Below are 441,128 nucleotides of genomic sequence, written 5' to 3' on the forward strand. Positions count from 1 at the left end.
TGACAGGATGAGAATATGACTCAAAAAAAAAAAAAAAAAAAGAGAAAAGAAAAAATTCAATAATATGGTTTGAATATATGTATATGTCAATACAGGATTATCATCATTTTAGGTGTACCATATTGTATTTGTATTCTAGGGCTGCCATAACAAAGTACAGCAGCCTGGGTGGCTGAAGACAGCGGTCCCCAACCTTTTTGGCACAGGGACCAGTTTTGTGGAAGACCATTTTTCCATAGACCAGGGTGCGGCTGCAGGAAGATAGTTTTGGGATGATTCAAGCCCATTATATTTACTGTGTACTTTATTTCTATTATTATTACATTGTAATATATAAGGAAATAATTATACAACCCACCATAATGTAGAATCAATGTGAGCCCTGAGCTTGTTTTTCTGCAACTAGATGGTCCCATGTGGGGGTGATGAGAGACAGTGACAGGTCATCAGGCATTGGATTCTCATAAGGGCCCACAACCTAGATCCCTTACATGTGCAATTCACAATAGGGTTTGCACTCCTATGAGAATCTAATGCTGCTGCTGATCTGACAGGAGGTGAAGCTCAGGCAGGAATGACAGCGATGGGGAGGGCTGTAAATACAGATGAAGCTTTGCTTGCTTGCCCACTACTCACCTCCTGCTGTGTGGCCCAGTTCCTAACAGGCCATAGACAGGGAGTTGGAGACTCCTGGCTTAAACAACAGAAATGTATTGTCTCACAGGTCTAGAGACTAGAAGTCTGACATAAAGGTGTCAACAGGGTTAGTTTCTTCTGAGGTCTTGCTCTTGGCTTGTGGAAAGTCATCTTCTCTGTGTCTTTACATGGTCTTCCCTCTGTGTATGTCTAAGGTAATGGGTTAGGGCCCAGTCTCTTTAAAGGCCCTGTCTCCAAATACAGCCACCTTCTGAGGCCCTGGGGGTAGGACTGAACACATGAATGGGGGAAACAATGCAGCTCATAGTGCGTGTGTGTTTATATATATACACACACACATGTCCTGGTCTCTAATTAGTGTGATCCTTGTCTATATATATATTTACACACACATACACACAGGGTCTCACTCTCTCATCCAGGCTGGAGTGCAGTAGTGTGATCACAGCTCACTGCAGCCTCGACCTCCTGGGCCCAAGTGATCCTCCCACCTCAGCCTTCCAAGTAGCTAGGACCACAGGTGCATGCCAGTACAGCCAGTTAATTTTTTTTTCTTTTGTAGAGATGAAGTCTCACTCTGTTGCCCAGGCTAGTCTCAAACACCTAGGCTTAAGCAATTCTCCCATCTTGGCCTCCCAAAGTGCTGGGATTACAGGCATGAGCCACCATGCCTGGCCATAGCGCATATATATATATATATATATATATATATATACACACACACACACACATATATATACACATATATATATACACATATATACACACACACACACACGTATATATGTATATATGTGTGTGTGTGTATATATATATATATATATATATATTTTTTTTTTTTTTTTGAGACAGAGTCTCACTCTGTCGCCCAGGCTGGAGTGCAGTGGTGCAATCTCAGCTCACTGAAGCTCTGCCTCCCGGGTTCATGCCATTCTCCTGCCTCAGCCTCCCAAGTAGCTGGGATTACAGGTGTGAGCCACTGTGCCCAGCCCATAGCACACATATTTTTAAAAGGAATTCATTTGTGGTCATTTAAGCCATTTTTTCAAGTATTTAAATAATACCATGATAGTTATATTTTATCCTTAGTTTTGGAATTTTCTTATCATCCCTTTGGTTGATGAGTTGAATTTCACGAGTGGTCTAGACCAAATGCCGACTTCCCCTGTGAAACTGATCACAGGCAACCATTCCTTAACCTGTGACCCTGTGCTCTGCTGCGTGCTCCATCATCGTGGTAATTATTCTACTCTGCCCTGTGAGGGAGTCCTTAGTTACACTTTTGTCAATACACTTAACGTCAAAGACTGGTTCTTACGCGTCCCTGCACCCTCCCAGCCTAGAGCACATTTGTGGGACTCTGTGGATGGATGGAATTCACCAAAGTTACACTAATTCCCCTCAGGTGCTCAACACTTTCAAGGTTCAAACCTTATTTTTTCACATCATTTAGGCTCCCTTTGTCTCCTTTTCTTCTTGGTTCTTTCTTTCCATATTATTTTTATTTTTTATCCTAAAGAGATTTTTCAAAGCTTTGCCTCAAACTCACTGAACATCTGTGTTAACCTAGATAGCTAGATTTGTGGCACTGTTAAGACACCTAAGTTAAGAAATGGAATTTTATTATGCATTTTCCCTTTTGCCAGGAGGATAATAAATATTTAGTGAAGAGCTGATTGAGATCAAGTAACATGGTAAGTTTTTCTCGTGGTGATGAGTTTACGCATGGACAGAACCATCATAGGGGCCTGAAAATATTCACTTAGTGTAACTTAGTGCTTCACCCTATTTGCACCTTTCCAGTGAATTACACGTGCATTTCACCTTTTCCAGGTGTTCCTACTAACCTGTGCTTGACAGCTCCTATGTTTTGCCTAAACCTCAATGATCAACGCTGCTAATAAACTGCTGTTCTACGTCTCAGTAGATGTGGATGCTGACCTCCCTCAGCAACAGAGGACAAGGGCTGCACTAATTAGATACCAGGACATGTTCAAAAGGGAATGCCCTTAAATTTGGTGGTTTGTGGAGGATAGATTTTTATCTGAGGAAACATATTGTTTGGAAACTCTTTCAGTTATTTCTAAGCAAATTGGTTTAGAAATAACTAAAATTAAAAAGTGATCTTATTACTGGCTGGGTGCAGCAGCTCATACCTGTAATCCCAGCACTTTGGGAGGCTGAGGCAGGTGAATTGCCTGAGCTCAGGAGTTCGAGACCAGCCTGGCCAACATGGTGAAACCCCCATCTCTACTAAAAATAGAAAAATTAGCTGGGCATGGTGGTGCATGCCTGTAGTCCCAGCTACTCAGGAGGTTGAGGCAGGAGAATTGCTTGAACCTGAGAGGCGGAGGTTACAGTGAGCCAAGATCACGCCACTGCAATCCAGCCTGGGAGACAGAGCTGGCTGGAGCTCTGTCTTAAAAGACAGAGACTCCGTCTTAAAAAACAAACAAAAAAAGCAATCTTATTACTTTTGAAATTAAAAAGTAATCTTATTCATCAAAAAAATTAGGAAATACTGGCCAGGCACAGTGGCTTAAGCCTGTAATTCCAGCAATTTGGGAGGCTGACTTGGAAGGATAGCTTGAGGCCAGGAGTTGGAGATCAGCCTGGGCAACATAGCAAGACCCCTGTCTCTACAAAAAGTAACAAAATTAGCCAGCCGTGGTGGTGCACACCTGAAGTCCCATCAACTCAGGAGGCTGAAGTGGGAGAATCACTTGAGCCTAGGAGTTTGAGGCTGCTGTGAGCTATGATCATGCTACTACATTCCAGCCTCAGGGACAGAGTGAAACCCTGTCTCTAAAAATAAAATATTTGGAAATATTGTAGGAATAAAAAAACCCTTTTAGATAATAATAAAATATAATACTCTCCCCTGTACCCACATATAACACAAGAAGTAAAATATTATACATTCAACTTAAACTCCTTATTCTTTTTTAATTCTTTTCTCCTTTCTTCCCTTGCAGATATAACAAATATCCTGAATTTTGTGTTCAGCATTCCTTTTGATTTTTTCTGAATTTTAGAATAAATGTATTTAACTATAAACAATGTATCCTGTTGTAATTCATATAAAAGATATCATAATATATGGAAACTCCAGCAAATTTCTCTTTCCATTCAACATCATTTTTTCTGAAATAGTTTATTCTTACATTTCTAATTATTTCATTTCACTCTCATATAATATTCTATTTTATGAATAGTCCACAATTTATCTAGTCTCCTACTAATGGATATATAGGTTGTTTTTAGTTTTAATTTTGTTTTTTACTATCAAAAACAGTGCTTTAATGAAAGCTCTTGGATACGTCTTCTTCTGCACAGTACTAATTGCCTAGATGGAGGTATTGGATGAGAGTTCTGTTGTTTCACCTCCTCATCAGCATTTGGTTTTGTTTCCATTGTGGTTTCTTCACTATCATTGCTTACTACAGAAAGTTGTGCAGAACAAGAATTGTCTTAGTCGGTTCAGGCTGCTGTAACAAAACACCATATACTGGGCGGCTTAAATAGCAGACATTTATTTCTTATAGTTCTGGAGGCTGGAAGTCCAAGATCAAGGTGATTATGATAAATATGCATATTTTTAGTGGTTATTTTAGTGGCTATTTCCAGAATAGTCACTTAAAAATAAGGCAAAGAAGTACAGCTAAAAAGCCAGTAGAGAAATTAAAATTTTTGATAAAAATTTTTGATTAAACTAAAAGAAGGCAGGAAAGGAGTTACAAAGAATCAAAGTATAGGATCAGTTATATAGTTATACAGTTTGATCTTATATTTTAATTCTTTATAACTCTTTGTATTTTATTTAATGGTAGGCCTAAATCTAATCATATCAATAATTACATCAAATGTAAAGGTACTAAGCATGCTCATTAAGAACAGATTGTCAGACTAGATTTATTAAAAATCAAGACCTAACTACATGCTGTTTAAAAGGGTTACCCTGTGTAAAGTATCAGAGGGAATGAAATCAAATAATGGAAAAAGATATACTATGTAAACAGCACATATAAAAAATCTGAGATGGCTACATTAATACCAGATAAAAGAGACTTCAACACAAGGAAGAGAAACAAGTTTTAGTAAGTGTAAAAGAATGGGCCAGGCAGTGGTGCTATGATTGTAATCCCAGCACTTGGGAGGCTAAAGCAGGAGGATCGCTTGAGCCCAGGCATTTGAGACCAGTTTGGGTAACATAATGAGAACTTATGTCTACCAAAAAAAAAAAAAAAAAAACAAACAAATTAGCCAAGCATGGTGGTGCATGCCTGTAGTCCCAGCTATTCTGAAGGTAGAGGCAGGAAGATCTCGAGCCCAGGAATTCAAGGCTGCAGTGAACTGTGATCATGTCACTGCACTTCAGTCTGGGTAATAGAGTGAGACCCTGTCTCAGAAATAAATAAATAACTAAACTAAACTAAATAATAAACAAAAGGATTAAAATCTTACAGATTTTCTGACCACAAAATAATTAAGTTAGAAATGAATAGCTGTATGTAGAAATTAAATAACTTACTCTTTTTTTTCATAAAGCTATATTTTTTCCATTTAAATGACAACCTTTATTCTGAGATTATATTCTTCCTAATTTTAGGGGCTAAAATACATTTTCTTTTACATAATGTGCTGATAGCAGGTGGTTATTTGTTTTGTTTGTTTTTATGTACTTAGCCGGCAAAATTAAAAGCCAGAAACTGAGGCCCCAATTATTTTTTTTTAATACAAATCTACTGATGCTTAAAACTCAGAGCTTAGGCACCACAGATTTGGTAAAGGCCAATCTTCTTGTTGCATATTTCACAATATTGAATTCTTTCTTGGTGAGTTCCCCATACAAGTTATGAAGCAGGATAAAAGTCAGTCTTATATTAAGTCAGTGTAAATATGGCCTTAATTTCAATCACCAAAGAAATGTATTTTTGTTGTACACCATGGTTACAGCATGTTTTATTAAAACTAATTATACTAGTACCTACCAAGAGAATATCAATTTAAAAGTTATAATGCCACTTCTATGATGTCATTACTTCTATAGGACTAGCCTGTGTCACATGTGTGAGCAATATTGGTCCAATGCAGAAACAAAGAAGTCTGGGTGTCCAAGCAGGCCACTTTTCTGGGTTAGGGTTTCAGTGGTACCATAGATGGCTGCCAGTCTCAATGTACACTTTGGCCCATTTATCTTTATAAATCATACCATATAGCTTTGATATTTACATACATTTAAACTGAGAAGAAATATGCACTACAAAAAAGCACAGTTGAGTGGGTTTCATGTGTCAGAAATAACTCCATATTTCACAGTTATTTTTATGTCATTAGCTACCCTTGATAAAGAACGATTCCATATAAACGTACAAACTGGAACATAATTTTATAAAACTTTAAAGAGATCTTTGTAAATCACAGTGTGTTTGCTTATAAACAAATCAAATCAATTAATCTTCATTTCTTCAAAGTGTCAAAAACAACAGAGTAGCTGGACATTACTTTTTCTAATCAGTTTCAGAGAAAATACAGGAATAATGATCAATGGCATTTTGGAGCAGATAAAACTGCTGAGTTTTATGTTTGGGTCTTTCATTCTGTGATTTGCTATAATAGTATTCCTTCCTATTAGCTGTTCTTGACAATATTAGTTCTATATTCATTTGAAATGAGCATTTATATTAAACTCCAAAATTACCTCTGGTAGTATCCAGAATATATGTCAGAAACCCCTAAAAGCAACTTCTGTTTTCCTCTTAATTAAGATAACATTTAGTCATGTTAATAACTATTCAAACAACAACTTCAGATTTTCAAGACCAGTAGGATGCCTTGCAGTAAGCATGCATAGGCTGGTGCACCTGGCCAAGTTATAATGCAGTTATCAATAGTTAGTTCTTCTTGGTTTTTTTCAAATAGCGATCCCGTGTAGACTTTTCATAGCCATGATTATTTTAAAATAAATCCAAGACGGCAGGATTGAGATTATCAAGCCCATAAGAGCATAGATCAGGTATCCATTGGTTTGGGATTGCAGGCCTACTGTTTTAATTGCAGACTTCAAAATGTCCCCGAAGAGGGCTTATCCAAAGTTGGCTTTCGGATTTTAGCCAGTTTTATAGCTACGAAGTATGGCAGGACACTCTGCACAAAGATGCCCTTGCTCCTATACTCCCCATGGAGGCACTGAGAGAAGAAATCAACAAAAGTCTTGGTTGCAGAACAGATCGTCAACAGTGGGACGGGGAACATGCCTCTGCCAGCGGAGAGGTTCAGATTCACCCCTTTAGATCTTTCCATCAAGCCAGGTGCACCAACTGTGTCATCTTACAAACAGAGAGAATATTAATATTTATCATTTTCTTGATCATATTGTCCAAGTCAGGAATGTCCAAAAAGTATTTGGGATACTCATATGACATTCCCACGTTGTTCACTAAGACGCCGATTTCAAGACCAGCCAAGCCTGTTTTAATTTTATCATAAATATCTTCTGATGCAGTCAACAGCAATGGTTCTTGTCTCCACTTTGAAGTTTTCTTTTATTTCCCTGGAAACCTGGTCAAGTTTATCCTGTAATCTGCTGATAAGGACAACCGCCATTTCATGTTTTGCTAACTCTTCTGCATACGATTTTCCAGTTCCATCAGTACTACCTGATGTGCCCATTCCCCAAGCCCTGGGCGGACCTCCGACTCGTTCCCCACTCCCCAGACCCAGAGGGCCCTGAAGAGCGAGTAGCAGATGCGCAGAGCTAGGTAGGCCACGGTGCCTGCAGTGCCTGCGCCTACCCAGTACAGGAAGCTGGCAGCGGGGAGAGCACTCTCTATGGCTTTCCATTAGGGCTCACTACCTTCGTGAATCTAAACAACTTACTTCTAAATAAACCATGGATAAAAGCAAAAATCATGAGAAGAAATCTAAGGAGAAAATTAGAAAATACTTTAAACTCTGATAATAAAGATACAACATATGAAAATGTGTGGGATGCAGGTAAGGTGGTCCTTAGAGGAAAATTTATAGGTTTAAATACTTGTATTTGAAAACAAAAAAGTTTAAAATTAATCTAAGTTTTTATCTTAAGAATCTAGAATAAGATGAGCAAATTAAACCCAAAGAAAATAGACGGGAAGTACTTATAAAGATAAAAGGTATAAATAAAATAGAAAACACACAATAGCTTAAACTAACAAAGCAAAAGTTGTTTTTCTCAAAAAAAAATTAATGAAATGGATAAACCTCAGCAAGAGTGACTGAGAAAAATTGATCATTCGGACATTAAATAGATAATAACAAGACTATGAACAACTTAAACTAAATAGAAAAATTCCTTGAAAAACATAGCTTACCAAAACAGACCCAAGATGAAAGAGAAAATAAGAATAGCTCTGTATCTTTTAAATAAATTGAATTTTCTATCATCAACTTCTTCTCAAATAGAATTCCAGAAGCAAATGAATTGACTGGTGAACTTTACCAAACACTTAAGAAAGAAATATCAATTTTACAAAAACCATTTCAAAAACATAGATGAGGAAACAATTTCCATCCCATGTCATGAGGCAGGAGAATCCTGAAGCCAATACCTGACAAAGACATGACAATAAAAAGAAAAGAAAAAATATATCATTAACCAGTTACCTTCATGAACGTAAATGTATTTTTTTCATACAATGTTAGCAATTCAAATCCAGCAATATATGAAAAGGACAATATATGTTGATCAAATAAGGATTTTCTCAGAAATGTAAAAGTTTATTTATTTACTTTTTGAGAGGGTCTCTCTCTGTCACCAGGCTGGAGTGCAGTGGCATGATCTCTGCTCACTGCAACCTCCACCTCCTGGGTTCAAGCAATTCTCCTGTCTTAGCCTCCTGAGTAGCTGGGATTACAGGCACACGCCACCACGCTTGGCTAATTTTTGTATTTTTAGTTGAGACGGGGTTTCGCCATGTTGCCCAGGCTGGTCTCGAACACCTGAATTCAGGTGATCCACCAGCCTCGCCCTCCCAAAGTGCTGGGATTACAGGTGTGAACTACCACGCCTGGCCCTAAAGGTTTTTTTTAGCATCCAATTATTAAGCAATGTAATTTATCATATTAGTAAAATAAAGGAGAAAACTATGTCAATAAGCGCAGGAAGAACATATGACAAAATTCAACACCCCAACATATAAAAACTCTCAGCAAACAAGAAATAGAAGAAAATTTTTTCAACCTGATAAAGGGCATCTAGAGAGGTACCGAAAGGTAACATTATACTTAATGATAAAATATCTGATGCTTTCACCCTAAGACTGGGAATATGTAAGGATGTCATCATAAATTTGTTTAATATAGTTGCTGCCTTGGCATCCATTTTTAGGCCTAATGTAAGTTGTTTACAACCAAGTCATAGCCCATCACCTTTGCCCTAGTTAAAACTACCCCCCGGCCCCGCCTAGTTGTTTTTGCTATAGCCCACTTGCTTTTCATCCCACTAACTCAAAACCCCATACACCCCACAGCTGCTACCACTGTAAAACTGAATCATCAATACCAGAGTCATGGAAGCAAGTTCTCCAATCTGTATTTTCATTAAACTATCCAGTCCACAAACCTAGGAGATAGTGCCCACGGACCTTAATGAAGACATAGTCCCAGAAGTCCCTCCCCACCCCCGACCCGCCCACTGGATGAACTCCTCAAAGCCTCCAGACTCCCCACTGGCCTCCTGCAGGCACCCTTAACCTCTCTGGGACCTATGAGCAATACATTTCTTTGGTTTCATGCATCTTGGTTTTATTTCCTCATCATATCTCACCTGACTGATACACAGGAACCTAACTTTTCCCTCAGTTAGAGTTCTCCTAGAGAGGGGTTATCTTGCCCTACGGGCACTCTTGAGATGGGACTTGGCTGTAGAGGTGGGGCTCAGACACCAAACCCGACTGAGGACTAGCTAAAAGCAGGGGACAGCCAGACACATTGTCTCACGCCTGTAATCCCAGTACTTTGGGAGGCTGAGGCGAGTGGATCACCTGAGGTCCGGAGTTCGAGACCAGCCTGGCCAACATGGCGAAACCCTGTCTCTAATAAAAATACAAAAATTAGCCTGGCATGGTGGCGGGAGCCTGTAATCCCAGCTACTCTGGAGGCTGAGACAGGAGAATCACTTGAACCCGGGAGGCGGAGATTGCAGTGAGCCAAGATCGTGCCACTGCACTCCAGCCGGGGGCGATAGAGCGAGACTCTATCTCATAAATAAATAAATGCATAAAAGAGGGAGCAAAATCAGCTTTCAATCAGACATGCCTGCCAGTGTGCCATGTCACTTTACCGTTGTCATGGCAACATCTGGGCATTACTGCCCCTTTTTATGGCAATGACGCAATGACCCAAAAGTTGCAGCTCCTTCCCTAGAAATTTCTGCATAGACCACCCTTTAATCTGCATGTAATTAAAAGTGGGTATAAATATGATTGCAGACCTGCCCAGAGCTGCTGCCCTCTGCCTTTGGGGTGGCCCTGCTCTGCAGGAGCCATTGCGGAGCTGCAACACTGCTGCTTCAATAAAGCTGTTTCCTTCTACCTCTGGCAGGTCCTTGAATTCTTTCCTGGGCAAAGCCAAGAACCCAGCAGGCCATGTTCCACTTTGGGGCTTGCCTGCCCTGCATCACTCTCGAGAGACCTCAAGACGAAATTAGAAAGAAACCATAACAATAGAAACCACAACAATAGAAACCACAACAGATGTCTACTATTTTACTTTCTTCATTGTTCAACACAAAAAAAGGAAGAACTGTAAAATAAGTATTTAATGCTATTTGCTGGTCTGCTTTTTTGTGGTGGCATGGACTAGTAATTCGGAAACCTTTTTGTCTTCTAGGCTTGAGGATATGAGTAAATGTATTGAGGATCATGGGAGGAAGAAGCTACAGATGTGAAAAGTGGGAAGGATGGACTATAGATGCAGTTTTAAATTGGAATTATAGGTTATCAGCTTGAACACACGGTGTTTTAACATTGAAGAAAGTAAACATCTATACATATGTGTGTCTATGTTTTTTTAAAGATAGAAACAGAGATGAACAAACACATATATATTTTCCACTGAAAGGAACTTAGGGACCCTTGGAGAAATGACAGATTGCAGGGCTGGAAAGACAAAGTACATGATGAGGCTGGAACATTTGACTAAATCAGATAGAAGAGAGGCAACCATTCAATGAATGTCAAATTCAATAGGGGCGGCCGGACGCTATGGCTCACACCTGTAATCCCAGCACTTTGGGAGGCCTAGGTGGGTGGATCACCTGAAGTCAGGAGTTTGAGACCAATCTGGCTACCATGGTAAATCCCTGTCTCTACTAAAAATAGAAAAATTAGCTGGGCGTAGTGGTAGGTGCCTGTAGTCCCAGCTACTCAGGAGGCTGAGGCACAAGAATCGCTTGAACCCGGGAGGCAGAGGTTGCAGTGAGCCAAGATCTCCCCACTGCACTCCAGCCTGGGCGATAGAGTGAGCCTCCATCTCAAAAAAAAAAAAAAAAAAAGAAAAGAAAAAAATTACATAGGGGTTAGCTTAAGGAGCTAATTCTAGCCACCTCTAGAATAATTTGAACATCAAAATAACTATCAGTAAGAATAGATTTTAACCCATTGAATAAAATAAGTATCTGGAAGGCCATGCTGATATAAATACACCAGTTTGTATAGCATGAATGGTACATAAATGGGGAGAAGGGAAAATGCTTCCTTGCCATAAAATGCCAGGAAAGAGAGAAGGAGAGAAGAAAAGGGGGGGGGGGAGGGGAGAGGGAGGGAAGGAAGAAGGAAGGAAGGGAAAAAATTAGAAATTATTGGGTGAAAGTTTGATGAAGAACAAAATATTTACACAATCTCTGCCTTTGTAATTATTATTATTATTCTGAGATGGTGTTTTGCTCTGTCACCCAGGCTGGAGTGCAGTGGCATGATCACAGCTTACTGCAACCTCTGCATCCTGGGCTCAAGCATCCTCCCTGCTAAGCCTCCTGAGTAGCTGGGATTACAGGCACGCACCACCATGCCTGGCTAATTTTTCTATTTTTTTGTGTAGATACGAGGTTTTGCCACGTTGCCCAGGCTGGTTGGTCTCAAACTCCTGAGCTCAAGTGACCCACCCACCTCAGCCTCCTAAAATGCTAGGATTACAGGCATGAGCCACCGCGCCCAGCCACTATCTTTGTAACTGTTAATTACAATGGAAAAATGGAACTTTATATTGGAAAAACCTGGTGGAACCACCTTACCCTAACGATCAAAACGAACATCATTAATATCGGGACCACCAGCATCGTGTGCCTTTTGATATGGTACTGAGAAAGACACAGCATTACTGCATTGGTCCTCCTATCAAAAATGCATAACCTGATTTCTGTCCCCAAGGCATCCAAATGAGCTAAATAAAAAGGTGGAGAAAAGTCCTAGCTTATTAGGAAAAAAAGTATATCTGTGTCATCCCAGAAAAGATGTAAGATAAAGTATAAGTTACTATGTTACTTATGTTTTGAAATAATTTTAAACCCAGAAATGAGTCTGTATTAGAATTAAAATGTCTCTTAAGGTGAAATATTATAGAAACAACAGAAAGTTATAAAAATGAGAAGTTTTAGAAAATGTATTTGCACTCTTTATCTTACTGAATTATCTATAATCAGGAATAATCTTAATATTTTTATACACAAACTGAAAGAATCCTCAGATTTTATTAATGTAAAGTTATCCAGATGTTCGTAGGAAAACAAAGACACACACATTTTTTCCCCTGAATGTAGCAATCAGGCTATTGGCCCCCTGAAGAAATCCTTGTGAGTAAGTAGACACTCTCATAGATATCTCAATTACTTTTAGGAAGAAAACAATATTAAATAGTGAAAATTGCTAAGTGAGAAAAAGGAAAATCATAATACATTTAACACCTGCATATGAATTGACTATTCACAAGGCAGTTTCATATATATTTTTTTAATCTCACAAACAACATTTGAGGTAGGTGGTTTCAGTTGTTCGTTCCAATGAGGTTTTTATTCCACAGAAATGCCAACAAGGATGCCAAGATGAAAAAATCACTTGAGGCCAGGAGTTTGAGAACAGCCTGGTCAACATAGTGAGACCCCCATCTCTACAAAAAATAATAGTAATTAGCTGGATGTGGTGGAATGCACCTGTAGTCCCAGCTACTTGAGAGGCTGAGGTTGGAGATCGCTCAAGCCCTGGAATTTGAGGTTACAGTGAGTTATGATAATGCCACTGCACTCCAGCATGAGCAACAGAGTGAGACCATATCTCTTAAAAACACACACACAAAGGATGCCCAGTAAAGTTTGTGCTTGGATCTGGTTTCCATGTATTTGGAAAATAAATAAACGTGAAACGAATTGTTTTTTTGACTAGCTTTAGTTTAGAAATCGCAATAGACATTTCTCAAAATCCATTCTTTACAGAGAAGACCAGAAACTTTTGAAATCCAATTTAGATTCTTTCTGATTAAGCAACATTGTTAGTAGAGAGAAGCATTTCTTTGTTTTGCTCATGTCCTTTGAAGAGTAAATAACTGCTGACTGTCCAGATGTAGGTGTTAGGAAAATCAGTGCTGAGCTCTGGCCTTTGGAGCCAGACCTGCAGAACTCAGAGGCTCACCCTGTGGTGTTTTCCCTGCTGGGCCTGATCTTAGGATAGTAAAATTGTTTCTCATTGCTCAAGGAAGCTTCTCGTTTTACCATCATATTTACTGTTCTGTGGCACATTTTACAATTAATCAACAAAATTGTTTTGGTGACTTTGTATCTCTTCATAATTTCTGCTTCCTTAAAACGGAGTGCATCTTATTTTGTTTCTCAGTTTAAAAATGTCTGTATTTTGCGTCAATTTTGGCCTGGGCTGGCGGCACACTCTCTAGACTTCAGCAGCACCAGCAGCTGGAAACAGCATAGGTGTGATTCTTCAAAAGTGCTGTCATCATTGAGTGAGGAGCTGAGGTCCAGGAAGAGCAGGCCAGGCTGGAGCAGGTATCTTGTAGTTTTATCAGTGCAGCCCCAAGGTAGTGTCTTGGCCTCAGGGAGGCCACCACGGCCTGCGTTGGACAGCCGAAACCTGGTTTACGCCCTCTCCTGAATTTGATTGTGAAGAAACATCAGACAAACCCCAATCGAGAGATATTCTACAAAATAAAGGACGCCACTCTTCCAAAATGTCAAGATCAAGAAGCTCAAAGAAAGGAGGTAGGACTGTCCCATGTGAAAGGAGATATAAAAGGTTTAACAACTGAGTGTGATGGACTGGATCCTGAATTGGGAAAAATTAACCATATAGGACACTATTAAGACAACTGAAGAAACTGTAATATGGGCTGCATGTATGTGTGTGTATACGTTTGCCTATAATTATGAGTCTGGAGAAGGCTATACAACATGTTATTAACATTGATTACCCGAGGGAAGGGTGGGGATGGGAAATTAAGAGAAAAATACTACAATTTTTTTTTAAAGCACACAGGATGAAAGTAGCATGTATGATATGATTCCATTTTTGTTAAATGATATGGATATAAGTGTGTATGTATGCATAAAATGAATTATACAAAGATGGTCAACAAATCATTAACCATTGTTTTCCAAGGTGATGGGAATTTGAACTTTTACATTCTTCGTATTTGTTTTTATTTATTTATTTATTTTTGAGACGGAGTCTCGCTCTGTCGCCCAGGCTGGAGTGCAGTGGCGTGATCTTGGCTCACTGCAAGCTCAGCCTCCCAGGTTCATGCCATTCTCCTGCCTCAGCCTCCCGAGTAGCTGGGACTACAGGCGCCCGCCACCACGCCCGGCTAATTTTTTCTATTTTTTGTAGAGACGGGGTTTCACCGTGTTAGCCAGGATGGTCTCGATGTCCTGACCTTGTGATCCACCTGCCTTGGCCTCCCAAAGTGCTGGGATTACAGGGGTGAGCCACATTCTGCATATTTTTGTGTAGTATAATTTTTTTCAATGCACAAGTATTATTTTTATAAACATACTAAAAAGTAATATTTTTGTGTCACAAAAGCAAGAAAAAGTCACTCAGGGAACAACTATAAGAAAGTTTTGAGGCCGGGCGCGGTGGCTCATGCCTATAATCCCAGCACTTTGGGAGGCCGAGGCAGGCAGATCACGAGGTCAGGAGATGTAGACCATTCTGGCTAACACAGTGAAATCCCGTCTCTATTAAAAATACACAAAAAAAAAAAAATTGGCTGGGCGTGGTGGCAGTCGCCTGTAGTCCCAGCTACTCGGGAGGCTGAGGCAGGAGAATGGGGTGAATCCGGGAGGCGGAGCTTGCAGTGAGCCAAAATCCGCCACTGCACTCCATCCTGGGCGACAGAGCGAAACTCCGTCTCAAAAAAAAAAAAAAAAAGAAAGAAAGTTTTGAGGCGAGGCACGGTGGCTCACGCCTGTAATCCCAGCACTTTGGGAAGCCAAGGAGGGCAGATCACCTGAGGTTGGGAGTTCGAGACCAGCACGACTAACATGGAGAAACCCCGTCTCTACTAAAAATACAAAATTAGCCGGGCATGGTGGCGCGCGCCTGTAATCCCAGCCATTGCACTCCAGCCTGGGCGACAGAGCCAGACGCTGTCTCAAAAAAAAAAAAAAAAAAGTTTTGAATTAAAGTTTTTCTGCTTCAAACTAATATTTTCTTGTAGTGCTGAGTTTATTATTATATTTTAAGCACCTTACATATTTCAACACAAGATGTTCCCAGCTGTGCTGAGCACATGCTAAAGTGGGAGCTGACTCTCTGGGTTGGAAGAAATTAAGGTGTCTGATTTTCTGAAGAATCTTGTTTGGTATAGAAGCTTCAGCAGTTACTTCCAGCCATCCTAGAACTCTCTCATGACATCCCTTCTGGCGATTTCGGAGTTCTCCTAGGACTGTGACACTTTGACCTGTATGTACCTTGACCACGTGAACAGCACACTCATTTTTGGCCCTGAAAGGTATATAAATCATGTCCTGTCCTGGAATCTGAATGTCTTCCCTTTTCACAGTGGATAAGGCTATACTTCCTCTTGGCTTCTTGAAGGTATGCTGAGAACTAATGAGATGGGTTTGTGGAATGCTTTGAGCTGCTGACATGAAAAGAACAATGCTCTAGCTTTGTGAATAACATAACCCCTATTGTCAGTGAATCCACTGAGTCAGATGAGGACAGGGAGAGACCTACTAGAATCAAAGATACTAACAAACCAGGGAGGGCCAGCTCGTTGCTGTAATTGCTGATGGCAGTGACAACTGAGGAGAGTGATGAAAACGTAAAGAAGGTAGAGTAATGCTCCCAGAAGGAGGTCTCGACTAATAACAGATGGGGAATTGGTGAATAAACTTCAGCTTTCTTGCCCCTCAGTTGGGATAACTCTGGCAGGTTGCACACCTCGGGCCTCCCAGAGTCCCCTAGAGCAGGGATCCCCAAACCCCAGAGACACGGACCAGTACTGGTCCACGGCCTGTTAGGAACCGGGCTGCGCAGCAGGAGGTGAGCAGTGGACAAGTGAGCGAAGCTTCATCTGTATTTACAGCCCTCCCCGTCGCTCGCATTACTGCCTGAGCTCCATCTCCTGTCAGATTAGCATTAGATTCTCATAGGAGTGTGAACCCTGTTGTGAACTGAGCATGTGAGGGACCTAGGTTGCATGCTCATTATGAGACTCTAATGCTTGATGATCTGTCACTACCTCCCATCACCCCCACTGGGGCCGTCTAATTGCAGGAAAACAGCTCAGACTCCCACTGATTCTACCTTATGGTGAGTTGTATAATTACTTCTTTATATATTATAATGTAATACTAATAATAGAAATAAAGTACACAATCAATGTAATGCACTTGACTCATCCCAAAACCATGCCCCCATCCCCTCACCCTCCAGTTCGTGGAAAAATTGTTTTCCACAAAACTGGTCCTTGGTGCCAAAAAAGTTGGGGACCACTGCCCTAGAGGGTCCGATTTCGGTGGCCCACCATGGTAGCTTGCTCGATAGCGCATGCTTTATTGGTTTCTTTTCCCTCCCTATCTCACTTCCTCACTCTTCTGCTGGTGTTTTCTGCAATCCCCTCCCAAATAAACTAATTGTGCTTGGATCCCTGTCAGTTCTACTCCAGCTAGAAACATCATGCACTTTCCCAATAATTTACTTTTCTGTACCCATCCCCATTTCCCTGAGAGACTAACCCTTTCATATTCTTCCTGTCCAAACTGTCAAGGTCAGAGGTGCACTTTGCTACAGGCTGGGCCTGAGATTTCTCTTCACTCTGAAATCAAGATGATTTCTCTATTCCACTCAGTTGTTGGTTCATCAGACCGCGTGCTCTTTCCATTGTGTGGGGGATATAGGAAAGCTTGAGTCAGACATTCATACCTGGCCTAGAATCTTGACTCTATTACTTACTTACTGCAAAACCCTGGGCAAATCACCTAACTTCTCTGATCTTCAGTTTCCTCCTCTGTGAAATAAAGATAATAATCCCTGCCTCATCAGGTTGTCCTCCGGATTTAATGATCTAAATGTATAAAGAACCAGGAGATTGACTAATACAAAAATACTCTGGAGAAAAGATCATTATTTTTATAATATCGTTCTCTTGTATTATTGAATTTCTCATGTGCCTCCATCTTGTTTCCCAACCTTAACTGTAGTTTCTCTGCCGCATTTACCTTCATCATACTGACCTGCACGTGACAAGCACTAAACATTATCAATTTTCTAAAGCTTTAAAGTGCTAAAAGAAAAACTTCAGCTGAATTCAATTTAAAATAGTTTAACTGAGCAAAGAATGATTCATGAATTGGGCAGCCTCCTGAGCCAGGGTAGCCTCAAAGACTGCAGTGCAGTCGCGTGGTGGAAGAGAATTTATGGACAGAAAAAAGAAAGTGACGTACAGAAAGCGGAAATGAGGTACGGAAACAGCCAGATGGTTACAGCTCAGCATTTGTCTTATTTGAACATGGTTTGAACAGCTGGCCACAATTGAGTGGCCAAAACTCAGTAATTGACACCCGAGTAGATCACACTCTGTTTACACTTCCATTTAGGCTACAGTTCAGTGTACAGAGAAACCTTTAGGCCAAACTTAAAATATGTAAAGAGGCAGTATTAGGCTAAACCCCATTTAGCAAAAGTAGATCATGCACTCTTTCAATTCAATTCAAGACTCATTTTTGGATTATTTGTTATTGGCGAGGCATTCTCAAGGAATTTTTAGCAGGTCTTTTGACTTTTCAGTGTCCTTGTTTGAGAAATACAAGTTTTGGTCTCTAATTCTAGATACGCTGACGTCCCTCTAGCATTAAAGTTTGGAATCTATACATTCCTGGAGGGCAAGGACGGTGATTTTTCTTTCAGACCCCTCAACACTTACACCGATGGTGGGTACAGAGTGTGGCATACAGAATTGATGCTGGTGCACACAGAATGAATTCCTGTTCCTTTTTCCCTCTCTCCCTGGCCCTCGCTCCACTCCAGCCAGACTGGTTTTTCTTTGTACCCCTAGAATTTTCCAGGTTGTTCTGCCTTGAGGACTTGGTACTTGCCCCTTCCCATCATTCGATTCTCTGCCCGACCCCAGTCTCTCCATCCCATAACCCTGCTTTGTTTTTTCGTTCTTGTAATTACTCTCTGAAATTGTCTTACTAGTCATTTATTTATTTGTTTATTCTCTCCACCTCTCCCCCAGTCCCCAAATATAAGCTTCTATCTTGGATCTTTTTGTATCACTGCTGCTAAAACAGTACTTAGCACAATCTAGGCCCTGAAATAGATAACTGTAAAATAAATGAATAAACTCTACCATCCCTTATACAGTAGGTTTTACAGTCATCCCTCAGTATCCTCAGGAGATTGGTTCCAGGATCACCTGCGTATACCTGAATCTGCACATATTCAGGTCCTTAAACAGGCTCCACAGAACCTGCATATAGGAAGAGTGGGCCTTTGCCCTCTGAATACTCGCATTTCCCATCCCACGGATGCTGTATTTTCCATCTGCATTTGGTTGAAAAAAATCCGTGTCTAAGGGCATCCACGCTGTTCAAACCCATATTGTTCAAGATCAACTGTAGCTGGTGAGGTGAACTCTGCAGCTATCACACACCAGGTTCTAGTGAACGCTCTTAGGGGAGGGTAACCCATACAAGTGAATTAACCGCAGAGGTCTTAGTACACATGGAGTGGGAAGAAAAAAGTTATCCCCTGGAAGACAACTACAGACAATTGTATCAGCTATTTAGAAATCATATCAGCATATCTTATTTGCTGTGGAAACTTTAGGTAACATTTTAAAACGAATTCATTTCTTTTTATTATGGAAAATGTCAAACATAAACATGAGTAGATGTGGTAGGTAAGAAAAGCATAATGGACTCTCATGTACACTGTGGTGGATGCACTCCGGGGTGTCCCTCACCCTAGGGTTCATGCCCTGTGTACTCCTCTCCCTTTGAGTGTGTGCAAAACATGCTTTCTGGCCAACAGAATGTTCACATTTGAAGTTGCCCCCGTGGGATTGCTTTATGTTATATAAAATTCTGTCTTGCTGGAGACTCACTCTGGGGACTCTCCTTGCAGGCCTGACAAAATAAGTGGCTGTGCTCGGAAAGCCCAAGTGACAATGAAGTCCAGGTAACCTCTAGGAATTGCAGGTTCCCTCTTGGAGCTGAGGACAGTCTCCAGTCTCCAGCCAGCAAGAAGCCAGGGCCCTCGGTCCTACTGCTGCAAGGAAAGGAATTTTGCCTGTGCCCGGAGTCAGAGTGGAAGCCAGTTCTTCTCCAGTGAATGTGAACGCAGCCTGGCCAGCCCCTTGATGGCAGGCGTGAGACCCTAAGTGGGGGACTGAGTGTACCTGGACACCTGATCCATAAAAACTGTGAGAAAAATCTGTCTTGTTTTAAGGCCACTACGTTTGTGGCAATTTGCAGCAATAAATAATTAAGTACAAGTACATGTCACCCAAGGTCAACTATTTTCAACAGTTTCCAATTGTTTCATTTATACCTCCATGTCTGGAGCTGGGTGGGTGGGAGGAGGGGAGTGGATGGGCTGGTGTGTTTTAAAGCACATTTCAGACTTTATATTATTTCGCTGGCAGATACTTTAGTACATATCTCTAACAGACAAGGAAGGACTTTTTAAAAGCATAACCATAATGCCAGAAAAATTCGGTTTCATTGAGAATAAGAGTGGGAGTCTTTTTTAATGCCATCAAATCAATGGATCTATTATATTAATTGGACACCCACAGAAAAGGTGCTTGCAATAAACAGAATAAGAATAATACCCCGTTGATCTCATTAGCTAAAGGACAGGAAAGCATATGAGAGCTTTCACTTGAAATGTATGAAGCTTTCCAGTTGGTTTTTTAAAACTAGTCCAGCCACAAATACTTAATTGTCCCTGTAATATGCTTGTCTCTCATACAATATCTAAAATAATTAAAACCCAATTATTATCGTGTGCTTAAGATCCATTCTCCCTAGACTCTAACCGGCTTTGGAATGGACCCCTGTAAATTTCACTTGTATTCAAAACTCCTTGTAATTGCATGTCATACTCTAATTGCTATTCCCATCACTTTTTCCTTACCACAGCTCCTCCCAACTGGCCCTCTTGGATAAGCCAATCTCATCCCCCTTCGACACTCCTCACTGAGGCACGCTTTGTAAGGGACATACTTAGGGCTCTGGGTTCGATGCCATCTCTACTACTTGGGAGCTTTGTGATGTTTGGCCAGTAGTTAAGCTTTCTCTAAGCTGGATACAATAATGCCTCACCGGGTTCCGGCGAAGATTAGACAAAGAACATGTGTAACGTGCAAACTGCCCAGTACAGAGAAGGCACCGTTCCCCACAACCCCCTTTGTTGGTTCCCATCTCCCACCACCTAGCCCCAGAACGCCCAGCACCACGCCTCTCCTGCCCTTGTCGCGGGGGATGCAGGGACTTGTAGTTTCTAAGGCCCCGAGTCGTGCTTCTCCTCGGCGCAGGCCTGCGGGCGGAAGAACTACACATCCCAGTGGGCTGTGAAAGGAAAGTGGGGCTCGGGAAATTGAGCATCCCTGCCCAGCTGCCTTCGTTTTCTGCGGCCCCGGGGCTATGCCCACCTCTGCGGGGGCTCGGACCCGCGGCAACGCCTGGGAGGGCGCGAGCGAGCAGAAGCCCCAGGCTCCGGCCGTCCCAGGGCCGCGCCCGCAGCTCCTCCTGGGCTGTCGGGTGGGAAGGGGGGAGGCGCAGGCGGGAGAGGAGAAGCACGCGACCCCTCCGCTGCCGAGGGGGCTCCACGGGGGAATGGAGGGAGAAATAAAGCGAGCAGCTGTAAACGTCCGTGGGGAGAAGTGGAGACCGAAAGAGCTGGGCGGCAGCAACCCAAAACCTGGCCTCCAAGGGCTTATACTCCGGGAGGGAGGCCGGGGCCGGAGGGGACCCTGACCGCTTCCTCTGCCCTTCTTTCTCGGCCCGGAAGCCGGCCGAGCCGGGCCCCGAGACCCTCGCCCGCAGCCCGGTCCCGAAGTCAGGCCGGCCTAGGGCCGCCCCACCCCATCCTGGCACCCGGCACCCCCAGCCCATTTCTCGGGCATCACCAGAGTCCCCGGGCGACGCGACCACGCGCCCAGCTGGGGAGGAGGAAGAAGGGAGGCGCAGGCCGGGGAGGGTCACCTCCGCGCCGCGGCTCCTCAGGTCCCGGGGAGTCGCCAGGAGTGGCTTGCCGGTGGCCGTGGGAATGAGCGTGTCCCGAGGCGGCAGCTGCTGCGCGGGATAAACCCGGAAGAAGCCGCGAGACGGACTGAAGTCGGCCAGGAGCGCACTGCGCGGCGGGGCCGCGGGCGCCCGACCCCATCCCTACTTGGGCGATGCCACAGGGAGCCCCGCGCCTTCCACACCCCAGGGCGCCCGCCCGAGGGGGCTGGGGCTGGAATCTCGCTGCGCCGGTGCCCTGGCTTCGCGGGCGAGGAGGAGGAGGAGCAGGAGGAGGAGCCGCGGGTGAGGCGCGAGGCCACCGCCCACCCGGCCCGGAGGAGGCGGACCCACTCGGAGCGCCGCGCGCGCGCCGGGCTGAGCCTTGCAAACAAGTGTCTGTGCTGTGTCCCCGCGGCCCTCCTCGCGCCGGGGCCGCTTCCTCCGGGTAGGAGGGAGCAAGGGAGCCCTCGCCGCGCGGCCCGCGAGCCGCCGCCGCCCTCGGCCCGCGCATCCCCGCGCGGGGGCCGCGGATTCGACTAGGCTGCCAGGCGCAGCGACACCGGGTCGCGGTGCGAGCGGCGCCCCGGCTCTCGCCGAGAGGCTCCTGACAGAAAAACGTGCGTGGTTGTCCCCACCCCTGGGAGGGGTTGCCGGTGCCGCGCGCGGCCGCCCAGTCGCCAGCGCTCTCTCCTGGGAGGATCCGCTGCCGGAGGAAGGAGTGGACCCAACCTGGCCGCGCCGCAGAAGTGGCTCCCGAGGAAGCCGGCGCCGGGGCCGCCGCCTCGTGTCCCCTCGGGGCGCAGTGCTCGGGGGTCGGCGGGCCAGAGCCGAGGCGCGGCCGGGGAGCCGGGGGCTGCGGGGCCGAGCGGGCAGCCGCGCGAGGGGGCGGGCGCTCGGCGACCCGGGGGCCGGCCGGGCTGAGCCCCGCGCCCCGGGACGCGGGCTGGAAGCGACGGAGGAGTGCTGCCGCGGGCTGCGGACCAGCGCCGTCCCCTCACGGAGCGGGGATTCTGCTATGACAGTTGGGCTCCCCGGAGGGTTAACCTGGGTGTCCTCGGCAAAGTTGTCGCCGAGCCGGGAGCCCGTGTAGGGGCCGCGGCGCCGCGGCTCGGGGGGCGGCCGGGCGGCCGGCGGCGGTCGTGGCTCGGCGGGGCCCGCGCGGCCGGGGGGCTCCTGGGGGTGTGCGCCCCCAGCCGGCTGCCCTCGTGGATGCCTCCCGGCGGCGGCGGGCCCATGAAAGACTGCGAGTACAGCCAGATCAGCACCCACAGCTCCTCCCCCATGGAGTCGCCCCACAAGAAGAAGAAAATCGCGGCCCGGAGGAAATGGGAGGTGTTCCCGGGAAGAAACAAGTTCTTCTGTAACGGGAGGATCATGATGGCCCGGCAGACGGGCGTCTTCTACCTGACGCTCGTCCTCATCCTGGTCACTAGCGGACTCTTCTTCGCCTTCGAGTAAGTGGTGGCGACCGCTCCCCCGACGCCGCACTCCCCTGGTCTCCCCTGTCCCCCGCCCCTCCTCGGGCTGCTTTCGTTTTCTAGAAGTCTTATCTACTGTAAATTGTTATATAATGCCAGTCTGCGCTCCCTCTTTTTTCTTTTAAAGGTCTGATTGCTTTTGGGCCCCCGGAAAGAACGCCGTTCTGGGCTGGGCTTCTGGGAGCAGGGAGGGAAGGGGTCCACTTGCAAGGGGGGCCAGGCCTTGCCAATCCAGGTGGCGGATGGGACCCAGCAGGTGGGGCCGCCGGTCCCTGATCCTTGGGGCGCTCTCTACCGAGTTTGGGGACCCAGCAAATCAGCCCAGATGTAGCCTGCCGTGGGAAGGTGGGGTGCGATAGATTCCTAAGTCAGGGATACATGGAACTGACTTTTTCCCCCTTGCTGACAACATATAGGGCATCTTCTTAAGCTCAGTTGACTGAATCTCCCATGTAACTTCGACGAATAATTGAGGAATCTTGGCTATTTCAGGTTTCAAAGTGTCGGCTGCCTAGTGTGCCCTGGATAGATCATTGCATTCTCCAGCCTCCTACATGCTCACTCTGGATTAACAATTTCTTATTTGCCATGAGGTTTCTAAACTCTTCACTTTCAAAAAGGTTGCAATAAAAGGTGTCCAAAACAAACAATTTGGGAACATGTGAAAGGAGACCTTAGGTCTGTTAAGGAAGAGGATGACACTACGTGACAACTTCCGATTCCAGAAACAGTCTGGACTTCAGGGATTATATCTGGGGGGATAAAAAGCGCATGCAAGTCTTCACCGTTTTCAGGAAAATCAAATTGGCCAGTAGCAACTGTCCTCCTGCCAACTAATGAAAGGTCTTCTTATTTATTAGCAGTGATTAGATAAAGCAGTTAAACCACATTCCAATCAATTTTGGTTGCTTTTTTTGCATCCAACATTTGGAATGCAACTCCTTATGTAATTTCTGGTATCCTATGTTCAATGAAAGGTGGAGTTACTTTTTTCCCCTCAGAATTTAAAGAAAGCAATATATTTATAGGGAGCTCTTCTTTGGGCTTCCCAAATCCTGGTTATTATTGGGCTTGATACTCCTTCAGTCTCCGCCTCCTCCTGTTGGGTAGGCTCAATTAAAACCTTTTGAATTTATTTACTTTTGTTTCTGATTAGGATTAATAGGCTCTAATTTTGTGCCTGGCTTTTGCTCTTCCAAATGCTGTCTCAATTGGAAATGAATGATCTCTTGACAACGTAATACTTGTCGCTCAAAGCCCTCTGACTCTCAGGAGAAACGTTTTGTATCTGGACACTGTGCGCTGATTAGCAGTTTTAAGAGGACTGAGTTAGACCAGGCGATGAGAAGGATCTCTGATTTAAGCGAATTCCCCTTCCCCAGTCCTTCTCACACACAACTCCTCTTCCCCATTTCCGATGGTATGTGCAGTTCCCGGGTCCCCCTTGATGTTTAGGTTCTGTGTCTGTTTGACACTAGTAGGTAGAGTCAGTGGGGAGACCTGTGGACGGGAGGGGAAGGGTGTGAACAGGCATTCAGAGTGGCAGGGAGACACACTCTACTCATGCTGCTGTTGCTCCCATGGGCCCCCATTGAGAGCAGCCTCTTGTCCTTACAGACCTTGGAAACTGGAAGAAGGGGCATAGAGGTTCCCCATGAGTTTACGTTATCTGTTAGGATGAACACTGGCACTGGAAGCGTGATGCCATGTGGTTTAACAGAAATGCCATCTCTCTAATGGTGAATTTAGTTACAGGTGGTCCTCTAGTTGCAGAGTATTAACTGTGTTCCTACAGTTTTTTAAAAAAAATCTTGAACAGATCCAAATTGGCACTTTTGCTCTTTTTAGCGATTTTAACTGTGGAGAAAATGGGTTAATTTTGTGATTCTGTTGCAGAGCTTCAGCCACAAGTGTGCTCCATGGAGGATGATGAATATTTCATTTTCTGTATATACCCAAGTCCCCACTGTATGCTTAGGGATCCCCCCAGTTATTACTTAACATCTTTTATTTTCTTCATTCAAACATAGCTTCTAACCAAACCATCATAAATTCATTTTCGTTTCTTGATCTCTGCGTGTGTTTTTTCAAGAGTTCCCAAAAGTCCTCACTAGCAGGTTGTTAAGGATCTTTCTCTGTGTCAGTGTTATGTTAACTGATGACTGTAGGAATAAATGTGTGCGCCGGGATTTTATTAGCTGCTATTTGCAGCATCTTTTTTATATCAGCTCTGTGGGAGCGTATGTGTGTATATGTGTGTGTGTTTGCTCTCCATGGTTGTTGCTTCAACTAGGCAATTTGACATTTCAAGAAAACAAGAGGCCCATCCTAGTATGATGCCTCTGTTTGGAAAAATCAGAGGCTATTCGAGCTACAGAATATTATGGTTTAGCTGAGAATATTTGTCACTGTATTGCTTTCAAATTCTTTATTCATAAATTAAATAACCAATTTGACCAAATTAATTTGCTAGAGACCAAAGAACAAGTTAACCCCATACAGAGGAAGAAAATACCAACAGGCCAATCCCTAAGCGAGATCCAGAGGAAATGCCAGTACTGCCTGCCCCTGGCCTGCCTTTCTCCTGCCTTCCTCTAGTTATGTGGTCCTCTATTTTGATTGTTTAATTTCATGTCTAGATAGCTTTTTTAAAAATTTATTTTTAATTTTTTATAGAGATGGAGTCTGCCTATGTTCCCCAGGCTGGTCTTGAACTTCTGGCCTCAAGTGATCCTCCCGCCTTGGCCTCCCAAAGTGCTGGGATTATAGGTGTGAGCCACTGCACCTGGCCATCATGTCTAGATAGCTTTTTATTGGAGACAGAGTCTCACTGTGTTGTCCAGGCTGGAGTGCAGTGGCACAATCATGGCTCACTGTAGCCTTGACCGCCGAGGCTCAAGCAATCCTCCCTTCTCAGTCTCCTTAGTAACTGGAACTGTAGGCATGCACCACCACACCCAGCCAAGTTTTGTATTTTTTGTAGAGACATAGGGGTCTCACTATGTTGCTCACTATGATCCTGGGCTCAAGCGATCTCCTGCTTTGGCCTCCCAAAGTGCTGAGATTATAGGCATGAGCCACCGCACCTGGCTATCATGTCTAGATAGCTTTTAATATTAGTAAACTTCATTGTCAAACATTAGAATTGCGTTTCCCCAGTTACACAAAAGCAAATAAAATGTGTGACAAAAAGAGTGAATAACTTAGTCATTTAGTTTTAGCCCTCCCCTGTCTGCAATTCTTCTCTCATCCCAGCTCTCATTCCTGACCTTGAACAGATGGACAAGAAAGTTTGTCCAAGAGAAATGAACTTACTAGAACTCAGCAACAGGTGTTGATACAGTCTTTAGCCCCTGGAGAAAGGCAGGGTAGAAATGATTATTCCCACATCAAAGACGAAGTGACAGAGGCTTGGTGAGGTTAGTCACCTAGGGTTGCACAGCTAATTAGTGGGAAGGCTTCTGGCTGCAAAGCCAGTGCTCTTTCTGACTAATTGTGCTGCTCCTCGTTCAAGTCTAGGGTACTGGTTAAAGGCATGGATTTTGGAAGGACAGACCCTAAGATTATTACTAGCACTATAACCCTGGGCAAATGATTGGTCTTTTTTAAGCCTTAGTTTCCCAATCTGTAAACTGAGATTAATAATAATCTACCTTTAAATGATGGGAAGATTAAATAGAAAATGTATACTTTGCACAGTATACAGTATAGTATATACAGTACAGTATACGGTATACTGTGTACCAGTGTTTGGCACATAGCAAGGGCTCAATAAATGGTTCATATTGTTAGAGTAAATCTTAGAAGTAGGCCCCCAAGGACTCTGGTCACCCTTTTCTGAGAGCATTTTGAGGAAGGGAACATGTAGGTTAAGAAGCAACTGTGACTGTGAAAAAGCTCACGACTGTGCAGTCCGCTATTAAAGTAAAAACCTGGCCGGGCACAGTGGTTCACGCCTTTAATCCTAGCACTTTGGGAGGCCGAGGCAGGAGGATCACTTGAGCCCAAGAGTTCGAGACCAGCCTGGGCAACATAGTGAGACCCCATCTCTAAGTTTTTAAATAAAAATTTAAAAATATACAAATAAAATAAGCACCTTTGTGTGAGTCCAGGGAACCTCTGTGAAGCTGTGGCTTTGCTGTTACCCATTCAGAATGGGAGTCCTTCAGGGATGTCTGGGGACCTGTCCTTATCCAGACTGGATTTCATTTTTGTTTTTGAAGCCACCATCCCAGAACAGTGAAGACAGTACAGAAAGCTACTAGAAGCAACCAGATGCAATCCTGTACTCTTTCTCAAGCAAGGAGGGACTGCTTATCTGTTGGCATCTTTATGCACTGTGTGGAGTACTGATGAAAAGTGACAGCATTTCATAGCTGTGTTTAGGGGAGGTGGGGAGCCGACTGCAGTGCTATCCAGACAGCTCACCCTCTTTGCAGCTATTAAGAGTCTCATCAAGGCTGTCTATGCGATGTCGTCATTCTCACATTCCCAGAAGTAGAATTTGAAAAGATCAGTGAACATTAACAATTTCTTCTTCTCCCTGACATATGCACACATACAGCCTGCTTTTGTTTACAGTTGTAATTTTTAAAATAAAAAATCTTTGGTCCTGAAATATTAAACTTTCATAGTCTTGCTCACTGGGGCAGAATGAAGGAAACAAACTGAGAGGCTGGGTGAGGTTTGTGTTTTCAGCAGCATCATATGAGGTGAGGAATGTCTGCTTAGATCTGGGGCTTGACTGGGTCTCCGCATTCTACACTGCCACCACAGACAAGTTTGGAGGTGTTCCTGGGGCTCAGACACTTGAAAACGTGGGGACATTCTCAAATTTCTCATCACTATAAGTCCATTGAAGGGTTTTTAAAAAATCTTTCTTTCTCTCTTTTCCTCCCTCCTTCCTTCCCTTCTTCTTTTTACATTTAGCTAATTCCTCTGAAAAAAAAAAACAGTGAATAATTGGAAGTCAGTAGAACTGGGATCATGTTTGCCTTGAAGATGGAACTTGGGGCTATCCCCTGCAAATAAAAGTGTCATTTCCAAGAACGACGTCTCTGTTATAGATGGGTAACTTATTTTCTAGTAGAGGGTGCTGCCTTTATAATATATAATAACCCCATATTTTCTTACCACCCCCTGGCCATGCAGAACTGCATCAACCTCTCCACCATCTCAGAAAATATCTGCATAGGGTCTCATCGGTTTTTTTCTAAGTGCTGTGCCTCATAGAACACCATGGGGTTGATACAGACAATACGTGACCCTCAGGACCTTACCAGAGGACAGTGCCTAGGAACATAGTACATGGAGCCAAGGATGTTTATAACCCACTGTGGTTCCACAAGAACTTTAGGTGACTTGAAAACCTTATGATCCATTGACATGAAAGCACTAACCCATTCATTTGTGTACATGATCAACACATGTCAGTTCCTTGAGGATGGGGACTCGCCTTGTTCACTGCTGTATCCCCAGGGCTTAGAATAGTACCTGGTCTATAATAGCAAGCTCCCAGTAAATATCTGCTGTTTAATGAAGTAATGGTAATTTTGAAACACTTTGGAAAATACCTTTCTTGTGCTTTAGTTTTTGCATTTTGTAAACCTCTGTACATTAATAAAAATTTATGATTAATAATGTCTTGTAGAACACATTTGCCTCAGAAACTTTGATTATTTGATGTAATTCTTCTGAATTCAAGTGTGTTAATTAAAGCAGAAGAAAAAGCTTTTCTTAATTATTTAGAAAACTAGTGATAACATTCGGATGTTCTCTTGGCTAACCAAGACTTCTTTCTAGTATTTATTTTTGAACTAAATGCTTTAAGCAAATAAAGCACTCTGGGATATATTTGAATGTTACCTAACAACCACTGGCACCTAGAATAATTTCTCATTTTATAGACTTTTCACTTTGGACACTTGAATTTTTCTAATAAAACTCTGAAGGATACTATTGACTACACATGTTTTATTGTGTTCCCTTTTAGCTAGTAGGAAGTGATACTAAATTGTGCAGAAAGGACTCCTCTAGGTTCCTATAATAAGATAGTGATGGTTAATTATTTAATGGGCCATATCTGCATATCCTGGAGATTTTTTTTTCTTTTTCAGTACAGTGTTGCACATAATTTATTCATGGCAGAGTTATTATGTCTTAGCAAGAAAATTTAAATTAAGAGTTGCAAGGAAGTGCATTTGTTATTTTATAGGTGAGGTTGTTAGGAAAGTGAAAAACAGTGGTGATCAATAGATACTTAATTAGTTACATCCAGGAATTTGGATCTAATAAAATGTCAGTTCATTCAGATAAGGGTTGGGGACTAACCTAATGCTTTTGTTCAGTTCATCACTAAATATGAAGGTTAGTCCCATTTCAAACTTATTTTTATAAACTGGATGATCTTCTACCTCCCCAATTTCCATCTTTTAAAAAATGTAATGTGAGATTAATACAGAAGATGATATGTAACATTTGCAAGTTTTGAAGTAAAATACTATAAAAAGCACCCATGAAACTACCACCCAACCCAAGAAGCACATCACATCAATGCTTTGAGTCTATTCGGTCCTCTCTCTTGGCCCAGTCTCATCTTCCTGCCCATCCCTGAGGTCGTCACAGTCTGAGCTTGGTAATTATCAGCACCTTGCTTTGTCTTCTCTCAGGGATTTTGAGTGTGTGTATTCCCAAACAATACGTTGTTTAGTTTGGTTTATTTTTCTTTACAAATATGGTATCATGTATCATGCCATATGTAGTCTTTTAAAAAATGCTAACATTGATTTAATATGGATTTAACATAAGATAGCATCATAGCATAGTACTTAAAGCAGTCTATTCATGAATCCATGTAATTCTGCAGATGGCCTAACTTTTATTTTGAAATGATTTCAAACTTCCAGAAAGGTTGCAAGACTAAAGAACTCTGTATACTCTCCATTCAGATTCATCAATTGTTAACATATTTCTGCAATTATTTCTGTCTTTTTCTCTCTCTTCCTCAATCTTGCGATTAATAGTTTCCCCCTCAGACCATTGAAGAGTAAGTTGCAGATATTATGTTCCTTTACATCCAAATACTTCTGCATGTAATTTTTTAAGAAAAAGGATGTTCTCATATAAATACAGTAATGGCATCAGTTTTAGGAAATCTAACATGGATGCAACAGTCCGTATTCAGATTTTGCCATTTGTCCCAATATTGTTGGGTGTATCATCATGGTATTTGTTTTCTATTTAACTAATGTGTATTTTGTTTCTCTTTTCCACCTTTTGGCTTCTTTTAGATGAATTGCATATTTTTAGTATTTCCTTTTATCTTTAACAAAGTCTTAGGCTATGTTTCTTTGTGCTATTTTTATTAATTGCTTAAGAGATTACAATGTGCATTTTTAACCAATTACAGTCTATCTCCAAATAATAGTATTATTCTTCACAAATAATGCAAGAAATAGAAAACATAATTCCTCTTACTCCTTCCACCCTTTGTACCCACTGTCATATATTTTACATCCATATATGCTATAAAGCCAGTAATGTTATTATTTTTAAACAATCAATAGCTTTTAAAAGAAAAATAAATTTATGTAAAATAAACATATTTTAAAACACATATACACACGTATAAGATATAAAACATATATATGTATGTACATATATTAAATAGAGATAATTTTAAATGGACTTTTATATTTATCTTCATGTATTTACCGTTTCTGGTACTCTTCATTTCTTCTAATTATATCATTTTCCGTTGGCTTAAATTATTATCAGCATTTCTTATATGCAAGTCTGCTGGTGACAAATTATCTTGGTTTTTGCTTTTTCTGAAAAAGTTCATTTTTGTCTTCATTTTAAGAGCATATTTTTACTAGATGTAGAATTCTAGGTTGATAGTCTTTTTCCTATCAGACCTTTGATGATATTAGCCCATGGTCTTCTGATCTGTTGTTTCTGATGAGACCTTAGTTGTTATTTTTTTTAGCATTTCCCCCCATATGTCATATGCGATATTTCTCCAGCTGATTTTCTCTTTATCTTTTGTTGTCAGTAGTTGGAATATGATAACATGCCTATGTATGGTTTTCTTTACATTTATCCCGCTTGGGGTTTGCCGAGCTTCTTGGATCTGTGGATTGATATCTTTCATCAGTTTTGGAAATTTTTTCATTCTTTTTTCAAATATTTCTTCAGTACCTCTTTTCTTTCCTGGAACTCCAGTTAATTATATATGACATCATTTTATATAGTCCCATACTTTTTAGATACTTTATTCCATGTTTTTGTCAATTCTTTTCTTTTCCTCTTTGTGTTTTAGTTTGGATAATTCCTGTCGGGTTGTCTTCAAGTTAATATTTCTATGTTAAGCCAATTTTGATATCTAATTTTTGATATCTTTTTTTTATTTTGAACATTTCTACACTTAAAAAATAGTTTTTAAGGAGTCTGCTTTATTTTGCTGAAATCCTCCATCTGTTCATGGTTGTGTTAATATTTTCTGCTAGATCCTTTCACATGTTTATTAATCATCCTTTAATAATTCCAACATCTACATCATCTCTGAATCTGTTTCTTTGGACTGTTTCTTCTCTTGATTATGGGTTATATTTTCTTTCTTCCTTCATGCCTTGTAATTTTTTTTATTGCATGCCAGACATTGTATGTAAGAGAATTATAAAGTCTATAGTAATTTAAATTCTTTTTTCAGGCCACTAGTGTGTGTGAGTCAATCTAGTTTGTAATGGAAACAGGTTTGGGCCTTGGGGAAGCTTCAGTTAGATTCATTTTTATCACTGGCTTCAAATGTTTTGAAGGCACAATCAGGACTTCCCCCTTAGCAGGGCTTGAAATCTGAGCCCTGGAAAAACTCTGGAGGTTTTTAAATGCTTCACAGTCCAGGACCAGCTTACCAAACAGTGGAAGATTTCTGTTTTTCAGCCTGACTGCCGGCTTTTTGGGTCACTGGGGAGTTGTCTTTGTGTCAGTCTTGCACCAAGTTTCTGTACCTCAAGAAATCTTCCCTGTACAGCTGCTGTGCCCCAGCTTTTGGAGGGCTACTGCAGTGGTCCGAGTGAAGGCCTGGAGTACCTCAGAATGACTTTCTCAGTTTTTAGATTCTGACCCTTTTATACCATACCCTGAAGCTAAGTCCTGTAGGCTTCAGAGAAGATGTCTCTCTAGTCTCCTGCCCTACCCCCAGCCTTTGGTGTAGTTTTGTTGTGTTTTTGGTAAAGTTCATTTGGTAAAGAAAGAGTTGGCTGGTGGCTAGGCCTCCTTGGAATCATAATTCATATGGCAGTCCACATATGGCCATTAATGTGGGTTAAAAATTTATTTGATTTCTCCTCACTCCTGTTTATGGTGGATTCCTGTTCTTCCTGCTGCTTTGCTAGGGAAGGAAGCGGCTATTGGCCTTTTTTCTCTTGGGAAGGACTTGATACATTTAGGCTTCTTTGCATTCTCAGCTCCCTGACAGATTTTTTTCAGACTATGCTTTTGTAGCTAATCTGGCTTGTTCTCATTGTTAGAGTGGGAGTGATTGCTCTCACAACTTTCAACTTGTGATTGTTAAAAACTTAATACTGTATTTCTCGGATTCATTTATGTTTTTGCATATATATGTAATTCATTTTTACTGCTGTAGGATTTGATTTGTGTAAATATGCCCAGTTTATTCGTCTCTTTTTAATCTTTCTTTCTTTGACTTCTTACTGATTCTTGGCATTTGCTGTCATTTTGTATGTAATGCGGAATCTGCAAGACTTCCATTTTACAGATTTTGATCCTCTTAAATCTGTCCTGCCAATGACTATGACATCTAGACCCAAATGCTTAGGTCTGGATAAGTGAGAGAGAATTTAGCATGGGATTCATTGGCTTTTATGTGATATTAAAATATTTATTACAATGATAAATCCTAGCTATCAACTAATCATTGAAGTTATATACAATTAAGAGCATGGTTTATAGAAACATATATCCTTATGATGAGTGAGGTACTTTATCATAGATCTTCATCTCCTAGCTTAATTTGATGCTGATTTTTCTTGATTTTAAAAGAAAGTTAATTTTTTTTCTTTTTCTTTATCCTTTGTAATACTTTGTGCTTTGAAGCTCTTCTCTGATCTCATACCTAATGTGTATACAGCCCCCCGTGTGTTGGGGGGTTGTCTCTTAGACCGTATTCTTCCTCTCTGTGTCATGTGGCCAGCTTTCTTTGGAAGCCTTGATAGCAAGGGTTTCTGATTGAACCAGCCAGGCCTCTGCTCTTGTAGACTTTCTAGTCTTCGGTGCTTACCTGAGAGAAAAAATTGTTTCCTCTGCCATGACTGGATCCATAATTAAGAGAAAGATGTGTGTGTGTGTGTGTGTGTGTGTGTGTTCATCCCCCTTGACTCCAATCCTTCTATCTGTAGAAGTTAGCTGATCTTTAATTTAGGTCTGTTTTTGCCTTTACCTCCTTGTCACTTCATAGCTGGAGCTAACATACCATTACAGTAGACCTCCCTGTCTCCCTCTAGAGACTTTGGAGGTAGACTTGCTTTCAACTGCAATGGCACTTTTTTTATTTTATAACAATTTTTTTTAATTATTTTTTTTGAGATGGAGTTGCCCAGGCTGTTGTTGCCCAGGCTGGAGTGCAATGGCGCCATCTCGGCTCACCACAACCTCTGCCTCCCGTGTTCAAGCAATTGTCCTGCCTCAGCCTCTCGAGTAGCTGGGATTATAGGCGTGCACCATCACACCCAGCTAATTTTGTATTTTTAGTAGAGACAGGGTTTCTCCATGTTGGTCAGGCTGGTCTTGAACTCCCACCCTCAGGTGATTCGCCTGCCTCGGCCTCTCAAAGTGCTGGAATTACAGGCGTGAGCCACCGCACCCAGCCTATTTTAGAACAACTTAAGCACACTTTAGCACACTATTTAAAAACAGCAGTATAATCATTTCTGTACATCTTCAAACTAGATTTTAAAAACTGCTGACTTCCATGCTGTTGAGAGCCATGGGAATGAGGTGGGGCCCAGCAAGGCAGCTGATAGAGGAGGGTGTAGCCAACGGCCCTGCCTGTGACTTGCCCTGAGATAATCTTATCAGCGGAGGAATGGCGATCTAACCCACTTGGGAAGGAATTTGAGCTCAATAAGTCTGCTATCTTTTGGTGGTTTTCAGGCGTGGCTCATGAATACAAGGCAACAGCTTATTTTAACACTAAATACCAGCGTCTATTGGAGATGTTACTTCTACTTGCTGAGAAATGATTGCCCTTCTTGTACTGATCATAGAAATAAGTCTCTAAAATGTGTGTTCCTGGCAACTTCCTTGACATAATCTGGTATTTTTCTCAGTCTTCACTTTTCCCTTTCTCTCATAAGATCTCTCCTAAGTGCACCATCTCTGGTGGTATAAGATACTGTGTCTACTTTTTCTTGTTTTGAAACTTTTTCTTCCTTTAACTTCTAGGATGTTCCTCTCCCACTTACCTTTAATTATTTCCTATTCTCCTGCATCTTGTATCTCTTCTTTCTTTCTTGCCTTTAAGTAACTTTGTTCCTCTCTCTCCTGCCTGTCTTAACTTTCCTAAGCAAGATTGCACGGTCATGGTGGTTGCTCTGGCCTTTGCAAATGTGACCTTCATCTCTGTGTCTCTGTCCCCTGCTTAGAGCACCTGCCCCCTGACCTGGCATTTCCTCTTGCCTGTAGAGATCTCTGCCGAGGTGTCCTCTGACTCCCAGAAAGCAAGTCATTGAAAGCTGAATGGCCTGCAGTTTCTTCTCAATAGACAGTCTCAGGGCCCCACCACTCTCAGGAAAGAACATTTCCTGGGTTGCAGAACTGTGGCCTGGGAACATTCTCACTTCCACCCTTCCCGCCTACCCACCGCCATCAGGCTGTACGCCTCCTTTCCTTCCTTGTCTCTTAGACTGCATTCTTCCTCTCTGTGTCTGTACTGAAGGTTCTGGTTCACAGTCATTTCACGGATTCTTTGACACTTTTCCCATGAAAAGGTGGAGTCTGATTCCTCTCCTCTGGAATATGGGCCAGCCCACATATGAAGGACAGAATGTGTCAGAAATGATGCTGTGTGATTTCCAAGGTGAGGTTAGAAAACATGGCAAGGTTTCCACCTGCTTCTCTCTCTCTCTCTCACTTGGGACGTGCACCTTTGGAGCCCTGAGCTGCCGTACAAGAAGTCTAGCTCCCTGGACACCCCATAATACAGAGGCCATGTAGAGGGGTTTAGACCACATAGCAATAGAGGTGACAGTGGAACCCCAGCTGAGTAAATGAACCTTCACGTGCTTTGACTCCCCCACCTCCATGACCCCACCCCACACTCCCACTTTTTTGAGCCATCCCAGTGAAAGCCAAATGGAGCAGATATGAGCAGTTCCTGCGGCGCTCTGCCTAAATTGTAGAGTGATGGCCAAAATAACATCATCGTCGTCTTAACCCACTATATCTTGGGGCACTTTATTATACAGCCACAGTAACTGGAAAACTTAACTGCCAGAACGTCTCAAATGAAGTGTTGGGACTGGTTTGGGGCATGCAGCGATTCATGTGTGACCAACAACACTAAAGTTACAGGGCTGAAGTTTGAGAATTTTAAAAAAATGATGGTAAATTCAGAGTCAGCTCTTCCCACTCCCTTCCATTCCAGAATGCTTCTTTGAGCAGGAGAGACAGGGGTTGCAGCCAGTTCGTGCACCCATAATTTTGCCTAATCCCAGCACTTGCTTGGCAGAAGCGGCCCTTCATCTCGTGTGCCCTGGTGGGAAAGTAGTGAGTACTGACAGTTTAGACCCTCACCAGCCCACACCTGGATGGTGTTGCCAGCTTTCTTCCTCACTCCTTGTCTCTATTTTTATTTTTATTTATTTTTTTAAGATAAGGTCTTGCTCTGTCACCCAGGCTAGAATGTAGTGGCATGATCATAGCTTACCACAGCCGTGACCTGCTGGGCTCAAGCAATCCTCCCACCTCAGCCTCTGGAGTAGCTGGAACTGCAGGCACACACCACCACACCTAGCTAATTTTTTTTTTTTTTTTTTAGTAGAGATGGGGTCTCACTATGTTGCCCAGGCTGGTCTCGAATTCCTGAGCTCAAGTGATCCTTCCACTTCGGCCTCCCAAAGTGCTGAGATTACAGGTGTGAGCCACCACACCTAGCCTTTCCGTCTCTATTGTTCCTTCACTCTAGCCTTAAAAATCCCAAGTTCCGCCGGGCGCGGTGGCTCATGGCTGTAATCCTAGCACTTTGGGAGGCCAAGGCCGGCGGATCAGGAGGTCAGAAGATCGAGACCATCCTGGCCAACATGGTGAAACCCTGTCTCTACTAAAATACAAAAAATTAGCCGGACGTGGTGGCACACGCCTGTAGTCCCAGATACTCGGAAGGCTGAGGCAGGGGAATCACTTGAACCTGGGAGGCGGAGGTTTCAGTGAGCTGAGATTATGCCACTGCACTCCAGCCTGGTGACAGAGCAAGACTCCATCTCAAAAAAAAAAAAAAAAATCCCAAGTTTCTTACTGTACTGTGTCTGTTACATATAGTGATAGACTCATATGCCTATTGGGAAACTAAATCCGTGCAAAGCTGTATAAAATCGGTACTTGAGGCCTTTCTATTTTTCTCATAATTTATTAAGAGCAACAGATGAGAGTCTCTGTTCCCTAAGATCTCAGTGTATAGCAGTCCAGTTGATTTAGGTCTGCTTTTGCCTTTACCTGCTTGTCCCTTCATAGCTGGAGCTAACATACCATTAGAGTAGACCTCCCTGTCTCCCTCTAGATATAGAAACACAACTCTCATAGGGACACCTTTTTGACACTGTCATGTACCAGGATGTTCACCCCTCCCTGGGTTAGTGAGAAGACCAGGGGCCTGCTTCACCTGCCGACCGTGCTGTTGACATACCGAGGCCTTTCCAGAAATAGCCTATGGTGGCCTCATGGTCTGCAGAGACTTGCTGTCCCACAAGGGGACAGCTAGGCAAGTAATGACTCCTAGCAAGCTGATCTTTCCAGTGAGCCTCAGATTTATATAATCAAAGCAATTTATCATCTTGAATGCTCCTATTTTGGGGTCTTTTAATGCCATGAGTTTCCCATACACACATTCTTGATGGCAGATAAGGGCATTTTTGAACATAAAAGCCAAAGTCAAGTTAAATTCTGCAGCTATATATGGTCTATTTGTCTTTTTAAGCAGGAAGAAGAATTCTTGACTTAAATTATCTCACACTTACAAACTTGATGCAGATTTTCCTGCCTCTCTTTAAGATTGAAACCTATGCAAGTTAAATTTCAGCGTGGTCCTAACACACACAGTCAAATGGTGATTATGGCTCTATTTGGGAAACACACTGAGTTTGTGTTTGTGTTCTTATTCCATTAGCTATAAGCAAATTTTGCACAGATATTTCAAGAGGTATGCTCTTGTCTTCTTAAAAGTAGATAGATACTAAATGTTGGAGAAGCCTACTCTTCCCATCATAACATTATTACTTAGGATTAACAGTGTTTTATATAGAAACTGTATTTCTTCTTTGGCTAGAAAAAAATAAAGATAGGAAGTATTGCTTTTAAACTGTATGCCTTTATTGAGCTGGGAAACTACTAACATTCTATTTTTTAATTTAGAAGTTGAAGTGGCAATGAAGTAGAGTTCCACTTATTTCTATCTAAGTTCTCTGCCTCTTGGCTTCGGATGGTGAGACAAGAATGATCTATCAGGACAATGTCATCACCTTGAACCTGAGATAAAGATTATTCTTGACTCTTATGTGAAATTGTTGATTTTGGAAGGTTGTATGGGTTTGTGGACCATAGCTGGTATTGTCAAGACAGATCTCAAGCTTCCCTGAATGGGAGCCCCAGTCAAGCGTAAAGGGGGAGACTTAAGTATGGAAATAAATGGAGAGTTGTTCTCCTTACTTCCCATTCTCTCTTCCCTCAGATTTAGTTTTCTTTTGCTGCTGTAATGAATTGTTACAAACGGAGTGACTTGAAACAACACAGATTGATTATCTTACAGTCTGTACATCAGAAGTCTAGTCTAATCCTGCTCTCCCTGGGCTACAATCAGGGTGTCAGCAGGGCTGTGTTCCTTCTGGCAGCTGTAGGGGAAATTCTCTTTCCTTGCCTTTTTCGGCTTCTGGAGCTATCTTGCAGTCCCCTCCCTCCATCCTCAAAGCCAGCGAGGCTCCGTGTCTTCCTTCCATCATCACACCTCCCTCTGCCCGCAGCCAGGAAGGGCTTTCTGCTTTTAAGAACCCATGGGATTCCCTGGGCCCACCTGGATGACCCAGGAGTTTCAGCTCAAGGCCCTTAATGTATCACAGCTGCAGAGTCCCTTTGGCACTATAAGGTAACGTGTTCACAGGTTCTGGGGATTAGGATGTGGATGTTTTTGGGGGAACGTTATTCTCCCTTCCACATCCGGATTCTTATTGTTCCCTGTATGAAGCTGGACTTGAACTTCTGAAGACTTTTCTGCAGCGCTCTGAAGGGGGCTGTCCCGAGACAGTAGGAGGTGGGAGGGGATTATTTGTCTGGCTGACCACCGTGTCCATCACGGTTAATGACACTTGCCTCTTGCAGATGGGTCCGCCACCCAGCACAAAGACAGAGGCTTTGGGGAGACAAACCCAACTGCCAGGGGAGAGAGAGAGAATCCAGCCTGGAAGGCAGCATGGGGTTAGCTTCCCAGCTCCTCAGCTCCCGAGCCCCTCAGCCCCCCAGCTCCCCAGCTCCCCAGCCCCCCAGCTCCCCAGCTCCCCAGCTCCCCAGCCCCCCCCGGCTCCCCAGATGGCCCCAGGTAGGCAGAGATTGGGGCAGAGGAGACAGAGTGGACAGTGACTGGATTCAGTAGAGTATGGAAACAGGGACGTGTGTTCCTAGAGAGCAGGGTCCCTGGCCCAAGACTGAGGTACTGCTAGAAGCTTTTGCCCAGCAGGCTGGATGGGCCCAAAAGTGCCAGGCCAGGCTGCAGTCCTGGAGGGAACCTGGCAGGGTCAGGGCAGGGATGTGGTTACTTCCACTGGCATCATGTCAGGATGGAGGGGCAGCCTGCCAGCAGGGGGAAGAGTCTCTAATGCCAGGTGGGGCTGTTGCTGCTCTGTCCCCTCTGGGGCTAAATTGAGGGCCTGCTGAGCCATCCTTCATTTGCGGGGAGGAAAGGGAAGCAGAGGCTGGAGGCCAGGCTGAATCTGACATCTAACTCAATTTCCTTCTCAGTGTGGGATAGTCCTGTCTCCTCCAAAGAAGATTTTAAAGTACATCAGTGTTCCCCTGCCCCCACCAAGATAGAATAATGGGAGTAATTACTGATGCTCCAGAAACAGCTTGAATAAGTACTCTTCCTTCTGGGCCAGGAAGACTGTGAAGATGTCTTATAAGAACACAGTTGATTGTATCAAATTAAAATGTTTCTTATTTTGTAATACATTTTGCCATTCTTACTTATTTTCCATTTTTTGCTTAGAGAAAGGAATTCTGTCGTTATAATGACTCCTCTGAAACGATGGCTTATTGCATCTCCACTGACCAGTACAAGAGAAGAGGAAAAGCTCTATGTGTCTGACAGTAAACATTAAGTGGGGATTTAGCTTGCTCATTTCCACGACATCCACAGTTAGGTTAATTCAGTCTCCAAAGAAAAATGATTTTACTTGAAATGTCTGGTCGTATACATGGATCAAAATAATTAAGACGTTTATGAAGCTCTGCAATTTTCTGGAGGGGACCTGCATGACTGTTTTCCAGAAAGTTATCAGATCTTGCTTTCCTGATTAGCAGCAGTTAGCGGGGTGGATAAAAGCACCCCTTCAGAGCAATCTCATTTCCATTTCTTTCAGGCCACTTATTTTTTCCAACTTTTTTTCCGTATCTTCATAAATGTTTCACTCTTCTTTTGTTAGTATTTCTTAGTCTCTTGAGTCAAGAAATATTTACTGAGTATGATTGCATGCATAAGTAGTGTGCGTTAGAGATACGATACCTGTAAGACACCACAGTGCTGGGTAGATCCGGGTGCCATTGTCTGTTGCCAGGGCCGAAGTTGGCATTTTGTAAGTGTTCGAATAAGCACCATGCCGTGGGATAAGAAATAAAAGTGTGTGCCTCATCTGTCATCTGTAGTTGTGTATATATGCCCTGTCTTCGGGCGGGCTTAGGTCTCTTCTCATAATTTGTGCCTTTTTGCTCATAACAGTCTGGTTTCAAAGACACAAAAACAGTTGTTGTTATTGTACTTAGATGAAGAATACAGAGCTCCTAGAAGGTTGATGAGTTCATGAAGAAGAAGGCTCTGGAACCAGGATCCCTCACCTTGGTGGACTTCCCACCACTGGAGCGGCTTCCCTGCCGGACCAGGGTTGACCCCGGCAAGGGCTCTCCCAGGCGCACATTCCTTTGCACATTGCAGCTGTTGGGAGACCGTACGTGATCTCACCATTCTCCATGGCCCCTTTCCATAGACCAGGCTGGCTGGGTGGCTCTGATCCTGATGCCCCACATGGCACTTTCTGCAGGTGCAGGTCCAAGGTGGGCCTGCAGCAAGGACTGGTCAGATTACTTTGAAAGGGGACAGGGAGGATGACATTTGGGGCAAGGAGAGTTTTACTCAGAACCATTTGTGTTGTCACCATCAGGGCTGGATTAAAACCTTTCAAAAGCCATCAACACTGAGAAGTGTATGGTAACCTCCTTCTCCATTACCATGTGTAATTTATATACTGAAATACATTGTGAACCATAACATTTCACTTTTCCCATTTGCAAAATTCTGAATAAATTCATTGAAACTGAACTTTTTCTATTTTTTCTTGCCCCTTCCTGCTGCTTCCCTGGACCTTGGTGTGGTCCACGCTTGGGCAGCTCAGTGGAGGTCCCACTCACAGACAGTGGGACAGAGGGATAGAGCCACACCACCAGCCACAGCTCTGCAGGCCTTTTGTGGTGACCCTCTCCCTGTGTGAGAAAGGCTGCTGTCACCTTCATCCTGAGAGCTGCTCCCAGCACTGTGCTCTGTTCCTGGGAAGGCAGCAGTGGGGTTGATGACTGGATAGCCCCTGCTGCACCCTGTACCTCCAAACAGTGCCCTTCAAACTTTTAAAGGGTGACCTACACCCTCTACATCCAGCAGCACATCATGGAGATCCAGGACACACACACGCAGAGAAAGGAAAATTTCATGAAACAACACTTAATCTGACCATGTGTAGTGAACTCTATTCTATTCTACTCTATTGTTTATTCTAGAATATTTCACTTAAATAATGCTTTGATTTCATGACCCACAACCTGCAACTTGGAAAACACTACTCCATACCCCAGTCCCCTGAGTCCCTCGCTGCTGCCCATGGATGTCAGGATGCCTCGTACTCTTGTGTTCACCCTGCTGTGCCTTCTGCTCAAAACACTCCTGCCCTATTCCAGCCACGAACCTATGAAATGCAAATAGCAGACGCCTTCCTGATGCCCCTGGCAGTAACCCTGCAGCGTTCCCCCAGGTCCCGCTGTCTTCCTTTGGCTCTGCCTCTTACCAGTGAGTGCCGGGCTCCCTGTGCAGCTGTGCACGCCTTTATCATCCCCTGGCCTGTGCACTCACCAAGCCCAGAACCCTGTCTTATTGATCTTTGTCTCCTGTGCCTCTGGTACTAGTGTGTGGCTCACAGTGGGCACTAAATCAGTCTTTCTAGCACTGCATTGAAAACAATATGCCCTTGAGTGGAGGAGACAGCCAAAACTTGCTGTTAAACCTAGGTGCATCCATTTCAGGGTTTCCATGTGTGGAGTGTTTTCATTAGCTGCCTTCATTATTTATTTATCAGATGCCAAAGCCTTGCCACAAGAAGCACTGATGTAACTTATCAGTAACCCAATGTTGAGATGTAGAGTTCAAAGATAAATAGAAACGTTGTTTCAAATAATGGACTCTAAAAAAAGCTTTTTTTTAGAAGCATAAAAATATGTCAAAATAGGCACTTTTCAAAATAATACTTTTTTCTTGTTAACTATCGTCAATCTTTTGGTACACTGTATGTAGAATGTTACTGGGTATACATACAGGCACCATTTTTCTTTATTTCTGATCATACAAGGGTAGAACTGGTTAAAATGCCCTCATTTTATAGACGAAGAAACTGAGGCCCACGAGGCTGGATGACGTTGTGAGATGCGCACCTGCTGAGGTCACCCTGCAGTAGTGAGATGCGCTCCTGCTGAGGTCTCAGCTGCAGTAGTGAGATGCGCTCCTGCTGAGGTCTCACTGCAGTAGTGAGATGCGCACCTGCTGAGGTCTCACTGCAGTAGTGAGATGTGCTCCTGCTGAGGTCTCAGCTGCAGTAGTGAGATGCACACCTGCTGAGGTCTCAGCTGCAGTAGTGAGATGCGCACCTGCTGAGGACACCCTGCAGTAGTGAGATGCGCACCTGCTGAGGTCACCCTGCAGTAGTGAGATGCACACCTGCTGAGGTCTCAGCTGCAGTAGTGAGGTGAGCACCTGCTGAGATCACAGCTTCAGTAGTGAGATGCACACCTGCAGAGGTCACAGCAAGTGATATGTGCACCTGCTGAGGTCTCAGCTGCAGTAGTGAGATGCGCACCTGCTGAGGTCATAACTGCAGTAGTGAGATGTGCACCTGCTGGGTCACAGCAAGTGAGATGAGCACCTGCTGAGGTCATAACTGCAGTGGCGAGATGTGCAGCTGCTGAGGTCACACTGCACTAGTGAGATGTGCACCTGCTGAAGTCACAGCAAGTGAGATGCGCACCTGCTGAGGTCACACTGCATTAGTGAGATGTTCACCTGCTGAGATCACACTGCACTAGTGAGATGTGCGCCTGCTGAGGTCACAGCAAGTGAGATGTGGACCTGCTGAGGTCATAACTGCAGAAGTGAGATGCGCATCTGCTGAGGTCACAGCAAGTGAGATGAGCACCTGCTGAGGTCATAACTGCAGTAGTGAGGTGCACACCTGCTGAGGTCTCAGCTGCAGTAGTGAGATATGCACCTGCTGAGGTCGCAGTTGCAGTAGTGAGATGCGCACCTGCTGAGGTCTCAGCTGCAGTAGTGAGATGTGCACCTGCCAAGGTCGCAGCGGGAGTAGTGAGATGTGCATCTGCTGAGGTCACAACTGCAGTAGTGAAATGCGCACCTGCTGAGGTCTCAGCTGCAGTAGTGAGATGCACACCTGCTGATTGCTAGTCTGGGGCTTCCTCCACTTCATCCTCCCTTCTTAATGGGGTGAAGATGAAGTGGGATATGATGGTCCCTATCATCGTGTCAACAAAATATCTCTTCAGTGTGAGATTTTTTGGACAATTTCTTGTTTTACACTTTAATTCCTTTTTTGAGAAAAGTGATGGGCAGGCCACTACTTCAGCCCTCATTTGAAGATATTAATATTCTCAGACTGGCGATGTACCTCCTCCTTTTCTTTTTCCAGACAAAAGTCTCACTCTATTGCCCAGGCTGGAGTGCAGTGGGATGATCTCGGCTCATTCCAACCTCCGCCTCCTGGGTTCAAGCAATTCTCCTGCCTCAGCCTCCCAAGTAGCTGAGATTACAGGTGTGCACCAGCACACCTGGCTAGTTTTTAAATTTTTTTATTTTTAGTATAGATGGCATTTCACCATTCTGGCCAGGCTGGTCTCGAACTGGCCACCTCAGGTGATCCGCCCGCATCTGCCTCCCAAAGTGCTGGGATTACAGGCATGAGCCACCATGCCCAGCCTGGCGATATACCTTCTGTTGCCTTCTGAACTGGACTTGTTGCATTGTACAATAAAAAAATTATGCTAATTTTCACCAGAGTTCATGGATTTGGCTTTATTTTAGAGCACCTGCTCTCATTAAAGATGTTAGCACATCAGAGAAAATGTAAATTGAATTTCTAACAAGCACTCTTGGATGGGAAAGGGGTTTTAAACAGAATTTCTTTGTTTTGTCCCTTTCAGCAAATACTATTGTCATGCTCCACAAGCTGGAACAATAACCTACGAAATAACCTGCTAGGTTATGAATGAAAGCATATATTTTGTGAAATTTGTGGTCATTTAGTTGGGTTGAAATGAAATAGTCACTGATGTTTATTTTCTTTATTATTTTCTTCAATGTTTTACCCTTACTCAACCTATGCACCTGGGAAAGGGGAAGGCTGCCAGTTGCTTTCTTCCTGTACCCTACCATGGACCCACAGCCCCTAAACTCCAGTACAATTATTCCCTGCACTATTGTTCTCTGCCTTAAGCATTAGAAAAGGGTTTAGGGCCGGCCTGAGAACTCTGTCTTCATTTGTCACATTGTTTCTTTGGGAAGACACATTCCCAGTTTCAAACAACCAACCTACAAATTAACTTTAGGGGCTGCCTATTCACTAAAAAAGAAGGCTGATTTCTGTAGAGCTGATTAGCTGAGCAGAGCTCATTAGCTTAGCTTAGTTTAGCAAGTATGATCTCCTTAGCTAATGTGACACCATAACATAGACGCTGCCACCCACCGGTGTCAGGAAGCGTGAAAGGCAGTCCAGAAGTGGCAAGCCTCATGGACCCGCCTGCAGGAGGGCAGACCCACTGCGGCTGCTGCTAAACCAACACCAGCAGGTGCCTTGGCAGGTGCTGAGCATGGTGGGCACACAAACGGGAGGACTTTTCCCAGTGGGGCCTGCCTGCACAAGCCAGGTGCTGGCTAAGGGCTGGTAGCTTACTTAACCCACACACTTCCCCCATAGTTGGTACTGTTATTAGTTCCATTTTACAGATGAGAAAACTCAGTGCCATATATCTTTGGAGTCTATTGTACAAAAATAGAATACGTTGAACATGGAAAGTGGCTTTCTATTTATTTATTTATTTTTGAGAGAGTCTCGCTCTGTCACCCAGGCTGGAGTGCAGTGGTGTGATCTCGGCTCACTGCAACCTCCACCTCCCAGGTTCAAGTGGTTCTCCTGCCTCAGCCTCCTGAGTAGCTGGGACTACAAGTGTGTGCCACCATGTCCGGCTAATTTTTGTTTTTCGTAGAGGTGGGGTTTTTCCATGTTGGCCAGACTGGTCTCGAACCCCTGACTTCAGGTGATCCCCTCATCTCAGCCTCCCAAAGTGCTGGGATTACAGGTGTGAGCCACTGTTCCCGGCCGGAAAATGACTCTTTTCTGAAAAATAATTTATGTCCTCCTCAACTAATTCCTAGGGCCTTTATTCAACATCCTTTGCTTTGATAAGACTCCCCAGTGGTGACAGAAGCCTTAGTGGATACTTGGGAGTTGCTTTAGGGAGAGGGTCTCTCCTGTCTCTCTAAAGTGCCCATTTGAGGGGATAAAAATAGCTGTTGACCGTTTCCTAGCAATGAGTCAAGGACAGAAAGTCCCTGGGGCAGGTGGCACTGTGCTTGGTTCATAGATGCTGAATGGAAGCTGGGTCCTTGTCTTTGGTTAGATAACTTGTTTTTAAATATATATTTTTTAATTTTGGAATATTTTAGATTTAGAGAAAAATGTTTAAAATAGCATTACAAAACTTTTTAGTTTGCTTGTTTATATTTCAGCTCTTCCTCATAAGCTCTTTAGCCATTGACTATTTTCTTATTAGGAGTTAAGAGTTAATGAATGGATTCCTTATGCGCTACTGACATTTCAGGAAAAAGGATATGCAAGTAAATTAGAAGCAATGGGTAAGAAAAGCAGCCCTCCCAGGTCCCATTCAGAACATTTACAGGGATGCCTTCAGAAGTGGTGGATTTCAACCTCAGTGGGTAAAGAGAAACAGGGCTGAAGCTCCCGTTTTATTTATTTTTTTCTGCTCATTAAAAATATATATTCTAAGTAGCTCAGGAATATTTTATGTTAGGGTCTAAATTCAGAAATGTGAAACAAGGAGAGAAACCCATCTGGGAACTTTTTTGCACCGCCAAAAGATCCAGCGCAAAACCTCCCCCAGGTGAGCTCTTTTTTTTGAGATGGAGTCTCGCTGTCTCGCCCAGGCTGGAATGCAGTGGCGCGATCTCGGTTCACTGCAAGCTCCGCCTCCTGGGTTCACACTATTCTCCTGCCTCAGCCTCCCAAGTAGCTGGTACTACAGGCACCCGCCACCACGCCTGGCTAATTTTTTGTATTTTTAGTAGAGACGGGGTTTCACTGTGTTGGCCAGGATGGTCTCGATCTCCTGACCTCGTGATCCACCCGCCTTGGCCTCCCAAAGTGCTGGGATTACAGGCGTGAGCCACCGTGCCTGGCCGAGCTCAAAATTTTTTTTAAAAAAAATATTCTTTCCTCTTAAAGTCTGGAAATTTTGGTCAGAAAAACCTCTCCAAGGGTTGATATTAATAATAATGGTAATGATGATGTGGAAAATATGTTGTACTGTTAATAATAATCATGGTGCATTTTTGCATAAGCAACTGTATTTTGAGCAATGATTTACTCAATTATAAGTGATTCTTTATTATAATTGACTAACTGCTTGTCACTTTATAAGTGAGGCTCTAGTTAGCGCTTTGATGTAATGACTGGCCTTAAAAATAAAGTGCTATGCAAGCAAAGACATTTTGTCATGAATTTGTAATGATTTAGTGTGATGGAGCGGGTGTGCTAACATGAAGATTAAATCATGGATGGGCTATAAATGGGGAATTCTGGATGGTTATTCCCCATCCCCCACCCCTGCTCGGACCTCCCCAATTTTTCCATCTTTGTTGCCCCTTCTAAATAGGATAATGCCACCCTTGACAATCATTTGTTTGAGTTAAACCTTGTCCTTTTGAGGGCATGCTTTTAAAAATATTAATTCCTAGCGGGAGAGGTAATGCATGAAGTTTATATCGTATCAGCTCCAGAGCGTGGATTAGCTCATCACTTTCCCACCAGGCCTGAGGCCCTGAACAGGAAGCTGCAGTTGGGGAGGGAGTGGGGTGATTCAGAGCTTGGAATCCTGGAGGACCGGGTGCTGAGAGGTGCACAGGAGGGAGAAAGAAGGTTGAAAGGATTTGAAAGTCGAAGGGATCCGTGTATCTGTTTGGCTATTCTTGAACATGTGATGTCTCCTCAGGTATTGCTATAAGTAGGATCATAATTCTCAGATTGAGGTTATGATGTTGATAGATTAGGACATTGAATCGTACCTTTGGTTGAATATGATTGCAGAAAAATATTATCTCAGAGAGCGCTGGATGGAATTTGGCTTGCTGAGCTAGTGGAGTATTCCCAGCTTCAGAAGAAATATCTGGTTAAGCCAGGGGTTCCCCAGCAGGGTTCTGACTGCTCCATTGCTAACTTATGGGGCACCTTCAGGTAAATGTAAGAAAGTCACTCCTTCTTCAAAATGGTTTATTTCTGCTGTCAGAAAATTATCATTATATACATATTTTTATTAAAATAAGACATTTCCCTCTGCTGGAAAAATTTCAAACTAAGGATCTAATTCCATGAGGTCTACAGTGTAAATGGTGCCGTTACTTGTAAAGCCCTTGTTCAGTGAACAAACCGCGCAGCTGAACATGCAGCCTTGCTTCCTTTTTCTCCAGTCCTCTCTTCTCCATTTCTTCAGCAATGCTGAGTCCTCACTGAGCTAATTGCCTGACATGCAGAAGAGCCTCTCTTTGTCTGCGGGTCAGAGAGGCAGTGAGAAGGGGGATAGAGTCTTGCTTGTCAGGCTCCAGCTACGAGGCATTAAGACATGCACCGGCTTTTATTTTAGCATTGCCGTTCTCAACCTTGGATTAGAAGTGCCCTGGATGTATAAAAGAATTTCTATAAATGTAATGGACACACATTATGGGCTAGGAATTTTATACGTCTCACTAGTCCTTACAACAAATGACCCTATAATGTAGGTGGTTTCGTGGCTCAAAGAGGGTGGGTGACCAGTCCACAGCCGCCCACCTAGTAAGCAGCAGAACTGAGATACGGACTTGGGCTGCTGGGTTGCAGAGCTGCTGGCGTCCCTGGTGGGTTTCCACACCAGGCCACCCTGTAGCCCCGCCCCTGGGAAGGGAGTGAGTGGGACCCTGCCGTCCCCTTTCCTACATGGCCGCTGTGTATAGGCAGCAGCGCAGAGGTGGTCTCTGGGTAGGGAACCCTCTGCCTCCTAGGATTCATTGGGGATGAAAGTCGCAGCTGTTTTATACTCTTCTTAAATTTTGCTTTCCTGTTAAGCCAAGATTTACTGGACACAAGAAAACTTCCCAGCAGTCCCCTAGAAGGAAAACTAACTCTTGGTAGTCTTCCCATTAGCAAATAAAAGTCCCCAAATCATTTTTGTAGACTGCCCAAACCAAGGCACTTTTCATCTGAGAAGACACAGCAATTGTCTCAGCTGTAAAGTAAAAGAGAATTAAAAAAAGGTGGTCTCTTTTGAAAATTCCTGTTGGTGCTTTGGCCATGTGATTACAATGAAATTGGTGTGCCTTCATCTTCAAAGGGCAGAACTCGGTGCTTATATGTTCATTTCATTGTAGTCTGATGGGACAGACACTTCTTGTTGGCCTGTCCTCATGCTCCATATTTATTCCAGGTTGATTAGGATGGCATGTGAACTTAGAACTAAATAAACCTTGCTTGGATGGGTCACCTGGCTAAGTAAACTTACCATGAACTTCTCAGAAGTAAAATAAGCAGGAAGCAGGTTTTTAAAATGCGAGTCCTCTATGCTCTTTTAAGTGCTGCCGTGTTGCTAGGAAATAAGAAACTCTTTGTCCTCAAGAAATGATAAAGGACAAATATAGAAGTAGACTCAAGAAGGAGTTAGCTATATTAATGACGATGAATCTTTAAGAAGTCATTTTGTGGGCAAGTTGTGATAGGTGGGCTATATCTCTGTTTTATACATCAGTTTTAGCTAGGATTAGGCTTTGCTGTAAATAATAGAAACCGCCCAAATAACAGAGGCTTAATCAAGAGAAAAGCTTATTTTTCTCTCACATAAAATGTCAGAGGTGGGCAGTACAGGCTGGCCTGGTGGCTTTGTCCACAAGATCTTCAGAGACCCAAGCTCCTTTCTGCTTTTTTTTTTCTTTAATTTATAAGTTCCGGGGTACATGTGCAGGATGTGCAGGCTTGTTACATAGGTAAACGTGTGCCGTGGTGGTTTGCTGGACAGATCAACCCATCACCTAGGTATTAAGGTCAGCATTCATTAGCTATTCTTCCTGATGCTCTCCCTCCACGCCCTCCAACAGGCCCCAGTGTGTGTTGTTCCCCTCCCTGTGTCCATGTGTTTTCATCGTTCAGCTCCCACTTCTAAGTGAGAACATGTGGTGTTCGGTTCTCTGTTCCTGCATTAATTTCCTGAAGCTCCATCCGTGTGCCTTCCAGCTCCATCCATGTGCCTGCAAAGGACATGATCTGATTCCTTTTTATGGCTGCATAGTATTCCATGGCATATATGTACCACATTTTCTTTATCCATTCTATGATTGATGGGCATTTGGGTTGATTCCATGTCTTTGCTACTGTGAATAGTGCTGCATTGAACATACATGTGCATGTATCTTTATAAAAAATGATTTATAGTCCTTTCGATATATACCCAGTAATGGGTTTGCTGGGTCAAATGGTATTTCTGCTTCTAGATCTTTGAAGAATTGCCACACTGTCTTCCTCCCTGCTTATAATTTCCTTATTCCCTAGGATGTGATCCTTGTTCTTGGGGCCTCACATGGCAGCTGGATCTCTGGCGATTGCATCTGAGTTCCAGACACCAGGATGGAAAAGAAAAGAAGGAGGGGCAAGAGGAACCCCCAGATGCTCCTTAAGAGCTACTGCGTGGCATTCCCACTTGCATCTCATTTGCTCGATCGCTGTCACTGTGCCCTAACGAGCTGCAAGGACACTGGGGAAATGAGTCTGTCTTGTACTTCATGTGCCTCTCAAAATCTTCTGTTGCTGAGGGAGAAGAGGCCAGCCGGTATTGAGGAACAACTAGCACTTTCTGCTTCCGCGTCCCAGGGGGATGTGGGTGTGTTGAATCCACACCGGGGGTGCGGACCTCTGAGGCTGGGCTGGATGGGACATCAGGTGGGCCCTCTGTTTCATTTATGTGACCTCCCATCAGGTCTTCTGGTTGGATCCTGCTTTCTAGAAGCAGAGGGAGCAGCGGGTTACGTATGTTTGTGACTCCTGCAGTTAGCATGCCTTCCCTCTGGCTCAACAGTGTAGGTAGTGTTCTCTTAGGTGACCTTTTCTGGTGAGGGGCTGGACAAGGGCGTGACTGCTCCCCTAGGTGCTGGGTGAATATGTTACTCGATAGATATTTACTGAGCACCAACGGTAAGTCAAGCTCTTGAGTAAAGTAGGGAACATACGCTATGCCAGGCCTCTGCCCTCGTGGAGCAGATGTTCTAGTGGGGAGGTTACATTGACTGGATGAAAGGGAGAATGCATGAATTGCACCCAGCCCTGTCATTTCCTCCTTCCTCTTCTTCACCTTCATCATGATCCCATGAAAGTGTTTCCGAGTGGTTTCCCATCTCCTCCAAGGCATGAGGAGAGGTTGGTCTTCTGCCTCACTGGCAGCTTTATTTTATTTTATTTTATTATTTTATTTTTTGGGGGGGGGGACAGAGTCTTCTTCTGTCACCCAGACTGGAGTGCAGTGGCGCGATCTCGGCTCACTGCAACCTCTGCCTCCCGGGTTTAAGCGATTCTTGTGTCTCAGCCTCCCGAGTAGCTGGGACTACAGGCACATGCCACCATCACGCCCGGCTAATTTTTGTGTTTTTAGTAGAGACGGGTATCACCATGTTGGCCAGGCTGGTCTCGAACTCCTGGCCTCAAGTGATCTGCCCGCGCTGGCAGCTGTTCTAAGAGGCATTCCAGTACCTGTTGGTCATGGAGAGACGCTCACAGGCCAGCTTCTCAGCACTTCCCAGACTGTCCTTTCCTTGTGGCTTCTGTCTGTGGCCAGGAGCCTGCCTGTACTTAGTGGCATTTTTTTGTTTTTTCATGGATTCTCTCTGGTCAGCCAAGCTGCAGTCAAAACATGCATTGTACTTATTTTGTATTCATCTTCCACGGAAAGTGGAAAAAATAAATAGGGCTGGAATGTGCTATGTCATGGTAGTGCTATTTGGGTCCAGGGGAGACATAAAATTGGCTGGATTTGTTGCAGTGCATTTTGTATAAAAAAATGATTCTGAATGAAAAAGTAAGAATTGATGTGTAAAGACTTGCAGATCTTTGAGCCAGAAATAATTTTGAAAACAACAAGAACAACTCATTACCAACTCAATTATCTGGCACCTTAGAAATAATAGGCTATAAGATAAAAGCTAGTGCAGTTTAATGAGGAAGTAGTCACTTTAGGCTAATCTGGTTTCCTTGGAAGCTCCAAGGTTGTGGCAGATGAAGGAGGTGGTAGAGGTAAGCTTACCTGCCTTAGCAAGATATTTGATTTCATCTCTCTTTTTTATTTATTTATTTTTTTGAGATGGAGTCTCACTCTGCCGCCTGGCTAGAGTGCAGTGGCATGATCTTGGTTCACTGCAACCTCTGCCTCCTGGGTTCAAGCGATTCTCCTGCCTCAGCCTCCTGAGTAGCTGGGATTACAGGCACACGCCACCACACCCAGCTAATTTTTGTATTTTTAGTAGAGACGGGGTTTCACCATGTTGGCCAGGATGGTCTCGATCTTCTGACCTCGTGATCTGCCCGCTTCATCCTCCTAAAGTGCTGGGATTACAGGCGTGAGCCACCGCGCCTGGCCTTGATTCCATCTTTAACACCACAGACATCCGTTAGCTGGAGGAGATGGTCCAGGCCAGTGGCTCAGAAGCTGCAGTGGGTAAGGATTCCTTGGGCAGCTTTTGAATATGCCATTTTCTGGATCCCACCTTAGATCGACTGAATCAGAATCCTAGGGCTTAGGGTGAGGTGGTAGGGGTAGTGATGAAACTTAGAACATGTGATTTATTAAAAGCTTTCAATGAATGAAAAAAAGCCAATCTCAAAAGGTTACTGTATGGTGCCATTTATATAACATTCTCACAGTGACATCATACAGAGATGGAGAACAGACAAATGGTTGCCAGGGAGGAGAGAGTGGGGGTTGGGGGCTGTAAGGGCAGTAAGGAGAGCTCCTTTGTGTGGATGGGACAGAAATGCATCTCGATAAATCTGTGTGAGAAGATGTCATATAATTGTGCATAAGGATATATCAAATAAACAAATGCATGCAAAAACTCTTGCCATCAGGGTAGGATCTGTAGTCTAGCTCATTGCCCTATGCAGCCAACCTCCTTTGGTTATGTGAGATGTCCCTCCTGGGGGAAGTTGGGTGCTGGTACTTTCTTACATAGAAGATAAGAGATGTGAAAAAAAGGTTAAGGTTAAGGAAAATAAGAAAACAAAGAGAGAAAGTAAAAGGTTGAGTACTCTCTGCACTATTTTTGGAGTTCCTTGTGAGTCTATAATTATTTCAAAATAAAATGCTAAAAAGGACTTTCCTTCCTGCATGTTCATGGTAAAAAAAAAAAAAAAAAAATTAAAGCTTTCCAGGCATCTCTGATGTGTGGCCACTGGTTTAGACCACACAGTCATTAGATATGTGTGCAATTGGTGCATTAGTGTGACATCGGGAAGGGTGGTAGGAAGATTAGCTTTAGATATGTAGTTTGTTGGAGAGATATATACATATATATATATTTATATTTTATTTCTTTTTTTTTTGAGATGGAGTCTCGCTCTGTCACCCAGGCTGGAGTGCAGTGGTGTGATCTCGGCTCATGGCAACCTCCACCTCCTGGGTTCAAGCAATTCTCCTGCCTCAGCCTCCCAAGTAGCTGGGATTACAGGCACCCACCACCATGTCCAGCTAATTTTTGTATTTTTAGTAGAGATGGGGTTTTGCCATGTTGGCCAGGCTGGTCTCGAACTCCTGACCTCAAGTGATCTGCTCTCCTCAGCCTCCCAAAGTGCTGGGATTACAGACGTGAGCCACTGCGCCTGGCCAGTTTGTTGGATATTTTATTAATAGCTAGTAATAGAATGGAGTTTTGTTGTTGTTGTTTGTTTGCTTGTTTTGAGATAGAGTCTCGCTGTGTCGCCCAGGCTGGAGTGCAGTGGTGCGATCTTGGCTCACTATAACCTCTACCTCCTAGGTTCAAGTGGTTCTCCTGCCTCAGCCTCCCAACTAGCTGGGACTACAGGCACTCACCACTGTGTCTGGCTAATTTTTATATTTTTAATAGAGGCAGGGTTTCACCATCTTGTCCAGGCTGGTCTCAAACTCCTGACCTCAAATGGTCCACCCACCTTGGCCTCCCAAAGTGCTGGGATTACAGGTGTGAGCCACCGTGCCCGGCCAATAGAATGCAGTTTGCAGTGGGAATTGTCTTAGCTTGAAGTGGTCATTACCTTCACAATTCAGGTGGAAATGGTGGTACAACTCAAGTACTTTGGAGAATTGGAGAATGAGGAGTAATAAGCACAAGCGCACCATAGTTAGCCTGGATAGCAGGAGACCACGTAGGTGCACGCCCACGTCAGAATCAGAGCAAAACCATTTGTCAAATTGTGGACATGAAGTTCTGGAAATAAATTTTCATGAGAGCACCAGTGAGGATATAGCGTTGGGAAATCAGGTCCATGAGAAAGAAGAAAGGCTGTGGGATCCGTATTTTTTGGCCCAGAAGTTACAGATACAACAGCTTTCAAGGACATATGTTTTAGAGAGCCCGTGGGGTTAGCTGTTTGGCATCAGCGCCAAAGTGAAAGGAGGTCGGCTCACAGTACTGAACGGCAGATTGAAGGGAGACTTCAGGAATAGTCTTGGAAGTGAGGGAGACGGTGAATGAGGGAGGAAGTGGGAAGTGTAATCCCTTTCCATAGAAGCGTCTAAAGTGCCAAGAACAGTGCCTGGCATACAGTAGACACGCACTCCGTGTTTGTAGAAGCGGTGATGTGAGGCCCTGCAGGGGGTCGAGGGGTGGGCACATGGTTCTGCTGCTTCTCTCTGCCTCTCAGCTCAAAGCTGAGTCTTCACCACAGCAGACGACTGGGGACAGCCCTAAAACACAGAGGTTTTGCTCATGATACGCCACTGAAGATTTACATATGGAGAGAGAGCTGATGAACAGCTGTTCTCGTCTCCTCGCCTGGCATCTTACAGGTGGATACAGCTTCTCTGATTCTATTTCACCAACACTCACTGGTAAGACGTCACTGCCTTAGTTTGCCTCAGGAAGGGGAATTTCTTATTTCATAGTTTTAAAATTACCTGAAATAGCAGATAATTCTTTCAGAAAGATTTTTTTTTTCTTTTAAAGGTATCTCTGTTTTAAAGCTTTTCTTCCTTCCTTTCTTTTTTTTTTTTTAAGTCAGAAGGCAGCCAAAAATTCCTCACATTCAGAGACTTAGTGGGCTGGATGTGTGGGAGCTTTCTACACTGCATTTTCTAAAATGTCTTTTTTCCGTCTAAAGCCTGTCTCCATGGAGCCTCAAAACTCCTTTCTACCCACAGCAACTTCTTTTCTTTCTCTGGAAAATGTGTGCCTGGACTCAGATTCCATCCATGTGGCTTCTCATGGACATCTGTGATGAGTTACAAGGTGTCTGTTGAATGCCACTGTATTCCCTCCACCCTGGAAAGGCCGGGACGACACTGCGCAGGTCACCCAGCACATTTCTCTCTGTGCTATTATTATTATTATTATTATTATTTGGCTTGAGACAGAGTCTCACTCTGTTGCCCAGGCTAGAGTGCAGTGGTGCAATTTTGGCTCACCATAACCTCCAACTCCTGGGTTCAAGCGATTCTCCTGCCTCAGCCTCCAGAGTAGCTGGGATTACAGGCATACCATGCCCAACAAATTTTTGTATTTTTAGTAGAGACAGAGTTTCACCATGTTGGCCAGGATGGTCTCAAACTCCTGACCTCAGGTGATCCTCCCACCTTGGCTTCCTTTGATTACAGGCGTGCACCACCATGCGCAGCTGAGAGAGCACTGGGTTCTTGTTCTGGCTCTGCCGCTGCCTCTGGCATGCCCACGGCGAACTCCCTTTGCCTCCCTGGGCTTTGCTTTCTTCATCTCTGAAAGATGCCGATGGCCTCTAAGCTTCCGCCCATCCCCCAGTGATCTCAGGTTCTAGAAAAGTAGGCTAGCTGGCACCCTTGATTATGAAAACCATGGTGCCACCCTTCCACTTCCACCTTTAAAATAAGGCCAAAATGAGCATTCTGCATTGGCTCATGCTGTGCTTGGAGGAAGGGGAGCCTGAGGAAGTGCTGGTGTTGTAGTCTGAAGTTTCCAAGACAGTATATGACTATGAGATGTTGACCATCTCTATGGGCTGCAGCTGCTGCCAGAGACTTTCATCCAGGCCAAGAGACCTATGGGATGCACATGTGCAGGGTCATTTGTCCAGGCCACCACTGGGCACAGGGAGCCTAGTTTAGGGTCTTTGCAATGTCAGAGGATATTCAGTGTCCATATCGTACAGTTGTTGGTTTGTGTTTTTTCCTGACAGACTTACGAAATTCCTTCACATCTTCTTTCCATTTGAATTCTGCACCATCTAGTTCAGGTTTGCAGCTTTTTTTTTTTTTTTTTTTTTAAACAAATTTCTTCACTGCCTGATGAAATTGTGAATTCTGTTCTTTCTCCTTGCCTGTCCCAAGTACAGGCTTTCGAGACATTTTGAGAACATTTGCTTGGATCTTCGTAACTCTCATACCTTTGTTTGTCTCTATAGTTACAACTCTAAAGTCACTCTTATGAGGATTCAAGGACTTAATGGACCACACTTCCTAGCGAGGACAGTGGGGGGATGTTGGCAGAGAAAGTGTGTGCTAGGCTGGTCCCACTTACTGTCAAGAGAACTATACTGATAATATTTTTGACTCGTCCAGCTTTTCAATCGGTACATCTTGAATAAACCATTGAATGACTATTTCTTTTTTTCTTTAAAGTTCCTTTTATGTTCTGGGCTGTGCTAGGCTCTAAAAAGCTATTAAACAATATTGTAACTAATATTGTCATAACAAGCTACTGATACTGTCTTTATTGCCAGTTTATCAAAGGGCTTTGCAAGGGATAGGAAGGTATTTAAAAAAAAATCACCACTCTCAGACAAATTGGTAGAGGCAGTAAGGACAGGGAGTGCTATTTCAAGAATGAACAGAGCTCTCCAAATGCTTATTGAGGAAAGAATAGAAATTGGGTAATATTAGGGCTTTTATAGAACAGGTGGGATGTGCTCCATGAGAGCAAAGCTTTTCAGCAAAGAACTTGTCAGAAATAAGATGATGTCCATTTTTTTTCTATCCTGAATGCTTTAGAAGGGTGGATTAAAAGTTGGTGGCAAGGCCAGGTACGGTGACTTACACCTGTAATCCCAGCACTTGGGGAGGCCAAGGTGGGCGGATCACTTGAGGTCAGGAGTTTGAGACCAGCCTGGCCAACATGGTGAAACCCCGTCTCTACTAAAAATACAAAAATTAGCCTTCATGGTAGCATGTGCCTGTAATCCCAGCCACTTGGGAGGCTGAGGCAGGAGAATGGCTTGAACCTGGGAGGCAGAGATTGCCGTGAGCCGAGATGGTGCCATTGCACTCCAGCATGGGTGACAGAGTAAGACTTTGTCTCAAAAAAAAAAAAAAGAAAAAGTTGTTGGCAAAAATAACTCCAAGGGAGGTATAATTTTCGAACTTGAAGAAATACCAAAGACAGCATATTCACTCAGTAATTCTGATGAAGTGCCCCACATGCAAGCTGGGCTTTAAAAGTAAACCTGGGAGGCCAAGCAGAACCTGGATCTTCCCAAAGTTATTCTCCAAGCATCACGGGCAACTCTCATCCCTGGCAGGTAACAGCCATGTGGATCACTGGAAAAAGCTATTTGGCTTTGGAGAGCACATGTGTGCATTTGGATTGTATCTTTTAAAATTTATTTTACTTAGGCTATATTAATATTAATGTGTAGTCCCCTAATTCATATCACTATCAGTAGCTAGAAAGATTGTAGATGATTTGAATGAATTTCTAGGCAGTGATTTTTCTATATATATTTGCCATTTGAATTTCTGTGAAGTGTTATAATTGAATCCTTTGAACATTTTGAAAGTATTTTTCATCTTGATTTAAGAAATTATAGGCTGGATGCAGTGTCTCACGCCTGTAATCCCAGCACATTAGGAGGCCAAGTCAAGAGGATTGCTTAAGTTCAAGAGTTTGAGGCCAGCCTGGGCAACACGGTGAGACCTTCTATCAAAAAAAAACAAGCAAAAAAAAATTATTCAGGTGTGGTGGCACATACCTGTGGTCCCAGCTGCTCCGGAGGCTGAGGTGGGAGCTTGCTTGAGCCCAGAAGATACAGGATGTAGTGAGCCATGATTGTGCCACTGCACTCCAGCCTGGGTGACAGAGTGAGACCCTGTCTCATTAAAAAAAAAAAAAAAAAAAAAAAAAAGATAAACGTAGTACATGCTATGGTAAAAAATTCGAACAGTATAGAGGCCGTTGAATGAAAACTAATTCACCTCCCACTTGCCACTCCCGAGTTGTAGCCATTGTTAGCAAATTTTTTTTTTTTTTTTGAGACAAAAGTCTCGAACTGTCGCTCAGGCTGGAGTGCAATGGCGTGATCTTGGCTCACTGCAATCTCTGCCTCCCGAGTTCAAGCGATTCTCCTGCCTCAGCTCCCAAGTAGTTGGGATTACAGGTGCCCGCCACCATGCCTGGCTAGTTTTTTTTTTTTTTTTTTTTTTTTTTTTTGTATTTTTAGTAGAGACAGGGTTTCACTGTGTTGGCCAGGCTGGTCTCGAACTCCTGACCTCGTGATCTTCCTACCTCGGCTTCCCAAAGTGCTAGGATCACAGGCATGAGCCACCGCGCCTGGCTCATTGTTAGCAATTTTATGGCATCCTTCCAGAATTGTATCTATGTGGGTGTACGGGTGCTCGTTAATCCTGTTGCCGTTTGCTCTTATCCAATTCTGTATGCTCCTTAGTTCCAGAAACAGGCATGTGATGTCCTTATGCATCTGCTCTGCCTAGTTAGATGCTGTCATCCCTACCCAAGATGTGGATAAAAGCATGTGTGTATATTTTACACAAGTGAGATCCTACTACATATACTGTTCTGTACTCTGTTTTTTGTCAACTAATCACGTATCGTGGACATTTTTTTCATATCAGCACATATAGAACCCCTCTCCCTTTTTAAGAGCTGCTTAGCATTCTGTAATATGGATGGACCCTAATTTACTCAGCCAGGATGGACTTTTGGGTTTCCAGTTTTTAGCTGTTATTAACTAGGCTGCAGTAAACAATCTTGGACATAGAGTTTGGCACATAGTGTGCCTTTGTTTGTAGGATCATATCAGATGGCTTTCAGCTGCAAGTTATAGAAAATGATGACTTACATTGGCTGATATGATACATAAATCTATTATCTCCGTAAAGGCGAAGAAGGCCAGGCATGGTGGCTCACGCCTGTAATCCCAGCACTTTGGGAGGCCGAGGCGGGCGGATCACGCTAATGTGGTGAAACCCCGTCTCTACTAAAAATACAAAAAATTAGCCGGGCGTGGTTGCGGGTGCCTGTAGTCCCAGGTATTCAGGAGGCTGAGGCAGGAGAATGGCCTGAACCCAGGAGGCGGAGCTTGCAGTGACCTGTGATTGTGCCACTGCACTCCAGCCTGGGCGACAGAGCGAGAGTCCATCTCAAAAAAAAAAAAAAAAAGACGAAGAAGCCCAGGGTCAGGCCGACTGCAGGACCTGTTGGTCCATCTGCTTAGCGATGTCTCGGGGCCCAGGCACTTTCCTCCTCTGCACTTACCCCACATGGTCCCAGGATGGCTGCACTGACTCCAGGGGACACATCCAGACCTGACATCAGGAAAAGGTGAGGCCGTGGCTTCCCCTGGGTCCTTCTCAGAAGTGAGGAGGCCCTGTCCCACGCGTGTCTTATGGCCCATTCTCAAACCCATCAGAGGTCAGGGTGGAGTGTGTGTTAGAGGTCAGTTTTTACACTTGGTAAAACGATGAAGTCATGCAAATGGAATTGCTGGGTCAGCGATTTTAAAGCTACATTAAAAGTTTGCAGAATATTCCCAAATTGACTTATGAAGATATGGAACCAATTTATACTCCTACAGGCATGAACGAGGGTTAAGCAGTTCGAGAAGTGGGCTATAAAGCTGAGTGTGTTGCACTTTGCTTTCTAGAGGATGTATGGAACAGGACATGTTTTTATTTGACTGTTCATTATCAGAGGCCTGTGCCCTTTATCTAGGAAGGATGTCCAAAGCAGTGGGGAAAAATGATAGGTTTAATAAAACGTAGGCCTGGAAACATGGCTTGTTCATATTTTGGGAACACAGAGAGGCCTTTAAATGATTAAATTGCTTCAAGACTTCGAGTGTGCCATTTTCCTACACAATGAAATACAGATAGCTATGTTCTACCCTCCTCAACCCATTCCCCATCTCTCAGCAAATACCCAGTTCAGTATTCCAGAAACATTTTAGTGAGTGAATGTAGCGCCAAACTTCTTCAAATAGACCCATCTCCAAATCATCCACCAGGTGTATGTTTCCTTGTTAGTCAGAGCCCCACACATATGTCCAAGATAAGGCTATTTAAAGACAGAGTTACTAAGCTGGGTAGAAAGCACTCAGGGAACTTTTAGCAATTCAGTTATTATATTGGACTGCTGAAGAATTGTACTGGACGATTGCACTATAAGATGCTAGGAGGTCATATATAGTGTAGTCCTTGTGATACAATTCAAATGCACTTGCAGGTTTAGGGCCATTTGTGGAGCAGCAGGCTTGGAATAGGACTGGGGAATTCAACCATTTTTCTCCTCTAGGGACTGTGGGATCCCCATGTCGGCGGAAATGAGTTTTCATTTCCTGCTGTCTTCCTCCTGAGGTTGTCCCTCCAGTCTTTGGCTGTGATGATAGTGTGGTACATTTGTTACAATCGATCAACCTATATTGATTCATGATTATTAACTAAAGTCTACAGTTTAGGGTTTACTCTTTGTGTTGTATATTCTATGGATTTATGTCATGCCTAATGTCATGTGCCCATCATTACAGTTTCATACAAAATAGTTTTTTCATATCAGAAAGGCTATTTTGTATGATACTGTATCAAACAAAAAAGCCTTCTAAATTCCCTGTATGGTACAGTATCATACAAAATAGCCTTGTAAATTCCCCATACACCCTCCCCATCCTCTGCCCGAAGTCTGGCAACCACTAGTCTTTTTACTGTTTCTATAGTTTTGTCTTTTCCCGACTGTCGTAGAGTTGGGATCATGCAAGATGTTGCCTTTTCATTTGGCTTCTTTCACTTAACCATGTGCATCCAAGGTTCCTTTGTATCTTTTTGTGGCTTGATAGCTCATTTCTTTGTATTGCTGAGTAATATTCCATTGTATGGATATACCACCATTTGTTTTTCTATACCTAACGAAGGACATCTTGGTTGCTTACAATTTTTGGCAATTATGAATGAAGTTTCCATAAACATTCCTGGGTAGGTTTGTGTGTGGACATAAGTTTTCAGGGGACGTGATTGCTGGATATATGGTAAGACTGTGTTTAGCTGTGTAGGAAACCACTACATTGTGTTCTAAAGTGGCTACACCATTTTTCATTTCCATAGGCAGTGAATGAGAGTTCCTGCTGCTCCACATCCTTGTCAGCATTTGGTGTTGTCAGTGTTGTGGATTTTAGCCATGCTAGTAAATGTGTAGTAGTATCTTACTGTTGTTTTAATTTGCAATTTCCTAATGACGTGAGACATGGAGCATCTTTTCATGTGCTTATTTGCCATCTCCCCAGGTTATTTTAAGGTCTCTAGCATGGAATGAAAACCCTCACAGTGGGAAAGCAGAATCGAGGCACTGATGAGAGAGAAGGTATAGTCATTGAAGGGGTGGGCTGAATCAAGGCACTGATGAGAGGAGAGAAGGTATAGTCATTGAAGGGGTGGGCTGAATCGAGGCACTGATGAGAGGAGAGAAGGTATAGTCATTGAAGGGGTGGGCTGAATCAAGGCACTGATGAGAGGAGAGAAGGTATAGTCATTGAAGGGGTGGGCTGAGTCAAGGCACTGATGAGAGGAGAGAAGGTATAGGCATTGAAGGGGTGGGCTGAATCAAGGCACTGATGAAGGAGAGAAGGTATAGTCATTGAAGGGGTGGGCTGAATCGAGGCACTAATGAAGGAGAGGAGGTATAGTCACTGAAGGGGTGGGCTGAATCGAGGCACTAATGAAGGAGAGGAGGTGTAGTCATTGAAGTGGTGGGCTGAATTGAGGCACTGATGAAGGAGAGGAGGTGTAGTCATTGAAGTGGTGGGCCATTACCAGTGCGACTGAGTGGCCTCGGTCAGCTTTGAGCACATTTCAGTAATGACTTCCCTTCCTTCACTCTATAGAAGTAGGTTGCTCTCTACGAGCATAGGTCAGAACTTGGTCACATTTCAGCCTAGTAGGAGCGAATGACTCAGAAAGAGAGACAACATCAAGGACGGATGGGAGCCACTGCTTGAATGGAGAGATGTGCTGTTAGGTGTCTGCAGTGGCCTTGTTGGTTGCCTATCCACTAAACATTGCGCTCCTCTTCCTTGGCAACAGAGCCCTGTGCGGTAGGCCTCAGGAGCAGCCGTCCTGATCTTCAGCTCAGGGGAGGGCCTGAGGTCTCAGATGACCCCACCTCATCTGAGTTAAGCTAGCTTCAGTTAGGTTTTCTGATGCTTTGCAGCAGAACACATCTGAACTAACGTAATACCTTTTTTAGTAAGGCACTTCAGTTTATTTTTTTTTGTAGCAAATCCTCAGTGTTACTAAAAAAGGGCACTGTAAATAAAGATGGGTGTTATTATGACCGCAGAGCCCAGAATTGATATCAAGTAGACTTTATACCAAGAGCTTGGAGTCTAAAAGTTTTCCATAAGTCAAGATAGAAGCAAACTGCCTGGGCGCGGTGGCTCACGCTTGTAATCCCAGCACTTTGGGAGGCCGAGGCAGGTGGATCACGAGGTCAGGAGATCGAGACCACGGTGAAACCACGTCTCTACTAAAAATATTAAAAAAAAAATTTGCTGGGTGTGGTGGCGGTCGCCTGTAGTCCCAGCTATTCGGAGGGGCTGAGGCAGGACAATGGCATGAACCCGGGAGGCGGAGCTTGCAGTGAGCTGAGATCGTGCCACTGCACTCCATCCTGGGCTACAGAGCCAGACTCCGTCTCAAAAAAAAAAAAAAAAAAAAAAAAAGATAAAAGCAAACTGCTCAGTGTACTGTGCTTTGAGAGCCTTAATGGAAAAGCACTAAAAGAATAGTAACAACTAACATTTGGATTGTGTGTTTCTTTTTTCTTTTTTGAGACAGAGTCTTGCTCTGTCGCCCAGGCTGGAATGCAGTGGCACAATCCCGGCTCACAGCAACCTCCGCCTCCTGCGTTCAAGCAATTCTCCTGCCTCAGCCTCCTAAGTAGCTGGGATTATAGCCACCCACCATGACGCCCGGCTAATTTTTGTGTTTTTAGTAGAGACGGGGTTTCACCATGTTGGTCAGGCTGGTCTGGAACTCCTGAGCTCAGGTGATCCACCCGCCTTGGCCTCCCAAAGTGCTGGGATTACAGGTGTGAGCCACCGCGCCCGGCCTGGATTGTGTGTTTCACATAATTATTTCATCTGAAGATGCATTCATTCACTCAGCATGTATTGAACTCGTTCTAGGCTTCAAGAGCCTCATAACGATTCTGAGGGGCAGGCGATTTAGCTCCACTTAGCAGGTAAGAAACTGATGAGGTGAGGAAACTCGAACCCACGTACCTGGGTCTCAGTTGAGAGCCCTTTCCAACCGGCTGGACTGTAGCTTTCCCCAGCCCCATCCAGAGCATTTCCAGGCATCTGGAGGCTCTTCTCTGGATAGTCTTAGGTTAGCTTTATTAATCAAGGGATAACAGTAACACAGAAAGGTGGATTGAGGGTGGGATGTCAGAAAACTCTCTGTGTTAAGATAGATGTGGACATTGGTGCAAGGGTTGCTGTCAGAGAAACAATGCAAATTGTATTTTTTTTTTCTCTGCCAGATGTTTCCCATACATGTTCAATGAATGTTCCAGATTTTAAAAAATTCCATCTCCATTTCTGGATTCTGTACTTCCATCCCACACATCCCAGATTTAAAGGAATAGAAGGGACCCGTTCGCTATTATGAAGCTAAACTCAGCAGCCTCTAGTGGAGCGTTACCCCGGGAAGCAATCAGCTCTGATAGGACAGTGGGAAGACCATCAGTGGCAGGTTACTGGTTTTCATAGAACCCGAGGTAACTGAAAGCTTCTCATGGGCACTTGCTATGTGGCAGACTCTACACTCTGTTTTCATTTAATGATTTTTAAAGATGCCCCATGTTTTAAGGTTTCTACTCTCCATGATCAGGACGGGCACGGTAAGCCCTCTCTGTGATAACCAGGAGGAGGAAGAGATAGTACAGTAATAGCATGCCCAAGGCATTTGTATCGACCCCTTCTGTGCTTTTTATATTTTTAAATTTTGTACCTTTTTATTCTGTATTTTATATACTTCTTTGCAAAACAGAGTGGCTCTTCCCACAATCTGTCCCGATGGCCTTTTGGGTCAAGGAGCACAGATCTGTGTAGTTATAGGAAAAGCAGCTGAAATGTGTGTGCTTTACTAACTTTACTTCCCCTCTTTTTAAAAAGCAGTTCATTTACTCTTTCTCATGCATTCTACTTTTCAGTCGATAAGGAAAATGTTTTCCAGGCCAAACAAACTAGACTGAGATCATATGCTTGTCAGGAGACACAAACCTTCCCTCAAGGCAGCTGGCACTTGAATGGGTAAAAGTTATTGTTGTTGATATTCCTTAGCTTAATAAGGTCCCCAAAGTGGCATTGACTTTGAGTTCTACTGACTTTTCATGTGACTTTAGGCCTTAATTTTCCCACCTCAAAAATGGGATGAATGAAGCCCCACTGGCCGGATAGTCACAGCTGAAGGAACTGACACAGATATTGTAAGTTTTAGGGACCTTTTAATTTTAAATGTAGGAGGACTCTTGAAAATCCTTTTCCTTTTATTTGGAATTTGTGATTATTCATATGGTGCGGCAGGGTGCTGGGAAGACCTAGACTTTTTTTTCTTAGTGCAAATGAGGTATAATAACATTATCCCTAGGGAAGCAGATGAAAGTAATAAGCAGGATTATATTTTTAAAATTTCATAAATAAAGTTCCCCTTTTATTTAATCCAAATTGGTGAGGGTTTACTAAGCATTGCGGGATTTTCCAGGTATGAATTTTCGGCATGTATAACACTGAGATTGGGTATTCTGACCTCCAAATATTATAGTCTGAAGAGACTTGAAAACATCCACTTGTTAGATCTGAAGTTGTTTGACATAAGACGGTGGCAAAATCTCTGTTTTGTAAGCAAGGAGAATGCATCCCAACCTACAGGCTAATCCTTGAGAAATGTGGCTTCCAACTTGCTGAGCCGATTTAAACTCTCACCACTCCAGGTGCCATCTGTGGATTTGGAGGATGGCATCGTGTAGGAGCTCATTGGAAAAGCAGAATCTCAGGTTCCACCCCAGACCTGCAGACTCTGACCCCCCAGGCGATTCGTGTGCAATATGAGGTTTCAGAGCACACTGGTTCAGGCATCCATCAGCGCTTGTGTAGCTCCCAAACAAAGCCCAGCCTGGCAGGCGCTTGAGGTAAGCTGGGCCTCAACTTGTCCCATCCAAAGCTTCGGCTTATTTCACCTGAGTTTTAACAGATGCGTGCTTTGCATAACAGTCTGTTCGCACCCAAACCAAATACACTTCTTTTTCATATCAAACAACACATTCACTGAAATGATTTCTGTAGATGTTTGAGAGGCAGCCACTGTGTGATATATTTAAACTCACTTTGTTCTGTCTGAAAAATGTGTTGAAAAGAATTCTGAACAGAGGGGAAAAAAGGCAAACCTTAAAGGGATATTGCTGTGATAAAATGGTATGCCAGTGGTGGTGAGAAATTTTGTTTTGCCTTCAGGACTTATTTGTTTATTAAAGAAGAGTGAAGGCAGTATGGAGATGTCAAGCCACAGCTCAAGTAAACGTTGAATCTGACGAGGTCAAACTCAAACACAATCACTGCCCTATTTTTTGGTGGTGCGATTTTGAATCAAAAGGGGGACTGACAGCACAGATAGGGAGAGAACAAGTGTCTTTCTGAGGCTTTCTGAGCTTGAAGCCGTCCTGTTCTCCAAAGCTCTAAGCGGAACACCTGATTAGCAGAGTCAGAGAGCAAACGTGGTGCTTCGCTTGGCTATGAACAAACAACTGGTTAAAAAGCCTTTCTGGAGGTTCTTGTGAAATCTGTCTGGGGGCCCAGAAACCCTGCCCCGAGCAGTGATTTTAGTAACATGGGGATAAGTTTGCAGGAGATTCGATTAATGATTAAATGAACAAACCGGGAGTCCTGGTTTGACTTCTCTTTCTCACCTCCCCTATCCAATCAATCACAACGGCCTGGGAATTTCTCCATAGAAATATCTCTCAAATGTGCCCTTCACTGCGTCCCCAACCCCACCCCAGGCCCCAGAGTCAGCTGGGCCCAGCTTCTTCAGCAGGATCCCTGCCAGGTGTCCTAGGTCACCCGCCAGCCCGCCCACTCTCACTCTTCAGTCCATAGCCAGCCACACTGCAGCCAGAGGGAGCTTTTCATATAAACTCCAAAATCAAGAGTGTTCTGATGTTTAAGACTCCCATTGTTATTTTTATTGGGGTTGCATTATGTTTATAGATTAATTTAGGAAGCATTGACATTGTCTTATTGTTGAATCTTCCTGTCCAGGAATGGACATCAAGTTTTCTGCGTCCCTCAGGTTAATTTAAATTCTCTTCATAAGGATCTTGTACAACTCTTGTTTCATTTACTGTTAATTTCACCCTCTTGCTTCTATTATAAATGGAGGCCTTTCCTTCTAATATCTCTTGAAACTGGTTATTGTTCATATACAAGCAAGTTATTGATTTCTACATATTAACTTGCTTCTACCACCCTACTGAATTCTCTTATGGTTTGAGTAGTTTCTTAATGGATTCTTTGGGGGTTTTTAGCTGTATAGGCATATCATATGCAAATAGTGAGAGCTGTACCTCTTTTTTCCTCATTTTTAAATCTCTAATTTCTTTCTCACCCAATTATGTTGGCCAGCTCCTCAAAGAACAATGATAGCGGACATTGTGTCTTGCTTTTCAATAGTGAAATGCGACTAGTGTTCCCTTTCTAAATGCTGAATTTTGGTTGCGATATCTGCATTTTATCATGTTAGGAAATTATCCATCATTACTTCATTAACTAAGCATTTTTGAAGAGGGATCTTTTCAAAAGGCAGACTTGATCATGTCACTCTTCTGCTTCCTGGTGTTCTGAAGTAGAAACTAAAATTCTTGCCTGCATCCCCAGCCCCTGGGCCATCCGGTCCCTGTTTCCCCTGCAGCCTCATCTGGCCAGATGCTGCATTTTGCTGCCTGGGCTCCAGCCACACCGGCTGTCTTGTAGCTTCTAGAACGTGCTGTGCCCCTGCCAACCTTAGAACCCTTGGACACCTGTTTCCTCTGTAATGCTTGCTGCTCTGCCCTCTGCCACCCCACAGGTCTTTGCCTAACCACCTCCTACTATCTTGCAGAGGTCATCTCAATAGGCACTTCCTCACAGAAGTCTCCTGATCCCCCAACCAGACTGGCTCCCCATCTAGTCCCCTGCATTCTACCTAGAGAGGCAGATGGGGTCAGAGTGTGAGGATCCTGGGGCAGTGAATCTGAGGCTGCCAGACCAGGGGTGGAAGGTCTAAAGGAGGCGGTCATGCTGCTCACGTTCAGATGTGAGAGCCTCCCGCAAGGTGGTGGTTCTGGGTTGGGCAGGAGGGATCTGGCACAAGGAACGTTATGGAGATGAGAGCTGCACAGCTTGACACTGAATGGATGCTGGGTGGGGAGGTGGGGAAGGGACAGCTAGGATGACCTAAGGACTCGACTTGGATGATTGGATGGTGTCATTCACTGAGATGGGGATTCCAAGAAGAGAGGCAATTTTAAGGGAAAAATCAATGAATTTGGTTTGGAACATTCAACAGTCATTTATGGAATGCCAATGGCATGCCACATGCCGCATTAGGGTCTTAGGATCGAGGGTGACCCACAGAGCAGTTTGGCCCCCACTTCATGGAGCTGACTCGTTGAGTTTGAGGGGCCTACGGGGCACTCAGGGGGAGAAGCGCACCAGCTCGCAGGATGTGTGGGTCTGGCACCCAGAAGAGAGGGTAGCCTGGTGCTTGACACTGGGGAAGCCCTGGCTGTGGGTTTGGATGAGGAGAATCCTGGGAGAAGGTGGAAGAGCCGATCAGAAGGGGATGCTGGAGGAAAACAGCGGTCAGGTGTGTGGGAGGGAACAGAAAGGATGGGGAGCTGGAAGCCGCACTAGGAGGGAGTCAGGCCACGGGAGAGGGGCCAGCGTGAGGTTCTACAGAGCTCAGGAGAGAAGCCGGGAAGCCGTCTCACCTTTGGCCATTGGGAGGCCGTTCACCTCCATAAGAGCGTTTTCCGTGGAAACGGAGACTTCATTGTAGTGGGTTGAAAAGTGACAGCTGGGGCTGAGGGACCAGGAAGTGGGCGCATCCATTGCAGACGGCCTTTCTATAAAAGGCAGCTGTAAGGGAAGGAGAACTTAAGATAGTGTCTGGAGGAGAAGGTAGGTGAGGAATCGGTCTAGAGGAAAAGGAGGAGAGGCACGGTGCGAGCTGGGGTGGCAGGGGAGCAAGGGCCCCAGGGAGAAGAGAGGGAAGGAAGAGGGCGTGCAGGGCGGAGGGACAAGGCTCAGGCGTAGACCTGGAGGGGCATCGGGCCTGGGAGCACAGGAGGAAGGAGGAAGGGCGGGTGGAGGGGCAGCTGTGGGAGGGCTCGCCTCATGCCCTTGGTTTATCTGTGTTCAGAAGCCAGTGTGATGGTTGATTTTAAACATAATACAGCAAGTGGGCAGAGATGTGAGGGTTGGGGTCTCAGCGTTTGGAAATGTCACTCAGTGAAATAGGAAGGGAAAGTGTCTACAGAGATGCGCAGGATGCAGGGCCCCGAGGACTGGAGGGCATTTATGTTTTGGGGAATCTGCTTCCCACTCTGCTTTCTCCAGCAGGGCCTACCAGCATGGGTTGGCGTGGGGGTGAGGATGGTTGGCTGGGTTCACTCAGGGTTGGAGTTTAACAGAGCAAATGCAGGACCAGGAGGCTGGAAAGTCAACAGCAATGGCAAAAGGGAAACTGATGTGATAAATCACGGGGTCCAGGCTGGCAGAGATATGAGAGGAGAACAGAGGGGCCCGCAGGCAGAGGAACGTGAGTATTGAGATGTCGGCATGGGAGGTGGCTTGGATTTTCTTTTCAGAAATGGCAGATGCGCTAGGGCTGTTCCTCCTGGAGTAGTGGGAGTCAGAAACACACTGTGAGATTGACCACCTTCCATCGGAGTGTGGAAACAGGTTTTCATCAAGATCCTTTCCATGACATTGTGGCCCCCAAGGACAATGGAATGGTGGGGCTCTAGTCTTCATCTTTTCTCAGTAACAGCATAAAGGATGAATCTAATAAATCACAATAAAACTTTTATTGTGATTAGAGGAATATTGGGCTCCTGGAGGGCTGTTCTGTCATTGATATGTGCTGTGTTCACTTATCCATGTGAAGGAGGAATAGGGATCGTGAATAGAGGAATATCGGGTTCCTGGAGGGCTGTTCTGCTGTCGATATGTGCTATCTTCAGCACCTTATTCAACCTCAATATTTTCTGCCAGCAAAACTGTTGAGAAGGGGAGGAGAGTGCCGCAAAGGCAGTGTGCTGACACGACCTAAGCCCTGGCACAGTCATTTTGGTGTTTGCATGGGTGGCAGCAACACAGTAGGAAGATAAAGGGCTGCACACACACCACAGAGACCCTGCCCACTCCCACCCTCCGGTGCCCCGACCTTGCCAGCTCCTCTGCCATAGAAATCCTCTCAGGAAAGTGGACTGGATTTGCCAAGCAGGGTAGTGTTTTTCTAAACCAGTGATCTGGGAACTGGTATTCGTCTAAAATTAGCCTGTGAAAAGATAAGCTTTAATATATGTCATTAGGTGGAATGACAAGTAATTGAGAGTAAAAATTCCCATTAAAAAAAAAATCTCCGGCAAACAAGGTCATCTTACATAAAAGGGTACTGTGACTTTTTCAGCTGCTTTTTATAGCGGTGCCCTCTGAAACTAGTGGCCTGTTACGCCTTGTGGAAGGGCACCCGAGAGAGGCGCATTCCTGCTTAGCGAGTCCCCCCGCCCGCCCCACCCCGCCCCTAGCCCCCGAGCACAGGTGGCTGGGGTCTCAGGCCAGATTGCTTATGTGCTCACTAGCAACCTTCCCAGTATAAAATGGAAGTCTGATCGAGTCAATTACAGTGCATTGTTAGTCGTTACCTGTTCTGGTTGTTGCTCCTTACATAAAGTTTAATCTCTTTGGTTTGTTCTGAGCAGTCAGAGGTCTCAGCTCCCAGCCAGTGCTTGGTGCTTTCTTCGTTACTGTGAGCCCTCTACTATGATTTCACTCGAGTGACATTTATAGCCATGTACCTGGTTGACAGGAACAGTGAGTCACGGTTTTCCACATTCAGCACCTTTGATTCCTTCCCTTCAAGGGATGATGAGCTTGTGAGTGTGTTTGCGATGAGTGATTTTATCATTGAAATGACTGGAACCTGCAAGTCTGAGTCAGCTCACCCTGCATGGATGGTGGGGGCGTGGGGGAAGGGAACGGCCTAGGATCCACTAATTCTTTGAAAACATTTCTGGGGGACAGGCTCCATGGATCTGTGCAGTGATCATCTCGGCATGGGCGTCGAGACTTTTAGGTCAGCATTTTTCCCACTGAGAGGTGTAATCCATTACTAGGTCATGAAATCAACTTACTAGGTTGCTGGTCAGAATGGAGAATAGAATAGAAACAGAGTAGAATGGAAAATAGAGTACGTCTCCTTTGATAAGCATTGGTATTGTTTTGTGAAACTTTTGTTTCAGTTTAGTAGACTGTGATATAAAAATGAATTTATTGCTGTGGTTAATGGTCCAAAAACTTTGCACATCACTGCCCTAGATGGATGGTAAGTCTTTAACTGATGAGTTCCTTGGGTGGGTATTGAGGATGATTGACTCATTTTTGTATGCCTTTGCCTCTAGCTGTATGTAGCATATATTAGAGGCTCACTAGCTGTTTGTAGAAGGAAGGTAGGAAGGAAGGAAGGGAGGGAGGGAGGGAGGGAGAGAAGGAGGGGAAGGAAGGAGGGGAAAGAAGGAAGGAGAGCAAGGAGGAAAGAAATAAAGAAGGAAGGAGGGAGATCCGATTTTACAGACTTGAAGGGCTGGATAAAGCAGGCCTGGAAATCATATTTCATCTCTCAATATCATTCCAGGATCTCAGCAGCCATCTGTCTTCTCCTCCCTTTTCAAAACCTCCTCCTAAGTGATCTGGAAAGGGAGTTGAGGAAGTCTCCCATATGATGGCAAGAGACAATGGAGGTAACCAGCTCCAAACCAGCAAGCCAGAGTTCAGGATGATAGAGAATCTTCAGGAGGGAAGGAGAATGGCTAAGAAAATTGCTGTCTCTGAGCAGTGCCAGGGTTAATGGAATCTCTACTCAAGAGATCTTGATTGGATAACACGATGTGTTTGCTATTGCTGCTGTAACAAATTTCCACAAATTTAATGGCTTAAAATAGCACACATTTATCACTTTGGGAGGCCGAGGCAGGCAGATCACGAGGTCAAGAGATTGAGACCATCCTGGCCAACATGGTGAAACCCCGTCTCTACTAAAAAATACACAAATTAGCTGGGCGTGGTGGTGTGCACCTGTAGTTCCAGCTACTCGGGAGGCTGAGGCAGGAGAATTGCTCAAACCTGGGAGGTGGAGGTTGCAGTGAGCCGACAGTGTGACACTGTACTCCATCCTGGTGACAAAGCAAGACTGTGTAAAAAAAAAAAAAAAAAAAAAGCATACATTTATTGTATTACAGTTTTGGAGGTAGGAAGTCCAAAATGAATCTCTTTTGACTAAAGCAAAGATACCAGAAGGGCTGCATTCTTCCTGGAGGCCCCAGAGAGAACCTGTTTTCTTGCCTTTTTCAGCCTCCAGAGGCTGCCCCCGCCTTTCCCTGGCTTGTGGCTGCCTTCCTCTGTTTTGAAAGCCAACAATGTCAGGGCGGGTCCTTCTCACACTGCCATCTCTCTGGTCCTCTCTTCCAACTTTTAAGGACCCATGTGATTATATTGAGCTCACCAGGATAATGGAGGGTAATCTCCCTATTATAATGTCAGCTGATGAGCAGTCTTGCTTCCGTCTGCAACGTGAATTCCCCTTTGCCATGTCACTTAACGTATTCACAGGTTCTGGCGATTAGCGTATGGACATCTCTGTGGGACCACTATTCTGCCTACTGCATATGTTTTGAAGATCTTCAATCACTGGTGGCCCTGCCAAGGCATTTGTATTTGTGTGGCATACAGTAGGGCTGGACATGTGTGCATGTGATAAATCCATTTCTACAGAGTTAGATAAGATAGTCATCTCTGGAGAAAGATGGGCCTGACACCTGTTTTGACTGGGTTACTTGTAAAGCCAGGTTATGATACATTCTGGGACTTCCTCAGAGCTGTTGTGTTGCTGATCTGCTTGATGGACTTGTCTGTAAATAGCAGCTGTCTTCATCTGGCTCACAGACTCCCATCTGCCAGAGTGTATACGGGACACAAGGTGAAAGGAACGTGAGTGTGGGTGGTTGTAAGCCAGCACTTACATCAGGCTCTGTGCAATTGTTTGAATTTAATCTTCAGAACACTCAGTTGATGTGGGTGCCATCACCGTCCCTATTTAGAGATGATCAAGGCTCAGGGAGGCTTGTAATTCATCCAAATAGATCACTCAGCTGGTCTAATTGTCAGGGCCAGATTCAAGCCCTAAAGTTCTTCCCTGTAGGAACCATACAGAGTGGGGAGTTCAGTGCCAGGCTCCTAGCCCTGGAAAAGAATCTTTCTTTGTTGGGCTAACTGTGTACTTGGGTCACCCACCTCCATGGCAGGGACCATAGTGCCCATGTCCCATATCCAATGCAAGGGAACGCACTGTGTTGGGAAAGAGTGAAGGAGCTGCTCTGTGGACAAGAATTCTGTTTTGGAGACTGAGGATGGAGGACCTTAGTGTATTTGATGGTGGTTATGGGGCAAGGGTCTAGGTCATTGCTAGTGTGGGTCATATTGAAATCTCTTCACTGCTGAGGCTATCCAGGACTACTCACCTCCTTAGGAAATTTGATCTGAACCAAACAAGCCACAATAAACCAAAGAAGTTACCTGGCATTTTTGCTTTGGCTTTTTATTTTTTAAATTTTAATATAATTTTTTTTTTTTTTTGAGACGGAGTCTCACTGTGTCACTCAGGCTAGAGTGCGGTGTCATGATCGTGGCTCACTGCAGCCTCAACCCTCTGTGCTCAGGCGATCCTCCCACCTCAGCCTGCAAATAGCTGGGACCACAAGTGTGCACCACCATACCTAGCTAATTTTTGTATTTTTTGTAGAGATAGGGTTTTGCCACGTTGCCCAGGCTGGTCTTGAACTTCTGGGCTCAAACGATCCACCTGCCTCAGCCTCCCAAAGTGCTGGGATTACAGACGTGACCCATCATGCCAGATCCCTTTGGCTCTTAAGGGAAATGTTGCTTTCATTTTTTACTCTTGGACCTTTAGAAATGCTCAGCCAGTAACAATCTACTGAAGGAAAAGGGCTCCCAAGGTGAAGAGTGCAGAGTTCACCTCCAGTTTCTTTATGTTTGTGGTGAAATTTGTGTGAGGTGCCGTTGGAGGCTTCATAGCTGTGCATATTTGAGTTTTTAAATAAATGGAAAACATTTCCAGCAAAAAGAGGAAAGAACCTTATCTTGCTCATCTTTCTATCTCCAGGGCTTGACAGAGTGGGTGCTCAACAACTGGGTTGAATGAATAATCAGATTATTCATTCCTTTGTTAATAAAATAGCAGTGCAGTCGGAGGCTGTGGGGGAGAGTGGGGCAGAGCCCTTACTTCAGGGAGCTTACTAGCAGGTGTGGTTGCCCGGGGCTGCTTTGGAGAGGTAAGTAGTTGTGCCAATGGTGTGAAGCTGTGGAAGAGGTCATAAGTCAACTGAGGCTTGCCTGCCATCACTGTCTTCCGGAGCAATTTATTTTCGTTGCCTGGTAGCCTTCCAATAGGAGGTGGTTTCTTGGATCATTTCCATTGTAATTTAATTTAAAATTTGACTTCCTGCGTGAGAGAATGAATGGTGTTGAGGCTGCTTAGAGGCAGACCTGTTTTGTACTAGAAATCTAATCAGAGCTGTTTCCCCAGGATTTTATGAATGGCAAAATGGCTTTCATGCCCCGTAAACCACTGACACGAGCCACCTGTTTCAACCTATAGTGACACTAAGGTAACACCAAAAAATGGGGCAGGAAAACAGCTTTTCATGCTTCTGGAAGTTGCCAGGTACTGTTGACATTTAAGCATGTGCAATTTTGGGGCCCATTTTTATGTTTTTGGATCCAGATGGTTGTTCCAAAAGGAGCACTGTCCCTGCTGATCAAGTGGGAAGCAAAGAAACAAGTTTCCTTCTGCGCTGAAATCCCCGGCGTGGGGCGGCTCTGCTGCCGTCGCCATGGGGCTACAGCATCTCACCGCCCAAGAGCGGTGTGCCTGTGTCTAATGAACGTGTTACATGGCCTGTGTGGTCACTTTTCTTTGAGAACCTTGTCATGTGCCCTAGCAGATGGCAGGTTTGCATTTGGGCATGAAACCGAGCACAGTGCTGGCACGATCACTCTATTTCTTGAGACTTACTTAGGTAATAAGAATTTATAATTGAATTAAGTTGGCTCTTATAATTAATTGCTTTGATTCTGATGATGTGGACACATGATTGCAAGCTAAATACCAAATATCATTATGTATCTTTTCTGATATCGAAAGAAGGGTAGTTTAAATAAAAAAAATTGTAGCCCCCTTGAATAATGCTTTCCGTTTGCCTAAAGGTGGAAACTCATAGGTATTCACTAAATAAAGAAAGAAAAAGATTACAAAAGTAGTGACCAAGATAAAACCAGAGGCTTAGGGCTCTGAGAGTTCAGCCTGGGCCGTGATGTTCAGGAGCAGCTGTCTACCTGCAGAGTCCTGGGCAAACCACTTACCCTCCACGGGACTGTTTTGTCCTGGTTACAACGGGAGGAGTTGACTGGGTGACCCCAGGGTCTCTTTAGCTCTAAAAATTCTCAGATTGTGTGACTGTGGTACTCTGAAGGGCAGGTTTTGGTAATAGCATCAGGACCGAGTGTGTGTGCTCACACATGCACACAGACACCCCCACTCATGATCCAAAGCACAGCTGGTGGCCTTTATCGGCCTTGACGAGTGTCCTTTTCAAATGGAGACTTTATCAAACAGTGACATGGCATGTGCTGTGAAAATGGTGACTGTTTTGATGTCTTCCAGTTGGCTGGCTCCCATCTTTCCAGAGGGAGCACTGGACTTCTGGGTAAAGGAAATAGCAGTGACCAGGAACAAGAGAGCCACCCTCCACACACATACTTTTTTCCTGGTAATTGTACCAGTATGTGACTTAGCTAAGTGTACACATCATAAATAGCTATCAGCCCATGTGATGCCAGAGGCAATGGCTCAGTACATGGTTTTTGACCCTCCTGAGATATATGCTAAAAGATTTTTAAAAATCCAGTTCCAAGATTACATAACCGCCAACAACAAAAAGAAAATAGAGAAGAAAAACGGTATTAGTATTAGACCTAACATATTAATTGCTGATGACTTTTTTTAGAGAGAAGCTAGCTTATAATTTTATATATATATATATATAATTCTTTTATATGTTGAGTTCAGGGTCACTGAACTATTCTGATGTTCTGAATAGACTAAGCCTGGGCCAGTGCAAATTTAAGGCTTGCCTGATTTCCCCTGTTAGGGTCCTGCCAGCCGGCCGAGAACACCCTTAGGAGCTGGGCCTGTTCACACCAGACAGGTGGATGTTTCCTCTGAGCCCGAACTGGACTGGAGTGGCCCTGCGTTCTCCTTTGTCCCATTCCCTAAGTCCCCCTGAGGACTTTATCTGATGAGGCCATTTCAGCTTGGTGATCACTTCCCACTAGTTCCTCTGTGCCCTTAAACATTTTATTTGGGTCATAAAAACACAATTCCATGAATCATTTAGGCCACAGTAAGAGCTGCAATAGGGCTTTCTTTTAATATCCTGTGAGTACTTTCAAAATGGATCTTTTGCCCCAGTTTTATTCGTTTATCAAATGTTTGTCAGTGTGGTTGGGCCACCTGAAGATGAGCACCCAGAGAGCTTGGCACGACGGGGAGGAGCCGGACTTTTAACAAGGCTGCGCCAGTGCCCTCCTGTCAGTTAGACTGTCTGTGGAGCTATTTGCTTAATGAAACTGGACCCGCTCCATGACGGAGAGAATCCTGGCGTGACATGTTTTGTAATAGTCCCGTCTGGGTTGGCTGTGGCCTTGAGAGAGGGGATCTGCTCAGGGCTTCCCTTCCTGGACTGCCAGCAAAGCTTTTAGAGAACACACTTTCTGGGTTTCTCCCAGGGAGACTTATTTGTTTTGACCTTTACACAAAGACATAATGCAGATTATTCAGACCATCGCTGAACACAGATCTCCATGGCTATGCTCATAGAAAATTGTTTTCACTCCGGAAGGAATCGCCATAGCAGTTCCTCGGGGGTTCTTTGCATATGTTTATCCCACTTAATACTCATACCAATCTTAAGAGCTTTACAGATGGGGAAACTGGGGCTCTGTGAAGTCACTGGGAAGAAGCAGGACTAGGATTTAACACTCTGTTTGCTGCCCTGGGGCAGGTTGCCGTCTAATCCAGGCAGATGAGGTAAGTATAGAAATCCGAGAAGAGGGCAAGAGCAAGGGTGCCCCGCAGAAGTGCTTGCACACATGGAGGGAGGGTAGGAGAAGGGAGGGAAGGAGGGACTGCAGAAAGTCTTTGTGATATCGATGACATTGGGATGAACCTTGAGGAAAGGCTAGGACATATGTATGCAGATGTGTGCCTCTTAATTAATGGCAGTTTGTGGCATTAGCCTATAAGCTCAGTAAGGTGGGCACCCTCCTTTCCTCCCTCATTTCTCTCTCTCTCTATCTTTTTTTTTTAAGATAGGGTCTGGCTCTTTTGCCCAGGCTGGAGTGCAGTGGTGCAATCATGGCTCACTGCAACCTCTGCCTCCTGGGCTCAAGTGATCCTCCTGCCTCAGTTTCCCAAGTAGCTGAGTCTACAAGTGTGTGCCCCCATGCCCGCCTAATTTTTGTATTTTTTGTAGAGACACTGTTTTGCCATGTTGGCCAGGCTGGTCTCGAACTCTTGGGCTCAAGCGATCCTCCCACCTTGGCCTCCCAAAGTGCTGGGATTACAGGTATGAGCCATCATGCCTGGCCTCCTCATCTCTTTCTTCACTGTATCCCAAGGGCCTGGCAGCGTGGCAGAAAGCCTGGCACATAGCAGGCAAGTGCTTGCTGTATGCTGTTTGGATAGAGGGCTGGGGTGGGTAGGGGCATGGAGGATATTTCAGGCAGAGAGAGCAGCATGGGTGTGAAGAATTAGGGCAGGTTGTAGTTTATTTTGACTGGTGACTTGGGCAAGGAGAGGGCACTGAGTAGCTGATGAGGGAAGGCAAGTAGGTGGAGGTCACACTGTGGGGGATTTTGGAGGCCAGGCTAGAGAGTCCATAGAGAGGCCAGTTCCCAGAGTCCTGCCAGGTGTCAGTTTCAGAACCTTGGATAACTTAATGTTTCCGATCCTCCTTTTTTTCCTTATTTGTAAAATGGAGATAATGAAGATGCAAATGGAGATAATGAAGGTGCAAATGGAGATACGAGGTTGTTTGGAAGATTAAATAACATAAGATCTGTCAAATGCTTGCCACTGAGTCCACACGCAGTGAAGCATGTGCTTGGTAACAGTTGGCTATTGTTGTTATCCTGAATTCACCAGACAATGGGAGAGCATGACTTTCCTGTAGGGAAGCGATACGATTGGGTCTGGGCTTTTAGGTCAGTGAATCTGGCAGCAGTAGGATGGATTGGAGCAGAGGCAATGACCCTGAAGGAGATGCAGTAGTGAGTTAATAAGCATGAGAGTCGCCCAGGTGAGAAGTCATGAGGACTTGAACTGCTGGGGGAGGGGGGGCGGGTAAAGGGGGGTTGCAGGAATAATGTGATGATGGGCACAGGCGTCAGAGCCCTCAGAGAGGTCTGCGGGACTTGGCAGTGAACTAACGGAGAGGGACGAAGGCTTGAATCTGAGCCCCTAGAGGCATAGTGGTGCTATTCATGGGAAGAGGGAAGCCAGGCACGTTTGCTTCAGGAAGATGATGAGTTCAGTTTGGGTCATGTTGGCTGCATAGTGCCTGTGGAATTTCCAGATGTGGAAGGAGGCCCAGATGCTGGAGGGAGGTCGAGGCAGGGCAGTCATCAGGGAGATCATCTACGCAGAGCTGTCTGCAGGGAGTACAGGGGTGGTCTGAGGTGCCTGGAGTGGAAGGTGGTGGGGATTGGGGTTGTGGAGGAGGCCTTCATCCACGGGGCAAGGGGCATCCTGAGACTTAGCAGCCACTGAAAAGGGGAGAGGGCTGTGACTGTGCATGTGACATGGTGACAACAGCTGGGCCTGCTTCCATAGCCCTACCCTGGGACTGCAGGTCTACACAGTGCAGCACAGGCCTTTCCCAGGATTGGCCGGCCACACATGGGCTGGAGCATGGGCTCTGCATCCGTGAGAGCACTGGGGGCCTTTGCTGGGCCTCCTGGTTCTCAGGTCCCATGAAGCTTTGTGCTGTACTGTGCCTTCATTTTCAGAGGGCACCTGCAGGGGCCATGCAGGAATGCCAAATAAGGTTAACGGATGCTTCCTTCCATAAGGAGGCCACTTTCCCTCCAGAGGACACCTAGATTCTCTTTATAGTAGTGTCGTGAAGATGAATGGCGGTGCTGAGCTGTGCTCCCGAGTGTCCCGGGCAGGCTGTCGCCCTGTTCTGTCTCCAGCCTTGAACAGGTTTGTCTCTGTAGTGATACTGGAGTTCTTAATCCTTTTAGAAGGAAGCAGTGAGTGCTCTTCCCAGAAGAATTCCTGCATATGCCTGTATACAATACTTGGATCAATTCACTGGGCTCACAGGTCCCTGGAAGACCCCAATTAAAGAATCCTTCTCTCACAGGCTCAGTCTCTGCATTTCTTACTCGTAAAACGACCTTTCCTGTCAGGGTAAAATAGATTCAAATAGGTATGACTAAAGGCTACTAACTCTTCTCTGCAACAGTGTTAGTTGATTGCTACGGGATAATAAATTCATATATTTAAAACCAAAAAATATAGCTCTATGTGTGCTGTGATTCATTCTTCCCCATATTAAATTAGGTGATTATATAGGTCAGATTTTTACAGAAGAAGGACAAGTACAAGTTGGTTAAATTTATGACCTTAGTATTTACATGGGATGGTAGAGTTAAAAAAAAAAATCCAGGTTTACTTTCTTTTTATTTTATAATTTACTTGGTTTTCTAAATAGGTATAAAGCTAATTAAAAGTTAGGTGTACTGAACTATCATGTTTTTTTTATTGAGGTAAAATATACATAACATAAAATTTACAATTTTAATCATTTTAACTGTACAGTTCAGTAGCATTTATTATATCATGTAGTTTTAATTAATCCTATTGTGAATAATTTCTAAATCTTCAAAAAAAATGAGAAAGTAGAAAAGAGTGTAATTTACCCAGAAAAAAATATACTTCTTGAACAGGTTGCTAAGGTGTCACAAATTTGGGCTTTCCTGGCAAGAAGAATGCAAGCATTTAAGGTAAGAATGCTTTATGGAAAGTTCTTGTAGATTCTAGAAATAGGATTGTTTTTCAAATGGAGTGATTAATTTTATTTTGCAGGGAGAGGAAGGAAATCTCTAAGGTAGCCATATTAAGATAATTTTAAAGATTGTAAGGTTAAAATCTGGACTTTGAGTTGCATTTGGAAGTACAGAAAATCAGCAAGACTCTTGAAGACAAATGCCACGTGCAGACATCTCTAGTTTTCATCAGCTGAAGTTCACAAATTACCTTCACAGTTATCTCAAAGTACAGCACAATGCTGAAACCCCCCTGTGAATTTGCAAATGTGAGGATCACCATAGTAACAACCATATTAAACTTTACATTTTAACATTGTTCGTACAAGACGCTTGTGTCTTTGTAAGACTTTCTCAGGGAATAAAAAGTTTTTCCTTCCACTGTACCACAAGATATTTCCTGCTTATCTCAGGCATTGTTTTTGAAATCCGAAAGTCTGGATGTCATATTAAAAGCAGCCAAAATATTCGTGTTGGTGTCAGGATGTTAGAGTACTATTTCCAATAGCAGTTGGAGCTAGAGCTGTGGAATTTATGGATGTGTTTGGCTGTGGAGGATTGCAGAGAAAGCTGTGGACAAATATATTTTATAAGTGATAAATTCAGAGTATTGTCTGGGCGGTAGAGAGTGCCAAGAACTGAATTCATCTAGAATTGAGCATTCGTGCTGAGTTAGCCACTCCACTGCTTAGAGAATCATATTGCCAACAAAGAGTTTTTCTGGCAGTTCATGTGAGGGTCATTGAGCAACTTTTAAAAAAGTACCCTGTCACTTGGGTTTGGTACAGTTCCCCATCCAGAGAAACTCTGTCATGTTCCCTGTCTAACATATCCATTTATATCTCTTATTTCCTGCTAAATATTTCCGTTCTTCATTTTCAAAACATCTTAGGGCCTTTAAGAAAATGGCAACTACAGTTGCAGAGTGCTAGAATGGGAGAAAGTTTTTGCAGTCTACCCAACTGACAAAGATCTAATATCCTGAATCTACAAGGAACGTAAACAAATTTACAAGAAAAAACAACCCTATTAGAAGGTGGGCAAAGGACATGAACAGACACTTCTCAAAGGAAGACATTTATGTGGCCAACAAACATATTAAAAAAAGCTCAACATCACTGATCATTAGAGAAATGCAAATCAAAGCCACAATGAGATACCATCTCACACCAGTCAGAATGACCATTATTAAAAAGTCAAGAAACAACAGATGCTGGCAAGGCTGTGGGGAAATAGGAACATTTTTACACTGTCTGTGGGAACATAAATTAGTTCCAACATTGTGGAAGACAGTGTGGTGATTCCTCAAAGACCTAGAGCCAGAAATACCATTTGACCCAGCAATCTCATTACTGGGTATATACCCAAAGGAATATAAATCATCCTATTACAAAGGTTCATGCATACATATATTCATTGCAGCACTATTCACGATAGCAAAGACATGGAATCAACCCAAATGCCCATCAATGATAGACTAGATAAAGGCAATGTGGTGCATATATACCATGGAATACTATGCTGCTGTAAAAGCAGACAAGATCATGTCCTTTGCAGGGCCATGGATGAAGCTGGAAGCCATTATCCTCAGCAAACTAATGCGTGAACAGGAAACCGAACACCGCATGTTCTCACTTACATATGGGAGCTGAACAATGTGAACACATAGATACAGGGAGGGGAACAACACACCCTGGGGCCTCTTGGTGGGGTGTGGGAGGAGGGAGAGCATCAGGAAAAATGGCTAATGCATGCTGGGCTTAATACCTAGGTGATAGGTTGATCTGTGCAGCAAATCATCATGGCACACGTTTACCTATGTAGCAAACCTGCACATCCTGCACAGGTACCCTGGAACTTTAATAATAATAATAATAATAATAATAATAAAGAACACTTACAACTCAATAGCAGAAATACACACAGCCCAATTTAAAAATGGACAAAAGGCTCAAATAGACATTTCTGCAAGAAGAACCAGCAAGCCAAAAGACACATGACAAAATAGAGAAATTAGTCACTAGGGAAATGCAAGTGAAAACCACCCTGAGATACCTCTTCACACCCACCGGGATTGTGATAACTGAAAAATAAAAGGAACATACAAGTGTTTATGAGGACATAGAGAAACTAGAAACCTTGTACATTGCTGGTGGGAATGTAAAATATTGCAGCCACTGTAGAAAACACTTTGGAGGTTCCTCAAAAAATTAAGCTTAGAATTAATATATGACCTAGCAATTCCATTTCTAGGAATATACCCAAAACAATTGAATACAAATACTGAAAAAATACAAACATGCACATGTTCACAGCAGCGTTCTTTACAATAGCAAAAATGTGGAAACAGCTCACATGTTCATCAATGAGTTAATGGATAAGCAAATTGTGGGATGTTCATAAAATGAAATATTACTCAGCTATAAAAAAGGAATGAAGTACTGATACATGGTACAACATGGATTAACCTTAAAAACAGGTGCTAAGTGAAAGAAGACAGAAGCTATCACATATTTTATGGGAAGTGACTGCTTCATGTGTACAAGTTTTCTTTTGAGATGGTGAAACTGTTTTGGAATTAGGGAGAGTTGAGCTAAGACAACATTGTGGTTATAGCAAATGCCACTGAATTGCATACTTTAAATGGGTAATTTTACCATATATGAATTTTATCTTCATAAAAAGGGAAAAAAACAAACGAAAAGGAATGTGACTTATGGGGGTCTTTTCAGTGTAAACCCAGAGGAAATCTAAGTTTCCAAGATTTCCTTTTCTGTCTCTTTTTTGTGGCTGTGATAGTTTTGTGTCCGTAAGTGAGCCACTAGTGAGAGTTGAAAAGAGGGAACCACACCTTTTAGGAGGTGGAAGTCAGGGCAGAGATAGAAAATAAGAGATAGTGTTTTGTCTGGAAGGATCGCTCATGGCTCAGATTTTTGTAGGCTTTGCAAATCCTCCATTCTGTCCCAGCAGGTTTCCGATCATTTGAGACGAGAGCTCTTCAGCTAGAAGTTGTTCCCAGGAAGACACCAAACACTTGTTCTTATTTCCAAATTCTGTGAATCTGGTTATTTGTTCTCTGTTGCTGTAGCCTCCTCATTGCTCACTGCTTTTGGAAGTGTTAGATTGGCAGATGTGTTGTGTGGGAGTGAGGAAAGGAAATTTCCTATGTTAATTTCTTTCTGACAAGCACATGTGCAAATCTAGACACAGCTTCTTGAACAAAAAAGAAACGGATGAAAGAAAAGAAAAAATCTGGCCAGGCACGGTGGCTCACACCTGTAATCCCAGCACTTTGGGAGGCCAAGGTGGGTGGATCACCTGAGATCAGGAGTTTGAGACCAGCTTGGCCAACATAGTGAAACCCTGTCTCTAAAAAAATTCAAAAATTAGCTGGGCATGGTGGTGTGCACCTGTAATCCCAGCTACTCGGGAGGCTGAGGTGGGAGACTCACTTGAACCCTAGAGGAAGAGGTTGCAGTGAGCCAAGATTGTGCCACAGCACTCTAGCCTGGGCAACAGAGTGAGACTCCGAATCAAAAAAAGAAAAGAAAAAATCAATATTCCTTAGTCCATGTGTGTATGTGTGTGTGAGATTTCCATACAGAAAAGATTTCTGTTTCGTGGAAACAATATTTTAGCATTAGCATTACAGTTAACTCATGATACCAATCTTTTATCCTCTTGATGCCTCAGATTTATTAACTATAGAATGGATATAGTGATGCTTGTTATCCAGCCCTCAGAATAATAGAAACAGTGCTCTGTTGAAGAAATAGATTACATTCATAAAGTTTTTTGAAAACTTCATCTGAGCATGGTGGCTCATGCCTGTAATCCCAAGCATTTTTAGAGGCTGAGTGGGGAGGATCCCTGGAACCCAGGAGTTTGAGACAAGCCTAGGCAACATGGTGAAACCAAAAAAATACAAAAATTATCTGGATATGGTGGTGCACACCTGTAGTCCCAGCTACTCAAGAGGCTGAGGTGGGAGAATCATTTGAGCCCCGGAGGTCAAGTCTGCAGTGAGCTGAGATCACGCCATTGCACTTCAGCCTGGACGATAGAGCGAGACTCTGTCAAAAAAACCCAAACCAAAACAAAACAACTTCCATACGCTACATTCATGAAGTAGGAACTATGGCTGTTACTACAGAATTGCTTTGGTAAGAGAAAGATGAGTCATGGAATGCAAGAACCATTTTCCTCCTGGCTTTCGAAACTCTAAGCCCCGCTCTCCCAGTGTGCCGGTTTGTTGGTGGCAAGATAAATATCACTTCCATTAACTAAAGAGAAGAAAAAGTTGTTTGCAGTCCATCAGTGTTTTGCCTGGGCGATTTTCTCCTGATGTAGAAAGCGTACCCTGGAGGGCACGAGGTTACGTGCTGTTTTGCCCCTGCCAAAGGTGGCCCAAGTCTGAAGCCCGCCCAGCAGACGCCTCCTGAAGAACAATTTGCTCTTCTCCTTCTGGCTCTTACTCAGCAGGTACGCTCTTAGAGGCAGCCTCTGCCACTTGCAGCACCCCTGGTGGATTTTATTTTTTAAATAGCAACAATTCTAAGACCTTTTTCAAGGAAGGCTTTTCCAGAGCTTGATCTGGAACATCACTGGGCAGACTGAGGTAGTCATTTCCTCTGTTACTAGTTTGAAGCCAATCAAGTAACTGCCTGTCCCCAGGCCTCTTGGGTTAGGGTCTGATATGGTTAGACTCTGTGTCCCCACCCAAACCTCAGATTGAATTGTAATCTGAATTGTAAACCCCATATGTTGGGGGAGGGACCTCGTGGGAGGTGATTGGATCATGGGGGCAGTTTCCCCCATGTTGTTCTCATGATAGTGAGTGAGTTCTCAGGAGATCTTATGGTTTTATAAGGGGCTCTTCCTTGTTTGCTCTGCACTTCTCTCTCCTGCTGCCTTATGAAGAAGGTGCTGCTTCCCCTTCCACCATGATTGTAAGTTTCCTGAGGCCTCCCCAGCCATGCTGAACTGTGAGTCAATTAAACCTCTTTCCTTTATAGATTACCCAGTCTCGGATATTTCTTTATAGCAGTATGAGAATGGACTAATACAGGGTCCCACTGCCTGTGTGAAGGGGAGCATTGTGGCAGCACCCGGGGTGATCCTATCCTGAACCCCATCCCTTTTGCTCTGCGGCTATCCCTTGACCTCAACCTCAGCATTCTTTTAAGGGAAAGCACCGTGAGCTATGAAGAAACCAGATGGTGGAATTTTAATAAAACCAAAAACATAAGCCAGGAAACCACTAGACCTGTTCTTTGAATGACTCACAGTGGCTGCCATCACTGGTGGTGAAACCAATCTATGTGGTGAGGTTTAGCACATGTCCAGCTTTAAAATGAATGGCCAAGGGTATTTTCCCACCCAAAGCTAAGATGAACTAGCTGCACATGGATATTCATGGCTCTTATTGATCTGATACACTCTGGCCCAATTGATCGACTCATGTTTGAATCCCAGTTCTGCCTCTTACTAGCTGCATGACTTTGGGTAGTGCCTTACCTTCTCTGGAACTCAGTTTTCCTCCTCTGTAGAGTGGAGATGTCTGCCTTCTAGGGTTCTGCTTCAGATTAAATGCCATAACCCAGATAACACACTTCAGAACAGAGCCTAGTGTACCGTAAGCACTAGTAAATGAATATGGTATTGTTATCTTATTATTTTTCAGAGTCAGCTAGCATTTAATAAATGTTCTATGTGTGCTCAGCATTGCACTAAGTCTTTATGTAATATTTTGTTTATTCCTCACAATGATCTCATGAGCAGGAGGTTAAGGAACTTGCCCAAAGTCAAACAGTAATCGTGATAGAGCTAACAATCTTAATATAAATTAAACTGACTCCAAATTATTATACAGCCTTCTGCAATATTATTAGATGGTCTCTACACCCGCAATGAAGCCTACAGTTAGTGAGCATATCATACTTAATGACAGAATCCCAGGGTACACATTGCAGTCTCTGCCTTTTGTGATTGGATGGGCTGTTTGGTAGCGGACACCACGGAATACACATTGAGGCAGGGAGCTCTGAGACTGGGGAGAGGCTCCAAGAGAACACTCAGTAAGAGGATATACTAGGCTGGGCATGGTGGCTCACGCCTGTAATCCAAGCAATTTGGGAAGGTGAGGCGGGTGGATCACCTGAGGTCAGGAGTTTGAGACCAGCCTGACGAACATGGTGAAACCCTATCTCTACTAAAAATAGAAAATTTAGCCGGGCATGGTGGTGCACACCTGTAATCTCATCTACTCAGGAGACTGAGGGAGGAGAATCACTTGAACCCAGGAGGTGGAAGTTGCAGTGAGCCAAGATTGCACCATTGCACCCCAGCCTGGGCGACCGAGAGAGACTCCGTCAAAAAAAAAAAAAAAGGGATATACTTTGCCCCTACATCCAGGAAAGTCAGTAACACTTTTCCCACCTCAGTTGCAGAAGACATTCTGTGGGCATCTTTGGTAGAAACAGCATTCACATTCCCCACTGAGGGCCGAGTGGAGGGGCCTTCCATGGTCTAGTCAGCTGCTCAAGGATGAGACCAAAGTGGGTACGGGAGGGGTCACTAGTCATTGAAAGGTCAGGCAGGAGCATCAATGTACTGATCAAGGCAAAGCCCAGAAGTGGGCATGTGGCCAGAAGCTGGGCTCAAAACATAACAGGGATCCCAGTGTGAGGAGGCCAGAGTTGAGGGCAGCAATTCTGACCATGTAGACAGAGTCCAGGCTGGGGAAGGGACCACAAGGGAAACACCTGGTGACTCTGGCATGGGTCTTAGCACTGCCAGATATTACACACACACACACACACACACACACACACACACACACACTCTTCATATCTATCTATCTATCATCATCATCATCATCATCATCATTTTATATATATAAAAACCTGTTGAAAATAATAGCTCTGAATTATTGGAGATAAATGAATGTTTCCAAAAGAGATGGAAAGATTCAAAGAGTTAATTTCACCTCTGTCTTCTGCCAGCTTCTTATAGCAGTTTTGATTAGACAAGAGCCATCACGGTTTATTAAAAATAAACAAAGCCAAGATGCGCCAGAAATAGATGAAAACCTGGTTCATTTGTCTTGCCTCCGTCTCATTCCTGTTACATCTCCATGTCATGCAGTTAGTTGTCTGTCCAAAACAGTTTCTATTTTTAAAGCAACAGAGGATACTTTTCAGGCTTGGGTTAGAGAGGCCTCTCTTTGGACCAATGGTCCCTCACGGTGTGTGGCAAGCCCCCTCTGCCCCCTTGGGTTGGTGAGCGGAGAGTTCTTTTAAGCCTAATGTCCTGCAGAAATTATCTGGGAAATCTGTTAAAACAGAGTCTGGTCTGAAAGTGAAACATCTCCTTTCCGCTTTTCTTATGCCTTTAATGGTTTTTTAAACTACTATATTTAGACGCAGAAAAAAAATAACTGAGGCAAGATGGTTCTGGTTTGGAAAAAGCCAGAGAGAGAGAGAGAGAAAGAGAGAGAGAGAGGTTAGGATATAAGCCTAAATGCTATCAAATGCCTAGTGTTTAGTAGTTATGAAACCGAGGCATCAACTTAATATCCTTCTCCCAGCAAATTATCCAGGGCAAAGTCATCGCTGGGGCCAGAACCTTTTCAACAGATTGGACTCGCTACATGGTGCTGACCCAGAAGGGTGAGTCAGTTGGTAGTGTGGGGTGCATGAGGGCCATTGCAGGTTTTGATAATTACCCTTTATTTTAATTTGATCATACTTTTTTGTTTATAACCTTATTCTAAAAATAATTCAAGGTGACCATGCTTCCATTATACTTCTTGCAACCATACCTATCTTTGGTGATATTTATTATGTTAAGGGACAATTGGCATCTTTTGGCCCTTACCTGTAGCTATTCTATCATCTGGAGATTATCTCCAGACACAAATCCATCGCCCATTGCTCCATCGAGGCACACTCAGCTCTTTGTAGTTGCCATTTGCCCCTCTCGAGCCTTCTCCACATAGCCACATGCAATCCATTCCCAAAAACCTAGCTCAATTTCCTCATCACAGATGTTTTCCCTGACCCTCCAGTTGGTATATATCTCTTCCTTTTTTTTTGGTTTTTTTGTTTTGTTTTGTTTGTGTTTTGAGATGGAGTCTTTCTCTGTTGCACAGGCTGGAGTGCAGTGGTTGAATTTCGGCTCACTGCAACCTCTGCCTCCCAGGTTCAAGCGATTCTCCTGCCTCGGCCTCCCGAATAGCTGGGATTACAGGTGCGTACCACCATGCCTGGCTAATTTTTGTGTTTTTAGTAGAGACAGTGTTTCACCATGTTGGCCAGGCTGGCCTCGAACTCCTGACCTCAGGTGATCCACCCGCCTCAGCCTCCCAGAGTGTTCGGATTAGAGGCATGAGCCACTGTGCCTGGTTTATGTCTTCCTTTACAAATTCCTTGACATATTGGCTGTATTACACAATGAGTGACTTGCTAGATCAGTTATATGCTGATGTATGCATGTATGTACAGTATATACACACATGGATATGCACATTTATAGGCTGGGCCTGGTGGCTCATGCCTATACTCCCAGCACTTTGGGAGGCCGAGGCAGGCGGATCACCTGAGGTCAGGAGTTCGAGACTAGCCTGGCCAACATGGTGAAACCCAGTCTCTACTAAAAATACAAAAATTAGCCAGGTGTGGTGGCACATGCCCGTACTCCCAGCTAGTTGGGAGGTTGAGGCAGGAGAATCGCTTGAACCCGGGACGTGGAGGTTGCAGTGAGCTGAGATGCACCACTGTACTTCAGCCCGGATGATGTGATGAGATTCCATATCAAAAAAGAAAGAAAGAAAGAAAAAAAGATATGCACATTTGTAAATAGACATTGTCTGAATATAATATTGTTTTATCTGCCGAAGGTTTTATTTGTGCATTGAGTCTCCAGTGTGGGCCAGGGAGGCCCCTGTTCTGGGCTTGGAGGGCCTTGCCCAGGCCCTTCAGTTGCTGTGTCTCCCTGTGGGGTGAGGCGTCCAAGGGTCAAGTGGGGGCACCTCCTACTTTCTATGGGCCATGCTCTGGGCACCCGGGGGCGGAAACTCCTTGCCCAGAAGACCCTGAGCCCCTTACGGAGGCTGCACAGGCTCTTCCTTGGGTTTAGTCTCCCCAGCGCTACCTGCGCTGCTTGGGGTAGGCACCCCCGGGACTGAGGGAGGGTCGGGGACTGTATGGAAGGAGGATGGGGCGATTAGTGCTTGGACAGGCAGGCTGGGCTGTCCCCTCCAAGTGACAGGGAACAGAGGCAGGGGTGGAAAAGAAGCCAAGGAAGGCAGGGCTGCAGGCAGGGTGAGGAAGACCCGGGGGTCCAGGTATCCTGAATCGGAAGTTGTCCTCCCAGGTTGTCACGAAGTGTGTTTGTGAAGGAAGGAGGATAGAAGCCATTTGGTTTAAGTTTTTACCTTAATTTGTAACCTTTACATATTTAGGTGGGTGATGAGTGGGCCTCTGTTATACTTTTGTCCTAAATGCCACAAATGTTGGGGGCTTTTCACCTCAATGAAACTATAAGCTCTTGTCAGCGGTGTTTAAAAACTGTTGTTATTTTTTTGAGAGGTGGGGTCTCACTCTGTTGCCCAGGCTGGAGTGCAGTGGTGTGATCATAGCTCACTGCAGCCTCAAACTCCTAGGCTCAAGCGATCTGCCTGCCTTAGCCTTCTGAGTAGCTAGGACTACAGGCCCGCACCACCACACCTGGCTACTTTATTTATTTATTTATTTATGTAGAGACAGAGTTTCACTATGTTACCTGGGTTACTTTTGAACTCCTGGCCTCAAGTGATCCTCCCACCCCAGCCTCCCAAAGGTTGGGATTACAAGTGTGAGCCACCACGCCTTGCCTAAAACATGTTTTTATTTTATTTTTTTGTAACTGTAGTGCTTAAGGTCTGACTTCAAGTAACTGAAAGGATGTTTTTGGGGGTAATTTCAGAGAAAAACTTTGTTCTACCATTCACCTTATCCCTCTCCCAAATGAATATTTTTCCTGTCTAGAGTGTGTGTCTGTTGCGGGGGTGGTGGATAAATGTGGCGGATATCTATAAATGTCTAGGTTGAATTCAGCAGCTTCACAGATAATTATATAAAATCATTTTGATCAATATTCAGTTCATCTCAACAATTAATATTTTTTCAGTCTAAAATGTATTATCTTTTACTTCCATATACTAACCCTACTCTTCCCCTCTGTTATCATCTTCCATTGATAATTTCCCAGAAATCAATTATTAAGTGTGCTGCATATGTAGTAGACATAGTGAACAATACATGTGATCTTTATTCAGAACCTAGTTGTGTGCTTGGCACAATGAGAGAACAAATCAGAAGCCTCCCAGGTTCAAGTGATTCTCCTGCCTCAGCCTCCTGAGTAGCTGGGATCACAGGCGTGCACCACCATGCCCAGCTAATTTTTGTATTTTCAGTAGAGACGAGTTTCACCATTTTGGCCAGGCTAGTCTCAAACTCCTGACCTCAAGTGATCTGCCCGCCTCGGCCTTCCAAAGTGCTGGGATTATAGGCGTGAGCCACTGCGCCTGGCCAGTGCTTTCATTTTTATTAGTCCATTTGGTTGTCATAAACTCTTAAAGGGAGACACTATCATCCCCATTTTATAAAAGGGAAAATTTAGGCTCAGAGAGGCCTAGTGGCTTGCCCAAGGTCACACTGCTGTGAAGCAGAAAGGCCAGGCCGAGAGTGAAGGTATTCTGACTTTGAGTGCAGGCCTCTTCACATGTGGCTTGCCCACCTCAGGCACCCAGGACCATACTTTTGTCATAAATAATCACAAACATTTCAGTTGATGGATAGAACTTCGGTGGAAGATAAATTTCCTAGGGGGTGGAGTTAAGTTGGTAAAGAAATGAGATGGCCAGTAGGAAACCTCAGTCCATGAAAAGATTTTTGTTTATCAAATGCATCCATGAGTTTCCCACCAAACATAGGTTGACCTGAAGGTCAGGTAAAAAGAGGAGGGAAAGAGAATACTATACGCGGTATATTATATTAATATTATTCCACTTGCTTTTAAGCCCACTTTTAAAAAATCAGATTTATTGAGGCATAATTTACATAAAATAAAATTCATCCACTATAAGTGAACAGTTGGATGGGTTTGGCAAATATGTTCAATGGGGAAAACGTCATCACAGTTATAATAAGACTTCTGTCCCCCTGACATCATCTCCTGTTCCCATTTGAAGTCAATCCTTTCCCCTTCCCCAGCTCCTGGTAGCCACCCATCTGCTGTCACTATAGTTTTGCCTTTTCCAGAATTTCATATAAATGGAATCATACAATATGCAGTCTGTCGTATCTACCTTCTCTCACTTACTTGAGCTTACTTTTCATTGTTTTTATGTTTATTGTTTTAGTCTCTGGGGCACGTGAACTAGGCTTTACTCTCCAAGTGGAATCAAAGGCTGCCGGAATTCCTTCTGACTTGTTATTGATGGAAAATTCATGCAGAGTTAGTAACCTCAGGCAAACTGCTGCTTTGAATTTTTTCCCCAGTACGTTGATGGGCTTGACGTCAGACAGATTTATGGTTTGAATTGCAGCTTTCCCCCTTTCTAACCATGTGAACTTGAGCAAGTTTAATTTCCCTGGTCTGTCGTATTCTCCCCTTTAAACTGGGGATAATAATAATGTGTACCTCATAGGGTTGTTCTGAGGACTAAAGGAGGTTTTACACATAACGCACTTAGCAGTGTCCGCTATATCATAAGAGATTAATAAATATGGTGATTATTTAGGCACAGACTTTGTATCTGCCACCTGTCTAATCAGAGGACTTCTGCTTGGGATGGATGAGGGGAGTTGAAGGAAAGGGGCACATTTATGGTATTTCTCAAGCCAGACTAGTATGCAGATTTCTTCCATAACAGATTATGAGCCTTATCTTGTGGTGCTTTTGAGACACACGGTAACACCTTGGGTAAATAGTTATAAACATTAACAAACAAATGTGTTTAAAGAGGAATAGTTCTGAATCCATGAAATATGCTGAGCTAAGCATTAATAAAGAAACAATTGGCTAAATTGTTTCATGAACTTTAGAAATTCCTGAACATTCGGGAGGCTGAGGCAGGAGAATGGCGTGAACCCCGGGGGTAGAGGTTGTAGTGAGCCGAGATCGCGCCACTGCACTCCAGCCTGGGGGTTAGAGCATGAGACTCCGTCTTAAAAAAAAAAAAAAAAAATCCTGAACACTCAATATTCTCTGTCTTCATTTTTGTTTGGAATGTTTTCTTTGCAAACGAAAAGGTCTGGAACTAACCAGCCCGTAAATGGATCAACCATTACTTTAAAAAATAAATAAAAACCTAACCAGTTTGTGAAAAAGTCACATATTTACTGCAAGCCTATTGATGCATCTTGAGAATTGGATTTCAGCCCCCATCCTTGGATTGTAAATAGTCACTGGCTAAGGCAAGTGTACAAAGAGAAATAAACTGAAAGCAGCCTGGGCTTCCCATAAATATTATCTATGAAATTCTTCAGCCATATTTCCTCAAGGCACAAATCCGTAGTTGGCCTTTTAATAATATTTTACCTTGATTTTAACTTCTCACTGCATCATAGATGTCTTTGTATAAAAACATTTTAGTGTTTTTAATAATTATCATCAATGGTGGGATAAATTTTGATGTCAAAAGTCTGGTCTTGTGTGTGTGTGTGTGTGTGTGTGTGTGTGTGTCTGTGGAGGCTGATTGTGTTCTTTATGGATGAGATCTGACCGCTTGTCAAGGTAAGATGTTGAGACGGATGGGCTGGGATGCATTTGCCACGCTTATGATTTCCAAAGAAACCAATTAACCTTTGCTGTGATCTTGACCTTCTTCAGAGCTTACAGATGCTAATCCTTGGTGCATCTTCCTTTGATAAATTTAGCACAAATCAATATCAGAAATAATAACAATTTTGAGGTATTTGGAGAAGTGGCAAATGGAAGAATAATAACCTTGTCCATTTTTTGTGTCATGTATTGTTGTCTGGGATAGAGAAAGGTGAAATCTATACCTGATCCTTAACATTAAAAGCAGCGTCATCCTAAGACTATGCATTCCAAAAGGGCAGTGTATCCCCAGGTCCTAACACAGTGCTTGGCACGTAGTAGGACCTTTATTTGATAAACGTTGATTTAACATTTATTTATTCAGTAACCATCCACTAATAAATGAGTATATGAATTAATGAAATAATCAATTGCTGAATCAGTAAAAATTATTATTTTTATTATTTTTGAGACAGAGTCTTGCTCTGTCACCCAGGCTGGAGGGCAGTGGCGCAATATCAGCTCACTGCAATCTCCGCCTCCTGGGTTCAAGCGATTCTTGTGCCTCAGCCTCCCGAGTAGCTGGGATTACAGGTGCCCACCACCACACCTGGCTAATTTTTGTATTTTTAGTAGAGGTGGGTTTCTCCATGTTGGCCAGGCTGGTCTTGAACTTCTGGGTTCAAGTGATCCACCCACCTCAGCCTCCCAAAGTGCTGGGATTATAGGCGTGAGCCACTGCGCTCAGCATCTTGAATATTAATAATGGAAGGTGGCATATATTTTTGAGGGGAAGCAAGAAAGCAGGCCAAGGGAACAAAAAGTGCCTGCTTGGGGTCCCTAGGAGTGGGGAGGTCCCTGGGGCTGTGGGGCCCAAAGGGGATGCTGACAGTCTCCAGTGAGCTCTTATGAATAATCCGGAAAGATGGGTTGGCCCTGTAGGGGTTGGACCCATTTAGCACAGTATTGATAACCTGGTCAGTGAGTTCTGAGGCCGAAGTGATGGTGCCCCACTAGCCCCTCCTTCCAGTCAAACTTGACCTTGGACCAGACAGATTTATAGTCTCTGACCTAAGTTTAACCGGTATTTCCTAACTACTTTCCACCTACACTCCTAATTTCCTAAAGTACCTAGTATTTTTTTTTTTTTATAACTAGACTCACTTGAAAAGACTTCAGTTTGTCCATGTACCACTTAAATCACCTGCTGCATGAATCATCCTTTGGGAAAGACTGGCTTACCCAGCTACAACCTGAAATATCCCACCTTTGCTGAAACTCTTACATCTCCAAGCAGTGATGTCTGTGAGACAGGGATCTTTGTTTTGGAGTATGTTTGTGTTGCATATGTTCTGGTGTGGTTATTGCCTAACAAAATTCTATTTTTTTGGAAGATTCATAGCCTTATGTTTAAAAACAGTTGTGTTCTGTGCAACTCTGTAATTTCAGCCTTTCCTTTTGGTAGAGCTTATGATATCTTAATTTTCTATACTGCCAAGGAAATTGGAACTTAGATTTTATAACCCAAATTGAAAGGAAAGGTGTTTGGCAAATCTCATAAAGATCACTAATACATGGGGATTTTTTTTTTTTTTTTTTTTTTTTTTTTTTGAGACGGAGTCTCACTCTGTCACCCAGGCTGGAGTGCAGTGGTGCGATCTCGGCTCACTGCAAGCTCCGCCTCCCGGGTTCAAGCGATTCTCGTGCTTCCATCTCCCGAGTAGCTGGGACTACAGGCATGCACCACCACACCCGGCTAATTTTTTTGTATTTTTAGTAGAGACAGGGTTTCACCGTGTTGGTCAGGCTGGTCTCAAACTCCTAATCTCAAATGATCCACCCGCCTTGGCCTCCCAAAGGGAAGTAATCCTTTTTAATAAAGAAAATGCAGTTGATCCTCCAGAGAAGAGTAATAAGCACAATACTCTTCTTTTCCCCACCCTTCCCCTCTATCTGTTGTATTCCTTTTTTCACATGACAGAGATTGCCTGTCCTACAAATGTCCTGTTGTGAGCTGGGTTTACTTAGGATAACCGTGGGTGTTACTGACTTGGGTGTCTCCAGGTTCTTAGGGGCAGTTTCTTCAGACAGGTATTCCAAAGGGATCTCTACTTCTCATCTATGTTCTTTAGATACCGAAGACATTCTATCTCTGTATTGATCTTTACTTTGAAGCTTTATCAAATTCGAATGACAGGGTATCAATACCCAAAAAACGCTGACAATCCTAAATTCACCCATCTCAGATACTGCACAATAAGGCTTTAAATTCCCATGAACTGTTAACTTTTTCTGTTCTCTCAGACCACTCTGCAGCTGCCTTTCACTTGAACCATCAAAGGGCTTTAATTCTATGGCCCATTTTCACTCAAACTTGAGTTTCATATTTTATTATTTTCTTCTGTATTATAAAAGACCCTCTACTAATCAGACCCCTGGCTTAGATTCACTAGCTATCCTTGACTTCACCTTCATTCATACAGTGAATGTTTATTGAACATCCTTGACTTCAGTGTCATTCATTCAGTAGGTATTTCTTGAGCATCTACTTTGTCCCAGACACAGCGCTAGGTGCTGGAGGTGCAGCATCTTTCCTTTGAAGACCAGATGGGTGACTACCTGGTCCACCTGAACTTCTATTAGATTTTATTCATTCTAAGGCCATTGTTTTTTGTGTTTTGTGTGTGTGTGTGTGTGTGTGTGTGTGTTTGACCATGGATGACTCCACATGTAATATGTGTCTGCTTTACTTCTGGTGGCCGATACCTTCTTTTTTATTCTGCCTCTGAAAATAAGCCTCCTGATTAATTGGCAGCTGTTGTTCAAAACCTTCTTAATGTTTATCTTGAAGCCTTTAGGTGTGGGGTGTGTAACTTAGGTTGAGATTTGGCTGTGACCAATAGGAAAAATATTATTTTCATAGACAATATGGATGTTTCTTTCTTTCAGGCTAGGACTGGCATGGCAGTGCTGCCCCACAAAGTCCTCAAGGCCACAGACTCCTTTTCATTGTTAGCTGTAGCTGGCCTACATCCCTTTGGTTATCTCATAGTCCAGAACAGCTGCTCCAGCTCCAGCCATTGTATCAGCACTTCCATCATCCAAAACATGAAGGGACAAAGAAATAAGATCAAAAGACATGCATCAGCCATTCTTTAAGCACTGCCTACATATTTTCCTTGGTATGTTCTCAATATTTACTACTTTTAAAGGCACTTGTCTTCTAACATCAAGGAGTAATTCCCTGTTATCTCTCTACTTTATGTTAACATACCACACTCTTTAATTTCAGAAGACTCCTTGCTATGAAATGTGTGTATCCCTAAGAAAAAGAAGAAAAATGCAACATAACATTACTGATTTTAAAATGCTTTTAATGCAGCTTCTTCTTTTTTTTTTTTTTTTTTGCCACGAGTCTCACCCTGTTTCCCAGGCTAGAGTTCAGTGGTGGTGTGATCCTAGCTCACTGCAGCCTTGAACTCCTTGGCTCAAGTGATTCTCCCACCGCCTCAGCCTCCCCAAGTGCTGGGATTACAAGCGTGAGCCATGGGACCTGGCCTTAATGCATCTTTAAACATGAACTGACACAATTTAAAGAGCAAATAGATATAAATGCTCTAATTTTTCTTTTAGCACATAAAAAGCATCTGAAAATTTTGATAGTTTCTGCCATGTTAATGGAGTTATTTAATAGAAGCCACAGGCCAAGCAGTTATTTTCTTTTGTTAATGCTGTATTTGATGCTGACATGGTGTTAAATATTCCTAAGCCCCAGCAGAAGCACAATATTGATTTCAGTTGGACCAGAAAGCATCCTTTTGTGAGTGCCTCTGACAGTCCTGTGAACAATGCTGTTGGTTACTCTGGGCTGAAAACAGGCCTCAGTTTCAGTGTCACCATTTTAACACTCTCATTTATCGCAAACTGACGGGCCCATCCATTCTAGCTGCACATCTGTGGCCTGATGTTTCCTGGGAGGCGCAGCCAGGCCACTTTGAAAGGCAGCAAAAAGCTTTTAGGAGTGAACTGAGCAGGGCAGTCACTGCAGTATCATTGCCTCCCGAAGTTCTTGAAGCATTTCCCAGTCTGCATGGGCAGGAGGACCCAGGGTTTGTGATGAGCACCTGCTGCAGAAAGACTCGGTCTTCCTGAAGATGTGAGGCAGCAGAAGTGCTCTAGAGATGCCTTCACAAGGGCAGAGTGATCAGTCACCATGCCTTAGAGGCAAAGCACTCAGGAACTGAGAAAAGACAAAAGCAGGGGAGGAAAGCGTTCTGGCCTGGAAGGGTGACGCTGGCATGGGGGTTCCTGTTGAGTGCCTTTCCTCATTGTCCTTCCTACCCTGAATGAAGCAGGTGAACCACATGGGAAATCTGTCCAGACTTTTGGCAGACAGTGAGTTTTCTCCAGGTCTTTCTTAAGTCTGGAGGCCCTGATGCCGCCGGCCTTTGTGCTTGCGTTTGTGTTGTTTTCTAGATCCTGGAGTTACAGTGAGCTGGGGGTCCTGTTGAGGGGCTGGTTAGAGCCTTGCAGCTTCCCACCTGGCACACCCCTCGCTCCTCCGGCAGGAACCGGGCCATTTCGGGGACATTGTAATTTTCTTCATGAGGAACAGAATGTGATCTTTCTTACAGTCAACTGGGGATACAAGCGGCTCTTGTTAGAAGGAAAACGACTGTAGAACACAGCATTTTCTCTCAGATAAAGCAGTTAGTTTTAGAAAGGAAATTAGAGAGAGAAAGTAACACGTTGGCCCATTGTGTGTCTGAGCGGCGCTCTGCCTGCAGCTATCTCCGTGTCAATGGCATCCTTTGATAGTCGCAGTGGACCGGGTCACACCCCTTTAATCTGACTTGTGGGGGAAAGAAGAGAATTATCCTTAGGCCTCAGAGAAAGAACAGAGGAAATGGGAGTTTTGCTTTTTCGGCGAGGATTTAGGTTTCATCGGAGTTCATTTATGTTTGCAGATTGCGCCCTCCGTTATGAAAACACATCCTTTCCTTCTACTCCCGGAGGAGGCCTGCTGCGGGAGGGAAGCTCTTCCTGACCTCTGCCTCCCCGAGGAGGCTGCCACGGCGCGTGGCCCTAGATTCTGACAGAGGTACTGGGCTTGGGTTTGAGCAAAAGCAAAGACAGTTCCAGTGATGTGTCCTGTTAGCCCTTCGATTTTAGCATTTTCGGTTGATTGGCCTGAAAACAGGTGCTGCTCAGGCAGCTCGTGATCCACTTGGCCCTCTCCTCGTTCATCCTGGGGCTGCCAAAGCAATGGGTAGAGAATCAAGGCCTGGCCTAGAGTCCAGGCTCTCCCTAGTCATAAGTGTGGGATGTTGCCTCCCCCATGGAGCCAGGGTTTTTGCAAAGTGGGAAGGACAGTAGCTACCTAAAACGGCACTCAGCGCTGTTAGGGACCTGACGTGACATTATTTATTCGAGAACACCCTTAAAACTGTCAAGAATTGAGTAAGACAAAGCACCACCATGTTTCTCCCTGGCAGTACGAGCTGCTTCAGAGAGCAGGTGTGGGCAGAGAGAGGAAGTGAGCCTTATCAGCCTGATCTTTCAGTCAGGTTTTTACATTTTTTTAAAAAGAAGTTTGGAAATTTACCAAGGGAGGAGGAGATTGAAGAAGAATTTTACAATTATTTGGAGAATTCAGTGAACCGTTCTGTTTCTGTCCACCTCTTTTTGAAATTACTGAGAAGTAACGTTTTCATTAGTAATCGCATTACATGTGCTGGTACAAAGACTGAGTTGTGGGCCGGGCGTGGTGGCTCATGCCTGTAATCCCAGCCCCTTCGGAAGGCCAAGGCGGGTGGATCACCTGATGTCAGGAGTTCGAGAGCAGCCTGGCCAACATGGTGAAACTCTGTCTCTACTAAAAATACAATAATAAATAAATAAATAAATAAATAAATATTAGCCAGGTGTGGTGCATGCGCCTATAGTTCCAGCTACTTGGGAGGCTGAGGCAGGAGAATCGCTTGAACTCGGGAGGTGGAGATTGCAGTGAGCCGAGATTGCACCATTGCACTCCAGCCTGGGTGACAAGAGTGAAACTCCATCTAAAAAAAAAAAAAAAAAAAGACCGAGTTGGGATGGGCACTTTTTTGGCGCCAGAGTGGGCCACAGACTGAGATTCTGTGGTTGAGGTGTTTATCAGGGCTTCCAGCGTGGGCTCTGGGAACTTCATTTGTTTGGCCACAGCAAATAGAAATGGAGCCCAGGAGTGGGAATGCTAGCTGGTATTGTAAAATCTGTTTTGTGATCATTTGGGAATGCCATTCCCTGGAACTGGAGTATGAAACTGGAAATTTGCTCTAAGAATTCTGGAGAACTATCCTATCATGTTTTAAAACGGACAATAAAGCCTGTACTGTTCTTACTTTCTGCCTTTGTCAGCAAGTAGGAGTACACAAAAATGAAGTAAAGATGTTACAATATTCACTGGAATATTTATCAATCATTTAAGTATTATACCACTGCTTTTTTCATAATCCTGAAATGATGGAAATGTGATTTTACTGTGAACTATTAGTCAGTGATATTCATGTCCAAAATTATGCCTGGGACCAAATTGCCCTTGGCATCGGGGGTCTCTTTGGGGTCTGACATGTAGATCCTGTATAGATTCTGTGTTCCTGGTTTTACTGTTTCTGAGTGGGTCTCATCCACTGGCCACTGCCTGGCCTCTACCACTTGCGCCCTCAACCAAATGCAGCATTGAGAGACGGTCCCCTGACCACTGAGCCTCAACTGCCATGCTGAGGTTTTACAGCTGGGGGGCTGGGTTGTGTCTGCCCCAGGGCCAAGGAGGAGCAAATTTGGACAAATTAAAAACCAATGCCAAGATAACCAACTCATAAAAGGCTCGTGAGCATATCTGCTTAGACTGGCTTTGCAGGAAAGATAAATAAATAGCAGACTACCTGCCCCCCACTTTCCATCCCATACTCTCAGGCGGATATGCCTCCTCTTTCTGCACTCGGTATGTGTAGAATCTGGTTATTGACATTTATTTATGTTTATGCCTAGAGGAGTGTTTTTGCGGAAGCAGGGTAGGTAGAAGAAGGGAGGATTATTCGGGGTAATTTTATGTGATTGCTAACAAACATCTTTTTCCTCTTCATAGTTCCCATGGTGATTTTTTTCATTCGGTGTAGCATTGATCTTGTGGGCTTTAATTAGACCCTAATAGTCCCCAAGAGCAGAGAGTGTTGCAGTTCGTTAGTATCTGTTTTTATTTAATGTTTGTGGATGGGCGGACAACATGAAATGGTAGAAAATCTATTCTGTTGGTATCTGTTACATTGCTTGATATAATCACAGGAATATAAGAGTAGCATGAAAGGAAAAAATTAATAATAAATAATTTTGCTTTTTTCCCTCTTGAAAATGTCAATTCAAAAAATTCTTTTGGGATTATCTAGTTAAAATGTTGGTTTTAAAGAAATCGCAAAAGAGGATAGACCACAGGAGTTCTCAGTGTCGGGGGCTTGGCCTGGGGCAGGTGGGGGCTGTGGGGCTCCTGCAAGGGATCAAGGACCTGGCATGGTCTGCAAACAATGAGTGGCGCATCTTGTGTAGATGTGAGTGCTAGTGCCTTCTCCAAGTGCATATAGATCCTGTTGTGACTAATCAAACATAAACTCAATTAAAAGCATCACTCAATTTACGATATAACTATGTATTTCCTCAATAACCAAAAGATGTAAAATACAGGTACTAGCAAATGTGGGTGGATTTTTTTTTTTTTTTTTTTTTTGAGACGGAGTTTCGCTCTTGTTGCCCATGCTGGAGTGCAGTGGCATTATCTCGGCTCACTGCAAACTCCATCTCCCAGGTTCAAGCTATTCTCCTGCCTCAGCCTCCCAAGTAGATTACAGGCATGCACCACCATGCCTGGGTAATTTTGTATTTTTATTTTTAGTAGAGACAGGGTTTCTCCATGTTGGTCAGGCTGGTCTCAAGATAGTTTCTATACATATATCCATGCAATGGCCAGGAACCACCGTTCTTAACTGTTTACCAGAGTAGTGTTGATCTGTATTACATCGTAGATAAATGCAGAATAAAGGTATTTCTCCAGCAGTGTTGATGAAAGAACATTCTGGAAAACAAATTGTTGACGTTCATCATAATGTAGAAGGTGTAGCTCCTGCTGTTCTGCCTAGATGACAGAGCTCCAAGTGACCATTTGATGATGGCAGCAAGACTTAGAAACAAAATAAGAGATCCCCTTCTTCACCAGCTGTTAATGTTTTCCATAGGGTGAGGAGGGAGGCAAACGTCTTGTTTCTGTGGTGGTGGCTGGAAGTTTGGAGACTTTGTTGGAGGGACAGTATGAGTCACAGAAGAACAAGACACCTTGTATTGTGTGACAGTGGAGTGTGAACAAGCTTTGCACACGTGTGGGCGGCCCTCGCTGGTGAATGCTGCCTGTAAACTGATAAGGGAAGAGTTGGGGTTTCCAGGGAGCTTGGAGCAGAGGTAGCTAGAGAGAGCCTCAGGGTGGGAGCCTCTAGAATGGGTAAGCTCAGTGAGCCTGGCAGGTGGTGGGGTGGCCTGTGCGCCCCAAGTGGGGTGCAGGGGTAGATGGGGGGACAGCTAATGAGCAAGGTGTCCACTTCATTCCTCTGGGTTGATCAGTCAACATCAAACTGTGATGTCCTTTAAAAAGTCATCTGGCCAGGCATGGTGGCTCACACCTGTAATCCCAGCACTGTAGGATGCCAAGACAGGAGGATCACTTGAGGCCAGGAGTTTGAGACCAGCCTGGGCAACATAGCAAAAGCTCTGTCCCTGCTAAAAATTGAAAAATTAGGCCGGGCGTGGTGTCTCATGCCTGTAATCCCAGCACTTTGGGAGGCTGAGGTAGGAGGATCACTTGAGGTCAGGAGTTCGAGACCAACCTGGCCAACATAGTGAAACCCTGTCTCTACTAAAAATACAAAAAAAAAAAAAAAAAAATAGCCAGGTCTAGCTACTTGGGGGGCTGAGGCAGGAGAATCGCCTGAACCCGGGAGGCAGAAGTTGCAGTGAGCCGAGATTGCGCCACTGCACTCCAGCCTGGGCAACAGAGTGAGACTCCATCTTAAAACAAAAACAAAAACAAAAAACAAAACAAAACAAAATGTAAAAAATTAGCCAAGCATGGCGGTGTGCACCTGTACTCCCAGCTACTTGGGAGGCTGAGGTGGGAGGATTGCTTGAGCCCATGAAGTTGAGACTGCAGTGAGCTATGATCACACCACTGCACTCCAGCCTGGGCAACAGAGCCAGACTCACTCTCTCTCTGGAAAAAAAAAAAAAAAAAAAAAAAAAAAAAAGAGTCATTCCTATGTTGTGCATATCTTTCTGTGTCTGCTTCTCCAAAGAGTGCTGTTGATACCCACATAGGTATTCTTGAATTCCTATGACAAGGAGTTCTGAAGAAGCTCGCTGCCTGAGTAATAAAACAATAGACTCTCCATGTAGGAAAGGAATCATTTAGATGACCTCAAATCCAATTTCCCATATGCCATGCAGGAATTCTTCTGTAGGAAAGCTTCTCAGAAGTCTGGAATGTGTGTCATTTTAATCAAGAGTTGCAGTTCTTAGTTGTACCCTTAAGTTATATGGAGGCAGAAATAATGTGACTAACACTGGGCCCCGTGTGGAAACATCCCCCGTTTGCTTATGGCTGGGGATGGGTTAGAGACAGCAGGCGAGGAGGGTTTCCCTGAAGATGCAGGGGTGCAGGCCGATGTGGGCCTTCTTACACGGTCCTAGGCCCAGTTGTGTTTCTCCCTGCTAGCACGGGTTGGCAACAGGAGACACCCAGATCATCCCTTTATCTATTTTTTCCTGTATAGGACAATGCATAAAGCATGCATGTGCTCGAGAAGGCTTCCTTTTCCTGACTGGCAGCCACAGCAATTGGCATAGCAAGCAGCAAAGTAAGGCCTGGTTAAAATGCACATGCAATTCATAGCGGGGCCTCTGATGTCATTGCTGTGGACTTTTGTTTTTAGAACCTGAAAAACACACGTCCTCCAGGGGCCTGGGAAATTCCCAGGTGGCCACCACCGTAAACAGTATCTCATTGAGTTTGACTAAACTGTGGCAGGAGTTCACGCTTCTAACCACCACTGATACAAGGTGAGAAGGGGTCGGCATGGGGAAAGATGCCTTTGAAAGGCCATCTGTGGGCAAAGTCTCGTGCCCCTCTGTGAATGCATTTGATGTAAATTTTTGTTCCTCTTGGTTGAATAAATATTGTTACTAAAAATAGCTTTAAAAGGACATCAGGATACAGCTGGAGCAAGACAAAGGAAGCAGGGCAGATTGCTGTGGGTTTTGGAACTTTGCTTTCCTGAACGCATTGTACGTGTACAGTCCGTTACGGCCCAGCCCCATCACTCATGTCATTCCCAGAGGCAAAGGCATTTGGATTAGTGAAATGCAGCCTCCCTAGTCCTGCCCCTGAGTTCCTAGTTATCTCTGTAACAGCAGCTACACCTTGGGTTAGGGTCTTGAAGTTAGCAGCCTCCGCCCCACCCTGATAGACAGACATATTCTCCTTCTAGATAGGAAATAAAAAGCAGAGGATGCCTGTTGGAGAACAGAGCTGGGCAGCAGAGGGTGGGCAGGTGGCAATGTGGTGATACCCTCTCCACCCTGTGGGGGACGCCAGTTCCTGCACTTCCCATCCAGCCGCTGGGTGCACTGCCACAGTCACGGCTTGCAGAATGAAGGATTTATTAGTCATGGAAACTGGCCTCGGAGCACCGTGCCCCCACTAGAGGCACAGCGGTTCTGGGTCTTGAGATCCTCATACACTAAAGGTCTGCCACAAATTTAGGATCATCTTCATGCTTTGTAAAAAAATTTTTTAAACCCCTGTTGGGTCAGATCCTGGTCTATCATGCGACGGTGGCACCAGAGGGGGCTCTGCAGGGGGCATCAGACAACCTCATTTCCCTTAATACAACTCACTATAGATCTGTGAGTTCACATAGTTTCTGAGCTTATTTATAGTTTCAGCCTCTTCAGTGTCCTCTGTGTTGTCATGAATTTTCCACCATCGTGTAAAGTTAGCTCTTTTTCTTACTTACCCTGAATCTGCCTCCTTCAGTTCAAAGTGGTCTCCTTAGCTCTGGGGTTTCAGAGTTGACGGACATGCCTGTTCACCCTTTCTATTCTTTTCCAGTATATTTTCTAGTGAGATTCACTGTAGGTTTCCACAAGATGAACACTAACTGGAGCGATGAGTGCCTTGTGGATCCTTCAAGGATTTCAACAGCAAAGTTACCTCGAGCCATAAGCCTGCATTATGTTCTGACTTATAAGAAAAGCGATTTTTCTTTCTCTTTGTTGTCATGGGGCTGTCTTCCACCACATTAGGCAAAAAAAGTAGTGCAGTGCCTTGTTTTCAGAGCTTCTGCTGACAAATGAAGATTCCGAGGACTTTTGGGTTAGGCAAAGAAATGTGGTATTCTCTGGCTTCAGAGGATCTCTTTGAGAACCTCTTTGGAGGAGAATGCCTATCCCTGCTTTGCATTATAACTCTTAGAAACAAAAATTATTGTGTTTATAAATCTTCCCTTAGCTGTCTGCTCCTTAAATCGGCTCCTCACAAAGTGGGAAAAGAATCCAGGGTTCTCTGTTTGAAGTGCCCAGCCCAGTGCCCCCCAGCCCTGGAGGGCCTGGCGGGGGCCTCTTCCTGCCCTTCACTGCCTTTTTTCATGGCTGTCTCTGCAGACTCAGCTGAAGTTACCCATTAAGGGGGCTGGATGTTGTGTCGAACAGTACAGTGGTGGTTAATGCTGTTTAATTGTTTAACTGTGACCCTCACAGAATTACCAAGAATAAAATACTGCTGTTTCATTACCAATAAAATTTCCTAAAAGTGCATAAAGATAATTGTAGCTAGGAGTCAGTCTCTTTTCCAGAAAGATTCTTATGTCGGCTGAGTTCAAGTAGGTAGGTGCATGTTATATAGAAAGTTTATTACACGAGTTGTTGGCTATTCAGACATGCACGTGAGGCAGCTGGAAATGAGATCCTTCCATGGGAAATGCTTAGTTTGGAAAATGAAGACCTGAGAACATAAGAAAATAGAAATGTCACAGCCTGTTGTTTCTGTTGTCTCTTCGGTGTTTGGAACATGGCATAGAACAATTGAAATTGGTTTTTCAATAGAAACAATTGAATAGTCCAGATTCATTATTTTTTCCCCTCTTGCTATAAATGAAGATTTATGCAAAATAATCACATTCTCTTTTCCTGCCTATTCTAATGAGCTATTATTATTATTTTAAGACCTCCAGAGGTCTTAAAAGCACCCCAAAATGTGTAGCCCTGCCCCTATACATTTGTATATCCATAGCAGTGCTGTGCTCTCTATCACCCCCAACTCTTCACCAGAGGGGTTGACAGTGACTGAGCCTACAGGAAGAATCATCAGAAAGGAATGTAAGACAGCAGCTCCATCCAGTATTCCCACCTGAAGAAGGTCTTGCCAGGTTAAGATGGCTATTGTGGATAATATACTCTTAGATATAAAATAATTCTCAAGCTAAGCAGATGGTGCTGGCACTTCGTCCCAATGTCTCCCCGCTTTACCTTTCATTAGTCAGATCTGAAAATTAACACCAGCCGGCACAGTGGTTCACATCTGTAATCCCAGCACTTTGGGTGGCTGAGGCAGGCGGATGACCTGAGGTCAGGAGTTCGAGACCAGCCTGGCCAATGTGGTGAAACCCCATCTCTACAAAAAATACAAAAATTAGCCAGGCATTGTGGCTCATGCCTGCAGTCCCAGCTACTCAGGAGGCTGAGGCATGAGAATCACTTGAGTCCAGGAGGTGGAGGTTGCAGTGAGCTGAGATTGCATCACGGCACTCCAGCCTGGGTGACAGAGCAAGATTCTGTCTCAAAAAATAAAATAAAATAAAATAAATTAACACTAATGATGAAACTTTTAAAAGTTGTAGTAAGCAAAGGTAAAAACATAAGCTGTAATAGAAGTTCAGTCCATGTTTAAGTATTTAATCGTGACAACTACATGTATATGTTGAAAATCCTTCTTTAACCTTAGAGTTCTGAAGTTTCTAGAGGTTGGATGGAATTGCTTCCTGCTCTTGAGAAGACTACAACCTGAAATATTCCGTTTGCATGTATATTTTAATACACATACTTTGATAACCTTGTTCTTAAATATATATGCTGAATAGTATCTTTCATCTTAGGACTTTGAAATAATTCATTTATTTGCCTTTTCTCCTCTGACTAAAAAGAGTTATAGTTCATAGTTTCCTCATTCATTCAGACCAGGACTTATTAAATTAGATAATTCCTGATTAGATATTCTATTTCTTAGCTGTGTACATAGTAGGTATTCAGTAAATATTATTGACTTATTTAATGGTTACTTGTGCTCTTCAAATTACACCTGTATATTATGAAGTAGATTTTAGGGTGAATGTATGGGAAGCTATCATTGGTCCAGATTAACTGCTTTTCCCTCTTGTAAATGAATCTATGAAAATTAATCACTTTCTCTTTTCCTGCCTATTCTAATGATCTATTATTGTCTTTAAGCCACCCCAAAACTTAGTGACCCGAAGCAAATTTTGTTCTACTATCTCCTGGTTCTGTGGGTTGACTTGGTTCAGCTGGGCGTTGTCTGGTTAGGCCATTTCATGCAGCTTCTGCCTGATCCTGGCTGCCAGGGCCGTCCGCCCTTGGCTGCCTCCCTCACAAATCTCTCTCGTACGTAGCTGTGACCAGAGCAGCTCAGGGCGGGCCAGCTGTGGCTTCGTCGCAGCAGGGTGGTCTTGGGTAACCAGCCTCTAGGGCCAGTGTTCCAAGAAACCAAGACCAAAGCTGAGCCAGCCTTGAAAGACCCAGGCTTGTGCTTCTGTCACATGCAAGTTCTGGGAGCAGCAAAGAATTTGCAGCCATCTAACCTACCCTGTGACATTCTAAAAAGCAGCGTGTTTTTTTCTCTTTCTCCTTTTTTTTTTTTTTTTTTTTTTTACATTTTAATGGTTGTTTATTGGGTTGAACCAATGAAAAAAAAAGATTTAATTTTCTTTTTAGAAAAACACAAACATGTTCAGTTCTCCTGTTGTGCCATTACATTTTAGATTGTGTTAGTTTCAGATTATACTTAACTTGTCATAAACCAAGTAGAGTACATTTAGGTGCCTACTCTGAAACTAAAAACATCTTAATTTTGTGGTTCTGACTCACTGTTATTTATGAGAGCTTTTCTGAGAATTGTCTCCTTGAGATCAGATCCCTTGGGGGACAGAAAGTCCCTACTGAGTGTGGTAAAAATGCCCAAGCCCATTAAAACAATGGCCACCCCCATAACAATGCATTCTCCCCAGGAACCACACAAAACGGGAAATGAAATAAAATGGATGACTTAGAGTCTTCTTTCCTAGGGAGTCTGGATTGAACCATGGCATCTGGATAGTTAATGCCGTTCTATTTAGCAAGAGATGCTAAAAAAAAAAAAGAAATCTTCAAGGTCAGTCTTCTGTGTAGTGCCATGAGGCTCTCGTTAAAATGTCACGTACCAGGAGATTCTACCCCTGAGGGCAGGTTGGCCTCTGTGCCTTGGTCACTCTCCAGAGGTCTGAACTTGGTAGAGAGAGGTGGGGGCTGGGCGCGATAGCTTATGCCTGTAATCTCAGCACTTTGGGAGGCTGAGGCAGGTGGATCACCTGAGTCCAGGAGTTCAGGATCAGCCTGGCCCACACGGCGAAACCCCGTCCCTACTAAAAATACAAAAATTAGCCGGGCATGGTGGCGGGTGCCTGTAATCCCAGCTACTCGGGAGGCGGAGACACGAAAATCACTTGAACCCGGGAGGCGGAGCTTGCAGTGAGTCGAGATGGTGCCGCTGCACTCCAGCCTGGGCGACAGAGTGAGATTCTGTCTCAAAGAAAAAAAAAAGAGAGAGAGAGATATGGGAAGATAGGCATCTCGCAGGCGGGCCCCACAGCCTGAGAATTTCTTCTACCTTGGCCTGATCCTCAGCTGCCTCTCTGAGCGCACTCATGCTTCTCTAGGGAGGACTGGAGAGGGCCCCTGTGGCTTGCTGTGATGCTGGCTTACCTCTCCCTGGGTAAGTGCAGCTGCCAGCAATGCTGGTTCCCATGGCAATGCAGGGCCCCAAGTGCCATGCAGCAAGGACAGCTCGGTGCGTGCTGTACAGGGCCATCTGCTCCACAGTAGCACCCTCCCATTGACAGGATCACAGCCCATACCTGCGTCCCTGGCCATTGTGGATTCCCAGGGTTTAGGACTGTGCTTGGCACACAGGAGGCACTCAGGAATATTTGTTGACTCAGCAGTAAATGCAGAAATCAAATATGTGTTATTTAAAAAATTGAATTAGTTGTAAAAACCAAAATAAGACAATTTCAACTAAAATTAAATTCTTTTGTTTTTTTGGCCAGGCATGGTGGCTCACGCCTGTGATCCCAGCACTTTGGGTGACCAAGGTGGGCGGATCACCTGAGGCCAGGAGTTCGACACTAGCCTGGCCAGCATGGTGAAACGCCGTCTCTACTAAAAATACAAAAATTAGCTGGGTGTGGTGGCAGGCACCTGTAATTCCAGCTACGTGGGAGGCTGAGGCAGGAGAATCAGTTGAACCCAGGAGATGAAAGCTCGTGAGCCGAGATCACACCACTGCACTACAGTCTGGGCGACAGAGTGAGACTCTTTCTCAAAAAACAAAAAACAAAAAAAATTATTATTTTTTTCTTGAAAAAAATGTTAAAAAAAAAAGTAAAACCTGGCAATACTGGGCCTGAGAGGTCTGGTGGGAACTGCGCAGTAGCTGCCCTCACATGGCGAGGCTCATTCTCCAGGTGACTGAAGGCTCCTACCCTTGTCTATGCCTTTCCACCCAGCCTACTTCTCCTGTTTGAGTTTGCAAACCCCATAAGGCATGTTCCCATCTCTAATTTGGAAACACCATCCGAGTTTTTAAATTTATTTTGAAGGAGGTCATAAAATTCTCGCATTGCAAGATTTTTTTACAGCACCTTTATTGAGATGTAACTCACATGCCGTGAGATTTGCCCTTTTAAGGTACACAATTCAGTGGCTTTTAGTATACTCAGAGTTGTACAACTATCACTCTTCTCTAGTTTTAGAACCTTTTCATTGCCCTAAAAAGAAACCCATACCCACCAACAGTTGCTCCCCCTGTCCTACCCCACCACCCCTGCCTGGCCTAGGCAACCACTAATCTATTTTCTGTCTCTATAGATTTGTCTATTCTGGACGTTTCAGATAAATGGAGTCATGTATTATGTGGCCTTTTGTGCCTGGCTTCTCTCACTCAGCATAGTGTGTTCAGGGTTTATCCATGTTGTAGTATCTATGAGTTCTTCATTCCTCATTTTATTTATTTATTTATTTATTTATTTATTTATTTATTTATTTATTTATTTTGAGATGGAGCCTCACTCTATTGCCTAGGCTGGAGTACAGTGACATGATCTTGGCTCACTGCAACCTCCATCTCCCGGGTTCAAGCGATTCTCCTGCCTCAGACTCGCAAGTAGCTGGAATTACAGGCGCCTGCCAACACGTCTGGCTAATTTTTGTGTTTTTAGTAGAGATGGTGTTTCACCATTTTGGCCAGGCTGATCTGGAAATCCTGACCTCAGGTAATCCGCCCATCCCGGCCTCCCAAAGTGCTGGGATTACAGGTGTGATTCATCCCTCATTATGGCGGTATAATATTCTGTTGTATGAGTAGACCGCATCATATTTATACATATATCGGTCGATGGATATTTGAGTTGGTTCCACTTTGGGGTTCCTATGAATACTTCCTGGAAGACTTTAAATCCTATTAAATAATTGTGTGTGTTATGTAGCACTTTAGGCATAAGAGAAAAAGCATCACATCAGAAAAACAAGGATAGGTTGTCAACATTCCAAAAAGTTTGGAAAAATCACTACTATAAGAAGAAAACTATAACCTAACAACTCCTGAGTTAGAGCAAAGGGCAGCACCAGGGAAAGAACCTGAGTGGAGGGCTGGAGAGGGGAAGACAGGGCAGGCAGCAAGCTTCACTGGAGGGAGCCTCAGGCAAAGTTTGGCTTCCATCAGCCCCTCTGACCTAATTCGTCTAGGAAATCATCAATGTCCAGTGTGCACTAAAGTGAATCTGGCTCTGAACGCGGAGGTAGCAGGGATGGTGACAGCACTGCACATTCTCAAAAGCCCATTCCTTGTGATATTTTACATCCTTCTGTTGTTAAAGGGCTTCCAGTATAGAGGACATGCTTACACAGCACAAGCCTTCCCCTTAATTGCTGGGTCCTGCTGAAGATACAGTGCCTGTCCAGTTAGAAAGAAGGTTCTTCTCAAGGATTGCAAACATGTGGCATTTATATGAGTACTACAGCAAACAGCTGTCTCTTGATAGCAAGAAGCTCCCCTTAACACTGTGATCCCAAAAGACAAAGTATGTTTTCAGAATGATTGTCCAAGTTTATGATAAAGCAGATAGAAGGAGGCCCTGCTCTTTTGTGAAGTCGTCTTGCTTTCATTGGAGGAGTAATGCTGATTTCCTGTTTTATGGAGAAGATAAGCCTAGGAAGACACTTGCTTTATAACAACAGCAGTAGGAGTAATTTATTGAGGACCTACTGTGTGCCAAGCACATTCTTACTGTTAATTAGTCCAGCATCCTACAAAGTAGATATTTTGATTCTCATTTAATGGGTGAAAAATTTGACGCTCAGACGTGGCGCAGGATTTAAGATCATTTAACTGGTGAATGGCAGAGCTTGCATCTGAGCCCTGGACAAAGGCTATAAAACCCAGGTCTCTATTCCCCTAGGGCCATCTTCCCAGGAGATGATATTTCTGGGAGGGAAGAGGTCTTAATGTGAATGACAGAATCTCATCTCTCTGGGACAAGATGGCCAAAGGCAAAATTGTTGGCTAGGTGAATCTGGCAGCAGAATCTAGCCTACTGCAGCTGGGACAGCAGGCAGCTGCCCACATGTCCAGCATGGTACTCTGAACTCCAAGGGGCTGTCCTCACTCTGGCAAGAACTCAGGGCCCTAAACATTTCTTCATCCTATCCCCAAACACAGCTCACCAAATTGTTGCCCTCTCTTATATGGAGTTGATGAGCCTGTGTCTGTAAAGGTGTGAATGACTAGGGTTGTACACTGTGTTACCCTCCATAGTCCTTCACCCAAATGAATGTCCTTCCTAGTAGGTATTTCAGGCAGACTTTTGGGGCAGTTGTGCCCTAGGTACTCCTCAAATCACTTTATGAAGGAAGCTGCCTATATGTAGGGGAATCTTACGCAATAATCATTTTGGAAGTTGAAAGACGTCAGGCAGGATGGGCCAGATTATGCTGTGGTTACAAACAACTCCAAAATCTTAGTGACTCCTGACAACAGAAGTTTATTTCTTGCTCAATCTCTGTGGCTGTTGCAGGTCAGCCTGGGATTCTGCCCTGCAGCTCCTCACTCTGGGCCCCAGGCTGATGGAACGATCATGTCAAATGTTGAGGTCATCGTGGCAGAGGGAGAGAGTCCTGGAGGATACTGCACCTGCAATTAGGTGCTCTGATCTGGAAGTGACTCACCTTACCGCCATTCACAGCTCAGTATGGCACTACCCAATCACAGGGGCCAGAAGCGAAGTCCACCAGGTGCCCGGAAGTGGAGCAGAGCCGGAAAGATTTGGCAAACTGCTCTCATGTCCATCACAAGTCTCTTGAAGTGTCCCTCCCTGCCCTCTGTCACTTCTTCCCTCTCTCTTACTGTGGATTACCACAGGGAGGGCTTCAGGCCAGAAGGACCCAGGCCCACCACTCACTGGCTGCGGATGTGTGGGTACGTTACCTCTACAAAATGGAGACTAACACTTACTTGAAAGTGTGTTGTTGTGAGGATTCCATGAGCCTGGCACAGCAGTGTCCAGTAAATGATAAGCTATCAGGTACTCTCTGATGAAAAATTATGTTCTCTCATAGCCAAAAAAGTCCAGTGTTTCACTTTCTTTTGATCCTATTTTCCTTAGACAAACCAAGGTTTGGAATTCTATTCTAAGAGAAGGAAATAAGTGTTAAAATGCTACTACTTATATATTTGAAAGACCAGAAGGAACCAAAATTAAATGTCCAAAAACAGGAGAATAATTAAGGAAATTGATCTCGAACTCCTGACCTCAGGTGATCCACTCACCCCAGCCTCCCAAAATGCTGGGATTATAGGCGTGAGCCACCGCTCCTGAGATTAAGTAAACTGACCTAATGACTTCATGAAATGTTATGCAGCTATAAAAATAATAAGGAAGATTATGTATCAACATGTAAAATGCCCATGATAGTATATGGATTGAAAAAGTGTCAAAAAGCTAAAGGTATCCATTGACCACAAGTATGTTAAAATAAACACAGGTGACAAAAGACTGGATTTGAAAATATGAAAAATGGCAGTTGTATCAGAGTTGTTAAATTATGAATGTTCTGCAATGTTATTTATATAGTTTTAAACACTGTTATTTTACAGATAGAAAAACTTCAGAAAAATATCCTAAATGCATTTATTGGCACTCTCAGAAACTATTAAGAAAATTTAAAAATAGATACATTAATATCATGGTAGGCTAATACTACATAGATTGTCTCCAGCTCATGAACCCAGTGGAAGAAACTGGGCAAGAGATAAGTTTAAGTGTTTTAGAAAGCAGAACTAATAGAACATGGTCTTTGGCCAGTAAAGTCTATACACACACATGTTATGGTGGCTTCCACGTGTGAGCAGGCCTGGTGAAGCTGGGAAAGGAGTAGAGGGCCCTTCAGACCTGGCCTGGAGAGCTGGTGGAGCAACCGGTCAGTCGTCTTCGGTAGTTAGTGGTGGGTTACCAGGTCAGTCTCTCCCAGGGACCTGAGGACCCGGGTTATGAGAAACATGGCTTTTCATTCCTGGCATTTTCAGGTCTCTTCCAGCCCCTGACACAGAGGTCCATGGTCTTCAGATTCTCCCAGAACCTAATTTAAAGCTCAGATACTCGTATCCCCACCCCCAGGACTTTGATTTGATGGGACTGGCGCGGGGTCCAGGAATCTGCACTGTGATGCTCTCCCCGCAGAGTGCGCTTTGCGCCTGGCAGGAGGGGCTCAAAGATGTGTCTGTCAAGTGAACGAACTAACAGGACTCATGAGGGACTCAGCTTTGACTACGGTGGGCAGGCCTGCAGCGTTCACATTTTCCCGATGATTTCTGTGTGGGCTGGACTCCCCCGCCCGCCGACACCAGACACACCTGCTGCCCCCTCCCCATCCAGAACCCCCGAGGAAAGGAAATTTGCACTGCACAGCGGGTCTTCACAGGGCAATTCCAGCATCTGTGCAAAGCGGTTTCGCGTCGGTTAATGCTGCCTTCGATGAGAAGGAAGACGTTATCACAGGAGGGAGCTAGCTCAAATTAAAGAGTTCGAGGGCCCGAAATAGCTGGGAAAATGGCTGCCTTTGTAAGAAAACCAAACCTACTTTGCTGAGCGGACTGGTTATAAAACATCCAGGGAGAGAAGACGGTCTTGGAAGCCGGACAAGAGGGAATGAAACAAAAGTTAGATCGTGTCAGCCTTTGAAATGCCCCTCAGAGGCAGCGTGGCCGATGTTTTCTGGCGAGATACAGGGAGCTGGTCTTCATTCCCTCCTCTATGAAGTGGGGGTTCCAATGCTCCCTCCCTCGGGGCCCCTTCCCTCGGAGTTCCTCTTAAGGATCAAATGAAATGCTTTAAATTGCTCAGGACAGTGCCTGGCACCGGGTGAAACTTGGGCGTTTTCACCATTACTTTCTGATTAGCATGCACGTGGCCAATAGTGCGCACCCACATAAAGGCAGGGCGGGTGTCCACCTGCGCCTAGGAAGAGCAGTCCTGGCACCCCCTCTCCCCACCCAGCTTGCTCCACCACCAACCAAGGGAGCCTCTGGGGTGAGCTGAGGAAGGGTCGGGGTGCTCAGGCCTGTCTCCCGTCAGGATGTCCTGCAGCCTCAGCAGTCTCCGTGGGCCTCTCAGTCGTGGTGGCTATTAGGGGCTGACTGTGGCTGCGGGATCCAGCTACAGGGTAAAAACGGGTTTCCCCAGGGTGGGTGACCCATCAGCCCAGGAGGAGACCTGGGGCCTTGAAACCAACCCCCTTCTACCTGGGCATGTAGAGCCGTGCACTCGCTGGATAGACATTTATCTCCATGTGGAGGACTGGGATGGTCCCTCCACAGGGAGATAAATGTTTATCCAGCAGGTGCACGTGTCTCCAGGACCAAGTGCTGAGATTCTGGTTTCGACTTCAGACTATGCTGCTTGACCTAGTAAATAATAAGTGGAGTGGAGTGGAGTGGAGTGGAGGCTTGCTTCTGGGAGCGGGCTGAGAAAACACAATTATGCACTCCTGTTCAGCCAGAATCCACACTTACCATGTGACTCTCCTGAAAATCAACCTATAAATGATTTTCTCCTTTCCTTATTCTTGCCCCTTTGCTACAAGATGCTACTTTTTGTATGAAAGGTGATTGAAAGCACATGCTCTAGAAGCAGTGACTCCACAAACTTACTACAGAAAAATGAAGAAGGGCCTAATGGGAGAGGCACTTCTGTGGTCCTTACATGTGGATACAAAGGGCAGCTTTGCTCTTAGGAACTTAGGAAATTTTCCAGCATTTATTGAGCGAGGTGCAGACAAAACCAGTGCCAACTGTATCCCTGATAGTGTTGATGGGAGGTGCTGTGTACCAGTGCTGTGATGGACTGTGCCATATTGTGTTGCTTCCTGAATAAAATTAATATTTTGCAGGCACTATGCTTTGAAAAGCAAAGATAACAAGATAACTGGTGCTTTCAAAAATCTGTGATTCATTTTAAGAGTAGTAGTCACATTTTAATGAACAAAACTGTGTATATGTATGGTATACAACATGGTATGTGATATATGTATGCACTGTGGAATGATGAAATCAGACTATTTAACACATATATTAGCTCACATACTTATCATTTTTGGGGAGTGGGAACACTTACAATCTACTCTTTAAGCGATTTTTAAGAATACAGTATATTGTTATTAACTCTAGTCGTCATGATGTACAATAGAGCTGTTGAATCTGTTCCTCCTGTTTGACTGGAATTTTGTGTCCTTTGACCAACATTTCCCCAGACTCCCTCCCTGACAATCCTTGGTAACCACCATTCTCCTCTCTTCTTCGATAAGTTTCACTTTTTAAGATCCCACATATAAGTGAGATTATGCAGTATTTGTCTTTCTGTGCCTGGTTTATTTCACTTAACGTAATGTCCTCCAGATTCACCTGTGTCGTTGCAAATAATGGGATTTTCTACTTTTTTTAAGGCTGAATAGTACAGATTGACTATCTCTTATCCAAAATGCACGGGACTAGAAGTATTTTCGATTTGGGAGTTTTTTCAGATTTTGGAATACTTACATTATTCTTACTGGTTGAGCATTCCTAATCCAAAAACCCCAAATCCAAAATGCTCCCAAATCCAAAACATTTTGAGTGCCAACATGACACCAAAAATGGAAAATTTCACACGTAACCTCATGTGACAGGTCATGGTCAAAACACAGTCAAAACTTTCCTTTGTGCACAAAATTGTTTAAAATATTGTGTAAAATTACTTTCAGGCTACATGTGTAAGGTGTGTATGAAACATAAATGAATTTCATGTTTAGACTTGTGTTCCATCTCCAAGATGCCTCATTATCTATATGCAAATATCCCCAAATCTTAAAAAAAAAAAGTTTGAAGTGCTAATGGTCACAAGCATTTCGGATAAGGGAAATTCAACCTATACCATATTTTCTTTTCTTTTTTTTTTTTTTTTTTGAGACGGAGTCTCGCTCTATCGCCCAAGCTGGAGTGCAATGGTGCCATCTAGACTCACTGCAGCCTCCACCTCCCGGGTTCAAGCAATTCTCCTGCTTCAGCCTCCCGAGTGGCTGGGACTACAGGCACCCACCACCATGCCCAGCTAATTTTTTTGTATTTTTAGTAGAGAAGGGGTTTCACCATGTTGGTCAGGCTGGTCTCGAATGCCTGACCTCAGGTGATCCACCTGCCTCAGGCTCCCAAAGTCCTGCGACTACAGGTGTGGTCCACTGTGCTCAGCCCCACATTTTCTTTATTCATTCATTTGTTAATAGACACTTAGGTTGTTTTATATCTTGGCTATTGTGATAATACTGCAATGAATATGGGAGTGCACATGTCTCTTTGACATACTGAGTTCCTTTCCTTTGAGTATATACCCAGAAGATGCATTGCTGGATCATATGGTAGTTCCATTTTTAGTTTTTTGAGGAATCTTCATACTGTTTTTTATAATAGCTGTACTCATTTACATTCTCACCAACAGTGTGCAAGGATTCCCATTTCTTCACATCCTTGCCAACACTTATCTTTTGTCTTATTGATAACAGTCATTCTAACAAGTGTGAGGTGATATCTCATTGTGGTTTTAATTTGCATTTCCTTGATGATTAGAGATATGCAACATTCCTTCATATACCTGCTGGCCATTCATATGTCTTCATTTGAGAAATGTCTATTCTCATTTTTTAATTGGGTTATTTGTTTTCTTAGTATTGAATTGTTTGAGTTCCTTATGTATTTTGAATATTAACCCCTTATTAGGTTTGTGGCTTGCAAATATATTCTCCCATTCTGTAGGTTGTCTCTTCACTCTATTGATTGTTTCTTTTGCTGTGCAGAGCTTTTCAGTTTGATGTAACCCCATCTGTCTATTTTGCTTCTGTCTCCTGTGCTTTTGGGGTCACATCCAAAAAATTATTTTCCAGATCATTATCATGGAGCTTTTACCCTTGTTTTCTTCTTCAGATCTTACATTTAACTTTTAATCCATTCTAAGTTGATTTTTGTATATGGCATAGATGAGAGTCTAATTTCATTCATGTGTATGTACATATCCAGTTTTCCTAGCATAATTTATTGAAGAGATTATCCTTTTTCCTTTGCGTGTTTTAGGAAACTTGTTGAAAATTAATTGAAAATGTGTGTGTTTGTTTCTGGGCTCTCTGTTCCATTGGCCAATATGTCTGTTTTTATGCCAGTACCATACTGTTTTGATTACTATTGTTTTCTAGTAGATTTTGAAAGCAGGTAATGTGATGCCTCCATCTTTTTTTGCTCAATATTACTTTGGCTATTTGGGATCTTTTGTGGTTCCATATGGATCTTAGGATTTTTTTTTCTGTGAAAAATATCATTGTAATTTTGATAGGGATTGCGTTGAATCTGTAGATCACTTTAGGCAATATGGACATTTTAACAATATTAATTCTTTCAATCCATGAACATGGGATATTTTTACATTTATTCATGTCTTCAATTTCTTTCATCAGTGTTTTATAGTTTTCAGCATACAGACCCTTCACCTCTTTGGTTAAATTTATTCCTAAGTATTTTAGTATTTTTTGGTAACTCTTGTGAATGAGATAGTTTTCTTGATTTATTTTTCAGGTGGTTCACTGCTAGTATATAGAAACAACACTGATTGTTAGTATATAGAAATAACACTGTTGATTTTGTATGCTGTAACATTACTGAATTTGTTTATTAGTTTTAACAGATTTTTGGTGGAGGAATTGCAGAAAAATTCACAAAGATGTGAAAATTAAACAACATGCCCTTAGACAACCAATTTCTTCTTTGATGAGTGGGTCAAAAAGAAATTAAAAGGGAAATTTTAAAAATATCTTGAGACAAATGAAAATGGAAGTACATCATATCAAAACTTATGGGATGCAGCAAAACAAGTCCTAAGAGGGAAGTTTATAGCAACAAATACTTGCATCAAAAAAGAGGAAAGATCCCAAATAAACAACTTAACATTAACCTCAAGGAACTAGAAAAAAAGAGAACAAACTGAGCCCAAAGTTAATAGAAGGAAAGAAATAATAGAGATCACAGCAATATGAAATAAAGACTAGTAAACAATAGAAAAGATAAATGAAGCTGAGTTGGTTTTTTGAAAAGATAAAATTAACCTTTAGATAGACTAAAAACGAAAAAAGACTCAAATCAGAAATGAAAGAGGAGACTTACATCTGATACGATTAAAAATACAAAGGATCATAAGGGACTACCATGAGCAATTGGATAAACTAGAAGATATGGGTCAATTCCTAGACACATACAACCTATCAAGACAATCATGAAGACTTAGAAAACCTGAACAAACCAATAATGAGTAAAAACATTGAATCAGTATTAAAAAGTCTGCCATCAAAGAAAAGCCCGGAACTTGATAGCTTCACTGCTGAATTCTACCTAACATTTAAAGACAACCCAATACTAATCCTTCTAAAACTCTTCCAAACAACTGAAGAGGAAGGAATACTTCCAAACTCATTTTATGAGGCCAGCATGTCCTGAGAGCAAAGCCAGACAAAGCCCCTACAAGAAAAGAAAATTACAGACCAATATTCTTGATGAACATAGATGCAAAAATTATCAACAAAATATTAGCAAACTGAATTTAACAACACATCAAAAGGATCATTCACCATGATCAAGTGGGATTTATCCCTGGGATCCAAGGATGGTTCAACATATGCAAGTCAATAAATATAATACACCACATTAACAGAATAAAGGACAAAAATCATCATCGCAATAGATGTAGAAGAGGTATTTGACAAACCTCAACATCCTTTCATGATAAAAACTCTCAACAAATTAGGTGTAGAAGGAATGTACCTCAACACAGTAAAGGTCATATATAACAAACCCACACTGACATCATACTCAGTGGAGAAAGGTTGAAAGCTTTTCCTCTAATATCAGGAACAAGACAAAGATGCCCACTCTCAGCCACTTCTTTTCAACATAGTACTGGAAGTCCTAGCCAAAATAACTAGGTGAGAGAGAGAAATAACAGGCATCCAAATAGGAAAATAAGGCTGGGCGCAGTGACTCATGCCTTAATCCCAGCACTTTGGTAGGCTGAGGGGGGTGGTCACCTGAGGTCAGGAGTTCGAGGCCAGCCTGACCAACATGGTGAAACCCCGTCTCTACTAAAAATACAAAAATTAGCTGGGCGTGGTGGTGTGCACCTGTAATCGCAGCTACTCGAGAGGCAGAGGCAGGAGAATTGCTTGAACCCAGGAGGCAGAGGTTGCAGTGAGCCGAGACCGTGCCACTGCACTCCAGGCTGGGTGACAGAGTGAGACTCTGTCTCAAACAAAAAGCAAAACAAAACACAAATAGGAAAATAAGTTGTTGTTTGTGCAGACATTATCTTAAATATAGATAACCCTCAAGATTTCACCAAAAAACTGTTAACACTTTTGATTTTTGAATATATTCCATAAATCCATAAATGTAGAAATGTCCTAAAACCATCTATGTTTTGTTTTTCTTGGCCTATATTGGCAAAATTTATTTTATTTTTTTGATACATTTATTTCTTTTCTTTTAAACTCACCCTTATAAAAAAAACTCATTTGGCTAAACAGTCCTTATTAAGCAGACACTGACAAAGATGGGTTACAATAATTATTTGAAATTTTTCTCTGTTCCAGACCTGTGGTATATGGAACCATAGCATAGCTCTGCACCATACAGCCACAATATTTATTTATATTTAGAAAGTTGTAACAGTCTTTTGCCTCTAGGATCTTTGTCAGTTATTTATGGTACTGGAACAGGAACGTAGAAAGGTTTTTCCCACTTTTCCACTAGTATATTTGAGTTTTGTCATACTGTTGTATGAACGACGTTAACTTTCTTTTGACATAGGTAAGTAAAATAGCTAACAATTTTATGTTATGTTTTGGTGGTGTGAGTTTTTATTCTAGTAGACTTTAATTAAATACCCTTTGTCATTCAGTTAATATATCTGTCTATTTAAATTAGTTTGTCTTTAAAATAGAGCTACTAGGTAATTAGGTTCAGTGCCACATCCTGGATTAATAAGAAGTTTCTAATTTAAGACCACGTCATTGGCAAACTTTGCATTAAACATGTGTTCAGGAATGTTCAATACATTAAGTCTTCAGTACTCTCTACTTTGAAGCAATCATGATTTTAAAAAATTGAACAATGATAGAGTTTTTATTATGTATTATTTGATAAAACCTTTGTAAGTTAGGAAGCATAGTACTAAAATGAGCAGTCACAAATCCTCCAAGTCTCAGAACTAGAATTTTACCAACACTGTTGTGTTTCTCTTAGAACAATCTCACAATCTTACTCTCTTACCTTTTCCCAAAGTTAACCACAATGCTAATTTTATAATTTATTTTTTTAAATGGCAATTCCAGGTTCAGATTTAAGACTTCTGTTTTCACATTCTATTTTCTTTACTTCTAATCATTTTGCTGAAAGTGACCTTCCATGGAGTAAATGACTGGATTGGCTTTCACTAGCCTTGTCCACACACAAGAGAGTCAAAGAATGGTACCTTTACGATTTCTAGAGGGGTTCCAAGAAGGAATGAAGGAAACTGTTAGTTCATATTGTTGTCTAAACTCTGCTGTTTTCCTGTTGTTTCTGTATTACTGGCTCCAAATATCAGCCTCTAGAAAGTTCATCTTTATATCCCTAACACTTAGAATAGTGCCTGGGACACAGTAAATGTTCAGCCAGTGTCCATTATATTTAATAAATGTCATAGAAAAAATTAGATGGAAGATTGTTTCCATACCATTTCATTTAAGATGTTTGACCATGTGAAGTGAAACAGTGAAGAGAGTGTGTATGTTAAACCATGAATTACATGAAGCCTCTAGCAGGTGCACCAGATCCATGATCTGGGTTGGTTCCCATGCCAACCCAGTGACACCCAGGAAAGGTCCGCGGGGAGACATAATGTCAGCCAACTGTGTTGGGCTGGAGATCTCTCCTCCCTGTAATCCTCACTATCACCCACCTGTCAGAAAGCCAGCATGGCATTGTGATTAGGAGCATGGACTCTGGAGTCCACCTTCCTGGATTTAGGTCCCACCTCAGCCACTAACCAGCTGTGTGACCTTGGGCAAGTTACATACCCACTCTGTGCCCCCAGTTATGGGAAATGGGGATATAGTACTTACCTCATAGGAGTGTTTTGAGGATTAAATGAACACAGATATATAAATGTCTTAGAACTGTGATTGGCACATCCTAAGTGCAGTGTAACAGTTTGCTTTTATTTTATGTGTCTTAAGGTTTTTTTTACTGTGTTCATATTTTCAGTTGGATATCACCACCTTTGGGATATTGATTTCTGACAATCGGTTTCCAACAGGGGGAGTGGAAGGTCCTTCTTCTCAGGCAGCCCCTGGTATGGCTCTCAGGCCCTGGAAATGCCCTCCTGCTGGCATTTGCCTTGTGCCCCTGCCCTTTCTGAAGTGCCCTTGCAGGCTTTTCCACAGGAACAGCCCTCAGTTTAAATACCTCGTTAGCCATCGCTTTTGCCAAAAGCTTCTGAGCTCACAGGAGGTTGGCTCTACTTCTCAAAGGTGTAAACAGAAGTGGCATGGAGGTGTTTACCTTTAAGCCTGATCAAGTCGTTATCAGGACAAATATGCCAAGGGAAAGAATTCACTCGATATGTATGAAGTAGAGTTGTGCAAAAACAAAGCTGTGCACTGGGCCTGCCCAAGTGGACACTTCCCTGGTCCCCTCCTGGCCCAGAGAGAGCTGGAAGGCTGGTGGTGGTTTGATGATTGAGCCATTTCTGTGGTTTCAATGTGAATCTGATCAGACAAGCCTTCCCACCTCCATGAGTGAAAGTAGACAGCCCTTGCTGGGTTAGACTCTCCTCACACAAAGAGGAAAAAGGGGAAGCTGCCAGGATCCTCGAGGGGGTAGGGGAGCTTGGTTTGCAGGCACATTGGGAGGGCCAACTGGACAACAGTGGCCCACCTATGTCACAGGTTGCTGTTAAGAGCAAGTGAACTGTTTGATAGGTGGTGGACATGTTGGGCTCAGCGTTGGACCAAGAGAGGACACTGGGAGAGGTCCCTGGGGAAGGGGAGTGTTTCATCACTGACATTTCTTCCTTTCATCTGTCCTTGGCGATGCTAGATAACAAATAGACTTTGGGTCAGGTTTTTTTTGTTGTTGTTGTTTTGGGTTTTTTTTTTTTTGCTTTTTTTTTTTTTTTCAGAGGCTTGCTCTGTCACCCAGGCTGGAGTGTTATGGCGTGACCTTGGCTCACTGCAACCTCTGCCACCCGAGTTCAAGCGATTCTCCTGCCTCAGTCTCCCAAGTAGCTGGGACCACAGGCATGCACCACCATGCCCAGCTAATTTTTGTATTTTTAGTAGAGACAGGGTTCACCATGTTGGCCAGGCTGGTCTTGAACTCCTGACCTCAAGTGATCCACCCACCTCAGCCTTCCTAAGTGTTAGGATTACAGGCGTGAGTCACTGTGCCCGGCCTAGGCCAGGCTTTTGATGGATTTAAATTCCTTCCAGCTGGTGAACTCGCTTATGGCCTGCACCCAGTAGACGGCTCCCACTTTGCTACCCATGGCATGCTCTGGATTGGATCAGATGATCATGGTTTTAAGAAAAGCCCAATCTGAGGGTACAGTTGTATCACCATGATGGACATTGGTTCTTCTAAGAGTATAACTATTACTTCTTGATGCTCCTGATTCTGGGTTATGTGCTCAGAGAATGTTTGAACGGGCATCCTCAGCTTTTAGGAGATAAAATAGATTTTCATATTGCAACAAAAGGGGTATAAATATTATATTTTCCTTATTCTCCAATCTTGAAAATAAAATTTTGATAGTTTTAAAAAAATGTGTTTTGCATTGTTCATTGATATCAGTTGTTTTGTTACAAGAGCTAGAGAATCACCAAGTTGTCTAAGTAAGCTGAAACAGATTGTTGAAAAACCCTGACACTGTGCTATTCAACCGAAACCATTATTTTCTATTTTAGCCTGGAGCTAACCCAAATCATCTATAACATTATCTCTAGCTCTGAAATTTTATATGTGCTTGCACGTGTGATGCTTCCTCACTCCCACTCATTTTTTCCATGTAAAACATGGAGAGATCATTGATATTTTTATTGTGTTTTATCTAAATAATCTCTGGAGATCTGAGGCCAAACTTTCTGTAGATGAGCAACTTATGTCTGCTAAGGTGGTGTTTTTATCGTATTTTTCCTTTTTTGGAAGTCTACACAGAAAATGGACAGTTAATTGGAGAGAGGTTGAGCCGTTATGAGTGAATCATTTCCGCATGTGATGCGACTGGTTGTACAGTGAGGTGATGCGACTGGTTGTACAGTGAGGTGCTGGTCAAGAGGAGGCCCCATCTGCCTTGCTGGCCTGATCTCCTGCACTCCCACCGACCCTCTGATTCAGACAAGCTGTTCTCATTACTGCTCTGTGCAGCCCTGGACCCTTCCCACCTTAGTTCAAATTGTTCCTGCACCTAGAATCACTTCCTCCATTACTTGCCTTTTCCCCTTCCTGCCAAAACCCTACCACTTCCACCTGTAGAAATTTACCTGTAGTAATTATACCTAACACAAACGTCACCTCTTCCAGGAAGTCCTCAGTGCCTACCCCAGTTGGGAATGAGTGAAGGGGACTCATTCTTGATATTACTTTAGCCCCTATTTTTTGCACCATTCCTAAAGCTCGATAGCACCGATGCTTAGAATTGTTTCTTTCTATCTATCTATCTGTCTACCTACCTACCTACCTACATATTATCCATCTATCTTACTTCTCTTATTAGATTATAAGCAACTAGAGGTGCATGGCTGGGTCCTGAAGATAGCTTTCCTGGTTCAAGAGTGGGGCCAAGTTCAGAGGGTGGGGCAGAGAAGACTTGAGCTCAGAGAGTACATCGCAATTGTTGATTAAGCAAGGCAAACTTTTTTTTTCATAACTTGATCAGTTCTTTCCATGGGACATTCCCACTGAAACTACTTCACAGAAAGAAAGCTTGCAAAAAAAGTGCACGATCTTCTTGATGTTCTGAGAGTTGCGGTTTTCTGGGAAATTGTTTCAAAATATAAACTTGGCCTCTGATAGTAGCCAGTTGGAGATGTTTGGTTTGAATGCCTGTAGTAAAGTGAGGACACCTAACGTCTATATTTCTTTTCTTTTCTTTTTTTTTTTTTTTTTTGAGATGGAGTCTTGCTCTGTTTCCCAGGCTGGAGTGCAGTGGCACGATCTCGGCTCACTCTGCCTCCCATGTTCAAGTGATTCTCCTGCCTCAGCCTTCCAAGTAGCTGGGATTACAGGCACGTGCCATCATCCTTGGCTAATTTTTTTTTTTTAGTAGAGACCGGGGTTTCACCATGGTGGCCAGGGTGGTCTCGAACTCCTGACCTCAGGTGATCCGCCCACCTTGGCCTCCGAAAGTGCTGGGATTACAGGCATGAGCCACCACGCCTGGCTCCAACGTCTATATTTCATTTGCTATTTCTCCCTTAAATAATCTACCTTACTTTCAAGCTGATCAACACTGTCTTCACAGCCTGTCCAGGCCCCAGCTTAATTGGTCTGAATTGTTGCTCTCAGTGTGAACATTTCGCTGTCTTCTCGAGTCTGAATTGGATGACACCGAATGGTTTTAGAATGTCAAAATCATTTTTTTTTTTTTTTGAGATGGAGTCTTGCTCTGTCACCCAGGCTGGAGTACAATGGCATGAACTCAGCTCACTGCAACCTCTGCCTCCCGAGTTCAAGTGATTCTCCTGCCTCAGCCTCCCGAGTAGCTGGGATTACAGGCATGCTCCACCAAGCCTGGCTAATTTTTGTATTTTTGGTAGAGATGGGGATTTCACCATGTTGGCCAAGCTGGTCTTGAACTCCTGACCTCGTGATCTGCCCACCTTGGCATCCCAAAGTGCTGGGATTACAGGTGTGAGCCACCAGGCCTGGCCTTCAAAATAATTTTAGAGTGAATCCAGGCAAGATGTGATAGCATGCCAGTGAAAGACCTGGACCTGGTAGCTATAAGCATGCTGATTACATTTTTAATCATATTTTTCTCTCTGGGCAGCATTTTGATGTGATTCTCTTGCAGGGTATATCAAATACAGTGTGTTGTTGCACAGAAGCAAAGTAAACCCTGCTATCTCAGCCCTTCTTTAATCAACTCATTCTTTAGAAATATTGGTTTTTCTCCCTGCTGACACTCTGTATGCAATTCATGCTGGTCTTGTTTTTTGCAAAAGATTGTTCTGCCTTACAAAACGGCAGCGTTGATGCACAGTGTCTGACTAGGAGCCTTGGGCAGTGCATTATTTGTCCGTGAGGCTCATCTTCATAAGAGAAATACCTTTAAAATGGGATGAAATATGTTTTTCCCCCTGAACTGGTGATGTGCTTTCTTTTACATAAAATCACAGTGGGAAAATGGCAAAGTGAACTTAGGCTCACAGTAATGATGATGATGATGGGCCTTGCTGAGACATAGTGCAGCTCTTTAAACCATTTCATGATTATTACCAGCTAATTCCTAGAGTCCCTCTGCTAGAAGGGCAATTTTTATTGTTGCTGTCGAAATTACATAGAAGTGGCTCAGGAGGTTTGACGGTGGGTAAAGCCCCTTTGCATCCGTGGACCTTCCATGTTGTATGTGTGCACATGGGTAGGTGTGCACACGCTTGCTACATGAGGAAGCCAGACTTCTCTGTTTTGGGGAACTTTAAGATGCATGACTTAGTGCTCTTTTGATTTCTATTTGTGATCTCAAATCTTTCTGTGTAGTTAAAAATAGACATGGAGTCAACCTACATGCCCATCAGGGGTAGACTAGATAAAGAAAATGTAGTACGTAAACACCATGGAATACTATGCAGCCACAAAAAAGAACAATATGTCCTTTGCATCAACATGGATGGAGCTGGAGGCCATTATCCTAAGCAAACTAACACAGGAACAGAAAACCGAATACCTCATGTTTTAACTTATAAGTGGGAGCTAAACAATGAGAACACACAGACACAAAGAGGGGAACAATAGACACTGGGGCCTTCTTGAGGGTAGGGGGTGCGGGGAGGGAGAGGATCAGAAAAAAATGCCTATTGGGTACTAGGCGTAGTACCTGGGTGACAAAATAATCTGTGTACCAAACTCGCATGACACGAGGTTATTTATATATATATGTATATATACGTATATATATATGTGTATATATATATACATATATATACACATATATATACGTATATATACATTATACGTATATATACACACATATATACGTATATATACACACATATATACGTATATATACATATATATGTATACACATATACATATATATACGTATATATACATATATATGTATATGTGTATATATACATATATTTATATATACACACACAAATAGAGGTATATAACAAATCTGCATACGTACCCCTGAACCTTAAATAAAAGTTAAAAGAAAAAAAAATTCTTCATTTTTATTAGAAAATTTTCTAGGGGAAAAAAAACCAGTTTTTCCTCTAATATTTTACAAAGAAATAATCCTTTCGGGCAATCAAAAATTTTTCCAGCATTTACACTGCAATTACCATGGGCGATTTTTGTGATTTACAGTAAGGTAATAAATGGTAAGTTTTTCTTAAAAAAATAAAAATAAAAATAAGGCACCCAAGGGATCTGGGGTGCAAACACAATTGAAGAAAACCATGACCAGAAGCCCTCCCTTTGAAAACTGCCTACTAAATTACAATTCCGGATAGTGAAGCTGATAGAAGTGAGAAGATTTGGTTTATTTAAAAATAATAGCGACCAGCCTGGCCAACATGGTGAAACCCCATCTCTACTAAAAATACAAAAATTAGCCGGATGTGATGGCACGTGCCTATAGTCCAGCTACTCGGGAGGCTGAGGCAGGAGAAGCGCTTGAACCTGGGAGGCAGAGGTTGACATGAGACGAGATCGCGCCACCGCACTCCAGCCTGGGCAACAGAGCAAGACTCTGTCTCAAAAAACCAATAAAAATAAATAAAATAAAATAAAATTAGGTAGATGTTGGAATTATAGACTCTTGGACCTAGACATGAACCTGAGGCCCTGAGCCTGATCACTCGTGAACTTGTACAACAGCATTGGGAGGTTTGGGCCTGGGGGTGCCTGTGGTGCCCTGTACTGCAGCAGGGACTGAGCTTCGTGCACATGGGAGGCTTCATCCTCTGCACACACCCGGGATCCACCCCTGGGAGGCAGTTTTGTTGGAGGAAAGGTCTCCACGAGGAAGTATAGGAGCAAGACAGTTTGGAATGTGATTTCTCTCATCCTGCTGGTATCTTTCTTTGTATGTAAAAATTTCCTTTCTGAGTCTTAGCCCAAACGTGATTTCTTTAGATTTTTCCCATGTGTTTATGTGGTTAGATTTTTGTTTTCATTTTTCTTCTGGCTTTATGGTTTTTCTCCCTGTCCCACTTTTCCCACATTGATTTTGCATTTCTGGCAGAGATGGGCAGAGCCCCAGTGACTGACTCTTAAAAGGCTAAATCTTTTTAAAAATTATATAATTTAAAACCTACCCTTGTATCTCCCCTATTTCTGATTTTTTTTTTTTTTTGAAGGGAAAAAAATCTATAAAGAATGCTTCTAAGGCCGGGTGCAGTGGCTCATGTCTGTAATCCCAGCACTTCGGGAGGCCAAGGCGGGTGGATCACTTGAGGTCAGGAATTCAACACCAGCCTGGCCAACATGGTGAAACTCCGTCTCCACTAAAAATACAAAAATATTAGCTGGGTGTGGTAGCACGTGCCTGTAATCCCAGCTACTCGGGAGGCTGAGGCTGGAGAATTGCTTGAACCCAGGAAGTGGAGGTTGCAGTGAGCCGAGATCAGGCCACTGCACTCCACCCTGGGTGACAGAGTGAAACTCGGTGCCCCCTCAAAAGAAAGAATGTTTCTAAAGCTGGTATCCTTGTTTTTTTCCATTTTGCACTTAGGCAATGAGGTGACTGTGTTAGTTCTATTCCGTGGTGTTTATCATTCCATGCTATTAGTTCAGTGAGTTGCCCTGGGCCTCTGTATGACAGTCTCTAGGTGTGTTCTTGGTGACTGCTAAGAGAAACAAGGCTCTCCCATATGTAAGGGAGTCGGCCTGCTGGTATATCCAATCGCGTCACTACACCGGTACCTGTGAACTTGGCCGTATGGTAGACACTCAGCCATGGCTTCAGTATTTCAATTCCGTTAAACTTGCCAAGCACAGCATCTCCTACCTGTATTATCTTGGGCAGTCGACAAATTTCTGGCTGACACCTCTTCACATAAAATGAAGCAATGGATAAGACAAATGTGAATATTCTTTCTAGCTATGAAATTCTAAAATTCGAATTCTCACTTCTGTGTGTATGTTTTTAATTGTCCAAGTTAGATCTTGAATCATTTATATAGATATTTCCATTCTCACTTCCATGAGCACATATTGAGCACCTACCAAGTGCTAGGGCTGGGGGTCCAGAGATAGGAGATGCTGAGACAGGGAGAGAGAGAATCAGAACAGACCTGTGAACAGGGTGGCAGAGGAAGCCTGACGATGCTGCAGGAGCTCACAGGGAGCCCGAGGGAAGAGCCCTTCCCAGAGGAGGTCGTGCTGGAAGGGAAGTGTCAAAGAGAAATATGATTTAACCAGGCAGAGAAGGAAGGCAGGGCAGGCGTGGCAAGGATGGGTGAGACCCAGAGAACAGGATGTGTAAAGGGAAGAAAACAGAAGGAAGTGTGGTGAGCTGAGAACTGGGCCTCATATGAGGTGAGGAGACGCAGGAGGATGCAGGAGGTGGGCTGGGGAGGCACCTATGGCAGTGGCTGCTGTTGCCTGCAGGCCTGAGCCCAGCTACAGCATTGGTAGGTGTTAGCAGCACTTTTGCAAGTGAAGATGCTGAAACATAGAAAGATTCAGCAACTACTGGACACATAAGTAATAATTAAAAGAGCAAACTTTGAACTTGGGTCTTTGTGACACCAAACCTTAAGCTCTTCCTCTCTGTCTCCCCACGCTGTCCCTAAGGCTGGGGGATGTAGAAGAACCCCTTTGACCCCGGCCCTGGCCACCTTGCCGGGAGTGTGAGTATCATCCTGGAGGACATGGGGCTGATCTCAGAAGGATTTCAGGCAGGAGGGAGATGCAGTTGGGTAGAGAGGTTGAAGGGAAAATGAGACCAGGTGCAGGTCAGCTGATCCATTCTGCTGGGTGACTCAGTTCCAGCGCGGTCCTAGTGAGGGCCTGGGTGGCATTTGGAGTCTCACTGACCTGGTCTTCTGTCTACTATTTCTTTGCAAACCTGTAAGGACTAAAGAAAATCCAAAATAAAGAAAAAAGTGATATCAACTTGTAGTAGTTACTAAACCTTCACTACATGCCCTTGGTGAGCATTATGCCATTTAATCCTCATGACAACCCTCTTAAGTAGAAATGATTAATATCCTTCATGTACAGACGCTGACTGGCCTAAGGCCATACAGTCTGTGCATGGCGGAACTGGGATGAAGCCCCAGGTCAGAGCACTTAACCTCTATGCATACTGCCTTCCAGCAGCACAAGGATTCATGCATGGTTGGAATCAGAGCTTTTCTAAATCTCATGATTGTCGTTGTTATTTTTAGTACTATTATTATTAGGCAGAGGCAAGAGCTAAAGGGAGATGTCAGGACCCAGACTGGCAGCCTCGGCAGCCTCATGACTGGCAGCCAAGGTGTTGTTTTCCTGCTGTGCCCTCTCCCATCCAGGCAGGTCCCCCGGAGCTGCTCTTTCTCCAGCCCCTTCCAGGTCTCAGAGGCTCTCACAGGAGGCCCCCACCCCTCCCCAGCTCCAAGATGCCCTGGACTGGGAGCCATGTGCTGGAGATCATCCCCTCTGCTGCCTGATGGCTGTGGACTCTTTCTCAGGAGTGGTTTCTACTCACATGCAGCCCAGGTGGGACCTGAGAATCCAAGCCATCCCTCCCAGAGAGAAGGCATCCCGTACCCACCACGCAACCCCACCCACATTCCGGGAGGCCTCCCTTCCCAGAGGCAGCACCCACTTCTTTCCAGCCAGACCTTGCCTGGCATTTGGCACCAACTTGCTTCTTAATTGTAGTGGGAGGCGGGTATGAAAGGAAGTTTGGTTTGGAGAAAATGGCTGATCTTCTCTACTCCACTGTGATCAGACTCCAGGCCTGGGAATCTCCTGGCAGGGAGCCCACGGAGCCGGGTTTCTCCCCGACTTGAACTCAATCGAGGATTTCAGGGCATTCTCTTTGGGAGTCCTTGCATCTGAAATCCACTCGCCCTGTGGTCCAAACAACCCTCAATTTGCGTTGCTTCTAGGAGAGGGTGTGTCTGTTTAACAGGCACCATCATCCTATAGGGACAGTCAGAAAATTTAATCTGAAACTCAAGATGTCTGAAGAGCATACCCTTTTTAGGGGTACTTTAGAGCTTAATTTTTAAATCTCAGATGGCCACAAGGCTTCTTTCATTGCAAAGTGTACCTGGCTTTGCAGAGGAGAATTGCATTTTCCTTGTAGCCCTCTTTCCCTCAAGGGTCGCTGGTTCATAAAATGTCCTATCAGTACTCACTACCAGTTTAGTATTTGTCTGTCTTTAGGCAGGTTAGAGCACTGCTGTCTGTAGGGCTGATTGGACCTCACAGACGTGTCTTTAAGAAGAGCATACACGTTTGCATGAATGGGCTTATCTGCCAGGCGCAGGGCACCCCGCCCCCCTTCCCAGGAGTTTGCATTCTGAGCCGCGGTGTGGAGGTGCCTTAGTGTCGCTGGTGTGTCTGCAGCAATCATGCCACCCATTTAATTTCCATAGATTAATTGAGTATGTGTATTTCGTGAGCACAAGGAAGAGTTGTTACTCTGTTTTTAATGGATTTACAAGATAACCTGATGCTGTGCGGTTTGTTTACTGTAGCGGCTTTATGGTGTTTTGTACCAGTAAACGGGCTTCCATCAGCAGATCTGTCTGGAATAAAGATGTTTGCAAATCGAGGGTGTAAGCAACCTGCCTCATCCGATTAACAACTATTCCTGAAAACTCACAGGGAATCTCAGCTTGCTCATTTGAGTTTTATTCCCACTTTTCTCACATAGGAATATTTAGAATTGAAATTTTTAGAAAATGAAAACATTACTGGAGGCTTAAATTGTAATGTGAACCCGATACATAGAACAAACTCATGCGCAATCACTTCCTTCGTAAACGTTGTAGTAGCATTTATGCTGCACCAGAGAAAATCCCGACAAGAAGTGTTGGTTTTGAAATCTGCAAGAAAAATGGACAGGTTTTTTAAAACACCTTTTTATTCTTTCAGTTGTTTTTTTTTTTGAATGTTTTTATTGTTGTTTTTATTGAATGTTTAAAAAACGTTGTTCTCATTTCTTAGAAGTTTTAAATTTTAGAATGCTCTTTGTTGAGGCACTGGGTGTAGGTGCAGTCTCGATTCTGAATTGGAGGGTGGTGGTTATTCATAGGGAGAGGCTGAATTAGATATGTTTAGAACCCAAGATGTGACCCAGCCGCTCTCCACCAGGCACACCGTGTGGCAGATCTGCAGATGTCTGAGATAAGAACCGCAATGCGTGGCCTCTTACAGCAGTGGGGAGGGGAGAAACCTGGGTTTTCCTCCCAGGATGCGGGGAAGCTACTGCAGGGTTTGTGTTTGTTTGAGACAGGGTCTCACTCTGTCACCCAGGCTGGAGTGCAGTGGCGTGATCATGGCTCACTGCTATGGGAGTGGGGAAGATTGGGTGTGTGGCATTAGAAGCTCGCTCTGGCTGCTGAGAGAAGAAAGGATTAGCTGGGAAGAGTGGCAGAAGGAGACAAGTTAGGGACTGCTACCGTAACTGGAGAGAGAGGACAGTCATGGGGAAATGAGGGATGTGGACAGACCTGGGAGGTGGAATCTTCTGATGTTGGTGGGATGGGATGGTGGAGTGGGAGAAAGGGAGAGATCAAGGGTGACCCCCCTCAGTTTCTAGATAGAGAAACACGGTGGACGCTCATGCCATTTACCGGAATGGGGAAGCTGGTTGGGCGAGGGGGGAACAGGTCTTTTATGGGCAGAGGAAGAGAATGCGTGAAAAATTATAAGGGTCTCACAAATTACTGTGGGTGTCTCTAAACAGATATAAGCGTTGTTCATTCACGGTTTTCCAATTCTGTTTTAAATGCTTGAATCTGAATTAAGAGAATCACTTGGGTAATTTTATCTGCTTAATATTTGAAAAGTAATTAAGCCAGCATGTATTCCACATACGGATGCACACACTCCTCAAGCCACCGGGTCAGCAGGCAATGAAGAAGCGCAGATGTGATCCTTGGCCTTGAAAAGCTTTTACTCTAATTAGGGAGGCAAGGTATATCTACATGAAACCGTCAACTAATTATCACTTGTAATTATCTAGAAAATTCTTAAGGCAACCTATAATTAAGCATAATGTAACATGAATTGTGTATGAGATGCTGAAAGCACGAATACACAGGAGAATTTCTGGCACAAGGATGAAGTCAAGGAAGGTCTCTTGGAGAAGTTGAGTCTTGACTTGAACTTTGAAGGAAGTGTCATTATTGCCTTGTAGAGAAGACAAGGAGCGTAAGGCCAGTGGGTGAAGAAGCGGGGAGGGCAGGAAAGGGAATGAATGAAGCCACAGAGGGAGGGCCAGCAGATCTCAGGGCAGTAGTGATAAGACTAATGGCGCAGCTATTGTTCTGCCAGTTGTTGAATGCCTATCAATACCAGGCACTTTGGAGGGAGCTCTGCAACAGTTATCTTATTTAACTATTAAAATAATGTTGCAAGATAAGTATCCCTATTTTGCATATAAGAGAATCAAAGCAGGGAGTGGGGGCGCAGAGGAGAGGTATTAGGGAGGGAAGGGGGAGGAGGGCAGGGTGGCTCAAATGTGCCCGGAGGGCCTGAGATGCCTGTCACTGGCTGGCATGGGCAAGGTGCCGTTTCCCGCACTGCACCTCATCCTCAATACCAGTGCTTCTGACTGCGTCAGACAGTACCCTTCTTGCCCCCGTTTGTCCCCTCGTTCTGTGGGTCGCATTTAGGGTATGCGGCCGCCCTGCAGGGTAGACAGTCTTATTCGAAGGGGAGAGGTATGTTCGGCTGGTCTGGGTACACAGACGTGCTCAACACCTATCCTTTCCCTTTCCCTTTTCTTCTGTGAGGCTTTGTCTTTTGCTGAGGATGGATGAGGCCACGTTCTGAGCTTTTTCTGTGTTCGTTTAGAGCCAAAGGCAGGAACTACATTGATTCTGTGGTCCCCAGAGCACACTGCTTTGCGTATAGTGGGCATGCCATAAATATTTATGGAATGATTGATTGGGCTAGGTTAGTGTTGCTGGACATGAAAAGAAAGGAGATGAATTTGAGACTTTGTAAATGGAAAAACTGTAGGACTTGATGAATACTTTTATAATGAGATTATATCGGTTTCTTCTTCTTTATTTATCAACTTCTGTGAATGAGCTGAATGTGAATTTCTACATTAAAATTTAATTTGTTAAACTCAGAAGCAAAGGCTCAAATCAGCTGCTTTGGCTGGGAGTCCCCAGGCCTGGGGCCGTCATTTGGCTCTGGCTTGAGTCTCACTAACAGGACGCCTTATTGACAAGTGACTCTGGCTCTCACCTGATTAAACAGCTCTGGCTCATAAACTGGCAGGTAAAAGCTTTGGAATGGGCCTGGGAAGGCTGAGAGTGATGGTAATGACAGTCTGTGAGTGGCCAGCGATGCAAGCGTAATCCTAAGGATTAATTCTTTTGATTGTCGAATTACGTCTTGTGCGGATTTGCCATTTTCAGAAGCGCACAGAGCTCACCTGTTGAGTAACCGCGCCACTTCCTGGTCCCTACCACAGGCCGGCCAGGGAAGCCGGGGCTCCCCGCCAGAACACTGCCTCGCCTTCATCACAGCACCAGTTGCCGGTGTTGGTTGCGGCACCTCAGGTGCTCCATCCAGCAGCCCTCCAGGCAGGTGCTGTCACTGTCCCCTCTCACCGGGGAGGAAACCCGGCCTTTTCCCTTGGCTTCTCTGCCACCTGAGCCTTGACCCTCAACATCCCCCCTCCGCCCCCGCCCCCCAGCCACTGTAGTCTCCCTGTGCACTCTGGAGTCACCGTCCTGCCAAGAACCCCACTGACCTCCTCCCCAGCCTTGTCCTGCACCACCTCAACTCGCTAAGTTCCAGCCACCTTGCCCTTCTTTACTCCAAAGACCTCAGGGCATTTCGCTGCCTGCCCGGCCTGCTCTCTGCCCTTCCCCTTCAGCCACCACCGGAAATCAGGAAAGTGGGAAACCGGCAAAGCGGGAAAGCGGGAAAGCGGGAAGGCGGAGGCTCCCTGATCAGCAGCACAGCCAGTTCCAGAATTGGGGAATGATTCTGCCTTGGGGGCAGACTCCTGCTCTTTTGTGCGCCAGGCATTAGACACAGAAGAGGAGGCGCTGTTTCTTGTCCATTCAATCCATTTGCTGAGTGTCTTGTGCGGAAGGCTGTGTTCTACCTGCTGGGACTATTGCAGTGAACTAAGCAAAGCCCCTGGCCTCATGCAGTTTACAATCTAGGGCATGAAGAAATCACTTTACCATGGGACAGGTAGGTGCTGAGAGCCGGGAGGGGAAGACCAGGAGGTGAGGTGCTTGGGAGTGGCCAGGAGCAGGGTGATTTTAGAAGAGACAGGCGTGAGTGGGGACCCAGATGGGAGGAGGGGTGCTTTGCATAAGACATTCCAGGCAAGGCGCGCCCTGGGAGCACAGACCTGGCTAGTTCTTGGAACAGCAAGAAAGGCTGTGGGAAGGGAAGGCAGGGAGGGAAGGATACAAGGAGATAAGATATTACAGCAGGGGAGGGTCCTGGAGGTCAGTATGGGGTGGGAAGCCTCTGGAGGGTTTGAGGCAGGGGAGTCACCTTTTAGGTTTGAAAAGTTTGCCCTGGCACTTGAAAGGCAGAAGCAAGGAGACTGAGGTGCTACTGCAATGATCCAGGCAAAGATGGTGGCACTGGGACCAGGCTGTGTCATTGTAGGTACAGAAGTGGCAGGACATGAGATGTGGTCTAGGGAAGAGCTGATGGATTGGATGTGGGCGCAGGAAGAGAGGAGTCAAGGATGAAAGGGGGAGGCGGAAAGGCAAGTTGGGGACCCGTGACCTTGTGATGAAGGCCTGTCTGCAGGCAGATAAACACCAGCCACCGCAAGGGCGAGCGGGACGGTCTGAGGGCTGGCACAGGCCCGGGCTCCAGGCGGAGAGGGGAAAGAAGTCAGCCCTGTTGGTGAGGGCTCTGCAGAGGCCGGACACACAGAGGGAGCCTTCCTCCAGGAGCTTCAGTGATGGCCTCTCCTGGCAGCAGAGTGTTTGCAAATCCCCTGAAGCCAGAAGCATGCCAGTCAGACGAATTTCCTGGGAAACCATTCAACAATAGGGGAGCCCTCCCAACCCACAGGCCCACTGCTGTGAGAGGTGACCCAGAAAAGCATGAGCCACATCCGTGACAGTGGGATGGACACCATCAGGATGGGTGCTGTGTGGGCACAGCCCTGGAACTTCCAAAGCAGCGATGCTGTCCTGAGGGTCTCAGGCATTTTGGGGTGCAGAAGCTTTTCCTGGGAAGTGCCCGCTTCGTGTCTGCGCACCCAGGTCCGCCGTCCTGTCTGGGAAGTAGGCCGGCACACACAGGTGACACAATCCCCGCCCTTGGCTGTGGAGCATTGGGGGACTGGTTCTTGCCCAGGGTCACTGTGTCCCTCTGCCGCTCCCATGGCACCTCTTATTCAAGCTTGTCCTCAGCTCTAATTGTCAGCTCAGCTCAAGGCCACACCTGGATATCAAACCTTTAATGCCTGACAAGAGCTGGAAGCAAGGAGTGGGGCTTTATGTGGCTTGGGGTACCCTTGTTTGTAAAGAAGAGTGGTCCTCCCCGCAGGAGCCCTGCAGGGCCCTGGCTTGGCTCTGGCTTTTGAGCAACCTTAGCCATTTTGCTTCCTCAGCTTAAGCCTTTATTGCTTCAACTCTAAAATGAGCGGGTTGGACTTGATCACCTCTGAGTTCCCTTTAAAGTCCCTACATTCTGAAATGCTGAGGCCAGAGCCCCTGGGATGTCACTAACATGCAGTTGACTGTGAAGTGCTGGGCCCTCCCTGGGAACTGTTTGACACAAAGATGGGAGATCAGCCGTCCTTGGATGCCTGTCCCTCCTCCGACCTTCCCCTGCACCCTCTGACACTCTTCTCTGCCACCACCCTCCCTGCGGGCTCTGCATGCTTTCTGCCTAGACATCCAAATGGCGGGATAGTAATGATCTCTGGTCTGGAGAGGTAGACAGGGCATTTGTTCTGATTTCCACTTGAAAGATGGTGAATCTGAGGTTTAGAAAGGGCAGCCAGGAAACAACATGTGGCCTGGACTGCAGGGCTCTGGAAGCTCTTTCCAAATTATGCAAGATGCCGAGGACTGTGAGCAGATTTTTATAAAGGGGGACATGACTTACTTTCCTTGTAGATCATGGCCACTTTGAGAGCACCCATTCTTTTAAAATCTTTTGTTCCAGTGCAGGTCACTTTGTTTCATTAAGGAAGCTTACAAGGAAATAAGTTTTTAAAAATCCAATAAATACAAAGGGAGACAATGATAAATTGCATTTTATGGGCTCTAAGGTCTCAAAACCATTTCATTTCCTGAATGCATAATTCCAAATCCGTTTCATATCCTGAATTCATAGTCTACATTTAAAAAGTGCCAGGGACAGTCAAACCAACAGGCAAATAATGCTCATCGATACCTTGAAAGTCTCTTCTTGTCTCAACCCCTAAAGACTGCGTTTTCCTCTCCCATGGTTCCCTAGAAATCATGTAGCTTAGATTTGGTATCTCAGCTTTTCTTGACAGCTGTGTTATGCCACTACATGGGACTACAGCCTCCCATGGTGCCTTTTTGGGATTTTTTTTTTTATTTTTTCATTTCAAAATGGATGCAGAAAAGTATACCCCAAGGAGATTTATAGTGTTTTTTTGCAAACTCCTTCCCCTCAAAGCTTCCATCTGTAGATTCCTCACTAAGCACTGATGAGATGCAAACTTCTATTTTTTGGAGAATTTAAATAAGCTATAATTTTGTTGTCCTATGTAACTATGAGATTTTTTTTTAAAGCAGTCTAAAATGGGAGTTTCTAGAATACAAGCCTTCTGCCTTTCCTGTTTCATTCATTTAACAAATATTTCTGCTGTACGTGCACTGGGTGAGCACTATGAGCAATACAAATGTTAACTGGGCCCATTTCTGCCCTCGAGTTCCTTGCAGCCAGAAAGGCTGCTCATGTATCATGGATGCCTATAATCCCAGCCAGCCAGTGGCTGCTGCCTCTAAGGACGGACTTTGCACAGCATCAGAGACCCCAGAAGCAGGACAACAAACCCAGAGAGGCATGAGGGAAGGAGGTTGTTGGATGGCCATGGGAGGGTACATGACATTTCATCAGGAGAAGATGGCAGGAAAGAGCAGCATTCATAAAGGCAGAGCAGGAGGATGGTGGTGCCAAGCAGTTTTGGGAAATGTTGAGAAGTTCGGGTTGAATTTTTTTTTTTTTTTTTTTTTTTTTTTGAGATAGGGTCTTGCTCTGTCACCCAGGCTGGAGTGCAGTGGTGTAATCTCAGCTCACTGCAACCTCCGCCTCCCGGCTTCAAGCAATCCTCCCACCTAACCCCACCGGGTACCTGGGACTACAGGCATGCGCCACCACAGCTGGCTAATTTTTGTATTTTTGGTAGAGACGGGATTCTGCCATGTTGACCAGGCTGGTCTTGAACTCCTAGGTTCAAGTGATCCGGCTGCCTCGGCCTTCCAAAGTGCTGGGATTACAGGTGTGAGCCACTGCACCCGGCCTTGGGTTGATGATTATATTTAAATGTGCTTTTGGTCATAAAGCACATTTCTTTACATACATTGTACCCAATTCCACATGTTTTGTGGCCAGGAATGCCTGTTCTCCTGATAAAGTGGATTCTTCCTCTTGCCATATCCTTTCTTGGAGCCAAGAGTCACAAACCAGTAGCCAGCAACCTCTGTGACTGCCGGCTGTATCTCCCCAGGGTGGTTCTGAGATGGGAGGTCGAGTGAAGCACGGTGGTCCCACCAGTTCACTAGGACTGTCTCTAGGGTCTCTGTGCATAGGCCTCATGTGGCCTGTTGGGTATGGGGGTGGAGGTGTTCCATTGAGGGCTGGTCCCCTCCCACATTGGGGAGGAAGTTAACCCCCCCCATGCTATTTTAGGTTGAATTCTGTTCCCCAAAAAGATATGTTGGAGTCCTAACCCCCAGGACCTCAGAATGTGACCTTATTTGGGACATTGGTTCTTTACAGAGGTAATTAAATTAAAATGTATTCATATGGGTAGACCCTAATCAGATATGACTAGTGCCCTTATCAAAAGGGGACATTTGGACAGAGATGGACATACACAAAGGGAAGATAATGTGAAGACCCATAGGGAGAAGATGGGCATGTGCCTGGGGTGATGCACCCACAAGCCAACAATGCCAGGAATTGCTGGCAAGGAAGGACCCTCCCCTACAGTTTAAGAAAGAACATGGACCTGCCACCACCTTAAATTTGGACTTCCAGCCTCCTAAACTGTCAGACCCTACATTTCTGTTGTTTTCAGTCACCCAGTTTGAGGCACTGGTTATGGCGGCCCTAGGAATCCAATACACACGCCGACCTGCATGAACTGCCCAAGGGCTTCCTTTGACACAGGTCTTGGCAGTCATATGGCATTTCCTCCACCATTTCCTCTTGCTCTCCTCTTCCTCTCTGCTTTTCCTGTGAACACAGTCACATGAAATATTGTGTGTGGGTAGAGGTAGGGTGGTGTAGCAAAGCCAAGATCCAGGCCAGCATGAGTGGGTGGGTTAGGGAAGGGGAAGGAGCTGCGGGACTACAGTCCAGGGGTCTGCTCGGAGTAGCATTGGATAAGGGAGGAAACAGAAGGTGAAATTAAAAACGTGATGATTTGGAAGAGCAAAGCTCTTTGATTTTGAAAATTATTCCTCATTTTGGACAGTGACTATGGTGACTGTAATGAGGGAAGCGGGAAGGAATTTCCATTTTAAGAACAATTGTGGGTTCCATTACCAATGTGATTAACTTCAGGGACTGGAAAAGGTGGAGCTTTGAGGGGCTTTCTGGAAATTCCACAGTTATAGATAGTTTGAAAGGTATAGTTTTGAAAACATGGTGGAATATGGCATTCATGGATTAGGATTAAAAGTTTTCACTCTTCTGTGAGTATTCCCGAAGGGCCATGATATATACAAAGTGGTAATAGTTTGCAATGACGTTGCCTCATGTGGGGTGTGGTAAGGATTAAGTGGAATTTGCATGTAATGTGTATACCCCAGTGTGAACCCCACAAGGAAGGAGTTATGAGGATTAGGCTCTGATGGGCCCATGGCAGCCCAGCACCTCCATCCCATTTACAGGATGAATTTGGGGATGTGACCGTCTGAGATCTGTGAAGAGCTCATGATGAAATCCACCAGAAGATATCTGCCAAGGAGAAGCAACATCTGAGCATATTGTTCATGAATTACAGGATCAGTGAATTAGTTCTGGCTTTCAACCCAACACGCTCATTTTCACCAGATGAGGAGCCTGTATCTCAGTGACTTGCCCAATCATACTACTAAAGATAGTGAGTCAGAACCAGAGTCCAATTTCTACCATCCTGATCAACAAACATTTTCAAGTAATTACCATGGGGCCAGCACCAGGAAACATACTTTCTGTCTTCTCATAGCTTATAACCTAATCAAAGAGACAATGCCAATATCTCAGCATTGTTTGATGAAGACAGTAAGGGCAACAGGAGGAACAGGAGCTTTCCATAATCCCTTAACGTGGAAAACTCTGCTTTTCTTCATCTGGAACCTGGAATAATATTTGTCTTGCCTCCTGAACTTGTTACATGAAAATGCTTTGAAAACTAAAATGATGCACTATGAATGGAGGACATGTTAGCAATAAAGAGCCGGGGGGCTGGGTGCAGTGGCTCATGCCTGTAATTCCAGCAGTTTGGGAGGCTTAGGTGGGCGGATCTCTTAAGGCCAGGAGTTCGAGACCAGCCTGGACAACATAGTGAGACCACATCTCAAAAAAAAAAAAAAATTCAGAGAAGTGAGAGGCAGATGTAGACTTGGAGAGTGGAAGGTAGAGCGCAGCCCTTACAGTGGATATAATTTTGACATTTGTGGCTGAGGAGAGTGTCCAGGAAGAATGAATAGGATGAGCAGAGGTGGAAAAGTGTAAATTGGGGAAAGAGAATATTGATCAAATTGATGAGTTTGGCTGATATGGTGAGTTACTGTGTATCTTTCAGCCGGTATTTGGAGGCAAGTCCAAATCAGTGACTCGAGGGATTTGGTGCAGAACAGTAGGTACTGTTAGACAGATATTATTATCATTGCACTGATATTATTATTTGTGGAAGGTCTTTGAGATAAACATGATCTCTTCAGTATCTTTGTAAACATCTGTCCCATTGAACAGGGAGAAAACATATTTTTGAAACAGATGTTAGCACCTTATTCATACTGTCTCTTGTCCTGCTTTATTTCTTTTCATGTAAAAAAGTTAAAATAGAAAACAGCAAATTCAGATAAAGGTGGTAGTATATCCAGAGAATAGTGCAAAAACATCTGTCAAGCTAAACTTGGGACTTTATTAATAGGTTAAAGCCGCCTATGGCTGTTATCTGTTTCCATTGCATTGAGTTCAGTGGTTGTTATGCTGGAACAGCTGAGCAGATTTTTACCTCCTGTGCTTAATATTAATTTGATTCATATGGGTTCTTAATAGCTCTGGTGAAGTGGAACTGTGTTTGACACTACTTTTGTTTGTGGTTAGATGATGTATTCAGTTCTGAAACTTGAAGAGAAAAAAAAAAAGAAAATGCTGATAACCTGCCCAGTTTTAATCCCATTTGCCCCCTGTAGCTCATAAAACTCTTGTAGCTAAACTTCCACTGGGGATCAGAGAACACTTTTGGTGTGTCGGCACTGCTGTTTCATCTTTTGCTGTGGAGCTGTGTTTTAGTCTGTTTAGGCTGGCAAAATACCCTAGATTGGGTAGCTTAAAAACAGACTTCTTGGAGTTCTGGAGGCTGGAAAGTCCAAGATCAAGAGTCCAGCAGATCAGGTATCTTGTGAGGGTGGCTTCCTGGTTTGCGGGTGGTGCCTTCTCCTTGTGTCCTCGTGTGGCTGAGGGAGCCAGCCCCAGGCTCTTCCTCTTCTTCTAAGGACACTAATCCCATCATGGGGCCCCACACTTATGATCTCATTTAACTTGTGTCACCTCTCAAAGCCCCCCACCCCGATATCATCCCATTGGAAGTTAGGGTTTCAACATATATATGAATTTTGGGGAACCCATTCGCTCCATAGCAAACAGCATTTGGTTTGAGACCGTCAGTCCAGAACCTGCCTCACCAAAAGGGTTTTGTTACTGCCATTCCCCATGGACTTCTTTACAAGGGATGCTCCTGGGATGACAGCAACATGACGATGGTGTTCCATGTCACAGGATGAGCAAGTTTTTGCTACTTGGATCACCCTATGCATATAAGCAACCACCTGCTTATCATAATGGTCTAAAATATTTCACTTGAAGAAGTAGGGATGTGTTTGAATTTTATAACTCTTAGGTCTTCAGCTCACAGGAGACAAATCGATTGATTGATTCATTCATTCATTCAACGAATATTTGCTGAGGACTGAGGAATATTCTAGGTGCTAAATAATTTAGCCATGAATGAGACAAAATCCCTGCCTTCAAGGGGCTTATGTTCTAGTAGGGATGTCTGACAATGAGGAAGTCCACAAATATATGTATAACATAATATCAGATTATTATGACTGATAGAAGAAAATTAAGAAGGGTGAAGCAGTAGACCATGACTTGAGGAGATGAGGCTGTGTTAGATTAGTTAGTCAGGGAAGGCATATATTTGAAGAGGTGACACTGAGCAGAAATCTGAAAGAAGGGATTGAGACTTGAATATATGAGGGAAGAGCATTCCAGGGAGAGGGAACAGCTAGTGCAAAGGCCCTGAGGTGGGGATGAACTTTGCATGTTTGAGGCATGGGAAGAAGATCAACGTCACTGGAGTGCAGTGGAGAACAAGAGAGTGAGTGGGAGGAAGAGGATGCCACTGAGAGAGCTAGGGGCCAGATCAGGTAGGGCCTTAAAGACCATGGTGGGGACATTAGGTTTTGTTCTTAGTATAACTGGAAGTCATTTTTAAAAGATTACTCTAGCTGCTGTGTAGAGAGTGGGACGTAAGGGGGCAGGAGAGGAAATGGGAAATTACAGAAGCTATCATAAGATTTCAGTTGAGAGACGAGGGTGGACTTGGACCAGGGCTCATGATGGAAGAGATGGGAAGTAACTCGAATTAGGAGCATTTTGACAGTGACACGATTTGCCAGTGGATGAATGTGGGGTGTGATTATCAGGGAAACAGCTTTGCTCTTATTCTCCAGGTAGAGATGCTGTGGACCACAACCATGAACCCCCACCCACTGCCCAAGAACAGACATGGTCCATCGTGGTGGAATCCGTGGCCCTTTCATGAAAGTGAAGGATGGACAAAGCCTTAAAATGGCTTCCATCACTTAAAAGTTTAAAACATTTTAAATGTGATTCATTTTCTGTGAAGAATAGAACCAAGATTTTGCTTGCTTTGTATCACCTTTTAAAACCCTTTTCTCAGTAACCTTTCAAAACCACAGCCGATGTTCCTTAGTTGGAAAAATTAAGTAGATTGCAATTTCCAGGAAGACAAGACCCATCATCGTGGGCACGTTATGAAGTTCATTATTTAGCATATTGGAAAGATTGGATTTGTTTACAGTTTCTTCTGCTGGATGGTAATCCTAGACAGAATCAGCACAGTTAATGGTGAAAAAGAGGCAAATAATGAAAATTCAGATTTTTCTCTTCCCATTTCTGGTAGTTCAGATTTTAGATAATTTTCTTTTAGACACAATACCCTGTTGGCTTGACTCATTTTGGATTTCTGGTTTCCTTTTGTTCTGTCATTATTTTTTCCTTCCTTCCTCCAAGTCTGTTTATCACATTTTTCCCCTGTAAAAATAATTTGACATACTTTATATGGTTTCTAAATTTGTCTAAGACAACTATGCAATTGTTTAGGGTGCTTTTGTAAAAAAAACAATGTACAGAATTAAAATAATGTGATTTGGGGGAAGTGTCAACTATTTCTTGGTCTTTTTCCAAGAACAATTATTCCAGGAATCTGTTGTATTCTAAATTAGCTGTATCTTTCTTATTCTTTAAGATTGCATTTACGGCCTGTGATTAGATATTTTCATAACACTGAAATTTAAGCCTTGACATTAAAATGATGTCAGCTCTTGTTTTGTATCCATGAACATGCAAAGTTATTAAAAAGTGCATTCATGTTCAGAGAGCTCTTGCATTTCTAAAGTTAGTATTGTTTTATTTTGGAATGTACTGACAAGACTAGCACTCCTGTTGCTGATTTCCTCATGCAAACAAAGGCCATGATTTTTGCATTTTACTGGTTCATGGAGCTGGTAGTTTGTAGCAGAGTATCAATGGTTAGTTTTATGTTGAATCTGATTTGGTAAGATTGTTGTTCTCCAGCTGACATAGTTATTGCTCAGATTCTCTATTGTTAAGAATATAATTTAATTGAATGATGCCTTACTTCTCCTAAAGAGGAAAAATATTTCAGCTTCTTCAGGACACAGGACTGTGTTTTAGTCTGGAAGGATTCTAAGGCCAAGACTCAGCCTTTGACCACACATGGCCACCGTGGAGGTCAGTCTTCATGCACTCCCCCAATGGCATTAACACCACAGATATGTACGGAGCACTTATGATGTATTCTCATAATCCACCCAACAGTCTTGAAGTGTTCTTCTTGCTGCAATTGAGAAGTTAATTGAATCTCAGAGACAGTAGATGTCTTTCTCAGGGCCCACAGGAGTAACCAGCAGGACCAGTGGTCACATCTGGTGGAAAGGAGGCTGCAAAGTACAGGACAGCATAACACCTTCCTTTAAGATATGCACAGCCTAGAAGGGAAGACCAAGAAAGTCATTATAGAAACGGCAAGAAGACCATTGCATGTAAGCAAGGACACCGTGACTGTATGTGAGCCAAAAGTGTCCCCATACATGTTGAGAGAGAGTGGATGACAGAGCAGTCAGGCAGTAGCTGTGGGAGCAGTAGTCAGGAGATTTCTTCACATTTAATTAGCAGCAACTATTCTGAATGATCCTGTTCAAGGGTTTTCAAAACCTGCCTTGGAAAGAAAGTCCATGCTCAGCAACCCCAAATTTCTGAGTCTTGTCCCTGCTACCTGATCCCCATCTCACACCACTCACCTCCTCCTGCCTGGAGATGATGAGGGATCTCAGGCTTATCTATACATGTCCACCTGTTGCTACTGCCCAGCTGCCCACATGTGCTAGTAATGCTACTCATGGCTCATAGTTTTTGTTGTGTTTGTTTTTGTTTTGTTTTGTTTTGTTTGTTTGTTTTTTAGACAGGGTCTTGCTCTGTCACCCAGGCTGGAGTGCAGTGGCATGATCTTGGCTCACTGCAACCTCCGCCTCCCAGGTTCAAGCGATTCTCCTGGCTCAGCCTCTCAAGTAGCTGGGATTACAGGTGCCCATCACCATGCCCAGCTAATTTTTGTATTTTTAATAGAGATGGGGTTTTACCATGTTGCCCAGGCTGGTCTCGAACTCCTGTCCTCAAGTGATCAACTTGCCTTGGCTTCCCAAAGTATTGGAATTACAGGCATGAGCCACCGCACCCGGCTGTGTTTGTTTTTAAACTACACAACTTGTATCAGGATGCTCTTGGTTGAAGTAGCAGAAAGCCAGGTTCAAATTGCCTAAAGCAGCAAAGCAACATATTGATTTGCCTAAATTGGCACCCAGAGATAGCAGGCTCCATGTTGGTCTGTGTGACAGTTGAGCAGTGTGATCGGGGACTCTGGTGGTTCTCATCTGTCTGCTCAGCCCTCCACACCGGCCACCTTCCTCTCTGATTGCTTCTCCTCGTGGGCCCAGGATGGCTGCCAGAAGCAGGTGGGTCCATGTGCTTCCTCTTTCACATCCAGTGTCAGACACATCCTGGCTTCCCACTGCTGCTTGTGAGAGGAAGGAAGGATTTTTCAAGATGCTTCTACTAGTCCTGTCTTTTTCTGTCTTTAGACAGATTTGGCTTACATCTCCGCTCCTGAACTTTCAAGAGATGTGGGATTCCCTTAGACTATCCATGCCCTCATTTTGAGCTGAGCTCCAATCTCCAAGCCACAGGCTGCTGTTTAATGGGGGTGGAGTTGAGTGATTGCAGCATCAGCCACAATGCTCATTACACAAAGACAAGTAGTCACTCAGAGTCACCTACTGTCTCCTGATGTGTCTTGATTTTCATCCTCCTATTGAATTTTGGATTAATGAATAGTGTGATACACAGTATGACGAAATGAATTGCCTAAAATTATTAGGCGCCAGGTGGTAGACAATCTAAAAACATGAAAACATGCTCAGCCTCATTAGTAATCAGGAAAATGTAAATTAGGATCACAGTGACATGCTTTTTACTCCCACAAAGTTGGCAAAAATTAAGAAGTCTGACATTACCAAGCGTTGGCAATGATGCGTATGAGGAAACAGCACGGCTCATATAAGGCTCGTGGGAGTGTAATTTGGTGCCACCACTTTGGATAAAAAATTGGTATTATCTTATAAAGCAGAATGCACATCTACCCTCTGACTCAACAATTCCATTTGTAAGTATATATACTAGAAACATATTTGCAATTTCTTGAGGAGATATGTTTGAGATTGTTCATGATGATAACTGTTCACAATAGCAAAAAACTGGAAACAATATAAATGTTCAAGAAAAAGGGAACAAATAAATGCACCATGGGAGATTCATACAGTGGAGTATTATCCAGCAGTGGAAACCAGAGAAACTGCAGCTACATGCAGCAACATGGGCATATATATATTTTTTTTTTGTTTGCTTGTTTGTTTGTTTTTTGAGATGGAGTCTCGCTGTGCCGCCCAGGCTGGAGTGCAGTGGCGCGATCTCAGCTCACTGCAAGCTCCGCCTCCCGGGTTCACGCCCGGCTAATTTTTTGTATTTTTTTTTTTTTTAGTAGAGACGGGGTTTTACCGTGGTCTCGATCTCCTGACCTCGTGATCTGCCTGCCTCGGCTTCCCAAAGTGCTGGGATTACAGGCGTGAGCCACCGCACCCAGCCTATTTTTTTTTTTTTTTTTTTTTAGACAGAGTCTCACTCTTGTCACCCAGGCTGGAGTGCAATGGTGCAATCTCAGCTCACTGCAGCCTCCGGCTCCTGGGTTCAAGCACCCACCACCACACCTGGCTAATTTTTGTATTTTTAGTAGAGATGGGGTTTCACCACGTTGGCCAAGCTGGTCTTGAACTCCTGACCTCAGGTGATCTGCCCACCTCGGCCTCCCAAAGTGTTGGGGTTACAGGCGTGAGCCACCGCGCCCGGCCTGCATGGGCATATCTTAAAAACTTATCGTCAGCAAAAAAAATTGCTAAAGACTACATGCAGTAAAATACCATGTGTTTTGTTTTGTTTTGTTTTGTTTTGTTTTGTTTTGTTTTGTTTGAGATTGAGTCTCACTCTGTTGACCAGGCTGGAATGTAATGGTGCAGTCTCGGCTCACCACAACCTTTGCCTCCTGGGTTCAAGCGATTCTGCTGCCTCAGCCTCTGGAGTAGCTGGGATTACAGGTGAGCGCCACCACACCCGGCTAATTTTGTATTTTTAGTAGAGATGGGGTTTCACCCTGTTGGCCATGCTGGTCTTGAACACCTGACCTCAAGTGATCCACCCGCCTGGGCCTCCCAAAGTGTTGGGATTACAGGCATGAGCCACCATGTCTGGCCAATAACATGTTTATAAAACTCAAAAGCAAGCATATTCAAGCAATAAATTGTTCAGAGGCATTTGTGCATGGTAAAACTATGTTTAAAAGCAAGGACAGTTTCCTAGGGAGGGAGTCGTCTGGAAGGTAAGATCCAACGGTATTGGTAATGGGATCTAATCTTTAGTTGGGTGGTAGGATTGGAAGTATTGTTTTATTTGGGGGCTTCATGACTTTCTGTCTATTCATATAAAATATTACATAATAATCTTTAAAGTCTTTGCTAAGTTTACCATCATTTGCGTAGTTCAGGGAGAGGACCTAGAATATAACTAAGGCAACAGGAAAATAATGTTCGAAGGGGATTAGAGAAGTCCACATCATCTCAATGACAAAGAACTCACTGAGTTCTTAAGAAAATGTGACTGAGTGCAGTAGAGTGGCAAAGTAAGAGGAAGCCATGCCTGCTGAATGAATTAACAATTTATGAGGGAACAAATCATCATGTGGTTGGGGGAACCAGTGGCTGTAATCTATTTAGGCCAAAGTATATGATTAAAGGCTGTACCATGAGTTATTAAAACCCTGACGTCCTTGTGACTTGGCGAAATGTTTGTTCATGGATAGGGAGGCAGGGATCAGAAGTTAAAAAAAAAATTTGTTTAAACGAAGAATTAAATTGAGTCTTCATCTTTGTGTAGAAGTATAAGAGTTTTGTTTCTGTAGTCATCAGAGTTGATATTTGCCAGTAGCACATTTTCAGTGAATGATTTGGAAGGGCAAGAAAATCCCTTGGTCAGATGTAACTGAGTGCACCCAAGTGCTGAAACACTGAACAAATGCAGCTCGGTCAATGAGATCAGGGCCTGTTTGGCTCAGAAATACAGCAGATGAGCTCTAGTGTAGATAGCACCTGTGCTTGGTAACTTGCACCTCTCATTAAAGTCTTCTCTAGGCACTGATCATCCGTGGGAAAACACTGTAGCTTGGGTGGTTAAAGGCTTTTCCCACACTTAGTCTGGAATGGAATCTCTTCATGGTTAAATAGTAAGTTCTATTTCTGGTGTCATTTGTGTGACTCAGCACAATCTCATTATCCCTCTTTAGAAACATCCATGTCTCATTCACAACCTAAAACCCAGACTGAGTCCAGGGTTGAAGTCTCTGTCCAGCCAGCGGTTACTACATTACACAATTGTTATTTTTGTCAACCTATCTCAGTTTCCTCATTAGGGAAATGAAAGGGTTAAACTGGACTATTTCTGAGGTCTCTTTCAGATGCAATATTCTGACTCTGGGAATCCATTTGCAAAGAGCTGGATGTTGGAGAGAGCCCTCTGCAAGGTCAGCATGAGGCTAACATTAGCTGCCTTCTTGCTCACACTGTTATTTGTGCATGAGATGATGTGGACTTCTCTAATCCCCTTCAAACATTATTTTCCTGTTGCCTTAGTTATATTCTAGGTCCTCTCCCTGAACTATGCAAACAATGGTAAACTTAGCAATGACAAGCTAGAATCTTCCAGAGTTTATTTATTAATTTGCTTCTGCTGTTGTATATTAGGTATACAACTTAGGTGATGTGTGAAAAAGCCCATTAACTTTAGTGAGCCTTCATATGCTGACGACAGATATATTTTATATTGGTCCCTGGGGGAATGTTAATGTGAGCTATTGTCTATATCTAAAGGAAAACAACCACTCAGGATATTAGCTAGTGGATACAACTGTGCTTGCATAAAGTATCCTAAACATCCATGTCCTTCAACTCAGAGTGAATGTGGCCATTGATAAGTGGCACCTAGGAAAGTAGAGTCATTTTTTTTTTAATTTTGGTTTTTAATTAAAGTAACATATAGTTTAAAAGGCCAAATTGTGCTAAAAGACTTATAACCAAAACCAGCCATCTCCTGTGACCCTGCCCCCTACTCTCAGTTTCAACTGTTTTTGGTATTCTAAGTAATATGTATGTACTTCTCTCTTGGTTCATTCATGTTAGACATTATCTGTGTACTTTTTATTTTCTTATGCTTTCCCTTCCTCTTTCTCCCTAATCCCTTCAGAATAGCTATATCATAAATTTTTATTAAATCCATATCCAGATTTTTAAATTATTTTGCACATGTAAATATTGTTCACACCTATGCCAGGTTGTACTATGAATATTTCCTTATATAACATTTTATATTTCCTGACTCATTTTTTTTTTTTTTTGAGACAGAGTCTCACTCTGTCACCCAGGCTGGAGTGCAGTGGTGTGATCTTGGCTCACTACAACCTCCGCCTTCCAGGTTCAAGCAATTCTCATGTCTCAGCCTCCTGGGTAGCTGGGATTACAGGCACGCCACCACACCTGGCTAATTTTTGTATTTTTAGTTGAGAAGGAGTTTTGCCATGTTGGCTACACTGGTCTCCAACTCCTGACCTCAAGTGATCTGCCCACCTTGGCCTCCGAAAGTGCTGGAATTTCAGACGTGAGCCACTGTGCCCAGCCTCCTGACTTGTTTTTGTATTTGGACTTTTCCACATCTTCCAACAGCTCTGTAAAAATATGTCCATCCAATTGCACCCATTCTTGCTATTTTAGCTCTATCTGAGCCTCCTTCCACTTCAGTTGGACTGGCCTGGGGCACTGCTGTCGCTCCAGAGTCTCCCGTCATGATCATCCTGAGGGTTTTCCTTGCCCCTCTTCTGGATGGGCATCCTCCTTGGCAAGGAACATCCTTCCTGTTCCTGCATTCCAGATCTTCAGCTTCATCATTTTCCTCCCTGCTTTTGGTGGAAAACACCCTGTGACATCTTAAGGAAGCAATACCTTTTTGAGATTTTAAATATCTGAAAATATGTTTATTTCAATCTTACACTTGATTGATTGTCAAGTTGGGTATACAAATATGAATGGAAAATCATCCTCAATCAGAATTTTGAAGCAATGATTCCATTGTCTTCTAGCTTCCACATTTTCTATTCAGAAGTCCAGGGCCATATACTAAATATTTGAACCTGACCTTGTCCCCACCATTCCTTTACCTCTTTCAAAGCTTTTAGATGTTGTTCTTTACAGCTGGTGTTTTGGAGGTTTTGTTTTCTCAAATGATGATCAATCATTGTGTTGGGCATCAATACCAGGGTGGTGGTGAGTCCTGTTGATGTAGAAATGTGGGTTTTTCATTTCTAGGAGATGTCCTTCAATAATTTTCCTCCCCATTATTATTTTTTGTCTGTTCTCTCTATCTGAAACTTCTTTTGTATCTGTAACTCTTTCATTTGGATATTGATGTGTTGTATTTTTTTCTTGAGACAGGGTCTTACTCTGTTGCCCAGGTTGGAGTGCAGTGGTGCAATCATGGCTTGTTGCTGCCTCAACCTCCAGGCTCAAGCAATCCTCCCACCTCAGCCTTCTGTGTACTTGGGACTACAGCCATGTGCCACCATGTCTGAGTAATTTTTTTATTTTATATTTTTTGTAGAGACAAGGTCTCACTATGTTGCCCAGGCTGGTCTTGAACTCCTGGGCTCAAGCAATCAGATGCTCCTACCTCAGCCTCCCAAAGTGCTGGGATTAAAGGTGTGAGCCACTGCACCCAACCAATGTCTTGTATTGATCCTTTAATTTTCTTAGCTTTTGTATTATCCATCTCTTGATCTTTTTGTTGCACTTTCTGGAAAATTTATTTAACTTTATCTTCTAATGTTTCAATGAATTTTTAAATTCACCTGCAATATCTTTCAGTACCAAAAACTCCTTCTTGTTCTCTAACTGTTCTTTTTTAGTGTCCTGTTCTTGCTTTATTTTTCTGATGATATAAGTTATAGTTTCTTTGAAAAATAAAAAGAGAGAGCCCACTTCCAGGCTTATTGAGGTTTTAAGTAAATTTCAGTTCCACGTGGTTGGAGGACACAAGTTCCCGTTTCTTCCCGGCTGTTGGCCAGGGGTTAACCTCAGCTTCCAGAGGCCCCCTGCATTCCTTGGCTCGTGGCTCCTTTCACTCCAGCAGCAGTGGGGAGAGTCTTCCCCACCTTAGAATCTCTGCCTCTCTCCTCCTGCCTCATCTCTCCAACACACTTCTTCCAACACCCCTCTACGCCCTTTGTCTTCTGTCTCTAAGCACTGATGTGAGTACCCTGGGCCCACCTGGATGATCCAGGATGATGTCCCCATCTTACCATCAGCTGAATAGTGACCTTAGGAGCATCTGCAGAGCCCCTTCCACAGCAGCATCCAGATGAGGAGTCTCAGGGAGACCTCTTCAGAATCCTGCCTGCCACATGTATACACACATATTGAGTCTTAACCACTTTGTGAGATACAGCTTAACAAATATGTACACACATAGTGAACCTAACTTTTTTAATGGGGACAACTTTATTGTCCCCATTTAAAAAATATGAAAACTGAGGCATAGAGAAGTGAAATGACTTTCCAAGGTCAGTTAGTAGGCGGCAGAGCTGGATTCACACCTGGCAGTGTGTCTCCAGATACTCCCTCTCTGTTACTCGCCAAGATGCCCTGCAAGCCAAATGCCATCTCAAACACTGATGACAGGTGTATTCATATTTTGAAATTAATAAAACTGTGAGAGATAGAGTTGAATGTGAAAGGTGCAAAACTGCCCATTTAAGGCCTTCAAGTTTTCTGGATATAGAGTGCTTTCCTTTTCATTCATAGGATTGGTTCATAATCTTTAAAAAAATATAATGTTTGCAGACTGGGTACAGAGAATTGAAAAGGAAGGCATGCTAGTTACTTGGCATGTAGCAGGACTTCGAATTGACAGGTGGAGAATCTGAGGCCAGAGCCTCATTGCCATGTCTCTTCCTGCAGCCTCCACTCTGCTCTCACTTCCCTCTCCTCTGTTAAATTCCCTACTTCATGGCCGGGTGCGGTGGCTCACGCCTGTAATCCCAGCACTTTGGGAGGCTAAGGCGGGTGGATCACCCAAAGTCAGGAGTTTGAGACCAGCCTGGCAAACATGGTGAAACCCCATCTCTACTAAAAATACAAACATTAGTGGGGCATGATGGCCAGGCCTGTAATCGCAGCTACTCAGGAGGCTGAGGCAGGAGAATCACTTGAACCCGGAGGCTGGAAGTTGCAGTGGGCCCAGATCGCGCCACTGCACTCCAGCCTGGGTGACAGAGCGAGACTCTGTCTCAAAAAATAAGTAAAATAAATAAATAAATAAAATTCCCTACTTCAGCTGCACACTTGCCACTGCTTCCACCCCATTTTCACTCCTCCTCACAACTAAATCCCTGAAAAGAATGTTCCAGATGCTCATTCATCCTCTCACTGACCCCTGCCACACAGGCCCCTCTGCAGGCAGCCTTCCATGCTCACTGCTCCATGAAGCCGTCCTGGTGTGGTCTTGGGTGAACTTGTCCACCCCAGGACACCCACTAGGCCATGTCTTACCAAGTCCCTCAGTGCTGGACAGGTGGGCCACTGCCCTCTTCTGGAACTTTCTTTTCTCAACTTCTTTGCTGCTGCTCTTCCAGGGCCTCCCCCTACCTTCTGACCTCTCTTTCTCAGTCGCCTCTGCTGATTTTTCTTTCTCCACCTGCCTCCTTATTTGCAATCCGCATAAGGAGAAGCAAATGCAGAGCTCTGGTGGGCAGAGAGGAAGCGCGGATGAGCGAGGTGGGAGGGGCCCGGGGTCCACGTGGAGCACGCCCCTTCCCAGCAAGGGGGGCGTTCATTGCGCAGAGCTCCACCAGGCAGGCGCCCAGGGATGGCCACCAGTCCCCGAGTTTCCAATGGCCTCTGCCTTCCTCAGACACCTCCCTCGCTTCAGCGGTTTCAGTAACCATACCGGGGCTGCTTCCTGCCCATGTTTTTGCCCATGCTTTTTACAGCATTTAAAAATGTATATGTTTGTTTCATCATAATTTACCTTTGTGGCTTAGAAATCAAATCATGGAAAGCAACTGTCTCCAACTCCACCCTCGCCGACCGCAGCCTCCGCCTCAGAGCCAGATCCTCTTCCTCTTCCTTAGTAGGCATCTTCTCCGACTCGGCTTCTAAGTCCGGCTCTTTTTGTGTGGGTTCCAGGGCCCTGCCGTGGGGGCAAAGAGGATGGAGTTGCTTACCCACCATTTCCTCTTGGCTGGCGGGCTGCTTATTGCGAAGGTGAGACAGAACTGTGGGGCGGGAAGCAGGAGAGGAATCGCCCGCACCTGGAATTTCTCTTTTAGTTTATTTGCTTCCTGGTTCCATTTTCTGTAAACTACAGCCAATCATTCTGTTCAGAGTGGAGCGTGGAGTGGGGTAAGTGGTGGTGAGAGTGCATGAGGAAACTTTTTTTTTTTTTGAGACGGAGTCTTGCTTTGTTGCCCAGGCTGGAGTGCAATGGTGCCATCTCGGCTCACTACAACCTCCGCCTCCCGGGTTCAAGCGATTCTCCTGCCTCAGCCTCCCGAGTAGCTGGGATTACAGGCATGCGCCACGAAGCCCGGGTACTTTTTTTTTTTTTTTTTTGTATTTTTAGTAGAGACGGGGTTTCTCCGTGTTGGTCAGGCTGGTCTCGAACTCTCAACCTCAGGTGATCCACCCACCTCGGCCTACCAAAGTGCTGGGTTTACAGGCTTGAGCCACCGCGCCCGGCCCACATTTTTATATAATAGTACATTTACTTGCAAATATTGGAAATGTTCAGCCTATTTAATTTCCACGTTTGCCTAATGCATGTGCTCTATCTCTGGATTTACAGTTATCGTCCATTATGAGCTGGGAATTTCTAGAGGACCTCTGTGTGTGTGTTAGTGTAGCACTTAGCACAATGTCATAAATAAATAGGCTTTTAATCATGCTGATGATATTGATCACACTCACGATGTCTGGGAGAGAAGGTGTTGGCTGTGCTGCTCAGTGGTCTTGATTTCTTAGAACTGGAGCATGAACAACATGCTCGAAATGCGAAGTAATGAACTGGAACGGTGAAGAAGGTCATAAAGAGCCTACCTGGAGGAGGATAGTGACGGCACTGTCACAAATGCTTTATATGTATTATTTAATTCTTGCAGTTCCCTCCTGCGGTAGGTCCAATTATTATCCTCATGTTCGAGTGAAGGAAACTCAAGCAGGGTGAGGTTAGGTTAATAACTTGCTAAAGTCACATGGCAAGTAAGTGTGGAGCCGGGATTTGAACCCAGTCATCCTGGCTCGGGGTCCATGGCCCTGGCTGGCCCTGGATGCCGCTGGGGGGCCCTCTGTAGGGCTGACTTGCCCTCCTCAGAAGCCCCTTCCTTAGCTTACGGCCACATAGCCCTCTGGTAGTCCTCATCACCAGCTCTGCTCTTAATTTGGCCATTTTCCGCCTTAGGATTGGAGTGAATCATCCTTCAAAGACAGAGCCACGTTCTGCACTGTGTTAAGCATAGTCCGTGGCTCACAGTTCATGCGTGAGCCACACACACATGCACACTTTGTTGGGAAGAAGAGCAACAATAAATTGCTTATTTAGAAATGGGCGAGGCCAGGTGCAGTGGCTCACATCTGCAGTCCCAGCACTAAGGAAGGCAGATGTGGGAGGATAGCTTGAGCCCAGGAGTTCAAGACCTGCCTGGGCAACATAGCAAGTCCCAGTTCTCCACAAAAAAGAAAGAAAGAAAGAAAAAAAGACAGGGAGAGAAATGGGTAAACTTGTCAAAACAGATAAAAATATATCCGTCTTCCAGTATGTATATTTTCTAATCTGTACACTCATCAGAATGTAGGGTTAGACTACATAATATACTCTGAAAATGTTCCTGTCATTATTTGAGAAATTATTTATTTTATAGATTCCAGCTGCATATGTTTCCTAACCTCAGGAAAAGCATGTTTCTGCCTTTATATACAATTAGTATTTCACTATCAGTGACAACAGTTCAAAAGAACCCAGACATGAAACAAAATCACCAATATTTGGGAACGCTGAAAAAGGCATGTGTATCACTCTCATATCAGTGTTCCAGAATAAACAATACGGGACTTTGTTAAATAATGCATCCACTTCTGCATAAACGTCTGGCAAATGCTGTTATTTCTAAGGAGATTCTTTAGCCCAGGACACCAGGGGAGATGGCTCAGCTTGTTCGTGACGTCTCGCTGTTGAGCAGATTGCTCTTAATAGCTTACTGTTCTCTGTAAGATGAAAACAAAATTGACTGTTCAGCACCATTCTCCTCCTCTTAGTGTCATTAGCTTTCTTAAAAGCACACTAAACTCTCAAGAGTTGCCACTTATATGGCTGTAGGAAAGATGTTTCACAGCTGTGAGTGTGGTGGTGGCGTCCACACCTGTCAGGACAGGCAGGGCCCAGGGTCGGAGCTGATAGTAAGTCAGTTTCATTCTAAACATTCATTTCTGAACATTTCACACCATTCCCTAAGCTGTTAGTGCTTTGTTACTTTTTACCTGATTGCACCCCGAGCTCCATCTGGGACTCTGTCAACATTGACATAAGCCTTGGAAAACACAGACTCATGGCTGTTTTTGCTGTTCGGTATTTAGGATTTACACTACACCAGGCACATCACTAAATACCATATGTACATTTACTTCATCCAGTCCGCATTATTATTGTTATGTGATTGTACTATTTATATATTATATTCTGTTATTATGTGTTGATTATGATATGATTGTCACCGCTTTTATTTTTTAATAAAAAGGTTCAGAGAGGTTAGGTAAGTTTGCCTGAGTCACACAGCTAGTGATGAGGTCAGAGATCAGAAGCCAGGCCTTCCGGACTCTGAAGATGAGGCTCCTTACCCAGCCATCATGAAACCTGAAAGGAACTTAGAAATCAGCTGTTTCCAGTCCCTCATTTTATGGATGAGCAAACCTTGGCTCAGCGAACAGTGAATTGCTCAGGGTCCCCTTGTCAGTGGCCTTCAGACCCTGGTCCCAGGCTCTTCCCACTGTGACACGCCATCCACATCCTTTCTCTCGGAGGCTGGCTGGTCCCTCCTGCCAGTCTTCCTGAATGAGTTTGCTTCACCAGATTTGGCTCTGTCTCTAGAAACAAAATGAGTTGAGTTTCATTAGCAAGCATGAAAAATGTAGGTTCAGAGATTAAAAGAAAAACAGTTGGGATATACCATATTGAAGGCACGTGGGTATAAATGGGTTCCAGGGCTCTCAATTTTTTGGGGGGACAAGGCAGAGTTACGTGTAAACAACCGACAAGCCAGCTCACGGCCATGCGGCCCACACTGTACCGTCACTCCCCTCTCAGGATCCATCTACTCTTCAGGAACATTGAATTTTCTTTCTTTCTATGCCCATGGTCACTTTCACCTGTGCTCACACACAGTCGGCTGTGCAAAGAGCAAAACTTGGATGTCCCCAGGTGGCTGCCAGGGTTGGGATGGAAGGTTCTGCTCTAGAAGCCAATAAAACAAAAATATCTGCCTATTAGATTGCAGTGATTAAATACTCTGATATCGCCAAGAAGTTGGATTGGAAGAAGTCCCTGGAATCCCCAATCTAGTACTTCAGTTTCTATGTTTATTGCTAGGCAGTGAATATTGAGTTTCATGGCAAATGTCATATAACTGTAACAGGCCCCTGAGGCAAGAGATGGACCCCTTATTCCGGTTGTTGTTTGAGCCCTGCAGCCTCTTGACTGCTGGAAAGCTTCACTGGCCTTGACCTTGGAAGGCTGACCCAGCCTCTCTTCCCCGCTGGGCGGTGGGGAGTGGGTGATGTCCAAGCCACCGATGGTATAGGCACAAAAACCAAGCCAACAAGGAACCCATTCCAGGAGTATGGGGGTGCTTGGGGCCTGGGTCTCAGGGGAGATCTGCTTTGGTGGAGTCTCCAAAGTATAACATCTGGTTCTCGACTTGGCAGGTCCGGAGACTCAGTGTTATCGCAGCTCTTTCAGAAGTGTTTGCATCGGGGCCTTACAGGTGCCTGAGATATCAAAAGGATGCTATGTATTTAGTGAGAACATTTTGTAAAGGCCAGAATATTCCTTTCCAGTTTTCCAGCATGTCCTGGGCTGGGGAAGTTGAATCTGTGGCTAGAAGGTTGCTTGGTGAGTGGGGCCTGAGCACTCACGGGGAGAGAGATGACCCTGAATGACACCTCATGCCAGCCACGGCGAGTACTAATGAGTCATCCCACAGTTGAGCATATCGCTGGTGACCAGAAGGTTCCTGCCTTCCTGTTACAGCATCTCTGCCAGACAGTGAGGAATGAACACTGCAAAATTTTCCCTCTCCGAATCTTTTCCATGGTCTTTCCAGCAGAGCACAGTGTAACTGATTGCATTCCAGCTCACGTGATTCTAGTCGCATCTTAGGCCTTCTTTTCTGGGCTGATGCGAAATCACACACAACGAACTGGGCGCACCCTTCATTTCTCTTTCTTTTTCTTTTTCTTTTTTTTTTTTTTTTTTTTTGGAGACGGAGTCTTGCTCTGTCGCCCAGGCTGGAATGCAGTGGCGCGCTATCTCCGCTCACTGCAAGCTCCGCCTCCCGAGTTCACGCCATTCTCCTGCCTCAGCTTCCGGAGTAGCTGGGATTACAGGCTCCCGCCACCACGCCCGGCTAATTTTTTCGTGTTTTTTAGTAGAGACGGGGTTTCACCGTGTTAGCCTGGATGGTCTCGATCTCCTGACCTCGTGATCCGCCCACCTCGGCCTCCCAAAGTGCTGGGATTACAGACGTGAGCCACCGCGCCCGGCCCACCCTTCATTTCTTTAGCCACAGATTCTCACACCATCTCTTGCACTCACCCCCACAGCTGTCTCTTAACACCAACTAACTGCATCTAGATAGTTTTTTAAGTAAACATTTGTATAGATGTGTAGTATTCATTCAGGAAAATGTACAAATTGTGAAGGTACAGCTCGATACATTTTTCCAAAGTTATCAGACTAACGTAGCAAGCAGGCAAGGCGTGAAATAGAACACTACCAGGACCCAAGTCCCCTGTGTGCCCTCCTTTCAGCCACCACTACCTCCAGAGTAACCGCTACCCTGCCCTCTAGCATCCTAGGTTTCATTTTGCCTGCTTATAAACTCGATAGTAAAATTCACACTATATTCTCTTTGCTCAACATATTTGCAAGCTATGTCTATGTTGTTTCATGCAGCAAATAGTATGTTTATTTCATTGCTGTATCATCCTCCATGATATTAATATGTAACTTATTACTACATTCTAACGTTGATACTTGAGTTGTTTCAGTTTGAGGCTTGTGTAATAGCGATGCTGTGAACATCCGTATATAGCATTGTGATAAATCAACCGTGTTTTTAATTTATCTAACTTTACTCTCCTAAGGTAATTTTATCTCAGAATTCTGGGAGTACCTTATTGTCATTCCCGTGAACAGGTTGCGGGTCCCTGAGTGCCTGGCCCGTGCTCTGTGTGTCTGCCATGATGTCATTTGTGGACCTGGCCAGTCTTTCCCTGTCAGAGTGTAAATCTATGAAAGTGTCTCCTGCACGTAGTTGAGTGAATTATTCGTTGAATGAATGTCTTCATGAGGGACTGGAGCCTGAAATATTGGGTTGAAATGGAAAACAAAAGTTAGAGTTGCTTATTTCTGTTTCACCATTGCAGTATCCCAAGATGCTACAGTAATTGTGCAAGGAAGCACAAATCCAAGGAGAAAGAAGGTCAAGTCTGCGCTGCAATAAAGCAAGAGACTTGAAGGGCTAGGAAATGGCAACCTTCTGTGGGCCTTCCTGCAGGGTGTCAGTCACCGGACATACTGCAACGCATTAAGTTAATAAGTGCCAAAAACCACACCAGGTGCAACTGTCATCTTCCAGATGAAACCTGTTCCCATGGTATCTGTCTCCTCTGTATCACATAGACACCAAAACATGGTGGTGCCTTGGGAGGGCACAGATTTTTTTATTGTTTTCATTTCAGAAAGCTCTAGCAACATGGCAAGAGGGAGGGTGGAAGTCCCCAGTGCTGAGTTCTGAGTGGAGCATAAAGGGGCTGTTTTTATACCGTGGTTGTACCCGGGAAGCAGACATCTCCGAGCACTTTCAGTGCCACGGAAGGGAAGTTGAGGCCAAGCGAGGGCCTCATTCCTCTCCTTGGAATCTTTGTTGCGTTGAATACCTTCACTGACTCCCCCTCCTCAGGAATTTGTGAGGACCAACAGTTCTCCTAAAGCAGGGGACTATTTTCCTAGTGGGAGTGGCTGCTTCCCAGGGATGGGAGTGGTGGGTGTGATGGGGACACAGTACCCCCACTAAAAGACTTCTGCTCTATAGTATCTCTTTTTTTTTTTGAGACAGAGTTTCGCTCTGTCAGCCAGGCTGGAGTGCAGTGGCGCAGTCTCAACTATAACCTCCGCCTCCCGGGTTCAAGCGATTCTCCTGCCTCAGCCTCCCGAGTAGCTGGGATTACAGGTGCTGCTATCACACCTGGCTTAATTTTGTATTTTTAGTAGAGATGGGGTTTTAATCATCTTGGCCAGGTTGATCTCGAACTCCTGACCTCAAGTGATCCATTCGCCTTGGCCTCCCAAAGTGCTGGGATTACAGGCTTGAGCCACCGCGCCTGGCCTTAAAGTATCTCTTAAGCCGTACTGTGTATCTTGAAAATTTCTGTCAGGTACATCCCAAACCGGCGACTCCTGACCCTGAACTAAGCCAGCAGCCAGGTTCAGTCCTGAGTAAAGTGTTGGCGAGCAGTCCCTGCCCTGCCTCGCCCTCACGGCCGCCTACCATCTGGGCGCTGCCTGCATTTCAGGGACAGTGCTGGCATTTGTTTTTCCTTTTGTATCTTTCAACTAGATAGTGTTGTCACCTACAGAGGAGGGTTTTTAAAAGTGTCGCTGTTGCCCTAGGCATTGCCTGTGATCTGTATCAAAGCCCCACGTGTGAACCACAGCTTGAGCTGGGAACTGAGAAAGGGTCAGTTGTAAAAGTCATCCTAGGATGCACGTCCCCAGCCCCCGTGCATGGATGTGGACACGCAGGCTGGAGGAGGGTGGGGGGCTGGCCACCCTGTTGGCATCTTAGCACCCAGCAGGCTAAAGCTTGCAGCTTTGTTTATTTTCCTGAAGTTCAAAGTTCCCATCCCTCCGTGGAAGGCCTAATAGAACAAAGACCACCCACCTGCAGTTGCTTTTCTTTCTTTTTTGTGCTTCAACTCTAAAGAATCATGCACTATGAAGGAAGTGGCTCCTGCTAGATCTTCCTCAAGCCACACTGATGGACCTGCCATTAGGTACACTGAGGATGCCAGCAGGTGGTCCCTGTTGGGCAGTAGCTCACAGGCATGGACTGAGGTCTCAGAAGGACTATGTGTGGTCATTGAGCTCTCCAGGGGCAATAGGGAAGGGGTGGGGGGAGGGTGGAAGGGGGGCTCTTTACAAACAATCTGAGGTGATGTGTGGTTGCCAGAGTCAGTGTGTGGTGGAATAAAGGCCTGACAAGCTAATATGAGGAGCAAGTTAAAATCTGTAGAAGACCAGGGAGTGAATCACCATCCCAGTTGTTAGTGTACTGGCCTCTGTCTGTAGGTGACACCCAACCGCCCCGGTGCACCAGCGGATGGGGCTCAGCTCGCCTGTCCCCGCCTTTCCCACCCTCCCTCCCAACTCACCCTAGTTGTGAAACGGTGCCCAATTTTTCCAGTTGTTTCACGTGAGCCTGTGTTCGTTATTTAGAATCCATGTCAATGTTTCCCTCCTGGAACCTTGGATTTAAGCCAGAGAGCGCTTCCATCTGTGGCTTCCCCGCCACCGTGGACTGGCTTTGATGGTTATTTCTCCAGCGCATTCCCAGCGCATTCTTGTGAGGGGTGTAGTCTTCACAGTCACATGTGGCTTGAGATCCTCTCTTCGTGTGGGGCACACAAACGCTACAAGCCATACGGCGGCCAGCCAAGAAAAGGGAGCTGTTCATGGTGAGGACTGGGGCAGGAGAGGCAGCTGACAGTTGCCCCTGTTACCTGTATCCTTACGCCTCTGCCATTTTCCCTGTTGTCAACACAGCGTTATGAGGGCTGGCTCATGGCTCACTGGCTCAGCTGAGCAACAGGAGTTTTAGTGATCTCAGAAACATAGATGGAGGGAGTTGTTCAGGTTTTTCCTGATGTACGAAGAATCCAACTGCAAAGCAGCAGCTAAATTTAAGTTTTGTTTTTTACGTATTTTCCAAATCCTGGTATGAAAACTATGATAGTGTCTCTACTTCAAACTGGAAGCAGAGAGATAAGTGAAGCTTGATATTTATTTTTTTATTTTTATTTTTATTTTTTGCTATGAAGCAGTTGCCAGGAATAATGTCTGTTTTTAACACATATTGATAGAAGTAGGGCATTGCCTGGAAAAAAAAAAAAGAGAGGCTTTCCTCACTGGAGGCCTTCGCTTAGGCTGCTCGTTAACTGTGGTGAGCAGCTTGTATTTACTTGCCCAGAGAGATGAGCTCATGGGAGAAGTAAGGGCCTAAATGAGATACTTTTTCTAAAAGGTGCCGTCTTGGTTGTTCATAGAAACATTAATTGCCTTTCCATGGATTCTGGGAGCAACTTAGACGGATCCACTGAAGGTTCAGAATGTCAACATTCTGGATCACCAGCAGGCAGAGCCTTGGAGCCGGGGTCTTAGCCCGGCCCCTCAAGAGCTGTGTGGTCCAGAGCAAAAGTGACTTCCCCTCTCAGCTCTTCCTCTGCAAAACGAAAGGATTCATCGTTTTTTTGTTGTTTGTTTGTTTTCATTAAACACGCATCTCTTGAGCATCTGACAGGAGCCCGTGGCTTTGCTAGGTACTGAGGATAAAATGCTAACAGACCCGTCCCTACCCCAAGGAAGTCAAAGGGTCCTGATTGGAAAGAACTGGGAACCCCAGCAGTTGCAGTGCAGGGCGAAGTGAAGTGAATGCCCAGAATGCCCTGCTGGCAATAAGCTGACATTTGCGAGCCTGGGAATGTCACTCAGGACAGACTTCTTGAAGTAGGTGGCCCTTCAACTGAGCTGAAGGGAAGAGAAGGGCATTGCAGGCTGAGGGATGATCCCAGGGTGCCCCCCAGATCTAAAGTGTGGAGTCTGTCATCGAGGTGCGTAGCCTCTCCAGAGGTGTCACTGTGTTCCATCCTAGCCGTGTCCTGATCTGGGGCCGTGGCTCTTGGGATAGTCTCTTCCCCAACCTGACTGCAGGGGAGGAGCCTCCAGGAAGATTTAGCTGTCATTCCCCCTCTGCTCTTGCCCACAATGTGCTTTTGGCTCTTCCTGCTTCTGGGTCTGTCTTCTCCAGCTGTCCTGGCTTCTAAGTTTCATTGGATCATGTTTAAATACAGATTACCTGGTAGTCACAGTTTATGCCAGAAATGGTTTCCTGACTATCTCATATTATTTAAAATTCACATAATTTGAGACTGGTGTTTCCAAAACGTAAGTTTATAGGAAGGGAAATATGGTTTTCAAAGGCATACATCTACAGCCACTGAACAATATGTTTGCATGGTTTGAGCCAAGTCCTAAAAAATGCATAATAACGTGTACACAGTAGTAGTGTTTAATACCATCTAACTGGCTTTCTAGAATTTTTAAATTTCTAATATGCTTTCCAGCACTAGCCCTAGCACCTGCTTCTTAATGAATGTATAAATACCATTTCTATAGAATGTCTTTTAGAAGATTTTAAGTTAAAATAGCAGTAAGTATTGAGATAACAACCCAGTAGTCACCAAAGTCACATGTGTTCTGAGACATGAAACAAAAGTGTTGGGCATAGAATGCTGATAAAGAATGGCTGGTTGTTCCTTTTACCTGGGAAACTAGCCCAGATTACTAGTAATTAGAAGGGAGTGGGGCCTCAGTTTAGCAGAGGGGACAGTTCACTTTCTGCCAACTTAGAAATTATATTGTTCTAGACCATTTTTTTAATTTAGAGGGATTTGAATTTTTGCACATAAAACGAAGCTTTTAAAAACACTTTTATATCATATGATTCCAAATGCATATAAATTCAAATCCACATAAAATGTAACTGCCCTATGTGTTTACCAAAGTGCAAGGGATTGGGGGAGGGCAGGCCAGTGGATGCGCAGATGTTTATTGAAAGCCGGCCTGGAGTACTGTCAGCCCCACTTCCTCATTTACAGATGGAGAAGCGGGGACCCTGGAGGCAGAATCAGGAGTCCACACTGGTTCGATCTTTTCTTTGTTGTGTTTTGGTTTGGAGTCAGGCATTACAGCTCCGTTTGGAGTCTGGGTCTTCCAGCACAGTGCTTATCACACAATATGGGCTCAAAAAATTCTGGAAGCAGCCTTGAGTGAGGGACTTGTGTGGTTTCTACACTGCACCTTAGCTTTAGAGCAGGACGCTTCTGTCTTCGTCTGTTCAGGCATCTATTACAACAAAATACCAGGCCGTGGGTAGCTCACATACAACAGAAACTTACTTCTCACAGTTCTGGGAGGTCCAAGATCAAGGAGCTGGCAGATTTGGTGTCTAGTGAGGACCCACTTTCTGGTTCAAAGATGGCACCTTCTAGCTGTGCCCTCACATGGTGGGAGAGGCCAGGCAGCTCTTTGGGGCCTCTTTTACAAGGGCCTGAACCCCATTCATGACATAATCACCTCCTGAAGGTTCTGCTTCCTAATGCCATCGCATTGGCGGTTAGGATGAATTTTGAGGGAGGACCACAAACATTAGGACCATAGCAGCTTCTTTGGTGTGAGGAGAGGCTATGACATGGTTTCCTGGCAAGGGGGAATTCAGCAGTGACAGGGCAGGAAGGTGCTCATTGTGAAATCTCTGGTTGGGCCATGGCTTCTAGCCACATCTCTCTCCTACTAGGAACCAAGGAGCAGCTCTGACTTCTAGATTGACTGGATCAGGCTTCCCCATCAACAGTTTAGGAATGCTTGCTTAGAAACTCGAAGGCCATCAAATAAAGGAGAAACATTTGAGACGGTCTCTTATCCAAATAAACTGAAAAATTGCTAAGTATATAACAAGTTGCATTTTTTTTTTAAAGTACAAAGCTGGTTATACAGACACCCAACATGAGCATGAGTGGTGGTGAATTTGCCCTTCTCACTTAGGACTGAGAAGACCTCAGACAAATTGCTGAATGACGTCCTTCAATGACCTCAATACCTACCCGTACAGTTGCCACGAAAATTCAATGCAACCTTTGTGTCAGGTTCCTGGACTTGTTTTGTGCAGTATATTCATTCCTCCCTTCTAGATACAAATATTATGTCAAAAGCCAAACTTAGATAAAAATGGCTTTCACAACTAAAACTGAGAAATTCTATCATCAAATAATTGGAGTTTAGACTTGATGCGTAATCTCAAAAGTAAATGCTAATGAGAAACTGGTACATCTAGGTTCACAAACAGTCCTGGATTGGACAGTGTGTCACTGGTTTTCACACCAGCTTTTTGGTGAAGTGTGGGGGAAATGGAATCTTGCCTGTGGTCCCTGTTGTTTTTTTCCCTATTTCCCACTTTTATGATCGTAGAGAAATAACTCACATAGGAAATACAGGCTCAGGAAACAGAAAGCACAGCAAACTTTTAGTGGTATGGGTTGGTCCCCAAAACTACAAGACCCATTTTTATAAATTTTTATGATATTAATAATATAAGAATTGATTTTTTATTATTTCAAAAGCCTACTCACTGTAAGAAGTTTTTTTTCTTTTCTTCCCTTTCATTTCCTTTCTCTCCTCCCTCCCTCCCTTTCTTCCTCCCTCCCTCCCTTCTTTCCTCCATCTCTCTTTCCATTCCTCCCTCCCTCCCTCCCTCCCTCCCTCCCTCCCTCCCTCCCTCCCTTCCTTCCTTCCTTTCCTCCCTTCTTCCCTTGCTCCCTCCCATCTTCCTACCATCCTTCCTTCCTTCCTTCCTTCCTTCCTTCCTTTCTTTCTTTCTTTCTTTCTTTCCTTCCTTCCTTCCTTCTTTCTTTTCTTTTCTTTTCTTTTTCTTTTCTTTTCTTTTCTTTTCTTTTTCTTTTCTTTCCCTTAAACTTTGGCTCTGAGTACTTATTTCCAGACAGACATCTAGGGCGGCTGTGTTGATCTCCAGACTCCACCAGCAAGAGGGTGAATGGGATCTCTCTCTCTCTATAGCCCTAGGGGCATTAGTCAATGTGAATCTACAAATGCTATTCTTAATTTCCTTTCTTTGATTATTAGTGAAGTTAATGGGCACTTAAATTTTTTCTTCTGTTAAGGTCCTTTCCTGCCCTTCAGGAGCCATCTGCTTTGTTCTGTTTTATGATATATTGAATACGTGATGTGTGATCCAAAAATGTCTTTCTCAGTTCATCGCCATCACCAGTATATTAATGAAAGCACTCTTCTCTTCAGCCTTCATTGCTATTGACTTTTTGTTTTCCTTTTTGTGTATCCTCTTGAGGGTTCTAATGGGACACTGGAAGGAGGGATATCAGAGGTGTCTCATCAGCTGCTTTGCAAACTCCACCACACAGACTTGCGGATTTCTTCTTTCTTTATGCCACTCAAAAGAATGTCAGACCACAGGGGCATAAAAGTTGGCATAGCCTGATTGGGGAAATAATATACTTTAAATTCATTAAAAAACAAAGATTAGCTGGGCACAGTGGCTCATATCTGTATTTCCAACACTTTGGGTGGCTGAAGTGGGAGGATCACTGGAGCCCAGGAGTTCGAGACCAGTCTGGGCAACATAGACCTCGCTTATACAAAAAAAAAAAAAAGGAAAAAAATTAGCCAGGGACAGTTGTGCGTGCCTGTAGTCCCAGCTACTCAGGAGGCTGAGGTGGGAGGATTGCTTGAGCGCAAGAAATGGGGGCTGCAGTGGGCCGTGATCTCACCACAGTACTCTGGCCTGGGTGACAGCACAAGACCCTGTCTCCAACAACAAAGACTCACTGGTAAATGTTTCTCTCTTACTATTTTGTAAAAAGTATGAAAATATTTCTTAGGAAATAAAATAGGACAAAAATTAGATGGTTGGTGGTATCTAACACAGGGTTACAGAAATGCAGCTGGAAGAGATTTAAGGGGATCTTTAGGAAATGCTAGGATGGTTTATTTGTGTTCACTTTATTGCAAATAAACAGACTTCACTTCTATTGATTGGCAATTTTTTTTTTTTTTTTGAGACGGAGTCTCACTTTGTTGCCCAGGCTGGAGTGCAATGGTGTGATCTTGGCTCACTGCAACCTCCACCTCCCAGGTTCAAGAATTCTCCTGCCTCAGTCTCTTGAGTACGGTACCTGGGACTACAAGCGTGTGCCACCACACCTGGCTAATTTTTGTATTTTTAGTAGAGATGGGGTTTCACCATGTTAGCCAGGCTGGTCTCGAACTCCTGACCTCAGGTGATCTGCCTGCCTCGGCCTCCCAAAGTGCTGGGATTATAGGCGTGAGCCACCACACCCGGCATATTTGCAATTTTTTTTAATAGATACTAGTTATTCAGCTCACCAGCTTAATTTTAAGTCTCTCTGTGGCATGTGGTTGTACATATACACGTTTTCTCTTTCCATATTAGCTTCTTACATATCTTTGTTTACATATTAAGAAGACAAATTTTCTTGGTCATTGTTTCTGTAAAACTTTCACATCACCTTGAACATAGTCATTTAGACCATGGAGCAGTGACCCAAGCTTCAGTTAATCCGTGACGGAGCCTTAACTAATAATTTAAAAGGTTTTCTTACATCTAGAAGAATACCTGTGTACCACTTGGCCAATCAGAGGAAACTGTAGGTAGAAAGAATATTCGGGATTTATTCCCTTCCCTGTGATTCTGTTCTATTCACTATCAGAAGAATATCCCATTTCATTTGATGTCTGTAGTTTTGTTTAGTTTGTGCCTGACAGAACCACCTGTGTTAGTGAGCTATTGCTGTGTAACAAATGACCCCAGAACTCAGTGGCTTTAAACAGCAAGCATTGATTATCTCACAGTTTCTTGGATGTGGCTTAGCTGTGTCCTCTGGTTTAGGGTCTCCCACAGGGCTGCAATCAAGATATGGCTGGGGCTGCCATCATCTCAAGACTGGGCCCGGGGAGGATTCTCCTCTCAGCTCACTCAGGGGCTGTTGGCCAGAAGCCACCCTCATGAGCCTTGCCATGTGAGCCTCTCCATAGGGCTGGGATTTTGTTTTTTGTTTTTTGTTTTTTTGAGACAGAGTCTCACCCTGTCACCCAGACTAGAGTGCAGTGGCATGATCATAACTCACTGCAACCTTGAACTCCCTGTTTCAAGCGATCCTCCTGCCTCAGCCCCCTGAGTAGCCAGGACTACAGGCGTGCATCACCATGGCCAGCTAATTTTTAAGGTTTTTCTTTTGTAGAAACAGGGTCTTGCCATGTTGCCCAGGCTGGTCTCAAACTCCTGGGCTCCAGTGATCCCCCTCCCTCGGCCTCCCAAACTTCTGGGATTGCAGGCATGAGCCACTGCACCTGGCCTCCATTGGGCTGTTTACAGCATGGCAGCTGGCTTCCCTCCGAGAGGGCCAATGAGAGCTCCAGAGGCAGGGAGCAAGACAGAAGTTGCAGTGTTTTTTGTAACCTAATCTTGGAAGTGACACCCCACCACCTTGACCACTTTCTAGAAGCAAGTCATTAGTCCCAGCCCCCAGGCAAGGCGAGTGTGAAAACCAGGAGGAGGGATCAATGGAAGCATCCAGCAGGCTCCCTACCGTATTGTGGAGTGACTCTTCCCTGTAGGGCCTCATATAAAATGATTCTGGGCATCAGAAGGCCTGGGAACATTGCTCCCTCCCGTCCCACTGCTGCTGGATGCCTGCGAGGGGACAGGGCTTCCTACCATTAAACCACAGGGCCAGCTACTGGCTTCCAGCTGCTTCCACCTTCCCCATCAGACTTCTTTCTTTCATGGGCTTTTCAGGAATTGCCTATCCTGTCCTCTCCGCCGGGATAAACTGATCACTCTTCTGCCTGAATTATTCTCTGAGCTTTGAAGCCAAACTTCTTCCTACTCCACTGAACTCTGAACCAAACACAGAATGCTCATAAGCTTTCACTTTAAACTTCAGGGAAACCCACTGGACTAAACCAAAACAAGAAACAGCAGGGAAGTGTGAAGGTTACCAGAAATCCAGGTGAGTACAAGACTGGCTCTCCTAGCAGGAAGGAAATACTATTTATGGACTATCTCTTGCCTACCTAGAGGCTTTGCTAAGGGTCTCCCTGATGCTAACTCATCAATTCTCAAAACAACACTACAATAAGACTATCATGACCTATAATTGACATTATTCCAATTTAACACATGATGAAATGAAGACTCAGAATAAGGGACTTTCCCAGGCTTCTGGAGTAAGTGCCCCAGTGCCCGGCGTCCACTCCCAGTGCCTGAGGCCTTCCCACAACACCACGACCCTCTTCTGGTGGCCTCTGTCCCCATCTCCCAGATTATCCTGGTATGGAAGTGAGTCAGGTTCTTGTCTTAAACGTTGGTCTACTCGGTCTTGACAAGGTAAAGTTCTGTAGACTCCAGACAAAGCTAGGGATAGGATAGTACCTCTCTTGTATCTCTTCTAGAACCTTCTTTTCACTCTCTCATTTAGCCTTGGGTTGTTTTTCTCTTTCACACACGAGTGTCTTCACATTTGGGAGTCTTGCCCACCCTCAAGCTCGTGGGTTAGGAAGGGGCTTCCCTACATGGCCCTACGTCTGTGCTAGTCTCAGGGTGGCCTCTGTGCTCCTGCCTACTTCAGCGACTGTGGGAACCCATCTTCTCTGAATGGACTGACACACGTGCGCCAGGGCTCGGCTGAGAAGGCTGAAGGGCAGTGTGGACAGCCAGATTATTCACCAACCGCTGGACCAGGGACCTGGGTAGATGTTAATTTTTATTTGCTGGCTCATAGAGAGAGGTTCTAGGGATGTGGGGAGAGGGGCCGGGGCAGTGGATGGTGGCCGGGAGCACTGAAGGACTTGGGGCAGCATCTTTAGCAGCTGGCCTCAGAGTGTGCTTCTGAATAGGTACTTGATTACGTACCTCCCCTCCTAAGAGTAGTAGTTTATAATACTGTTGGGGTCCAGGACCCCTTTGAGAATCTATGGATCCTCCCACACAATGTGAAACCATGGCCGTAGGTAAGGCCAACGTTCTCTTCTATCGCTGCAAGCTGGTGACCCTCAGCTGAGCCACCCTGCAACTGGGTGCCTGAAAGCAGATTACACCAGCCGGGGGGCCATGGCTGCATCAGTGCCCCCATCTCCTACCAGACTTGGGCACCTCCCATCGACTCCAGGAGCTCCCCAGCTCCTGTTTCTACTCTGAAGGAGAGGCTGCATTCTCAGCTCATGTGGCGAACAGGAATAGTTGATATTCCTTTGCTCAACTGACCTGTTTTCCTATTTTCCCACCCAGATTTTCCATTCAAAAATCTCTTCAAAAAAGTGCTTTGCAGAGCTTGCTCTTATAGTCAGACAATATTGAAGTCCTTTCATCTTGCACCATGCAGCCTCAGAGTCTCCACCCAGGGGAGAGTAAGAGTCAAAACCTCAACTGATGGAAACTTCTGGTAGAAAAAGCCTTCCAGAACTGCCCAGAGTAAGCACTACAGTCACGAGGTTTTGCCACAGAGCGTATAGGCTCAGCTAGAGCATTTTCAAGCTGTTTTTCTGTGGCCTTGCTTGGTGGACCTCTGCTTTTTGACCTCAAGTTTCACAAGTGCTTTAAACATGAAGCAGTGTTTTCTTGGCAGCCATGTAACGGTCTCTCAGGAAGTTGTTTCTGGAAATGGAAAGACTGTTCTCAGAACTTGACAGTTCTTTAGGGCTCCAGTTATTCTGAATGTTGAAGCCAACTGGACAATGTATGACGCAAGCCTAAGAGGGATAGGGATGTAGCTGTAGGAGGGGCTTTCTGATCCTTCTCTCTCTCCATTGTATCACTCTGCAGTTTCCCTGTTGATTCTCCAACTTTGCCATCTGCTTGGCAAAATTCAAGAAAGGTGGCACTTATTTAATTGATTGTAGCTTTCATGGCAGTCACACCTTCCAAGCCTTCCATCAGGCCAGCCAGGCATGATTTCCTTTGTTTCAGTCCCTCTTGGTGTTCTCTAATTAAATATGCTTTTTCCAGATGTTTCTCCACCGTATTCTTTAAGGTTGTTTCCACCATTTTTCCCTAGATCTAATGTCCATTATTTTGCCTTTTGCCCTTCTCTTTTTAGTAATCAGTTAATAATCGTGTTTGCCATGGGGAAGTCCTCAGGAATACTTCTGTTGTATTTCAAAATGAGCTGAACAGTTTTTTTGTTGTTGTTGTTTTTTAATCTCAGAAGTGTGTGGCTTAAAAGAAAAGTAAAGAAATGATATGAAAGTTTAACCATAGATGAATATACTTGGAAAAGCACAAGTAGATGAAGACTGGGGATGGGAGTGGGCATTAATCAATTAATTTAAAAAGCACGATAGGGTGGGCGCAGTGGCTCACACCTGTAATCCCAGCACTTTGGGAGGCTGAGGCGGGCAGATCACGAGGTCAGGAGATCGAGACCATCCTGGCTAACATGGTGAAACCCTGTCTCTACTAAAAATACAAAGAAATTAGCCAGGCGTGGTGGCAGGTGCCTGTAGTCCCAGCTACTCGGGAGGTTGAGGCAGGAGAATGGCAAAAACCCGGGAGGCGGAGCTTGTAGTGAGCCGAGGTCGCACCACTGCACTCCAGACTGGGCGACAGAGCAAGACTTCATCTCAAAAAAATAAAATAAAATAAAATAAAATAATTAAAAAGCACAATTAGATGAAGACTGGGGGTGAGAGTGGGCATTAATTAATTAATTAAAAAAGCACAATTAGATGAAGACTGGGGGTGGGAGTGGGCATTAATTAATTAATTTAAAAAGCACAATTAGATGAAGACTGGGGGTGGGAGTGGGCATTAATTAATTAATTATAAAAGCATAATTAGATGAAGACTGGGGGTGGGAGTGGGCATTAATTCCTCAACAGCACATGGTATTTTTCAGGTTTCTCCCAATGAGTTCAAAGAGTTTCATTGAAAGTATATCCTTGTAGTTGCTAGTGTCTAGGAGACACACTCAGACTTCCAGTTTTACTCAGCACCTACCACCTGTACTCTTCTGAGGTTCTTTGCCATTCCTGCTGGTCAGGAGTGGATACTGGAGCAATAGATACAGTTCCACACTGACACTGCAGAAGTGGAGATCTCTGGAGTCTCTGCAACCCCACCCTCTCTTCACAGGGAGCAAGTTACTTCTTGAGTATAACCTGGGAATTTTAGAAAGTTTATCTTTTTTCATAAATGAAAGTTTATGTTTTAGCATTGTACTGGTCAGAATCCTCCAGTATTTAAGCAAAACTAACCAGTACGGTCTTTGTTTAGTATACATGTATTTTGCAATAACAGGAGCAGTCATCACCATTTAGTGTCAAGCTTGATTGACAGGGCCCCTGGGAATCTGTGGTTTCTGTTGTGTAGAAACCACAGAGCTTGTTATTCTTCAACTGGAATTGGGAAGCGGAGCCCAAGAGAAATGTTCTTGACCTTCAGTCACTAAGGCGTTACTACCAGACTGCTGGCAATCCATCAATGAGCGACTTTGTCACCCAAGACTCCGAGCTTGTCTTCTCCCCAGACTGGACAAGGCACCTTCACGCAGAATAGTTTCAGGTTTCACTGTGTTCTTAATTACATTTAATGAGGATCATTGAGATCCTTATAAAAAGGTGAAAACAGGTACAGCTGTTATTGTATTCCACTAAGAAAATGTGTAGAGTGCAAAACAGAAGTGTAGGCCTCATTGTGGTACAATTGAGAGACCATGCCTTGGGCCCATGGGCTTTGATGGCGGCCACATCTGATTGACTTCTGGTTATGAAACTTATTAGCTAAACCAGGCTCAAAGTAATGAACCTCTTATAAGTCTTATCAGTCAAATTAATGAACCTTAGTTTCCTCATCTGTGAGATGGTCTCAGTAATACCAATGTCATAGACAATTAGCTGTGTACATTTCTGTAGACATTATATGAAATGTTATATGTGAAACTGCCTGCAATATAGGTACTCAATCAAAAAAATGTGAATTTTCATTTGCTCCCTGCAGTCTTACTATCTGGCTGCCTGTTACTTTGAAAACCATGTGTATGAAACAGTAACAGGCTACCTAAAAAGAAAAAAAGAAAAAAGAAAATGATGTGGGACCACATCTGTGTGTCTAGCAGGCATGGACCTTCCCTCTGGATCTGTTTGTTCTGACCTTGTCTTCTAATTGAGCTGGATAATTACATGGTAGGAACTCTCCCCAACATCAGGGCCGAGAAATGCTGTCACCATGTTTTAATGCAAAGGCACTTTGCCAAGGATAATAGTCGATACCACGGGCATTGTTTTAGGTGAGATAAAGGAATCATCTGTGAATGAATGCTGTGTCCCTTTAGAGAAGGAAAAAATGAATCGGCAGCCCCAACAGCAACCCAATATCCAAAGACTTTCAGTGAATTTCATTTTGTTCATTTTTCTACCAAATATGCACTTTTGAAGCTGTCTTTGCCTGATAGTCTCCAACTTGGTGTCACAGGGCTCGTGGGCTTTAAGCTGTTAACCTTGTTTTATTTCTCCCCTTTTTGGAAATAGAACCATTTTCTCCTGAAATACCTTTGTAGCCTTTTTTCTTTTCTACTCAAAAGCACCTTATTTCCATTTTGCATAATTATTATGTACTATTTTTCAAATTATGATGTCTCTGCTATTGGAAACAACATTGTTTAGTGAGTTTGTGGGTGAAATAGCTTAGCCTTCTGCACTCACATGTGTCTCTGTCTGAACGACTGGATATTTCTAACCTGTATTGGTCCTATATTATCTAATTCCTTGAGGTTTATGATGACGGATATGTTAAAAAAAAAATCTTCAATTCCTCTTTATTCTTAGGGAAACATTGTAAAGCAAAATTTACTTAGAAATTCTTCCTACTTTGCAAAAGAAAGAAGGTGGCCCTTTTTCTCCCCCAGGAGAGAGATCGTTAGCTCAGAGGAGCGCTGTCAGCAGAGGCTGGAGCACACGGAAGTGGGGTCTGCTCAGGTCCCTCTCGGTGTTCATTGCTTCACCTGCATGACGACCTTTGCACCCATCGCTTTGCAGTTCGCCACCAAACGTGGACCCAGATGTCCCGGGTCTGCTCTGATGATTCCACAACATTCAATTCAGCAAATATTTGTCGAGTGCCTATCATGTAGCAGTGTGTGAGGCACTGGGGATGCCACAGTGACTAAACAGCCTACAACGCCCCTGCCCCCCCCGGACATGCCGTTCCAGAGTCCAGTCCAGGGAGGATTACACTGTGCTTCCGCCAGTCACTCGGTGCACCGTCCGAAGGAGGCCTGGAAACATTAGGGTCAGGGAGGGTCTGGGGCTCCCTGTCCTTGCCAACACCCTTCCTCTCTGCAGGTCTCACTCCTGCCTCTGACACCCCCTCCAGAAAGGCTTCACCAACACCCCCCGCTCCGGCCCACTGAGTTGGTTCCCTCCACCGTTCCTCAACACCTGTGTCTCCACACTTGCTCTTTTGTTTGTAGTGTGCTGATTTGCCCCACCCCCCAACCCCCACACTGGAATGTGAGCTGCCAGGAAGCGAGGGTCTTGTCTTGATCTTCCTGCTTTCCTAGCACATGGTGCAGCTTGCTGGCAGGTAGTGTGTATTCAGTGGCTGTGTGCCGAGTGCCTGAATGAAGGCGTGAAGGAGACTCAGTCATCTCCTGCATCCACGGTACTCGTAGACTTGTTCTCCAGCTCTGGAAAAACTTTCCAAGACTCAAATGTGCCTTTTCCCCAAAGGCCTTGAGTTACTGCATCTTCGTAACGCCGAAGACACTTTTCCGTAGCGGTAACATCTGGACTTTGTGCAGTGTGACTGTCCCAGAGGGCCTGGCCTCGTTCTGCGGGATGGGCGTGGGGGTGCCAGCTCCCTGGCAGAGGCCCCAGTCCTGGGTAAAGCTGTGCTCACTGCCTGCCCACCCTGGGTGAGCAATTGAAGCCCTAGTGTGGGGCCCCTGGCCATGGAAGCACTGGGGAAGGAGCCGCTGGGGGAGGAGGAGCAGGCACAGCAGGCGTCTCCTGGTGGCACCAGCAGCCACACCCCTGGGCCACCTCCCAGCAGGCAGCCTGATGGCCCCAGGGCCTTGGGATGGGAGGAGAGCCTCAGTGGTGTTCAGTGTGCAATCTGAAACAAGGCAGGGCATTTTCCTTCCAACAAGGTTTTCTTGAACATGTAATGATTAAACTAATTCATATTTTGTTGAAAATGTCTCTGTTGAGCAATTCATTGCCAAACAGTGCTCACTGATGAGCTATCCAGCGTTTGGGTTCAATTCCATGAACATTGCCGGTGTTGAGGAGATTTAATTTGTATAGCATTTGATTCTTTCTCATTCCTGAACGCCTCCTTTCCCATCTTGCCATCCCTAGACCACCCGCAACCCAAGGAAAGAAAAAGGGAATCTAGCAGGCCTCTGAGATTCCGGATCTCCAGGGGGCTTGCTGGAACTGAGGGGAGTTGGGCCCTATATGTGTGGCCTTGTCCTGTACTTTAAATAAATACCCAGTTTAAGACAGAAATCTGCAAGGATGACAGAAGAACTTTCTCTAGTCACATTCCTCCAAGAAGTTGGGTACAGACCAGAGCTGAGATAGGAGATAACCTGGGTTTTGCCTTCTCAAATGTATGATCCTCCATACCCCAAAACAATTAGACTAATTAAGGTATTGTAAGACAACTTGCAAAAATCAAGAGCTTCAGCCCGCTGAGGTTTCAATCCAACAGAGAATATACATTATCGTCAAGCATCTTCTTTATGGATAGTTGAGTTTTTAAAAGCACAGGCAGATTTTAATATTTCGGCAATTATCTTCTTTTTTAGTTCAACAAGTACTTATGCATTTATTTTTAATAACATATTTCTCTACTACAAAAATAAGCCATGCTTTAATTAAGAAAATTTGGAAACCACCAAAACGCACATATGCAGAAAATCACCCAGGGATAATGAGATAATGGGGCACATTCTTCTAGTTACAAATATAGATGTGTTTGAAACACAAATAGGATTGTCTCCGCTGTACTTTGTATCCTGTGTTTTTTTAGATGTCTCTTCATTTCATCTAACAAATAGTTATTGTAAGGTCAACTATGTGCTAGACTGAATTCTAGGCACTGGAGGTTACATCAGTGAACCAAGCAGATACACGTCCTCATTGCATTGAGCTTTTTTCTAGTGGGGTCAGACAGTAAGCAAGGAAGTATATATATTAACAGTGTGCCAAGTGGGGATAAGTGCTATGGGAAGAGTAAAAGCTGGAAGGGGTTGGGGTTGGTGGAGACGGGATGGCTGGTCATAGGAGGGCTGCAGTTTGGAGATTGTGTGCAGCACAGTCAGGGAAGGCTCTACAGAGATGGTGATATTTGAGCAAAGGCTGGGAGGAGCTCTATGGCTCCCTGTAGGGAGGGAGTTCCAGGCAGGGGGAAGGCACAGGCAAAAGCCCAGAGGAGAGGCAGGCCTGGCTTGTTCCAGAGCTGCAGGGGTCGGCAGGAGGGAGGAAGATGAGGTCAAAGAGGTCACAGGAGCCAGATGGCTTTGTAGCCTCGGCAAGTACCTGGCTTTAGTTCTGAGCAGAGGAGGGACGTGCTCTGGCTTGAGCTGGTGCATTGGGCACGGAGTGCAGCCTAGGGGGAAGCAGAAGAGCCGGGCCATGCTTTGATGGGCTCAGGAGGCTGCAACGTGGAAAGCCCTCAAGCAGACACCTCTGCCTCAGGCTCTAAATGTGGAGATGTTTTAGGAATACTGTGGCCAATTTAGTTCACTTGCATTTTTTAAAATGTATGCACAATAATGATATATGATTTTTAAATTGGTGTCTAATTAAGTCTATAATAACTCTTTCAATAAGTATGAAATAAAGATCCCTTGTGGTTAGGGAATATTATCTGATTTGGCACATTTCCCCTTAATGATACATCTTAAAATGTGGGGTACCTTAGATTGGATGAAACAAGAATTATGAATAGAGCTATGACTTTCCTATACAGAGTTTCCAGAAGGGAGGCAGAATGGACACCCTTCAAATATAAGCCAGGGTCAGAGGCAGCTAAACCTTAGAATGCTGTTTAGTGCCAGGACAAATCCCAAATCACTACCCTGGACGCTTGGTATGTGCAGGTCTTCCCAGCACACACACCAGCAGCTCTAGGAAGAGCTTTCTCGGAAGGGCCCTGGCTTGCCCTGACGATGCCTTACGGTTCCAGGATGCACAGAAAGCAAAATGGAGTTACTTTGGCCAATTAGCTCAGCAGCCACACATGGTCTGAAAATGACAAAACATTCACCTGAACCAGGACTCGAATGGGAAATCTGGGGCATGTGGTTGCCATGCCTAAGTAATGTCTGGACATTAAAGAGCAACTTTTGGGGCAAAACAGTGTTGGCTTTCCCTCCCATGATTCACATGCTACCCAGAAGCCTCTGGCTTCCTGGAATTCTATTTCATTTCATTTCATTTCATTTCATTTCATTTCATTTCATTTCATTTCATTTCATTTCATTTCATGTTTTTGAGACAGGGTCTGGCTCTGTTGCCCAGGCTGGAGTGCGGTGGCATGATCTTGGCTCACTGCAGCCTCAGCCTCCCAGGGTCAAGCCAGCCTCCCACCTCAGCCTCCCAAGTGGTTGGGACTACAGTCACACACTACCACAGCCAGCTGGTTTTTGTATTTTTTTTGTAGAGACGGGGTTTCGCCATGTTGCCCAGGCTGGTCTCAAACTCCTGAGCTCAAGCAATCTGCCCACCTCAGCCTCCCAAAGTGTTGGGATTATAGGCACTCCCGGCCTCTTCCTGGAATTTTAAATGCAACTCAGAATCACTTGGCAAAAATGTTGATGCACCACAATATTCACTAGTAAGCTCTTGTACATTCTCAATAGTAGATGAGTAAATTGGGCTGTTTACACACTATGATTTGAAGCCTGTATTATAAAGCTACAGATTCCCAGGTCCTGTATCTTAAGTAGACCTCTCTGGGTGGTCTGGGAGGCCCTGAGTTAAGAGTAAGGACACTAACTCTGTCTTGCATGCTTGGAGGGTGTTTGGGCCCCACGGGCAGAAGAGAGCACTCTCCTTGTCTCCCCTCCTCCGCTCTCTGTTCACGCAAGTGCTTGAAGCCTGGAGCCCCTCTCCTCACTCATGAACTCTGCAGGTTCAAGGCAAGACTGTGCTGTGTTTGGAGACATCCCTGTTTAACTCTGCATCTAGCCAGAAGTCCTGTAGGGAAAAACCAGATTTCCTAAGTGACATTCCTCGACTCGGTAGGGTGACCTTCACCTTCCTCCTCCCTTAGCAAGCCTGAAAGCTACAGTTCTCACCCGACAAAGGTAGACAGAGAGACGCGTGTGAAAAAGAGCTGTTGAGCTTTGATGAAACTGAACATCAAGTTTGTAGTCTACAAATGGGTATGTGGAGTTCTACTGTCACCTCCATGCTCTCTGGGTTTGAGCTTTTCCTTCCAGCTTGCTTTGCTCATATTTTCCACGTTAGTCCCTGGGCTCATTGATTTAAATTCCCTCCCTTCATACAGGCATGCATAGACTCCTGGCTCTGTGCGTCTGGGGTAATTAACACGATTAGTCACTAATCGTGCTTTCCAGGCACGGGGTCCTGCCATCGTGATCTTGTAGGGGAATGTCACTCTTGGGAGTTTTATGAAATCATCTATTTGGTTTTTCCTATTCTGGAGTTGTGAGTGGATATGATTTCTGAATCTACTTTTTCCTCTATTTGTCTCCAAGTAATGCGCTCATCTTTGCCTTGTGGTGGTAGATTTATTTCTAAGTATGTGATTAAGGAACAAATCACAAAATGAATGGTGCTTATGTTCCTGCCTGTAAGTGAAAAGTACCTTTGTTTTGCAGTGACTCATTTGAAAAGGAAAAGGGGTCATTTCTATTGCAACCCTTAAAACCTCCATTTCTCACAATGCTACTCTGATTATTTCAGATGTGTGAGTCATTGGCTCAGGTTATTTCATTTATGATTGTTTGCCTTAGCTACTTATTATTGAAATGCTTTGCAATCGAGAATCTGAAACTTAAAATGCTAGGTTACTTTGTGATTTCTGCAAAGTAGCAACTCCCTGGATTGGAGTGTGGCAATAATGCAGCAAGGCCACTTCCTCTTCCTGTGTAATAATAAATGTATGCCTCGTGGTTATGTCTAAAAAACAGTTATTCTCATGTTTATGCTTTCATACGTACAGGACAGACCAAAAATATCAAATGTAGGCCATTTGCTGCAGTCAGGAGTCATGAGCTACTATTAACAAACTTTTTTTATGTGTATCCATTTATAGACAAAACATTAAAAGAGGACTCAAATTGTTTTGATACAGGAAAAGATTCTCTACTTCTTGTTCCAAAGGGCACTTGGTTTTAATGTCTCTGCTATATCTTGTTAATATTGTTCTTTTGTTTTGTTTAGTTTTTAAGTTAATCTTCTCCCAAAGAATGTCCTCTGGAAAACAGAGTGACCTAATTACCCAATAATGAAATCCATGTTTCTTATCCAAATGTTTAAGAAATTAATTTAGTCTTAGGGGTTTTGTTCAAGGAATCAGCATTATGTCAAATTCTAACCTGTAAGCCAGTCTCTAAACATGAATATAGAATTAATGACAGTATTGATTCTGGGATGTCAGTGTCTGTTTGATGCTAAAATGATTTTATATCTATCTATCTGTCTGCCTGTCTGTCTGTCTATCTATCCCTCCATCTATCTTTTTTTTTTTTTTTTTGAGACAGAGTCTCGCTCTGTCGCCCAGGCTGGAGTGCAGTGGCGGGATCTCGGCTCACTGCAAGCTCCGCCTCCCGGGTTCACGCCATTCTCCTGCCTCAGCCTCCCAAGTAGCTGGGACTACAGGCGCCCGCCACTACGCCCGGCTAATTTTTTGTATTTTTAGTAGAGACGGGGTTTCACCGTTTTAGCCGGGATGGTCTCGATCTCCTGACCTCGTGATCCGCCCGCCTCGGCCTCCCAAAGTGCTGGGATTACAGGCGTGAGCCACCGCGCCCGGCTCCATCTATCTTTTTAATGACCAATATCAAATATTTAGTTCTGAGCAGAGGAAGGATGCACTCTGATTGTGTGGTCTCAGATAATATAGCGCCCAGAAAACAGTTCCATTTTTCATGTATAAACATCAATGCACAAAAACAATTTTTACTAAAGATTCAAAGAGATTGCTATTTGAACTGAAAAAAATTCCATATAATCTTTTGGCAGTGCTACATTTCTAATTATTACCTGGAATGAATTTCTGTACCTCTAATGTACAATGCTTTGGCAGTTTGTGCATAGGTATTTATCATCATATCCAAAATCAAACAGCTCTTGCTGATGTATATGATTGGAGGGAGAGTTCTGTAAAGGCTTCTCATCATTTTAGTATCCGGTGCTAAATTAGCTAATTTCTTTTATGTTATGAAGATGTATTCTTATTTTTCCCCCTGTCACTTTCCAGTTAATCTTTATGAAGACTAAGATGCCTGTAGCCTGTTTGCTACACTGCCCTGAGTTGTATGTAGGTCACAATTCTTGAGACAGAAATAGGATTCCATTTGGTGTTTATATCTTTGGCAGCTGCCTCATCATCTTGTATCAGATCCAGGCCCTTGGGGATGGAGTCTTCCTCAACACAGATGGCACTCAGCATTGGAGTTCCCATCCACAGTTGCTCAGAAATATGGAGGAGCCATTTTCAAGTCATCTGAGCTCGGACTAAGAATTTGCCATACTGTGCACAGTGCTTCCTTCAGCTGTGAAGCCGTGCCAGTCTGTGGGTCAACTGGGATGTCCCATTAGTCTCACCTCCTTCAGGAGGTTAACATTCACAGTCATGGGCAGGGTCTGCTTATTGCCTTGTCTTTACCACAAGGACTACAGATGCTCTATGCTTTTTCTAAGCAGCATTTTGAAGGTGTCTCAGTAGCCCTGACCTCATTGTTTAGGGTTGGGAATTCTGCCACTTTTATAAAAAGTGAGTTGTTGAGGATTTCTAGGACAAACTCAGCACTGTCCTCTGTCACACACAGAGGCTGGTGGAACGGGACTGTCACAGAGCACCTAGCATTATACAGAGTTGTACCAACATATGGTGCTGCATCTACTAGAACTTTAGCACATGGAGGGTCTTAGAGGTTCCAGCAAATGCCCACAGAAGGTGAACATGAGGCACACTCGGCTCAGCGAGCTGAGGAATATCCTGTCCTCTCAGCTGAGGGAGCCTCGCAGAAGGAACTGGGCCTTAGCATCTGTCTGAAGGAAGTTACAGGACCTAGCGAGCTGACAAAAGTAGAGAAGTTCTAGACCAGGTCTGTGGTTGCTGAGGGTATGGGTGACTTGACTCTCCTCCTCTTTCAGGTGTTACAGTAAAATTCACTAAATGGATTCTATTCATTCAGCTACTCAACAAATATTTATCAAACTTAGTTGCATTTTACATCATGCGAGGCATCCTGCTAGGTGCTACAAAGGACACAAAGAGGAACAGGAGCCAGTCTCACCCTCCAGGACTTTTAATCTAGTGAGGTGCATGGAGCATGTCCACAAATAGCCACATGTCCAAGGAGAGGAGCAAAGAAAAACACGGTGGGGGTTCAGAGAAAGAAGCGATCCCTTCTGCTTAGGGGGTGAGCCCAGAAACTCTACCAAGGCTTTTCAGGAAGCGGTATTGAGCTGGAACTGGAAAGTTGGGAGCATCAACATGCTGAATGGGAGGTGCGGGTGTTCCAGACACGTGGGCTGGACAGGCAGCGCTGGCGGTGAGTGAAAGCGGGTGCCTGCCTGAGACGCCCAAATGTTAGGTGTGGCCATTGCTGGGATTCAGGAGGGGGCAGTGAGAGAGAGGGAGAGAAGGTGACTGTGGGGGACTTGGACACCAGATAAGGAGCTCGAGCTTCATTTGGTAGGAACGGCGGAAGCATGGAGGGCTTTTGAGCAGAGACACGTGTGATTGGAGCTGGCGGTGGTGGTTGGGACAGATTGAAGGAGGGGATCATGGTAGGCAGGTATGAGGTCACTGTTCTAGGCTGGGTGTGGTGGCTTATTCCTGTAATCCCAGCACTTTGGGAGGCTGAGGCAGGAGGATTACTCGAGCCCAGGAGTTTGAGACCAGCCTGGGCAACAAAGTGTTTCTACAAAACACACAAAAAATTAGCCAGGTGTGGTGGTGAGGACCTGTAGTTCCAGCCACTCAGGAGGCTGAGCTGGGAGAATCTCTTGAGCCCCAGGAGTTCAAAGCTGCAGTGAGCCATGATCATACCACTGCACTCCAGCCTGGGCAGCAGAGTGAGGCCCTGTCTCCAGAAAGATAATAAATAAATAAATAAACAAACAAACAGATCACTGTTCCAGCTGTCCCCCGGAGAGAAGACAAAGAGGGCTTCTGAGAGGAGGGACTGGAAGGCAAAACAGCGTGGAAGGAAGTCCCTGAGTGGGAGGAAGCTGGCCGTTTCTATTTAAGAAGAGGGAAAGAGGAAGACATTGCAAGTGGGCCATGCACCTAGGTTCCCCCGGGGCGTCCAAAGCACTCACCAATGCGAGTCTAGGTAGAGCCGGTTTAACCATCTCCTAGACCCAGAGCACATAGTCGCCTTGTAACAGAACTCTTCCTGTAGGCTCTTTCCTGCCTCCCTCTCTACTTCACCTGCTTTATTCTCCACCGTGGAGGGGCCAGAAACTGCAGCTGGCGAGCTGGGGTAGTGGAGGGGGCTTAACTTCACATCAAGGTAGAAGTTACCGTTATTCACTGGGATTATTACTCTTTCATTTGCTTAAATGGCACTGTTTGCTACTTAAAGCGACAAGGACTTCCTATTACCTTCATATTATCATCAGAGAAGTCACTAGACCTGCCTGAGATTTCCTGCGGGGACAGGAGCAGGAGCAGGTTCCCAGGGAAACACAGACAGAGGCATTTCGGATCCATACCCTGATTTGTCCAAGTGCAACAGCCCACTACGCAGTTAGAGAACCCGGCAGGCAGTAGGCCTCCCCGCGTCAACTGGACTTTGCCTTTTCCTCCTTTCTGGGATGGCTCTGAACAAATCAGTGTGTGCTCAAGTGCAAATACCAATCTACAGTGTATTATCCCTGCAGTGAGAGTGTGGCAGGGGACATCCTGGTTAGGGGGTGGAGGTGATGAGAGGCCGCAGAGGCATCAGCCTGGGGAAGTGGGGTGGCTGTGGAAGATCCCAACCCTGCAGAGAGTGCACTTGGGACAGGGAACGGTGGAGGGCAAAGCATGCTAGAACTTGCTGTAAGAGCAAGAGGCAGCCTTTGCAACTTTGAGCAGGTGGACTTTGCGGTCCACCAAGCTGCGTCTCAGACCCAAAAAGGAAAAAATAAGCACACCAAAGCCTAAGATCTACTAAGTCACCCTCACAGGAGGGTTCTGGCCATTCACAAGTAGCCATCCTTGGAGAAGCTCCATAGAGTTAAATCACAGCTGTCAACACCTGAGGTGGAACACTCTCTCCTAACCGGGTCTGTCTGGTTCACGTTGTCCAGCTGTGCCCTCGCTGAAACTGGCTTTGCTGTGCCAACATCATCTTCAAATTCATTAATCTTGAGAAGGGGGAAAAACGTGGGCTTGTTTTACTCACTGCCATTGTTCAAACTATGTCGAATTGTGAATTTAAGTTTTTTTGGAAAATTCTTTTCTACACAGTTGCTCTTTTCCCTAACCATTTTGTAACAAAAAATTCCCCCTAAAGTAGATTATTTTAGACTAAAATTATATGTATTCAGGGTTTATATATATAACATATATAGATATATATGTATGTATGTGTGTGTGTGTGTGTGTGTGTATATATATATATATATATATATAATTTCATACCAGGGTAATTTCATGCCTTCAATGTAGACTGTGTTTCTTTTTTTAACATTTTATTTGGAAATAATTTCAAACTTACAGAGAAGTTACAAGAATAAGAGTAGTACAAAGAACATCCATTCACCCTTTACCCAGATTCACCTCTTGCTAATACTTGATCCCATTTGCTCTGTTTAGACAATATTTTTTTGAGCTATTTGGGAGTAAGCTGCATTCATCATGGCACTTTATTCCTAAATACTTCGCTGTACATCTCCTCATGCTAGGAAACTTGCACAGCCACAGTCCACATTGTCAACATCAGCGATTGCTCCAGGAAGCTGTGTCTAGGTCTGCAGGCCTCTTGAAGGCTGGTGCACTAATGTTCTATCACTTGTCTCAGCAAAGGGGATCACGGCTTGTGGCTCTCAAGTCCCAGACTCGTGCCAGCATCCGTTTGCCATCCATCAGAGACCTGAACAGCAGTGGGGTGCTGGTTCCCAGGGCTTCCAAGACCAAGAGCCCTGTCTGCTTCCTAGTCTTGAGCAGAGCTGAGCTTCCCAATCCTTTCTTCTCCAGCTCCCCATCTCTGTTTTGTCTTGAGAACATAGAAGAGAATCTTCTGATGAGGTGGGCAATCTAGCATTGTTTTCCACGCCAGATGTCCTAATTCCGTGATTCTGCGTCATGTTCCCCAATGCCCATGATGTTATTTAATGTGGCGACAATGGACTGACTGTGGTCACTGCAGATCCCATCCTTCACTTAGGTCCAGGCATCTGACTGCATCAAGGGGCCACGGTAAGAACTGCTCCAGCTCTAGAATACCTGGATCTGAGACCAAATGTCAGACACTGGTTCCCAGGCTGGCTCGTGTAGAGTTTAGTCTGTCCCAGTGGCACTTCTCCCTGACTCATAACAATCCCTGCTTCACGTCAGCATGTCAGACTGACAGCAGTGAAAAGGTCGAGTTAAGAGTTGGGCCATGTTCATCCATTGATAGCTCAGATGCCCTCTGGAAAAGCATGAGATGATTCTATTCCAGCTGCTGAAATCCCTTAAATCTTCTTCCGAAACCTGCCTGCAAGTCCATTTCCATAGCTCATTCACTTTGGAATAGATTACCTCCAGAACATGGAAAATTGGTTTCTTGCCCTTTGAAAGTGTGTGTACAGTCCTCAGCGTTTGGTGCTGGCTGAAAGTTCCCGAGTCATTTGACCCAAGTGGGAAAGGCTGGCTCTCATGAAGATCATTCTAAATTGGTGTCTTCTTCTGTTATGTAATCCCAGGGGAGGGCAGGGGGATCTCATAGACTCCCGAACCGTGTTTACAGCACAGAGGACACGTGTCTATTTATACAAGCTCTGTGCGTCTTAGACTGATTATACAAGCAGGACTATTTTCATTCTTCTGCCAGCATCTTCCTGTAAGAGCAGAGGGCTTGGGCGTCATACTGGGGAGTGGGGGTTCAATTGTCTGTAAGACAGAACTGCAGACCTCCCCAAACGTAAATCTTTCACATAGATGAATTTTTAATGGAAATCAATTTCTCTCCTCCAAATAAGCTTTTGATTTCTTAGAAGATAAAGACTGCTTACTGTTGATTCCTAACATTGTATTTCCTTTCTTTTCCCCTTCTCTCCGGTCTGTCCAACCTGTCGGCAGCTGTCCGTACCTGGCGGTGAAAATCACCCCTGCCATCCCTGCAGTCGCTGGCATCCTGTTCTTCTTTGTGATGGGGACCCTGCTCCGCACCAGCTTCAGCGACCCCGGAGTCCTCCCACGAGCCACGCCTGATGAAGCCGCCGATCTGGAAAGGCAAATAGGTAACACTGAAAGTCTGCCCATGGCCTCTGGTCACTTCCCGCCTGGGCCCAGCTACAGTGGGGACGGCAGGCCGAGGGCTGTGCAGGAGGAGCTGAGCGCTGGGAAGGAAGGAGGCCAGAAGTCAGCGTTCCTTAGCTCGCTGGGTGGGCAGGATGAGCTGAAGAAGAGGTGGGATATAAGGCTGGAGGGACAGGTATCCTGGAGGCAGGACTGCAGGCCCACTCGAGCAAAGCATCAGTGTGAGCTGTGCTTCTGATGTTTCTTTGAAACCCAAGTGTTTGATTCCACTCTACTAAGCAGCCTCCACCCCGAGAGATTACAGTTGTAGGTTGCTGCCCTTTCTCCCTTTTGCAATCCTTGGAGCATGACCAGTTTCCATGATATAAATCTAGGAAAGTTACATCTTAGGCAGCTTTCTTGTTTATCCAGGCCAGGATTGAGAATTTCCTTTATTTAGGTATAATAAACATGTATCTGTGATATGTATTGAGATGAATAGCTTTATTTTTCCTTAGATATTAAAACCTATACTAAAGTTTATTACAACCCATTTTGAAGATATTAAAACAGATCCTAATCCCTTACACAACAAACTTTTACAGTTTTTTTTTTTTAATTAAAAGGAGTGCTTTTTCTTGCTCTTAAAAGTTTGTGATTGTGAATGTATAGCTTTGCTGTGGTGCTTTGGTAAATTTCACAAGCATGGCAGAGGAGCTGTGATGACTTGGTGTGAACATAATGTTTAGGCCTGAAAAATCACTTGGCAGAGATAATTCTCTTCCAGGATTCCTCCTATTCTATGGACTTTCCTTTGCAGCCTTCACTAAAGCTGGAGGGACCTCCCTGTCTACAGTGTAAGAAGATAGAGCTGTGGATCTTGCTGAAAAGTGCCTATTCTGGTCCTACCATTCCCCAAGTACTAAAGCACAGCTTTGTCCTTCTCTCGACATCTGCCTTCATCCTTCATCCCTGCTGCCTGGAAAGGGAGCAGTAAAATGGGAGTGTGTGGAGTGTGTGGTGTCATCTGCTAGACTGCAGCTGTCTTGTGTCCTGAGGTAGGAAGGAGGGGGAGGGAGAAGCAGCAGTGGGCAGACAATCTCTTTCTTAGCCCCTGCATCATGGGATTCCAAGACAGGGCATGCTAGTGCATAATTTTAAGGCTCACATTTTGTAGCACTTTAATCGTTTGTCAGGCCCATCCATGGCTATCACTGCATTTTTTTCCACATCTAAGCCACCTAGTAAGGAAAACTTTATTATTACACCCATTTTACAGATAAGGAAACAAAGCCCCCAAGAGGGGCTTAAATGGGTGAAAGTGGCAGAACTGGAGCCTAGAACCCAGGTTTCCAGATTTCAGACCTTGTTCTTTCCAGCTCCTCATATCATTGAGGAGAGAGAGGGAAGTCAAACCTAGTTTCCTTCAAAACTGTATGGTTTATGCCTACAATATATGAGCAGGTAACTTGAAAATCCTCTTCTCAGTGCAAGGGCCCAGCTCCCATACTGGGGGTGATGCAGTTTCCTGCAGTGATCCCCATCTCCAGGTTAGTGCAGGTGCATCTGCAAAATCAGCACGATTAGGAACAGACTTTCTGCCTTTCTTACAAAGTGGATGAGGCAGGGCACGGTGGCTCATGCCTGTAATCCCAGCACTTTGGGAGGTCAAGGTGGGAGGATCACCTGAGGTCAGGAGTTTGAGACCAGCCTGGCCAACCTGGTGAAACCCCATCTCTACTAAAAATAAAAAAAATTGGCAGGGTGTGGTGGTGCGAGCCTGTAGTCCTAGCTACTGGGGAGGCTGACGCAGGAGAATCGCTTGAACCCAGGAGGCGGAGGGTTGCAGTGAGCCAAGATGGTGCCACTGCACTCCAGCCTGGGCAACAGAGCAAAACTCTGTGTCAAACAACAACAACAACAACAACAACCAAAAAATAGAATAGTGAGATGCCACTTCACACCCTCTAGGATGGCACTAATCAAAAAGACTGACAATGACAAATGCTGGTGATGATTTGGAGAAACTGGAACCCTTGTACATTACTGGTGGGATTGTAAAATGGTACATCCACTTTGGAAAGCAGTTTCTCAGAATTCTCCAAAAGCTAAACACCATTACTATATGACCCAGCAACTCCACTCCTAGATATGTCCACACAAGGACTTGTATATGAATATTCATAGCTGCATGAAACCTAACAACCCAGATGTCCATCAGAGGATGAACTGATGATCCATATGTGGTATATCCATACAATTGGATTCCATGAAGCAATAAAAGGGAAGAAAAGTATTGATACAGGCTACAACATGGACATTAAAGACATTTGCTAAGGGAAAGAAGCCAGATACAAAAGACTATGTACTGTGTGATTCCATTTGTATAAAATGTCAAAGAAAGCACAAATCTTTACAGACAGAAAGGAGATTAGTGATTTCCTGGGGCTGGGAGGGTAGGAGTGCAGGTTAACTGCACATGACATGAGGGAGCTTGTTGGGATTATGAACATGGTCTAAAATTAAGTCGTGGTGATGGTTGCACAATGCAATAAATTCACTACAAGTCACTGAATTGCACACTTTCTATGGTGACTGCTGTGGTACATAAATTATACCTCTATGAAGATGTAAAAAAAAAAGGAGGAGGAGGCCGGGCGCAGTGGCTCACGCCTGTAATCCCAGCACTTTGGGAGGCCGAGGCAGGCAGATCACGAGGTCAGGAGATCGAGATCATCCTGGCTAACACAGTGAAACCCCGTCTCTACTAAAAATACAAAAAAAATTAGCCGGGTGTGGTGGCACACACTTGTAGTCCCAGCTACTCGGGAGGCTGAGGCAGGAGAATGGCATGAACCCGGGAGGCAGAGCTTGCAGCCGAGATCACGCCACTGCACACCAGCCTGGGCGACAGGGGAGACTCCCCCTAAAAAAAGAAAAAAAAAAGTAGAAGGAGGGTGGGAAGGGAGAGAGGAAAAAGATGGGGTGGAAGAAGCAGAAGGAAAAGAGGAAGGAGAGGGCTTTGGAGGGCCTCAGACATGGGTTTGAATCCTGGCTCACCCTTTCTCTAGTTGCGTGACTTAGGTGAGCGGTGCAGTTTTCTAAACTCTATCCCTCTGTGTTCTTATCTGTGAAATAGGAGTAATGGCATGGATCTTTTGAGGTTCTTTTCAGGATTAGCAATTATAGGAAAAGTGCCTGGCACATTGTAGATGTGTAGTAAATGATCGTTTTTTGTTTTGTCTAATTCTTCTCTTTTCCCACTCAGTTTTCTCTCCACCTTCTACAAATGTACGTTCTCATAAAAAGCTACCTAAGCGTGACAGGAATAAATGGCAGAGCTGGTACAATGTCTTTGGGACCGCTGCCTGCCAGCTTAGCTGTACCTCCTCCAGGCTGAGGAAGGGGTGCAGGCACCTGCAAGCTGGGCTCATTTCCATCACTGATCTAACCCTTCATAAGGAGTCCTCCCGTATACTACTTGGCTTTGGAAGATAAGGTTGTTTCAATGAAATCTTAACACATTTATGTTGTGCTATCTGGCTAAAGAAAGAAAAATGAACAATTAGATTTGGAAACTTTTTATGGTTAGAGTTATTCATTCTAATTATCCGTTGTAGATCTCTTCCTTATAGAAGCCCATAATGGCCCCTTGGAATCAGCCATCTGAGTAATTTATTGAAGATTTGCCAAGGATTTAAACAGCTTTCCCCTGTCTTCAAACTTCTGAGAGGAGTAGGTGGGGAGGAGGAGGGCTCTGGGCTTCAGAGTCTGTTTCAAGGCTCTTGAAATGCCTTACACTTCTCTCTTCTGAAAGAATGTTCCCGATGACTTAGGGTGCAGCTAAAAAGACATCAAAGAATAGCAGCAGGGGGCCAGGGAAGCTGGGGTCACTGGAGGCTTGCTTGGAAACTTCAGTTTCAGAAACTCAGTTTTTACAGTTCACCCAAGGATGATCTGATCGTAAGCAACTGATTTGGGGTTAGAAAAAAATGACAAAAACTGTACTAGAAATCACAGGATCAAAGTGTTGAATTTCTATTAGGGATAGACCTTTCCAGGGATCAAAATAGGGGAAAGTATTTCACATTCCACAGGTTTCGTCTCTTCCCACCCGTTCCACCGTCCTGACCCGATGCTGAGACTAAGGAAGTCAATGCGGAGAGTGAGTGAGGAGCTGAAATGTGAGCTTTGGCTCCCAAAGCAAGGCTAGTGATTTAGGAAGCGCCTCTTCCAAGCCACAGTAACCCAGATACCATATACATGATGGACTTTGCTTGGTAAGGGTGGAACCAGATCAAAGGATGCTGGTGGGCTTTTAAAAATTCACTTGCGTTGTGGCAGAATCTGAAGACCGATTACCTCCACTCTGTACATGTTGCTGACGAGGTAGAATGCCACTTCCCCAGGCAGAGTAGATGCACCCGTGTGTGCACGCACGTGCACGTGTGTGTGTGTTCCTTCTCTCCTTCCTCCTCTACTCCCTCTCCCTCCTTCTCCCCTATCTTCGGTCATCACCCAATAAACTTTCTTGTAGTACGCAGAACCAATCACTTTACTAAGAGTAAAGCTTATCTTTTGTTATTTCCTAAATTAATCCTTGAAAGAGTCTCTCGAGGAAATTTCTAGAAAGCACAGCACAGCAACTTCCTGACCCTAGGAAAGCCTGGATTTGTCAGGGACACAGTTCCACCCCATCCTAGACAGAGCATCCCCTGGGAAGACTTCCACAACCACAGGAAGTTTTGACCCACTGATTTGACTTGCTGGGCTTTTCCCGCATCAAAGATATCTTAATTCTGTATTTAAGAGTAGAAACATTTTAATTGGAATTTTAACAACACTAATGGATTTTTGTTGGAGAAGATGCTTTCTGAGGAAAAGACTAAGTCAATTTAAGACCATAATTTTCTCTATCGCACAAATTATTTCCAATTGTTTTCATTTAGATTGTTATTTCACTAAAATTCTTTTTATTGGAGTCATTTCTTCTCTGCATAAAATTTATAACTAAGATTTTTCACCAATCAGTATTATGAAAGCTGCCATTATGAATTTTTTATAGAACTATTATTTCTACTAAGAAAAATTTTTTTTGTGATTTGATTTTTTACCATATGCAATTTTGGGGGTCTTTTTGTTGGGTTTTTTTAAGGCAGTATTAATTTCATTTTCTGTTGTCAATATTCACCATAAAATGGCTTTAAAATTTGATGGTTTCATTGATTTGGTTTCATTGATTTTTGCCTAATGAGTAGTCTACTGGCTGTGGTTGATCTGTGATTGAATCTTCATACACTGCGCAGTCGCTTTGTGTACTGTATACTAGTTGTCCATACTGTTGAATATACACCCCTCCCCAAAAAAAAAAAATCTGGCAGGGTCAACATAGCAGGCATTAAAGGTGGCTAATTTGATTGCTTTTTGCCAGTTTTCTTTTCAGAAGGTGAGATTTTCTGAACATTTCCCCCAATTCATATTTGCATCTTTTTACTCACCTCCAATATCACCACAATTCATGCTTTGTGTCGTTTTTATTTGCAGTGGCCCTTTCAGCCTCTCACGCACTCTGACTAGGCCATGGAGGTCCATGCAGAATGGATTGCACCTGCCGGTGTGGGGGTCCTTGCTGCCTCTCCCATCCTCCCTCCGTGCTGCTTTCCGCCCTGTTCTTGTTTTTGTTGTTGTTGTTGTTGTTTGTTTGTTTGTTTGTTTGTTTTGAGACTGAATTTTGCTCCTGTTGCCCAGGCTGGAGTGCAATGGCGCGATCTCAGCTCACCGCAACCTCTGCCTCCCGGGTTCAAGCAATTCTCCTGCCTCAGCCTCCCGAGTAGCTGGGATTACAGGCATGCGCCACTATTCCCGGCTAATTTTGTATTTTTAGTAAAGATGGGGTTTCTCTGTGTTGGTCAGGCTGGTCTCGAACTCCCAGCCTCAGATGATCTGCCCGCCTGGGCCTCCCAAAGTGCTGGGATTACAGGCTTGAGCCACTGCAGCCAGCCTCTGGCCTGTTCTTGACCGTCACTGTGATGCCGCCTCAGTAGCCTTTGGGCTTCCTCCTTCACTACCAGCTTAAGCACTTACCTGTGACCATGAAATGAAATATTCCTCGTGCTTTTACCATGTGTCTGTGTGATGGGTCTGCTGGGCCCTGATGAACAGGCCAGACAGTGTTCATGGCTGTTGTTGATGAAGCGTCTCTCCCCGTGTAGGATGTGGCCGCGGCATTTGCCCACCATCTGTATCCTGTTATACCTGTGAGGATGCCAGTGCTTGGGAGGAAAGGGGTTTGCCAGAGGTCACTTGGCCAGAGCTGGGAGTCCAACACCTGCCTATCTGATATCACAGCGTGTGCTCTTACCCGCTGCACAGTGCTGCCCACCTCCTGCTGCCTGAGGAGCCAGGCCCTGAGGAAGCCATGCTTGGCTCCCTGGAGCAGTGGCACTTCCCCTTCCCATGGACCACATCCTCTCTCCCCGGTACAGCCTCGAGCTTCGAAACAGAAAGCCGAGCCTAGTATGCCGCGGCCGGCGGGCTTGGTTCTCAAATCCTGGGCTCCAGTGGGTGTAGCAGGAAGAACTTCGGGGAATTTCCAGACAATCTAACTCCCCTCTTGGAGCTTCTTGAAGATTCAGGGGCCTTTTTCTAGTGGGACGCTCACTGATGTCTAGATGTTCCGTGATGTTTGAGGCAAGGGAGAGTGGGGGAGTCCCATCGTGCCGGACATACCTTCTGGAAGAGACAAAGGCTTCTAAAAAGGTACATCCTAGAAAAAAATGTAGCTTCCTTGTCTGGGGGAAGTGCCAGAACCATCTAGAGTGCATGGATGCCAGGAAGTGGGGCAGTGAGACTCCTGCACAAGGTCAGGGTGGCAGCTCGGGATGTCGAGATTCCGATGTCCCTTTAACAAGAAACCCCAGCCTGGGAGAACTGGAAACCAGATGTCACAACTCAAAATTATGGTATTTGGGGAAATACCACAAGATTTTGAAGGGTCTGATTCTAAGGGAAGGAGGGAGCCAGAGATGTTTTTCCACAGGATTTGGAAGGATGTGTGGTTTTCATCCAGGACATTCAAGGAAGCCAGTGTTATTTATTCTTCCTATGGAAATCCAAACTTGTGGGAATGTACCATGTGTTGGAATTGAAGCCATTGTCTGATGCAAACATATTTCCGTGATTTTGAAGTTGGCGACATTACTATACACTGATTGGCATGGGGACTTAGGAGGACAGCTCCAGAAAGCTGTCTTGTAGCTCCTGTCTCCTGGTGGACGTCCTTCACAGAATTGTCTTCTTGGTCCTCTAGAGAGCTTTGTGGGTGGAAAGTGGCATTTTCCTCCTTACAGGAAGAGAAATTGAGAGAAGGGGGTTATTTCACTTGATGAGATCACACTTTGGTGCTCAGCCTGCACTGAGCCTAGGAGTGTGAATTCCTAAGTTCACATAGGCATTCTAGAGAGACCACAGCATCACATAGTCATTCTAGCTAGCGACCGCAGCATCACACAGACACTCTAGAGAGACCACAGCATCACAAGACACGCTAGAGAGACCACAGTGTCACACAGGCATTCTAGAGAGACCACAGCGTCACACAGGCATTCTAGAGAGACCACAGTGTCACACAGACATTCTAGAGAGACTGCAGTGTCACACAGGCATTCTAGAGAGACCACAGTGTCACACACACGCTCTAGAGAGACCACGGCATCACACAGGCACTCTAGAGAGACCACAGCGTCACACAGGCACTCTAGAGAGACCACAGCGTCACACAGGCACTCCAGAGAGACCACAGTGTCACACAGACACTCTAGAGAGAACACGGTGTCACACAGACACTCTAGAGAGAACATGGTGTCACACAGACACTCTAGAGAGACCATGGTGTCACATAGGGATTCTAGCGACCACAGTGTTTCCCCTCCTGAATGTCCCTCTTTGTGTAGTTTGTGTACCTGTGTAAAGATGTGAAATCTCCTCTGTAGAATTGATGAACTCCTCCCTAAAGCCAGGATACCACTTCCTTTCAGGTAAGGGGAAGTCTATCTTTCTCTTACTGCACCAATGTCACTTTCTTTAGAGTTTGTGTTGAGCTGGCACGATGATGGCGTACAGCAATGTTGACATGCTCTGCTAAAACACAGAATATACTGTGATTATAATCAGTTCTTATATACAGGGCCATGGAAGGGGAAGGATGATGGCATAACCAGGGTGAGGAGAAGGTCATCCTGAGGGCAAGGAACACAGAGGTTGTGGTGTAGTGGGGAGTAAAGGACCAAGTGGCATGAAGAGGATGGAAAACTTGGGACCACATGCATGGTTCAAGAATACAGTCAAAGCATGGAGAGAGTGGTCTGGAGCATGTTAGTGAAAATTCCAGGCCCACCCCTACCCAGCCAAGGGCATCAAGAGAGGTGATGACTTGTGGGTCTGTCCATCTCTCACAACAGCTTTCCGTGTCCCCTCCCTTCCTCCTGGGGTGCTGGCCACTGCAGGGCTCTGAGTCATGGGACATTCCAGCTTAAAGGGACCTCAGCAGTCATGGAGGTCACCCTGGACAACTCCTTTGGTTTACAGATGAGTAAACTGAGGCTCAGAGACAGGTGTAACTCCACCCACTGACAACAGAGCCAATCAGTGACAGGCCTGGGACCCTGGCATGGGGTCTGGTTCCAAGTCCAGGTATATATAGCCCTCCTTTAACTTCCTGGCTCCTGAAACAGAATATCTAAATCTTTGCTACTCAAACTGAGGCCCATGGAAGAGTAATGTCAGCATCGCCTGGGAGTTATTAGAAATGCAGACTCTTGGGCCCTGACTCACCTGGTAAATCAGAATCTGCATTGCAACAAGACCACAGGTGAGTCACCTGAATGTGAGAAGCACAGCCCTGGGGCCTTTCCACGTCCCTCCTGTGACCTTCCTCTACAGCATAGCCTCTGCTTCCTCTCCACTGCAACTCCCAGGACTGTCGTATTTTCAGGAGTTTTGCTAGCTACAAGTTCCTCTACTTTGAGCGTTCTGTTTAATCACCTCCCTCCCTGCAGTGCCTGTGAGATAAATAGCGTCTTATTCCTTATTATTACATATTTAAAATAGCCATATGAACTTAGTCTATGACTTTGAGAAGTGTGTTGACTTCTTGGGGCCTTAGTTTCAGTGTCTGTAAAATAGACCCACTGAGTGCAAAGAGCCATTCCAGCGTTATCATTCCATGATTCTAGAAATAAATCCCTCTTTCTCCTTTGCTTGGTTGTGAAAATCTGGGAACCTAAATACTTTAGAGGATTATTTCGACGGTTCCACTGCTTAAACAGAAGAAATGACGTCTTCTGTTAATTTTAAAATGCAAAGCTCCGTGCACACCCATGTAAATTCAACAAGCAAACTGTAGGTACTGCAAAATAAGATATTTCAATGACTCACTGGAATATTACTATCATTAGTAGTGTAACTGGCGTATTTGGGAGGATAAAGCAAGATGATGGAACGGTAGCTCTTTTGAGTGAGTGAGGGAGTGAGTCAGTCAGTCAGTTGGGTTTTAGAAGGAAGCCAGAGATGAAACCCTTCATGCAGAGTCGGCAGGGCAGGGCAGGCGGCACATTGGGCACAATAATCTCTGGAACAGCCCTCTGCAGTGGATGTGCTGGGCGTGAGGAGGAGGGGAGGCCAGATGGGCTTTTCAGGAGAAAAACCCCCCTGGAGGATGTTAATCAGGGGAGTGGGCAGCTCTTTGTGCTTGGGAAGTGGGAGGCATTTTTATTCCAAGTGTGGAGGTAACATGAAAGGCAGCTCAGGAACAAAAGGAAGCAAAGGACTCAATGAGGACGGAGGAAATGGACCAAGGCAAGGAGGTGTGGCGGGACCTGTTTGGGAGGAGACTGACCTGGGAAGACTGAGCAGGTGCAACGGCATGGAAAAGAGTCCCAGCCATGCTGAGCCCAGGAGGGGACTTAGAGAGCAGAGGCTGCTGCCTCAGAAGCCAGGCCTTCCCTGCAGAGCCTCTCAGGGACAGCTTGTTTCCTAGCGGCCCCAGGAGCCTTCTACACCCTGCCTTATAATACACATCTGCAAGTTTTTGGTGGCTGGAGTTGTGACTGGGAATCTGATCTAACCTAGAGCCATCTGCCAAACTACACACTCAGACTGTCCCTGATTACCTCTCACACCTCATTGTTAAAATTATTCAGGACATTTGTTAAAACATGAAGGCAGACTGTATTCAGGGAGACCATGCAGGGTCATAGGGACCAGTGCAGTGGGGTTTGCAGTAGGGAAGAGGCATTGGGCTCCGCTCCAAATACAGCAAGGAACAGTGGGAATTTACAGCCAAGGAGCAGAGTTGGGAGCAGTGGATGGAAGACTACTAAAAGGAAGCCTCAGGGCTGAGGGGGCTTCTGGCTAAACCAACCTAACCAGATTCCAGGCGAAGGCAGGCCAGGGTGGTCAGAGATTCCCTGGGGGATGGTGGGGGATGAGGAGCCCCATTGAGTAGCAAAGGGGATCAGATATTGAGGGTGAGGGTTCTGGCTAACTCGACTCAGCAGGACTTTTGCTAAAATTGAGCATTGCAGAAACAGACATAGAAGCCCCCAAATCAGGGCCTCGCTGGGAAGAGCACTCAGAGATGCCTGACTAGAGTTTGGCAAGGATGGGATCTTCCTTATCACGGATGCCTTCAGGTCATCCACATGTTCACACACTCTGTGAAAATAGGACTTTGCTGAGGTGTCCTCTTTGGGGTCCACATGCACATCTGTGATATTACTGAGACTCTGCCATAATAATCACCCTCCGAACCCCTGTCATGATCAAACCAACTCACCCTTTGCCTTCCCGGTGACCTTTCTCACTTCTTTACTTTAGACTCGTATGCTGGGGGGTGGGAGAGGGCTGGGGGGAAATACAGCCTGCTCTGGGGGAGCTGTATCTCCCTTCCCTCTGTGCCCTGGAAAACTTACATGTAAGGATGGGAGATACATTAACTGTTTATTTTGTGTTTCTGGTAGATAAGTTCTGAGATTAAGAATCATTGCCTACAAACATGAGTTGATTGATGGCTACCATGTAGTTGAAAGTCTGACATGGGCAGCACTCAGAGCCTAGCGGGTACTTAGAGAGAGGACAGGGAAAGCAGACGGAGGTGCCACCGGGATGAGTGGAGTTGTCCCATGAGGGCTCTTCCTGCCACCATGTTTGGTAAGGAAGAAATTCCCCATAATTTTCATCTGTCCAAATTTACCTTCCAAGGCTTTTAGAGAAAAAACTTGGCTGACATAGATAGACAGAAGCGAACACCATTTATTCAGAAACTGTAGATAAAGCTTTCTAGGAGAAAACACAAGTCCAAGTGGGTGAATGCCATGTTACATACCACCACAATTTGGAGCGTCCACTTTTTAAAAATCTCTTCATTTTCCTTTAAGGATGGAAACTCGAAGTCTAAGTGTCCTGGAGTGAATGAGGGAGTGGTTCTTTACATTCAGTAGAAATTAGCAGAATAGAAGTGGGCTAAAATCTTCTGCTGCCTTCACCAAACCCAAATATAACACCCTTGGTGGACGATGAGTGGCAGCTCCACTAGGAATGTAAGGCAGGCCGTAGGCGAGACGGCACGAGTTCTAGCAGTGACATTTAAAAAGTAAAAAAGCATATTTTTAAAAGTAAATTAATTTTAATAGTATATTTTACTTAAGCCAGAATATCCCAAATATTATTTTGATGTGTATTTGGTATAAAAGAGTACTAATGGAAGATTTTACGTTCTTTTGTCACACAGTACATTTCAGTTCAGACTAGCCACACTTCCAGAGCTCTGTAGAATAGGCACACGGGACTAGGGGCTCCCAAACTGGACTGCACAGATTTAGAGGACAAGGAATTGGACCTAAAGACTTAACTGAAATCTCTCGGATGTATCCATCTTATTTATTTTATTTTTGATCATTTGAAAGAATTCTAAGCTTTTTGAGCCAGCGAGTAAAAAAACGTCGGCATTTGGGATGTGGCTGTTCCTCTGTGATCACCACTGTGATGGTGGTGACACTCTGCAGAGAGAGATCTATCAAGAATCACACAGGAATGCCTATGACTCTCATCAGCCTTGCCTCAGCTGTTGACTTCTTGGGCAGGGTCAGTTACAGGCTGAGTCCCCTGTGCTCTATATAAGTCCCCACCTGAATTAGGGGTGCCTGCACCCCTGTGTGTCAATCCTGCCACCCGAAGTGGGAGTGGGAGCTATGGTCTTCTCTCTCCTCTATACAGTTCTCATGTTTTTAGGAGAGACCTTTGACAGACTGGGTGACGGTTGCCCAGGGTTCTCTTCCAGGGCCCCTCTCTTTCCCAGCTGTCCCTTAAGGACTCAACATGGATTTTACATCATTTGGATGCACCTTCCTCAATGCCACTTCCATTCTAGAAAAGAAAAGGCATGTTTCTCTTAGAGGCAGATGATGAGGTTTTCGTATCTTACATAATATTAATTTTGTGAATGCCAACAAAAAGTTCATGTTCCTAGAAAGGAACACAGACACGGAGCTGGTCACAAATGGTTTGTCTGCGTAATCAGGGCTGATGAGGCTGCCTGACCCCCCAGGCCCTCCTTGCAGCAGGACGTCTGTCCTGTAGCTGAACAAACTTTTGGTTGGTGACTACAAAGAGAATTCCCCATTTTTTCTCTCAAGGAACACAGACTTTTCAAACATTTACGTGGCTATTTTTTATCGTAGGATATCCCAGACATGTAATGAAAAATGTTCCTGGATAGCTGTTTACTTAGAAAATTAATCATTATCAGTTAATCCATCTTAGGCATGGTATTGTCTTAGGTGCTATAGAAGAATCAAAAGAATTCCAGCTGGAGGGCTAGCACGCACAGTGCAACCCCTGATAGCTTCTTTTTTTTAAACAGAGCAGCATCAACAAGGACAGATTATTGTAATGCAGGGTTTACAGCCCCTGCCCTGTTGCCAGATAATTCCTTGTTGTGGGCCCCGCACCCCCACCCCTGTGTATTGCAGGGTATTGAGCAGCATCCCCACCTTCTACCCACTAGAATTGTGCCAAAAAAATTATCTCCCGACATTGCCAAATGTCCCCTTGGGCACAAAGTCACCCCCAGTAGAGAACCACTGCTGTAATGTGAACTGAATTTGTGAGGGCTGAAGGGACCGTCCGCCTAGGAGGGGATCAGGAGGGATTAATCACGGGAGGCCTCTGGAGGACAGAGATGCACGCTGGATTCACAAGACACGCAGGCCATGAATGGCCGGAGGAGGCGGTACTGGGATGCGGGGCGGCAGAGACCAGGAGAAGGGAGGTGTTATTTTACAAACTAGCGACTGAACAGGAAAATATGGGGACCCCAGCTAGATGTCTTCAGCTGCCAAGCGTGGCGTACTCGGAGTAATTAGTGGATTTGGTTCGTGTTGTGGTGGGTCATAGCTGCACAAGGCAGGCGTCAGCAGGCAGGAAAGCAGAGCCAGCAGAGAGGACAGGGGTGGGGGGTGGAGGGTGGGAAGGGGGGATGGCCAGCACCCCACAGCGCTCGCTGTCCCCGGGCCCCATGTGTGTGTGTTCCACATGCCCATCAGTCCTCTCGGCAGCCCTCTAAGCCAGAGGCTACTGTGATTCCCACTTTACAGCTGGAAAAACTGAGGCACGCAAAGGACGAGTAACTCCCAAAGCCTCTCAACTAGTAATCAGCAGAGCACAGCTCAAAGGCCTGCCTGGCCGCTGAGCTCATGCCCTCACTGTGCTGTTTGGTAGGGGTTAAGGCAGTGCCAGGGGATGGAGCTCCTGTCGCCAGCAGGCGGAACGGGTCTCGAATCCAGGCAGTCAAACAAGGTTTGAAAGGAATACAAATGCCTACCCTAATTGACAGCACAGTCAGGAGCACGTACAGAGTGAGACTGAACAAGAAAGCCAGAGATGGAGTCCAGGGAGACAGCTCAGAGCCGAGGCCCCGGGGCTGGAACAGGGGACACGAGGCTGGTGTTGAAGCAAAGGCTGGAGCAGAGTGACAGGTGGGGACAGAAAGGGGAAGAGATGGCTGCCACCAGCTGAAGGACAGGCCCGGGCGGGTTCCAGGCGAGCTGAAGAGTGCTGACTCTGGTGGAGAAGCCAGTGAGAGGTGGGGCTGATGAGGAGGAAGAGTTGCGGGCACTGAGGGGCTCGGGTTAGAGATGAGGCCAGGCCTGTATCAGGGAACTGGAGCGCAGAGGGATCCCTCCAAGAGACACTGAGGGAGGACTCAGTCCTCTTTCTCCACGAGGGAAAGGCCGAGAGCCTGGACCAGACCATGCCACTCCGGGCTGTGTCCTGGGGAGGCCGCTCAGCCCTCCAGCTGCAGTCACCTTCTCTGAACCAGGGGCAAAATAGCACCACCTGAACTGCCGGGCTGCTCGGAGAATGACATGAAATATTGCACCTGCGGGCCTAGCACAGCCTCTCGCACGCTGTAGCAGGAGAGGAGGATTTGCTAGTGGTGACTAGGTCAGGGCAGAGTGGGAAATTGCAGCCAAATTAAACAGAGGGGCAGGGCCAGCACCACGGGCGGGCAGAGGACCTGTGCCAGGCTGGTGGCTCTGGGAGGGTTCTGCCAGGCGTCAGGATTGGTAGGGGTGCCTGTTCTGATAGAAGGGAAAAGAAACTTGACTTTTGCCATGTTAGGATTTTAGTCTCCAATGGCTCATCCTATAATATATATGGATTTTATAGACATGGACAGAAAGTGCACAGTTGATTTTCACATTCGGCAGAGGTGAGTCGTTGGTTAGATGTGTCCAGCATGCGTTAGATGGAAGAATGAGATGAAAACAAAACGTTATTTTAGGGGCAAGACTTTGGTTGTCCTTATTTGCAAATTTAGCTCTAAGAATAACTTCAAGACAAGGAAGGGGTTTGTGGTCCACCTCTTGTCAGCTGGGTCCATTGCTATCTGCAGACTTCCTCGTTTCATTTCTGTAACCACTGAGAGGAGTGTGAGCAATAGATGGCTCTCAGCTCAGTGCTCCCAAGCAAATAGACTAGCAAAGGAATGGCGGCCACTCCCCTGTGGGAGGCCCATGCTGTGCAATCCGGGCAGAGTACTGGGGACTGCTCTCACTTCCGTCACCCTTATTGGGATAAATAGTGAATTTCCCCTGATTTCCAATGAATGATTTTGATTGGCCAAGCCAGCGCTGTCCAGTAGTCTATAATGTGAGCCACACATGCAAGCCACACATGGTAAATTTTCCAGCAGCCACTGTATAATAGTAAAAAGAAGCAGGTGAAGTTCACTTTAATAGTATGTTTTATTTAGCCCAGTTATTGGGAGTATGATCATTTGAAAAGTAATCAATATGTAAAGATATTTAAAGTATTGAGATATGTTACATTCTCTTTTTTTGTACTAAATCTTTGAGATCTAGCCACAATATGTGTGCCCAAGAGCCCCCTGCAGACAGTGGCCAGCACCTTGGACAGCATAGATCTAAACTCCTCAACCGACATGCTGCCATTCCCAGAAATGGCTGATAATTACTCTGAGCCAGGTGACATTCATGTCCCCCTGATCCCCTTTTGACAGATGCCTGGTATTCTGATGGTTCATTTCTGACCTGGCTAGTCTGCATTACACAGGGAAACTGTTCAAGAGCCATGGATCACCCAGAGCGCCCACAGGTAGGCCGTTCAGTGACAAGAGTAGCCAATCGAGAGGGCTGACACCCAGCTGTTACCAAGTCTAGAGGAAAACAAAACTAATGACTCTGGTGCAAACATGGAATCCAATTTTGTGGAGAGGAGGAATTTCTAATATAAGAAAAGCAATGGCCCATCAGTAAAGAAAGATTGGATTCAGGCAAAAGCAATGAAAGACTCAGAATTGTGTTTTTGGTTTTATGTCTTCTGTTTGGGATCCTCATTTCAGGCCCTTATGATTCTGTTTTTCCACTTGACAGTGCACAGGGTGGTTGTAAGGAGTCATTACTAAAACAAAAATGATTGGGATGGCATTTTGCAAAAATCACCAAGTGAACTTTGGTGGTAAAAAAAAAAAAGCAAACAAACAATAAAACAAAGTTCAAGTAATGTAGATCAGAGATTCCTCTTCCCTGCTGTAGGAACTTTCTAGGGGAGAAGCATCTGGAAGCAGGACTTGCAGGCACAGCTGCTCAGCCCCCAACCTCGGAGGGTGGATTTCCCCCCAGCTCTCTAATACAAATGAAAGTGAGCCCTTTGAGTCTAATCACACTTCCCAACTCTTACAGCTCAAAACACACAAACAATGAGCTTTTTCAAGCTCCCCATGAAGCTCTGCCGAGATAAAAGCAGTTAACAACCACTCTTCCATGATGATAAATGGTTGTTGGTTTTCTTTAATCAATATTTTAATAACTATTTGCACACTTTGACAATTATGACTACAGAGAGACTGATGGTGATTACAGAAGCAGATTGCAAAGGTGATTCACGAGGATGTGGTGGTCGGCCATCTCTCTGGGACAAGTGGGCTTTAGCCGGGAACCTGCTGCCCCACAGGCTTCTGAAGCAGGTGTACTGTAGCTATTGCGTGGGCAGCTGATGTGGCAACAGTCGGCCCCGCTTCCTGGCTGACGCGCTCTTCTCCAGGACAGCTTTGCTCCCCAGCAAGTGCAGCAAAAATTCACTCCAGAATCAGTCACTTGCCTCTTTCCGTGGGCATGACTTTAGAGCCATTGGCTTTAGAGCTGAGTTGGCCACCACCCTGTGCCTGCATGAGTGGAAAGAATCCGCTCAAGCTGGAACTGCCCTCAGGTCTCCCAAGGAGAGCCCAGCCACCCTGCCATCTTGAAGGGCATCTTCCTGGAATAACAGCATGCTCATGTTTCCTGGCACTTCTTCTCATTCTCAGTTAAAGACATACTCCATTCATTGTTTTCACTGTTTTGTTTTTCCCCACTTCAAGCTCCAGGTTGTCATGAATACTATTTTGGAGTTGGACCCATTATAAATGTTTTGTCCAGAAAAGAGTCTGGAAGGAAAGCTCTGAAACGTCTGGATTTACAGAGAGAGAATTAGGAGCTGTCTTTCTACATTGTGTCAAGTTTTAGAAATAAACATGAAGAACCAAAATAATAAAATGATGGAAAAAATTCACTGTGAAAGAAGTTGAAATAGGCCCCCATGGACAGGGCTGCAGGGAGCAAAATAGAAACCTTACTTGAAAATAAACATGAAGATGTTCATGATAGAGTTATTTATAATAGTGTAAAGGAAGTAGAAGCAATTTCTATGCATACCAGGAGGGAAATGGATACACGAATTACACTATACGTCTATGATGAATTACACTATACCTTTCCACTCATGCAGGCACAGGGTGGTGGCCAACTCAGCTCTAAAGCCAATGGCTCTAAAGTCATGCCCACGGAAAGAGGCAAGTGACTGATTCTGGAGTGAATTTTTGCTGCACTTGCTGGGGAGCAAAGCTGTCCTGGAGAAGAGCGTGTCAGCCAGGAAGCGGGGCCGACTGTTGCCACATCAGTTGCCTACACAACAGCTACAGTACACCTTCTTCAAAAGCCTGTGGGGCAGCAGGTGCCCGGCTGAAGACCACTTATCCCAGAGAGATGGCCAACCACCACGTCCTCGTGAATCACCTTTGCAATCTGCTTCTGTAAACGCCACGTTGTTAGAACGTCTTAAAATATTGATATCAAAGATATCTAATGGCTTATAAAAGTTATCCTTATACAATTTCAATGAAAATATGCAAAATACAAAATTGGATGTACATTGGGATCTTAATATATATAGGAATTATAAGGAAATATAAACAAGTTTTTTTTTGTGATTGGACTGGCAAGTAATTTTAGTTTTTTTCTCTGTACGTTTCTGATATTCCCTATGATGAGCATGTGTTACCTTTATAATTAGAAGAAAAAAAATCAGTAAATGTCATTACATAAACTCTAGCATTAATAGATATGCATTCAGCAAACATTTATTAAGCAGTACTTCTTACTCATTGCCTTGGCCTTGGCAAATCACGAATTCTCTCTAGGGGCTTTGTGTTTTCATCTGGATAATGGGATCCCACGGCCTTGCCTGACTCACAGAAGCATTATGAGGAACGGATGCATTAACCTGAAGAAGCTGTGAAAATAGCAGATTGCTTATCCAAGCACAACATTATGAGGCGTGGCGTGTCTAATCACGAACCCACTAGAACATGAGAAAGAAGAAATTGAACAAGACTGTAATGAGTTGTTTGGAATGGAAGCCCATAAGAAACTAAAACCAAAAAATAGTCAGCATTTAAATGCAGAGTGCAGAAGGACATTTCGGGGAGCCCAGGTCCTCAGAGCGTGGGGGTGTTAGCTGCCCTGTGCAAGGCGGTCCTTTATTGGAAATCGCCTCAGAGAGCATTGCTGAGTGTGGCTTCTTGCAACTACACCTGAGAACGACATTCACTCTGCTTCATTGAAAACAATCTATCCCGTGTGTGGAAGAAGCATGCCTTGCTGGGGTCAGGGCCAGGGACAAAGCTCAGAGGCCATGCTGAGTTTTCATCAAACACCTGCTGAGCAGCTGGCACGTGCCAGGACACGGTCTAGGCTGAAGGCTGCCATCGTAGTGCAGAATAGAATCCCGTGGAGGTTGGAAATGTTTACCTGCTTGCTTTTTTTCTTACCGTGTGTATTATTTTCAGTAATAAAATGTATACATATACAAGTGAGCACCTTCCCCTGGAAATTCTGACTCAGCAGGTAGAGTGTCCGACGGGCGCGCATGTGAGACCTGCTGTCCCGGCGCTCAGATACACATGGGGGACAAAAATGACAAAGCAGCCACCCTCAGTTTATAATTAGGAAACAGAAACTATACACGCACACCTGGCACAGAGCAGGTGCTCTCACCCAGACCTCTTGAATTGTTGAGTTGAATTTATTTATTTATTTGAGATGGAGTTTCACTGTTGTCACCCAGCCTGGAGTGCAGTGGCGTGATCATGGCTCACTTTAACCTCCACCTCCTGGTTTCAAGTGATTCTGCCTCCACCTCCCAAGTAGCTGGGATTATAGGTGTGCACCACCACACCCGGCTATTTTTTGTATTTTTTGTAGATAAGTGGGGTTTTCACCATGTTGGCCTCCCAAAGTGCTGGGATTACAGGTGTGAGCCACTGTGCTGGGCCCTGAATTTAAAAGTTAAACGCAGAATACATAGATGTTCTCAGAGGGTTAGATACTTTTTTTCCCTTAGTATCTGAGGTTTTTGTGGGTTCAGTGAGAAACCTGGGTGTTTATAACATATAAACAAAATGATTTCAGTTCCTCAACTCACACAGCTTTTCACAGGGAAGGGGCAGAAGATGCAGCTTGAAGGTATCCAGAAAACATGTGTGGGGCAGTCAGACGGAGCAGCTGCAGCCTGGGGGCGTAGGGGCTGTGGGGACCTGCAGTAGCCTGGTTGGCAACCATGAGAAGAGAGAGGAAGGGCCTATAAGTCAGTCCATCTGTGACCACAACACCCACAGCCCTGGGCAATGAAGGGCAGAAGTGGGGACCAGGGATGCCCAACTGGGGTTTAGCCGTGAGAACAGCTGGTGCAGCCTCAGAGAAGGCGCTGCAGAAGCTCCCAGGGTGGACGCTGGGACTCCTGGGCCAGAAGCTCTGTGAGCGTGGCGAGGGGTCTCTGCCTTGTTCCGCTGTCCCTGGCTGGCCCCTCATTTTCTGTTGGTGGGGCCAGGGCTGCTGCTGGGCTCTCCATGCGATTCTCTAGGCAGATTTGGGGTGGGGGCTCCCGAGAGGGTCTGTGAAGACTACCACTTCTCCAGGTACAGAGAGGGAGGGGACCCTAAGCTGCTGCCTCTCGCTGAGGTCAGCAGACACTCGATGAGCCACCTGAGCAGCTCATTCGCAGGCAGGTTCCAGGCCCAGTCCTGAGCTCACCACCCAGAGTCTGTTGGAGACAGGACCTGGGAATCTGCATCTAGCACAGTAATGTTTGAGAGTCACTGACTTAAAATATCCTCACATATATAGGGAGCGTTTTATGTGTGTGAAGTGTAGTGCTGTGGAGAGGGGCAGCCTCCTCAGAAAATGGAGGTTGTGTCAGCTAGGAAGCTGCTCAGGACAACGGTTCCCTCCCGCCTCCCACCGCCCCCCAAGCACCCACTGTGCCCAGGTCAAGGAAGAACCTAGAACTCCCCAACCCCACCCCTGCCCTGCAAGAGCTGTGCATTCCTGACAAGAGGCTGCCCAGGAGGTGAAAGGGAGCAAGGCGGCATGGAGGCTGGGGCCATGTGGATGTAGGGTTCATGGTCTTCCTGCGGTAAGAAGCCGGCTCCACAAGGGCCTAGTGTCTCCCAGGCACCCGGAGCTGGGCTGGACTCCTGGAGGTGGTAACTAAGGCAGAGTCCTTGCTCCCACTACAAGCCTGGAGGCTGGAGGGGAAGGCAGCCAGGTTGACTCAAGGGCCTGGATGGCAGAAGTACTGGCCAGGCCTGCCCTCCCAGGAAACACCACGGCCACCGCTTAGCAATGCTTCCTGGAAAGGCCCCTGCCCGAGCTTGGCCTGCCTGGGCGTTAAGCGTGCCTCTTCCCCAGCTCCAAGCCAGAAGAGGAGCCGGAGCAGGTCCGGGTGATGTGAGATCACCCAGGAGTGGCTGGTTTCTGCCTTGCCCTGCTCTGACTTGGGGGAGGCTGTTTTGTTTCTTCCCCCTTCCCGGAGTGGAATTTCTCTGTTGAAAGTGGGAGTGTGTGCTCTTATGCCTCCAATACCTGGTTCTCAGGTGGTGCTTATTAGAGAGACCCCATGGCAAGCACTTGCCAGCCCCAGCAGCTCCGTGTATCCACACTGTGTGTATCCAGAACAAAGCTGGTCACTTCTTTACATAGGATGTAAAAAAGATTGGAGTGTGTCCCCAGCCAGCAGGGGCATGCGGTGGGCACTGAACAGGACTAAGTGCGAACTAGGACCAGAGGCACAAGTCACGGATTGCAGATGTCCAGACCTCAAACACCCGGGGAACTCTAAGGCCAGACTTCTAGGTTAGTTAGTTGAGGCTGTGGGGCTGCGGTGAGTGAGGTTGCATTGCAGTTGCATTGCAGTTCTGGGACTTTTCTAGAAGCTGCATGGAAGCGAAACAGTGTGCTCTGGTGGGCTCATAGGCTTCAGGCTGAATTCAGTCATCCCCAAATCTAGCCATTCTGAGTGGCTCCCTAAGGGGGAACCCCTGTCTGCAGACCAACCCCAAGGGCCAGACAGAAAGCAAAAGCCTACCAGGTTTCACTCTGAGGATGTCAGGGCCCTTGCAGAGAGGAAACTGGGCTGGAAATTCAAAGAATGTCTCAGAATCGTATTTCTCCTTAGTGAAATTGACAAAAGAATTGAGAAACTCCTTTTCTGCTGACCAGATTTTTAAAAAAATCCAACCTCACATTCTTCAGTTAGAACTGTTCTTGCATGGTGGTCACAGCTGGTGCCTGCTCACTCATAGTTGGGGCAGGGCGGGGGCTTTGGTTGGATAATCAGGCAGAAGACAAAGATTCAGATCCCAATTCCCTCTGCCGTCTTCATGTCAACCACACCAGGAACCTGAGCAGGTCTCTTTCTTTTCCAGAAGTGGGGTTGGGGGGAAGAACATATTCAGAGGCATCAGTATGTCTATTTGGCTGGAAAGAATTATAGGTATTTAGGAATTGTCTTTTATGTTATGAATACATTTTTTAAAATATGTAGAAATTGGTGACCATTACAGACAAATCTCTAGAACTAGAAACTCAGTTCAACCCAATACATCAGATGTCTAGTGAGTTGTCAGACATCTCTGCAAGGTAGTAAACATTGAAAATAATACAAAGATAAATGAAATAAGTTTTGTGTATGTCAAAATCTAGACCAAACTGCTATTGATCACAAGATGCTTGCTAAGAAATAATTTCTTAAATCTGTCAGCCCTTACATTTTGATTTCACAGCACTTATAGTCCTTTATTAAAGTACCACTGAGCACCAGCAAAGGAGGACAAAATCAATACTGCCAATCTTATGATCAGACTTAGATAAAACTCATTTTTGCCTGATTTCCCTTTGAGAACTCATAGGTTTGGGCCTCTGACGGCTGCTCTGGGTCCTCCAAGGTCAATACGGGGCAGGAGGGGTGAAATTATAGAGATCTGTGGGTGAGCTTCTGCATGCTGCTTTTGATGTAAAAGTATTTTCCAAAGTAAGAATATTTGGGCCGGGCATGGTGGCTCACGCCTGCAATTCTAGCACTTTGGGAGGCTGAGGTGGGTGGATCACTTGAGCTCAGGAGTTCGAGGCCAGCCTGGGCAGCATGGTGAAACCCCACCTCTACTAAAAATACAAAAACATTAGCCAGGTGTGGTGGCATGCACCTGGAGTCCCAGCTACTTGAGAGGCTGAGGTGGGAGGATCACCTGCGTCTGGGAGGTCAAGGTTGCAGTGAGCCAAGATTGCACCACTGCACTCCATCCAGGCAAAAGAGTGAGACCTTATCTCCAAAAAAAAGAGTATTTGAATAATTTCATTTTAATCAGTCTAAGTAGAGAGGTGTTGAGATTTTTCGTGTAATTAATGGTGGACTGGATTTGAGTTAAATAAGCATTGATTAAGTGCTTGCCTATTGTGTGCCTTCAACACATTTACCATCTGTGGGAATAAGGCAAAAATACAAAAAATTAGTTTATGGGGAACATAGGCAAGTTACTTAGTGTTATTCAGATTCAGTCACATGCATATTGAAGAGCCCAAACCAAAGCAAGGGTCAGTGGAGTCAAAAGATTGGGTACAGGCCAGATGCAGTTGCTCGCGCCTATAATCCCAGCACTTTGGAAGGCCGAGGCGGGCGGATCACCTGAGATGAGGAGTTCAAGACCAGACTGGCCAACATGGAGAAACCGTGTCTTTACTAAAAATACAAAAATTAGCTGGGTGTGGTAATCCCAGCTACTATGGGGGGCTGAGGCAGGAGACTGGTTTGAACCCAGTGCAGGAGGCGGAGGTTGCAGTGAGCTGAGATTGCACCACTGCACAGGTGATGGAGCAAGACTCCGTCTCCAAAAAAAAAAAAAAAGGTTGGGTCCAGAGAAACCCCTGTCCAGAATCCTAGACCCAAAACAGATAGGAACCTCTCTCTCCAGCCCCCTGTTATATACACCTAAGAGACCCAGGGAAGTTAAGTCACTTGTGGTGGCAGAACGGGGACAATATAACTCGGTTTCTTGATTCCCAGGAAAACGCTCTTTCCTCTGCCCCTGGCTTTCTCTGGGTGCACAAGCTGGATAATATTTTGGCAGATGAAAGAATGCAATTTCCAGTAGCATAAAAGGCACTTTTCTTAGAGATAAATGTTATGCCGATGTTACCAAGCAATCACTGGGCTCACTGCCTGATGCACATAGAGGCCAACACCATGGCATTGGCTTTTGAGAGAAGAAAAGCTCTATTGCGAGTCAACTGGCAAGGAGAAAGAAGGAAAAGCTCAAGTCTTTCTCTCTAAAAAAACCCGAATTCCTGAAGCCAGTCCCACTGTTGGCTAGCCGAATCCAGACTGTCATTTGCCAGGCTGGGGGTGTCTCTCAGTCCACCAGAGCACGAAGTGGCCAGAAACAGAAACTGCTGTTTGCTAGGATGGGATGTTTTTCAGTTCCCCAGAGCACAAAATGGCCAAGGAAAAGGACAGAACTGAAACCAGAGGTGTACTGTGCTTAGTCCAGAGATCCCATTGCTAGATCCAGAGAATTACTCTTTTAGCCCACAGGGTGAAGTCCACTTACCACCCTGAAGAAGCGCTGGACAAAATCTCCAGACGGCCACTTCTGCTCTTTCAGGGTAGGTCCGAATGACACTCTGGCGGGCTGGACACCAAGCGGGAGGTCCCTGGAAATCACACCCAATGCCTCTCAGGCAATGTGAGTTAGCCCAGGCGAGCTACCACTGTCCACCTCTCTGCCCATAGTGAGCCTTCGAGGAGTTTGGGGTCAGAACCCAAGTCCCAGTCCCATCTGGGTCACTAGAATTTTCTTACCCACATTGTGTGTGTTTGGTTGCTTGAGGGGGCATCAACCCAATGACCACAACCAAGGAGAATTTAGCAAGGGGAATTTTTTTTTTTTTTTTTTTGAGTCAGAGTCTTGCTCTGTCGCCCAGGCTGGAGTGCAGTGGTGTGATTTCGGCTCACTGCAACCTCTGCCACCCGGGTTCAAGCCATTCTCCTGCCTCAGCCTCCAGAGTAGCTGGGATTACAAGCATGTGCCTCCATGCCCAGCTAATTTTTGTATTTTTAGTAGAGACGGGGTTTCACCATGTTGGCCAGGCTGGTCTCAAACTCCTGACCTCAGGGTGATCCATCTGCCTCGGCTTCCCAAAGTGCTGAGATTACACGCGTGACCCAGCATGCCTGGCCTAACAAGGGGGTTTTATTACTTGTGACAAGTAAGGAGAACACCAGGGATGGTTCCCAAAACTGTCTTGTCAAGCTGGGGGCTGGGGCAGATGCAAAAACATAGGGTAATGAGGTGTGATCTAATTGGATCTTGTAATGCAATGATTCCGGGAGCCCCATCTGACTGCCGTGGGCTGAGCCTAGAGCTCAATCTGATTGGATCCTGGATGCCAGGCAATGTCCACTTCTTAATTTTGTCCCCATTCCTCACTCTAAGCACTTAGGTTCCACCTGTGGTTGCGGGCTTGGTTCATCTGGGCATGCTCAGGTTATGTGACCTTCAACCTGGAGGTCCATGACAACTGAAAAACAGATCACAACTTTGGTACATAAAAGTTGAACCCGCCGGGCGCCGTGGCTTTTGCCTGTAATCCCAACACTTTGGGAGGTTGAGGCGGGTGGATCACCCTGAGGTCAGGAGTTTGAGACCAGCCTGGCCAACATGGCGAAACCCCATCTCTGCTAAAAATACAAAAATTAGCCAGATGTGGTGGTGTGTGCCTGTAGTCCCAGCTACTTGGGACGCTGAGACAGGAGAATCAGTTGAACCTGGGAGGTTGCAGTGAGCCAAGATCACACCATTGCACTCCAGCGTGGGTGACAGAGTGAGACCCCATCTCAAAAAAAAAAAAAAAAGTTGGACCAGATTGGTTTGATGTGGTTACACTGAAGTAGTCCGTGTTAAGTGAGCTAATATTTGGACTCAGCCCCTTACAGCACTGTAGGGCTGCCAGAAGGCCAAGAGCTGACTTAAAATTTCAAGAGCTGCAGGTGGCCCCAATGAGTGAAATACCTCCTTGTCATAGAGCTTCAGAGTGAAGTAAGAATCTGAAAAACATTTTACTCACTTATAACCAGCCTTTAGGGGAAATAGAGGGGACATCTTTCAAAAATCATTATGAAAACTATGAACTTGCATTTTTTTCCAAAGCAGCAGAAATACTTCATTGACATCTAAATTTATGAATTGTAGGGAACCAATTTCTTTTGCAAATGTTTTATGCCTATTTCCAAACTGTTTCAAAAGCGATAGTTTTTTCTCACTACAAAGTAATATATATGTCCATTATAGAATCCTTAAAAAGAATAAAGAAGAAAATGAAAATTGATTTTAATATATTAAAGGTACTTAATTAATTCTACCAAAGATATAATAATTAACATTTTTATATATCCTTCCAGTTTTTTTCTCTGCATAATGTATTTTTACCCAATGGGATCACATTGTACATTACTATTTTGAAGGCAGATTTTTTTTCCTCTTAATATACTTGAACCTTTCTTCACAGGAATTCCATTTTTAATAGGTGTGTAGTAATCCACTGTATGATCACATCATCATTTGTTTAATAAATCCCGTCTTGTTGACATTGAAGTTGATTCCAGTTTTTAATATTAATTAAAAACAATGTTGCACTCAGTATTCATGAAAATTTCCTTAAGTCAAATGCCTAAAAATGCTGTTGCTGGGCCAAAAGATACATACGTTTTTAATGTTTTGAGATATACAACTAACTTGTTCCCCCTAAGGCTGTATAAATTTATATCTTCACCAAAAGTATATGAGCATGCTTATCCTCACTGTTCTCAACAATACCAAATATTGTCAAGTAAAATTAACTTTTGACCTCGCTTGTTTGAAATTGGGGGTTGGGGGCAAATCACAAACTTTAAAAAATATATTTACTGATAGCTGTTATTTCTTTGTGTGAGTTGCCTGTTCATCTTTTTTGCCCATTTTATCACTGGACTATTTGACTTTTTTCTATTTATTTATTAGAGCTCTTTAAAGATACTACCCTTTGTTATATATGTTACAAATATTTTTCTACTTTATCATTTGCATTTTTATGAAGTTTTTTTGACATACAGGTCTTTTATTTTCTATGTGGTCAGAGTATCAATCTTTTCTTTATGTTGCCAAACTTATGTGACAAGCCAACCTATATAGAAAAAGATTGATAGTCTAACCATATAAAAATTTAAAAACCCGTATGTCCAAAAACCTTTCCCTACTCCACTCCTCCTAATCAGATAAGTTTATGTATATTTTTCTAGTTCTTACATATTATAATTTTTTACATTTTAGTCTCTGGTATGTCTTTGAAGGTGTGGTTTTAACTTCAGGTTCTTCCCTCAAATGATTAGCTGTCTATCCTAATTTTGTTTATTTGTAATAAATAAAATAATAATTAATAATAATCCATGCTTTCCCCACTGATTTGAAAGGCTGTATTTATCAGATACTAAGTCTTAGAAAATTTGTCTATTGGGGATCTTCTATTTTGTTTCAGTATTTTATTTATTCCCGGGCCAATGATTTCCCCTTATTATTTTACTTTTGCAAATATTCTCACGTTTATTCTTCCAGATGAAGTTTAGAATCATTTTGTCAAATTTGTCAAAATTTTTCTAAATCATATTGAGATTTCTATTAGCATTGTAATAGATGTATAAAGTAAGTTGGGAAGAAGTGACATATTTAAAATACTGAATCTTCCACCGCAGGAAGCAGAGTGTCTCTCTGTGGTTTTCAAAACCCCCTTCAAGTCTCTATATTGTTGTATTGTTTTTTTCTTCACACGGAAGCTACCTACCATTTTTTTGTTAGCTTTATTTCTAGAGTTTTGTGGTTATATTTTTCTGTTTCAAAGGAGACATTGTCTTCTTTGTAGTTTCCAACTGTTTGTGTCATTAAATATATAAAAATACTTTTAAAGCTTGTATATATATTGGTTTATATTTGTTAACCTTAATGAAGATTTTTATTCATTTTATCCAATCTGTGTTGATTAGAGGCAAAAAAGAAAAGAGCTTAGGACCATAATAGATGGGCATTTTTATTCTTTAAAGTATAGTGTACTTATAAATAGCATCCCCTGCTTCTGTACTGGTAATCCTAATTCTCTTTTCTTCAATGCTAAAGATAAAATCTTGCACCAGTCCGGTGTAGAATGAGTGATAAACCAGCCCTTGCATTCAGGTCTTTTGCTAATGCTCTCAATATTAATGCCACTCAAACTTCAATAAAAGCCTGTCTGATTTTCCTGGTGATAATGGTGAAGCCTGGCCCTGCCATAGCGTGGTATCCAGTGTCCACTTTTTACCTTTGTTCTTGTCTACTTGTCTTACAATAATGCAAACACTGACAACCCAAATTGATCTCTATCACTGTACAATATTTACCCATTTCTGACAATGCAGAAATTATGTACCACAAAGTGGAAACACACAAATATTTCTAGCTTTGGCTTTCAGTGGAAGAACTGATCTTCACTTACGCAGCACAGCGGTTTTGTGTATATACTCAGAGAACTTTGACACAATTTGAGGGAAATTAAAACTTTGCAAGGACAAAGCCACTTTCTTTTCCTTTCAAGGGCAAGGCTTTGGCATCCATGTGGAAAAAAATAGTATGGAAAATATAAGGTAGTCATTAATTTTCATTTTGTTATGAGCATGTATTGGATTAACTCAGTTAAACTAAAAAGGTCGCAGCTACTAAACACTTTCTTTTTATTGTTTTTAATTGTACTAATTAGTGATATATATATGTATATACATACACACACACACACACATATATATATACACACACACACACATATATATACACACACACACACATATATATATATATACACACACACATACATCTATATTGCCCTTCTGAGTCTGGGCAGCCCCTGAAAAAAGAGCTTTTGATAGCTGTGAACATCATAGCATCTGACAGTTCAAGGTCTTTGCATGAATTACAATGTCCCTGAACTGCAGGAACTGAGATTGTCATGGTTTAAAAATGGAGAAGCTGAAGTCTGTTTTCTCCACCAGATCAAAGAATCATACTCTTTACTGGGGCCATTCTATGTTTCCATTTTCTGGAACTTATATTTTCAAAACAATTTGTAGGAATATTTGTGTTTCTATTCATGGAATCATTTTTGAACATTGATGTTTGCCACTCCGCATTCACGTTAAAGTTCAAGCAAATAGCCACTTCAACTTCATGAGAGCATGCCTATGTGCACGAGAGCATTCCTTGAATGAAACGTACTTTATTAGGGTCTTTCTCACCTAAAATCAGCATGCACTCTAGACCACAGCTATTGTCTGTCATGATGTTTTTCAAACTGTGCCTCCTGGAGCCCAGGCAAGGGACAGACATGTTGGGTGTCCCCATAAACCAGAGCTGCTTCACTCTCATCTGTTTTGTATACTGAGGTTCTTTGTAAAAGTTTCTTTGAACGGAAACTCACGATGCTATAAATAACAACAAAAACAAACAGTTTAAACACCTGGCCTGGCTGTTTTACTGGGCAGACCTTCCATAATTAACTAGATAATATCAGCTCTTTGGGTGACGGGAGCATCTTCGTAAGTGGCTTGCATCTTTCTCTTTTGTCTGTGTTTTTAGCCAGCTGCTTAGATTCCCCAGCTAATGGTACTGAAATGCAGCCTTGGGGTTCAGCTGTTACTTGTATGGTGTACAAACCTGTCTCTCTCAGCTGTACACAGGGAGCTGTTATAAAAATGCATATTCTTAGCCCCTCCTGCAGATAAGAATCTTCAGGAATGAGGAATCTGTATTTTTTTTTTTTTTTTTTTTTGAGCCTGCTAGGTAAGTAAACCTTTCGTGAATGGTGCTTGGGGCGGGGACTTCACCAAGCTTAGCTAACTAGTTGGCTGACTTGCTGTTAATTTTGTCCTGCCTGCTAATAAGTGTGTGCACCTACGGCAAGGCTCCTCAGATTTTCACGTGCATCCAAATCCAAATTCAGGGTGGGAGGGTGTGTGGGGAATCTTTGAAAATGCAGATTCTGGCTCAGCAGGGTCGGGGCTGGGAGGAGACGCTGAGATGATTCATTTCTAATAAGCTTCCTGGTGATGCCAATACTGCCAGTCCATGGCCCACACTTTGAGTAGCAAGACCCTAGGGCAGGGCCTCTCAGCCTCAGCACTCTTGATATCTGGGGCTGGAACGTTCTTTGTTGGGAGGGGCTGTCCTGCACATTGTAGGACATTTAGCAACACCCCTGGCCACCACCCACTAGGTCCCACTTGTGACACTCCCTCCCACTCATGACAACTACAAACATCTCTAGATGGTTTCAGATTTCCCCCGGGAGGCAAATCGCCCTGGTTGAGAACCACTGCCCTAGATGATCCCGATCATCAGCCAAGTTTAAGATCTGCCATGAGTATGATTTGTCTGCACACTTAAATTATTAAAAAATACAGATTCTGGGTTTATCTGGCCTCCCTAGAGTACAAGCCACAATAAGAAAGAGGACTAACCTTTTTTTTTATTTTATTATTATTATACTTTAAGTTTTAGGGTACATGTGCACAACGTGCAGGTTTGTTACATATGTATACATGTGCCATGTTGGTGTGCCGCACCCATTAACTCATCATTTAGCATTAGGTATATCTCCTAATGCTATCCCTCCCCCCGCCCCCCACCCCACAACAGTCCCCGGTGTGTGATGTTCCCCTTCATGGACAGAGGACTTACCTTGTTTACCACTGTATCTACAGCACCTAGAGGACTGTTGGGCATACAGTAGGTGCCTAATAAATATTTGAATGAATGCATAAAGAACCTAGCACTGCATAGCACATGAAACTCATTCTTCGAGGCCACCTGTTTCTGTTCTCTATTAAGTAGACAGAAAAAGGTTTTCTACTAATACTTCCATTGGGCTTTTTCCCCCGTCAATTCCTTGTTAAGGCCCTAAGTAGTCAGGTTCTCTTGGGGCTAGAGGGCCTATTTAAAGTTCTTATCCTACAAATGCCTTCTTCTTGACAAAGTTCTCTCCTCAAGAGATCATCCCACATGCCCTTTGATGACCAAGTCTGGGAAAAGCCCAAATCCTTTGTGTTTTCTAACGAAATTACCCCCTACAACTCAAAACCAGCTTCCTGTTCCGAGAAAGGCAAGGATTGTCTGCACTCGCCATCCCCCTTTCTTTCGGCCCCACTCCCCTTTCATCTTTCCCACCACTTACACCCTCTTGCCAGCTGTTGAGGAGCTCTGGGGACTCCTCTGCAAGTCAGAGCGCGGTCAGGGCTCTCCAACCCTTGCACCGGGTGCACCCTGTGCTCCCTCCCAGAGCTGGAAAGCATCCACGCCGGTTCCATCTCATTCCATGGGACCAGCATGTACCCAGTGGCAGGCCTTTCATGTCCTGCTCACCTCACGAGGGCAAGCCCGACAGAATGGTTTGAGCCTAAGTAGAAAAAAATTTGCCCAGCCTCCTGGCCCTGCATGCCTCCAGCAAGGGCAGAGAGACGAACCATCTCTATGCGGGACATGCCCCAGGGCCCCTTCTAGATCCCCATCCCTGTCATGTGGGGTAGGCCCCCTGCTGCCCACCCTGGCTCCCTCCTACGCCCTTCATGAAGGATCCCTCTCCAAGCCCATGCAGCCTTAAATTATTCCAGCTTTGGTCTCTCACAGTGCTTAACCCCATGCCCTTCCCATCTTTGTGCACGTGGTCCAAGCATTCTGGGCATGATGGGTTAATCCTTCCTGCCAGCTGCGCATCCTGGCTGAGCTTTGTTTCCAGTACTCTCCATCCAGCCCAGAGGAAGCGCAGCTCAGCCATGGTGCTCTACTCCCAAGGAAGCCCCAGGATGTCCCTGCCAGGGTCCACCCTCCCACATCAGCATTCCCCGTGCCCATGGGCCTTGGTGGGGAGATGCACGGATGCTATGGGGTCTGTGCTCAAGCATGCTGGGGAACGCTACTCTGTGAGAAACCTCGGGGTCGGGGGGGAAGTTCTTTGCTCTTAGGTTCCTAGGGCCTCGGCTGTGCTAATGCTCACATCAGCTTCCTAGAGGGAACACCAGAATTTGGGTTTTCCCAAATGTGTTTGGCATGGACTAAATGACTCAACAACACCACACTCTACACCTCTCTGTTGTTCCTTGCCTTTAAACATACGAGATGCCAGGTGTGGTGGCTCATGTCTGTAATCCCAGCACTTTGGGAAGCTGAGGCAGGTGGATCACTTGAGGTCAGGAGTTTGAGACCAGCCTGGCCAAGATGGCAAAATCCTATCTCTACTAAAAATACAAAAATTAGCTGAGCATGGTGGTGAATGCCTGTAATCCCAGCTACTCCAGAGGCTGAGCCAGGAGAATCACTTGAACCCGGGAGGTGGAGGTTTCAGTCAGCCGAGATCGCGCCACTGCACCCCAGGCTGGGTGACAGAGTGAGACTCCGTCTCAAATAAACATTGGAGCACCCGTGTCATTGCTGAATACTTACCTCCAGCCTAGGCCCTTCCTCTGAGGTCCAATTCTGCATGTGCCCCTCCCAGATGGTAGTTGCTCATGGTCAATACCACACCCATGACCTCCTCCCACTCCCCTCACCCAGCACCACAGAAACTCCCCTGGACTGCCCCGGGTTCCCTGCCTGAGCCAGAATCCAAGACTCACCCTGGTCACCTGCCTGGCTCTCATTCATTACGTCCATTCATCATTGGTTTCCCCATTTTAAAGTTTCTGGAATGTATCTACTTCTCTCCATCACCATGGCCACCACCCTATTTCAAGCTAACATCGTCTCAAGCTTGTATTCCAGATCCCTCCTAACTGGGCATAGATCCATTCTTTCTTCCCTAGCCGATTTGTCTTTGATACTGCAGTCGATGTGATATGACTTAATTGCCTACCTGATCACTTTACCACACAATACAGAACCCTTCTTGGCCTCTGTATTATTCAGTGCTCTCTAGAGAAATACCTGGAGAAACAGAATATATGTATGGGGGGCAGGGAAGAGGCGGGTTTATTTTAGGAATTGGCTTGTTCCGATTATGGGGTTGGCAAGTCTGGAATCTGCAGGGCAGGCCAGCAGGCTGGAAAGTCAGGTGAGTTGGTGTTGCCATCTTGAGCCTGAATCCTGCAGGGCAGCAGGCTGGAAGCAGGCGGGGTTTCTACCGTGAAGTCTTGAGAATTTCTTCTACCTTGGGGGAGCTCAGTATTTGCTCTGAAGATCAGCACCTGATTGGAGGAGGCCCACCCTCATTAGGGAGAGTAATCTGCTTTACATCAAAGTCTGCTGATTTAAATGTTAATCTCATCTAAAAAATATCTTCATGGCAACATTTAGACTGGTGGTTGACCGAACAACTGGCACATGGCTGAGCCAAGTTGACACATAAAATTAACAGTCACAGCTTCCTTTTGCACTCAGAATGAAGGCCAACATCCCAGATGTGGCTACAGGGTTCTGTGTGGCCTAGCCCCTGCCTTCCTCCTCTCTCAGATCTCCCGCTTACACTGTGCTCTGGTCACACAGCCCTCCCTCCATATCCTCAATATAACATCTCCCTCCTGTCCTGGGACCAGGACACAAGCTGCCCCCTGTGCCCGAAGTGCCTGGTTCCCTGCTCCCAGCGAGTGTGCACACCCCCACACACATTGTCTAGGGAAAGCCTACTCTATCAGCCTCCAGATCCTGGCTCAAATGCTGCTGCTTCTGGGAAGAGTTCCTGCCCCAGGTGGATTCTCCTGCTCTCTAACTAAAACATACACAGTGTGCAGCAATGCATTTTGTTGTGTGATTATTTAATTAATATATGCCCTCCAACAGACCGTAAATTCCTTGAAGGCAAGCACCAGCTCCCTTTTGCCCACCAGAGAACCCTCAATGCTCATAGGTGTTGAGTGAATGATTAGGAAAAGGCAAACTGGGCTGGAACACCATGTTTCTTTCATTCCTTGCAGGACTCACTACTCGGCTGCCTGCGGCCCGCCCTGGCCCTGGCCTCCCCAACCCTTCCATGTTCCTCGCTCTCTTGCTTCTGACTCGGCAGGCCTTCTTTGCTCCTCCTGTGATGGGTAGGGGACTAAGCAGAGGAGATGCTCCAGGTGCTGCCTGCATGTGGCTTGGGTTTGAAACTGCCCAAATGAGCCCTTCCTCAGGCATCCATTTCCATCCTTGAAGAAAAATGTTTAAGACAAACGGACATACTAAGGATTTTAACTGGAAGAGGAGGACTGGGGGCCTTGCCTTTTCTTGAGTCTTCCTGTGCATATCTGTATATAAGAATTCATAAAGAAAAAGCTGCTGCAATATATTATTAAGAAAATTTCACATTTTAATTCTCCAGTGGAAACCGAAACAATGTATATAGACAGACCAGAATTTGCTCTACTTTTTTCCCAAACAGTTAAAATAAAAGGAGTTGACTTGTCTAACATTTAATCATTGTTAATATTTTCCTGTGGGCTTGGAAGTTTACAGACTGTAAGCCCAGAGATTATATTCAATGACTCTTAAAGTAACCATCTTCTTTCATGATAGGTCAGCCATTCCAAGGTTGGGTAGTTTATGTCCTGAATGTTACAGAGCACGACTAAAATGAGCATTATGAAAATTTAAGATGTGTTAGATCCACCAGCTGTGTGTTGGTAGCATCCAACAGCTGTACTCCAGCAAATTCAATAGATATAGTCACAGAGACTTGAGTCTAAAGCAAAGCACATTTGCCCTGTGACTTACATCCTAATGCAGAGAGATGCTTCATCTTCATTCTGACTGACTCCTCTTAGCAGAGCTTCCTACCACTCTGGCAGGCATTCTGTCAGCTGGTTAATGGTCTATGAAACTGAAATCCACCAGGCTATGCCACTGTTCCGAATCCTTCGGTAAGGAAAGAATTTTTTTTTAACTTTTATTTTGGGTTCAGGGGTACATGTGCAGGTTTCTTATACAGGTAAACCGCGTGTCATGGAGGTTTAGTGTACAGATTATTTCATCACCCAGGTACTACCCCACAGGTATTTTTTATGATCTTCTCCCCCATCCCACCCTCCACCCTCAAGTAGGCCCCAGTGTGTGGTGTTCCCCTCTTTGTGTCTGTGTGTTCTCATCATTTAGCTCCCACTTGTAAGTGAAAACATGTAGTACTTGGCCTTCTGTTCCCACATTAGATTGCTTAGGGTAATGACCTCCAGCTCTATCCATGTTGCTACAGTGAACATGATTTCATTCTTTTTTAAGGCTGCATAGTATTCCATGGTGTATATGTACCACATTTTCTTCATCCACTCTACCACTGATGAACATTGAGATTAATTCCATGCCTTTGCTATTGTGAATAGTGCTACAGTGAACATACATGTGCATGTGTCCTTATGGTAGAATGATTTATATTTCTTTGGGTATATACCCAAAAATGGGATTGCTGGGCTGAATGGTAATTCTATTTTAAGTTCTTTGAGGAATCACCATGCTGCTTTCCACAGTGGCTGAACTAATTTACACTCCCACCAACAGTGTATAAGCAGTCCCTTCATTCCCTTTTCTTGGCAACCTCTCCAGCCTCTGTTTTTTTGTTTGTTTGTTTTGTTTTGTTTTTGAGACAGAGTTTCACTCTTGTTGCCTAGGCTGGAGCTCAATGGCATGATCTAGGCTCACTGCAACCTCCACCTCCCAGGTTCAAGTGATTCTCATGCTTCAGCCTCCCAAGTAGCTGGGATTACAGGCACCTGGCACCACACCTGGCTAATTTTTGTATTTTTAGTAGAGATGGGGTTTTACCACGTTGGCCAGGATGGTCTCAAACTCCTGAACCTCAGCTGATCTGCCTGCCTTGGCCTCCCAAAGTGCTGGGATTACAGGCGTGAGCCACAGCAGCCAGCCTGCATCTGTTATTTTTTTACTTTTTAATAATAGCCATTCTGCTGTGTGAGATGGTATCTCATTGTGGTTTTCATTTGCATTTCTCTAATGATTAATGCTGTTGAGCATTTTTTTCATATGCTTGTTAACCACATGTATATCTTCTTTTGAAAAGTGTCTGTTCATGTCCTTTGCCCACTTTTTAATGGGGTTGTTTTTTTTTCTTGTAAATTCATTTAAGCTCCTTACAGATTATGGATATTACAACTTTGTCAGATGCCTAGTTTGCACATATTTTCTCCAATTCTGTAGGTTGTCTGTTTAGTCTGTTGATAGTTTCTTTTCAGTAAAACAACTCTTAGTTTAATTAGGTCTCATTTGTCAATTTCTGTTTTTGTTGCAATTGCTATTGGTGTCTTCATCATAAATCTTTGCCAGGTCCTATGTCCAGAATGACATTTCCTAAGTTATCTCCCAGAGTTTTTATAGTTTTAGGTTTTACATTTAAGTCTTTAATCCATCTTAAGTTGATTTCATATGTGGTGTAAGGAAGGGGCCCAGTTTCAATCTTCTGTCTATGACTAGCCAGTTAGTCCAGCACCATTTATTGAATAGGGAATCCTTTCCCCCATTGTTTTTGTCAGGTTTGTCAATGATCAGATGGTTGTAGGTGTGTACCATTATTTCTGGGATCTCTATTCTGTTCCATTGGTCTATGTGTGATATGGTTAGGTTTTGTGGCCCCACCCAAATCTCATCTTGAATTGTAATCCCCATAATCCCCATGTGTCAAGGGCAGGACCAGGTGGAGGTGATTGAATCATGGGGGTGGTTTCCCCTATGCTGTTCTCGTGATAGTGGGTGAGTCTCACGAGATCTGATGGTTTTATAAGTGGCTGGCATTTCCCCTGCTTGCACTCACTGTGTCCTGCTGCCCTGTGAAGAAGGTGCCTGCTTCTCTTTGCCTTCCACCATGATTGTAAATTTCCTGAGGCTTTTCCAGTCATGTGGAACTGTGAGTCAATTAAACCTCTTTCCTTTATAAATTACCTAGTCTTGGTTATTTCTTCCTAGCAGTGTGAGAATGGACTAATACAATGGGTCTGTTTTTATACCAGTACCATGTTGTTTTGGATACAATAGCCTTGTAGTATAGTTTGAAGTCAGGTAATGTGATGCTTCCAGCTTTGTTCTTTTTGCTTAGGATTGCCTTGGCTATTCTGGCTCTTTTTTAGTTCTATATGAATTTTAAAATAGTTTTTGAATTTTGTGAAGAATGTCATTGGTACTTTGATAGAAATAGTGTTGAATCTGTAAATTGCTTTTGGCACTATGGCCATTTTAATGATATTGATTCTGTGTTTTTTTTTTTTTTTTTTTTTTTTTTGGATGGAGTCTCACTCTGTCGCCCAGGCTGGAGTGCAGTGGCGCGATCTCGGCTCACTGCAAGCTCTGCCTCCCGGGTTCATGCCATTCTCCTGCCTCAGCCTCCGAAGCAGCTGGGACTACAGGTGCCTGCCACCACGCCCAGCTAATTTTTTGTATTTTTAGTAGACAAGGGGTTTCACCATGTTAGCCAGGATGGTCTCAATCTGCTGACCTCGTGATCCGCCCACCTCAGCCTCCCAAAGTGCTGGGATTACAGGCATGAGCCACCATGCCCAGCCAATATTTATTCTTTCTACCCATAAACATGGAATGTTTTTCCATTTGTATGTGTCATCACTGATTTCTGGCAGTGTTTTGTAACTCTTATCGTAGAAATCTTTCACCTCCCTGGTTTAGCTGTATGCCTAGGTTTTTAATTATTTTTGTGGCAACTGTGAATGGGATTGTGTTCCTGATTTGGCTCTTGGTTTGGATGTTGTTGGTGTATAGGAATGCTACTGATTTCCATACATTAATTTTATATCCTGAAACTTTGCTGAAGTTGTTTATCAGATCAAGGAGCTTTTGGGCAGAGACTCTGGGGTTTTCCAGATATAGAATTATGTCATCCGCAAACAGGGAGAGTTTGACTTCCTCCTCTATTCTTATCTGAATGCCTTTTATTTCTTCCTCCTGACTGCTCTGGACAGGACTTCCAGTACTATGTTGAATAGGAGTGGTAAGAGAGGGCATCCTTGTCTTGTGCCAGCTTTCAAGGCGAATGCTTCTAGCTTTTGCCCATTCAGTATGATGTCAGCTGTGGGTTTGTCATAGATGGCTCTTGTTATTTTGAAGTATATTCCTTCAATGCCTAGTTTATTGAGGGTTTTTAACAGGAAGAGATGTTGAATTTTATTCACATCTCTTTTATTTCTGCACCTATTGAGATAATTATGTGGTTTTGGGAAATTTTTTAGTTCTGTTTATGTGATTAATCACATTTACTGATCTATGTATGTTGAACCAGCCTTGCATCCCAAGGATAAAGTCTACTTGATCTTGGTGGATTAACTTTTTGATGTGCTGCTAGATTCAGTTTATTAGTATTTTCTTGAGGATTTTTGCTTCTATATTCATTTGGGATATTGGCCTGGGGTTTTCTTTTTTTGTTGCATCTCTGCCTGGTTTTGTATCAGGATGATGCTGGCCTCAGAATTAGTTGGGGAAGAGTCCCTGCTCATTTTTTTGGAACAGTTTCAGTAGGAATGGTACCAGCTCTTTATATATCTGGTAGAATTCGGCTGTGAATCCATCTGGTCCTGGGCTTTTCTTGGTTAGTAAGCTTTTTATTACTGCTTAAATTTTGGAACTCATTACTAATCTGTTCAGGGATTCAGTTTCTTCCTGGTTCAGTCTTTGGAGATTGTATGTGTCCAGGAATTTATCCATTTCTTCTAGATTTTCTAGTTTGTCTGCATAGAGGTGTTCATAGTACTGTCTGGGTTTTTTGTGTTTTGTGTGTGTGTGTGTGTGTGTGTTTTTTTCTTTGTATTTCTCTGGGGGTAAGTGGTAATGCCCCCTTTGCCATTTCTAATTGTGTTAATTTGGATTTCCCTCCTTTTTTTATTAGTCTAGCTAGCAGTCTATCTTATTAATTTTTTCAAAGAACCAACTCCTGGATTTGTTGATGTTTTATATGTTTTTTGTTTGTTTCTTAATTCCCTTCAGTTCAGCACTGATTCTGGTTATTTCTGTCATCTAGTAGCTTTAGGATTGGTTTTCCCTTGCTTCTCTAATTCCTCTAGTTATGATGTTAGGTTGTTAATTTGAGATCCTTCTTACTTTTTCATGTGGCCATTTAGTGCTATAAACTTCCATCTGAACACTACCTTAGCTGTGTCCCAGAGATTCTGGTATGTTGGATCTTTGTTCTCATTAGTTGCAAAGAACTTCTTGATTTCTGCCTTGATTTCATTATTTACCCCAAAGTCATTCAGGAACAGGTGTTTAATTTTCAATGTAATCGTATCGTTTTGAGCAATTTTTTTAGTATGGATTTTTTATTTTTCTTGTGCTATGGCTTGAAAGTGTAGTTGGTATGTTTTTTTTTTTTAATTTGCTGAGGATTGTTTTATGTCTGATTGTGTGGTCAATTTAAGAGTACGTGCTATGTGGCAATCAGAAGAATGTATATTCTCTTGTTTTGGGGTAGAGAGTTCTGTAGATGTTTGTGCTAGGTCCATTTGGTCCAGTATTGAATTCAGGTCCTGAATATCTTTGTTAATTTTCTGCCTCAATGATCTAATACTGTCAGTGGGGTGTTGAGATCTCTCACTATTATTGTGTGGGAGTCTAAGTCTCTTTGTGGGTCTCTAACAGCTTGCTTTATTAATCTAGGTGCTCCTGTGTTAATGCATATATATTTAGGATAGTTAGGTCTTCTTATTGAATTGAATGCTTTGCCATTATGTAATGCCCTTCTTTGTCTTTTTTGATCTCTGTTGGTTTAAAGTCTGTTTTGTCTGAAATTAGGAATAGCAACCCCTGCTTTTATTCTGTTTTCCATTTGCTTGGTAGATTTTTCTCCATCACTTCATTTTGAGCCTATGGGTGTCACTGCATGCGAGATGGGTCCCTTGAAGACAGCATACCATTGGGTCATTGGGTCTTGCTTCTTTATCCAGGTTGCCATTCTGTGACATTTTTTTTTTCTTTTTAAACAGGGTCTTGCACTGTCACCCAGGCTGGAGTGCAGTGGCACAGTCTCAGTTCAGTGCAACCTCTGGCTCCCAGGTTCAAGTGATTCACCCACCTCAACCTCCTGAGTAGCTGGAACTACAGGCACACGCCACCATGCCTGGCTAATTTTTTGTATTTTTAGTAGATTTGGGCTTTCTCCATGTTGGCCAGGCTGGTCTCAAACTCCTGGCCTCAAGTGATCTGCCCACCTGGGCCTCCCAAAGTGCTGGGATTACAGGTGTGAGCCACCATGCCCAGCCCACCCTGTGCCTTTTAATTGGGTCATTTCCTATTTACATTCAAAGTTAGTATTGATATGTGCGGATTTGATCTTGTCATCACATTGTTAGCTGGTTATTATGCAGGCTTGTTTGTGTGGTTGCTTTATAGAGTCACCAGTCTGTGTACTTGAGTGTGTTTTTGTAGTGGCTGGTAATGGTCCTTCCTTTCCATATTTAGTGCTCTTTTCAGGACCTCTTTTAAGGTAGGTCTGGTGGCAAGGAATTCCTCAACATTTGCTTTGAAAAAGATCTTACTTATCCCTCATTTATGAAGCTTAGTTTGGCCGGATATGAAATTCTTGGTTGGAAATTCTTTTCTTTAAGAATGCTGAATATAGCCTGATCTCTTCTGGCTTTTAGGGCTTCTGCTGAAAGATCTGCTGTTAGCCTGATAGGGCTCCCTTTGTAAGTGAACTGCCTCTTCTCTCTACATTTCTTTAACATTGTTTCTCTCATTTTCATCTTGGAGAATCTGATGATTATGTGTCTTGGGGATATTCTTCTTGTGTATTATTTTGCAGGAGTTCTCTTCATTTCCCGAACTTGAATGTCAGCCTCTCTAGCAAGGTTGAGGAAGTTTTCATGTGTAATATCCTGAAATAGTTTTCCAAGTTGCTTACTTTTTCCCTGTCTCTTTCAGGAACACCAATGAGTCGCTGATTTGGTCTCTTTACATAAGCCCATATTTCTCAGAGGTTTTATTCATTCTTTTTACTTTATTTTCGTCTAACTGAGTTATTTCAGAGCCAGTCTTTAAGCTGTGAGATTCCTTCTTCTGCTTGGTATGTTCTGCTGTTAATACTTGTGATTTCATTATGAAATTCTTATAGTACGTTTTTTATCTTTTTCAGATCAGTTTGGTCCTTTTTTATAATGACTGTTTCATCTGTCAGCTTCTGTATCATTTTATTGCAATTCTTAGATCCCTTGGATTGGGTTTCAACTTTCTCCTAAATCTCAATCATCTTTTTTGCTATCCATACTCTGAATTCTATTTCTGTCTTTCAGCCATTTCAGCCTGGTTAAGAACCCTTGCTGGGGAACTAATGCAATTGTTTGGAAAGAAGACACTCTGGCTATTTGAGTTGCCAGAGTTCTTGGGCTGGCTCTTTCTCATCTGTGTGGGCTGGTGGTCCTTTAACTGTGATGTAAGTTGAGTACAGTCAGTAGACTTTTCTGGATGTTTTCAGAGGACCAAGGCTTTTTGCAAGGTCTTTATTTATAGTTAATTATTGTCCTTGGTTTCGCATGGGGAGTATATTACCAAAGGTGTTTTTTTTTTTGTTGGTTCGTTTGTTTTGTTGTTATTGTTCTGCTTTTTTTGTTTTGTTTGTTTTTGGTGTTGAAGTTTTGGGCTTTGATACAGTAGATGGCACTTAAACGTAAGGGCCAGCAGGTAGGCTCTTCCTCAGCCATGCAGCTCCTTGGCGTTTCCACACATTTTCAGCTGTGTGCCCTCTCAGTGTTCTGAGGTGTAGGCTCCTCTCCCACTTAGGTGCTGGCTGCAGATCTCGGCTTGGCACTCCCAGGATGCCCACTGCAGCTCTGGGGTAAGCTCAGGCTTTATATTCTGTCCTCAGCTTGGAGGCAGCAGAGGAAGGGCCCTTAGCAGTGGTTGTAGCAGAGGGCCTTTCACTTCTGTTGTGGGGCTCCACCCACCAAGAGATGCAGAGCCATGATCAATCATTGCGATTGGCCTGGGATGGGGCAGCTGTGCTGTGGACCTAAGTGGAGGGGACCCTTTCCAGTGATGAGCAGGGTGGGTGGGTGGGTCCCAGGGGAGACAGCCTGGCCTCTTCTCCTTAGGGCAACTGCAGCTTGCTGGCAGTATGGTTGAAGCACTCAGGGTCTTTGTTCCTTTCCCAGTCCAAGGGCAGCAAGGCAGCACCCTTGCAATGGCAGTGGCCGAGGAGATCTCGGTTGCCTCTAGGAGCTGCACCTCAGAGAACTGCTGAGCTACTGGTCTGGATGGGAGTGAACACTGGGGCAGGGAGGCTGCACTGCTGGCCTGAGCCAGGGACTCTACTTGTTGAAGAGTGGGGCATGGGGGCTCACAGGGAAGAGACGGGACTCCTCTCTGGTGGCTGTGGTGTGCTGGAGGTGCCAGCATAGTGACTAGGCCCTTTGTTCCTTCCCCAGCCCAAGGGCAGTTAGGGCACTACCACTACAGCTGCAATGGTAGGAAAGAATCTTACTCTACATCTTTTATAATTTGGGATTTTTCCTTTTGCATTGTAAGAAAGCAGAGTCCAGTTACTTTATATGGTAACACATAGATATTTGATCCCTGAATTTGGGGCAGGAATAAATCTGATGGGAGACAAATGGATCTATCAGGATGGAAGTGCTCTGCTATTCCCTCAGGAAGAAAAGATGACTTACTTGAAGTCACAGGCAGAAGTTAAACAGCTGATAGAAGGCCTCCAGCAAGTCCAGGAATTCTGTGTGAAACAATTGTCAACGGGCAGCTTCCCATCCTTGAGCCCACATGCCGCACAGCCCCAATTTCTTCATCCCCAGCTCCCCTAATTTTTGCCCACAGGCTGGTTGCAAGGGTAACACTAGATGTAAGTGCTGTTATTATTTCTGTCTCCATGCCAGCAACGTCCACCAATTGGTTGGGGGACTATATGAAGGAAGAGACCATTTTACATACTCTTTCAAAATGCTTGTGTATAAAAATCTCCTTGAAAAATACTGACTTGGGATGGGCACGGTGGCTCATGGCTGTAATCCCAGCACTATGGGAGGCCGAGGCGGGTGGATCACCTAAGGTCAGGAGTTCGAGACCAGCCTGGCCAACATGGCAAAACCCCGTCTCTACTAAAAATACAAAAAAATTAGCTGGGTGTTGTGGCAGGAGCTTGTAGTCCCAGCTTCTCGGGAGGCTGAGGCAGGAGAATTGCTTGAACCCAGGAGGCAGAGGTTGCAGTGAGCCGAGATCGCGCCATTGCACTCCAGCCTAGGTGACAAGAGCAAAACTCCATCTCAAAAAATAAATAAATAAATAAATATACTGACTCATATACACTTGCCTAACTGCTAGAGGTTTTCCCCCCAAAATTCTAGTGTTTGACCCACTAGCTATTGCAAATGCCTATTATTCCTTTTTCAATTGCTGTATTTAAGCCACAAAGAGCAGCCCAAAGAGGCAGAGGCACAACTGTTACCAACAACCAAAGGAAACCAAAAATACAAAAAAAAAAAAAAAAACCCAAAACCAGAAAAATTGAGTAGAGCAGGAACCCTCCCTCTGCTTCTCTCTTTGTGCCACATGACACAGGCCACAGGTGTTTGTGATCTCCAGATGAGAGAAAGACTTCATGATTGGCCACTGGCCTCAGGCTAGAACACTGAAGAAAAAGTTTCTTTGTGCCAAGGTTGGTATGTGAAGCCCTGGGTTTCAAGCCCCCTTGTTCCCATCTGCCCTGGATGCAAGTGTGTCTGAAAGCCATGGGCCTAGGCAGCTGTTGGATGCATTGTGTGGAAGAAAGAACAGCGGGGCTCCCTGAGGTACACAGCTGGCCTTCTCAGCCGGCCCTTTTTGGGGGTGCTACCTGGCCATGCGAGGTTGGCTCTGGATCAGCAGCAGCTTGTGGATAAGTTTTGAAAGAGTCAGATCCACAGAGCACCTTGGAAAGGTGTCCTCTGCAAGTGAGGGGCTATAGGCACAAGAGTGGCCTGCCTGGTGGACAGCGTTGCAGCACTTGAGGGCCTGTGGCTGTGATTCCCAGGCAGGGTGGAGGTGCGGGAGCATGGCAGTCCTCCATCTTGGGCATCTCCTATGTGCTAGACTCTCTGCTGGATGATGGGGACTTGAAAGTGGATAGGCCGTGGTCACTGCCCTGGAGCAGCAGGAAGATCTGGAAACAAATCCTCCTGACATCATCGGTACTGGGTCTTCCCTCTGGCCTGTAAACACCACCAGCAGAGAAGAAGTCTGAGTTCCTGCTGTGTCCCCAGCTCAGAGCCCAGGGCTGGCCCCCAGTAGAAGCACAATACAGATCTAGTGGCTGGATAAATAAAACAAGGCAGGCGCAGTGAGAGCCCAAAGGAGGAAACAAGTAACTCTGCTTGCAAAGTGTTTTCACAAGAGAAGCTGGAACTGGCCCTCAAAGGATAGGATTATCTGCGCAGACAGCAGGAGAGGGAATCCCGAGCAGAGAAAATATCACGTGCAAATGCCTGGAAGTAGAAAACAGCATTGCCCGCTCAGGGAAACCCAAGGAGGCCACCGTGTTTTGAGCATAGGCTCCATGGAAGATCGTGCAAGGAGAGAGAAGGTTCATGGATTGTGTGCTGTATGGGAGGGCCTGAGTTTCTTGATGGGACTTGCATTTAGAAAGCTGACTCTTTAAGGGCCAGGAGAACAGATCAGATCAGAATGGGTGGCAAGACGGGCTCAAGACTTGCTGTGCTCATCAGACAGCCCAGCAGAGCCCTCCCAGGACCCCAGCGGCCCTCGGCAACCCCTGGTGCAGCACCGGCTTATAGTAAATCCTTCATAAATATTGGTTGACTTTTTTCATGGCATCGCTGGGCCCTGAATCCAGGTCTTCTGATCCTTCCATTTCTTTTACATAAAGAGCTCTCCAAATATTTAGTCAAAGAGTTTTGGGTTTCGGTTTAATTCTTAAGCTTCAGTTTACTATGTCTTTTGAATTCTAGCTTTCAGCATTTCACCTCTTTGTAACAGAGGTTCAATCTTTTAAAAAATGCACTTTGGAACTAAAGATCAATAGAGTTTATCTTCAGGAGTGTCAGCAAATACTCACTTTATCAAGTCATTGCTACTCAGAACTAGGCTATTTAAATAGTTGTAGTGTTGATACGTTTGTCATTCCTGCATTTTAAAATATTCACCTTCACAATTCAGTTTCTAAACTTTTCTACTGAAATTAACACAAATGTTTGACTGAGTTCGTATTTTATAAAAAGATATCAGGTCTAGTTTTTCTACCCATGTTTGCAGGAGTAAATAGAGGCAATAGATTTCACAGCTGACATTAGGATTATTATTAATCTAGGCCTCAGTGGCACCCAGCTGGCACCCATAGAGACCTGACCTTATCTTTGATGGATTCAAAGCCAGTGATTTCTATCCAGTGCTCAGGGGAAGCACACAGCCGTGCCATCTCTTTGTTCTCTCCTTATTGCAGAATCAGTTGCAAGGCCTCCCTCTTCTTAAGGCCCCTGCTTTTGGAGCTCAGCACCTCTCCAGATGCCTGTGACATTAGTGCCATTTGATGGGGCAGCCACCTGGGGTGCCAGGCAGATGTGGCACCTGCCAAAAGAGGGTATCCTGCTTGGCAGGGCAAGGCCACCCAGAGTCCTTGGACTGGCTCCACAGCTGTTCAGTTATTCTAAGCAGAAGGTTTGGGCCTCAGGAAGAGAGAAGTAGGAGACCTGCTTCTTCCTCCTGCCATTGCCCCGCCCTGCCCTCCACACTGCCTGCTCTCCCTCGAACCTGGAACTTTAATTTTCCATGAATAATTCATGGCCAGTAGCAGTTCAAAGCACTCTCCTTAACTCTGGGATTGTACTTTCACAAACACCAAAGCCTTAGGCTAAAGGGCTATAGCAGCTTTCCAGACCTCTGACAGCCATTTAAAGAAGACCAAGGCTGGGCACAGTGGCTCATGCCTGTAACCACTTTGGGAGACCAAGGTAGGAGGATCACTAGCTTGAGGCCAGTTGCTTGAGACCAGCCTGAGCAACATAGTGAGACCTTGTCTCTATAAAAAATTTAAAATTAGGCTGGGTACTGTGACTCATGCCTGTGATCCCAGCACTTTAGGAGGCCAAGGCAGGCGGGCCACCTGAGGTCAGGAGTTTGAGACCAGCCTGGCCAACATATAGTGAAACCCTGTCTCTACTAAAAAAAACACAAAAATTAGCTGGGCGTGGTGGTGCACACCTGTAGTCCCAGCTACTTGGGAAGCTGAGGCAGGAGAATGGCTTGAATCTGGGGAGGCAGAGGTTGCAGTGAGCCAAGATCACGCCACTGCACTCCAGCCTGGGTGACACAGCAAGACTCCATCTCTCAAATAAATAAATATATAAATAAATAAATAATTTAAAAAATTTAAAAATTAGCCAGGCATGGTGGTGAATACCTATAGTCCCAGCAGCTTGGGAGGCTGAGGTGGGAGGATCACCTGAGCCTGGGAGGTCAAGGCTACAGTGAGCTATGATAGCACCACTGCACTCCAGCCAGGGTGACAGAGTGAGACTATTTCTAAAAATTAAAAAATATACATTTTTTAAAGAAGACTGCAGGGAGGGGCATTCCTTTTCGAGCCCCTGAATCATGACATGCGAATCATGGGTACTGTCAGTGAGTGACAGCAGCCCTGCTTGGGGGCAGAATGGCACAGCTCTCCAGATACCCTGAGCTGTTCTAAATCACCAAGTGCTCTGCGTGAAAACGCTTGGGTGTGGGTGTGTTCTGTGATGTGGCCCCTCACCTGACTAAGCTGCGTTCTCTAAGGGTAGCTCTTTATCATACAAGTGAGTGTATTTGAGTACATAATAAAGAGGCACATAGGAATGTGTGGACTGGGGAGTATTTACTGGCACCCCACAGTGGGGTTCTCAAACCTGAAAGTTTCAATCACTGGGGAATCTCGGTGAAATGCAGATTCCCATTCCATAGTTGGGACAAGCCAAGAATCTGCTTATGTGCTAGGCTGTCAGATGATATGGATGCTGGTGGACCACTCTTGGAGCAGGCCTTCTCATCTTTGGCTGCAGATTCCCATCTGTATTAGTCTATTTTCACATTGCTATAAAGAACTACCTGAGGCTGGGTAATTTATAAAGAAAAGAGGTTTTATTGGCTCATGGTTCCACAGGCTGTATAGGAAGCATGGCTGAGGAGGCCTCAGGAAACTTACAATCATGGAGGAAGGAAAAGAGAAAGGAAGGAAAAGAGGAAGGTCTTAAATGGCCAGAGCAGGAGGAAGAGGGTGCAAGGGGAGGTGCTACACCTTTTAAACAATGAGATCTCATGATAACTCACTATCAGAAGAACAGCAAGGGAGAAATCCACCCCCATGATCCAGTAACCTCCCACCAGGCCCCTCCTCTGACATTGGGGATTACAATTCAACATAAGATCTGGGCAGGGATACAAAACCAAACTATATCAACATCTCGGAGGAGTTTTTAGACATCTCAATGCTTGATATGGTTTGGCTGTGTCCCCATCCAAATCTCATCTTGAATTGTGGTTCCCATAATCCCCATGTGTCATGGGAGGGACCCAGTGGGAGGTAATTGAATCATGGGGGTGGTTACCTCCATGCTATTCTCATGATAGTGAGTGAGTTCTCATGAGATATTTGCTTGGCACTTCTCCTTCCTGCTGCCATGTGAAGAAGGATGTGTTTGCTTCCCCTTCTGCCATGATTGTGAGTTTCCTGAGGCCTCCCCAGCCCTTCAGAACTGTGAGTCAATTAAACCTCTTTCCTTTATAAATTACCCAGTCTCAGATATGTCCTTATAGTAGCATGAAAATGGACTAATACAGTATATTGGTATTGGGTAGTGGGGCACTGCTATAAAGATACCTGAAAATGTGGAAGCGACTTTGGAAGTGGGTAACAGGGAGAGGTTGGAACAGTTTGGAAGGCTCAGAAGAAGATAGGAAGATGTGGGAAAGTTTGGAACTTCCTAGAGACTTGTTGAATGGCTTTGACCAAAATGCTGATAGTGATGTGTACAATGAAGTCCAGGCTGAGGTGGTCTCAGACGGAGATGAGAAACTTCTTGGAAACAGGAATAAAGGTGACTCTTGTTATGATATAGCAAAGAGACTGGTGGCATTTTGCCCTGCCCTAGAGATTTGTGGAACTTGAGAGAGATGATTTACGGTACTGGTGGAAGAAATTTCTAAGCAGCAAAGCATTTGAGAGGTGACAGAGCATAAACGTTTGGAAAATTTGTAGCCAGATCATGCAGCAGAAAAGAAAAACCCATTTTCTGGGGAGAAATTCAAGCTGACAGCAGAAATTTACATAAGAAACAAGGAGCTGAATGTTAATCACCAAGACAATGGGGAAAATGTCTCCAGAGCATGTCAGAGACCTTCATGGCAGCCCCTCCCATCACAGGCCCAGAGGTCTAGGAGGAAAAAATGGTTTCCTGGGTCAGGTCCAGGGCCCCCTGCTGTGTGCAGCCTATGGACTCTAACCCAGCCACTCCAGCCATGGTTAAAAGGGGCCAAGGTTCAGCTCAGGCCATGGCTTCAGAGGGTGCAAGCCCCAAGCCTTGGTAGCTTCCATGTGGTGTTGGTCCTGTAGGTGCACAGAAGACAATAATTGAGGTTTGGGAATCTCCACCTAGATTTCAGAGGATGTATGGAAATGCCTGGATGTCTAGGCAGAAGTTTTCTGCAGGGGTGGAACCCTCATGGAGTACCTCTGTTAGGGCAGTGCAGAAGGGAAATGTGGGGTCAGAGCCCCCACATAGAGCCCCCACATAGAGTCCCCACTGGGGCACTGCCTAGTGGAGCTGTGAGAAGAGGGCCACCATCCTCCAGACCCCAGAATGGTAGATCCACTGACATCTTGCACTGTGTGCCCAGAAACGCTGAAGACATTCAACTCCAGCCGTGAAAGCAGTTGGGAGGGGGGTTGTACCCTGCAAAGTCATAGGGCGGAGCTGCCCAAGGCTGTGGGAGCCTTACCTCTTGCATCAGCATGACCTGCATGTGAGACATGGAGTCAAAGGAGATTATTTTGGAACTTTAAGCTTTAATGACTGACCTATTAGATTTCGGACTTGCATGGGGCCTGTAGCCCATTTGTTTTGGCCAATGTCTCCCATTTGGAACAGGTTTATTTTACCCAGTGCCTGTACCCCCATTGTATCTAGGAAATAGCTAACTTGCTTTTGATTTTACAGGCTTATAGACAGAAGAAACTTGCCTTGTCTTTGGACTTGGACTTTTGGGTTAATGCTAGAATGAGCTAAGACTTTGGGGGACTGTTGGAAAGGCATGATTGTGTTTTAAAATGTGAGGACATGAGATTTGGGAGGGGCCAGGGGCAGAATGATATGGTTTGGCTGTGTCCCTACCCAAATCTCATCTTGAGTTGTGGTTCCCATAATCTGTACATGTCATGGGAGGGACCCAGTGGGAGGTAATTGAATCATGGAGACAGTTACCCCCATGCTGTTCTTGTGATAGTGATCTCCCGAGATCTGATTCTTTTATAAGAGGCTTTTTCCCCCTTTGCTTGGCACCTCTCCTCCCTGCTGCCATGTGAAGGACATGTTTGCTTCCCTTTCTGTCATGATTATACATTTCCTGAGACCTCCCCAGCCCTACAGAACTGTGAGTCAACTAAACCTCTTTCCTTTATCAATTATCCAGTCTCAGGTATGTCTTTATTGGCAGCATGAGAACAGACTAATACAATGTCCCACACCAATGAAAGACTCTCTGACAGCAGGACCAGGATCTCAGCAGTTCTGCTCAATGATTATTGCCCAGGATGAGTTGGTGTGGTGTGAGGGGACTGAGTGGGTGATGGGACTGATTCCTACCACTTTGGAAATCAACCAAAAGTATCTTGCAACCATCTCTGATAGTATGTGCTTTAAGAGGGTGAGAATTAAAATGAACAGTTATCTTTAATGTTACCAACTCTGATGCTCCTCAGGACTGATCCAGTCCCTTAGGTCTGGCTTGCATCTGTCAGCCACAGAGTCTCAGCTGAAGCTCTCATGGAAGTTCTTGATCTTCTCCATCCACCCTGCCCTCCTGTTCTTGACTGCACAGCCAGCTGCCCTAACTTCTTCTTGGCAAGGCTAATAGGGCTCTGAGGAGTCTAGGTGAAATAAAACTGGAAGTTTTATCTTCCCAGAGAGCAGGGGTTCTCAAACCTTGCCCACGTGAGAACAACCCGGGTCATTCTGATTTAATAAATCTGGAACAGGGTTCACACCTTGGGGGAGTTTTAAAAGCTCCCATGTGATCCTAATGTGAAATCAGAAATGATAAGATAAAATGGAAATTTAAAAACTCCACGTTTGTATTGTCATTGACATTTTTAGAACTGGTTCTAAAAATTAAAGGTGCTATTGAGATGATAAAATGTAGAAATGATTTTCAAAATATACATTTAATGATTTTTTAAAATGTATTTTTTACAATCTGGTTTCTCCCCCTCCCATTCTATACTTGGCATTTTTGAGGTAGCCAATGGGCAAAGTGAAGGGACCCTGGAGCTGGATTTGGAGTCCAGCATTCCAGGAGAGCGAATTAGGGTGGTGTGTTAATGAGGGCAAGGCTAGCAGTAACAAGTAACACCCTAGCCTTTCCAGGTTTAAGGCAGGAGTCTGGTGCTCACAGACCTGTGCAGGCGGGAAGAGGTCAGGGTGGCCCTCCTCTGTGCAGTCAGGCGACTCCCCAGCTGTGTCTCCCAAGATGGCCTGGGGCCTCTCCTGCCGCCTACAGGGAGGGGAGGGGGAAGGAGGAAAAGGGCGGGGCTCCACAGGGAGGGCCTGGCTGGGTGGGGCCATGTGTGCTGTGCTCCATTGGCCAGAGCTCAGTCACGTGGCCCCTGCACGTGTGCAACGAAGGAGGCCGGGGTCCCAGCGGAGGGTGAGTCCCAGAGCCCCAGCCTGGGTAAACCGTGGGCACCGGGGGCCCTGCCAGCCGCTGTGCCTGCTGCCCTGGAGCTTACACTCCAGGCGGACGGGTCCCGCCGAGGCAGAGGGAGGCTCTGAAGGTGTGCGCTCTTTCTCTTCTTTTCTCCACAGATATCGCAAACGGCACCAGTTCAGGGGGGTACCGCCCGCCTCCCAGAACCAAAGAAGTCATCATCAATGGCCAGACCGTGAAACTTAAATACTGTTTCACCTGCAAGATTTTCCGGCCCCCTCGCGCCTCCCATTGCAGCCTTTGTGATAACTGCGTAGGTGAGTAGTGCCTGGGCGGAGCCTGGCGGGAGCCCGGGTCCTCCGGGTGGGTTTGCGCCTCTCCAACCCTGCGCCACGGAACACTCAGTAATGGTTAATATTTCAGCGCATTTGCATGTTGCCACTGATTGAGTTCACCGGGCCTAGAGTCACCAAATATCTTTTTTATTCTCTTTACACCCTGCACCGCCCTTGGCTGCGAGGGCCTCCCCCAGCACAGGCACGAGAATGGGGTCCTCTGTCTCCCCAGGCTGCCAGGTCAGCAGGCACGTGAAATAAAATCATGTCTCCCCCAGGCCTCTCGATTGCCACAGGTCTGGCCACACACCTACGGGAGGCACCCTTGTGCAGTTGTTTGTCCCAGCTCCTCAGAGGGGCTGGGGGCGTTTAATCCCCACTCCTTCTGGGGACAGGAAAAGAGGCAGGATCCGGGAGACCTCTCCTCCAGGGGCTGGAGTTAGGATCTGTATTCTTCCCGGAGACGACGAAGGCCTCCCCTCTCTGCCTCCCAACTTCCGCCAGGACAGGCTAGGGAAACAGGCAGAGGGAACTGAGAGCTCAGAGGTCTGCAGCTGTAAGGCTGGGCCCTACCACCGGCCCAGCATGGGCCTTCTGCAAGTGACCCGGGCCCAGCCCCTGGGATTATTTGGCAAGCGCCTGTTGTCACTGCAGACTGAGAGCTGCTCCCCACACCCACAGACCCTCTTCTCTCTGTGGCTGGAGCTGCCTAGAGATGAGGTTGGCAAGGAGATGGCAGAACACCCAAGTGACAGGAAGGGAAGCAAGGAGAGGACAAAAGCTTTGCCCCAGTGGGGAAGACTCATGGCCTGCCTCTAGCGGAAGTGACCAGGGGTATTCCTGGGAGAATAAGCAATGGAAACCCTGTTACCTCGTAACTGAAAGGATAGGAGTGCACCTCAGAACAAACCTAGCTTCCCTTAGTAACACAGCATTGATTGCCAGCACTCTTCGTGAGTCTTAGAATTTGTAGTCTCAATTCTTCTTGAGAAAAATAACATTTTATAATGTACGTCCTGCTGTGCAAAGCAGTCTTCCGTTTGTCTTAAATTAACTTTACCCTAACTTTAATAATCTACAGTTTGCCACAAAGCTCATGTTTTCTCTATCAGGCCTCGTCTTGGTTTTCTTAACATAGATAAATTACTTTCAGCCTTGCCTCCCCAACAGAACAGTATGGAATGGGTTCTGCTTCTCCCATGTAGGAAGTAGCTGATGGTTAAGAGCATGGGATCTGGCACTGCATGGCCTGGGTTCAAATACCAGCTGCGTGACAGGCAAGGTACTGAAACGCTGTGTGCCTCAGTTTCGTCATCTCTGCGGTGGGGTTGATAACTGCCTGCCGCATGGGATAGTGGAGAGAATAAATGAATGAACAGGTGGAAAGTGCCTGGCATGTAGCAGACGCTCTGTGATTGTTAGCTGCTAGTGCTCTTGTTACTCCTCCTCTCTTGATAGTTTTGATTGGCTTTCTCTGGACAATGTCTTGACCTTCCGTAGATGCAGTGGCCAAAACTACACCTAGTTCTCCATGTGGGGGCACACCAGGGTTTCTACAAGGTTTCTACAAGGGACTCTACAAATCAGCCTTTGTTTGATTACCAGTACCCTTCCTGGTGACACCAGCCCCAGTGTCCATTCCACACCTATCTTGGGGACAATTTAAGCTGAAGGAGCACAGCATCTTAAATATCTCTGGGGGAACCGTCTACCTGTAGGAGTTCTCAACACCCTTTCTTGGGTTGTAATTTTGACCTCCAGGCCTGTGATGGGACAGTGTGTGTCTTACACTTGTGCACATAAACTCTTCTGTCATTCTGCATGCCTTCTCCTGGAGGTCTAATGCCTTATTCTAGACTATATTTTGGTAGGTAGGGTGTTGTTATCTGTAAAACTAAAGGTCTTACTGGGCACTTCCTTCTCTTTATCATTTATAAAACTTTTTATTCATTTCTAAACACACCCAATTTGTCCACTCATTTATCCTCTGTTTCTTGTCTCTAGGCTAGATTTTTTTTTTTTTTTTTTTTTTTTTTTTTTTTTTTTGTGATGGAGTCTTGCTCTGTCGTCCAGGCTGGAGTGCAGTGGCATGATCTCAGCTCATTGCAACCTCCACCTCCCGGATTCAAACAATTCTCCTGCCCCAGCCTCCCGAGTAGCTGGACTACAGGCGTATGTCACCCTGCCCAGCTAATTTTTTTGTATTTTTCTTAGAGACGAGGTTTCACCATGTTGGCCAGGCTGGTCTTGAACTGGCCTCAAGTGATCCACCTGCCTCGGCCTCCTGAAGTGCTGGGATTACAGATGTGAGCCACTGCTCCCGGCCTAGGCTAGATTTTTAATCACAGTCAAAATTTTCTTCTCAATCTACTGTGACTTACTATTTTAAAATTCCTTTTGGATTATTATCAGACACTGCTCTGAAAGTTCATATAATCACATTTGTTCCCTCCCATTGCCCACAGGTGTATGTGTCCCTTAAAGAACCCTGATGAATGAGATGTAAAAGCCCCTTATCACAGCTGTGCCTTTCCCCAGTGACGGTGTACTTCTGCATGTGTGAGTGTTTCCAGTATGATCCTCTCCTGTGCACTCTACCAGCCGTGAACCTAGGAGCCACCAGGCTATAATAGGCCAGGAGCCAGGCCTCCACCTTTCTGGTAAATCAAAGTCACGGTGGCCACCCAGTATCCACAACCGAACATGGTGGTGGTCTATGTATGGGAGACCCAGAACAGGAAAGAGAAAGGGAAAGGAGAGGAAGTGGGGAAGTTTGGGGCAGGATCTAGAGGAGGAAGACTGGAACCCAGGAGCACACCGCAAGCCGCGGCCTCTGAGTGGTGCTCAGGGCCAGCTCCGTGGGGGACAGGTGAAGAAGTAGCATATGAGTGATCTAAAATAAAGCTGCCCACAGGGCTCCTCAAAACACCACCCAGTGATTGAAAACTGCATAGCTTCGGTTTTCCGGTTAATTATGGGACACTGGGGCCTTTGGTTGACTGATGAGCAGGACAGTAGTTTGGACATTCTGCATTCAGGAAAATAGAGTGGAAGGCAAATGTCTCCCACTGAGAAGTGTAATTGCAGAGTTGGCCATGATCTTATTTTTAGATGGAAAGTTTTCACTGAAAGAATTCTTTTTGCAGCAAGAGAAGTAGCACAGTGGTATGCTGAAAGCTGAGGTGGGAACTTGTGGCTTCCCTTACCTTGTAACGAGCAGGTTTGAGCTGGTCCTTCCCAAGCACAGTAAATAAATGTCACTTTGCATGGGAGAGGAGAGAGGAAAAATGCAGCTTCCCAGGCCGTTCAGAAGAGCAGTTTTCTTTGTTAAATAAGTTTGAAAGTCATAGGGGCCTTTTTAGTTGAGGACTGAGAAAGAGCTTTCTCTGGTCAAATATAGAGTTAGTTGGCAGGCCCCAGTGGTTGGGGACCTGGCTCTGAGAACACACAGGCCAGGGCTGAATCCTGGTCCTCTCATTGAGTAATACTGGAACCTGGCAAGTTGTCTGAACGCTCCCAGCTGTTACCACATCTGTAAAATGGATGTGATCCTAGTGCTACCCCCTCGGTTTCTTTTGAAGATTAACTGAGATAGTGCCCACCACAGCACCCAGCACAGACAGACCTGCGGCACACTGAGGGGCCAGTAAGCGCGTGGCTCTGGCCATTGATGGTCTCATCAGTGATGGGAATGCCACCATCGGTGCTCCCAAGTAACTGATTACAACAAGAAGCGTCTTCACAAAGTAGTAGGAATCGCCTTGTTTCTCTGTAATCTGGAAGGATTTAGATGATCTGCCGTGATCGACGTGAATGTATTTTCTGTCTCTCTCTGACTTTGTCCCTGCTGCCTGTTTCCGTCTGTCTCTTTCTCTGAATCCTTGACTGTCTCTCTGGTTCTCTGTGAGTCTTGCCATCGCGTTCCTTCTGCACACGTGGAACGCAGCATTTCGGGTTGTTTATTTATCCAGGCGGGCTTTGAGGTTACGGAATATTTTTAAACAACCAACAGCTGGGGCCAGGGAGCCACCTCTTCTCTCTCGGATCCTCATATCCCTCAAATCATTAAAGCGAGAGAAACTGAAGGAGCTGAAGAGGCAAAGCATGGGCCTGTGAGACCCTCTCGGGCTCACTATGTATGTTTTAAAGCCCCAGGTGCATGCTGCCCTCGTTTTTCTGATGGGGTAGGCCCTATGAGGGATGTCTGTCGTTTGGTGGGCCCTAGTCCAGCGTCGGAATTGCCAGCAGCTTTCGCTGGAATGCGTATTTTTAGTACAGCCTAAACCTGTAATAAAAAGGGATTTACATGTACTAGATTTTAATCACATACTGTGGACAAACTAATAAGAAAGTTTGCTAGACAGTAAGATGAAACACTGCCAGCATTTTTGCAAACCGGTTATACAAGAGTCTGCCTAACTCTGGCCAGACCCAGGCAGCTTAGTCTAGAGGTTCAGAGGTGGCCTCTGGAGGCAGCTGCAGCCTGGGTCCCAGCCCTGCTGTCCTGTGTGGGCACTGGGACTGTCTCTGCACCTGAGATGCCACATCTGGAAGGGCTGTGAAGACGAAGGAAGTAGTACATGGAGCCCTCAGGCCATGCCAGCCCCTGGGGGGCACCGAGCAGACCAGCCTCCTCCCACATCCAGGACATGGCCTGGTCCCTTGTTTTCTGTCCTGTCATTTTTGGTGTGGGTGCCACAAAGAACCTCCAGGCGCCCTCTGCAGGGACTCAGTGTCCAGTCGCTTTTATTTCTGGCAGGGCTTTCCCCTGCCTCTTTTAAATCCTTACAGGCTCTCTTTCTCATTCCCTCGCCTCTTTTTGGCTGTGCTCTTCCTCTCCCGGGCACTTGACTGCATCTTACTGCACACTCTGCCTTCTGTCCCACAGTGTCTGCCCCTTGTTGCTCTCACTGCTTCCTCTGTGTGTGAGTCTGAACTCAGACTGCAGATACCTTGTGTGTTGCATACACTCTGCTGTGCGCTGCCCTCAGGAACCCAGCCACTGCTTCACAGTTGTACATTAAGAGTTTGGACATGGCAGAGATTCGGCCCTGCAGCTGCCTTCTGGTGTGGATTAGCACTTGGGAATGCCTTTGTAACTATTTGGGTATGATGAGGGGGCTATTAGTTTCTCATAGGAAAGCAGGTCATTGGAGGGGAGTGGAGGGAGCTGAGATTCGTATCCTTGTTGGAACCAAAACAAACAGGACTTTACTGATTCTCCTGGTTTCCGCTATCTCTTCATTTCACCAACATTGAATAAGCATCTATGTGTTAAGTGCTGTGACAATAACTAAGTATGTGAAAATATGAGCCAGTCCCCAGGGATCATTATTAAGAGCAGACCAAGGAGAACTCAAGGCAGACAGTATTGTATTTATCATATTACACAGGTTAAAGAGTAATTTTATATTGGTTAAGAGTAGAATTAAATTACCAACATTTATGCACCAAATAACATTGCATCAAAATATATAAAGTAAAGGTTGTTAGAAAATGCAAAGGTAATTTGTTACATAATGCTAGTGAGAAATAATAGCATACATCTGTTTTTCATGGCTCAGGTCAACAAACTGTAAGTAGAGTATGCCAGTGTATAAGTATAATAAATGTATGTTGAACTTCGTTTTTACAAAGTGTACTTACCATGTTCAACCATTCATGGAACATTTACAAAAATTAATCATATTAAGCCCAAAACACTTTCCAGCGTTCTAAAGGCAGATATCACACTGAAAATGTCATCTGATGAAACAATAAAACTAGAAATGAATCACAAAGATAGAAATGTACAAACATACCTAATTGTAATGCTTTTAAAAAAAACTTTAAAAAACTTTTATAAATCTTTGTAAAGAAGCTTTTTAAAGAGGCTTTTCATAAATCTTGGGTGACAGAAACTTCAAAACTGCAGTTGTAAAATATTTAGAAAATGGCAGTAAGAACAATGCAAAAGAAAACCATGCCATTCAGAATTCTACATTTTAAACATGAGAAATAGTTAATCTAAGCAGAAGAGGAATGAACCAGAAGACTGTCGGGTTGCCGGTAGAATCAACAAGGAGGCTGGAGAATGAGGCTCAGAAACCAGGAACAGTGGAGGAGGCTGGGCAGCCCCGCACGGCCAGTTGCATCTGCAGCAGGATGTTGCAGGAGGCAAGTACCACAGGTAGGACGTTTGCGGCACCACCACTGAGTTCCCTCTGCTGCAGCTCTCGACGAAACTCTGACTGTCTTCAAAGACCACAACTCCGGATTCAGACACCTGGGTGGGAGCCCTTGGCCTGTTTTGTTTCCACGCCCAAGCAGACAGCCAGGCGAAGGTGGCGACTGCCCCACACTCAGCATCTATAATGAGGATGGGAGGATGGGGCCCTGCCTCCCACCTATTTTGGGGTTCTCCCCAAACAGGAAGTTTACTTTAATGGTGGATGGCCAATGAAATAAAATACTTTAAAAAGTCTAGTACAAAAAATAAACTGAACTTAGAAGCAAATAAATGAACAAAGCATCCATCTCCAGAAGGCAGAAAAAGAGCAGCAAATAAACTTAAGGGAAACCATAAGAAAACAATGACTTAGAAAACAGCAACCAATAGGTTGCCAAATCTAATTCTTTGGAGAACAACCAACCAAGGCATTAACGTCTGGTAAGACAAAGAAATTAACAAAGTGCAAGTAACAGATTCAAATGAAACAAATATAGGTGAGATGGTTTTCTATAATTATTGAGAAATATATTATTTTGCCGTTGTGTTAACTCTATGCCAATTGATTTGAAAAATCTCAGTGAAACATGATTGTATAGGAAAATGGGCCAAGGAGTGAGTAGAAAACTGGAATTGATTACTAGCCATGAAAAACTGAAAAGTTTTATGAAGAACCATGTGAGAAAGGTGCTGGGCCCAGACAGCTTACTTCCTATGTTCTGAGTAGTGTCTGAGAGCTTCGGAAAGGTTGAATGGTTTTTCAGTTCATTTCACCAAAATAGTATAACCCTAACACCAAAACCTTACAAAAATAACATGCAGAATAAAACCCCCACCCTTATTTATAAACATTACAACAAGCCAACGTGAAGACATAGCAAACTTAATCTACCAGTATAATAAAGAATTAGTCATGACATGGAAGGATGTATTCCAGGAATGTGATTTTTTAATGTTAATAAAACTATTAGTATATCAATAGGTCAAAAGATAAAAGGTATATGTGATCATGATAATAGATAATAAAAAGGGATTTGATAAAATGCGACATTTGTTTTGTATTTTTTGTGACAGTCTTGCTCTGTCACCCAGGCTGGAGTGCAGCTCACTGCAACCTCCGCCTCCCAGATTCAAGTGATTCTCCTGCCTCAGCCTCCCGAGTAGCTGGGATTACAGGTGTGCACCACCACGCCTGGCTAATTTTTGTGTTTTTAGTAAAGATGGGGTTTCATTATGTTGGCCAGGCTGGTCTTGAACTACTGACCTCAAGTGATTGGCCCACCTTGACATCCCAAAGTGTTGGGATTACAGGCGTGAGCCACCGCACCTGGCCAAGACATTCATTTGTAGCTATAGAACTCAGTGTATCCAGATTGGAAGGTGTGGTAGGCAGAATTCTGGCCCCCATGACTGCCCCTTCCCCTCACACCCCCCGGGTTGCTCCAATGGTTATGTCACGTTGCTTGGCAAAAGGGACTTTGTAGATGTCATAAAAGGTGACTAATCAGCTGACTTGAGAGAGTTTATCCTGGATTATCCAAGGGGCCCAGTGTAATTCCAAGAGCCCTCAAGAGCAGAGCTGGAGAGATGCCGCGCAGGAGGCCTGGGTGCCGTTTCGGAGCAGGATGGAAGGCGGTGAATCCCGCCTCCAGCATGGAGCTCGGGAGAGGCCCTGACTGCAGATGGAGAGGCTGCCCTGGCCGCAGCGCACGGGGCTCCTGACCCACAAAAATCGCGAGATAATGAGTTCATGTTGTTTGAAAGTCCGTCATTTCTGGTAATTTGCTATATAAAACTATTGCTATACGATTAAAAACTAATACAGAAGAATATTTCTTTAACATTATGTTAAAAAGGAAAAAAGCTAACATTTTCTTTATAGCAAAACACTGCCATGATTTACATTAAAATTAGGAACAAATTAGGATGTCTAGTATCATTACTAATATTTTACAATATCTTTTCTAATTAATGTGGTAATGTAGGAAAATAAACACAAATATATAACTATCAAAAAAGAAGAAACAAAATCACCATATTTTGTAGCTGACAAGAGCAATAATAACAGTACCAACAAACATTAGAACTAGTTTTTTTATGTTTAGTAGGTTTATCAGTTACCTAATAAATACATTAAAATAGCATACTATGTATCAGTTAGGAATTGTAATAAAAATCAAGACATGTACTCTCCACAAATTTATTTAAATTTAATGAATTATGAGTCGGGGGGCAAGATAAAATAGCTGTGAAATGTAATTAGAAGAATATACAAACAACAAACAATAACATTTCAAACCTAGAACGATGCAAGGAAACATGCACTATTTGATATTATGAGGTCCTGTGAAGTCCAAAGATGAGTTACAGAAAGTGACTTCAGGGCCCATGCACATGCTTTCTGTGTGTATGTGCATGTGTGTAAGTGATTTCTTCATTGCCCATTTTTGTATTTTCCACATCTCCAAAGTGACCATTAAAATGCACCATTCTTGGTAGGCAGCGTCTTCATTCTGGCTGGGGAAGGCAGAGATAAAGAATGCATTCAGGGCTGGGCGCGGTGGCTCACGCCTGTAATCCCAGCACTTTGGGAGGCCGAGGCGGGCAGATCACAAGGTCAAGAGATCAAGACCATCCTGGCCAATATGGTGAAACCGCGTCTCTACTAAAAATACAAAAATTGGCTGGGCATGGTAGCACACCCCTGTAATCCCAGCTACTAGGGAGGCTTAGGCAGGAGAATTGCTTGAACCCGGGAGGCTCGAGGTTGCAGTGAGCCAAGATTGTGCCACTGCACTCCAGCCTGGGGACAGAGCGAGATTCTGTCTCAAAAAAAAAAAAAAATGCATTCAGGCTGGTCATGGTGGCTTACGCCTGTAATCCCAGCACTTTGGGAGGTCAAGGTGGGCCAGTCACTTGAGGTCAGGTGTTCGAAACCAGCCTGGCCAACATGGTGAAACCCCGTCTCTACTAAAAATCCAAAAATTAGCACCTGTAATCCCAGCTACTAGGAAGGCTGAGGCAGGAGAATCGCTTGAACCTGGGAGGCAGAGGTTGCAGTGAGCCGAGATGGCACCACTGCACTCCAGCCTGGGCAACAGAGCAAGACTCCGTTTCAAAAAAAAAAAAAAAAAAACGCATTCAGTGCCACCGGGAGCTGTGTGCAGGTTCTGGGAGAGCGCAGATTCCCCAGTTTGTCCCTATGCTGAGTTGCCAAGGCTAAATAGGAGTTACAGTGTATAGACTACCTGGGGTACTGAACGGTAGGACAGAAGCTCAGGGATGTTCAGGGCAGGCAGGGCATCCAGCCTGGCGGGGTGTGTGAAAGTGTCAGGAAGGCCGGGCTCCTGAGCATGCAGGGAGCTGCTTACTCTTCACCCGCCATGAGGATGCTTCCTCTGAGCTTTCTGGAGTGCTACGTACCCAGGCTGGGTTCTGCTGCTGCTGAGGGCACCAGCCCCTTCGTGCTAGCCTGTCAGTTTTGTCTTAGTGTCTGGAGTTTAGTCGTTTCTTTGTGGTTTAAGCAACAGGTCCTGTAACTAAACTTAAAAATCAATCAAACAATCTAATCCATGCTTTCGGGTCCAAGCCACCAGTCATGTCTGCACCCTTTGCTAGTCACTGAGCTCTCTGGAAAGTACCTGCACACCCCAGACCGTGGGGCCATCGTCCCCCTGGGTGTCTGAAGTGGATGTTGCCGTGGCTTACTGCAGGCTGGGACGTCCACAGTGCTTCATGGCAGTGCCAGGGCCCAGGGCTGGACATGGAGAGTCAGGTGAGGAATCCAGCCATCTCTGTGGAACGCTTTGTGAAGCAAGTGTTTACAATGAATCCAGAAGCACTTATGGAGTGGCTGCTATGTGCACGTAGAGGGCAAAGAAATTTCACACAGGTTCGTTCCCTGCCCTTAACGAGTTTTCCACGTAGTTATGAAAAGATAACTAACATCATAAAGAAGTACTTGACAAGGTCGTAGCACTCAGGATGGTCATTTTAGACCAATTCCCGTAAAGGGGAGAAATGAGAGAAAAGGCTGAAGAAATTAGCTGGCAGCCACACTGAGAGGCCCTTGGATGCCCATCTAGGAAAGAGGGACTTGACTCAGCTGCTGGAGCACGATGCTTGAACAGGAGATTGAGAGGGCTGGAATTCAGCCCTAGGAGGACTGATCTGGCATCCGAGTATAAAGTGAGCTGATGACAGGTAGTAGGCAGCTGTTGTCTGATGATGCCGTATTACAAGCACCCTCAAAAACCTCTGTGGCCCTTAACAAGCAGCATTTCTTTTTCTCGTGTGTCTGTGGGACATCTGGGGCAGCTCTGCGGATTAGGCAAGGCTCGGCCCCGGGCGTTGGTTCAGGTTCAGGTCTCCTCAAATGTTTTTCCAGGACCCAGGCTGAAGGGAGGGCAGCTACCTGTGGTACTTACTGGCCGCCATGGCCTAGAGCTGAGACATGCAGTATCCCTTACAACCTCTGCCTGTGGCGAAGACTCCATTGTCCAAGGAAGGCACACAACATGTCAGTGGGACAGGGAAGGGCACGCCACCTCAAGAGGGAGAGAAGTGAATACATTTGGCTCTCTGTATTCATGGGTTCCACATCCATGGATTCAACCAACCTCGAATCAAATATACTAAGAGAAAAAATTATGTCTGTACTGAATGGGTACAGGGGAGGCTGAGGCATGCAGATGGCTTGAGCCCAGGAGTTCAAGACCAGCCTGGGCAACATGGCAAAACTCCATCTCTACAAAAAATACAAAAATTAGCTAGGCGTGGTGGCGGGTGCCTGTAAGCCCAACTACCCAGGAGGCTGAGGCAGGTGGATCACCTGAACCAGGGAGATTGAGGCTACAGTGAACCTTGATCACGCCTCTGCGCTCCAGCCTGGGTGATGGAGTGAAAGCCTGTCTTAAAAAAAAAAAAAAAAAAAAGTAATCTAGAGTTGACCTGAAGGATACTGGAGGCTATGCATAGGCTATATGCAAACACTACTCCATTTCTTAGCAGGGATTTGAGCATCTGTGGGTTTCGATATCTGAGGGAGGTCCTGGAAGCAATCCCCCTTGGATACGGAGGGATGACTGTGTTTACTAGAACAATACAGCCTCTCACATGAGGGGAGACTTGAAGACCCAAGACCAGTTATTTTCTAAGAAGCAGTTGTGTATTTGTTACTCTTTTTTTTTTTTTGAGACGGATTCTTGCTCTGTTGCCCAGGCTGGAGTGCAGTGGCACGATCTCGGCTGCAACCTCCGCCTCCCGGGTTCAAGCAATTCTCCTGCCTCAGCCTCCAAAGTAGCTGGGACTACAGGCACGTGTCACCACACCCGGCTAATTTTTGTAATTTTAGTAGAGACGGTGTTTCACCATATTGGTCAGGCTGGTCTCGAACTCCTGACCTCAGGTGATCCACCTGCCTCGGCCTCCCAAAATGCTGGGATTACAGGTGTGAGCCACCATGCCCAGCCCTACACAGTGCCTTGCTAGGTGCGCAGTAATCTGTTGTTGACATGAGTTGCCCAGAATTGAAATTGGCTTCCAGCAATGGATATTGGAGTTAGGGAAGCAGAAGATGAAACATACCTTACCAGCCCTGAAGTTTCTTCTTCCAAGATATTTGTGGCTGTGTCAGCTGATCCAGCTGCTCTCTGTTGAGTGTTGGCAATAAACGTTTCACCAAATTCCACCCACTATTTGTAGGAGTTGGGCAGAACTGAGCTGTTAAAGCCTAGAAACTTTGATAGTGAATAATAACCCATGTGCCTTAGTTTTGAAAGCTTAATATGTGTTTGCACATTTTTTAAAAAAGAGCTATGAAATAATTTGGTTTGCTGGAACAGGTTAAGTTTTATTTTGTTTTAAAAAAGGTTGAAAAGTATTTTAAATAAAAGACTAATTGAAATGGAAAGATTATATTTTGGGAGAAGCAAGAAGAAAGTGTATTTTAAAATCCAGTAATGTGCCTTTGGAAATGTAATGATTATCTTTTTTTAATTAAATAAGTGAAATGAATACTTAGAAACTATTTGTACTAAGAGAGCTCTTCCATTTTCATAATACCATCCTTTATTTATGTATGGATTCTTACATTTGGAGGAAGTCTTCCCTGTGTTACCAAGCAATGGGCTGGAAAGTGTCACCCCCATTTGCTGTGGAACTCAGGTTCAGAGAGGGCAGAGACTTGACTCCGATCAGACAGCAAGGTAAGAACTGGAAGGCAGCCTCCCAGGCCCTGTGTGAAGGTTCATAACGGTTCATGGACTTAGAGCAGACAGACACTCAGTGGGCCTGAAAGCGGGCAAGCAGCAGGTGACAAGTCAGATTTTAACATGTGAGGAAGGCCATGACTTCTACCCCAGCCCAGCAGGAACGCTGTAGTATGTCCAACAATTGGTGTCAACCGTGAATGAGACTCTGCGTGGGCACAGCGGGTGGGGGGTAGGGGGCACGCAGGAGAGGAGAGGAGGATGAATCACATGTGGTCACCAGCCTATAAAGGCTTTTGAAGACTCCAGGAGGAGTAGAGAAGGTAACCATCTGTTATAACCCAGCTGAGCCCAGGCAAAGTCATAAATAAGCTCAACTTGCTAGTTCTTCCCCCAGGATTATCATGAAGTTAGCAAGATATATATGCTGAGTACTTTACGTGTTTAAAACTTCTGTCATATGTGTATATGAAGATCGCATTACTCTCCTGAAATTATACTACCTGCACATTTTAGTTTTCAGGATAACACAGGTCTCTATGCCTCAGACCGGGCATTTTCCCCTTCACGGTTCCCATGAGCCCCTTAAGATCTGAGGAGAGTCTGGAAGCGGTGGCTCATGCCTGTAATCCAAGCACTTTGGGAGGCCGAGGTGGGTGGATCAGCTGAGGTCAGGAGTTTGAGACTAGCCATGGCCAACATGGTAAAACCCTGTGTCTACTAAAAATACAAAAATTAGCTGGGCATGGTGGTGGCTGCCTGTAATCCCAGCTACTCTGGAGGCTGAGGCAGGAGAATTGCTTGAACCTGGGAGGTGGAGGTTACAGTGAGCAGAGATCGCGCCACTGCATTCCAACCTGGGGGACAAGAGCAAAACTCCATCTCAAAAAAAAGAAAAAAGAAAAATCTGAGGAGAGAGTTTAATGAGGTGAGCTGCATGCTTGGATTAGAAGATGCCAGAAGTATGATGGAATGCAGCAACTTGGATGGAAACGTCCAGTGGTCCGCCCCATGGCCTCGAGAGAATGAGTTCACCAAGAAGCCGGGTGGGTGATCAGTTGCTGTGAGGGCAGTCAGAGCAGGCTCATGGCCCTGGTGCAGAAGTGCAGCTTGGGACCCCGTCACCTCCCAGGGCATAGTCTCACCCGCGGTCAAGAACTTTGCTTCTAGGGTTTGTTTAGAGCAGGGATTCCTGACCTGGGTGACATGAATGGAATTCAGGGGTCCACGAACTTGGAGAGGAAAACAGTTACATTTTTATTTCCACTAACGTCTAAATGAAATTGAATATTTCCTTTAATGAATATGGGAAACACATCACACTAGTGGTGTTTGTCACCACTAGAAACTGCAGCTATTTTATATGGTGTCATGGTTATTGCAGATAGCTCAGCATAACATTTACACTTGCCACTACTTCAAAATTGTGGAAGATGATAAACCATAGATCTTACTAGTTAGCATATTCGAAGTATGTATTTTTCTATATCACGATGTCGAAATTATGTTAGAAACATCGTCTTTATTATTGCTTTCTTTTGTCATCTCACATATTTATGTATTTAGAAACATGCTGGGAAGGGGTTCACGGGCCTCAGCGGAATGCTGAGGGCTTCATCACACACACAAGAAATCTCAGAGTCCCTGGTTCACTCTTGTTGAGGCTCTTAAATTGTTAGAAAATAGACTCCCTAAGATGACAAGTCACATTATCTCTCCACCCAACCAAGGAAGGGGTTTGTGTAGATTTTTTTCAAATAGTATACAAAACCATTTCTTTCAAGAATGCCGCATTTAAAGGCTCTTTTTTTAAAACAAACAAACAAACAAACCAACTACAGTAGGCTCCTTCCGCTTCCTCTCTCTCTTCCTCTTTTCCTCTCTCAACCCAAACACAGTTGTGCAGCATGCAGTTTCCTGAGGGTAGGGAGGAAGGACCACCTACAGTGTGGCCTGCCTGGCCTGGGGTTTTCTGTGAGCAAAGGATGTTTAACCCTTTCATTGCAAAGAAGCAAGAGAAAGGGCAGTGGCAGGGTGAGGTCTGTGCAGGTGCCCTCTGCCCTTTCGTCTGGGTAAACAGAAACCATCTTCATGGCTGTTTAAACGTTGGAGAGCCTTTGTTCCCTCTCGTTGTCCATACTTTCTTCAGTCCCTTTATGCTACCGAGAAATATTGGGAAGAAAAGAACCCTCAGTGTAGTTAAAGAGATTAAAACCTGTTCACAAGAGAGAATAGAATATTGACAGTGCCGTCTTAAATTTGAAGCAGCGATTCTTTCCAAGCTCCGCATGGGCTTTCTGAGGGCTTGTATCACATCCATTTCTATTGAAAGTTGACAGAAACAAGATCGTATTGCACAATGTCTTCTTGGCTCTCACAAGTTAAATTCCTAACAATGCGATGTGCCATTATATGATAAAAGTAACCAGTGTCTACCTGGTTTGTGCCTGAAAATCCACTGCTTATCACTACTGATTTGTGGGTTTGTTTTTCACCAACGAATTGAAAACATGCATTTTTTTCCACCTTTGCTCATGCTGACACTTCGCTGGAGGACAGGAAGTCACGCTGTGCGTGCATGGATTTGCCGTCATGCTGTATGTGCTCAGGGGGCGTCCTCAGAGCTGTACCCAGAGCGAGAAGCACGTCATTCATTCACCCTACTTCAGAAATATCCACTGACGGCCGATTATATGGGCTCTGTGCTCGGGAGCTCTGGGAGACAGTGGTGAATGTGGTCAACATGGCCCTGCCTGCAAAGAGCTTAGAGATACCCACCGAGAAGCACAGGTGGATTAGGAGGCACCGGTGGTACAGGGAGGTGAGTGACACAACGGCAAAGTCCAGCTCACATGGGAGCATACGGGAAAGATGCCCAACCTGGAGGAAGCAGCGTCCCATCTGGGCTGAGCTCTGGTCAGCCAGGCACAGAGAGGAGAGCTAGCAAGAAGATGCTGCTGTGCAAGTGGGAGGATGCCTGTGCTGAGCCCGGGCAGGAGAAGATGGGCCTGCCCGAGGGACCAGAGGTGTGGCTGACGTGGAGACTCAGGTCAGAGTGAGTCAGTGTGGCAGAGAGGGCTGCAACAGGCCAGGGGGTAGGCAGGCACCTTATAAGCCACGCAAAAGAGTTTTGATCTTATCTGAGGACAAGAGACAAAAGTGGCCTTATCAAATGCATGCTTCAAAAAGTGTCCTCTGTCTCTCCAGCAGAGAACAAACTGGATGGTGGCACGACAGAGCCAAGGAGACGAGAGGGGGGGCTGTCCCCACAGGGCGGGACAGGGCACTAGAGTCCAGGCCAGGGCAGTGGCCAAGGAGACAGAAAGATGTGGATGATTCCAGAAAAATTTCAGCCAAAGAACTGACAGGACTTGATACTTCATTAAATTCCTGGAGTTGGGGCAAAGGAGAGTGCTTGACCCCTCTGGTTCCTGAGAGCATGGTTTTTTCCCCATGCTACCAAGTAATGCTTTTAAGGAAAAGTAGAGTTCACATATTTTAAGTGGATCATGGCTTGGTGACCTGAGTCTGTAAAGTATGTAATTCAGTGTAACTACCTGGACCCCTTGGGTTCTTGGTCCAGAAGTTGATCTGTGGCAGCCTAAAATAAACATGAGGACCTCGAAACAGTGGGATCAGCTCCAAAGAGCCAGAGCTGAGCACTGCCTGTGTCAAAAGGTGCGCACCTGGAGGGAAAGCGAGAGGTGGGAAATGGATGTAGCAGCAATGGCACTGGACAGGAGAGGCCTTAGAAGGAGCCGAGGGCAGCTTGCACTGGGCAGAGAAGTCCACGGCTGGCCCTGAAGGAGAAGCTGCTTTGTGTAGGGTGATGGCCACTCCAGGAACAGCTGAGGATGATTGCCAGGGCACTCAGGATGCTCCCTTTATCCAGAATGTCTTCCCATCATCATCTCTCTCTTTTGCCCGGTGATCTACAATTTACAAAGCAACGTCATAAAGAGCAGGAAGAGTTTTGTGTTGAGTGAGGTAGGTTGCTCGAGGGTCTTAAATAAGAAGTGCCATCATGTGCCACAAGTGGGGAGTCCATCTTCCATTCTGCTCTGAGCAGTGAGTGTCTTTCCCTGTCTTGTGGGGTCACAGAATAGGGACCAGAGGAGGTGGCCGGGCACTGAGCTTGCAGATGGTGGCCCAAGGAGTAAGCAAGCCCTTCAGGAGAGCCGGTGGACAGCAATGGAATGCTTGAAGGGGCTCTGTGCAGGGGCTGAAGCCAGTGGAGTTGGAAGAAGAGCCCAAAGTGTCAAGGGGAACAAGCAGTGGGACCCAGAGGCAGATCCAGCCTGGATCAGGGTCTGCTCACCCAGGCCTGCCTTAAAGTAGCAACAACTCCTTGGGGACAAAGAACTGGGGAGTAATCTCACAACATACTTTTTGGAAATTTTGCCTCTGACTTTGTGGGGTGAATCATTGAAGTTCATCACAGAGGGGGCTGCAGGCCATCCCAGGGGAGTCCTTTGTTGGCATCATAGAGGCCCACGCAGTGACCCCCAACCACCTTAAATATTCACAGACAGCTGAACTGGGCAGATCCCACCCACGACCTGAGTCAAGAATCTACACCTGGGCTGGGCGCAGTGGCTCACACCTGTAATCCCAGCACTTTGGGAGGCCGAGGCAGGCGGATCATGAGGTCGGGAGATCAAGACCACGGTGAAACCTCGTCTCTACTAAAAATACAAAAAATTAGTCAGGCGCGGTGGCAGGTGCCTGTGGTCCCAGCTACTCGGGAGGCTGAGGCAGGAGAATAGCGTGAACCCGGGAGGCGGAGCTTGCAGTGAGCCGAGATCAGGCCACTGCACTCCAGCCTGGGTGACAGAGCAAGACTCCGTCTCAAAAAAATAAAAATAAAAAAGAATCTACACCTGAAGTAGAAACTAACTACCCTTCTGCCATGAAGTTCTGCAGAGCCTCCTTTTATCTCAACAGGCTCCACATTTCAGGTTCCTGTCGGTCACTCCTGAGAGTCTCAACAGCCCCTGGAGGTCAGGATGGAGGGAGGGGCTACACATTCCAAGAAGGAGAGGCAGCGTTGGCCCACAGAGCGGCCTTGGTCTCAATGTTGGACTTGGAGGACTGGAGCTTGTGGACAGACCCATGTTGTCCGAGCTCTCATCCTGAATGCAGAAAGCCAGAATGCAGATTTGTTCATTTTCAACAGATGACTGCAGGACCAACGTTGTCACAGGGGCCAGCATTCTCTCACCAGGCAAAGCCAGCCGCTTCTCTGCCTGGTATCAAGCTGCCTGGGCAGCCAATTCGTAATCAGAGTGCCAATTTATAAGTGTAGAATGAGAAATAGAACTGCCACAGGAAGCAGAATCACTGCCTGGTCGGCCCTGTGGGACTTTCTGGAGACTTCTGTCAAATATGCTCGTGTAAGACTGGGAGCCATGAATAAATGCACATTTTTGTTTGTTTTTGTTTTTGTTTTGTTTTTTGAGACAGGGTCCTGCTCTGTCTGCTGGAGTGCTGTGATGCAATCTCCACCTCCCGGGTTCAAGCCATCCTTCTGCCTCAGCCTCCCCGAGTAGCTGGGGCTATAGGCACGCGCCACCATGCCCAGCTAATTTTTGTATTTTTAGTAGAGACAGGGTTTCACCATATTGGCCAGGTTGGTCTCAAACTCCTGACCTCAGGTGATCTGCCCACCTCGGCCTCCCAAAGTGCTGGGATTACAGTCATGAGCCCCCGCGCCTGGCCAATATGTGTACTTTTAAAAAGTGCTTTGATAGAGGATTCTGATGTAAAATAATGCGTCTAACGTAAATTTTTTAAGGTATCACGTCTTTTTTATTCTGTGCATTTATTTAGAAACTGTTTATGACAAAAGAGTGAGATTACATGTCTAATACAGTTTTTTGGAGAGAGCATCCCTGGCCAATAGGAAAGCTTCAACAACAGAATTTCTGGGGCCTCCCGGGCACATTTTCATCCTGTTCTGGCTTTGTCAGTGATACTCAACTGCAGTGTCAGTGCCCAGTGCAAAGAGACCTTCTTCCAAGGCAAAGGTAGATGTGTGCCTGCAGGTTGGAGACGATCCAGCAAGGGAGGGTGGACTCTGGCCAAGTGCTCACCTTATTTCTGCCTGGAATTGTCAAACTGCAACTTAGCTTGAAAAATATATTTCTTCCATACCCAGAAAAGCCACAAGCGATTGCTTCATGAAAGTCTGTCTCTGTTCATCTGACTTTCCCTGTTTGTGCATCTTTTTGACCGGCTCCGTCCCTTTTGTGTGTGTGTGGTTCTTGGCTTTGTGGCTCTGACGAGTGTGTGTTTATACCTGTGTCTTGCTCCTTTTGCCTTCCGGAGTCTCTCTTTCTGCCAGGCTTATGTCTCTAGCTCAGACCTCTCCTCAGAGCTCCAGACATGCATATGCAGCTTCCCGCTGGACATGTCCACTTGGGGAGATAAAAGCACCCCAAATCATCTTTCCCCAGTGACCCCCCACCTTGCTGAGGGCCAGCCCCATTCACAGGCTACACAGACGTGAGGGTCCTACCGACTCCTTTCTCTGCCACACCCTGCTCACCTAATCCATCACCAGGCTCTGTACAGTTTGCTTACTAGGTGGATCCCAGCTTAAACCACTTCATCCCTTTCCTTCTGTGCACTGCCTCGGCCAGCTGCAAGCCGCCATCATCTCTCACTTTAACTGTGCAAAGGTCTCTCGGAGGACACCCACCATCCACTCTGCTCCTCATCTAATCCAGCCTCTATGCTGACATCAGAGTGACCGTTTCCAAACAGAATCTCATCACTATGGGAAGGAGGCCAAAATCCTTAACCTAGTATACAAGACCCACCTCTCTCGGCTTGCACCGTAGTCCTGCATGCCACCTGGGCTCCAGCCCCGAGGTCTCCTCTGGTTCCTCTCTGTTAATTCCTGCTCATCTTTCAGGGAGATGTTCAGGCGTGGGCTCCTCAGGGAAGCCTGCCACTGCACACACTTCCCATAGCTTTCTGTATGCTTCCTTCATAGCTCTGACCAGGGTTGTCATGGTATACACTGGGGATGTGTGGACTCGAGTGGCCGATGTCTCTGCCCACAGTTGGGTAAGCTTCAAGAGGCCAGGCCTGTGTCAGTTTCCCTTACTGTATTCCCAGCAGCCAACTCCTTGACTGGCATGCAGCTGCTCAGTTAGTATTTACTGAAGGAGAGAAGGGAGGGAAGAAGAAAAAGAGAATTTGATGCTCCTCTTGCTGTATCTACCTTCATGTCTCCATCGTAGTCTTCTCTCTTAGAGAAAAAAAAAAAAAGTATATTGCTTTTTTGGCCCTATGATGAGGTTAGTGTTCTCAACTGGGGGGAAAAAAAAAGCCTCGGGCACCCAATCTAAACTAAATGAAACCCATATCCTTCACCCTCAAACCTACCAGAAGCACAAATTTTAAAATGTCAGACTCCAAGAGAAATGATCATTTAAAAAAAATTAAGTCTGATCAAGAGCTAGTAATCCTTGCACAGTTCTGGGAGGGTGGAAATGCCATCACTGAAAATGACTCATGGTGTCTTTAGGTCTGTGACTGACGCAACCTACACGTGTATTTATCTACTCAACAGATATCGGAGGGCCTCACGTGTGCCTCCTACAAATTCGAATAAAACAGTAGCTTTCAAACTTTTTGTGTTTTACAGCAACTCACAGTAGGAAATACATTTTCTACTGGGATCCAGTGCACAGAGATGCACATAAAAGGCATGAAACAGTGCTTGCCTTTCTCAACAGAAGATGCCTTGATACTTTCTATTTTATTGTTTGTTTTTAGTGCTGGTCATGACCAGCTAAATCAATTTCATGACTCACTATTTGATCACAACCCTTAGTTTAAGAAATCCTGGAATAAAGCGTAATTAGAGTAGCTCCTTCTGAGTAGGCCAAGGATTCCATTGACTTATGCCGGGGTTAGCCCAGGGTGTCAGCCTGCCTGGGGCTGGGATTTTAGGTTGTATACCTCCGGGACCCTGGGGATGGCACATTTAGCATGCCACACGATAGGCACCTGTTGGCCTGCCTTCTTAGAACAGCTCAGTTTTAAATTCTGGTTGAAATAAATCATTTCAAGCAGCCTTGTTGGAGCAGTAGGCAGCCCATCCATCTCATCATCTGAAATAAGTTATTTCAGTTTCTGTGAACTAACCTGATAGGTCATCCATTCTTAACCTGGGGCCTAGGAATAGGCTTCGGGAAATTGTACCTAAAATGTGTGAGTGCACGAGAGTGAAGGGATCCATAGCTGTCATCAGAGTTTTAAACCAGTAAGGAATGAAAAAAAAAGTCTAAGAACGGTTGCCCTGGAGGCTATAAACAGTTTCTGATACTCTTGGAAAATAGTATTGAAAGGGCTGACAGTTTTAGTGTTTGCTGACTCTTCCTCTCGTGGTCTCCCTGATATTATATCCTTCTTCCTTGGTAAACTTGTTCCCATCACACCTTCACCCAGTCAGCCTCGCCCAGGCTAGAAAATGGCAGCTCTTGGCAAGCCCCCCCACCGCTGGCTGGTGCACCTGGGTGAAGACACCGCAGCTCTTGGTAGGGGGGATGGGGGGGCGGGGAGTGCAAAAGGCCAGGACCCAAGTTCAAGTCCTGTGCCATAGAGTCCTACATCCCATCAACAGTGCCCCACTGTGTGGTGTTTCATAAGGGAGCAGCCCCACCTCCAGGAACTTCACTCACAGCTGCTCACAAAAATTACAGTCAACTTTACCACATTTACTAGCTGACTGATTTACAGTCAACTTTACCACATTTACTAGCTGACTGATTTTTTTTTTTTTTTGGTTGATGTAAGCAGTGATCCATTTTAGAAAATGAAAAGTAATGAGGAAACTCAATATATAAAACAGACATAGGTCTAACTGCTGTAGTTCAAGGGGAAGAAAAGCCCCAAGGCTCTCCATAGAGAAGGGGCTGTTGACTAGGCCTTAACTCCGAGGAAATCACAACTTCCTCACTGTGTGATGTTCTTAGAAAAACTCTCTATAAATCCTCTCAGAAAACCCCATGGAATCGCTAGACATCGATCTGCCACAAATGGGAAAATCACATTCCCAGGCCGTAACACTATGGCAGTTAGCAGGGCCGGGGTCACCAGTGTGTGACCTGCTTCCTCACACGGGGCCCCAGATGGACTTCGTGTTCTGCTCTCTCCAGCTTGAAACTCTTCATGTTTTTTTTTTGTTTTTTTTTTGAGACAGAGTCTCACTGTGTCACCCACGCTGGAGTGCAATGGTGCAATCTTGGCTCACTGTAACCTCTGCTTCCCAGGTTCAAGCGATTCTCATGCCTCAGCCTCCCAGCTAGCTGGGATTACAGGTGCCCGCCACCACACCTGGCTAATTTTTGTAATTTTAGTAGGTGGGATTTCACTATGTTGACCAAGCTCGTCTCAAACTCCTGACCTCAGGGGATCCACCCACCTCCGCCTCCCAAAGTGCTGGAATTACAGGCATGAGCCACTGTGCCCGGCCAATTCTTAATGATTTTTAAGCAGCTGCCCCAAATTTTCATTTTGCCACGGGCCCCCGACATTCCATAGCCGGTCCTAACTGGTAGAACTTTGCCTGTTCTTTTGAGTGCCTTTGTTGAGAAAAGTAATTAAGGACCTGCTGACTGGACTGCAGTGACTCAGTGAAGTGCTTGCAGCTTTATGTGAACAACAAGAAACAAAAACAGCACACTGTATTTAGAGCTCCAGACGTCTGTGCGGACCCAAGTCTGCTGGCAGGGGTATTGATGTCGTACTTCGTCATTTCTGAGTGCCATTAGAGCCACCAACCTGTTCTGGGCCTAGGCTGGGTCTGTAAGCGCCCCTGTTCTCGTAAATACTTTATTTGTAGAGTTCCTGCTGCTGGGCTGGCCAGCACTTCCTCATTGTGTGAAATGTGTAGACACAATTGACTTCAGTTCTTGAAAAGTTTTATTTAGCTATGGAATCGTAGTATTTGAGTTGGAAATAACCTTTTATAGCATATCCGACTTGCTGAGGCCCAGAAACTGTGCACATCATATCACTAGGCAAAAGGCCAGGACCCAAGTTCAAGTCCTCTGCCGTAGAGTCCTACATCCTGCCAGCAGTGCCCATCATGTGGTGTTTCATAAGGGGGCAGCATCGCACCCTAGGAACTTCACTCAGAGCTGCTCACAATAATTACAGTCAACATTTGCCACATTTACTAGCTGACTGCATTTTTGTTTTGTTTTGTTTTGTTTTGTTTTGGTTGTTATAAGCAGTGATCCATTTTAGAAAATGAAAAATAATGAGGAAACTCAGTATATAAAACAGACATAGGTCTAACTGCTATAGTTCAAGGGGAAGGAAGAAGAGGTGAGAGAGGGGGCCAGAGGCCTGCCCAGCACCCAAGGAGCTCAGCTTGGAAACCCAGACCTCAGAGCACTCGGTTCTGCAGACACATTGGGGGTGCAGCCAGTGACAGGAGAGTGGGGCGCCAGCAGCATTAGGAACCACCCAGAGACTTCAGGCAAGAGGCTCCTGAGATGTCATTTGCACTGGAAGGCCCTGTTGGCAACAGTGTGGGGGACACATAAGGGGGGTGTCCAGGAAGATGTGACAGCGGCTCCTGCAAGAGGGGACAAGAGCCGGCACAGTGCAGTGGCCTTCAGACACTGGGGAGCAAGACAGGAGAGATCAGAGAGACCATGACCACCTCCTGCTGACCACCTGGATGTGAGGGATGAGGGGGCAGAGGGCATGAAATAAATGGGTTCCCCATGGGGGATGCCACTAGCAAAGAAGAGGCAGCTTGTGAGGAGGAGAGATTGCAGGGAGCTTGATGACCAGAGCTTGGGACCTGCGGAAGGGGAGGGCCCGTGGGACAATTAGGTCCACAAGTGTCCAGGGGGTCAGCTCACCCCAGGGAGATGCCAGGCCCAAGGCTGGAGCTGGACACTACAGAACCCACAGGCACCCTAGAGGACGAGCGGCCCTGTGCCCAGCAGGAAAGGCTGCCAGGCCACTCCACTCCCAGGTGCACCCTCCCTGACCTGAGTGTGTACCGTAGACCAGACCTCGAACTGAAGGGACAGAGGGATTGTGGAATCTCAGATGTATGCCCTAAAATCCCAACCACACACGAGGCAGGAGGAACAGATACTTCGGGGGGATCAGACGTCCGGGTGCAGGGACAGTGTGCCATGAGAATGTTGGGAGACCCTACAGATGATGTCTGGGTGTCAAACGCCCCTTCTGCACACCTGAGAGTCACTTTGCTTCTGTTCCATGTTAGGCAAATCGGGATGGTCAGGACTGTCCCAAGAGAACCAGACTGAGCCACAAGGACCTCTGATGGGGAGTGCTGGACCCTGGGGTTCCCTTGGCCCCCAGATCTCAGATTATGGACCATCAGAGCAGGAATGCCCTAGGGGTCTTCTGACCATCACTCACCTTTTAGAGGCGGAAAGCCAAGCACCATCGTGAATATTACAAGCATGAATGGCAGCCTCATGGAAAGAACCCTCCAGGTGAATCTGAGCATATACAGGGGAACACCTGTTCCTCTTACCTCATATAACAGGCATTAGTGACAGTCACGAGACACTGCAGTATGTATATCTTTTTATTACCAGATGAGATATTATGTGAAAAAACCCTTGAAAAGTACACAGTACGGTGGTACATATTTGCATTTCTTTGCTTGAGGGTTCCCTGAGGAAAGAAACACAGATATATATGGCCTTATATCTTAACAATAATAGTAACGAGGTTGCGTCTTCAGTTTCAACTCAGAAAAATGAAATGTCTCTGAAGTTTTCCAGAGGGTCCTCGTTCTTTTTGAATTTTTTAAAAAATGGGTTCTGCTTGGACTCATCGCAGTTGGCTTCTCAAGGGAACTGGCATCAATCCATGAAGCCGTTGGGTCCTGCTCATAGACACAGCTCTCTGTGCCCAGACGATGTGGACTCTTTGCTACAAGATCCCAGAAACGTATTTACTTTGGAGAAGCATGCCAATTGGGAATACAACTTTCTCACCATGTATACATGTAGTCAGAAGGTTTTGAAGAGCCTGAGAATTGCTAGCTTTCTGTGCATAACATGCCCATGAGACAACTCTATTCTGAAATCTTTTATTTTGAGGATAAATTGACTGAGGGTTCAAAAGATCTTAAATAACTGGACATGAAAGAACATAAGAGTCACGAGGGTGGGGGAGCTGGAAAAGGCGGTGGGCAGACATCAGAAGCTGGTTCTAGACACTGGCAATTCCATTTCTCTCCAAGCTGCTTTCCTCGCCTGTCCTCTGGGAATCTGTACCACCTCTGTCACAGGGTAGAGATCGAGTGAGTGAAATACAGAATGTGAATGAATATCGAAAACCAGAAAGCATTACAAATGCGTCAGCCATTCCGAGCTAAGATGGCACTATTGATTTCAAGACCCGTAATTTCTAGAGAGTCATTGAGAAGTTTCTGAGGGGTGTTGGATGATAGCACGAGTTTGTTTTTCAATTTTGCAAGATAATTTGTTTTATTCCATGGAGAATTAAGGAGAACTAGGCATCGTTTCTGGCCCTGCAAACCCAAAGATGGCGTAAGGTCAACGCTGAGGGGCTTGGGTGGGACAGGAGTGGCGTGGACTTACTGAGGACTAAGCACTGCTCACGTGGAGCTTATCTCAGAGTTTCACAAACGACAGGTGGAGAATGACCGAAGACCACCAACACACGAAGACCGTTTTTGAGGCTATACAAATTTGAACTCACATGACTGATTTTTTTTTTTTGAGACCTAATCTCACTCTGTCACCCAGGCTGCAGTGCAATGGTGCTATCTTGGCTCACTGCAACCTCCGCCTCCTGGGTTCAAGTGATTTTTGTGCCTTGGCCTCTTGAGTAGCTGGAATTACAGGTGCCTGCCACCACACCCAGCTAATTTTTGTATTTTTAATACAGACGGGGTTTCACCATGTTGGCCAGGGTGGTCTCGAACTCCTGACCTCAAATGATCCACCCACCTCGGCCTCCCAAAGTGCTGGGATTACAGGCATGAGCCCCCGCGCCCGGCCACATGACGGATTTTACCATGGTGACGCAGAGCCCTGATTCAGCTCCTAGATTCTAGGAAGCTCAGAGACCTCTCCAGTGGGCTCTTATTCCAATTCTTAGCAAATAGGAGAGTGCTGGGTGGGGGAACTCAATCCTTCCCATCTAGTTAAAATTTCTCATTTCATATGATGACCCTCCACACACTATATTTGGGGAATTGTGGGATTTCCTTTCAGATCCTAACTGGCCAATTCACTTTTTAAATTATCCTCATTTCTACTCACTTGTTTACATCTCCTTTTAAGAATTATTTACATTACAAATGAAACCATCTTTTTTCACCTTCTTCCTCACTCGCTCAAGGCCTTTCTTTATCTTCTCAATGGCTTCATAATCATCTTTGTTTCTACCCAGCAGAGCTTACTCAGGGTGTCACTTGCTTCAGAATGCCGGCCTCTGCAGTGCACACTTGTCCTCCTCCTTGAATCACAAAATTCACCCAATTTTGGAAAGCAGGGTTAAAAAACAGGATTTATGGGGAGGCCGAGGCAGGTGGATCACTTGAGATCAGGAGTTCGAGACCAGCCTGGCCAACATGGTGAAACGCCGTCTCTACTAAAAATTAAAAAAAAAAAAAATCATAGCCGGGCATGGTGTTGCATGCCTGTAATTCCAGCTACTCGGGAGCCTGAGGCAAGAGAATCACTTGAACCCAGGAAGCAGAGGTTGCAATGAGCCAAGATTGCACCACTGTACTCCAGCCTGGGTGGCAGAGCGAGACTCCACCTCAAAAACAAAAACAAAAACAGAATTTAAACAAACTTGGAAAACAAGAAAATAGAAATGTGTAAAATTGCCTATTTGGGGAGCTGAAGGGACCTCTGTTGTCTAGTAGTCAAGCTCCGTCATTTCATGCCCATAGAGACTTAGCCACCTGCCAGGTGGTGGCAAGGCCAGGGCAGGAGCCAGTGAGACCTGGGTGGGGAGGGGAGAGACACCTTAGAGTCAGCCACATTGCTGTCCAAGGTTACTTTACATTGTAGCATAAAGGTCACAGCAGTGCTACATTTTACTAATTGGTTTTACACTGAAATGTTTTAGTTTTAGGGTTTGTTTTTTTTTTTTAACAAATGGAGCTAAATGCTGCAGAATGTTAATTTATAAAACACTGTCAAGGACTCAAAACCAGAAGAATTCATGCAGATACTAATAAAACAGAGTCATTGTGCATTAGATTTTCCCGCTCAAAGGCATCTTAGAGCTTATCTAATTGAACATTTTATCTGTGAAGAAATTTAGTCCCCATGTGGAAGTGCTATAATAATAGTTTAAGGACACAGAATTAGTTAATATGATTTCTTGATTTTGTTTCTTCATACAATTAAGCAGATAGGACTTATTTTCACAAAAGGAGCTGAGAAGAGAGTGTGGGGGAAGAAACCATACCTGATACATTGCTTTACCCAAGAGAACCCTCTGTCTTAGTCCATTTTCTGTTGCTATAACAATACCTGAGACTATGTAATGTACAAAGAAAAGGGATTTATTTCTTAGGGTTCTGGAGGCTGGAAAGTCCAAGATCGAGGGAATGCATCTGATGAGGGCCTTCTTGCTGATGGGGACACTGCAGAGTCTCAAGGTGGCCCAACGCATCACATATGGCGAGGGGGCTGGGCATGCTGGCTCAGGTCTCCCTTCCTCCTCTTATGAAGCCATGAAGGCCTCACCCTGATGGCCTCAGCTGCCCCTAATTACCTCTCAATTACCATAGTCAGATTTCTTATCCTCTTAATACAGCTACAGTGTGGATTAAGTTTCAATGTGAGTTTCAGAGGGGACAAATATTCAAACCCTAGCACCCTCCAAGCTCCACAATCGGAACAATAATGTTTGCCAAGCAGCTTTATCAAATCCATGTCTCTGTAAGAAGTTTCTGCTTCTTCCAACATTCACTTTGCTGAGGATGAGGCCACCTTGACTTGATTGAGGGTGGATATCTCCACACATGGGCAGGTTCTTTTCTTGTGCTGCAGAGTCCCAAGGGACCCTGGACACAAAGGCCAGGCCTGGTGTGGCAGGTCCCATTGTGGCCACATTCCTGCTGCCATGCTGGGCCTTGGGTACCCATCACCCGATCAGCCTGAGTGTCTGCTCCAGCAGAGACGCTTTGGGTCCTCAGGGCACTCTGGCACAGCAACCAGCAGAGAATTGGAGTGTGAGGCAGTCACAGGTGGTGGCTGAGGTGCAGATGAACGTGTGGGTTCCAATGCTGACTCCTCCATCTGCACTTTTCTTACCTGCAAAATGGGAATAATAACATTGAGTTCATCTGGTTTCATGAGAATTAAATGACACAGTCCATGTAAAATTCTTAGCACAGTGCCCAACACAAAGCAAGGTCAGTTAGAAAGATTAGATTAAAACAGGGGAAGGTGGAGTAAGGCAGGTGAAGTTGCTTTTCAGAACTCTCCTGAGTCATCGGACACAGTAGCAAAGCTTTTATAACTTAGATCTTACCAAAAGACCTAGAGCCGCATGAATCATTTACAGTCTAAGGAAGGGCTTGGTCCTCTAATCCTTCAGCTAGTTTAATATTTAAATGTTCCTATTGCATAATTTTATGAATTATGTGGTGACCATAGAGGCCAGATACAATATGTACCACTGGATCTCAACTTTCGTCTTTCTAAACAACAAATGGAATATACCTCATAGGGCAAAATTTTTCTAATTTTGGAGGTAAAAAAGCCCTACGTTTAAAGAAAAGTATTTTCTACTTCAGACCTTTAAAAACATGCGACTTAATTTAAATGTGATTAACATTTAAATTAGAAATTTAAACTTCAATTGCACATTTCCATCTATTTTCCACCAGATTCTCAAGATGCTCTTGGGGAACGAGGCTGGGATTCTCATTCCCCACATCCTGACCAAGCTGAGCCACCGTCTGCCAAGAGCCTGTGACCGCTGCATGGAAAATGCAGAATCCTGGCTCTGGGTCCCCTCTCCATTACCCATGCCTGGCCACAGGACATAATTTTTATTGAACTCTGGATCCACTCTTGAGGGCCTGTGTTAGAACCCGACTTCTGGGAGAGTTCAAATTCTTAACATTTCTTGCCAAACATTTCGTTCGATCTCCAGCAGCCTTCAGATACAACTTTTGCAAATACTTTCCCCTCAATATTTCAGTGGAGTTTTTGGTCCCTGTCCTATTGTAATAATTCTCTGCTTCTCCATATTTTTAAGGCCCCTTTTTCATATTTGATCTCTTCCAGAAATTAAATCTTCCTCTAATCTGAGGAAAGGCACAGCTGACTAAGCTCAGGATGGGGCCAGTGTCCTAACCTTTCTGACTGATTTCCTCCGCTGTCAGATATGGATTATAGCGCCTACCCCCAGGGCTGCTGTCAAGTTAAATGAAATGGTGCTTCCAGCAGATACTCAGTAACTGGTAGCTTTCCTTAATCCTTAATAATATTCTTTTCGGCTGGGCATGGTGTTCATGCCTGTAATCCCAGCACTTTGGGAGGCTGAGGCAGGTGGATCACCTGAGGTCAGGAGTTCGAGACCAGCCTGACCAACATGGCAAAATCCCATCTCCACTAAAAATACAAAAAAAAAAAAAAAAAAAAAAATAGCCAGATGTGGCGGCGTGCATGCCTATAGTCCCAGCCACTCGGGAGGCTGAGGCAGGAGATATCGCTTGAACCCGGGAGGCAGAGGCTGCAATGAGCCGAGATCATACCATTGCACTCCAGCCTGGGCAACAGAGCAAGGCTCCATTTCAAAATATAAATAAATAAAATAAAATTGTTTTCATCATTATTTAGAGTTTTAGGTTCACAAAATAGGACCATAGCTCTTTTTCCTGAACTATGTTCCCACTGACCACTTTAATGGAACCTTCTTTGCCCACTTAGGATCTGAGGGCAGGTGACTTGCATTCCACTGTAGCCTCTGGGGCTCTCACTGGTACCCCATGGAGCTTGAGTAAAACCACCCCTGCCTCCCACTATCTCTCTCCTCCCACTCTTTCTGCATGAGCTGATCCATGTGAACTGTTGTCAGCTCTTAGCACCTAGTCAGTATCTCCCAGCTCTCAGCCTTCTCAGAACGTATGCAGAAGTCCTGGAACCCTGTTTTGTCTTGTGCTTGGCATGCCTAGAATCTCATGTTTTGCCCGCGTTTGCCAGTGTCTTCACCTGGCAAGCTGGAGTAGTGATCGCTCATAAACCTACTAAACGAGATTGAAGACATTTCTGCCTTTACTTAATCCATAGTTACTGGGTGTCTACTGCATGCCAGGCACTTAGGTGCCAGGGCTCTGAGGGTGACTAGAAATGATTCCTCCCCTCTGGGAGCCAGCTGGATGAAAGAGGAGAGCAGGTCCACAGGTCACTGCAGGCAGCTCGGTGCCACCAGAGGCATGGCCAGGATCCCCGGGCTAGCTAACTCAATCTTGTTATTTTCTAGAACCTTCCAGGTATTCCAGCCATCCCCCACCCTCAGTATTCCATTCACCAGCTGGCTCTTAGGGAGTAGCTCCTCATCTTTTGATATGGTTAGGCTTTGTGTCCCCACCCAAATCTCATCCTTAATTGTAGTTCCCATAATCCCCATGTGTGGTGGGAGGAGCTGGTGGGAGGTAATTGAATCATGGGGGCAGTTTCCCCCATGCTATTCTCATGATAGTGAGTGAGTTCTCATGAGACCTGATGGTTTTATAAGGGACTTCCCCCTTCACTTGCCTCTCATTCTTCTCTCTCCTTCTGCCTTGTGAAGAAGGATGTGTTTGCGTCCCCTTCCACCATGATTATAAGTTTCCTGAAGCCTTGCCAGCCCTGCAGAACTGTGAATCGATTAAACCTCTTTCCTTTATAAATTACCCAGTCTCGGGTATGCCCTTATAGCAGCATGAGAACAGACTCATACATCTTTTTTTTTTTTTTTTTTTTTGAGACAGAGTCTTGCTCTGTCGCTCAGGCTTTAGTGCAGTGGCATGATCTCAGCTCACTGCAGCTTGCACCCTCCACCTCCTGGGTTCAAGCGGTTCTCCTGCCTCAGCCTCCTGAGTAGCTGGGACTATAGGCACACACCACCACACCCAGCTAATTTTTGTATTTTTAGTAGAGACGGGGTTTCACCATGTTGGCCAGGATATTCTCGATCTCCTGACCTCGTGATCTGCCCGCCTCGGCCTCCCAAAATGCTGGGATTGCAGGCGTGAGCCACCACACCCAGCCCTAATACATCTTTTAAATAAAGGAATCCTCCAGTGATACTGTGGTATAAAGACCACTCCCTTTTGGCAGGACCCAAACTTTAGAATCAAGGAATGTGGCAACAACTTCAAAGTGTTTGTTTAAAGAACTTCCCATCACACGTGCCCCTAACCCTACCCTGGCACACAGGACAGCCATTCAATTTTTCCACACAGAAAGTATAGAAATAATACTCTAAATATGGCTGTGTGGAGCTTCTCAGATGTGTTCACTTGGGCCCCTGAGAGCAATGTCATGTGTTGGTTGCAGTCACTTGCTCTCTTCCCAGCTCAGCTTGTGCCTAATTCTTGCCAACTTTCTATCCTGGACACTGAATGACACTAGCCTCCCCATTGGAAGGTATAACTCTAGCAGCTCTTTAGCTTCCGCTCCTCTGAGCGCATTCAGAGCTGGAGGCAGGAGGGTGGCTCTCCCAGCAGGACAGGATGGGCCACCATGTGAGGTCTCCCTGCTTTTCCATGGCCTGTTCTCATCCTTGACCTGAAAAGAAAGAATGCTGTCTGCTACCAACAATGGCAATCAAGCTGACTGACATGGAAGCTAAATTAGGAGTTCGTTCCTTGGATCTGAGGAATATTTTAGTGTCTGAAAATTGTGTCCTCACCAAATAACACAAGGAACTCTTTGAAGCCATGGTGTCCTATGTTGTGGCAGTTTCTTCTTAGTATTCCGAGCACCTGATACAGTGCTGGGTACATGGAAAATACTCAGTAAAGGCAGTGTAGCATTTAATGGACAGGAGCTCAGGTTAGGAGACAGATAGAGCTGGGCCCCCATCCCAGCTTTGCGATACACTAACTGTGTGACCTTGGGCAATGCACTTACTCCTGCAGATGTCCTTTTGATAAGATGAGAGTGTATTCAGTTACTTGACAAATGTGTGTTAGGCTTAGAGTAGGGTTGGCAGACAAGCACAAGTGAAAAACAAATGTGAGCATGTCTTAGTCCATTTTGTGCTGCTGTGACAGAGTACCACAGACCGGGTAACTTATAAAGAGCAGAGATTTAGTCCTTACAGTTCTGGAGGCTGGGAAGTCCACGGCCACGGGGCCTACATCTGAAGGGTCTTCTTGCTGTGTCCTCCCATGGCAGAAGGCAGGAGGGCAAGAGAGTGTGAGAGGCGGAGGGGGATCATTCCTTTATCAGGAGCCCGCTCCCACAATAACAGCATTAATCCTAAGCCATTCATGAGAGCAGAGCCCTCATGACCTCATCCCCTCTTCAATGCCCCACCTCTCAACACTGTTGCACTGGGGACTAAGTTTCCAACACACGAACTTCGGGGGACACATTCAGACCATAGCAGATGATTTCAGATGAAGCCAGGGTAAAGCCGATAGGACTTGCTCATGGTTTGGATGTGGGGGTGAGAGAAAGGGCGGGGTCAGGAAAGATGCCTGGGGTTCTGAGTTGAGCAACTGGTCAGATAGAGAGTCTGAAGAGGCACGTGTTTGGGGAGGGAGGACAGGATGTCCTCTCCAGGACAAGTCAAGTCTGAGGGCCAGTCAGGCCATGCAGCAGGAGTCTGTTGCTGAAGGTGAGAGGCCGCCGTTTTGGAGTCATCAGTGTAGAGTGGCATTTGGACCTTGAGATGAAAAGGGATTGCCAGTGAGAGAGAAAGACAGTCCATGGAAAAGAGACCCTGGGTGCAACTGATCATCAGATGTTGGGCAGAGAGGAAAGCACAGAAAGGGAGGTGGGGAGAGCACGCAGGCTCGAGGTGTAAGAATGTGGGGTGGGGATTAGGCCAGTGAGAACTCCGGCCTGAGGACTGTGATGCTTTCTGACTCCCCGGAGGCACCCGCCGAGCCTCTCAGACTCATTACCACCATAAACTCAACAAACACAACAGAGGACATGAAAAATATTCAGTAGGATAATTTCTCGGTGAGCCTAGATTTTTAGTGGGATTCCTGCCACTAAAATCCCAGAAATAGTTTGCCAGAAAAAGTTTTCAATACAAGTTTCTAGACAGGAACTGCTTTTAGCTCAGGGCTACCGGAGAGCCAGGAGTTCACACTCATCTCTAAGACGGCGCTGGTTTCCCAAGAAGCTCCCAGACTCCACGAGCAACTGTCTCGTCCGCATCATCTGTTGCTTTCATTTCAGTAGTTACTCTGCCTCCGTCGGGAAAGCACAGTGTCACAGCTTAGCTGTTATTAAACTTTCTAAGCTAAAAATACAACCTGCCTGCTATGGTAGAAATGGTCTGTAGTGTGCTGCAAGACCTTCATGCTTCAGATGGGGTGTACCTGGTGTTAACGATGCCTCCCAGACCCTACATTCTTCTTTGCTGATAGGCGATTTTCACTTCAGTTGAGAGGCTCAAACCCACCGCATGTGGGATTGAGAGATCAGCTTTCCTAGAGTGAATAGGAGATTCCATCCCAGCATGTGCTTTTATGCCCCCAGCTTTCACTCTCATGCCCATTTTCTGTAGTCATACATTGAGAAGAAAAGTGGTTTCTCAAAATGATGGCCTCCAAGTCTTAGGAAATTCTGGCTGATTCAGATTTTTTTCTCTCTGTGCACGTTGACACATAGATAGATTTCTCATGATACAGACTGTGCAGATCAGTAACTCGGGGAAATGAGGTTTGTTCGTTGTCAATATTTAAACACTTAATTTTTTTTAGAGCTGTTTTAGGTTCACAGCAAAATTGAGAGGCAGGTCCAGAGAGTTCCCATCTCCCCCTCCCCTCCACATGCACAGCCTCCCCCATTATCAACATCTCCCATCATAGTGGATAAATTTGGCAGGATTGATGAACGTGCATTGATACATCACTATCATGCAACGTCCACAGTTTACATTAGGGTTCACTCTAGGTGTGGTACATTCTGTGGCTTTGGGCAAACGTATGGATTGCATGTTTCTGTCATTCCAGTATCACACAGAGTATTTCCCCGGCCCCGGGTATTCTCTGTGATACACCCGATACACCTGTGCAGCCCTCCCCAGCCCCAGGGAGGTTGTTTTTATTCAGGGTTTGCTTTTCCAGCTGGGGGGGGGGCGGCGGGGGCAGCAACACATGTTAACATGTAACTCACATGGGTAGGCTTATACAAATTATTTTCCCTGAGTGTCAGCATCTTATAGGCCATCAGCTTATCACCAAGCCAGGGAGCTCTGAAATCTCTCCTCAAGTCCTCTGCTCAGATTGGCTGTTTCTTATTACTACCACTTGGCAGGCAGCAATGATTATCTTGCACTTCCTCTGCCGCCACTATCATTCAGGTGTCCTCATGCCCTTTTCAAGAAACAAGCTTGCATTTGACCAAAAATGCAAGATGACCGATTTATGATACATGACCAGAAAGTCATGATACTGACTGCCTTGCCTAAGTTTATAATGTTTTATTTATATGGTCACACCTCATATAGCACTCCCGGTATATTTTCAAGCACATAGAGATAGATAAAATATGAAAACTGGATACAAGTTCAGCTTAGAAAACAGCCGGAGGAGAAAGCTAAGTCATATGCCCAGCGGTGTCCTCCCCAGCCGCCACAGGCAGTCTTGTATGAGCGAGTATGTTAGAATGGTGTTCTCAATAGAAGATCAGCTGAGTAGTCAAGAGAAGCCCTTTGCCATTACTTGCAAGGGGAAGAACAAATCTCAAATGCATTACAGACTTTGTGTGCAGATGTCCAGGTGAGAGGCCTGGGGTCTGCACTTAGGGTACCATGGGTAACCATGTGATGATGCCCATATCGGACCCTCTGTCATTTATAAAGTGCCAGAGGCGGCATGGACAGTAAGAAGATGGGAGCAGCTCTGAAAGGCATGGCCTCAAGTTCTAGTTCCACTGCTTCTGAGCTGAATGGCCCCGTGCAGGCAGTCTCCCATCTCTGTAAGCCTCAGTTTGCCCATCTGTAAAATAGGGTAACACCATCGTTTTCTTCATAGGAATGTTTTGAGGCCCAATGCATTAATAAATGTGATGGATATCTGCTGAACGGTTGTAACTGAGGACAAAGGATTGTCCCTCTGTCCTGTCCCAGGCCCCTTGTGGCCTCTCTCTATGGCCATTTACTATGCAATGCAGGTCACTTGATCGACATCCAGCCCCAGCCCAGAACTTACCATCAGGCGGTGTTGGTTCCCTCTTAAGGGAAGGTTGTTCAGTGAATGCAAAGAAGTTTCTTTTACCAAAGAGAGGAATCTTTACTTTCCAAAAGAAATGAGAATTTGCCCTCCTGTTTCTTTAAGTTGCCATTTGAGAAGAATGCATATGCTTTGTTTTTTCAAAACAGCTACGTTCTGTTGAAAGAATGACGATGTCCTTGAACTGTCTTGATGAGAAACATTTCTCTGAGTGGTTAATTTGGAAATATGCAGAATAATATCATTGTGTTATACTATCAGAGTATTGGGTGGGAGGGGCGGGGCTCCTGCAAGTAAAAAGACATTTTATTAATTGATTTCCACTTTTTTTTTTTTTCTGCCTCTCATTTCAGAACGGTTTGATCACCACTGTCCCTGGGTAGGCAACTGTGTGGGGAAAAGAAACTACAGATTTTTTTATATGTTTATTTTATCTCTGTCTTTTCTGACAGTCTTTATATTTGCATTCGTTATCACCCACGTCATTCTTCGTAAGTATGCTGGCGAAATCAGATTACGTATGTAACCATTTGCCTGACTTTGATTTTCCTATTTGATTTTGATTTAATATTTTGGTCATTTCGGGCTTTCTCTTTCCCTTTCTTTCTCCCTTTCCCCTCCTCACTTCCAGCCTGCCTCGCTTTTGTTTCTCACCCTCCTCCATCCCTCCTCCGTCCCCTGTCATCCCCCACTCCCCACCCCATCTTTCACAGCACTTTCCAGGGGTCGCACCTAGGCCAGGCTGCGCTTTCACCAAACAATACCTCCTCCTTGATACGCACATCCCTATTCCAACCTCAGTGACCTCACTTTTTCTCCTGCTAAGGGGTCCCCTGGAAGACTCATCCCCACATTTTGCACAAAGGACAATGTGCTGCAGTGATGACCATTGAAGAGCAGAGTTTTCTTCCTTAATGTGATAATCTCCTTATGTAAGAACAGTCACCAGTCACCCTCCCTAGAAAAGATGTCTGGTGAGAAAGACTAGGTTTTCTTGCACACAAATCTATATAGGTTAAAAACATACATTTGACAAGATGTTTACGTATCTGCTAGAACATGAGCTAACTACCCCTGGCATATATATAAAGGAAGCAACTTTGATTAAAAATTAGATTTGGAAATCAATTATTTTAATATCTATTTGCCTAAGCAAATGGCATTTTTTCATTTTCCATTCTGAGGGTTATAACTTTGAATTGCTTTTGTCTCTTGGTCATTCACTTTTCTACAATAGAAAGTGATGAGAAGGAAGTGAATTTGCCTTGAGTTATAAATTTAGGCCTTTGAACTTCCATTACAGTACCAACAGCAACACTAAGCACTAGCCTTGCCTCTTGTCCGCATTCCTGAAGCATAACCCTTCATTAGCAAGTCCGTAGCTTCTTTCTGGAATGTTTCCGTAAGTATCTGCACAACGGCTTCACTTCCTTCCCAGGCCGCGGTGCTCAAACCACAAATGGCGTGGGCTGGGCTCAGGCTCACGTTAGGAGTACATCTTCCTCCCTTTCTCTTCTGGTGGGTTCGTATGGGGGTGGGGAAGTGGGTGGGAGAGAATGTTTTGCATTCATTCTTTTTGAATATTAGTCAAATTGGGCCGTTAAATGGAACATCCCAAATTTTCATAGGTACTTTCAATCCTAGTTGCCATTCTTTCTGACTATAATCTTTCATCCAAACGTGACACAAATGTGTAATATGTGCTTGAGAGCCATGACTTGGTGGGCTTGCAAGAGGACAATGGACACCCGCCTTTTCCACATCAGCTGGGCAGGATGCAGACAGGGGCACCCTCTCCCTCTATTTTCAAAGTCCTCAAAATGGCAAAAATGTGGCTAGGGTCCTATCTGTGCATTAATAGACAAAAGAAGCAGAGAGAATGACTAGGGCATTATATGTTATTTTCAAAGAAGCAGTTGTTGACACAACTAGGGAAGAAATACGAACCGATCCTCCAGCACACACGTAACACTGAAAAGCAGTGTTTAGACATTATTTATTTTTATTTTTGAGATGGAGTGTCGCTCTGTTGCCTCAGCTGGAGTGCAGTGGCGGGATCTCGGCTCACTGCAGCCCCTGCCTCCCAGGTTCAAGCAATTCTCCTGCCTCGAGTAGCTGGGATTACAGGCGTGGGCCACAGCACCCGGCTGATTTTTGTATTTTTAGTAGAGATAGGGTTTCACCATCTTGGCCAGACTGGTCTCAAACTCCTGACCTCAGGTGATCCGCCTGCTTCGGCCTCCCAAAGTGCTGGGATTACAGGCGTGAGCCACCCCACCCGGCCTAGACATTGTATTTTTATATCACCTTTCACAACCTCAAGATGCTTTTGTGTGTATTATGGGATTGTATTTATGGCCTTGTCCCTGCATTGTGGATGTCAAGGGCCAGTTGCCACGTGCTTAGTCATATACCTAAACTCAGGGAACACACACACGCATGCTTATGGACTCACACACACTCACACTCTTACCCACACTCATTCTAGCCACACTCACACTCATATATACTCACCAATACGCTCACACTCACACATATCCTTACACACCCACACTCTCACATACCCTTACACACCCACACACCCTTACACACTCACACTCACGGTAGCCACACTCATGTATAACCAATATGCTCACACATGTACCCTTACACACCCACACTCATACTAGCCATACTCACACTCATATATACTCACCAATAAGCTCACACACATACCCTTACACACCCACACACCGCCTTACACACACATACTCGTACACGCCCACACACACCCTTACACACCCACACACATACCCTTACACAGCCACACACATACCCTTGGACACCCACACTCACTCTAGCCACTCATATATACTCACCAATAAGCTCACACACACATAGCCTTACACACACATCCTTACCCACATTTACACACTCATACCCTTACACTGTCACACTCACATGTACCCTTACACACCCACACTCACACACACCCTTACCCACACTCACACACACCCTTACACACCCACACTCTCACACCTTTACACACCCACTCACACACATACCCTTACCCCCACACACCCTTATACACCCACACTCACACTCTAGCTACACCCACACTCATATATAGTCACCAATATGCTCACACTCTCGCACTCACATGCTGTCGTGCTCGCTCACATACCGTTGCACACTCACATGCTCTCACACACTCTCACGGTGAAATCTGTGCCTGCCACCACACTCAGGTTGCGATGTGTGTTTCACTTTTAGCTCCTCTAAGGTTTTACTCACCTGGCTCCACCAAACTGGATTTTACCATAGTCTATACTTAAATACTGTTCATCTCTTCTTCTACACAAAAGTATTAAGAATTTACCTGCCTGCAAGTTATTGGAATATCCTGGGCAAAAGCAAATAAAACTTTCCCTTTTCCCTTGTTTGACACCCCCTCATCAGTGACCCCCACGACACGACCCCACCACCCTATCTGGCTTGGCATGTGATGCTTCAGGAAGGGCACAGGGTTTCCACGGCTCCTGTTACCCTCTTAAGCCTCAGAAAACATTGGCACAGGCAGAGAGGAGAGCTGTCATCTGAGTCTCTCTGTGGGATCCTGGGCTCTTAGGGAAAGGCCAGACAGGGAGGGGCGGGAGAGATTTCTGTGGCCTCCAAGATTCCTGGGAAGGCGAAGTCTGGATTTCCTTGGAGAGGAAGGAGGGCTTAGGCCAGCCACATAATTAGGGTGCAGTAGACAAACAGAAATCATTTCTTTTGGTCCCTCATCTGCCTCAAGGCTGTGTTTGCTCCACATGGCCGCACAGGCACTTGCGTCTGTGCCCTTTGGGGCTGGCAGAGATGGAGGAGAAAGCCTTAAGCACCATCTCTCCTGATTAGCGCTCCACGCAGCTTCTCTTCACAGCCCCTCCCACACACTGTGTCCCACTACTCAGACACATGGGCCGTGGGCACAGAGGGAAAGGGACCTTGGGAAGAATAGGGAGCCAAGCCACTCTTCACCCTCCCAGGTGTCGCCCATAGTGGGGCACATGGGGACACGGTGGCCACTCACCCCCTGCCACTGAGTCCCACAGTGCAGCTGGGCCTGTGGTCAGATGCCACAGGGACACCATAGCACCCGTAGAGTGTGTCATTTCCTTGGTGCACGAGGGCCGGATGATGTCCCCAGAGGCTCACTGGCTTCCCACAGCACAGAGGGACCTGGCACCGCTACCCTAAGATGGAATTGTTAAAACTACCTCCATTTTTATTTTTAAAAGTATGATGTCAATGCATAAAATAAAAATTGCTTTCTGTCAGATGCTTCTTTATTCAAGCCCCTAAAGAAATGTTTTCTTGCCTAAGACAGCTCATATTAAAATGTCTAAAGCCCAAGAGAAGTCTAATAAATTTCAGCTTTATGACTTTGTTTACTCTGGGTGTAGAAAAAGAATTCTTTTATACGTAGCCTAGTTTCCAGAACTTCCAGGGTCAAAAGTTAACAAATTTGGGGAAAACAGAAGAGAAAAGATAGCATACAGTATTCTGTTTTCCTATTAAAATGAGGAAAACAAAGGAGTCATCAGAACTATAATTTACGGGAAAGTGTGCAGACATCCATCTGCTTTTATTGAAAAAATACCCTGCAGATGTTGGGCCTAATTATGAATCCTCCATTTTCTTGATGAAAAACTTTAGTGGCATCTCAATCTCTGATCGGTAAACTGGGTGTCGTAGCACTTACAAAATAGAATTATTTCATTGATCTTTAGCCATCTATTATTTTTTTGTAGATGAGAGAGCATTCAGCATGAAGGCTGTTTCTATCTGAATACTAAATGTTGGTTTCATTCCCACAGGTTCACAGCAAACAGGATTCCTAAATGCCCTTAAGGACAGTCCTGCAAGATATCCTTTGTGATGATTCTGTTTTCACGATGCTAATGTGTTGAGTATCTGGCTGACCTTCTGTGCGCACACCTCCTCATCTTCTGCCCCGGCCTTGCTTCTCATGTATCTTATTCCAAAGAACTCCCTCAGATTCACTGGCACGAGTAGTAGCTTCTGACTACTTCCATCCCTGAGTGACTCAGCCTGTTTAAATCGAGGGCTAGGAAGCCAAGTATGAATTCTTATCCACCCCCAGAAATCAGCATGGATTTGTGTTCAGTCAGGTTGGTTTGGGGAGAAGTAGGGCTGTGAGCTGCAACTGATCTCATTTTGATTGGCAGGTGGTCCACACAGAACATGTAGGGATGCCCACGTGTGGGTTGCATCCTGGCATGCAGTCACCAGGTGAGAGTCCTCAGACCCCTCTGTTCCGATTCTGTTGGGGGTTACAGTTTGCCATTCGGATTACTGTATTATTTCCAGGAACAGAACACCCTTTTAAACCCTGAATAGATTAAAAATGGTCAGTCTCAAGTCATTTGGATTAATGAGGAGGATTCCCATCCTCCCAAGCATAAATATGGGGATGGACCATAGTATTTTGAATCTTGAAAGAAAAGCGTGTGCCCATTAAGTGCTTGAATGAGGTCCTATCCCTCCCAGGGGCCCCAGGCTTTAATACAGATGGGACCCCCTGATCTGGCTCGTCAGTGACCCAGTTCTCTTTCTTCCTCATATAATCAGGTAGACTGGACTTGAACTTCTCATTACTCTTCAGAGTAATTTCCGTCTTGAGGAAGGGAATTATTCGTTTTTGTTTGTTTTGTTTTGTTTGAGACCAAGTCTTACCCCATCACCCACCCAGGCTGGAGTGCAGTGGCACGATCTTGGCTCACTACAACCTCGGCCTCCCAAGTAGCTGGGATTACAGGTATGTGCCACCATGCCCGGCTAATTTTTGTATTTTTAGTAGAGACGGGGTTTCACCATGTTGGCCAGGCTGGTCTCAAACTGCTGACCTCAGGTGATCTGCCCACCTGGCCCTCCCCAAGTGTTGGGATTACAGGCATCAGCCACCACACCCAGCAAGGTAGGGATTTCTTAAGAATGAAGAACTTTAATATGACTTATGTATGTATCATGTTCTTAAAGTCAACCTGCCATGTCCCTGAGAACTGGTATGTGTGTTTGAGCAGGGGAGGGATTTCGATACATCTAAAAACAAATGTGATCCTATAAATATAAATATATATATATGTTTCCATAATAGATGGTATCTCTTTTTCCAGTACCTCTGTGTTTGTGGGCAGCATAGGATGTTGGTTACAGGTCCAGATTCTATCGTCAACTAATACTTTTTAAACTCAGATCTGTACTGTGGATGGGGCCTGGGACATAAGGAAGATGTACAAAGGGGACTTGGAGGATAAATTCAACAAATAGGTCATGTCTTCTATTAATGATTTGGGAAGAAGTTGACTGGAAGGAAAGGTGGCCCAGGGAATGAATGAAATCTTCAATACCTGTGCTATTAGGATCAGGTCCAGCGAGAAATGTCCTCCTCCGTTCCTCTCCCCAACTCTACCAGGGGTGACATCCCCCCACTATCACCTCTCTGTGCCCTTCTGTTTTCAGAGAACATTGCTTCCTCAAAGCTCATAGCCAAGTCGCCTCTCCCTTCCTAAAGAAAAGGCTTGCCTAAGTCTTACAAGGAACCGTTTGTGTCATGAAAGCATGCTGGTCACATTAAGTTTTAAAAATGTGCCTCAGAACTGGCACTGGGGCCCGGGCTGCCAGCTGGAAGATTTTCTGAAGCCTCACATATGTGGCAGCTTCAGCCAACTCCCCCCAATTCTGTCCTGGCACCTGTGCCTCCCTGAAACCCTGTGCGTGTGCAGGAGGCCTGGTGCATGTTTCAGACACAAATATCCAACACAGGAGTGCCTCTCGGCTGGGAGGGGGAAGCACTTCCTCGCTGCTGAGAAAGGCCACCCTCAAAGCCTGGTCATTCCAGCTGCCTTGTGTCTGGCCTGCTGGCGGCTTCTGCTCCGTACGTGTCCCCTGGGAGCCACCCTTCAGGTGGAGCATAGAGGGGCTGTGTGTAGAGTGGCCTTGTTGCTACCTGGTCTTTTTTTTTTTTTCCCCCTGAAACGGAGTCTCACTCTGTCGCCCAGGCTGGAGTGCACTGGCACGATCTCGGCTCACTGCAACCTCCGCCTCCCGGGTTCAAGCGATTCTCCTGCTTCAGCCTCCTGAGTAGCTGGGATTACAGGTGCTGTGCCACCACACTTGGCTAATTTTTATATTTTAAGTAGAGACGGGGTTTCACCATGTTGGTCAGGCTGGTCTTGAACTCCTGACCTCGTGATCTGCCTGCCTCGGCCTCCCAAAGTGTTGGGATTACAGGCGTGAGCTACCGCGCCCAGCCACTGCCTGGTCTTTATCAGAGCTCCTGACAGACCTCCCAAGTCATGCATCTTATCCTATCAAGATCCCAGAAGGGCTGTTATTAGAGACCAAGTAGGCAGTCCTGGACTGGGGTCAAATCTTTTAATACCTGCTCCATGGCAATTAATTATGAGGTCCGGAGTCATTTCTTAACCCTTTTGTGTCTCAATTTTTTGACCTGCAATAGTCAACCACTATGTACTTGACAATGATATGCTGACAAAGTCAGTTATTCAGGAAATACAGGAAAGACTCAGCTCCAAAGCACGGCTTCCAGGTGTGGCCAGAGGGATTTCAAAGAGACTCTGCCAGAACCTTCTTTGAGAGCACACGTCTGCACGCTGCATGGTGTGGCTGGGCTGACAGTCTGCAGAACCAGGAACACGGCATCCCCCTTAGGGGCACAGACCGGTGCTGCTGTTAGGAAGCAAGCGTGGCAGTAGCGTGCTGGCCGTGCCCGGAGCCTGCAGCGGGAAGGAGTGCGGGAAGGGAAGGGAGGAAAAGAGATGCTCTTACTTATTCAGGCCAGAGCAAATTTTATTTTCCCCTAAAAATCATTCTCGGATGGAGGTAAAGAGTTTTCCCTATTGGCCCAGTTTTTGAAAACGCATAGAAGTCTCAGCCGCTGCCTTTCCAAATAGTGTTTCCTCATCTGGGTGCTGACTCTTTCCTCCCACAGCCAGGCGCTCCCCCTTGCAGGAGTTCCCGGCACCTCCTCCACACTCAGGGGCAGGGCAGCCACAGCCTGCTGACCGCATGCAGGTCCTAAAAACCCAGACGCAGGCCACACCCGCACCTCCAGCCAAGGCCTTCCAAAATGTCAGCCAGGGCGTAGAGCCTGAAAGAAACACACATCCCTCATCGCACAGGTCACTTGATGGATTTAAACACACACACACACACACAGCGCTGTCTATCCTTAGATGTGTGTGTATGTATGTATTTTTAAGCCCTCATATATACATGTGTATATAGCTATAGACGCACACACACACATATATAAGGACTATATAAGGATATATAAGTGTGTGTGTGTGTGTGTGTGTGTGCATGCATCTATATCTGTATGTCTATCAGTAAGTACAGATGTAGACAGACATGTCCTCCCCAGAGTTCAGGTTGGAAATGCTCGCGGGATACCCCGAAGGCCCTTGCTGGCCCACGCTGCTCACAGGGAGGCTGCCCATCCTCACTTCCCTCCTGCTGATTCGCTCCCTGCTTGGTCTTGTGGCACCTACATTATGGACCCGAGGTCCTGCTGGGCTCCTGCCTGGGAAAAGGAGACTTAACTTTAAACCCAGAATATCCCAGGGCAGCCAAGAAAAAGACCCTAACAAAACCCCATTCCCCCTGGAGAAAAGTGGGGTCTAAAAGCAAGGTCTGGGAAGAGCCAGCAAAGCTGTTCCTAGCGCAGGAGAAGTGAGCAGTGTGGGCAGCACCCTAGCCTGGGTCTCCTTAATCCTTTCTGGAAGCAGGAGTGAATTTCAAGAACATCAGACACACACCCACTCTGCGAAGCAAGGTGCTGGGTGCTTTAACGTGCAAAGTACAGAGACATTTCTTCGGTGTGCCACTGACGCCCCTCCCCTCATCGATGCTGTGGTTGCCTAAAGGTTCTGTGTTCCGACAGGGTGCTTTCTGTTTGAAATATGTGCCTTGGAGAAGAGTTCCTCCTCCAGTGAGTCTATTAAGAAGTATTGCACAGATTATTTATCCTAAGTTTGTGTTCCGGAAGAGTAAGCATGCGTTGGGTGCTACTGGATTGCTGTGTGTTTTTGAAAAAACATTAGTTCTGGTTATTAGAGAACCATGTGCTGAGTAGGGCTGGATCCCATCAGCACATCTGTTGGTATTTTTGGTGCCTGTCTTTCCTCTGGACACCTGTGGCTTTGGAGGTGGCATGGGAATGCCAGCGGGAGCTTATGTGGTGAAGCCCTGTAGCTCCTGAGGAAGAGTGTGCCAAAGTCAAGGGCCACTCAGGGGTCTGGCCCGCAGAAGCCCTGGATCACAGTGACTGGGAGTGCTAGAAAGGAAGATGGGTCCTGCTTGTCAGTGTGGTGGGGGATTCTAGCATTAGAGAAATGCTAAACTCAAGACCTCCCAGCCCCTTCCGCTGCTGAGATCCTGAGAGCTTGAGAGTGTCTGTTGGGGTGGCTGGTTTATGATGGATGAGTTTGATCTGGGGCACACTCATAAAAGCCGTCCTTTGATTGATGGCAGAGCTGCCCACGCTTTGTCCTCTCCAAATCTGTACTCCATCCAGAGCAAGAATCTGTAAAGTCCCAAGTTTTTAAAACTGAAGGAAGTTTCCCAGCTGACTTGCCTGAGCACAGGACTGGAGTCTAGAGGAACCTCTGCAAGTGACCTCTGCAGCGTTTTCTCGGGCAAGACAATAACTTATATTTTCACATTTTCAGTGACCTCATATCTAATTTCCTGACCATGCAATAAAAATATTTTGACGAGAAATAAGGGCACAGGCAAAGCTTTCTCACAGCAGATTTACTCTGCAAAATATCCAACTAAAAACAATGTCATTGAGGAAGCGAGAGAGATTAGAAACAAAAATGGCTAATAGACAACCATCTAAGACACCTTGGCAGAAATATCAGTGTCAATGATGGAAACATTGATACACTGAAAGCTCTTCATCAGGCCCACATAAAACCCAGCAGAACTTTAGGAGAAAGGAACCGAGTAGCTTCTACTGTAAGTAAGCCCGGACTGGGTGGTATCTAGTGCCAGAGTGTGGCCAGCCCAGGGGGAGAGGGAGGGAGGAGAGGGAGGTGGAGGCAGGGGAGTAGAGGAGGCCCTAGATGACTGTGACAGAATGCCTGACTCATTTTCAGGTGCTCAGCAGGCCCCTTCCCAGTCTGCACCATCAGCCCTCCCAGGGGTGAGGGATAGGGCAGGGTGCCCACTGCTGGGATGCAGCCTTGGAGGGTGCACTTCTGGCTCAGAGTCCATAGTCGGTTCTCCCTCCCTCCGTCCTCCTCCTACTCCTTCCTTCCCACCTCCCATTGCCTGCACCAAACTCCATTTCCTCCCCTTTTCTTTGTATCAGAGAAGCAGAGGCAGTGGGGAGGGGCCTCTCAGGGCCTGTGGCCATGGAGCGGCTGCCCCGTACCATGGACAAGAGCCCCCTGGCCTTCTCCATGGACACAGACAAATGGAGAGACTTCTCAAAAAAAAAAAAGGGACTGGGCCCTCTGTCCACACAGCCAGGCATGTTCAAACAAAGGAGATCCACTCAGCAACTATTTCCTGTAAAACCATTCTACTCAACAGCCACCATGGGCAAAACCTGACAGGTCACAAGGTCGAGAACCATCCGCCTGGGCCCTGGAAGGATGACAGCGGGGAGACACACAAATGCACCGTCTCGCCCTCTTCTGCCAGCATCTGCTGCTGCCCAGATCTGGGTTCTCACTAGGACTCCTTATGCAGAATAAGGGTTGGGTGCCATGAAAAAGACACAGCCTGTGCTTGGGGTGGGGTGTCCTGCAGGGACATCAGGAGAGGCAGTGGCAGGGACCTCCGTGCAGGGCTGTGGGAGATGGGTGGGTTCTAGTGGGGGACATGGAGGGAGAGGTCCCAGGCAGCGCCCACAGCCTGAGCAAGGCCCAGAGGATGGTGCCAGGGGCTATCAGGAAGGGGCAGCCCATCTGCAGGGCCATGCCTGGCATCCTGGTGTTGTGCCCACGCACTCCACATTGGGCAGGGTGCCCGCTTTGGCTGAGCATCAAAAGGAGGCAGGGCTCCCCATCAACATGTGGTCTGCCCTGCATCGTGTGAGCACACAGGTGCACTTACACACCCAAGTGTGCGACAGAAAACTGGGAGGGGCTGTGATAGCTAAACCCCGATGGGGTGGGGGCAGGCTTGACAATGTTGAAGACTAAGGGGGTGAGGTCCCTTCATCCCCTGCATGCTGGCAGGTAAATGACATCATCAGTGCTGGGTTTTGATGCTTGTTTTAAAGAACATTTTTTTCTTTTGTTGTTGTTGTTGAGATGGCGTCTCACTCTTTTGCCCAGGCTGGAATGCAGTGGCGAGACCTCGGCTCACTGCAACCTCCGCCTCCCAGGTGCAAGCTATTCTCCTGCCTCTGCCTCCCAAGTAACTGGGATTACAGGCGCTCGCCACCAAGCCCGGCTAATTTTTTATATTTTTAGTAGAGATGGGGTTTCACCATGTTGGCCAGGCTAGTCTTGAACTCCTGACCTCAAGTGATCCACCTCGGCCTCCCAAAGTGCTGGGATTACAGGCGTGAGCCACTGCACCCGGCAAGAACATTTATCTTGCATCAGGGGACACAACAGAGTGGAACAGATGTTTGCAGAGGAAAGGCCCCCACGGGGGAAATCGGTGGCAGAGGGACAGCTCAGTAGGGAGAAGCAGGGCAGTGGGATCCGTGCCTGGGGAGGGGTGAGGGCGGAGGAGTAGGAGCGTTCTGCCAAGAGTGCCTGGGGGAAAGGGTTGCGCTGGAAGGGGGATACAGCTAGTGCCAATTTGGGGAGCCGTGGTGAGTTCTGTCTAAGATATGTTTACAAAAAGAATCTAAAAGATAACACACATGAGTCTCCCCATTGGCCTAGAGTGACCTGAAGGTCCTTTCTTTAGTTGCCTGCATGTAATGTGGAAGGAGGGAAAAATCAGCTGCTTATCAATGAGAATGTCGCAGCCTCATAGGAAATGTTACCTGTCAGGTGCCTGTCCGGGAAGCCATGTGGTGATGCCGCCTTGGCTTCTCCGATTCGCGGAGGCCAAAACCCTCAGAAACACCTGCTGGGGAGCCACAGGGGCCCTGGGCCTCCCTGAGGAAGACCCCAAAAGGGGAAGCCCTGCCTATCAACACTCATTTCAATGTAATGTAGCATTAACATCCAATTAAAGGGATTACAGCCATTTTTAATCATGACTTATTGTTCAGCTCTCTTAAAATGTGGAGAGTTTTTTGTGGTTGGTAAATCAAATGTTGATTGATTCTCCATTTGCAGAGGCTGTGACAGAAAGCGTTTTCATCCCCAAGTTGCATTCACTGGACACTGACCCATCTGAAAGGCACAGTGGCCTAATACACATGGTCTGTTTTAATGGAATTTTCTAGGAGGCTCCAGGTTGGCCCACAGAAAGGACACCACAACGGGAAAATCACGAAGGCAGCACAGGTCTTTTCCAACTTGTCCATCCTGATACCTGCTGATCCTGAGAGGGACCCCAGAAAGTAGGTAGGACAGGTGTCCTTAGGCTGCTTCCAGCTGCAGCTGTGCTGAGAAGTGAATGACTTACTCAGGGGTGTCCAGAGCTGGAGCCCAGTTCTCCCAACTACCACCCTCCCTCCCACCAGGGGACTGAGATACTTCCTGCTACCCCTAACCAGCCCCACTGAGGGAGGGTCAGGAAGAAAAAGCATCAGATTGTGTCTCATAAGACCACAAGGTGGGAAGGAGGTTGTTTGCTTTTTCAAAGCACCCAAGTCCTACGAGAATATGTTCTCGTTGTAAAAAATCCCCAATGGTCCAGAAATACAAGAGCAAAAAGAAAGTGTTTCTCTTGACCCTTCCTCCGTTCTGCTGTAGGAACCCTTGCCAGCTTTGGTGTGTCCTTCCAGATGGTCTTAGAGTTTGAATACATCCGTGTGCATCATACACATATGCTGATACGGGGGTGGGAGGACTTTACCTAAAAAGGACTCTTTTTTTTGCATGGTTCCACAATTTGACTTTTTAAAATATTTCCTGGAGATGTTTCCATGATGATACATAGATCTACCTCATTTTTTTAACTATTTCGTAGAATTCCACAGTGTAGATGAACTATAGTTTAGTCTTCTGTTGATGGATATTAGATTTAATTTTTTTTACTGTTCAAGAAATGAAGTAGTGAATTTTCTTCTGTGTATCTCTATGTGCACATATTACTGTGTCTCTAGGGTTGACAATGGGTGTGCCATCTCTGAGTTGAAGGGAAGCACATTTAAATGTCGATAGGGATGCCAAATGCTCCTCTTAAGACACTGGACAAGTCTGTGCTCCTGTGTCCCCACACCTTTATGGCACTGGCTGTGAACAGTCTTGTCATTTTGGCCAATTCGATGAAAAGAAAAATATTACACTGTTTTAATTTCCATTTTCTGGATAATAGATTGTACCTCTCTTTATGTTCATGGGCCTTATTTTTTCTTATCACAATGTATGCCAGTACATGTCCATGTATCAGTTGAGTTATTTGTTCTTTTTCTACGAACATGTAGGGGTTCTTTATGTTTCTCAAAAATAATAATAATAATAATCTCTTAAGCATCCTTTGCCAATCTCCAAATCCAACATTTACCTTTTAACTTTACTTTTTTACACGGAAGTGTTTATTAATGAACACAATCTGTCAATCTCATACTACGTGGCTCCTCGGTTTGTGTCTTATATCCTTACCCCAAAGTTACATGAATGTTGCCTTAATCTTCCTCAAATACCTTTATATTGTGTTTCTTACGTTTGGTGCAGTAATTTATCTATCAGATAATTTTGTGGATGTGGTGCAAGCTGAAGTTCTAGCTTTATTTTTTTCTAAATGTTTAATGAAGTGTCCCAACTCCACTTACTATTTCATTATTCTGTTCCAGCAAGTCTCAAACTTTTTGGTCTCAAGACTCCTTTACACATTGAAAAATTATTAAGGACCGCCAAAGAGCTTTTGTGTATATTTTGAAGATAGATAGATAGATAGATAGATAGATAGATAGATAGATAGATAGTTATCATGTTGGAAATTAGAACTAAAAAAATTTTAAAACACAAGAATGCACAAGCCCACATTGTATTTGAATGAGAGCAAGGACATCATCTCCCTGGCCATTCTGGAATCCGGGAATTCTGGACATGTAACATATGTGGTCCCATGATCTCTCACCTTTTGTGATCCTCCAAATACTGACGCATCCTAACCATTCTGCCTCCTGCACAACCTTCTTCCCTTACGTACCTTCCTGCTGCAAACAGAGCCCCTATTCCCTTAGGGCAGGAAGCTGGTCCTTCCCTGCCCTGTCCTGTCCCCAGTGCAGGGCTGGGTGCATAGAAGGACACAGAGCCTGCACTTCTGGGATTAGGCAGGAACTCGAGAGAAGGGTCTCTGCAGAGCAGTGCTTGTCAGAGTTTTTCAATTCCACAAACGTTTAGTGAGTACCGCAGTGTGCAACCTCTTAGGCTAGGGCTGTGGGGAATGTAAAGCCATCCTTCTGGCCACAACGGGGACAAACTTTCTTAGCAGGGGTTGTGGGGGAGACAGAGGTGCAGTGGTAGCTGCTATGATTTGAAACCCATCCTCGATGCAGTAAACAAAGTCCCAGCTGCTTATGAAATTGGCTTCCAGTAGAATTGGGTTGTTTCCTCTCCTTTCTCTTTCTAAAAAAAGACGGTAAATGGGTTTTGATACCTTTAAAAGAAATTTCTGTTTCTTGACCTTATTATGGCATAGATATTTTCAGCATATAGCCAGTGGGCCAGTAAGGAATGTGTGTCTGTATATCTGTATCTGAGTCTGAGAGTGGATGTGAAAGGGAACAAACCATGTCAGCTGCCACAGGTTCGCGAATCCTGGAGAAGCAGGGGGTTGGGGTAGGTCTAGGGCCACCTGCCCCTTGGCAAGAATTAGGAAGGGGACCAGCCTAAGACTCTTCTGTCATCCCAGCAGAGCAGACTTCCGGCATTCAAGTCCTAGCTCTGCTATTTCTCAAGCAAATTACTTCATTGCTTTCTGCCTCAGTTTCCCTGTGTGTTAAGAGGGAGTCATGCTTCTCCCTGGGTCACTCTGAGGTTTAAGCAGAACAGGACCTGACACACCCCAGTGATGCCAGCCATTGTTATGAATGATGATGCTGACGGTTCCTTGAGACCTCCTGAGTCAGCTGGGTCCCAGGGTGTGGGTAGTGCCAGCAGGCTGCATCTTGCATCTCGCATCCTACTTTGGATTCATGTCATTTTGACACAGCTGCAAGCTGACAGTGGAACTGCATTCTGCAATTTACAAAATGTGTCTAAAGCACATGAGATATTAATAGAAAAGCTGGCCGGGCATGGTGGCTCACACCTGTAATCCCAGCACTTTGGGAGGATCACCTGAGGTCAGGAGTCCGAGACCAGCCTGGCCAACATGGTGAAACCCCGTCTCTACTAAAAATACAAAACTTAGCCATGCATGGTGGTGGGCACCTGTAATCCCAGCTACTCGGGAGGCTGAGGCAGCAGAATCACTTGAACCTGGGAGGCGGAGGTTGCAGTGAGCTGAGATCATGCCACTGTACTCCAGCCTGGGCAACAAAAGCAAAACTTCATCTCAAATATATATATATATATATATATATATGCTGTATTTTTTTATTGTTGCTATAAACCTTTAGAATTCTATATCCGCTGGCTATGATGCCTCCCGATGAGGGTAAGGAGCATAGTTGACATTGTCAAAGGAGCTGCAGCCACTTTCAGTCTGGGATTGTCACTGCTCGTACATGCCAGGTTTCATATGGTTCATACATAGGAATGTTATATGCATTTTGACTTTGCCATCATTCTACCTGGGTCGTAAACTCTTGGTGACACATAAGTATTTCTAGGATTGCAGTTTGGTTCTTCATGTATTATTCAGTAAATAAATCTGGTTCTGTTCTTGATTCTTTTCTACCCTGGCTATTTCTTGTTTCCGTTCCATGTGTCCCCTCCTCTTTCTGTCTCTTGTCTTCCTTGTAGCTGATCCAAACCCATCACTAGTGTCTAATGTCATCTCCCTCTCACACACCCCAGCTTTCCTGACTCAGTCTTCCCACTGGCTCCCGCATTGTGTTCCCTGGACTCTACTTCACCTCTTCTTTCCAGCCAGTGCATGGCCTGAATCCCAGGGGAGTTGCCTCCCAAGTCTGTCCCCTCCTGGCAGGGGGGATGTGGGTGGAGAGAGGGGCCTCTTTAGCCCCGTTCTGTGGGAAGGCAGTTGAGAATGAGACCATCTTTGCTGCCTGGGCCACCATCCATGTGTCCCCATGTGCACACAGAGCCCCCACTGTAGCCATTTGCCCAGCAGGGGTTGCCTAGGCTGGCAGCAGCTGTGGGTAGGGGGTCTGCCTTCCTGTGTCTCTCTGGTTCCCTACCACTCCCCGCTACCGTCTCCTTCTAGAGCAGACCCAGTGGTTTAGTGCGATGTTGAAAGTCAGTCAACAGGCAGAAGCCCATTCACTCCTGTTTTGTGTGCAGCCTTGTATGCCCAGATGGTGGCATCGGTTAACCATGGCACAGCAGACCACGGCACCGCACTGGGTAATGTGCTCAGCCCTCTGGTCTAAAGATGAATTATCTCCAGCCTGGAGAAGATCATCACTGACATGTTCCAGCATGATGTATATGGCATTCATCCTCGGAAACATTAGGAGAGCAGGCGCGTTTCTTTCTCCATCCTGTAATGTATCGATAGCGGATGCCAGATGTATGTGTAAACTCCCAGACCCAGGATGAATGGATTTTTCCCCCTGAGAAATATCTGTATCCTGTAAATAGAATGTTATAAACATTTGTGGGACAGAAAAAGTCTCTGGCCTTTTCACATTGCCACACTCTCGGGTGATGGATCTGATCTGCTGAAGAGCACCAAGCTTTTTCCCTTTGTGTTGGACACGTCTTGTGGAACTCTTGACTTCCTCTCTCTCTATGTCCTGCGAGAACTCGTGGTTCCCAGCTGCCTATCAAGCAGCTGAGGATGGCCTTATAGGTCAGGGGTTGGCTGAAGGGCTGAGAAAACTCCCCCAGGTAAAAATACCCCTCACCCTGACGTCACTCCGAGAAATCCCACCGCCGGTTCAGGGGCTTATTTTTCCTTCTTCCCCTTCTCTGTAAGCAGAGAAGAGGCCGTCCACTAAAGCAGAGGGCTTTCTGGGCCTCAGAAGCCATTCTCCTCAGGGGAGACGCCTGTTGGCACTGCAGTCCTCAGCATTCAGAAGCCAAAATTAGAGTCTGTGATTGATGTGCGAGTCAATATGTCGTCCTTTCACCCAGAGCCTGAGCTGCAGCCAACTCAAACCAGTGTGCTTCCTGATCAGGATGCCACAGTCGCTGGCTCCACAGTGAGGCACAGAAAAAGGTGAAGTTCAAGTAGAAGTCAGAGGAAAGAAGTGAGTAGGTGATGCCCAGGAAACCCTCCAGGCATCACGGAGCCACAGAGGCTGCTCCACGCCGGGGCAGGTGACACCCCCTGCCCTGACGGAGGCCTCCATCTGGTTAGACGAAATTCCCGGAAGAGCAGGAAGCAAGGCAAGGCCGGGTGAGAGAGAGGCCAGCAACTAGAGAGAGGCCTGTGCCCGGGGGTGTTTCGGTTCCAGGCCTCCATCACATCCACTTCTTGCGCGGTCCCTCACTTCCGCTTGCCTCCTTGACTCGCATCACCGTCCTGGAGGCTGTGGTGTGCTTCTTCTCTGTCTGGTCCATCGTTGGCCTCTCAGGATTCCACACCTACTTGATCAGCTCCAACCAGACAACAAATGAGGACGTAAGTTCCTGACCACACGGGACACGGGCGTGTTCTTGGGTTTTGGGCAATGGAGGAGAAAAAGGAAAGAAAAGGTTGAGCCCAGCTTTTCCCATACATCCCGTTCCAGATGTGAGCCCTTGGGAACAGAGACGGTGCCGTGGAAACTTCTCCACCTGCCGTTCTGCACGTTTCTCTTCTGGGAATCTCCACGTTCTCTGTTTTTCCGACCACATCCATTAGTTACTAAGATTGGCCAAGCAACACCCATTTCTGGCCCTGAAGAGAGTGTTCTTTGTATTCCTTTGAAATGGTTTCGTAAGCTTCTTATCACACTTCCCCTGGTAGAGACCATGGCGGGCCAACATCTTGGAGTGAACGTTTGAGTCTGCCTTTCATATTTAATGTCTCTGTGGGAGGAAATTGCCCTGACCCAAAATTTAACTTTTTTATTCAGGATTATCTGCCTGCACTTAATACAGATGGAGAGGAAGTATGAAAATAGGAAACAAGGCCGGGCGCGGTGGCTCATGCCTGTAATCCCAGCACTTCGGGAGGCCGAGGCAGGCGGATCACGAGGTCAGGAGATCGAGGCCATCCCGGCTAACACAGTGAAATCCCGTCTCCACTAAAAATACAAAAAAATGAGCCGGGTGTGGTGGCAGGCGCTTGTAATCCCAGCTATTCAGGAGGCTGAGACCAGAGAATCGCTTGAACCCAGGAGGCAGAGGTTGCAGTGAGCTGAGATAGCGCCACTGCACTCCAGCCTGGGTGACAGAGCGACACTCCATCTCAAAAAAAAAAAAAAAAAAGAGGAAACAAAATGTTAGAGAATGTTTCCAGAGCAGCGTGGTCCTCTTTGCTCTTTATACTTAGATTTTGATAGAAGTCTCTATCCACACTTGAATTAAATGTCTCAGGATAGGTCCAGTTACCTTAAACAAAAGCTTGAGAAAATAGGTTGTGATAAGACACATGAGATAAGAGAATATTAATACAGTTATTTGTACTTGGTAGCTACAAATATTAGAATATGCAAAACAGACCATTTTGGTCACAAGAAGAGGCTGAATTATTTCAGTCTGTAAATTAGCAATTAGGGGAACCATTTCACCTACCATTCATTTAATTATTATTTAGGGCACTAAATGTGAGTATGAAAAAAATCTCTGCTGGCTTATATGAGATGGCCTTTTAGTACCATGTGGTACAAATAAAAGATGACTGTCCCTGAGAATGTTATTCTTTCCCTATTCTAACCTGCTGTTTTAGGACATTTCCAAGTTTGGAGTAAATGCCCGTTTTCTTTAAGAAAAATACCTCCATTTCTTTGGATTAAAGATGATTTGCATTCTTTATGAGCCTCTCATGGTCCAGCTCACCTCAACTGTGCGTTGGTGTGGAAGATATTGCTTGTTACTGACTTTCCTTTTCTTTCAGATTAAAGGATCCTGGTCAAATAAAAGAGGTAAAGAAAATTACAATCCCTACAGCTACGGAAATATCTTTACCAACTGCTGTGTTGCCCTGTGTGGGCCCATCTCACCAAGGTAAGACTCAGGACGCATCGTGCTCTTCAACAGACCTTGGAAAACCGAATGCCTCGGCCGTTAGCACAGGCCGCCCGCCCTGGTGGAATGGGTCGCCGCCACCACGTGACCACTTTGTGCCGCGTGGATGTGGCCTTCGTGAAATCGAGATCTGGCTGTTTGTCGTGTCACACTTCACACCTTTTTTGATCTTCAATTGAATCTGTGTCTGATTGGGGGGAAATTTCCTAAAGCCCAAAATAGAGAGACAGATGCCTGTGGCCCTGCTAATGACTGAGGCCCTGCTAATGACTGAAGGTGCGTGCAGGGAGCTGTGGTTAGCATCGTCAAGGAGACAGGACACATGTGCAGGAAGGAAGCAGCCAGAAGTCTGAGGAAACCAGTTTCGAAAGTTGATTTGCACACAATAGAAATGTTCATAGGGAGAAAGCCACATGGGCCGCAGTCGTTGATACTGTGGTCATGGTAATAATGACGATGACACGAACCATGGCAGTAGCTGACCTTTATTGAATCTGTGTTAAGCTCTGCTCTAAGTTCTTTATCTGCATTAGCCTTTCACAAGCTCACTCTGTACCTATAGGTAGGCACCGTTATATCCCATTCTATGGATGAGGAAAGTGAGGCACAGAGTTTAAATAATGTGCCCAAGATCACACAGCAAGTAAATGCCGGCTAGTCAGGACACACACCCAGGCCACCCAATGTCAGAGCCAGTATGTGCCCACTGAGGCACGCTGCCTCCAAGTCAGAGTGTACAAGTTCAAAATACAGATTCTTTGTGAGTTACACCTATGGAGAATATTTTCAACTGATAAATCAAACCATGATCAACAAATAGATATTGAGCAAATCTACCTGGTCTCTAGAATGAGTTTCCAAGTTATTACTGCTTCCTACCTTTTGGTCTCCAAATGTGTAAAACAGGGAGAAATGACAAAAGCCACCATGACTGTGTCCAGGGCAGACCCACTGTGCACCCAGACCTTACCGATATGCGCTTGTGGAATGCAAACTTCATTTGATTATCAGCCTCAGTGAATCCTCATTAGAGAGGTAAAAAGAATTCAAGAAAAAAAAAATCCAAGCATATATTCCAAGGCCATCTGTGCACTGGCATTGAGTTATTACTTTGAGTCACCGTGGTGCTACTGCAAAACTAGAACTTGATCATTTTCTAGCTTTAGCCTAGAAACTTGGGAGCCCAGCATGCCACTGTCCTCCTGAACTAGGGGTCCTCAAGGCACCCCTGACCTCCTCAGAGGCTTAGAAAGGGCAGGCGAGGATCCTGGGTTAGAGGAGCTGCTCAGACCACAGGGGTCAGACATGCCTGGGCAGGTGCCAGCTCCTCTTGAAGAAACCTCCTGACTCACCTAGGGATCCTTCTGGGAGCTCTTTAAGCAGAAAGTCTCTCAGGCAATGGCTTGATTTGTCACAGCGTCCATGGTGCTTCCCGCTGGCTTGTTTGTGACTAGCAGGGCAGGTCAGGAAACAGTAAGAGCCAGGGAGAGCTGGCCTCTTTCCCCCACCTGCAGTGCGTGTGTGGGTCTAAGAGAGGATGCCGAGGCCTCAGTTCTGTCCAAATCTCCCTTCTTGTTCCTGAGTCCTTCATCTGCATATGGCACGGCTTTATGTTGTTTAGAGACCACAAACTGTCACAACCAAAATTATTTCCACCACTGGGTTAAATGTGCTGTTTTGGCTGGATTGGGGCTGTATCTTTTCCAAAATCCATGTTCCTTTGGGTGGGGCATTTCTTGAGGATGGTCCTACCCTGAGAAGTGTTTGAATCGTTTGTTAAAAGGTAAACTGAAGGACATTAAAATAGTGAAGAGTGTATTTGAACAGACGGCGATTCATGAATCTGGCAGCTCCAGACTTGAAGCGGTGTGGGGCAGCACTGAAGGGGCTCCGGGGGAGGCTTTTATTGGGTGAAGGCAGAGCAAGACAAATAAGACATTTGCTTTGTTAAAGTGGGGCCGTAGCTTTCCTTGGGTCATTCTGGAGCTTGGGCAGGGACATAGGCCACTCATAGGCTTCCGGGCTGGCCCCAGGCAGATGTGAGGGGGTGATGCCTACCTTTGCCCCTCCCTCTCGTCCCCTCTTGCCTTGCCCTTCCGCTGTGCCACCTCGACCCAGCCCCTGTGCCCTTAAGTGGGCCAGGGCCTTCCCGGGCATCCCGGCCAGGCCTACCCACTGAGAGTGTCCCCTTCCTCGGACCCCTGGGCCCAGACCCCTGTGCTTGAGTTGCCCCTCCTGGGTTCTTAAATGGTGCTGTGCCATGCAAATAAGGCAGAGAGAGTTCTTGTGTTCCCCTCTGGGAGTCTGCTTACCAAGAGTTCAGAGACCCACATTCGGTTCCTGCAGTGTTCCCAGAGGCAGGGATGGCAGCTGGCTGGGTATGGCCAGGTTTGGAGGAAGGAGTCCTCATATAAGCCTGGCGGGAGGAATGGAAAATTGGGAACACAGAAAGGCCCAAGGAATGGTCAGTGTCACACCAGACTTGGGCTGGTTCTGTGGGTCATGTGGCCACCATTGACTGCCCATGTGCGGTGGAGCCAGTTCCGTGCCAGGCGCTGGGGGTGCACGGGAGAGGGGCTGGCTCTGTGCCAGGCGCTGGGGGTGCACGGGAGAGGGGCTGGCTCTGTGCCAGGCGCTGGGGGTGCACGGGAGAGGGGCTGGCTCTGTGCCAGGCGCTGTGGGTGCACGGGAGAGGGGCTGGCTCTGTGCCAGGCACTGGGGGTGCACGGGAGAGGGGCCAGCTTCTGGGCAGCAGGGACTGTCCATGGGCAGGCAGTGCACAGTGAGGTGCGTGGGCCGCCCAAGAGTAGGTCTAAGCTGTGAACTCTCCCAAGGGTGAGAAGGAGTTCGGAGGAGGAAGCGGTGGGGAGGAGCAGGGTTTTGAAAGACAAAGGGGGCAGCTGTGCAGGGACCCGAGGGTGAGGGTCCTGGCTCATCCCAGGAAACACTGATGGGGTTAATGTCAGGAGTGGGGGGCGAAGGGAGCTGGGCCGAGAACCAAGAGGTGAGACAAGACAAGGGGCGAGTCCAGGTGAGGAGGAGAAGGACGGGCAGAGCCTCATTGGGCCGTGTCCAGAGCTTCGCAGCACTGGGAGCCCAGCTGCTACATTAAACAGGCTGGACGCGATGGGATGCTGGCCGAGAACGCTTGATTTTTTTCTCCCTGCTGTCCCTTCAGACTCTTTTGATGACCTAGTTCTTTTTCCGCTCCTGGATAAAATCCCCTGCAAGCCCCTTAATTTCTCTTGTCATTAAAAAAAAAAGAGAGAGAGAGAGCAAGAGAGAGCACGTCAGAGCACTTTGCCTCCAAAATAGTGTCATTTCAGTGCATCAGAACTGCCAAGTTTATTGACAGTTAACACTTCCCATCACTTCACCTGACCCTGGTTGGGAGGACTGTGGGGATCCCTGTTTCCCTTGAGCTCTGCCCCCACCCATCAGCTAGTCCTGTCTCCCCACCAGCTTGCTGGCCAACAGTGAGGAGGGGATTTGGGACAGGGGGTCGGTGCTTTTGGTCCCCCACCAATGCTCTAACCTGGTGGGGTCTGAGAGCACCTGACTGAGAATTTCCTCTGAGGACCCCCCATTGCAGTTCCCTGATGGAGACACCTGCCACTGCAGCCCCAGGTGGGCCCGCGGCCATGAGCCGTGCATAGGCCTCTCTGTGGGGCTCCCTCTGCGGCTCTCTTGGGCTGAGTCCTGTAGTAGTTTCCTAGGGCACTGCAGTCCAACAAGTGCCATGAAATGGGAGGGTTAAAACAACAGAAAGTTGTTCTGTTATAGTCGGAGGCTCGAAGCCTTAAATCAAGGTGCTGGCAGGGTTGTACCCGCCCCGAGGCTGGGGAGAACCCTTCCTTGCCTCTTCCTGGCACCTGGTGGGGCCATCAGCCCTCCACGTTCCTTGGCTGGCATATGCTTCATCGCAGGGTAGCCTCTGTCGGCCCATGGTGTTCTTCCTGTGTGTCTCTGTACCCTCACCTGGCATTCTCTTCCTCACCTCTTTCTCTTCTTATAAGGACACCAGCCACACTGGACAAAGGCCCACCCCAATTGAGTGTGACCTCATCTTAACTTGGTTACATCTGCAGAGACGCTACTTGCAAGTAAGGTCACACTCGCAGGTACCAGGTTAAGACTTCATATCTTTCTGCACAGTTCAACCCGTGACGTTCCCTCAAGACCTCCTTTTTTTTTTTTGAGATGGAGTCTCACTCTGTTGCCCAGGCTGGAGTGCAATGGCATGATCTTGGCTCACTGCAACTTCTGCCTCCCAGGTTCAAGTGATTCTCCTGCCTCAGCCTCCCAAGTAGCTGGGGTTACAGGCATGTGCCATCACGCCTGGCTAATTTTTTTTGTATTTTTAGTAGAGGTGGGGTTTCACCATGTTGACCAGGCTTGTCTCGAACTCCTGACCTCCGGTGATCTGCCCGCCTTGGCCTCCCAAAGTGCTAGGATTACAGGCGTGAGCCACTGCGCCCGGTCCCTCAAGACATCATGACACTGGCTCTCTCCCATGAGATCCACACCTGGACCTTCATCCAACCCCAGGTCCCAGCCCCATCCCTGGCTGTCACCCGCGCTAGAGGGCAGAACACCCTTCTCCAAGACAGCCTTCTCTGCTCTTTTCCCCTCGGACCCTTTGTACCTTTGAAGGGAGGGTTGCAAAGCTGGTTTGAGAACCCCCTTTGACATCCTGCAGAGGAGGTCAGGCACTTTTCTTTGAAAGGTGGAGATTCTTGTTGCCTGTTGTTTTTTCTAAACCTATGGAGTGTTCAGCTGGAACTGAGGCAGAGAGTCCCATTTGAGGATCCCGTCACAAGTGGTTTTTCTGGCTTATTGTTCTGCCACTTGAAGACCTGAAGGCAGTAGTCATGAGGTTAACTCCTGTGTTCCACAGGACTGACACGTAGGAGGCCCTGCTTTCTGAGAAAAGCAGCCCAGGTAGACAGTCCTCAGAGGCGGGGATGGGCATGGCCTCTGGATACACTTTTGTAGTTTGCAAAATGCAGAGCACCTGGGGAAGATTCTGCGCTGTGGGTGTGCCTGGTCCCACACTGTGGGGGCTGCTCCAGGGATACTCACTTATTAGCTGAACCTCCTGTTGCTCCTTACACTTCTGCCCTTAGACTCAAGGTCAATGCTGAGCCTTCACTGGGGAGAAAAAAAAGGCAACTTTACCCCACCTTCTAATGAGCCCAGCACCGTAGAGTACAGAAACAGATGCCTTTGGAAGCACTACTCAGAAACTTGTCTGTGGGACAAGGGACCCATTTTTATTCATTCCATCAAGAAGAATTTTGCGCAGCACCCGCTGGGTGTCAGCCTCAGAGATACAGATATTGAGACGGCCTGCCGGTCCTTGCCCTCCACGCTCTGTGACAGATGTGGAAGAGGGGCTCTAATCCCCATCTCTGTGTGCCAGGCACAGGGCCAGGTACCATGGGGGGCCACAAGATGAAGACTCTGCCCTTGGGAGCTTGATTGCAGGCAGAAAGCGATGTATGGGGCTGAGAATCAGAGAAGGGGAGAGAGGAGGAAGGGGGCTAGGGGCAAGAGCAGGGGCTTTTGAACCTGGCCTTGAAGAATGGAGAGCAGAGGGGCAGGAAAAGTGACTTAGGAAGAGAGGGGGGAAGAGTCCAAACAAAAACACAGAGATAGCCAAGCAGAGTGCATGCTGGCGGGGCTGTGGCTCTGTTCCCACGTGGCAGGCGGTCATTTCCCACACGCTACACTGGCACTAGCAGGTACTCGAAACAACGTTTGCTGAGTGAATGTAGTAAGAAGACGTGCAGTTGAGGCTGGAGAGGAGCGCTGGGGACAGATGGTGACAGGTGGGGGTGAGACCAGCTTAGAGGCTCCCACAGTTAGTAGACAAGAGGGAGATGCTGTCATCTGAGCAGGCGACACGCCCTTGGCCTGGCGAGGAGGCAGGCCATGCCGTAGTCATGTTTAAAGGGAGAAGGGACAGAATTTGGTCACTGATTATACACGAAAGTGAGGAGAGGCATAGTCTAAGTTGCCTGAGGTGGGCCTGTCACGGGAAGAGGGAGCCCCGACGCGGAACCTGAGATAGTGCTGCTGCATCTCTGGCTTTTTATTCACTCTCTTCCTGCTGTGTTTTCTTTTCTCTCGCAGCCTGATCGACAGAAGAGGGTACATCCAGCCCGACACGCCGCAGCCAGCAGCACCCTCCAATGGCATCACCATGTACGGGGCCACGCAGTCACAGAGTGACATGGTAGGAGTGGGGGCCACTGCTCCCTGCGAGGGCTTCCCTTTTGCTTGTGTGCTCACTAACAGGCCACCAAGCAGCCTTCCTAGCAAACCTCCCCAGGAGCGGGGGCAGCCCACAGCCGCCCACCCCATGACTACTGCGCTCAGACAGGAGGCAAGGCGTTAAACTAAGGCAGTAGCCCAGGAAGCGTATGGCCACTGAGTTTGGTGTGCTTGTTCACAGTTGCGCAGGGGAAGTCCACACACGCGAGCTGTCTGCCAAAACAGCTTGAGGCACGTGGATGGAAGCCCCTTATACAGGATCAGGCTGTTGTTACACATCCCAGGCAGGGCTGGGCTCATGATCTTCCATTTCCCTTTCCGTCCCTTGGTCCCCATCTGTACTGACCCCTCTTCCACTTCCTCAAGCGTGCAGTGGCTGGTGCTGCCGGTTCCCCTGCTTCCGCCCAAAGTCTGGGATCAGCCCTGTGTAAAATAGCGCAAATGATCAGACCAGGTGTACGTTCACTTGCCACAAAACTGACCAGTGCCTCTCCAGAGCGTGTGCACATCTCACGCTTTCTTCGACGGGTGGACATGCTTTGCTTGCAGTGTGTAGGTTTCTAGCGTGCAGGTTTCCAGCGTGCAGGTGGAGATCTGGGGGAGGGGGCAGGAGTCGCTCATGGACACCAGGAATCTCAGCCTGGCCTGGTCCTGACCATCAGTGTCTTAAGATTCCCTAGGTGTCTGGAAGGCAATGGCCTCTCTTTATTTGGAACAAATCTCCCTAAAGTTAGAAGTTCCATGTTTCTGCAGAGAACCTTGTCTTGTGGTGGTCCTGTGCTGTGTGCTCTTTCTATAGCTGAATCACCCACTCCAGAGCATCCATGACAGATCAGAGACCTGACTTTCAGGTAGACTGGACGTGGGCAGCAGCCCAGAACACCTTGCTTCTGGGTGCAAAGAACTGCAGGGTGGAAGTTGGCAGCCTCAAGACAGTCCTGAGGCTGCCAAGTTCCACAGCTGCGTGAACTAGACTCAGCCCCCAGCAGAGATGGCTGGGGTTTACGTGTTGGTGGTGGTGGTGTCTTGTTCGTATTGCTTTGCTCTGCTTTACTAATAAAGCGTTTTCTCTCTCTTTTTTTTTTTTGGAGACAGAGTCTTGCTCTGTCGCCCAGGCTGGAGTGCAGTGGCATGATGTCAGCTCACTGCAACCTCTGCCTCCCAGGTTCAAGCGATTCTCCTGCCTCAGCCTTCCAAGTAGCTGGGACTACAGGTGCATGCCACCATGCAGGCTAATTTTTGTATTTTTAGTAGAGACAGGGCTTCGCTATGTTGGCCAGGCTGGTCTCGAACTCCTGACCTCAGGTGATCCACCTGCCTCGGCCTCCCAAAGTGCTGGGATGACGGGCGTGAGCCACTGTGCCAGGCGTGTTTTCTTTCGAAGCAAGTATGTTTACTTCAAGGTCCTTGCCGCTCCACTGTGTAAGGGATTTGGGGAAACAGCTTGTTTGGTCATAACTCATCCACTCAAGGGACGCTTTAAGGGTCACTCCCCTGTATTTTTCAGAAAAGGAAACTGAGAACAGAGGGAGGAAGAGACAGGCTCGCAGGAAAGGGGATTACATTCATGGAGATCAGCTGTGTTCAGGGCGCGTGGTGGTCAGCACCTCATTTAACCCTAAAGCAACAGTGGGAAAAGGGGACACTTGTCCCCACCTTTTTTAAGTAGGAGAGATTGATCATCCATCTACCCAAGGCCACACAGACTCTAATTTGTGGGTTCAAAACTAGCCTGGCGACTCCAGTGCCCACGTTCACTTCTTACACTGCATGCCTGCAAGCGCACAGGCATTAAAGACCAGATCTGTGCTCAGAGGCTTTCTGCACCATTCGCAGGTGCACAAGAAGTGCCCTGTAAGGACAGAGCTCACCAGAATTCTGGCCGCAGCATACGTTGATCGTTTCTCTGATGTGTGCATGTGTCTACACACAATAACCTCTCATTCAATCAGCCACTCTACCTGGGTTCCCTCTGTGTGTTGAGGACTAGACTAGGAGATAGAGATACAAAGTTTGTGGGGTACAGCTCATCCACCTTCAAAGGGGTCAGCAGTCAGGGGGCAGTATGTGAGCAGATACATGAAGGAAGCATTAAGAACCTTCAGTAGAATTGACCACCGATGGCAAATGTCCTTGTCAAAACCAGTGGACTTATGTTCTTCTTACCCTGTGACCCCCATAATACTGGGCTCACCAGGTTCTGCAGGGTGCTGATCTCACCAAGCTCTACACTTTGTTGAGATTAAGAAAATTAACAAAGGCTGTTTAATGGTGCTCTCACCAGGAAGCCACTTCAGGTCAAGACCAGATGGGACATAATTCATCAATTCAGCAAACAGTTATTGAGCACCTACCCTGTGCCTCTGTGACAGAGAAGGTGGCTTTAACCATGGAAATGGGGAGGTCGTTTTACTCCATATGTGAAATCAGATTCCCCTCTGGAGTCCATTCATTCTACACCTGCACCAAGACTCTGGACATGGCAGAAATGCTAGCGTTCATTTGCCTATTCCTTTAGGAGTCACCTTCCAAATAACTAGTACCGCTGAAGGCACCGGGCTGTGATGGAAGGGTTGTTGGAAGAGGACACTGCAAAGGTTAAGAAGCCTGTCGCAGTGCAGCAGCTGCCTGTTGGTCACCCCTTGTCACTCAATTCAGTGTAAGGCTACTTTTCTTTTCTTTTTTTTGAAACAGTGTCTCGCTCTGCCACCCAGGCTGGAATGCAGTGGCATGATCTCCACTCACTGTAACCTCCGTCTCCCAGGTTCAAGCCATTCTCCTGCCTCAGCTTCCCGAGTAGATGGGATTACAGGCGCCCGCCACCACACCCAGCTAATTTTTGTATTTTTTAGTAGAGAGGGGGTTTCACCATGTTGGCCAGGCTGGTCTGAAGCTCCTGGCCTCAAGTGATCCACCAGCCTCTGCCTCCCAAAGTGATAGGATTACAGGCATGAGTCACCGCGCCCAGCCTGGAAAGCTACTTATTAAGGCATCTGTTAATCTGTGGGCTTGAGCACTGTGTCAGGAAGCTTGAAGATACCAAAAAAAAAAAACAAAAAAAAAAAAAACAAGACTCCTTGCCCTCCTGTTCTCTGCTGTGACTGAGGATGAGACAGTCTGAACACCCCAGGAAAGAGCTGCATGCGACATCACCATGCCACTGAGCACCAGGCAGATCAGGAGGAGCTCTGGACCTGGAAGCAGAGCCTCTTCACTGCTGGCCTCAGGCTGATGGCATACAGAATCATGGTGGGATTGAGTAAGGACCTGCGGCCCTGGTCACCTGCCCAGGGTGACAGTGCACTCTCTGCCATGCATACCTGAGTGTAGGTGGCTTCACATCTCCTGTAGCATCTTCTTGCCATCCGTACACACAAAGGGTATTTGTATTTTTTTTTTTTAAGACAGGGTCTCACTCTGTCGCCCAGGCTGAAGTGCAGTGGTGAAATCTCAGCTCACTGCAACCTTCACCTCCTGGTCTCAAGGTGATCCTCCTACCTCAGCCTCCTGAGTAGCTGGGACCACAGGCATGTGCCACCATGCCCAGCTAATTTTTGCATTTTTTGTAGAGACAGTTTTGCCATGTTGCCCAGGCTGGTCTCGAACTCCTGACCTCAAGCGATCCACCTGCCTCAGCCTCCCAAAGTGTTGAGATTACAAGTGTAAGCCACTGCACACGGCCATTCATTCCTTTACTCAGGCATGCACAGATCTTTCCAGAGAGCTTCCAGGGGAAGGCTTGAAAGCACTGTTGGGTATAAAGAAGTGAACAAGGCTCACATGCACCTGGGAGCTGTTCGGTACAAAAACACTCCAGCGTCACAGCCCCAGCGAATCCATGCCCAGTGAGTCTAGGCTCAGGCACATGATATGTGCACGAAATCTCAGGATCAAGGTCTTGCTTTAAAGCCCATGGACCCCATGCTAAAGAAGCCCTCCATCAGTGAGTACCATGGTCTACCGCCTCCATACCAGAGACAAAACTGTAAGAAATCTCAACATCCTGGGAGTCATACGCGTATAAGCACTACTCCGGATTTGGTAATAGCACAGAATTGTATAGTCAAGTCCCCTAAGCAGGATGTTCCAGCCAGTGATAAAAGCTGTACAGAGACATCTGTTCCACATGCTAAATGCTTTCGAGTCAGCCAGCAGGCTTTAAGATGCCTTTTTATCCCCATCTGGAAGAGGAACATTGGAGATGGGGATTCACTGTGTGGAGACCAGACTGCTACCGCTTACTAGAAGCATGACCTTGATGAGTTGCTTAACCTCTCTCTGCCTCAGTGTTTTCATCTATAAAATGGGAACATTGATATTCTTACCTTGTAGGGTTTCTATGAGGATTAAGTTAAGACATGTCAAGCACTTAAAACCTTGCCTAGTAGAAGAAAAGTACTATTTAAGTGTCGGCTATTATTATTATCCCCCTGAGACCCATGAGTGGCAAGATGAGCGAGCTCAACTGTACCCTCTTGGAGCAACCGGAAAATAATAGAGATGACTGGCATGAGGGAAAGAGCCCAGAATGGGAACCAGGGAATGAGAGCTCCCATTCTGGCTCCTGCCAGTTAGTTCCCTGATGATTGGCAGGTCACTCTTGCCTCACTGGTCCTCAGTTTTCCTCATCTGCAAAATAGGAGGTGGGATTAATTTGTACCTAAAGCCCCCTTTTAGCTGTGAGCCTTTTGTGAGTCTCTGATCCTTGCAGCTCCACCAGGAGATTAGGAGGGCAGAGACAACATCTCAGTCCACACATGCCAGAAAGAGCTCTCCAAACCCCAGAAGAAGGTAAACACCGTGACTCTCAGCTCCTCCTCTCCTCCCACCCACCCTGACCAACAGCCCCCAAACTGACTAAGCCCGCACTTGACACAGGATTGGGGGTGTGCTGTGGGGCTATGCGCAGTCTGGCCGTCATACCAGAACTTTCTTGAGAGTAGGAGTGTGTGTTGCTTTTCTTATTTGTCTCCTATTTCTTGAATTTATGGGATAAATCCTACTTGGCCATGGTATATAATCCTTTTTATATGTTGCTAAATTCAGTTTGCTAGTATTTTGTTAAGGATCGTTCTGTCTGTATTCATAAGGGAATTGTCTGTAGTTTTATTTTCTCGTGAAGTCTTTGTCTGGTGTTGGTATCGGGGTAATACCGGCTTCATGGAAGGAGTTGAGAAGTGCTTCTTACTCTTCTGTCTCGAAAAGTTTGTGAAGAACTGCTGTTAATTCATCTTTAAAGATTTGGGACAATTTGCCAGGAAAGCCATTTAGTCTTGAACTTTCTCCATGGGTATTGTTTTGATTACTAATTCACTCTACTTATTATAGGTCTATTCAGATTTTTTACTTTTCCCTTGGGTCAGTCTCAGTGGTATGTGTCTTTCTAGGAATTTATCCATTTCATCTAAGTTATCTAATTTGTTACCGTTTTCTCATCTGTCAATATTGTTTTATTATGAAAATAGATGAGGGAAGCTTAAGGACTGAAAAAGTTAAATTGAAAATGAGAATAATTTGTAAAACTGGAGGGGAAGAGAAGAAGCAGTCAAAGACTTCAGTGAAAGTCAAGAGGCACTTGAAGTAAGCCCTGAAGGGGAGAAATTGGTATTTTGTATTTTTTAAACATTCTGTGAAATGCACATGCCAGCCGAGAGACCTGGGAACCTCTAGCAGAGCGAGTTCCAGCGTGGTCTCCGGGCCCCGCACTGTTGCTTTGCTTTCTCCCGCTTTGCGTCATGTTAGGGCCATGAGAAATACGCGTACCAATTAATTTCCAGGAATTGTCAAAACACGGACAAATGAGCTGAAATATTTCAAGACTGACAACAGTACAAATTCTCTGGGGCCACTGTGACATTCCTCTCCTTTGATTTGCTTCAGCTGCTAATAACAGACATCCCAGGCAACAAAGACCATCACAGACTAAGCCAGCACATCATGACCAGCAGTGCCTGGCCGAAAGGGTCCCGAAGCCCTAACGGTTTTCCGGTCTCTGATGCAGTGATAGACATCCAGGGCACCCACCCTCTGCGCCTTGGAAAGCCTGCAGCACCGTCGCTAAGAGCAAGTGGTCTGGCAAGTTGCCAAGCAATCCGTCGTCTTCCTTTCTACTTATTTCCTGTTTTGGATATAGTTAGAGCTCAAAATCAATAAAAAAGTTCTTGCGTTCCAATCCCCAATTAGACAGATGGGAAAACAAATACACAAATCCGTTAGTGCTGAATTAGTCAGAATCGCAAGCTGAACTTCAAGCCATTCTAAGAACGGCACCAAGTTTATTTGCTCTAGAACCATGCTGTGGATAGGTGGGTCTCTGCTGAGGTTTAGCGCTTTAGAATGGACAGAGCGTTGCTAATATTGATACTATCATTGCAAGAGTTGCCTCACTTAATCCCCACAGCAACCTGCAAGATAGCCTCCTTTTACAAAGGATGAAACTGAGACTTGGATATGTTGAGTAACTCGCTCACAGTCACACAGCTAGAGATGCCAGGCCCATGTACTTTCTTACTTTCTTTTTTTCTTTTTTTTTTTTTTTTCTTTTTAGACGGAGTCTCACTCTTTTCGCCCAGGCTGGAGTGCAGTGGCACAGTCTCGGCTCACTGCAACCTCCACCTCCCGAGTTCAAGCGATTCTCCTGTCTCAGCCTCCCAAACAGCTGGGATTGCAGGTGTGCACCACCACGTCAGGCTAATTTTTGTATTTTTAGTAGAGATGGCATTTCACCATGTTGGCCAGGCTGGTCTCAAACTCCTGACCTCAGGAGATCCACCTGCCTTGGCCTTCCAAAGTGCTGGGATTACAGGCATGAACCACTGCGCCTGGCCCCGGATGGTTTCTATTACATGTCATATTTCCATCTGAAAAGCCCTCAAGCTGGAACCAGCTGACCCTCTTCAGACCTGGCCCTATGTCTAGGAGCTGAGGGATAATTTATTACAATCTGTCGCTCCTCAGCCCAGGACACTCATTAGAATCACAATACTGATCTCTGCATCCAGTTAAGTCAGAATCCTAGGGTGGGCAGCCAGGCCTTGGCAGTGCTATGGGCCTGGAGATGACTTTAATTGGCAGCCACTATTGAGAACCATCGACACAGCCTTCAAACTCTCTTGTTCTCTCCAAAAGTTTCGGTTAAATGGAATGATTTTGAGCCATTATTTGCTTTGGCACAAATAAGTTTCTTTTATCTTGAAAAACCTTAGGTCAGTTTCATTCAAGTAATACATGGTCTATTCAGAGAAATGGGTATATGGAGGATTTGAACGGAATGTGCTAGAATGTGACAGACTGTTGGGGGAGGGGCAGGGGAGCTTTGACAAAGAGCACTTAGGTTTCAGGCAAAGCTTCCTGGAGGAGACGACATCTGAGAATTCGCCACCCAAAGGTGGAAGGGATGTTTCAAGCCAACAAAGCACAGGCATGTGTGGGGCGAAACGTCCTGGTGTTTCAAGAGGGGGTGCAAGTTGGGGGAAGTTGACTTAGGCATGTGGAATGTGGGTGCCCATGGATACCTGGGGGTGGTGGGGAGCAGCCCAACAGGTAGCTGGATGGAACACTCAGGGAAGGTTTGCTTCCTGTGTTGTTGGAGAAATGGTCTGGTTGGTAGAAAGTCACTTGGAAACAGTGGAGACGTGAATCTGTTTTGTCAGCTAGCCTGTAAAAAACCTGTAAGACTTACTCATGTTTGTCATCTGAGATACTAATCCAATTTCATCTTACATGCTGGAAGATTATTTTTTGAAATCAGCATTCATTATATTTTCCTTTCTCTGTGCCCACCTCTGCCAGCTGTGTCCCCACCAATTCAAGGGAAGTTTCTTCTTGGTCTAATTGGACACCAGTAAGAACAACAGAATAAGATAATCCTGAAAGATGATGGAAGGAAAAGCTTTGCAAATAGCTTATGCAGTGGGGAGTGGCAGAGAACAGCTGTGGGGTCAGAGCACCTGGGCTGCCTCTGACCTTTGCTGGCCCTGACACTTTGGGGCTGGGTGATCTTGGGCAAGTCACTTAATCCCAAGAGCCTTAAATTCCTCAACTGTAAAATGAAGAAAGTTATACTGAGGTTCACCTCCCTGGCCTGTAGTGAGGATTGACTGAGATTCTATTTCCTCTTGCCATTACCAGTTTATGACCTAATAAACTGGAGGAGCTTTTTTTGTTTTATTTTTTTGAGACGGAGTCTCGCTGTGTCGCCCAGGCTGGAGTGCAGTGGTGCAATCTTAGCTCACTGCCACATCTGCCTCCTGGGCTCAAGCAATTCTCCTGCCTCAGCCTCCCAGGTAGCTGGACTGCAGGCATGCACCACCATGCCTGGCTAATTTTTGATAATCTTGGAAAAGCATAAGCCAGGACCCCAAATCAGAACTTTGTGCATGGAGTAATGGAAGAGTTATTGTCCCCAGACATGGCACACCAGATTGCAAATTAATAAAGACAGAGAATTATATTTATATAGAGCTTTGCAATTTACAGAGCACTGAGACATACATTTTCTAACTTACCCCTTTATTTTATTTTATTATTTTTTTGAGACAGAGTCTCACTCTGTCGCCCAGGCTGTAGTGCGGTAGCACGATCTCTGCTCACTGCACTCTTGACCTCCCGGGTTCAAGCGATTCTCCTGCCTCAGACCCCCACATGGCTGGGATTACAGGTGCGCGCCATCATGCCTGGCTAATTTTTGTATTTTTAGTACAGACAGGGTTTCACCATGTTGGTCAGGCTGGTCTTGACCTCCTGACCTCAAGTAATCCGCTCGCCCTGGCCTCCCAAAGTGCTGGGATTACAGGCGTGAGCCCCCGCGCCCAGCCTGGAGGTGGTTTTTAAACGTTCAGTTGAATGTATGTGCAAATTCCCCTCACAGGGGCTCGCACACAGGAGGCTCATAACAAATATTAATTTGTTCCAACTTCTTTTCCTCATTCCTTCCGTCCTCCAATTTTGCCACATCTCCAAAGACCTCCACCCTGGATGTAAAACTAGGAGCTAGAGGGAAGGAGTTCTCTTTGATGTAGTGACATGTCATGGTTCCTTGAAGTTATGGCCATGGTGGGATGAAATTAATCTGTGAACCCAGAGACAGATGTCATGGACATTCAAGCCATCAGACACTGTAGGCAAGTGCCTATGCACTTTTCCAGGAACTATAAAAAATTTTAAGACCTGGAAAAAAATTACAAGCTCTAAAACATGAAAAGAAAACTGCAAAATCAAAATTGATAAATGTGTAATGTCTATGAGACACATGAATGTGTTAACTTCATTAATTGTTAAATTTAGCACTCATGAAAATTTTATGACAGTTTAGAAATGATTTGTAGGTTGGGTTTTTCTTACTTCATCAGAATCCCCAAGCACACATATGATTACATGGAAATCATTACCAATTACAAAGTAAGTTGCTCATAGATGGATAAATTTAAAAGTCTAATTAGCTTGGAGTCCCATGCCCTCCCTACACTGCCTTTGCTGTGAGAAACCCAGGTTGCTTCTGGAAGAAGTCCTTTTGGTCTCAAGGCTTCTACCCCCCTGGGAGTGCCCCAAGCGCCATGAGAACATCGGCAGGAGAGGATGAGATGTGTTCTGTGTGGCCCCACAGGTCACATCTAGGACCAGAGAGTGGGCCTGGGATTCAGACTCTACTCAATCCAAGAGGGAACAGCCCAGGACGCAGAGCTCCTAGTGGACAGGAGTCCCCACCCAGAGATGTCAGACTTGGGACAGGGAGCATCTCCTAGCAATGCTGGACAGAGGACTTCAGCATTGGTGGCAAGGGCCGAACATCGACCTTCAGGGTCCTGCCCAGTGGAGGTCCCCTCCAGCAGACTCTTCTCTGTCATCAGGGCTTTGAGCCCATTGTGTCTCATCAACAGGCCAATATCACCAGCAGATAATGTTCCACTGGACTGTACATTTACCGGCCATTCAGGCACCTGGCGAACAGGCCTTTCTGTTGCTTTGGTTCTTTATGGGCTTCTGTGGTTTAGGGACCGTGCTCACAGGACTGTGGAAAGCACGCAAGCAGAGCTGGCGCTAAACGGAACATGAGGCCCGATGCTCTTTCCCGACTCTCCTCTTTGCAGTTCATCCACCTTCACACCGACACGGGGCTCACCACTTCCCAGACTATACCACATGGACATACCACATGCTGTTCCAAGCCTTCCACGTACATAACTTCTGCTAACCCCTCACAGCACCCCTCTGAGCCTGCTACTAATATTATCTCCATTTTATAGATTAACAAAACCGGAGGAGGGAGAGCTTAAGTACAATTTTCTAACAGAAACGTCCTAATTTGACCCCAGAGCCCATGCTTTTAACCCTATGCTATGCACATCAATAAAGAAACATCTACAGGGGTGACTGTGTGTAAAGTGATTTTCAGCCACACCCTTTCAGTCCCCACAACCCATTATCCTTACCCACGCTCCCCTGTGAAAATCTGCCCAGAGGATAGGTCCCTGAGGCTCTGTGCTTTTTCCTTCAATATCTCTCTCTCAGCTCTTCAGACTGGATAATTTCTTTGGATCTCTCTTCATGTTCACTGATTCTTCTGCCATATCCAATCTACTGCTAACTTCATCCAGATAATTTTTCATTTTGCTTATTGTGCTTTTTAGTTGTAAAATTTTGATTTGGTTCTATCATATTTTCCCATTTCTTTGTATGTCTATTAATATTTTATTGACTACAGGACATTTTAGATATGTGGTATAGAGACTCTGGATTTTGTTATCTTACACCAAAGAGTGTTGCCCCTGTTACAGCAAGCAGTTCAGGTACTGGCTAGTCACCTTGAACGTGTGTGGGTTTGTATTATGTTTCGTTAGTACAGATCTGTGGAAAGTTCAAAGTGGTTTCCAGACTTTTTTAATTTGTTGGAACTCAACCTCCAAATTCTGTCTTCTCTGAAGATTGTTTGGTTTCAAGCTTTGTTAGGATGGGTCTAGGGTCTTACTTTAGGGCATGATTCTTACTCCTAAGGCACAGCCTTTCTGATGTCTTTGGGATCCCGGGGATGTGAACAATGTGTTGGAGGTGTTCATGACCTCAGTGTCCCTAATGCACTACTTTTCTCAACCTCGAGTATCTCTATTTCTCTTTCAGCCACATCTCAGCTGCTATCTTATAAGCCTTGGGGCAGGGGATTCTCACCCTGCACATGCCCAGCGCAACCCTTGCCTACAGCCCTTGGAACCTCCACTAGGACTTCTGGTCCTCCTGAACGGACCAGAACGGCATCCTCTTCTCCAGTGTCTTGCCCTGGAGATCCAGCCACTTCAGCTTTCTCGCACTCTGACCTCTGTTTTCTCTATAGCTGAATGACTATGGTCTGCTCAGACTCCAGCTCTGTGCAATGGTTGGGGAACTTTCCCCAAGAAAAGAATTGGTTGGTTGTGGGGCTTACCTTGTGAGTTTCCCTTCCCTCAGGGATTACAGTCTTGCATTGCCTGTGGTGCACTACTGGAAACCATTTGCCTCCTGTACTTTGGCCAGTTTCATATACTCCCTTATATACAGGCTGAATGCTGGTCCAGTATCAGTTCTCCATCATTCCTGGGAGTAGAAGAGAAGCTTTGTCTCTATAATTAGAGGACATGTTACAACCCATGTTGCCATATGTTCCAGACATGGGTTGTTTGCTACCCACTCTACCAACAATAAACACTGAGTTAGCCGTGGGGTGTGACTACTCTGACCTAAAGCTGTTTCCAGTGTTTACTTTGAAGGAGGAGCCTCTGGAGACAGATTTAGCATCAGACTCAGCATGTTCATTTGCAGAGGAGAGAAAGGCTGGTGGGAAAGAGGCCCCAGGTATCTTTGGTCAAACTTTTGCCTGCCATCTTATTTTAGGACCAGTATCCGGATAAGAAAGGTATTTCTTGAATGATAGAAGACGTGCTCCTAAGGAAATATGCAATACTTTAGAAATTAGAGATAAATGCTTTATAATTTTACGTCTAGATAAGCACCCTGATATTGCAGGTCAAAAAATTAGATAAATATTGATAGAAAGCTGGCATCAAAGTACCTAATGAGGTCTTATTTATTATCTCAAAAATGGGAAAATTCAGTGTTAGTGTATCCTCTCTCACAAGTGGGGGATGGGGGTGGTTATTCAGTGCCTATGAAATTTTCTCTCTACTATAAATTCTCAAGGAAGAAAATGTTAGGGAAGCAACAATGTGACATCTAAAGCAATAATGTGATGGGTGTGACCACAGGTGTCTCTTGCCATCTGAACTCCTATGAAATTTCAAGGACCCATACTGGAAGTATGTGCAGATAACCCAGAGCCAGCTGAGGACCACATTTTCATTATTGCTGCTTCCCTCATTATTGGCTTTTATTATGAGCTAACATTGAAGTTCTATCTAGAACAATGTATATGCATGACATACTCACGACATCCAGTTATGATCCACTTTTTAGTGTACACACTTCATTTGATTGTCAAATAATTTAACTTTTGTATAGCATTGGTGTCATCATTTATGCTTATATCTGGCACTTGTTGCTACAAAGGTCCTTTGGGATCGCATGCTAAATGCAAAGATAGTAACATGGTACATAATTGCTACAATTTTGTTTTTAGAAAATCATTTACTGTATTTACTTAACCTAACATTTTAAATACCCCAATCCAGTATCAAAACAAGATTAAACCAGCAGTTGCATGATTTATTAAGCTAGTATTGCAGAAGAACTCTCCATGTAATCTGAAAAATCAAATGTAGTAGGAAAAAAAATAACTTAGGCAAACGTAAATGATAATGTTAAATAAAAGAATACAAAAAAGCTCTCCTTCCAACCTGCACCTGCATTTTAGGTGGACTTTAGAAGACTGTGGTGTTTCTGTAACTGTTAATAAGCATTCATAAGACCCCAGAACAGAGCTTCACAGCCAAGCAGAAATACATGATGCGTAACTCTAATGCTTTTGACAGAATTGGAGCAAAAGAAATAAATAATTTCACTCATTCTTAATTTGTACACAGACCATCTAGAAAGCTCCTAGTTTTGCTTTTAGTAGCATCTGTACACTCGGTTTTTTCAGACAAGACGTCAGCTAGGGTAAAATAAAATGTATTCCTACATGAGCAATTTTATTTGAGAATCTGCAGAAACAGGAATGATCTCTATGGCATTTTTAAATTGTAACATTAAGTGCTAATGTGTATGACTTCCAGACATCTGAAGCCATAAACTTCTTTGCAAGTTACATGCCGACACTTCATTTGGGCAGTAAATCAGCTGTCACAGTGACTTACTGCAATGACAGCAAAAGCTCCAGCACTCCAGACAGTGGGATTTTTATGCTGCCAGCAGAAAGGTCTTTTCATAGACACTCTTACAAGAAATCAAAATTCTATTCTATTAGTATCCAGCATTCGGCCAATTTTTGACCTTAAAAATTGGTAATGTCATATGATTCAACCTAATATTTGATACATATGAACTTTTAAAAGGTTGTTTTGGAATAAAAACATGAGTATCTCAGTTTTCTGTTCAGAGTAGATGGACTATCACTGTCAGATATCTAAGTGGTCAGCTGTTTTTCCTTAGGATTATATAACTGGTTAGATCAATTCAAACATAACCAACGGCTTCTTGGTGTTAGCCGGGATGTATGCACAGCCACCAAATTGTAAGAGAGAAAAAGCGAGCGGTGATGTCTCCCTCTACTGGTGGAAGGTAAAAGGGTCCTCAAATGAAAAGCCAGGAAGGCTGGGTAGCGGAGGGAAAAGGGTTCAAAGTAAAAAAGAGAGAGGTAGAAAGGAAGAAACAAAGAAGAAAAAGAGAAGACGGAAAAAGGAGAAGTGGGAGAGAAATCAATGGGGAAGAAGGATAGAGGGGAAGAGAGTTGGTGAGTCCAGAGAGCAAGAAAGTTAAGTAGAAAAGTCAACAAGAAATGGGCAAATAAGAATTAGAAGCAAAGGTTTAAAAAAAAAAAAAGGGAAGTGTAAGAATATTTGTCATGGCCATCTCCACAGTAACCCTGAAAATACTGGCCATTTTCCCCCATGACTTTCTCAAATGAGAATCACAGCCATGAAGGTTTATGAACCCATCGCCCTTGGAATTCTGGCAGAGTGGAAAATTAGGAAAAGCTCTTTTAAAAAAATCAGGTATCCCTGAGTCATTTGATATCTAAGTTTTTTCTAAGAAGCATATGTTCAAAACAGGCGACGTTTTGAGAGCGTTTAATGAGAATTGTAAATTCCAGTCAGTAGAGTCATTGCACTACCCTTGGTTGGAATCTGACAAAACTCTGCTCTGTCCACGCCAGTGCTCTCTTCTGAGCCAACAGGAGATTTAGATGGGTGACACCCTGCAGAACAGAGCCTGGTCCCCGTGTGCCCCAACTGAGATTTGCCTTCTAAATGGAAATCAGTTTGAATGTGGCAAAGTGTTTTCAAAGCTGTGAACTACACGCAGGACTTAGATACTTAGGTGCCTGATGCCAGTGCCCCTGCCCCCTGCTGTCATCCCAGCAGGAAAGCTGGGGAGGGCACAGAGAGTAGGTTCATTATTACTACAAAAGCAGTCCCTCTATCAGGGGAAACACCCATAGCTAGACTTAGATAGACAGTCATCTTTTAAGATGTTTAAACAAATCTGTGTAGAAGAGGTGCTTATCATCAGATAAGTCAGGGTTCCAAAGAGTCATTTGGAAAACATTTCTGAGTGACTTCTATATAGATTTTTTAAATTAAATGGCTTACGGGCTAGGCACGGTGGCTCAGACCTGTAATCCCAGCACTTTGGGAGGCCGAGGAAGGCAGATCACTTGAGGTCAGGAGTTTGAGACCAGCCTGGCCAACACAGTAAAACCCCCATCTCCACTAAAAAAAAAAAAAAAAAAAATACAAAAATTAGCCAGGCATGGTGGTGCGTGCCTGTAGTCCCAGCTACTCAGGAGGCTGAGGTAGGAGAATTGTTTGAACCCAGGAGGCAGAGGCTGCAGTGAGCCAAGATCGTGCCACTGCACTCCAGCCTGGGTGACAGAGTGAGACTCCATCTCAAAAAAAACAAAACAAAACAAAAATTAAATGGCTTAGGCTAAACTTCTTCTTTCACAAATATTATTTCACACCTTCTTCAAGTCCTTAAGCTTCACCCTTGACAAACTCAAGAGCATTTCCAACAAGGTCCTGGCCAGTGAGGCCCACACAGTGTTTGCTACAGTTCTTAACAAGTCGTAGGTACAGCATGGCAAAGCACCAGTAGGTATGTGCTGGAGTGGGCCAGGTTTGGAGTGGTCTGAACCATGCCATGGGAGACCTCCTTTAAGAAAAAACAAACAATATGCAGAGAACGAGGCCTTGGAAAGAGGCTGTGTAAGTAAAGGAGCCTGAAGCATCATTAGCTTCCCAGTAAAGCCACCTCTAGGGCTGTTATCTTTAAGTTAGCAAAGGGATGTTTGCAAATGGAAGTCTCCGAAGGTGCACCCAACTCTGCATCAACCCCAACAGGGAACACAGTCTCTCAGGAGCTTAACCGACCACTGCCGACAGCCACCTTATCCGAGAAGGTTCTCGTGGGTGTGCAGGAGCTCTTTGCAGGCTTAGGTGGCAGAGAGGTGATCAGGGGAGAGGAAAAGGGCCAGCAGCTGATGGAGTAGTGCAAAGTAGAAGAATGCACAAGAGAGGGGTGGTGGGGGGGGAAGACAGAGAGTGGAGGAGAGCCCACCTCTCCCCAGAGAGGAAAGTTGAAAGAAACAGAGGGTTGAGGCGAGCCCACCTCTTCCCACAGGGAAGGTGAAAGAGACAGAGAGGGTTGGAAGGAGAGGAGCCCGCCTCTGCCCTCAGGCTCCTACTGTGTGACCTTGACTGTCTCCTCCAGCTCCACCCTCGAACATATTTTTCTGTGAGTCTGTGAGAGTCAGTCAGAAGTACTTGGGCTGAACCCTAAAACAGAATTTGCCAATTAGTCTTCAGTAGAGAAGGCTTTCTTCAGGTCAACAGAGACAAGCAAATCTAATTTGCCATTTCCTTGTTCCTTAGAGCCAGGGGGTATTGTGTGGACAGAAAGCATTAGGATGAGTGAGGGCTCCAGAGGGGAAGCTTGAAAACAAGATGCCTTGGTCCAGCAAGGGCGCTGGCTTGCCAGCTGAGCTCTCTGAAGCGGCAGCTCCGCCCTGGGCTCATTCCCAGGCCCGGCCTGCTGGAGGCTGTGCGGAGTTACAGGAAATGGGAGTGCCGCTGCGGCTCAGCTGCCTCTGTCAGTAAGAATACGAAACGGTGATGTTCATAAAACATTCTTTGCAAAGCACAGTCCGTCCAAACCCTGGTATAGTTTCCAGAAGACGAATGTTTAATCAATGAGGCTGCTCTGCCTCTGCCTCTGCCCTGTCAAGACTGAGCCCATGTCCTGAGCAGAGCTGACAGCATGGGAGAGCGCCCGCAGCCTACACAGGCCACAGCTGTCTGCAGCCTGCTCAGTAGCCCCCACCGGAAGGGACCTGCACCCTGAGCTGAAATTCCCTGCAAGAGCAGAGAAAGCTACTCTGTTGCCCACCTGACAGCTTGGAGAAGCACCGCCGTGGCACAAATGATTGTGGTGATGAGTGGAAAGGATTGTTAACGCTTCACAGTCAGCCCCTTCCAAGTACTTTTTATTTATTTATTTATTTAGAGACAAGGTCTTGCTCTGTCGCCCAGGCTGGAGTACAGTGGCGTGATCTCAGCTCACTGGAACCTCTGCCTTCTGGGCTCAAATGATTCTCCTACCTCAGCCTCCTGAGAAGCTGGGATTACATTTGTGTGCCACCATGCCCAGCTAATTTTTGTATTTTTTGTAGAGATGAGGTTTTGCCATGTTGCCCAAGCTGGTCTCGAACTCCTGAGCTCAGGTGATCCTGCCTGCCTTAGCCCCCCAAAGTGCTGGGATTATAGGCATGAGCCACTGTGCCCGGCCGCCTTCCAAGTAGTTTCTAATGGCCTTTCCTTTCCTCCAAATAACCCTACTCCCCTCCCCTCCCCCGCACTTTGGCACCTTTCTTTCCCAAGCCTTCCCCAGCTTCTCAGTGTTTTGCAATTGCACTGTCCAGGCTAAAGCCACAGAAAAGCAAGGATCTTCGTGAGACTTGCTTGCCCTCTTCATAGCTCCACTATGAACTTTACTCTTGCCTAGGACCTAATCTTTGAGCATCTAAAGCCTGCAGATTCTTGAAGACTGCAGCCCCTCAACCTTCTCTTCTAGGCTGGAGGGTGGCTCAGGGTGGCCTACTACTTGTGATTTTAGAAAGAAACCCATGAGGCTGGGAAGGAAGTGTGCACTGCATGAAATAAGTGCCTTAGGATCAGCAGCTTTGGGTGAACTTCCTCCCTCCCCTCAAGGCTGCGTTGTGCATGTTGGCTCTGCACCGCTCTGTGGCTGCAGGGGTATGAGCAATGGCAGCTCTGTGCGAGTCTCTTATCAGGAAGAGGTCGGAGCACCTAAATCACAAAGCCATTGGTGAGTGGTTCTTCAGTAACTCTAGCCTTCTGATAAAGAGGAGGAGATAATAAGCCAAATAACATTTATTAAGCATCTGCTGTGTCCAATGTGGAATAGTGGAAAGAGGTCTACCCCAGCTCCAAATCCTAGATCCATCCCTTACTTTCATCTGTAAGGTCTTGATCGAGCTGTCCAACCCATCTGTGCCCCAGGGTCTTCATTTGTGAAGAGGGGAACAGGCTCATTCTAAGAACTCCTGCAGAAGTGAAGTGGAGCAGCCACTTTATAGCTTGAGCACAGAGTCCCGATTTGCTCACCTAATATCCATGTCTGTTCCTCCTTCCCATCAAAACACTGCTCCTGAATCTCACTGAGAAGGTACCGCACAGGCTCAAGTTGAAGATTTATAAGTCCTGTTAAGTCTCTTCTAGCTGTTCTGAAACTTGCCCATAGTTCAAGGAGAGGGTTTGCGGAGCTATCAGGGGTGCCTGTCGCATAGCCTGGAAATGTGCTTACACTATCTTCTTTGCCCAGTGAGCGAAGGGAAACAGAGGACACGAGGCAGATATCATGTGACTTAAGAACGCGTGGAAGAATAGGAAACGTCTTCTCAAACGTGGGCATTCTCAGACCACAGAGGCTTCGGGAATGGCTCTTGAAGCTGTTGGAAATTTAGCAGTGGGGAATTCTAGGCTTTTACCAAACAGTCTTTTCTTTTTTTGGTGGTAAAATAGACATGGCATAATATTTGCCACTTTAACCATTTGTAAGTATAAGTTCAGTAGTATTAAGTCCGTTGATGTTGTTCTGCAACCACCACTACCACCCATCTCCAGGGCTTCTTCATCTTCCATGGCTGGAACTCTGCATGCCTTAAACACCAGCTCCCTCTTCCTCCCGCCCCAGCAGCCACCATTCTTCCTTCTCTCTAAGAACATGACCCTCCAGGGACCTTGTTTGAGTGGAATCACACAGTTATTCGTCTTTTTGTGACTGGCTTGTTTCACTTAGCATGCTTTCCTCAAGGTCCACCCATCTCGTGGATGTGTCCGAATGCACTTCCTTTTTAAGGCTGAATCAGTAACACTGTGTGTCTACACCGCACCTTGTCCCTGCTGTCATCCATCAGTGGACACTTGAGTCACTTTTGACTTTTGACTTACTATCAATAACATTGCTATGAACATGGGTGTACAACTCCTGTATTTTTAAAACAATGTGGTTTAAAAAATGGTTTTCAGCATACAAGAAACAGCCACCCACTGCTGTAGATGGCCTGTGACTCTGTCCAAGAGATTTTTTTAATTATGTCCTTTAAATTGGGAACCAAGACCACTGGCTTCATAACCAGTGGCTGCATGTTATGACTGGGCACCCGTGGTGACTTCATTTGAGCAGAGGCAATTGCAGCACCAGGCGCTGGGTGTCTCTCCCAATGCACCTGGACCACTGTAGGCGCTCCCTGCCTGGCTGACTGAGGTGTCACTAACGGTTTCTCTCTTCTCGCACCCCACCCTCCCCGCCCGTGCCCTGTCCCCATCCCTGTCCCTCCCCACCTCTGCCCCCTCCTCTCCACCTTCTCTTTGCTGGCGCCTCCCGCTCTCCAGTGCGACCAAGACCAGTGCATTCAGAGCACCAAATTCGTTTTGCAGGCTGCAGCCACGCCCCTGCTGCAGAGCGAGCCCAGCCTCACCAGCGACGAGCTGCACCTGCCCGGGAAGCCTGGCCTGGGCACGCCCTGCGCCAGCCTCACACTGGGCCCGCCCACACCGCCCGCCTCCATGCCCAACCTCGCCGAGGCCACGCTCGCGGACGTGATGCCCCGGAAAGATGAGCACATGGGCCACCAGTTCCTGACGCCCGATGAGGCGCCCTCGCCCCCCAGGCTACTGGCGGCGGGCAGCCCCCTGGCGCACAGCCGCACCATGCACGTGCTGGGCCTGGCCAGCCAGGACTCCCTGCATGAGGACTCTGTGCGCGGCCTGGTGAAGCTCAGCTCCGTGTGACCCACATGGCCCCAGGCCGGGGGACACCAGAGGCTCCTCCATGGGCAGCAGGAGTGAGCGGAGGGGTGTGTCCCACAGCGACTTTCCCAGCCAATGCCACGGTGGAGATGACAGCCCCAGGTCTGGGGTACAGAGACCACTTAGGATGGCACAGGGTGGCTGGCCCCGGATGCTGAGAGCTTGGTTTCATTTGAATTTTCTTCCCCAACCTGAGTGCTTTGACAACAATGGAAATAGAGAAGTGGCTGCTTTCTTTTGGTGACCCTCCAGGGGTGGAATCGGAGTGTGTCTGCCCGCCCTTGTGACAGACACACGGAAGGCTTCTGACGCTTGTGGCCAGACTGCAATTGCACTTATGTGTTATGCTACTAATATTTGAAACAGACCTGCCATTCCATTTGTTAATTAAAAAAAAAAAAAATCCTAAAGGGAAAAAACCGACCAGGTGTGGATCTGCATGCCACGCTGCCGTCTGTGTTACAGTGGTGTTGCTATTTCCAAGGAAGTGCTGCTTTCTTTTTCTTTTTTTAATTTTGTGAATTTTCAAGTGCTGTTTTGTTGGAAGACAGTGCAACGAACTGAGACTAATGGACAGTGTCATCACTCAGCTTACTGGGCTGAGGCGTCTGTGGAGAGGTGGCACCGGGGCTGCAGAGGGCGGCTGGGGTTCCGTCGTGTCGGGTGTCACTTCACCTTCTGTTTGGCCGCTCGATGAGGTCTCGTGTTGAGATATTGTGTGCCACAACCCCCACAGTCTTCACCTCCGTGTGTGATGAAACTTCCCGTGGACAGCCAATAAAATGACGTCCTCTGTTATTTTGGATCTGCGTACGGTTATCCTTAATAGCATAAATGAAAACAAAGTCATCCAGATGGGGAGAGTTTTTCTTGAAATGTCCCTAGCGAGGAATGGTCCCCAGACAACCAAAAGTCAAATCTTTGAACTGGGAGATATTTATAGAATAATTTCTTAGATAAGAGGCAAGTTTTCCATCATTTATTTTCTTTAATTATCTCTTTTTGACACCATCTTAGTGGAATTTGCTCTACGTTTGCAGTTTGCCGTGCAACAGTTGATCGGAAGTAGGGAGAGGGGAGGGGACGCTCAGGGAGAAGGTTCTGTCGGGCGTCTTCTGGGCTTCCTTCTGTGTTAACGTGTCACTCAATCCCAGAAGTGCAACTTGAGGTCCTAGTAAAGGTATCAGAAAATGAGGAGGAGAAATCGGCTTACAGTCTAAGCTGAGATCATGTAGGTCATCATCCTTCCTAGACACTGATCAGAATGAAATTAAGAAAATGACCACTTTGTTCACTTTCATTGGTCACCTAGAAGGGAACGAACTGGCTCTGGACTTAGGGAGTGTGTCACTATGGGGGCAGCCACAGGGGACACAGCAACTCCTCTCCTGGCTTCTTTCCAGACCATAAATCTAACAGCTAAAGCTACTCAAGTTCAAAGCCATGGCCTTGCTCCTTATAACCATATGAAAGACAAGACACATTGACCAATGATACAAGTAACCCAAGTGATTTGCATTTATGGAAAAAGGCTATTACTCCTGAGAAAGAGTTGCCATTTTATATAAAAGAAAAGAAGATAGGAAAAAGAAAAGCACACAAGTTTTATTTGGAATGAAGGCAATTCACAGGTCACAAAATAATTCATGCTGAAAGGGCCTGCAGAGTTCTTGCACTGTGATGTCTTCGAGCCATCTTTATTGTCATGCTGCATGCACGTATAGAAAATGGAATAGGTCCATTCTATGTAGCCATTTTTGATTTTCTGAACCACCTAACTACTTGTACCCACCTGCAATGTGTAATTCATGGGGCAGTGCCCTCCTTACACAACCGCACACGCTCACAGGCACCAACTCACAGGGATTCTCCTTGTCCACGCTACCTGTGAGCCCAAAGTGACAGCCCCACAAAGGAGCTTCCACAACTTCCCAAACCGTCTCTGCTCCTTGCTTTCTTCCACCTGCTCCCCAGAGGCCCCAGGAAGGAGTTGGCCCTGATGAGAACGGTGCTCCATGGGTGACCGCGAATCCGGCTTAGCCCTCACTCCGGTCCCACGTGTGGCCCAGTCCATTCTCAGCTCATTCCCCTGGAAAGCAAGATCATGGTCTTCAGAGGCCTCCCGCTTCTAACATTTCCTAACTCAGTGGTTGCCACTCTCCTGTGACCAGCCCTTCTTCCCACCTCACTGTGAAAAATTCCCAGAAGCCAGGATCACGACTCACTTGTCTTCACATAATGGATATTTACTTAATATTTATTATCAATTTCCCCACCTCCAACCCTGTCCCTGGCACACACTTGGCATCATTTATCCAATAGGGGACTGGGAATTTTGGTGAAGTGAATCAAGGCTATTCAGGGTCAAGAGAGAGATTAACTTGAATGGGCCAATTTGCTAGATAATTAATGTCTTAAAAACCAAAACCAGAGAGAAGCCCACAGCCCTGTCCTCTGTGGCTTGAAAAAGAAACCCAGCATCAGAGGAATGAGCGATGATGCCCCCTGGGGCGCCCACTTCTGTTTGTCAGGAGGGATGGTCGGAGGGGCAGCTCACCTGGCGAGGTGATGGCTCTGCATTTCCCACGAACATATATGTGACATGTACATAAATATAAATACTTATGTTTATAAATGTTGAATGGTTCCTTCTAGCTGTGGCTGAGTAGACGTTGGTGTTTCTAACTTCTTTCAGTGTGTTAGAGATTGATTACATGCTAGCTATAAAAAGTAAAATAAATATTTTACCATGCTATTAAAGCTTGGACCATTATCAAACACACACAAACACACACTCATTCTGCTGTTTAAAAATTCATCTGCGTTCGTTCTCCCAGGAGTGCTCCAGGGAACCACAGGCTTCCCGGCACTTGAAGGCTGAACTGAGCGTGAGTGCCCTGGTCCCCAGGAAGCAGGCGGATGCTGCAGGAAGGTGGCAGACAGCCTGCATCCAGGAGGGCCCCAGGAAGTGGGGATGCTGCAGGAAGGCGGCACAAAGCCTGCATCCGGGAGGGCCCCAGGAAGCAGGGGGATGCTGCAGGAAGGTGGCAGACAGACTGCATCCAGGAGGGCACAGTGACCTGTCACTCCGTTCTGCAGAAATTGGCCCAGCAGTTGCGTTATGCCCAACCAAAAGATGCTCGTTCCAGCTTTCAAATGTGATGATTTCAGCCTGTGAGGACAATGCCATGTCCCCACCCTAAGCCAGCAAAATGCGAAATCTCTGTTCTGGCCCAGAATGGCACAAGGGAGGAGTCTTTGCAGAGTTCCACGCCACCCCCCAGCTTACTGCGGCCTTCACCGGCTCTGTCTAGGATTGCCAGCTGTGGTTCCAAGTGAGGAGCAAACCCATTTTATGAGCCATGTTCCTGCGGAGACCTGATGGGCCAGGCCTTCTGTGGCTTTGAAAACCCCTAAGCTCTTCACCTCCTGGGCCTAGGCCTTCTTGTCTGACTCAACAGCAAGAAAAATGAACTTGCCAAAATTGGCAGTAGGTGTCCTTGACACAGGGGCTTCTGATGGCATCGCCCAGAAAATGCTGGAACCAGAACTGGTCAGAGACTTTGAAGGGCACAGCCTGGCGGGCTACTCCCCAAGGGTCTCAGGTCTCTGCCCACCTGACTACCCTGCAGCAAACGCTTCTCTGTAACCTGACTTCTCCCTTCAGACCTCAGCCTACAACCATCCTCTTCATGCCAGGAACCAACTGCTTCTCAGCCTCGGCTTAGGGTCTTAAGTTCACCAGAAGGGATCGGGGTTTGCGTTGATATTATAAGGAATCTTCCCAGAAGGAGCTGCCCTTCATCCATCCACAAGAATACATTGAGTTCATTTAGTTCTTGACCAGGTAAGAAAAGAATAAAGGAGAACAAATATTAAATACTCTTTTCTAATTGATGCCTTACTACTGTTTTGAAGCTGAGCCGAAATCAAATTGATGTTTACATTTTCTATCAAGTACACATGAGCTGTGGGAGTCTAGCATATTCTTGTCCAAAAGAGAGAGACTTTCAAATGAATTCCTATTCCTCTTGGTCCCCTCCACCTATTTTGGAGGTCTGCATGTGGAGTTGTATGCTATTTTCCAAGGTACCTCATTTAAAAAAAAAAAAAAAAAAAAACTGCCTCTCATTTGTTCCCTTAAAACGTCTCTCTCTCTCATAAAACTAAGTTATCATTGAAATATTAAACGATCTGAAGCGTCTTTTTTTTTTTCAAATAAATGTCAAAGATGGTAATAGTTTGTAAATCAGTAAATCCTCTGTCCATCTGCCCATTGTCCATGGTCCTGATAATAGAGCCAAGATGGATTTTCACATGTAAGGTGTTAGTCCATTAATCCAGCCATTAAAAGTAGTTGGGAGATTGAAGATTAGATGGTTTCTGGAGCAACCGAATTTGCAGCTGCCACAAAACTAGATAAATAGCCACAACTGGAGTTATTTTTTGATCTCATAAACCCCAGGAATTACACACAGAATGGATTGAAAAGCAGACAAGCATCTTGTGCTATTGCAGAGACTTTTCTACCCAGGAAGTGTTGAATTTTTAAAAGAAACTTGATATTGGTGATAAAGGTATGAATGAACAACTCTCTTACTTGCCCTCGATGTTTCAAGATGCCTGGTGAAACCGAGAGGCCACATGGCATGTCCAAGGAGACATGCTTTCTGGGTTCTATATGAATAGAGATGGTTTTAGCCTGCAATTAAAAAAAAAAAAAAAAACGGTTGAAGCCTTGCTAACTTTTTCCCAGAGCATTCTGGGTTGATATTTCACAGTCAAACGTTTTGGCATGGAAAAAAAAAAAAGCATTTTAAACTCTTAGTGAATTCAAAGCTCTAAATCCAAACAATGGTGAACACATGTACATAACATTTCATGTTTTCAGAGATACGTATGCTTATTTAAGTGCCTTTCATGTTTTAATCAATGTTTGCAGAATTTATCTTAAACCTGAGATGAATTAAAAAATTTTTCTCCTTCAATAAAAACTGCTAATGGCATAAAATGTAAATTTCAGCCTTTATAAGGTAGATATCGTCTTGGTCAACAAGATGTGTGGGGAAGGGAGGAATCGACTTGCACTCAGTGAATATGCACGTTGTGGACACCCATCTGTATAAGGATGAGGGTTTTCTGATCGTAGATACCCAGATTGCTTTCCTCAGACGTGGTTCTCAAGTTTCAATTCTACTTTAGAGCAATGCAGAAATTTAAAGTCCCTAATCCAGCATGTTCTATATGCCACCTTTTAACACATGCACACGTGCGTGGGCACACACACACCAGCCTCACCAGAGAGGAACTGTGCTTGGCTACTCATAACAAAATCCCCAAATCACAGCAGCTTAGGAAAAGAAATGTCTTTTCTGTATGCAAAACAAGTGCAGAGGTAAGGCAATCCCGGGACATTGTGGTGGCTCTGCAGTGTCATCAATGTCCTGGCTTCCTTCTCTCTGTTCTGCCATTCTTAGCACTGGCTCTCATCCTCAAGGTCACTTCATGGTCACAATACAGCTGCTACAGTGCCAGCCATCAAAGCCATATCCTTAGGTTTTCTATTAAGTACGTATGAGCTGTACATATGAGTCTAGCATATTCTTTTCCAAAAGAGAGAGACTTTCAAATGAATTTCTTTTCCTCCTGGTTCCCTCCACCTATTCTGGAGGTCTGTGTGGCATTGTAAGCTGAAAGAAGGAGAAACGGGGAGGAGCAAAATGGGTACAGACACTTATGACTGCTCCCTTTAAAGAGCATTCCCAGAAACCCCAATCTATGATTTTTCCATGATTGAAATTAAGTCACATAACCACTGCTGGCTAAAAAGGAGGGTGGGAAGCTTGGTGTTTTAGCTGGGCACATTCCTGCTCCAAATAATATTGGAGGTCTGTTGGTCAGGAAGAAGGGGAAAATGAGCATTCACTAGATAATCACAATAGAAAATTCCATCTCCTCCATTAGTGCAAGAGTGACACCCTCCAGCTAGAGCTCTGTCATCCTTCTCTTCCCCACTAAAAAGTTCTGCCTCATCCATCTACTGTTCTCTCCCTTTAGAGAGCATTCCTACCTGCTAAAGTAGGCTTGACCCCATCTCCTGCATGACCCAGGACCCAGCCCCTTCTCTCCTCCGTGACCCAGGACCCAGCCCCTTCTCTCCTCCATGACACGGGACCCAGCCCCTTCTCTCCTCCATGACACGGGACCCAGCCCCTTCTCTCCTCCATGACCCTGGGATTCAGCCTCTTCTCTACTCCATGACCCCGGGACCCAGCCCCTTCTCTCCTCCATGACCCAGGACCCAGACCCTTCTCTCCTCCATGACCCAGGACCCACCCCCTTCTCTCCTCTATGACCCAGAACTCAGCTCCTTCTCTCCTCCATGACCCAGGACCCAGTTCTTTTATGATCTCTTGCATCTTCAGTTTCTTCCCACCAGTTGTTTCCGTAGGCCACCATACCATACTGCTACTTTGAAAACAACAAAAAAAACTCATCTTCCTTGTCTCTCTATTCATCTTTAAGTGCTCATTCCTCTCATTGGCTTGTCTCTCTGTTCATCTTCAAGCACTCGTTCCTCTCATTGGCTTGTCTCTCTGTTCATCTTCAAGCACTCATTCCTCTCATTGGCTTGTCTCTCTGTTCATCTTTAAGCACTCATTCCTCTCATTGGCTTGTCTCTCTGTTCATCTTTAAGCGCTCATTCTTCTCATTGCCAAATGTCTCAAGAGTGGCTTGCCCTCCGGTCTTCCATTTCCTCACTTCCCACTCTCTGTCAGCTTCCCTTCACTGCATGCTTCTGAAATGCACTCTCCATGATCTCCAGTGGCAAATCCTGTGGCCTGGCTGCATTCTCTTTAACATCCCTGAAGCATCTGACATGGTTGAGCACCCCATGCCCCTGGATCCGTGCAGCTGGCTGTATTGCAGGAGGCAGACAAGCATGCAGTTGGGCATCTCTAATGCTTGTGGGCAATGCTCTCTCCCTTTGGCCTCAGTGACACTGCTGTCTTTATTCCAGCTGACATCTGCTTGCAATCTGCTTCCTTCTCACATCCCACAAATGAGGACACATGGCAAGGCTCGTTTCCCTGCCCTTTGGCCTTTGCTGTCTCCTCTATTCCCCTGCAGAGACTTCACCACTCCAGTGCCTTCTACTCCTGCCTCTTCTGTGGACTCAACTCTCCAGCACCCATCACCCTCCCAAGGATTAGCCCCACAGCTGAACCAGCTGCTTGCTAGACAAAAGGAGATTTAGCCAGGAATCTGACTCCAGCTTGCCTGCAGCTAGTTCTGTAACCTCAGGCAGGTCACAGAGCCCATGGGCCTTACTTTCCTTGGCCACAAATGCGACCGCTTCTGGGCTCGCTGTGGTATGCTTGGCTCCATGTTCCCACTTACATATCCCATCACTGCCCCAAACCCAAATGCTTGAGATTGGATTCAACATCTTTCTTCCCAAACAGGCCTTTATTTTAGTTGAAGCTTCCCCAGGAGAGCCCCAAGCTTACAACTCTGGAGAGGCCTTTGATTTCCTTACTCTGTAGATCCAATCGGGCCTCAAGCCCTGTCACTCTTCCTCTACAGGATCCACAAAATCTTTCCTTCTTCTTCACTTTATCGCCACCTTCACCATCTAACCCAAAATGTTAGGATTGCTGCGAAGAGCTCTCCTCCTGCCAAATGTTCCTGTTCCTGCCCATCCCGTACAACCCAGGCACGTGTCTTCCCAGCCATCGCCAGGCCCATGTCAGATCCCAGGTGTCAGATCATCCACAGCTTTTTCTTCCCCATGTGCCCCTCAGACCAGCATCTAAAGCTTCCATAATCTGGCCCCAAATGGTTTCCATTCTTCTTTTCCCTTCTCCCTGTCTCCCTCTCTGGCAATTCAGCCTCCTCCCTCCCTGGCAGAACCCACCAGGCGCTTCCCACCCTCCGCGTCTCCCTCTGCCCCTCTCTGCCTCTCTCCGCTTGTCTAAGTCCTTCCTGCCTCCCCATTACTAACACGTTTCATAGGCGTTGAGGGCCCCCTTTCCTCTGAATTCCTCAAATACTTGCTCCGTCACATATTTCTTCAAAATTGAGATATAATTCACATACCATGAGATTAGCCCTTTAAAAATGTACAATTCCGTGTTTTTAGTATAGTCGCAAGGTTGTGCAGACATCACCACTAACCCAGAACATTTCCCTCACACATTTCATCCTTTTTCTAGACCACCTACTGTAGTTTCTGTCTTCATGTGAATGTCCTGTCTCCCAGTAACGCCTGAAAGCACCGTGATGGCTCCAGGGTTTTTGCTGTGGCACAGTGCCAGGCAGGCTTCTGCACCACCGGGGATCGTCAGTGCTCGAGAAGGGGGAGGAAGAGGCGATGAGGGTAACAGAAACAGCCTCTAAGGCATTGAGGACCCAAACTCCGCCAGGGACCTCAGGGGGAGGTGGAGGTGACGAGGGTAACAGAGACAACGTCTAAGGCATTGAGGACCCAAACTCCCCCAGGGACCTCATGCTGACACCTGAGGGCCTCAGAGAAAAGCCCCCCTCCCTTATACTCCCCTCTATGTCCAACTGTGAGGGAAGGCTGCTGCTGTGACGTGAGTCCCTGTGTGGAGTTCAGCTGAGCCAGGAGCCAGTGCTACCCGGTGCTATGAGACCTCCTCACTCACCTTTGCAAGCCATCTGACACTCCCTGTCTCTTCTTGTGGATAATTTGGGATAAAATTGGGGTCTTAAGGCAATTAAGATTTCATGTAATTCTAATAGAAAAACAGAATAGTGGAACTTTCAAAAATATATTATCTGGCTGGGCGCAGTGGCTCACGCCTGTAATTCCAGCACTTTGGGAGGCCAGGGTGGGCGGATCACCTGAGGTCAGGAGTTCGAGACCAGCCTGGCCAACATGGTGAAACTCTGTCTCTACTAAAAATTCCAAAATTAGTTGGGTGTGGTGGCATGTATCTGTAGTCCCAGCTACTTGGGAGGCTGAGACAAGAGAATCGCTTGAACCTAGGAGGCGGAGGTTGTCGTGAGCCAAGATCACGCCACTGCACTCCAGCCTGGGAGACAAAAGTAAGACTCCATCTCAAAAAAAAAATAATAATAATAAATATATATATATATATAATCAATAGTAGGATAACTTGGATTATTTGCAGATTGCATGCTTTAAAAATAATTTTAAAATAAAAACCTATTAGCCAGTTCCATTAACAAACACCTGTTGGACATGTGACATAGTATTTGTTCTGAGTAATGGGCATTGCTCTTTGTACTATAAGCTGTAATACATATATGTTTTATAACACATGTGAAATGTTCATACTGCATTTTCTCTGGCAAAATAGATGACGCATACTCTCTACCAACAGATTACATTCCATAAATTGGCTTGGAACTTGGAATATATTTTTCCCATGGAAACAAAAATAGTAAATGGCTTTTAGACCCTACACCAGTTCACAAAATAGTTTACCTGAAATAATATTAATAGTCCTAGGACCTAAGCAACCCTAAGCATTCCTGAACCCCTAAACTTCTTTGAGTTCTGAGCCCTGAGCCTGGGTCTAAGACCCTCCAGCCCCAGAACCCCCTGGAGAATGGACTCCCCAGCCACTGCTATTTCTACCTCACTACCAGATAGATTAAATCCATCTTAAGAAACATGGAGCTCATCTGATTTCTTTAAAATCTCTACAAACAAACAAGAAAACAAAGAAAGCCTTAAATTTTCTAATTCCAGAGATTTCAAAATCTTTCAAATCTCCCTTATAATGTATTTAAGGATCTCTTAAGGAACGAACATTTCCTTTTTCTTGAAAGCCTATCGGAATTTCAGCTGAGATGATTTTCTGCCAGAAATTCTAGATAACTCTGCAGCTAAATCCAACTTGAGTAAACATGGATGACTCAGTGGGGACTGACACATTTTTGTTGTTAATATCCTGGATCAAAACATGCAGTATGCTTTGAAATATGCCTAGGTGACACATGTTGAAAAAAATTATTATTATTTTGTGAAGCCTTTTAGAAAGCTTTCCTTGAACTCATCAACACAACTGGAAAGCTACCAGGGAGATGATGACAAGCAAAGGTTTTTTTTGTTTTGTTTTGTTTTTTGAGACAGAGTCTCGCTCTCACTCTGTTGCCCAGGCTGGAGTGCAATGGTGCAATCTCAGCTCATTGCAACATCTGCCTCCCGGGTTCAAGCGATTTCCCTGCCTCAGTCTCCCAAGTAGCTGGGACTACAGACGTGTGCCACCACACCGGCTAATTTTTGTACTTTTAGTGGAAACAGGGTTTCACCATGTTGGCCAGGCTGGTCTTGAACTCCTGATCTCAGGTGATCCACCAGCCTTGGCCTCACAAAGAGTTGGGATTACAGGCGTGAGCCACTGCACCTGGCCTGCGGCATCTGTATCTTCTGAGATCTACTCTGAGGATTGAAAAAAAAAAAATTTTTTTTTTTGTGATGGAGTTTCCCTTTTGCCGTCCAGGCTAAAGTGCAAAGGCCCCGTCTCGGCTCACTGCAACCTCCACCTCCCAGGTTCAAGCAATTCTCCTGCCTCGGCCTCCCGAGTAGCTGGGATTGAAATTTAATCAGTTGGGTCAGTGTGGCAGCTGTGCTAGAAAACACACTTTCTGGAGATAATGAGAACAGATGGCTTCAGAGGCCACCAAGGGTTGTTTCCAACCCATCTTCTCATGGAAATGCCAAATAGGGTTCACCATGTGCCTGGATAACAACCGCAGGTCGGCAGTGCTGAGGCCACGGTGAGGCCCTGTCAGCTGATGCTCTGCTACCTATCAGGACTCCTGGTTCCTTGCCTTCTGCAGCTGTCCTCCTAAGATCTAGGTGAACATTGACTTTATGCAATAAAACGCAATCCCAGAGCATGATGAGCGGTAACTGAACGTGTAAATGTGAAGGGCCCTTTTATGAAGCACAGAAACCACCTCCAGTTCACCTGCAACGCTGTTGTGGATCTCTCTGCCTGTCCCCCAGGCTTCTCAAGGCACCCCTCCCTTCCATAACATACAGGATGTTAACTAGGAACCTCATGAAAGGGAGCCGGTCACCTCTGGACATGTCGGCTCCCCTGTGATGGGAACTTCCTCCTGACCAATGGGGTTCTGTATGTTCTCAGGAACTGACACGTGAGCTTCCAGCTGATGTGGCTGAATTCTGCATTATTAATTTCTGCATTATTAGAAATTCTGCATGATCAGAAAGAAGGGACTGGCATTCATTCCCACCAAACACCTCCTTGTCAGTTCATCCTGCTCAGCATCTGCTCTGAGAGGTCTTCCGCAGGCCCCTTCTTCAGCACCCGTCACCTGCCAGGGAGGAGACGAGTCGCTTGGAAGTGTTTAGGGGGATGGTGCTTTTTCTAAGAGGGGAGCAGAAGAGCTTTTTCTTTTTTTTAACAGAATCTGCTTCCATTTTTGTAACCCATGGTAACAAGCTGAACTACATTCAACGCTCAGTGTTTTATGTAAAAGCCAATGAGTGCCCATATAACCCACAAGAAGACACCAGATATGATCTGCCTCTAGACTGGATGCTGAGGCGGTTTGCAGCAGCAAGCGAGGATGAGGGTGCCCTGGAGCAGAGGCAGGGGAGCAGCAAAGCCAGGACCATGCCCTCAAGTCACCCCAGACTGAGCAATCTCCGCCATGGGGCGCAGGCATACCCTGGGAATCCCACGTGGAGAGTTGCTCCTGACTCACAGGCCTGGGCCACCCCTGACCACGATGGGGAGGATAAGCAGTGATGCCCTCATGTGAATATCTCAGGGTTTTGACATTTTTATTCTAAGAAATAAAAGGAGAAAACTCCCTGCTTAGTCGAGTCACAGAAAGAGCATAATGACTTCTGCACATGCCCATGATCTGTAGACCTCAGCCCAGCCGGCCCTGGCTCTGGATGCTCACACAGGAATCTTGTTCAAGGTCCCTCCAGTGGCAGGAAATCGCTTTAAAGACCACCTAACTGGGTGTCCCACCTCAGATCCATGCCCTCCACGGGTCATAAAACCAGTGTAGTGGGCGCAAACCACTGTCTTCTTTCTAGATAGAAGGGGTGAGAACAGAAGGATGAGAATAGGAAATGCCAAACTGCTTTGCCTGGAACAAGGAGAAACAGGTCCTGGGTCATGACATAGATATATTTTCTTATCATGGTCAAAAAGAAAATCTGAAAAAACTGTTCAGTTCACCCATTCCTGCCCCAGCTTACAAAAGAGAACCCTGGAAACCAGAGAGCTGAGAGGTCATATCCAAGGTCACAGAGGTGGCCGGGACAGAGATGGCACAGAGTGGAGGTCAGCCCTTCTCGAACCATGAGTGATAAAGAACAGTGTTCACTGTTTTAAAAAATTCCTATTCATTGCACATTAGTACTTGTATAAAATATAATTTTTAAATTACTGGGGAAAAAATTTAAATAGGTAACGAAAAGTCCCACTGTTTCATGATTAGATGTATTAGACATACTCTGTCCAATTGCCGTAGCTGTTTCTAAACACATACGCCATCTCTGTATTATCTCATCGGGGACCAGGATCAAACAGTTGCATGGTGCCGAGCTGCACTTGCTTTGAGTAGCCTCGTGTGCAGTGGAGGATTAACCGTGTCCTTAGAGAGGACTGGCTTCTGTCCTCTGCTAGTCATCTTTAAGCCCTTGCAACTGTCTGTGTGGTAAGAGTCTCTCTGCTTATCTGGGGGGTTGGACCGGCCAGGCAGTCTGTGCTGGCCATGTGGGTTATGGCCCCAAGGATCAGCTTGGTCTCTGGAGGGGCTGCAGGCCCAGGCCAGTGGTAGAGATAGCCAACCTGTCCCCATGACCCACCCCAATGAAAACTCCAGGCCTGAGGCTTGGGTGAGCTTTTCTGGTTGGCACTATTCCATGCCTGTTGTCTCATCATTGCAGGCAGAGATGGGCCCTGTCCACACAGCCCCTCTGAGAAAGGACAGCCAGAGGCTCTGCACCGGCATCTCAGACTCCACCCTGTGTGCCTCTTGCTTTGGTTGACTTTGATCTGGATAACTTTCACCGTAATAGAACTGCACATAGAAAGGCTCTTCGGAGTTCTGTGAGTCCTACTAGCCAATCATCAAACTGAGGGTGGTTGTGGGGAGCCCCAACCTTACACTGGGTGTCAGAATTGAGGGTGGCCTTGGGGACTCCTGAACTTTGCACCCTGGTACAGGCAACTGCTCCCAAACTGTGTTCTGAGGGTCCCCTAATGATTCCCCAAATCTGTCATCTCTCCCACCCACAAGCCAGAGCCTCTAAAATGCTGTGGTGCAGACACTGAGGGTCTTGCTCGTAGAGAAGCATGTTATCTGAGGGCTGGGGGGTCGCCAGACATTACAACTTTAGCAACCTTTTTAAAAAATGGTATCAACCAGCAAAGAGCAAGAAGCAGAGGGCAAGTAGGTCTTAGTAGGAAAATGAAGAACAGCTGACAGGATAAATCACTGTAAACATAAAGCTAATTCCCTTAAGTGCCATTCTAGACCTAGACCAATTTGTTAGCTTAAAAAAAAAAAAAAAGAGAGAAGAAAACATGGCTTATACTTTGGTTTGCTCTGAACACTGGCAAATTTAACATACTCAGAAATATTTAAAATTAGGAGTAATAAAGAGAGTTGTTTGGGATTTTTCCTCCTAATTTTCTAGGGAAAATGATAAAATCCTTAGCTAAAGAAATACATTGTTGTCTTTGGGAGGCTGAGGCAGGCGGATCACAAGGTCAAGAGATCCAGACCATCCCAGCCAACATGGTGAAACCCCGTCTCTACTAAGAATACGAAAAAGGCTGGGTGCGGTGGCTCACGCCTGTAATCCCAGCACTTTGGGAGGCCGAGGTGGGCAGATCACGAGTTCAGGAGATCGAGACCATCCTGGCCAACATGATGAAACCCCATCTCTACTAAAAAAATACAAAAAATTAGCTGGGCGTGGTGGCGGGCGCCTGTAGTCCCAGCTACTCAGGAGCCTGAGGCAGGAGAATGGCGTGAACCCAGGAGGCGGAGGTTGCAGTGAGCCGAGATCGCGCCACTGCACTCCAGCCTTGGCGACAGAGGGAGACTCCGTCTCAAAAAAAAAAAAAAAAAAAAAAAAAAAGCTACAAAAAATGGCTGGGCATGGTGGTGTGTGCCTGTAGTCCCAGCTACTTGGGAGGCTGAGGCAGGAGAATCACTTGAACCCAGGAGGCAGAGGTTGCAGTGAGCCGAGATCACGCCACTGCACTCCAGCCTAGGTGATAGAGGGAGACTCTGTCTCAAAAAAGAAAGAAAGAGAGAGAGGGAGGAAGGAAGGAAGGAAGGAAGGAAGGGAGGGAGGGAGGGAGGGAGGGAAAGAAAGAAGGAAATAAAGACATTGTTGCTGAAAAATTTCAAGAGGTGTTGCAGGCTTCAGCAATGTAAGATGTTAACTAAGAGCAAGAAGCAGAGGTGCTTGGGTTTGGGTAAAACCCTGAGCTTGGAGTGGGGGAGGGAGGCGGTCCTGCAGCCTGCTAGGTGTGGGAGCCACACATCCATTCTCTCAACACCACTTCTTGAAAACCGCTCTTGTCTTCTCATTGTTTGAAGACATGGCGGATTGCTTGGTTGTGAACTAAGAGCTAAGCCACACTCAGTGGAGGAAGCCTCGGAACCCTGTGGTTGTGCACACCCAGGAGACCTGTGTGGACACCTGTGTGGCTCCCCTTGCATAAGGAATTGTTTCCAACTCAGGTTCTTCAGGATCTGAAAACTACTGTCGTGAAGGTCACGTGCCAACAACAAGAAACCAGGGACATCCTGTAGGATATGAATGGGCAGTGAGGCGGGACCGCAGGGGGCATTTCAGAACTCCCCACATGACAAGGAAGTAGCTTCTGTGGGCCCCGATCTCCATCACTCTCGGCTTCTCCCACCTCCCCTGTGCCCAAGCCTGTTGGCAGCAGAGCGGAGGCGATGCCTCCAACGTCCTTCAAAGCAGCAGGTCTCAAATGTTGGGGCATGAGAATCACCCGGAGGACTGGAGAGAACACAGGTTGCTGGGCCCACCCACAGAGTTTCTGATTCATAGGTTTGGGATGAGGCCTGAGAATGTGCATTTCTAATACGGCTCCAGGTGAAATCGATGGCACAGGTTTGGGAACATACTTTGAGAACCACCGCTATAAAGAGTGGCAGGTTGGTCTGTTTCCGTGGACAGGGAAAGAGACGGCAGGTAGTCAGAGTGATGGAGTCCCTGGGAAGAGGAGGAAGACAAGGGGGATGGATGCCAAGGCCACTTACATCCATCACCACGTCAGGGCTTTGCACCGAGGTTGTGTAACTGTTGGCCTAGCCAGACCTCACCATGGGGAAACCAAGCAGGAGGAAGACTCCACTTCTCTGTCTTTCTCAGTGGGTACTGAGTAACACAGTGGGCCACGTGTTGGCCAGGTGCTGAGAATCCACAGGTGAACCTGACCCTGTCCCAGACTCCTGACTCCTCAAGGAGCTAAACAGCCTTCAAATTAAAAAGCCTCAAATCAGCAGATAACCCAACAGCGACCAGTTGATACTCAGGCAGCAGTCAGCCCGTCGGCGAGTGCTGGAAACGCAGGATTTACACTGATGACGTACACAGTGTGTGCCACTTGGGCCTGGGAGGATTGACAGCACGGTCACAGACGGTCATCCTTACAGGATTCGCACCAGGTACCCCCTCGATTCTTTGCTGTGCCACCACCCTCCACTCACTGAGTCGGGGCCCCTCTTGGGGATACTGGCACAGCCCAGAAGATAGAAGCTGATTCTTACCTGGAGCTGCCAGCAGGCTTTTGTTAAGCCAGAACAGAGACAGTAACAGGAAGAGAAAAGCCCCTTTGAGTCTGCGTATAAATAAAGACCTGGAAGGGTACCAGCAGCCAGTTTCCTTCCACCACCCAGAGAACAGCTGAGAATTCTGTCCGGACTGAGGGAAGGAGATTTCCCAATGGCAGATGGCAACCAGAGAGGAAAGCCTGCCCCCTCCAGGGGTTTTGGAGGAATCCGAGAGCAGAGGGATGGGACTGTGCCTCTTGGGTCGAGTCTAAGGACACAGCTCGTCTCCCAGCTGGCATGAGAGCAGCTAGTGGAAATCAAGGCAGGCCAGGTAACGGCCGAGAAACAGAGGGAGCCCCGTCACCAGCTCCCAGCCGCTCTGTCCAAAGCCCCAGACAGGCAGAGAAGAGCAGCTGGAAGTGTCCTGTGCCCTGAGCCGCGCCCAGAGGTGCACTCGTGTACAAAGCAGGGAAAAGGTCCTCCCCACCGCTCCTTCCTTCTCCCTGAGCCACGCCCAGAGGTGCACTCGTGTACAAATCAGGGAAAAGGTCCTCCCCACTGCTCCTTCCTTCTCCCTGAGCCACGCCCAGAGGCGCCCTTGGGTACAAATCAGGGAAAGGGTCCTCACCACTGCTCCTTCCTTCTCTTGGGGAAATGTCCTAATAGGCTGATTTTTGTAAGAGGACAGCACGTTGCTACTATAGGCACAAAATCTTCTGAGCCAACACACAGATCCGTGATGTCTACTGTGTGAGCAGCACCTGGGGGCCGTGGGGGGTCCCTTCTCCACAGAGGCCACCGAGCTGAAGGTGATCAAGGACCAAGGCGTCTTCTCAGATGAAGGGAAGCACACACAGCCCAGGATGAGAGGGAAGCTCTAACTCAATAAACGAAATGGCTTAGACAAGGTTACCTAGAAATGCCTGCACCGATGCTTCCCACACAGCGTGGAGCATGGGGACTCAGAGCTGGAAATCAAGTAGTTATCAAAAGCAAGCTTTTTCTCACCACGTGTGTGACTGTCACATTCATAATTGTCATAAAGAGGCACTTGGTCCCTGGCCACGTGGAGTGTCTACCTCAGTAGTCTGTGGGGCCATCCCAGGGCAAAAGTGGCTGCTGCCCACATCTCCAGCCTCTGCGCCTCACATGCACCCCCCGCAACACCGACTTGCTCCTGGGGCCTGGAACCCCCTTCCCAGTGCCACGTGCTCACACCCTCTGCCCAAGTTACTGTCTCTCCTGAGCACTGTCCAGCCCCTTGCTTTGCTTTTTGACTCTTCATGGCAGTTTTTGCTTGCTGATATTATATGCAATGTTGAAGTTGTTTATATTCTGTCTTCCCTAATAGAATATGTAACTTCCATTTGAAAACAAGGACTTTGTCTTGAATCAGGGGATCTGTTTCCCAGTGCCTCGAGCACTACCTGGTGCAGAGTAGATGCTCAATGTTTACGGAATGGATGAAGATCTTCATTTAGAGGAAACTCTACCTTGCGGCGAGCCAACTGCTCCCTGCCGCCATTCAGAAGCTGTGTTTGCTGTTCTTGTCCGGCCAGCCTTGGCTCCAACTTGAGAAAGCCCATCAGGGTGTCATTTCCCTACTGAGCTCACCCCAGTTCAAGAAATACCAATATCCTGCGTTTGCGAGAAGGATCTTACTTTTCTCTAGTTTATGGATTTTTTTTTTTAGCACGGTCATCATAATTGCTTGGGCCCAATGCTGTGTAAATGCTCCTAGCTAGTTTGAGCTCCAAAAAAAAAAAAAAAAAAAAAAGCAGCAGCAGCCAGTGGGAGAATGAAAAGAAATGGCTGTCTTCCATCTCCATTTTAAAGCAGGAGGAGCTCGCCATCATCACCGCCACCCAACGAGGGGAAATATTGAGCAGACGATTCACCAGATGCTGAGCAGACTGCAGTTACCATGGAGTCGGAGCGGTGACAGACAGTTGCTGTCTGTCCAGGATTCATGGGTGGTGACAGCACAGTGGGATAGCCCAGCCCTCGGGTCCCCTTCCACCCCCACACCCTTCTCGACTTCTGCCACCTGGTTAAGGCCCTTTCATGACTCATTGTCCACTGGCACTCAAGGAGAGGGGAATAAATAACCTTAAATCAGCCTTTTATTTCTGACAGGGTCTTGCTCTGTCACCCAGGCTGGAGTGCAGTGGTACAATCTCAACTCACTGCAGCCTTGACTTCCCAGGCTCAAGTGATCCTCCCGCCTCAGCCTCCCAAGGAGCTGGGACTACAGGCATACAACACCACACCTGGCTGATCTTTGTATATTTTGTAGAGACAGGGTTTCACCATGATGCCCGGGCTGGCCTCAAACTCATGCAATCTGTCTGCCTTAGCCTCCCAAAGTGCTGGGATTACAGGCAAGAGCCACCATGCCTGGCCTAAATCTGCCTTTTAAAATGAGCATGGCAGCAGCTGTGGTCCCAGCTATGAGGAGTAAAGAGATAAGGTTCACATTTTCCCTAAAAGGATATTTGGGATAATCCCTGGCTAGACCAGAAGCTCTCTCTGGGCAGGAATCTGTGCTCCATAAACATTTGCAGAATGCAAAGGAGTGAATGAGCCTCCCCATCTGCAGGCCCTCACCTGCCACCCTACTAGTTCCCTCCCTTCCTTACACTCTGTCCCGTACCTGCCACCCTACCAGTTCCCTCCCTTCCTTACACTCCGTCCCATACCTGCCACCCTACCAGTTCCCTCCCTTCCTTGTCACTCCGTCCGGTACCTGCCACTGCCACCCTACCAGTTCCCTCCCTTCCTTACACTCCATCCGTACCTACCACCCTACCAGTTCCCTCCCTTCCTTACACTCCGTCCGTACCTACCACCCTACCAGTTTCCTCCCTTCCTTGTCACTCTGTCCAGTACCTGCCACTGCCACCCTACCAGTTCCCTCCCTTCCTTGTCACTCCGTCCAGTACCTGCCACTGCCACCCTACCAGTTCCCTCCCTTCCTTGTCACTCTGTCCCGTACCTGCCACCCTACCAGATCCCTCTCTTCCTTGTCACTCCGTCCCGTACCTGCCACCCTACCAGATCCCTCTCTTCCTTGTCACTCCGTCCAGTACCTGCCACCTACCAGTTCCCTCCCTTCCTTGTCACTCCATCCAGTACCTGCCACTGCCACCCTACCAGTTCCCTCCCTTCCTTGTCACTCTGTCCCGTACCTGCCACCCTACCAGATCCCTCTCTTCCTTGTCACTCCGTCCAGTACCTGCCACCTACCAGTTCCCTCCCTTCCTTGTCACTCCGTCCAGTACCTGCCACCTACCAGTTCCCTCCCTTCCTTGTCACTCCGTCCCGTACCTGCCACCTACCAGTTCCCTCCCTTCCTTGTCACTCCATCCCGTACCTGCCACCTACCAGTTCCCTCCCTTCCTTGTCATTCCGTCCCATCTGTCCTTCCCACTGGCCAGGGTCCTCCTGAAAAGCAAACCCAGTCCTGTCTCTTCCCTGTTTGAATCCCTGATCACTCATCCTCAAACCCAAACTCCAATAACCCTGAAATGCAGCTTCCCCGACCCCGCCGCGTGCCTTCACACATCCACCCCATCTGCCTTGAACTGCATGTCCCCTCCCTGCCCTTGCCCCATTCATGTCTCCCAGGCCTTCGGTGATTCCAACCTCCAACCTCCTGAGAGGCTCGTGGGCCATCTCCTTACTGCCTCCCAGTCCAGCCTCCCCTTCTGTGTGGGGTGGAGCCCCCTCCTAATCCTAAGGCTCTGCTTCACGGAAATGCAGCGTTCTCCTCCTGTGCACTCTGTGTCAACCTGTTCACCTGTCCTCCTCCAGTAGCCTCTGAGCTTTTTGAGGGTACAGAGAGAGTATCTTTTATCTGAGAATCTCCCATTCCTGGCATATAATAGCCACTCAAAAAGTATTTTTTTAATCAGTAAGTGAATGATGAATGTATGAGTTGTTTTTGTTACACTTTTCATTTATTCAAGATGATAGAACCACAACATCCGAAGTCAATACTTGAAATAATGGCCAAAACATAATTATGAAGAAACACTGGTCACTACGCACCTATTAGAATGGCTAAAATCCAAAACACCAACAGCACCAATGCTGGTGAGGGTGTGGACCATAGGAACTCTCAATTCACTGCTGGTGGGAATGCAAAATGGTACTGCCACTTCAGAAGACAGTTTGTCAGTTTCCTACAAGAGGAAACATATTCTTACCATATGATCCAGCAGTCGTGCTCCTTGGTATTTAGCCAAATGAATTGAAAACTTCTGTCTGCACAAAAACCTGCACACGGATGTTTATAGCAGCTTTGTTCATAATTGGCAAAACTTAGGAGCAACCAAGATGTCCTTTTGCAGGTGAATGGATAAATAAACTGCGATACAGCTAGATGATGAGATGATTCAGTGCTAAAAGGAAATGAGCTTTCAAGCCATGAAAAGACATGGAGGAAACTTAAATGTATGTTACTAAGTGAAAGGAGCCCATCTGAAAAGGTTACCTACTGTATGAGTCCAACTGTATAACACTCCGGAAAAGGCAAAATTATGGCGACAATAAAAAGATCAGTGGTTGCCAGGGGTTGTAGAGACAGAGGGGTGAACAGGCAGGCACAGAGGAATTCTAGGGCAGTGAAACTACTCTGCATGACACTGCGGTGGTGTACACAGGTCACACATTTGTATAACACCGAGAGTGAACCCTGATAGAAACTGTGGACTTTGGGTGATAATGATGTGTCTATGTAGGACCATCGGTGTAACAAATATGCCACTTGGTGCAGGACGTAGATGGTGGGGGAGGCCGTGTGTGAGTCCCAGCAGGGGATGTATGGGAACTCTCTGTGATTTCCACTCCATTTTGTTGTGAACCTCAAACTGCTCTAAAAAATATTTTAATTTAAAAACAAGAAACACTGGCCGCATCTTCAAGGAAGTAATGATACGACATGAATGATTAAAGCAAATATATGTACACCAAGGATGAATCATGAAACCAGCTAAGGACATTCCCATGTGCCTCACCCATGAGAAGTCACAACAAGTGTGACCGTCCCATGGGATGGGCTGGCACCGATCCTGGCCTCGGGCAGCACTGGCAGGCTCTCTTTCCCCCAGATCAGCCCCCCTTGTTAGTGCCTGTTCCTGTCTGCAGACAGGGCTGTTGGGATGTGAAGTTACAGTCCATCGCAAGTGAGAGCTGGCAGTCAGGAAAATCAGTTCAGGATATCCTGGCTGGGGCTATTTTAGACTCAGTATCAGTGGCTTAGTTTCCTTTGCCGAGTAAAAGCCCTATTTAGGGCTGCACACACCCCACTGCTTCGGAAGGACTTCAGGGGATCTTAAGAGAAAATGTGTTTGAAAGATACAGGAAACGTTCTACTGCTTAACTGGGAAGAAATATACCCGAGGCTTGATGGCTTGATGCCCTTCGTGTGTGATCTGCCTCAAGATTGGGCAAGGAAAGAAAGGCCTTCCTGCCCTGTGCGTCTCCTTAGAACAGCTTTTCTAGAACCTTTGCAGTCACCAAAATACAATCTGTCTTATAAACGACTGGCTTTTCCTTGAGTCCCAGGTAGAGCATTCTTCTTACCCTATGGTGCTGTGTTCTTCCCATCATGTCCTATGGTAGTTTCTGCTCTCGGGAGCCCTGTGTCCACATTCACGACCAGCCAGCAAGTGTTGAGGGACATTTATTCTGTGGTCTTCAACTGCCAACTTTAAAAGATGATACAGTGGTTGTAGAGGGTAACTGAAAAGTTGCAGTGAAGAAACTGGACCTTTGAAAGGTTTTCCCATGATTCCAATACATTCCACCGGGCTAATCCCACCCCAAGGGTGTACAGAAGACAACTATAGACATGGAAAAATGGGGAAGGAGCCAACAATGCAGTACAGAGCCCCACATTCCCCGGAATTCACAATTCCTCTCTCCAGTGAATCGGCACAGAAAGGAAGTAAATACATTTGCCAGGACTTCAGTTAGCACTTGCTTGGGTGCAAGTGACAGAAACCCAACTTGAAGTAACTTAAGCAAAATAAGAGGGTTCACTGCTTCACAAGGATAATCTATAATCAGACCCAGCTTGGTCCAGGGCCCCATCTATGTCAGAAGGACTCGCTCTTTCCATCTCTCTCTTTCCACCTTTCAGCACTGCGCTCCTCCTGGTTGACTTCCCATTCAGATGGTCTCAGCCTTCAGAATGACAAAATAGGCACCGACAGTTCCAAGTTTTTGTCCTCCCAGGCAAGCAACCCCAGTGAAAGAGAACAGGAGGGTTCCTCCCTCCGTGTACCAAGTCCTGCAACCCAATCTCACGAGACCTGCTTGGGTCACCTGCCCAGCCTGGAACCAATTCCTGGAGCTCTGAGGATACCAGGAGATCTGCTGCTCCAGAACTAAGCACCCCCAACCTGCTGCAGAGTGAGGAGTCAGCCCCCTCAAACCTCACGGAGCGAGAGCGGGACAGGCTGGCTGCCAGTGGAAAGTCAGGGTGGACTGGCCGTGGGCGACAGAGTAACAGTCCACTGCACTTCCCTTGTGCACAGCGGCCTTGGTATGATGCTAGCGAGTAGAGAAGTCAGGCAATACCACCACTTGGCCACCTAACAAGGGCCGGCAAAGGCTGAGGTGAAGAACAGGGGCTTTCAGAGCAGTTGCCAAACCTCGGGCCTGGCACGGCCGTCCTGTGCACCTCCCTGGCCCCCACGCTGTCAGCCACAGGGCTCCTTCTGCCTCTGCAAAGCTCTGCAGCCTATGCCCCCTTCCCATGCCCACCCCCACCTCGGTCAGCCCACAAGCACCAGCATGAGCTTCGTCGGCTGCAGTGACAGAGCCACACCACCTCAGCCACTCAACACAACACAAGCACGCCTCCTTCAGCTCTCCTTGAATCTTAGCTGGCCTGTGACTTGCTTTGACCAGCATGGCGTGGCAGGCCAGGTTTCCATTAGCAACCAGAACACTCAGTTTCCACTAATCCTTTACTATAATTTTAATGAATACATAAGTTAAACATTAAAGAACTGGAGAAACTGGTGCCTGAGTATGAGGGCTGGAATATGAAATCAAAATGAAGACCCACCTGGATTTTCTCAGATCCTAAAGTCTGATCAAATAATAATAGCATTTTTATATGTGCACCTCGTACCAGGACCCACTGAAGATTAAGAAAGTTTCTAAGACTCTTGAGAAAGCTTTCCGGACCCTAGACCCTAATTAAAGATTAGATCTAGGCCGGGTGCAGGGGTTCACACCTGTAATCCCAGCACTTTGGGAGGCCGAGGCGGGTGGTTCACCTGAGGTCAGGAGTTCGAGACCAGCCTGACCAACACAGAGAAACCCCATCTCTACTAAAAATACAAAAATTAGCCAGGTGTGGTGGCAGGTGCCTGTAATCACAGCTACTCGGGAGGCTGAGGTAGGAGAATGGCTTGAGCCCGGGAGGCAGAGGTTGCCATGAGCCAAGATCACGCCACTACACTCCAGCCTGGGTGACGGACTGAGACGCCATCTAAAAATAAAAAATAAAAATAAAGATTAGATATAGACTGAATGAAACACTCCTGTTTAGATATAGATTGAATGAAACACTCCTATTTGTAGGTGCAATTCCACACACAGCATGGAACTTAAACATAAGCACTAGAAAAAAAACTTGTAACTTTGAGTTGGTCTGGTGAGTTACTCCAACCTTGTCCCTGTAACTGGTTGCACAAATATAAACTCCTTTCTTTCCCAGTCTGTCTACATCTCATTATTAGACTGCAAGAACAAGCAGCCGGACCTTGTTCTGTCCAGGAACAGCAGTACAGCAGAAGAGATGCTGGGCCAGCTCCGACCTTGAGCTTAAGGGGCTCGGCAACTCCGCTTTAGTTCTCTTGGAGCCCTGAGCCACCTCCTGAGAGGCTGATGGAACAAGGCCCCAGCAGGTCCCCAGCCAATCCAGCCACCCAGGCTGAGGCACCAGACACATGAGTGAGGCCACCTGAGGCGTTCCAGTTCCAAACTGAGGTCCCAGATGAATGCTGTCAACACCTGTGGAGCAATGGCTCTAGCTAACACCCCACAGAGCAGAAGAACCTCCCCCGCGAGCCCAGACAGCTTACAGAAATTTGAGATATAATAAATCATAGTTATTTTATGCTAGTAACTTTTGAGATGACTTGTTACATAGCAATAGAAACTGAGACAACACATAAATCCTACTTCTCCAGCCTCGTGCCCTTCCTGGCACTCCATACCCTTGGCTCCATCCACACACCCTTGAACACCTCCTCCTGATGTGCCTGACAAACTCCTACTTATCCCTCAAGACCCAGCTGAAACCTTCACATCCTTTGACGTCCTCCCTAGTCACTCCCTCTCACTCCCCGAAATCCCTTCTTCCACCTGTTCCTTGGAACATTCCTTTATTAGAGCCTCCATTCGCAGAGAGTTTGCTTTTTCTTTGCTTTTGTCATGGCCGCCTCCACTAACTAGCCTGTGGCTCTGTGAGAGCAGAGATGGTCTCCTATTAATCTGTGGACCTCCAGTTCCTGATGAAGTGCCTGGTACATGATAGATACTCAACGTACATTTGAAAGAACGGATGAATAAACATATGAAAGAAAATGAAGGAATACAAAGTACATTGTTTTTTCTTTACAAGCCCTCATCTGAGTCTAGATGGAGGCAGGGAGGCAAGTCTTAAAACTTGCCTCCATCCCCACTTATGGCTTCTGTTGAGCACTCTCAAATGTGTGCTTGTCTACAAGCCTGGGAACATGAAGGAACGGGTCTTAGCACAGCTCCTGAGCACCTTTCACCTGGACTGTGAACAGCACACTCTCCCAGGAGTTGCTGCTCCTTGCAGAACTGTTGCTGCCATCTGGAATCTGCAAGCAGAGGCTGCGTGGACCCTGCATAGCCTGGCCAAGGACTGGCATGTCTGAACTGAACTTTGGAGCTCCTGGAGGTTTGTTTTAAGGGTCCTCAGGATTTTTGAAAAATCAGGTATGGTAAGACATGCAGATATAAAAATGACTGTCATGGATGAAGAAGTGTTTACTCACAATTCCCTGGAAGCAGGTGTCGATAAAAAGAGTCAAACTCTGTAAATATTTAAGGAGAGTTATTCTGAGCCGGCCGGGCGCGGTGGCTCACGTCTGTAATCCCAGCACTTTGGGAGGCCGAGGCGGGCAGATCACGAGGTCAGGAAATCAAGACCATCCTGGCTAATATGGTGAAACCCCGTCTCTACTAAAAATACAAAACATTAGCCAGGCATGGTGGCAGGCACCTGTAATCCCAGCTACACAGGAGGCTGAGGCAGGAGAATGGCATGAACCCGGGAGGCGGAGCTTGCAGTGAGCCGAGATAGCGCCACTGCACTCCGGCCTGGGTGACACAGTGAGACTCTGTCTCGAGAAAAAAAATAATAATAAAGAGAGTTATTCTGAGCCAAATATGAGTGACTAAGGCCCAAGGCACAGTCTCAAGAGGTCCTGAGAACATGTGCCCAAGGTGGTTGGGTTACAGCTTGGTTTTATGCATTTTAGGGGGACAGAAGTTAAACCCAGCCATCAATCAATACGTGTAAGGTGTAGAGTGGTAGTTTGGTCCAGGAAGGTGGGACAACTTGAGGCAGTCACAGTGCGGGGTGAGGAGGACTTCCAGGTGGATTCCAAGATTTTCTGATTGACAGTTGGTTGAAATGTAACTTCCCAATAGGTTCGTCTTGCCTGCTGCCTAGACAGAGCCAATTTATTAAGACAGGGGAATTGCAATAGAGAAAGAGTAATTCATGCAGAGCCAGCTGTGCAGGAGACTAGAGTTTTATTATTACTCAAATCAGTCTCTGAGCATTTGGGGATCAGAGTTTTTAAAGATAATTTGGCAGGCAAAGGCTTGGGAAGTGGGGAGTGCTGATTGGTCAGGTGGGAGATGGAATCATAGGGAGTTGAAGTGAGTTTTTCTTGCCATTTTCTGTTCCTGGGTGGGATGGCAGAACTGGTTGAGCCACATTACTGGTCTGGGTGGTGTCAGCTCATCCATCGAGTGCAGGGTCTGCAAAATATCTCACGCACTGATCTTAGGTTTTACAATAGTGATATCCCCAGGAGCGATTTGGGGAGATTCAGACTCTTGGAGCCAGAAGCTGCATGACCCCTAAACTATAATTTCTATCTTGTACCTAATTTGTTAGTCCTGCAAAGGCAGACTGGTCCCCAGACAAGAAGGGGGTCTTTTCAGGAAAGGGCTGTTATCAATTTTGTTTCAGAGTCAAACCATGAACTGAATTCCTTCCCAAAGTTAGTCTATGTCTTCCCAAAGTTGGTCTATGTCCAGCAATAAACAAAAACAGCTTAAAGGTTAGAAGCAAGATGGAGTCGGTTAGGTCTGATTTCTTTCACTGTCATAATTTCCTCAGTTATAATTTTGCAAAGGCGGTTTCAGAAAGAGTTAAGTTATTATCTAAAGAATTGGAATCAATAGAAGGGAGTCTCTGGGTTAAAAGAGGGGTTGTAGAGACCAAGGTTCTTATTATGTAGTTGAAGCTTCCAGGTAGCAGGCTTCAGAGAGAATAGATGGTAAATGTCTCTTATCAAACCTAAAAAGCTACCAGATTCTTAACCTCTCCTGGATCAGGAAGAGACCTAGAAAGGGAAGGGGATTCTCTAGAGAGTATAGATTTTCCCTGCAAGAGGTAGCTTTGCAGGGCCATTTCAAAATATATCAAAGAGGTCGGGTACAGTGGCTCACACCTGTAATCCCAGCACTTTAGGAGGCTGAGGCAGGATTGCTTGAGCCCGGGAGTTTGAAACCAGCCTGGGCAAAATAGTGAGACCCTGTCTCTATAAAAATCCATTTAGTCGGTTGTGGGGCTTTTTATTTTTGGTTTACACAGGAGACAGGGCACACTGGGCAGGGCCACACAGGGATGCACTAGGTTGGTCGAAATGCATGGGAGTGGGTGGGTGAGGTGTGAACAAGAACCTTCACTGCGCCTTCTGTAGGAAGGCGTGGGCCAGGCAGCGGCAGCGGGCTGAGGGATGGACAGTGAATAATTTCAGCATGCTGTGGGCATAGGGGCTGTCCCTAGCTGTCTGGCATCTGGCCCTGAGATAAGGGCAGGTGGATGGTGGCCTGGAGTGTGAGGGCCAATGGAAGAGGTGGTTGGGGTGCGGGTGCTGGATGAGTTCCTTTGAATAAGAAAGGCACACCCTGGGTGAGTTGTTTACTGTCTCCAGGAATTGGCCCCAGGGTCAGTGAGACCCTGGATGCTGAAGCATCAGAGAAACAGGGTAGAAACGGCTCCTCTCCTCCCCGTGACACGGAGCCCTGCAGGCATCCAGGACAGAGCCTTTCCTGGGGCTATTGAATGTGACAAATCTGGTTAATCAAGAGACATCCCAGGAGGACTCCATTATGCCCTGCACATAAAAGGCAACACCTATCACTAAAGACACCTCTGACTCTGCGCTGCCACCCGGCAGTGCGAGGACCACATACTGACCAGGTGTGGAGCCGATGCCCAGACCCGTGATGGCAGGTGAGGAATGCCTTCACGGCCTTCACAGCTGCTCTACATGCCTTAGTTTTAGGCAAATCAGCACGGAGTAGCAGAAGAATAGTGCATGCTTCAGCCATAGATAATTAAAAAGCAAGCAGGTCTTGAACACTATAGTGTATTATTGCTATAAAATTTCTAGGAGAAAAATTTCACGCGCGTCCATGTGAAGAGACCACCAAACAGGCTTTGTGTGAGCAACATGGCTGTTTATTTCACCTGGGTGCAGGCGGGCTGAGTCCGAAAAGAGAGTCAACGAAGGGAGATAGGGGTGCAGCCGTTTTATAAGAGTTGGGTAGGTAAAGGAAAATTACAGTCAAAGGGGGTTTGTTCTCTGGCGGGCAGGAGTGGGGGTCTCAAGGTGCTCACTGGGGGAGCTTTTTGAGCCAGGATGAGCCAGGAAAAGGACTTTCACAAGGTAATGTCATCACTTAAGGCAAGGACCGGCCATTTTCACTTCTTTTGTGGTGGAATGTCATCAGTTAAGGTGGGGCAGGGCATTTTCACTTCTTTTGTGGTTCTTCAGTTACTTCAGGCCATCTGGGTGTATACGTGCAAGTCACAGGGGATGTGATGGCTTGGCTTGGGCTCAGAGGCCTGACATTCCTGCCTTCTTATATTAATAAGAAAAATAAAAATAGTGTTGAAGTGTGGGGGCAACGAAAATTTTTGGGGGGTGGCATGGAGAGATAATGGGCAACGTTTCTCAGGGCTGCTTCGAGCGGGATTAGGGGCAGCGTGGGAACCTAGAGTGGGAGAGATTAAGCTGAAGGAAGATTTTGTGGTAAGGGGTGATATTGTGGGGTTGTTAGAAGAAACATTTGTCGTGTAGAATGATTGGTGATGGCCTGGATATGGTTTTCTATGAATTGAAAAACTAAATGGAATAAGAGAAGGAGAAAAACAGGTATTAAAGGACTAAGAATTGGGAGGACCTAGGACATCTGATTAGAGAGTGCCTAAGAAGATTCAGCATAGTCCTGCCAGCAAAGATTATTGATTTACTTCAAGAGTTAAGAGTGGCAGTTTGGGGATAGCACCAGGAGATATCAGCTGTGATGGCTTGGAGAAACAGTGTAAACCGGCCGTGTAAACAAGAGCAGGGCATGTATGAGTAGTTCAGAATGGTGAATAGGAGTATGACTAGACGGAAGATAGTAGGGATGACAAGTTTTTTTGGGGCACAGTCTAAGTTGGTCTGGTGTCTGGAATGAGACTGGGGCCTAATAAAAAGGAGCATCTATACAGGAGCTCAAATGCGCTGTACCCTGTAGCATTCTGAGGACAGGTCTGACTTCTGAGAAGGGAAAGTGGTAAAAGTATTGTCCAGTCCTTTTTAAGTTGGTGGCTGAGCTTGGTGAGGTGTGTTTTTAAAAGACTATTAGTCTGTTCTACTTTTCCTGAAGACTGAGGACTGTAAGGGATATAAAGGTTTCACTGAATACTAAGAGCCTGAAAAACTGCTTGGCTGATTTGACTAATAAAGGCTGGTCTGTTATCAGACTGTGTAGAGGTGGGAAGGCTAAACTGAGGAATTATGTCTGACAGAAGGGAAGAAATGACTGCGGTGGCCATCCCAGACCCTGTAGGAAAGGCCTTTACCTATCCAGTGAAAGCGTCTACCTAGACTAAGAGATATTTTAGTTATCTGACTTGGGGCATGTTGAGTAAAGCCAATTTGCCAGTCCTGGGTGGGGGCAAATCCTCGAGCTTGATGTGTAGGGAAGGGAGGGGGCCTGAATAATCCCTGAGGAGTAGTAGAATAGCAGATGGAACACTGAGAAGTTATTTCCTTGAGGATAGATTTCTACGATGGAAAGGAAATGAGAGGTTCTAAGAGGCGGGCTAGTGGCTTGTACTCTAGCATAGCCTGCCTTTGCTGGTGTGTGGCGATTAGGCCTGGTGGAACTGCCATCAATAAATCAAGCGTGATCAGGGTGAGGAACAGGAAAGAAGGAAATATGGGGAAACGGGGTGAATGTCAGGTGGATCAGAGAGATACAGTCATGGAGGTCAGGTGTGGTATCAGGAATAATGTGGGAGGCCAGATTGAAGTCTGGGCCAGGAACAATGGTAATTGTGGGACTTAACAAAGAGTGAGTACAGCTGAAGGAGCCGGGGAGCAGAAAGTATGTGCGTCAGGTATGAGGAAGAAAATAGATTTTGGAAGTTATGAGAAATGTAGAGAGTGGGTTGAGCATAGTTTGTGATTTTGAGGGCCTCTAAAAGTATTAGGGCGGCAGCAGCCGCTGCACGGAGACATGATGGCTAGGCTAAAACAGTAAGGTCAAGTTGTTTGGACAGAAAGGCTACAGGGTGCGGTCCTGGCTCTTGTGTAAGAATTCTGACCGCACTAACTATGCCTAGGAAGGAAAGGAGTTGTTATTTTGTAAGGGATTGAGGTTTGGGAGATTAATTGGACACGATCAGCAGGGAGAGCACATGTGTTTTTATGAGAATTATGCCGAGATAGGTAACAGATGAGGATGAAATTTGGGCTTGACTGAAGTAATGGGGTCTGTCTTTGAAGCCTTGCGGCAGTACAGCCCAGGTAATTTGCTGAGCCTAATGCATGTCAGGGTCAGTCTAAGTGAAAGCAAAGAGAGGCTGGGATGAAGGGCGCAAAGGAATAGTAAAGAAAGCATGTTTGAGATCTAGAACAGAATAATGGGTTGTAGAGGGAGGTATTGAGGATAGGAGAGTATATGGGTTTGACACCATGGGATGGATAGGCAAAACAATTTGGTTGATAAGGCGCAGATTCTGAACTAACCTGTAAGCCTTGTCTGGTTTTAGGACAGGTAAAATGGAGGAATGGTAAGAAGAGTTCATAGGCTTTAAAAGGCCATGCTGTAGCAGGCGAGTGATAACAGGCTTTAATCTTTTCAAAGCATGCTGTGGGATGGGATATTAGCATTGAGTGGGGTGAGAGTGATTAGGTTTTAATGGGATGGTAAGGGGTGCATGATCGGTCGCTAAGGAGGGAGTAGAGGTGTCTTATACTTGTGGGTTAAGGTGGGGAGATACAAGGGGAGGATATGAAGGAGGCTTTGAACTGGGGGAAAAGGCGGCAGTGAGGTGTGGCTGTAGCCTAGGAACAGTCAGGGAAGCAGATAATTTAGTTAAAGTGTCTCGGCCTAATAAGGTAACTGGGCAGGTGGGGATAACTAAAAAGGAGTGCTTAAAAGAGTATTGTCTAAATTGGCACCAGAGTTGGGGAGTTTTAAGAGGTTTAGAAGCCTGGCTGTCAATATGCACAACAGTTATGGAGGCAAGGGAAACAGGCCCTTGAAAAGAAGGTAACGTGGAGTGAGTAGCCTCCGTATTAAGAAGGGGACGGACTTACCCTCCACTGTGAGAGTTACCTAGAGCGTCTGTGATGGTCCTGCAGGCTTCCGAGGCGATCGGGCAGTGTCAGTCTTCAGCTGCTAAGCCGAGAAGATCTGGGAAGGAGTCATTCAGAGAGCCTTGGGCCAGAGTTCCAGGGGCTCTAGAAGTGGCTGCCAGGTGAGTTGAACAGTCCAATTTTCAGTGGGGTCCTGCACAGATGGGACACGGCTTAGGAGGAATCCTGGGCTGTGTGCATTCCTTGGCCTAGTGGCCAGATTTCCAGCACTTGTAGCAACCTCCTGGGGGAGGAGGTTCTGGAGGAACCCCTGGCAGCTGCGGTTCAGGTGTTTGGAGTTCTTGTGTGCTGGAGATGTGGCTGGGGTTTGTCTCACAGTGGAAGCAAAGAATTGCAACTTAGAAATATGTTGCTGCTTGGCTGCCTCTACTCTATTATTGTACACCTTGAAGATGAGGTTAATTAAGTCCTGTTGTGGGGTTTGAGGGCCGGAATTTAATTTTTGGAGTTTTATTTAATGTCAGGAGCAGATGGGGTAATAAAATGTATATTGAGAATAAGATGGCCTTTTGACCTTTTAGGGTCTAGGGCTATAAAGTGTCTCAGGTTTGCTGCCAAACGAGCCATGAACTGGGCTGGATTTTTTATATTTGATGAAAAAGAGTCTAAACGCTAACTGATTTGGGAGAGGTCAGATAAAGAAAAAGGAGAATTAACTTTGACTATGCCTTTAGCTCCAGCCACCTTTTTAAGAGGAAATTGCTGGGCAGGTCGGGGAGGGCTAGTCACGGAATGAAACTGTAAACTGGACCAGGTGTGAGGAGGGGAGGTGATAAAAGGATTATAGGGTGGAGGAGCAGAGGCTGAGGAAGAATTGGGACCTAGCTCGGCCTGGCAAGGAGGGGAGAGGTCAGATGGGTCTGTAGAAAAGGAAGATTAGAAAGACTCAGCGACGCTTGTGGTTGGGACTGAGGGGACAGGCGGGAGGGAAAGAAGGAAGATTTGGGACTAGTTGCATTGCGAACAGAGACTAGGGAGGGACTGATGTGTAAAACAGTGCCTGGATGTCAGGCCCCTCAGACCATTTTCTTATTTTTCAACAAAAATTATTTAGGTCTTGCAGGATGGAGAAATCGAAAGTGCCATTTTCTGGCCATTTAGAACCACTGTCGAGTTTGTATTGGGGTCAGGTGGCATTGTAGAAGAAAATAAGGCATTTAGGTTTTAGGTCAGGTGAGAGTTGAAGAGGTTTTATGTTCTTAAAGAACACAGGCTAAGGGAGAAGAAGGAGGAATGGAGGGTGGAAGGTTGCCTATAGTGAAAGAGGCAAGTTTAAAGAAAAGGAAGAGTAGAGACACAGAGGGAAGCGGTTCGGGGGTTCTTACCCTCCAGAAAAGCAGGAAAGGGGTCAGGGCGCAGAGATACGAGGTCGGGGGCGTGGAAATAAGGGATCAGGGCACAGAGATATAAGAGGCTGGGGCATGGAAATAAGGGATCGGGGCACAGAGACACGAGGTTGGGGTACTTGCCCTTCCCCTAGAAAAGTGGGACTTGCTGCTAAGGGTGAAGGAGAAGGGGTTGGGGGTTTCTTGCCTCCCAGAAAGGCGGAGAAGGGGTAGAGACACGGAGAGAAGGGGTTGGGGTACTTGCCCTTCCCCTAGAAAAATGGGACTTGCCACTAAGAGTGAAGGAGAAGGGGTTGAGGGTTTCTTGCCCCCTAGAAAGGCAGAGAAGGGGTAGAGACACGGAGAGAAGGGGTTGGGGTACTTGCCCCTCCCCCAGAAAAGTGGGACTTGCCACTAAGGGTGAAGGACCAAGGCAGGTGTCCTTGCGTGGTCTGACACCTCTGAAACATGGGTGAATAATTAGAGAGGCGTCCCTGCAATGATTAAACACCAAGGGAAGCCTGCCTTCCCAGTCCGTGACTGGCACCAGAGTTTTGGATCCACAGATAAAACGTGTCTCCTTTGTCTCTACCAGAAAATGAAAGGAATTGAAATTAAAAGAAGGGAGAGATTGAAGTGTGGCACCAAGATTGAAAGGAGAAAGAGGTGGAGGGATAGTGAGGGAGGTTGGAGAAGAGAGTAAAAAGAGGCTGCTTACCGGATTTGAAATTGGTGAGATGTTTCTTGGGCTGGTTGGTCTGAGGACCTGAGGTCGTAGGTGGATCTTTCTCATGGAGCAAAGAGCAGGAGGACAGGGGATTGATCTCCTAAGGGAGGTCCCCTGATCCGAGTCACGCACCAAATTTCATGCGCGTCCATGTGAAGGGACCACCAAACAGGCTTTGTGTGAGCAACATGGCTGTTTATTTCACCTGGGTGCAGGTGGGCTGAGTCCGAAAAGAGAGTCAGTGAAGGGAGATAGGGGTGGGGCCGTTTTATAAGATTTGGGTAGGTAAAGGAAAATTACGGTCAAAGGGGGTTTGTTCTCTGGCACGCAGGAGTGGGGGTCACAAGGTGCTCAGTGGGGGAGCTTTTTGAGCCAGGATAGGAAAAGGACTTTCACAAGGTAATGTCATCAGTTAAGGCAAGGACCGGCCATTTTCACTTCTTTTGTGGTGGAATGTCATCAGTTAAGGCAAGGACCGGCCATTTACACTTCTTTTGTGGTGGAATGTCGTCAGTTAAGGCGGAGCAGGGCATTTTCACTTCTTCTGTGATTCTTCAGTTACTTCAGGCCATCTGGGCATATATGTGCAAGTCAGAGAGGATGCGATGGCTTGGCTCAGGCTCAGAGGCCTGATAAAAAATACCCAAAACTACTGCAGCAATTTCAGCCACTACTGACCTTTTCACCTACTTGGTGTGAACCCAAAATACCAGAGATGGGTCTCACTCAATTGAGAAAGTTTATTTTGCCAAAGGTTAAGGACATGCCCGTGACACAGCCTCAGGAGGGCCTGACAACATGAGCCCAAGGGGGTCGGGGTACAGCTTGCTTTTATACGTTTTAGGGAGACATAATACATCAATCAATACATGTAAGATTGACATTGGTTCGATCTGGGTGGGACAACTTGAAGTGGGGAGGGGGGAACTTTGAATTGTATTTTTGGTTTATATAGGACTGCCTTTCTTCCTTTTCTCCCCATGGGTCCTGTAGGATCTATGATGAGATAATAGGTATTTTATGCTCCAATTTTCTCATAAATCAAGGACATGAATACCCAATGATCTCAGCTTCTGGTCATTAGAGATAAGCAGTGTTTCCATGGTGTCTCTGTTTAATTCTAGTCAAAAGCAAAGGAACATGATGTATTGGTTAGCCTGTGTAGCATCATTGCAGCCTGATGGGTGACACTTCACAAACTTGTAGTATGCTAAAAATAGGCCACGAAACCCAATGGACTCACCCTGTTACTGGTGGAAGGTGTCCAAGTTACTAGCAGTGAATCCATACGGGTCTGCACCAACCTCAATTCTTGCCTCCTCAGAAGAAAGAAATTGGACTTAGGGGCACAAGGCAGAAAAAGAGACCGAGGCAAGTTTCAGAGCAGGAGAGAGCAGGAAAGAAAGGAAAGTACACTTACTTGGAAGAGTCTCAAGTGGGCAACTTGAAGAACGAATGTGGCATTTAAACTTGATCCTAGGACTTTATAGCCTGGCCCACCTCTGGTATCTTGCAGCCCTTTCCCATAATTCTTCCCTTAGGGTGGGCTGCCCACATCTACAGAGGGGTCCTGACGCCTGGGAAGTGAGCATGAGCAGTGGGTTTACGACGTTGTATGCGGCATGCTCCCTTTTCCGGTGGAGGCCCCCAGAAAGTCATACTCCACCATTTTGTCGCTTAACGCGCATGCCTGAGCTCACTAGCCCAATAACTGAGACTTTATTGGAAGTCCTTTTTGCTTCTCCCTGGCATCTGCATTAAATTAACTCTTTAATGTTAACAGCCCTGGATCTTCAGGAGATTGTCTCGCCCTGGCGCTGGCTGCTGAATAATCACTTTTAGAAGGGCAGTGTGACCATTGTCACACCATCACCTGACACCATCACCTGACATTCCTGGTGGGTAGGGGAGAGCCCTCTCCTGCCCTGCTCAGGCCTAACTACCTGTAACAGACCCCAGTGACACCCTAGAGTCAGGATGTGTGCTTTGGAACAATGGACCACAGCTAGAAAAACTCAGAGCAGTTGAACCCAAGTACCATCTGCCAGCTCCATAAGAGTAAAGATAACCTCATAATGTAACCACCCAATGGGCTTTTCTTGCCTGCTGCCCAGGTAGAGCCGATTTATTAAGGCAGGGGAATTGCAATGGAGAAAGAGTTTAATTCACACAGAGCCAGCTGAACGGGAGACTGGACTCTTACTATTACCCAAATCAGTCTTCCCAAGAATTCAGGGGCTAGGGTTTTTCGAAGGTAGTTTGCGGAAAGGGGTGGGGGTGGCTAGGCAATGGGTGCTTGCTGCCAATTGGTTGGGGGTGCAATCAGAGGGGTGTGGGAAATGGTCCTCCTGAGCTGAGTCGCTTCTGGGTAGGGCCACAGGAACACTTGGGGGATCCAGGTGGAGCCATTATCAGTGTGAGACATGCAGAAAACCTGAAAAGACATCTCAAAAGGCCAATCTTAACGTTCTACAGTAGTGATGTTATCTGCAGGAATAACTGTGGAAGTTGCATATCTTGTGACCTCCGGAGTAATGGCTGGCAATTGTTTATGTCTCCACCTTAGCCAAATTCAGGTTCCTCTATCCTCCTAGCCTGGTGGTCTCTCATTAGCTTTACAAAGGAGGTTCAATTTGGGGGAAAGGCTATTATCATTTAAACTATAAACTAAACATCTCCCAAAGTTAGCTTAGCCTAAGCCCAGGAATAATTAAGGGCAGTTGAAGACTAAAGGCGAAAGGGGGATTGGCCAGATCAGATCTCCTCCAGAGCCATAATTTTCTCAATGATATAATTTTTTGCAAAGGCAATTACAATAAGGATAATAGTAATATCCTTACATGTTCCACATACCACGACAAGCATTTCCTATGCATTGCTTCAGTTAATTTTCATATCAATCTTATGAAACAGGATCCTAGAGATGAAAGCCAAGGTCCTGCTGAATGGGAAGCCAGGTTGAGAACTTAGTCCTTTCTGACTTCAAAGCTTGTGCTTTCACTCCTGTGTTATGTTGGAATGCGAGCTTTGAGGATCTCTGAAAAAAAAAAACCATATTAATATGCTCAGACTGCATAACAAAATGCCACAAGCTGGGTGGCTTAAACAGACATTGGTCTTTTTACAGGTCTGCAGGCCCTACAGGTGCCCTCAGGGTTGGTTTCAGGTGAGGCCTCTCTTCCTGGTGTGCGCAGGGCCGCCTTCTTGCTGTGTCCTCACTCAGCCTTTTCTCTGTGCACCTGCAGAGAGAGAGACAGAGAGAGAGAGAGAGCGTGCTCCGGTGTCTCTTTCCCTTTTTTTTTTTTTTTTTTTTTGAGACGGAGTCTTACTCTGTCACCAGGCTGGAGGGCAGTGACAGGATCTCGGCTCACTGCAACCTCTGCCTTCCAGAGTCAAGCAATTCTCCTGCTTCAGCCTCCCGAGTAGCTGGGACTACAGGCACGCACCACCATGCCCAGCTAATTTTTGTATTTTTAGTAGAGACAGGGTTTCACTGTGTTAGCCAGGATAGTCTCCATCTCCTGACCTCATGATCTGCCTGCCTCAGCCTTCCAAAGTGCTGGGATTACAGGCATGAGCCATTGCCCCCAGCCTCTTTCTCTTCTTCTAAGGACACCAGTTCAGTGGATTAAGGCCTCATTTTTAGGGCCTCACTTAACCTTAATTACCTTTTTATAGGCCCTATTTCCAAATACTGTCACACTGGGGGGTTGGGCTTCAACCTATGAATTTGTGGGGGAGGGGGGACACAATTCAGTCCATTCCAAAAGTCCTTGCCGTTTTGTCATAGGCGTGTGAACCAGAGCAACTCCGTCTTGAGTAGGAGCTAGGTAAAATGAGGCAGAGACCTACTGGGCTGCATTCCCAGACAGTGAAGGCATTCTAAGTCACAGGATGTGACAGGAGGTCGGCACAAGATACAGGTCATAAATACCTTGCTGATAAAACAGGTTGCAGTGACGAAGCCGGCTAAATCCCACCAAGACCAAGATGGCCACGAGAGTGACCTCTGGTCGTCCTCACTGCTACACTCCCACAGGCACCCTGACAGTTTACAAATGCCATGGCAACATCAGGAAGTTACCCTACGTGGTCTAAAAAGGGGAGGCACGAATAATCCACCCCTTATTTAGCACATCTTGAAGAAATAACCATAAAAATGGGCAACCAGCAGCCCTCGGGTCTGCTCTGCCTATGGAGTAGCCGTTCTTTATTCCTTTACTTTCCTAATAAACTTGCTTTCACTTTACTCTATGGACTCGCCCTGAATTCTTTCTTGTGCAAGATCCAGGAACCCTCTCTTTGGGTCCGGATCGGGACCCCTTTCCTGTTACATTTCTAGTGTGTACATGGCCACCTTCTTGCTGTGTCCTCATGCGGCCTTTTCTCTGTGCACCTGCAGAGAGTGAGCTCTGCTGTCTCTTCCCCTACTTCTAAGAACACCAATCCAGTGAATTAAGGCCTCGTCCTTAGGACCTCTTTTAAACATTTGTGTGTGTGTGTGTGTGTGTGTGTGTGTGTGAGAGAGAGAGAGAGAGATGGAGTTTCACTCTGTCGCCAAGGCTGGAGTGTAGTGGCACGATCTCAGTTCACTGCAACCTCCGCCTCCTGGGTTCAAGTGATTCTCCTGCCTCAGCCTCCCAAGTAGCTGGGACTACAGGCACCCATACCACCATGCCCAGCTAATTTTTGTACTTTTAGTAGAGATGGGGTTTCACCATGTTGGCTAGGATGGTCTTGATCTCCTGACCTCAAGTAATTCACCCGCCTCAGCCTCCCAAAGTGCTGGAATTACAGGCATGAGTCACTGCTCCCGGCCTGGCCTCGTTTAACCTTCATTACCTCCTTACAGGCCATTTCCTAATGCAGTCACACTGGTGGGCAGGGCTTCAACCTGTGAATTCTGGGGGGGACACAATTCAGTCCATTCCAAAAGTCCTTGCAGTTTGTGTGGATCCACTCGGGGGCCGCTGCCTAGGGCAGGCCGGTGAGGCAGCCTGGCTATGCTCCTCTCCTCCCCGGAGTCACACTCACCTCACAGGTCCAGACACCTGGTCCCTGGGCTTACCTATATGGAAAGGGTGGTTTTTTCATTATTAGGCAGATTTTTCTGGGATGGCCTTCTTTGTTCTTCCAGAAAAACACCAGTTTGCAAGCAGAAACGCCCTCAGCTTGGAGGAGTGTGGTCACATGTTGAAAATGTGGGAGCTTGATTCAGGCAGCTCTGAATTCAAGGACTGGTTCAGTTGCCTACAGGCCACGTGACCTTGGGTAAGTCACGCAATCTTCCTGAGCCTCACTTTTTCCATGCCAAGATTCGCCTCCCAGGGTTGCTGTGGCAGAGGCGTAGATGAGCCAGCTCTATACTGCACGTGACCCTAAAAAGGATTCAGAAAACATTAGGCCCCAACAGCATCTGCGGGGACCATCTCCTTAGGGTCCCCAAGGCGTTGCCCTGCCCATTTTGCAGACCTTTTGTTGTCAACATTCAGTTAACTTAGAGCCACATTCATCCTCCAGGACCTGCAGGGTGGTGGACAAAGGCCGCATCCCCTGAAAAGCAGGCCCTGATCTGACGACTGTTCTGAGAGCCAGCACTGGCCCCAGGTTAAGAGCAGAAGGTCCCACTGCTACCCTGAGAGGCTCAAAACTAGCCATTTCCATCCCTGGGCTTCTGTGTCATCAGCTCTAAAATGATGTTGAGACCTTTGGTTCCCAAGGGGGAATGAGGGTTTCGTGTGTTGCCTAAACACTGTCCTCACCCCCTTGATCTGAGAGCAGACCAGGAGCCAACAGACTGATCAATGCCAGCTTCACTTTCCCACTGCCCAGGCTGGCCCCCAGGGAAGAGCAGGACTTGGAGGGGGACTGGCAGGCAGGATGGGCACTGGTGTATGTAAGGCAGTGCTGCCCAGTGAAAGAGGTGCCCCTTTCAGATCCACCAGCCTCTGATGGAATCTAAGCTCTACTTTTTGTTTAACTGGCCCCCTGAGGGCATGCTTCAATCCTGGAGGTACTGCAACATACGTCAATGTGTGAAGTAGACTCAGCACGCTCCTATCCCATCTCCCTCCTCCAAAAACTCATTTGATATATGTCCTCTAGTAGAGGATGTATTGATATAGGAGCTAAAAAAGAAATTATTTAGGCAGTTAGTGAGGGTAAGAGAGTCCTTGGTAAGGTTTCCCTTTTAATAAAAAGCCGTCCCCAAATCATTTCTTTTCTAACAAAGAGCAGCCCGAAACATCAAGCTGCAGACATAGAAAAGCAAGCTGGAAGCTTGCACGCTTGAATACCGGCAGCTGTGCCAATAGGAAAAGGCTACCTGGGGATCAGGCATATTCAACATGGAGGCTTCATGTTCCCTTCTTTGTCAACCATGTGTGTAGTAAAGGAACAGGCCACATGGCACCAACCAGGTAGAGAACCCATCTGCATAATAAAATATTAGGATGGGGCAGCCAGCTTTGTGCTATGTAAATGGCACACCTGCTCCAACCAATCTTTGGGCCCTGTGTAAATCAGACACCGTCTCCTGAAGCTGGTCTGTAAAACCCTGTGCATTTCACCACGAAACCGGAAGACCCACTCGGGAGCCTCTCTCACTGCAGGAGAGAACACTTTTCTCTTTTCTCTTTCTCTCACCTATTAAACCTCCACTCTTAAACTCACTTCTTGTGTGTCCGCATCTTTGATTTCCTCGGTGTGAGATGACAACACCACTTCAAGTATCAGATGTTAAACTGATAACAGATACTCGACTTGATCTTAGCCAAAAGGCCCAGAAGCTGTTGAGCTCTCCTTCCTGCTCTGTGTACCTGGGTGAGTGTCTGGGTATCTATAGGCCTCAGTTTTCCTTGTCTGTAAATTGGGCACAATACCACATTTTCTGCAGTATCACAGAAGGAGTAGATGGTCCATGCAGAGCACATGGTTAACATTAATATGTAGCTCTTAATAAGTAGTAGTTACCATTATCTCTGCCATCGTGATGTCACTTATAGCTCTCCTGGAGATGGCTGCAGGTGTGAAGAGAACTAGAGCCCAGTCCTTGGAATGCTGCAGAATTGCAGGGTGCAGAGGAAGAGGGCTGACCACACCTGGGAACATGACTCCTGTGAGCTGGCATCTCCCAGTACGCGACGACAGGGTCCTCCCACACACAGAATCCCCTCCTTGAAATTCCTGGTCACAGACATAGAACAGGCCAGCAAGGCAGGCATGGTGGCCAGGCAATGTTTTTCCTTTTGCAGTCAGCATATTTGCCTCAGGAAGAGGGGACTTTTCGGCACCCTGATGTCCCTCTGTTTGTCCCTTCACTGGAGAGCAAGCAGGTATGATTGAGGTCACTGGGGGAGGAAGGGACTGGGAGAAAGAGCATTTCTCATATGCTTTCCTTCCTAACCTCTGATGGACTTCACAAGTGTCCCTTTAACTCCTCCAGGTTGATAAGGTTCTAATGGCACCTCTGAGACCTCGAGCCTAGGTTCTCACCTAGGACAGGGAGCCACCCACAACATGGAAGCCAGAAACAGGCTAACTGGTGGCCGCTTCTTGCTCATCCATGGAGAGGAAAAGCGAAGCAAGGGTGAGGCATGGTGGGGAAACCCTGGTCAAAACTCTCTCGCCCTGAATATTCCCCTTAGAGGGCAGCTGCCTGGATGGGGGCACCCTGACTGGCTTGGCCTGGATTGACGAGCTGAACTCTGGCCAGCAGCCTGGGTCCACGGATCGCGAGGCTTATCGGAGTCTTCCCTGAGACAGGGTTCTGTTAGGAAGGAGGAAGCAGATGGAAGGTGGGCAGGCAGCTGACGGTGTCCACAACACCATCATGGAAATCTTAAATCTAAAGAGAATTGATTTCACCTGATGGCTGAGCAGAAGCATGTGTGACCAGAAAAGACCCTTGTACGAAGCTGGCCTGTGCCTCAAAAAAGGATGTCAGTCCAGGTTCTTTGCACCCACAGCGGGGAATGCAATGTCAGAGCTGGGGAGTGGCCTGGCAGGCTGAGGGGAGCGGCTCATGGACAAGGGCCATTGTCATCACCCATAGCTGTGGTGGTACACAGGATATCTGCTCTGCCAGGAGGGGCAGGGAATCAGCTGTGTCCTGGCCTCTCCCTGTCTCTCATTCTCTAGCCCAGCCATTTACCCCTATTGCTTATGGAATTCAGCCCTGGAAGAGATGTTCTATCTGCCAGGAGCTCCACCAGCTCATGCACAATCTGGCAAAGGTGCCAGAAGACAGAGGTGTCCCCAGAGGGAGCCCTAAGCAACCAGCATCCCAAATGACCACAGATGTCTGCTTCCTGCCTGAGTGAATTTTCCTTTCTCAGAAATGCAATACCTCATTGACTTGTATTATCTTTGGAATGACAATGGCCTAACTAATTGGGAATGCGTGACTTCAATAAACAGTTTCACCAACTGCTCTTTCTAAAACTGTTTTCCAGGTCAACTAGTGTGTGAGAAGCAGTTAATGCTTTGAGTTTTAGGAGAGAACAGGTCCTCTTCATTCTCTGCCCTAAGGTATCTGCCAACATCTCGTAAATCCAGGCTCACATGATAGCCTGGGCCCTAGGATGACCACGGGAATTTATCCCTTGTGTCTACACTGATGGATGTTGGTAATTTTCTGGAATATTGGGCTGAGAGGCATTCTGAGGCCACACCAGAAAGAGCCCTGTGTGTCATTCACAATGTCTGCCATGTGCAGAGGAGAGAAACGGCACAGATGCCACACACTGGATATCCCAAGGCGAAGTGGCCTTCCATATATACCATATATATTCCAAGGTCAAGAAGCAGGTACTGGCCAGGCACAGTGGCTCACGCCTGTAATCCTAGCACTTTGGGAGGCTGAGGCAGGTGGATTTCCTGGGCTCAGAAGTTCGAGACCAGCCTGGGCAACATGGTGAAACCCCATCTCTACTAAAATACAAAAAATTAGCTGGGAGTGGCAGTGTGCACCTGTAGTTCCACCCACTCAGGAGGCTGAGGCAGGAGAATTGCTAGAACCCGGGAGGCAGAGGTTGCAGTGAGCCGAGATTGTGCCACTGCACTCCAGCCTGGGCGACAGAGTGAGACTCCGTCTCTTAAAAAAAAAAAAAAGAAGAAGAAGAAGCAGGTATCTATCTACCAGAAGGACACAGAGTCCCATAGAACCACGCCCTTACCCAGGCTGAAAGAATTGCGGCCGTGAATAAACATTTCCCCTCCCTATGCCTTCCTCACGCTCAGGGACACAATCAAGAACATTTTTCTGAATTAAGCGTTCTTTCTAATTGGATACTGATGGCATAAAGAATGTCAGTTTGGGCTGGGCACAGTGACGCATGCCTGTAATCCCAGCACTTTGGGAGGCCAAGGTGGGTGGATCACATGAGCTCAGGAGTTCAAGACCAGCCTGGGAAACATAGTGAGACCTTGTCTCTACCAAAAATCAAAAGAATTAGCCAGGTGTGGCACACACCTATAGTCCCAGCTCCTTGGGAGGCTGAGGTGGGAGGATTGCTTGAGCTGGGGAGATTGAGGCTATAGTGATGTATCACTGCTATAATCAAGGCTGTAATGATCACGCCATTGCACTCTAGCCAGGGTGACAGAGTGAGACCCTGCCTCAAAAAAAAAAAAAAAAAGAGTAAAGAAAAGAAAAAAAAAAGAAAAGGGATATCAGTTTTATCTGTGTGTGTTTTTGTTATTCTCTTTTATAAAGATTTGGGATACGTGGCCTATAAAAAGAAAAAAAAATCAAGATAAAGCCTAAAAAGTAGGCATTTTGGCTCCTCTGTGTATTTGCCATGGGTTTCATCTGAGAGAAAAGCTCAAATTACATTAAACTCATGCGTAATTTGATGGTGTGCAAACCAAGGAATGAAGAAATCTTGCAACACAGTTTTGTTTTCCAGGGCTGAGTTTCCCAAACAGTGAATTAGAGCAACCCTCATGACGAAATTGGTCAGCCCTGGAATCCCAGCTGATCTGACCCAGGCTCTGCAGGGAGAAGCCTGGCCTCGGAGCAGCAGGGGCGAGGCTCTTTTCTTGCAGCCTGGAAAATAGCCCCACCCAGTCAAAGAACTAGTGAGCCATTTCCCCAAAAAAGGATCCCAGGCTCTCCCCAGTCAGAAGCTTAACTGAAGCCAGAGCTGGGTGGACCCTCGCCCACCAGGAATAGCGGCTATAATGACAAGGGTCATTGTGTGTTTTGCTGCTTAATGAAGCAGAGACATTCCTCAGGCATTTTGTCCTGGACACAGGTAGGAAGGAGGGAAGGCAAGGTAAGAAGAAGGTGGCTAAGGCTGCCTCCAACCCAGACACTAGGAAACATGGGGGAAGAGAGCAGGGGACCCAAATGTTTAAAAAACCATCATGCCGGCCATCACGTTTTAAGCAACTACTTAAGGCCAGGGCTGTCTTAGGTTCTTTTTTCATTTATAGTCACAATAGCCCTAGGTCCACTGGATGGACAAGAAAGCTGTGGCTGCAAGACTGATGCTGCTTGCCCAGGTCTCACACCTGGAGTGGCAGGGCTGGGCTCATGTTGAGGCAGCCACGTTCTTCCTGTGGCACTGGGAGGCGAGCCGTTGTCTGCTACGGGGAGACCAGCAAGAGAGAAGTGGTCAAGGTCTTTTCACAAGGAGGGAGGGATGCTTTTAGCATGAGCGATTTTACTTTGAAAATGTTCAAGCTTATATGGTTTTCTAGGGAGGTGTTTTGTTTTGTTTTTTTCTTAGTGCATTACATTCTAAATTCAATGCCCTGGAAGATACTGAATAGATGGGACAAAATCCATTAGGCTGGATGATTTATGGCTTTTCAGCATTTAGCAGGAGTGGCTTTCAATGTGAAATTGGTTGCGTGCAGCAAACCATTTTAGAAATTTGTCTCACGTTGCCCATAAGTGATTCATGCCATGCTTCCCATGCCTCTTTTTGGGAAAAGGGGAAACAATATCAACACAAAGCAAATTCAGTGTCCAGTACCTCTGTCCTTTGCGAACCCCTGCTCAGCAATCCCATGCCCGTCTGTCATCTCCGCACTTGCTGGGCTGCATTTTACTGGCCAAACAGCAATGGCTGTGACACCTGATCCATCTAGCCAGCGTTCGTCCCTTGGTTTTTTTGGTGTTTGTTTGTTTGTTTTGAGACAGGGTCTTGCTCTGTCACCGAGGCTGGAGTGCAGTGGTGCGATCATAGCTCACTGAAGCCGCAAACTCCTGGCTCAACAATCCTCCCATCTCAGTCCCCCAAGTAGCTGGGACTACAAGCATGCACCACCACACCAGCTAATTTTCATTTTTTGTAGAGATGAGGGTCTGGCTGTATTCCCCAGCCTGGTCTAGAACTCTTGGGCCTCAGACTCCCAAAGTGCTGCTATTACAAGTGTGATCCACCCCACCCAGCCTAGCTAAGTTACTCTTTATCATTCCTGCTCCTTTAAGTGAAAGAAGCTTGTGCTCGGCTGGCCCGCCCTGCTCGGGTCAGAGTGCATGCCTGCTCTACCTCTCTTCCAGCCTGAGGAGGGAGAAGTACCCCCTTCTCCCACACCACAGTGCCCACCCCCTGCTCAGAGCCATGGCTCCACCCTTATTTTATTTACTGCCTGGTGCTCACTAGGTAGGAAGCATCCAGAAGGAAACCAGGTTGTAAGGAACAGTCTTGCCTCTGCAGCTCCTAACACCAAGGTCTTACGCACAGGAAGTGCTCCATAAATGTTTTCTTGAAAAAGTAGGTCACGTGCAAGGAACTGAGGCTGAGCCGGGCGTGTTTAAGGATGGGCCTTCAAAGCATAGCTATAGAAATGCCACTCAGGTTTGGCATGAGCCTCTTATTTTTTTCAAAGTCTTTTTTAGTTTTATTAAATGTTTTATTTTTATGGATTTAGGGGTACAAATGCAGTTGTTTTACATGAATATATTGCACAGTGGTGAAATCGGGGCTTTCAGTATGCTCATTACCCAAATAGTGTACAATGAACCCAAGAGGTGATCCCTCACCCCTCCCACCTGCCCACCATTTGGAGTCTCCAGTGTCTATTATTTCCCTCTGTATGTCTGGGGGTACCTACATATAAGTAAGAAAGTGAAGTTTTGGATTTTCTGTTTCTGGGCCATTTCACTAAGGATAATGGCCCCCAGTTCTATCCATGTTGCTGCAAAAGACAATATTGCATTCTTTTTTATGGCTGAGTTGTATTCCATGATGTATGTATGTACCACTTTTTAATCCAATCATCTGGTGATGGGCACTTGGGTTGATTCCAGGACTTCGCTATTGTGAATACTGCTACAGCTGACAGTCCAGGTGTCTTTTTTATATAATGATTTATTTTCCTTCAGGTATATAACAACCAGTAGTAGGATTGCCAGATCCAAGGGTAGTTCTATTTTTCCTTCTTTGAGAACTCTCCAATTTTCCACAGAGGTTGTACTAACTTCCATTCTCACCAACAGTGTATGAGCGTTTCATTTTTCCCACATCCTTTGGGGTCCTCTTTGAGCTCAGATCCTATATCCCTCTTTCTCTATGCATTCTAAAAAGACACCATGGCAAGAAACATATAACAGGCTTTATCAGCATAGAGAAATTATCCATCTATGGTGAGTGTAGAAGTCTTGAATTAAAAAATAAAAGCTAGATTGGTTTGGTGTAATTCATCCTAGACATGTGTGGCCAACTACTTTACGGAACAAGTGAAACAAACATGAAATTGCTTTATTTTTCTCATAAACGTCTAGTCCCTTAGGGATCCTATTCTGATTCCATCTCTTGGATGACACAGGGTTTTTTTTTTTTCAAAGTCTTGTCCAATCCATTTTAATTCACTTCCATTGCACATCCTCACCTCCTAGCAGAAGGAGTAGTAGGTCCCAGCCTCAGAGCCTTGGTTTGCAGAGGGGTGAGAGTCTCTGCCCAACTCCTTCTTCCTCCTCTCTTTTCTCCAATGTGCTGTGAAGGGAAGAAGGGAGGCAGAGGAGATCAAAGTCTTTATTCACGCAGTGCCACTGGGGACTTCCCTTGGCCATTGTTGCCTGCTGGGTGGCGGGCCCTTTCTGTGGAAGTTTCTTAGGGGCCTCCCCAGCCACAACTCCCTGATGAGGCAGTGTGCTCTGGCCCGGCCCACTCTGACCCCATGCCCAGGTCCTGCCCGCAGGGTGCATCCCACTGCAGGGTGCCTCTTGCTCCCAGGATAATGGCAGAAAAGCTCCCGAACCTCCCAGAATGTCCTCAACCCACCATTGTGCTCACTTCTAGGTGAGAGCGCAGTGGCTTAACCATGGACCCATCCTCTGCCATGTCAGGTGGGCACCCCTGGAATGATAATAAAATAAGGTTTATCCGGAGAGGCTCCAGAAGCAAGAAAATAGACATTGTCTCTACCCTTTTCCAAGCTCAGGGTAAAATGGTCTCATTCTTTCATAACAATTACAGGGTTAGCCATTATGTTAATGGAGAAGAGCCAAAAGCCAGAAAATACAAAATAACAGTCAATCCTAAAGCACTTACACATTATCTTGGAATTAAGCCAAGGACTTAAAGACAGCAGCAAACCCTTTTAAACTCTGGCAGACACATTTGGCTCAGGCGTGTCTTTTCCTGCCTCAGTCTCAGTCTTTCCTGGCACTGAGTGACGATAACTCAATTAGATGCGAAATGTGCTTAGAAGAGAACTCAGCGAAGATAGTGCTGTGACAGCAGTCGCGATTAGAGGAGAGACACACACACCGTAGCTCAGTGATGCTCAAAGGAAGGACGGTGTGAAGGTGAATTTGAGCTTCCGAAATGAATATAAAAGAGTCAAGATGGCCGGGCATGGTGGCTCACGCCTGTAATCCCAACATTTTGGGAGGCCGAGGCAGGTGGATCACCTGAGGTCAGGAGTTCGAGACCATCCTGACCAACATGGTGAAACCCCGTCTCTACTAAAAAATACAAAATTAGCTAGGCGTGGTGGCGCGTGCCCATAACTCCAGCTCCTTGGGAGGCTGAGGCAGGAGAATCACTTGAACCTGGCAGATGGAGGTTGCAGTAAGCCAAAGGTTGCAGTGAGCCGAGATTGAGCCACTACACTCCAGCCTAGACAACAGAGTCAGACTCTGTCTCAAAGTGAAAAAAAAAAGAGTCAAGACTTGAGCCTCCTCATTCTTGGATGTTCTTGAATATTCATTAGCATGTCTGGTCGCAAGGTTTGCTATATGAAATGCTACATGAATAATGAAGGATGCTGTTCTCCTTTAAAGATAAAGAGCTCTCCCCTTCCAAAACACTACATCCCTTAGAGTCGCAAATAGAAGAACCCTAATATCCTAATGTCTGGTGTTGTACACTTTGTTGATTGCAACTAGAATCCATCCTCCCCTTTCCCTTTCCTAAGGGGTTTCAGATTTTCATTTAAGTAGCCTCTCCTGCCTCATGCAGCCCATGGCTTTGGGAGAGGAAGGCCCCTCCCTCAGGAAGGCCCTGGTTAATCTAAAACAGAGAATGGAGCGATTGTATCTCACAGGGGTCTACAGTGATGGGTTTAGGCGTTGAGTATGGCATTCAGACAAATCACAGCATTGGTTCAGCAATGGCCTGGGACCCAGCTGGGCTCATGAGACACAAGCAAAGATTTGCTAGAGGAGTCCCTCTCCCTCTGAAGTGTGGATACAAGCTCTGGGACTGTGGGACAACATTGTCACCATGAGAGAAGGCAGGCCAAGGGTGACGCTGACCCTCTGAGAGGCAGAGCAGAGAAATAAGGAGAATCCAGGGTTGTGAAGACACCTCACAGCCCATTACCCAGCTGACTGTGAAGCTGCCCTGCCTGTGGCCTCTTTAGGAAGGCGAGCTGGAGATCCCCTTACTGCCAAACCAGTCTGTTTGGGGTTGTTTAACAGTATACTGAGGCAGGAGGACAGCTTGAGGCCAGGAGTTCAAGACCAGCCTGGTTGACATAGCAAGACCTTGTTTCTACAAAAACAAAAACATTGTAACTACAGTGATCATGTAATTCCTTGCCTGAACCCAGACATCTTTGAGTGAAAGGGGCACTATTAATAATTATAGCAGGGGCCAGGCACAGTGGCTCAAGCCTATAGTCCCAGCACTTTAGGAGGCTGAGGCCAGTGGATTACTTGAGGTCAGGAGTTTGAGACCAGCCTGGCCAACATGGTGAAACCCCACCTCTACTAAAAATGCAACAGGTAGCCAGGCATGGTGGCACACCCCTGCAATTCCAGCTACTCCAGAGGCTTAGGTGGGAGAATTGCTTGAACCCGGGAGACAGAGGCTGCAGTGAGCCAAGATTGCGCCACTGCACTGCAGCCTGGGCGACACAGCGAGACCCCACCTCAAAAAAAAAAAAAATTATAGCAGGACCACAGACATAAACCAGGATTGTCCCAAGCACACCGGAATGCAGCGTCATGCTAATCTTAACGGATAGGCACCATCAGCATTCTCCAGGTGAATCACCTTAAACTTGAAGAAATAAAATCAGTTATTCAAAGGAATAAAATAACCGGATTCAGGCCCTTCTCTAATTGCTCCTCCACACTGCGGCCAGAGTGATCTCAAAACCCAGATCTGATTGTCGTCTGCCCTGCTTACAATGCTACAATGGCACTGCATTTCTCTAGGACAAAGCCTCGCTGCCTTTGTGTGGCCCGGCCTGTGTGCACACTCTGCAGGGAACCCTCTTCCCCACCGCGGCTCTCTCCTCTGACCTCCCGTCCACTCCTCCCGCTCGGTGCACCTCCTCAGGGAAGCTCGCCCTTCGTCTGAGTCAGGCTGCTTTGCTGGAGAACTTCGTGGACCGAGGTTCTTTCCCTCCTTCCCGCCCGTCCTGCTCTTTAGTGCGATGCAAGCGACCAGGGATGTGTCTGTTGTTGTTCTTTGTGGTGCTAGCACCTTCCACAGTGCCTGGCCACGTAGAGATATTCAAACCATACACATTGATGGAGTCCCAGGAATGCAACAAAAATCCTCCAAGACCCGTCTTCCAAGTTCAAAGTGTCTGGGCTCAGAAGGAGAGCCTTTCTGGGTCCTCGAGGGGAAACCAGCTCTCCTAAGTCCTCCTTTGGGTCCAGGGGCTGAATCCATAGCACTTTCCCATGAAGCCCGTTCCTGCTGGGTCCCCGGTTTCCAAGGCTCTCCTGCAAGGGGAACTGGGCGCCACCGGAATTCGGTAAAACCCTCAAGTCTGATGCAGATGCTCCCAGGTTATAGAGGTGAAGTGTTTTCATGTTTTCTTCCTAAACCCTAAGCTGAAAATGGGGTGATTTTTTCTTCTATTCTCTGTCATCCAAAGGTCAAATCTGCTTCTCCAATAATTACCTTCTCTTTTTGGCCGGCAGGGTAAAAAGCACTTCTTTTGTTATCCTCATCTGACAATAAGCCCTCTAACCACCATTTCTTTTGCAATATTGGTATAAGTGCTCTAGACACAGGATGTGAGGAAAAACCTTAAGTCTTGCCTGAGCCGGTGGTCACAGATGATCTCAAGCCTGTATTCCAGAGGCCACAGGATGCTACGCCCTCTAGAATTATTTTCGGTGCACATTCACTTTTCTCTCCATGTTCTCTTAACTCCAATGATGACTGTCTGTGCCTCCACAGCCATTTTGCTCCAGCCTACAGCATTTTTAGCAAAGCGCTTCTCTGTCTTTCCTCGCCTTAAGGATAGGCAGGAGGCGGATGAATCGGAGCTCGCGTAAAGCAGAAGATGAGGTATCCTGCAAATGATCCTCACTCAGTGTTTTTATCCTGTTTTTTAAAAAGCTTTTATATCCAGGGCCAGGCACGGTAGTTCATGCCTGTAATCCCAGCACTTTGGGAGGCCGAGGCGGGTGGATCACCTGAGGTCAGGAATTCAAGACCAGCCTGACCAATATGGTGAAACCCCGTCTCTACTGAAAATACAAAAATTAGCCAGGCGTGGTGGCAGACACCTGTAATCCCAGCTCCTTGGGAGGCTCAGGCACGAGAATTGCTTGAACCTGGGAGGCGGAGTTTGCAGTGAGTCAAGATCGTGCCACTGCACTCCAGCCTGGGTGACAGAGCAAGACTCTGTCTCAAAAAAAAAATTATATCTTTTACAAAATTACTAGAGACATTTTTCAAGCCCCTTGTATGAGGACACACACACACACACACACACAAATCCTCATAAAATTCAGCACCTGAAAATATCCATCTCTCTAGCCAGTTTTCTTTAATCAAGCAATGTGAACTTCATAATCTGTCCAACCACCCTTATGTCCTGAATTAATAACTTCTAGAATGAGCATTAAATTTATCCATCTCACCCTTGACCTCTCTGCGCTCCTTCTAACCTCTATTTTCACTGACCTACTTTCTACACACTTTAGTATTTTAAGCCACCTCTAAACTCTTTTAAAAGTAGACAGGGCACAAGTGATTAAAAAAATCTTTTCTTAATAGTCAAAGTTTCCTTAATCTTAGGAAACAACATTCTCTTAACAGAGTAGTTCAGAATCACTTAAAAAAATAATGCCTGAGCCTGCGAGAGCTAAACTGTCACTGTGAACTAATAACTTCAGGTCTGTTCCACAGCAAACTCGGTTTCTTGTCATTTAAGTTTCTCAAGCTCTGGGTTTTTCCCTCCCATGCCAAATCTATCATTCAGGCTCAGCCCTTGGAGGTTTTCTTCAGGCTCCAAGAAAACCAACCTCACAGAAACTGCTGAAGCGTGGCAAGCTTGTCTTGTTCGGGTTTGGATGAATATTTTATACAAAAAACCTCTGGATATCCTTCCAAAGTTGAGCCCAAGGACTCAAGATCAAGGGAGAAAGAGGTTTAGCTCCCAATACAATCTAATAGCAAGCACATTTTAGTCTTGGGAAGCCTCAGACTGAATTAGGGACAAGGGACCAGGCTGAGCAGTCCCTCCCTTTGAACTATTTTGACTCACAACACGTCTGAGACCAAATATGTGGATTTTTTCCTTCAAAACCAGTTCCCAATCTCTCAGACACCAACTGGTTGTCCTGCAATTCAATTCCATTCTGCTGATAACTTCTGGAGTAAGCACAGACCCCACCAGTTGGGGGCTCGGCCCTGTAAGACCACCTGGATTGCATGCACCAGGCTGAACTCCAAGCCACCAGTGCTTCTCACCAACTGGCTATAAAGTGGGGAGGGGTTCCCACAATCCCCTCTGCAGGTTCAAGAATTTGCTGGAACAGCTCACAGAACTCAGGAAAGTACTTTACTTACTATTACCAGTTTATTATAAAGGATCTAACTCAGGAACAAACAAATGCATAGGAAAAGGGAGGGGGCGTGGAGCTTCCATGCCCTCTCTGAACAGCCGCCCAGCACTTCAGTGTGTTCACAACCCCAGAAGGTCCCGAGGCTGTTGTTTAGGAGTAAGTGAAGCAAAATAGCTTGGAACAGTCTGAACTATGCGAGGTATGCAAAATGTACCAGGCCCAGGGAGACCTGAGTCCCACAGCATATAGCTGTAACTTCAGCTTCTTAGATTGTAGATCAACTCTCTTCCTCCTTGTTCTTGTTCTTTAAATGACTAGGAGAGATCAGAGGCCAGACCTCCCCTCTTCCAACCACTGACCCTTCTTGTAGATTAACTGCCTCCTTTACTGTCTTGTACCTAACTTCAACCAGATGGTGCAAAAGACCCCATGACACATCTTCCATATGGAATGTGAAATATGCCTTCCCTGAAAGAAAAAAACACCTTGACTAATCAGACCATTTGTGACTACGCATTAAGCCTTGTATAGAAGGATGCTGACATTCTACTAAGCACCCCCTGAATTTGTCTATATAAATGATTCCAAACTTCCACACTTTGGAACATTGACTTTCATTCTTTGGAATCTGTGCTTCCTGGGCAGCCATCTTGAAACTTGGAGCTTGAATAAACTTTCTTTAAACTAGATTCTGACCCTTTTGATTATTTTAGGTTGACGATATCATTTTATATCAGGGACGTGAGTATCCAAGGATTTTGGTATCCTCAGGGGTCCTGAAACCAATACTGCTGAGGACATGGAGAGACATGATAATTCAGGTCTGCGGGTGATAAATTCTTTCATCTTTTATATCTTCAACAAAGTTTAGCATTCATTTCTGAAAGATGTTTTCAGTCGATATCATAAGATTCCTGGTTGACTTTTTTTTCCCGATACTTCAGATGTTGCTCCACTAACTTCTCACTTGCATTGTTTCTGACAAGAAATCTGCCATGAGTCTTGTCTTTGTTTCTCTGTACATAATGTGTCTTTTTTCTCTGGTTGCTTTTAGGATTTCGTTCTTATCACGGGTTCTGAACAGTTTGGTTGTGATGTGTCTCGTGGTTTTCTTCATGTTTCTTGTGCTTGAGGTTTCCTTGTGTGGAGCTACTTAGATCTGTGGGTTGGTTAGTTTTCAACAAAATTGCACATTTTTCAACTCTTATTTTTTCAAATATTTATTCTGTCCTTCCTCTCTCTCCTCCACTTCAGGGACCTTAATTATGGATTAAGCTGATTAAAGTTTCCCACTGATACAGAACAGCTGGGCTTCTGGCTAAACCTCAGCCTTGAGCTTGGAACTGTGGCCCTAAGTGAAAACAGCTGACCTTGCTTTTCCACCCAAAAGTTGCTTTTTGGCCTGCCACACCCCTATTCTGTGCCCATAAAAAGACTTCAGCTGGCAGAGCAACACAAGCAGCTGATGCAAGCAGTCAGGGATGCAGGCCGCCGAGTGTCAGGGATACAAGTGGCTGAGTGGCAAGCAGAAAGGCATCAACTGAATGTCAGAGATTACGGATAGACGCAGATAACTTCAGACAGTGCGGCTTCAGGGAAAGGTCGCCTTCTTCCTGCACCCTTCTTCCCATACCATCCCCTTTCCAACTCCCCATTCTGCTGAGAGCCATATCCATCACCCAAGAAAATCCTCCACATACACTACCCTTCAATCCGTTTGAGTTACCTGATTCTTCCCGAACACCAAACAAGAACCTGAGTGCCGAGAGGACAGGGGTTTGGATGCTGCCACAGGCCTGCACAGAGCCTGCTCCCACCAGAGAGGAGTGACCAGCTGGTTCCAGTGTTCATTCCCTCTGTTTCCCACGCTCACTTGCTCACACACTCCCTCTCACGAGGAGTGGCCAGCAGCAGGCTGAAGGAAACAAGCCACTCCAGTTCCCACCCACAAAGGGGGTCAAGGTCAAAGGAACTGTCCCATCTCACCACACTCAGTGATGGACCATTTATTAAATTCTTCTTTCTCTGTGTGTTTCCTGTTGGGTCATCTCCGCCATTGTCTTGAAGTTTACGAATCTTTCTTCTGGAATCTCTTCCATGGTCATTAATCCCATCCAACGTATTTTTCATCTCAGCCAGTGTAGCTTTCATCTCTGAAAGTTTATTTTGGGTCCTTTTTATATCTTCCATGTCTCTCCTTAACTATTTGAACATACAGAATACAGGTATTGTGATTATTTCAATATCCTTGTCTGCTCATTCTAACATCTGTGCTAGTTCTGACTTGGTTTTGATTGATTTAGTTTTCACCTCATTACAGATTGAATTTTTATGCTTCTTTGAATACCTGGTAATTTTTTATTAGATGTCAGACATTAGGGATTTTGCCTTGTTGAATACTGGATATTTTTGTATTCTTATAAATATTCTTGGACAAATTAAGTGACTTGGAAACAGTCTCAGTTTTGCTTGCTTGCTTTGAATACTTCTTAGGTGGGACTGAGCCATGATTAATCTAGGACTCATTCCTCCTCATTACTGAGGTAAAACCTTTCTGAGTGCTGTACCCAATGCCCAATAAGGTGAAACATGAAGTTTTCTAGTCTGGCTTATGGGAACAGGTGCTACTCCTGGCCCTATCTCACTGTTTAACTAAAATATTTAAAAACAACACAGGAGTTTAAAAAAATTCAGAACTGTCACAGGTTGCCATAATTAGAAATTGCACATGGATCTGATAAAATGTTGTTCTATCAGCTAACACTGGAGTTCCACTCAGGAAGAGGATGGACTTTGGTTTTGAAAATACCTTGAGAGGTCACTCTAGTTCGGAGGTGAGGCTTCAACAGTTTATCTGGAAGGAGGCAGTGAAAAAAGAGAGCCAAAATGGTCTGTGTAAGAGGTTAGGAGAAATCTGGGTATGGTGGAAGGAAGTGAATTAATTAAGGCAAAAGGTCGAGGGAAGGGAGACAGGAGGCCAGATTGTTCCTGGAACCGAGCCGGGTCTGGCTGTGTTTTCTCGTGGCCCAATAACGAGAAGCAGACAAACTAGGAAAGAAGGGAATTTCTTGTAGTAACCAGATACAGGGAGAAGGTCAGAGATAATTCCACTAGACCAACTCAAAGTGTTACAATTTTCTTAGTGCTTATATAGATTGGGGTCATATGCCTATGTGCAGTATCACATTCACCTAAGTCTATGGGTAACTAATTTCGTTTCAACTAGAAGATCAGAGGCCAAAAAATGCTTTCTAAGTCTGATCAAGCTGTGAGGGCCCCAGTACCTTCAAGGCCTGTCTCCTAAATTCTATTTAATGAGGACTGTGGTACCAGAGTGATTATTCCTATCTTATCTCATTTGCAGTTTGGTCCAGAGAGCTGCCTTAAACTCTCCCATAAATCTATTCAAACAGCTGCCTCAGTTACCTTGACTCATCTCAGACTTCATTAACCTGAGATGGGTCCTGGCACGAGGAGTGTAAGGCTGTCTCCATCATCTTGGCTTGCTCCAGCTTTGGGAGAAGACTGTGTAGGAAGTGTGTTTCATTTCTGGCTTTGATGTCTGGGCATCAATTTCCCTGGGTTTAATTATTAGCTTAATGTTGAGGCAGTGCTGTGGAAATGTGTCTGTGTAGCTGGGGTGCTCTGCAGGCCTGTTTGTGTGATGGTCAGGGAGAATTGACCTGCCACAGCTGGCCCAGAAGCGGGTAGAGATATAGGCAGTGAAATAGAAACTCTTCATGAGATGGACAAAAGACCGAAGCAGGGGTGTCTAATATTCAATTTTAGGTTTGATTCATATCTAACATTAGACTGAGATTCAGATGTGGTGGTATAAACCTCTCCATGGCCTCAAGTTGTCGGTAAAATTCAGCTATTTATGCAGCCTTGGTCGATGGCTTGTCAAAAAATGAAATTATCAAAATCATGGCCAGTTAGGGCAGCGAGGTGCAAGCTGGGATGAAGAGATGTTCCATTAGCTGAAACGATTTTGCAGAATCAGGATTTCAGAGCTAGGGATGACCTGGAAAAATGTAATACATATGCCCTTCACCCTATGAATCCCCCAAAGAGTTTGAAGGGAACTCTAGATCTCCAGGTACACCTGGGATGGAGGTTCAAGTCAATTTCACTCAAAACCCAAAGGACAGGGTCAACTTCAGTTGACATGTCAATTAAGTATGATTAATTCTCAAACTAGTGACACCAACAACGGGTGGTAAGCATTCAGAAGAGAGTCTGTCAGGAGGACCTGGTTCAGCTGCCTTAAACATGTGTCAGAAATCGACTTCGACCTTTGCCTTCGCATCTCCCCTTGGGACAATGGGCTTTTGTACTCCAGTGTATAAATTTATGATGTTATCTGTTCTCCGCAACAAATATGACATCATGGTACAGCCCAGAAGCAATGTTATCTTTTTCCCCCTCAAGGTTAGATTGTCCCTACCATTCCTCGCTGCAGTGGCAGAGCTGCAGAGGGATTGGCTGAGGTTTGCTTCAAGTGTCATACTGCTATTTACAGCAGGTGAAACAGTTCCTTCTAGAAGGGACCTCTGTTATCTCCCCCAGTGCCCACTGGTGTCCTAGGAAAGCACAGTTGACACTGGGCTTTAAGCAGCCATTAAAGATAACACTGGGCTTTAAGCAGCCTTTCTAGGCAGGGCACAGTGGCTCATGCCTGTAATCCCTGCACTTTGGGAGGCCAAGGTGGGTGGATCACTTGAAGTCAGGAGTTCAAGACCAGCCCGGCCAACATGGCGAAACCCCATGTCTACTAAAAATACAAAAAATTAGCCAGGCATGGTGGTGGCAGGTGCCTGTAATCCCAGCTACTCAGGAGGCTGAGGCAGGAGAATCGTTTGAACCCAGGAGGCAGAGGTTGCAGTGAGCCGAGATCACACCACTGCACTCCAACCTGGGTGACAGAGCAAGACTCCATCAAAAAAAAAAAAAAAATTAAAAATTAAAAAAAAAAGGATCTTTCTGTCTATTCATCAGTGAACCTAGGAATGCATTTTAAACTTTGCCCTTGGGTATTTTCCCTGTTGCAGATGAAGGCTATTGAGGCTATTTCTTCTTGCCGGCTTGCCTTCACACCTCCTTCAAAGGTAGTTTCTTTAAAATGTTTTATTAGAAACCTAAAGTTAAAACTTTTAGTTACTCCCAATTTTTACTGAGCCTTGAGCACTCTGCATTCACAGTTGAGGGTAGCTGCGCCTCCCACTGTCCCCACCGCGCAGAACTAGGATGTGGGTCCAGGTCCCAGCAACCCTGCACCCCAGTCCTAGAAGGTACTGCAGAATCCTTCCCTGCTTTGCCTTTATAGTTTTAAGTTGGGGACTCTCTTGAGTAGGCAGCAGAGAGCGCTGACATATATAATAGAATGTAGAATATAAAAAAGATAGAATTTCTGACAGTGCAGAATAAAAGGTGCTGAAAAAAATGGATGGTGAGTTAGAATAAAACAAAGTTGCATTCCTCACTTACTTTTTGCTTATATAAAAATCCAGGGCCATGCAAGGTGGCTCATGCCTATAATCCCAGCACTTCGGGAGGCTGAGGCGGATGGATCACCTGAGTTCAGTTCGAGACCAGCCAAAACAAAGCATTAAAAATTAAACCATAAAAGGATGAAAAGAAAATGTAATAGATTCTTCCAATAAACTGAACATGAGGAACTTAACTCCCCTTGCCCCCACTGACCTATGCTACAAGGTGGATAAGACTCACACTTTTAGCTAAGTGAAAGTAGCCAGAGACATAAAGTATGGACCACTGACATGAAATATCTAGAACAGGCAAATCTGTAGAGATAGACAGTAGATGAGTTGTTGCCCAGGGCTGGAATGGGTGTGGGGGCGGGGAGTTGGGGCTGAGAGCTAAGGGGTGCATGCAGGGGTTCCTTTTTGGAGTAATGAAAGTATTCTAAAATGTATTGTGATGATAAATGCATAACTCTGTTAATACACTAAAAGCAATTGGATTATACATTTTAAATGAGTGAACTCTATGCAGCGTGAATTATATCTTAGTATAACTGTTTTTTTTTTTTTAAAAAAAAAAAAAAAAAAGAATGAAGGAGCCAGGCGCGGTGGCTCATGCCTGTAATCCCAGCACTTTGGGAGGCCGAGGCAGGTGGATCGCCTGAGGTCAGGAGTTCGAAGACCAGCCTGGCCAACATGGTGAAATCCTGTCTCTACTAAAAATACAAAAATTAGCCGGGTGTGGTGGTATGCGCCTGTAGTCCCAGCCACTCTGGGAGGCTGAGGCAGAAGAATCGCTTGAACCTGGGAGGCAGAGGTTGCAGTGAGCTGAGATCGTGCCACTGCACTCCAGCCTAGGGGATAGAGCAAGACTGTCTCAAAAAAAAACAAAAACAAAAACAAAAAAGTAGATAAGTGAAATGAAAATGAAAACCATCCATTAGCCCTCTACCTAGAGGTAGTCACTATTGAAAATTTGACTTATGTCCCTTAGTTCTTTTTTTTTTTTTTTTGGGTCGGAGTCTTGCTTTGTCACCCAGGCTGGAGTGCAGTGGTGCAATCTCGGCTCACTGCAACCTCTGCCTTCCAGGTTCAAGCAATTCTCCTGCCTCAGCCTCCCAAGTAGCTGGAATTACAGGTGCCCACCACTGCACCTGGCTAATTTTTGTATTTTTAGTAGAGATGGGTTTTGCCATGTTGGCCAGGCTGGTCTTGAACTCCCAGCCTCATGTGATCTGCTGGCCTCAGCCTCCCAAAGTGCTGGGATTACAGGCATTAGCCACTGTGCCCGGCCTTACCTACATTTTCAAACTTTTTCTCTAATAAACAAATGTTACTTTGTCATTATTATTATTATTATTATTTCTGAGAAAGAGTCTTGCTCTGTTGCCGAGGCTGAAGTGCAGTGGTGTGATCTCAGCTCACTTCAACTTCCACCTCCCAGGTTCAAGCAATTCTCCTGCCTCAGCCTCCTGAATAGCTGAGATTACAGGTGCGTGCCACCACACCCGGCTAATTTTTGTATTTTTAGTAGAGACAGAGTTTCACCGTGTTGGCCAGGCTGCTCTCAAAACTCCTGACCTCGTGATCCACGTGCCTCGCTCCTGAAGTGCTGGGATTGCAGATGTGAACCACCGGGCCCAGCCTCTAATAAGCAAATGTTACATTAGAAGGAAAGAAGGCAGGCAGGAAGGACGGGAGGCAAGAAGGAAGGAAAAAAGGAAGGCAGGAGGGAAGGAAGAAAGGAAGGCAGGCAGGAAGGAAATATTTGGTTTCTTTTCCTAAGATGCAACAGGTGGAAACCATGATCTATGTCTGCTCATGGCTCCATGACCTCCTGCTCATTGTGTTGAAGAATGTTTCTTTTCCTTGGTTCTTACATGAGATTGGATTGGTTTCCATGTTAATTAAGAAGATGTTTGCTCTCTGAATGAGTTAACAACTTGTGAAGTCTTCATCTGACCTCCTGTAGTTCACCTGGAATTGCTCAGATCAAGTAGTGAAACTTTGGGATGATCCCCTGAAGTTCAGATCCCTTCGACTACTAAATATATTTAATCCCTCTTCTATGTGTAAGAATAATCTGCCGATCTATTACAAAAATCTATAAAGGATATCATTCCCCTCTCAAAGACCCTCTTACTCTGTCCTGCATTAAACTAGGCACTTCCAGCTTGGAGCCCAACTAGGTTTCCTATTGGAGATCTCAGTCTGATGGATGGCAGTCTAATCGGAATGATCCCTGTCCTCATGGAGCGCACAGTGCTGGGGAACATCCTGGGACTGCTGGGAATGCCAGTCAGGGAAGCAGGAGCCCAATCACCAAAGGCCAAGTCCCCAGGTCAACAGTTTGAACTCCTTCCTTTGGCAAGAGGGCAGGGAAGAGCCCTGTTGAGGGGTTTGAGGCAAAAAAGGCCTATTGATAGTTGAAAGACCACCTTGGCTACCAGGTAGGAAGGAATTTGTGTGGGAGAGCCTGGAGGCAGGGAGGGCGGCCCCTTAGTAGTTCCAGCCTTGAGGTCAGATTGCAGACACTACATGGTCATTGGCTGTAAGCCTCTAGTTCCTCCCACTAAGAATGCAGGACATCACAGAGCCATTCTCACAGCACTCCACGCCTTCTAACATTCTGCCTCAGGCTGCATTTACTACCACATCCCAGCTGGCTTAGGCCTGGGTCACCTGCTCAGCCCCAGCAGGTTGTGGATAAATCCCTATTTGAAGAGGTTCTTGTTTCTTTTTTTGACCCCTAATTTATTTCCTCATCTTTATTAAGGTATACTTGACAATTGGAAATCATATATATTTAAGGTATAGAATGTGATGACTCAACATACATTTACATTGTGAAACGATGGCTACAGTCAAGTTAATTAACACATCCCTCGCTTCCTACCGTTTCCATTTTGTGTGTGTGGTGATAACACTTTAGATCAACTCTCTTAGCAAATTTCAAGTATACAGTAGTGTATTGTTAACTATAGTCACATTGCTGTATATAAGATCCCCAGAACTTATTCATCCTGTTTAACTGAACTTTCCTACCCTTTGTGGATGTTTTGTTTTGTTTTGTTTTGTTTGTTTTTAGAGAGGAGGTCCCACTATGCTGCCCAGGCTGGCCTTGGACTCTTGGACTCAAGTGATTTTCCTGTCTCAGCCTTCCAAATAGCTGGGGTTATACGCATGAGCCACTGTGCCCATCTTCTTTGTACCCTTGGCCCAACATCTCTCCATTTCTGCCATCCTTGCCCCCGCCCTTGGCAACCACAATTCTACTCTCTGCTGCTGTTTGACTTTTTCAGATTCTACATTTAAGTGAGATCGTACAGTATGTGTCTTTCTATGCCTGGCTTATTTTATTTGGCCTGACACCCTCTAGGTTCATCTGTGTTGCTGAAAATGGCAGGCACAGCTCCAGCCTTCTGTGGCCACCTGAGGGGACTTCCAGCGTTTCCCAAGGTTCCGACTGTCCTAGGATACTCTCCAAGTACATTGTTTTGAGCAATGGCAGAGCCCAGGCTGCAACACTGGCTTACAAAAATTTGCCTGGTGGGGCCGGGCGCTGTGGCTCACGCCTGTAATCCCAGCACTTTAGGAGGCCGAGGCAAGTGGATCACGAGGTCAGGAGATCGAGACCATCCTGGCAAACACGGTAAAACCCCGTCTCTACTAAAAATACAAAAAAATTAGCCGGACATGGGGGCGGGTGCCTATAGTCCCAGCTACTCAGGTGGCTGAGGCAGGAGAAGGGCATGAATCCGAGGGGTGGAGCTTGCAGTGAGCTGAGATCACGCCACTGCACTCCAGCCTGGGTGACAGAGCAAGACTCTATCTCAAAAAAAAAAAAAATGAAAAATTTGCCTGGTGGAAGGTGAAGGCTTTCACTGCCATTCCAGGTGGAAAGGCCTCCAAGATGACTTAGAAAATTTCGTGTTGGACAGGCTTGTCCTAGGAGGCCCCAGCTTCAGCTTACAGGCCTCTACACGGCAGCTAGGACCATGGTGAGGGACGCTTCTAAATCTTTCCATAGGCTCAGAAAGAGAGGGATGCCCTCCCCAGATCTCCTCAGCAAGCTTGAGATGGTCCCTGCCTCCAAAGGGGACTTACAGTATTTCAGAAGGTTCACCTCTGAAGGGACCCCAGGTGGTACAGACATAGCCCAAGACCAGTGGTGTGCATTTATGACTTAAGGACAACCCTCCGGTTATCATCCTGAGATGGGACAGCCTTTGTGACAACCCTCCGGTTATCATCCTGAGATGGGACAGCCTTTGTGAGGGGAGAAACTCTCTTCAGTGTTGTATAAAGACATGACAATCGTCACCCTTGGAAAGAACAAAAGTAAAAATGGTGATGAATAACAATAGAAATGGTGATGATCATCGTAATGTAAAAGATAGTATTATTTTAAGATAATATAATAATATTTTAGGATAAGAATATTGAACTAGGGAGATGAAAAATAAATACATAAATGAATGATGGAAATACATAAATGAAGACGGAAAACAAATACATAAATCAATGTCAGGGGTCACCTCCAAGTGTCAGGGTTACACTCAGTTTAGGATTTATGTGTGTGTGTGTGTGTGTGTGTGTGTGTGTGTGTGTGCTTTCATGATTTCTTCATTCTCTGCATTGAGTGTATATGATTGCACTAATTGTTGAGGAAAGGCATATTTTCCAAAGCTATTTTAAATTGTTTGCTCTATTCTAGAGAAGGGAACCAAAATATCCCTCTCTAAAATCCTGGGGATTGGATGGCAGGATGGCAATTTACAAAGACAAAGGTCTTCTTGTCCTCCTCCCTGCCTTTTCCACCTAAAGACAAGGGCCTTCACAACATTAGCTTCTCAGCTGGGAGGCAGCAGCACCCAAGGACCTAGGAGCAGACTTTACTCTTTCCATAAATTTATCCTCCTGCATTTTCCTGCTTTTTGGAAGCCTGAAGATGCTGTCTTCTTTGTCTTATCATTATAGGATTTATGGCTCTTTGTTAAAATACTATTTGAGCAAGGTCCGAAGGCCACTGCCTTGAGAGAGAAATACTCTTGAACAAAGGCCTCTCCAGCGTTATGGGTACAGCGCATGTCAGTAGACTTCGCTGGTTTTTCCCTTTTTAATCTGGCTTTTGTTTTCAAGGGGGGTGTTTCAACTAAGAACCCATGAGGGAAAGAAAAGAAATTATATTTTCTCCCTTACAGTATTATGTTCAAAGAAAACAGCCAGCACCTTTAAGAAGAATTTCCCAACTGGATTCAGGCTAAGATGCTACCAACAGTTTGGCTGAGGGCTGCCTGAAGCTGAGGGTTGTCCTTCTGTCACAAGGTCAAGAAGGGCCTCCTGGCTGGGCCGGGTGGCTCACGCCTGTAATCCTAGCACTTTGGGAGGCCCAGGTGGGTGGATCACCTGAGCTCAGGAGTTCGAGACCAGCTTGGGAAATATGGCGAAACACCGTCTCTACTAAAAATACAAAAAATGAGCCAGGCATGGTGGTGCACACCTCTAATCCCAGGTACTGGGAAGGCTGAGGCATGAGAATCACTGGAACCTGGAAGGTGGAAGTACTGGAACCCAGAAGGTGGGTGACAGAGCAAGACTCTGTCTCAAAAAAAAAAGGACCTCATTCAAGTGGAACCAGGAGGGACAGAGATTGATTCCAGGGTTGTCTGCATCCTGACAAACTAACAGGGCTGGACCAGGCAGGAAGCTGGCTCTTCAGAATGAACATCCTGTGGAAGTTGACAATTAAAAGCCCAGACCTGGCCGGGCGTGGTGGCTCATGCCTGTAATCCCAGCACTTTGGGAGGCTGAAATGGGTGGATCACTTGAGGTCAGGAGTTCGAGGCCAGCATGGCCAATATGGTGAAACCCCATCTCTACTAAAAAATAAGAATAAAATAAAAGCCCAGACCTTCGCAAGTCTGAGGCAGAAGCTGAGCTCAGCTCCCACAAAGGGGCTACTGTCAGCCCAGGGCCACTGCCTTCAGGTCCCCTCAGCCTGTGACTGCTCCATCAAGGCCACCAAAATCCCACCTGAGGGCCTGGCGCAGTGGTTCACACCTGTAATCCCAGCACTTTGGGAGGCCGAGGAGGGCAGATCACTTGCACTCAGGAGTTCAAGACCAGCCTGAGCAAACAGTGAAACCATGTCTCTACTAAAAATACAAAATTGGCCGGGTATGGTGGCACACACCTATAATTCCAGCTATTTGGAAGGCTGAGGCAAGAATCGCTTGAACCTGGGAGGGGGAGGTTGCAGTGAGCTAAGATAACGCCACTGCACTCTAACCTGGGCAAAGTGAGACTATGTCTCAAAAAAAAAAAAAAAAAAAATCCCACCTGAGCCTCTCAATGATTCACTGAAGATGTTTATCTTCTGAGAGCTTCAGCATAAACTCTAATTTCCAGAGACACTTGTATTTGGATTTTGTTAAGTAGGTAGGAACACAACTGGAATGCCTACTGTGCCTAGACAGTTCTTTCTTTAAAAATCTTTATTTAGTTCTATATGAAATTTAAAGTAGTTTTTTCTAATTCTGTGAAGAAAGTCAATGGTAGCATGATGGGGATAGCATTGAAACTATAAATTACTTTGGTCAGTATGGCCATTTTCACGATATTGATTCTTCCTATCCATGAGCATGGAATGTTTTTCCATTTGTTTGTGTCCTCTCTTATTTCCTTGAGCAGTGGTGTGTAGTTCTCCTTGAAGAGGTCCTTCACATCCCTTTAAGTGGTATTCCGAAGTATTTTATTCTCTTTGTAGCAATTGTGAATGGGAGTTCACTCATGATTTGGCTCTCTGTTTGTCTGTTATTGGTGTATAGGAATGCTTGTGATTTTTGCACATTGATTTTGTATCCTGAGACTTTGCTGAAGTTGCTTATCAGCTTAAGGAGATTTGGGGTTGAGACGATGGGGTTTTCTAAATATACAATCATGTCATCTGCAAACAGAGACAATTTGACTTCCTGTCTTCCTATATGAGTACCCTTTATTTCTTTCTCTTGCCTGATTGCCCTGGCCAGAACTTCCAATACTATGTTAAATAGGAGTGGTGAGAGAGGGCATCGTTGTCCTGTGCTGGTTTTCAGAGGGAATGCTTCCAGTTTTTGCGCATTCAGTATGATTGGGTGGGTTTGTCATAAATAGCTCTTATTATTTTGAGACACATTCCATCAATACCTAGTTTATTGAGAGTTTTTAGCATGAAGGGGTGTTGAATTTTATTGAAGGCCTTTTCTGCATCTATTGAGATAATCATGTAGTTTTTGTCATTGGTTCTGTTTATGTGATGGATTGCGTTTATTGATTTGCATATGTTGAACCAGCCTTGCATCCCAGGGATGAAGCTAACTTGGTGATGGTGGATAAGCTTTTTGATGTGCTGCTGGGTTTGGTTTGCCAGTATTTTATTGGGGATTTTCACATCGATGTTAATCAGGGATATTGGCCTGAAATTCTCTTTTTTTGTTGTGTCTCTGCCAGGTTTTGATATCAGGATGACGCTGGCCTCATAAAATGAGTTAGGGAGGAGTCCCTCTTTTTCTATTGATTGGAATAGTTTCAGAAGGAGTGGTACCAACCCCTCTTTGTACCTCTGGTATAATTCGGCTGTGAATCCGTCTGGTCCTCATTTTTTTTTTTGGTTGGTAGGCTATTAATTACTGCCTCAATTTCAGAACTTGTTATTGGTCTGTTCAGGGATTCGACTTCTTCCTGGTTTAGTCTTGGGAGAGTATATGTGTCCAGGAATTTATCCATTTCTTCTAGACTTTCTAGTTTATTTGTGTAGAGGTGTTTATAGTATTCTCTGATGGTAGTTTATATTTCTGTGGGATCAGTGGTGATATCCCCTTTATCATTTTTTTTGCGTCTATTTGATTCTTCTCTCTTTTCTTCTTTATTAATCTGGCTGGTGTTCTATCTATTTTGTTAATCTTTTCAAAAAACCGGCTCCTGAGTTCATTGATTTTTTGAAGAGTTTTTCGTGTCTCTATCTCCTTCAGTTCTGCTCTCATCTTAGTTATTTCTTGTCTTCTGCTAGCTTTTGAATTTGTTTGCTCTTGCTTCTCTAGTTCTTTTAATTGTGACGTTAGGGTGTTGATTTTAGATCTTTCCCGCTTTCTCCTGTGGGCATTTACTGCTATAAATTTCCCTCTAAACACTGCTTTAGCTGTGTCCCAGAGATTCTCATACGTTGTGTCTTTGTTCTCGTTGGTTTCAAATAACTTATTTATTTCTGCCTTAATTTCATTATTTACCCAGTAGTCATTCAGCAGCAGGTTGTTCAGTTTCCATGTAGTTGTGTGGTTTTGAGTGAGTTTCTTAATCCTGAGTTTTAATTTGATTGCACTGTGGTCTGAGAGACTGTTTGTTATGGTTTGCTGAGGAGTGTTTTACTTCCAATTATGTGGTCAATTTTAGAATAAGTGTGATGTAGTGCTGAGAAGAAATGTATATTCTGATGATTTGGGGTGGAGAGTTCTGTAGATGTCTATTAGGTCCACTTGGTCCAGAGCTGAGTTCAAGTCCTGAATATCCTTCTTAACTTTCTGTCTCGTTGATCTGTCTAATATTGACAGTGGGGTGTTAAAGTCTCCTACTATTATTGTGTGGAAGTCTAAGTCTCTTTGTAGGTCTCTAAGAACTTGCTTTATGAACCTGGGTGCTCCTGTATTGGGTGCATATATATTTAGGATAGTTAGCTCTTCTTGTTGCATTGATCCCTTTACCTATGTAATGCCCTTCTTTGTCTTTTTTTATCTTTGTTGGTTTAAAGTCTGTTTTATCAGAGACTAGGATTGCAACCCCTGCTTTTTTTTTTCTTTCCATTTGCTTGGTAAATATTACTCCATCCCTTTATTTTGAGCCTATGTGTGTCTTTGCACATCAGATGGGTCTCCTGAATACAGCACAGTGATGCGTCTTGACTCTTTATCCCATTTGCCAGTCTGTGTCTTTTAACTGGGGCAATTAGCCCATATGGTAAAGATAACCCTAAGAAAAAAGAACAAAGCTGGAGGCATCATGCTACCTGACTTCAAACTATACTACAAGGCTACAGTAAACAAAACAGCATGGTACTTGTGCCAAAACAGATATATAGACCAATGGAACAGAACAGACGCCTCAGAAATAATGCCACACATCTACAACCATCTGATCTTTGACAAACCTGGCAAAAACAAGCAATGGGGAAAGGATTCCCTATTTAATAAATGGTGTTGGGAAAACTGGCTAGCCATATGCAGAAAACTGAAACTGGACCCCTTCCTTACACCTTACACAAAAATTAATTCAAGATGGATTAAAGACTTAAACATAAGACCTAAAACCATAAAAACGCTAGAAGAAAACCTAGGTAATACCATTCAGTACAGGCATGGGCAAGGACTTCATGACTAAAACACCAAAAGCAGTGGCAACAAAAGTCAAAATTGACAAATGGGATCTAACTAAACTAAAGAGCTTCTACACAGCAAAAGAAACTATCATCAAAGTGAACAGGCAACCTACAGAATGGGAGAACATTTTTGCAATGTATGCATCTAACAAAGGGCTAATATCCAGAATCTACAAGGAATTTAAACAAATTTACAAGAAAAAAACAAAAAACCCCATCAAAAAGTGGGCAAATGATATGAACAGACACTTCTCAAAAGAATACATTTATGCGACCAACAAACATATGAAAAAAAGCTCATCATCACTGGTCATTAGAAAAATGCAAATCAAAACCATAATGAGATACCATCTTATGCCAGTTAGAATGGCAGTCATTAAAAAGTCAGGAAACAACAGATGCTGGAGAGGATATGGAGAAATAGGAACGCTTTTACACTGTTGGTGGGAGTGTAAATTAGTTCAACTGTTGTGGAAGACAGTGTGGCAATTCCTCAAGGATCTAGAACTGGAAATACCATTTGACCCAGTGATCCCATTACTGGGTGTATACCCAAAGGATTATAAATCATTCTACTATAAATACACATGCACATGTATGTTTATTGAAGCACTATTCACAATAGCAAAGACTTGGAACCAACCCAAATGCCCATCAATGATAGACTGCATAAAGAAAATGTGGCACATATACACCATGGAATACCATGCAGCCATAAAAAAGGATGAGTTCATGTCCTTTGCAGGGACATGGATGAAGCTGAAAACCATCATTTTCAGCAAACTAACACAAGAACAGAAAACCAAACACCACATGTTCTCAGTCATAAGTGGGAGTTGAACAATGAGAACACATGGACACAGGGAGGGGAACATCACACACCAGGGCCCTGTCGGGCGGTGGGAGCCTAGGGGAGGGATAGCATTAGGAGAAATACCTAATGTAAGTGACAGGTTGATGGGTGCAGCAAACCACCACGGCACTTGTATACCTATGTAACAAACCTGCACATTCTGTACATGTATCCCAGAACTTAAAGTATAATAATAATAATAATAATAAATCTTTATTTAACCAATGTTCACAAGTAAATGTGAGATTGGAAATTCCAAGTGGTACACATTTCAGTATGTGCAGGTCAAACCCCTTTTGTGCAAGGCCACATTGCCCAACTCCAAGGGGCTCTGTGCCCATAGAATCTAATATACTGGTTTCCCCTAGAGCTGTGTGATATGTCAGCCCAGGTCTTGCAGTAGAACAACTTGGACCGCTCTTGACAAGGAAGGAATGCCTCCAGAAACTTCCCAATAGACTTTCACATCTCATTGACAGGAAGTGGCTCAGTTACCCACTGCTGCCTCATTGGCAAGCGGACTAGAATCCCAGGATAATTGAGCAAATCAGGATTGACACACTTGGGGATAGTGAGGTCCCAGCCCCTCCCTGAAGCACACAGCACCCCAATGCAGAGGGGGCAAATGACTGGGTCCCCAACAGCATCTGCCACACTTTGCTTCTGATCATCAGTTTCCAAAAAGATAGGTGTCCAGCATTGGCTGGAGAGCTCTGCAGAGTCAGGAGCATGGACTCTGGGGAGCTGTGAGCCCTCCACAGTCAACAGGAGAATGAATCCACAATTGTTGGAGAAAAGAGCTCACAACTGCCATTGGTTTCCCACAGTTAGGGCCTTTGCCAGGAGCCTCTCCCGCACCGGCTCAGGGCTGCCCCAGTGACCTGGCAGACAGGAGGCATCTGTGGAAGTAACATGGGAAGAATGCAGGCCTTCCAATTAGATGGGCCTGGAATCCTAGCTTTGCCATTGACTAGCTATGTGACCTTAGTAATGTCATTCAATTTCTGTAGGCTTCAGTTTCAAAATGGAGGGAATGACATCTACTTCATAAATTGCTATGAAGATTTTTTTCCTAGTCGGATGAAATCTCCAGCACAAAATAGGTTCTCACTCAATGATTCTTAAACGTTGGTGTTCTAAGAATCACCTGAGAGTCTTGGCCGGGTGCCGTGGCTCATGCCTGTAATCCTGGCACTTTGGGAGGCTGAGACAGGGGGATTGCTTGAGGCCAGGAGTTCGAGACCAGCCTGGCCAACGTGGCAAAATCCCGTCTCTACTAAAAAATATAAAAATTAGTCAGGTGTGGTGGCACGCACCTGTAATCCCAGCTACTCAGGAGGCTGAAACACAAGAATCACTGGAACCCAGGAGGTGGAGCTGCAATGAGCCGAGATTGTGCCACTGCACTCCAGTCTGGGTAACACAGCGAGACTCTGTCTCAAAAAACAACAACAACAACAAAAAAAAAAAAACAGAGAATCACATGTGAATCTAGTTAAACATGCGGATGCCTGGGCCTCCCACCCCAGACATTCTGCTTGCCTGCATCTGGGTCCAGGAATCTGCATTTTTAACAATGGCCCCCAGGTGATTCTGATGTAAATGATCACTGGCTGCACACTGAGCCACACTGCAGTAAACTGCTGCTGCTGCTGTTATCAGGCAAAACCTGAGCATGGCGGATATCTCATGCAACAAGAAAATTCATTTTAATTTTAATTATCTATCTATAATTAGCCTTGTTCCGTTAAAAATGATTAAGTCTGCAGTGCTTGAGGGACCCAATGGCTCACTGGTAAAAGCTGAATTCCATCAGCATTCTCCTTGCACAAATTCACCAAGTACACGAACCTCACGGCGGGAAGGCTTCCCCCAAGGAAGAAATGCAGCCTCCTCAACCTCTGCAGCCAAAATAAGACTCTTGCTAAAATTACTAAAGCATCGCATTTCCGGCGGAGAGCTTCCTTGCAAACTCCAATCTGGATTAATGAAGACTCAGGTCCCACCTGGCCCCATCATTCTGTCAATTCAACAGATTTCCTGGCCCAAGGAAAGTGCCCAGAAAAGCAAAGGTGAATCTCTCACTTCCCTCCCTTCCTCCCCTCACCACAACAACTGGCTCTGCTGGTGGCCTCAGGAGGATATAACACTATTTATTTCCTCTCTCCAGCCTCTTGGCCTCCAGCAGTAATAGCACTGCTAACTCGGAAATCTCTGCTGCTGCCTGTTATTGCAAAACTAGAATAGAAAACATTTTGCAGACAGTGTGACTTGGAACAAAAGAGCAGGGAAGAGAAGAAATCCCCCAGCCAGCATCTGAGAGTGAGGGCATGTAAGGGTGATGGACTGAGGAGAGGACAGGGGAAGAGTGTTTGGGAAGGAAGCTATTACGGGTTGGGAGAGGTTTGGGAAAGGAAAGGCAGAAGCAGCTGTGTTTGACTCTGTGTTCTGAACGCCACTGGGCTTCTCCTGCTTGGCTAAGAAAGATTTGGCAGCAGTCAGGGTCATGAAGACTCGCGGTCAAGTTGAGAGTGATCAGCTGTTCTTGTCCAAAAGGACAAACCAAGAGCAAAATGAAATGAAATGAGATGAGATGGGATGGGAAGACCTTTGGGTCAAGTCCAGTGGTTCCCAAACCTGGCCTGTTGTCAGAATCACTTGGAGTGCTGATTAAGACACCAATTCCCAGGCACCACTCTGACACTCTTCCCAGCAACTTGGATGATCGAGTGGATTTAGGAACCACAGGTGCAGCGGTTCAGGGGCTCCTGGCTGATGGTCTTTTGGGCCGATGGCATTTCTCCTGTAGATTCTTCAGAGTAGTTAATGGATTTTTCTACAATGCAATAATCACATTTGTAATGTGATTATTACATACGTAATGTACACATTACATTACACATATGTAACATACACATTACATTACACATATGTAATGTAATTTGTTCCTCACAGCCAAGGCCACTGTAAGCTCTCCCTGAGTCCTACAACTCTGACTTCTGGGGCCCTTACATCACGTCAAAGACAAAAACATATCCATGTCCCACCTTAAGTAGACTTTTATAATAATACTTTGAAATGTTTTTGTTGGTCTCAGTAACTCATTTAATTTAAGATTAACAGTCATTGCTTGGAGAGCATCTAGATACTCAGGAATTTTTTCAAAGTGGAAAAAAATTTAATCCACAGATAACTTGCTAATGTAATGAAAGTTCCAAAAGCCCTAAATTTAGTGACTGAATGAGTGGAACTATGATGTTATGTTTTTCAGATATTTAGTTAAATCCTCATTAATGTTAACTTTGAAGCTTTATTTGTATTTTCGGGTTTAGTTCTCTGTTTTAAATCTCAGTCAGTCATTTCTGTGAGCCTGTGGACAAGTCCGAGGCATGGTGACAGTACCATCTAATGGGCCAGACATCCCTGCCAACAAAGATGTTGTGAGATAATATCATTTTACAAGTAAGAAGCCCATTGGAGTTGATTTCAGAAGCCTGAGGCCTATGCAAAAAAAAAAAAACAAAAACAAAAACGGGGCTAGGCTTGAGAATGGAGACATCAAAGACCCAGTGTGTAATCAAAACAACAACAGATAAACAGAAAACTCCACAAGGCTCATTGTCTTTACCAAGATTTAATCATTTTACTTCAATAAATGCTCCTGGTATTATTGCAAACCTTTGGTTAATTTCCAGAGTTTTGAAAAAGTTCGTTTTGACCATTTTTTACAGTGTTCTTGTTGCTTTTATGGAGACAGGATTTTCAGAGGTCCTTGCACTGCCATTCCAAAGTGTTTCTCAGCATTACCTATTTTAATCATAAATAAGGCCAGGCATGGTGGCTCACACCTATAATCCCAGCACTTTGGGAGGCTGAGGCTGGTGGATCACTTGAGGTTAGGAATTCAAGACCAGCCTGGCCAACATGGTGAAACCCCGTCTCTACTGAAAATAAAAAAAAAATAGCCAGGCTTGGTGACGTATACCTATAGTCCCAGCTACTCGGGAGGCTGAGGCAGGAGAATCGTTTGAACCCAGGATGCAGAGGTTGCAGTGAGCTGAGACAGCACCACTGTACTCCAGCCTGGGTGATAGAGAGAGACTCTGTCTTAAAAAAAAAAAAAAGAAAAAATTATACATAAATCTTGTCCTTTTAAGAGTAAGTTGGAAAAGTGGTCATGAAAATTAAATGATGCATTGTATATAAAACAACTAATCTAATGCCTATAATATGGTAAATGCTTGATATTGAAGACAGCAGCTATTCTTTTTATATGATCATAATGCTCCCGGCCGGCCCTAAGCAGTTTAGTGGCTGAGTAGCTGAGTTGTAGAGCAGGGACGAGACCACCCATCTTCTGACTTTCAGCCAATGCCTCTGTGAATGCACCATCAGGCCCCATGACCTCACCGCAAATGAGCCATAGTTTAAGAGGCTCTTCTTGCCTCTTAAGTACATCATGCAATCTCCAGGTATAATCTTCAATATAATTTTAAGACATGACTCATGGAATGTATAATAAAATGTGTAAGATAATTTAATTCCAGTGATCATATGCAGATGAGTGGAGACAGCCATGAGCAGAAAGCACATTCATTTTCTCCTGCTCCCAGTATTTACTCAAATGCAATCAACTTCCCCCTGGAACCACTCTTTCTGACACCCTGACTCCTCACCCAGCCCTCTCACACCATGGAAGATGCATCTCCCCACCCTTGGAATTGAAAAGGCTTGCGACAGCCCCCCCAGCACTTCAGCCCTCACTGGAACCAACAGGGATGATGACAGCATTTTCCCGGTTCCCTCTGGACTTAGTCTTTCTTTCTTTCTTTCTTCATTTTTTTTTTTTTTTTTTTTGAGACGGAGTCTTGCTCTATTGGCAGGCTGGAATGCAGTGGCATGATCTCTGCTCACTGCAACCTCCGCCTGCCAGATTCAATCAATTCTCCTGCCTCAGCCTCCCGAGTAGCTGGGACTACAGGTGTGTGCCACCACACCCGGCTAGTTTTTGTATTTTCAGTACAGACAGGGTTTCACCATGTTGGCCAGGATGGTCTCGATCTCTTGACCTTGTGATCCACCCACCTCGGCCTCGCAAAGTGCTGGGATTACAAGGGTGAGCCACCACGCCTGGCCCTTTCTTTCTAACTTTAAGGAGGATGGAGACCTCTACAATAAGCAAAGGAAGAAGGGTAGATAGGAAAAGAGTATGTTTTGGAGTCAAGCAGAGCTAAATTCAAGGCCCAATTTTACTATTTACTGGCTGTGTGATTTGGGTAAGCTACAAATCTCCCTGAGCCTCTGTCACACTCATCTACAAAAGAGCAATAAAATCACCTTTTTTTTTTTTTGCTACGTTATTGTGAGATGTAGAAATTCTACATGTCAAGAACCTGGTATTCAAGAGGTGCCCAGTTAGTGGCAGTGATCGTCATCGTAATAGCCACGTGTTGATAAAGGCTGTGACACCAGCAGGGAAAGAAGTCACTCATGGCTACACTGAAAGTCCAGGCCTGGGTTTTTGTGTTTTGCTTTATTCTCTTCTCTCAAATCCAAACCTAATAAACTCCCCTGCAGGCATGGAACCCTTTTCCGTGTATTAAATGACATTGTTGTTGACCCCTCTGTAATTTGCGGAGCCAAGAAAAGAAGACTTGATCCTTCGTGGCCCTGTTTGATTTTAACCCAGGAAAAGTTGACTTGGAAAGTTTGGCATTTCCATTCTGCCCAGGGTGATTTTTCACCTTAAATTTCACTTTCCTGAGCCAAGAAAGAGCAAACCACTGAAAGACTTCATGTTTTTCTTCTTTTAATGAGCCCAAGGACGAGAATATGAAAGATTTACTTATAAAAGGGAAAAGCAGGTGAAAAATGCAGGCACAGTGTGTCCGTGGTCAGATGCCCATCCTGGCTTCTCAAACTGAGAACTGCTCCACCCCAAGAGCTCCTGAAAGTACTACCTGGATCCAAAATTGTCCTTCTTCTCTTCTCCAGTTATGTATGTGAAAGCATGGAAAGAAATAAATTTAGAGAAAAATTTTCAATCCTGTTGTGTAAACACATTACACAAATGCTGTTATTCTTCATTAAAATCTGCTATCCCTGGAATTTTGGTTCTCATATACATATTAACACAAAAAGACAAATATAGCATCCAAAACAGGAATCAGTAAAAAACATTTAGAATGTTGGAATTGATCAATGGCATCCTGCAGATAGAACTCCAGGAATCAAATGTCCTGGAAGTGACTTTTTTGTTGTTGTTAGGACTAGTCCAGTGGACCAATGGGAATACAAAAGGAACTGGAAGTTACTTAAAATTTACAATTAGTTATCCATTTCTGCATAATTCTTTTGTGAAGTCTTGCAACATGTGAAGAGCATTTTTCCTAAAAGTTGAGGTATTCAAAGATTGAGCTTGCATATATTTATGACACAACTTGTTTCCCCTTTAAAAAAAAAAACATTAAAATGTAAGTGTATGAAACAGTTAAGGTGGGCAGTCTGTAGCCTACAGGATGCTGGGCATAAAGTGGCTAACAGGTAATGATCCTGCGCTTCCATCGCCAGGCAGAAGACTTCTTTCTGTCCTTAAACATTAAGTATCAAGGGGCCGTATTTCTGCCCAATGGAGTACTCTGTTTTCAGGAAGTTACTCTTCCAGCCAAATGGAGAGCAACCAGACACCCTCCCATCCTTATCCTGGGGCAAGACAGAGATGGAGGGGGAGCCTGGCCGGAAAGAGAGGAAGGAGCCTTTGCAGGGGGCACAGAACAAGCAGCAGACATTTCTGCAGAGCTTTTTGGAAGGAGCCAGACTCTTACAATTAAAATCAGGAAAGACAGGCTGGGTGACAAGGCAAGACTTTGTCTCAAAACAACAAAAAAGTTAGGAAAGACTGTGATTTGAAGCATGAAGGCTGAGCAAGTATATTCTCTAAGACAGTGGTCCCCAGCCTTTTTGGCACCAGGGACCAGTTTTGTGGAAGGCTGTTTTTCCACAGGGTGGGTCGTGGGGTCAGAGGGTATGAAACTGTTCCACCTCAGATCATCAGGCATTAGATTCTCATAAGGAGCACACAACCTAGATCCTTCACATGCACAGTTCCCGATAGGATTCAAGCTCCCATGAGAATCTAATGGCGCAACTGATCTGACAGAAGGCAGAGCTCAGGCGGTAATGCTCACTTGTCCGCCGCTCACCTCCTGCTATGCAGCCTGGTTCCTAACAGGCCATGGACTGGTACAGGTCTGTGGCCCCGAGACTGAGGACCCCTGCTCAAAGACAAAGAATAAAAACCCACCTACAAGAAAGTAATGCCCCCACACAAACCAGAACAGAACGGAAGGGGCCAGAGGGACCTGGAAAAAGCATGTGGCTGTGTACATGCACACACAAACACACAAGATATTTTCACTGAATGAAAACAGTCTACTCTCTTAGCCATGCTTGACCAAATCATCTCTTGCAGGAATAGTTCACATTTTTTAAAAAGCACTTAAGGAACTGAGATATCAGAAGCACAGAGTAGAATTCAGTGATTATCAAACCGTGTGAGCAGTCAAGTTTTCTGTTCCATCTTCATTCATATCAGCTTGCCATAAGTACAGGAGTAAGTATGTTGTGAAGTTATTCTTCTATTAATTCTGGCAATCATTGTATTAACTACTCGTTCGAGGCATATTGCAATACTGACTCAACATAAGCTTATCTTCAAGTGATAAGGCAGCCTGGTGCTGTTACTAAGTGACACCTCGTCAACACTTGCTATCAAGAATTGCTCATAACAGAATTTGGTTAAATGTAATGTTTAATCATCATGAACTAAAAAACAAAGCAATGAAATTACTAATCCCATATAAAGTATATTTATGGAAAATATGAATTATTTTTATTCGTTTTAAATAAAACAATATTATTAATAATACCAAATGTTTATTGAGCCCCTATTATGTACTAAGCACTGTGCTGAGTAATTAATAGATGTTACCAATGTTAATCTTTACTAGGGCTCTTTGAGATGAGTTCTATTATTATTTTCCAATTAGGAAACTGAGTCTAAGAGAGGTTAAATAACTTGCCCATTGTCAAGCTGGTAAGAGACAGAGTTGAGATTTGAACCCAAGCAGTCTGAGAATTGAATCAAAACTCTTAAACATAGAACCAAATAAGAATTTTGTTCTTTATTCTGTTAAATACAAAACAACATCATCCATCATATTAAATTCATGTTATTAATCTGAATTTTATTAGTTTTTTCATTTTGTTTTTATAGCATTTGTAGATTTTTCTTGGTTTTATCACTGTATTAGATCTAACAGTATGAGGACTCTGTATCTAGTTTTAGTTTTGATCATATTTAAGTAATATAATAAAAAAGAATTTAGGTCAACATTGGATATCTATGATAAATATTTCCTTTAAAATGGGTCTATACCTTGTTTTACAAATGCCAATGTAAAATAAGAGAACTTCCCCTTACTTAAAACAAATTTATCTTCTGTCCAATATAACATTTTGACCACTAAAGAATATTTTACTCAGGCTGAGCATGGTGGCTCATGCTTGTAATCCAGCACTTTGGGAGGCCAAGGCGGGTGGGTCACAAGGTCAGCAGTTTGAGACCAGCCTGGCCAACATAGTGAAACCCCATCTCTACTAAAAATGCAAAAATTAGCAGGGCATGGTGGTACGCGCCTGTAGCCCCAGCTACTTGAGAGGCTGAGGCAAGAGAATCACTTGAACCTGAGAGGTGGAGGTTGCAGTGAGCCAAGATCATGCCACTGCACTCCAGCCTGGGCAACAGAGTGAGAATCTGTATCAAAAAAAAAAAAAAAAAAAGAATGTTTTACCTATAGCTGATAATTTATCTGATTTCTCATTTTCATTCTCAAACAGTCTTTTCTCCTGAGAGTTTAAGGAGCTGTGCAGAATATTTTCAATAAATTAATATGTTTCATTATAATATCAACATCCTAAGAGTTGGGAAGAGTTATTAAAATCACAGTAACAATAGCATGGCTCTCCATAGTATCTTTCCTCTCAATATTGAAAAATGCTTTCAGAGACATTATCTCAATTACCTTCTTACATCCTGAGGAAGTAGGTAGTGGAAAATCTCTGTCACAACCTCACAGAATCTAAAGTACAAAGAGGTTAAATAAAACTCACAAGAGAATTCATGTCAAGCAGTGAATTTTATATAGTCAATTACCTTTGGGTTCTAAATTAGATTTCACAACCCCAAGGGAACTCACATACTGATTCCGTGAAACCATCAGATGAAGAGGTCTCTGTCCCATGCATATCTGCTGTTCCCATGGTTAGACAGGGAGAGAGTTCGGGGAGATGGGTGATGGGGTGCAGTCAGGGTCTGGTTTGGCTCTTAGGTTTGAAACTTACTAGTCTGAGACCTTGGGAAAATTATTTACCTTTTGTGGGCCTCAGTTTCCTCATCTATAAAATGGGATGAGGAAACCTACCTCATGGAATCATTTTGATAATTAAGTAAGATATTACATGCCAGGGCTTGGCACTGACCTCACATAGAGTATATGCTGAAGTAATGGGAGTGATTACTGTATTACTGTCAGTAGTGGCAATTGTGCTAACTTTTTTTTTTTTTTTTTTTGAAACAGAGTCTTGCTCTGTCACCCAGGCTGAAGTGCAGTGGCATGATCTTGGCTACTGCAACCTCTGCCACCTGGGTTCAAGCAATTCTCCTGCCTCCACCTCCCGAGTAGCTGGGACTACAGCCACCACGCCTGGCTAATTTTTGTATTTTTAGTAAAGATGGGGTTTCACCATGTTGGCCAGGCTGGCCTCAAACTCCTGACCTCAGGTGATCCGCCTGCCTCAGCTTCCCAAAGTACTGGGATTACAGGCATAAGCCACCACACCCAGCCACTAACTCCTGCTAAGATGAAGGGTAGAAGAACTGATATGGCCAAAAAAGGAAATTAGGGGAAAAAAATTCCACTTACTATAACATCAAAAAGAATAAAATACTTAGGAATAAACTTAACTAAGGAGGTGGAAGACTTGTACACTGAAAACTACAAAACATTGATGAAAGAAATTATAGTAGGCACAAATAAATGGAAAGACAACCCATGTCCATGGATTGAAAGAGTTACCATTGTCAAAATGTCCATAACTACCCACAATGATCTATAAATTTAATGTAATCCCTATCAAAATTCCAATGCATTTTCTACAACAATAGAAAAAAATTTTTAAATTCATATGGAAATATAAAAGACCCTGAATACCCCAATCTATCTTGAAAAAGAACTCCAGCTGTGTTAGCTGGAGACATCGCACTTCCTAATTTCAAAATGTATTACAAAGTTCTGATAATTAAAACACTATGGTATTGGCATAAACACAGACATGTTGACCAAAAGACCAGAAATAAACCCATGCATATGCAGTTAACTGATATTCAATGAGGGTGCCAAGAATCCACAATGGAGAAAGGATAGTCTCTACAACAAATGGTGTTTTGTAAAACTGGATATCCACATGCAAATTGTATCCTTATCTTACACCATACACAAAAATCAATGCAAACAGATTAAAAACTTCAATGTAAAACCCAAAACTGTAAAACTCCTAGAAGAAAGATAGAGGAAAAGTTTTGTGGCATGGTCTTGGCAATGATTTCATAGATATGGCAACAAACGCAAACACAGACAAATGAGAATACATCCAACTAGAAAGCTTCTGCACAGCAAAGGAAATAATCAACAGAGTGAAGAGACAACCTGTTGAATGGGAGAAAATGTTTGCAAACCATATATCTGATAAAGGATTAATATCCAAAATATATAAGAGACTTCTACAACTCAACAGAAAAAAAAAAAACCCTAATAACGCAATTTAAAAATAGGCAAAGGACTTGAATAGACATTTCTCCAAGGAAGACATGCAAATGGCCAACGGGCATATGGAAAGATGTTCAATGCCACTAATCATCAGGGAAATGCAAATCAAAACCACAATGAGCTAGCACTTCACACCTGTTAGAATGACTGTTATTTTTTAAAAAATATAATAAGTGTTGGAGAGGATGTGAAGAAATTGGAAGGTTTGTATGCTGTTGGCAGGAATACAAAATGGTGCAGCCACTATGGAACATGGTATGGAGGTGTATTAGTCCATTTTCACACTGCTGATAAAGACGTACCCAAGACTGGGAAGAAAAAGAGGTTTCATTGGACTTACAGTTCCACATGGCTGGGGAGGCTAAGAATCATGGTGGGAGGTGAAAGGCACTTCTTACATGGGGGTGGCAAGAGAAAATGAGGAAGATGCTAAAGTAGAAACCCCTGATAAACCCATCAGATCTCGTGAGACTTATTCACTACCATGAGAACAGTATGGGGAAAACCACCCCCATGATTCAAATTATCTCCCACTGGGTCCCTCCCACAACACGTGGGAATTACAGGAGTATAGTTCAAGATGAGATTTGGGTGGGGACACAGAGCCAAACCATATCAGGAGGTTCTCAAAAAATTAAAACTAGAACTACTATATAATCTAGGAATTTAGTCTTTATCCAAAAAAATTAAAATCCGAATCTCAAATATTGTCATTCCCATGTTCATTGCAGCACCATTCACAATAGCCAAGATGTGGAAACAACCTAAATGTACAACAATGGGTAAAGAAAATGTGGTGTGTACATAAATGGAACACTATTCTGCCTTAGAAAAGAAGGAAATCCTGCAATGTGAGACAACATGGATGAGCCTTGGGAACATGATGCCAAGTGAAATAAGCCAGACACAGAAAGACAAATGCTGCATGATTCTACTTAACGGAGGTATCTAAAATATTTAAATTCATAGGAACAAAGAGCAGAATGGTGGTTGCCAAAGTCTGCAGGGAGGGGAAGTGGGAAATTATTATTCAATGAATATAGTTTCAGTTATACTAGATGAATAAGTTCTAGAGGTCTCCTGTACAACACAGTGCCTGTAGTTAACACTGTATTGTGCACTTAAAAAATTAACAGAGCCGGGATCCCAGCACTTTGGGAGGCCAAGGCGGGTGGATCACTTGAGGTCAGGAGTTCGAGACCAGCCTGGCCAACACGGTGAAACCTCGTCTCTACTAAAAACACAAAAATAAGCTGGGCATGGTGTCACATGCCTGTAATCCCAGCTGCTCTGGAGGTTAAGGCAGGAGAATCGCTGGAACCCAGGAGGCGGAGGTTGCAGTGAGCCGAGATTGCGTTACTGCACTCTAGTCTGGGTGACAGAGTGAGACTTTGTCTCAAAAAAAAAAAAATTAACAGGATTGAAGGGGTGGCCTGCCCCTCCACACCTGTGGTTGTTTCTCGTCGGGTGGGACGAGAGACTGAGAAAAGAAAGAGACACAGAGACAAAGTATAGAGAAAGAAAAGTGGGCCGAGGGGACTGGCACTCAGCATATGGAGGATCTGCGCAGGCACCAGTCTCTGAGTTCCCTCAGTATTTATTGATCATTATCTCTACCATCTCAGACAGGGGGATGTGGCAGGACAATAGGGTAATAGTGGGGAGAGGGTCAGCAGGAAAACATGTGGACAAATGTCTCTGTGTCATAAACAAGGTTAAGAAAAAGTGCTGGGCTTTGATGTGCACATACAAAAACATCTCGGTGCATTAAAGAGCAGTATTGCTGCCAGCATGTCTCACCTCCAGCCCTAAGATGTTTTTCTCCTATCTCAGTAGATGGAATATACAATCGGGTTTTACACCGAGACATTCCATTGCCCAGGGACGAACATGAGATAGATGCCTTCCTCTTATCTCAACTGCAAAGAAGCCTTCCTCTTCTACTAATCCTCCTCAGCACAGACCCTTTACGGGTGTCGGGCTGGGGGACGGTCACGTCTTTCCCTTCCCATGAGGCCATATTTCAGACTATCACATGGGGAGAAACCTTGGACAATACCTGGCTTTCCTAGGCAGAGGTCCCTGCGGCCTTCCGCAGTGTCTTGTGTCCCTGGGTACTTGAGATTAGGGAGTGGTGATGACTTTTAACAAGCATGCTGCCTTGAAGCATTTGTTTAACAAAGCACATCCTGCATAGCCCTAAATCCATTAAACCTTGAGTCGACACAGCCCATGTTTCTGCGAGCACAGGGTTGGGGGTAGGGTTACAGATTAACAGCATCTCAAGGCAGAAGAATTTTTCTTAGTACAGAACAAAATGGAGTCTCTTATGTCTACTTCTTTCTATATAGACAAAGTAACAGTCTGATCTCTCTTTCTTTTCTCCACACAGGATAGATCTTATGTTAAGTGTTCTTGCCATAGTTTTCTTTTTAGTGGCAAAAAAAAAAAAAAAAAAGAGGGAGTACAGCAGCTGTGAATAGAGATTATAGATAATTATGGATTCTTGTTTAGCATGCTTTCAGATTGAACTCATTATGGTCTAACCAAGGGGATTTAGTCTCATATAAAAAGAAGTTCACAGGTAGAGCAGTTTCAGGGCTAATTCAGTAACTCAAAAAGGTACTTCCATTTCTTCAAGGATCCAAGTTGTTTACATTTCTTCAGTCTACCAGACTCAATAGACTTATTTTGCCTCGGGCTGTTTCCTTTCATCATCACAAGGTGGTTGCCAAATCCCGAGATTAAAAACAGCCATGGTTAAGTCCAGAGAAGAACAAGGATCTGTGTCTTTTTTTTCCCTCTATTTTCAAAGGAAGAGAAAAAAATCTTTCCACAAGCCTCCAGATTTCCCCCAGTGTCTAATTGGCCAGAACAGGTCACATATTCCCTCCTAAGCCAGTCACTGGGACCACCATAATTGCCTGGGGTCATCAAGATTCTGCTTCTGTAACCGCCCAAGGGGTTCACCTTGCCCCGCTGCCTAGACAGAGCCAATTCATCAAGACACGGGAATTGCAATAGAGAAAGAGTAATATACGCAGAGCCGGCTGTATGGGAGACTGGAGTTTTATTATTACTCAAATCAGTCTCCCTGATCATTGGGGAGCAGAGTTTTTAAAGATAATTTGGTGGGTGGGGGAAAGCCAGTAAGCCAGGAGTACTGGTTGGTCAGAGATGAAATCATGGGGAGTCAAAGCTGTCTTGTGCTGAATCAGTTCCTAGGTGGGAGCCACAAGATCAGGTGAGCCAGTTTATTGATGGGGTGGTGCCAGCTGATCCATCAAGTGCAGGGTCTGCAAATATATCTCAAGCACTGATTTCTAGGAGCAGTTTAGGGAGGGTCAGAATCTTGTAGCCTCCAGCTGCACGACTCCTAAATCATAATTTCTAATCTTGTGGCTAATGTTAGTCCTACAAAGGCAATCTAGTCTCCAAGCAAGAAGGAGGTCTGCTTTGGCAAAGAGCTATTAGTGTCTTTGTTTAAACTATAAACTAAGTTTCTCCCAAAGTTAGTTCAGCTTACGCCCAGGAATGAACACAGACAGCTTGGAGGTGAGAAGCAAGATGCAGTCGGTTAAGTTAGATCTCTCTCACTGTCTCAGTCATAATTTTGCAAAGGCAGTTTCACTTCTAGGACAGAAAATGGGAAGCACAGATAGGATAGAAACCTGGACAAGAGGAGGATTCTACTGGAAGGAAGCAGTTGGGTGGCTGCATTTTTTGGATGCTTCCTGTTTTGAGACATAAAAGTGCTTTGTTGAAGGTGGGTCTGTCTGACGTGCGTCACACATTGTATGAACTGAGCAACATGCATGTTGTGAGCGTGGACATCAGCACGTCCTAAGTCTGCTCTGTGCCTCTGAGTTTCGAGAGCAAAATTTCTGAGTGAGGGCTCTCCCTCTCACCTGTGCAGCTATCACAACCTCAAAGCATCCAAGACTATGGTCGGAATAGCAGTGCAGGTGTTACAGGAAAGGGGTCCTGATCCAGATCCCAAGAGAGGGTTCTTGGATCTTGTGCAAGAAAGAATTCAGGGTGAGTCCATAGAATAAAGTGAAAGCAAGTGTATTAAGAAAGTAAAGGAATAAAGAATGGCTACTCCATAGACAGAGCAGCCCCGAGGGCTGCTGGTTGCCCATTTTTATGGTTGTTTCTTGATGATATGCTAAACAAGGGGTGAATCTCATGTCTCCCCTTTTTAGACCATGCAGGGTAACTTCCTGACATTGCCATGGCACTTGTAAACTGTCATGGTGCAGGTGGGAGTGTAGCAGTGAGGACGACCAGAGGTCACTCTCGTGGCCATCTTGGTCTTGGTGAGATAGGGCCGGCTTCTTTACTGCAACCTGCTTTATCAGCAAGGTCTTTATGACCTGCATCTTGTGCTGACCTCTTATCTCATCTTGTGACTTAGAATGCCTTAACAGTCTGGGAATGCAGCCCAGTAGGTCTCCGCCTCATTTTACCCAGCTCTGTATTCAAGATGGAGTTGCTCTGGTTCGCATGCCTCTGACACCGGGAGAAATTCTCCCTCTCAGCCATCTCTTTCCTAGTGGCCTCTCTCAGCATCATATGTTAGTCACTCCTCCCTTCCTGGTAGGGAAGAGAATGCCTCCGGGTTAGAAAAACACCAGCTGAGAGTTTATAGACATTTCTCTTTGAACATGTGGAACAACAAAGACTACTGATAGACTGTTGGGCATAATTTTAGAATTTGCCTTATTTTGTCAAAGATTAAAGAAAGAAAAGGCCACTTTCCCACTATTCGATTTAACTCAGTCGGATTATACGGTGACAATGTCACTCACTGATTTAAGCTTGAATGTGAGAGATTTAAAAGCAATGGCTTGAAAGGAGTTGTTTTGCATCTTAAAAGAAACCACGACTTCAGAGTGATTTTGATTTTCCATTCCTACAAAGGAAGAAACGAAGCTAAATGCTTTTAATCCTAAAAGTGCCCTTTCAGAATTTCTGGGATCACGGTTGCAAGGCAGAAGTGGAGAACTACCCATTGGATGCCTCTCCAGGAGTCACATCTGTCTCCTCAGACTTTGATCTTCTCAGACATTGCTGGAGAGGCAGGGACAGAAAGTTCAGATGCTACGGAAAGACAGTGTGGGTCAGACCACACAGTGTTCCTTTGAAACTCCTGGCTTACTGGCTTTCCCCCACCCACCCATCAAGTGTGTCCTTTGAGGTGAGACATAACATCAGCTGACTAACAAGATGTTTGCCAGTAATCACATCTGATGACAGTAAATGTCAGTCTCCCAACACAATTTCTATTTTATTTCATTAATACCATCCTCAGTGGTTTGCTTGAAAGGGTTAAATTAGCTAGGCATGGTGGCTCATGCCTGTAATCCCTACACTTTGGGAGGCTGAGGTAAGCAGATCACTTGAGGTCAGGAGTTCAAGACCAGCCTGGGCAACATGGTGAAACCCTGTCTCTACAAAAAATACAAAAATTGGCTGGGCGTGGTGGCAAGTGCCTGTAGACCCAAGTACTTGGGGGGCTGAGGCAGGAGGATTGCTTGAACCCAGGAGGTGGAGGTTGCAGTGAGCTGTGATTGTTCCTCTGCACTCTGCACTCTAGCTGGGCAACAGAGTGAGACTCTGTCTAAAAAAAAAAAAAGAGTTAAATTGGAAAATGTATGTCTTGGTGCTCTGTAAATTGCGAAGCTCTACATAAGTATGATTCCCTGTCTTTATAAATTTGCAATCTGGTGTGCCATGTCTGGGGACAATAACTCCTTCATTGCTCCAGGCACAGAGTTCTGGATTGAGGTCCTGGCTTCTGCTTCTCCAAGATTATCCAAATTTCTTGCTCCTTGAAGGTGGACTTTGAGGACCAGCATCACTTGTGTACCCCATAGCTTCTAATGCAGCAAGCAGGGAATAGACACTCCAGCAAGCAAGTGAATAAGCAAAGAAAACCAGGCCCCCGAGACGCAGGCGGATCCCCAGGCGGATCCCCAGAGGCAACAGAGTCAAATATGCGGGAAAGAATCTGATTCCGGCCAGCAGAGGGCAGGAGCGAGAGGAAACTGGGCATCTCAGCAACAAAGCAGGCTGTGCCAACCTGCGGCCGAGGGCCAGATCGCAAGCCCCGGTGCAGAGAGGACGCCGGGAGAATCCAGCTAATTCTGACAGCCTTTCCCTTGGACTTTAGCTGTAATGTGTGTGTGTTCCATTATCTCACACATCACTGCACTGAATTCCACTTCAACTTCCACCCCCTCCCCCCACCAGGAGCTGGCAGTTAAGATATTTACCAAGATGGTGCTGCCTCTCTAGTAAAACTCAGGAGGATTAAAATAATAATAAACAAACCGAGAGAGGGAGTCCAGAAAAGTGGACTAGGAAGCACAACACAGAAGCAGCTTCAGCACTGGAAAATATTCAGTCGTAAGAATCACCATGCATTCCCTCAGTGCTTGGCAGCCACTTTCTCACTTGAGCCCCATACTCTTTGTATGAGGTATGGGGTGGCTACTTGTGGAGTGCTGTGTCTAAGTCACCCTGCATGGGAGAGGCAGCACCAGGATTCTAACTCAGGATCCTGGGGCCTTATCCACGGCACTCTGTTACCGGGGACACGCTCATTCACTCAACAAACCTTCACGGACTGCCCATCAGTTCTTGTGCCAGGTATACAGAAGGGAAGGACACGGTCCTGTCCTCCAAGAGCTCATCCTCCAAAAGAGCATGGATACTAATAAACAGTCACAGTTTGGTATGACATGGCCATGACAGAGAAGAGTCACCCAACGCAAACTGGGAGGGCCAGTGAACATTTCCAGGAGGAAGTGACAGAAGTTGCCCTGCTGATGACCTCAGTGGCACCATTCATTTTATCACTATGTACCAGAAAATTGTCATAATCTACAGTGACCTCAGATGTGCACAGGGCACCCTCCACCTCTTTGCAATGCCCCTTGCACAGCCATACTGGGAAGCTTGCAGCTGAACCAAGCTTTGAAGGATGACTAGGAGCAGGCAATCAAAGAAAGGAATAGGGGCTAGGGCTGGCGTCGGGTGGAGGGATTCTGGGTGAAGGGGTTGGCACCAGCATAGGGGGTAGGCCTGAGAAATGTCCCCACAGCTGGAGCGTAGGTCTCAGGAGGAATGGTAACAAGAAGACTAAGAAGCAGATGGGGAGGCCAGGAGTTTGAGGAGCTTGGGCAACATAGCAGGACCTCGTCTCCACAAAAAGAAATTAAAAATTAGCCGGCCATGGTGGTGCATGCCTGTAGTCCCACTTACTCAGGAGGCTGAGGCAGGAGGATCACTTGAGCCCAGGAGTTCAAAGTTACAGTGAGGTGTGATCTCACTGCTGCACTCCAGCCTCCAAGGTCTTCAGAGCAAGACCCTATCAAAAAAGAAAAGAAAAGAAAGAAGAAAGGAAGGAAGGAAAGAAGGAAAGAGAAAGAGAGAAAGAAAGAAAGAAAAAAGAGAGGAAGGAAGGAAAAAGAAAAGAAAGAAAAAAGAAGCAGATGAGGCCAGGTCACCTAAAAGGCCTTTTCTACCATGCCAAGGAGGCTAGATGTTACATGGAATGCTATGAGGGTCTTTGGGAGAATATTATACAGGGAAATGGCAATATCATAAATGTGATTTCAGAAATATCATTACTCTAGCAGCATGGAGAATGGATTCGAGAGCGGCAAGTCTGGGGATAGGAGAGCAGTGAGGAGCTTCCCGATGATCCCAGAGCAAAATGACAAGGGCCTGGGGAAAAGACACTCTTGGTGGGGGCAGAGGAAGGGGAGGCTTCCGGAGTTGGGCAGGAAGAAGAACAGATCAAATCTACCAACTAAACAATGGTAAGTGGGAGAGGTCAGGGGTAAGGATGACTGAAGGCTCTGGCTGGGGTCACTGGGCACATGGTGACACCATGTCCCCTGGATAAGCCCCATGAGGGTGGGACTGTGGCTGAGTCACAGCTGTATGGTCAGCACGTGTAGTGACTAGCAGGTAATGGGTGTCTGAGAAGTATTTATGGGGTGAACGCTAGCATGGATGCCTGCGTGAGCAAGACAGGTAGGGATGATGGAACCTGTTGAGTAGGAGACGCCTGAGAGATGGTCACAGGAAGCTGTGCAGCAGGAAGTTGCACAGATGAGACCTGAGTTCAACAGGGAGACCTGAACTGAAGGCAGGGATCTGGGAAGCAGCGGCATTCACGTTCCCAGTGAGGACAGTGGAAGAAGACCTCAGGTCCTGAAAAACACCAACAGCTGAAGGGCCAGCAGAGGAACCTGTGCCCTCAGAGAAGGTTTAAAATCATAGCAAGGAACAATGATGGTGTTGAGAGTTTCAAAAGACAGGAGTCTCTGGGAGGCCAAGTAGAATAAGGAGTGAAATTTACCTATTGAATTTGGCAACCTGGACGTCAGAAGTCACACGGCCCTGGCTGGTAGGAATTCTGAGTCATGCAGGCTGCGGGCAGGGGACCATGACATCTAGCTGAAGCCATGCAAAGATGGGGCCTGAGAGCCAAACCAGGCTGTGACATGCTAGAGCTGGCCCTGATGGGCCCAGGAGCACTCATGGTTAAATTTTCAGGAAATTTGCAAGCTGGTTGTTAAACACAGCCATTATTAAAAATTAAATGGGTCAGGCGCAGTGGTTTATGCCTGTAATCCCAACACTTTGGGAGGCTGAGGCTGGTGGATCACTTGAGGTCAGGAGTTTGAGGTCAGCATGGCCAATATGGTGAAACCCTGTCTCTAGTAAAAATACAAAAATTAGCTGGGCATGGTGGCGGGCGCCTGTAGTCCCAGCTACTCAAGAGGCTGAGGTGTGAGCTTTGAGTCCAGGTGGTTGAGGCTGAAGTGAGCCATGATCATGCCACTGCACTCTAGCCTGGGCAACAGAGGGAGACCCTGTCTCCAAATAAATATAGAAATAAATAAGAAAAATAAATAAAAGTTTAATGATATAAACTTACAAATTGAATAGATTATACTAAAAACAAAAGTAATAAACACTTAAAGCTCATCACTTCCTAGTGATCTACACTTTACTATTACCTATGCCATCAAAGTTTGTTTTTTTTGTTTGTTTGTTTGTTTTTTGTTTTCTTTTTTAGATGGAGTCTTGCTGTGTTTCCCAGCTGGAGTACAGTGGTGTGAACTTGGCTCACTGCAACTTCCACCTCCCAGGTTCAAGCAATTCCCCTGCCTCAGCCTCCCGAGTAGCTGGGACTACAGGCGTGCACCACCACACTGGCTAATTTTTTTTATCTTTTTTTCAGTAGAGATGGGGTTTCACCATGTTGGCCAGGATGGTCTCAATCTCCTGACCTCGTGATCTGCCCACCTTGGCCTCCCAAAATGCTGGGATTACAGGCGTGAGCCACCACGCCCGGGCCATCAAGGTTATTTACATCTGCGTGTCTGAGTGGAGGAAGCATTATATAACCCTGTTCTGCTGCACATCTCTTTCCACCTCTGCGTTCAGTGACTTCTTACTGACAGCTGGAAATTGGCCATGGGGGCAGTATTTACACCACAGAAATTGGCAAATGTACATTTCAGGACTCTTCTTCCAGAGAGCCTGTTGTGCACATTTACTAGCACACCATTAAAACCAGGCCACAGGGTGTCACCATCCACATTTCTCCCCCAGAGAGTGTCCAAAGGTTCAAATCGCAAAGTAGGGAGCTCAAGTCTGAGCCAGAGTGGCCTCTATCTCAATCAGTCTGGTGAGGCTGGTATAGCAGAGCTGGGGTGACAGCCAAGCGTTTAGACAAGGACAGTTCTTAGCCTCAGGAGATGCCAGTGTCACAGCTTCAGATAGCTCTCTGTCCAGGTGCAGGTGCAGGACCAGCCAGTGAGGGTACAGAGGATATGGGGACTGGGAGGAAGTAGTTTCCGGTTGCCTGACCTGACATTCAGGGCTGGATTTGAGGCCCAGAAGAAATCTAGGATCAGGGCAGACGCCAGCTGGTGGCCTGGTCACCTACACTGGCCTGGGTGGGGACAGGGAGTTGCACAGACTGACTCCCTTCCTACTCCCTCATGGAGAAGGGTCTTCAACACCTTTGCAGGTCCTTCCCATTGCCCCAGGCCTGGCTGATGCAAGCAGGTAGGGAGCGAGAGGGCAGGCTGGGGAAGGCAGTGTCTGGCAACACAGCCGGGGGAAAAGAGATTTATTTTACAACAACAACAAGAAGACTAATAAAAATAATTTTGAAAAAATCTGATGGATAACATGAATCACCCTCGTATGAATCACTAGTTACACTTGGTGGTGTACCAAGGAGAAGGAGAGAGCTGTGGGAGTCAGGGTGCATTGTCTGCAGAGAATTTAAAAATAGGAAGAAAAACACTGCAGTGGTCTGCTTTCTATTATCGCCATGTGTGGCGATTGTAAACAATGGCAGACCCACCCCCACACCACTGGTTACACCCCAGACATGCATTTTTGCCTGTGTTCTAGGTAATCAGTTGATTGTATTAGAACAGCTGACACATTCTTCTTTAGTTCCTTTTTGTGGCATTAGTTTCATAGAATCACTTATTTTGGGGGAATTGGAGGCATGTCTTGTTTTTCCATTCAGACAACAACATGTATCAAGCGGTCTATGATGTGCTGTCTGTCAGTTGCACTTGGAGTTCAAGAGCATTCTTAAAGACGCAATTTGTGTTTTGGAAAAATGGGTAGAGAGCCTTGTTTTGTGTGTGCGGTCAAATAAGTCAGAAGTTGGTTATGAGTCACCACTCTCCTGCTAGTCTAGCATTGTACCCTGCACAGCAAAAAGGGGTTGTAAGCATTAAAAGGGGGCTTTTGAAAAAGCACAGGATATGGAAAGGCGGCCTAGAAGCAAGTTCTGGTGCACGTGAACCGTGTGACCTCAGAAGCCGCATCCCACTGAGCTGTTCTGAGCCTCGGTTTCTCCATTGGTAGAATGGGGCTAATAGTACCTGACCAGCTGTTCCCAGGCTACCGCCAAGGGCCCGTGGAAGCAGGTGCAGGAAGGGATGACGCACACGTGAGCTCTTAAGACAGCTTCAGTTCCTCAGGATTCAAGAAGGGGGAAGGAGAGCCCAGGGCCAGCACATCTGGGGAGGTTCAATATAGATTTAGGTCTGGAATTTCCATTTTCACTGCAGATATGTTGTGCTGAGAAAAGTTCGAGGGCATCAGAATGAAAATTGGAACTTGAGAAACTGGATGAACGTCGCAGCAGGAAGGGAGCCGGGCTGGAGCTCTCTGGAGTGGGGCGCACCGCAGGGAGCACGGCCAGAAGATGGGAGAGGTCACAGGTGGGGCCGTGCCTCTCACAAGCTCAGGGTGCCCTGTGGGGCCGGGAGGGGCAGAGTACAAGCTCAGGGTGCCCTGTGGGGCCGGGAGGGGCAGAGTAGGTCTAGAAGCCGCTCTGGGGGCAGTGCCCCCACCATCACCTGCCAACTGGCAGATCTGATTGTAGCCAGAAGCCTCTTCTCTTTTCACTGGGTTCGTTGCAGTTTTCAAGCGTGCAGTTCCTTCTATGAAGGAAGGTGGTAGAAAGCCTATGAATCCCACCAAAGCTTCCAAAGCAGATGGCCCTGTGGCCTATTTCTGGTTCATTGCTGTAGGGGAGGAAAGATAATTTTTTCTTCGGCTCTCATAAATTCTTAGTTGGAATGTACCCCTGTAACAAAAGACAGGTTAACAGGAGAAAAACAAAAAGAAGTTTAGTATCATGTATATTTAATATGCACATGGAACAAACAGAAGTTTAGTATCATGTGTATTTAATATGCACATGGAAGATACCAGGGAGAGATGCCTTTGAATTCCAGCTTAGACAGTATCTTCAACAAAGAACAGCTAATATTTAGAGAAGTGACAAGGAAAAGGAAAAGGAAAAGGACTCTGAAGAGTGTCCCGGAGCCCGCTGTGGCTAGGGAGGATGCAGTGGGGGTTGGGGGAAGTATTTTTTAAAATATTTTAAAAATAAAAGCAGAAAAGGATTTCGAGTCTCTAGGGGGCAGCAACTTGGGGAGAAGCAAACAACTGGCAGAGGAAGGCTGCTCGGTGAGGCTTGCCCATGTGGGTTCCTCCAGTACCATCTCCAGGCTGACAGGGTTTGAAATTGTCTTCCGTGGTTAACCTTTGTTCTCCCTGGTGGAAGGGGGACAGGACACCTTTTGTCTTTGTGCCCCGCTTTAGGCAAATAGAGCGAGGGCAGAGAGCTCTCCTGCATCTGCTTTTTAATGGCCTTCAGCTCAACAATCCTTATGCATATTTGGGGGTTGCATATTCTCCTCTTCCAAGCTACACAGATTATACGTCTCAATGTAAAACACGATCTTTTTCTTCATTACCTAGAAAGTGAGGGAAGTCACGCCCAGAGGGTGCTGATGTAGGCCTGGTGATGAGGGTATAGGTGGCCACCGTCCCAGGTGGGCTCCACCTCTGCCCTCTGTGATGTGGAGTAGGGGCTGGGGCTCCTTGGGTACAAGGCAGGGAAAAGGGGAGGGCGGCGGGGTTGAGGAAGCTGCTCCGGGCTTCCAGGCCAGACCATCCCAGAATGAAAGGAGTTTTCCCCATGGATCTCCAGGCCTTCTCCATGGAATTTAGACAGCTGAAGGCAGACACAGGTCCCTGCGGGGAAGTACCTGCTCCCTCTTCTAACAAGTGCAAAGCAAGCAGGGCAAGGCTCCGAAGGGAACAGCTGGAGCAGGCCCAACCCCAGGTGGCCCTGGGGTTCCGTGGTTGACCCGGAAGCAAGTCAGGCAGGGAGCCAGGAATGTGGTGACTCACATTAGCTATGTGGAGAGAGACCAGGGAGTGTCCCTTCCAGGTGGAACCCCTCCTCCTCCATGAGTCACCCGGCTCCATACACCTGCCTGATTCCAGCAGCCCAACACACCTGTGCCAACTAGCAGCTTATGTTTCTCATGTGCTTGCCTGTCTGTCCTATTGACGATTCCTCAAAACACCAAGGGGAGGTAGCATGAAATGTTATCCTGGAAAACCTTTGTGAGTTAGAAAACGTGGCCAAGTGCCCCCAGTTGATGACTGGCAAATCTAGAATCAGCCTCATGACGTTTCCAGTGTGTTACACAAACCATCCAGCCTTGCTGCTTCTCCAAATACTGTATCTATGAAGTATGCCAGACTCTCAGCAGAGAGGATTTCTACGGCAGTGGAAGAGAGCAAAGCAGGTGTCAAGGTTCATTAATCTCATCTTGGTCCCTTTCTGAAAACTGACACACTATATCCAGGTTGCTTTTTAAAGCTCTGTGTACGTATCATGCAAATGTATACTTGCTTTGTGTATGCATGTTTAGGACTATTTCTGATCCAGATGCTGTACTAAATTAAGCTAGTTTTAATGATGTTATTCTGGAGCTAACATAGTCTTCCGTGGTATTTCCCATGGCTGTGCTCTGTCTAGTATATTTCCAAGTCATTACCCGGCTCATGGTCATTGGCGTTCACATTGAAGTGGCCACAGATAGAGAATCACACAAGCTTCACATTGAATTCAGTCCATTAAGGCCTTTTCCTTGGTAAAACTGAGGGGGAAATATAAATTGAAGCAGCAGTAACCAGCAAATAGACCTTCTCCCAATCTACCCGAAACTGGCTCTCTGCCCTCAACCATGTTCAAAAGCCTTTGCTATAAATGTACAGAGGAAGTAAACTTTAACCACACTGGGGCTCTAAAAAATGACTCTGGTTTCTGTATGTGACTTTCATAAATCAGTTTAATTACGTCACATTTCCACCTCAATTGTATGATAACAAGGTCTGAATTGCCCAGTAGAAGGCAGAAAGAAAAAAAATCCGGATGTTTTTGTCATATGGAACCTTCCTACACAGTCTGTTTTTCCCCTGGAGCTGACGATGAATCACTTCTCAACACTGGCGGGGGCCATCACGTGGCCGGCATGGAGCTCGCCTGGAGGAGCGAGGTTGAGGCAAGCTCTGTGCAGGAATGTGGCTGCAGTGATGTGGCCTGACACTTCCTTAGGGAGTCCAAATGTGACTAAGGCTCTTTCTCAGTACTGTATGGAATGAATAACCACATGTGAGAAGATGTACAGCTCCTGCCTTGCATCACTGAGCTGGAAAATTTGCTGGTAGCACGTAACATCTCTTGCAAAGTATAATTACAGATCCCTGTGCTCTGAGGGTTTGCACGGAAATAATTCAACCTAAAATAGTAACAAAGGCTGAGTATAAACCTGTGATGTATTATTTTGGTGCAAAAGTAACTGCGGTTTTTACCATTACTTTTAATGGCAAAGATTGCAATTACTTTTGTGCCAACCTAATAGATTATCTAAAAAGGAACAGGAAGAACACCAAGAGTTAACAAGCCTATTAGGGTTAGAAAGAGACTCCTCTTGCTTAGACAATGGGCGTTACCCTCAGGGACACCGAGCCCTTCCACTCGGATCTGATCTCCTCCACAAAGAGTTAGATGGGAGATATTTATGGGCAAGTATTTGGGCATGGATATTCCCGCTCCCACCACATTGCAGAGGTGCATGGAGGCACACAGCTATGACTGTGGGGGCTTCGGGTGTTCATTTTGAAATATATTTGTTTTTTTTTGTTTGTTTGTTTGTTTTCTGAGACGGAGTCTCGCTCTGTCGCCCAGGCTGGAGTGCAGTGGCGCGATCTCGGCTCACTGCAAGCTCCGCCTCCCAGGTTCACGCCATTCTCCTGCCTCAGCCTCCCAAGTAGCTGGGACTACAGGCGCCCGCCACCACGCCTGGCTAATTTTTTGTATTTTTAGTAGAGACGGGGTTTCACCATGTTAGCCAGGATGGTCTCGATCTCCTGACCTCGTGATCCGCCCGCCTCGGCCTCCCAAAGTGCTGGGATTACAGGCGTAGGCCACCGCGCCCCGCCTGAAATGTATTTGTTTTGTTTTATCATTTGAGCGTAGTTTAGTAATTTTCCAGAGAGAGAGGACCTGGCATAGATTCAGCAGTGTCACCCTCAAGAGCCAAAATGTTCACATCTGCTAATGTTCCATCCTGACCCTCCTGCTGTAATATTTATTCACAGGGGAGCTTTGGAAACAAGTAGGGTATGAGTCAGGAAAGCCTCTCCGTGCAGACTCCTTTGCACCAAAAATCTTCTAAAAGGTCTTGGGTCCATGAGCATTGTTGTCTGGGAGCACGTTTCCCCACCAAATTATCCTTAAAAAAAATCTTTTAAAAACAGCTCATTGTCATCAAGACAATATTTACAGCACACACATATTTTCCAGAAGATTTTAATAAATAGTTGGTGAACTATCTTGTCACTAACTTAGTCCCTGCTTAACTTTGTCTGGGTGTGAGTATGATGCTTCATTTTAACTTGTTTTGAATTCAGACACCTGGACACAACAATGGACACCTACTGAGTCCTCCGTCCACTCACAATGATTCCCAGCTCTCTGGTAACTCTGGTCCCCCATTTCAAAGGGATGAACTTGTCACAGGTCACCTGCCTCCTGTCTATAATATTGTGGACCAGGATGGCGACCTTACCCAGACTTAGCCACTCACTGGCGCTTCCCCTGGAATATAAAATGGAACAAAGAAATCTTTCCTATTGCTGGACTCAAAATGTGTAACTTGGTGCTCCCCAGACCATGTTCCGTGCTCCCCACCTTGCACTGAGGTGCGTGGAAGTTGGCCTACAGCAACGAGAGACAGAGCCCTGAAAGCTTCTCAGACTTCAGTCCTGCCCTTCCACAAGCTCTGCGGAGGCCCAGTCCTGCTTCTACTGGACACTTCTCAGGTATTACATTTTTCTTGTTTGCTTAACTCTGGATGATTGTACCCCATAGAACCAAAAGATTCCTAACTACTATCTTGGAATCCCATCCTTCTGTGGGGCTCGGGATGCCAGCTGATTGGACAAGCCTTGTGGCTTCTCTCAGGCACTGACTCTGAGTTCTGTATGAGGGGCTTCTGGACACTTGGGTGTGAAATCTGGCCCATTGATTCTAAGGATGTGTAATCACTGAAACCTGTACCCCCAATAAATCTTTGTTTCCTCAACTGTAAAATGAGAGAAACTTTTTTGAAAATGTGAATATGATAAAGTGCAAAATGCTTGGACATTGGGGTTAGCCTTGGGATAAAGCCACGTTCAGGGTCTCAGTTTCCTCATTGGGTTGTTTTGAAAATTAGAAATATATATAGGTAAATGTACCCAGTATGTGACAAGTACTAAATGAAAGGTACTTTTATTGTTACTATTACTAATTACTCCTTCAACTGTTACTAGCGCTGCTTCTCCTCCTTGACCTAATGAATGTGAAAGCTCTTTGTCATCTATAAATGTCAGTTCCCCAATAAAGACATACTCAGAGGATCTGCCTTCAATATGAAGCTGCCTCTGACTGTCTCATCTTTGGTACTCAGCTGGAGGTATTTCGCTTGCTGGCACTTTAACTCCCCTGCTCTGAGCGGTTGAGCTAGCACAAGGGCCATACAGAAGTAGAAACAGACTTTCTTTTCTCTGTCTTTGAATAAGAAAAGATGAAGCAAAGCCATGATGGGAATGCTGTCAACGCTGGTGACAGTGAGGCCTGGACGCCTGTCCTCAGGCCACTTCACTGCTCCGAGTTTTCTCATCTGTAGAGCCAGGATGATGGCAGCACCTACCTCATGGGGTCATTAGAAAGACTGAGGGTAGTATGTGGAAAGTGGGGCCCGACACAAATTATTTTCATGGCGACCCTCTAGCAGCCATGAAGTCTGTCCCTGCATTATCGCGAACCTTCCATGTGTTTTTCCTCAATCAGCAATTTTCCTACTAGGTCATCATTTTGGGAAAGAGATAAATCAAACCTCCTTCCCTGAACATTTATTACTTTATTTGGGTTTTTTAGGAACTGAAATTTGCATTCAATGCAAGTTAAACGGAACAATTTTGACTGTTCAAATGTACCACAATCTCAGTTCATATGAAGATCCTGTTTTCTCTTTAATCACAAATCATTTTAAAACAAAAGTTAAAGTAATTTCATTCTAGAAAATTGTTTAAAAAGTGACATGTTGAAGATGAAAGTATGGCTTGGGTTCCCAATGTCAGGCCAGAATTGATTCCCAGAACTGCCTTGGTAAATGGTAATACTGTGAGGCCCTCGGAGGGTGCAATGGGGAGGTGCAGGGCATGTGACCTCAGAGTGGAGGCTCCTGGGGGGACAGCTGGGCCATGTCTGCTGCCTCACAGGCCATCAGGGAGTAGGGGGATCTACTCTTCCTGGTTTGTCCAGGACCATCCCAGTTTTAAAACAAGAGTCTCAGGCCCAGGTACTTCCTCAGTCCCAGGTGAACTGGGACAGTTGGCCACCCCAGTCTGACCTGTCTCATGTTCCTCTGACCCTTCGGTCTCACCATCCACGCTAACCCCCGCCTAACCTACTCCATAGACTTTTCTTAAATTTTGTTTTTCCTTCCTTTACCTACATGGCAGAAGACAAATATAACAGAAGGAAAGAAAGTGACTGGGGAGAGATAATTAAGTGGGGTTGGAAATGATTGTTTCTTACAGCCATGGCCTTGGAGTTGAAGGCCCGGCCCTCACTCTCCTCCCAGGTCAGGACCTCAGCAGCAGTCAACACCACCCTGGGGCTCAGCAGCACCCTGGGTTTAGCGCGATGGCTGTTTTGTCTTCTTACTTTTACATAAATGTTTTTAGAAGCAGATGAACTGGCACCGTTGACACCATACTTCACTTCCTCTTCATACCCTTTCTTCTGTGGGGTGTAGAGCAGGTCAGGAAAGATGTTTCCCCTTTCCAGCCAGAGGAAATACATTTGCAATTCAAATGAACCCTAACAGCAAATTGCCCTTGCCTGGTACTTTTTTTAACGTAAAATTTCCTGGGGACAAGTTGTTTCTCATGACCATCAAAGTACCATACGCATATTGTTGCAAACCAGAAAAACAGAGAAGAAAATTTTGAAACGCACATATCATCTCAGAAGTCACTTTTTAAAAACACAATTGGCCGGGCGCGGTGGCTCAAGCCTGTAATCCCAGCACTTTGGGAGGCTGAAGCAGGCGGATCACCTGAGGTCAAGAGTTTGAGACCAGCCTGGCCAACATGGGGAAACCCCGTCTCTACCAAAAATACAAAAATTAGCCTGCAGTGGTGGCAGGAGCCTGTAATCCCAGCTACTCGGGAGGCTGGAGCAGGAGAATCACTTGAACCTGGGAGGCAGAGGTTGCAGTGAGCTGAGATTGTACCACTGCACTCCAGCCTGGACGACAGAGCAAGACTCCGTTCCAAAAATAAATAAATAAATAAATAAATAAATAAATAAATAAATAAATACACACTTAATAGCAACACAAGCAGTGGACACTTTGGTGAGCAGTACTTGTTCAGATGAGCCATGCTGTCTTTCAGCAGAGCCACCAGCTCCAAGGATGCTCCTCGGGCCTCCCATGCAGCAACAGCAGCAGCAACAGCAGGCACTGCATTTCCCTCATTGCTAAGTGACAGCAGTTCTCTCTGTGTGTGACACTGAATTCACCAGAGAGCCTGGCATCGATCCGACCAACAATCAACAAATTTTTGCAGAGTTCTACTCTGATGCAGGCGCAGGCACCCCCATCTTCGTGGACAGGAAATACACTGAGCTGTACCAGCAGGAAGAGCACGCTGGGGCGTGGGCAGCCAGGGGATTTCTCCTGGTCTGCGGAGGAAGGGAAAGCTCCTGGAGGACAGGGGATGTTGTGCTGAAGTCAAGACCTGAAGGCTGAGTAAGCGTCAGCCAGGGGAAGACAGAGAGGAAGGGCGATTCAGGCAGAGGGGGTCACCTGTAAGGAGGCTCAGGGGCCAGGAGCATCCCTCCCGAGGGCAGCGTGGGAGAAAGCCACAGTAGACACACCAAGGCCGGAGAAGGCCTGGCTGGAGCTGAGGATGTCAGGGAAGGAAGGAAGGGACAGAAAGGGCCAGGTCTGGAGGCCTGTGTGGAGGATTTTTGGTGGAGGCCCATGTGGAGAGGCAGTGGAAGGGGAAGCACTGGGTGTGTTGTGGGGAGGGATCTAGGCCACACACCCAGCAGTGCTTGGAAATCGATGACAAATGCAGGTGAAAATGAGGTCCCAGATAACAGGTTGAAGAAGGAGAGCACCAGGGGTCTGAAAGCAGAACAGCAGCCCCCAGGGCATGGCTGGCTTCACGGGCAGGTGAGCTGAGCCAGCGCATGGTTGGGCTCAGTGCTTGAGTAAATGTTGTCACCATCTTGAAATGCTTAGTAATATTTGAACAAGAGGTCATGCAGTCTCATTTTGCACCAGGTCTGCAAATTATGTAGCTGATCCTGCCCAGGGCTGAACGTTTTCCACAGATCTATGCAGAATTTCGCACAGCTAATGGTACGTGGACTCCATCCAAGGCCTCCAGATTTTTTGTGGATACCATCAGGCAGGACAGGAGTGTGAGGGAGGCTCACAGCGCCCAGCTCAGGGCCGATGGTGTCTGTGAGTGTGTCAGGGATGGTGTGTGGATAAAGTCCATCAGAGCAGTGCACGCATGGAAGACTTCCTGCTCGCCAGCCATGGAGACAGGAGACTGAGGGCATTTCAATAACATGAGCTTTGAGTTGGCTGCCTGAGTAAAACAGGAATTTTCCTCACCCAAGTTTCATTTACTTTAATAAGTCAAACTAAAGAAATTCCACAAGTTCAAGCCAACACCAAATGGGTAAGCTATTTGCCAGAAAATACTTTTTAAAAATGATTTATTGGCCGGGTGCGGTGGCTCACGCTTGTAATCCCAGCACTTTGGGAGGCCAAGGCGGGCAGATCACGAGGTCAGGAGATCGAGACCACCCTGGCTAACACGGTGAAACCCCGTCTCTACTAAAAAAAAATAATAATAATACAAAAAATTAGCCAGACATGGTGGCAGGCGCCTTTAAGTCCCAGCTACTTGGGAGGCTGAGGCAGGAGAATGGCATGAACCTGGGAGGCAGAGCTTGCAGTGAGCCGAGATCGCGCCACTGTACTCCAGCCTGGGTGACAGAGCGAGACTCCTTCTCAAAAAAAAAAAAAAAGATTTATTATTTTATTTGGCTAAGAATTTCATAGGATGCCTGAGTCTCATGCTAAACAAAATTTGCACTGAAAATAAAATTATTGTTGTAAAGGTTTAAAAGACAATTTGTGAATATACCTATGCTTATATTTATTTCAAGGAGAAAAAAAGAGAGAAGGCTTTACCAAAACTTAAGATGTAACACAATAAGCTCATTATTCAGGCAACTGTCTATAAATTCACCAGGATTGCTATGCAAAATATGATAGGCCTGTAGGCTCTGAACCAAATAGTTATTAGTTCACTATGAAATAAGAAAATAAATGACTAAGAATAACTTAGTCATTTATGACTAAGGTATGGATTTATGACTGAGGTATGGGTCATTTATGACTGAGGTATGGATCATCGTCATGAATTTCTTTAGGTGTTTTATATTCACTTACAGCAGACAGTGTCTATAAAATACTAAAAATTATAAGAACAGGAAACTTGGCAAGCTCTTCCAGATATTTACAAGGCTAAATCTTCTGAAGCCTAGTAATACAGTTAATAGGAAGAGCTTTAAAGCCATAGAGTTTTAGGTTCAAACATCAGCTCCCTCTTCAGCAAGTTGCTTAACCCACGGGAACCTCAGTTTCCCCACACACAAATGGATGTAATATCTACTTTACATTTATAATATATATGTCGTAATTATTCAATAACTTGTATTTTTAAAAATAGTATAGCTGCTAACAGGCAGTTAAATGTTCAGAGATGGTAGGAACTGGTTTTGATTCTCAGAAGAGAAGAGGAATCGAGGTGGAAAGGATGGTGGAGAATGAGTCAATGAGATAGTGTCGCCCAAGATGCACGCAGGAGGAGCTGCCAGGGACATATCCAGAGTGGGCTGGCTGGTAGGCAATTTTTTTTTTTTTTAAGATGGAGTCTCACTCTGTCACCCAGGCTGGAGTACAGTGGCATCATCTCGGCTCACTGCAAACTCCGCCTCCCAGGCTCAAGCCATTCTCCTGCCTCACCCACTGGAGTAGCTGGGATTACAGGCACCCACCACCATTCCCAGCTAATTTTTGTATTTTTAGTAGAGAGAGGTTTCACCACGTTGGCCAGGCTGGTCTCGAACTCCTGACCTCAAGTGATCCGCCTGCTTTGGCCTCCCAAAGTTCTGGGATTACCGGCGTGAGGCACTGCACCCGGCCCGGCAGCCAAATTTTAAGAACCAGGATGCTGGCTGAAGGATGGGTTGGGGGGACTCAAAAGGGCAAAGAGGAAGAGTAGGGGTGCTGTCATGGTCATCTAGCTTGATTAGGGCTGGAACTAAGACAGTGGAGTGGAGGACAGAGAAAACATGAAAGCTATTTTAAAAATAGGATAAACAGCCTAGATGTGGAGTGTGAAGGAGAGGACAGGGATGGGTCAAGGATTTCTGGGGTGAAGGAGGCAGTGGGACTCCCAGCAGGTAGGACTGTGTCCCCCAAAAGATATGTTCAAGTCCTAATGCCCAGTACCTGTGACCTTATTTGAAAATAGGGCCGGCCTTTGCAGATATCATCGAATTAAGATGAAGTCTTGCTGGAATAGACCCCAAGTGGGCCCTAGGTCCAATGATTGGCATCCCTAGAAGAAAAGAAAATGGGGGCCAAACACAGGGATGAAGGCCAAGTGAAAAGGGAGGCAGAGAGTGGGGTGATGCATCCGCAGGCTAAGGACCAGCACAGCCCGCTGGCAGCGCCTGAAACAGACGAGGTGAGGACGAATCCTTCCCCAGAGCCTCTGGGGAGAGCATGGCCACAACGCCGCCTTGGTTTTGGACTTCCAGCCTTCAGAACTGGGGGAGAATACATTTCTGCTGTTTTAAAGCCACCTGCTTTGTGGTAGTTTGTTATGGCAGCCCAGGAAACTAGTCCAGGGACCTTCCCTGAGATAGGAAAATACAGAAGTGTGAGGTTAAGAAAGTGTGAGGTTAAGAAAACTAGGTTAAGGCACATTGAGCCCAAGTAAGGAGCCTCAATATGGGAAATCTTTGGGTGGAAACACGTGGAGGCCACTAGAGCGTGGAGCTTAGGAAATAATCTGGGCTGGAAATGGAGATCATGGGGGAATAAGGGGTGAGCTGGAGCTGGACACGGATAAGGCCACCCAGGGAGAATGGTGGGGAGAGACGAGAAAGCAGACGACGGGAGCTTCTCCCAACGGTTCTTGGTATTACAAACTCGACATCCACATCTGAGGGAAAGTGATGATGTCGTCACTAAGGCAATTCCAGCTGAGATACTGGTGAGCATATTTATCCTCTAAACACATTCAGCCTCCATTGTTTCATGTTTACTCTCCTAAGAGAAGACACCTACAATCCTTTCTCATGTCATGCTTCCCTTAATCGTATTTTTTTTAATTAAGTAAAAGTCAAGAAGAAAACAACACAAATTGATCAGGAAAGAATATTCATTCACCTCAAATACTGACTGGGTCCCTCCTTGACTGCAGCCAGGGTGCTAGGCCCCAGCTACACTGTGGACACAGTGGACGGGTCCCAGCCCACTGCACAGAGGCAGCCGAGGTGCAGAGGTCACATGTCCAGAGGCACGTGGAAGAAGTCTGCAGTGGGGGTGGAGGTAGGTAGCAGGTGAGCCAGGCGACCTCGGCAGGAGCCAGAACAAGTAGGGCCTTGTGCACAAGTAAGAGGTTCAGCGTAAGTTTTCCTGAGGGCGATGAGAAGCCATGGAACGGTTTAAAGGGCAGCAGCAATATAAGGAGACATTTGCATGTCAGAAGACTTAACATGTGAAAAGCAAAACTGAAAGGGGCAAAATGCATTGCAAGGATGTCAGTTAGGGAGCTTTGGCTGCCGTCCAGGGAAGAGATGATCAATCCCCAAGATCAGGGAGGAGGCAACTGGGATGGGACAGTCTGAGCAGCGTCTAGATTTCCAGTACATGCACTTGATGGCAGGATAAGGTGCTGAGTTGGATTGGAGGAGGGAGGACGTTAAGAGGTGAAGGATGTCAGAGTATGGGGAGCCAAAGTGTTGTTTTTGAGCAGGAGCAGAGAGCAGGCTCCAGCGGAGGTGATGAGGTCGCCTGTGCACGTGTTAAAGGTGAGGTGCTATGGCACGATTAATTGGAGAAACTGCGAGTGAACAATTTGATATTCCTGGACACCCTCTCTGGAGTTTGGAGAACTGGAAGTCTGCACAGACCCTGAGATCCCATGAAGAAAGCGTCTGGACTGAACAGACGAGAGCCAACTTGAGATGAAGGTGCACAAGGGCAGAGGAGCCTGCCCAGGGGACCGCAAAGGGATAGGGTCAGAGAGAAAGAGGCAGACGCAGCCCAGAGGGAGAGGACCCAATGGAAAGGCCAGCCAAGCTGCACTGGGCTTGGCAGTGAGGAAGGGATTGGGAAAGAGACTTTCCAGGGGAGTGGAGGAGGTGGAGGAGTGGAGGAGGTGGGGGAGTGGAGGAGGTGGGGTAGTGGAGGAGGGATGTGGGAGGGAAGGTGAGAGTTGGGCTAGAAGTGAGAGGCTACAGCTGGAGGGGATGCCCAGGAGAGAAAGCATCTTTGTAAGTGGAACAGATGTGAGCATGAGTGGGTTCCACACTGGTGGGAGGAAGCCGTAGAGAGGAGGAGGTTGAAGATAAGGAGGGGGGCTTCCAAGGTGAAGTGGAGGGTGAGGGGCAGAGCACAGATGGGGCGATCTGCCTCAGATAGGGGGAGGAAGGCCCTGCGGTCATCGACCCACGTGTCTGCCTTAGGAATGGCCCCGTCTGCAACAGACAGGTCTCTGCACACCTGCCGGGGTCTCCTTCCTCTGGCATACTTGGGGGAAAGCTGGGAGGAGCGCCGGATCACATTTCCTCTTGCATTGGTCCATGCTGCAACCCCTCACCTCCGAAGCCTTCACATCTGCTGTGCTTTCTGCTCTCTTCGCTGCTCATCTCCCTTGAGACCCAGGACAAACCTCATCTTCTGAAATGTGCTCCACCCTCCCCGATGGCCTGGGGAGAGGGAGAGAGGGATCACACTTCTTCCCACTGTCTGTCCAAAGCAGGTGTGAGGCCTGTCTTTTAATTCCCCCTAGTCCCGTGAATGCAAGGCCAGTGGTCACAGTGCAGTGATGAGGCACAGCACCTCTGTCTCGTGCTATCCCAGTCTCAGGGAAGTCCTCAGTGGCTCTTTCCTATGGCAGTGGGTAAACAATGGGGAAGACAGTTCAGTTTCCCAGGGCCGGCTGTGTTGCTGATCAACACAAACGCCATGCAAAGACTTTAGCAGGGGCCAGGTGCAGTGGCTCACACCTGTAATCCCAGTACTTTGGGAGGCCGAGATGGGTGGATCACCTGAGGTCAAGAGTTTGAGACCAGCCTGGCCAACATATAGTGAAACCCAATCTCCACTAAAAATACAAAATTAGCTGGGCGTGGTGGCACACACCTATAGTCCCAGCCACTTGGGAAGCTGAAGCAGGAGAATTGCTTGAACCTGGGAGGTGGAGGTTACAGTGAGCCGAGATCGCACCACCACACTCCAGCCTGGGTGACAGAGGAGACTCTGTCTCTCAAAAAAAAAAAAAAACTTAAGCAGCAGGCTGGCTCTTGCTGGGAGCCTTGAAAGTTTTTAAAAAATCAGGACCCACTCCAGTTTTCTTTCAGAGAAAGAAACCGGATCTTTCTCCTCCAGGCCAGTCGTATGCCAGGAGGCTTGGCCCATTTTCCCTTGGTACCTCCACTCCGGTGGCCAACACCCCTCATGTCCTACCATTGACTGACTTTACAGTGCCCCAGCAGTTACCTCCATTTTTCCCCCAATTGCTTTTTACACTTGAAAAGCCAAGACATTTTCTGAAAGTAAAGAGCAGTCCCTCTCCAAGAGAAATTCTGCACTCCTTCTTAGAACAATTGCTTCAAACAGTAGCCACCTTCTGTTTTCATAAATTTGCCACCAGCACTATTATAAAAGGGCAAGGTGGGGAGAGATGGGGAAGACTTGTCCTCCCATGCTTTCTATTTTCTCTACTGAGTAGGAGACAAGATCACTTGCTGAAAAGGAGGAGAAAGGTGGAGAGTCATGTTTGAGGAGTGTGGAGACAGTTCTAAGTAGCTGCTACTGGGAATGGAAGAGAGGATGGAATGAGGGAGGTTGGGGACCATGGTTTGGCGGTGACATTGTCTGCCCCAGATGAACTCAGCACCCAGGTGTGCAGACAGAGAAGATACATTTAGCCAGAGTTAAGATTCTTCTAAGTGGATGAACAGAAGGAAAATGGAAACTGGAATTCAAGTTTTGACAAGAGGGAAATTGAAAAACCAGCCCATGGAATGTAGCTGGATTTGTGAATAGGGACCCTTGATTTTGAATAATAGACGCCAACCCATACTAGTACAAATTAAAAGGGAATTTAACTGCTAATAATTGGGAAGCACAGGGGCGACAGGAGCTAGGGGCTCAGATGGCATCATTGGGCCTCTCAATTCTCATTCCACCATCCAGCCTGAGGTTCCTCCATGGGCAGAATGAGAGGAGGCCATGGTCACAAGAACTCCCACTTGTATCACCCCAGGACAACAGCCACAGAGAAATGACACGTTCTCTCTCCCATTATGGAAAAAAAATCCTGGGGGAAGATTCTGTTGGGCCTGGCCTGGCTCACATGATTACTCCAGGCTAGGAAGGTGGACACTCAGGGGTGCAGCCCACAGGTCCTTAAGTTTTCAGTGGGGAAGAAACTCTCCCATCACATCTTGAAGAAAGAGAATGTTGCTACTAGAAGCAGGCACCAGAAAGAAACAACATCCACCCACCTCAAGAGAAGCAAATGAGGACAGAAGGAGGCTGAGAGATGGAAAGAAAGTAGAAAGCAAAGAGCCTGGTGATGGTTCCTGGTGGCGTGGGGTGGCCCCAGGTCCCATGGGCCTCTTAGGATGTGGCTTGGCTCCCGTAGGTTTGTTTGCTACAGGAGGCCTGGTCTCTGGTGGATGAAGGATGGTGGAGTTACTGCGAAAGCAAAGACATTGAGATGCAGTGGAGCCGGATTAGAATCTCAGGTATGATATTTACGGGCTATGTGCCTGAGACAAATCCTTCACTTCTCCGAGGAATCCACTCTTTATCTGCAGAAGGGAAATTAAAATAATTACATTATGGGATGATCAAGGGCATTAACCGAAATCAGATATTAAAATTCCTATAAAGTGTCTCAGTGCAAGCACCCAACAAATATTAGTGTCCCTCCCCACTGAAAATTCAAATTGCCAAGCCAGTGACTTTCCTTCAAGTTCTGTTACATAATGACCTTTAAAGGAGGCAAAAGCAGCCGGGTATGGTGGCTCACGCCTGTAATCCCAGCACTTTGGGAGGCCAAGGCGGGTGGATCACGAGGTCAGGAGATCAAGACCACGGTGAAACCCCGTCTCTACTAAAAAATACAAAAAATTAGCCAGGCGCAGTGGCGGGTGCCTGTAGTCCCAGCTACTTGGGAGGCTGAGGCAGGAGAATGGTGTGAACCTGGGAGGTGGAGCTTTCAGTGAGCAGAGATCACGCCACTGCACTCTGGCCTGGGAGACAGAGCGAGACTCCATTTAAAAAAAAAAAAAAAGGCAAAAGCAGTCAGTAAATTCTCAACAAGTATCAAAGTGAATGATGAATGAATGAACGCATATAAAATGAGGCCTCTTTTAAACAGTCATCCCATCATTAACAGAAGACATATTGCTCTTTTAACTGTGTTTTCTGTTGTTTCGGTGATGCCTGTCTTTAACACTGGAATAACTATACAGTGGCGCCCTTGTCTGATGAAATCATCAATTTCTGAAGGGTCAAGTTGCAGTATTTATCATCATGCTTTCTCTCCCCATTTTAGGAATTACTTTACTGCTAAAATGGGGAATGGCAAACCATCCAGTGAATTCCTCCTGCTGGTGCTGTTGCCAGCAGGTTGAGCCTAAAGGACTTGAAAGGCACTGCTGCTGCACCTGCAGTGGGATTAGCTGTCACGGCAGCCTCTGGAGTGGTAGGAACAGCTAAGTGGTGCTCCGTATGCAGCTGCTCTCAGCAGTCAGGTTTATTCACAGGCTTCTCCAACGTTTAGAGCTATGCTGAGCACTGACCACAGGTAAAGAGGCCCGTCCTCACCATTGTCAATGAGCCTATTACCCAATTGGGAGTTAGATCAGATTTTTTTTGTATTGATTTCCTATTACTGCCATAACAAATAACAGCAAACCAGAGGCTTAAAACAATAGAAATGTATTGTTTCCCAGTTCTAGAGGCTAGGAACTCAAAACCTCAAAACCAAGGTGTCAGCATGACCATGTTCTCTCAGGGGGCGCTACGGGAGGGTCCCTTCTTGCCTCATCCCAGCTTCGGGTGGCTGCCAGCAATCCTTAGCCTTTCTGGTCTTCAAGCTGCATTACTTCAGTCTCTGCCTCCATCATCACTGTGAATCTATTCGTGCCCAAATTGCCACCTTTCAGTATAAGGACACCAGTTACTGGATTAGGACCTACCCCAATTCAGTATGACTTCATCTTAATTTGATTACATCTGCAAATACCTTATTTCCAAGTATCTTTTGGGAAGGCAAAATTCAACCCACAGCACTTCCTAATGAATATTTCTTATATTCATGAAAAAACTGAGAGAGCAAGAACTAGATGCCACACAGGTGAAATTCATGTCAAATCCAGGGAAGAGAGAATTACCTTGAGTGAGGTGAGGGAGTAGTAAATCTTGAAGAATGGTTAGGAGTTAGATAGAAATGAGGATAAGGACATGTTATCATCATAAGAACCATTTCTTGATCATCTACTCTGCGTTAGACACTGTGCTGGATGCTTTGAATACATGATCTCTAATCCCCCATTGTCTGCAATCTATTAGAAAATGGATTCTGAAGATGTAACATGACTTTTTCAAAGTCACACAGTTGGATGGTGGTAAGGAGAGAATTTTTACCCAGGTCCAACTGATGCAAAAGCAATCTGGCTTAAGAACCAGTCCACTGCACTGCACAGGCTCCTAGGTGGAAACAGGGAGCAAAAATGTGATGCGAGTGCTATGAGTATGTTGAGTATGAGTATGAGTATGTTGTAGAGGATCAACATCACCTGTCTGGCCTGAATGACAGCCTCCTGCCGGGAGGGCAGCCGATGAGCTGGACAGGTAGGTCAGAACCACGTGGTGAAGGCTTCCCTGTCACAATCCCTGTCTAGGAGTTACTAGAATAAGGGAACCCTGGAAGTGAATTAGCAGGAGAGTCCTGTTTCCAGCTGCCAGTCATGGGACAAGGGGTGGAAAATATATGTGAGAAAAAAATGTGTATGTGTGTTACTCAGATTGCACATTGGAGACAATTGCTGTAATTCCTCAAGCTTTCAACAAGGACAAGGGAAAGAGCCAGCAGATGTGTTCAGGTCCAATTTCTGGTACTGCCTGGCCTTAGGCAAATCCCTTAGTCTTTCTGTGACTCAGTTTCCTCTTCTCCCAAAGGAAGATAATGATGCCTTCCTGAGCCTCCTCATGGTATCATTGGGAGAGCCACCAGGATAATGTGTTTGGAAGTATTACTACGGACCTAAGAGCCTTGGCAAGACGCTGTTGGTGGCCGTCTTGAAGCATGGACCTTCCCTGCAATTGCTTTGGAATTAATGAAAAAGACAAAAAGTTAATGTAAATGTCATTTTAAAAGACAAATAATGTAATTAGATTTGGATGTTCTGGTTTTTTCCTGGGTGGTGGGGAAGGGTCTACGCAGACAACTGTATGTGTTCGAGTCGCAGGGCCTGGGTTGGAGTCTCACCTCCACCACTTGAAAGAAGTGTTAAGATCTCTGTCAGTCTCTTGTGCTCTGAGTTTAATCTTTCCTACTGGCAAAATGGGTACAGTCAGTACACAGAGACTTCCCGTGAAGATTAAATTCAATCCAATATGTGAAGTACCTGATGTAACAGATATTTGATTAATATCCACTGTTGTTATTATTCTAGAATGTAATGAGTTTGCTTGTCTTATCATCTTCTTTTTCCAGGCACTGACAAGAAAAGTCTCCATTGCTCGGGGGAGAAACAAAGGGTGAGTAAGCTATTCTCTCCTTTGGGGAAAAAAAAGTCTGTCTTCAATAGTTTCCTTTGTGCAAATATTTGTTCTAGTCTATTTCGTTTACTAACAATGGGGCTGTTCGGAATGTGTAGTTTTCATGAGTTTCAGAGAATCTTCTTTATTCCCCTTCTCTGAGTTTTATTTGGGCTATGACATTCCAAGGGCCGGCTCTGAGGCCAGCCAGCCTGCAGACCTCTGGTGACAGGACCCCAAGGTCCCGCCTGGCTCTCCTGCCTGGCTCTCTCCTCCACCCTCTCCTAGTTCGCTGGGCTGCCTGGTGAGTAAGCCTCCTGCTCCGTCCCTGCTTACTTCATTGCAAAATGAGGGTGGTAAAAACATTTACTAACCTCAACAGGATGTTGTGGCAATTAGTGGATAAATAATTATAGAGCACACTCACATGTAATGCTCCTGATAAAGCTACATTTATTTTTAGGAGCTCACAAAAGGAAGATTTTCCTTCTGAGCGTCCAGGGGTGACTCTTGGCGTGGCCTGTGATTTGGCCTCTGGTTGGGTGTGCCTCCATCCTCCTAGGGACAGAATTCTGAACATCCCAACTACAGGCCCATTTCCCTAGAATGTAGCCTTCCAGGACCAGAATTCTCTCCTTTTCAGCAGCACTGAATGGATATCATAGAGTTGTCAGTTAAATTTTCCAGGACTCTCTGTTAAATTTGAATTTAAGATAAACAATAAATAATATTTTAGTAGAAGGATGTCTTGCTTCTCTTACTACTATTGCATGAATCATAATTATTCAAACAATTATTCATCATTTATCTGAAATTCAAATTTAACTGGACCTTCTTTTCTGTTTCTTTCTTTCTTTCTTTCTTTCTTTCTCTCTCTCTCTCTTTCCTTCCTTCTTTCTTCTTTCTTTCAATTTTTTGCAAAATCTGGCAAACCTAGGGGTCCACAGTGTTGTGTAGCAACCTCTCAGGACGATGACATTTAGAAGAAGCATAATGTGTACCTTCAAGGAAGCACAAACTTGTTCTTGGTGTTAATGTATGACATGCAATTCTGCACCCAAATTATGTAATGCTCCTCATTGAGGCAGAAGTCTTCAAATGGGACTGCTCACCTAGTCCTGCCTTCTACAGTTGTGACCCTAATAGTCAGGTAGTGTCCATCCCATGTGCCTATATGTAACAATATAGAGAGTGTTTCTTTAACTCTAGGACTTTGTGAAGATGAGAAAATGTTTGAGAAGGATTGAACCTCACACTCAGTAGCAGAATATTTGGTTGAACTTACACCATTCATGTTTTTCAAGGTCAAAAAAAAAATAGTCAACAGCAGCAATTTCACATGTTCAACCTATCCCTGCAAGCTCCCATTTGAGAAACCATTGCAGACACAGAGCAGGCTCTGCCGTCTGGCTCCTTCACCTCCGTCACCGAGCTGGATCTGCTTCTGGGTGATGTGACCACCTGCTCTGTTAGGACATTTGCTCTGTTGGGGCATGTACTCTGGTAGAGTGCTTGATTCCAGCATTATGCCCTTAATATGAGGTCTCAGTCTATGCTTATGTAATTTCCCAAGGTAGTGAGTGTTTACGAATTGACTTCAATGGAAGGAAGGCCTTGGTTCTTACAAAATTCTCTGGAAAAGGATGATTGTGGAGATTAAGTTCTGGTAATAACTAAGTAGCTTAGTAAGACTAAAGCCTGAAATAATTGAAATAATAAGGGCAATTTTTTGAAAAATATTTTAAAAACCTAGGGAGTGAGCAGAAGCAGGTAGAAACCGGAGTGGAGTTTATTCTTGGAAGATGAGATTTCGGAGTTTATAGCTTCTTTTATTTTTTATTTTTCTTGAGAGAACTTCCCTTACCACCGTCCCCCTTATAGGCAGAAAACATCAGCCTTACTGGCTTGAGGTAGATGTAATATATACAACAACAGTATCACAAAGTGTATGTGTGTGTGTGTGTGTGTGTGTGTGCATATGTGCAGTGTAGGGCATCAGAGTATGCCACCCCAAAATATGCCACTTTGGCATAAAGATATTTTGAGCTAAAGGCAAATGAGAATCAACAGATGCAGAAAGAAGCCTCCTTGGAGCTTCCATTATCTGACTACAAACAGAATATCCTGAAAAATAGGACTGCAATAATCCCCCCTCCCAGGGGAGTTTTGTGGCCATGAGGACAGAGTCAGCACCAAGATGGGTCCGCATGTAGACCTTACTAAAAAACCCTATCTACTGTTAGTTTCCCCCATATATCTACCTTCTCACAGTTTGCCACCCAGAAAAGCAGAAACTCCTTTTTCTTGTCTTGTCACTACTCTAAAATTTTATTGTTCTTTGTTAAGGTGAGAAATATGGCCAAGTTCTAACCACTCCTTTGAGTTACTCATGACTGAGTTCTCCTGTGCGTATGCACACTGACCTGTTGATAAACTGTTTTTCTCTTGTTAATTTCTCTTGTTAATGTCTCTGTCAATTTAATTTCCAGAGCCCCAGATAGGGAACCTAGGAGGGGAGGGAGAGGATAGGTTATCCTCCCCAACAGAAGCATATGGAACTCTACTGCTATAAGGTTCTTATGAAGCATATCAAGCTGTACAATATTACCTCTAAGTGGATTGTGATAAAGTTGTGTATTGTAATCACTACAGTAACTACTAAAAAACGCAAAGAGGCAAAAATACTAGATGTTGTTATTTTTATAAATGTTAAGAAGATTTTATGTAAAAGAAGGTAGGGGCTGGGTGCAGCAGCTTACGCCTGTAATCCCAGCACTTTGGGAGGCCAAGGCGGGTGGATCATGAGGTCAGGAGTTCAAGACCAGCCTGGCCAAGATGGTGAAACCCCGTCTCTACTAAAAAGACAAAAATTAACCGGGCGTGGTGGCATGTGCCTGTAATCCCAGCTATTCGGGAGGCTGAGGCAGAGAACTACCTAAACCCCAGAGGCGGAGGTTGCAGTGAGCCAAGATCGCGGCACTGCAGTCCAGCCTGGCGACAGAGTGAGACTATCTCAAACAAACAACAACAAAAAAAGAAGGTAGAGAAGGGAAAATAGGGGAAATAAAAATAGATGAGAAAGTAAGAAATAAATATGAAGCCAGTAGACTTAAACCATATCAGACAAGCAAGATCTAATTATATGCTGTCTTCAAGAAAAGCATTTTAAATATAGACACACAAAAAGGATAAAAGCAAAAAGATGAAAGATGTTATTATGGAAATGATAAGCATAAGAAAACTGGGGTGGCTATATTACTTTTGGAGAAAATAGATAGCAAGAGATGGAGTATTACTAAAGAGAAAGAGAAAGATTTTATAATTCCAAAAGGTCCAATACATCAGGAAGAAATAATAATATACAGTACTTCAAACTACCTGCCGCAAAAAATGACAGAGATAAAGGAAGAAGAAGAAGATCCCCAATCATGATTGGAGATTTTCACACCTGCCTCTCAGGAACTGATAGAACAACTAGAACAAAAAACATTATTATCAAGAAAATGGAAGCTATGAATGACACTATCAACCATTTTGACTTCATAGATATTTATGAAACACCACATCTAACAAATGCAGAATAATCATTCTTAGCAAGTGCACATAAAACATTAACCACGGTGGAGCATTGTCATACACATCTCAGTAAATTTTGAAAGACTAACATTTTAAAGTATGTTCTCTGTCCACAAGTGAATTAAATTAGAAACCAATAAGATATCTAAAAAAGCATCAAATATTTAAAAATTAAACATTTTTCTAAATACCTCCTTCTTTTTTTTTTTTTTTTTTTTTTTGTGACAGAGTCTCACTGTCACCCAGGCTGGAGTGCAGTGGCTCAATCTTGGCTCACTGCAACCTCTGCCTCCCAGGTTCAAGCAATTCTCCTGCCGCAGCCTCCTGAGTAGCTGGGATTACAGGCACCCGCCACCATGCCTGGCTAATTTTTGTATTTTTTGTAGAGAAAGGGTTTCACCATCTTGGCCAGGCTGGTGTTGAACTCCTGACCTCGTGATCCACCCGCCTCAGCTTCCCAGAGTGCTGGGATTACAGGCGTGAGCCACCGTGCCCAGCCAATACCTCCTTTTTAAAGAAGAAATCACAAGATAAATTAGAAAATACTTCAAACCAAACAATAATAAAAATATGACATATCAAAATGTATAGATCATAAATGAGTAGAGAAAAAAATTACAACTTTAAATGTTTACATTAGAAAGAAAGAAAGGCTTAAAGTCAACTATCCAAGTATCCATCTTTAAAAAAAAATGAGCAATATAAACCCAAAGCAAGCAGAAGAAATGTCAGAATTCAATGAAATAGAAAATAAACAAAAATAGAGAAATATTTAAAGACAAATTTGATTCTTTGAAAAGGTTAATCAAATTAATAAACCCTAACAAGACTGATCAAGTAAAAATAAAGGGAAAAAATAATTTTTCAATATCATAAATGAGAGTATGGGATATCACTTCAGACCTTATAGTTATCAAAAGGAATTTTTTTTTTTTTTTTTAGATGGCGTCTCACTCTGTCACCCAGGCTGGTGTGCAGTGATGCAATCTTGGCTCACTGCAAACTCTGCCTCCCAGGCTCAAGCGATTCTCCTGCCTCAGCCTCCCGAGTAGCTGGGATTACAGATGTGTACCACCACACCCAGCTAATTTTTGTATTTTTAGTAGAGATGGGGTTTCACCATGTTGGCCAGGCTGGTCTCAAACTCCTGACCTCAGGTGATCCTCCTGCCTTGGCCTCCCAAAGTGCTGGGATTACATGCATGAGCCACCAAGCCCAGCTGGAAATATTATCAACAGCTTTATGTCAATAAATTTAACAACTTAAATGAAATTAATAGATGCCTTGAAAAATACAGCTTACAAAAACTAACACAGATGAAATTTTAAAAATCTGAATATCTTTATATCTACCAAAGAAATCAAATTCACACTCAAAAACTTTCCTACGCTGTTTCTCTGGCAAATTAAACACTTAAGAAAGAAATATACCATAGTGAACATTTAAGGAACATATTAAACATTTAAGGAAGAAATGATACCCATCTTACCCAACTCTTAGGAAATAGAAAAGAAAAGCAAAGGCCAGACGTGGTGGCTCACATCTGTAATCCCAACACTTTGGGAGGCCGAGGCGGGCAGATCACGAGGTCAGGAGTTTGAAACCAGCCTGGCCAACATGGTGAAACCCTGTCTCTACTACAAATACAAAAATTAGCCGGGTGTGGTGGCGGGTGCCTGTAATCCCAGCTACTTGGGAGGCCGAGGCAGGAGAATTGCTTGAACCTGGGAGGCGGAGGTTTCAGTGAGCCGAGATCGCACCACTGCACTCCAGCCTGGCTGACAGAGCAAGACTCCATCTCGAAAAAAAAAAAAAGAAAAGAAAAGCATATTTCTCAATTCATTCTATGTGGCTATCCTAGCCCTGATACCAAAACCTGTCAGAGACATTATTAGAAAAAAAGAAAATGATAAACCAAAATACCTTATGAATAAAGTCCTTAACAAGATATTAGCAAACCAAATCCAACAATAAAAAAGAAATAATAGATCACGACCAAGTGGGGTTTATTCCAGGATTGTAAGGTTGGTTTAACATTCAAAAATCAGCAATGTAACCAACTATATTAACAGAATAAAGGATAAAAACCACATGATCATTTCACAGATGCAGAAAAACCATTCAACAAAAATCAACACTCATTCATGAAATTTTAAAAATTTCAGTAATCTAGGAATAGAACTGATAAAGAGATCTATTGAAAACCTACAGCCTACATCATACTTAATGGTGATTTACTGAACACTTGCCCCATAAGATCAGGAAAAATGTAGAGATGGCCATTCTCACCATTTCTGTTAAACATTGTACTGGAGATCTGTGGTGGTCATGAGAATACACTTTGTACACCTGCTACTAAAGAGAATGTAATTGACCAAGGGCCCCAGCCATTGAACTCTGAAATTGACTGGAGTCACAGGACTCTGGCTTAGTGATATTCCTTGCAAATATTCCTCATGCAGCATAGCAGTCTAGAATGCTTCCACCTACTCGTCCTTCCCTTTCTCCTTTACTTTCTCACATCAGTATCTGATGGCTCCTCCAGCTTGTGGGAATCCCTCTGCATTTTGTATCCTACAGGCATTTTCCACAATAAAATCCTTGTTTTTTTAAGAGACAGACAGGGTCTCAGTCTGTCAGCCAGGCTGGAGTGCGGTGGCACAATCATAGCTCACTGTAGCCTTGATCTCCTGGGCTCAGGTGATCCTCCTGCCTCAGCCTCCCGAGTAGCTGGGATTACAGGCACTTGCCACTACATCTGGCTAAATTTTTTTTAAAATTGTTTGATAGAGACCGGGTTTTGCTATGTTGCCCAGACTAGTCTTGAACTCCTGGGATCAAATGATCCTCCCACCTCAGCTTCTCAAAGTGCTAGGATTATAGGCATGAGCCACCATGCCTGGCCGATCCTTGCATGTTTAATTCTATCTTTGCATCTACTTCTTGGAGCATCTGACTAACCCAAGGTGCAGTAAAATGATAAGGCAAGTGTAATAAGGCAAGAAAAGGAAATAAAAGACAAACAGATTGGGAAAAGGAAAGTGGAATGGTTCCTATTTGTAGATAACAGATCGTATATATAGAAAATCCTAAACAATCAACACAACAAAAATTATTAGAACTCATTAAAGATTTTAGCAAGGTCTCAGGATACAAGGTCAATATGTAACAATCAATTGCATTTTTATATACTAGCAGCAAACTATAAGACAATAAATTTTTAAATTTCATTTAAAATCACAATAAAAAACATGAAATACTTTGGGATAAATTTAACAAAAGATGTGCAAAGACTTTGACCCTGAAAACTACAAAACATTGATATAAGACTGTGCCTACTGAGTTTACAGCTCTCTGTGTCTCTAACCTGAGCTCTGCACGCTATAACAGAGAGGTGCTAGAACTATCTCCACTTGCTTTAGTCTAATAAATGATCCCCATTCCATAAAACCGTGGACATTCTGATGCTTCCCATGAAACATCATGACCTATCCCCAACCCGTGTATCAATTTGGGCTACAGGGTGCCCAGATATTTGGTCAAGTATTATTCTGGGTGTGTCTGTGATGGTGTTTCTGGGTGATAATAACATCTGAATCAGTACACTGAGGAAAGCAGATTGCCCACCCTGATGCGATTGAGCCTCATTCAGTTGAAGGTCTTACTAGAAAAAAAAGGCTGACCCTCCCCTGAGTAAGAGAATTCCTTCTGCCTGACTGCCTTGGAAATGGAACAACAATTTTTTTCCTGCCTTCAGATTCAAACTGAAACCATAGGCTCTTCCTGGGTCTCAAGTCTACCAGTCTTTGAACTGCAACTACACCATTGGCTCCTGGTTCTCTGGCCTTTGGACTCAAACTGGAGTTACGCCATCAGCTCTCCTGGGTCTCCAGCTTGCCAACTCACCCTGAGGATCTTGAGATTTAGCCTCTGTAATCACACAAGCCAATTCCTTATAATAACTCAATCTCTCTTTCTCTCTCTCTCTCTCTCCCCCCCACCCCTCTCTCTGTGTATATGTGTGTGTGTGTGTGTGTATTTGTGTGTATATGCATACACATATATAGTACGTATATATTTTTTCTGTCTCCTGGAGAACCCTGACCAATACACACTCCCAAGCAGCAGCAGCTCAGAAAAGCTCAGGGCATCATTATGTCATAATTTCCAACCCAAGACTGTATAGGTTACATCAACATTGGTCATTAATATCATCATTACGAATTCTGAGAATATGGGAAATATTCTATAATATTATAAATATATGATATAAATTAAATTTGTATAAATATTTGAATTCAAAAATAAAGTAGATTTCACTAATAGCTAATTATCATTTTTATAAATTACCAACTCCTTACATATTCTTAAGCTATAAATTCTGTAGCATAACTGAATGACCCGTGTTTTCATGAGACCTTAATATCCCCTGCAAATCCCAGCACAGTGCTGGATATAAGCAGTGTTCAATGAATCTTCATCAACTGGAATTGAGCCTTTTGTTTGAACATTACAAAGTTAGGAAACATAAACCAACTCTAATAATCAGAGCTAATATTATCGAATGCTTATTATCCAACAAGTACATACTCAGCACTTTGTGTGGCTATCTCAGTCTTCATAACAATCTTTGAATATTATTATTCCTACTATACAGATGAAGAAATTGATGATTAGCAAGGTTAAGTAACTTGTCCAAAGTTATATTGTTAGTAATAACAGAGAGAAGATACTAGAGATAAATCAGAAGCTCTTAATTTGGGGGTCTAGGGACACCCATATGTTGTCAATAAGCTTTCAAGGGTCTGAAAAACTATTTAAATATGGATATTAATTTTTTTCAAGGGAAAAAGCCTGGAGGTTCTTTTAGCAGTTTATGAACCTTAGAAGATGAAAGTCACTGTCCAGCTACAGGATCATAAATCATTGAGCTAAGGCATCAACAGTGAACTATGTCTGCATTGGCTTGTCTAGAAAGATTCCCATATTTCATTATTCTCATTCAAAATCTCTTATACTTGAAGCACAATTCTGAAGACGGTTAACTTCTTTTACAACTCAGAAAAATCAAAATTCTAAAAAGATGTTCTAGAACTAGTTTTCCCAGCACTTCTAGGTAGGGGAATGTTAGACCAAAACCCACTAAATATTATAGGGTGGTGGAATCATCCCTTATAATACAGATTTAAATAATCCTTCACTAAATTTTGCGACATAAAGTTTTGTCGAAAGGTTCACAACATACAACTGTGCTTTGTTTTCCTGGAAAAGCCCATTTTTCTGTAAATTAAGTTGTATGTTAAATGCTTTTAATTAGGTGGCATGATATAGTGGATGGAGGCTATAGGATTGGAATCAGAAATCCTGGGTTCAAATTCTCACTTGGGCATTTAATAGCTGTATCACTGTGGGCAATTTACTTACTTCTCTGGGTCTCAATTTCCTCATCCTCAAAATGGGGATAAGAACATTTACTTTATAGGCCAATTGTAAAGAATAAACAAAATAATTATGAAAAGGGCCTAATGATGTACCTCGTACAAAAGAGGCTCTCAAAAATTTTGTTTGGTGAAACCCCATCTCTACTAAAAATACAAAAAATTAGTGGGGCGTGGTGGCGGGCGCCTGTAGTCCCAGCTACCCGGGAGGCTGAGGTAGGAGAATGGCGTGAACCCAGGAGATGGAGCTTGCAGTGAGCCGAGATAGCGCCACTGCACTCTGGCCTGGGCCACAAAGCGAGACTCCGTCTCAAAAAAAAAAAAAAAAATTGTTTTTACTTAAGATTTGTCAACTATTTTCCAAAATAATCACCCCTAGTTCACCTTTTATATAAATTTATATATTGCCACAACAGGTTTAGAAGCAGTATATTGTGGAACAAGGGTCAGCAAACTTCTTCTGTAAAGGGATGGCTAGTCGATATTATAGATTCAGGAGCCATATGGTCTCTGTTAAAACACCCCAACTCTGCCATTACAGGGTGAAAGCAGCCATAGACAATCCATGAATGAATGTGCTGTGTTCCAATATAACTTTATTTACAAAAAGAGGCAGCAGGCTGGATTTGGCCATCCCGCTGTAGACGGCAAACTCTACTGTAGAAGAGAAGACTGTACAAACTTTGAGTTATACTGCCTGGATTCAAGTTCTGACTGCCATTTATCAGCTGTGTGACCTTAAGCAAGTTATGTAATATCATTGTGCTTCAGTTTCCTTATCCACAAAATAGGGATAAATAACAGTACTTCTTCATAGAGTTGTTGTATTAAATGAGTTAAGAAACCTAAAAGTCCTCAATAATCACAGAATAAGCGCTCAGTCTCAGTTATTATTTTAACTGAAAGCGAGTGGCAGCTTTTACATCGCTTAGGATTAAGTCCGAATGACAGAAACCCAAAGTAACAAAGGCTTGAACAAGAGAAGCGTACATTTGGCCCTCTCATCAGTTACGTCTGAGTGACCAGGGCAGCTCCACCATCCGCAGGGACCCAGGTTCCTTCTGTCTTGTTGCTTCACCAACTTCGACACGCGGTTTCCATTTCTGGGTCCACGCTGGTGTTCGCGTTCCAGCCATCAGGACCACTTTCCACACCGTCGCCAGGAAGGAGGAAGGCAGGGAGGACGGGTGCATCCACTCCCTCTAGAGATGCTGCACTCCCACGCCCTTGCCGCTTATTTACCATTGGCTAGAACCTAGTCACATGGCCACAGGGAGTGCAAGGGGAACTGGGAGATGTAGTCTTGTTCCGAGTTTTCCCTGGGGGAATTCCATTTCCTGTAAGGAGAAAAAACAGGTATCAAGGTAAAACCTGCAGTCTCTAACACAGCCTGACTTTCCAATACCCAGCACATTAAAATCAAAACCTTTAATTTAATAACAAGAGTAAAGAAAGGTAGCTGATGGGGGCACTTTGAAATAGGAAGAGCACCACAAAGAAGAGAAGATAGGGCAGCGCAGGTGATTTCCTCAAGATTTTGTTCATTTGTGGCCTGTTTGTTGTGAGATTGACAGGGAGGGTCTGGGGTACAAAAATCATATCCGACAGTCCTTATTTTCTTCCTCCATTTACAAAGGATTGAGAGACTGGCACACAACCCCACTCCCCCCACCCCCAGCCCTGTTTTCTGTATTCTCAACCTAACCAGGGCAGTAATAGATAAGGTAGGAGGTGGACTCGGTCCTTGGGAGGATTCAACTGGGAAGCTCTGGGATAACACAGGAGACCTGGCACTGCTTGTGAGCTCAGCTTTGACTCTATGACCAGGCCTTATCTCTGCAACCACAGCCCACCTCAGCCAATTGTCCTTGCATCCCACACAGCTTTGCCCTCCCTCTCATTCTGCTCTTGTGTTGTCTTCCAGAAGTTGGGTGTAGGGTTCTGGGAGGAAACTCCTTTGTCTTTCTGGTTCTCTGTTCTCTCCCTAAGTAGCAGGAAACAGAAGTAGCAGCAGCAGCTTTCAGAATTAGGTGCTTCAAAGGCTGAAACAGCTGAATCCATTAAAATCCTGTGGTCTGGCTCCTAACTGTTTCGATCATCATTGTTGGAACGGTTTGGGAACCCACTGGATGAGAACAAATTTCGTTGGAGTCACTCTGATGCATTTTAGGGCTGTAACTATGGGTTTTTTAGTAAGATTGTTTCTGGTGTTTCAGTTTTGTTTATAAACAGATTGTATCAGAAGGTTTTTGAGTGAGCATCTGTCAGATTCTTGCAGTTCTAGCTTATGCCATTGAATACTTTGACATCATGTATTTTTCACCTCCCAAACTGCATATGCAGGTTAAATTAATTCAGTGACTAAATTAATGATGATAGTCTTCTATTGCTATTGTCTATTCCATTCAGAAGAAAGTTTTGTAGTCTAGTACATACAATGGAAGTTATTTTTCCTAATAGCAAAGCAAAGAATAAACTGTCTCTTTCTTTGAAAGCCAATTAGTCCCCTCTGCAACTATCCAATCAGTCTCCTGTTTGAGTTGGCTGAAAATGCCTGAAATAACCATAAACCATAGCACCTAGGACAATGCCTGGTCCTTGGTAGGTTTTCAATAAATGTATCTTGAATAAATAAATGAGAATCATGATTTTGCTTATGAGTATTTTTGAAAAGCTGTGCCCATCCTCCTCAACAAATACTTCTCTAGCACTTGGCAATGTGACACCTTTCTTCTCCTTGGCACAAACTGCAGGTGTTACAACAAAAATGTGGCAGGCTGTTAAGTCAGTCCAGAGCAATTGGTAATTAGCCCACATCAGGGCAACACTTGATATTTCCAGCAGGACAAGCTCTTGCATTGCACGGGGGTAATGATTGTTTTTCTCTTACGCCTTTCTCAGCTTGGATTCATTACCTCATCAACAAGTTACTAATTATTAAAATTTCCAGTCAACATGAGGGATACCTATTGGTATGATTATGAAGGAATCATTTAACAAGAGGTTTAGAAAAAATAATCCAGCAGAAAGCTAACCCCATTGAAAACACTTGAACCCTGGAACATTTAATTAAGGTGATCTGGAAACACAAGAAAAGCAAAACTCCTTCATATTGTTGCTTGTCTCTTTGTTTTGGATTTCCGTGGGATCCAGTCCTTTTGAATTCAGTTATTTTACTTAATTAATTTATTTTTCTAATTTTACCCCTCCCTCCCTCCTTCCCTCCATCCCTTCCTTCCTTCCTCCCTCCCTGCCTTCCTTCCTTCCTTCTTTTTTTTTTGATACAGAGTCTCACTCTGTTGCCATGTGGAATGCAGTGGTGCCATCTAAGCTCACTGCAACCTCCGCCTCCCGGGTTCAAGCGATTCTCCTGCCTCCGCCTCCAAGTAGCTGGGACTACAGGCGCGCACCACCACACCCAGCTAATTTTTGTATTTCTAGTAGAGATGGCGTTTCACCATGTTGGCCAGGATGATCTCGATCTCTCGTCCTCGTGATCTGCCCGCCTTGGCCTCCCAAAGTGCTGGGATTACAGGCATGAGCCACTGTGCCCAGCCGATTTTTTATTTTTTAATTGACAAAAATATATATCTTTATCATGTACACTATGTTGTTTTACTACATGTATACAATGTAGAGTGGCTAAATGAAACTAACATGTGCACTACTTCACATACTTACCATTTTGGGGTGAAAACACAAAATCCACTCTCTTAGCAATTTTTGAAAATATATTTTTATTAACTAAAGGCACCATTTTCTACAATAGATCTCTTAAACTTAATCCTCCTGCCTAGCTGGATTTTGTATCCTTTGACCAACATTCTCCCCAGCTGGCCTCCCACCTCTCCCCCAGCCCCTGGTCCTTCATATTATTAAGAGCCCTTCAATGCTCAGTGTTTTAAAAGAGCATGTGTTAATTATTTAAAGTATTTAGTGTGTTTGTTTTGGCTTCAACCTTGTCCAGTGGATGCTCAGAACTTTTTCACTTCCAGCTATTGTTCATATATCCACCCCGTGCCAGCCTGATGATACCAGAATCACTGGGTTTTTCTGTTGTTGTTGTTGTTTTTGTTTTTGTTTTGAGACAGTCTTGTTCTGTTGCTCAGACTGAAGTACAGTGGCACAATCTCAGCTCACTGTAAGCTCCACCTCCCGGGTTCAAGCAATTCTCCTGCTTCAGCCTCCCTAGTAGCAGGGATTACAGGCATGTGCCAGCACACCCAGTCAGCTAATTTTTGTTTTTTGAGTAGAGACGGGGTTTCACCACGTTGGCCAGGCTGGTCTCAAACTCCTGACCTCAGATGATCCACCCGCCTCGGCCTCCCAAAGCGCTCGGATTACAGGCGTGAGCCCACGCACCCAGCCTTAGAATTACTTTTGATAAATACCAAGTAGGAGGCATTTTATTGGCTTCAAAATAGAAGTTAATGTCTTCACAGCTGAGGAGGTCCATTTCTGAAACCCAAGGACCTTGGCTTTGGAGACATTCATGCTATGCCAAAAATATTCCCCATCCCCCGCCAAGTTTTTATTCATTCCCTTTCATTGTTTTGTGTATGTACCAACTTCTTCCCTCCAACCAGATCTTTTTTGTTCCCTCCAACTAGTATCTTCTTTTAAGCATCTCATATTCCTGGTCTTTTAAAAAAAGACAATATATATATAAGCTAAATACTAATTTTCTAAAGTAATTCACTCAAAATATCTAATTAATAGGATGCTAGCGAATGCTGGTCTTTTACAAAAAGCTAAGTTCCTTAGCAAGCAGGACTTGGTCTTGCTCATGCTTGCACCCATCCTGCCTCAGCAACCCCAGCACCTTGCACAATTCTTCATGCACCTAGCAAGTCTGCAACAAATACCTATGAAATAAAAGAGGAGACATGACCATCAAGCAGTAGTTCCTATTTTCTTGTGTGGCTTATAACCTGATTTGAAAGTACTTACAAAAATATTTTGAGGGGTGGCCCCATCAGGTAAATGACCACATGGCTCCAAGGGGTCTGCTTTGAAAACAGCCTCATGTGAAACCCTAAGACCTGGTATATTTGTTGGGGGACAAAAATGGTTTTCTTATTTTGCAGACATTTGGCTTTATGAAATTTTAGAATATTAAAAGTATATCTTGTTGGTCAACTAGGCTAAGCTTTCTCGTGAAGAAGCTGATATGGTTTGGCTGTGTCCTCACCCAAATTTCATCTTGAATTGTAGCTCCCATAATCCCTATGTGTCATGGGAGGGACCCAGTGGGAGGTAATTGAGTCATAGGGGTGGGTTTTTCCCCTGCTGTTCTCATGATAGTGAATAAGTCTCACAAGACCTGATGGTTTTATAAAGGGCAGTTCCACTGCACACGCTCTCTTGCCTGCCACCATGTAAGACATGACTTTGCTCCTTCTTCGCCTTCTGCCATGATTGTGAGGCCTCCCCAGCCACGTGGAACTGTGAGTCTATTAAACCTCTTTTTCTTTATAAATTACCCTGTCTCAGGTATGTCTTTATTAGCAGCATGAAAACGGACTAACACAGAAGCTAAGGCTCAGACAACTTACAGAACTTATTCAAGTCATTAGTTCACAGTAAAGGCAGGGCTAAAGCCAAGTCTTCTTACTCCCTAAATCACTTGATATTAATGATATTTTCTTGAACTACTACATTGTTTTGTCCATAGAGACTGCTAAAAACGAACACACAACATCTTTATATTTTATTTATTTATTTTGACTAGGAAATTTTCTTGAAGAATTAGTAAGAGAAGTCTTATTTCTGATAGGCCATTACATCTAAAGATTTATAATAAAAGAGAGTTTCTTTTTCTGACCCAGATAAACTTAGCAAACATGAAATACATAAAACATAAAACTCTACTTATTCTCTAGCTTCCTATTAGCTAGATGTTTTAAATGACTTACTTTTAAAAATTAGTATTTAGCTTATATTTATATTGTCTTTTTTTAAAAGACCAGGAATATGAGATGCTTAAAAAAAAGAGACTAGATTTCCCCAGATGCAAGGTGAGAATATTGTCCTGCTCAAACTTCCTCCACCAAAAAAGGAAAAGATTTGGAAGAGCAGAATTTAAAAAAAAAAAAAAAGTAGAAAATTGAAAGGAAATAGATCAAGATGAATTTTAAAATAAAGTAAACTGATCAACAGAGACTAGAAACTGAACAATCATATGCAGTATGTGCACCTAGTTTAGGTCCCATCAAACCAAATATGAAAATGAAATATAAAAACACATCTTGAGGCGGGGCACGGTGGCTCATGCCTGTAATCCCAGCACTTTGGGAGGCCAAGGCGGGCGGATTGCTTGAGGTCAGGAGTTTGTGACCAGCCTGGTCAACATGGTGAAACCCCATCTCTACTAAAAATACAAAAATTAGCTAGGCATGGTGTAGTGTGCCTGTAGTCCCAGCTACTCGAGAAGCTTAGGCAAGAGAATGGCTTGAACCCAGGAGGCAGAGGTTGCAGTGAGCCAAGATTGCGCCACTGCACTCCAGCCTGGGCGACAGAGAGAGACTACATCTCAAAAATTTAAAACTTAAAAATTAAAACATATCTTAGGGATATTTTAGAAAACTTGAATGTGGATAGGGTATCAGATATTGTAAAAGAATTATGTTGTTAATTTTGTTAGGTATGATGATAGCATTATGATTATATAAGAAAATATCCTTAGGTTTTTGAGATGTACAGTGATGTATTTAAAGGTTAAGTGTCCTGATGTCTGGGGCTAGTTTTAAAATACTTCAGCAAAGGGGAACATAGATGAAACATGGTGAAATATTAACAATTGTAAAATTAAAGTGATAATTTTATAGTAATTCATTATATTATTCCCTCTGCTTTTACACATAAACTTGTTATAAACTTTCATAGGAATAATGCCAAAAGCACATTTGGGCAAAGGGAACAGTCTTCCCAATTTAACCTAAGTACAATTTCAATGTTGGAACAGCGTCTGGGGTGGTATAACACTAAAAATATCTTTGACGTAGAGGTGCAAAGCTAGCCAGTTACTGGACAAAAGTTATACTTCTTATCTTCCTGTAAGTAAAAAATTTTAAATTTAAAACTACGAACAAAATCAGTATTTTATTTAAAGAGGAAGTGTGACTTGACGAATTGGCATTTTAGGAATAAAGGAAGTCAGAATCTGAAGTCACTCCCAGGAAGGATCCACATGAAATTACAGCCAACGAGGTCTGTCAGGATGCCTTTAACCCATGGATTTAAGTGATCTTTTTTTTTTCTTAATTATTGTTCCTGTCTTCTTCAGTGCTTCCTTCAATATAAATATGCTCGCAATGCTGTTTCTTGGATAAATCTCACACATGTTATTTCCTTAAACTGCCAACGGAATGGTGTTTGGACTATTAGTAAGGAGTATAGCTTTTTTAAATTTATATTGGATCTGTCAGACCAGAGAAGAGAGGTGTGAGTCAGGACAGGCCAGGTTACGACGTACAAGTTAACCTTGAGAATCTCAGTGGCATTAAAGTTCATCTCTCACAAAAACTCTACTGTTGGTCAGCAAGGCAGTGGGGGAAGAGAGGGGAATAGACTGGGTGGGGAGCCAGGCTGCCAGAGGATCCATCTGGTGGCTGCGCCATCTGGAACTTGCCACAGCAGGACAAGAGAGACTGGGGCTTCTCGACAGTCACTTTTGCTCACTTTCCTTTGGCCAGAACTGGTCACAGGATCCCACCTAACTGCAAGGGGGCAAAGAAGTGTGGCCTCCTATATGTCAATGAAGGAAAAGAGAACCATGTTTCGGTGGGCACCCTGTTTACTTCATTGTCATTACATGCTGCGTAGATGTATTGATCATCCATCTATGCAAAAACTATTTGTTGAGTATCTATTACACACAGGCACTATTCTAGGTACTGATGACAATTCAGGGATTTAATTAAATGGCTGCATTCCATAAAGGCGAGTACACAATAAGCTCAGCTCTTTTCTTGCTCACCAGAATAAAATATAACCCCAAAGGACAGAGATAAAAATCTGTTTGCTGATATACACATAATACATATCTAGAAGGTATTATATATTATAAATACTTAAAAAAATTTTAATTACTATCAAAGATGATTATTGGAGTGTCCTAGCTGTGCTCCTACTGTGTAATCTCTGTAAGCCTCAGTTGCCTCCTTTGTAAAATGGATAAAGGGATAATATTATGTACCTTAGAGAATGGTTGCAAGAATTAAATGAGATGATGCATGTAAAGGCCCACAGTACCTGGCACACAGCAAGTGCTCTGTAAATGTAAAATACACAAGTAATTTCTAATTAAAGTTAAATAATTTAAAATAACACAAAAATTGAATTTAAATTGTTAGGAAGCATCCTTCCTTCCTGCCCCCCTGTCATCCATGTCTGGGAGCATAGTATAGAGTACTGGAAAGAAAAAAACTAGAATTAACCCTGTGGTGTTAGATTTGGAATTGGAAGTATCGGTATGAATTCAGTTTTTAATATACACAATAGTAATAATATAAAGCATATGCTTTGACATATGGAGATAAAGAAATGAAAATAAATGTAAATGTCTGATACATATGTGGTTGTATGTGTGTGTGTAGATAGATACATCTATAGCTCTATTTTTATTTAAATAATAGATAGATCGATTGTCTAACTCTTCCTCAGAGCAATGATACCCATTCACAATGTGCACACCTAGAGTCTAGACCTTGGTTTCTAAATATCATTCTTTACTAAAAGGATTCCAAGGTTCTTGGGGAAATGACTGATTCCAGGGTTGGGGCAGGGAAAATACAAGATGGGCCTGGAATATCTTTTGTGCCAGAAAATAGAGAAAGGCTCATTGAAGGACAGAAACATGTTAAAAGCTCATAGAAACCAGTTTGATGGGCCTCACACTGGACAAATCCAGGACAACTTGGCATCAAAATAAGTAACTATAGTAAGGGATGATAGTCCACTAAATAAAATAGGAATCCGGAAGTCTATACTGATGCAATGAGATGCTACAATAAATAAGCGTGGGGAAAAGAAAGCTTTTCTTACAGTGAAATGCTAACTAATAAATGTACAAGGGATGATGGAATTAGAAAATTGGTATTTGGCAACCTAGTAATTATTAATGCAACCAGCAAACACCAGTGGATAATAAAACTAGTGGGTGAACATTTAATGAGGGATGGAATATTTTCATGGTTTCAAAGTACCTCCTTACCAGAGTCTTACTAGCATCAAAAGAAAAAAGGGGAGAAAACCTAGAAGACAACACTCTAATCAAGTGATCAAAGTTAATATCATCTGTAATGAAATAAATGGAAATTTTATACCCCCTGTGAGGGCGCAATGAGACGAACTCACCATGATTTCTGTGATATTCCTGCAAAAAAGCATAACCTGAATCTAATCATGAGGAAACACCAGTCAAACCCAAACTGAGCAACATTCTAGAAAGTAACTGGTTTGTAACCTTTGAAAATGTCAAGATCCTGAAAGTCAAGAATAAACTGATGAACTGTTCTAGATTGATGAAGATCAAAGAGGAATGAGAAGAAATGTAATGCTCGACCCTAGGCTGGATCCTTTTTAATAAAGGACATTATTGGGATAATTGGTGACATTTGAACATGGTCTGATGACTAGCTGACTGTACTTCACCAATGTTAATTTCCTGATTGCGAGGGCTGTACTGTGGTTATTTAGGAGAATGTCTTTGTTCTTAGGGAATTTCACACAAAAGTATTTAGGGGTGATAGGATATCATAGCAGCAATTTACTCTTAAGTGGCTTATTTCTACAACCTTTCTCTAAGCTTGAATGCATTTCAAATATTAAAAAGCCAGGGATGGATGGTGGTGATGGTTGCACAACAATGTGAATGCACTTAATGCCACTCAATTGTACACTTAAAATGATAAATGTATGTTGTATGTATTTTACAATAATGTTTTTAAAGCTAGGAAAATCATATATGAAAAATAGATAATAAAATGGTTGCTCGGGAAATACATTCAGAACTAGTTGGTTCTCTGTATTAGTCAGTTCTCACGCTGCTATAAAGAATACTACCTGAGACTGGGTAATTATGAACAAAAGAGGTTTAATTGACTCACAGTTCCACAGGCTTAAGAGAAACCATGGCTAGGAGGCCTCAGGAAACTTACAGTCATGGTGGAAGGGGAAGGGGAAGCAGGCACCTTCTTCACAAGGCAGCAGGAGGGAGGGTGTGCAAGAACGAGGAAGTGCCACACTTTAAAACCATCAGCTCTCTTGAAAACTCACTCACTATCATGAGAACAGCCTGGGGGAGACGACCCCCAATGATCCAATCACCTCTCACCGGGTCCTCCCCTGACACACGGGGATTACAATTCGAGATGAAATTTGGGTGGGGACACAGAGCCAAACCATGTAATTCTCTGAACTCGAATTGCATGTGTGTGTGGAGAGGTATGTGTACATGCACACTTACCTGAATCCTAGCGAAGAGGATTAAATCAATTACTCTCACCCAGTGGGTCTCCTTGGGGCAAGATCAGCCTTGAGGGCTATTTGCAACTTTGTGGGGACACTTTTCTATTGTCACTATTACCGGAGAAGGAGGGCACTACTGGAATTTAGTAGGTGGGGGCTAGAGATACTATAAGAGAGCCTAGACTGCTTGTATTAGTCCGTTTTCACACTGCTGATAAAGACATACCCGAGACTGGGAAGAAAAAGACGTTTAATTGGACTTACAGTTCTACATGTCTGGGGAGGTCTCAGAATCATGGCAGGAGGCAAAAGATACTTCTTACATGGTGGTGGCAAGAGAAAATGAGGAAGAAGCAAAAGCAAAAGCCCCTGATAAACCCATCAGATCTTATGAGACTTATTCACTATCACAAGAATAGCATGGGAAAGACCCGGCCCCCATGATTCAATTACCTCCCCCTGGGTCCCTCCCACAACACTGGGGAATTCTGGGAGATCCAATTCAAGTTGAGATTTGGGTGGAGACATAGTCAAACCATATCACTGCTATAATGTGGACAGCCCATGAGATAAAGAATTGTCCCAAGTCTCCATGGTTTTCAAGCATCCCACAGGCATTCATGAGGGGGAAAACTTTTCCTAAATATCTCCACCTAAGAACTCCATTTTACATAGAAATACAAAACATTTTTTCACAGTTTTCACATTTGCTGAATTTTCCAGGAATGCAACTACCATGTAAATTGAGAGCAGTTTGTACTTCATCTGTTTAAAACTCTACTAAGAAGCTGCTCACTATTTGGGAAAAATAAGATCACCTATAGCAATGTTGTCCATGGTATTTGAGTAGCCAAACACCTACCTCTATCACTCTGCCTTTGGGACTTTTGTAAGCAACCATGTGACAGAGTTGCTTTGAGTCTCATCTTAACTGACAACCAAAAAATTATGAAATTAGCAAAGACACATGAAATACTTTAAAAGAATTATTTTAAAATGTTTTGTAGGCTGAGTGCAGTGGCTCACACCTGTAATCCCAACCCTGGGAGGCTGCGGCAGGTGGATTGCTTGAGCCCAGGAGTTTGAGACCAATCTGGGCAACACGGCAAAACTGTCTCTGCCAAAAAAAATAATAATAATAAGATAAAATAAAATAATCAGCTGAGCATGGTGGCACGTGCCTGTAGTCCCAGCTACTTGGGAGGTTGAG

At 45.3% G+C, this 441,128-nt stretch overlaps 2 protein-coding genes, 1 long non-coding RNA gene, 1 other non-coding gene and 3 pseudogenes across 10 annotated transcripts, besides 62 other annotated features; 3 read left to right on the forward strand and 4 right to left on the reverse strand.

Annotated features, from left to right (window-relative positions):
- Positions 1 to 6,354: 6,354 nt before the first annotated feature.
- Positions 6,355 to 7,528, reverse strand: HSD17B12P1 (HSD17B12 pseudogene 1; annotated as a pseudogene).
- Positions 13,121 to 13,737, reverse strand: LOC100420839 (ribonuclease MRP subunit p24 pseudogene; annotated as a pseudogene).
- Positions 19,881 to 21,658, reverse strand: LOC124901446 (uncharacterized). The gene has a single exon (XM_047419644.1). The coding sequence runs from the start codon at positions 21,266 to 21,268 to the stop codon at positions 20,378 to 20,380; it is 891 nt and encodes a 296-aa protein (XP_047275600.1). The 5' UTR covers positions 21,269 to 21,658; the 3' UTR covers positions 19,881 to 20,377.
- Positions 20,081 to 20,693: an enhancer, noted in NCBI's record as "H3K4me1 hESC enhancer chr6:157800546-157801158 (GRCh37/hg19 assembly coordinates)". NCBI's record gives its function as "activates a minimal SCP1, AML or CMV promoter by ChIP-STARR-seq in primed H9 embryonic stem cells {active_cell/tissue: H9 hESC(primed)}" and the evidence as "EXISTENCE:reporter gene assay evidence [ECO:0000049][PMID:30033119]".
- Positions 20,895 to 20,974: a silencer, noted in NCBI's record as "silent region_17723". NCBI's record gives its function as "represses an Ori minimal core promoter by ATAC-STARR-seq in GM12878 lymphoblastoid cells {active_cell/tissue: GM12878}" and the evidence as "EXISTENCE:reporter gene assay evidence [ECO:0000049][PMID:35858748]".
- Positions 21,135 to 22,024: a silencer, noted in NCBI's record as "silent region_17724". NCBI's record gives its function as "represses an Ori minimal core promoter by ATAC-STARR-seq in GM12878 lymphoblastoid cells {active_cell/tissue: GM12878}" and the evidence as "EXISTENCE:reporter gene assay evidence [ECO:0000049][PMID:35858748]".
- Positions 21,305 to 21,916: an enhancer, noted in NCBI's record as "H3K27ac hESC enhancer chr6:157801770-157802381 (GRCh37/hg19 assembly coordinates)". NCBI's record gives its function as "activates a minimal SCP1, AML or CMV promoter by ChIP-STARR-seq in naive H9 embryonic stem cells {active_cell/tissue: H9 hESC(naive)}" and the evidence as "EXISTENCE:reporter gene assay evidence [ECO:0000049][PMID:30033119]".
- On the forward strand, positions 21,757 to 318,724 carry ZDHHC14 (zDHHC palmitoyltransferase 14). Of its 7 annotated transcripts, none has more exons than NM_024630.3 (9): positions 21,757 to 22,833; positions 183,152 to 183,312; positions 233,555 to 233,713; positions 268,916 to 269,053; positions 273,401 to 273,449; positions 286,304 to 286,406; positions 287,826 to 287,935; positions 294,092 to 294,194; positions 313,291 to 318,724. In NM_024630.3, the coding sequence occupies exons 1-9, from the start codon at positions 22,589 to 22,591 to the stop codon at positions 313,687 to 313,689; spliced, it is 1,467 nt and encodes a 488-aa protein (NP_078906.2). In that variant the 5' UTR covers positions 21,757 to 22,588; the 3' UTR covers positions 313,690 to 318,724. The 7 variants fall into 7 exon arrangements, with proteins under 7 accessions (NP_078906.2, XP_047275322.1, NP_714968.1 ...); XM_047419366.1 differs by having other exon boundaries at positions 316,545 to 318,724; NM_153746.2 differs by having other exon boundaries at positions 313,336 to 314,505.
- Positions 22,535 to 22,584: a silencer, noted in NCBI's record as "silent region_17725". NCBI's record gives its function as "represses an Ori minimal core promoter by ATAC-STARR-seq in GM12878 lymphoblastoid cells {active_cell/tissue: GM12878}" and the evidence as "EXISTENCE:reporter gene assay evidence [ECO:0000049][PMID:35858748]".
- Positions 22,675 to 22,814: an enhancer, noted in NCBI's record as "active region_25331". NCBI's record gives its function as "activates an Ori minimal core promoter by ATAC-STARR-seq in GM12878 lymphoblastoid cells {active_cell/tissue: GM12878}" and the evidence as "EXISTENCE:reporter gene assay evidence [ECO:0000049][PMID:35858748]".
- Positions 38,399 to 38,899: an enhancer, noted in NCBI's record as "H3K4me1 hESC enhancer chr6:157818864-157819364 (GRCh37/hg19 assembly coordinates)". NCBI's record gives its function as "activates a minimal SCP1, AML or CMV promoter by ChIP-STARR-seq in primed H9 embryonic stem cells {active_cell/tissue: H9 hESC(primed)}" and the evidence as "EXISTENCE:reporter gene assay evidence [ECO:0000049][PMID:30033119]".
- Positions 38,399 to 39,400: a biological region, named in NCBI's record as "H3K4me1 hESC enhancers GRCh37_chr6:157818864-157819364 and GRCh37_chr6:157819365-157819865".
- Positions 38,744 to 39,038: a silencer, noted in NCBI's record as "tiled region #985; HepG2 Repressive non-DNase unmatched - State 13:Ctcf, and K562 Repressive non-DNase unmatched - State 12:CtcfO". NCBI's record gives its function as "represses a minimal TATA promoter and a strong SV40 promoter by Sharpr-MPRA in HepG2 and K562 cells {active_cell/tissue: HepG2 | K562}" and the evidence as "EXISTENCE:reporter gene assay evidence [ECO:0000049][PMID:27701403]".
- Positions 38,900 to 39,400: an enhancer, noted in NCBI's record as "H3K4me1 hESC enhancer chr6:157819365-157819865 (GRCh37/hg19 assembly coordinates)". NCBI's record gives its function as "activates a minimal SCP1, AML or CMV promoter by ChIP-STARR-seq in primed H9 embryonic stem cells {active_cell/tissue: H9 hESC(primed)}" and the evidence as "EXISTENCE:reporter gene assay evidence [ECO:0000049][PMID:30033119]".
- Positions 64,810 to 65,010: a silencer, noted in NCBI's record as "peak6255 fragment used in MPRA reporter construct". NCBI's record gives its function as "represses an SCP1 promoter by STARR-seq MPRAs in K562 erythroleukemia cells {active_cell/tissue: K562}" and the evidence as "EXISTENCE:reporter gene assay evidence [ECO:0000049][PMID:32103011]".
- Positions 78,940 to 79,140: a silencer, noted in NCBI's record as "peak6257 fragment used in MPRA reporter construct". NCBI's record gives its function as "represses an SCP1 promoter by STARR-seq MPRAs in K562 erythroleukemia cells {active_cell/tissue: K562}" and the evidence as "EXISTENCE:reporter gene assay evidence [ECO:0000049][PMID:32103011]".
- Positions 87,514 to 88,015: an enhancer, noted in NCBI's record as "H3K27ac hESC enhancer chr6:157867979-157868480 (GRCh37/hg19 assembly coordinates)". NCBI's record gives its function as "activates a minimal SCP1, AML or CMV promoter by ChIP-STARR-seq in primed H9 embryonic stem cells {active_cell/tissue: H9 hESC(primed)}" and the evidence as "EXISTENCE:reporter gene assay evidence [ECO:0000049][PMID:30033119]".
- Positions 88,417 to 88,641: a silencer, noted in NCBI's record as "fragment chr6:157868882-157869106 (GRCh37/hg19 assembly coordinates)". NCBI's record gives its function as "represses an EF-1alpha promoter that drives an FKBP-Casp9 reporter gene in an ReSE screen in K562 erythroleukemia cells {active_cell/tissue: K562}" and the evidence as "EXISTENCE:reporter gene assay evidence [ECO:0000049][PMID:32094911]".
- Positions 95,668 to 96,559: an enhancer, noted in NCBI's record as "NANOG-H3K27ac-H3K4me1 hESC enhancer chr6:157876133-157877024 (GRCh37/hg19 assembly coordinates)". NCBI's record gives its function as "activates a minimal SCP1, AML or CMV promoter by ChIP-STARR-seq in naive H9 embryonic stem cells {active_cell/tissue: H9 hESC(naive)}" and the evidence as "EXISTENCE:reporter gene assay evidence [ECO:0000049][PMID:30033119]".
- Positions 102,219 to 102,278: an enhancer, noted in NCBI's record as "active region_25332". NCBI's record gives its function as "activates an Ori minimal core promoter by ATAC-STARR-seq in GM12878 lymphoblastoid cells {active_cell/tissue: GM12878}" and the evidence as "EXISTENCE:reporter gene assay evidence [ECO:0000049][PMID:35858748]".
- Positions 104,913 to 105,413: an enhancer, noted in NCBI's record as "H3K4me1 hESC enhancer chr6:157885378-157885878 (GRCh37/hg19 assembly coordinates)". NCBI's record gives its function as "activates a minimal SCP1, AML or CMV promoter by ChIP-STARR-seq in primed H9 embryonic stem cells {active_cell/tissue: H9 hESC(primed)}" and the evidence as "EXISTENCE:reporter gene assay evidence [ECO:0000049][PMID:30033119]".
- Positions 105,414 to 105,914: an enhancer, noted in NCBI's record as "H3K4me1 hESC enhancer chr6:157885879-157886379 (GRCh37/hg19 assembly coordinates)". NCBI's record gives its function as "activates a minimal SCP1, AML or CMV promoter by ChIP-STARR-seq in primed H9 embryonic stem cells {active_cell/tissue: H9 hESC(primed)}" and the evidence as "EXISTENCE:reporter gene assay evidence [ECO:0000049][PMID:30033119]".
- Positions 106,749 to 107,536: an enhancer, noted in NCBI's record as "H3K27ac-H3K4me1 hESC enhancer chr6:157887214-157888001 (GRCh37/hg19 assembly coordinates)". NCBI's record gives its function as "activates a minimal SCP1, AML or CMV promoter by ChIP-STARR-seq in naive H9 embryonic stem cells {active_cell/tissue: H9 hESC(naive)}" and the evidence as "EXISTENCE:reporter gene assay evidence [ECO:0000049][PMID:30033119]".
- Positions 146,370 to 146,570: a silencer, noted in NCBI's record as "peak6259 fragment used in MPRA reporter construct". NCBI's record gives its function as "represses an SCP1 promoter by STARR-seq MPRAs in K562 erythroleukemia cells {active_cell/tissue: K562}" and the evidence as "EXISTENCE:reporter gene assay evidence [ECO:0000049][PMID:32103011]".
- Positions 157,900 to 158,423: an enhancer, noted in NCBI's record as "H3K4me1 hESC enhancer chr6:157938365-157938888 (GRCh37/hg19 assembly coordinates)". NCBI's record gives its function as "activates a minimal SCP1, AML or CMV promoter by ChIP-STARR-seq in primed H9 embryonic stem cells {active_cell/tissue: H9 hESC(primed)}" and the evidence as "EXISTENCE:reporter gene assay evidence [ECO:0000049][PMID:30033119]".
- Positions 158,424 to 158,945: an enhancer, noted in NCBI's record as "H3K4me1 hESC enhancer chr6:157938889-157939410 (GRCh37/hg19 assembly coordinates)". NCBI's record gives its function as "activates a minimal SCP1, AML or CMV promoter by ChIP-STARR-seq in primed H9 embryonic stem cells {active_cell/tissue: H9 hESC(primed)}" and the evidence as "EXISTENCE:reporter gene assay evidence [ECO:0000049][PMID:30033119]".
- On the forward strand, positions 169,699 to 169,767 carry MIR3692 (microRNA 3692). Its single transcript, NR_037463.1, has one exon. It is a non-coding gene; the product is annotated as a microRNA 3692 (primary transcript).
- Positions 171,316 to 172,221: an enhancer, noted in NCBI's record as "H3K27ac-H3K4me1 hESC enhancer chr6:157951781-157952686 (GRCh37/hg19 assembly coordinates)". NCBI's record gives its function as "activates a minimal SCP1, AML or CMV promoter by ChIP-STARR-seq in naive H9 embryonic stem cells {active_cell/tissue: H9 hESC(naive)}" and the evidence as "EXISTENCE:reporter gene assay evidence [ECO:0000049][PMID:30033119]".
- Positions 172,222 to 173,126: an enhancer, noted in NCBI's record as "H3K27ac-H3K4me1 hESC enhancer chr6:157952687-157953591 (GRCh37/hg19 assembly coordinates)". NCBI's record gives its function as "activates a minimal SCP1, AML or CMV promoter by ChIP-STARR-seq in naive and primed H9 embryonic stem cells {active_cell/tissue: H9 hESC(naive and primed)}" and the evidence as "EXISTENCE:reporter gene assay evidence [ECO:0000049][PMID:30033119]".
- Positions 173,693 to 174,193: an enhancer, noted in NCBI's record as "H3K4me1 hESC enhancer chr6:157954158-157954658 (GRCh37/hg19 assembly coordinates)". NCBI's record gives its function as "activates a minimal SCP1, AML or CMV promoter by ChIP-STARR-seq in primed H9 embryonic stem cells {active_cell/tissue: H9 hESC(primed)}" and the evidence as "EXISTENCE:reporter gene assay evidence [ECO:0000049][PMID:30033119]".
- Positions 174,194 to 174,694: an enhancer, noted in NCBI's record as "H3K4me1 hESC enhancer chr6:157954659-157955159 (GRCh37/hg19 assembly coordinates)". NCBI's record gives its function as "activates a minimal SCP1, AML or CMV promoter by ChIP-STARR-seq in primed H9 embryonic stem cells {active_cell/tissue: H9 hESC(primed)}" and the evidence as "EXISTENCE:reporter gene assay evidence [ECO:0000049][PMID:30033119]".
- Positions 190,730 to 190,930: a silencer, noted in NCBI's record as "peak6260 fragment used in MPRA reporter construct". NCBI's record gives its function as "represses an SCP1 promoter by STARR-seq MPRAs in K562 erythroleukemia cells {active_cell/tissue: K562}" and the evidence as "EXISTENCE:reporter gene assay evidence [ECO:0000049][PMID:32103011]".
- Positions 192,788 to 193,610: an enhancer, noted in NCBI's record as "OCT4-NANOG-H3K27ac-H3K4me1 hESC enhancer chr6:157973253-157974075 (GRCh37/hg19 assembly coordinates)". NCBI's record gives its function as "activates a minimal SCP1, AML or CMV promoter by ChIP-STARR-seq in naive and primed H9 embryonic stem cells {active_cell/tissue: H9 hESC(naive and primed)}" and the evidence as "EXISTENCE:reporter gene assay evidence [ECO:0000049][PMID:30033119]".
- Positions 197,278 to 197,587: an enhancer, noted in NCBI's record as "active region_25333". NCBI's record gives its function as "activates an Ori minimal core promoter by ATAC-STARR-seq in GM12878 lymphoblastoid cells {active_cell/tissue: GM12878}" and the evidence as "EXISTENCE:reporter gene assay evidence [ECO:0000049][PMID:35858748]".
- Positions 197,278 to 198,071: a biological region, named in NCBI's record as "H3K27ac-H3K4me1 hESC enhancer GRCh37_chr6:157977751-157978536".
- Positions 197,286 to 198,071: an enhancer, noted in NCBI's record as "H3K27ac-H3K4me1 hESC enhancer chr6:157977751-157978536 (GRCh37/hg19 assembly coordinates)". NCBI's record gives its function as "activates a minimal SCP1, AML or CMV promoter by ChIP-STARR-seq in naive H9 embryonic stem cells {active_cell/tissue: H9 hESC(naive)}" and the evidence as "EXISTENCE:reporter gene assay evidence [ECO:0000049][PMID:30033119]".
- Positions 201,975 to 202,104: an enhancer, noted in NCBI's record as "active region_25334". NCBI's record gives its function as "activates an Ori minimal core promoter by ATAC-STARR-seq in GM12878 lymphoblastoid cells {active_cell/tissue: GM12878}" and the evidence as "EXISTENCE:reporter gene assay evidence [ECO:0000049][PMID:35858748]".
- Positions 202,382 to 203,355: an enhancer, noted in NCBI's record as "H3K27ac-H3K4me1 hESC enhancer chr6:157982847-157983820 (GRCh37/hg19 assembly coordinates)". NCBI's record gives its function as "activates a minimal SCP1, AML or CMV promoter by ChIP-STARR-seq in primed H9 embryonic stem cells {active_cell/tissue: H9 hESC(primed)}" and the evidence as "EXISTENCE:reporter gene assay evidence [ECO:0000049][PMID:30033119]".
- Positions 202,465 to 202,544: an enhancer, noted in NCBI's record as "active region_25335". NCBI's record gives its function as "activates an Ori minimal core promoter by ATAC-STARR-seq in GM12878 lymphoblastoid cells {active_cell/tissue: GM12878}" and the evidence as "EXISTENCE:reporter gene assay evidence [ECO:0000049][PMID:35858748]".
- Positions 202,665 to 202,744: an enhancer, noted in NCBI's record as "active region_25336". NCBI's record gives its function as "activates an Ori minimal core promoter by ATAC-STARR-seq in GM12878 lymphoblastoid cells {active_cell/tissue: GM12878}" and the evidence as "EXISTENCE:reporter gene assay evidence [ECO:0000049][PMID:35858748]".
- Positions 213,399 to 214,131: an enhancer, noted in NCBI's record as "H3K27ac-H3K4me1 hESC enhancer chr6:157993864-157994596 (GRCh37/hg19 assembly coordinates)". NCBI's record gives its function as "activates a minimal SCP1, AML or CMV promoter by ChIP-STARR-seq in naive H9 embryonic stem cells {active_cell/tissue: H9 hESC(naive)}" and the evidence as "EXISTENCE:reporter gene assay evidence [ECO:0000049][PMID:30033119]".
- Positions 233,762 to 234,263: an enhancer, noted in NCBI's record as "H3K4me1 hESC enhancer chr6:158014227-158014728 (GRCh37/hg19 assembly coordinates)". NCBI's record gives its function as "activates a minimal SCP1, AML or CMV promoter by ChIP-STARR-seq in primed H9 embryonic stem cells {active_cell/tissue: H9 hESC(primed)}" and the evidence as "EXISTENCE:reporter gene assay evidence [ECO:0000049][PMID:30033119]".
- Positions 234,264 to 234,763: an enhancer, noted in NCBI's record as "H3K4me1 hESC enhancer chr6:158014729-158015228 (GRCh37/hg19 assembly coordinates)". NCBI's record gives its function as "activates a minimal SCP1, AML or CMV promoter by ChIP-STARR-seq in primed H9 embryonic stem cells {active_cell/tissue: H9 hESC(primed)}" and the evidence as "EXISTENCE:reporter gene assay evidence [ECO:0000049][PMID:30033119]".
- Positions 256,596 to 257,097: an enhancer, noted in NCBI's record as "H3K4me1 hESC enhancer chr6:158037061-158037562 (GRCh37/hg19 assembly coordinates)". NCBI's record gives its function as "activates a minimal SCP1, AML or CMV promoter by ChIP-STARR-seq in primed H9 embryonic stem cells {active_cell/tissue: H9 hESC(primed)}" and the evidence as "EXISTENCE:reporter gene assay evidence [ECO:0000049][PMID:30033119]".
- Positions 257,098 to 257,597: an enhancer, noted in NCBI's record as "H3K4me1 hESC enhancer chr6:158037563-158038062 (GRCh37/hg19 assembly coordinates)". NCBI's record gives its function as "activates a minimal SCP1, AML or CMV promoter by ChIP-STARR-seq in primed H9 embryonic stem cells {active_cell/tissue: H9 hESC(primed)}" and the evidence as "EXISTENCE:reporter gene assay evidence [ECO:0000049][PMID:30033119]".
- Positions 286,188 to 286,688: an enhancer, noted in NCBI's record as "H3K4me1 hESC enhancer chr6:158066653-158067153 (GRCh37/hg19 assembly coordinates)". NCBI's record gives its function as "activates a minimal SCP1, AML or CMV promoter by ChIP-STARR-seq in naive H9 embryonic stem cells {active_cell/tissue: H9 hESC(naive)}" and the evidence as "EXISTENCE:reporter gene assay evidence [ECO:0000049][PMID:30033119]".
- Positions 288,583 to 289,782: an enhancer, noted in NCBI's record as "CDK7 strongly-dependent group 2 enhancer chr6:158069048-158070247 (GRCh37/hg19 assembly coordinates)". NCBI's record gives its function as "activates an origin of replication core promoter dependent on BRD2, BRD4, P300/CBP, MED14 and CDK7 cofactors, with strong dependence on CDK7, by STARR-seq in HCT116 cells {active_cell/tissue: HCT116}" and the evidence as "EXISTENCE:reporter gene assay evidence [ECO:0000049][PMID:35650434]".
- Positions 309,934 to 310,541: an enhancer, noted in NCBI's record as "H3K4me1 hESC enhancer chr6:158090399-158091006 (GRCh37/hg19 assembly coordinates)". NCBI's record gives its function as "activates a minimal SCP1, AML or CMV promoter by ChIP-STARR-seq in naive H9 embryonic stem cells {active_cell/tissue: H9 hESC(naive)}" and the evidence as "EXISTENCE:reporter gene assay evidence [ECO:0000049][PMID:30033119]".
- Positions 310,542 to 311,147: an enhancer, noted in NCBI's record as "H3K4me1 hESC enhancer chr6:158091007-158091612 (GRCh37/hg19 assembly coordinates)". NCBI's record gives its function as "activates a minimal SCP1, AML or CMV promoter by ChIP-STARR-seq in naive H9 embryonic stem cells {active_cell/tissue: H9 hESC(naive)}" and the evidence as "EXISTENCE:reporter gene assay evidence [ECO:0000049][PMID:30033119]".
- Positions 329,458 to 329,959: an enhancer, noted in NCBI's record as "H3K4me1 hESC enhancer chr6:158109923-158110424 (GRCh37/hg19 assembly coordinates)". NCBI's record gives its function as "activates a minimal SCP1, AML or CMV promoter by ChIP-STARR-seq in naive and primed H9 embryonic stem cells {active_cell/tissue: H9 hESC(naive and primed)}" and the evidence as "EXISTENCE:reporter gene assay evidence [ECO:0000049][PMID:30033119]".
- Positions 340,954 to 354,956, forward strand: LOC107986663 (uncharacterized). The gene is made up of 3 exons (XR_001744427.2): positions 340,954 to 341,038; positions 351,652 to 353,848; positions 353,959 to 354,956. It is a non-coding gene; the product is annotated as an uncharacterized LOC107986663 (long non-coding RNA).
- Positions 346,685 to 347,250: an enhancer, noted in NCBI's record as "NANOG hESC enhancer chr6:158127150-158127715 (GRCh37/hg19 assembly coordinates)". NCBI's record gives its function as "activates a minimal SCP1, AML or CMV promoter by ChIP-STARR-seq in naive H9 embryonic stem cells {active_cell/tissue: H9 hESC(naive)}" and the evidence as "EXISTENCE:reporter gene assay evidence [ECO:0000049][PMID:30033119]".
- Positions 351,165 to 352,364: an enhancer, noted in NCBI's record as "BRD4-independent group 4 enhancer chr6:158131630-158132829 (GRCh37/hg19 assembly coordinates)". NCBI's record gives its function as "activates an origin of replication core promoter dependent on BRD2, P300/CBP, MED14 and CDK7 cofactors, and independent of BRD4, by STARR-seq in HCT116 cells {active_cell/tissue: HCT116}" and the evidence as "EXISTENCE:reporter gene assay evidence [ECO:0000049][PMID:35650434]".
- Positions 351,165 to 352,800: a biological region, named in NCBI's record as "BRD4-independent group 4 enhancer GRCh37_chr6:158131630-158132829".
- Positions 352,195 to 352,800: an enhancer, noted in NCBI's record as "H3K27ac-H3K4me1 hESC enhancer chr6:158132660-158133265 (GRCh37/hg19 assembly coordinates)". NCBI's record gives its function as "activates a minimal SCP1, AML or CMV promoter by ChIP-STARR-seq in primed H9 embryonic stem cells {active_cell/tissue: H9 hESC(primed)}" and the evidence as "EXISTENCE:reporter gene assay evidence [ECO:0000049][PMID:30033119]".
- LOC124901555 (uncharacterized) lies at positions 353,205 to 353,306 on the reverse strand (annotated as a pseudogene).
- Positions 353,732 to 354,233: an enhancer, noted in NCBI's record as "H3K4me1 hESC enhancer chr6:158134197-158134698 (GRCh37/hg19 assembly coordinates)". NCBI's record gives its function as "activates a minimal SCP1, AML or CMV promoter by ChIP-STARR-seq in naive H9 embryonic stem cells {active_cell/tissue: H9 hESC(naive)}" and the evidence as "EXISTENCE:reporter gene assay evidence [ECO:0000049][PMID:30033119]".
- Positions 354,234 to 354,733: an enhancer, noted in NCBI's record as "H3K4me1 hESC enhancer chr6:158134699-158135198 (GRCh37/hg19 assembly coordinates)". NCBI's record gives its function as "activates a minimal SCP1, AML or CMV promoter by ChIP-STARR-seq in naive H9 embryonic stem cells {active_cell/tissue: H9 hESC(naive)}" and the evidence as "EXISTENCE:reporter gene assay evidence [ECO:0000049][PMID:30033119]".
- Positions 372,501 to 373,022: an enhancer, noted in NCBI's record as "NANOG hESC enhancer chr6:158152966-158153487 (GRCh37/hg19 assembly coordinates)". NCBI's record gives its function as "activates a minimal SCP1, AML or CMV promoter by ChIP-STARR-seq in naive H9 embryonic stem cells {active_cell/tissue: H9 hESC(naive)}" and the evidence as "EXISTENCE:reporter gene assay evidence [ECO:0000049][PMID:30033119]".
- Positions 373,280 to 373,805: an enhancer, noted in NCBI's record as "H3K4me1 hESC enhancer chr6:158153745-158154270 (GRCh37/hg19 assembly coordinates)". NCBI's record gives its function as "activates a minimal SCP1, AML or CMV promoter by ChIP-STARR-seq in naive H9 embryonic stem cells {active_cell/tissue: H9 hESC(naive)}" and the evidence as "EXISTENCE:reporter gene assay evidence [ECO:0000049][PMID:30033119]".
- Positions 381,792 to 382,332: an enhancer, noted in NCBI's record as "H3K27ac-H3K4me1 hESC enhancer chr6:158162257-158162797 (GRCh37/hg19 assembly coordinates)". NCBI's record gives its function as "activates a minimal SCP1, AML or CMV promoter by ChIP-STARR-seq in primed H9 embryonic stem cells {active_cell/tissue: H9 hESC(primed)}" and the evidence as "EXISTENCE:reporter gene assay evidence [ECO:0000049][PMID:30033119]".
- Positions 393,364 to 393,658: a silencer, noted in NCBI's record as "tiled region #4686; K562 Repressive DNase matched - State 5:Enh". NCBI's record gives its function as "represses a minimal TATA promoter and a strong SV40 promoter by Sharpr-MPRA in K562 cells {active_cell/tissue: K562}" and the evidence as "EXISTENCE:reporter gene assay evidence [ECO:0000049][PMID:27701403]".
- Positions 395,884 to 396,178: a silencer, noted in NCBI's record as "tiled region #7014; HepG2 Repressive non-DNase unmatched - State 20:ReprD". NCBI's record gives its function as "represses a minimal TATA promoter and a strong SV40 promoter by Sharpr-MPRA in HepG2 cells {active_cell/tissue: HepG2}" and the evidence as "EXISTENCE:reporter gene assay evidence [ECO:0000049][PMID:27701403]".
- Positions 402,958 to 403,885: an enhancer, noted in NCBI's record as "H3K27ac-H3K4me1 hESC enhancer chr6:158183423-158184350 (GRCh37/hg19 assembly coordinates)". NCBI's record gives its function as "activates a minimal SCP1, AML or CMV promoter by ChIP-STARR-seq in naive H9 embryonic stem cells {active_cell/tissue: H9 hESC(naive)}" and the evidence as "EXISTENCE:reporter gene assay evidence [ECO:0000049][PMID:30033119]".
- Positions 402,958 to 404,628: a biological region, named in NCBI's record as "P300/CBP strongly-dependent group 1 enhancer GRCh37_chr6:158183852-158185051".
- Positions 403,387 to 404,586: an enhancer, noted in NCBI's record as "P300/CBP strongly-dependent group 1 enhancer chr6:158183852-158185051 (GRCh37/hg19 assembly coordinates)". NCBI's record gives its function as "activates an origin of replication core promoter dependent on BRD2, BRD4, P300/CBP, MED14 and CDK7 cofactors, with strong dependence on P300/CBP, by STARR-seq in HCT116 cells {active_cell/tissue: HCT116}" and the evidence as "EXISTENCE:reporter gene assay evidence [ECO:0000049][PMID:35650434]".
- Positions 404,159 to 404,228: an enhancer, noted in NCBI's record as "active region_25337". NCBI's record gives its function as "activates an Ori minimal core promoter by ATAC-STARR-seq in GM12878 lymphoblastoid cells {active_cell/tissue: GM12878}" and the evidence as "EXISTENCE:reporter gene assay evidence [ECO:0000049][PMID:35858748]".
- Positions 404,519 to 404,628: a silencer, noted in NCBI's record as "silent region_17726". NCBI's record gives its function as "represses an Ori minimal core promoter by ATAC-STARR-seq in GM12878 lymphoblastoid cells {active_cell/tissue: GM12878}" and the evidence as "EXISTENCE:reporter gene assay evidence [ECO:0000049][PMID:35858748]".
- Positions 405,119 to 405,168: an enhancer, noted in NCBI's record as "active region_25338". NCBI's record gives its function as "activates an Ori minimal core promoter by ATAC-STARR-seq in GM12878 lymphoblastoid cells {active_cell/tissue: GM12878}" and the evidence as "EXISTENCE:reporter gene assay evidence [ECO:0000049][PMID:35858748]".

Source organism: Homo sapiens, chromosome 6 (assembly GCF_000001405.40).
Source record: "Homo sapiens chromosome 6, GRCh38.p14 Primary Assembly".
Classification (NCBI taxonomy): domain Eukaryota; kingdom Metazoa; phylum Chordata; class Mammalia; order Primates; family Hominidae; genus Homo; species Homo sapiens.

Excerpts from the sequence above, each read along its gene's own strand:
- LOC124901446 (XM_047419644.1), bottom strand. The coding sequence starts at position 21,268 with ATGGGCTGGGGGTGCCGGGTGCCAGGATGGGGTGGGGCGGCCCTAGGC.
- ZDHHC14 (XM_017011308.2), top strand. The coding sequence starts at position 151,486 with ATGTTTTTGCCCATGCTTTTTACAGCATTTAAAAATGTATATGTTTGT. Across the intron at positions 151,785-183,151 it reads GCGGGCTGCTTATTGCGAAG|CTGTCCGTACCTGGCGGTGA; the intron begins GTGAGACAGAAC and ends ACCTGTCGGCAG. Across the intron at positions 287,936-294,091 it reads TGTGGGCCCATCTCACCAAG|CCTGATCGACAGAAGAGGGT; the intron begins GTAAGACTCAGG and ends TTTCTCTCGCAG.